The sequence below is a fragment of the Hemiscyllium ocellatum genome, chromosome 8 (genome assembly GCF_020745735.1).
Source record: "Hemiscyllium ocellatum isolate sHemOce1 chromosome 8, sHemOce1.pat.X.cur, whole genome shotgun sequence".
Lineage (NCBI taxonomy): Eukaryota > Metazoa > Chordata > Chondrichthyes > Orectolobiformes > Hemiscylliidae > Hemiscyllium > Hemiscyllium ocellatum.
In genome coordinates this window covers 52,991,390-53,460,714 of record NC_083408.1, presented here as the reverse complement: position 1 = coordinate 53,460,714, position 469,325 = coordinate 52,991,390, and the positions used below count along the sequence as shown (strand labels likewise).

At 40.1% G+C, this 469,325-nt stretch overlaps 4 protein-coding genes across 7 annotated transcripts; all 4 read right to left on the bottom strand.

Annotated features, from left to right (window-relative positions):
- Nucleotides 1-22,247: 22,247 nt before the first annotated feature.
- Nucleotides 22,248-84,399, bottom strand: coch (coagulation factor C homolog, cochlin (Limulus polyphemus)). The gene is made up of 12 exons (XM_060828382.1): nucleotides 84,320-84,399; nucleotides 83,734-83,801; nucleotides 83,030-83,074; nucleotides 82,515-82,671; nucleotides 52,260-52,393; nucleotides 51,467-51,529; nucleotides 45,695-45,754; nucleotides 37,083-37,230; nucleotides 36,854-36,957; nucleotides 30,703-30,929; nucleotides 23,787-24,300; nucleotides 22,248-22,863 (listed from the first exon to the last, which is right to left on the bottom strand). Exons 2-12 carry the CDS (start codon nucleotides 83,765-83,767, stop codon nucleotides 22,688-22,690), a joined length of 1,662 nt encoding a protein of 553 aa, XP_060684365.1. The 5' UTR covers nucleotides 83,768-83,801; nucleotides 84,320-84,399; the 3' UTR covers nucleotides 22,248-22,687.
- Nucleotides 84,400-86,560: 2,161 nt separating this feature from the next.
- Nucleotides 86,561-125,312, bottom strand: opn6b (opsin 6, group member b). The gene is made up of 7 exons (XM_060828957.1): nucleotides 125,256-125,312; nucleotides 118,099-118,297; nucleotides 102,269-102,474; nucleotides 100,855-100,954; nucleotides 100,051-100,155; nucleotides 89,197-89,420; nucleotides 86,561-86,995 (listed from the first exon to the last, which is right to left on the bottom strand). The coding sequence occupies exons 1-7, from the start codon at nucleotides 125,310-125,312 to the stop codon at nucleotides 86,561-86,563; spliced, it is 1,326 nt and encodes a 441-aa protein (XP_060684940.1).
- Nucleotides 125,313-136,504: 11,192 nt separating this feature from the next.
- Nucleotides 136,505-301,265, bottom strand: scfd1 (sec1 family domain containing 1). 2 transcript variants are annotated; one of them, XM_060828380.1, is made up of 25 exons: nucleotides 301,216-301,265; nucleotides 288,052-288,122; nucleotides 286,672-286,760; nucleotides 285,355-285,445; nucleotides 285,074-285,196; nucleotides 273,307-273,394; nucleotides 270,760-270,849; nucleotides 270,138-270,193; nucleotides 266,605-266,690; nucleotides 265,142-265,241; nucleotides 241,636-241,775; nucleotides 240,864-240,954; nucleotides 234,171-234,244; nucleotides 227,932-228,013; nucleotides 219,367-219,463; nucleotides 218,581-218,651; nucleotides 213,756-213,835; nucleotides 212,887-212,949; nucleotides 202,489-202,564; nucleotides 183,386-183,439; nucleotides 177,467-177,519; nucleotides 176,772-176,805; nucleotides 151,257-151,322; nucleotides 139,597-139,665; nucleotides 136,505-136,767 (listed from the first exon to the last, which is right to left on the bottom strand). In XM_060828380.1, exons 1-25 carry the CDS (start codon nucleotides 301,244-301,246, stop codon nucleotides 136,741-136,743), a joined length of 1,902 nt encoding a protein of 633 aa, XP_060684363.1. In that variant the 5' UTR covers nucleotides 301,247-301,265; the 3' UTR covers nucleotides 136,505-136,740. The 2 variants fall into 2 exon arrangements, with proteins under 2 accessions (XP_060684363.1, XP_060684364.1); XM_060828381.1 differs by lacking the exons at nucleotides 286,672-286,760; nucleotides 301,216-301,265.
- A 16,034-nt stretch (nucleotides 301,266-317,299) lies between these two features.
- g2e3 (G2/M-phase specific E3 ubiquitin protein ligase) lies at nucleotides 317,300-396,589 on the bottom strand. Of its 3 annotated transcripts, none has more exons than XM_060829025.1 (16): nucleotides 396,282-396,589; nucleotides 387,975-388,051; nucleotides 386,983-387,074; nucleotides 380,094-380,195; nucleotides 376,603-376,727; nucleotides 372,197-372,362; nucleotides 368,742-368,848; nucleotides 368,089-368,205; nucleotides 362,240-362,364; nucleotides 347,316-347,405; nucleotides 346,032-346,164; nucleotides 332,378-332,694; nucleotides 330,863-331,044; nucleotides 324,100-324,272; nucleotides 320,725-320,939; nucleotides 317,300-318,291 (listed from the first exon to the last, which is right to left on the bottom strand). In XM_060829025.1, exons 1-16 carry the CDS (start codon nucleotides 396,302-396,304, stop codon nucleotides 318,047-318,049), a joined length of 2,289 nt encoding a protein of 762 aa, XP_060685008.1. In that variant the 5' UTR covers nucleotides 396,305-396,589; the 3' UTR covers nucleotides 317,300-318,046. The 3 variants fall into 3 exon arrangements, with proteins under 3 accessions (XP_060685008.1, XP_060685010.1, XP_060685009.1); XM_060829027.1 differs by having other exon boundaries at nucleotides 387,030-387,074; nucleotides 396,282-396,360; XM_060829026.1 differs by lacking the exon at nucleotides 347,316-347,405.
- Between the last annotated feature and the right edge of the window lie 72,736 nt (nucleotides 396,590-469,325).

Sequence of the window (469,325 nt, the reverse complement as noted above, 5' to 3'; positions counted from 1 at the left end):
GTATGACTGTGAAAGTATATTTCATCTTTTCAAGATATATAGTAAACAGTTTATCATCATCAAAATTATTGATAGTTTGAATCCAGTTTTACTTCTCTTCCACTAGCACCCCTAGCTCCACCCCTGAAAGATCCCTTATTTTCCAAAATCTTGGAGATTCACTCACCTTTACAGGGACTAACCCAGAAGGTTTGACACAGCCTGCTGAAATCTGTTTCTCCTTAATACTCCAGCTATTAGTTTGGTTACAAGCTCTGTGAGGGCTTTTCCTTTTTTGGTTATGGTATCTTTCAAACTTTTACAGGCTACTTGTATACCTCAACTCTTTCATCAGTTTGCAGTCAGAAATCCAACTGCTTCCCCATAGCTCTGCAGCTAATTCTGTTGACTTCTTTCTATCATATAGCTCTGAAAACCATTATGGATTTTCTCCACAAGCTGCAAATTCAGGCAAATCTTTTGGCTGCTTTTCTCTCAAAATCCGAACAGAGTCCCACCTGTCTTCATGCAGTGAACAGTTTAGTATTTTCTGTTTCCTGTAAAGACTCCATTTCGTTCTCCCAGTTCTTCCGACTCGTCACATATGTTCTGATGAGGCCAAGTTCGACAAGGGAGCCTCCGAAGTTTTCACCTTTTCCTCGATCGAGCCTTCCTGAAGAAGGGCTCATGCCTGAAACGTCAATTCTCCTGCTCCTTGGATGCTGCCTGACGTGCTGCGCTTTTCCAGCAACACATTTTCAGCTTGATCGAGGATTCACCAGCACTGTTCTTGACAAGGCTGTCCACCAAGACGAGCCCATCTCCCACACAGCCACCCTCACCCTTTCTGTTCCCTCCCACAAGAGTGATAAGAGTTCCCCTTGTCCTTAGGCAAAAGTGTGGACTGCAGATGCTGGAAAGCAGAGGTTAGATCAGAGTGGTCCTGGAAAAGCACAGCAGGTCAGACAGCATCCGAGGAGCAGGAAAATCGATGCTTCAGGGAAAAGTCCTTCATCCGGAATAGAGGCAGGGGGCCTCCAGAGTGGAGAGATAAATTGGGGGGGTGCTGGGGAGAAAGTAGCAAAGAGTACAATAGGTGAATGGGGGTGGGGATGGAGGTGGTAGGTCAGAGGGGAGGGTGGAGCGGATAGGTGGGAAGGGAGATTGGTAGGTAGGACAGGTAATGAGGACAATGCTGTGCTGGTAGATTAGAACTAGGGTCAGGTGGGAGGAAAGGAAATGAGGAAACTGGTGAAATCCACATTAATGCCCTGGGGTTGAAGTGTTCCGAGGTGGAAAATGAGGTGTTCTTCCTCCAGGCGTCGGCTGGTGAGGGAGTGGCAGTGGAGGAGGCCCAGAACTGCATGTCCTCAGAATGGGAGGGGGAGTTGAAAAGTTTGGCCATGGGCGGTGGAGTTGATTGGTGCAGGTGTCCCAGAGATTATCCCTGAAGCGCTCTGCGAGGAGGTGTCCAGTCTCCCCAATGTAAAGGAAACCGCATTGGGAGCAACAGATTCCCCTTGTTCTTACCTACCATCACACCAGCATCCACATCTAGAAGATCATCAGCTGCCATTTTGGCCATCTCCAGTGAGATGTCACCACCAGACACATTCCCCTCCCCTCCTTTGCCCACCTTGCCCAGGGAACATTTCTTCCAGAACAACCTGATCCATTCTTCCTTCACTCCCAACCCACCCCACTACCCCCTCCCCCACAGCCCCGTGGCACCTGCAACTGCTGAAGGTGTAACATCTGCGCATTTACCTCCTTAGTATCCAAGGGCCCAAACATACCTTCCAGGTGAAGCAGCATATTACCTGCACTTCACGCAATCTAGTCTACTGCATTTGTTGCTCACAATGTAGTCTCTTCATTCGGAAAACAAAGATTTGGTGACTTCTTTGTAGGACATCTACATTCTGCCTGCAGCTTCCAGCTGCCTGTCACTTTAACACACTACCCTGTTCCCTCACCAGCATATCTGTCTCAGGCTTGCTATGGCGTTCCAGTGAAGCTCAGTGCAAGATGGAAGAACAACTCTTCATTTTCCACTTAGCGACTCTGCAGACTCAATAACAAGTTCAGTAATTTTAGGGTATGAACTCTCCCTTGTCCGAGCTCCCAACCCCACACACCAGGCATTGTTATCACATAGTCTGCTGTTATACATTACCTATTGTTTGCCACTAACAGTCTCCATTAACAGCTATTCACTCTCCTAGCCTGTTTCCCATCCACTTTTTTTTGTCCAATTGGCCTTCTGTTTCTTTGGGGTCCATTCCCATCTATTGTTTACTACTTACCCCCTCCCTCGATCCTATCATCCTATCAGTATTTTCTGAGGCACCAGATCTGCTGAGCTTTTTTAGCAACTATTGTTCTTATTTCTGATTTACAGCATCCACAGTTCTTGCAGTTTTTATTTATTAAGTTCTGTGCTTTTAATGCTGCTGTTATTGACTATTGCCACCTATTGACTCAATTCAGAGAGAGTCTTCACCAAAGCAAAGCTGCAACTTTACCTGTCCATTCCCAATCTAAACTGACTGCTTATATAAATGAACACATGCTGATGAATGAAATCTAACCAAGACATCACTCTGAATCACTGTCCGTGGCAGCATGAATGTTTTGGAATGAATTAGTCAAAAATGCAAACCAATTACTTTGCCTTCAGTATAACTCATTGATTTCACTATCCATGTCAGCAATTTATATGGCGAAAGTGAGGGCTCGAGATGAAGGGCTTATCCTCCTTGAATGCAGCCTGACTTGTGCTTTTCCAGCACCACTTTGTGAATCAATTAATATCTCTCAAAATGTTTCAGTGGTTTACTACCTTCTTTCCCAGAGTTGCTGGATATTGGCTTCATAAAACAAGCTAAAAATAAGTACCCAATCTGTACTAAGCAGTCCAGACCATATGTTGTCAGTGTTTATGCTTTTAATGCTGACCTTGGAGATAACTGTATATTAGCTTTTAACTGTAATTAACTTGAGGTTGATAAATTATATTTACATCAGGGTTTCTTTTCTGTTTCTCCAGCAGATACTCTCATTAATCTGCAGTTAATTCTTTAATCCCTAAAATTGGTAATTATGTTCTTAAAACATATGAATCATGAACTAGATATTTTCAATGCTAGTTTATAAGTTATCTAATTTTTATTTAAAATATATTTTTATTAAAAAAAGGAATTTTTTCATTTGAATATTACAGTAAATACAAAACCAAACAATTCAAACTAATGTTAAAAAAACCAACTCATTAATTACATAAATAAATAAGCTTTAAAAAAAAGGAAAATCTTAACAATAATAATAATAACAACCATAACCCAGCTCAGTAAAACAAAGCAATAGCTCTCTATCATTGAGTGCATAAACTTATACCTATTCATATGTTCATAATTTCTCCTGGCTGAATACGAGATTCATTAAACAGAATTGCCATGGCTATATAAAGGCTCTTATTAGTATAGGGACAAATCTGTACCCAGATAGTTCAAAAAGGGCTGCCATGTCTTATAGAAATTCTCAGTTTTATAGTACACCATTATCTTAAAGTCCAAGGGGATGTGCTGCTTGACCAGCTTACTCCAGCTTGCCAGCCCTGGGGCATTTTCCAACACCCACTCCAGTAGAATAGAGTCATAGAAATGTACAGCATGGAAACAAACTCTTCGGTCCAACCTGTCCATGCCGACCAGATATCCCAACTCAATCTAGTCCCACCTGTCAGCATCTGGCCCATATCCCTCCAAACCCTTTCTGTTCAGTTACCCATCCAAATACCTCTTAAATGTTGCAATTGTACCAGCCTCCACCACATCCGCTGGCAGCTCATTCCATACACGTACCACCCTCTGTGTGAAAAGGTTGCCCCTTAGGTCTCTTTTATATCTTTCCCATCTCCCCCTAAACCTATGCCCTCTAGTTCTGGACTCCACGACCCCAGGGAAAAGACTTTGTCTATTTATCCTATCCATGCCCCTCATAATTTTGTAAACCGCTATAAGGTCACCCCTCAGTCTCCAACGCTCCAGGGAAAATAGCCCCAGCCTGTTCAGCCTCTCCCTGTAGCTCAGATCCTCCAATCCTGGCAACATCTTTGTAAGTCTTTTCTGAACCCGTTCAAGTTTCACAACATCTTTCCGATAGGAGGGAGACCAGAATTGTACACAATATTCCAACAGTGTCCTAATCAATGTCCTGTACAGCCGCAACATGACCTCCCAACTCCTGTACTCAATACTCTGACCAATAAAGGAAAGCATACCAAATGCTGCCTTCACTATCCTATCCACCTGCAACTCCACTTTCAAGGAGCTATGAACCTGCACTCCAAGGTCTCTTTGTTCAGCAACACTCCCGAGGACCTTGCCATTAAGTGTATAAGTCTTACTAAGATTTGCTTTCCCAAAATGCAGCGCCTCATATTTATCTAAATGAAACTCCATCTGCCACCTCTCAGTCCATTGGCCCATCTGGTCCAGATCCTGTTGTACTCTGAGTTAACCCTCTTCGCTGTCTACACCTCCAATTTTGGTGTCATCTGCAAACTTACTAACTGTACCTCTTATGCTCGCATCCAAATCATTTATGCAAATGACAAAAAGTAGAGGCCCAGCACTGATCCTTGTGGCACTCCACTGGTCACAGGCCTCCAGTCTGAAAAACAACCTTCCACCACTGCCCTCTATCTTCTACCTTTGAGCCAGTTCTGTATTCAAATGGCTAGTTCTCCCTGTATTCCATGAGATCTAACCTTGCTAATCAGTCTCCCATGGGGAACCTTGTCAAACGCCTTACTGAAGTCCATATAGATCACATCTACTGCTCTGCCCTCATCAATCATCTTCGTTACTTCTTCAAAAAACTCAATCAAGTTTGTGAGACATGATTTCCCTTGCACAAAGCCATGTTGACTATCCCGAATCAGTCCTTGCCTTTCCAAATACATGTACGTCCTGTCCCTCAGGATTCCCTCCAACAACTTGTCCACCACCGAGGTCAGGCTCACCGGTCTATAGTTTCCTGGCCTGTCTTTATCATCCTTCTTAAACAGTGGCACCAGGTTTGCCATCCTCCAGGCTTCCGGCACCTCACCTGTGACTATCGATGATGCAAATATCTCAGCAAGAGGCCCAGCAATCATTTCTCTAGCTTCCCACAGTTCTCGGGTACACCTGATCAGGTCCTGGGGATTTATCCACCTTTAACCGTTTCAAGACATCCACACTTTCTCCTCTGTAATCTGGACATTTTGCAAGATGTCACCATCTATTTCCCTACAGTCTATATCTTTCATATCCTTTTCCACAGTAACTGCTGATCTTTGAGGGGCCCTATTCTCTCCCTAGTTACCCTTTTGTCCTTAATATATTTGTAAAATCCCTTTGGATTCTCCTTAATTCTATTTGCTAAAGCTATCTCATGACCCCTTTTTGCCCTCCTGATTTCCTTCTTAAGTATACTCCTATTTTCTTTATACTCTTCTAAGGATTCACTCGATCTATCCTGTCTATACCTGACATATGCTTCCTTTTTCTTAACCAAACCCTCAATTTCTTTAGCCATCCAGCATTCCCTATACCTACCAACCTTCCCTTTCACTCTGACAGGAATATACTTTCTCTGGATTCTTGTTACCTCATTTCTGAAGGCTTCCCATTTTCCAGCCGTCCCTTTACCCTGCGAACATCTGCCTCCAATCAGCTTTCGAAAGTTCTTGCCTAATACGGTCAAAATTGGCCTTTCTCCAATTTAGAACTTCAACTTATAAATCTGGTCTATCCTTTTCCATCACTATTTTAAAACGAATAGAATTATGGTCACTGGCCCCAAAGTGCTCCCCCACTGACACCTCAGTCACCTGTCCTGCCTTAGTTCCCAAGAGTAGGTCAAGTTTTGCACCTTTTCTAGTAGATACATCCACATACTGAATCAGAAAATTGTCTTGTACACACAAGAAATTCCTCTCCATCTAAACCTTTAACACTATGGCAGTTCCAGTCGATGTTTGGAAAGTTAAAATCCCCAACCATAACTATCCTATTATTCTTACAGATTGCTGAGATCTCCTTACAAGTTTGTTTCTCAATTTCCCTCTGACTATTGGGGGGGGTCTATAATACAAACCCAATAAGGTGATCATCCCTTTCTTATTTCTCAGTTCCACCTAAGTAACTTCCCTGGATGTATTTCTGGGAATATCCTCTTTCAGCACAGCTGTAATACTATCCCTTATCAAAAATGCTACACCCCCTCCTCTCTTGCCTCCCTTTCTATCTTTGCTGTAGCATTTGTATCCTGGAACATTAAGCTGCCGGTCTTGCCCATACCTGAGCCATGTTTCCATAATTGCTGTGATATCCCAGTCCCATGTTCCTAACCATGCCCTGAGTTCATCTGCCTTTCCTGTTAGGTTCCTTGTTCTTTCTTGCACAAAAAAATGATATTGAAAAGCCTTTGTTTTGTATGCATCTAATGAAAGTGAATTAACAAAGTCAAGAAGAAGAGATACAGGGTCAATTTTCACCTCCATCCCCAAGGCCTTTTCTAATTCACCTACCACAGCGCTCCAGTACAGTCTGTGGCAGGACCAAAGACAATGAGTAAGCGTGACCCTGCTCACTATACATTTAGGACACTTCGGAGATGCTCCCGCTTTAAATTTAGTGAGCTGGTGTGGGGCCAAATGGACCCTGTGTAAAATCTTCAATTGCATGATATAGGTCCTGTTGCAAATCGAGATCCTTCTTGCATCTTCCCAGAGTTCTTCCCATATTTCAGAAGAGATCTCAATGTCCAGCTCCCTCTTTCATACCTTACAGAGCCATTTGGTCTTGTCCAAAGGACCCTCTTCCAATAGATGATAAGCGTTGTTAACTGATAATGTACACTCAGCACCCTCTTCTCCATATCGGACCTATACGAATCAATTAGAAGTTTGGTTTCTTTTTGTATGAAATTACTGATTTGAAAGAAATGAAAGAGGTCCCTACTGGGTAATTCATAATTCTGAGCCAACTGGTCAAAGGACATCAATATGTCCCCTTCAAATTAATCACCCAGGCAAGACGCACCCCTTGCTGCACATAGTTTAAACCCCAAGTCAATCATCCCTTGCTGAAAGCCCGGGCATACCAACTATGGGTGTCAAAAATGATCTTTTGGCAATATTGCCCTCACCTGCTGCATTGACCTCATGCCTTGACAGTATTGATAACTATTGCGCTATGGTAAGATTCCTTAACTGTTCTAATTTTGTCTAAGAATAGTAGGCTCATCAGGGGGCATCTTGCCTGAGATGCTTCGATATCCAACCAAAGTAAATGAGGGTCCCCACCCTCTGGCCCAATCATTCACATAAGTTAGAAATGAGCTTAGAGTCATAGAGATGTATAGCATGGAAACAGACCCTTCGGTCCATCTCGTCCATGCCAACCAGATATCCCACCTGCCAGCACCCGGCCCATATCCTTCCAAACTCTTCCTATTCATATGTCCATTCAGGTGCCTTTGAAATGCTGTAATTATACCAGCCTCCATCACATCCTCTGGCAGTTCATTCCATACGTGCGCCACCCTCTGTGAGAACGATGCTCCTTAGGTCTCTTTTATATCTTTCCCTTTTATCCCTAAACCTGTGCCCTCTAGTTCTGGACTCCCTGACCCCAGGGTAAAGACTTTGTCTATTTATCCTATCTACGCCCTTCATGATTTTGTAAGGTGCTGCCTCAGTCTCTGACGCTCCAGGGAAAACAGCCCCAGCCTATTCAACTTCTCCCTATAGCTCACATCCTACAGTCCTGGCAACAGTCCTGTAAATCTTTTCTGAACCCTTTCAAGTTTCACAACATTCTTCCAATAGGAAGGAGACCAGAATTGCAATCCAAGATGGAGGATAGAAAACATTTCTGGCTGTAATAGGCTGCTCCTTTTGAGGTATTTTAGATTTTGGAGGTGATTACCTCGAATTACTGTTTATATACTGTTATATTGTTTTGGAACATTGGAGAAAGAAAAAGTCAAAACAACAGCACTTAAAATAAGGGAGAAGGACAGACAATAGGTAACACAAGTTAGAGCAAGAGAGAGAAAGAAACCCACACTGCTAACTGACACAGCAGTGAACCTGTGCAGTTACTACCTCTGTTGTTTGAATTCATGTATCTGAGTTCAATTGATAGTTTTTGATATCTGGGAGGCCCACTCAGTAAGATAACTGCAATTTGGTCAATTTAATTAGGGGTCGCTTGTGATACCAGATAAAAGAACTGAACCAGCTGTTCAGTCTTCTAAACACTTGCATCATAAAAAGTGGAGGAAGCATTCGCAGAGGATGCAACAGGCAGGATAAAATGTTCATTTTAATGAGGGCTATCCGACCCAACCAAGAGATCGGAAGCACCTCCCATCTACGAATGTCCTGCTTGATTCTGTCAAATAAATGGGCAAATTGTCTTGAAAATAGCCAATCGAAAACAGGAGTACTAAATATACCTAAGTAGAGAAAACCCTCCTGTGACCATCTAAAGGGGAACCGAGGTCTGCCCTCAGGGTCAGGCATTCTCAAGAAATCCATCTCGCATGGCCTCTGATTTCTCAAAATTGATCTTATAACCTGAGAAGCCAATAAATGAGTTGATGCATTGTATCAGGTGTGGCACTGAGACTGCTGGGTTTGATAAGAAGACAAAAACGCCATCCGCATGCAGTGCGATCTTATGTGACTACATCCCCACTTCTGGAGTGGTTATATTGGAATCGCTACGTATTGCCTCTGCCAGCGATACGATCACGAATGTGAAAAGCACTGGTGACAAGGGACAGCCCTGTTGACTGCCCCTACAAGTATTAAAATTGTTTGACCGTACACCATTGGTGAGGACTATGGCAAGAGGATCACTATTCAAAACCTGCACCCACCTGGTGAAGTCTTGCCCAAGCCAAACTGTTTTAAAGTATAAAAAATGATATGGCCACTTGACCCTGTCAAATTTCTTTTCCGCATCAAAGGAGATCACCAATTCATGTACTGATCACTATCGACATACATGCAACATGTTAAGTAATCTTCTGACATTATCCATTGATCTGTCACTTCTTACTGGCAGAATAGGAAATAACCAACTCCCTAGCATCGGATTTAGCTGTTTCCCAAAGAATGGATGAGCTACTGGCCGAGCCGGAATTAATATCTAAAACAGCCCTGAACGCAGTAGAAAAGAATTCAAAAAATTTGCTATCCTTGAGAATGAAGGGGTCCGGTCACCAGTGGCTCAAGTCTACTGCAGTATCCTTACTCTTAACCATTAAATACACTGGAGCATGATTGGAAATATTGATATTGCCAATTGTACATGATGTCACTGAGCCCAGATGTGCTGAGGGAGTCAGTCTTGGTATGGCATTTATGTCGGTTTGCAAAGTATGCGAAGTCCCTGCCAGTAAGGTGAACATACCTTCAACATCTACCTGATTGAGGTAATGGCTTGGAGGGCACTCCTTTTACTAGCAAGGTGTGCTAACTACTTGCTTGGCTTATCCCCATGCTCAAACAGCCTTTGGGCAATCTGTCCACCATAGGGTCTATGAGATAAGTGAAATCCCCTTCTACATAATATGTTGAGATGCAAGGTTAACCAGTCAAAAAGTGCATCTGTCAAGAATTTAAGGGGGTGGGCTGAGGGACTGTAAACATTTAAGATCCCATATTCTCCCCCCATGTACCAAAGCTTTAAGGATTGCAAATCTCCTGTGTGTGTCTTTAGTGCACTGTAATAACTTAAATGGGCGATTCTTTCTAACTAAAATGGCCACCCCTCTACTCCTTGTATTGGAAGATGAAAAATAAGCCTGGTCATACCCATTCTGTTGCAGCTTCAAATGCTCTGCACCATCCAAATATGTTTCTTTGAGGATCTGAAATCTGAATACAGTCTGAAGTAACTTGTTGTAGTCAGAAACAACATTTCATACATGCTCTTACGAACATCGACAACAATAAAGTGGCTTCTTAACGCAAATAACATAACAAAATGGCTTCTAGACTACAAATTGACAATTCTGCTTAAAGCTGCTAAAAGCTGCATTCCTGAACTAACCATAATGAGCCTCAATAAAGATTAGCAAACAAGGGCCTGTTTCCACACTGTAAGTAATCTAATCTAATCTAATCTAAATGCCTCCCTTATAGCATAGAAATAACTAGACTAGATAAGACATTACTAGCCATTCTAACTGACCTTGCAAGTGCAGGTGCAAAGAATAGTTTTGCGAGATAGGGGTGCTTGAATGTGGAAAGTAAAGTTGGATCCCAGGAAATATCATGGGGCTAAGTTGCTGTCAATGAAGTCATTAACATTGATTTGCAATTGTCTTGAATGTGCTCTGGAATGATGACCTGTACTTCTCTCCTAAAAATGTGTTTGTCTTAAGCCATGTGCGCAGTTTCTCCTAGTGTTTTAACCTCTGCGTTGCTGGATAACCTGTGCCCCGCCTTAATAAAAGTGTGAAATCTGACAGAACCAGACCGAATTGCTCGTGTTTATTGACCATTCGCGGAACAGAGCTTTGCTGCTTTGTCTTTTGTTCTGTGTGTTTTGGTGTTTTTTCTTTGTTTATGAAATATTGAGGGTGGTTGCTGCATTTGTCATGTTAAAAAAAGAAAGCTGGCCAGTGATACAATTCCAGCACACTTGGTTAAGCAGCTATGTGCCGCAGCCAAGATTTATGAGGGTAAAACTCCCTAACTTTGACTTCTGGAATGTGTGTGTGCGAGAGAGAGAGAGAATCAGTGCGGATTCCCTGCAGGTTGCAGTAAGTTTAACCCTTTCAGATTCAGTTTGGATGCACATTTGCTTGTTGGTGATTGAATGTTTGTGTTTTGATCCCTGGAACTCGAGATCCAGGGCTGTTTTGAATTTGATTTGCATTTTGGGAATTTAACATGATTTCTTTTAAGGTTAAGGGTCCATCAGTGATTATGAAATGAAATATTAACCCCTGTTCTTCTTGCAGGCCATGACTGCCCTACTGTAAATTTCTAACTAATCACTTTTATGCTTACATAAAAGCTAATCTTATTTAATTTCAAATCAGTTTAGTATGGAGGAAGACAACATTATAATCTTCTGAAAAAAAAAGTCTTCTCATTCAATTCTGCACCATTTGACATTAGTATAAACTTGCTCTCAAATTCCCCATAATTTCACACTACAGCCAAAGATCATTTTCATCCCTCTCACCCCTCTGTGTTGTACTAATGAAAGAATTGACTAAAGGAAGTAAAGCAGTGGCACTAAACCTGGTCTTCAGGTGCAGAATCATTCTTTCTCAGATGACAGCAGGTCTCTGCTCAAATTTAGTTATGATCTAAACTCAATACTGAGGAAAATCACTTCAGACTTTAACGTTTGCTCATTGAGTGGAGAAATTGCATGAACCTTATTTAATTTAGTTAAATTTTGTAAAACTGGAAGTATAAAGATAGATCCAAAACATCCCAAACCAACAGCGTTGTTTTCAAAAAATGATACGAGCAGATTTAATTTTTGTTTCAGACTTGTTTGTTTCCACTTAATTTTAAGACTGCTGTGTTTCATTGGTGATTATGGTGTGCCAGGCATATTTTTACTTTATATCAATTCCCTTCCTTCAATGACAATTGAAGTTTCAGTTCAACATTAAATTGTGATAAATCATAACAAAATTAACATCCTATGGTTAATACAATGTAGAAGGGGAAAATGGAATCCCTACATCAGTTGACTTTGTAGGTGCTGATCCTGTGCACATTTTGGGTTCCTTTAATAGTGGCAACACAGTCATTTATGATATTGAAACTTCTCAGCCTTTAGTGATGTTGGCATCGCAGGTAGACACCGGTGAGTTGCATGAAAATATGTTATTTCAAAACTTCTGTGTTGAATCTATTAATTATAAAACAAAATAGTGAAGTTATCAATGTTTCAGCTTGCTACTTGGTCATCAATGAAGAGAACCTTCTTGAATTCCATCTTTTTTTATCCCACCCATCCATTACCTGCCTAAAATGTTCTTAGTGACAAATTGATATGAAACTGTACACTCATACATGAGAAAAAGGGGAAATGTTATGTTTCACTAACTACCTGTTTCTTCAGAGTCATAATAAAACATTTGGCCGGGATGAAGTGGTCTGTTTCGCCGTTACGTCAGTATAAGACTCTTTGACCCCTTTCTCCCTCCCGTATCCCAACGAAGGAATGCTTCTAAGGCATTTACTGGACACAATGTTTCTTTTGACTATTACTTATCCCCACCTGCTCGTTGCTTATGGATTTCCTCTAATAAGTCTGGGCTTGCCTATCCAAATTGTTCCAATGGTAAGGGATGGGGGTGCAATGATGTGAGTGTGACCAAGACCATTCCATCAGATGTACCAACCGCTACTTCTCCACTATGGGGCTTCGTATCTCATGCAACTGCCTGTTGGAGGAGTATTTCTCTGTTATTGCTGGTATTCAGGCCCTTTGTGGAATGGACAACGGCACCCACCTCCACTGTGAGACACCTAAGGTGACCTCCATTTTCCCAATCGAGAGATGGAAGGAACCATTCTGGAACAATAACCGCATCACCTACAGAAAGACCCACTTCTTTTTATTGAGCAGCTTTCACCCTAAGCGCTCAAGATAACCATACTTTGTGGTCATGGACTACCCATATGTTCAGGGAAGTCACAAAGACAGACCTGCTTATTATTGAGAAGCCACATATACTAAACCTGGTTACTATATTTTCAACTAAGGCAAAGCAACTAACGCCCTCATTCTTGATGAAATAAGTACTCCCCGTGCTGTAGCTGTAGGGACACTTCTCCCGACTGCTGTTCCCTGTCCAATTACCTGGGAATGAGATTGGGGTGTCCCTACCAAACGTTCAGTTTCACATGAATTCTGCAAGCATTGGAAGGATGCTAAGGCTTTGGGCACCACTAAAGGTCAGCCTGAGGGGTACGCATTTCTTAGTACCTTTTCCTTAGGAGGATCTGCAGGAACTATTAGCCATCTAAATCAAAATTATCTCATTTGCGGTCTCACCATCTTGGACAATGAGATGGTCTCGGCCTCAGCAGGAATTAAGGACATGCTTTCAGAATTATACTTATTTTCCCAACAAAACCTTGACTATCTACTTGCAAAAGAGGGTGGGATCTGCGCCATAGATAAAGATAAATGCATTGAGAATATTACCAGGTATGGAGACAACATTATCATCTTCATCAGTCAAATCACAGAAGGTGCAGGATGGGGAGATTGAGGCTTTGACTCATGGTACAACTGGTTGATAAATTTAGCTTTGTATATTGGTATTGTTTTAGTTTGTCTCTTTGTCGGTATTGCTATTGTTAAATGTGTTATTGCTAAGCTAATGGCTTCTGTTGACAGCATCGGTTCTCCCCAGAAAATGCTTCTTCTCCATTCAGATTGTTGGGACAGGACTTCTGTCCCCGTGTTCGTTTGGAGGAGAGAGACACCGGGTCTGATTAAAAGTATAAACAGGTTTAATGAGAGAGAATCGTACACAGTACAGTGAGGTGTCTAGCTCACTGGAGAAGGCGCGTTCTGACTATATTTTTAATTTGTCTATCCTTTTGTTCTCTCACATTCCAGAGTTACATCCTTATTTGGTAAAATGCAGAATTTTGGTATGTCATTGGTTCTCACCTGATAACATTCTATTACCTCAGTTTGAGCGACGTGCATTTAGACACGGCTCCAATGTCCTGTTATCTCTCATCCTCCCTGGGGCCTCTTCAGGCTATGCCATCAGCTTTTCAGTCTGTTCTTAGTGTAACATAATGGCTTACTGTTGTCTAGTGAAGCTAACAAGTTCCAGACTTGCTAATACTACCTTACGTGAGCACTACCTAACAATAAAGTTTCTTACACTACCTAACCTTAATAATGGATCCCAACAAGATGAAGATGAGGAGATGCGATTGCCTACCCCTGCTTCCTCCCCAAAGGAAGAGGAAGTATGGCAGTCTCTGGTGTCCATTTGATTGGACTGATTTAATCTATGCCCTCACATCCTATGGTGTGGTCATGGAATGACCAAAGGGGAAGATGAGGACCTGAAATCTGAATACAGTCTGAAATAACTAGTTGTAGTCAGAAACAACCATTTAATACATGCTCTTACTAACATCGGCAGCAATAAAATGGCTTCTTAATGCAAATAACATAACAAAATGGCTTCTAGGCTACAAATTGACAATTCTGCTTAAAGCTGCTATAAAAGCTGCATTCCTGAACTAACCACAATGTGCCTCAACAAAGATTAGTAGACAATGCTTTTCTTATAGCATAGAAATAACTAGGCTAGATAAGACATTACTAGCCATCCTAACTGACCTTGCAAGTGCAGATGCAAAGAAAAGTTCTGTGAGATAGGGGTGCTTGAATGTGGAAAGTAAGGTTGGTTCCCAGGAAATATCATGGGGCTAAGTTGCTGTCAATGAAATCATTTTATTAAAATTGATTGGTAATTGTCTGAATGTGCTCTGGAATGATGCCCTGTACTTCTCAAAAAATGTCTTTGTTTAAAAATGTCTTTGTCTTAAGCCATGTGTGCAGTTCCTTCTAGGGACACAGCAGTGTTTAACCTTTGTGTTGCTGGACAACCTGTGCTCAGCTGTAATTAAAGTGTGAAATCTTACAAAGCCAGATTGAATTGCTAGTGTTTATTGACCGACTGTGGAACAGAGACACCCCCCTACCCCCACGGGGTCCAGATCTTCATTTATAATAATGCAACATGCACCCTCCCCCTTTTAAGGTTGGGAAGTACCTGCCTCTTGACAAATGAATGACTCCCCTTAATATTTCAGGTGCACCACTTAAACACAACTTTAGCTATATCCTTCTATAGCACCATTTAGACTCCAGAGAGGAAGAACCCAAACTACAGATCACTGAGCTTTAATACAAAAGAATCCACAAAACCCAAAAACTACACAGACTAAAATAACTACAGCCAACAAAGCTGCAAAATTTACAAAAAACTGTATATAGTAGAAATAGAAAAACAAAAAATCACCAAAGGCACTGATTGGAGGGATTTACCCCCCCCCCCCAATTCAAAGGGGATACCTACACGTCCTACAACCTGACTAACCATCCCTACTGCCCTCTCAACTCCTACCAGCTAGGGTCACGCCACATACATTGACCATCCCATAGAGAAAAAACAAACACCAAGAACAAGGTTAGTACTATAGACAAGTAAACTAAAAATAAATATGTCACCCATCCCTTAACATAACCTAGAGATTGAAGATAAATTCTCTAACCATCCCGGACATCATTTCATGCAACTTATTACCAGAAAGTCCCGTGAAGTCCCTGTTAAACAAGAACAAACCAAAACAGCTCTGTCCTCTACACCTATTCAGCTGTTCGACTTCAGTCAATGTGTCCACAAAATTCTTCACTTTCCCTGGCGTGTCAAACAAATGTATGGATCCATTATGATTGATCAGAAGCACTGCTGGATATCTTCGTAAATACTAGATCCTAAGCTCTTCAGTCTAGTCTTGACACAATTGTAGGACCTCTTTTTCCAGACCACTGCCACCGAGAAGTCTTGAGAAAAATTACCCTGGAGCCGCCACACACCAATGCCCTCAGGTCCCTCCCCTGGGCTGTAGAGGCTTCCATGATCCTCTGTTTGTCTTTATAATGATGGAACCTTACCAGGACAGGGTGTGGGCGCTGATCCACACCTGGCTTTCATGCCACAATCCGGTGGACTCTCACAATTGTTATTCTTCCTTTCTCAGCTTCCAAACCAAGGAATTCCAGGAGCCACTTCTCAAAGAAGTCCATCGGTCGCTCACCTTCCATCCTTCTGGTATGCCAGGTTCTTTCTTCTGCTCCTGTTTTTAAGATTGTCTACAAGATCCAACAGACCACGGACCTGTGTTTCCAGGTCTTCATTCTGATTTTTGGAAGAGTCAGTCTGTGCATCTACCCCTGCAGCCTGGACTTGAGTTCACCGGTCCTTTTTTCCAGGTCTTGCAGCATAGCAGATACAGGAGCCAGCTTCTCTTCTATTGTTTTCCCCGATCTGCTTCCCCAGGACCTTGTGAGATTCCGTCAACTCCTCAACCAGGGCCTGGTGAGTAAGTGAGCCTTCAGCTTCAGTGGGCTGGGCGGTGGCCTCAGCCATGGGCGAGCTTCCTCCTTTTTTTTGGCATTCTCCAGCTACAAGGACAAAGGTAAGTTGATTTTTTTCAGGTTTCTAGTTCCTTTACCATGTTTTTACTCACAGTAAAGTGTATAGGACTGATTCTAGCTTTGTTGGGTCAGTATTGTAGCACAGAGCCCAGCAAATGCGAACCCAATAGGATGCCGCCATCTTGAATTCCCCCTACTCTCTTATTTTTACCACAATGCACAAATCCCTTGTTAGAAGCAACTAACTGCACATGAAATAAATGTTGTGAAAAATAATTAATTGGTTAAATTCTGGAAATCTAAAAGAACTTACATGCGGTATGTATTTCAATAACAGAGAGATTGCTCAGCTCTGACTCTTCATTAGAAACACTGAATTACGTTCAGGCCTATTGCATTGAAATATCTTTCTTGCATGTTGATTATTGTATGCCTATGCAGAATTTACTTAAAGAACAATCAAAGGGTAGAAGCAATCTATTTTTGTTTTTTTTTATATGGTCTGGTTATTCTAGTTTTTGAACAATGAATTTGGGTTCACATCTGCACGTCAACCATTTGGAGGTCACGGCCCAGAGGGTTGTAATCTCCAACGTCCCGCCCTTCATTGCCAGTGAGCTCCTTCTTCCCCACCTCACCACCTTGGGGGAGATCCGGTCAGGTGTCCAACCACTCCTGCTCGGTCTTAGGGACCCCGTCCTCCAGCACATATACTCCTTCAGACGTCAGGTATTCATTTGCCTGGCCCGGGAGGAGGTGACGGAGAGCTCTTTCACCCTCCTCCACGAGGGCACGGCCTACCGCGTCTTCTGGACGGCGGACAGTGCCACCTGTGCCACGAGGTGGGGCACATTAGAAAAAACTGCCCCACCAAGAAGGCTGCCCAGCCCACACCAACGGCTGAAGGTGGCGCCGCTGCACCCACTCCCCCTCCCCGTAGGGGAAGCGGGGGAGGGGAAGGGGAGGGAAGGGGGGAATGGGAGGGTGGGGAGGGGGAAAGGGGAGGGGGAGGGGAAAGGGGAGGGGGGAGAGGGGGAACGGAGGGGAGGAAGTGGGGAGGGAGGAGGGGAGGTGGAGATATCCTAGCAGTGCGCCGGCGGCGCTGCCCCTCTCCTGGGGACGAGCCAATAGTGACTCCTACATGTCCTGCACTGCGGCCTGACCTGCCCAAACCCCCAGGGGCTACAGGCGGGCCTTCTACTGCCATAACTCCTCTGACCCCTGGGGAGGACCTTAATAACTATACAGGCCGTGGTGCAGGCGACAATGGTGAATTCTCTGCTGGGTCGTCGAGCGGTGGAGGAGAGGAAGGTGTTATCCTCCCTCCACCCTCCCAGACTGTTTTTCCGGGGGCCTTGGCCCTGGGGGAGGACCTTTTCCCCAAGGAGCCGGGCGTCCCGGTGTCGGGAGAGGAGCGAGGCCCCGAGCCTTTGCCGTCCAGCGGCCCGAACTCGGGGTGTTCCAGGAAGGGGTCCGCCGAGGAAGGTACCGCCGGTGACCCTGGGGGTGGGGTCGCCGGGGGTTCGAGGCCAGTTGGCGGTGCCGGACCAGCCCCCATTCTCTCGATGGGGGAGGGGTCGGTGACTGAGGGCGACCTCCCGGAGGATGGTTCGGGATCGGTAGCTGAGACAGGGGACGACGGAGTCTTTCTCCAGCGACATGTTCAAGTCCCAGGTGCCCCCCACCGATCTCCCCCTCATCCCCCTCGAGGAACTCCGGGAGTTTGCCGAGGAAACTCTGAGTCACCGGGATAGAGCCCAACTGTCGCTTGACCACTGGAGCTCCTTCGAGTGAGTTTACTGGTCACGCCAGGCACCTGGGCTTGACGTTTTTTTAACTGTACTGGTGGTGGTTGCACAATGCTTCCGACATTGAGACAACTATAGCCAGCCTCAACATCAACGGCAGCAGGGAGTCACAGCGCAGATTCCAGACCCTCTCGATCCTTCGGGACGAGAGGTATGTGAATCTCCATCCTGACTCCATTGCCTTCACCTTCGTGAGGCCTGGGGTCGGAGCGTCCAGAATCGACCGCCTGTACGTTTCGCGGGCGTACGCCTCCTGCTTTCCGACAGCCTCCACGCGTCAAGTGTCATGCACAGACCATCACCTGGTGGGGGCGGAACTCCTTCTGCTCGGTGCCAGGCTCGGCTCCGCGTACTGGCACTTTAACAACATGCTGCTGGAGGGCGAGCGGTTCTGGGACTCGTTTTGTTGTTTCTGGGCCGGCTGGAGAAGGAAGCGGGGAAGCTTCCCCCTCCCTGAGGCTATGGTGGGATGTGGGCAAGGCTCACGTCCGCGTCTTCTGTCAGTAGTATGCGAGGGGGTCGACAAAGAGGCGGAAATCCAGGATCGGGGAGTTGGAGAGGGAGATGCTCGACCTGGAGTCACGCCTCGGTCAGCCTGACGCGGACCCGGCCCTGCGCGGGGTGTACGAAGAGAAGAAGGTCGCGCTTCGGGACCTGCAGCTCGTCGGGGCTTGGGGCGCGTATGTGAGGTCGCGGCTCCAGCTCCTCCAGGACCTGGACCGCAGCTCCCCCTTCTTCTACTCACTGGAAAAAAGGCGTGGCACCCGTCAGCAGCTCCTTGTGCTGCTGGCCGACGACGGGTCCCGCGTCTCGGATCCGAAGGGTATCAGGACCCACGTCTGAACCTATTACACAGCTCTGTTCTCTCCAGATCCTTCCAGCGAGGATGCTCGCAGAGTTCTGTGGGAGGACCTGCCACAGCTCAGCCCGAAGGACGCCGGAAGGCTTGACGCTCCCATCACTTTAGAGGAGCTGACTGGCGCCCTCGACCAGCTCTCGAGGGGCAAATCCCCGGGGCTGGATGGGCTGACTGTGGAGTTCTTCAGGGCGTCCTGGAGAGCGACTACACAGGTCCTGGGGAAGTGTCTAAATGCCGGAGAGCTGCCCCTTTCTTGGCGCAGGGCGGTCATCATCCTGTTGCCAAAGAAGGGGGACCTTCGTTCTTTGAAGAACTGGCGTCCGGTCTCCCTCCTCAGCACGGACTACAAAATCTTCACCAGGGTGTTGTCTTCTCGCCTGGCTTCCGTGCTGGCCCACATGATTCACCCAGACCAGTCCTACACGGTCCCGGGCCGGAGGATACACGACAACATCCACTTGGCCCGGGACCTGATCCATTTGTCGACGAGCTGGTCTGCCGAGCGCCTTCCTGTCTCTCGACCAGGAGAAGGCATTCGACAGGGTCGATCATGAGTACCTGCTCGTGACGCTGCGGGCATTCGGGTTCGAGACTCAGTTTGTCGCCCGGATCCAACTTTTGTAAACCGCCGCAGAGTGTCTGGTTAAAGTTAACGGGTCCCTGATGGCGCCCCTTCGCTTCGGGAGAGCAGTGCGTCAAGGCTGCCCCCTGTCCGGCCAGCCTTTCCTGCGTCTCTTGCAGAGGAGGTTGTCGGGGCTGGTTCTGCGCAGCGCGGGCACATGGGTGGTCCTCTCAGCCTACGTCGACGATGTGCTCCTCACTTTCACCGACCCAGCTGACCTGGGGAGGATGCGCGAGTGCCAGGCCGTGTACTCGGCAGCATCTTCCGCCAGGATCAACTGGGCCAAATGTTTCGGACTACTAGTCGGTCCATGGTGAGTGGACTCCCTGCCGGAGGAGTTTCAGGGGTTCAGCTGCAGTACCACCCATCTCCTCTACCTGGGGGGTCTATCTCAGCCCGGCTGAGGAATCCTGGCCAGCCAACTGGTAGGAGCTGGAGGCCGAAGTCTCGGCTAGCCTAGGCCGCTGGACAGGACTGCTCAGAGTGCTATCTTACAGGAGCCGAGTGCTGGTCATAAACCAGCTGGTGGCCGCCATGCTGTGGTACCGGCTGGTCACTTTGGTCCCTCCTCCTGGCTTTGTCGCTGACATCCAGAAACGTTGGTCGACTTCTTCTGGGACAAAAAGATGCACTGGGTCACTGCGCAGGTTCTGAGTCTCCCTATTGAGGAGGGCGGTCAGTCGCTGGTGTCCGTCCGCACCCAGGTCGCGATGTTCCGCCTTCAGACCTTGCGGCGATACCTTTACGTCGAGCCTCCTCCTAGGTGGTACGCTCTGGCGACGTATTTTTTTCCGTTAGGTGCATAACCTCAACTACGACATGCAGCTTTGTTCATCGACCATGACAGTTTGAAGGTCGTCCTCAAGGCGTTGCCTGTCTTTTACCAGGACCTGATCACTGTCTGGAACATGATCGAATTGCGCCGCGCCTACCCTCCGGCAGGAGTAGCGGCTGTCGTCAGGGAGCTGTTGCTCAGGAATCCGCATCTCCATGCTTGCGGGTTCGAGTGGCTGTCGGAGGGGAGGGCCATGGCGGCGAGGGTGACCAGGGTCGGGAACGTGCTGGGTGCCGGGGCCTGGGCTGGACGCTGCCGCAAGACATAGCGAGCAGGGCAGCAGTAGACATCCGGTACTTGGCCACCGCCATCCGATGCCTTAAAACGGCGGTGCTCGGACCCGACGTAGTGCATCAGTTTGAGGACACTCAGGTGTGCGGTGGGATCCCGTCCGCGCTCACCCCAGCCCAGACAGAATTTCACATTGGCCCGAAGGTCCTGTACTTCCCGTGGGAGCCTGTGCCCCACAACCTGAGCCGCCTCCGGAATTTTAATTTTGTCCCTTTTTTTTAAGGACGCAAAATGGCGGGCCCTGTATCAACTGCTGCTGCACACCATCCACCTCTTCTCCCTCATCCACCGCCCGGACATGCCTGGCGTGCCCATTTGCCACCGGGTGGTGGGGATCCCCAGTGGAGGGCTCTCTACGTGGGAGTCCTCCCCCTTTCTCTTGGGGATCTGGGGTGGAAGGTGCTGCACGCAGCGGTCCCCTGCAACCGCACATTGCGGTGGTTCACGGACTCCCAGTCCAACTGCTTGTTCTGTGGTGCTGTGGAGTCCGTGGACCACATGTATATTGGGTGTGGGCATTTGCACTCCCTTCTTGATTTTTCTCAAAAACCTCCTCCTCTGCTTTTGGTTGCACTTTAGTCCCACGCTCCTGATCTTCAGGCACCCGGTACTGAGGAGGGAGGGCAGATCTGAAGACCTCCTGGTGGATCTGCTCCTTGGCAAACTGGCCATAAACAGGTCCAGGCATCGGGCCGTGGAGGGGGTTGTGAGGGCCGACTGCCTGCCCCTCTTCCGCGGTTACGTTAGGGCCCAGGTGTCCTTGGAGAAGGAGCACGCGGTGTCCACCAACACCCTGAAGTTGTTCAGGGAGAGGTGGGTGCCGCAGGGAGTGGAGTGCATTATTTCCCCATCCAACTCTATTTTGATTTAATCCCTCCCCTCCTTCTGAGATAATTAATGATTTTAATTCTGAAGAAGTGTCACTGGACCTGAAATGTTAACTCTGATTTCTCTCCACTGATGCTGCCAGACCTGCTGCATCTTTTCAAGCAATTTCTGTTTTTGTTTCTGTTTCTGATTTACAGCATCCAGAGTTCTTTTTTCTTTTGTTTAGTGATTTTATTTCTCTGACAAGATCCAATAATGACCTGTTTAATCAAAACTAAAGAAACTGAATAGAAAAATAAATCCATATTGCCTTAAAATGCAATTTTCCTGTTTCTGGTAATTTGGCAGCCATGTTATGAACAGGCCAAATGTTGAAGTTAATGTTTTATCTACAAGAAAGAAAACATGAGAAATTAAATATTTAATCTACAAATATTATTTTGTGATAATTTGAGCAATCAATTCCAAGAGAGATTGTGAGCAATTTGTTGCTTGTGCATTTGTAATTAAAAAGTACTTCCAAAAATTGCACTGAAACTTTATCGTACCTAAGAAATATAATAAACTACACTACCTTAAATTCATTTTTGAAGACACTCTACACAGTAAGAATGTAGTATGTTCTAAAAAGGTAACAAGTTTCAAGGTGATTTCCAATGCTGGGAATTGGTTCCTATTTCAAGCTGATGATTTTCTTCAGGATTTGAATTTTTGGAAACTAAGTTCTCTAGAAATTGAGCGTTTGTAAAACAAATACCCACTTGGTTGCTCATTCAAATTTAATGGACTGATATTTATTTCAAACTGTAAATTGGCTTAGACAACATTCAGACAAAAAGGACACATTAAATACATTTTAAACCAGTCATTTTATGTTCAGAACCTTTAACTGAAGTTACTTGTAACTGAAATCAAATGACAACACACTTTTGAACACTTTCTCACTGAAACAGTACCATCATTTGTCTCAAACATGCAGTACATTGTCTATCACAACACAAGCTCTGATTATAAAGGCATTTCTTCTTGCATGTTCTCATGTAATTAAACCTTAATATTCCTGATTTTATTTTGAATAATTTGTGAAGTAGGAGAAATAGCACATGCAGTACCAGATATTAATATCCAGGCCTATATTTCTACAAAATATTGCACTAGCATGTTTGTTAGTATTGTTGACAAGAATCAGTTCATTGCCTTTGAATATCAAGGCACATGGTAGCTGTTGGATCAGTTTGCTACTGCGGAATAATCTTTGCAGATGCCTTTCAGGATATCAGGCACAAGCTTGTTGACCATTGGGAAATCTCTCACAAAGAAAGTATGTGCATCTTTGGGTTCAGAAGCCATTGCTTTGAGTTCCTGTTCCATTGCCCACGAAATTCCAACTGAAAATATGACTGTACCTGGAACAAAATATAGAAAATCTTGAACTCCGATGACAAAAGTTTCAGTGTTGATAAACAACGCGATACTATATGAGGTCATTGTGCATAAACTTTCTAGGCTATGGTTCTGATATCCAAGTCAGTGCCAGTTTAATTCCTCAATTTTAGGATTCTAATTTGAAAAGATAAAGGAAATATCTTTTACTGCAGACAGTGCTGCTGACTCAGTAGATCCTTTCAAGCAAATTTTAAAGACCATTGACAATTATTCCACTCTAGAGCTGTTAAAGATAATTTTCTTCCATCGTGTTTTTTTCAATGCAAATACCTCATCACTAGAAAAGCTTGTATCTTTTCATTCAACACTATACAATCTAAATGTCATTTGGACTTTATAGTCCATTTTTATCAACTGTAGCTAAGTTTACATTTTGGCTGAATGCATCCTTATTGAAAATCTCTTTTTTTTTAGAATATGCTGTAGCTTTTTTAAAGAAAATAAACCTGGAGATGTTCACAACTTCATGACTTTATCAGTCATTGTTCGGCCTAAATATTTTACAACATGGTGATTGTAAAATAACTTTGTATGTATGGCTGTAGTTACTCTTACTTATGTAAATTTCAAATATTTATCCTTGCTATTACAGACACAAACAGAAGTCATTCATGTAATAAGGAGGGAAATTTGCTGATAATTAAATCTAAACTCCTCTTTTCTGACTAGTTACACCAGCCTATGTAGATTTCTGGGAATGTATTGGCTGCTTTGTTCCTCAACTGAGGAATGATGTGGTATCAGAAGCCCCAAAAGTGTGAAGTGTAAACTGTATCGTAATTTTATATATTAAATACTTTCAATATAAAGTTATTGTGAAAAGAATTCCCAAATTTGCACTAACTTAGCAGATAAATGTTTTAATCATGCAAACAATCATTACCTGATTGATGTGCCACTGTTGCTGGAACCTCAACATCATCATAAGATTGGCCATCAGTGATGACGATCAGCACATTCAGGTTGCTATTCTTCAATTTCCCAAACAAATTCTTTGAGGTGTAAGTAATTGCTTCCCCAGTGGCTGTGCCACCACTCCAGTAAGGGATATTCTTGATAGCATTTTGCACTGAATCCTTTGTTAAATGTTGACCAAAATCAAATTCAGTTCTTTGATTATACGTGAACTGTACAGCACCAACTCTTGCACCAATCTGATGAATGTCAAAGGATTTCACAATTTCTGAGATGAAGTTCAGAACAATGCGAAAGTTGTTGTCCCCAACACTGCTGGATCCATCGATAAGAAAGCCAAGGTTTATTGAATTGTAACAAGTTCTACTGCATGTCATCTGGCTGTAGGAACACAGTCTTTGTGCTAAAGGTTTTATAAACTTATACATGCCAAACCAGTTTTGAATAGAATAGGAAAACAGTCCATTGTTTTTGCAAACAATCTGCGAAAGAAAAGAAAAAGATGCAAAGTAAATCTTAAGCAATACAATTGGTGATGGCAAGTAATTGCTGCTGCATTTATTCTTGGTTTGGAGACATTTTTGAGTAATATGAAGTTAAAGTGCACCTTTGATACCAGTAAGTGGAATTAGCAAATGTGTAAATGCAGATGAAATTTGTAATAGTAGTAAAGAAACCAATATTTATTGCTAATGTTACTTTTTGCTGTTTGTAAAATACTTAAAAATAAAATGTTGCATGAAATAATATTAGATGATTGAACCTTTTAAAGGTTGCTTGTTATTGGTGTAATTGTTATTGTCAATGAAGCACTGTGATATTGTTCTTCCAGAATTCAACCCAACAATTTCACTCCCCAATTGTGCTGCACATTTATCCACAACGTGAAGCTTCACCAATGAAAAGTGATTGAATTGGTGGTAAACAAATTTCTACAAGTTATATACTGTATCCAGACTTTCTGCTTCTGGTTCTCCTGAAGTGTGTATCCAGCAGATATGTATATCAGTGAATCTGTTGCTTTCTGAAATATGTAAAATGTAGCAAATTTGTGAATTTTATAATATGTGCTCAGAAACCTCTAAGAAATGCATAAATTGAACAATATTTGTTACAACTATTAAAAGGACTAAAATAAAATTATGAGAAAATGAGGGCAAAAAGCAAAGCTTTTCAGGCAACGCATGAACATGACAAAGTGCTGAGGGGAGCTATTGAAATGTCAGTTGATGTGGAATGCAGATGTTTTATTTTATTGCTATAAATGTAGAATTGGTTGCATTATTTAATTTGTTGCATTGAAAGGCTGTAGGTTGTAGTCTGCTAGCAATTACAGAGAGATGATTGCAATGTGGCCAGTGCTCAGACCTGAATATTTAAAGATATTTAATGTTTTGGAAGGGCAAAGGAACTAAGCTATCTCTGATAATAAATGATAAGGTCAGTTCAATTGTAAAAAAAAATGGCTAGGGAGATCAAGGTATCAAATCAATTTGGTTGGAGATAAGAAATAGCAAAAGGAATAAATCACAGATGGGAATAGTCTGCAGGCTCAAGAAAGGTAATTATGCAGTAGGATGACTTTAATCTTCATATTGATTGGACAAATCAAAGTTGCTTAGAGAATTAGTTTGTAGTGTGCATTCAAGACTGTTTTTAACAACGAATCCTGGAAGCTGTTGGGGTGCAAGTTATTTTGGGTCTGGTAATGTACTTTAGGCATGAGTGATCATAATATAGAATTTCACATTCAGTTTGAACATGAAAAATATGTGCTTGCAACTACTATCTTCAAATACAAGGGGATTAAAGTAGACTTGCCTAAAGTGAACTGGAACAATAGGTTAAAAGTAAGATGGTGGAGATACAGTGACAGACATTTGGGAAATATTTCAAAACTTTTAGAGAGTATTTCATTCAAGAAAGAAGACGACCAGAAGGAATTTAAATGTGTTAATTGAATTGAAAGAAAAGGCCTACAATGCTACAAAGATTGGTCAGATCATTAATGATGTCTTTAAAACCAGCAAAGTACAACAGCAAAAATAAGTTGAGAAATTGCAATCAAAGAAAAACTCAGTAAGAAGTGTAAAAACAGACACTGAAAGCTTCGAAAAATATAATAAAAGTAAGTATAGCTAAAGTAGGCATTGGTCCCTTCGGTAAGATTGGAATATTAATAATAGGATCAAACAAATGTCAAAGGTTCTGAAAAAGTATTTTGTACCCACCTTCACTGTAGAGGATGCAAATGAAGTACAGTTGAAAATGATGAGGCAAAGAGGGGAGGAATTTAGAACAATGAGTTTTACTTGAGAAAAACTTAATGGGATTACTGATGAGATTTGAGGATGATAAGTCACCTCAACCTGATTGTCTGCATCCTAATGTCTTAAAAGAAATGGCTGCAGATATATTGGATGCATCAGTTGTAATTTTCCAAAATGTTTTGAATTCTGGAAAAGATCTCGTAGTTTGTGAAGTTGCAAATATGACACTTTTACTCAAGAAAGAGAGACAGAAAGCAGGAAACTAATGGCTAGATAGATTAATGCTGATATCCATTAATAAAGAATTAGTAGCTGGACATGTAGAAAATCACAATAGTATCAGTGTTGTGGTTTTATGAAAGAACTTCGTTGGAAGGGATGTGCAAGAAGAAATAAGGGAGGCTTGTGAGAAAGGTATGACGATAATCATGGTAATTATAATTTGCATATATATTGGGTGAATCAGATTGGCAAAGATAGTCTGGAAGATGAATGCAGCATGTTCAAGTGCCAGAGAGCAGGCTGTTCTAGATCTGATAATGTGCAATAAGATAGGGTTAATGACCGCAGGGTAAATATGCCTCAAGGTAGCAGTCATGATTGAGTTTTGCATACAGTTAAGAGAGAGAGAAATGGGTATAAGATTAGTATATTTAAACATAAAGACAATTACGATCATATAAAGACAGGCCTGGCTGATGTGTACTGGAAAATTAGGTTACAGAATAGGTCAACATAATGCAGAGACAGTCTTGTCTGAAGGTATTACGTTCAGCAAAGATATATTCTGTGAGAAAACCCATTGAGAAAGGGACTTTCCAGGCTAAAAAATGAAAGTTAAAAACACTATCAAATTGTACAAAAAAGCATAATGGCATGGGCCAGCACAATATTTTAGTGGTTAGCGCTGCTGCCTCACGGCACAGGGAACCATATCTGATTCCAGCCTCGGCAACTATCTGAGTGGAGATTGCACATATTCCCCGGGTTTCCTCCACGTGCTCTAATTTCCTTTGGTGGATTGGCTATGCTAAATTGGTGGGTTTGTTAGGTGGATTGACTGTGCTAAATTGCCCTGTAGTGTCCAAGATTGTGGAGGCTGGGTAGATTAGCCATGGGAAATGCAGGGTTACAGAGATAGGGCAGGGAGGGGGGTTTCTGGGTGGGATACTCTTTGGAGGGTCAGTGTGGACTTGATCAGCCAAATGTTTGCTTCCACATTATAGGGATTCTATGATGCTAGGTCAGAAAATTGCTCAATATAAAAAGCAGCAAAAAACAAAGGGACATTAAAGAGGGAGAACTTACATTCCAAGAGAAAGCTACCTTCAAAATGGTAAAATCTTCTGTGGGGATTTAAAAAGGAAAAGAGTAAGTAAAATGTGTTTGATCTTCTAGAAAAGTCTGCTGAATTATTAATAAGAATGGAGAATGAATTGGATGCAGTTTTGGATTTGGTTTTATTATAGGGGATACAAATAACATCTCAGACATAATTGAGTTATGAGCTGAAGAAGATTAAAATGATTAGAATCACCAAGGAAAGTGTACTGAGAAAAGTATTAGAGTTAAATGCTTTGTCCCAGGATTTAAGAAGGAGTGGCTGCTAAGATAATAGATGCACTAGCTTTAATTTTCCAATATTCTCTAGATTTTCAAAGGATCCCATCAGATTGGAAAGTTCTTAGTCTATCTCTGTATTCAAGGAAGAAGGGGGACAGCAGGACACTTTGCGGCAGTTGGCTCCACATATGAAAAGTGCTGAAAATGACTATGAAGTTACTAAAGAGGGCATTTAGATAATCTGAAAGCAATCATCCAGTATTAGTGTGGTTTTGTGAAAGGGATATCACATAATCATCTAATTTTTAGAACTGTTTGAGGAAATAACAAGTAACATGGATATAAGAGAACTTAAGGAAATTGTGTAATTAGTTTTCCAGGATTTATCCACTATGATGCCATATTAAAGATGGTTTACAAAATAAGAATTCATCGTGCAGGTAGTAATATATCAGCATGCCAGGGGATTGGTTAACTAACAAGAAACAGCAAGTAGACATAATGTGCTGTTGCCATGTTTCCAAAATGTAACGAGTGGAATGCCGCAGGGATCAGTGCAGGGGCCTCAACAATTTACTAAAGACTTTGATGAGAGGATTGTATGGTTGCTAATTTTGCTGATGACACAAGAAGGTAAGAAGTAAATTGCAAAGAATTTTCAAATGAATATAGATAGATTAAGTTAACTGTGAGAAAATGAACTTGTCCGCTTTGGCAAACAACACACAAAAGTGGTATATTATTTAAACAGATTATGGAATTCTGAGGTACAGAGCATTCTTAACAGATGAATCATATAAAGTTTGTGTGCAGAATGATTTGTAAAATAATTGCAATGTTGTTTATTGTAAGAGGAATATAGTATAGAAGTAGAAAATTTATTCTCCAGTTGCACAATATGTGTTGTGAGTACAATGTACAGTTTTGGTCACTTTATTTGAGAAAGAACATAGCTGCTATAGAAGCAATTCAGAGAAGGTTCACTCAGTTGATTCCCATGATGATGGAATTATTTTGGGTCTATATCCACCTTGGTTTAAAAAAATGGAAAGCAATCTTATTGAAACCCATAAGATCCAGAGTAGACTTGACAGGATGGATACCAAAAGGACATTCCCCCCTTGCAGAAGAAACGAGAACTCTGCAACAGAGTCAAATTGAAAGGTGGTTTCTTATTTAAGATGGTAATAAGGAAGATTTATTTTCCATATAGAGTGAGTCTGTGGAACTCTTTATCCAAAGAATGGTAAAGATAGTCATTGAATATTTTTAAGGTATGAAGATTCTTGACTAATAAGGGAGTCAAAGGGTATGGAGGGCCATACCACATTCAGCCATGACCTTTTCCAATGGCTCAGCAGGTCCAAAGGGTTGAATGGTCGAGACCTGTTTCTAATTTATATGTTTGTGTTTGACAAATTTGTTGGAGATCTTTGAAGATGTATATTTGCATTCACCAAAGCTCTCTAGCACTTTCCAAACTCATGAACCTTTCCATCTTGAAGGACAAGGACAGCAAATGCCACCAACTGCATTTCCCCTCCAAGACACTCACCATCCTGACTTGGAAATATATCACTGTTCCTTCAATGTCACAGATTCAAAATCCTGGAATTCACTCCCTAGCAACATCATGGGTCGGCCTACAGCACATTGTCTGCAGCAGGCCAAGAAAGCAGCTCACCACCATCTTCTGAAGGGCAGCTAGTTCCAAATAATAAATGCTGATCCAGTTAGCAAAAAAAAATTCCAAAAGGCACAATGAAACAGATTACTATACAAGCTTTGAGCATTTAATGTTGGGGTTATATGTTAGGATGGATACAGGACTGGCTAACTACCAGAAACAGAGGATAAATGGATCATTTTGGGGTGGCAAATCTTAACCAGTTCCCTCAGGAATCAGTGATGTGGCCTCAACTATTTATGATTAATATTAATGAAACGGATGAAGGGTCGAACTACGATGAAGCCAAATTTGTTGATGTACGAAGCTAGATAGGAAACCAAATTGCAAGGTAAATACAAAGAGTCTGCAAAGTGATAGAGGTAAGTGAATCAATAAACCTTTGGCAGACAAAGGTTAAGGAAGTGGAATTTGTGAGAACATGTGAGTTTGTTCAATTTGGCAGGTAGAATGGAAAAAGTCTGAATTTTTGAATAGGAAGGACCACAGAATGTTGTCGTGGGAAAGAATTTGGATATCCTTGTATACGCAGCACAAAACCTTAGTGTTCAGGTACAGCATATTGTTAAAAAGGCAAATGAAATGTTGGTTTTTATTACAAGAGAGATGAAGCATAAAAGTAAGTTTTGGTACAATTGTACAGGGAGATCACATCTACAGCAGTGTGTGCAGTTTGTGGTACCTTACTCAACGACATATTTGAAATCGAAGCAAATCATAGATGATATACTAAGCTGATTACTGGCTTGGAGAGGTTGTCTAAAGAGGAAAGGAGAGATTGGACAGATACAGCAAACCTTTTATTAACCAAATTAAGGGACCAGGAGTGTGCTGGTTGATCAAATATTCAGGATAATCCAAGAGGTGCACATAGTCAATGTAAAAATCTAGTATTTCAGGTAAATAGTTTTTGCTGGTTTATCAAGAATACTGGCTTATAAGATGCAGGTGAAAACGAAATTTGTTGTACTTATTGGAGTTTAGAAGAATAGGAAATGATCTTATTGCAACATTTAAGATTCCGAGGGGCTTAACAAGGTGGATGCTAAGGGAGAATCTAGAACCAGGAGATACAGTTTAAAAATAAGGAGCCTCCCGCTTAATTTGAAAATAAGGTATGTCCTCTTTGAGAGAATCATCAATATTTGGAAATGATTGAATGTATTCAAACCTGTGTTTGGCAGAACTTTGATTGACAAGGTGGTCTAGGGTAATGGAGGTTAAGGAAGTGGAATTAAGGCCACTTCCAATCAGCCATGATCTTATTGACTAACGGAATAGACTTTATAGACTGAAAACTAACTCCAGGCTTCATTTTCTATGTTTTTATGTTCTATTGATAATAGCTGGTGCAATGACCTTACCTTTTCCATGTAGTTGGGGTCTGAAACCATCTTTTGCTCTTCTGGGAGTGCTTTTGCAACTGAGACAATGAAAACATTCATGCCAGATTCTCTGGCCAGATTTGCTGCTCTTTCAATTTCATCTGAGGGCCATCCATCCACCACAACAACTATGACCTTTGGGTACCCAGATCGCGTACCCTTTTCAGGAGTGAAAAAGCTTTCCGTTGTGTGAATTAGAGCTTTACCTAGTGTATAAAATCAACATTATGAATAAACCTGAGAGAATATATGCAGGAACATGGAAGAATTTAATTTTCACATGCCCTTCTGTGACAAAAAATTAATTGTTGCATGGGAGTTTTAGTCAGTGCAGGAACTCTTTTGAGATTTATCTCTGTTTCTTCTGAGTCTTCCAGGGCATGTACATATTAGAACATCAATGAGCATAAAAGCAATGCTAACCATGTCTTCTGTCTTCTTTGGACATCTGCTAGGAGCTTTGACTTACCATCCAGGCCCTGACTACCCCAACAGTGCCTCAGACAGCATCAGACATTAATTTGAGAACCGAATGCTTTTTTGAAATAATACTTATAGCTAAACCATTTTATACTGGTGGGCATGAGAAAGTGAGGATTGTATATGCTGGAGATTAGAGTTGAGAGTGTGGTGCTGGAAAAGCACAGCCGGTCAGGCAGCATCCAGGGAGCAGGAGAATCGATGCTTCGGGCGTTAGCCCTTCATCAGGAATTGAAGGGCTTGTGCCCAAAGCGTCAATTCTCCTGCTCCTCGGATGCTGCCTGACCTGTTGTGCTTTTCCAGCACCACACTCTCGATGGTGTGCATGAGAGTCTTCATTAGATGAACCAGTACATCCCTCTCAATTATTATTATTACTTGGAAAGTAGAATTAATATAACCTACAGGAAATGATATCTGAACATTAAATGAGAAACAAAATTAATTAGAATAAAGGACAACATTCATGATTTAAGGAGTATCACTGAGACAGATGAATTCATCAACAGGTCTTAAAATATCAGGAACTTTTTGAAAAAAGGAAGAAAACCAGTTAGGAGTTGGAAATGGGGAAAGAAATTGATGAACTATTGTTTTTCCATCATTAGGCCCATAATTAAAATCCCACTTCTCCCAATTCCACTTGCCACTTGGGATGGGTGTCAGCCAACATTACACGAAAAATGTACCATTTATTAACCCAACTTTGAAATTTTAGCTTTGAAATGTTCATACGTTAAGAATAAATTGCAAGTTGATGCTGGCAAAAGCAGTTCATTTTCTTTAGGCTAAATGTTTCTATTTCAGCTTTAGGTGATAATAAATTTTCTGCATCAGTACATTGCAAGGGTTTGTCAATACATCTGTTGTCACAATATCAAGACTTGATGTTCTTTTTCAAAAGAAACTACTCGGCATTCATCAGCTTCCTTCAGAACAGATAAATTGTGCTCTGAAGGATAATCAAGGTCATTCAAATGTTCGAAGACAATTTCTTAATCAAGGTAGGCTAATGGTTATACTGCCAGATCAACAACTTAGAGGTGGAGAGTTCACAATCTCATAATTGCGAGATGTGAAATTAAATTCAGTCAGTGAGATTATGTGGCTACCACCAGAAAATAGCGTCGAAAGAGGCTAAATATTTGTAGAAATCAAATGGCCTCCTCGTATTCTTCATAAAAGGATGGCCTACTATCGCTACACTAACCTGAGAAATAGAAATATATAATAAATGGGTGCTTGCTCGTATGACACACATGTTTGGCTGCACTTCTATTTGTCCATCTATTCACATTCTGGCTGTAATATCTTTTTAATCTTGAACAGAATCTCCATACTGCCTCCATTGTAAGTGCCATTACATCTCTCAAAAGGTTCTTGGAACTTTGTTTTTTATTTAAGTGTTTTTATCTGAGAGGTTTTAAAAGCTTGATTTCTTTTAATCAACACATTTCTTGATTTATATCATTTCCTCAATGTTCACGATCATATTTCTCTATAATTGTTACTAAACCAGAACCTGCATTATCATATAAATACATTTAAAATTATACATAACTATAGTTAAAATACACTTTTCATAAAGCTTCAAAATTGGAAAAAATGGTGAGTTCAAAAAAAGTTTGCATAGAAGCTTAACAGCACAGAACGAAACCTTTCTACACAACTGAACAGTTCCTAAATTGGAGTAATCTGAAACTCATCCTACTAGCCAGGTGTCTTCCAATGGTTTTCTCTCTTCTGCTCAGTGTTATTTAAAAAAAAATACTCCTTTGCCTCAAAATCTTCCTGTGTTTGGTGCCTAACCAGGCTCCTTTAGATTGGGAAGTAACTAATGTAACTTCTTTATTCAAAAAGGGAGAGAGCGAGACAGAAAGTAGGAACCAACAGGCCAGTTAACTTAACATCTTTCATGGAGTAAAAGATCGAGTTATTATTAAAATTGAGATAATTCAAAATATAACAAGACACTTGGATAAGTTAACGGTAATCAGGTAGAACCATCATGGTTTTATGAAAGGGAAATCATGTTTAACTAATTTATTGGAGCTCTTTGAAGAAGTGCAGAATTTAATTTAGATAAGTGTGAGGTGCCGCATTTTAATAAGGCAAATCAGGGCCGGACTCATTACACTTAATAGTAAGGTCATGCCGAACAAATTGACCTTGGGATGTAGGTTCATAGTTCTTTGAAAGTAGAGTTGCAGGTAGACATGGTGGTGAAGGAGGAGTTTGGTATGCTTGCCTTTATTGGTCAGTGTATTGAGTATAGCAGATGGTAGTTCATTTTGCAGCTGTACAGTGCATTCAGTTTTGTGCATTCAATTCTTGTCTCGCTACTAGAGGAAAGATGTTTTGAAATTTGAAAATGTCCAGAAAAGATTTACAGAGATGTTGCCAAGGTTGGAGGATTTGAACTCTGGGAGAGGCTGAATAGGCTGGGGCTGTTTTCCCTGGAGCGTCAGAGACTGAGGGGTGACCTTATAGAGGTTTATAAAATCATGGATAGGGGCATGGATAGGGTGAATAGCCAAGGTCTTTTCAGATTAGGGGGGTCCAAAACATGGTAACATTTGACATGGATGAAATATCGATTTGCTATAGGAAACTGAGATTAAGAATAAATGGATGTTTTCAAGCTGACAGGATGTCATAAGTTGTGTGCCATAGAAATTCAATACCCTCCACTCTTTACGATTTATAGAAATAATTTGGATGGAGGAGTTGAACGTATGCTTGCTAAATTTACAGATGACACAAAGGTAGGTAACAAATAAATTGTAAAGAAACGCTCTGGAGCTTACAAAGCAATATAGATGGGCTAAGTGAGTAGGCAAAGACCTGGCAAATGGAGTAGGCTAGGCAAACGTGAAATTGTCAATTTCGGCAGAAAGAATAATAAAAAAACAAGTTTATTATCTCAATGATGAGAAATTGGAAAGTGCAAATTTTAAAAAATTTAACAGAAAATGAAAATATGCTGGATATTTTGCAATCATGTTGAAAGTTAGTTCGGAACAAACCATACGGAAGATTTAAAGTTACATTTCAACATGAAATTATAAAGAAGTCTCTTGGAAAGTTTAGCTCTGTGACTGTTATATTTTACTATGTTTTCAAATTCTTTGTTTGTAACGGATGAATTTCAGACCGATCATATATAGCACCAAACTGTTTCCCATTGGGATGAATCTGAAAGCTAAGCTTTCTACCTTGCAATGAGAGAATTTTGGAGATTCTCCAATTGCTCTTCACTGTGCTTTGCTGTAACACCAACAATGCTGATAATCTAGAAATTGAAGCTATGATTACGTCTGTCACTGAATATGTTATAATTTCCAACAGTGAGGACATCCTTGCCCTGCAAGAAGTCATTAAGAGTTGTTAGTAATTTACCATTCAGCCTGCAATTACCACTAATAATTGCAGATTATTGAACCAGTTAGTATTACTAAAGAAAAAGTAGGTGGCCACTGGAGAATTTTCCAGATTGTTGTTAAAAAATGCTTTGTTTAAAAGCATTTTTTAAATGCAGTATTAGAGTTGTATAGTATGGAAGGACTACATATATATTATTTGAATTATAAACTGGAAATAGGAGTTTTGAATTGCTTTTTGTGAGCAATTAACCAGTTGTTTTTTTTTTAATTATAACTTGAAGGAAAAGTGGAACTGCATGATCACTTATTGGTTACACAAGGTCCTGTAATTTTTATTTAAGAATTGATACTTTTGTTAGACAACTAGCTTCTGAGTTCAAGAAGATATAATCACCCAGCAGCAGCTTGTGGGTTAGTTGTAAAGACCAGTTTATCACAGAGAGGAGAAGATTCAGTTGGACCAAGATCTCCATAAGCCTGGAAGCATGTAAGATTGATTTCTCTCTCTCTCACCCACTCTCTTCCACAGAGAGAGGGAGAGAGAGAAAGAGAGAGAGAGAGAGAGAGAGAGGAAGAAGTAACACTCAAAAACAATGTAAAGAAAGAAACTTTCATTCAAGCCTAGGTCCAATTGACCAGCTCCTGAACTGAGAATTGCCATAGTTGTCAACAACATGATATTATCATCAAGACCTCATGAACTGTAAGAAAGTGACCTCATTTTCCCTGTTTGTATTCTTCATCCATAGACTTTGTTCCTTTTTGCTGATATTCCCACAATATCTCTGAAAATCTGTTTGTCTTGTCTGTCCTAATTGTGAATAAATGAATGTGTGTTTGGATTTATAGAGTGTGTACTTTATGTTTGCATATTAATAATCTATTTTGCACCTGCTACAGGTATTTGTTATAATAAATACGTTTTTATTTTCTTATTTGTAGACTGAATTTCATTTATCTGAGATAGTGGTCACAACCAGTCATTAGACATCCTGCTGATTAAACATGTCCTATTTCACATTATTGATGGCTTTCGGAATAGTGGAACTTGATTTTCAGTGCCCTCAGGGCTGTGGCAAGTGATAGAACAAATCAGAATTTCATTCCACTGTAACATATAGACAATGCATATAAACATATCTAGCCGTTTATATTGCACGCCAAGATCCAATTCTCAGTTCAGAAAGTTAAGACAGCAAGTTCAGAATAATTCAGATTAGAACTATTCCTTATGATCAGATCATGGTTGATCACCTATCTCAATGCCACCTTCTTGTGCTATGTCTACATCCATGGTGTCATTAGTTTCTGAAGATGGATTAATTTTTGTCCTGAAAGATGGAGATCCCACAGCCCTCTGGCTAGAAAATTTAGAAGATTGGCCACACTCTGAAGGATGGAAACCCTTATTTCAGACTTAAATAGCCTAACCTTTATTCTTCAACTGAGTCCTCTGGTTCTACACTCACCAACCAGTGGAAACATTCTATCTACACCTACCATATCACACCCAATGAGAACCTTGTAAGTTTCAGTTGGATCACCTCTTATTCTTTCATGCTGTAGAAATTGCAGGCCTGGTTTCCTCAATCTCTCCTCATAAAGTAATCCTGTCATTCGAGGGATTAGTCTGCTGAACCTCGATTGCACACAGTAGTTGGCAAATATATCCTTCCGTAGAAAAGCAGATCAAAACTATTCACAATACGGTTGTTACAATCTCACCATCGAATTGCAGTAAGGCAGTTTTACTTTTGCACATAAGTCCTTTTGCAATGAAGCCAATATACCCTTATCCTAAATTTACTGATTGTTGCACCTGTCTGCTAGCTATTAGTGACTCAAGAACAATGATATCCAAATTTATTTGGACACCAACACTTCCTAGCTTCCATCATTTTTTTAAAAATCTTCCATTTTATTCTACCAATGTGGATAACCTTACTTTGATTTCCATTATATCCCATCTGTCACATTCATGCCTGTTCACTCAGCCTGTCTGAGTCCAGTTGAAGCTTTCTTGCATCCTCCTCATAACTTTGCTTTCTGTCTGTGAACCAAATCTCAATCCATGTTACTATTGCAACTCCAAAAACAAAAGGGGTAGGATGAAGAAATATTCTGTAGTTACGAGGTCACTTCCCTATTTTTCGAGAATAATTTGCAGTTCCAAGTTAACATCTTGATCAAGTGTTGGAAAGCAGAGTGAAAATGTGGAATTGAAAATAATGTTAATCAGGATATTGTAATGAGACCATGTCACTCACCAACATTGGTGCTACCTCCTCTGTAAGTCACATTTTTGATTGCAGAGGCCACATCCTTTGAATTAGTGAAATTTTTCAAGTTGAACTCAGTTTTAGGATTCTCACTGCATAATTAATACATAAAATACAACTGAAATACCATTATGAATGGATGCAAATGGTACTCAAGTCTGAATTACACAAATATTTAGAAAGAAATTTTACATGATCATTTCTCACTTCTGTTTACCTTACTTGTACAATGCCAACAAGTGGTCCTTGTGGTCCAATACCAAGCATGTTGGTGACTCTAATGACAAAATTCTTCTGAAGGTCAAATCTGCGTTTACCGAGATTCCAGCTCCCATCAAGCAGGAAGGCAATGTCAGCTTTGCACTCTGTGGATTGAAGAATTACTTTTCAAATGCAACTCAGACAAGCAATTAGATGTTGTATTGATCTAAGTAAATGGCAATATTGGACAAATCAGATTCCAGTGTGAATCCTAGCTTGACAGACTATAAAGTTTATTATTGCAAGTCAGTTACTGTGCTGGGTAGTCATAGAGTCATAGACTTGTACAGCATGGAAACAGACCCTTTGGTCCAACCACTGCATCCCAAACAGATATCCCAACCTAACCTAGTCCCACCTGCCAGCACCTTGCCCATATCCCTCCAAACCCTTCCTATTCATATTCCCATCCAGATGCCTTTTAAATGTTGCAATTGTACTAGCCTTCACCACTTCCTTTTTCAACTCATTCCATACATGTACCACCTTCTGAATGAAAACGGCCCCTTTTAGATCTTTCTCCTCTCACCCTAAACCTATGGTCTCTAGTTCTGGATTCCCCCACCCCAGGGAAAAGACTTTGTCTATTTGTCCTATCCATGCCCCTCATGATTTTATAAACCTCTATAAGGTTACCCCTCAGTCTCTGATGCTCCAGGGAAATCAGTCCAACCCTATTCAAATTCTCACTATAGCTCAAATCCTCCAAGCCTGGTAACATCCTTGTAAACCTTTTCTGAACCCTTTCAAGTTTCACAACATCTTTCCAATAGGAAGGAGACCAGAATTGTAAGTAATATTCCAACAGTGGCCTTACCAATATTCTGTCAGCCACAACATGACCTCCCAACTCCTGTACTCAATACTCTGACTAATAAAGGAACGTATACCAAACGCCTTCTTCACTATCCTATCTACCTGCAACTCCACTTTCAAGGAGCTATGAACCTGCACTCCAAGGTCCCTTTGCTCAGCAACACTCCCGATGACGTTACCATTAACTGTATAAGTCCGGTTAAGATTTGCTTTCCCAAAATGCAGCACCTCACATATATCTAAATTAAACTCTATCTGCCACTTCTCAGCCCATTGGTCCATCTGATCAAGATCCCGTTATAATCTGAGGTAACCTTCTTCATTGTCCACTACACCTCCAATTTTGGTGTCATCAGCAAACTTACTAATTGTACCTCTTACGCTCACATCTAAATCATTTATATACATGATGAAAAGTAGTGGACCCAGCACCAATCCTTGTGGCACTCCACTGGTCACAGGCCTCCAGTCTGAGAAACAACCCTCCACCACCACCCTCTGTCTTCTACCTTTGAGCCAGTTTTGTATCCAAATGGCTAGTTCTCCCTGTATTCCATGAGATCTAACCTTGCTAACTCATCTTCCATGGGGAACCTTGTCAAACGCCTTGCTGAAGTCCATATAGATCTCATCTACCACTCTGCCTTCATCAATCCTCTTTATGTTTTCTTCAAAAAACATAATCACGTTTGTGAGACATGATTTTCCACGCACAAAGCCATGTTGACTATCCCTAATTAGTCCTTGTCTTTCCAAATACATGTACATCCTGTCCCTCAGGATTTCCTCCAAAACCTTGCCCACCACTGATGTCAAGCTAACAGGTCTGTAGTTCCCTGGTTCATCCAAACCACCATTCTTAAACAATGGGACCACGTTAGCCAACCTCCAGTCTTCTGGTACCTCACCTGTGACTATCAATCATACAAATATCAGAATAAAAAAAACTGATCAAATCCACTTCTGCCAATATATTGCAGAATTTCATATTTTGGTTTAGGGAAGGGATAAACTCAAATACTTACCTCTTGATTTTCTTCTTTGGGTGATATTCAGCCTTGTCCCACAGTGTGGTCCAAATAAGTCACTTTTGCTTTGGCAAATCTACTTTTAACTAGATTTATGACCAAACTGGCTCATTGTAACTGTTAAAACAAGCTGTTGATGTCTTTAGAGAAAGAGATGGGTACTGCAGAGGATCTTCCCTTCCAAGTCCAATTTGATTTAGCTCCTTCCCCCTCTCCCTGTATCACTGACACCTTTGGTGGTCTATATTGCACTAATGGGCTTTGTCTATAAATTGATCAATTTGGGAACATGAGTTACTTACTGGTGGTGGTTCATAAGTAAAATAGTACTTAATGATTTAGTGATGGGAAAAAGTGTTCAGTTTTGTATAAGAGCACTGCTGGATATTAAAAAGAAACAGTTTGTTCAAGTGTTATAAAGGTTCCTTCAAAATTTAGCTGAATGGAACCACGTTGTCCATATACAAAACACAGTGGCATAATCCTTTGATGACCTTGTTGGTTAATCATTTAGATCATTGAAAAATTGCTGATGTATTTTTATTCCAAACAACACAACTTAACTTCGCTAAAATCCATCTGATACAAAAACTAATATTTCTTTGGGCTGTCACAGTCAATGGAGCTTACCAATATCCTTTAAACAAATATTTTTGTAACCAACTGAGCTTGCCCAATCCTCTCAATACAATCCTTTAATTGTGGAATTGGATATGAATTGCTTTTGGCAGTGTGTTAACTTTGCAATAATCGATACACATTCATTGTGATCCATTTGGATTTGGCTCCAACAGCTGAGCCTCAGCTACAATTACCCAATTAAGTAACACCATCAATTACAAATGTAATCTCTTTTCTCACTCAAACTAACTTGTGTGGGTTGAGTCTGTGAGGTTGTTGTTTTAGGGGAATCGCATTCCCTACATTAACATTAAGTACAGCCAAAGTCATTTTCTCCTGGCCTATTTACAAAATTGATTTATGAATCTATTATAGTTTTTGTTTTCTGGGAAATGGCATAGTATTCCATTTAATATTTTAAGCACCTCTTGTAATATTCAATTTGATTACCAAAAGTTTGGCTTTTGAATTTTCAATTTCTGATTCATTTTCCAATTGTTATAATATTTTTATTTCATTCCCTGTTCCTTTTACCACCTTAAGTACAATTCTTCCCAGTCCATCTCTCCATCAATCTTACTTAATGTATTAACATGTCACACTGATTTTTTTCTCCTGTCCAGAGTACTCATGAATTATTTAACTCATATCATTGAGATTATTTTGATTCACTAAGATCCAGTGAACCTTGTTTTTAATGGTTCCCCAGTGACAGATGTCAGTACTAACACCTGTACTCCAGCGACAAGGTACTGATCTATGACATCTCTATTTGATTTAGTTTTCATTGCTTGTTGAACATTTAAAAAATATTGTTTGGCCAACTCATACGCTTTGATCAGTTTCTCTCAGAAATGCGGCACAAAGGTCAAAACTGCAGTCTCTGAGCTTTGGTTTATAAACTTTTTTTTTTGATTAATTAATTAAGGAGGTCTCTCACCATATTTCCATACATGAGTTCAAAAGAATTTGATCTTGCGGATGCATTCAAGATATCTCTAAAGTCAAACAGTAACAAGGCAATTCCTTTATCCCAATCATTATAAAATTGATTACTTGTTTTTGTGGCATAAAATTTGGAGCTTTGTCTGATTTTATTTCTTTGTGTAATCCATACTTTGTAAACAAAAACTGGACTAAACTCTTTGCTTACCACTTTTGCCGAAATTTTGCCCAAAGGCACTGTCTCAGGAAATTTTGTTGAAACATCTATAACCGTTAAAAGAGCACTGATTCCCATTTCTGGTTTTTGATGCAAGACCTTGTTAAATAGTTTTGTTTTAAAGCCCTGGTATCGGAATTGAAAGTGCAGGTTTAATTGATAGTTGTGGTTTCCTCATAGAGTCATAGATTTGTACAGCTTGGAAACAGGTCCAACTAGTCAATGCCAATCTTGTTCCAAAACTAAACTAGTCCCACCTGCCTGCACTTGGCCCCTATCCCTCCAAACGTTTCCTATACATGAACTTATCCAAATATCTTTTAAATGTTGTAACTGTACCTTCGTCCACCACTTTGTGTGCTCATGATCTAATATGTGTGGCATTTTTGGCAAAATTTAATTCCATCATTATGTAATCCTGGCCAATAAAAATACTTAGTCTGTGTTTTCTAATATCCAAGTGACATGTCACTGGAATTTTGGGAGCCACTCCTAAAAATTCATTAGGAAACTCAAACGAGTCTACTATCCATTCCTTATTATCTGGTTCTTGAGGTGGTCTCCCTTTCCTCATTTAACACCTTTTCATTTAAATAATAACACCTAGATATTGATTTGATTCAGTTTCAGGGTAGGCTGTTAGATAAAGGTCTCTCATTTCCAGCTGTAACTACTGCATTTAAATTAACGCAGATATTCTAAACATGCCAGCCTCTTTCTTGTCATCTTTTTTTACTTAAGTATTCAAAAATAGTGATTTTTGAATTTCCTGAATTTCCAAATCATCTCCCTTATACTTAGTCTCCTTCTCTTCCTGTTCAATTATTTGAACGTGAGATCTAGACAAAACACAGTGTGGGATCAATCCAGAATGTTCCTCCTTTAGCATCTCACTTTCTGTCACTTCTAATCATTGTTACCTTCTCACAATTAAGTCAACATTTTTGACCCAGCCAAGCCTTTCCTTACGATAAAATCTATTCCTTCTGTAGAGATTTCTTCCATGACTTCAACCACAACTTAGACTCACAGATGTTTACAGCACAGAAAGAGGCTGTGCTGCCCATCATATCTGTACCGGTCAACAAAAATCTGAATACATATCCCATTTCCAGCTTTTCACCCATGGAAACTATTGCAACACCAGTGAATATCTAAATACTGCTTAAATATTAAATATTAAGAGTTTTCTGACTCAGAAACCATTTCAGGCAGTGATTCCCACCGTGAGTGGAAAAAAAACTTGTTTTTAACTCTCCTCTTGGCCTTATACTTCTTACCTTAAATCTATCTTCCCGGTTTACTGGCCCTTCTATTATAAGTGCCTCCCTAACCCGCTGCCGCAACCACCACCACCACCCCCCCTATATCAAGGCTTCTCATAGTTTTACACACCTCCATGAAGTTCTTGATCTAACTTTGTTACTCCAAAGAAAACAACGCCAGCCTATCCAATCTTTCCTCAAAGTCCGGACCTTCCAGTCCATGTAGCATCCTGGTAAATCTCCTCTGCACTCTCTGGTGCGATCAGATCCTTCCTATATTGTGATGATCAGAACTGTACGCAATACTGTGGTCATGGAATAACCAATATTTTATACAGTTCCAACATAAACTCCATATTCTTATTTTTCCATGCCTTGGCCACTATTCCACATGAATTCTTAACCACTTTACTGATCTGCCCTGTTACCTTCAAGGATCTGTAGATCTTCTGATCTTCAACATATTTGCAGTGTGATTCCTTACCTCGTTAACCCTCATCAAGTGCATTATCTCACACTATTGCAGGGTCATTTCAATTTGCCAACACACGGCCCGACTGACCAATCTGTTGATATTCTCCGGCAGTTTCTATCTCCTTAAAATTTACCATGCTACAATTTTTCATATCATCTGCAAACTTCTTGATTATACCCCCTATATTTAAGTTTAAATCGCATTAATGTACACAACAAACTGCAAGGACACCAACACAGAGCCTGGCAGAACTCCACTGGAAACAGATTTCCAGTTTCAGAAACTGGGTGCCTGGTGCTTCCTCCCTTGCTCTCTCGATTCCAGGGATACATCTCACCTGGGCCTACAGATTCATCAACTTTTAAGACTGACAAGTCTGCTAGTGCACCACCCTCCCTCCCCACTCTTTCTCTATGTTATTTTTTTCCTGTATTTTACAGTCCTCCACTCTGATGCCTATATCTGCATTGTTCTTTACCATTGTGAAGATTGATGCAAAGTATGCATTATGGACTATGCCTACATTTCCAGGTGTGCATTCAGATGACCTCAGTGATTCCTAATGGGCCCAACTCTTTACTGAGTTGATTTCATGCTCTTTGTATATTTAAAGGAACCCTTTAGGTATTTTTTTTATATCTGCCCGGGTTTTCCCTTTCTTTTATTTTACCCTTACTCCAACCTAATTACGGACTAGAAAAATCTTATTTTTACTTATATCTTCAATTTGACTCAAGTCCACTCCTGGTCAGTGTGCTTATCTGAGAGTGTTCTCACCCTGTCCTCTCAGTGATGTAGACTGTCTGTCACAGGGTGCTCTCCTCACTCACTCTTTTCAATCTATTTAATTCTCATTTATCAAGTCACTCTATGTAATGGGATATGATGCAGCCAATTAATGTTATTTTCCTTCATTAGACTGACTTGCCCCAGTGTCTCCCAATAACTTTATGGATTTATCTTTTTATTTAGAAAAATGAAATATCTCTCACTCAGAAATTGCTCGACTACCTGGATTTAGATTTTTGTTTAGATTACTTACAGTGTGGAAACAACAAGTCCACACCGACCCGTCGAAGAGCAACCCACCCTACATTTACCCCTGCCCCTAACACTACAGGCAATTTAGCATGGTCAATTCACCTAACCTGCACATCTTTCTGTGGGAGGAAACCAGAGCACCCAGAGGAAACCCACGCAGACACAGGGAGAATGTGCAAACTCCACACAGTCAGTCGCCTGAAGCGGGAATTGAACCCGGGTCTCTGGCGCTATGAGGCAGTAGTGCTAACCACTGTGCCGCCCATAACTCTCCATTTCCAGTAGGTTCTGAGGAAACTTGTTCTAATGATATCACTACTACAGTTTTACAATATTGCACTTTTCTCTAAGGATTTCTTAGGTATTTCTATTCAAGGAATTGGATCGCCCATTTAATTTCAAATAAGTAGTTTTAGTATGTCTAGCCTTATTACATGAAAGCATACTAATTTCATTGTATCACTTTGTATGGTTCTAGTTTTCCACCTTTATTTTTTCGGCATCTCATCATTTGTTTCCTAAAATGATTAGCGTTGCCATTCTTCCAATTTCTGTTTCTCAAATTTCTTTACCGCTTCCCAGTTGACCATCTACCCACCTGTAACTGAGCGAAGTATGTCAGGATCTGGCAGAACTGCTGCTTCTTGGCTTTTTGACATGCAATGCTCAAATTCCTTGGATGTTGCTGGCATATTATTATAGAATTTTTCCATACTTATGATTTCTCTCATACTCTCAAAACTTTTCTCCACCTTCACTGATCCCATACATTTATATTTCCCTTGCAAATTCTGAAAATGTTTCATCAGGTTATTTTGATGTAGTCCTAAATTTTAATTGCTAAACTTTAAAGACAAACTAGTCAGCAGTGAGTATTGTTCTTTTAACAGCTTCATAGTCTGCAGGCTGTTTCTGACCATCTGCTATCCTTATTCATGGCTGGACCTACTGAGACACTCTATGTGTGTTTTATCTTCCTAGGTATCATTTCAGCTTTCCATCCTTTTAATTCTAAGTACTTGGCAATCATTTTAAGCAACTCGATATTGACACATCCTGCTTTTATTTCTACCTCCAATTTATCCACTAATGCACTCAATAAAGCATTAGTCAAAGGTTTCAAATAGTCCATTGTTAAGACTTGTACTTCCAGAAAAGTATTCATAATTTCTACTGTCAAAATTTCAATCTGTAATATAATATATCACAACCCTTGTTTCTTTCCTAATGTCCAGTATCTCCACCTACTTTACTTTAGAGAATCACAGATCTCTCTTACAGTCAATAGATGTCTATCCTGAAAAGCTCCCAGTTTTATTGTGATCCCAGCTGGTGATATTGGACAAGTCAGATTTCATCATGAAACCTAGTTTGATAGACTTTAAGATTTATTTCTGAAATTTGGCTATTGTGGTGGCCATGTCTTTTAACATATTCACACAAGACTATCAGTGCACTTTTAACAAAAGAACATTAACTTATTACACAAGAGAAAAAAATGCTATGTATATACAAGATGATTTGGAAAATTCTTATGAACAGCATCAAGGAAGATGTAACCCTTTTTCCAGCTATACCTTTTACACTCGACTCCATTCAAGTATCTCTTCTAACTTCACTTTAAAGCTTCATATTTAATTGACGTGGCTGTAAATATTTCCGTTGAGTGCTTTTCTGCATGTTCCCTCATGTAACTCACCAACGTGTGATTCTCTCTGTCTATCCTGAGACATGCAGAATGATCTCTGACTAGGACTATTTCGAGGCTGCTAAAAGCAGCTTAAAACTTCCTTCCAACTGTATTGGTCTGAAGACTTCAACAAACTAAATTGCCCTTCTGTTGTTACAGACATTTTCTTTGAAACTTAATCTACTTTGGTCCCTGGCCTCCCCTTTTGTGGTAAAAAAAAAGAAGCCAACAAAAAGCAGCAATTATCTCACCAGTAGTTTGTTGAGTCATTTCAATTATATCACATGAATTCTTGAAAGGGCGATAATTAGATCACTGTTCCAAATGACTTTCTGACCCCTTCTTAAATAAAAAAAGATCAGACCTTCACAGCACTGGAAACCAAAAACTCATTTAACCATACCATAGAGCCCACAATTCCAAATAATAATATTTGATAAATTTTCATCATAACATGGAAGAACCCTTACCCTTGTTCACTTTTGAATTCTTTTTTCCTGATTTTGCAGCTTTTTTCTTGGTTGGTTTTGCTGCAGTATTTAAATAATGAAAAATATTAGTTCACATTTGTTTTTTATGCATTTTATTTTGATCTGTGCACAAACAGTCTATGACATTACATTATTAAAACTAAGAAGGGGAGAAGGTTGTTTGTAAGAAAATGGAGCATTTTTCAGAAAGCTTGTTAAAAATATCAGAACTATACAATAAGGAAGATAATTGAGAACTGAATCATTTGCATTTTCAATTATATGAACATTGTTCAGAAGCACACCTCAAACTGATCCTCTCTGAACCCCCCTCTAATCTACTTTGTCTTTCTCTGTATCAGTAATTAGACTTTGACAGACAATTGCGTTATCATATGGTCTGAAATTAAAAGAAATGGATGCAGATGATCATGCAATCTCAAATTAAGTAATTAATTCTGAGACTAAGTGGTTTTACCATGAGTGAAATTCCTTTTGAAAAGCAGTGCCCCTTGAAGTGTATATACTTCGAAACCAAGTGCAAACTGAAACAATTGTAATAAAGTCTGATGTCTTGTGCAGTTCACCTATATTTTCTGGGTACAGAAAGCATTATATTGGAAGAACATATTCGATGACATAATGCCTGTAATTAGAAATTTGATGCTGAAATCTTTGGAAGGAATTTTGTGTTCCACATATATAAGGGATGAAATGTCAAACAGGGACATTAGCCTGATCTTCTTGTTAGTTGGACAGTGAATGTACCCTGAAAGATGTGTTCAAGATCTTGCAGATGTCCTGATCCACTAACTATGCAGTAATTACCTGGGGAGTTAGGACTTCCATTGGGCTATTGCCTAGTGCCTGGACCCTCCAAAAGAAAAAAAACAGTTCTGAGACTTTGATTGGATGGTTCTACCACACTTAGCCAGGTAAAGTCAGAGGCATTAAATCTGTTCTAGACCCTAGGTAACTATAAAACCACCACACCTCCCCCCACCCCCACCCCACCCCCATTACTCTGATGGACCTACTCCACATCTCCACTCCATCCCACATACCTGCCTGGCCTTTCTGGCCAGCTGTTTCTCTTTTCCCCATCCCACAACATGGGCACTCAGTCCAACTGCCCACCCTCATCAAACACCCAAGTGGACCCAAACTATTCTCTCACTCACTTACCTGTCACTGAAAACCCCCTCCCACCCACTTAGTGACTGAACCCTTCACCCATTTGCCACCCTACCTCCTCACTTACCTTGCACACTTACCTTTTTTCATTAGCCGTTAAGGTGGCTTTATAACTTTTCAACATGTAATACTACAGAAAAGTGAGGATTTGGGTTGGGGATGGGGATATGGTTTCTGGGACTACTATCTGCATGGTTTGCTGGAGTGCTTCTGTTGTGAAGACTCTTGCCTCAAACATCCAGGCGGAGAATTCGTGGAAAGATAAGTGGGCAGCTTCTGGTCTGACCTGAGATAGAAGCAGCATTTTCTTACCTAGCCGAGAGGATTTTGTGTGGAAAAGTATAGAAGTCATATGTGTGAAGTTTCACTGCTGGAGTAAAATTTTGGAAATAGGCAGGATGTTGAGGTACAGTTGCAAAAGCAATTGTGGTCCTGGGTTGATTGAACTAAAGCGTTTGCTCTATTCACAAGTTTTGCAGGGGAATGGCGTAGCTCCAATTTGTGAAAGATAAATCTAATTATGAAGTATTCCTTTCTTATGTAATTCATAAATCTGCACAGCTTTGAAGCATTGCTTGTTCTTGGAGTGGAAATTTTATCTGAAATGTCAAAAACTAAGCAAAAATCTTAAGACACTGAGATCTTTACAAATGGTCATCAGTTGGGTTGGACCTTCTTGAGTTTTCCCTCATCCATGTTTGGTTTCTTTCCCCAATCTGACTGTTCAGGTAATTCATGGATACCTGAGTGAATGTTTCTTAAATCTGAAGGCTCTCTAAGGTAAAATGCCAAGATGTCTATTATTCTAACTCAAGTATACCAATTTCAATTGTAAATTACTCCAATTCACTGGTGGGTGAAGCAGATTGATCATAAAAAAAAATGATTCTGAAGGCACTGTGATGGCTATGTTTAAAGCCAAAATACAGAGTTGTAGAATTTGACTGTTTCAGGACCACATCACTACAAACACAATAGAGTGCTGCTGACTGAACAGATAATTTCTGGGAGCAAGGGGTCCAGGTCTCAGAATGTCTAACAGTTTCAGAGTTGAAATAATTAACTCCTTGGAAACCGGAGTAAAAGCCAAAAGGAAGACAAATTCCATGCTGGAACTGTTCCATTTGTTGAATCTTTTTACCTATAACTGTGTAGATGTTAATACTGTGTAAGAGAACGTGTGGGAAAGGGGCAGGAATCTAATGCAACCTGGTTTTGGTCTGTGACATCTCGAAATCTTTCTTGTTAGTGCTGTGTGAGTCAAGGCCATAGCAGAGTGGGTGCCAACTTCCTGATCTAGATACACATCAATAATGCAATGTCACGGACCCCCTTCCTGTACTAGTGTGGTAGCAGGAGAGATACACTCCGGTGGAACAGCTGATTAAGATATTACAGTAGTTAGTGTCCAAGGCAGGACAATATTCATTCAAAATCAAAGCAATAGAAAAGTGTTCTTAAAGTTCAAATTGCTATTAGTTAAAATATTTGTACGGAAATAATGGTAAATGTGATTACGTCTTTCACATATTTTATTTTGATAGTTGGTCGTGAAAATGGTACAGATATTGCCAATCTTTTCAGATCAATATAATTAGAATTTTTCCACTTTTATTGGATTATTGAAACTAAATTCATAAATTTAGAAATCTACAGATAAGCCATTTGTTTCCAGCAACCACTATGTTTTTGTACTCTGGCAATAATTCTGAATTGATTGTTTCTGCTCAAGCAAGGTTTCTGCACCTCTAGACAAATACAATTACACAAGAACACTGCATTGTGTGCAGTAATTATTTCTGAGCTGTGATTAACTGAAGTGCTTCACAGGCAACAATAGAAATCTTCTCAGTCACCTTTAATTGTATGGGCTATTTCCCTTATTTAAAAAAAAGCCTGAATGTAAAATAACTCCTCAATTAAAAGGAGAAGGAAGTGTTCCTCATAATACCGATTGCCAATTCCACAAGCTGATTCAGCTGATTTCAGAACATACCCAGAAGGCCTGCAGACTCTAGTTTCTCTTTAAATCTGCATGAACCTGCCTTGTTTTTAAAAATCACTTCAACATAACTGAATCCCAAACACCTTTCTGTGAAGGGACATGCAACAACAATCCCAAGAAATGAAACTCGTACTTATCATAAAGGTTTACCAAGAGAGGTTTTGAAAAGAACAAATGTGTTACTTGAAGCATCAACCTTGAATTTTACCTTTTTGCTTCATATTCCTACCTGTAAACAATTCCAGGTAATAGTTTTGCCCGACATTCTGGTCTGGCAATGTAGTATTTTCCATCACTTCAGATGACAGGAGAATGTTATAGACATTCTACATATTTTTTCATCACTACATGTGTTTGGAGTTTATCCAATTTTGATTTTAAATTAACTGTTAAATCTAGAGTAGGCTAACTCAACTGTGACAGATAATAAAGATGCAAGATTCAGGTCATAGGTAGGACTATCTGCTTCTGAAGATATTGACTAGATGTTTACATTTGTAAAATGATCAGGAAAAAGACTGTAACAATCACCATGGAGTAAAGGCTAACTATACTTTTAATCTAAGAATAACTGCAGAACATGTGCATTAGAAGTTTAATTGGGTTAAACAAAACTGCCTCAAAGAGATTGCTGATTTAAATACCCAGCAGTCTCACAATGCAATCATGCCTTGGAGAATGAAAAAAATTACAGAAGCTTTTCAAAACTCCTTGTCAGAGACAGATAGTATTCTCATACAACTGAAAAAAAATAAAGGGATACATTGACGTAGGGAAGGTCCTCTTTTGCAGCAATATTCAAAGTTCCAAAATCACTATGGAAACCATTGAGGAAATCTTGCTTCTCCAATTTATGAGTGAAAATCTTTTGTTTCAAAAAGAACAGAAATCTTTGCTTAAGTTTACAGAAGACTAGCATGGTAAATTAAGACCATAAGACCATAAGACATAGGAGTGGAAGTAAGACCACTCGGCCCATCGAGAATACTCCACCATTCAATCATGACTGATGGGCATTTCAACTCCACTTACCAGCATTCTCCCCGTAGCCCTTAATTCCTCGAGACAACAAGAATCTATCAATCTCTGCCTTGAAGACATTTAGCGTCCCGGCCTCCACTGCACTCCGTGGCAATGAATTCCACAGGCCCACCACCCTCTGGCTGAAGAAATGTCTCTGCATTTCTGTTCTGAATTGACTCCCTCTAATTCTAAGGCTGTGTCCACGGGTCCTAGTCTCCTCGCCTAATGGAAACAATTTCCTAGTGTCCACCCTTTCCAAGCCATGTATTATCTTGTACGTCTCTATTAAGTCTCCCCAAAATCTTCAAAACTCCAAAGAATACAATCCCAGGATCCTCAGCTGTTCCTCATATGTTAGACCTACCATTCCAGGGATCATCCGTGTGAATCTCCGCTGGACACGTTCCAGTGCCAGTATGTCCTTCCTGAGGTGTGGGGACTAAAACTGGACACAATACTCCAAATGGGGCCTAACCAGAGCTTTATAAAGTCTCAGTAGCACAACGGTGCTTTTATATTCCAACCCTCTTGAGATAAGTGACAACATTGCATTTGCTTTCTTAATCACGGACTCAACCTGCATGTTTACCTTTAGAGAATCCTCGACTAGCACTCCCAAATCCCTTTGTACTTTGGCTTTACTAATTATACTAATTGCATATGAGACAATTTATTTTACTGCATTTGTCTTTGTCAAGAGTGTGTTTATGGAATGTCATTATATTGGAACAGTTACTGTTTAGTAGTTAATCTAGTATTCTGTTATGTTTTCCAGTTGAGTTGTTATTCCAATTTCTTTTGTTGCATTTTAACTGTAGTGTAGGAATTAAGTGTGTTTTTCTTCAAAACTGTTAGTTTAACCAATCGAACACCACACTTGGCACTTGTCTTTAAAATAAGAAAATGTTAGGGTCTAGGCTACCTTCTTCATATATTTTGAGGGGGTTTGATTTGGCCCATAACATTATATGTTGCGGAGGTGCAGTGGGTGGGGTATGTAGAATGAAGAGTAACTGGCTGTTGAGCATAACAAGCTGTGTCATGAAGTCAGGTCAAATGGAACTGGATCCTGAATCTGTAAGGTTCCAGAGAATGCCTTCTCTGACAATCCTTTGTATATCATTACCTTGAAGAAAACCTGATAATGTTCAATAAGTCTCATTTTACTATAACCACCATTTAGGAAAAGTTAAAATTCAAACTACAAAGACTCAGATTAATCATTTTGCAGAAAACACCTCGTCTTCTTTCTCTAAATATTACCATTCATTTAATTGCCAGTCTGCAACTGGTGATGTAATACTACTTATGATGATTAAGGTGAAGTAATCAAATATTAAAAGAAACACGCTATTAGGCAAGTTGATATTAGGTTTGGGGTTTTTTACCCACTCAAAATAGGAATTAAAAACCAAATATACTAGGAAAATTAAACAAAATTGATTTATATCTTGTAAAGTGAAATTGGCATTGTCAGATTTAATGCATTGAATTTCAATCTATTTCGGCAACATACAGTATGTTGGGATTTCCCACTAAACAATACAAACCAGCCATTGGGATAATTGTTGCTTTTGGTGGTCCAGATACTTCGAGCGCTTTCCTTCCAATTTCTGCAGAAGACATTAATGTTAAGATTTCAAGCAAATTAAGAGTAATAGAATGAATAACAGTAGATTAATTGACCTATGGATCTCATTCTTACTTTCGTCAGAGCAATCTAGACAGTCCCACTCTCCGAATCGACAGCCTTTCCTGTGCAGGTTAATCTTCCTCAATGTCCATCTAACCTTCTTTTGAAAGCATTCTCATGGGAGCAAATTCCAGGTTATTGCCACTTACTGCATAGAAATGTTTTTTGTAACATTTCCCTGCATCTCTTTCCAGACCTTAAATTTGCATTCCCAGGTCCTTGCATTATAAAACTATGGGAAATATTTTTAACTGCAGCCTTTATGACTGCTGACACAATGCTAACATATTCCACAATGCTTTAATCAAACCCACAGATAGCTATTGCTGAGCAGTCAGTTAATTTACTCTGGTGATAGCAGCACTGTTCAACTTTTCAAAATGTACCTCTGGAGTTTACATTTTGCCAGAGTATATAAGCCATTTCTAATTAATTCATCTTTTCCCCACATTTAATGAATGTTAATAAAATTGTGCTTGCAGAAAATTTGCAATAAAAATGTATAGTTTAATTAGCAGGCAGTTAATTACAGAGAAAGGAAACATTTACTCTGTTCACATTTCCACAACTTGTGTTTTTGTAATTAAATTTTCACTCTCATTTGTTTATTTACAATTTGAAAGTTTTGAGGATAATAAAGGGCTGCTCACTGGAGACTGAAAAGGAGCTCATCCATCGAGTAAGTGGCAACGAATTTATCCCATTCGCAGTAGAGGATTGATAATTTTTCTGTCCTCGTAGTTTCTGAAGACGAACACCTCCTCCCAGAGTGTTAATCACACCACTGGAAGAAACCACAAGAAAAAACAATGCAGCTGGATAAAATTAAATCTTTAGCACTTCATTTGGGAAAAAGTCCCCATAAGTGTAGGTTAGCTGTCATTTACAAAAGTGACTAAGTAATTCGTAAGCTGTTAGGCACCTTGAGACTATATAGATACACAATTTTATTAATTTAGTTACAATATCATGAATTGAAATAGCATCCAAACATTAGTTTGGAACATGTCATTGACAGTATCTAATAATTAGTATTTAGCTTTCAGAAAAAAAACATTTGAATGTGTTGTATTACTAAAGCATTACTCCTTACATGGTTACAATGTGGAAATCCCAAGCTTAGCAAACAGTTTTACAGAAACCCCATTGCTCATGATAAAAATGAGATGGCTATTATTTTTAGGGGTCCCAATTAAATAAAAAAGGGTAACCCCACAATGAGGAGAAATATTTGAAATTACTGACTGATTTAGATTTTGAAACTTTCTGTCATGTTTTTCATTTTCCAAAATCCATACAGTGTTCAATTCACAGAAGTAAATGGAGATATGATGTTAATAGCGAAATATGTCATGCACAGGAACAAATAAAAGTTACAATACTGCAATTGTTCATTCTTCCAATTAGGTCATGTCAGGAGAAATCTTGCATACGAGATAAATGTTTTAATCACATATACCCACTCTGTTCCATTTTCCACCCTAATCTTGAATATTGGCATGATTACTGCTTTAGTGGTGAATCCACTAAATGAATTCTGTGGCGAGGCCTAGGGAATTCTCTTGCTGTATTTTACTAAATGCCTCATTAACTACCTACCCCACTCCAAGGCACCCATTTTATCTGATTCTGGCCCTGTCTTAACACACCATTGCTGGAACAACTCACCACTTAACATATATCCGCTGAGGGACCGACACATCCTTTGTGCTTGTGCCATCTTTAAAAGGATGTTGCAAGCTGAAACTGTCCTGCTCACTCAGATTGTTTGTTAAGATATCGAAGAAGGGGATGCTGGTGTTGTGATTCTCCAGCAGGGACCTGGAAGGTCCGGGGTGCGGGGGTGGGACAAAGGAGGGTTGTGCTCTTCCTAGGGGATTGCCAGAGATGGACGTGCCACTGGACCCTGCCAGCCTGGTCCAAGCTCACCACCCAGGTCAGTGCCATCGTGAGAATTTGGAGGAATGCCCAGCAGTGCAGTAAGAAGGTCAAATGACTGTCTTTGCTCCACTAGAGTGAATGCTGCACTGTTTCTTCTGCTACCTCACACTCACTGCTTCTATACCAACCTTCCACAAAGGCACATGCTTTCCATTCTCACATGTGTCTGCTACACCTTCCCACACCTCCTCTCACCCTCCGCAATCTCCCACACCACTAGCCTGTGTAGTTTCTGTGCTGCTTTCTCACACCGTCACTCAGCCTGCCCACCTCTGCCAAAGCATGACAGCTCTCCTGCCCATGCTGATCTCACTCAATCCCTCCTTTCTCTCATTGGCTAGTTACCCATAACAGGGCACAGCGAGGCCACACACAAAAAAAGCAAAGAACTGCAGATGCTGAAAATCAGAAACAAAAAACAGAAATTGCTGGAAAATCTCAGCAGGTCTGCCAGCATCTGTGAAGAGAAGTAGAGTTAGTGTTTCGGGTCCAGTGGCCCTTCCTCAGATCCTTCTTGTTCAGTGAGACAACACATTGAGGGGTGCCCAACATTAGGTTCCTCCCTTCCTACGAGAATCTGAACCCTTACAGGGAAGGACAATGACTGCTCCTCCCGAGGTGTTGAGATATCCATGTCCTGCCAACTGAGTTAGTACCATTCCTCAATCCACTGCAACTTTCAAAGTAACTCCACTGTCAGCATCATTCATTTCACACAATTTCTAACCATTGGCCATGACACTTTCACTCTCATATTCTGCAGGTACTTCCAATATCATGATGGCCTCTGCAGAGAAATGTCTGGCTGCCCCAGAAGCCACCTCAATCTCTGAGGGTGGTTGTACCAAGGCCTCAGAGGATGCATCTTTGCAACTCCCACCAGCTCAGGGTCAGCGCGGCCCCCACCAGCTCAGGGTCAGCGTGGCCCCTCCATCTCAGCTGTTGAACCAGGGAGTATATGTAATGGGAGGGATAGGAGGGTGAAACCTATTGAGGGCACTTTGATAGCAAGAGCAACATCGGATTTTAGTTGACATTTGCACTTTTGTATATCATTGATTTAACCTTATGCCTGGTTATTAGTCTCTCTGAGTAAATCCAAATGTCTTGGTCACAGCATCAGACATCACTTCATGGTTGGTCACAGACAGGGTTTCATGGATGGAGATCTGTGCTGACAGCCATAAGATCATAAGACATAGGAGTGGAAGCAAGGCCATTTGGCCCATCAAGTCCATTCTGCCATTTAATCATGGCTGATAGACATTTCAACTCCACCTAGCTGCACTCTACCCGTAGCTCTTAATTCCTTGCGAGATCAAGAATTTATCAATATTTGCCTTGAACACATTTAATGTCCCGGCCTCCACTGCCCACCATTCTTTGGCTGAAGAAATATCTCCTCATTTTCATTCTAAATTGACCCCCTCTAATTCTAAGGATGTGCCCACAGGTCTAGTCTCCCCGCCTAACAGATACAACTTCCCAACGTCCACCATTTGTAAGCCATGCATTGTCTTATAGGTTTCTATTAGATCTCCCCTCAACCTTCTAAACTATAATGAATACAATCCCAGGATCCTCAGCCTTTCATCGTATGTTAGGCCTACCATTCCAGGGATCATCCATGAGAATCTCTGCTGGACACGCTCCAGTGCCAGTATGTCCTTCCTGAGATGTGGGGCCCAAAATTGAACGCAATATTCTAAATGGGGCCTAACTAGAGTTTTATAAAGTCTCAGAAGCACACCGCTGCTTTTATATTCCAACCCTCTTGAGATAAATGACAACATTACATTTGCTTTCTTAATCACCGACTCAACCTGCAAGTTAACCTTATTAGAATCCTGAGCTAGCACTCCCAGATCCCTTTGTATTTTGGCTTTATGAATTTCCTAACAGTTTAGAAAATAATCCATGCCTGTATTCTTTTTTGCAAAGTGCAAGACCTCACATTTGCTCACGTTGAATTTCATCAACCATTTCCTGGACCACTCTCCTAAACAGTCTAAATCTTTCTGCAATCTCCCCACCTCCTTGGTACTACCTGCCTGTCCACCTAACTTGTATCATCAATGAACTTCGCTAGAATGCCCTCAGTCTCTTCATACAGATCATTAATATATAAAGTGAACAGCTGAACCATATGGGACACCACTTTTCACCGGCTGCCATTCCAAAAAAGAACATTTTATCCTAAATCTCTGCCTTCTGTCAGACAGCCAATTCTCAATCCATGCCAGTAGCTCACCTCAAACACCAGGGACCCTCCCCTTACTCAGTAGCATCCCATGAGGCACTATATCAAAGACCTTTTGGAAGTTTAGGTAGATGACATGCACTGGGTTACCTCTTCAAAGAATTCTGACAGGTTTGTCAGGCAAGACCTCCCCTTCCTAAATTCATGATGACTTGTTCTAATCTGACCCTGCACTTCCAAGAATTTAGAAATCTCATCCTTAACGATGGATTCTAGATTTTTACCAACAACTGAGGTTAGGCTAATCAACCTATAATTTTTCATCTTTTGTCTTGATTCTTTCTTGAACAAAGGGCTTAAAACAATGATTTCCCAGTCATCTAGGCCTTTCCATGACTCTAGTGACTTTTGAAATAAGACAACCAATGCCTCTGCTATTTCCTCAGCCACCTCCCTCAGAAGTCTAGAAAGTAGCCCAATGGGGCCAGGACATGTATCAATTTTTAGACTTTTTAGCTTTCCCAGCACTTCCTCTTTTGTCATCTGGAAGCAAGAGGAACAAGGCAATGGGTGCTGTTGATGCCTATTGTCCTTGTACACTCAAATCCCTGTTCTGTTTCATCCTCTGTATCCAAAATATTTGTTGTGAATGAGTTGGTCAGTGAAATCTGGAGCAGGGAGCTACAAACCAGGGGCCAATGGACTAAGATGACCAGGAATTAGGGATCATGCAGAGCTGTATCCTAACAGTTTATGGGTCTGTTGTAATGTTCTTTTCTTTTAAAAGCCCCATCCTTAGTGGGTTCAGCAGCCTCTTCCCTCGCAGGTTGAGTCACTGACCTTGCCCACTCCGAGTGTACTCACAGCCATTTTCTTCTCTGTTGCACATTTTCAAGTTGCAGCATGATGGAAGGTGACAGTGAGTGCTCCTCACTGGAGGGTTGCAGCCTCCACATTCATGTGTTGCTGAATATCCACATCACCTTCCTGGTAGCCAGGACTGGTCATATGCTACCCCATCCCAGCTTGAAGACCTTCCTTCCTGCATGACCCCATTCCCATCAAAGCTTTATCATGCGCCCCCCACCATTTGCAGATGCTGTTGCCCTTTTACAGCTGCTCCAACCACCTCCCCCAGCCTGCAGTTCTCAGTTTCAACCACTAGGCAGTACAATAGCTCAGTGGTTAGCACTACTGCCTCGCAGCTCCAGGGACCCAGGTTCAATTTCCCCCTTCGGGTGATTATCTGTGTGGAGTTTGCACATTCTCCCCGTGACTGCATGGATTTCTGCCTGGTGCTCCAGTTTCCTCCCACTGTCCAAAGGAATGCAGATGAGGTGGATTGGCCATGCTAAATTGTCCATAGTGTCCAGGGATGTACAGGCTAGGTGGATTGGCCATGGGAAATGCAGGGTTACATGGTCTTTGAAGGGTTAGTGCAGAGCCGATGGGCTGAATTGCCTGTTTCCACACTGTCGGGATGGTGAGGACTGCAGATGCTGAAGGTCAGAGTCGAGAGCATGGTGCTAGAGAAGCACAGCAGGTCAGGCATCGGATTTGATGACTAACTTGTCGAGTCTCATTATCCAACAACGACCGCCCTTCCTCACTCCCCCTTTCCCCTTCATTTCTACGGGTGGAGCTGATGAATGATTGTGGCTCACTCCTATGAGCAATCTCCCTGGTTGAGACCCTTGACTGGAGGCTGTATATATCTCGACCACATTCGTCATAAACCCCTGAACTGGTAAATATGGAACTACAGGACTGACCATGATCCACTCCCAGAGCACAAACCCTCTGCCTGAGAGCACTCCGTCCAGATGCCTCAATGTGGCCTGTTCCTGGACTGTTCTGAGAGGCTGCCCTTGACCTATTCTGTCAGGTCTCAATGACAGATGGGTGCCTTCATGGACTTCAGTGAGGATCATTCCCCAAAGCCTTGGATTCATTGGCGCCTGTTTGCTGCCCTTGCCACGTGTTTGTTGTGGAAGTAGCTGGCACATAATGCAACTGTGAGATTGCTGTAGCACACCGCTGTGCCACAAAATCCTCATTCCCTTTACTGAGGATTGCTATGCAGCAAGGTAAGGCCTGGTTATGTGACTGCTTTAATTGGCATGACATGGCAAGGCAGGGATTGTACCAGCAAACAGTTAGGAACTAAGTGTGGAAAGACTAAGAGAGCAAGCAAACAACCCTGAGATACAACCTGTTCCAATGTGTGAACTGGGTGCATGCCTTTGTGTGCAAAGTATCCCTGAGCAGCCTGTCAATGTGAGTTGCTGGTACACCCTCCAATGCAGGTATTGCTTCCTAAACAGCCTGAAGTAGAACAGAGTGGTGCCATTATGGCTGTGAGGGGTTGGCAGATGCTGGATGTCAATGGTTATATACAGACTGATGCCTGTGAATCATGCCCTGAGATTCTGTTTGGTTCCACACAGCATGGAGTAGGCGGTGAGCTGAATTATCCAGTTAGCTGCTCTGATTTCCCATGTAAAATGCTCTCGCTGTCTGATGCCTTTGGTTAGATATGAAGTTGAATATTAATGAGATGAGTTGTGCTATTGACAAGGCTTTTAACAAGCAATAATCCCTTCCGTTGGCAACTCATTATTGTCTAGCGAGAAACTCGCCACATCGCTTGTAAAAAGCACAAAGATGAAGCAAGGTGACCTCGATGTGAAGATGTGCATGTTTCTCATCTGCTTCTAGCACACATCTCACCAGAGAGCACATCGCTCAGGCCCTGGTATGATCCCAGCCTTTCCCTGAGTCGATTTTATACCACTCGCATTTAATCTGAAATGTATTGCTCCTTTTTCTCGAACCTCAGCTACAACAGCAACAGCAACTTGTATTTTAATAAAAGAAAAGCACTTGCATTTTGACAGCACCTTTCACAATTACCAGACAGCTCCAAGTCCTCTACAGCTAATGCAGTAGTCTCAAAGTGTAGTCATGTGTGCAATGTGGGAAACACGGTCACTATTTCAATCACAGCAAGATCCTGCAAACAATAATGTGAGAGCAGCCAGGTAATCTGTGTGATGATTTTAATGTGGGGCTCTACACCAGCCAGTGATAACTCCCTTGATCTTTTCACGATAATGCCTTTTATATCCACCAAATGTGATATTGGTTTAACATCTCTATTGACAGTGGAGCGGCCTCAGCTCTGCACTGAAGTGTCAACTGAGATTCTTATGCTCATTGTTTGGGACTTGGGTCTGTGTCAGAGGCTGTGGGTTTAAGTCCCATTTCAGAAAGATCATTACCACCACAGCTGTGGCAGACATCAAATTTACCCTTAACATAATAAAAAGCCCCAAGGTGTTAGAAATCAAAATTGGACACAGAGACATGTAACATTCAGCAGCTTTGTCATTTCTGTGGAAGATGGGTTTTCTGATGCTCCCTGCCTGATAAATGGAAGAGAACCTTCAAGGAGTCAGTGCTGAATCATGGGGCTGTTCGCCTTTGATGATCTGACATGACAGATCCTGGTGGGAAGTTTCGGTTGCAGAGTCCTGACAGTGAAACACAGCCTCCGTGCTGAACAGAAAGCTTCGTAAGAGCCTGCCCATAACTGCAGCATTGTTAGCTGACAGTGGGTGGCACCAAGGAGCTGCGGAGTTGCACAAATTGCCAGCAGCACTTTAAAATGTAATTGTATACCTGTGTCAAACAGGAAAGGGATCAAGGGTTCTGGGGAGAAAGCAGGAGAATAGAGTTGAGAAACTCATCAGAATGGTGAAGCAGACTCGATGAGCTGAATGGCCTAACTTCTGCTCCTATGTCTTATGGTCTTATGAAAGACAGTACATATTATTTCAGTTTTAATGTCAAGAAGAGCATGGCACTGATAAAATCCTGCCCATTGCACTCAGCCCTTCTGCCTCCCCCACTTCCAGTCTAATTTGCAATGGCCTTCAAAGCAGGGTCAGCAGCCACAGGTTAGGGTTAGGGTTAGGATGAGGAGACCCCTGTGAAATCGGCCAAGTTGAGCAGGAACAGGAGAAAATTTGAAGTCGTTACTGAAGCTGTGGTGTCAGCTGCACAATGCCGTGTTTCTGTTTGCTGTGCTGAGTTATCCTGCTGTGAGGGCCTGCATCAAGTCAATGGCACAAATATCCCGGGCCCACATAACACCCACTACTCAAAGTGCTTCAAAGGTTAAAGGCTGCTTTGTGCTCACCGAGTGCTCCTCTGCTGTCTGGCAGTGAGTCCTGGTCTGTCCCGTCTAAATTTCCCCTCCACAGCTGCCATCGCTGTTTCAGTGACACCAGTGGAGGTGGCAATGTTTAGTTTAGGCACCACTGTTCTTCACGGACAGAAATGGGGTAGGAGAGATTTAGGGAGGGAATTTCAGATCTGACATTCAGAAAAGTGAAGGCACAAGTCATCAACAGTGGAACAGTTAAAACCAGAGATGCTGAAGAGGTCAGAATTTGTGCCCGTATCTCAAAGGGACGTGGGGCTGGAGGAGATTACAGAGACGGGGGAAGATAGTGTGTAAAGACCAAGATTTTGAAAATAAGAATGTCAAGTTTTGAATTGAGGCATTGTTTCATTGAGATCCAGTATAGGTCAGTGAACAAAGGGAGAGGGACTTATTGTGAGTAAAGACACGGATACCAGAGAAAGCCTCAAGTTTACGAAGGGTCAAATGTGAGATGCTGGCCTGGAGCGCATTGTATTATTCATGTCTAGATCAATGAAAGCACACACAAGCGTTTCAATATCAAACAAACAGGCAAGGTGGAGTCAGGCGATGATGTACGGGTAGCTGAAAATGTGTTGCTGGACAGGCGCAGCAGGTAAGGCAGCATCCAAGAAGCAGGAAAATCGACGTTTTGGGCATGAGCTTCCAGCAAAAGAAGGTTTTATGCTCATTCCATCCAGCACTACCAAGTGCTCCCCAACCACTCTTTTTTTCCTATGTCTTTTTGAAAAGTCACATACCCCCAAATATTTAATTCCCAGTTTTGATCTTCTGTAACCATGTCTCCTTCCCTGAAGGATATTAGTGAATCAGATGGTTTTCCCAACAATTGACAGTGGCTTCATAGTCATCATTCTAAATTCCAGATGTATTTTATTGAATTTAAACTTCACTGCCTGCCTTGGCAGGATTTGAACCCAGGTCCCCAGAACATTAGTTGAGTTTCTGGATTAATAGTCTAGCAATAATACCAATAAGTCATCACCTCCCCCTTTGTTACATGCCCTCATTACCTCCTGATCTCTTTGTCCCACCATATAGCTATTGTTAGAGGGCCTATAGACTACTTCTCTGAGTATCTTCTTCCTTTTTCACACCCCCCACAGATCCCACTATCACCATCCCCGCCCCCCCCAGAACTCTGAGGGGAAACACTACCCCACTCATGACTCCACCCCTATTCCCCCCACCACCACACCCACTCCAGTTACGGCCCCGCCCCCACTCCCAGCTCCACACCCACACCACATCCCAACTCCCAGCCTAGCCGAGTTTTCAACATCCCTCCAGACCTCCCCCTCACTGAGGACGAATGATCAGTCCTCAGCAAAGGACTCACCTTCATCCCCCTCCGCCCACGCATCAATAAATTTAATACACGCCGTCACGTCGAACACTTCTTCCACCGCCTCCTCCTCCAAGCTTACTTTCACAATCAGGACTCCCATCCACCTTCCAAGGACCCCTTCGCCCACCTCCAACACACTGCATCCACCTGGACACCCCGTGCTGGCCTATTACTCGCCCTCAACTTCTTCATCTCCAACTGCCGCCGGGACATTAACCGCCTCAACCTGTCTACCCCCCCTCCCCCACTCCAACCTCTCACCCTCACAACGCGCAGCCCTCCAATCCCTCTGCTCCAATCCCGATCTCACCATCAAGCCAGCAGATAAAGGGGGCGCAGTGGTAGTCTGGCGCACTGACCTCTACATCACTGAAGCCAAACGCCAACTCGAGGACACCTCTTCCTACTGCCCCCTCGACCATGACTCTACCCCCCATCACCAAATCATCAGCTCCCAGACCATACAGAACCTCATCACCTCAGGAGATCACCCTCCCACAGCTTCCAAACTCATAGTCCGGGAACCCCGCACTGCCCGGTTCTACCTCCTTCCCAAGATCCACAAGCCTGACCACCCTGGCCGACCCATTGTCTCAGCATGCTCCTGCCCCACTGAATTCATCTCTACCTACCTCGACACTGTCCTTTTCCCCCCTAGCCCAGGAACTCCGCACATAAAACTTTGAGACACCACCCATGCCCTCCACCTCCTCGAAGACTTCCGTTTTCCCGGCCTCCAACGCCTCATCTTCACCATGGATATCCAATCCCTCTACACCTCCATCCGCCATGACCAGGGCCTCCAAGCCCTCCATTTGTTCCTTTCCCGACTTCCCCAACAGTACCCTTCCACCAACACTCTCATTCATTTGGCTGAACTGGTCCTCACCCATAACAATTTCTCCTTCGAATCCTCCCACTTCCTCCAGACCAAAGGGGTAGCCATGGGCAACCATATCGGCCCCAGCTATGCCTGTCTCTTTGTTGGCTACATAGAACAGCCGATCTTCCGTAATTACACTGGCACCACTCCCCACCACTTCCTCCGCTACATTGATGACTGCATTGGTGCCACCTTGTGCTCCCGCGAGGAGGTTGAGCAATTCATCAACTTCACCAACACATTCCACCCTGACCTTAAATTTACCTGGACCATCCCTGACACCTCCCTCCCCTTCCTGGATCTCTCCATCTCCATTAACGATAACCGACTTGACACCGACATTTTTTACAAACCCACCAACTCCCACAGCTATCTGGATTACACCTCTTCCCATGCTAACTTCTGGAAAAATGCCATCCCGTATTCCCAATTCCTCCGCCTCCACCATATCTGCTCCCAGGAGGACCAGTTCTACCATAGAACACATCAGATGGCCTCCTTCTTTAGAGACCACAATTTCCCTTCCCACGTGGTTAAAGATGCCCTCCAACGCATCTCGTCCACATCCCACACCTCCGCCCTTAGACCCCCCCTCCAACCATAACAAGGATAGAATGCCCTTGGTGTTCACCTTCCACCCTACCAACCTTCGCATAAACCAAATCATCTGCCGACATTTCCGCCACCTCCAAAAAGACCCCACCACCAGGGATATATTTCCCTCCCCACCCCTTTCCGCCTTCCACAAAGACTGTTTCCTCCGTGACTACCTGGTCAGGTCCATGCCCCACTACAGCCCACCCTCCCATCCTGGCGCCTTCTCCTGCCACCGCAGGAATTGCAAATCCTGTGCCCACACATCCTCCCTCACCTCCATCCAAGGCCCTAAAGGAACCTTCCACATCCATCAAAGTTTTATCTGCATAACCACCAATATCATTTATTGGATCCGTTGCTCCCGATACGGTCTCCTCTACATTGGGGAGACTGGGCGCCTCCTAGCAGAGCGCTTTAGGGAACATCTCAGGGATACCCGCACCAATAAACCACACTGCCCTGTGGCCCAACATTTCAACTCCCCCTCCCACTTTGCTGAGGGCTTGGAGGTCCTGGGCCTCCTTCACCGCCACTCCCTCACCACCAGACGCCTGGAGGAAGAACACCTCAGCTTCCGCCTCAGGACACTTCAACTCCAGGGCATCAATGTGAACTTCAACAGTTTCCTCATTTCCCCTTCCCCCCACCTCACCCCAGTTCCAAACTTCCAGCTCAGCACTGTCCCCATGACTTGTCCTACCTGCCTATCTCCTTTTCCATCTATCCACTTCACCCTAACCCCTCCAAACTATCACCTTCATCCCCTCCCCCACTCACCTATTGTACTCTATGCTACTTTCTCCCCATCCTCCTCTCAATTATCTCTCCACACTTCAGGCTCTCTGCCTTTATTTCTGATGAAGGACTTTTGCCCGAAACGTCGATTTTACTGCTCCTCTGATGCTGTCTGAACTGCTGTGCTCTTCCAGCATTACTAATCCAAATTCCTTTTTCATGTCTTATCTCCACCTATATGGATTCTCAATCTACTGATCCAACATGATTCCTTGCTATCATACTAATTCCATCCAGCACTAACAATGCTATCCCATCACTCTTTCATCTCTGCATGCCCTTTTGAAAAGTCACATATCCCTGAATATTTAGTTTCCAGCTTTGATCTCCTTATGACCATGTCTTTGTAACAGCAATAAGGTCATACCTATTAACCTGTAATCGTATAGTTAATGGTGGGTGAGTCCAAAAGTAGAGGGCATGGGTTTAAAGTGAGAGGGGTAAGATTTAAAAGGGGGGCAACATTTTAATGCTGAGGGTGGTACGTGAATGGTTAATTGGTATACTTTGTTTCAAATACTATAGCATTCAAGAGTCATTAATTTTGCCTTTTTACCATTTTCCTCTGCTACATCCTATTTATCGCTTTATGTTGGAAACTCTGTTATCCAAATAGTTGCCTGTAATGCTGCCATATTTTCATGTTTTGTAAATCTATATTTCCCTCTCCTATATCCTCCCCCCTCTAATTATTTCAAAGCCCACTCTACAGCTCTGGTTATTCCATTCATTAGGCCATTGGTCCCAGCACAGTTCAAGCGAAGCCTACACCTCCAGAGTGGTTCCCTTCTCTCCCAGTACCACTGCCAGTGCTCAACAAACTAAACACCATTCTCAGAGGCTTATTGTGTTGGATTGACAATTAGTTCCTAAAATGGTTAACTGACAACCCAAGATCAGCTCCTCCCATCAGAATATGAGACTATTTGTGCAAGGACTTAACCAGTGCATTGTACTACCTGCTCTAGTGCTAAGTCAATGTTGCTAACAGTAATGTGAACTAATTTTTCAGATGCACCTAAACTCTCACAAGAGAAATTATGTATTAATCATAGTGGATTTTTGGGAAAATTCAGCTGGTTTCTCTTTAGGAAAGGAAATTGCCATCCTCACCTGGTCTGACCTACGTATGACTCCAGACCCACAACATTGTGGGCAGTTAAGAATAGGCAATAAACATTGCCTGGACCGTTGGAGGCTGAGGGGTGAACTTATAGAGGTTGATAAAATCATGAGGGGCATGGATAGGATAAATCGACAAACTCTTTTCTCCGGGGTGGGGAGTCTAAAATTAGCGGGCATAAGTTTAAAGTGAGAGGGCAAAGATTTAAAAGGGGAGCAACATTTTCATGCATTTGTGTGTGGAATGAGCTCCGAGAGGAGGTGGTAGAGGCTGGTACAATTACAGCATTTAAAAGGCATCTGGCTGGGTATATGATTAGGAAGGGTTGAGAGGGATGTGGGCTAAATGCTGGCAAATGGGACTAGATTAATTGAGGATATCTGGTCAGCATGGAGGGGTTTGAGTGAAGGATCTGTTTCTGTACTTTACATCTCTGTGACTCTGTAACAAGGCCAAACCTCTCTTTTGTTGAAAACTAATAACAACAAGAAGAACTGGTGGCAGTGACTCTGCACAATGTTTCTCAATCACACCAGTATAAAATGCAGCGTATACCCAATAATATATTGTACTGAATATGCCTAATAGTATGATAATACCGTTGTTGCTTCACAACTTTAATCAAATGGTTTCTGTCCTTGCCCACTCTAGGACATCTGCCCTATTTGACACCACAAAGTGCTCCCTAATCAGTACTGCCACCCAGGATTTGAGAACAGCAATCACTGGCCCCAGTGCTGATCCTGGCCCCAGTAGTCCTGCCTCCTGATCTAAGCACTGCAGCCCTACCCTCTGACCTAACCATAGTAACCGTGCATACCCCACCCACCCCACCCGTTTCAAACACAACAGAGGCTCTGTTCCTAACCCAAGCACTGCAGCACTGTACCCAACCCATGCACACAGGAGCTTCCTTTGAGCCCTGGAACCAGGTTATTGTAGCCTGATGTGTCTCTCTGTCCCTCGTCATACTGCCACCCCATTTCCCTTTTCTCTTTCTCTAACTTTTCTAAATACTTTAGGTCCTTGTACATTACAGTCAGTTCTTAACATTTTTTTTGCAGGGACTGGTGTGGCAAGTCCTGACGGCTTTAGTTTTCAATTAAGGCAATTAAGGGCTCTACTCACGCTGCATGTCCAGGTGGGTACTGCAGTTTCCAACCCTCTCGTCTGCAGCGTGCCGAGAAGGATAAGTGGAAGAGCATGAGCTGCTTGAGGAGCAAGGAGGTGGGAATGGATTCTCAGTAGGTTCCATCATGTGAAGGCCATTGAGAAGGTGTTCAGCAATGTGCCATAATTGTTCCAGGAATGAGGGCATTTAGATGCAAGGCTAATTTGGAGAAGCTGGGGTTCTTTAGCTTGATGCAAACAAAGTTAAGGAAAGGTCTGAGAGAGGTGTACAAGATTGTGACGGGGTTAGATAGGCTAGACAAAAATAAAACTGTTCCCATTAGTTGCTGGTACAAGGATTAGAGGACATAGATCTAAGATTTTGGGAAAAGCTAGAGGGAAATGTGTGGACAATCTTTTCATGCACTGAGTGGGAATAGCCTGGAAATAATGCCTGTTCAGGAAGCAGAGATGATTAATGAGCTCAGAAGGATGTTCAATAGACACTTGATGAAAATAGACTATGCCATAGAAAAGGAGAAGAGGACTGACTGGATTGTTCTACAGAGAGGCATTATGGACACAATGGTTTCCTTCAGAACTGTACTGACTCTTCAGCTACATTTCAGTTTTGTTCGTGAGGAGCTCATTGAAATTACAGACAGACCTACAGCCCCAGAGCAGACTGATGATGTAAAGGTGACATTGGCCATGAACTCCTTTGTAACAGGACCCTTCCAGACTGGCAAGTTGGAATTGGAAAGAGAAAGGGATAGGACAATTCAATACTGCAGTGTAATGATGTGAGTAATAGTCATGCATGCATGATGGAGTGGATAGAGCGCACCAACATAAAAAGAACACCAGGAAACAAGGTTTGGTGGGGAAGAATGGTAAAAATGCTGGCTGAAAGGCTCTTTATGCAAATGTGCACAGCATTCACAAGATGAATGCATTGATAGCACAAATAGAAACAACTGAATTTGTTGATAAAAATAAAAAGAATGAGAGGACTTAGACTGAAAGTGATGTGCAAACAAAAGAAGGGTGATGAGAAAAGCTCTTCACACAGCAAGTTGTGACTGGAAAATGGTGGAAGAACGTTCAATTGACACCATTTGGGAGGGTATTAGATGATGATTTAGATAAAGGTAGTGTGCGGGGATATGAGGAAAAGGCAAGAGATTGATATTTGGTAATAGAACCAATGCAGGCACAGAGGGACAAATGACCTCCCTCTGCGCTGTAATAACCCTGTAATTCTAAATATATGATAACCTTTTCAGGCACATTTCCAAATAGACCAGTTCTAATACCTGCATGTCTGAGGGTGTTTGTCATTTCAGTAAGACATGAAAAGAAAGAAAAGGGGTAGCTTATTTTATCAAAAATATGATCAATAAAGTACTGAGAAATGATTTTGGTCTGGAGGATTATGAAATAGAATTAGTTTGAACAGAGACAAGAAATCTCAAAGAAGTCACTAGTGGATGGATTTGATAGGCCATTCTCCAAGTTGCATTGAGAAAGGAAGACTCTATGAGAAGAATGCATCTTTCATGGGTACCTTGAGAAAGTTAAGGATGATATTAAATTGAAAGAAAAGATGCACGTTGTTGCAAGGACTAGTAATAGCCCAGAAGATTGGGAAACCAGCAACGAAAAAGAGAGATACTGGAACATGAGAAAAACTGGCAAAAAACAGACAAGATAGTGTATAAAGACTTGTATATTTCCTCTTCTAGAAGAAAAGGAGTAACAGCAATTAGTGCTGATTCTTTGCCAGAGTAGACGACATAAGAAAAGCATCCCAAGAATATCAGAAAAAGACGGGTTAGGGGAGAAATGAATTTTAAATCTGAAAACAGTCGCAATCACTAAAAACAAACTACCAGAATCGCACAATCTAATAAAAAGATGACAAGTGCTCTGGCCTCATGGTCTGCATCTTAGGGTTTGAATGGAAGTGACCACAGAGATACAGATGCTTGGGTATAATTTTCCAAATTTCCCTTGATTGTGAAAAGGTCCCAGCAGATTGGAAAGTTGCAAATGCAACATCACTATTTATTGAAAAACAGAGACAGAAAGTAAGAAACTCAAGGCCAGTTAGTCTAATATCCATTACAGGAAAAATTCTAGAATCCATTATTAAGGAGGTAGGAGCAAAACATTTATGAAATCATAATTGCAATCAGGCAAAATCATCATGACTTTGTGAAAGGGATGTCCTATTTAACGAACTCACCAAAGATCTGTCAGCAGATAAAAAGCGGCTTTTGCCTGAAACGTAAATTTTCCTGCTCCTTGGATGCTGCCTGACCTGCTGTGCTTTTCCAGCACCATACTCTTGACTCTAATCTCCAGCATCTGTAGTCCTCACTTTCGCCCATATAAAAAGCATTATAGATTAAAGAAACCTAGTAGATAATTCAACAAAGTGTCACATAAAGATCATAAGATAAGATATAAGGGTGATAAATAGCTTGGATAGAAGACTGGCTAATGGGATACAGAGAATCTGAATCAATTGTAAAATTGATTATTTGTAACTGGTGGAATGCTGTGGGAATTAGTGTTGCAATCTCAACTGTTTACCATTTGTATTAATGATTTGATTGAAGAGACCAACTAAAATGTGCTGAAGAAAAAAGGGAAAAATAAATTGTGAGGAAATGCAAAGAGGTTAATTGAGTGAGCAAAAGTTTGATAGATGGAGTATAATGTGGGAAAATGTGAGGTTCTGCACTTTGGTAGGAAGATATGGAAAGCAGAATTTTATTTATATGTAGAGAAATGGCAAAATTCGGTGGTTTAGTGGGATCTGGGTGTCATTATATTTGAATCACAATATGTTGGTACATCAAGTGATTTGGAAGAGAGATGGAATGTCGGTCTTTATTGAAAGGAGTGAGTATAAAAGTAGGGAAATTCTGTTCAACATAACGTTCCAATAACCCTTCATCTGAAGCATCTCGACTACTGGACCCGAAACATTAACTCTCATTTCTCTCCATAGATGATACAAGACTTGCTCCAACAATTTCTGTTTTGTTTCAGATTTCCAGCATCTGCAGAATAAGACATATAGGGCTTGAGAGAGTACATAGGATAAGGATGTTTCCTTTCAGAAAGGAATCTCGAACTGTGGGAACAGTTTAAAGATAAGAAGGCTCCCATGTAGGATGAGATGAGATGTAATTTCTTCTCTCAAGGAGTTGTTAGTTTGGCATTCTCACTTACTGACAGCATTGGAGACTGGATAATTGAATATGTTCAAAGTTAATTAAGACAGATTTTTGATTTACAAGTGAATGAAGACTGATGGGGCAGACAAAATTGAATGGCAGAATAGAATCCATGATAGAAATGGTCTATTCCTGCTCCCATATCTTATAATATGCTCTGCTCTATAATGTCATAATATGTCCAACTTCTCACACAGCACCACACACTGTTGTGCAGGAAAGCTGCATGTGAAGAGAAGGAATACATTTCTCCCTTTTGATCCAAAGTGTAACATGTATATAGATTCACTTGGACAGCAAGTTTCCCCATAGTATAGGGTGCAGAGCTGTAAGCATGCTGATTTACAGGTGTAAGGCATACAGTCAGCATTTAAAACTGCACCCTTCCAATCTCCAGCTGTTTAGACACTGCTGCCTTCATTTATGTATCACATTATCCTCTGCACCATGCAGTTGTCAATATGTTTGAAGCTGAGACATGTGGGTGTGAGGCTTGCAATTGTGTTAGATATGTGATGCTGATATCCAGCTATAGAGGTTAAATCTGAACCATTGCTGATAGAACTTGTTGGTGGTGAATGTTAGGAGTGTGGTGTATTGAGCAGTATGTGAAGTTAGTACTTCATTCATTTGGATCTGGCATTTGAAGATGCATTTACTTACCCTGGGCACTAGTAAGAGACCATTGGACTTTTTGTGTCACTGCATCTTGGTCCTCAAGGCAATGTTAGCATTGACTGCAAAGGCTAACTGCTCCCATTACTTTCATATATCTGTCTGGAAGATCTTTTGATTCCCTTTGAATATGTGACCCTTCCTGCCCATATTTTATACCAAGGATTCTAGTGCTATGTTCAAGAACCTTGATGTACAAATAAACATCAATGTCCTTTTACTCCATTTTTTCAACAATTTGCCTATGTGGACACTCATTCCAAACCACTTCAGGAATCAGCTCAGTTAAAATTCACCTCTCCTTTAAATAGTACTGTCTGGTGTTAAATAACACAGGCTAACTTTATATGATTTTATACTCTCACAACATTGCACTGCATGTTCAAATACATCCTATAGTACATTTAGCACCGGTTGATTAGATTAGATTACTTACAGTGTGGAAACAGGCCCTTCGGCCCAACAAGTCCACACCGACCTGTCAAAGCATAACCACTCATTCCCATACATTTACCCCTTACCTAACACTCGGGCAATTTAGCATGGCCAATTCACCTGACCTGCACATCTTTGGACTGTGGAAGGAAACTGGAGCACCCAGAGGAAACCCACACAGACACGGGGAGAATGTGCAAACTCCACACAGACAGATGCCTGAGTTGGGAATTGAACCCGGGTCTCTGGCGCTGTGAGGCAGCAGTGCTAACCACTGTGCCACCGTGCCGCCCAACATGTTAATAAGCAGATAGCATGAAATTTATATGCAATCTCCATCGGAAAGAATAAAAGTGAGCTAATTGTTTGAATCGGCACATCATGGACTATAGTGGTTCCAAGAGGTGACTCACCACCATCTTCCCAAGGCTAGTAAGGAATGGGTAACAAATGTTGGCCAAGGCAGCAATACTTAAGCCATATGAAGGAGTAAAAGCAGTCTTCACCAATGGTTAGTCTGACTCAGTCATGAGTGAACAATGCATTGTGAAAGGTGCCATCTCTTGGATGAGACTTTAAACTTGAAATCCATGTGCTTGCTTGAGTGAATATATAAGGTCCCATAGCACCATTTTGAAGAATAGCAAGTGTAATATCCCTCATGGCTTGGCTAATATTTATCCAATAACCAAAATCACAAAAAGTGGATTATCTAGTAATGATCACACTGATGTTTCTGAGAGCTCGCTAAGCACAAATTGTCCACATCATTTTGTACATTAACAAAATGATTAACTGCAAGGCTCTTTGAGACATCTGAATCATAGAGTCGTAGAGTCCTACAGCACAGACACAGGCCCTTTGGCCCAAACTGGTCCATGCCAGCCACACCAATCTCGTTTCCCTGCACTTGGCCCATATCCTCCTAATCACTTCCTATCCGTGTATTGTCCAAATGCCTTTTAGATGCTGTTAATGTACTCATCTCAACCACTTCCATGGCAGTTCATTAAACAAGCATATCACACACTGTGTAAAAAAAATTGCCCCTCAGCTTCCCTTTTATTCTTTCCCTTCCAACCTTAAACTGATGCCCTCTAGACCTCGATTCCCTAACCCTGGGAAAAAGACTGAGTGCATTCCCCTCTCCATGCCTCTCATAATCTTATAGACTTCTACAAGATTCCCTTTCAATCTCATATGCACGAAAGAAAAAAGTCTAGCTTGTCCAACCTCTCCCTATAACTCAGACCCTTGAGTCCTGGTAACAGCCTTGTAAATTTCCTCTGCACTCTCTCTTGTTTAATAACATCCTTCCTATAGCCAGGTGACCAAAATTGAACACAATACTCCAATTGCGGCCTCACCAAGTCCTGTATACTTGCAACACAACTTCTCAACTTCTATATTCAATGCCCTGACTGATGGAGGCAAGTGTGGCAAAAGCCTTCTTCGCTGCCTAATCTACCTGTGACTCCACTTTCAGAGAACCATGAACCTGAACTCCAAGGTCCCTTTATTCCATTACATTCCTTAAGGCCCTACCATTCACCATGAAACTCCTACCTTGATTTGACTTCCCAAAATACAAGACCTCACACTTATTTGAGGGTCATAATACATTAATGCAAATCTTTCTTAATTTCTGTTTCTGGACCTTATCAATCACTGCTGCAGAAAGGTTTGCACTGACATGATGCTTTTCATGATGCCCAAGACAGTGACAGAATGCATTAATAAAACCAATTTGAGTTGCAGATTGTAGGGGAAGAGAGGCCAGCAGACAACAGATCCATTCTCCATTGGGATGCAACAAAATGATTGGAAGTGTTTTTCACCAATCTCTGTGGGAAAATCAGGGACAATTCCCTTTCTTCACCCTTATAGTCAAAGATTGTTTATGGTACATGAACTAGCAAGGTCTTTCAGACTAATTTAATTCCTTCCACCTTGGAAATTCCACAGTTATCCCATTTTGGTACAAAAGTCTCTAAAACAACGACAAATGTTTTACTCTTTACATAATTAACTTTCTAACATCAGTTCCTAAATGTATCTATTGCCAGTTTGAATCCATCAGGCACCATTACAATTAACTATCAACATTCTGGGGGTTACTGTTGATGAGCTGCATTAGTTTTATAAATACTGTCAATATAAGATCCAATCAGAGTACGAATCCAATCATGAGTAATCCACCTCCTGGTTCACCAAAGCCTACTATCTACAAGACACAAGTGAGGAGTATGATGGAATATTCTTCACTTGCCTGGATGAGTGTAGCTTTAATAACATTCAATAAGCTTGGCATCATCCAGGTTAATGTAGCCTATTTAATTGGCCCGTCATCCACAGACATTCACTCCCTTTAATACCAATGCAGTGTGTACTAGATGTACTGCAAAAATTCACGAAAGCTCCTTAAATAACACCTTTCAAACCCATGACTACTTCCATCCTGAAGGACAAGGGCAATTGATATATGGGAACACCATTACCCCCAAGTTCCTCTCCAAGGCACTCACTGTCCTGAAGAGGAAATATATTGCTGTTCCTTCAGCATAGCCGAGTCAAAATCCTGGATTTCTCTCCCTGTCAGTATTGTAGGTGTACTGACAGCAAAGCTGAACCGAGTCACCTCAGCAGTTCATGGATCTGAAGAGGTCTGTGATAACTTTGTTGAAAGCCACAATTTTTACACAAGGAATTCTGGAAGTAGTCATCTTAAATTATGGGATACAATTTACCACTGTCTGTTCCTAATCTTTTGTGGCTTCCTTTGGATTTGACCATGTTACAAGCTCACCAAGCAGCAGAGAGAAATGTATAGCCTGTAAAATTCCTCCTGAGAAAGAATGATGATGCAAGGTTTGTGAAGGTTTGTCGCTCAGGTTGAGGTTTAGGGTGTAGGTTTGCTCGCTGAGCTGTAGGTTTGATATCCAGACGTTTCATTACCTGGTTAAAAGACCCAGTACATCCCTTGGACAAAACCAACGTCGTCTACAAAATTCCATGCAAGGACTGCCACAAACACTATGTAGGACAAACAGGAAGAAAGTTAGCCACCAAGTACACGAACACCAGCTAGCCACTAAAAGACACAACCCTCTCTCCCTCGTAGCCCTACACACGGAGGGAAAAAAAACCCACCATTTCGACTGAGACAACACATCTATCCTGGAACAGGCTAAGCAAAGACATGCCAGAGAATTCCTAGACGCCTGGCACTCCAACCACAACGCCATAAACAAACACATAGATCTAGATACCATCTATCAACCCCTCAGAAAACGAACAGGAAATGGCATCACCACAAACCCCAGGAACCCAGTCCAGGACAAACATATAAATAGAAAGCAGGAGACAACAGCTTCGCTTCACTTGGAGGTCGCTACTGATGATGTTACCTAGCCAGGGAATGAAACGTCTGAATATCAAACCTACAGCTCAGCGAGCAAACCTACACCCTAAAGAATGATGATTTTCAAACAGCCCTACTCAAATATTGCTCTACACTCCTCTAGGGTGGCTTCACTCCATGTCAACTGCTGATTTTGTAAAGGCTATGAACTCAACTTCACTCCCTTTTCCAGGCACTAACATCTAATGTGATACAGCAAGACAATAAGCAGGTATGACAGAAGGAGAAACATTGCAGGGCAGATCAAGGTTAAACCCTCAACAAATAACACTGGGCCTACAATTTGCTTATACTGTCAGAAGGATCCCATGTAGGGCGAGAGGATCAGCAACACTTTGGACTGAGATCAGACCTTGTCCACATATTAAATGATATCTTTCAAAGGCACAGGAATGTTTTGATTTTGTTAAATGACAAACCAATAGTTGGGTAGTTTCTATACTTTATATCTCAGGAGATGCTGTGGTAATTCAGCTGATAATGAGTGCAAGAAGTGCTGAAAACCCTCAAGGCTGCAATTTGACATACAAAGATCCTCTACAACCTCTGCTATCAAAGTTTATTTTAATTCACTCAGAGGATGTGGGCATCACTGAATGGCTGTCCATCTCTAGTTCCCCTTGAGAAGGTAGAAGTAAGCTGCCTTTTTGAACTGCTGCAGTTCATTTGGTGTCAGTACACCTACAATGCTGTTAGGAAATTGCTAATCATCTTTATGCAGACAGGTGAGGAGTATTCTATCACACTTGTGTCTTGAATCAGCTGAACATTGTGTAATCATTAGTGAACATCCCCACTTCAGATCCTAGTATCGAATGAAGCAGCTGAAGATGGTTGGACTGACATTACCCTGAGGAACTCCTGCAGAGATGTCCCGATGAATGAATGTATGAGTTGTAGAGAGATAGAATGCAGGAATAGTAGGAAATAAGGAAGGCAAATGGAAGCTTGGCATTTATTGCTAATGGAATAGAGTGTATAAGTAGGAAAGTGTTGCTACAACTGGATAACGTAGTAGTGTGATTGCACATGGAGTATTGCATATAGTTTTGGTGCCTTTACTTGAGGAAGGATGAACTTGCATTGGAGGCAATTCAGAGGAGGCTCATTAGATTGATTCCAGAGATGATGAATTTGTCTTACAAAGACAGATTGAGCAGCTCAGGCTATTTTCTTTGCAGTTGAAAGAGTGAGAGGAGATCTAATCAAGATATATAATATATTAAAGTGATTGACAAAATAGATATAGACAGAATGTTTCTCATGGGACAATCTAGTACAAGAGGACTTGGATTTAGGATAAGGGGCAGTAGATTTAAAACAGAGATAAGAAGTAATTGCTTCTCTCATCAATGGAATCTATGGAATTCAGTAGCCCAGAGTGTGGTGGATGTTGGGACACTGAATAAATTTAAAGAGGAGATTGACGTTTAATAATTAAAAGGTTAAAAGGTTATAGAGAGCAGCAGGAAAGTAGAGTTAAGGCCAAGGTGAGATTAACCATGACCATACTGAATGGTGGAGCAGACCTGAGGGGCTGAATTGACTACTCCTGCTCCTAGCTCTTACATTTTTCTGTCTGGGAGTTGAGATAACCTCCAACAACCATGGCTATCCATCTTTGTACCTGCAGAGAGTTTCTCCCTGATTTCTAATTACTCCAGTTTTGCTAGGGCTCTTTGATGTTGTACTTGGTCAATGTGACTTTGATGTCAAGGGCAGTTACTTTCACTTCCCCTCTGGAGTTCAGCTGTTTTGTCCATTTTTGAACCAAGGCTGTAATGAGTCAGGAGCTGAGTGACCTTGGCAAACCCGAACTGAGAATCAATGAGCAGGGCATTGCTATACAAATGATAGTTGAGACCACTCTTGCAACACCTTCCATGTTGATTTAAAGTAGACTAATGGGACAGTATTTTTCTGAGTTTGATTTGTAATGCTTTGCTTTTATACAGGATGAACCTGAGCAATTTTGGTTATTTCTGGGTAGATGCCATTGATGCAATGGAGCTGCCAGGATAGGGGTACAGCATATTCTGGAGTGCAAGTCTACCTTGCTATTGTGGGAATATTGTCAAGGTTCACAATATCCAGTGTTTCCAGCTATTTCCTGAGATTGTGTGGTGTGAACAAGCTGATTGAAGAATGGCATCCGTGATGTCGAGGACTTCCAAAGAAAGCCGTGTTTGATCATCCACTCAGCAGTCTGCCTGAAGATAGTTGTAAATGCTGTTGCACTGATATGCTGAGCTTTCACATTATTGTGGATGGGGTATTTGTGGAGACTCTGCCACCAGTAATTTTCCATTCATGACTGGATGTGACAGGACTGCAGAACTTAGATCTGATCCATTGGTTGTGGAATCATTTAACTCCATCACTTGATGCTTCTGCTGTTTGACAATTAAGCAGTCATGCATTGTAGTTTCAATAGGTTGACACATCATATCAGGTATTCCTGTTGCTGCTCCTGGCATACCCTCCTGCATTCTTCATTGAACCAGAGTTTGCCCCTTGGATTGATGGTAATGGTAGAATGGGGAATATTCTGGACCATGAAATTGAAGATTGTGTTGAGAGTATAATTCTGCTACTCAAGATGGCTCACAGTGCCTTATGGGAGCCCAGTCTTGAGTCGATAAATCTGTTTGAAATGTATCCCATTTAGTATGCTGGTGGTGCCACACATGATGGATGATATGCGAAATGTGAGGATGGGACTTTGTCTTTATTAAGGATGAGTAGTAGTCATTCCAACTGATATTGTCAAGGACAGACTTATCTGCAGCAAATGTTTGCTGAGGATGAGGTCCAATCTCTTTTGGTTCTTTCACTTCCTACCTCAGATACAATTGGTCGCTATATCAATCAACTTGGTCAGTATCAGTGCTGCTGAGCAACTGTTGGTGGTAGACATTGAAGTTGCCAACCCTGAGTATACTCTGTGTCTTTACCAGTGCATGGAAGAGTATTAATTCATAAGCTGAGTTGGGAGGAGAGTGCAGTATATGATAATCAACAGGAGATCCTTGCCCATGTTTGACCTAGTGGCATGAGACTGGATGTTGTACAAAGTCAATGTTCAGGACTCCCAGGGCAACTTCCAACTGTACCCCTGCAGGGACATGTCTTATCCCAGGATGGTGATATATGGAAAGTACTGATTTTGAGTATGACTATGTCAAGCTGTTGGGCATTAAAGAGTCAGCACATTGCTGTAGGTCTGGAGTCATATGTAATTATGCAGAATAAAACAGAATTCCTTTACTAAAGGAACCAGATGGGTTTTTATGACAACGAACAATGCTGTTATAGTCATCATTAGACTTTCATTCCAATCTTTTTTAAAAAAAATCACATTTCACTGTCTGATGGTGGTATTTGCAACCAAGTCCTGAGAGTATCTTTGGAATACAACCCATACAACATTATTATTTCACCAACACTTCTCATAACATGCAGAATGCCACACAGATATTTCCAATTAACTTCAAAATGGAGAAATGTATCTGATGAAATGGTGTCAATTAAGTTGGATCATAATGACTCTTCTAGGAGAAAGTGAGGACTGCAGATGCTGGAGATCAGAGCTGAAAATGTGTTGCTGGAAAAGCGCAGCAGGTCAGGCAGCATCCAAGGAGCAGGAGAGTCGACGTTTCGGGCATGAGCCCTTCTTCATTCCAGCAACACATTTTCAGCTCATAATGAGTCTTGCAATTTAGAAAATCCACTTCAGTACATTAAAATAATACGCTATATCCTCCTTTAACTCTTTAATACTAATCTTAATAAAAAGTGCACGGTACATGAAAAAATGTTGATTATTTTTTCATGGACACAATCACAGTAACCATTTCCTGACAAAAAAATAATTCCAGCACATTTACAATGGTAATGTGATTTACACCATAAGTTGCTTTGATAAGTTCGATATTCCGGTGGCACAGTGGTTAGCACTGCGGCCTCACAGCGCCAGAGACCCGGGTTCAATTCCCGACTCAGGCGACTGACTGTGTGGAGTTTGCACTTTCTCCCCGTGTCTGCGTGGGTTTCCTCCGGCTGCTCCGGTTTCCTCCCACAGTCCAAAGATGTGCGGGTCAGGTGAATTGGCCACGCTAAATTGCCCGTAGTGTTAGGTAAGGGGTAAATGTAGGGGTATGGGTGGGTTGCGCTTCGGCGGGTTGGTGTGGACTTGTTGGGCCGAAGGGCCTGTTTCCACACTGTAGGTAATCTAATCTAATTTGTATGAAAGCAGAGAGCTAGAAACACTTTTTAGTGTTGGTTTGTACAGGGTGGGATTGAACTGGACAATGTTCCTGAACTGCAAATTTTGGTTCATATTAAACAGCTAAATTAATTGCGTTCTGATTGCTATCAATGTTCCATAAGCTTACTGAATGATCTGATCAGCCAAATTCTTTAAAGCTACATCTGAATATGTGAACGCTTTCCTCAAACTATACTGCACTCATATTAGTTAAAAAGCATCTATAGATCCTGGTAAAAACTATTTGAAAGGAGGAATATGCTCTATTCATTTATTTGCTGTGAAAAACAAGGTAACATTCCAGTTTCATTTCTCAGCTCAGTCTCATTTCTCAGCTCAGTCTCAAACAGACAAACATATTGTCAGAGCCTTTCCATCAGCCTCATTCTGTGCTGTATGGTTCCATCACTGGAATTTTACATTTGCTCTACGAGGGAGCGGGGAGATTGGGAATGTTCAAAAATGGTTGGATGGCTTAGAATGTTGAGCCCATCACCTGATCCTTCATGTAATGTACGAGCTGTAGGGTAGGTGCCAGGCAGCCAACTGAGGCCCTGAAGTGGTCAAATAATAGCCAAATAAGGAGCTTTCCTGCCTGTCACTGGAGGAGAATGACCAGTAAAACCTACTGGTTTAGATGGAGTCAATGGCAGTAACAACTGTGTGGCTCAATATGGCAGTTGGCAATTCAATCTTTTGCTGAATTCGTGAAGCATTTAGGTAGAGTCAGAGATCTTTGCAAGAAGATTTATTTCAAAAATTGCTGCAAAGCTCTAGTTTTCTTCAGAAATGGAAAATGCCAAACAGGAAGTTTCTTACCATCATTGATGGGTTATGGTAGTTCAAGTAAATTCAGGACCCTCTTATTTAACAATCAATACCATTTGCATCTGATTTTAATTCCATGTAATTTATGCCTGATTTCACTCTTTGGATTAGGGTAGCCTGCAGTCAACTGATAAAATGCAAACATCTGCAAGACAACACGAGCCTTATGCTTCATTATCCTACCTGAAGTGGAGCACTCTGCTTCCTTACAGTACTCTATTCAGTGGTGTGGCTGAGAACTGGCAAGTCTCCCTCGATGCAAGTGTTTAGTGTGAATGCTATTCAAGGACAGGCGCAAACATACTGCAAGATTTATTTAACTCTGAAATCAGGCAGGAATGAACTTGATCAAGTTAAAACAGTTAGTTATCTTATTATATTGCTCAATTTGATAATGCCTTCTAATAAGATTCTGCCGTACATGTCCAGTGTTTTCATTTTTGTTGCATTCCTTTACAATATATTGCCAGAAATAATCATACAATATTGAACTTTTTTTTCTCTTTCCCCCATGTTTTTAGTTTTGTAAAGTGGTTCTGGAATTATTAAGATGTGGAGTATCAAGTAACCAATCTGTGTCACTATAATGTAAGAAAAGATTCTGTGCTGCAACTAAACTAATTTCTATTTAAAATGAAACATCTCAGTTTCTTTTGAATTCAGAAAACCTGGAATATGCCTATTTGCACAAAACTGCTTCAATGCCAAAAACAACCTATGCTTGTATCAACACTTCAGTGAATTAACTAGTTTAATGCAAGCAGTTTGTGGTTACCAGCAAAAAGTAATCAGCTGCAGACAGATATTACACAGAGAGACACATATTAGTGAGTCTTGCATTTTTCCTTTATCTTCTTTGTCTTTTAAACATATCAATTGAAATTACTGGAACAGAATAAATTATGAGGGAATCACATTATAGTTCACAATGAATAGCAGATTTAGTTTACAGAAAGACAATAGAGAGGTATAACTCTTCAAAACACAACTGTATAAATCTGTTGCAATGAAACTAATTCAAGATTCAACACAATTTGATACACAAAACAATCCACTGCCTCCTGTCTAGATGTCTAACCCCTGGAGCACATTCGCAGGACAAATTCTTCTAATGTTATTGACTGGATTTAATAGCAATAAATAGCATTCATGACACAGTTAAATGGGCTGATAATTAACCCGGGAATCATTCCATTGCTTCCACACGATCCTCCAAAGAAAAACTGTGTGTTTGAAGATATGCTTGAAAAGAAGCACTGATGAATTATCCTTTAGGGAATGTGGGATGATTTCGCTCAAGCTTTGGAATGTTGGCTTATTTTCTCCTAACCAGTTCAATTGACAGCCCTCATGATGCAAACATATAATCCGTACAGTGTGAAAACAGGCCCTTCGGCCCAGCAAGTCCATACCAATCTTCCAAAGAGTATCCCACCCAGACCCATTTTCCTATTATTCGACATTTAATGCACCTCACCCACACATACATGAACACTATGGGCAATTTGACATGGCCAATTCAGCTAACCTACACATCTTTGGATTGTGGGAGGAAACCCGAGCACCCAGAAGGGATCCACGCAGACACTGGGAGAATGTGCAAACTCCATGCAGACAGTCACCTGAGGCTGGAATTGAACCCAGCACCCAGTACCATGAGGCAGTATTGCTAACCACTAAGCCCCTATGATACCCTAACTAGGCTATATTATGGTGTTTTGTTTCCTGATTACCTAAGATACTGTCTGGAGTTAGTGAAACACAAGTGGGACACTCCCAAACAGGATGACGCAAGGAAATGATAATAAGCTTTCAAGTTGTTAGTACTACAATTGTTACAAAATAATAGTTAAATTGGAATTTTTTTCTTACACTGCTCTATGGTTTGGGGAAATAATGATCTCATCCTATACAAAAGGTTTTGTCAGTTTTCAGCTCATGCATTGCCATACTGAAATAAAGAGACACTCTTTCACAAAGTTATTCAAAATACCGCAACATATTTGATGAATTTCAAATATTAACTCTATTTTGGCCTGTGATTGCCAAATGAATAATGTGATGGACAGGGTGGGAGGAGGTGGATGCGGAATATGAGTGGCGACAAGTTATCTGGCAACCAATCCTATCCTGCAATAAATTGCATAAACAACTCCGGACCACATAACTATTCAGATTGAATTGCACAGTCTGCTTTGAAATATTCATGTCCATATTTTCAGAACTTCCTGGCTCATGTTCGAAAGCAGTATGTCAGCAAGAATGTGAACGATGGATGTAAGATCAGTAGATACAGGAGCACAAGTAGGCCATTCAACCCACTGAATCTGCTCAGCCATTCAATCAGATTATGGCAGATGGGATAATTCTCAACTCCACTTTCCTGTCTTTTCCCCATAATCCTTGACTCCCTTACTGATTAAAATGTTGTCAATCTCAGGCTTAGTCACTCAGCCTCAATAGCCCTCTGTGATAAAGAATTCTACAGGTTTGCAACCCTCTGTGTGAAAATTGGAAATAAAGTAATAAATTTGCTTTTAACTTTGGGATTACAGGAAGAGGGAAAGTGATATTATGAGTTTACCATTCTGGAATCATGTATCCCTGCTGGTTGTTCCGAAGGTTCAGCTGACAGTGGTCATTCCTTACAAGGGCAACAAACACCGTTGTGCTTTGGAATAATATTGCTGTTCAGGGGACCAAAAGCCTGGAATTCCCTTCCCAACAGCATTGTAAGTACATCCAAATCACAAGGACTGGAGCCATGCATAAAGTTAGCTCATCACCACCTTCTCATGAGTAACTTAAGAAAGGGCAATAAATGCTGGCCCTGTCTGTAATAACCAGAGCATATGAACAAATAACAAATTACTGTCACACTTGCCCAACTTGAATTTGTTGCATCAGCTGTAAGTGCACTGAAATAAAACAAAACCCACAGGATTTCAGGGTAATTACAAATAATTAAGGTCATTCAGCCCACTATACCTATTCGTCCAAAACAACCATCCAGCCCCTCTGTTCTTGCTGTGTTTGTCTCTTTGGTGAGACTCATGCTTTTAATACTGCCATCTGCCTGAAAATCTATTCTCATCGTCGATTGCTCTCTTCATGTAGAACTTTCGGATATCAATCATGAAGTTTCCTTTCTGTAGTTTGAATCTTTTTTTCCTTGTCCAACTCCCATCTTTGATTTTAAAAACTTTCCTATATTTACTATTCATATCTCTACAAGATCATTTCTGAGATATCTCTCTTCCTAATAATTAGATACATAACATCAGAACTAAACTATTTAGCCCCTTCTTCACTTAGTTTCCTTATCTCTTGATAGCCAGCTGTGGATGCAGTATTCAATATATTAAACAATGTACAGTACCCTTTCCACTACCATTCGACTGTTCTGATTGCACAGATCAACATTTATTTGCTTTGCATTAATTGGGTATGTTTTACCTAAATCTCTTTCACTTTCATTCTTAAGCTGAGGGCTGCTTTAGAAACCCATTTAACTTTGTGCATTGATTTTGAAGATAAAGTTTGTACAGATAAGCAACAGCAAATATGATTATATGGAAAAAGACAATCAGGTTCATTGTTCCTCAATACAATATACAGTCTGTCCTGTCCTGTGTCTCCTCAAAATTTCATATATGTAAGTCAGCCTACTGAGGGACTAAAACTTGGTTATCCACATGACACACTGCGTGTTAAAATGCATTGCTCATTTGGGTTTCATTCATGGGTATTAGTTTTGATGTCTCATTCATGTTTCTTTAAGAATTAGTTTCATTTAAGGATCTCACCTGTGAACTGCAGCTGCGCAGATACTGGAGACTGAGGCATACACTCCAGATCCCCAGACCGAGAGCTGGGTGTAATCGCAACGTGGTGGGCACAGCACATCCACCTGATTCTCCTTATAGTAAGCACCTCTGGTGGTACAGTTGATTGACATGGGCACTTGAAGAATAAAACATAGAAACATAATTTGCAATAAATATCACAGGACCATGAGTGATAGGTATCTCTTCAGCAATTAAAAACTCAAATCTCAACATATTGACACAAAACAATAACTGTTTTACAAGGTGGCATCAATTGTCCCTGTCGCATTGATTAAGGATACTTAATAAATGTGCATTTACATTACATAAGATAACGGAGGAAAGTGTACATCTGGGATGGGAAGTCTCCGTAAGAACACAATATTGTGCCCAACAAAAAAAATCTAGTAAATTGCTTCAGAAATCTTTCACATGGAATATGTCGATAACGATAAAGATAATGCAGATGAGTCATTGCATTTTAGAAAGCGTACCTGATCCTTGGGCCCCGTTTGCTGGCGAAGTGAATATTAAGATCCCTGCACACATCAAAATGAATAATATCTTGTAATTCCAGAGTATTACTTTCAAAGAGAAATACAAGAATCAGTCACAGCTGTCAGAGGAATGAGAACGATAACATGTGTAAGGCATTTAATCAAATATATAGTCATTTTCCAGTAAAATAATGGGTGATAAACAGGTTTTTTTGTGTGAGAGCAAACTGGGGTTTAGTGCTAACAACAGGAGGTGTAGTAACTTGAGTTAAATAACTCTAGATTTAACCTGCACCAAACTTCAGAAACTGTATTTTGTGAGAGTCCTGTCAATTCTTTGTTTTAGGTATATTGCTGTCCTGAAGATATTTGCAGCTGCAGGTTTTCCTAGCTCCGAGACGCTCCTATTCTCTTCATCTGTCGCTCCATCCCTTTGACAGACAGTCCATACACAGCAGATAAGGGGGGCCTGGATAGTTCGGCGACTCTCCATCCCGGGTAATCGGGTACTCGGGTAATCTCTGAATTCCGGACCTCAAATACCTAGCATACCCTAACCTGTCGCATGTCTCCCGGTGTCTGCAGGCAGGATTAAGGAGAGTTTAGAGGCTCCCCTTAAATGGACGGGGTTGAACCGCCAGTTCCTAGACTGACCGAATTGCAACTGTTTGCCCAGTGATTGACTGAGAGAAGGTACTTACCGAGAGAAAGGATCGCCGTGCTGAAGACAGACATTGTAACAGCGTCCCACTGTCTCTCAGTCCCAGAGCTACAGTCAAATACAAAGCATCCATCACCGACAGCCAAACATGCCCGAAACAAGGCAACACATCTACAGGATAATGCCTGAGCAAAAAAAAACTTCAACAAGATATTTTACTATCGCAATAGGAGTTCACACGCCTGCAAGGTAACGGATGAAATTTCTTACACTGTCCCAGCAGAATGGGACCTAATATTTATTTTTACGCTTATTTTATCAGATAACAAAATAAAAACTCAGGTAACCCTCTAGGAATTTTAGACAATTCATAAATGAAAGCAGCGAGAAAGGTCCGCATTTCACAGCAGCGATTTTAATCCCTGTCCCAGTGTTGCTTGTTTACTATCTAATGATCATTCACAGCAACTGTTGCAGATATGTTACAACCAGCAGCGTTTAACTGTTGGATCTATGTCCCCCCATCCTGCCCTTTATTCAGAGTCCACGCGGAATACCAAGATACAACGCTCCACAATCAGGTCTTTTTGTTAGCATTAAGTCAGAATTCGCTCTCCAGTAAATACCTCTGTATAGAAAGTTTCCACGCTCAGTCTGCAGTTGCCCCACACTGCCCTTCTCCCTGAGCTCTCGGATTCAGTGTCCGGCTCAAAACTCAGACTTAACCGAAACTTCCCCAATTCACCTAAATACTCCCGGTTGCGTCACGCCGACGCGTTCCAGATGGGCACTTTTTACAAATGTCTGAGATTTTCATCCCTCCTCTCACCGATGACAATTAGGTTTTCACAAATATGAAGGGGACAAACCGAGTGGCAACACTATGTCAGGTAGTGTGTGAGGGTGGTGGGAAATCTGCACTAACAGATAACCAGCGATTCCCAGGAAAGCAGCCAGAATCCGAGAAAATCATACATGCGGGATGTGGGAAAATGACTGAGCAGTAATCACCACCCGAACTGAAAATCACCTGAACAGACAAATTATCTGAAGTCATAAGAATTGGAAATCACTCCTGGATTGAAATCACCAGAACTGAAACATCCCCTAATCTGAAAAATCGCCTGAAGTGAAAAATCACCCAAACTGAAATCACAAGGACCGAAAAATTACCCAATATGAAAATCACCCAAATTAAAATCACAGACAGAACATGTCAGAACAGGGTAACTTCCTCAGTTCGCTGGATGTCGATCCTGACCCTGCATTGTGAAGGCACTGTCAGATCTCTCACATTCCAGCCTCTTGATGAAAAATGGTAATGGGTTTAGTTTAGAAATTTAACAAATTAACAAATTAAGTTGCCATTGCAAGCAAATCACTCCCATTACATTAATATTTCCATTCAGTCCAATAATATGCAGTTAGTGCATTGGCCAGTCAGGATTAAACCTGTCAACCTGTATTTATGCAACATGTTTAAAAATCAGAACAATTGCCTTAAGGCATTTCATAGAAATAAAGTTAGACAAAATAAACCAATGTTCGGACTGAACGAAAGGGATTATTTCAATTACTGACAATACTTTATTGTGACACTAAACCTGGTGAAGGAGCAGCACTCCAAAAGCTAGTGCTTCCAAATCAACCTGTTGGACAATAACCTGCTGTTGTATGATTTTTAACTTTATTGTGAAAATATAATCATATCAAATCACAGCTATGAGTAGGGGAGAACTCTAAGTTAACATCAATTTTGAGCATCATGGTACATTAAAAGCTACATATAAATAGGCAAGTATTTGATTTAGCTGGTGGGAGTGGTTGCTCCGAACAATATGTCATATTGATCCTGTTTGCTCGAGGGAATCCCTTTTATAGTACATCCCTGCCAACACCCCAAACGAAATGTTTGTGAGCAAAAATGGATTGAAAGATGAAGGTTGCCATTTTAAAATATTTTATATTTTAAATATTTGAAATTTTTTTTATATATAGAACAGTTCCTGTTTGAACAAAAACCTTCCCCCTGAAGTTTTCAGGTGATGCTTTCTGAAGAAGAAATATTGAGATTGTTTTGATAGAATTTGTGGCCTTCTTAAATTTTATTGAAAAATTATTTTTTCCCATAATATGTTTAATTTTCTTCAACTGAATAATTGATTATTTCTTAAATACAAGATATTGTTTATACTTAGAATTCCTATCCCTACCTCCAGTCCTCCACAGTAAAGTATAAACACAATTGGGATGTATGCTTTCATAAAGACCTTACACATGAAAATACTGATAAATATTGTATTTCACATTGTTTTATTTTCATGATATAGTCTGAGTACATAGTTTGAATGCGTGCGGTAATCCAATTGAAAGCCATATCAACACTACATTTGTAAAAAGGTTTTTCTAAATAAAATTAAAGCATAATAAGCTGGACAAATACAACATCAAGTAAGCTACTGAGAAGAAATTTGCTTTTCAAAAGCCATACTAAAACTAACAAAAATAAACACTACTCTATGCATTTTTCACAATACACCATTTTCTGAAAAGCAGTGATTAAGTGACAAACAAAATTCTAAAGTTAACAGTCTTTGTGCTTTCTCTTAAATATGAAATAGCCATAGAAGTAAAGGGTTTTTGACTTTTGCTGTGTTAAAGTTTTTGATGATCAAAAGAACTGATTTCAACTATTACCAATAATTTGTCACATTTTCCAAAATGAAGCTTATTACACGGACACAGAATTGAAAACCAATATTCATATTAAACAAGAATGCTTTAATAAACCATAAATCACCATACAAATAAATAATTGTACACTGGTTATAAAATCAAGCTGGGACTGAAACTGCAATTACCCAGAATTAAAGGTGTTCTGATTCACCTTTCTGTCCTGGTGCCTGTTTCTTTTCTAAGTTAGAGGATACAGTTATGATGGGTGCAGTATTGTCCAAGTCTGCATTCCATTCTGGGATGTTAGCTATAGGAAGGGATTTCTGGTACTTGTCAGCCTGATTTCTAATTACCAGTTTGCTCCTCACATTAGACTGGTTCTCAGGTTTCGCAAAGCTTTCATTATTCTTTGCTTGCCGGCAATGGAAGAGAGCTTGCACCTCCTTGCGGAACTTGGGGCTCATGCCAAAATAAATGATGGGGTTGTAGAAGCTGGCAGATTTGGCGATGAGACAAGCGAGGACACTGGTGATAGCTGGTGCACTGTAACCACAGGCTGACCACATGGAAATGACTGCATAGGGGGACCAAGCCAGAATAAAGGCTGTACAGATAACAAAAGACACCTGTAAAATAAAGCATACCAGCTGCTATAATAGCAGGCAAAAACAAAGGTTTGTATTGTATTGCTGTTTCAATTTGTAAATCTTGATGCTTGTAGCATGGATCACTTAATTCATTTAGATTAACAGTATCAAATTTGAGCTGTAATTTACTATGTAAGTCGCAGTTGGTTTGTTGTATATAACATTTGAATGATAAATAAAATTGATGATATTAGTGGCATAAATTCAAACATCATGTTATGCTTTCTAGTTAACTGGGGTCTAATTGAATTAATTGGTAGAGGCTGTTCTAATGTGAAAGATATTTAATGTAAAACCTTCCCCTTGCATGAAGTTGCATGTTCTCTCCCACATTTGCTCAAAATGGAAGAGAAACAGCCTGTGAATGGAAAAACATGTGTGAGACATAATGTGTAATTGGAAGACCAGTTCCTTATGGAGTTTGTCTATCTCACCTTGCACTGATTGGGTGCCTAGGGTGACCTTTCCTGGGTACTTTAGGGCTTTTGGGAATAAAATTGCCAATCACTCCTGTGCACTTTGAGTGCAATTTCTATCCTTTAAGATGTGGTCCCCAGAATTTGACATAATAGTCCAGGTGAGGATAAGCCTAGTGTTTTATAAAGTTTCACCATACTTTCTGGATTCCGTCTCTCTTTATAAAACACAACAGCCTATATACCTCAATGACTTCCTTAAACACACACGCACACCTCCAAAATCCACCCCCTTCCCTACCCACATGGAACAGTCTGTTCTTCCTTCCAAAGCATATTGCTTCATACTTCTCTACATTAAATTTAATTCCCATGTGTCTGTTGAAGTCTATGTCTTTTTCAGGTCTATATCAGTTCACAGATCACAATATTTTCAAGTTTCATGTCATTACCAAATTTCGAAATTGCTACCAGATCCCCAAGTCTAGGTCCTTAACACAGATCAAGAAAATCAGTAACCCGAACACCGATAATATGACGGTATGATTGTAATTGGTGCTGAGTTACAGGAAGGAGGGAGCATTACTGAATCAAAAACCCGAAGGCCTGCAGCAGAAACCACAAGACAATCCTGGCTGTTGATCTTAAAACTGATAAGCCATCAAATCAGAAACCATTCTGATCAATACCATTCAGCTACTCATCATACCAATTCACTGAGAGGTGCTGTGTGGCACAGTAATAGTGTCTCTACCTTTAACTTAGAAGACCTGGGTACAAGTTTCACCTCCTCTAGCGGTGTAGCATGACATGCATCAGCAGTTGGTTTGAAAAAAAAATCTGCATGTTCACTGTGTAATTGGGTGATACAGATATGAACCAGCAGTAATGCTGATTTCAGTATGGCAATCAAGGTATTTTTAATCCCTTTGGGTAGGGCAAATAAATAAAATCAGCTAAGATTTCAAATAATCTCTTAGTAATTATTTTCCTAAACATTCTTGTTTGAGGATTTATTTTGTTTCCATTACTTTTAATATCACTAGAAATTAACTTTTTTTTGGAATTCCAAATATTATTTGTTATATAAATGACTGTGTTCCACTCTCACCTCACAGTTGTATTGCACTGGCAGCAGTCGGAGAAAGTTAATTAGGTTAATTCCGGAGGGATTTAACAGTGCAAACACTGAGTGGATGTTTTTCCTTCATGAGAGAATCTAGAAGTAGGAGTCACAATTTCAAATAAGGCTTCATTTTAGATGGAGCCGAGGGGGAATTTCATCTCTCACAAGTTTGGAATTCTCTACCACATTGAATATATTAAATATTGCATTAGACAACCTTTTGAACTGCAAAGAAGTCAAAAGTTATGAGGAGCAGATAGGAAAGTAAGTTTAAGACCACAATCAGATCAGTCATGATATTATCCGAAAGATGGAGCAGGCTTGAGGGGCTCAATAGCTAATTGTTGCTCCTGTACCTATGTTCTTGCATGAAGGTTCTGATCTTCTTGCATTCTTTTCTTATCCAAGTCATTTTAATGTTAACCCGTCATTATCAACTTCTTTGCTGCTTACCTTGTTTAACTCTTACCCTAGATGTGGAGTTGCCGGTGCTGGACTGGGATGGACAAAGCGCTCCGAAAGCTATTACTTCCAAATACACTGTTGGATTTTAACCTGATGTTGTGTGACTTTTAAATTTATCTCTTATCCTATTTACACATTCTTCTCTATTAATTTGTCTTCATGACAGTTCTTACCCGTGTCACTTCTCGTTCAATATGACGCTGGTGTTCACTGATCTCTCCTCTTCTGACACATTTGTGACTGGATCTAATCATTTTTATTATGGACACATATGAGAAAATCATGACTGAAACAGGGAAGAAGAAACAGCAGAGAAATATACCAATAACATAGGATTTGTAGACAATAGAGACTGCTGCCTGTATCCAATCGATCTCACATGTGCCATACAAGCGATCTGTAATAGATCAAATGAACATTCATAATACGTATTGCAAGTTATTAATCAGGAATATTAGTGATTTTTTTTTCTCATTCAAATAATTTTTTATCAAAACTCAGAAAGTGTAATCGCTCAGTTTTGCATTTCCAGTGCTTTAATCTCTATTGCTGAAAAACTTCTTTCCTCCTGCAGCTCCTGGGACACTGTGTTAGGAAGCTGGAGCTAGAGCTGAATGCCCTCAGGATCATCCAAAATGCTGAGTGTTTCACAGATAAGAGTTTTAGTGAGTTGGTCACACCTAAGGTGCAGGCAGAGAGCAGATGGGTGACCACCAGGAAAGGTAAAGGGAGTAGGCAGAGAGTATAGGAATTCCCTCTGGCTACTCCCTTTGAAAACAAGTATTCTGTTTTGATATTCTGTTGGGAGGGTGACTGCTCGGGGAAAGCAGCAGTAGCCAGGTTGTGGTACTACGACTGGCTCTGGGGCACAGCGGGAAAGAGTAAAGGTAAACAGGACCTTAGTGAGGAGACTCAGTAGTTAGCGGGACAGATAGGAGATTCTGTGGCATCAAACAGCAATCCAGATGGTGTGTTGCTTTCCAGTAGCCAGGGTCCAGGATGTGTCAGAACGGCTGCAGAACATTCCCAATGAGGAGAGTGAGCAGCCAGAAGACATTATGCACATTGGCACAAATGACATCAGTCGAAATAGGGATGAGGTCCCTCAAATGGACTATAGAGATCTGGGAAAAATGGTGAAAACCAGGACCTCGATGGTGGTAACTGCCAGATTAATTCCAGTGCCACATGCCAGGAATGCAATGAGTTCAGTGACAAGAAACAAATGATAATGGCTGACAGATGCTTTTGCAAATTGAAAGCGGTATCCAGTAGTGTTCTTGTTGGTGTTGGGTTTCTTGCTGTTTATGGTATATATTAATAATTTAGTCTTAGATGTGGGGGCATGATTGGGAAATTTGTAGATGCCATAAAAATTGGATAAACTAGGGTTGCTAGAGAGCAGAGAAGGTGGAGGAGTGACTTAATTGAGTTGTACAAATAACAGGGGGCTTGAATTGAGTGGAAAGGATGGACCCATTTCCTTTACTGGAGAGGTAAATTAGTAGGGCCATAGATATAAGTTAATTTTTGGAAAGCCAGGGTCCAGGATGTGTCAGAACGGCTGCAGAACATTCCCAATGAGGAGGGTGAGCAGCCAGAAGACATTGTGCACATTGGCACAAATGACATCAGTCGAAATAGGGATGAGCTCCCTCAGATGGACTATAGAGAGCTGGGAAAAATGTTGAAAACCAGGACCTTGATGGTGGTAACTGCCAGATTAATTCCAGTGCCACGTGCTAATTAGGGTAAGAACAGGAGGAAATGGGAGATGAAAGTGTGGCTAAAGAATCGGTGTGGGCAGCGGGATTCAGATTTTTAGATAATTGGGATGTTTTCTGGGGCAGAGGTCACCTGTTTAAGAGGGATGGGTTGCCTGAACTGGAAGGGGACCAATATCCTGGCAGGCTGGTGTTACAAGAGGGGTTAAGCTAGATTGGCAGGGAGGGGCAGCATCCTCAGCAGCAGGGAGGCAAGTGCAAGGCTCGAAGGAGATACAGACGTCAGAAATCACAAGTTGAAGAGACAGGTCATTCTGGAATACAGCAGGGAACAAGGAAAGCCTGCTGTATTAAATTGCATTTATTTCAATGCAAGACGGCTAACAGGTAAGGCTGTTGAACTCAGGGTGTGGATAAGGACTTGGAACTGGGATATTTTAGCCATTACAGAAAAATGGCTGAGGGAGGGACAGGACTGGCAGCTTAATGTACCAAGGTACAGGTGCTTTAGGTGGGATAGAGGTGGTGGAGAGAGAGGAGGGGGAGTTGCATTTTTGATTAAGGCGAGTATCATAGCAGTAATCAAAGATGAAATAATTGAAGACTTTGTGGGTGGACCTAAGAAATAAGAAGGGGGGCGTTGATGTATTATCAGCCCCCAAATAGTCAATGTGAATTAGAGGAACAAAAGTGCAGGGAGACTGGGGAGACTTGCAGGAGCAATAGTGTTGTTGTAGGGAATTTTAATTATCCTAACATTGACTGGGACTGCCATAGCATTATGGGCTTAGATGGGGTGAAATTTATTAAGTGTATTCAGGAAAGTTTCCTCAAGCAGTATGTAGAGGGGCCTACTTGGGAAGGGGCAAATCTCGATCTACTCTTGGGAGACTGAGCAAGGCCATTGTCTGAGGTGACAGTGGAGGATATTTAAAATAGATATGGAGAGGGACAAAACTAATCCACAGGTTCAAGTTCTAAACTGGAGCAAGGCGAATCAGATTGGAGCTTGCAGGGGTTGATTGGAGTAGTTTGTTTGCAGGTAAAGGGACATCTGGCAAATGAGAGGCCTTTAAAAGTGAGATAGCTAATGTTCAAGGTCTATTTGTTGCTGTGAGGATGAAGGGCAAGGTTGGTAGCAGTAGGGAACCCTGGATGACAAGAGATATTGAGGATTTGATCAGAAAAAAAGAAGGAAGCATGGCTCAGGTACAGGGAGCTGGGATCAAGGGAACCCCTGGAAGCATTGAAGGAACACAGGAGTTTACTGAAGAAGGAAATCAGGAGGGTGAAAAGGGGGCACAAGGTACCTTTGGCTGAGAAGATTATGGTGAATCCAAAGAAACTCTTGAAGTATATTAAAGGACAAAGATTAACTAGAGACTGAGAATAGGGGCCCTCAAGGACCAAAGTTGACAAGTACTTGTGGAACCACAGGGGATGAGTGAGGTCCTCAATGAGTATTTCTCTTCTATGTTTTCCGTGGAGGAAGAAATAAAGATTTGGGAACTTGGGGAAGTGAGTGGTGATATCCTAGGGACAGTCCATATCATAGTAGAGAGACCTTGGATGGATTAGAATCTATGAAAGTGGATAATCTCCTGGTCCTGATCAGATATAACCAAGAACCCTGCAAGAATAAATTGCAGGAGCCCTGGTGGATATACTTGCATCATTGTTAGCCAAGGGTGAGGTCCTAGAAGACTGGAGGTAGCAAATGTTGTGCCCTTATTCAAGGAGGACTGCGAAGAAAAAGGATATCTGTGGTAGGTAATTTACTTGAGAAGATTCTAAGGGATAAGATATACATGCATTTGGAAAGACAGGATTTGATTAGGAATATTCAGCATGGCTTTGGGAGTGGGAGATCATGCCTCACAAATTTGTTAGAGTTCTTTGATGAAGTGACCAGGAAGGTTGAGGAGGGCAGGACAGTAGATGTGATGTATATGGATTTCATTAAGGCCTTTGATAAGGCTTCTCATGGTAGGGTACTCTGGAAGGTCAGGTTGCATTGAATCCATGGAGAGCTGGCAAATTGGATACACAATTGGCTTGATGGCAGGACGCAGAGGATAATAATGGAAGGATGCTTGTCTGACTGGAGGCCTGTGACTAGTGGTGTACCTCAGGGGTCAGTGCTGGGACCATTGCTGTTTTTTATCCATATCAATGATTTGGATGTGAATGTACAAGGCATGGTTAGTAAGTTTGCAGGTGGCACGTAAATAGGTGGTATTGTGGTCAGTGTGGAAGGTTATCAGAAATTGCAGCAGGACCTTGATCAGCTAGGGACGTGGGCTAAGGATTGGCAAATGGAGTTTAACATAGATAAGTGTGAGGTCTTGCACTTTGGGAAGTAAAATCAAGGTAAGAGTTTCATGGTGAATGGTAGGGCTTGAAAGGGTGTAGTGGAACAGAGTGATCTTGGATTTCAGGTGCATGGTTCTCTGAAAGTGGAGTCACAGGTAGATAGGGCAGTGAAGAAGGCTTTGGCACAGTGGCCTTCATCAGTCAGGGCATTGGATAAAGAATTTGGGAAGTTATATTGCAGTTGTACAGGACATTGGTGAGGCTGCACTTGGAGTACAGTCAGTTTCGATATAACACGATAATCACATTCTTGTGCAATCTTGCATTATAAGAGAATCGTGCAATAGCTGCGCCATCTAAAGTAATGGAGCCAAAATTAAGTTATAGCCAATACAGGTAAGGATGGTTTGCATTCTGCAAATAACAGTCTAAAAACATGTTATTGCAGAACTGAATATATTGTGTTCAGTTTTGTTCACCTTGCTATTGGAAGAATATTATTAAACTGGAAAGAGTGCAGAAGATATTTATAAGGATGTTGATAGGAATCAAGGGACTGAGTTATAGGAAGAGGTTGGACAAGCTAGGACTTTTTCCTTTAGAGCATAGCAGATTGAAGGGGGATCTTAGAAAAATGTATAAGATTATGACAGGCATGTTTAGGGTGAAATCACTTAGTCTTTTTCCCAGGGTTGGGGAATTCAGGAGAAGAGGGCATCATTTTAAGATTAGAGGGGAAAGAATAAATGGGAATCTGAGAGGCAACTTTCTTACACAGAGGGTGGTACGTACATGGAATGAGCTGCCAACTGAAGGGGTGAGGGGGGTACATTAATAACATTTAAAAGACATTTGGACAATACAATTTAGATAGGAAAGGTTTAGAAGGATTTGAGCCAAGTGCAGGGAAATTGAGTTTGCGTGGATGGACATTTTGGTTGAAGAGCCTGCCTCCATGCTGTAGGAGTCTATGACTCTATCTCATGAATTTGTCAAATTCTGTCTCTATCATAACCAGTTAATTAACACACCAAATTCATAGATATACTTGTAATATTCTTACTGGTTTCCAACGTGGACTATGAAAGTTGTCGACATGCTCTCACTAGAACAGGCCAATAGAGGGATTAAGGACAGCTAATGTTATATCGTTATTTAAAAAGGAAGCAAAGTGTAGACCAAAAAAATGATGGGCTGGTCAAATGGACCTCAGTGATGGGCAAATTACTATGATCAATACTAAGAAGCACTGCCTAATCTTATCGTTATTTGGATAGGCAAGGGTTAACCTGGGATTATAGGCATAATTTTGTTAAGAAATGTCATGTCTCACTAAGTGAACTTAATTTCTGAGGAAGTAATAAGGAGGACTGATGAGGGCAGTGTAGTGGATGTTGTCTATATGGGTTTTAGTAAGGCATGGGACAAGCTGCTACAAGGCAGACTGGACAGAAAAATTAAAGCCCATGAGATACAGAGGAATGTAATGAGTTCAGTGACAAGAAACAAATGATAATGGTTGACAGATGCTTTTGCAAATTGAAAGCAGTATCCAGTAGTGTTCTTGATGGTGTTAGGTTTCTTGCTGTGTATGGTATATATTAATAATTTAGTCTTAGATGTGGGGGCATGATTGGGAAATTTGTAGATGCCATAAAAATTGGATAAACTAGGGTCGATAGAGAGCAGAGAAGGTGGAGGAGTGACTTAATTGAGTTGTACAAATAACAGGGGGCTTGAATTGAGTGGATAGGATGGAGAGGTAAATTACTAGGGCCATAGATATAAGTTAATTTTCGGAAAGATTAGAAGTGGTATGAGAAAAAACCTTTTCACCAGAGAACTGTGGTTATCTGAATGTGCTGCCCATGTTGGTGATTTAGGCAGAAACCTTCAATTCCTTTGGAAAGAATGTGGATCTGTGCTTGACGTGTTGCAACCGGTAAAGTTATAGACTGGGTGTGGGAAAATGGGATTAGAATAAATGGCTAGTGTATTCGGCTGGAGCAATGGGCTAAATGGCCTCCTTTTGTACTGTTATTTTTTAATGATTCAATGGTTCCAAAATGCCATCATCAATATTATTAATAAGGTTTAACCTAGAACTGACAGCAGAGAGTTTAGGGTTAACATATTTCAGGAAATGTTAGGTATGCAAGCTCTCAAATTTCTCACTTTTTGTATAGAACATCTCAAGCTGCATGCTTACAATTTCCAATCATGTGTTTTCTGATGAAGTATAAAACCATCAAACTGGCTCTTACAACTTTACTGAAGAAAAAACAGCATTCTTTTTTAATGATGGAAGCATTATAAAAGTTGCAAACAAATTACAAACATTGATCTTTTCCACATTAAAAGAGTGACAACACTTTAAAATTGCTTTGGGAGGTTGTAGTAGGTAACTCCAAGTCTTTCTTTTGTGTTTTTACTACGTTAATCTGGCTCTTAATCATTGCAGATTTATGATCAGTGTGCCAAAGTAAAATAGAAGTTGGCCTCAGTCGATGGACAAGTGGGAAATTTTGTTTTGGATGCTACAATAAATTGAAAGCATAAATGAGAAATGAAATGCTTGTCTCAAGTTGAAGGTACTTTACGGCTGACAACAATACAGTTAGGTCCGACCCCAGCGGCTTTAGATTATCAGTTACACAGCAGTAATTGCATCACCAACACTTCATCCTGTGAGTATGCACTTATTTTTCGTTTTCATTTTCTTTAAGTGCCAACTGTTCCTACCTGTCCAGCTGAATAAACCAGGCAGCAACACAACAGTGTTATTCAGGTAACATCATCATCCAATTGTCCCAAACCGTCAGCCCACCACAGGTTTGCAGTTGTCATTAACGCAGAATCAGATAAAAGTTTGGAGTTAACAACAAGTTTGGTGCACAATGCCAATTTGTAGCAGAGGATAATCTCAGAAGTCAAAAATCAAACTCAAGAGAAAAGAATGTATGTGGAGTTTGCACCTTCTCCCCGTGTCTGCATGGGTTTCCTTTAGGTGCTCTGGTTTCCTCCTACAATCCAAAGATGTACAGGTTAGGTGAATTGGCCATGCTAAATTGCCCATAGTATTCAGGGATGTCTAGGTTAGGTGCATTAGTTAGGGGTAAATGTAGAGTAGTAGGGGAATTGGGTCTGGGTAGGTTACTGTTCAGAGGGTCAGTGTGGACTTGTTGGCCAAATAGCCTGTTTCCATACTATAGGGATTCTACGATTCAATGAGTAGTAATTGAATTTGAGTTTATGATGATTATTCTGTACTGGCACTCCAAATAAGATGCTATACTGAAAAGGTTGTGAAGGTCTAAGGAACAACAGTGTAAATGTAATTCTCCAAGTGGCTCTATGGCAGTGTAGCTTCCTCTGGAAACCAGTGGTTATGGAATTTTGTTCATGGAGAAAAAAAGACAAAATGTAAAGAAACAAAGTGGAAAAAAGAAAAATAGCAAAATAGAACAAAATAAAAGAAAATGGTTTAAAAACATAGCATTTCTTCATATGCATTCTAAATACATTGATTTTCTTTCATCAATCTTTGATGGTTTAAGGGTGTAGTTGGCAAAACTAAATATTGCTGTCCCTCCCCAACTGTCCTTGAAACATATTGCCTTGTTGGGTTATTTCAGAGAACAGTTAAGAGTCAATCAGATTTCTGTGCATCTGGAGTCTCACGTAGATCAGCCCAGGTAGGGATAGTAGTTTCCTTTCCTATAGGATATGAATTTTTAACAATTGAAACTAGTTTCATTGTCACCATTACCCAAGGTTGCCTTTCAATTCCTGATTTATTTTATTATTTGAACTTAAATCTCACCAGTTACCATGGTGGGGCTGTAACTCATGTTGCCAGGGCATTAATCTGAGTTTCAAGATCCCTGGTCTAATGACGTGCCACCACACCAATACAAATGACACAGTACTAAGGCCACTTTGAGTCTGTCGTCATAGTCAATTGTAATATTTATTTTTCTTTTTAATAATTTAATTTTACATTAAAAATTGAAGCACTGAATTCCCTTTCTGTCGTAATTATGCAACACAAAATCTGTTTCTTTCTACATTTGAAGTTAACATCAAAAAATAACTTCAGTTTACAACAAGTCACTTAATGATTCACATCCAAAATCTGGCAGCCCCAGGACTGAGCCCATACTGGATTTTGGATTTTCCTGGATTTTGGATGATCTTGCCAGTGGAACAGACAACATTGTGCCTGGAGAGTAGACGAAGATAGATCTTAAACAGTACAATGCACTCAAACCAGAGCTTGTAAATTAGAATACCATACCGCCTATCAGAAAAAAGGATACTGGACCTCCCTTCTAACAATATAACTAGCTATTTATTTGAACTTATTACATCAAAGTTGTAAAACTTTAGGGCCCATGTGAAAACCCATATTTTTGCTCCAATTATGAAAAATTCTAATGGTCGCAGGAGCTTGTTGAAACTGTTGGTTTTCTGAATAGATGTATGTATGGGGTGATTATAAATGTGTGAATGGACAGATAAACAAATGGTTGAATCATATTTCTGGTACTCTGAGCTCTTAAGAGTAAAATATCTGTTTTTCAGATCATTTTGATTTTTGGACAGTCAAAGTTTAGGTAATGGAAGTCCTATGGGCCATGTGAAAGTTGTAAGGATAGGGAATATATTCAAGACAGAGATTGATAGCTTTGTCAAAATCTGGCGTCAAATTACTCCTAAGCCAATTCCAGATCATGTAATTGTTTAAATATATCAGAAATTATAATACAGTAAAATTCCTATTGACTATAGATCAGAAATTATAATACAGTAACATTCCTATTTGAGTGTCATGTTTTGTGGCACAGTGTAGAACTGCGAAGACACATAGATGCCACAAATACTTATCTTCTAGAGCACATTATTTGCGTGGCCATATCCTACACAATAATGAATTTGCAGAACATAGGGGTCATTGTAACAATAACAACCTGCATTTGATATCGTGCTGTTAATATGGAAAGCACTTCACAGAAGAGTAAGATAAACAAGGGAAAAAGAGACTAATCCTTCTCATAATTGATTGAAAATACTTTTGAAAAATAAGGTGATCAATTAAAATTTGTGCTATTAATTGTATTTAATATACTTCTTTACAGAATTCTCTTGGGGGTCAGTTTGCTCCTCTGACAGGAAAGAACTTCCCTAAATATATGTGTCTTTTGTCAGTATTAGCTGCAAAATGAGTTAAATACTGAAATAGAACAGAATTCAGTGAGGTGTGTCACAGATATCAGCAAACCACTCCATACTGTGACATTATATAATATTTACGGCACAGAAATAATCAATTTGGAAGAAAAGATTCAGCCCACTGTTCAAGATCCACATTAATATTTTTCATTAGCACAACATCTCTTTCTATACTCTTCATCCTTATGTGTTATCAAGTTTCAACTTAAATGTATCCATGCTATTCATTTCAATTATAGCCTGGGAGTGTGAGAATTACATTCCAAAGACTCTCCGGGTAAAGAGTACCACTAGTCAAGTTATCATGCAATGCTGGAAAATGGGCTTCCTTAGGGCTTCTTCAGAGCAAATCTTAGTTAATATTGAATTGTTGGAAAGTTGGTACAGTTGACATATCAAATGGGAACCATAATCAGGCTGACTTCATGGAATTCAATCTTTATAGCAGAGAAAATAAGAGCTCAGCATTTTACCCTTATTGGTTTAGATTCAAATGTAAGTGTAGGAAATAAAAGAAGACTTTAATTTTGTCATTCATATTATTTCCTGAAATGCTTCTATCCATCTCAGCAGTTGAAAGGTATGTCTTTATAAAATAAAATTCTGGAGCTTCAGTTTTATCTTTTTCCTAACTTGTGTTTGCAATTAATTTCTAAAACTCATTTGGTTAGAAGTTGAATTGGGTAAAAGAACAGGAACTATGTATCCCTTCAGCTGACTGTTTTACCATCAACTGGATATTTGGTACCATTGAAGTGCATGGAGCTGAATATGGGTGGGAAGTATAACAGGCAACTGAAGCAATTCAGTGATTAGGCCGCTTTTGGAATATTGTGTGCAATTTTGGTCTCCTTGCAGTAGGAAGGATGTTGTGAAACTTGAAACGGTTCAGAAAAGATTTACAAGGATGTTACCAGGGTTGGAGGAGCTGAATAGACTGGGGCCATTTCCCCTGGAGTGTTGTAGGCTGAGGGGTGACTTTATAGAAGTTTATAAAATTCTGAGTGGCATGAATAGGGTAAATAGACATGTTCTTATCCCTGGGGTGGGGGAGTCCAGAACAAGAGCGCATAGGTTTAGGGTGTGAGGGGAAAGATATAAAAGGGACCTAAGGGACAACTTTTTCACACAGAGGGTGAGGTATGTATAGAATGAGCTGCTAAAGGAAGTGGTGGAGGCTATTACAATTACAGCATTTAAAAGGCATCTGGATGGGTATATGACTAGGAACAGTTTAGAGGGATATGGGCCAAATGCTGGCAATTGGGACTAGATTAGGTTAGGATATCTGGTCAGCATGGATGAGTTGGACCAAAGGATCTGTTTCTATGCTGGATGTCTCTATGACTCTACCTAGATTTCTGATCAACAAAGCTGTTAAGGGTTAGAGGGGCAAATGGAAAAGTGGAATTGAGATCACAGTCAGATCAGTCATGATGATGCTGAATGGCAGAACATGCTCATAATGCCAATTCTTGCTCTGAAGTCCTTTATTCCTAACATGATATACTGTACAAAAAGATTCACATGGTTTTAGGTAAAGAATTTCAGGATGTTGATACATCAACAACATAATTGCCTTTTCACAATAAGAAAGAAAAACACGAACAAAACTATGTACATAAAAATTGCCTGTGCACGTGAGCACTATCTTTTCAAGAATAACTTCCAATGGGGTACAAATGCAAATAGTTGTACTGTGAACAAGCATCACGTTATCTTAACATAGCATAACATTGCACCCCCCACTGTTCTCACCTGCGTAACTGCCCCATCCTAGAAGAGGTGTTGCAGACCAGAAAAGAGCTGCCAGCCACACAATAGACAAGGCCAGTATAGCATTAGATTTGTTAACCCTGTAAACTGTAGAGAGACCGGAAAACAATTTCCTGTCAGATTAGATTACTTACAGTGTGGAAACAGGCCCTTCAGCCCAACAAGTCCACACCGACCCTCCGAAGAGCAATCCACCCAGAACCATTCCCCTACATTTACTCCTTCACCTAACACTACGGGCAATTTAGCATGGCCAATTAACCTAGCCTGCACATTTTTGGACTGTGGGAGGAAACCGGAGCACTCAAAGAAAACACATGCAGACATGGGGAGAATGTGCAAACTCCACACAGACAGATGCCTGAGGTGGGAATTGAACCCGGGTCTCTGGCGCTGTGAGGCAGCAGTGCTAACCACTGTGCCACCGTGTCACCCTGCCGCTCAGATGTCTGCATCTGCTGTAGCAATACTTTGGCAAGCAGTTCAATAAGATTATGTTGTTAGATAATATTGCTACCTTGAATTTGCTGAATTTAAAAAGTCACCAAATGTTCTTGTTCATCTTAGAAAATTTCATTGAAATTCTGTTTCAATTTGATATGCTATTTAAAATAATTTAATGTACTACCAACTAGAATTCACATTACCTCTGCGAGGTAAAGATTATCAGAAGTGGCTCTCATATAAATCACACTAATCTGATGATTCTAGGTGCTATTATGGACATTTAACTGTTAATATTAATTTAACAGTAATGCTGTTTAGTGGAGGCACTGAAGGATTTACCTTGATGCGGTTTGCAGCCTTTGATGTATCTGATGATGCTGATGGCTGTCAAAGTGTTAATACTGCTCAGACCAAACAGCAGAGTCAAAATCCCATCCACCTAAAGGACACAGAAACTTGTCAGTCCACAACACACAAGCTAAACACTTCCAGGAAACTTTGCAACCACTAAATCCCAGAGTAGCAGTTTGACAAATGCCAAAACACTAACTCAGTTTCACAAATAAATACTTTATTCAAGATTGCTTTCCATGATGGAAGATCTATGCCAGCACAAACGGTTTAAAATTGCTTTGCAAAGTTACATCGATACTTTTTCAATATGACTACAGGCTATATTTAACAAATCAGACAATTCCTGTAGAATTGTACTGATGCAAAAACAAGTTTGCTGTAAAAGAAATGTACTCCCTTATTGCATTTCAAAGTGGGGCTGTAAAACACCTAGGTTTATCAACACTGTTAATGTTCCATTTTCCAAACCAATTGTATGTATATGTTATTTATGGAGTTGTTACGTAGGTCTATAATGTTTCTAAACAAACTGGCATGAACACTATCGGCAAAAAGATTGCAATCTCGATCACAAAATCTAAACGTTGCTCAGGTTTTAGCTTTTGTCAAAGCAACGTCTTCCTGATATAGCAAGAATCTTTGTAATCAACCTTTATTGTATCATTAGTACTAGCTGCCAATTAGAACAGACTTTAAATTCTCAATTCATGCATCATGCACACCATTTTCATATGTGGAAGCATATGTGTTGATTATCAACACTTTTTCCCTACAAAAATGGACAAGGTCTTTGTTTCAACTTTTTATACATTTTTTTCACCACAATGACCAATGGAAATGTTGAATTTTGTTCAATCAGATGCAACTGGAGCTTAACTGTGTACTAATTCATAATTATCAACAAATCACTTCTCGGGTTCTGAAAAACTCATTTTATGTATGTGAAGGCTTAGTTGCTCAGAGGAACATGCATATTCGTTAAAACTAGTAAGTTTTTACTAATCTCATACGCATGTTCCAGACTTTAGTTTGCTTTCTGTCAAGTAATTATATTTCAGTTCTAATCTGAGCCTTGTATTTCTTGGTTTACTCTCTGGGAATTCCTTAACCTGAATGCCTCTTCAGATTGCTTGATGACTTCATATCTTCAGAACGCCACAGAACTCCAATAGAAAGTGCCAGACTCAAAGCCATGCCAAAATAAAGGAGATTGACATTCAAGAGCTTGCTAAGTCTTTACAGGATGCTTTTTCAAGATCAACAACACTGACCTCAAAACCTGGGTCAACTTCTCTGTTTTTTGTAATTGTGTGAATACTATACATAATTGCAATGATGATATAAAGAAATACAGTTCACAGCACATTTATAATTTTAAGAATTTAAATTATTAACTCACTTCACAAGTCCAAATAGATGTGATGATAAACTTATCATCTTGGAAAATATTGAATATTTCAATTATGCCCCGTGAGTATCCAAAAATGGAAATGCTGGCATCTGATATTGCAAGATTGAATGTCAGATAATCTTGAGGTTCAAGTGCCAGTCTTCGATTGTACATGATGGAGATGACAATTCCATTCCCAATCCAGGACAACCAGCCTGTGAGGAAACCAAGGAGTAGTTAAACATTTCTATTTAAATCGATGATCTAATGCATTATTTTTCCAAACGAGAAAGAAGCTGAAATTTCAAAATACATTTTGTATGTCAGATATAATTACTTTCTGAACTAAGTTGTCATTTTTCATTTATAAAGGGAATTTGGAATTTTATGGTAGTCAGTTCACTCCATAAACAGTGCCAAAACTATTAGAATGACAGCTGCAGCTGGATACAGAATATTGGAGTGCATCAATATGTCCAAAATAAATTGTTCTAGCATCTTATTAAATTATGCATTATTGCCAAATTTATATTTTTTAAGAATTTGTTTAATTTAATATTTGCAGAAGATGATTCATTCAAGAGAAAAGAAAAATGGTGTCTTAAGTACAAACTGTTTACATGAATGGTCCCAGATTTCTCTAAATCTTTTACAGATTGAGATTTTCTTCTCAACATTTTCTGCAAGAGTGATGGGAAAATTACAGAATTATTTTGGAGCCAACACTTCAAAAATAAACAGCAATAATCTACAAACTAATTCATGAAGTTTAAAATGTAAACACAAACATTTATAAATAACACCATTGACCCTCAGTCAATGTATTTGTTCAGTTTTAATCATGTCGTATTTTACAACCTCTTCGACTTAAATATATTTGTACAGCATGCCCTAGTTAAACCTGAAAACTTGTTTGCAACTAATTTTCCACCAAAAGGAAGTTGGTGGAAGGACGCTGGGCTTGATAATACAGTAAAGGAGAGAAAGTTGACGTAACACTCAGATTATTTCACTTTTCACATTTTAAAATATAATCTATATTAGTATCCTTCCTTAAAATAATGGGATGGATCACCTTTGCTGTTGACCACACATGACAAAAAGCTAAGAGTTTGGTATCCGGCCACTATATGTGAAAGAACCTTTGCATTGTAGCTTCGGCTATAGTTGGACAATCACATATACCAAAGGGCAATCATGAATACCTTATGTACTAAAAGTATATACTAAATATATATCAGATATATATCATATATACCAAAGCAATATCACTTCCATGTGTAGTTGCTCTTACTGGCCTCAGTGTTTTTGTTTTATCATACTTAATTTTGCCCTACTTTGCTTAATTCAGTAATTCAAATGTACAATTGTTTCAAGTATCTACCATTTTCATTAAGGGGGTTTCAAGTGACTTAGAGGCAGCTTGACAATTATATTTTAAAAACAATTAACTGTGCACTGAAGACCAGTCAACTTGAACTGCACTGTTATTTCAACATATTTTTGCTTCTGCGGGATTTCTTTACGCTAGCGTCTAACTGCTGAAATTAAAGTTATGAGTTTGAATTTAATAATAATGAAATAAACCGAGATTCACAAAACAAAATAAGGATAGCAGTTTATATTACAAATTTTTATAAAATAACAAATTGAAAACAACCACTTTTCCTTTAGTAGAGATACTACCATAAAGCACAATGTGATGGTATTCTAAATGATCTCAGTTTGATTTCACAAAGAAAATAAATTTGGTTTGTTATTTTGACTGTACCACCACAATATTTCTAAAGTTGTGAACCATGGCCTTACTTCAGAAGGCGACATATTCTGAGCTCCACATTTCAACAATTCTAGAAATATGTGCATTTGCTGGAAGAAGATGACCCTTTTTAATGCAGTTTGTGGGACCTTTACTTTTCTGTAACAAATTGATCTTAGCGATGAAATCGTGCCAAATGAGCAAGATGGAGTTCAAATAACATCTGACATTGGATATTAAACATAAGGCCAGTTACCCAATTATCAAGCTGTCAAATACGTTTCCTATGACTAAAATAAAATGTCATAATTCACAGATACACTGAAAACATAATATTATGTAGTAGCCTACGATAAATTACATGTTAATATCATGGATAAAATCATTTTCACTTATTTTGTCGCAGTTTAATCACACTGTTCTCAACTCTTAAATAGCTAATCATCCAGAGGCTCTTTGCTATTATTCTTCACAACAGCAGCAAGGCTGCCCTTTGAAAAAATACTGACTACATTTAATGCACAAATAATGAATGCTTCTGATCAGGATTAAGAAGTTAAAGGCTACAGTTTAGTACTGGTTTAAGCTAAAAATGTGTGAAATCTTCATAAATCATATTAGGGCGCAGTTGAAGTAGATGCTTTCCAGTCTGGGCATCTCACTTTCAGGAAGGATGTGAAAGCCTCAGGGGTAGTGAGAGATTTATTAGAATGGGATTCAGGACTTCGGAGAACTGGGGCAGCTGGAGAAACAGGTTGTTTTCCATATAGCACTGAAGATATATGTCAGTTTTGGCTGAGATGTTAAAAATCATGAAGGATGTTGATGGGAGAAATTGTTTCCAGTAGCATAAATATTGGCAACAGGGGTTTAAGATAATTGCCAAAAGAACCAGAAGTAACATAGAGGGGGAAAAAAGTGATGCAGTATATACTGCCTGAAAGGACAGTGAAAGCTGATTAAATGACTTTCAAAATGATATTGGATAACCAGTTGAAGGGGGAGAGTTTACAGGGCTATGAAGAGAGCACGGGATGGAGTTTATTTTAATAACACTTTCAATTAGCTGTCACAGGTATGATGGGTCAAATGGTGTGGTGCTGTGCATTATTATTCAATGGTAAGATGACTGGTCATGTTCTATTTCCACACTTTATATCAATTGAAAACTCTTTATGAATTACAAGATCAGTAATCTCTTCCCAGTATCTCTCACTACAAATATATAATTTTCATGATGGAAATCAAGGCTCATAGAAATATTACAGCACAGCAGAAGACCATTCAGCCCATCATGTCTGCACTGGCTCTCTGAATGAGAAATTTACCCAGTTCTATCCTCACTTTCTCTGCATAATCCTGCAAATTCCTCCTTTTCAGATAATAATCCAATTTTATTCTTGAATGTCTCAACATCATTTGTTTCCATCATGCTCCCAGTCAGTTCATTCCAGATCTTATCCACATTCAGGGTGAAAAAGTTTCACTTCATGTCTCCATTGTTTATTTTTGCCAACAGTCTGAAATCTGAGTCTCTCATCCTTAATTTTAGCAGTTTATTATAAATGTCCTGACCCCTTAGGATATTGAATATTTTTATCAAATCTCCTCTCAATAATTTTTTCTCTAAAAAGAATAAACTCAATATCTTCAATCTATCTACATAACTGAAGCTACTTATTGCTGAATATAATCCTGTGAATCGTTTCTACCTCATCTCTGATGGCTTTACATCTTTTCTAAGGTGCGCAGGACAGAACGCAACATTCCAGTTGAGACTAAGTCAGTATTTCATACAAGCTTAATATAACTTTATTGCTCTTGCTTTCTCTTCTCACACCTACTGGCTTATGAGACTGACAAGGTTATGCTTATATTTATTTACATTGTCAGCTTTTCATGGGGTAATCACAATTGGCTGATCAAGTGGCTCTCCAACTCTTAATTTCTGCCATAGGCATTTCAAACAGATGTACAGTTTGATCACATTATGAAAAGTTCTGGAGTTAAACTGAAACCCAGAGTTTCTGACTCAAAGACAGGAATGCCACTACCACACAATTAGACCTCCTCGCTGGTATGTTATGCCCCATGTTAATAAAGCTTAGGACACTGTGTGCTGTCAGCCATCAACTGAGCTGTGTATGTCCTATGTCTCCAATGAAATAATTAAACATGATTTGCCAAATTCATGTTAACTTTATTGAATTAACACACATTTACCTTAGTGATCCTTGATTTTGTTCCACTTATTGCTTCTGGAAGTCACCACACCAACAATGTTAAACAGACTGACTTATTAACTCAAAATAAATATACAATTAGAATGAAGAGCTGTGTTAAAGTAATCAATAGGTGACAAACAAAAGGTAAGCTATTCTTTCATGGGATGTGTGCATTGCTGGCCATGACAGCATTTGCTGGTCATCACTAATGTACCTTGAGAAGGCAATGTTGAACTACCTTTTTGAGCCTTTCTAGTCCATGTGATTTATGCATGCCCACTGCACTGTGTGGGAGGGCATTCCAAATGTCGTTCTAGAATAGTGTGGCTTGGAAGCAAACTTACAGTTGGTAGTGTTTCCAAGCATCTGTTGTCCCTATCCTTCTAGGTGTTTAGAAGTTTTTGTCTTTATAAGAACCTAGCAAAGGATTCTTAGTGAGTTGCTGCAGTTCATCTTGTAGATGGCACACACTGCTGGTACTATCTGTCCATAATGGAGGGAATAGATTTTGAAGGTGATGAATGGGGTGCTGATCAAGTGGATTGCTTTGTCCTGGATGGTATTGAACTTTGTTGATTTGATTTATTTCATTAGATGTGATTTATTATTATCACATAGACTGAGATATAGTGAAAAGTATTGTGTTGTGTACTAACTAGACAAATCATATCTGTCATAAGTACATCATGGTAATAGAACATAATCTTAAATATAGTGTTAAAGCACAGAGAAGGTGCAGAGAAAGATTAACTCTAACATATGACATCCATAAAAGTGATATGTGGATTGCGAAACATGGTGGTATTGTGCAGAACTAAAGTGTTATCCTAAGAGTAGGGTTGTTCATCAGAGGCAGAGCAATACACCAAACATCAATTCAGAGAATGGAAACGCTACCACTTCTAGGCTAGTTAGAGAGGCAGCAAATCCTGTGACAGGTGTAACTGCAGATGACAGGACTTTGCCAAGTAACAAAACCTCAGGGCTGCATGAAAAGACCAATGTATCAGATTAGTATTCTGCTTTGCCCACTCAATGCCATTGTGCATGATGTGTTGACCTGACAAGGATGGATGAGATTTCATCTTCTTACATCACGTCCTGAAAGCCTTTGATATGTATACTTGTGTAAAAAAAATGTAATCATTGAATGGGATAGCTTTTACATTTGGAGCCAGAGAGTAAAGGAGGTCATTAATCTCTCCTGATTAACAGGCAATTGTGTAGATGACAATTTGAGGGGGATGTTAGCATATAGTTGTTAGTGTGATGGATGATGCATTGCTGGATTCTTTCCAGTCAGATGAGGACTTAATGCTCACAAGGCAGTACACTTTATGAGACAGCCTGAGAATACCAGCCCAGAATGTTTGTTGATGAAGCTGAGCAACAAGGTTTGGAGTTGAGAGCAGAGGTAGCAGTCAACTTTCAGGGAGAACAAAAACATAGCGTATCAAAGAATATAGCATTGTCAGGAAAGATGGCAGCCATACATCCCTAGTAACCCTAAATTGAGACAATACTTCGAACAACAAAAACATTTCATGCTCATTGACGATTTATGAATGAATGAAAATTTGGTGATACCTAAACACTCCAAAGTTTTACTCCAAATATTGCATTATAAGGTAAAGGTAAAGTCGCCATAGTCCCAGAGGGAATTGCTTGGACTGCTCTCTTAGAGAGCAATGGCTTGCAAGACAGTGATGTCAACAATGCAGGCTTGATTGACATACTCGCTGAGGTTACAACAAAGGTCTTACATTCTCAATCTCAGTGCTCGCCTGAGGTATGGTGACCCTCCGGTTAAACTACTACGAGTTATCTCTCTCTCTAATGAGAAAGCCATCCTATAGCCCTCCGAGACAATATTTACCTAAATATTGCATTCAGATCATATAACAATGTCAAAATGCTGAACAAGACCAAACAGCTAGTTTATGGTCAGGAATTACTTAATCCATTGAAAACATTGTAACAAACTGCAGAACTTTATTGATGTTGACATTTCCATCAAGACTATCAAGAGAAAAGGACTTGCTTGGTTTAAGGAGAAAGGCCATATCCTCATAACCAATAGTACTGAACTTTGGATTGTGACAAATTGTCTCAGTATAATAACAGACATAGTAATAAAAATCATTAAAACAAACCTGTATTCCTGACAAGTAGTACAAAATCAAAATATTGCAAATGTGGGAAGTGGTGGAGAAACTCAGCAAGTTTATTAGCATCTGTGGAGAGAGAAACAGATTTAATATTTCAAGTGTAGTGCGACTATTCTTCAGCTGTGTGAATACTTGCACAAATGCACAATTTATTGAATTTGCCAGCTATGGATTGATTCATGCAACAAGTCCACTTTACTGTCCACAAGTGAAGCAGTGAAAGGTTCTGGATGTCCAAAGTTAAAAATCACACAACATCAAGTTATAGTGCAACAGGTTTAATTGGAAGCACTAGCTTTCGGAGTACTGCTCGTTCATCAGGTGGTTGTGGGCTATAAGATTGTAAGACACAGAATTTATAGCAAAAGTTTACAGTGTGATGCAACTGAAATTATATATTGAAAAAGACCTGGATTGCTTGTTAAGTCTCTCATTTGTTGGAATGTTAGCCGGAAAGTGAAAGGTGTCAGAACCAAATAAGAACTCCTGGTGAAGAACAATGATACTGATTTAGCTCAAGTGAGTCACAGTTCATTGCCACTGTGAAATGGGTTACCTCTAGTGGAATTATTAATGGGGACAAGACCGCAAACACAACTTCCATAACTGTTAAAAATATTTACAGCGCATATTACCATGGAAGGCTATGACAGAATGACACAATGTAAAGAAATCTAAAGAGAGAAACAAACAAAGAGATTTGTCATTGTCACTGAGCAAGAAAATTGTCAGTTCTTCAGCGAGGACAGGTATATGGATCTGCGACCAACAGCTGGAGGAATATTTGCTGAGAAAACACAAAAATTAAGACCATACCTGGTGGACACTTCACAAGGTACAATCAGTAAAAAATGAAGAGCCCTAGTATCTTTAAGGACCATAACAATATGACTGTACTACATTAATTTTGATGAAGACACAGGAACCATGAACAATCATTAAATACTTAAGGAATTTGGAAGCTATGAAATATACAAGCAGTAGAAGGCTGATGTACAAAACTATCAATCTCAGAAACAAATTTGAAGAGGTTCAAGGAGAGTTGTCTACCCAACACGTTTCAGGCATAAGCCCTCCTGATGAAGGGCTGATACCTGAAACCTGGACTCTCCTGCTCCTCAGATGCTGCCTGACCAGCTGTGCTTTTCCAGCACCACACTCTTCTACATTACTGCTGGAACTGTGATAAAGGGAAGGACTTCACAAAGAACAGCAGCCAGAGTTAAATAATGAAAAATGAGAATGTGGAATTTTGATCATTTGTGATTTGCGACTGAGATACATTTGTACAGAATTAAAAGAGATGAAATGGTGTGGAATGAAGTTTGTGATGGTATTTAAATGGCCTTTAAGGAAAGAATGGACAGCTTAAGTAGACCTTCTTGACCATAATTTTTTCATATACTTATTTTTAGAGATTCCATTCTTCAGTCTAATTTAATTCACAGCTTTGGAAATGCACTATAGCATTTTCTATTATTATAGAGATTGTTAAGTCTGTCAAAGTGCCTTGGGTCCTGATTGCATGCTTCAATTCTCTGAAACTGAAGCGTGTGAGTAAGAGTGAACTTTCTGCCGACAATAAGCGTATTCTTTTGTGTGAAAAAGACACACAAGCTCAAATTAGAAAAAATACAAACAGGAGATGTATGCCGAAAGAAGGCTGCTTCTGTACTTGTACTTGTTTTAAGTAGACTTATTATTTGTTTGAATATCTGTTGGCTTGAATTGCTGGAGTACAAGAAGTTCTTTCTCATATACAACCATAGCCTACCAAGTATGGACGAATTCCAGGAGTGTGATAAAATTGAAGTTGAAACTTCCTTGCAGGTGCCAAAAGTTCAGCCCAACTCTGGGTGGAGATTATTCTTAGGTAAACATAAGTACCACAAAAATACTTTTCAAAAATGTGTTTTGTGTCTGCTTTTCAGGGAAAACAGCAGTGTTGATTACTAACCCTTTCTGGAATCAGCTGCACAGAATTTTCTACTCATAGTAAAGTGATCTTTCAATGTACATAAACATTCTCTATGTAAACTGTTTAGGAACTAAAATCTTCCAAGTGTTGGAAGGAAGTATCAGTTATATCATTTTAAAATCATACGTATGTGCTGGCACTCCGAAATATTTTGTGCATTTTCTGTCCCCTTCTTTTGATCTTCCCCTCTTGAAGACATTTTTGGCTCATGCTGCAATAAATTTCCATGTGTTCTAGAATTCTTCCAATCTGATTACTTTTCATGTTATTTTTATTCATTCCAGGGATATGAGCATTGATTGCATTGCCAAAGGGTATTACCCATCCCCAACTGCCCTTGAGACATAACAGAAAGTGTTGGCAGACTATTTGGCACTGGAAGACCAATCTTATCAGCAGCTTGATGTACTTTCAAACATCCCTGGAAAATAGCTTGGATCATGGATCCTAGCTGAGAGCCATGACATCAATTGCAGCTCCATTTAAACCCCTGCTTTTTTTTTTGTTTCTGAAATGTGAAATTCATGAGCATAACCTTCGTTGTCCATTCCTAATTGCTTTTGAGAAGCCATGTGTGAGTGAGCTTCTTTCTTGAAATGTGGAATTCATGTGTCAGCACATCTACAATATCATGTGGAAAAGAGCTCTAGGTTTTTGTCCCAGCAGCAGTGGAATGAGTTTGAGGAAAACTTGCAACAGTGCTGTCTCTCTTCATTTGTTGCCCTTGTCCCTCCAAGTTGTAGAGGACATGGGTTTGGAAGGTACTTTTGAATGTCTAGAAAGACTAAACACTAAATTAAGTAATCCTTTTCTGTAACTTGAATACCTTAACAATGCATTTTCAGTGAAAATAAGAATCTTGAATGATTTTAGGCAGTTTTGCAATAAGTAATGAGTCTTTTGGCTATAATTTACTCTGGTAGGGCATCTAATGATATCAGAACTTATTGGTTAAAGAATGTTGTGTTGCAAGTTGGTGAAAATATAAGCTGATCTCACAGCAAGAGAAACAGGGCATGTCAAATCAAAATGAACAAATCAAGCACTGGTCCATCTCCTTAGCTAATCAGATCTGAACTGAAGAAATAACTGTGCCAAGACTAAGAAAAAGCGTAAATTTGAAATTCAATGTATATTAAGATACAGAAAAAAAAACAGAAGGAAAAAATATTTGATTAAGAGAAATATAAAAGGATAGAAAGGAACATTATAAACAATGCTTTATTTAAAAAGTTAACCTTTTAAAAATCAAAACAGCAATTAAAATCTGAAGATATGCCACTCTACATTTGTAATAATTAATTTAGTGCCAGTCTCATCTCATTGGAAATGGTACTTACACTCAAATAGATGAGATTTAACTTCCTATATGAGTTTAGTTCATATCTGCCAGATAAAAAAACTTGATGCCTTCAATGTGTTTTGTTAGTGAGGCAGACAGAAAGATGTCATTCTCATAACACTAATGTTGAGTGGCACAACTAAAATCTTCCAGGTGTTAGAAAGAAGCATCACAATGTATAATAAGTAGAAATGTAAAAGCCTTAGTATCCTTAAGGACCATTACAAGTATAGCTGTACTACTTCAGCTTTGAAGAAGACACAGGAACCATGAATGTTCTTTATATACATAAGGAATCTGAAAGAAATATACAAGCAACAGAAGGGAGATGTAAAAAACCCACCAACCTCAGTAAGAAATCTGAAGGATTTCAAAGACAGTCATCCACCCAACTCAGACTTTCCCTGAAATCCTCAAGACTTTGAGGATAGATGAGTTGATAACATAAAGAATGGAAACAAAGATTTGGGTGGAAATGTTGAGTAATCTGCAATTAAACTTTGAGCAATTAACAGCAGGAACCTGAAGGATCATGATGTAATGATAGCATGACGTCAGATGGCATGACATCAGATGGCTGAGAGAGAGAGCTGAAGAGAGATAGCAATACTCTGAAACTTGTGTTTAATCATATAGCTAGCCTTTATCTTATATTGATGTGCTTTTTGTGGATAAATAACAGTGGGGGCTATTTACCTCCTCATTATTTAAACAGCAAGTTCTGCCTCAGTGATTTCTTTTCAGAAATAATATGGACTCGAACCAAATAGCCTGCTTCCACATTGTAGGAATTCTATGAAAAATGAATCTATGAAGATTTGTTAATTATTAACAGCCAAAACATGCAATGCCACTGAAAACCTAAATTTTTCATTTCCATTATCAGAAAAAAGTCAAACTCTTATGAATATGTCAGAAACTGATAAACACAGATAAGTCACAGGAGACAGACAGAAGGAGATGGAGGCAATTAGGCATGTAATTGAGGAATAGAAAACACTGACCTCATTGTCCTGTATGGGGACATGCTTTGGGGCTCATCCTCAGATTGAAGGATTGTGAAGATTTGTGAGGATTTAAAGGAAACTGGATGGTTCGTCCAAATTTGTCAGTGCAACCCACACAGTGAAAGTCAGTTTTGCGATTAGAAGTTACCTAACTGGACCAGGGGAAAGGAAACAAATCACTAGAGCTGAAAATAGCTTTGGCCTGTTTCCTGCAGAATGAAGTGTCCATTTGAGGGACAGTGTAATGCATTACCATGAGACTGGATAGTTGGTCATGTTGAAAACTTAATTGGGGGATTGTTGCCTATGGTTTAGAGTGGAATTTGCTCATTAAGTGGTGTATAGACAATGTTTCTTTTAAACCATTTGTTATAGTAAGGTCTTAAAACTTAAAATCTTGTTGTGTAACCTTTCAGTCAATCACTGGAAACTCAAATATATTTTTAAAAGTTATTGGTCTTCACGGGAATCATTCCAAAATGCTTCAAGTTTGGTTTTAAGGAGGCAAAGCTATTTCTGCTTCATCACAATGTTTCTTATAGCATCTTTGGATTACACCTGTTGGCTTTTGCTTTCACATACTTTCATACATGAGTCCTCGATGCATAATTCACAGTAGATGTAAGTTGTGAGCATATTGGCAAAAGGCTAGTGAAATATATCTCAATTTTATTTTAGAAAAGCCATATTATGGCTGGAATAAATACAATAAAAGATCAAAATAAGCTATGCAAATTTGTTGGTGTTTGATTTATTACCTTTGAGCTAATCATTTCAAAATGCTTAGTGAGTGTATGTGTGTATGTATGTGTGTATATATATATATATATATATATATACATACACATCTCATTTATATGTAAATCTCCCCATTTCTCACGCATCATGTCCTCTCAGAAAGGGCTCACTACTTGTCTGAAAGTTTAGCATTCTGAATTCGCTTTCAGAGTGGTGGAAGAGAAAACCAGATGGTATAAAAAACAACGAGATACACGAACAGGGAGTGAAGTGGTGTTCTAGGCAGCTAGATGAAGAAGTCCTGTATAATTCCCCCAGTGTCTTGTGGGTGCTGAGGCCTGCTGAATTCAGGATGCACTTTTATCTTTCCTGGTTTTTCTCTTTGAAGATTCTTTCTTTCAAATGAGACATTGAACAGATGCCTCACCTGCCACTGAAGTGCAATAATCCCACTGCATGATTCTACACATGATTTCTCCCCAGTGACTTGATAAATGTTTACCTCTCAACAAACAGCACTAAGCTGTTATAAGGAACCTAAAGAAAAGCTTTCTAAACATCCAAATACACCTCTTCATTTATCTATTCTGCTAGTTAAATCCTCAAAAAACTCCAGCAGATTTCTTAAGCATGAATTCATAAGTCCATACTGGTTTTGTCAATCCTGTTACTGCTTTCCAAGTGTTCCGTTATCTTGTCTTTTATAATAGACTTTAGCACTTTCCCCACTTCTGAAGTAGGGTTCTGGTCTGTAATTCTCTGTCCTTTCTCTCCCTCCCTTTTTAAATAATGGGGTTACATTTCCCACTCTCCAATCTGTAGGAGCTATAGAATTGTGGAAGATGACAGTCAAAGCATGCAATATTTCCAGAGCCACTTCCAGTACTCTGGCATGTCAGGCCCTGGGGATTTGTCAGCCTTTAACATCACTAATTTCCCAAGGACTGTTTTCTTACCAATACTGATTTGCTTCATTTCTGCCCTCTCAGTAGACCTTTGGTTCCCTAACATTTCTGGGTAGTTACTTGTGCCAGCTCTTTTGAAGAGAGAAATAATGTTTGTACAAAAGCAGACATTGCTGGAAAAGTTCAGCAGGTCTGGCAGCATCTGTGGGGAAAAATCAGTTAATGTTCCGAGTCTGGTGACCCTTCCTCAGAACTGATGGTAGCTCGGAAAAATGTCAATTTATATGCAGACGATAGGGTGGGGGAGGGGTAAGGAGCAAATGACAGATAGGGATAGAGGCCAAAGGGTGAGGAGAATAGTTGGACAGACAAAGTAGTAGATTGCAATCTGGCTGGAAGAGTAGATAGCTAATAATGTTGACTGTTGGTGGCTAATAAAGAGTTGTGTGTAATAGTTGACTATGTATTAACAAGGCCTGAAGCGTGGGGTTGGGATAAAGTTATGGGAAAGCTCAAGCCCTAAAGTTATTGAACTCAATACTGAGTCCAGAAGGCTGCAGGGTTCCCAAGTGGAAAATAAGATGTTATTTTTTCAGCTTGCACTGACCTTCACTGGAGGACTGCATCAAGCCTGAGACAGAGATGTTGGTGTGTTGAAATGGCTGCAGACACTTCAACAATTTCTGGTTTTGTTTCTGAAGCAAGGTTTTTCAATTACCCTGCAATTTCTTTGCATCCCATTATAATTTCTTTGGCTTCTGACTGTAAGGGAACAGTATTTATCTTGTTTTTTTTCTCTCTACACATATTTATAGAAACTTTTATGGTCAGTTTCTATATTCCTTGGAATTTCACTCTTATATTCTATTTTTCCACTCTTGATCAATCCTTTCTGCTGAATTCTAAAATGGTTCCAATCCTCAGGCTTGAAACATCTTCTAGGAATTTTGCAAGTCTCCTTTTTGGATCAAATATTGTCTCTAATTTCTTTTGTAAGCCATGGATGAACCACTTTTGTTCTTTCACTTTTGCACCAGACAGGAATGAATAATTGTTGTAATTCATGGCATGGTTTCTTTAAATATGAACCATGGTCTATCCAATCCCTTTAATAGGATCCCCCAATTCTTCTTTACCAATTTATGCGTCATACCTGTATATTTCCTTCTATTTTGATTCAGTGCCCTTCTTTTAGGTTCGACTACTTCACTGTCCATCTTATGAAGAATTCTATCATATTATTGCCACTGTTTCCCAAGGGTCCCAGCACAACAAGATTGTTAATTAATCATTTCTTAATGCACCGTACTCAATCTAGAATAGTTTGCTCTCCAGTTAGCTCCTCAATATCGGTCCTAATAACCATCATGTCCATCCTCCAGGAAATCCCCTCCTCAATAGCATTGTCAATTTGGTTTGTCCAATTTATATGGAAATTAAATCCCCCGTGATTACAGTTGTACACTTATTACATGTATCTTTGATTTCTTGCTTAATGCATTTCCCTACATCTCCACTAATGTTTGGAGGGCCCATAGATAACACCCAACATTTTCTGAACTTTGGGCGTTTCTTATCTCACCCATACTTATTCCTTATCATGATCTTATGAACCAATATTGTTCCTCATGATTGCCTTTATTTTCTTCCTTTACTAACAATACTACTCCACCTCTTTTCCCTTTGTTTGTCTTTCCTGAATAATGAATTCCCTGCATAGTTAGTTCCTGTGCTTGGTCATTCTGCAGTCATGTCTCTGCAATTACAACTATATTATGAACATCTATATCTGTGTGCTTATAATTCATCTATCTTACTGTACAGGATCTATGCAATAAAACAAACTTTACACTTGTCTTTTAACCTTATTAGTAATCTTGGTTTTGTTTTGCACTATGGCCCCATTTGTTTCTTTGTGCTTTTTACTGCCTTCCAATTTAGCTCCTTACCTTTTTGTCTTTTGTTTCTATCTTTGTTTCATCCTTCTCTGTCTCTCTGCTGAGATTCCCATCCTCTTCTATTCTAGTTTAAACCCTCCCCCACAGCACCATGGAGGCAACATACCAACCTGGAGTCTCTTTTGTTGCCAACAAACATCTGCTTGTCCCCCATATTGTTGAATCCCCTATCATTATAGTCCTGCCTCTCTTCTTCTTTCACTCTTTTATAGCAGAGCCACCTGTGGTGCCATTGGTTTTGCTTCCACTGCTGTCCCCTGAGACGTAATTTCCCCAACAGTATCTAAAATGGTATATCTGTTGGAGGGGGGAACAACCATTGAGGTGTCCTGTGCTACTGCCTTCCACTCTTCTGTCTGGAGGTCCCTATCCCTCTTCTTCCTGTTCAGATTTTACATGCATTGTGACCTCCTCTCTGAACTTAATGACCAAAATAAACTCAGCACCATGGAGGTTATTACTTTTCCAAAGGACTTCTGTGCTGCAGGTAAGCCCATCATTTATTTCCCATCCCAATGGTTCATTCGAAGGTTGTGGCAAATCACTGCCATCTATTTGGTATAAGCACTGCTGGGGAGGGAACACTAGGATTTTGATCCAGTGACAGCGAAGGAACAGCAATATAGTTCCAAGTTAGGAATGTGGAGGGGAACTTACAGGTGGTGGTTCAGTGCTTCCTATACTCTTACTCTTCAAGGTGGTAGTGTTCATGAGTTTAATGCTGTTGAAGGAAGGGTGACCTCACCAGCACTCCCAAGAGCAGTGCCTGAAGAAAAGGAGTGATCTGCCATGCTACACAAGTATAAATGGCTCTATCTTTTCTCTGCAGCTCATTGTTACAGGCGACATTTCTCAAAGGTGATTGACTGCAAGACTCAGCATGATGTACATTGAAAGGCTCACAGCTTCTTGACGCAGCTACTGTGGATGGATGGACTGAATGTTTTTAAGATGGTGAATACAGTGCCTAATAAGTGGATTACTTTGTTCTGAATAGTTTCCATTTTCAGTATTGTTGGAGCTGTACTCATTAAGGCAAGTAGAGACCATTTCACCACATTCCTGTCTTGGGGCTTGTAAATGGAGGCTTTAGGGAGACAGGAGGTGAGTCACTTCTCACAGCCTTTGACCTACTGTCGTAGCCACAGTATTCATATGGCTGATCTTTCTAGTCAACAGTATCCCCACCATTAACTTCTTGAACAGTGCAACAATATTGATAGCCAGATGGTTTATTTTGGCTCCTCTTCCATATTATCTTATGATGTCATACTGCTGGACTAAACAAATGGTAATGCTATTGAACATCAAGGGAACATGATTTGCTAACGTTCACTGGAGAGGTTAACACCTTGCATTTGTGTGCCATTGACTTTACTTGCCACTTATCAACTCAAATGTGGTCGTTGTTCAAGTCTTGCTGCATGCTGATATATCCTCAGTACCTGAGGAATTGTGATTGGTATTGAAATGGAATAAACATTAGCAAACATTCCCCCATTTCTAACCTAAGAAATTAATGAAGCAACTGAACATGTTTGGGCCTAGGATATCACCCTTAGGATCTGCTTCAGTGACGTCATGGGCTGAAACAACTGAGCTTAACAATCATCATATTTTATGCTAGGGATGACTTGAAACAGTGAAGAATTTACCCCGTGATTTCCATTGATTCAATTTTGTTAAAGAGGACTTCTTGATGCCAAACTTGATCAAATGTTGCCATGATATTAAAGATATACACTCTCATCTCACTCACCTCTGGAATTCAGCTCTTCTGTCCATGTTTTGATAACAACGGTAATGTAGTCATTAGCCAAGTGACCCTTGCAGATCTCAAACTTAGCACCAGCGAACAGGTTGTTGCTGTGTACTGTCACGTGATAGCATTGTAGATGGCTCCTGCCACCACTTTGCTGATGATTGAGAACTGATGATGCATAGTTGGCTTGTTTATCCTGGACCAGATCACCAGGTTTCAGTAAGAGATCTGATTTGGGACCAGCCCAATTGTTCTAAAAAATTGGCTAAGTTTAATCTGACTAAGAGATGAAAATCACAAGATTCCAAGAGTTTGGATAAATATCAATAGACTTTAACACACAGAGTTCTGACAATAGTACAATCTACAGTACATAAAAATATTTAAAACCTAACATTCAGAATTAACCTGAGGTAAATACAGCTAACACAGAAACTGTGGTTAAACACCCCACAGAATATATTAAAGAACAAACATGATCCAGACACTTCACATGGATTTCTTAGCATCCCCTCAGACTGTAGTGACACTGTGGGTCCTCACATTTCATTAAAAATTTGCAAGCCATTGCAAATTTCAAAGACCAAGCTTTGAAACTCCCTCAGAAACCAGTATGTCGTTAACTGTTTCAATGACTATTCATTTTCTGGTATTTCACTTCCTTTGCTGCATCTACACTCCCCTTGCTTATGGAAAATGGACTCCAGCACCTACTTACAGGCACAACTCCAGCTTTTCAGAGGTAGTCAGCTTCACCAAACTAGTCCTTCCCTAGACTTCTTTCTGAGTTTTAAGCTCGTTCAGCTCCACTAATTGGCTCAGAGGGCTTCTTTGAGTCCTAACTGCACAGTGCTATTCAACAACTTTTGAGACTCAATTACACAATTCCAATGTCTGTCTCAGCATTACAACTTAAGGTAATATGCTTAACACTGAGTTCGCTTTTGTCTCCCTTCTGTACTACTAAAGCAACTATTTAAAGAACTTGGTCAGGGGGTGAGGCTAGTTTTGTAGCAGACGTCCTGAGTAGCAGTCCTAAATTAGGATACACAATGTCAAAGGCAATGACAGTGAAGGCAGTTGGGGATCAAGGTATTTACTGCATATCTGGAGTTTTGGTTTTGACTAAACATTACCTTTTATTCAAAAACAGCAAACACTAAATGTCTGCTGCACAAGACTTCATCTCTCCCAGGATGTTGCTAGAGAGAATAGGACCTTGGGTTCAAGTCACATTACAGGTGATCACCATTGCACTACACACACACACTCTCACATACACACAGACACAGGTATACACAGATGTGCACACAGTCACTCACACACACCCTTATAGACACACACACTCCCACACGCACCCCCTCACAGACTTAAGACACTCTGCACTCACTACACACACACACACACACACACACACACACATTCTCACACTCATAGCCCCCACCCCAGACAGACACACACAAACACAGACAAAGACCCACATCCACACATGTATTTTGTGGGGTGAATTTGTACTTGCAGAGTTACATTGCACTTTGCTCAAAAACTGCATACATTCATGTAGAACTCTGAGCTCAAAAACTGCATGAATTTATGTAAAACTCTGTTATCTCACTTTTTAGATTAGAATCAATCTAAACATCATGGCATAGACAGAGAACACAGGGGGCTAACACCTTCAATGTATTGTCTAGCTATCACCATTGTTAACAGCTAACCCGAGAATGCAACTTTTTTAAAAAAATGTTCTGTGATTTACACATGAAAGAAGTGAAACTATCACTGTATTCTAACAGATGAAAGGTTTAACAGACAATCAATTTTTCAATGTATAATTTCAGTTACATCACACTGCAAATTTTTGCTATAAATTCTGTGTTACGATCGGGCCCTCCAATATCACCTGATGAAGGAGCGTTGCTCTGAAAGCTAGTGTGCTTCCAATTAAACCTGTTGGACTATAACCTGGTGTTGTGTGATTTTTAGTTAGAGAGAATGATCTCTTAAATGATTACTTGTGTGCAATCAAGGGAAAGGCTGTTAATCTTTTATGATTGGAACTTGAAAGAAACACTAAATCAAACCTATAGATATGGTAGAAAAAGGTCTCTCCGTCACTTGAGTACTAAAATAATGGTATGAGGATAGATGGAATATTTTTCTGTCATATGTTTCAACATCTTTTAAATTGTACTATATTCAAATAACTTGGTTTGTTCAATTTTATTTTCATTTCTCTTATATAATAAACTTTTGTTTTACTGTTAAAAACAAACCTGCAGTTTTGTGTGTTTATGTTTGAATGATAGGCCAATACACTAGATAATTGTTTTTTTAAAAAAAATATGATTTAACAAGCCAGATTTCATCCTGGTTAAATAATAATATCAACTTGGGTCATAACACTCGTTCTCTCACTAGTTGCTACAGGTCCAGCTTGGCAGGTATGTCTTTCAGGACCCTGGTGATTAGAAATAATTAACATTCATATGGAAGCAGATTTAAATATTTAATTTGGGAATGACCAACTACATTAATACCTTGTATGGTTATAAATAACGAGCAACACCAATTTTATTTTTAAAAGACATTGAATAGTCCAGTAAAATTCTGTATTCTTTCTATAGAAACAAAAAGAGCAATACTTTAAAAGCATACTTTTAAAAATCAAACTCTAGATAACTTCATTACAAATTGCCTTGGTGAATTTGATTACAGCTTCTAAGAAGCAACAAGTCACTCTGAATCCTTCAGCTTCAATTATGTAAATTAGTTAAGCTTTCTTATTGTGTCTGACACAGTAATTCCTCCGAGCTTGTCCACCTGATGACTTCAATTAAAAAAAAATTACATCAGAATTAAATACATGATCACTAATGACAGCATTTTAAAATATTTTCCAGCTTGTTTCCAAACCTTCATGCAAATGATCATTCTTTACATTATATGTGACTTTCACATTGAAGACTGTCGGAGTTTTGAAAATTAGTTTATAGAATTGGAGCATCTCTGACAAGGCTAGTATTTATTGCCTGTCCCTAATTACTCTTGGCAATCCCCTTTCTTATAGATGCAGGCCATGTAATATAGTGCTCCCATTAGAGCTGCACAGCATTTTGACTCAGTGATATCGTTGATACCATTCTAAGTCAGATGATGAGTAACTTGGAGGGATGCTTGCAGAAGTTGGTGTTCTTATTTACTTTCTACCTTTGGTCTTTTAATCTGCATGGTTCCCAGCTCAGTCTGAATTGATCTGACAATCACACATAAGATTTTTTTTGCGTGTATATGAACCTGGTTGATTTTTAGTCTCTCAACCACACAAAGATACTGTTTTAAAGATTGCCAAACTGAAGTGACACAATACATTTCACTGGAATCAGGCAGCTGAGATTCAAAATCAGAATTTCTCCATCGATTCTGGCTTCAAACAAACACAATCCATAGAAGACTCAACTTCTCCCAGGTATAAATCCGGTCTACTGCCAGTTTTCTTGCAAAAATCCCACAAAACACAATAAATAAATCCTAAGTACATTATTGGAAATATTACTGCTAACAGGTCTTAGTCATCTAAAAAAGAAATTCTCAAAGAATCAATCAATCAAAATGCAAATATGAAATGTTTCAGGGGACTGATGTCTGGCTGTAAATTAATGCAACTCCGTCTTTGCAAAATTCACGACAGAATAAAAGCTACATTTGATAATGGATATTTAACTTCAGGTACTAGTCCCTGTCCATTTCCATTAAAACTTTAAATGTGACTAATACCTTAATAATTTCATCCTCACAGGGACATCTCGCTCCTAAGTTAAATTCAACTGCTGTGTCCTTCTGTCTCTGATGCTTCGCTTTGTCAGTGAAATGATCTTTAATTTGAATTTTACAGCAGTTGCTCTATTTTACTGCCATATGTCCTAGCAGAATATCAACGAACACATTGTGCTAACTTTAGACAAAGTTCACCCACCTAGAGCCAGGAGATAGATCCCAATGATTGTTTTTCCAGTTTCGGATACCACTCTGTCCCTTTGCAGAGAAGTGTTTGACCACAGGAAATTACTGTTCAGCATGACACTCCCTGCCATTTCCTCGATCCTCCACTGCAGGGAAGCAGGAATACACGGCTACTAATGCCTGAGGTCATTCTTATACCTGTCGCTGACAGCCCCTCTACTGTCCTAGATTTACCTGTCACTCAGAAGTGGAGGCAATTTCTTATTCCAGTGAAATGGTGTGAGCTTGTTTGTGTGGACTATAAATGCAGGATTCTGGATCAGTAGTGCTGGAAGAGCACAGCAGTTCAGGCAGCATCCAAAGTTTTACTTCTATGAATACAGGATAAATACACAGGCTACACTGCCCAGAGAATGCCACATTCACAAAGTGTCACTGAGGCAATGAGGGGACAGGATACTAAATTTGACTCTGCATCAACTGTGGGTAGTCTAATAAGTCCCTGTTGCTGGTACAGAAATTTCAAAAGTTGAGAAAATATGAAAGTCCGAATGGGCTGTCTGTATTCCTCTAATTTGTATACACAGGCTAACTTTGGCCCTTCCTTCACTTTAAAAGGACAAGACATAGCTTCTGCAGTGATCCGTAAATGGTCTAAAACAAGCTCACAGGACAAAGCAGATTGGGACTGGTCAAATCTTAATCCTAAATAAATGGAACGTGAGTTGAAAACTAAAAATATGGGAAATGCTGAGCAAAAAGGTGATTGATAAATATCTGGGACTGAGATTATTGATCTCTAACAACACAGTTTACCCTGAGAAAGTCCTAACACTGAGATAATTGTCCTCCAACAACAACCATCTTCCTTTGTGCTAAGTATCACGAGTGAATTCTGCAAACACTCAGCAAGTGTGGAAGGAACTAAGGAGAGAATTAGTTATTTGTTAGGTCTGTAGCCCTTCATCAGAATTGAAGAATCATCAACCAGAAATGATAAGACCCTGGATTTTATATCATCAATTCTGGCCGCTGCATGCTTCCCACTCAACCAACACAACAGCAGCGATACTAAAAGATGCTTCTCCAAAAATCCACATTTTCGTTAGAAAAAAAACTCCTGGTAGCAGTTGTACTGGCACATTATCTACATACATTATCAGTAAAGGAGGCCATCACATGTGGACAGAAAGCTGTTCACTCTAGTGCTTTTGCTTTTGTCTATTCCTTTACACACATTGCACATAGTCTTCAAAACACTGATTTTTATAATGGTTCATGTGCAGGTTGTTGCTAGTTGTTCTGGGTCTGTTGGTTGAATGTCATAGTCATGGTGAATTCCCTCCCTACGGCCATTGTCGGTGTACATAAGCACATAGTCTGCAGCGGTTCAAGAAGGCAGCTCACCACCACCTTCTCAATGGCAACTAGTGATGGTCAATAAATACTGGGACAGCCAACAACACCGATTTCATGAGTGAATAAAAAAAAGTGTTGCTGCTGATCCATTGCATTTGTTGGGATGCAGTTGATCTCTTCTCATCACATACAACAAAATAACTATTACTTTACAAGGACTCAATTCAGAAAATGTCTAATTCAGTCCATATCTTCCATTTCTCCCACACACAGTCCTTGAATATAAATATGTATTCTGAACATTACCCGTTTAGGATTCTTCCCAGCTCAGTTAGTAATGGTGCTACCAAGCCACACCTCCCCAGAATTCATTCTGTGTCCTTGACACCCTCAATGTGTCCTCCAAGTGGTGTTCAAAATCCAGGATTTGTCAGCTGAGGGGGATGCAATAGGGTGGTAATCAGCAGGAAGTTTCCTCGACTATGTTTAACTTGATTCCATGAGACTTCTTCAGTTCTGGAGTCAATACTGAGGAATACTAGGGCAACTCTGTCTGACTGTATACAACTGTGCAGCCACCTCCACCACTGTCATTGGGACAGGGCATACCCAGCAATGATGATGATGGTATCTGGAACAATTTCTCGAAGGTATGATTCCATCAGAATAACTATATCATATGATGCTCAACCAGTTATGGGTCAGCTCTCTTACTTTTGGCACAGGCCCTCAAATGTTAGAAAGGAGGATTTTGCAGAGTTGGCAGGGCTGAGTTTGTCATTGTCATTTCTGGTCTCTTGCTCTTTGCCAGCTGGTATGTTTGGCTTCATTCCTTTTGGCAGACTTTGTTGTGGTGAGATACGATGCAGTTAAAGGTCAACTGCACAGTTTTGGGTTTAGAATCACATGTAGGCTAGATCAGATAAAAGTGGCATATTTTTCTTCCATAAAAGACACCAGAAAACCAGATGGGATTTTAGGACAATGATTTCATGGTCACCATTGGACCAGATTAATTAATTGAAATCAAATTTCACCATCTGCCATGATTGAATTCAAACCCATGTCCTCAGAATATTATCCTGGACTGTTGTGGTTCTGTTCACCGAGCTGGGAATTTGTGTTGCAGACGTTTTGTCCCCTGTCTAGATGACATCCTCAGTGCTTGGGACCCTCCTGTGAAGCGCTTCTGTGATGTTTCCTCCGGCATTTATCCTCTGTATCTTGTGACAATACCACCATACCACTGCCCCAATCCCCAGTGTCAATGCAGTATATCCCCACTATGTTTCCCCTTTTAGCGTACATTGAAGTTCCAATGCCCCTTTTGCAGTATTTCGATTAGAACTTCCTCTTTTCTCCATGAAGCAATCACATAGTTAACTGCTGCTATCTATCCATTTCAATTGTAGATTTCTCCGTTCTCTAGCAATGAAACTGCAATATTGATCCTCAGTCTTTATTCACATATTTTGACAAATGTTTGCATTCCATAGTGATTTATATCAATGTAGCATTCAATAGGTATTGCTGTGAATGTGTTTCTTAGTCATTTTTCCAAATATTTTTGTTAAGAAAAATTCCATACCTACCATCTCTACAAGAATTTCTACCAGTAAGAAAATTTTTATTATGCTTCTAATCTTTTTAGCTGCCCAACGTAGGGGGTAACAATTACTTCCCTCTCTGAAAGAAACGTATATATCCTCATGCACTCGAGAACTTGAAATCCCTCTCCAAGTAATAGGAGTTCCTTCAACTGCTTGTAATCTTTTTCTAGAATCATGTTCACTCCCACAGCAACCTTCTGAGCTTACACTCTATTTTCTTACATTTTTGAACTTCATGTTCTCAATCCAGTTAACAAGCTTTAATTTCATTGCTCTCATCCCGTATGTTCAATAATTTCTATATTTTCCAGTGGCTTCCACTTCTCCACTTACAATAGTCACATTCTTGATTGACCAGTCCCTCCAGGTACAATTTAACTTCAGTACCAACTTTTTCAGGAGCTATCCTTTGGGACTGATGGCCTCATTTTGATCACGAGAACTGATCTGTTCTTCATCAGATAAACTGTCTGTTGTGGAAAAAGTGAGGGCTGCAGATGCTGGAGATCAGAGCTGAAAATGTGTTGCTGGAAAAGCGCAGCAGGTCCCTGTACACCTCCATCCCCCATCACGAAGGACTCAAATCCCTCCGCTTCTTCCAATCCTGCCATACTAACCAGTACTCTTCCACTGACACCCTCCTTTGATTGACTCAACTGGTCCTCACTCTGAACAACTTCTCTTTCCAATCCTCCCACTTCCTCCAAACTAAAGGAGTAGCCATGGGCATCCGCATGGGCCCCAGCTATGCCTGCCTCTTCGTACGATATGTGGAACAGTCCATCTTCCGCAGCTACACTGCCACCACCCCCCACCTTTTCCTCTGCTACATCGATGACTGTATCGGTGCTGCCTCGTGTTCCCACGAGGAGGTTGAACAGTTCATCCACTTTACCAACACCTTCCAACCCGACCTCAAATTTACCTGGACCGTCTCAGACTCCTCCTTCCCCTTCCTAGACCTCTCCATTTCTATCTCGTGCGACCGAATCAACACGGACATTTACTATAAACCGACCGACTCCCACAGCTACCTAGACTACACCTCCTCCCACTCTGCCCCCTGTAAAAACGCCATCCCATATTCCCAATCCCTTCGTCTCCGCCGCATCTGCTCCCAGGAGGACCAGTTCTCATACCGTACAGATGGCCTCCTTCTTCAAAGACTGCAATCTCCCCCCAGACATGATCGACACTGCTCTCCACTGCATCTCCTCCACTTCCCGCTCCTCTGCCCTTGAGCCCCGCCCCTCCAATCGCCACTAGGACAGAACCCCACTGATCCTCACCTACCACCCCACCATTCTCCATATACATCGTGTCATCCGTCATCACTTCCACCACCTCCAAACGGACCCCACCACCAGGGATATATTTCCCTCCCCTCCCCTATCAGCGTTCTGAAAAGACCACTCCCTCCGTGACTCCCTTACCAGGCCCACACCCCCCACCAACCCAACCTCCACTCCCGGCACCTTCCCCTGCAACCGCAAGAAATGGAAAACTTACACCCACACCTCCCCCCTTACTTCCCTCTAAGGCTCCAAGGGATCCTTCCATATCTGCTACAAATTCACCTGCACCTCCATACACATCATTTACTGCATCCGCTGCACCCGATGTGGCCTCCTCTATATTGGGGAGACAGGCCGCCTACTTGCGGAAAGTTTCAGAGAACACCTCTGGGACACCCGGACCAACCAACCCGTGGCTCAACACTTCAACTCCCCCTCCCACTCCACCAAGGACATGCAGGTCCTTGGACTCCTCCATCGCCGGACCATAGAAACACAACAGTTGGAGGAAGAGCGCCTCATCTTCCGCCTAGGAACCCTCCAACCACAAGGGATGAACTCAGATTTATCCAGTTTCCTCATTTTCCCTCCCCCAACCTGGTCTCAGTCCCAACCCTCGAACTCAGCACCACCTTCCTAACTTGCAATCTTCTACCTGACCTCTCCGCCCCCACCCCACTCCGGCCTATCACCCTCACCTTAACCTCCTTTCACCTATCCCATTTCCAAAGCCACTCCCCCAAGTCCCTCCTCCCTACCTTTTATCTTAGCTTGCTTGGCACACTTTCCTCATTCCTGAAGAAGGGCTCATGCCCGAAACATTGATTCTCCTGCTCCTTGGATGCAAACTGTCTGTTGTGACAGGGATAGACAGGGTAGACACAAGGAAGGTATTTCTTTTGGTTGGCAAGTCTAGAACCATGGGGTCCAATATAAAAATTGGCAGGATGTCACTGAAATGCAACCCAGAGAGATTTTTTTTAAAATTTGGGTTTATAAACCAATATTTCATCTAACTTTTATTTCAGTGCATGGACTTTTGACGTCTATGTGTGGTACTGATGTCTGAAACCAGAATGCATCAGGATGCCGATCTGCACATCTAGAACTTCAGTACAGCTACATGGCCATGAACTTTTCAAATTCTCTGCACAGTTCGCTGTGCAAGGTCAGTCTTTGAGTATGTTTATAGTAGAGATTGATAGGTTTATGATTATTAATGGGATACAGGATAATGGGGTTTACGTGGGTAAACGGCATTGAAGTGTTTGATCAGCAATGATTATATTAGATTTTTTTTAGATTAGATTCCCTACAGTGTGGGAACAGGCCCTTCAGCCCAACCAGTCCACATTGACCCTCCGAAGAGTAACCCACCCAGACCCATTTCCCTCTGACTAATGCACCTAACACTATGGGCAATTTAGCATGGCCAATTCTCCTGATCTGCACATCTTTGGACCGACGGAGGAAACCGGAGCACCCGGAGGAAACCCGCGCAGACACGGGGAGAATGTGCAAACTCCACACAGACAGTTGCCTGAGGCTGGAATCGAACCTGGGACCCTGGTGTTGTGAGGCAGCAGTGCTAATCACTGACCACCACGGCAGAGTAGGCTGAATGGTCTATTTCTGTTCCCATGTTCCTTTGTGACATTGTGATCCTCATTACTATGCAGAGAATTATTAGAAAAACCTGATTTCACATTACAAATTCTAAAGCTGTCTTAGTAAGTAACCTATACAATGCAACGTTGAAGAGTGCACTTGAGCAATCTGATTCCCTTACTCCAAAGTTGTTATTACTAATAGTGACCTTTACAAATACTAATAACCTTTTAGGCCTCTCCTTATTTACAATACCATATAATGGTGTCCTTCAGTATTTCTAATAAATCTCACATCTATTACATCACTTATATAAGCTTATTATATTCTTGATCTTTTATTCCTGCACCCTTTACTAATTTTATCTGGATGATAGATAGGCAAATTCCCTAAGTAGTTTTAACAAAATTAACTTTGCCCCCAATGTTAATAACACTTTGTCAATTTCCTTAATGGAGAGGTTATGTTTCAATAAAGTAATACAGTAATGGCCCAATTTTGTGAATTGCAAATTTCCAGATTTTTCAAATACAGTAACTTCATTGTTTTACATATCCAATGTCATCTGCACTTTTTTTCAATTGATGGCCAATTAAATAGCAACATTATTTCATATTACATCCATGGTAATAAAATAATTGATTCTATTTTAGAAAGAATGGCTGCTTGTTTTCAAGATTTAAGTCTGTTACCACCCCCATGTTAAGTTGATGGAATATCATAAAATTTCTTACCTTTTGTTCAGATCCCAATTGCTCAGGGTATCTAAGTAGCATTTTAGCTGGTCTGCTCCTTGTTTAGAACACTGTCTCACAATTAAAAGATTCTGCCATTGGCCCATTTATTACTGGGCTAAAACTTCCTGTGACCAACACAGTATTTTCTCTTTGATTCCTATTTCCATCTTCCTGTTCTGAAGCTTCTATTTCAAAATTAACTTGAAAACATTATACCAGCTGTGGCAGTTGGTTACACAATTGTATTTTGAATTATACCATAACTGTTGATTGACTACCCTGGCCATCTCTGGGATTTATTCCTTTATAGTATTTCTGTCTTCATTTCTCTTGGTTAAAAAGTTTCTTTCATACTGTTGTCTGTGACAGTTTTGCCAGCTGTGTCCTCTATTTTCTGTCACTTGACCAATGGTCCCATTTGTGCCATGAATACTGCTGGAAAGGAAATCTTTCTAAGGAATTTTGTTACTGCTTCAGACAAATCTTCCCTCAGTGCGTGCTTATCTGTAAATTAAGTCTTGTCAAAGTTGTTATGATCCCAGCTGATGAACTACTGAACAAGTCAGATGAAATCTGGTCTGTTCAGCTGATGTGGAAGTCAGTTACTGAAATAAAGTCACATGACAATAAAAAGAAGTTAATTACACAAAAGGACAAAAAGATTAAAAAGACAAACTAAATACAGAACAGTTTGAAAGATCTTAAAACACTGCAAAACAAAGTCTCATCCAGTTTCCTGACACTACCCATTACAGACTCTTAACTCCAGAGATAGTAACCCTGTAAATGTCAAATTCTTGAGTTCGACTTAACTGATTCTTCCTAGTTCTTTCCCATGCACTGTGAAAGCTATTTATATGAAGACCCTCTAACTGAAAGCTTAGGCTTTCTCAGCTTTTAATAACCTGTAGATTTATAATCAAACACTCCTGTTCTGGTTGTTTCACAAATTATCTTTCACACTGAGGTAACTGTGCTTTTCCTGAGCTGTTTCATAATTTTTTGTGGGAGAGAAACTATACTTGCTTTAGACATCACACAGGTCTTAAAAGCTAAGAGATTTTAGTCTCTGGGTTTTCTAAGCTAAAAATAATTCCTTGATTATTACTGAACCAGAAACAAGCTTCCATTAAGACTCCAGCGTGTCCCTGCACTCTGACATATACTAGATTAGGTTAATGTTCCTGATGAAGAGTTTATGCTTGAAAAATCAATTCTCCCGCTCCTCAGATGCTGCCTGACTGGTTGTGCATTTCCAATACCACTCTGATCTCTAGCATCTGCAGTGTTCACTTGCTCCCTAGTCTTGAAGACTGTCTGATCAGTTATTATGATGATTTTTAGAATTATTCACAGAAGGAATTCGCACACTTATGATATTTTTATTATCCACGGTTTAAATACATTAATATATCATAGACCCACCATCCAATAAACTCAATTCCAGCATAGGCTGGGCAATTTCCAAATATACTTTCTGCAGTCTTGCATACAATCCACTGAATTTCATTATAAACTCTGTTATAAAAATACTTTCACTTTCTGAATTCATCAAAATATGGCCATGTCTCACAAGCAGTTAGCAAACAATTTTTTGATACATTTTTATTGATACTTTGTCCAAACCTTCATCCATGTCCATATCATCAATCTCCAGCTCTGAAAAATACTTACTAATCGTGCTTTTTGTATGGCAGCGAATATGCTTAGACCGTACATTGCTTCCTCTGTGGTAAAGAACAAACACATATCTGGTTGTTTCATTCTTCCACTGGTCATAAGGTTCACAATTAACAGGAGTGAGCAACCATAACATAATAGTCCAGATTTAGTTTAACCCAAGTCTCTGAGGTTTTCTTAAAGTCACTATGTGGTTAGAATAATACTTAGCTTTCAAGCTTTGACTTACAAACAGCTAACCATTTTCTTCTACTACTGAAAAACACCAGGTTTGAAGATTGATCAGAATCCAGTTGTATCCTCTTCTCGTCAAATTTTTATTTCAACTTACACATCACAAATCTCTAACACATTGATCTCTTATTTCCTATACAGGTATACTTATACTCAGCTGTCACCCAATTACTCCTTAATAAACATATAACCTTCATCGGCTCCCTAGTTTCATTTAGTCTCAGGCATTCATCACTGTTACTTTCAATTTGCTTGGAAATTAGCAACTCTTTTTAAAACTTCGTATCATCAGATTTTCTGGGCTTGAGGACCAGAGTTACCTAATACAGCAGGTGCCCATTTGCAAGGAATTTTCAGGTAGCTCAGGTCTTCAAAGAAGCAGCAGTTTAGATATGATTCATTTGTTAATTAAACAATGAGGTTCAAAGTTTGTGAGAAGATTTGTAGCTCGGGCGCTCGTTGTTGTGGTTCTGTTCGCCGAGCTGGGAGTTTTCGTTGCAAACGTTTCACAGGAGGCTCCCAAGCACTGAAGATGTCGCCTAGAAAGGGGACGAAACATTTGCAACAAAAACTCCCAGCTCGGCGAACAGAACCACAACAAACAATGAGGATTGTTCACTGATATTTGACTGTTATAGATTGTTCGCGTTTGGGGTAAGAATATTGCACTCTAGCAGCAGTTACAAGAGATCTCATGCTACACAGAGAATACAAGAAGAATTCAGTTTCAAAGGAATCCCAATTTCTAGCAGCATTCGATTTAAGAACTATCCGCAGTTGTGTTTAAAACTGTCACTGTGGTGAAGTCTTTGGGAACTCCTAAGATGGATAATTTAGGTGGGCTCAAATCTCAGCAAGAGTGAAAATTAAAGCAGGGAAAGCTTTAAAATTGAAACATGATGTGGAAATTACAATCAGTTAATAATTACAGAATGCATATTCATGTTTCAGGCTAGAACAATGAATCATTTTATTTTCCAACTATAATTCAATCAAAAGCACTTATTTGATATGATTCAGTTAAAACAGTACAGTTTCCAATTACAAATTACATTAGTGAAGCACTGATTCATTGGGACTCTAGGTGAACTTTTCTGAAAAATGAACTATCAAGCTATACCACTGCTAGTTATTCTGGGATAGATGCAATAGTAAGAGTGTTAATGCTTGCAAGTTAGTTTGTTGGATTTCAGGTGTTATGAACCAGACCAAACACCCTTAAATTAATTTAAGAAGGTGGCCTAGACCCCAACCTTTCCTTATTTTAAAAGGTAAATGTCAGGTGCTGTGTTCCAAATGCAATTTGACTGGTCAAACTACTCAATATTAAGCACATGATTTATTCAAACACTATTATTAAATTACAACAAAAGAAAGAACTTTGAATACAACTCAAATGGAAAACTTAACAGAATAATAGATAATATTATTATTGCTGCTAATTAACTGATCCAACATAGCAGCATCCCATAAACATACCCTTGGCAAAGGCAAATTCAGAAAACAGATCTGTCGCGCATTCAATCCAACAGCCCAGGAAGAGGACCTCTAACTTTTGGCTGTGATCAAGAGAGACCAAAAGTGCTTCCACTTTATCAAGAGCCCAAAAGTAACTGCTGAAAGCTAAACCTAAACCTAGTTCTGAGCGTGAGAGCTTGACCACACTCACTCAGGCTGCTTCTATTTTTTCAACTTTAGAAAACAAAACAAGGCTTTACAAGTTGTTTATCTTCTCATGGACTGCTCAATCTCTCTCTAAAAGACACCAGGACAAACACAACCTCTTAAAGCCACAACATCAGCACACTGTGTTTTTCACAATCTTTCTACTAAACAAAAACTATGTAAGAATGATGTTTGACATTACATATTCTGTTTAATTGTGTGATCTGCAAATTGTATAGAATGTTATTGGGGAACAAACAACTACTTGAGTCAAGAGAACTTGATTTGTTCAAAGATTTTGTTGTTCAAGAGTTAGCTATTCAAATTTTGTTTTTTTTTCAGCTCTATAATTCCTCAAGTAACTTTATCCTTGTGTTCATTCTAGCTTCAGTTAAAATTGGAAAAGGTCACTGCAGAAATTTTCCTGAGCCTTCTATTTCTAAATACTTTATGTTCTCTGGGTCAATCAGTGATCAGTGTAATTTATGACGTTGCAACTTATGATATACTTTCGTCATATCCACTACTGGGGTGTTTAAAACCAATTCTTGTACAAGTATTGTCACCACTTTAAATTGAATAGGAAAGAATGCATTCATTATAATAAATATTATCGATAATGTTTTATCTATTATTTAAAACAATATACAGAACTACTCATCATCCATACACTATTGCTCTAAAATATCACATTCACATAGATTTAACATTCTGTGATGATTTTGTTAGATTATACATGAGATTACTTGTCCAGCTGGTATCATGGATACTTTTAATGGATTTTTTTAGTTTGTCATAGAGTCATAGAGATGTACAGCATGGAAACAGACTCTTCGGTCCAACCTGACCACGTCGACCAGACATCCCAACCCAATCTAGTCCCACCTGCCAGCATCTGGCCCACATCCCTCCAAACCCTTCCTATTCATATACCCATCCAAATGCCTCTTAAACGTTGCAATTGTACCAGCCTCCACCACATCCACTGGCAGCTCATTCCACCCTCTGAGTGAAAAAGTTGCCCCTTAGGTCTCTTTTATATCTTTCCCCTTTCAGCCTAAACCTATGCCCTCTCGTTTTGGACTCCTCGATTCCAGGAAAAAGTCTTTGTCCATTTATCCTATCCATGACCCTCATAATTTTGTAAACCTCTATAAGGTCACTCCTCAGCCTGTGACGCTCCAGGGAAAACAGCCCCAGCCTGTTCAGCCTCTCCCTGTAGATCAGATCCTCCAAACCTGGCAACATCCTTGTAAATCTTTTCTGAACCCTTTCAAGTTTCACAACGTCTTTCCGATAGGAAGGAGACCAGAATTGCACACAATATTCCAACAGTGGCCTAGCCAATGTCCTGTGCAGCCGCAACATGACCTCCCAACTCCTGTACTCAAGTAACATTAAATACCTATTCCTAAGCCTCTGTTAATACTTTTGTGGCATCAACATCTTAATAAACATCAAATCCAACTTTTAAGGAAAAAACATTATTTGTCCATGGCATTTGTCCATTTAAGAAGTTGGAAGGCAGGTTTCCGATTGAAACCACATTAATTTTGTTTGGCAAAATAAAAGTCTGTAATTATCTAGTGTCTTGTTCTTGTATTACTGGGATGCAGCCTCCAAAACATAACAGTGATGAGTCTCTTGGACTGTTATTAAGAAGTTGGAAAGGTGACAGAGTGAAATGTGTGATGATAAAGAATTTAGTCAATTAGTGAGCTATGAAATATACATTAATTCCAACCCCCTTTAAAAGTTTGAAAGGAGAATTAATGTCCAATATTTTTATTTCACCTCACTGTCTTTCAATTAGGATTGCTAGTAAAAAGGCTGTTTTCCAGAATAAATATATATCAGTACAATGTGGCCATGTGCCCAGATGTAACAGTGGTTTGTTTAATACTAAATTCAGGTTCCCATGGAGAAACCATAGATCTTATAGAAAATTCAAATAGAGCAAACCTTTCATTAGTCTTGACATTATACAACAAGCTACTGAATTTTCTTCCATTGCAGACAGGAAATACTTCTTGGTGCCAGATACGCATTTGCTATTCTGGTTTATAGTACTAAATAAAAGATTTTCCTAAAGTTGATGCATGGGCATATATTAAGCAGTAAATAACTCTCATCACATGTTAAATATCATTTTGACTTTTAATATGGACATTACCAAACACTTATTGCAGAATTTTGAACGTGAGAGTTCTTTCTCAATTTAAAGGCCCTAACAAGAAAGTGACTTGAACTGGTGTGGCAACTTACAGAATATCAAAATTACCACTGTATATTGTTTAGACAGATTAAGATTCATATTCATTGAATTTTCATGCATTACGAGTAGTTAGATTGATAGGAACATATCCTCCACCTTTTTTTGTGGAGACAGGAAGAACTATCCAATAGTAGTATAGAATCTTCCAGCACTGTGATTCCTGATATTGGGTTGGAAGTGCATGGTAAATCATGCAGCAGGGAAGTGCAAAGAAGAGTTGCCACCATTGCCCTTAGTTCATAGGCACCATACTTAAACAACATCTGAACTGGTATTCCTTGCCACCATTAGAATCAGTGTTAGTGCTTTGAGTTGGTAGTTATCACACTATGTTTGGTTAGTGTGCAGCCACAAATCACTCTTTCTCTAAGTTGAGTCTGGGGACTGTTTAATTAACAGCCATAAAGGATGAGTACTGATAATTCTAAACAGAAGTCACATAATAAGTTAGTTTATTAAGTTATACCAATAGGAATAGTTTATATTAGTAGTTAGGCAAAATAGGAGCTGTACAGAGAAGATTTGCTCCCTTCAGGTACTCCTGCAGAATGTAACAACCCCCACTCAAAAAATGAGAAAGATCATTAGATTGGGTAGAGCTTAATGCAACACCAACATGAACTCTTTCAGAATCATTTCCTTACACAACAGCAATTTCAAATGTACACCCTCCTTTTGACCTATCACCTCCTACTGGATTTGTAGAATTACTGTTGCACTTCTTCCCTGAGCCTCTGGAATTGCTGAGACCCTATCGTTTCTGTATCCTTTTGATAAGCTCCTGCTATTTCTTCTTTGATAGTCTATCTGACTATATGGTTACTCTTTTGGGCCTGTACACAAGTTCCATATCTGACCTGTTGACGCTATCATTCTTTATCACTACCCAGGTTGCTTCAATATCCTGGTTTACATAATCTTTGTCTCTATAGTGTCAATATCATCTTAATTAACAGTCACTCCTTCATCCTTTCCCAGATTCTTGACCTTCCTAAATGTCACATATCCAAGATTTAGATCCCAATCTAGGTCATCCTGCAGTCATGTCTCAGTGATAACCACGAGATCATACCTATTTAAAGGTATATACTTTTTCTCTTAGTGTCATGGATTCAGCTTAAATTAACAGCAACCTTACTTGAATGATTATTGGGACCATATCCACTGTACATTTACAAATACATCCTTGATACAATTTGTTAGAGAAATATTGCCTTGTCCTTTGTTCTCTTAGGTGGATGAAAAATGTCAACATTGTAGTGGTTTTAGTTTTTAATGATTAGTTTTGGTTTTGTGAAGTTTCTGCTCTTTTGTGAATCAGAGGTCTGATGAATGCAATTTTCACAAACTTTCTGTAATTTTTAAAACTAGTTTAGGTTAAAAAAAAATGATATTTAGATTTTGTTATGACCTTAACATAGAATCATTTCTTGTCAGTAGGAGTATGGTGGGAGGTGGGTCTGAGTGGGATGCTCTTTGGAGGATTGGTGTAGACTGGATGGGTCAAATGACTTTTTCCATATTGTAGGGATTCTCTGACTTGTGAGATAAGTTGAAGCAGTACCATATTCCTCCACTAGGAAGAGCTAAATACACAGCTCAGAAAGAACTTTAAAAACCACAAATCCACATGACTGTGCTCTATGTTAAATGGATTCTGGGAAAATGTCTGATGGATAACTTCAAAGCCAAATACTGAAGACAATATATACAATTCTTCCTTAAATAAATGGATTTTGTTCCCTATGCATTACATACTCTTGCACTATCGAGTAGCTGGAAGTATCACATAGTATGGTCCAGACTCTCATAAATCAAGACAGTTGAAAGCTCATTGCTGACCCCTGATGATTAGCTGAGGGTGGACAGCAGGAATACAACAACGTCTGGCTGGCAGCTGCAGGAAGTTGAAAAATTATCAGTCATGATTGCTGTTAAATGATTTGAATAATTGACACTGAATAATTTTAAACACAATTATTTGTTTTTAGATTTATTTCAACTCTTTGTACAGTTACATGATGTATAGGTTGATGTTAAAAATGTCAGAAATTATATCCAATCGCATCAAAGAATTATTAAGTAAATGGAATTATAAGTATTATAATATTTCAAGAAAGAAATATGTAAATAAAGTGTGACACTGGAGTAGCAAAACATGTTGTCTGTATTCTTCCATCTTGAAAATTACTCAAGAGTAATAACTGTGTGTCTTAGCTCTGAGATCCAAGTTGTGACAGCTGGAAGACAGAAAAAGCACTAGTTACATATTTCAATTGAAGGCTTAACCCATCTTAATTTGGAATGAGAAAGTGACCTAATAAAGCTCCACACATGGCTGTTTGATTACTGAACATCAAAAGGGACAAGTTACAAACAGAGTTAAGTGGCTCTACAATCACGTATGTGACAAAAATTCTAGAGCCTATAACATCCAGTGGAGAATAGTGATGGACAACTGGGTTACTCATGTGAAGATGTCCATTGACAGTTGCACTTTTCAGCATAACAGGTTCTAGACAAGTGCAAGAGAGAAGGCTGATGTGTTTGCAACTGTCTTAATTCAAAAGTCAAATGAATAGTTTGCCCTCAGTCTAATCCCAGGTACCACCATGTTGCATGCTAGAGTCCAGTCAATTTAGTTCTGTTCATGCAGCATTGAGAATAATACAGGGGGTCATGAACAGTGCCATCAGATAACAAACAAGGAGTTGGCCTTGACATCAAGACAGCATTCAACTGAGTACAGCATCAACATGGCTCAGATCATGTGACTGTAAGAAACAGGAACTGGGGTAGGCCATTTGGCCCCTCAAGTTTGACAGCTTTTAATAAGACCCGATTTTAGCCTCAGTTTCGTTATCCCGCCTAGCTCTCATGATCATCTACTTCCCTGTGTATCAAAAGTTGTCCTTATAAAATTTGGTCTTAAAAACAATAAGTCAGCTTCCACTACTATCCGAGGGAAGAGAATTCCAAACCTAGTGACTTCAAAGGAATAGGCCATTTAACCACTCAAGCCAGCTCTCCTTCTCAGTAAAATCATGGTTGAGTTGATTATAAACTCAAATCCACATTCCCACCTACCCAAGAATTGATTGCTCATTTCTTCCAAAAATGGGAACAACCCATTTTGAAACTGGGACACCTAGTTCTAGATTTCATAGTAAGGGGAACATCCCCTGAGCACCTATCAACTCTCTCAGAATCTTACATCTTTCAATAACCTCACCTCTCATTCTCCTAACTCCAATGAATATAAGTCCAACCTGCTCAATTATTTATATAAAACAACCACTTCATCCTTCAAATGAACCTAGTGAATCTTCTCTGAAGTACCCCCATCATAATTAAGGGATCACGCCTGTACGTAGTATTCCAGATACAGTCTCACCAATGACTTGTACATTTGAGGCACAATTTCCCTACTTTTATAATCCATTTCCTTCAACACAATATTCCACTTGTCTTCTTAATTATTTGCTGAACTTGTTTATTAACTTTTTGTCATTCATGAGGAGGACACCTAGATCCCACTGTACCACAGCATATTGAAGTCTCTTTCAGAGAGATCAGTGAGAAAATCCTCCGGGGACGGGATTCCCTTCAGTCGCTGGAAGAAAGCTGCACTTGTTGCCCAGAAGAGAAAACCAGTAAAACATGCCAATGAGGCATACAAGTCTGACTCATCCTGTATACTTCAAAATGGAGGCCCAGTACAAGTACATTCATTTCTAAGTATTCCTGACTTTCCCTTCTGGGTGAAAGACCAATAATTTTAGCTCTTCCCTGCCCAGATTCCTTAGGTCAGTGACCATAACCACCTCTAACAAGCTTAAATGCATCAGAAGATTAAAAGTAGGACAGTAAGCTGATGATGCTGCATTAAGTATACCAAGTGCTCCTTTAATAATGGAACAGGCCCATGTCAGCCACCACAAATGGAATAAAAAACAAAAAAAAACTTCACTACACTTACGTATATATATTTAGTGCCCTTATAAAAAAGCACATTAGACAGCCAAAAGATGGCTGCGGTAATCAATAATAGAATTAGGCAGTAACTTTTCAGAAGCTTCTCAGAAGACAAAAATCAGCCAATTAACAGTCCCTGAGGGGAGAATTGAACAATAGAATTGCAAGGTTTTCCTATCCTGTAAGGTGTGTTAATGACTTTTCACTTAACCTCAAGACAGTTGTTTATCTGCAACACAAACCTTTGTCTTGATGGTAACAGCTTCTCCTCTGCACCCTCCTCCTCCCTCTGTCCACCCAAAGAGGTTTGGATATTCCCAGATAGAACACAACTGCCCTTTCACCATAGAATTATGAGATAGCCTTTAAAGGGGTCAACAGTATCTGAATGAACATCTTTTGACAATATCAAAGGGAAGAATTGGTCTTTTGCCCCTGAACGAGTAATACAACCACAAAAGCATTTTGGGCTTTTGAATTCTATTTTGAAAACAATGATATTGATAAATTGGTCTCCCTTAACTCTATTGTACTTCAGTCATTACTAAATAAATAAGCTCTTTACATTTTTTAATTTGAACTCTCTCGCATGTTTGCGAGCATGCCTTTTTTTGCAAAAATATTCCCCAAACTTATCTAACAGTGTGTGAAATAAAAATATACTTCTAGTTTCATTTTACACAGTGCTGTTGCAATCTCTACAAGGTCAGAATTAACAAACAGAGGGAATGGGCACTGGTTCAAAAGGGGAAAAAAACTAAACAATAATCTGCTTAGGGACATAGATTTATTTTAGAACACACAATCTGCATTGCACCCATGTTTGGCTTTAGGCAACATGCATTGAATGTTCCAAGCAATGACCATCTCCAACATGAGCACTTCACTACTTCCATCTAATTTTCAACAGCATTCCATCTGAACAGAAGCTTCACTGGGCTCATTAATTTTTTAAAAACACACACAAAATACTGAGAGCAAAATTCATTGACAGCTTTTGAGGTGGATCTTAGAACCAATTATGTTGACATAAATCTTGTCATTATATAAGCTATTGACTAATTGTCCACAACGTAATAAATAAAATACAGTACCTGCTTTAGGAATTGGCTAGCATTGAATAGCTCGCTGCAACCATATAACACATGTTTACCAGGTTTATTCTGAATAAAAATAGAAGAAATAAATTTATTCCCACATATAATGGATAGAAATAAACTTGATCTGAGACATATATCCAGTTTTGTTCAAAAAGCATCATAGCTAATACCGCTGCATGTGCACAAGATAAAATTAAAATGTCACTTTGCCTTTTTTTTTAGGAAATCATTTTCAGAAGAGCTTTATATGTGAATGTTTCACACATCGTCATTAACGTTTTAAATAACCCCCTGCAAATTAATTCATACTCAGTTACTGATATTTTATGTACTAAACAACACAACTTAATATAATGCATTTCATAAAGAGAGTCACACCATCCTGCCGACAGTGGTATATGTATGGAATCTGGATTGTGGTAATTCTGAGTATTAAAGACTGGGTATTAAATATCACATATATTGTGATAATGGTGAAAAAGGGGCTAGAGGAGAATGACACCAGTTTTCTATCCAAACGGACACCCATGGTTAACTGTGCAATAGACAGATTTCTCTACAATGTGCCACTCAACAATGTATGCAGATTCAAGGATCCTCCATTCAGTGTTGCACTGTGACTACACAGAGTACCACCTAACTGCAAAGTTATAATGATGCAGGCTTAAGGCATGTTTCTGCAAAACCAATCAGGCCAAAATATATGTGGAATAAAAGTAACATTATTGTCACAGGAATTAAAATCACTCCAATATCAGGTATAATTTTCCCATAGTAATAAAGTAAAAGATCAGCAGAAATAGGAGAAGTGGGTCCTTCTGCAGTTCTAGTCTATTCTGCCATTTACCAGAATCAATTTCATCTTCCTGCAATATCCTGATATATTTACAAAATATATTTACAAAATCACACCCAAACTTTAATATACTCAATGATTGAACATGCATGGTTCTCTAAAGTGGAGAATTGCAAAAATAAACAATTCTCCCAGCAGAAGAATTGGGAGAAGAAATTTCTTCTTACCTCAGCTGTAAATTGTTGACCCCTTATTCTGAGAATATGACCCCTAATTCTATCCTTCTCAGTCAAGAGAAACATTCTCCCAGCATCGACCTAGTCAAACCCCTTAGTTCAGGTATTACAATATAATCAATTTATATTCTAAAATCTAGGGAATACAGGCCGAAGTCTATCCAACCTCTTGTCAAAATGTTTAGAGACCACTGACTTCTTAAAAAATAGAAGAAAATCAAAATCCCAGTTATTTAACAAAAGAATGAATAGACAATAGACTATAGGTGCAGGAGTAGGCCATTCTGCCCTTCAAGCCTGGCTGATCATCCTCAATCAGTATCCTGTTCCTGCTTTATCTCCATAACCCTCGATTCCACTATCCTTGAGAGCTCTATTCAACTCTTTCTTAAAGGAATCCAGAGACTGGCCTCCACTGCCCTCTGGGACAGAGCATTCCACACACCCACCACTCTCTGGGTGAAGAAGTTTCTCCTCATCTCTGTCCTAAATGGCCTACCCCTTATTTTTAAGTTGTGTCCTCTGGTTCCATAGTTTAAACTTCTTCTTGTAATAGTCAAATTAAATATTACCTTAACTAACCACCCATACTCTTAACTAATATTAAAGATGAATCGACAAGAAAATTGTGTTTGATTACAAATTGTAATGCACGCATGAAATAACAGATGCAAATAAGAGCGATTTTGCAAAATAGGGAAGCAGTCCACTAGCATATAGGTGATGTCATTCAATATCATCAATCTCTCTCAGTTCTAAAGTTCTTCTAAACTCTTCCTTCCTCACAAACAGTTTCAGCTCCTCTCCTCCCAAGATGTAGTATAGTCCTAAGCCAACAGCAGTACATAAGAGTAGCCTACATTCCACAGGGAAAATCTTCAACAAAAATAGCAGTCATGAAGACATCCTAAGTTTAGCATGGGTAACATATAGTCACTAATATTATCTTCAAGTAACAGAAAGAGCTGTAGAAACTGTATTTGTTTGTGATCAGCTTCTGGATATAACCTCAGTCTTCGTCACCTTTCTGTACTGCACCATTGGACTCATAATTCTACGACACCACTTGGATAGCTCTGCACCTCTTTGTATAGTCTCAACCAATTTCAGTATGCTAAGGCGTTTTGGCTCAGTTTTGGTTTCCTTAGAGTTCATGAGGATCAGTTTGCTTTGTTTACTTCCTTTTTCTGTTTCCATTTTCAATTTGGGGCTGTCTGGGAAAAGGATTGATTATTGTAGATTGGATATGTGAGTGAGATGAGTGTTGCTTGGGAAGGTTCCAAGAAGGGGGTGGGGATTCAGTAGGAGTGATTGTGTCTTTTTCATAGTTAGTCAGGAGCTATAGCACATTTTAATCCCTCTGACATTTTACAGCTAACTATAAATGTAACTGAATTGGAATAGCTCCAATGTCTCGAATTCTAACTTAAAATTAGGGGAATTTTCCAGAGGGTTTCAGATACCAGGCGATTGCCCATTGATACTTTAAACTTCCTGATTACTGCATAGTCACTGCATTGGGATCTCAGAGATGTTTCAAAGTACTTCTTTCATGGTATGTCTCTGACAAAGTATAGACTAGAAAATCTGGGCCAATGTTCCTGTGTGGTCACAGCAAAGTCCTATAAAATTGCAATATGACTTCTTTATTCTTGAACTATAATCTAACATATCCTTTGCTTTCCCAATTGTTGTATATTCCATGCCACATTTCTGTGGTTCATGTGAAAGTTTCCTCTGAATTCCAGCATTTCCCAGTCTCCCATCATTTAATTAAAAGCTGCCTTTCTTTTCTTCCCATTGAAGTATGTAACTTCATGTTTCTCCACGTTATACCTCAGCTGCCATGTTCTTGCCCACTTACTAAATCTGTCCCGATCACTTTGCTGCTTCTTTGCAACATTCTATCAGCTTACTTTCCACCGAACTTTGTACCATCAACAAACCTACAAACTTTACATTTGATTCCCTCATCCAAATCATTGACATATGTTTTAAATAGCCAAGGTCCTTGTAGCAATCCTTAACATCATTACCTCCAATGCCAAGAACCCTAATTTTGTGCAATAATCTCGTGAGTGGCCATTTGTCCAATGTCTTTTGAAAATCCAAAATCTCACTTGCTGTGAACAGCTGAAGGAAATGCTGTTCTGGCTGTTTATGACAAGCAGGATATTGACTATACTGAATCAGTACGCCCCCAGTGTAGCAATCATTGGTGTCTGTCACTGCTTATATCTGTACTGGTATTGTATGAAGTGAAATCCTTAACCAGATATTTAAAAAGTTTGTTTTTAAATGGTAATATTTTAATGTTACATTAACTGATGTATCATGACAAAAGGAAGCAGAATATTAAAATAGTTAACTTGAACCCAGTTAATTTGGTGATACTTGAGCAAAGCTAATTCAAAATATGATCTCTATGACCTCATGTTTTCTGCTTCATATTTTAAACAGAAGGACTTTCTTGTCTTTCTTGAAAAAGTAGTTTTCTTTAAATGTAGTTCAATTCACTTCGTAATTTTACTAGCAGGGAATTCAACCTGAACAAACTTCCCAATGGTGACAACTAAATGTAAACTATCCAGCCTAATCTCACTTTCTAGCTCCTGGTCCATAGCCATGCAGGTTTGCATTGCAAAAAGGACATGGTTATGCCAATGAGCAGTTCTGCCTCTGCCACTGTTTCAGGTAAAACTTCAGACTGTCAATCTCTGAGTCTCAACTACCCTCAAAGTACTCTGCCTGATTACTGGCCACTCTAAAGGCGGCACGGTGGCTCAGTGGTTAGCACCACTGCCTCACAGCGCCAGGGACCTGGGTTCAATTTCAGCCTCAGGTGGCTGTCTGGAGTTTGCACACATTCTCTCCATGTCTGTGTGGGTTTCCTCCAGGTGCTCCTGTTTCCTCCCACAATCCAAAGATGTGCAGATTAGGTGAATTGCCCATGCTGAATTGCCCACGGTGTTTTGGGATGTGTAGGTTAGCTGCATTAATCAGAGGTAAATGTGGATTGGAAGGGGAATGGGTCTGGGTGGGATACTCTTCAGAGGGTCGATGTGGACTTGTTGGGCCAAATGACCTGTTTCCAGACAGAAGGATTTCTATGCAAATACCTATGTAAATATCCCAAGGTGTCAATAGTAATACCCTCGTCAGTGTGAGAAAAATGAAGAAGGGGCAGCACAGTGGCTCAGTGGTTAGCACTGTTGCCTCACGGTGCCAGGGACCTGGGTTCAAATCCAGCTCTGGGCAATTGTCTGTGTGGAGTTTGCACATTCTCCCTGTGTCTGCGTGGATTTCCTCCAGGTGCTCCGGTTTCCTCCCACAGTCCAATGATATATAGGTTAGGGTGAATTGGCCATGCTGAATTGCCCAAACATTTCAGGGATGTGTAGATTAGGCACATTAGTCAGGGGTAAATATAGGGGAGTGGGTCTGGGTGGATTACTCTTTGGAGGATCGGTGTGAACTAGTTGGGCCAAAGGGCCTGTTTCCACATTGTAGGGATTCTAATTCTAATTACCAAGGGAAAGGGGTCATTGTTTTCCATTCAATCTTCGCCTCTGGAGATTTTGTAAACCTCAATTAAATCTCCTCCAGCCTCTTCTGTTCCAAAGATAACAAGCCAGTCTATCCAATCTTGCAACATAGCGAAACTTTTCCAGTTAATCTCCTCTGATCTGTCTTTAGTGCAACGATCACATTCTTCCAATAACAAGGTGGCCTGAATACTATGTAGTGCTTTAACTGTGGCCAACTTGCACTTTATAGTTCTAGAATAAATTCACTGCTCCTATCATAATTAATTAAGTGAGGCAAAGAAATGTTCCCTATGTGCCTTCTCGGCATCTTAACTTTTTGCTCTACTATTTTCAGAAATCTGTGGACATTCATTTTAAGGTCCTTCTGTTATAAATTTCTGAGATTACCATCATTTATTCAGAGAATTCCCTTGCCTTTTTCACTCTTCTTAAAGAAATACCTCATATTTTTCCTGAGTTAATTTATTTTGCCACTTTCTTGCTTACCCTTTTCTTAATACTTTCTTTCATTGGATATCAATGTTACCAGTTAGACCAGCATGTGTTACCTATCCCTAATAGTCCTTAAACTGAAAGGTTTGCTAGGGCTATTTCAGAGGGTGATTAAAAGTCCTCTGTATTGCTGTGGGTCTAGACTGACTGTAGAAGAGATCAGGGAGGGATGGCACATTCCCTTCTTTGAAGGGCAGTAGTAAACCAGTTGCTTTCTAATGACAACTAGTAATGTCTTCATAGATGTTTTCAGACTAGCTTTAAATTTCAAGTTTATTCAGTGATTTCCAACAAACGCTGTTGTAAGATTTAAACCAGAGCATTATTTGGGCCGCTGTATTAGTAGTCCAGTGACATTATGATCACACCTTCTTAATTCCCTCTATATTGGATTTATTTTAGCTTGGAAAAATCTCATCGGGGATCGAAGGAAATGCAAAACTCTAATTACCCAATACATTCATTACAAATTACACAGTTCCAGAAATTTTTGCATTACGAACATGTTGGGTGTGATGGGGTGGATGAGTACTTCGTTTTTACTCTACACGCTCCTATTCTGCTGAAACAGTGGCTCATTTCTGTACTGTAACCTTTAAGCACTATAACTTCCTGTATCCTATCTGAAAGCATTCACAAAGGAGGATGGCGAGCAACTTCACCCTCAAAAGCCTACAATATGTTGGAAAATCCAATTGCAGAGACAACCAGATAAAAATCACTGTGTATTTGAAATACCCTCACTCAAGAGACAGAATGTGAGATTGGAGAAGTAACAAGGTTAATAGAGAAGGAAGCTGGGATGAGGTTGAAGGTGCAAGTGTCTGGCTCAATGCTGGTAGTCAACAAGTGAGTTGGGCAGAGCGTGGAGTTTGGTGAATTAATTGGGGCTGAGGGAGTTGCTCGGTGAGTTAATTGGGGATGAGGATGATGCTCAGAGAGTGAATTGGGACTGATGGTGATGCTCGGTGAGTGAATTGGGACTGATGGTGATGCTCGGTGAGTGAATTGGGGCTGAGGGTGATGCTCAGTGATTGAACTGGGACTGAGGGTGATGCTCGGTGATTGAACTGGGGCTGTAGGTGATGCTCGGTGAGTGAATTGGGGCTGATGGTGATGCTCGGTGAGTGAATTGGGGCTGTCGGTGATGCTCGGTGAGTGAATTGGGGCTGTCGGTGATGCTCGATGAGTGATTTTGGGGCTGAGGGTATTGCTCACTGAGTGAACTGGGGCTGAGGGTGATGCTCGGTGAGTGAACTGGCACTTAGGGTGATGCTCGGTGAGTGAACTGGGGCTGAGGGTGAGGCTCGGTGAGTGAACTGGGGCTGAGGGTGATGCTCGGTGAGTGAACTGGGGCTGAGGGTGATGCTGGATGACTGAACTGGGTCTGAGGATGATGCTTGGTGAGTGAATTGGGGCTGAGGGTGATGCTCGCTGAGTGAATGGGAAAAGAATCTGGTGTCACGCTTTTGTCTATTTGCAAATATTGTTAAGTTTCTTCTATAAACTGCTTAAGGCACTGGATATTGCAAAAGCTATGAACCCTGACAACATTTCAGCAATAGTATTACAGTCATGCTTCAGAACTCGCTGCACTCTAGGTAAGTTGTTCCAGTAGTTACAACATTGGCATCTATCTAAATGTAGACATCAGCCCAGATTTGTCCTGTCCACAAACAGGCAGGTCTACTCTTAACTCTGCCAATTTCAACCAGTTTATTTTCACTCATCAGAAATGTAAGGGAAGTTGTTAACAGTTCATCAAACAGAAAATACTCACTAATAACCAGCTCACTGAGGTTCAGTTTGGGTTCTGCCAGGTCCACCATTGGCTAAAAGAGCTGAGCCAAGTATTGAAGTGAAGGTGGCTGCCTTTGACACCAGGCATCATTTGACTGAGTTTGGCAAAAGCAACCTAATGAAAATTGGCATTAATGGGAATTGGGGAAAACTCCCCATTGGCTGGAGTCATATTTGCATGAAGGAAGCTGGTTGCGACTGTTTGAGGTCTATTAACTTAGCCAAAGGGCCTCATGAAAGGAGTTCATCAGAGTCGTGTCTTAATCTTAAGCATCTTCAGTTGCTTCAAGAATGGCCACCTCTCCATCACCAGGTTAGAGTTGGGAATGTTCAGTACTATTTATTACTCCTCAGATAATGAGGCAAAGTACTTCAAAAGCAGCAAGACCTGGATGACATGCAAGCTTGGGCTGCTAAATCAAAAGTTACTTTCACACTATATAAATGCCAGGCAATGATCATCTCAAAACAAGAGAGGATGAAACAGAATCACACCAGCCAGCCAAATATTGTGGTTGCAAGAAAAAAGTTAAGGCTAGGAGTTCTGTGCAGAGAAATTCATTTTTTGTCTCCTCACAGCTGGAACAGCATCTACAAGTCAGGAGCGTGATGGAACATTCTCCATTTGCTTGGATGAGTGCAAGCAATCATGATGCTCGGTGAGTAAACTGGGGCTGAGGGTGATGCTGGGTGAGTGTATTGGGTCTGAGGATGATACTTGGTTAGTGACACATTTAACATTTAAGAAGTTGAATATTCTCCTACAAGGTGCACTCAAATAACTCCTCAAGTTTCCTTAGGTATGACCTTCTAATCCCATGATCTCATTATATAGAAGAACACGAGCAGCAGATGCATTGGATTATCAGACCTGCAAGTTCACCTCTGAGACACCAGAACTTATAAGTCCCCTACAGATTTACAATGATGTGTCAAAGAAGCAAATGTGATGAGAGGAAAGTTTTTCATACAGTGAAAAGTTAGGGGCTAGAATGCACTGCCTAGAAGTGTGGTGGAGGTAAGTTCAACTGAGGCATTCTTGAAGATATTGAATGTTTATTTGGATAGAAATAATGTGCAATGAAAAAGGCAGGACTTCACTTGCGGATTAGGAGCAGACAAATGGGCTGAATGTCCTTCTGCACCATAACACTATGATCCTTGAAGTTCCCTTTTGAGGTACCAGCTCCAGCAATTTTCCCTACCAACGACACAACACCCTAACTTGAAACTATATATTGCCATTCCTTCAATGTTGCTCAGTCAATATCATGAACCGCCTTCCTAGCAGCTCTGTGGGTGTACCTACATTACATAGTCTGAAGCTGTTCACCATCACCTTCTCAATGTCAATTAGGGATGGGAAATAAATGTCATGCCAACCAGGCAAGTCCACACCCCATGAATGAAGGAAAAAAATCTTAGCTGCTTTCTTCAACATCAATGTCTCCATCGAGTATCATGTGAAAATTTGCCCACTGTGCTCTAAATTTAGGTGAGTTATATAGATCAGGAGCAGAAGGAACACATTCGCTGATTGTGGTGACACTTTTTTCAAAATACTGCCACAACTTGTAGTTCTCCCTAACTCCTACACTGTTATTCAAATCTTTTGAACAATTTCTTCAAAGATTTCAAGGTTTTATGAGGAATTCTAATAATTTGAGCTTGTGTGCAACATTTCTTAGGAGTTTATGTACTTTACACAGAATTACATAGAATGTACAGAATGGAAACAGACCACTCGGTTCATGTGCTGCTCATGTCTCATGTGCAGTGACAGTCATAGAGTCATAGAGATGTACAGCGTGGACCTCCCCGACCATGCCGACTAGATATCCCAACCCAATCTAGTCCCACCTGCCAGCACCCGGCCCATATCCCTCCAAACCCTTCCTATTCATATACCCGTCCAAATGCCTCTTAAATGTTACAATTGTACCAGCCTCCACCACTTCCTCTGGCAGCTCATTCCATACACGTACCACCCTCTATATGAAAACGTTGCCCCTTAGGTCTCTTTTATATCTTTCCCCTCTCACTCTAAACCTATGCCCTCTAGTTCTGGACTCCCCGAACCCAGGGAAAAGACTTTGCCTATTTATCCTATCCATGCCCCTCATAATTTTGTAAACCTCTATAAGGTCACCCCTCAGCCTCTGACACTCCAGGGAAAACAGCCCCAGCCTGTTCAGTCTCTCCCTGTAGCTCAGATCTTCCAACCTTGGCAACATCCTTGTAAATCTTTTCTGAACCCTTTCATGTTTCACAACATCTTTCCGATAGGAAGGAGACCAGAATGGCACGCAATATTCCAACAGTGGCCTAACCAATGTCCTGTACAGCTGCAACATGACTTCTCAACTCCTGTACTCAATACTCTGACCAATAAAAGAAAGCATACCAAATGCCTTCTTCACTATCCTATCTACCTGTGACTCCACTTTCAAGGAGCTATGAACCTGCACTCCAAGGTCTCTTTGTTCAGCAAGGCTCCCTAGGACCTTACCATTAAGCGTATAAGTCCTGCTAAGATTTGCTTTCCCAAAATGCAGCACCTTGCATTTATCTGAATTAAACTCCATCTGCTACTTCTCAGCCCATTGGCCCATCTGGTCAAGATCCTGTTGTAATCTGAGGTAACCCCCTTCGCTGTCCACTACACCTCCAATTTTGGTGTCATCTGCAAACTTACTAACTGTAACTCTTACGTTCGCATCCAAATCATTTTTGTAAATGACAAAAAGTAGAGGGCCCAGCACCAATCCTTGTGGCACTCCACTGGTCACAGGCCTCCAGTCTGAAAAACAACCCTCCACCACCACCCTCTGTCTGCTACCTTTGAGCCAATTCTGTATCCAAATGGCTAGTTCTCTCTGTATTCCATGAGATCTAACCTTGCTAATCAGTCTCCCATGGGGAACCTTGTCAAACGCCTTATCGAAATCCACATATATCACATCTACTACTCTGCCCTCATCAATCTTCTTTGTTACTTCTTCAAAAAACTCAATCAAGTTTGTGAGACATGATTTCCCACGCACAAAGCCATGTTGACTATCCCGAATCAGTCCTTGCCCTTCCAAATACATGTACATCCTGTCCCTGAGGATTCCCTCCAACAACTTGTCCACCACTGAGGTCAGGTTCACCGGTCTATAGTTCCCTGGCTTGTCTTTACCGCCCTTCTTAAACAGTGGCACCACGTTTGCCAACCTCCAGTCTTCCAGCACCTCACCTGTGATTATCGATGATACAAATATCTTAGCAAGAGGCCCAGCACCACTTTTCTAGCTTCCCACAGAGTTCTCGGGTACAGCTGATCAGGTCCTGGGGATTTATCCACCTTTAACCATTTCAAGACATCCAGCACTCCCTCCTCTGTAACCTGGACATTTTGCAAGATGTCACCATCTATCTCCCTACAATCTATATTTTCCACATCCTTTTCCACAGTAAATACTGATGCAAAATATTCATTTAGTATCTCCCCCATTTTCTGTGGCTCCACACAAAGACCATCTTACTGATCTTTGTGGGGCCCTATTCTCTCCCTAGTTACTCTTTTGTCCTCAATATATTTGTAAAAACCCTTTGGATTCTCTTGAATTCTATTTGCCAAAGCTATCTCGTGTCCCTGTTTTGCCCTCCTGATTTCCCTCTTAAGTATACTCCTACTTTCTTTATACTCTTCTAAGGATTCACTCGATCTATCCTGTCTGAACCTGACATATGCTTCCTTCTTTTTCTTAACCAAACCCTCAATTTTTTTAGTCATCCAGCATTCCCTACCCCTACCAGCCTTCCCTTCCACCCTGACTGGAATATACTTTCTCTGGATTCTTGTTATCTCATTTCTGAAGGCTTCCCATTTTCCAGCCCGTCCCTTTATCTGCGAACATCTGCCTCCAATCAGCTTTTGAAAGTTCTTGCTTAATACCGTGAAAATTGGCCTTTCTCCAATTTAGAACTTCAACTTTTAGATCTGGTCTATCCTTTTCCCTCACTATTTTAAAACGAATAGAATTATGGTCACTGGCCCCAAAGTGTTCCCTCACTGATACCTCAGTCACCTGCCCTGCCTTATTTCCCAAGAGTAGGTCAAGTTTTGCACCTTCTCTAGTAGGTACATCCACATACTGAATCAGAAAATTGGTTTTCTAATGGTTTCTCAGTTCCCCAAAATAGTCAAGAAGGTTGGTGAAGCAGGCTTCTGAAATAACAGGAGCCACCATTGACTTGGCTACTTTAATTTAGGTACTCAACTTTGTGTCGAACGATTATTTTGCAGGTGGCCAATGCAAGTCAAAAAAATGTAAGCACTCAGATTTTTTTTTAGATTAGATTACTTACAGTGTGGAAACAGGCCCTTCGGCCCAACAAGTCCACACCATCCGCCAAAGTGCAACCCACCCATACCCCTACATTTACCCCTTACCTAACACTACGGACAATTTAGCATGGCCAATTCACCTGACCCGCACATCTTTGGACTGTGGGAGGAAACCGGAGCACCCGGAGGAAACCCACGCAGACACGGGGAGAACGTGCAAACTCCACACAGTCAGTCGCCTGACCTGGAAATGAACCCGGGTCTCAGGCACTGTGAGGCAGCAGTGCTAACCACTGTGCCACCGTACCGCCCACGGTGTTTCATTATCTTTCTTGAAAATACCCGTTTGCTGCTTTCCAGTTTAGTGCAACATGCTGTAAAGTGAATCTCTCCTGATGACTTGCCTTATGAATACATTGAACATGTTTCAATATTAAATGTCTCCTTACCTTTGTGTAGTCAACAAGGTTCTGATATTCAATATAGTTCCCACCTCCAACAACAAAGACAATAGCCTAGAAAATGAACAAACAAACTTTGTGAACATTCTTTTCTGCTCCAGCACTACTTTTAAAACTCCATACTGTTTTGAATTTTCAAACAGGTTGTGTGGACAACAAGGTGAATATCAAAACAAACAAGTTGCTATAATATTAGCCCACACTTGCAAAGTGGCGCCCTCAAGCTACAAATTGTCTTCCATTCTAATGGAGATAGAGAGACGGAGAGAAGGAGAGAGAGGGGGGGAAAGAGAGATGGGGAGAGAAAGCGAGATGGAGAGAGAAAGCGAGATGGAGAGAGAAAGAGAGATGGAGAGAGAAAGAGAGAGAGAGAGAGAGAGAGAGAGAGCAGATATCCCAAACCTATCTAATCCCACCTGCCAGCAACCGGCCTATATCCCTCCAAACCCTTCCTATTCATATACCCATCCAAATGCCTTTTAAATGTTGCAATTGTACCAGCCTCCACCACATCCTCTGGCAGCTCATTCCATACACATACCACCCTCTGTGTGAAAAGGTTGTCCCTTAGGTCTCTTTTATATCTTTCCCCTCTCACCCTAAACCTATGCCCTCTAGCTCTTGACTCCCCCACCCCAGGGAAAAGACTTTGTCTATTTATCCTATCCATGCCCCTCATTATTTTGTAAACCTCAATAAGGTCACCCCTCAACCTCTGATGCTCCAGGGAAAACAGCCCCAGCCTGTTCAGCCTCTCCCCATAACTCAAATCCTCCAACCCTGGCAACATCCTTGTAAATCTTTTCTGAACCCTTTCAAGTTTCACAACATCTTTCCGATAGGAAGGAGACCAGAATGGCACACAATATTCCAACAGTGGTCTAACCAATGTCTATACAGCCACAACATGACCTCCCAACTCCTGTACTCAATACTCTGACCAATAAAAGAAAGCATACCAAACGCCTTCTTCACTATCCTATCTTTCAAGGAGCTATGAACCTGCACTCCAAGGTCTCTTTATTCAGCAACACTCCCTGGTACCTTACCGTTCAGTGTATAAATCCTGCTAAAATTTGTTTTCTCAAAATGCAGAACCTCGCATTTATTTGAATTAAACTCCATCTGCCACTTCTCAGCCCACTGGCCCATCTGGCCAAGATCTTATTGTAATCCGAGGTAAGCTTCTTCATTGTCCACTATCCCGCCAATTTTGGTGTCATCTGCAAACTTACTAACTGTACCTCTTATGCTCACATCCAAATCATTTATGTAAATGACAAAAAGTCATTTGTGGCACTCTACTGGTCACAGGCCTCCAGTCTGAAAAACAATCCTCCACCACCACCCTCTGCCTTCTACCTTTGAGCTGGCCCTGCATCCAAATGGCTAGTTCTCCCTGTATTCCACGAGATCTAACCTTGCTAACCAGTCTCCCATGGGAAACCTTGTTGAAAGCCTGACTGAAATCCATATAGATCACATCTACTGCTCTGCCCTCATCAACCTTCTTTGTTACTTCTTCAAAAAACTCAATCAAGTTTGTGAGACATGATTTCTCACGCACAAAGCCATGTTGATTATCCCTAAACAGTTCTTGCCTTTTCAAATGCATGTATATCCTGTACCTCAGGATTCCCTCCAACAACTTGTCCACCACTGACGTTAGGCTCAAGATCTATGGTTCCCTGGCTTGTCCTTACCACCCTTCTTAAACAGTGGCACCACGTTTGCCAACCTCCAGTCTTCTGGTATCTCACCTTTGACTATCGATGATACAAATATCTCCGCAAGAGGCCCTGCAATCACTTCTCTAGCTTCCCACAGAGTTCTAGGGTACACCTGATCAGGTCCTGGGGATTTATCCACTTGTATGCATTTCAAGACATCCAATACTTCCTCCTCTGTAATATGGGCATTTTGCACGGTGTCGCCATCTATTTCCATATCTTCCATATCCTTTTCCACAGTAAATACTAATGCAAAATACTCATTTAGTATCTCCCCCATTTTCTGTGGCTCCACACAAAGGCCACCTTGCTGATCTCTGAGAGGTCCTATTCTCTCCCTAGTTACTCCTTTGTCCTTCATTTATTCATAAAAAGTCTTTGGATTCTTCTGAATTCTATTTGCCAAAGCTTCTCATGTCCCCTTTTTGTCTTCCTGATTTCCCTCTTAAGTATACTCCTACTGCCTTTGTACCCTTCTAAGGATTCACTCGGTCTATCCTGTCTATACCTTACATAGGCTTCCTTCTTTTTCTTAACTAGACCCTCAATTTCTTTGGCCATCCAGCATTCCGTTCACCTGCCTTTCTTTTCACCCTAACAGGAATACACTTTCTCTGGATTCTCGTTATCTCATTCCTGAAGGCTTCCCACTTTCCAGCCGTCCCTTTACCTGCGAACATCTGCCCCCAATCAGCTTTTGAAAGTTCTTGCCTAATACTGTCAAAATTAGCCTTTCTCCAATTTAGAAATTCAACTTTTAGATCTGGTCTATCCTTTTCCATCACTATTTTAAATCTAATGGAATTATGGTCACTGGCCCCAAAGTGCTCCCCCACTGACACCTCAGTCACCTGCCCTGCCTTATTTCCAAGAGTAGGTCAAGTTTTGCAGTCTCAGTCTGTTTGGAATGTAAAAATCCCCTACCATAACCACCCTATTATTCTTACAGATAGCTGAGATCTCCTTACAAGTTTGTTTCTCAATTTTCCCCAGACGATTAGGAGGACTATAATACAATCCCAATAAGGTGATCAGCCATTTCTTATTTCTCAGTTCCACCCAAACACTTCCCTGCATGTATTTCCAGGAATATCCTCCCTCAGCACAACTATAATGCTATCCCTTATCAAAAACGCCACTCCCCCTCCTCTCTTGCCTCCCTTTATAGAAAAATACAGCGCAGTACAGGCCCTTTGGCCCTTGATGTTGTACCGATCCAAGCCCACCTAACCTACACTAGCCCACTATCCTCCATATGTCTATCCAATGCCCGCTTAAATGCCCATAAAGAGGGAGAATCCACCACTGCTACAGGCAGAGCATTCCATGAACTCACGACTCACTGAGTAAAGAATCTACCCCTAACATCAGTCCTATACCTACCACCCCTTAATTTAAAGCTATGCCCAATAGTAATAGCTGACTCCATACGTGGAAAAAGGTTCTCTTGGTCAACCCTATCTAAACCCCTAATCATCTTGTACACCTCTATCAAGTCACCCCTAAACCTTCTTTTCTCCAATGAAAACAGCCCCAAGTGCCTCAGCCTTTCCTCTTACGATCTTCCTATCATACCAGGCAACATCCTGGTAAACCTCCTCTGCACCCGTTCCAATGCCTCCACATCCTTCCTATAGTATGGCAACCAAAACTGCACACAATATTCCAGATGAGGCCGCACCAGAGTCTTATACAACTGCAACATGACCTCAGGACTCTGGAACTCAATTCCTCTACCAATAAAAGCCAGTACGCCATATGCCTTCTTCACAGCACTATTTACCTGGGTGGCAACTTTCAGAGATCTGTGTACATGGACACCAAGATCCCTCTGCTCATCCACACTACCAAGTATCCGACCATTAGCCCAGTATCCCATCTTCCTGCTACTCTTACCAAAGTGAATCACTTCACACTTAGCTACATTGAACTCCATTTGCCACCTTTCTGCCCAGCTCTGCAGCTTATCTATATCCCGCTGTAACTTGCCACATCCTTCCTCACTGTCAACAACTCCACCGACTTTCGTATCATCCGCAAACTTGCTCACCCAACCTTCTAGCCCCTCCTCCAGGTCGTTTATAAAAATGACAAACAGCAATTGTCCCAAAACAGATCCTTGTGGAACACCGCTGGTAACTGCACTCCAAGATGAACCTTTACCATCAACTACTACCCTCTGTCTTTTTCCAGCCAGCCAATTCCTAATCCAAACTTCCAACTCACCCTCAATGCCATACCTCCGTATTTTTTGCAGTAGCCTACCATGGGGAACCTTATCAAACGCCTTACTAAAATCCATATACACCACATCCACCGCTTTACCCTCATCCACCTCCTTAGTCACCTCAAAGAACTCAATAAGGTTTGTGAGGCACGACCTGCCCTTCACAAAACCATGCTGACTATCCTTGATAACATTATTCCTATCCAGATGTTCATAAATCCTATCCCTTACAATTCTCTCTAAGAATTTGCCCACAACAGAGGTAAGACTCACCGGCCTATAGTTACTAGGGTTATCCCTACTCCCCTTCTTGAACAAGGGAACCACATTTGCTATCCTCCAGTCTTCTGGCACTCCTCCTGTAGACAATGAGGACATCAAAATCAAAGCCAATGGCTCTGCAATGTCCTCCCTTGCTTCCCAGAGAATCCTAGAATAAATGCCATCAGGCCCAGGGGACTTATCTATTTTCACCCTTTCCAGAATTTCCAACACCTCTTCCCTACATACCTCAAAGCCATCCATTCTAATTAATTGTGACTCAATATTCACATCGGCAACAATGTCCTGTTCCCGAGTGAATACTGACGAAAAGTATTCATTCAGTGTCTCCCCAATTTCTTCAGCCTCCACACGCAACTTCCCACTACTATCCTTGACTGGACCTATTCCTACCCTAGTTATTCTTTTATTCCTGACATACCTATAGAAAGCCTTTGGGTTTTCCCTAATCCTACCAACCAAGGACTTTTCATGTCCCCTCCTTGCTGCTCTTAGCTCTCTCTTTAGATCCTTCCTGGCTACCTTATAACTCTCAATCACCCCAATTGAACCTTCACACCTCATCTTTACATAGGCCATCCTCCTCCCTTTAACAAAGGATTCCAATTCCTTATTAAACCACGGCTCCCTCACACGACCCTTTCCTCCATGCCTGACGGGTACATACTTATCAAGGACACTCAATAGTTGCTCCTTGAACAAGCTCCACATATTGATTGCACCCTTCCCTTGAAGCCTACTTTTCCAAGCCATGCATCCTAAGTCATGCCTCACCGCATCATAATTTCCCTGCCCCCAGCTATAACTCTTGCCCTGCAGTGCACACTTATCCCTCTCCATCACTAGAGTAAAAGTCACCGAATTGTGGTCACTGTCCCCAAAGTGCTCACCTACCTCCAATTCTAACACCTGGCCTGGTTCGTTACCCAGAACCAAATCCAGTATGGCCTTTCTATCCTTCCTGTAGGATTTGTATCCTGGAACATTAAGCTGCCAGTCCTGCCCATCTCTGAGCTATGTTTCCGTAATTGCTTTGATATCCCAGTCCCATGTTCCTAACCATGCCCTGAGTTCATCTGCCTTCCCTGTTAGGCCCCTTGCATGGAAATAAATGCAGTTTAACTTATTAGTTCTACTTTGTCCCTGCCTGCCCTGGCTGTTTGACTTGCTTCTGTTCTCAACTGTACCAGTCTCAGATTGATCTCCTTCCTCACTATCTCCCTGGGTCCCCCTCCAACCCATCCCCCCCTTACTAGTTTAAATCCTCCAAGCAGCACTAGCAAATCTCCCTGCCAGTATATTAGTCTCCTTCCAATTTAGATGCAACCTGCCCTTCTTGTACAGGTCACTTCTACCCCAAAAGAGATTCCAATGATTCACACATGTGAATCCTTCTCCCAAACACCAGTTCCTTAGCCATGCATTAATCTACTCTATCCTCCCATTCTTGCCCTCACTAGCTCGTAGCAGTGGGAGTAATCCAGAAATTTCTACTCTTGAGGACCTCCTTTTTAAATATCTGCATAACTCTCTGCAATCTCCCTTCAGAATCTCAACCTTTTCCCTTCCAATATTGTTGGCTCCAATGTGAACAATGACCTCTTGCTGGCCCTTCTCCCCCTTGAAAACATTCTGCACCCTCTCCGAGACATCCTTGATCCTGGCACCAGAGAAGCAACAAACCATTCTGATTTTTCTCTGCTGGCCACAGAAATATCTATCTGTACCGCGGACGAGAGAATACCCTAACACAATTGATCTCTTGGAACCATACGTACCCCTTGTTGCATTAGAGCCAGTCTCAATAACAGAAACTTGGCTGTTTGTGCTACGTCCCCCTAAGAATCCATCACCCCCTACATTTTCCAAAACAGCATACTTGTTTGAAATGGGGATAGCCACAGACGACTCCTGTAGTAGGTGCCTACCTCTCTTATCTTTCCTGGAGTTAACCCATCTATGTGACTGTGTCTGAGGCTTTCCCCCCTTCCTATAACTGCCATCCATCACATACTGTTGCAATTTCCTCATTGCTTCTAACTGTCTCTCCAACCGATCCATTCAATCTTGTAAGATTTGCAACCAACAGGATTTATTGCAGAGAAATCCGCAGTAACCCTTCAACTCTCTTTTAGCTCCAACATCTGACAAGAAGCACATATCACTCTACTAAAAGCCATTTTTGGTCCTTCACAATCTGCAGACCCAGGAAATAACACTGACTTATTCCTCCACAAAACACTGCCCCAGGTTAGATTAATAGTTACGGGCTTATATTTTAAGTTTAATCAACAGATAGATCTCAAAAAATATATAGTCAAGAAAGAACCCACTCTATCACTACTGCAGACTTTCTGCAGGCCACTTAAAACAATTTTTCTGATTCTGTGCTGTGAACTTCGCCCAAACAGTTCCTCCAAGATCAGTTGTGAATTTCACTGTTTGTTAATTTTCCCAGACGCACTCCATGTCCAGCGATACATGAATTCAACAGCAAAGGCAGTACTGTGCAGGTACACTCTGGTCAGTTTTTTTCTCTCTCTCTCCCTTCTGCACTGACTTTACTATGTGCTTCATTTGCCTGGTCTTCTCCCTTTTAAAATAGTTGTTGTTTTGACTTTTTTCCCCCAAAGTTTCAAAACAATGTAACAGCATGTAAAACAGTAATTGCTGCTCCTGGAATTCAAGGAAATCACCTCCAACACCTAAAATACCTCAAAAAAGGAGCAGCTGTTACAGCCAGAAATTTTTCCTGCCCTCCATCTTGGATTACCCACAATCCTGAGAGAGAGGTTTACTTCTTTGTTACATTGCTACAGTGTAAATTTTGAATTTGGATTTGAAAGGATTCACAGATTTGCATTTATATTGCACCTTTTAGGTAATAAAATATTTGAAGCCATCTTAGAAGTTTTACTGAATAAAATTTGATCTCAAACCCCATGAGATGAAATTAGTGTGCATGAACAAAAGTTTGGTCAAAGAGGCAGGTTTTAGGTGCATTTTAAAGAGAGGTAAAACATTGGAGAGATTTACAAAGGAAATTCCAAAATTTAGGAATGAAGTCACAGTGACCAATTTTAGATAATTAAAAATGGAGATGCTTAAGATGCCAGAATTGGTGAAATGCTGAGATTTTGTGAAAGTATAAGCCTGGTGGAGATCACAGGGATCTTTATGCTTTCCTTGGATGTAGATGTCACTGCCTATTATGTGTTGTCCGTCCTCACTGCCCTTGAGTTAAGTGGCAGTAGTTAAAGTTAAACACATCACTGTGGGTCTGGAGTTACAAGTAGGCCAGACAAGGTAAGGACAGCAGCTTTATTTTTCTAAAGGATAGTAATGAACCAAATGAGTTTTTACACCAATCAACAACAGTTTTAAAGTCACCATCACTTCTCACAGATCTAGCAATTCAAGACTGGGCATCCATGAGGTGTTGTAGGTCATCAGTAGCAGAAAACTTGTACTCCAACATAATCTTTAACCTCATGGCCTGGCATATCCAATACTCTGGCAGATACCAAGCCAGGGGATCAACTCTGGTTCAAAGAGTGCAGGTGACACGGAAGTACTGAAGACTTGGGTTCCAGAAATACCACACCCCAAGGCAAACTGTTCCAGCACAGCGATACAATGGCAGCCAAACATCTAACCAGCAATGTACAAAATTGCCCGGGTATGCACTGTTTACTAAAAGCAGGACAAATCCAACCCAGCCAATTATTGCTCTATTAATGCACTTTTAATCAGCATTAATGTGATGAAAGATGTCATCACCAGTGCTAACAAGCAGCGCTACCTGGTCACTGACACACAGGGCCACTCAACTCTGGACCTTACTACAGCTTTAGTTCAAACATGGACAAACCAGTTCATTTCAGAGATTAAGTGGAAGTGACTGCCTTTGACAAGGGTGCACTTGACCAAGTGTTGCCTCAAGGAGCCTTAGTAAAACTGGAGTCAATGGGGATCAGGGGAAAACCTCTTCTGGATGGAATCTTACGTGGCACAAAGGAAAATGGTTATGACAATTAGAAGTTAGTCATCTCAGCTCCAGATATATCACTGCTGCACTGGCTACTCACAATGTGATTTCCTCTATATTGGGAGACGAAACACAGATTAGATGACTGCCTTGCAGAACATCTATGTTGTGTCCATAAAAATGCCCCCAAGCTTCCAAGTGCCTGCCATTTTGACACACCATCATGTTCTCACACCAATATTTCTGTCTCAAGCTTGCTACAGTGAGCCTCACTGAAGCTTGATAAATAATATCTCATCTTTTGCTTGGGGACCCTGCAGTCTATAGGACTCAACATTGAGTTCAATAGCTTTAAAGCCTGACCATGCTTTTTGTTTTCACCTATGCCTACACCCTGGTTCTGTCATGACATGGATTGCTTTCAGAACAACCTACTTATTCTCTCTTATTATTAGCCCTCATTATCACTTATACAGTTTTTCTTCTGTTCTCGTTTACTATCAATAATCCTCTTGCTTACCCTTCGTATATCTCCAGCTATCTACACAGCTTGATAATGCTGCCACCCCACCTACTCCCAAACCCCATGTTCAGCACAGATACCACCTTTTCCCAGCTGCTATCAATTCTGAAAAAGGGTCAACAGACTTGAAATGTTAATTCTACTTTCCCCCTAATGGGTGCTGCCAGACGTGTTGAGTTTCTCCAGCAATTTTGTTTTTGTTTCAACACTGCTAGAGTTCTGAAGAGAATGTCTTAGACTGAACCACCTTCAGCTGCTCCATCAGTGACCGTCCCCCCATCATAGGGTCGGAAGTGGGGATATTTACTGACTATTGCATAATACTTAGCATCATTCCTGGCTTCTCAGGTACTGAAGTATTCCATGTCCAAATGCAGCAAGACCTGGACAGCATCCAGGCTTGGGCCAACAAGTAGCAAGTCAAATTTGTGTCTTGCAAGTGCCTGGCAATGACTACCTGCGCAAAGAGAGAATCTAACCATTGTTCCTTGACAATAAATAGCATTAGTATCACTGAATTTCCCACTACCAACATCCTGGAGGTTAACTGATCATAAATTTAACTGGACTTATAAGTAGTGTGACGATAGAAGCAGATCACAGGCTAGTAATCTGCATTGAGTAGCTCAAATCCTTACTCTCCAAAGTCTATCCACCATCTAGAAGGCACAAGTCAGGCTTTTGATAGAACGATTTCAGCTCCAACAACACTCAATAAGCTGGACACCATCCAGGACAAAGCAGACCACTTGAGTGGCACCACATCATGTGTTGAGGGTTGAAAATCCTGGAACTTCCACCCTATTGGTGTTGTGGGTACAGCAACACTAAATTGACTCAGTGGCTCAAACAGGCAGCTCACTACCAACTTCTTAAAGGTAATTAGGAATGGGCAATAAATTCTTTGGTATTAGAAAACTTGATGATGGTGTTTAATCTTGAGTCTTCAAGCAAGTCAGCAAATCATCGTTCTATAGATATCAGTTCTGATAAAGATGCCTCAAGAGATCTAATTTTCTCAAATCTTCTCAAGTTTATTCTATTCTACATGAAATCCTACTCTCCTCTGCAGCTCCTGAGATGTCATTCTTGGCAGCGGAGTTGTCTCAACTGAAGAGACTAGGAAGTAGTTGAGCGATAGGACAAAGATGTCTTATCCTAAGGAATAGTAGGAAAATTATCAGAATATTTTCCATTTCCTTTTACGCCAGCCAATTCTGTCAGTAGTTATGATGGGAGCTAACAGTGTTTCATTTTCTTTTCAAACCACAGCTTTAACTTTTCCTCAGACCATAAAGGACAAGAGTAGAACACTCTCAGCTCCCAAGAAGAACTTCACTGCTGCCAAGATGATGAAAGAACAATTCAACTTACCACCTCCATTTATGAAATTTTGATGGATTAGATCCTGAAATAATTATTTTTTGACTCAGATCTCCTTTGATCAGTTTTCATTGTTTTGCTGCTGTCATTATCAATGCCACAGTCCACACACCAGCTGTTGTGAGAAGCTGGCATCCCAGTTTATCTAAGTCTTTGCCTTGCAAGGAAAAGATAGCTGAGCATTCACTCAGAAATCTTGCTGAGTTGCGCCTCTGTATTTATTGTGAATAGTTAATAGTTCATCAGTTTGTTCGAATCTAATGTTCAGTCTTCATTAATCTAAAGAGCCTAGAACTGTCATTACATTTATACGGTTAGCAGAAGGAATCAAAGTTTGATGTTTGAGAAGAGGGTGACATCAGCAGTCTTGAAGCACAGAGAACTGGTTACAAATATGAAATTTGGAAGTGTGCAATGCTTTTCTTCCATGGTGAAGGGTGGGGTGAAGGGGTCAAGTAATTTGCTCTGCATCAAGCTCTGGTGGCTTGGTTGCACAATGCATACATGGGTGTAGAATTTTGGTTACTTTGAAAATTAAAAATAAATTTATTTTCTGTAATTTCAAGTCTAAGTTGCACACAAAATCGTGTTCAGTCATGCTGTTTTAATTAGTTTTTGGAAAAATATTAAAACTTGAATTCTGTGTCACTTCTCTGTTAGTCACTGGAAATTCAAAGTTTCATAAAAGTAATTTTTTCCTAATGGATATTGGAGGGATGCAGGTTAATTTCTTAATTTTCCTGCAGTTTGATTAATCACAGTAAGATTTCAAAACAGTTTTTTTTTGCAATTGTAATGAAAAGTTAAGCATTTACTTGCATAACTCCCAGAAATTAATCATAGCATCCACTCCTTAGTCTCATAAACAAACACACATAAGACAGGATAATTTCTAAAACAAAAAGTCATATGAATTTAGACTTCTTTTAGACCCAAGATCAATATTATTTCTTGTTCTTCAACAAGGTTGTTTGGCGTGTGGCAAGCCTGTAAATTTCATTTTTGGTTCAGTGAAGAGTCAAAGAGATGTACAGCATGAAATCAGACGCTTCGGTCCAACTCGTCCATGCCGACCAGATATCGTAACCTAATCTACTCCCATTTGCCAGCACTTGGCCCATATCCCTCTAAACCATTCCTATTCATATACCCATCCAGATGACTTTTAAATGCTGTAATTGTATCAGCCTCCACCACTTCCTCGGATAGCTCATTCCATAGACGTACCACATTCGTCGTGAAAAAGTTGCCCCTTAAATTCATTTTTAGATCTTTCCCCTCTCCCTAAACCGATGTCCTCTAGTTCTGGACTCCCCTAATCCAGGGAAAAGACTTTATCTATTTACCCTATCCCCCCTCATGATTTTATAAATTGTTGAAAAGGACATGGAAGATATAGAATGTAGAGAAATAGATGGTGACATCTTGAAAAAATGTCCATATTACAGGGGAGGAAGTGCTGGGTGTCTTGAAATGCATAAAAGTGGATAAATCTCCAGGACCAGATCAGGGGTACCCGAGAATTCTGTGGGAAGCTTTGGAAATGATTGCTGGGCCTCTTGCTGAGACATTTGTATTATCGATAGTCGCAGGTGAGGTGCTGGAAGACTGGAGGTTGGATAACGTGATGCCACTGTTTAAGAAAGGTGGTAAGGACAAGCCAGGGAACTATAGACCAGTGAGCCTGACGTCTGTGGTGGGCAAATTGTTGCAAGTATTCCTGAGGGACAGGATGTACAGGTATTTGGAAAGGCAAGGACTGATTAGGGATAGTCAACATGGCTTTGTGCGTGGGAAATCATGTCTCACAAACTTGATTGAGTTTTATTGAAGAAATAACAAAGAAGATTGATGACGGCAGAGTGGTAGATGTGATCTATATAGGCTTCAGTAAGGCATTCAACAAGGTTCCCCATGGGAGACTAGTTAGCAAGGTTAGATCTAGTGGAATACAGGGAGAACTAGCCATTTGGAAACAGAACTGGCTCAAAGGTTGAAGACAGAAGGTGGTGGTGGAGGCCTGTGATGAGTGGAGTGCCACAAGGATCAGTGCTGGGTCCTCTACTTTTCATCATTTATATAAATAATTTGGATGTGACCATAAGAGATATAGTTAGTAAGTTTGCTGAAGACACCAAAATTGGAGGTGTAGTGGGTAACGAATAAGGCTACCTCAGTTTACAACAAGATCTTGATCAGAGGGCCAATGGGCTAATTGGTGGATGGAGTTTAATTTAGATAAATGCGAGGTGCTGTATTTTGGCAAAGCAAATTTTAGCAGGACTTATACACTTAATGGTAAGGTCCTCCGGAGTGTCGCTGAACAAAGAGACCTTGGAGCGCAGGTTCATAGCTCCTTGAAAGTGGAGTCGCAGGTAGATAGGATAGTGAAGAAGGCATTTGGTATGCTTTCTTTTATTGGTTAGAGTATTGAGTACAGGCATTGGGAGGTCATGTTGCGGCTGTATAGGACATTGGTTAGGCCACTGTTGGAATATTGCATGCAATTCTGGCTTCCTTCCTATCGGAAAGATGATGAGCAACTTGAAAGGGTCAGAAAGGATTTACAAGGATATTGCCCCTGGGTTGAAGGATTTGAACTACAGGGAGAGGCTGAACAGGCTGGGGCTGTTTTCCCCAGAGTATCAGATGCTAAACCTTATAGAGGTTTATAGAATCATGCGGGGCATGGATAGGATAAATAGACAAGGTATTTTTCCTGGGGTGGGGGAGTCCAGAACTAGAGAGCATAGGTTTAGGGTGTGAAGGGAAAGAAATAAGAGACCTAAGGGGCAACATTTTCCCGCAGAGGGTGGTGCGCGTGTGTTATGCGTTGCCACAGAATGTGGTGGAGGTTGGTACAATTGCAACATTTAAAAGGCATCTGGATGGGTATATGAATACGAAGGGTTTGGAGGGATATGGGCCAGGTGCTGGCAGGTGGGACTAGATTGTGTTGGGATATCAGGTCGGCATGGACGGGTTGAACTGAAGGTTCTGTTTCCATGCAGTACATCTCTATGACTCTATAACAACAAATATTGGATTTTGGGTGATCAGCAGTTTGGTAGTAATAGAGTCAAGAGAACACTGAATTTCTTCGATTTAGACACGTTTAAAGAGGGCCTATGGCAAGGTAGGACAGAAACTTGAAGAGGTTTGAATTATGGCACTGGGCACTCTAAGGAAATATAGCCCACTGGATTAGGGGCTATAAAAAAAGGAAGCAATAGGGATAGCTAAATGGACTGTCTCCATGTATGTAATTAAAGAAAAACTGGATTTGTCATATTTATTGTTGTAGATGAAACTAGTGAAAAAAATGCAAGGTGACTTAGGAGGATGGTTTATGGTGGATAAAAAAAAAAGATATTACCTTTGCCTTCCTGGATAATCTTAGAATTGTAAGCAGGTTTAATAAAAGAACTGGACATGGATGGTCAAATTACACAGCTGCTATAGAATTTCACATCTGCATCTCTTAGGCTTAAGTAGGTGAGGATGCAAGACGATCACCAGCCACATTTTATGTCCAAAGATATTTGGCTAAACATGAAACTCTACAGGATTGATTTAAACATTAAGGTATGAACTTAAAAATAGACTGTGAAATATTAAATTCTATTATTTAGAATGCTTGTATCCTCTCAGTATATTTCCCTGCCTTAGCTGTTGCTAGTCACTAGACATTTTGGTCAAATAGTTATTCTATGGATATGATTATGGACAGGAAATGCCAACAAGTTGTTTGTCTAAGCCTGCTTTCACTCAACGTTTATACATATGCATTTTCCAACGGGATAACTGGACAAAAGCAGCAACCAGAAAGATATGCCCCCTCTCTAATCAGAGGTGTTAAGGCCAATGACAAATTTTTAAAAATTTTCCTGGCAGAGATCAATTAATTAATTAGCTAATCAATTGAAAGGGAGTACATATTGAGATGCCGCAGTCAGGGGCTCTATAATGAGCACTGTGAATACTGTGTGAGGTGTTCCAGTTCTGAGGAAGAGTCGCTGGACTTGAAATGTTGCTTTCTCCCAACAATACTGATAGACCTGCTGAGTTTTGCCAGCAATTGTTTTTTTTGCTGTAGATCTCCAGCATCTGGTGGGTTTTTTTGTTTTATGTTATTGTGGTATGTTGCCTCTTTGTGCCAGGATAAAGTATGTCATAAAGAAGATGCAGAATATTCTGCAAGGGGAAGAGAATGAGCCAAAAGGTGTTACTTCACTGAGGTACCAACAACAGAGAGAGATATTGAAGCCCTCATGTGAGATTTCAGGACTAAGTGAAGAAGTGGGAATTTGAAGATAGTAACCTCTGGATTTCCCCAAATGCCACATTATAGCCATAGTAGAAAGGGGAATATAGGGAGAAACAATGTGCAGCTTGAATCACGGTGTAGAAGGAAAGCTTCAGATTTTTAGCCATTGAAACTAGTTCTGAGAAGTTGGCACTTATTCAAATGGGATGAGTTGTAGAGATGACAGAGATGAAGGTCCTTGGGAGATGCTCAGTAGTCTAATTGGTAGGGATTAAACTAAATTGGCAGGAAGATGGGCATAAGCATATAAAAGTGGAAAAGGGGAATAAGGTGTATAAAGTGAGAGCGTTGGACATTATCAGCAAGGAAAGTTGGTCTATACAAAGTAGCAGAAGACTTAAAAGGACTTTGGGGAAAAGACAGGATTACAATGCACCTAAACATGTATGGTGATTAAGGATGGTGAGCTACAACTACAAATTATGGGAATATAATGTGGTGGCAAAGACAGAAATGTGGCTTAAAATAAATAGCCAATACTGGTCACTTAATATTTAAGGATACAATCTGTTTATAAAAGGTAGAGAAGGTGAAAAGATAGGTGGGGTGGAAGTACAAATTAGGGAAGACACTCTGTTGGAAAGAGGGAATGTCCTAAAGGAGGCAAGGACAAAGTCCAACTAGTTAGTTCCCCCCCCCCCTCACCCCGCCCTCCCCCTGGGAATTCTATAAGATTCCAAATAGTGAGAAGGAGATTGAGGAGTAAATCCATGGAGAAACATAACAGTGAACATACTGGGGGACCCTTAATTACCCAAAATTTGATTGGGATAATGTTAACACGAAGAGTATAGAAGGAGAGGAATTTCTAAAAGGTGGTCAAGAGATCATTCTTGGTGAATATGTATTTGGCCTAATTGGAAAGGAGGCATAGCTGGATCGAGCATTGGTAAGCCGAGGTGAGCCAAGTGGACCTAGTGTCTGTTAGGGGACCCTTAGGTAGAAGTGATCACATCATAAAGATCAAATTACTATTGGAAAAAATAAGGAACTATGTAACGTTTAAATTGGAAAAAGGCTAAGTTTGACATAAAGAGATGGGATCTATTCAGAGTAAAATGGAACAAAAGATTGATAGAAAGAACTGTAACAGAACAACAGACAATCTTTAAGGAAGAGATGCTTCAAATGCAAACTACTTATCTTTCAAGAAAGTAAGGCAACTAAAAGCTGGGCTCCTTGGATGATAACAAATGGGAAGATTATAATGAAACAAAAGGGGGCATATGATGCATATCTGGTGAATTCTTCAATTGAGAATCAGATCAAATACAATAGACTCACAGTGGACAAGAAGAGGAAAACAGGACTCAAGGACAGAACGTAAGAGTAGATTGACCATCAATATGGGAGCCCAAAAGCCATCTAGCAATGCATTAAAGATAAATTAATCGTAAGAGGCAGATTGGATTACATTAAGGATAAAAATGGTGGTGTATGATTAGAGGTGCAGGACATGGCTCGAATACTTTAAGAGTACTTTGTGAAATTGTTTTCTAAGGAGTAGGTGTCTGAAGAAATATTGGTCAAAGTTGAAATAGTTGAATGAATGGAGAGGCTGAAAATTGAGATCAAGATCAGACAGTAAAAGGCTGGCTATACTTATGTTAGATAAATTTCCTGGTCCTGATGGTTTGCTTCCCAAGTTGCTGGAGGAAGTCAGGGTAAAATAGTGAAAGGGCTCATCATAATCTTCCCCAAATCAAGAAAAGATGAAGCTTTAGAAATAATAATCAGGACACAAAAAAAATCACCAGGGAATTGGAGAGGTTTCAGTTAACTAATAAAAGACAATATGGATTTGTAAGAAGCAGACAGTGAAATCAAATTGAATATTTCAATGAAGTAACAGAGAAAATTGATGGAAACACAGTGATTGTTGTCTGGTTATGTTTCAGGATGCTTTGGACACAGTATCATATTAAATGTAAAAGCTGGTTCATAAAACTGAGGCCCAGTTAGGATGGTCAGTGTCCAATTGAAAGAAGGCAGAAGGCAGAAAACAGAGCATTGTGGCAAAAAGCTATTTTTCAGGCTGGAGGTTGGCAAACAGTCAATGGTCAGTGCTTAGACCACCTTTTATTTGATATACATAAATAGTCCCAGGTCACTGGGAAAGTTTTGACATTAACTTGAATTGCTGAAACTTTTCTGGAAAAAGACAAAATGTTTGTGTAGAGGGATTATCTTTTATCTTGTTAATCTCAGTATTCTTTTTTATACTTTGACCATGTCTTGTTTCAGTGCTGTACTTTTGTTACAAATCAGAGAAAAAAACTTTCAAACTATTTTGCACTCACATTAAATCAAGTTACCTGCACTGGACATAAACTCAAAACACATTTAATCTCAGTTTAAAACAGTAATCCCAGATCAGGGACAGTGCAAGTTAAAGATTACTTAGTAAGCAACTTTATCTGCCAGACCATTTAATACTACTTAAAGGATTTTTGCTCAAACTCATTACAATTTCTTCTTTTCAGTTCATTTGAAATGAGCTCCAAAGCAGACTTCAAGAAAAAAAAGAAATACATCATGAAAATATTATACTTCTTAAGGTCTGATTAAAGAAAAAATCTAGAACAAAACTTTTCCCATGCTGATAAGTTGAAGTTGTAGCATTGTATTTTTACAGCAATTATTTGAACTTCTGGATCTCAATTTCATAAATATTAATGTTATTCAAAGTTTGTGAGAAGATTTGTAGCTCGGGTGCTCGTTGTTGTGGTTCTGTTTGCCGAGCTGGGAGTTTTTCTTGCAAACGTTTCGTCCCCTTTCTAGGTGACATCTTCAGTGCTTGGGAGCCTCCTGTGAAGCGCTTCTGTGCTGATTCCTCTGGCATTTATACTGGTTTGAATCTGCCGCTTCCGGTTGTCAGTAGCTGTCCGCTGCTGTGGCCACGAAACGACACGATCAGCTATCCCTAGTAGCCATACACTCAGATGACAAACAACATGAATTCGATTGGGACAACACCACAATTATAGGACAGGCCAAACAGAGAACAGCCAGGGAATTCCTAGAAGCATGGCACTCATCCACAAATTCGATCAACAGACACATCGACCTAGACCCTATATACTGGCCACTGCAGCGGACAGCTACTGACAACCGGAAGCGGCAGATTCAAACCAGTATAAATGCCGGAGGAATCAGCACAGAAGCGCTTCACAGGAGGCTCCCAAGCACTGAAGATGTCACCTAGAAAGGGGACGAAACGTTTGCAAGAAAAACTCCCAGCTTGGCGAACAGAACCACAACATATTAATGTTATATTACAGTTGGAAAACATTAGTTAAGCTTGGGTTACAAGGCATATATATTATATATGAAACATACACATTTTTTAATTAAGAGATTGAAAAGAACAAGAAATCAATTTCATAAGCTTGTAATCATGTATTCTAAGCTTATCAAATAGACATATATGATCTGAATTTATTTATGTAATTCCAAATGATTAGATTTTCGCTTATTCTACAACTAGTAAAAGATGACCTTGGATGAGGTGGTCACAGAGCAGATCTGAGGGAAAGTGCAAAAGACATAGCTGAGGTAAAGCAACAAAAGAGGGAATTGGGCAATATTCCCTCTAACTTCTTCCATCGTTGCGTGGAATTAATTTTATTATGTGCTCCAATATCAAGGTAACACGTGGATGTGCGACACCAGTAGAAGAATTGCCTATATATTTTAATGAGACACTACAGGTATGTAAAAACAACAATGAACATGACTCCTAGCCATTGACACTGACACATATTGTCCACAGAGGACCAGATTTCATGAATTCAATTTTAAATTTACCATAATGGCATTTGAACTCATGATGTCTAGGTTTTAAAATGAGTGCCATGACCACTACAGCACCATAATGTACATGAAAGAGGCATATATTAGTTTACATATTATAGCTTGTACTTTAATCTTTTGACAGAAGTTGAATTGGTAATGATAGGATCTTTGTTTCAATTCAATAAGATCAAAACAGAAAGAGCAAAGCCTTGCCTATAAATTAATAAAAATGTGCACCGATGGTTATGTTTTGGCTCCACTTGAGTCAGAATGGGAACAGTATCCTTGCAGAAGAGATAAATACAGAGGTTGAAAAGGCTTAAAATAGGGAAAAGGGAAGGAATCCAGAATAATGCATAAGTTTAAATGTAAACAAAACACAGAAGGGTCACTGGACCCAAAACACTAACTTTCTTTCTTGTCACAGATGCTGCCAGACGTGTTGAGTCTTCCCAGCAATTTGTGTTTTTGTTTATTGTTGATAAGGAATGACTGATGAAACTATGGCAATAAGTAGAGTTATAGAACAGGAGAGTAAAATTAGCTTACAAAAATGAGAAAAACTGCCATTAAATCTGAGCTGAACAGTCTGCACGGCAATGCATATATTATCCGGAAAAACCAGGAGTTATACGTTAAATGCGAAATATGTTCTGAGAATTCGGACATTGTCAGAATTACTGAACCAAGATTACAGGAAAATCAAAACTGGAAATTTGCCAGATGGAACATATTTAGAATTCACCAGTTTCCTCCTATCTCCTCGGAATCGTCTTCATGACCTTGTCAATCTTCCTTCCCACCTATCTGCTCCACCCTCCTCTCCAACCTATCACCTTTCCCTTCACCTCCATTCACCTACTGCACTCTCAGCTACCCAGGCCCACTTCCCTCCCACTTATCTCTCCGCCCCCGAGGATCCCAGCCTCATTCCTCATGAAGGGCTTTTATCAGAAACGTTAATTTTTCCTGCTCCTCAGATGCTGCCTACCTGCTGTGCTTTTCCACACCACTCTAATTTTGAGTCTAATCTCCATCATCTGCAGTACCCACTTCTGCCTAGGACTCTGTTCTAACCCAGTATTTGTAAAAGGCCAAACAGTAAAGGATCCAAAAAAGGAAAATGAATCAGAGCATTAGAAGTAGTGAACATCTCTGCAATTGTGACCATAATGAGGTAGAGACTGAGAAGGGCGCACTCATGGCAAAGGCCAGTGAATACGTTTTGAGAAAACTATTTTTTGAAGGACTGCGAGAGTAGACAATAGTAATGGCAAATGATGATGTAGAACAGCAATGGTAAACTTTGTAAATGATGTTCAACAAAGCCCAAAAATTTTCCCTAAAAAAAAGCATAAACTAGCCATTAAAGTGACACCATGGATGAACAGTGAAAGGGTAACATGTGAGGATAAGGAAAACAATGGACAGTACATGACTGCCAGAGAAAGACAATACGACCAGAAGATACAGGAACAGAATTAGGCCATTTGGCGCACCGAGTTTGCTCTGCTATTTGATCATGGCTGATATGTTTCTCAACGCCACTCTCCTGTCTTTTCCTTGTAACCTTGATCCTCTTACCAATGAAGAACTATCTATCTCTGTCTTAAATATACTCAATGACCTTTCCTCCAAAGCCTTTACGGCAATGATTTCCACAGATTAACCACCCTCTTGGCTTAAGAGTTCCTCCTTATCTCAGTTCTAAAGGGTGCACCTTCACACAGAGGTTGTGCCCTCTGGCTGTAGCCTTTCCTACAAGTGGAAACAAATTTTCCGTGCCTCTCAGTATTCTGCACGTTTCAATTAAATTCCCTCCCAAAGCCCCTCCATCCTTCTGAACTTCATATAGTTCAGACCCAGAGTACTCAACCTGTCCTCATTTGACAAGGCCTTCATCCTTGGGACAATTTTTGTAAGCCTTCTTTGGACCCCTCCAACACTGGCACATCTTTCCCTAGATATGGGGCCCAAAACTATTCACAACTTTCCAAACACTTTTCTGACCAGGGCCTTATACAACCTCAGCAGTCCATGCCTGCTCTTGTATTCGAGCCTTCTTGAAGTGAATGCTAACACTGCATTTGCCTTCTTAACTGCCAACTGAACCTGCATGTTAACCCTAACAGAATCCTGAACTAGGACTCCACGTCCGTTTGTGCTTAAAATGTCCGAAACCTTTCCCCACTTAGAAGATAGTCTATGCCTCCATTCTTCCTAACAAAGTGCATAACCTCTCACTTTCCCACATATATTCCACCTGCCACTTCTATGCTCACATTCCTAGCCTGTCCAATTCCTTCTTCAGCCGATCCTGTCCTCAACACTATCTGCTCCTCCACCTATCTTGGTGTCATTTGCAAACCTAGCAATAATGCTCTCAGTTCCTGCATTCAGATTGTTAATGTATAATGCATTAGACCCACTCCTGCAGAGCTCCGCTGGTCACTAGCTGCCATCCTGAAAAAGATCCCTGTATCCCTACACCCTGCCTTCTGCCAGTCAGCCAATCCTCTATCTATGACCCTAGTACTACGAGCTCTTATTTTGCTTCGCAACCTCTGGAAACCCAAATAGATCATGTCCACTGGCTCCCCTTTATCTTACTTGCTCATTACCTCCTCAAAGAATTCCAACAGATTTGTCAGGCATGAACTCCCCTTGAAGAAGCCGTGTGGAGTCAGAATTTTTTTATCATGCACTTCCAAGTTTCCTGCAATCTCATCCTTAATAATGGACTCTAAAATCTTACCAATGGCAGAGATCAGGCTAACCAACCTATAGTTTCCTGTCTTCTGCCTCCCTCCTTTCTTTAACAGGGGTGTTACATAAGTCATTTTCTTATGACCTGGCACCCTGCCTGAATCTAGTAATTCCTGAAAGATCACCACGAATGTCTCTACAATCTCTTCAGCTATCTCCTTCAGAATTCTGGTATGTAATCTATTTGATTTGGGTTATCTATCCACCTTCAGATCTTTTAACTTCCTAGGTACCTTCTCCTTAATGATGGCCACTATGCTCATCTCTGCCCCGACTCTCTTGAAGTTCTGGTGTGCTGCTAGTGTCTTCTGCTGTGAAAAGTGATGCAAAATACCTACTCAGCTCCTCCACCATTACTTTGTTCCCCAATACTACTTCTCCAGCTTCATTTTCCAGTGGTCCAATGTCCATTTTTGCCTCTCTTACCTTTCCTATAACTAAAAAAGCTCTTGCAATCCTCTTTTATATTAGTAATTAGCTAACTCTCATATTTTATCTTGTTCCACCTTATTGCTTATTTAGTTATCCTCTGCTGGTCTTTAAAGACTTCCCAATCCTTTGGCTTGCCATTAGTCTTCACCACATTATATGCTATTTCTTTTGGTTTTATGCTATTCCTGACTTCCCTGTCAGTCATGGCTGCCTTGTCCTCCCCTTAGTATGTTTCTTCATCTTTTGGATGAATTGCTGCTGTGCCTCTTGAATTAGCCCCAGAAACACCTGCATTGCTGCTCCACTGTCTTTCCTGCTAGGCTCCCCTTCCAATCAACCCTGGCCAGCTTGTCCCTCATCTATTTTTAGTTCCTTTACTCAATTGTAATACTGTTACATCTGATTTCAGTTTCTCCCTCTCAAACTGAAGGCTGAATTCAATCATATTACGATCACTGCCTCTCAGGGGTTCCTTCACTTTATGCCCCTAATCAAGTCTGCTTCATTACACATCACCAAATTCAGAAGTGCCTGTTCACTCGGGCAGGGGAGGGTGCCTCGCCCACAAATGCTTAAAATAAAAAATCTCACAGATTCCTTTTCTCGAGGTCAGCCACCAACCTGCTTTTCCCAGTCCACCTACATATTGAATTTCCCTGTGATTATTATAATAGTGCCTTTCTTACATGCCTTTTCTACCTCCTGATCTTTTTTCATGTCAGACATCTTGAGCCAGGAGGCCTTTTCACACCTTCCTTCGGTGTCTATTTTCTTTTCTGGTTCCTCAACTGTACCCACACACAGATTCTACACCTTCCAACTCTATATCACTGCTTTTGCTATTAATTTAATTTCTTTCTAACAAGACAAATGCTCTCCTCTCTGCCTATCCTTTCAATAGGATGTATAAATATCCTTGAATGTTTAGTTCCAGCTCTCATCTCCTTGAAGCCATATCTCTGTGATACCCACAACACTGTACCTACCAATTTCAACCTGCACTCTAAGCTCATTTACCTTGCATCTACCCCTTTAATCTTTAAAAGTATGATGCGGGAACATATGAAGAAATTAGAATAGAAGTAAAAACAAACAATGGATAATAAACTAAAATTATAAATTATTTCATAGATGCATAAACATTAAAAGCATGCTATAATAGGGTGAGGACAATTAAAAGGACTGCCTGTATAAAATCATTGGACGTTCTACTTCAATACACCAAAGGGCCAGGGATACAAGTGTGAACTGGAGCTCTAACCTCCTAGGAACTCCCTAGCCGGAGTAGGCCATTCACATTGAGCCTGCTGCACCATTTAATTAGATCATGGCTGATCATCTACATCAAAACCAATTTTCCACACAAGTTCCAAATCTCTCAATGTCATTAGTCTCAAGAATCTATTAATTTTGGTCCTGAACCTGCTCAGTGAATGAGCTGTCACAGTCCTCCAGACTGAAAATTACTTGTGAGATTGTATGTTAATTGGTCCCTGTGATTGCCCAAAGGAAATTTAACGTGTTATGCTATTGATATTGCTCAATGCTTGTTTGATGTTGTCTAAGATATACATTTTAATGCCATCAAAATTTATTTTAAAAGCTTCACTTAGTCAGAGGGGCTAATTCAGCCTGTCTGGTCCACAAAAGTTCTTATTTTCCTTCAATTACAAGACATGCTTTAACACTGTTAACCACTCCTGAGGATCAGTCTCTTCAGCCTTTTTTCCTGGATTGTTTTATCTCTAAGATCTCTAAGCAGTTGACCATGCCATCCTTCTCAATTTTGCCCTCTCCTTCGGACTGTCCAAATAGCCTAAATTAGAGTGGTGCTGGAAAAGCACAGCCGGTCAGGCAGCATCTGAGGAGCAGGAAAATCGACGTTTTGGGCAAAAGCCCTTCATCAGGACTGAAGGCAGGGAGGAGCCTATCCAGCCACACGGTTCTGGTATCCTCAGATCGATTCTTAGCCCGTTTCTCTTCAAATCCGAAAGAAAATCATTCCTTGTTACATTTATGGAAACCATATGCACGGATGCAATCCCTGTGTCAAAGTGCTTTATCACTTCCATGCAATTAGCCTAGCCAGCTGACATTAAACTCAGTTCGGTCAAAACCTCTATTCCTGGTGATCAGTTTAAAAGATATTCTTCTTAACCCCTGTGAGATTCTCTTCGTCTTGGAACCTTCCATATTGTTGTAATGACTGAGGATGTGCAGAAACATGGCCCAACAGAGTGTGGAACCATACAATCTGATTACACTTGGTAATGTGGAGTGCAACAGCTTCGGTCTCACTGATCATAAAAATATAGCATACCTGCAATCAATACTTGTAGGTCTCACTTACTGGCCTTCCAACTGTCTTTAACTTAAACTCTGAAAGTTTGCACCCCTCCCCAACCACACCAACCCACCAATACTCTCCATTTTTAGAAGTACCTTTGAAAATTTCTTCATTTATCTGTAATAATTTGGTTTTGGCTGATTCAAATAAAGAAAGAATTTTAAATTTAGTGTTGGATGTTGGAAATTAAGCTCTTAATAGTTCACATGGTTCATGGATTTCCCATCAACCTAATATTATAGTGCGTATAAAATCTTGCTAAATGATAAGTTTTCTTGAAAAAAAATCATTAGTTTTGATGACACATGAAATAAAAGTAACTGTGCCTGTGGCAATAACTATTGTGTAATTACTGTCTTGAAACTACATTTTAAGCTGTGATCTATATTACAAATGATAAAACCTAATTTCCTCTCACAGGTAATTAACTGAGTGGAAAGGTGTATTAGCAGAGTTGCTAGAATTATTTTCTCTAAGCAGCTTATTAGCATCCTTCTTATAGTGCAATCTGCAAAGAGCTGGAAACTTGCTCCAGACAAATACAGGAAGAAAACGGATTAACATTAGAAAAAGTGAGAGGATTAATTTTAAATATTCCACTAAATCTCTGTATGCAGGCTTTTAATTTCTTGGAAATATTGCTCACTTGTGTAGCAATAACTTGTGCTAATTCCTCCATGCAACCTCGTTGCTACTTAGGCAAATTATATCTATCTCTACACTGAAACATTGCTGCATTTGAATCACTAGCATCTCTTCACAGTTACACATGCTAAAATTCATTGCTATTTGTTTTTGCAGAGCTCCAATCAGCATGCATAAGACCAATCATGCTAGTTTTCTGGTTATGCAGAATATACATATGTAAACTTAAATTTAGTAGATTTTAAAAACTACACTTAACCAAAGTGGTGACAATCTCAGAACATCCAAAACATTTCTGACATTTCTCAACTCTACGCAATCAGAAGGTATCAAAAGCTAACGTGCCCTTCACAACGTGTGTGTCAATGATAATGGTAGGCTGAATCAGAGGCTGAAGGTAATCACCTCCACAGGAAATTTAGAAATTTCTGTGTAGATTTTGTTTGTTACAGACTACCAGTACAGAAACTGATATAAATTTCAGTGCATGAATAGGTTCTTGATTGGTAAGGGGATCAAGGGTTATGGGGAGAAGGCAGGAGAATAGGCTGAGAAACAGTCATGATTGAATGGTGGAGCAGACTCGATGGACTGAATGACCTAATTCTGATCAACTCTGATCCTGGAAATTTGCAGCCACAGACCAACAAGAGGAGATTTTAAAACAGAATTAAGGATAACTGTTTTAAGTTTTCACATTCCTATAATTTTGTATACATCTGTAGATTAAAGGCATTGTTCGCTAATGCAATTACCACCAACTATAACTTTGAGAAAACAGTAATAAACTTTGTAACATAATGAAATGCTGACAAATAGTCATAGCAGGAGAAATTGGCATCAAATTCCAACTATATTTCCTTGCAGCAACATTCCTCATTTGAGATCACTTCTTATTTGCAGCTTTGAAATTTAATATTTTCACTGTGCCTGCAGTCACTCATCAACTGCAGTTATCTTGAAAGTTCTCCAAATTTCCCAAAGCCTACGTCAGAACTCATTAAGGTAATTCTTAAAGTTAGTCCAGTGCATTCAAACTACACATGTAGCCTACTTACCTCTTGGAATGGATTCTTGTTTCTTGGAACAGAGCTGCAAAAGCAGACAAACATAATTATTGCCAGAATGGTGAAGAGGGGATAAACTCATCATTACGGAATGCTGGGAGTGCAAATAAATTCTACAGGAAAGAAATACTGTTACACTAAAATTTCCTCTTTATGTCCTGTGCAAGCAATACACATGTTGGTTTTCTTCTGAATTTGTATTCTTGCAAATTCTCCTGGTGAATGCAAAACAAAGGCTTTGACAAAATATATCCTTTTCATCAGTATTCAGTTTAACATTCATTGTACTTGTAAGTTTAGTTTGATAAATGATGGCAGAATTCAACACTTTCTAAATCAATTCATTTACTACTCTCTGAGTGAAGAAACTACGTCTGACATCTGTCCAAGGAAAATATCAAACAATATTAAAGTTTAAAATTCTTGGAACAGAATTTTAAAATTAATACTTATGACTGAAGTGTTCTTTGAAAATAAATTCTGGTATGTGGGAAAAGTAAACATTGAAAAGTCACATTTTATTGCAAATTGCGTAGAACAATGTTTTCACAATTAGTTTTACAACTATTTAAAGAAATCTTCCATTGCACTAATGCCATTGATTTATAACATCCAACCCATTGTATATAATTTTGAATATATGTTGCTTAAATCTAGCATGAATTTGCTGATCTTTATGAACTTACCTCTCACTACCACGAAGCATTTTTGGATCAAAATATCTGTAGTCGTCAGTTTCCTATGAAAATAAATTGAAGGTTTTAGCTCAGAGTTAGAAATAACTTAATAAAAGTAATGCTTGGGAAGGGTGGCGGGGGCACAGAACAGAGGAGAAAACTTTGCAAAATTATTGCATTATATGGAAGTGTAATTAATACACTTTATTAACATTCATCTGACTAGTAAAGCATGCAAGACATTACACCCCTTCAATATCAGAAAAACAGAGAGTAAGTGTTGAGCAACTGCTGACATGTTTTGATTGGTATTGTTATGAAGTCACGGAAATGCTGGTGCAGTTAACTGTGCAGATTTAAATTTCTGAGCATCAATTTCAACTTTTCACAAGCTTAAATTTTTCCGATCTTCACAGGCAGGTCTTTTTTTTAAAGTTATAAGTTGATTCATGACATCCACGACAAAAGAGATTGATCATTTCACTAGCTGTGGAACCACGTACTGTGCAGTGTTGATGTTTGGATGCTTAATCCATTCCACAGATGGTAGGATTAGCAAACCATCACTAAAATATTCATTACATCTTAGAAGAAACTTCTTTCTTTCTATTAGATGCCAAGAATGTAAGCATTAATCTAAAGCTTGTTGCAATAGTTGGCTAATCTAAAAGTTCTTCACCCAACTAACTGCTAGAGATGTAGTAATTAAAATGCAAAATACAAAATGACCATCATAATCAGTGATATTATCTGAAACAAAAGTTAAGTTTGCTTCCCATTTGAACTTCCCAGGACAGAGCACGATTACAGATTGCCCTGAATTCAGTTACTGCAGGTGCAAAGTACTAGACTTTCCAATTGTTCCCACCCTCTGGTAAGGGATGTACAGCCAAGATTTGCAACTCCACATGTGGCTGACTCCAGAAAGAATGCATTCAAACTTTCTCAGACATTGCATTGACAGACTAGAGTATGACAGCATCTGTTCATAGCAATAAGTTTAACAATCTAAGTAAGCTATAGCACTGGCAGCTTAATGTTCCAGGATACAAATGCTACAGGAAGGATAGAAAGGGAGGCAAGAGAGGAGGGGTGGGGCATTTTTGATAAGGGATAGTATTACAGCTGTACTGAGTGAGGATATTCCTGCAAATACATCCAGAGAATTTATTTGGGTAGAACTGAGAACTAAAAAAAAATCTTATTGGGATTGTTATATAGACCCCCTAATAGTCACTGGGAAATTGAGAAACAAATTTGTAAGGAGATCATTATCTCTAAGAATAATAGGGTGGTTATGGTAGAGGATTTTAACTTTTCAAACATGGTCTGGGACTGCCATGGCGTAAATGGTTTAGAGGGAGAGGAATTTGGTAAGTGTGAACACAAAAATTTTCTGAGTCAGTATGTGGATGTATCTACTAGAAAAAGTGCAAAACTTGACCAACTCTTGGGAAATAAGGCAGGGCAGGTGACTGAGGTGTCAGTGGGGCGGGGGGTGGTGGTGGTGGTGGGGGGGGGTGGCAGCAACCATAATTCTATTCGTTTTGAAATATTGATGGAAAAGGACAGACCAGATCTAAAAATTGAAGATCTAAATTGGAGAAAGGCCAATTTTGACAGCATTAGGCAAGAACTTTCAAAAGCTGATTGGGGGCAGATGTTTGCAGGTAAAGGGAGGTGGGACTAAATTGGGTTCGGATATCTGGTCAACATGCACTAGTTGGACAGAAGGGTCTGTTTCCGTGCTGTGACTCTATGCTGTGATTTATTAGCAACTCTTTTTATTCATGTCTAATACATACTATTTTCAACGTCAGTAGTGAAGAAGTAAAAATCATTATTGCAACTATGAAGATTGTAAGATTATATTTAAAGATTGTTTCTTTAAGTTATGATAAAATGCCCCTGGGGCGAGTTGAACTTATGTAACCACTTCTGAATGTTACCTAAGAACAAGATTGGGTGGTTTGCTTGCGAAAGTGGGAGTCCAACTTGTCTTACTACAAAGGTGATGCAAGATTTCACACCTGCAAACAGTGACCAGGATAGCTATGTTTAAGTCACAAGGAAGTGTAAGGCATGTCAGATTTTATGAACAGTTATCCTTAGAACTGTCCTTTAGTTGCAAGATAAACCGAATGACAGGTACAGAGAATAACTCATTTTCATTTCAAACAGGAATGCAATGCCCAGGCAAGTCACATTGACATGGAGAAAGGCTTTGACAGGAGAGAAGCAAGCCGCTGAAGTGTTGTGTGACAAGTTGCTTTTAAGATCCCCTTGAACTTCACAGGAAAGTGTAATGCATGTCAGGTTTCATGAACGATCATACTTAGACCGGTCTTTTAATTGCAAGATAAAATCAAATTGAGGGTACAGAGGACAGCTAATTTTCATTTCAAACATAAAGGCAACTCTCTGGCGATCTGATCTATATAGATCTGAGAGACAGAATAGAGAAATAGAGATCACCAATCTTTAATGTTCAGAATCTAGAATGTGGGTGAGAGTTTATGCTTGGATTAAGAAGTCTAAGTTTTTGAGCATTTAAAAAAGGCTGGAAGATTTGCCCAGCTTTAGTTAGAGAACAGAATCTCCAGGGTAACACTCAGTATATGAGTTAGATTGGAGAATTAACAGTTAACTAACTGGAAACAGGAAAAGAAAGCAAGTCATTGGCAGTGGAGAATAGCTTTGGGTGTGTTATACAGAATTAAGTGTTTACTTAAAACACTGAGCAAAGTATAACTGTGAAGGGGAAATTTCTGTTGTTGAAAGGTTAAATGGGTGGGGGTGGTCTGGAACAGCATCTTTAAATTTAGGATAAATGAAGAGGGTGATATGATCTGTTGTGAACTTTCCCTGACAGAAAACTTGAGTGGGTTGATTGTTAGGAATCAAAGGAAGACTTTGAATGTTTTGCCAGGAAGAGGTTACAAGCTATTTATACTTGGAGACAATGGCAGCATGGTCTGAGTTCACAATGGGTAGGCCTCAAGTTTATGAAAGTCCCAAAAAGGAGTTTCAGGAATCTTGCTGTAAACCGTTGTACTGTAGGCTGTCCACTTAATTCTAACATGAAAGAGAGTTGGGGTCAAAACATTGAGTACCATTGCTCCCTGCATATAACGTTAATGAGTTTAATGCTGCCATAGGGAAAAGGGTAACCAAAGCCATTTTGACATCTAGTTACAGAAGTCACGACAAAATGAATATCACAGACAGACAGTAGTTCTATCTGGGCAGGATTGAAGAGACGGTTTTGTTTAATATCAGAGCCAGAGATATGAGAAATAACCTCCAGTCAGAGAGATGCAACCTGCAGGCATCAACTGCTGGATATTCTTCCTGTGTGACCAGGGACAGGAATCATTGGAATTGATAATAGATTTAAGAATCTCTCCTAAAACTGAAGAAAACGCCTGGAGACAGTCAAAGTAATTGCTAACAGAACTAGGAAACTTTGCTTGAAGGCCATAATTCTGTAGAGTGTGAGGGGAGTTAAGTATAACAATGGAAATGTTCCTCTTCGTAGTTTTAAGTAGAAGCAACCTACAAAAAATAATGTTAAGTCAATAGCTGTTTTATTCATTAATACAGAAAAAGATTTTAAAACATGAAACCTTGTCATAACATCCTTTTATCTATTAACTGAAATTTTGAATTTTTAAAAAACGTCTTAGTCTCTATGGAGATCATAACACACATTAATAAACGGCCAACCCAAAGATAGGTTTTTTGGTTCAATATTTTCTGATGCGTCATCCTAAGTCTCTTCCTTGGTCGTTTTTGTCACCGATTATCTGTATTACCTTTGGATCTCAGAGGTGGTGGGAGAAGCCAGGTTCCAACTTTACCTTGGTAGAATGGGAATTGAACCCATACTGCTGGCATTATCTTGAACCGCACACTATCTAGCCAACTGACCAAATTGGTTATCACCATCGCCCTGCTTTTACTCAATAAATGAATGCAACTAACTGGACACATGATTCCACCCTACTGATCACAAGCTTCCATCTTGTGCATTTATATCAATTATTTTGTTTGGCTTTTTATGACAGCTAGTATTCGCCTTTTTCTTGGCATACATTTCTGTACAAGTTAAAACATAAATTGGACAAAATGGTGTTATTGATATAATGGTGTCAAGCTTGGCCCATTGGTTCCACTTTACCTCTGATTTGATGCTGAAATGGAGTGCAGTATTCAGGACAATCATGATAAGAGGTGGTGGCTAACTGGAGTGATGGATGAAAGAAAATAGAAAGCGTTTATGCTGGAGTAAGAGGGAAGCTAAGAAGGGATGGATGGGTTCTTGACTACTACAGAGGTCAAAGGTTACAGGGAGAAAGCAGGAGATCGAGGTGGAGAAACATATCAGCCATGATCAAATGGTGTGGCAGACTCAATGATGTGAACAGTCCAATTCTGTTCCTATATCTTATGATCTACTGATGTGGACCTGTTGTTGCTAAAGTCTAAATAGTTTCATCTAATGCTCTTCAGACTTTTTTAAACGCTTTGGCACCAAGTCATTAATGATTTTGGAATTAAATTTTCTCCTCCGCTAACAGAAACAAAGAGAACCATTGTTCTGTGTTGCAGAACTGGCTGCTGTCCATGAACTAACTCTCTTTAATCCATAAAAACCACACATGTATGGACAGTTTATAAAGACTGGACAGTACTTCATAGCAAAAACTAAATTTCACAAATCATAAACACCTTTTCATTCTTTCTCAGTAGAAAACAATGTCTTATTGCAAACAGCTGTTTATTTGGAAGTAATGATACATTGACACTTTTCAATTAAAGATTCTATATTCTACTATCCTACATTTGTAGGTATGCATTCAGCACATTTGTATTAGAATTAACCTGATTATTTTTCATCTATTTCCTTTTCAATCTTCATGAACATGCATTCAAATGAAAATGTACATGTAGAATGGAGTCATGCAATCCTCCTAGGCCGTTCCATAATATTTGACATGGTTATATATAGTGTTCTGTTTTCTCACCTTTCTACTACTGTACAACTTCACGGGATTTCCCTTTGCAGTTCCACTCCTATTTTTCTGATCGATGGCCCAACATGTCAGCACCAGCTTTCCGATAAGCATTATGCCTTAGTGTGTTTTGCCACTGATTACTCTTCTTTACACGGTAAAAAGATATGTATCACCATCTACAGAACTGTCTTTGGTTTCCTTTCTCCTACCTTTTACATCCAAGTGCTACCCTCAATACATTTATCCACAGATACCAGATCAGGCCCCATACTAATTGCATTCAATGCCACTTCTCCATTATTTTTTTCAATTTTACAGTTACCTGTGTTGTCAGTCTATCTACCTCACATAAAATCCTGGATGAAATACAACTTCTTTAAAATGAATGCTGCAAAAGATTAAGCTATTGTTCTGGTTTCTTTTCACAGATCTGTTCCTATAACACTAACTTCATACTTCAGCCACTTTGCCAGGTTGAACCTTATGTATATGGCAGCTATTACTTCTTGCTGGAATGTCTCAACACAAGGAACATTTGCACAATAAGCCATTACCAATTCTATCTGTATGCCCACACTTCAATGTAACACAATGGTCTTTCACAAAAAAAGGGTAGTGAAAATTTGCAAACTCTGGCCACAAACAACAGAAATGCTAGGTTAATCAAACTTTCCAAAACTAAGATCAAGAAGCATTTTTGTTTCATTGAGGGTATCAAGGATATGGAGCACAGGTTAGTGAATGAAACTGAAGTATAAATTACAAGTGCTTCTAGTGGAATTGAGAAACAGACCTGAGCAGATGAATGGCCTACATGTTCCTGGATGTCTAAATTCTTGAATGTTGGGTAACTTTAATTTTCAACATGCCTTTCTTATCTTACAAGTTAAATGCTAGGAAGTTTACTCACAGGATGTGATTTCATCTCTATGAGGTTGTCCAAAATCCGAGTCACTGGTAGATTCTGTAAAGGAGATAATCAGAAATTGATCAGCTATTGGCAATTATGAATATTTCATTACTATCCTTCAAGATTCTAGTAGCTCGAATAATCTTTGATTACAGGCATCTATTAACACTAGACTGTATATTGTATAACCCATTTTATATGAAAAAGGTTAAATAACAAGGATCACATCATTCTATTTGTTTAATGTAACGGTCATCCCCACATCAATGTTACAAAGTGAATAGGGTGTCTTGCTGCCATGTACAAATTCCACAGCCAACGTCTCTCCCAGGAAAATCAAAATAAAAACTGCTTACCCTCAATTTAACTACATGACATGCGCAATGACTTGTAGCTATTCAGCACCATTAATGTTGCAAAGTATTGCAAGGGAATTCATAAAGGTAAATAAAATAAGGCACTGATCACATATTCAGCTAGATCATTAAGGAACACCTAAAAGACAGAAAGAGACATCATGGGGTGAGAGGCAATTCCACAGCTTAGGGCATTGGCAGCTGATGCGAAGAAGCTAAAATATAGGTGCAAGGTAGTTCTGAGATTTGTAGCTTTAGTTGAGATTACAAAGGTAAGGAAGACTAAATCCATGAAAGAACTTGAAAACGAGATAAAAAGTTTAAAATTGAGCATTACGTGACCATGAGCCAACAGACATCAATAAAGATGGGGTCAAAGGTTGAACAGTATTAATGGAAATTAGCATGTAGCAGAGTTCTGGATGACCTTAAGTTTAAGGAGGACAAAATGTTGAGATCAGCCAGGACCATTTCCTCTTGATATTCAACATTGCTGAATACTCCACTATGAACATCCTGGGGCCAACCACTGACCAGACTTTGGTCTGGACCAACCCACACAGATAATGGTTACAAAAGCAAGTCACTAACTAAGAATGCTGAGGTATATAGCTCACCACCTCACTTCCCAAAGTTTGTCCATATTCTACAAGGCACAAGTCATGAGTGGGATACTCTTCACTTCCTGGAGGAGTACTGTTCCAGCAACACTCAAGAAACATTCCTGCACAAAGCAGCCGACTTGATTTTAACTAGAGTCATAGAGATGTACAGCATAGAAACAAACCCTTCGGTCCAACTCGTCCATGCCGACCAGATGTCCCAACCCAATCTAGTCCCACCTACCAGCACCCGGCCCATATCCCTCCAAACCCTTCCTATTCATATACCCATCCAAATGCCTTTTAAATGTTGCAAATGTACCCGCCTCCACCACCTCCTCTGGCAGCTCATTCCATACACATACCACCCTCTGCGTGAAAAGGTTGCCCCTTAGGTCTCTTTTACATCTTTCCCCTCTCACCCTAAACCTATGCCCTCTAGTTCTGGACTCCCCCACCCCAGGGAAAAGACTTTGCCTATTTACCCTATCCATGCCCGTCATAATTTTGTAAACCTCTATAAGTTCACTCCTCAGCCTCCAACGCTCCAGGGAAAATAGACCCAGCCTTTTCAGCCTCTCCTCATAGCTCAAATCCTCCAACCCTGGCAACATCCTTGTATATCTTTTCTGAACCCTTTCAAGTTTCACAACATCTTTCCGATAGGAAGGAGACCAGAACTGCACGCAATATTCCAACAGTGGCCTAACCAATGTCCTGTACAGCCGCAATACTCAATACTCAGACTAATAAAGGAAAGCATATCAAACGACTTCTTCACTATCCTATCTACCTGCATCCTTACTTTCAAGGAGCTATGAATCTGCACTCCAAGGTCTCTTCGTTCAGCAACACTCCCTAGGACCTTACCATTAAGTGTATAAGTCCTACTAAGATTTGTTTTCCCAAAATGCAGCACCTCACATTTATCTGAACTAAACCCCATCTGCCACTTCTCAGCTCATTGGCCCATCTGGTCAAGATCCTGTTGTAATCTGAGGTAACCCTCTTCGTTGTCCACTACACCTCCAATTTTGGTGTCACCTGCAAACGTACTAACTGTACCTCTTATGCTTGCATCCAAATCATTGATGTAAATGACATAAAGTAGAGGACCCAGCACCAATCCTTGTGACACTCTACTGGTCACAGGCTTCCAGTCTGAAAAACAATCCTCCACCACCACCCTCTGTCTTCTACCTTTGAACCAGTTCTGTATCCAAATGGCTAGTTCTCCCTGTATTCCATGAGATCTAACCTTGCTAATCAGTCTCCCATGGGGAACCTTGTCGAAAGCCTTACTGAAGTCCACAAAATCACATCTACCGCTCTCCCTCATCAATTCTCTTTGTTACTTCTTCAAAAACCTCAATCAAGTTTGTGAGATATGATTTCCCACACACAAAGCCATGTTGACTATCCCTAATCAGTCCTTGCCTTTCCAAATACATTTACATCCTGTCCCTTAGAATTCCTTCCAACAACTTGACCACCACCGAGGTCAGGCTCACTGGTCTATAGTTCCCTGGCTTGTCCTTACCACCCTTCTTAAACAGTGGTACCACGTTTGCCAATCTTCAGTCTTCTGGCACCTCAACCTGTGACTATCGATGATACAAATATCTCAGCAAGATGCCCAGCAATCACTTCTTGAGCTTCCCACAGAGTTCTATGGTACACCTGATCAGGTGCTGGGGATTTATCCAGTTTTAACCATTTCAAGACATCCAGCACTTCCTCCTCTGTAATCTGGACGTTTTGCAAGGTGTCACCATCTATTTCCTTACAGCCTATATCTTCCATATCCTTTTCCACAGTAAATGCTGATGCAAAATACTCGTTTAGTATCTCCCCAATTTTCTGCGGCTCCACACAAAGATCAGCAAAGCTGCCTTTGTGGGGACCTATTCTCTCCCTAGTTACCCTTTTGTCATTCATTTATTCGTAAAAACTCTTTGGATTCTCCTTAATTCGATTTGCCAAAGCTATCTCATGTCCTCTTTTTGCCCTCCTGACTTCCCTCTTAAGTATACTCCTACTTCCTTTATACTCTTCTAAGGATTCATTCGATCTATCCTGTCTATACCATACATATGCTTCCTTCTTTTTCATAATTAAACCCTCAATTTCTTTAGTCATCCAGCATTCCCTGTAAGTACCAGCCTTTGCTTTCACCCTAACAGGAATATACTTTCTCTGGATTCTCGTTATTTCATTTCTGAAGGCTTCCCATTTTCCAGCTGTCACTTTACCTGTGAACATTTGTCCCCAATCAGCTTTTGAAAGTTCCTGCCTAATACTGTCAAAATTGACCTTTCTCCAATTTAGAAATTCAATTTCTAGATATGGTCTATCCTTTTCCATCATTATTTTAAATCTAATAGAATAATGGTCGTTGGCCCCAAAGTGCTCCCCCACTGATACCTCAGTCACCTGCCCTGCCTTACTTCCTAACAGTAGGTCAAGTTTTGCACCTTTTCTAGTAGGTACATCTACATAATGAATCAGAAAATTGTCTTGTACACACTTAACAAATTCCCCTCCATCTAAACCCTTTACACTATGGCAGTGCCAGTCTATGTTTGGAAAGTTAAAATCCCCTACCATAACCACCCTATTATTCTTACAGATAGCTGAGATCTCCTTCCAAGTTTGTTTCTCAATTTCCCTCTATTATGGGGTCTACAACACAATCCCAATAAGGTGATCATCTCTTTCTTATTTCTCAGTTCCACCCAAATAACTTCCCTGGATATATTTCCGGGAATATCCTCCCTCAGCACAGCTGTAATGCTATCCCTTATCAAAAATGCCATTCACCTTCCTCTCTTGCCTCCCTTTCTATCCTTCCTGCAGCAGTTGTATCCTGGAACATTAAGCTGCCATTCCCGCTCATCCCTGAGCCATGTTTCTGTAATTGCTATGATATCCAAATCCCATGTTCCTAACCATGCCCGGAGTTCATCTGCCTTCCCCATCGGGCCCCTTGCATTGAAATAAATGCAGTCTAATTTATTAGTCCTACCTTGTTCCTGCCTGCCCTCACTGTTTGAGTCGTTTCTCTTCTCAACTGTACCAGTCTCAGATTAATCTCTTTCCTCACTTCCTTCTTGCGCCCCACCCCCCCACCCCTCACTAGTTTAAAACCTCCCGAGCAGCTCTAGCAAATTTCCCTGCCAGTGTATTAGTCCCCTTCCAATTTAGGTGCAATCCGTTCTTCTTATACAGGTCACATAGATAAACCCTCAATAGGAAGATTTCGACATTATTATCAGGCGAGAGGATCAACCCTGGTTCAATGAAGAATGCATGCAACTACTGTCAGGAATAGCACCAGGCAATCCTAAAAATGATGTTGAACTAGCAACGGTACAAACAGGACTGAAGAGGTTTCAGCGGCAGGGAAGGAATACAATACATTCTACATTCAGCCCCTCTACCACCGACAGACAGTGGCAGCAGTGTGCATCACCTACAACATGCACAACAGCAACTCATCGAGGGTCCTTGAATAACATCTTCCAGATTTATGACTTGTCCTACCTGGGAGGATAAGGGTAGCAGACGTGCAATCTGCAAACTCCCTTCCAAACCATACATTCTTCATATATGGAACCGTATTGCTATTTCTTTTCTGCCGCTGAAACCTCCTCGGTCCTGTTTGTACCGCTGCTAGTTTTTAGGATTGCCTGGTGCTATTCCTGACAATAGTTGAATGCATTCTTCATTGAACCAGGGTTGATCCTCTCGCTTAATGCCAAAACCTCCTTCCTATTGTGTGATTATCTATATGACAGACTACAGTCGTCCAAGAAAGTAATTCATCCCAACATCTCAAAGGCAATAAACGTTGGCTTGGCCAGCCATGCTCATATCTTTGAAATAGTTTTAAAATTTGATTAGCTGGTTCAGGAAGCCAACATCCCCTAAATTTGTTCCAAATCTGCCTCACTCACAATCATTCTCTCCGATCACTCACCCCAGATCAAATTTGAAGTAGTTAACTCAAGGTGTATGACTACTCCCTGGATTAACGTGTTCTGGCAACTTTCACCCCTCCTGATGCATCAGTGTCTGAACATTACACTCTAGCTATCAACTCAGAACCAAAGTTCCTCAAAATGTTGACACTTCTTGCACATGGAGTTGCTGTGAACCACAATGGTTTATATTTTGTAATCAACCTGTTTACAGATATTATTACCTCTAGGGCAGGTGGGACTTGAACCCAGGGCTTTTTCGCTCAGAATCAGTGGTGTTTACAAGCATTCACAATCCACAGCTGCAACATATTTCCTGCTGTACCATCCCTTATGCATTTTAGAGGGGCTGTTGTGGATAAGTAGTCTCTACCCCTGAGCTAGAAGAACTAGTTCAAGACCCACCCAGTCCACGGGTGTGTCATAGCATCCCTTAACTGGTTGATTAGAAAATATCTCTCTTTTGTATTTTGTTTAATTAGGGTTTCAAGTTTCAAGAAATTTGTCAGAATGCAAATTCAAGTACTGTCCCAGTTTAGGGGGTAGAAAAGCCATAAATTTCATCAATCAAATTATTTGCTCATCTTGTTGATGTTGTAGGACTTCAGCTCTCAAGACTTGGTGTGTTCAACAGTGTTTCTCAAACCCTCCTTGCTCTGTAAACCAGAACATCACTTCTCCCCTGATCACTCAGAACTTCCTCATTCAATAAATTCACGAGGTCAGCATTCTGTAAAAGCCGTGTTCCAACTTGCTGGAAACCATGCTACTTAATTCACAGCATAAGCAAAAACCTAAGGAGGTTTTTGCTTATGCTGTGAATTAAGTAGCATGATTCCTTCATGCATATTAATTGGAATTCCAAAGAGATGTGTCAGACCTGTTGGCTTGGGAACTAGCTCTATCCAGCCTTCTAATTAAGTAATTGCTACTAGCAAATAGCTTGTTTACCAGACTAAAAGAAATTGCAAGTTAATAAGAGAGTTAAATGCAATGCTTGACAAAATTTTAGAAAGAGTTCAAACCTTAAAATGCAGACTTCCGTTAATTTCTAAAGTTCTGACCCAGCTTTTGGTCATCTGATCTAATTAAAGAAAGGCCAATTTTGACGGTATTAGGCAAGAACTTTCGAAAGCTGATTGGGGGAAGATGTTCACAGGTAAAGTGACGGCTGGAAAATGGGTAGCCTTCAGAAATGAGATAACAAGAATCCAGAGAAAGTATATTCCTGTTAGGGTGAAAGGAAAAACTGGTTGGAATAGGGAATGCTGGATGACTAAAGAAATTGAGGGTTTGGTTAAGAAAAAGAAGGAAGTATATGTAAGGTATAGACAGGATAGATCAAGTGAATCCTTAGAAGAGTATAAAGAAAGTAGGAGTATACTTAAGATCAGCAAGGCGGCCTTTGTGGCGCCCTACTCTCTCCCTAGTTACCCTTTTGTCCTTCATTTATTCATAAAAACTCTTTGGATTCTCCTTAATTCGATTTTCCCCTCTTAAGACGGAAGTCAGGAGGGCAAAAAGGGGACATGAGATAGCTTTGGCAAATAGAATTAAGGAGAATCCAAAGGGTTTTTACAAATACATTAAGGACAAAAGGGTAACTAGGGGAGAGAATAGGACCCCTCAAAGATCAGTAAGGCTGCAGAAAATGGGAGAGATACTAAGAGAGTATTTTGCATCAGTATTTACTGGAAAAGGATATGGAGGAAATAGACTGTAGGGAAATAGATGTGACATCTTACAAAATGTCCAGATTACAGAGGAGGAAGTGCTGGATGTCTTCAAACATGTAAAGGTGGATAAATCCCCAGCACCTGATCAAGTGTACTCTAGAACTCTATGGGAAGCTAGAGAAGTGATTGCTGGGCCTCTTGCTGAGGTATTTGTATCATCGATAGTCACAGGTTGAGGTGCCGGAAGACTGGAGGTTGGCAAACATGGTGCCACTGTTTAAGAAGGGTGGTAAGGACGAGCCAGGGAACTATAGACCAGTGAGCCTGACCTCGGTGGTGGACAAGTTGTTGGAGGGAATCTTGAGGGACAGGATGTAAATGTATTTGGAAAGGCAAGGACTGATTAGGGATAGTCAACATGGCTTTGTGCATGGGGAAATCATGTCTCACAAACTTGATCTGAGTTTTTTGAAGAAGTAACAAAGAGAATTGATGAGGGCAGAGAGGTAGATGTGATTTTGTGGACTTCAGTAAGGCTTTCGACAAGGTTCCCCATGGGAGACTGATTAGCAAGGTTAGATCTCATGGAAAACAGGGAGAACTAGCCATTTGGATACAGAACTGGTTCAAAGGTAGAAGACAGAGGGTGGTGGTGGAGGATTGTTTTTCAGACTGGAGGCCTGTGACCAATGGAGTGCCACAAGGATTGGTGCTGGTTCCACTACTTTTTGTCATTTACATTAATGATTTGGATGCGAGCATATGAGGTACAGTTATTACGTTTGCAGATGACACCAAAATTGGAGGTATAGTAGACAGTGAAGAAGGTTACCTCAGACTGCAACAGGATCTTGACCAGATGGGTCAATGGGCTGAGAAGTGGCAGATGGAGTTTAATTCAGATAAATGCGAGGTGCTGCACTTTGGGAAAACAAATCTTAGCAGAACTTATACATTTAATGGTAAAGTCCGAGGGAGCGTTGCTGAACAAGGAGACCTTGGAGTGAAGGTTCATAGATCCTTGAAAGTGGAGTCGCAGGTAGATAGGACAGTGAAGATGGTGTTTGGTATGCTTTCCTTTATTAGTCAGAGTATTGAATACAGGAGATGGGAGATCATGTTGCGGCTGTACAGGACATTGGTTAGGCCACTGTTGGAATATTGCATGCAATTCTGGTCTCCTTCCTATCGGAAAGATGTTGTGAAACTTGAAAGGGTTCAGAAAAGATTTACAAGGATGTTGCCGGGGTTCAAGGATTTGAGCTACAGGGAAAGGCTGAACAGGCTGGGGCTGTTTTCCCTGGAGCATCGAAGGCTGAGGGGTGCACTTATAGAGGTTTACAAAATTATGAGGGGCATGGATTGGGTAAATAGGCAAAGTCTTTTCCCTGGGGTCGGGGAGTCCAGAACTAGAGGGCATAGGTTTAGGATGAGAGGGGAAAAGATATAAAAGAGACCTAACGGGCAAATTTTTCTTACAGAGTGTGGTACGGGTATGGAATAAGCTGCCAGAGGAAGTGGTGAATGCTGGTACAATTGCAACATTTAAGAGGCATTTGGATGGGTATATGAATAGGAAGGGTTTGGAGGGATGTAGGCCGGGTGCTGGCAGGTGGGACTAGATTGATTTGGGATATCTGGTGGCATGGACAGGTTGGACCGAAGGGTCTGTTTCCATGCTGTACATCTCTATGACTCAAAATGCTGTTCAATTTAACACCGCTTTAATTCAAACAGATCTAGAAGTATTAAAAGGCTGCTTTGATTGTCACCAAAATGATTTGATCTGCAAGCCAATATGCTGAAGTTTAACAGCACTAAAAGGAGACAGCCTTATACCTTTCAAGCAATAGATGCGTGTGAGTCCCGAAGTAAAAGTTCAAATGGGAGCTTTAACTTAAATGCACTTTCTTACTATTGGTCACCAGTTGTAGTTTTTGAATGATAATCACATGTCTTTTCACATTTAAAACATGCAAAAATGGGCTGCTTCAATTGTTGTAAATCATCTGCATGTTTAAGTGAACTTCAGTAATTAGCTTGTGACTATGGTATGGAATTTTTTTTACATACTGCACTATCAGATAGTGGAATCTGCAGTAAGTTTATGCATTAAAAAAACTGGTATATACATTACTGATGTGGATTCCCTTATATTCCCTTTATCATGAGGAGATATGCAGAAAATTGCAATAATATCAGAATGCCTCTTTAATTCTATACTAACAGTGGTAACGAGAAAATAAGGATTGTAGATGCTGGAGATTAGAGTCGAAAAGTGTGGCACTGGAAAAGCACAGTAGGTCAGGCAGCAGCCGGGCAACAGGAGAGTCAATGTTTCGGGCATAAGCGCTTCATCAGGAAGGGTGGTAATTTAATTACAGCTTTTTTGCAGACTAAATAGCTCTGGCAGGAGAGGACGTACATTGGGAATAGTGAGACCATGTCTGTACTTAAAATGTGAGAAGTTAACAGGGAAGTTACATTATTTGCTGAAACAGGTGCTTTTAATTGAACTTGTATGAGTCTATTTTTTGAGTAATTCAGTAAATATCTGAGCCCTCCTACAGTAGTCACTGCTAAAATCACTTTCTATCTCGATCAATGTAATTTCATGTCAAAGTGAAGCATGAAGTTTGCTTTTCCATATTTCCTGCCAAATGAATTTTAGCTTCAAACGAAAACATCTGTTCAACAACCAGAGTTCTTAAATCCACTTAAACATATTATGAAGGACTACAGCAATTTATTCTAATTTTATGTGCAGCATGTATAGGTAGCCAAATAACCACCAATTACACTTTCTGCAAGAGACCATGCTCAGTGTAATAGCAAAGACTTTTCTATGTTTCCTCATTCTGAATATCACTCTAGTTTAAAGGACCGTAAGAAAAACCTCCACAAACAAAATGAATAGCAATTACCCAAAGTTGTCCTCTCAAATGATGTTTTATTTTGTTTCCTTCAAAATATCTGATACAGATGACTATTCAAAATTGTATCTGCTGATCCATTGTGTCCAAACTATCAAATTACGGATCTGCTCCTATCTGCCTTTCATGAATGCCAATCTTGCTCAGAAGGTACTAGATGTAAATTATTTAGTTCTTTCCAATCTATTAATGGACTAGTCCTTTCACTGGATTTATATGATGTGAGAGTTTAGTTCAGTGTGTGCAATAAACTAAAAAGCTAGCAACACTGCTTGGAAACCTCTTCCAGAGATGGCATCAATAGGATTTGCACAGCATCTTTAATGGTGTTTGATCTTGAGATAAACTTAAATTATTCACAATCATCACCAATGCAAGGAGTGTAAGCCAAACCATGAAAACTTGACAAGTTTAAAGGAAATTTGTATAACTATGACTTCTAACTAATTTATTCCTTTTCAATAGGATTGGTTCCAGCTCCACCACCAAGCCATATCAAACAATAGTAATGAAGGAGCACAAATGAGAGCCAGTAATATAAATATAACAGTGGGGAGTCACTGCAGCTTCAATTTTCAGTATGCAGTTTCATGTCTTCAGTCGGAGTTTTAAATTTTGAGAATATTCATTTATAGGATTCTACTTTCTACATTTTGGCTTTATTTTACCAAAATGCTTTTCCATGTTAAATTCCAAAACTTTATCAAGTATTTCTTCTGAGAAATACAACCAGTCTACCTTCAGCTAGTAAAGATTTGAATTTTTTTTCCAATCTAACTCACTAGTGTTTACATTATAGTCCATCCTAAAGCTTTACTACAAATCACCATTTTCACACAAGGTTATGACTTTCCCAGCTTGAAGGGAGATGGGGGCGGCTTTAGTAATAGTTGGCCCAGTAGACCTGATCACTTTACAAGGGTAGCTTTCCCTGCTCCCACTGACCCCATAGATCCTCTCAGTTGAAGAGTCTGGGTCTGTACTGCGGTGTTTAGGATTAGGAAGGGGGTCTGATTGAAACTTACAGAATACCAAAAGGCATGGAGAAGGCAGTTTCACTTGCAGGAGAGAGAGCACAGCCTCAGGGTGAAGGGACAACTTGTTAGAACTGGGATGAGGATGAATATTTTCAGCCAGAGAATGGGGAATTTGTGGAATTAATTACCATAGAAGGCTGTAGAGGCCAAAACATTGCATGTATTTAAGCCAGAGGTCGACAGTTGTTTGATGATTAAGGAGATGAAAAGTTATGGGAAGAAGGCAAGAAAATGGGGTTGAGAAACATATCAGCCACGATTGATTGGTGGAGCAGACTTGATGGACTGAATGGCCTAATTCTGCTCCTGTATCTTATGCTGTTATAGACTTAGCACTAAGGATTGCTCCCACCTTTATTTTAAAATCAAAATTAATTTGCAAGCTAGAATTAAAAAATGTGAGTCTGTGTTAGTTTAGCAATTAAAATTGGAAATGCACCTGTGGCCAAAATTAGAGCCGCACAGATATCTTAAGAGAGTATAGAGATGGAGATTAGAGATAGGGAGGAGCAAAATTGTGAGGGAATTTGAAAGATGAGAATTTTAAATTTTTTGGTGTATAAATAGTGAAAGGAGGAGTAGTGTGAAAAAGGGGAGTGGTGATACCACACAGTGTTTTGGTCTCCCTATCTAAGGGAGAATATACTTGTCATAGAGGCAGTGCAGTGAAGGCTCACAATGCTGACACTAGGAATGACAGGACTGTCCTCTCAGTAGAGATTGGTTCAATTGGGCCTGCATTCACTAGAGTTTAGTCAGATGACGAGGGATGGATGACTAAATGCAAAGAGGATGTTTTTCCTGGCTGCGGACCCTAGAAGCACAGGTCACAGACTCATGCTATGGGGTAGGTCACTTAAGACTGAAAGGAGGAAACATTTCTTCTCTCAAAGGTCATGATCCTGTGTAATTCTCTACCAAAGATGGAAGCCAAGTCACTGAAAATATTAAAGGAGATAGATAATTTCATTTAGGTTTAAAGGCATCAATAGATTTGTGGAGAAAGTGGGAATAAGGCATTAAGATGGAGTATCAGCCATGATCATACTGAATGGCAAAGGGGAAAAATGGCCTACTCCCACTGCTAGTATCTATGTTTCTATGCTTACACATGTGGATACATCAGTGAAAATGACAGGTCAGATTGACCGCATGTTTAATAAATCATACAGAATACTGGACATTAAGATTAAGGACATGGAATTCAAGAGCAAAGGGTTTATGTTAAACTTGCTTCAATTACTAGCTTGGCCTTAGCTACAGTACTGTATCCAGTTCTGGATACAACACTTTATACAACATGTGAAGACGTCAGTGAGAGTGCAGAAGAGATTTACAAGAATGATCCCAGGGATGAGGAACTTAGGTAATGTAAACAAATTAATAGAAGGTTCTCTTTATAGAAGGTAAAGTTGAAAGGAGGCTTGGTTGTTGAAAATCATGAGGAGTTTTGTGGGGTAGATAGGGAAACCCTCCCAATGGTGCAAGAGTCAAGAGCATGAGGGCATTGATGTAAGGTAATTGGGAAAAGAAACAATGGAGACACAGGGAAAAACATTTTCAGGCATTGTGTGGATAAGATCTGCCTCAGAGTGTGGTGGAGGTGGGTCCAAATGAGGCATTCGGAAGGAAATTGAATTATTTCTTGAAAAGGATGAAATTACAGAGTGATGGGGGAAAAATGGTGAAGTGGAATAGATGCTTTGCTCATTTGGAAAGCAGGCACAAATATGACAGTCTAATTAACCATTTGCTATACTGCATACAGATGAAAATAATCAAACTGTTGTACATGTAAATTGTTCAATATGTACTGTAACTAACAAATGCATCTACAAGTAAATGAAAGGCCTTTGTCAGGAAATTTAACTACTAATGTTGTGAAAATGAAATGAGAAAATGATATTCTTGAAAAGGACAATGTACTTTAATAATATTCACATGCAATAGAATTTCAGAATTCAAAGCTGGAAAATCAAAATTAATTCTAAGTCTTTAAGTTCAGCCAAATGAAGACTAAGTATTTTAGTCTATTTTTTATGTCTTTCCATGCTTTTTTAAAGGCTATTTATTAACTAAATTTTGATTCCATCATTTTTTAAAGTCTGCTTGGACTTCTGGTTAATTTGACATAGCAAACTCTTGAAATTATATTCTGAAAACAACAACATTCTCTTAATATTAATAAGTCTTTACTCTTCAGGTCCTATAGCAAGGTTCTGTCTAACAAGGAACTGGCCAAAGAATTTGCTAACAAAATGTTCCTCTGAGTAATGGCACATGGAATATTTGCATGCATTAGCCACTAAAATCAGAATAAGTCAACCGCCAATCTTGATAAAACAGTAATAGAGCTACTCTGAATGTTCAGCCAACTTTATGGAACTTTTAATGTTAATGTTTATTGAGATACTTTTTAATCCTGATACAGTCCATAATTAAAATTAGCATTTCAAAAACCACAAAACCGCTAGATTCCTCCACTAAAATAAAGGAAGCTCTTGTGTAACATCTACTCTATTTCTGTGGACAGTTTTAAAGCTTTCTGCATCCTAATTCTGGCCACGTAGAGCAAGTAGTCTGAACAAGGTTAGTGTTTTCACATAAGCATTAAAATGCCCTGTCATATAATGCAGATATTCAGTAAAAGTTGGCTCAACAAAAGTAAAGTTCCAAAATGTTGGCCATGTTTGCAAAGGTTAAGCAAAGATAACAAAATGCATAAAATCATAGTTTTTCTGAAACAGAACATACACTTAATTGGCATAATGAACACAAAAACTCTTTAAATTGCGAGATTTCTTTTTAAATCAAATGTTTTATGCCTGTTAAAGTCATTTGCTTTTGTTCTTCAATGCTGCATTACAAAACATCAGAGGAAAGGAAAGACTGTCTACTCCAAATACATCACAGGCTGGCACTGCTGCCTCACAGCGCTCGAGATCCTGGTTCAATTCTGGCCTTGGATGATAATCTGTGTGGTGTTTGCACATTCTCCTGGTGTCTGTGTGGGTTTCTGCTGGGTGCTCCGATTTCCTCCCATTGTCACAATGATGTACAGGTAAAATGGATTAGCATGGTAAATGCGGGGATAGAGCTAGGTTTGGGGGAGATGCTCTTCGAAGGCTCAGTGTAAGTGATAGTACAGGTATTACTGGAACAGGTCAGAGGCTGGATATACTATGGTGGGTGCTTTACCTCATGATGACTGTACACCCCAAGATAGCTCACTATTACATCTAGGAGTATCATGGAATTCTCCACACTTGCATGGAAGAGTGTAGCTGCTCAACTTGGGCAAATTAGTTTGATCACAGCTCATCCACCTCATATCACATTCTGCACTTTGGAGCACAATGACAAATGTGTACCATCTCTAGGATGCCCATCAGCAAAGTGCTAAGTCTCCTTAAGCAGTGTCATCTAAACATTATATGACTTGGAATGATGTTTGAGTCAAGTGTATGGGTATATCAAACACCTGCAAGTGTCCCTTCATAGCATCTTGACATGACTATACATTGCTGAGTTGAAATCCTGGCACTCTCTTCTAAAAATCACTGTGGGAACAACTACACCACACTGTAAAGGTGATGTACCACCACTTTCTCAATGGCAACAGATATCACAATATTCAGTAAAAGAAAATCAGTAAAGTTAATATGTACTTTAATTACATTTAATAATTATACTCTTGCAATTGGTACTGACTTCTCATACTTAAATTACTTCTGCTTTGAAAGTATCAGCAATCCACTTTAAACAAACACCAATAGAAAATTAAACAGCTGCAACAATTTCTTATTTATTTTTGCCAAATCCAAACTTGACTCTACTGTTAGTTAGAGTGCAAAAGCTACATTTTAACGGAGAGGGAATCTTTTCTGAAAGTTTCTCCGATTTGATTTATTTCAAAAAGTGTTTATTTTGGAAATCCAGAAGTTATACTTTCCGACAAATATATCATCAGGGCCTCAGCTTTCAGCAAAGTATTCCTGAGGGACAAACTCTTTGTAAAATTACATGTCAAAATGGATTAGTAATGGCTGCAACTACTTTTGTTCAAGGAAACAATTTTTCATCAGAAACTAAGGGAGCCATATGCACATTCATAGTAGAATGTTTATTTTTGAAATACTTAAATTTTCTTCAGTTACACTGAGGTGAACAACAGTAAACTACAGTCCAAGGTTGTTGAAATTATAGATTCAGTACAACAGTAGATTTTATGCAAACAAGAATAGAACATAAAACTATTAAATACGTTGAAGCCTACAAGACGCAACAAATTTCGAAAGACTATTAGATGAGGTTCTTTCAAATTCTTATCTTCACAAATTAATTCCATTCTCTCCTGAACCTATTCATATTCTTCCAATTGCTCACATTGGTAATTTATCCTACAAGTTTGTTTTCCCATTTACAAAAAAACAGGTTTCCACTCTGATTTTTAGTCATAATGTCAAAGTCTCTTTTTTCTTTCCAAAAACCAATTGCAATTTTCTTACTTCCATCTCATAACTTCATTTTTATTTATATCCAAGAATGACTTCCACCATCCACTAAGAAATAGCATCATCATCATCATTGTCGTCGGTTGTCCCTTGCACACGAGGATGACTCTCTTCCACTCTTGAAGTGAACCTGTAGGCTACTGCAGGTTGTGTTACACTTGGGGCAGGTAGTGCTCCCGGGAATGGTGGATGGGACATTGGTGTGGCAGCATGCTCCTCTCGCTGTTTTCGCCTGACCTCCGTTTTTTCCTGACAGCAAATCTCGAGGTGTTCAACATCTTCCCGGATGCTCCTCTTTCACTTTGGACAGTCTTGGACCAGACATTTCCAGGTGTCTTGGGAATGTTGCACTTTGCCAGTGAGGCCTTGAGGGTATCACAGAAGAGCTTCCTCTGTCCAACTGGGGCTATTTTGAAGCTGAGAGTACAGCAACTGTTTGTGGAGTGTTGTGTTGGTCATGCACTCGATGTGCCCAGACCATCGCAGCTGATCAAGGGTGGTCAGTGCCTCAATGCTGGGGTGTTGGCCTGGTTGAGGATGTTGGTATTAGTGTGTCTTTCTTTCCAGTGAATTTGCAGCTTCTTGAGCAGGCAGCATTGGTTGCCCTCGAACATCCTTTTCCTCAGGCAGTTGAAGGCTGTGCTAGCACACTGGAAGCCACGCTGGATCGCTTCATCAATAACTGCTTTGGCCACAGGACACTTCCAAACTATTGGAATGTTCTCTAAGGCCTCCCTGTGGACCTTGCTGATTGGAGGTTTGTTCCACAATGCCAGGCCAGGTTGATGAGTCACCCCAACCAGTGTCATCGAGCTGCAGTATGGATACTTGTGTATGCATAATCTCCAAGGATGCTCTCCAGATCACTGTCAGGATCTTTATGGAGGCATATGAGAGCATGGGTCTCACCGTGAACGTCTACAAGATGAAGGTCCTTCATCAACCTAAGAAATAGCACCCTTCCAATGACTATGCCATCAGTACTATAACAGCATTTCAGAAGATGTCCGATCATTGTCCCTTACAGTATCAAACTGGCCAAGATGTGTATTCCTGCCATTCTACTAAATGCAATCTATTGACATTTCATTACAGAGTTAACATTATGGAAATTAATCAATGTATTGCGAATGCTAGAGATCTGAAATAGTAATCGGAGTGCTAAATAAATACAGCAGGTCTGGCATCGTCTGTGAAGAGAGAAACTGAGTTAACATTTTGGGTCCGACATGACTAATGTTCCAAAGTAGTTCTTTCTGCAGTTTCTCTCACTGCAGGCACTGCCAAATCTGCTGAGTTTCTATGTCATTTTTTTGTTATGGTGAGAAAGACCATACTGTTGTTTGCTAACATCAGAAGACTCAGTAAAGAGAAAATTTCAAAATGAAATGTCTATTTAACAAAAAAAGGTTTGAGAATCCAAAGGGAACTACAACAGTTTCATTCATTTTTAAACTCTTTCTCCAACTTAAATCAAATTGCAGACTGGGCAGGAATAGCTGCAAACTACAAAAGGTAAGTTCAAAACTGATATACTTTTCACATAGAGAATGATGATAGCATTGGGCAGGGTGCTCAAAGCAAAGCCTTGTGTCATTCATTTGGCACTTGGATTTTGTAAAAAGGATTGCAGGTTCTTGTGAGAGGATAAGTTAGGTGGGCTGAATCTCTATTTATCATCAAATATTTTGTTGATCATAGGAAGGAATTAAGCTAAATAAACTAAACTAATGCTGCTCTACAACTTTTGATAATGATTTCAGTAGCTGCTCAGCAAAAGAAATGCATTCGACACATATGTTAAACAGAGCACAATTTCTAGTAGAAACTGGGAAGAGCAGACAGGAAAGTACATTTGTATGCCCCTCTCTTTTTTCCCACTGACTATATAACCCCTACTAAGACGTGAAATAGTAAATCCAGTTATTCAGAGTGGGAGATAATGAGCATAAAATATGCCTCTAAGAAAGTCAACCAAGCTGTGTCTTTGTTCAATATCTTTCAAAGCATCAAAGAATTTGAACTACTTTAAAACAAAGGGCTAAATGCATGTCTTCATGGACATATAAGAACCATTCTATATATCAGGAATTTAGATACTCCTATGTATGCTGCCACGTTTTGGTATTTCTAACAATGCTGTTGTGGATTAGAAGATGTTAAAAATGCAACTTCTCACGTAAAGTCAAGTCACTCAAGTCTGTCAGCTGGGCTGGAAGATGTGGATTTAGATGATGTGTCTCGAAGTGTAGTACACTCATGGGCTTCTCCATTTTTACACAACTGTAAATGGTACTGATTAAAATAGACCAAAAGTAACTGTTGTGCTATGAAATAAAGCAGCTTAATGAATTGGATTGAGAATCATTTCACTAATTGGTTGGTTGATCCCTTTCAGACAGCTGAAAAAAAGTACCTGGGCACAAATACTTGGTTCAGGTCACAAGGATACTTTTGGTACACTGTTGGGTCTCTCAATCAAGAAACTAGATACAGGGTAGTTGAAATCAACTCGCAAACACTAACACAGACAGATTACGTAACAAAATTACTGTACTTGGGAAGGTGCTTATGACAGACCTGAATTCATTATAGTTTGTGGCAGAAAAATCTATCATGTTCCTTTCTCCCTTAATCAATTTACTCACTACTAACTAGATGAGACAATCTGTCCAAAATATTTTTGCATAGTGTAAGTACAATAGAGGTAAGTCTGTACTCCTGCTTATTTGATTTACTTCAAATCTGTATGTCTAAGTACCTGAGTGAAAATTCCATGACATGGGCAGTTGCACCTCCAAGTTCCATTGGGGAGCTTAATAGCTTAATGTGCTGTATTCTTAGTAATGATAAAAGTCATAATGTTATGAGATAGATTATCAAGATTTTGTCACAGAGATGGTGAAGATATATCAGCGTATGTTCAAGTTAGAATGAGGAACAACATCACTGATTGGTATTGCCAGAATGTTGTTTCTTTTGTCCTTCGTGATGGTTTGTTTTTCCCAGGGGGGCGGGGGGGGGGGCGATGTTGGAATATGCAATGCAAGTTACCATGGTGAGATGCTGCCATGCAACCTTTCACACAGTGTACTGGAGTTGAACAGGATGTTGCAGTGCTAAGCAAGTAAACAGTTTTGGTTTTGATGATGCCAAGCTTCTTGAGGAAATCTGGCCAATATTTAAGTCAATCCTAGAAGTTGCTAAAGAAAATTGGAAACAAGCAACCTTCAAAAAAGATTAAAAACATACAGGAATACGGCCTTGCATCATACTTTACATGTATTAAGGCATATTTGTTGTATGCCAATTGTTGATTTGGGTTGACGTGCCCTCAGTTAATGTATACCTACCTCTGGACCTTACTGCAGATGAATCTAAAAAGCTGTGATAAGGTCACTCGAATCAACACCTTTATAGAATTACATTGTTGATCTTACCAACTGTTTGGATCAATTCTTTATTGATCCTCCTACAGGAGTTGAATTTGTGACGAATCAGTAGACAACATGATGCAGTCACATTTGTTTTCTGAAGTTGTGAATATGGGGACTGAAATAAATTATAAATCTAATCAAGTCTGCATTCACTATTTGTGCTATAAACTTTTAAAAAATGTATTTGCTCATTGGATCACAAGCTAGATCAGCAGTTTTTGGTAATCTCTGATTGTTCAGAGGGCAGTTAAAAATCAACCACATTGCTAGCAGTCTGGATTCACATGTAGGCCAGACCAGTTAAGGATGGCAGATTTAATACTCTATAGGATATTAGTGAACAATATAGTTTATAACTTAGTCAACAGTGGGTTAATTGTTGTCAGTAAATTACACTAAATTCAAATGTCACCATTTGCCATGGTGGGATTCAAACCCACGAGGTTAGAACATTAGCCTGGCATTCTGGATGACTAATCCAGTGACAATGCTGCCACCCTCCCATCTATTTACTTTGATTCTAATGTGTAATTGTGTGTATTCGCAATTAATAACCTAAGGTACTTACCTGTTGTTTTAATACTAAATTCTTCACGCCTTCCATCACAAACTGTGATCCAGTATTCATTACACGTGAAAGCAGGCTGAAAAAAAGAAACACTGCTTAATGATGGGATCAATCTAAACTTGGACTATTAATTATATCAGTTATGTGCAGAACAATAGAGTAATTTAAGATTTTTCACATTTGCAAATGTTATCAATTTAATTTTTTGTTAGCTTAGGAATATTCTAAAACATCCTTTTGTTTTGCTTCTGGATGATCAACACAAAACCAAAGATCTGTTTTGTCCAAGAGCTGCTTTCAATTACACAGACAGAGGTTGCTCTGTAGACCTCTCAGCAGTACAAACATTCCAACCACCCACACCTTAATGACCCAAGACTTCTGCTGTGCTGTTTTGAAAATAAGTACTATATATTTCGCACATAAAAACTACTTAGTATGCACTTTTACAAGGTTGTGAAAAGCATTGTGAAAATGCAACACTTGGTCTAATTTTATGTTTTATCAGTAGACAAAAAGTAGCTGGAATTTCTTGCTGCTGCAAAATTGTGTGATGCATAAGATGAAGGAGAAGTAGGCCATTCAGCCCATCAAGTCTGTTCCATTATTCAATGAGATCATGACTAATCTAATCATTCTCAATTTTACTTTCCTGCCTTATCTCCATAACTTGATCCCCTTACAGATAAATCTGTTCATCTCAGTTTTGAATATACTTAACGACTCAGTCTTTACAGCCTTCTTCACCTCTTCATACTCTCTGAATATCTTCTCTGATAGTGATGCAAGTACCTCACTACCTCCAGTGACCAACTTTGTTTGGATTAACAAAACCAACACGGTCACTGGCCACCTCATTTGTTTAGCCACTCTCTAATGAAATGAAAAAGGCTTCTATATCCTTCTTGTCTAATCAAGGCAATGTTTGGACTTATTTAAATAGACCCCCCAACAGGCCTTTGGTTACAATGGATTTGCTCATCATCACTATCCTCCTGACTAAGCCTACCTTCTGCCTTCACCTCCAACCTTTTAAGTCAACTTTCCTCTCTAATGCCAACTTCTGAAGTTCAAACTCTCTCTCTTTCTGCTTTTCTTCTCTCTCTTTCTGCTTTTCTTCTCTCTCTTTCTCCTGCTAGGGCCTTCCTTCCCTCGTTACCCTCTGCTCTTAATCATAAATCAAACTGTTTCATTTATTTTCATGTTCAAGCTACTTCATCTGCAATTGAATTCTAGCCATTTCTAAAGATATGGCATTTCCAGTAATTTTAAATGTCAAGCTATTGAAGTAATTACCTCGTCTTTTCTCGCAGACCCAGGCAACCCCAACTCCAGCTTATCTGCCAATTCCAACATCTTTGCCTTGCTCACTTTTTGGGAAACTCCTGAAGTCACTTCTACCAGCCCCAGAAAACACTGAAAGAGCCATTACTACACAAGGCACACCCTGTTTAAACTAACCAAATTCATCACTTGAAACAAAAGCCACTGACATCTACCACACGCCCAATTTGAGTCCAATATTCCCAAGCCCAACTTGGAATTATGGATTTCAATACTGGAGGAGCCCCTGGACCAGATCAGATCCCTTTAGAATATTTTAAGAAGGTCACCTGCACCTTAACGTTCTCTTATTTTAAAGGTAGATGTGAAGTGCCAAGTTCCAGATGCCATGGGACAGGTCAAACTATTCGATGTTAAGCAAAACACACTTTATTTAAATATTATAGTTAAAATACAAACGAAAGAAAGGAATTTAGAACAACTTGTTTATTGAAAACATAACTGCATAATAGATACAGTACCTATTATTAATTAACTGTTCCATAGAACGTAGAAAAATACAGCGCAGTACAGGCCCTTCGGCACTCGATGTTGCGCCGACCGAAGCCTACCTAACCTACACTAGCCCAATAACCTCCATATGCTTATCCAATGCCCGCTTGAATGACCATAAAGAGGGAGAGTCCACCACTGATACTGGCAGGGCATTCCATGAACTCACAACTCGTTGAGTAAAGAATCTACCCCTAACATCTGTCCTATACTAACCTCCCCTTAATTTAAAGCTGTGTCCCCTAGTAACAGCTGACTCCATACGCGGAAAAAGGTTCTCACTGTCAACCCTATCTAAACCCCTAATCACTGTCAACCCTATCTAAACACCTCTATCAAATCTCCCCTAAACCTTCTTTTCTCCAATGAGAACAGCCCCAATTACCTCAGCCTTTCCTCATACGATCTTCCTACCATGCCAGGCAACATCCTGGTAAACCTCCTCTGCACCCGTTCCAGTGCCTCCACATCCTTCCTATAGTATGCCGACCAAAACTGCACACAATATTCCAGATGAGGCCGCACCAGAGTCTTATACAACTGCAACATGACCTCAGGACTCCGGAACTCAATTCCTCTACCAATAAAGCCCAGTACGCCATATGCCTTCGTCACAGCACTATTTACCTGGGTGGCAACTTTCAGAGATCTGTGTACATGGACACCAAGATCCCTCTGCTCATCCACACTACCAAGTAGCCTACCATTAGCCCAGTAATCCATCTTCTTGTTACTCCTACCAAAGTGAATGACTTCACACTTAGCTACATTGAACTCCATTTGCCACCTTTCTGCCCAGCTCTGCAACGTATCTATATCCCGCTGTAACCTGCCACATCCTTCTTCACTGTCCACAACTCCACCGACTTTCGTATCATCCGCAAACTTGCTCACCCAGCCTTCAAGCCCCTCCTCCAGGTCATCTATAAAAATGACAAACAGCAATTGTCCCAAAACAGATCCTTGTGGAACACCACTAGTAACTGCACTCCAAGATGAACCTTTACCATCAACTACTACCCTCTGTCTCCTTCCAGCCAGCCAATTCCTAATCCAAACCTCTAATGCACCCTCAATGCCATACCTCCGTAATTTTTGCAGTAATCTACCATGGGGTACCTTATCGAACGCCTTGCTAAAATCCATATACACCACAGCTGCTGCTTTACCCTCGTCCACTTCCTTGGTCACCTTCTCAAAGAACTCAATAAGGTTTGTGAGGCACGACCTGCCCTTCACAAAACCATGCTGACTATCCTTGATCACATTATTCCTATCCAGATGTTCATAAATCCTATCCCTTACAATTCTCTCTAAGACTCTGCCCACAACAGAAGTGAGACTCACTGGCCTATAGTTACTAGGGCTGTCCCTACTCCCCTTCTTGACCAAGGGGACCACATTCGCTATCCTCCAGTCTTCTGGCACTATTCCTGTAGACAACGACGACATAAAAATCAAGGCCAATGGCTCCGCTATCTCCTCCCTAGCTTCCCAGAGGATCCTAGGATGAATGCCATCAGGACCAGGGACTTATCTATTTTCACCCTTTCCAGTATTCCCTGAACCTCTCCCCTACATACCTCAAAGCCATCCATTCTATTCACTTGTGACTCAATATTCACATCAGCAACAATGTCCTGTTCCTGAGTGAATACTGACGAAAAGTATTGATTTAGTGTCTCTCCAATCTCCTCCGCCTCCATGCACAACTTCCCACTACTATCCTTGACTGGACCGATACCTACCCTAGTCATCCTTTTATTCCTGCCATACCTATAGAAAGCCTTTGGGCTTTCCCTAATCCTACCAACCAAGGACTTTACATGTCCCCTTCTCGCTGCTCTTAGCTCTCTCTTTAGAGCTCTCTTCCAATATAGTAATATCCCATAAACACCTTGGCAAAAAGGCAAATTCAGACACAGATTCTTACATGCAGTTCTCCAATCCAGGATGAATAACATCAAGAGAGAGTTCAGAGTGAATAGCAGCTGGGAATCATTCAATGAAGTTTCCAAGATTTCAAGTTTTAACACCTCAAAAGCATCTGATGCTAAAGCTAAAATAAAACCAGAAAACCTGGTCTGTGAGAGCTGGCCACACCCAGGTTGCTATTATTGATCTAACTTTAAACAAAGAAACACTCCAAAACCTCACAAGTTGTTAACTTAAGTTGTCTTCAGTAGCCAGTTTGGTGCCTCTGCCTTATAACCTTTTTTCAAAAAAAGCCAGGACAAAATAACCTTTAAAGTGACAGCACCGCCATAATACTGTAAATTGGAGGTGTATGATACCAAAATTGGCAGTATAGTGGACAGCAAAGAAGGTTACCTCAGATTACAACAGGATCCAGACCAGATGGGCCAATGGGCTGAGAAGTGGCAGATGGAGTTTTATTCAGATAAATGCGAGGTGCTGCATTTTGAAAGCAAATCTTAGCAGGACATATACACTTAATGGTAAGGTCCGAGGGAGTGTTGCTGAACAAAGAGACCCTGGAGTGAAGGTTCATAGCTCCTTGAAAGTGGAGTCGCAGGTAGATAGGATAGTGAAGAAGGCATTTGGTATGCTTTCCTTTATTGGTCAGAGTATTGAGTACAGGAGTTGGGAGGTCATGTTGCGGCTGTACAGGACATTGATTAGGCCACTGTTGGAATATTACGTGCAATTCTGATCTTCCTATCGGAAAGATGTTGTGAAACTTGAAAGGGTTCAGAAAAGATTTACAAGGATGTTACCAGGGCTGGAGGATCGGAGTTACAGGGAGAGGCTGAACAGGCTGGGCTGTTTTCCCTGGAGCGTCGGAGTCTGAGGGGTGACCTTATAGAGGTTTACAAAATTATGAGGTGCATGGATAGGATAAGTAGACAAAGTCTTTTCCCTGGGGTCGGGGAGTCCAGAACTAGAGGGCATAGGTTTAGGGTGAGAGGGGAAAGATATATAAGAGACCTAAGGGGCAACTTTTTCATGCAGAGGGTGGTACGTATATGGAATGAGCTGCTAGAGGATGTGGTGGAGGCTGGTACAATTGCAACATTTAAGAGGCATTTGGATGGGTATATGAATAGGAAGGGTATGGAGGGATATGGGCCTGGTGCTGGCAGGTGGGACTAGATTTGATTGGGTTATCTGGTTGGCATGGATGGGTTGGACCGAAGGGTCTGTTTCCATGCTGTACATCTCTATGACTCTAATTATGTCCTCAGCACTGATACCTGTAGTACTCCACACTAGTTACAGAATACAATCCTGAAAATGCATCCATTACCCAAACACTTTGCCTTCTATTGGTTAGCCAATCTTCTATCCATGCTAATATATTGCCAACACCATAAGTGTTTGTCTTATCGGGTAGCCTTATTTGCAGAGCCTTATCTATGTCTTTTGGAAATCTAAATATATACTGTCCACCTTTATGTAACCTGCTACTTACCTCCTCAAAAAATTGTAATAAATTATCAGGCATGATTTCTTTTCATGAGGTCATGTTGACTTTGCTTGATTAAATAATATACTTCGAAGTGCTCAAAGTATATCCTTTTATAACAGACGTGAAAATCTTCCTAATGACAGATGTTGTGCTAACTGGTGCACAGGCCAGCTCACAATGTTCCATGGCACATACGAATGATAACTAGTTGGAAAATTGTTAATGGTCAACGTCAGAGTTGAGTGTGTTGCTGGAAAAGCACAGCAGGTCAGGCAGCATCCGAGGAGCAGGAAAATGGACTTTTCAGGCTCGAGCCCTTCATCAGGACCAATATCGGCCTCATCAGACTTAGGAAATTTTATTTGATCCCGCACTTCGTGACTCTTAAATCACTTGAAACATGCCAGCAACATGTAGATGCCATATAGCTGGTCCTCAAAGATTGGAATAATTTGTTAATTGTCGGTTGAAACAGTTCTTGAAAAAATAGCTCTGTGTAGCACTGTTTGCATTATCATTGATGCACCTATTTTCTTCTTATTTAGTATGCCTTTGTATAACTTGTACTTCCAACTCTGTTTCTTATAATCATTTGCACCCGGTTGCTTTTCCACAAAATTGTCAGTGTCAATTCCTTTATGGATTGTAATTTCATTCCTAAATTTTAAGGTAGAAGTTTTGAAGGATCAACAAAACACGAACTGAGCGTCTGTATGCATCCATTATTATCCTACAATCACATTTAGTGGGTCAGAAATGTGTATTTTAACATGAGGCAGGAAGCAAGTAGTCGGATTCAGCCAACTATTTTATCACTTCTGCAACTTAAATAGACATGAAATTTGGGTGATGGGTAAAATGGTTCGCTGATCTATTACTGTCTGGTGGCAAAAAGAAAAGTAACTCCTCACGGTTCTTCCAATAAATGTAAGGCAATATCAAAGCCACACAAATGCTGTTGCTTGAACAGCGGGTCAGAAGCTGCAAATTTTATGGTGAGTAACTCAACTCTGGACTGCCCAATGACTGTGCACAATTTACAAGATACAAGTCAGAGATGTGAGGGAATATTTTTTACATATCTGGATAAGTGCAAGTGCTGTAATATTCAAGGGGGCTTGACACAATCCATGACAAAGTTGCCCATCTGATTGTACACCATCCACCATGCTCAACATTCATTCCCTCTACCACCAACATAAAATGGCACCCATGAGTACCATCGACATGTTGCATTACAGTATCTCACTAAGGCTTCTTCAACAACATCTTCCAAACCCTCAACCTCTGTCACAAAGAAGGTACGGGCAGCAGATATATAGGGACACCTGCAAGTTCTCTTTCAAGTCACACACCAACCCTTCCTTCATAGTTGCTTGGTCAATATCCTGGAAATCTCTTCCAAATAGCAGTGTATGCATGTTTGCACCCAAAGAATAAAGTGGTGCAAAAGGTTCCTTTGGAATGGACAATAAATGCTGGCTTGCCCAGCGTTCCTTACATCCTGCTTTGCAGAAGATGGTGGCATAGTGGTAATTTCACTCTGGACTAGGAATCCACAGGCACAAGGGACACAGGTTCGAATCCATGTGGAAATCAATCATAACTGAATTTGCAATTGAAAGCCAGCCATCAGCAATGATGATGATCAAACTATAAACCACCATCATTCAGAAAACCAACCTGGTTCACTTACTTCCTTGAAGGAAGAAAATCTGCCATCTTCACTTGATTTGGGCTTTACACCCACAATAATATAGATGACTCCTAACTGCCTTATTAAAGCAATCAATTAAAGGGAAATTAGGAATAAGTAACCAATCAAGCCTTGTAAGTAATGCCCATATTTCATCAAAGGAATATAATTCACTCTACTACTATCAAGCGAGGAGATCAACCAGGTTCAATGAACTCTGTAGGGTAGCACATCAGAAGCAGCACCAGGCACGCGTTAAACTAAGGGTTAATCTGGTAAACAAAGACTACATACATGCCCAATAATAGAAACAGCATGTAATGGACATAGGGAAGTCATCATACAATCAGTGGATTAGATAAATGCTCTGCACTCTTGTCATATCCAGAATGGTGTTGCACACTTAAATCACCATCCAGAAAGAGAAGCTCCACAAATATCCATATCTCCATGACGGAAGAGCCCAGAACATTCGTATAAAAGATAAGGATGAAGCATTTGCAGCAAACTTGACTGAAGCAGGGAGCTTGCCAAGCTTCAGCCAATTCAATTCACTAGACAATCAAAGATTATGGGCCCTGACAACTTCCTAAAAGGATACTGAAGACATATGTTCCAGGATTACTCATTATAATGGTAAAACTATTCAAATTTCAACACTGGTGCCTACCTGACAAAATGGAAAATTCTCTAGGTATGTTGTGTTCTCAAAAATGAGTATAAATCTAAACTAGTCAATTAACCTCTAAATCCCAAACTATCCATATTCAAGCATCAGCAAGATACAACAAATGTCATTGACCAATGCTATCGTCACTTGCCCAATATTATCCTACTGGCTGATGTTACAGTTTAGACTTTGCCATTTTGATTGGAGTCATACTCTTGTATGTGCAAAGATGAGGTTGAAGTCTATCACCTCAGCCTGACGATATCACTGCAGGAGTTCTTCAAGACTGTAATGACTCAAACAAGATGGTGGTGGAGTAGGGCTCCTAAACCAGAGCTTGTCTGCTCCATCAGTCTTTTTCCTCTTCTTGTGTTTTCTTTTCCTCTCTATCCATCTTCATTCCTTGGATGGACCTGATGGACTCCCAGCCTCATGGAGGCCCAGCACAGACCCCTGGAAGCCCAGAACGGATTCTCATCCTCCAGGAAAAGTCCACGTGGACTCCCCGCTTTAGAAAGACTGGCATGTTATTTTTCTTTAACCTTTATTTCTTTATTTTTCTAATTTATACCTAAGATTCTGTACCTGGGTATCTTTGCACTTGGCTTTATAAAGGCTGTAATGCTGAGCTTTTAACTTTATTTCTTTATTTTTCTAATTTATACCTAAGATTCTGTACCTGGGTATCTTTGCACTTGGCTTTATAAAGGCTGTAATGCTGAGCTTTTAACTTTATTTCTTCATTTTCTAATTTATAACTAAGATTTTGTATCAAGGTATCTTTGTACCTAAGATAGCGCTGGAAATGGTGACTTTGTATATTTTTCATTGTACTCACATGTCCTTGTACTTGAGAACATGTGACAATAAACCTAATTTTAATTCTAAGAACCATTTTCAGATGATTCACTCATGACTATTCCTCCACCCAAGGTCAGAAGTGAGACATTCACTGATCAATGCGATGCTTAGGACTATTTATAACTTGTCAGATGCTGAAACATATAATACCCATAAGCAGCAAGGCCTGGACTACATGTAGTTTTAGGGTGATAAGTTGTAAAGTAATATATGCACCATACAAGTGGCAGTCTATGGTCATTGCCAACAAGACAGAATCACACCATTGCACTGTGACTTTCAATTGCATTACGATCACTGAAAAATCCTCTCTCAACATTCTGGGGATGAAGGAATGGTGACTATTGTATTAGATATCTCTATTAAAGGTTAAAATATGTGATTTTAGTTTTAAATTAAGTTAATTAAAGGTTGAATAATTTTACTTTGTTTCATTATGCTTGTGTGCTCACCAACAGTGCATGAGCTTTTGATCTAGATAAAAGACTTCTAGAAGCAAGAAAGCCCTAAGATTGCTGTGGAGATAATTACTGAGAGTTGAACTATATTCAAACATTTTAAAAACAAAACATAACCAAGCAGAGAGAGGCTGAACCTGGAGGCTACCTAAAACAAGGTCTGCTATATTTAGTCAAAACCTCAGTTCTGCATGTTTTCAGAGTGAAAGAGTAAATTCTAGAGAAGTATATGAGGCCAAGTAGATCTTTAAAGACAGAAATCCAACTATATAATGTCTGCATGTGTCTGCTGGATTGTGACATGTGATGCATACCCTTGGATACTGTATCTATAGGAACTTACCATATAAACATACCATTGTAAAGCCAGACCCAGAATAAAAAGGAACTGCCTTCTAGGAGTATGATTATATTCAAAACCTATGGGAGTAGAAGTAGAGAACTTCCCATTTATCAACATTATACTTCATCTGTCACACTTTTGCCCACTTCCTCAATTTGTTTAAATTCCAAGTCAAATTCTGATATCAAGTCAGAGGCTAAAAAGTATCCAATTTATCTGATATTCCTGTAACTGAGACCATTACGTTATTAACCAAATATTTAACTGCAACAGCCATAAGTACTTTGGCTATCAGAGCAGATCAGAAACTAGGAGTCCTACAGTGGATAACTCACCTCCTGGTCCCCCAAATTCAGTTTACCACTTAGAAGATATGCAAGGAGTATGAGAATACTGTCAACTTGTCTGGATGAATGAACCTTTAACAACACTCAAGGAGCTTGTCATCATTCAGGACAGCTTGCTTTATCATACCCTTATTACCACCTTAAACATTAATTTCCACAACCATCAAGATACACTGACAGCAAAATACATTGCAGCAATTTACCAACACCCCTTCAAAAATACCTTATGACTACCTTTGCCTAGAAGACAAAGGCAGCACATATACTGGAACACTACCACCTGCAAGCTCCATTTTAATTCATGCAACAATTTGATTTGGAACTATGTTCTCAAAGTAATACTATTTATTATATATTCATTCTAAAATCTTTACAGAACGTGCTTTCAATTAAGAAAGCTCTGTTGTGTACTGTTGCCAAACCAGAGACTGTAAATGTGTCTTCAAAAGAGAATTAGAGAGCTTCTTGTAAAGACTTTAAAATGATATGAGAGATGATGAGAAATGTGGGTTTGACTAGGTAGCACATCGACAAAAACACTAACAGAACAATAAATGAGCCAAATTGCCCACTTCTATTCTGAAACTTAGTACAAGCTGAGCACCTGCACACTGAACCTGATATTTATTTCACACAGTCAAATGTGATTAAATCCCAGGTCAGCTTGTTATTTCAAATAGATTTTTGATTTTAAAAAAAACATGGTTTTCAATCCAGTAATTTTGCATTAGAATTCCTCTGTTGTAAAACTTCATACCTTATTGATTTCGGTCCACTGCCTCCAAAGTTAGTAGGAGCTGACGCCATTTTGGTAAATGCTCTGTCAGTAAACACAAACTAAATTACTGAAGTGAATTTGGGAATTAGAAAACATTCATACCTATAGAATTCTGGAACTGATTAACACTTGTTGAACAAATGCTTTAATCCTGGGTTAGGGAAAGTGTCCCATGAAATGAAAACGTCAATCTAATTTATTCTCACTTGCCACTTGTACTCTGATATAAGACTGAATAAATAACACATCTTTACAAACTTTAAAAGCAGAAGATCCTTGCTGAACATTTCCACCCAAAATGAAACTACATCATTGCAGATTATTTGGAGTAGATATGGTATACTTTATTCTGCATCTAATAAATTGTTAGACAATTAATACATAAACTCAGCTAATGTTCTGGGGACCTGGTTTAAAATCCTGCCATATCACATGTTGCAAGTTTCATTCAATAAAAATCTTGCTTTCATAATCAGATAATTAATTTTTAGGTAGTTCTTTGATAATCTTGCTCTTTGCTCCAGATTTTAACATGAGTTTCTGATTTGAAACTTTTAAACACAAGGGGAATTTAACCAGTAAGGGTGTTTTTCTCTTGGAATTTAAGCTCAAGATTCAGTCACTTGGGGCATTTTCATACATAGCATTAAAATCTGTCTTAATTCTTGTATCTTCAATTGGCTACTTTCTCAAATAAAAAGCTGATCCAGGTATACGTTCAAAACTGTAACACACATAATTTTAGCAGATGGTTCATGTTTGAAGTTTATTTTGTGGTTTACACAAATGTGTTGCTCGTGATTTGCTGTTCCTTTGGTACTTAAATTATTCTCAGTGTTCTTACTTACTTCCATCGTTTGATGTAATTCAAAGGAGCCAGATTGCACCCAGTATCAGACAGCGCTTTTTTGTATTGTTCTAGGTCAACCTGGTGGTATAAATAATTTAATTTAGGAGAAAAGAGATATATGATGAATTCTGAAATTCCAAAGGTCTTGCTAATTTGCTTTATAAAATAAGCAAAAGATTACAGAATGTTGCAGGAAATAAACACTTTTTTTCACCCATGTTGTAACACTGGCTGACAAAATGTTACTAAATGATATTTTAGAACCTATTTTGCAGTGGAGAATGTGAAGGAGGTAAAACAAAAATTCAGAATAATTTCTCCCAGAATTTAATTGTTTTAGAGTTTCCATTGCTACCAAAGTGCACTTGCTTGCTCACACTAACCCCACCACCAGTCATGTGCCTAGTTAGCCAACACTAACTGCCTGGGTTTGTGCATAACAAATATTTATGGGTTGGAGTCCTGGAGGGATTTTAATGTATACTCAAATATACCTTTCAGTCTCTTCAAAGTCAATTTACAAATGTCGCCAAGCAGGGAGATATGGCTTGATTTACTTTAACAGCTACTTTGCTTTATGAAATCGCATCACAGTGCCACACAGTGACATGTCCATCCCTTTTGACAGTTCAATACTCCCATCCATGACAAAGCTTCACAACTTAATCTCTGAACTAAAACATATTGTAAGCCACAGAGGTTAGCATCCTAAAATTGGGTGGTCTGCAAATGAGCACTGATCAGCCTGTGCATGTAATATAATGTAAGCCACAGAGGCTGGTAGCCTGTAAGTAATCTCCAAATGAATGAGTGCAAAGAAATGAAGCTTAGAGCTGTAGATTCACTGTGTACAGATACATAAGATGTGTATGTGTTCCTGGGCTGGTAAAGCTTGATGTTGGAAAAGGGTCAGCAAGTCAGGCAGTGTCTGAGGAGCAAGAGAGTCATCATTTCAGGCATCCATTCAGTCAAAGCACCTCATTATTGCATACATCTCAATCAACTCTCCCATCGATCTCTCCTGTTCCAAGGAGAACAACTCCATTATATCCAATCTTTCCCCATAGCCATATTATCCCAAGTTCTGACATCCTCCTCACAAATGCGCTCTGTACCCTACTTTAATTACACTCTTTCAATCAGGTGACCAGAACTGCACACAGCACACAGGTTGTGGCCTAAGTAATAATTTCTACTGTTCCAGTACTACTATCTTGTTTTTATATCCTATATCTCAGCCAATAAAGGATTCCACATGCCTTCTCAACCACCTTATCAATCTACCCTGATACCTTTGGGGATTTGTGGATATTCAATTCAAGGTGTCTCTCTTCCTCCACATCTTTCAGTAGTCTCCCATTAATTGTGTATCCCTTTGCTTTGACTCCAATTGCAATTAGAGATTACATCAACAAAATTATCTTCATTAATCCTCTTTGTTACTCCCTTTAAAAATTCAAAGCAATCAGATATGATCTTTCCCTATAAAATCCATCACTGATTAAGCTATTTTTCTAAGTGCCCTGTTATCTGGATAAAAATCATTGGACTAGTTATCTACCCACTTTCAAGGTTGCTTATCTTTTAAGTATTCCTCTCTCCCTATCAAATTCAACACATCACATTCTTCCTTCTTAACCATACTGTATCTGCATTGTCCTTTTTTGTAAGACAGATCCAAGCATTCATTAGTAACCATCCCAACACCTTCCACCTCCACACAAAGGCTACCTTTTTGAACTTTTATGGGCCTTACTCTTTTCTAACAGATAACTTTTGTTAATATATTGCTAAAACATCTTTGGGTTCACCTTCGTTTTGCTTGCCAACATTTTTTCATGTCCTTTCTTTGTTTTCCTAACTTCAATACTCATTTTCTATAATCCTCGCAGCTTTATGTAGTATTAAACTTTTTTTTCAGATTCATCTTACACCGTGACAGCAGGCCTGAGATGTGACTGTTGCTCCTAACCCCTTTTGGCCTATTTAATAAGTATGTTAAAAGTACCAATTATGATTATTACCACCAAGATACTCTCCCACTGTTAGACTAAGGCCTAAGGTAAATAAATGGGAACTACCCAAAGTCTCTGACTAAATCAGTACTAGTCAGGTTAAGAGTATCCTGGGGAGCAGGGGAATTGTCCATAGGAAACTCAATTTCCTGCATATTTGCCATGGAGGCCAATGCACTGGGACTTCTGCAGCCCCCAAAGAGCAAACTGAGTCACACATCTGTGCCTTATGATCTGGAGGCCAGAAGATATGGGCCATTGTTATCTCTGGGCAAAGGGAAGAGATCATTGAGAGTTATGTAATAATTCTCAACATGCAACCATAAAACATGTTCTAAAATATCCCAGCAATTACAATCCAAAAACAGCATTTTGGAAGTGTAGCCCACAATACAAATATTTTTCTTTCCCTCTACAAATTCATGCAATTTTTCACCATCAGTTCATCAAATTTGAACTTCAGCTTTCAATTTACCTTTCAATGTTACTTTTCTAAGCTCTTATTACTTAGGTAATTAAACATTTGTCTTGTACATTTAGCTTCATTTTGCAAATTTCCTCAAAATTAACCAATTTCATCCACTTTTCAGTTACAGCCTTTTCCTCTGAACGCATTTTGCAACCTGCAACTTAATCTTAAGACTTTATCTTGCATCTTGCTTTCTTTCTGCTCATTCACCAGGAAGGGGTACAACAGCAGAGAGGCTTTAACTTTTTTGGAAACAAATGTAATATGGAGAATGTAATAAGCCATGCTGAATGAGGGCAGAAATTTATGTACTTTCTTTAGGCAAGCTATCTTAGTGCCCCTAAATTTTAATTATGTATTCGCCGAGCTGGAAGTTTTGGTTGCAAACGTTTCGTCCCCTGGCTAGGAGACATCATCAGTGCTCTGGAGCCTCCTGCGAAGCGCTTCTTTGATGTTTCTTCCGGCATTTATAGTGGTAACCACTATAAATGCCAGAAGAAACATCAAAGAAGCGCTTCGCAGGAGGCTCCAGAGCACTGATGATGTCTCTTAGCCAGGGGACGAAACGTTTGCAACCAAAACTTCCAGCTCGGCGAACAGAACCACTACAACAAGCACCCGAGCTACAAATCTTCGCACAAACTTTTAATTATGTATTAAAGTAAATGTGAACATATCACTTAATTTAGCTAAAGGGATATATAAATCAATTATTCAAAATAATTTGGTTCCTCTGCAATGTGATTAATTTTGTTCAGTTTATAGTGATATGCCTTTATTTGGTATTGCTGTATCAGACTCAGAAACTTACATGATGTGACTTCATTCATCCAAAAAATAAAGTATACAATTAGATTTAAAACAAACAAGGTTAGTAATGTTAAATATACATCTCACATTTTCTATAGATGAAGATTACTGGTGCTATATAAAACATATGCAATCTGTTTTGAAAATTTTACTGCTGATGGATGGAAAACTGCTACCTTTGCTGATTCTTTAATGAAGTACAACTTAACAAAGTCAACTGCAATTACTTATGGGTGCATGGAAGGTTGCTTTATTTTATCGTGGTTGACATAAACTAAGTCATCCAATAATTTTGTCTCACCAAATTTCTCCATTTCACTTTAAAAGAATACTGCATGCTAAGCAATGATGGTCCACTGGTACTTCCTACAGGCATTGTTCATGCCTAAAAACAAAGACTTATAATGCCTATGAACTAACTAATCTTTGGTGGCATTATAAAGAAGCATATAATGTCCAATTCCACAGCGCTCTTTAGTAAAAAAAAACAGATAGAAAATCAGGGGAGAAATCACTTGTTAAGGATGATGAAAATCCTCAAGACAGCTATCACAGTGAAACATGGCTCCTTACAAACTGCAGAACTATGGTTGAATCTCGGTATGCCAAATATCAAAAGACATTGCATGTCCACAGACAGGTTGAATGTAGGGATTTTATTTTAATCTGGTGAAGCATTTTCTGCCTGTTCTTAATGCAGATAACATTCTCATTTCAGATTCAATAAATTGTGAATTCATGTCCTCCTTTAGTACATGGCCATCTGATATTTCAGCATAGTACTGAGGGGCGTGGCATTTCCTGAGATGCTGTCTTTCTAATGAGAAGTTAAATTAAGTTCTCATCTCCCTGTTTGGATGGATAGGAGTACCTCACAGGAATAATGCAAAGAATTACAAGGTCAAAACTTAACCCTCAACCAGCACCATCAAACACAAATTAACTAGTTGCTCAACTAATTTACCGCTTCTGTTAAAAACAGAAAATGTTGGAATTACTTACCAGATTTTGTATTGTTTAGTAGTCCATGTGGAACCCTGCTTGCACAAATTGGCTACCATATAATACCATTTAACAACAATATTGGATTTCAAAAGTCATTTATTGTTTGTGAAGCATGTTAGGGAGACTGATTTGTGAAAATGTGCTAATTAAATGAGAGATTTTCCTTCTTTCTTGAAATTGCTATTTATCTCTGAAAAGTAATGCCTTGAAAGTGTTGAAGCTTAAGTCAACCAGTGGGAACCAAATATATTTTGAAAATTTCTTACAAACGATTTCAAGTGAACACAGTAAACATTATAATTTCTTCTAATTTTGAACATTTGGAACTTGTCCCACATGTGGGCAATAGTGTTTCACATTTTTAACAGCCTTTGAAAACTATCCAACAACAATTGGGTAGAAGTTATGGGAAATCTGACAGAGGTATTCAATGAAGGGTTTCTATTGTTTTAACAGCACTTTGCCTTCTTATGTTGCAATGGGTTGAAACTTTTGCAGTGTCTGAACAATCAAATAGAACTGACCTCTGAAGGTGGCTGTGGTGAACTTATGTAGTAAATAATAAACAACCTCATTTTATCTTCAGGTGTACCTCCTACAAAAATAAGGGCAAAACATTTTTCAGCATTGAAGAATATCCAAAATTATTTCATATTGCACATAAAAGGATTTGACTTTGCATTAGAAATAACTGCTTAAAAAGTAACTTTATTCTTCAGCATTTTACATTACATTTTAATATGTAATGATAGCTCCTCCCAGACTAATAAAACTTGAAGGTTACAATAAGTAAAAAAAGGATGCATTTCAGAATTCTTCATTAAACTCCCAGAAATATATTAGCAATTGCTGTATTTAAAGGTACAGCTTGAAAGACATGCCGATGTCGCCTGGGCAATACAGTGGTGGTGCACTCTGTCAAACCAACATTGGCTTTTCTGAATAAACAGTTAGAGTTCTTTTCTCACTTATTGGCTTCCTTATATCAATAATATTGCTGCAGGGAGACAAAGGTAAGAGCTCTAATGCGCTTTATAAAATGCACCCTATAAAAAGGGTCCTTCTCCATCCTCTGACACATGCATATCCAGGAAGGATTGGGAAGACAATTACCTGTAAGGTAATAAATGCTGAGAGCTTGCTTACTTAGAGTAAAATATAAATTTTCAGAATTTTGTAGTTAAAATATTTTTGAGACATTTACAGTTAATAATTTACACATATTTTAATCCTTTAATTATATAAACTAAAGTGTTGAGAATAATTATTTACGACTGATTTAAAGATTAATTTTTAATTTTAACAATTACCATCAGGATCAGAGATTATATCCAATAAAGACTTGTCTAGTGTGGACTTGCTCATCAATTTTTCTTCATATTCAAAATAAACATCCAACTTCCGAGCCTATCAGGAAAATTATGAACATTATTATCTTTAGAATTTACAGAAGATGATTTACTTGCAAAATGAACTAACTTTTTACCAAATAATGTTTACAAAAAATTAACTGCAAAATAGATAATGATAACATTAGGAAAGGAAGCTTTATGATTAAGCAGAATCACGTAAATGTTTTATCAAAAAGTGCAATGCAGAATATGCATTAATTAAATGTGTTGAATCCAGGAAAAGGAAATATTAGAAAAAAAAATCAGATAAGAATACTGAAAGATAGAGTGAAATTTTCATTAAGGGTTTCAAAGCATAAACAAAGTTAGCACTGATATATGATATGTTTTATTCCTACTCAAAAAACAATTTATAGAAAATTAATTAAATTTCTGTCTGTAGTAAAACCTTTTACTTAGAATCTGTCAGCTATAAGTCAAGGATATACAATGTAAACTGCACTAGAATCCAACCTGTGTAATTCAATCTGAATTCTTCCACCATTACATTTCGTTTCCTAGACCCGCAATGTCTCTGATCAAATCCATCAGCCTTTATGCAGTCTTGAACTGCCGAGTCTAGCTGAAATTGAACTTATCGTTGCTATTCAAACTTTTCATGGAAGAGACTTACAGCTAATGAAAGAAAGCAAGCTTTGATTCTATCAGACTAATCTAGATTTTAAAAACACTGACATTAGAAATGAAAGGAAACAGTTTCTCAAATGAATCACACCAGCAAGTTCTGTAATTGAGCATGTAAATATTTCAAGTAGACAGATTACCGAAAACATAAATCTATATAGAGGAACTCAACTTCAAGCTGTAAAATTCAAAAATAATAAAAAAGGGACTTCCACTATTCTGAAACAGAGTAGCATCAGAAAGTGACAGAAAAGATGGAAAATAATTGAGGTTTAGGAATGATAGTGTCTTGCCAAAAGGCCAAGAATAGATCAGCTTACATAAGTAAACAAGTACTCATCAGGGAACCTAAGGAAATCATTGTGTTTAGCCTGGACTGTACACAATACTTTAAACAGTATCAGATGCTGTTGGCTTATGATGTGATAGATTTTCTGACAAACAATATTTTGTTGGATTTACTTGTAACCAAAGTCAGTCCATGATTAAGAAGAGTTGAAGAAACAGTCAAAAGTAATTCCAATAATATGGATGCAGATAATGCACTTAACAAGATAAAATGTCTCAATGCATTTTGCAGGAGCATTAGAAGTCCACCTTTATTGTCAATGCCGCTGCTAGGTGGTGTAGTAACCATGCATTCCTGTAAATACAACTTTGCAGTCAAACTCTAGGGAATCAGTTCAGTCAAATCAACAGATCGTACAGAATGACAGAATTGACTGTCAGTGTGTGATTTTATTAAGCTTTCAGCACTGTACTGCCAAAACATCTATTCAAAAGATGCTTCTGAAATAAATTAGACAACTGGCACACTCAAAGACCCAAAACGGCAAACTGTGCACCAAGAGGTATGGTTAGAAATGAAGGGGAGTGGGCCACAGCCAATGGTCAGTAAGACTATGTCACGAGAGAGTCAGCTTGAAGGCTCTTTTGCAGCAGTGTACCATTCTTGCTGCAGTCCCTGTAGGCACTGGCATCTGGTGGCCATCACTGCTGGCCATCTGGCATGGGCAACACACACTCCAGCACTGTGAATCTAAATTACAAAGGAATATTAGGAAAATTACTAAAACCTTAATCAAAAGGCCATCCTAAAAGAGAAAAGAGGAGTGAATAAGGAGATGGTTTAGGAAAGGAATTCCACAGCTTTCAGCCTAAGAAATTGAAGGCATAGGCACCAGTCATACAGCAATTAAAATCACAAGAAGCTGGATTTAGAAGAGTACCTCACATCTTATTTTGACCAGAGAGGATGTGTCTAATGGGGCTGGATAGGGAGAGAAGTAGTCTTGAAAGGATTTTAAAACAAGGCTACCGCTTTCAAAATTAAGATGTTGCTGAACATAGACAAGCAACTATGTAAAAGGTAAAGTCACCATAGTCTTACCAGACCATAGAGCTGCTCTCTCATTAGGGATAAGATTGGTGGTGATTTAACCTGGCAAGAGGAGAGACTGCGAAGGAGAGTCCTTCATGGTAACCTTAGCCATGGGACCCGAGCAAGCACACAGAAGATTGGTGAATGAGGCTTTCTGCCAGTTAGGATAGGAGCAGCAGAGTTTTGGATGACCTTAAGTTTAGACAGGATAGAATATTTAAAAAATTGACCAGAAATGCATTGGAAACATATATATCTTTTTATTTTTCTGTACTTTTAATTGTGGACTGAAATTGGAAAGGAACTGTTTTAAAAACCAAGGATTGTTGAAGGACTGCTGTACTTCTTGGAAAGCAAGTAACTTGACACTCTCTGTCTACAATATTCTGGTCTATATCACAGTTGAAGTGTATGATGAAAATGAGCTGGACTCAAATTTTGTGTAAAAATTGGGATTCAGCTGGCAATAAGTAGCTGATCGTTCTGTGGAATAGTGACCCTTTATTGATGACAAGGCTTTTCCCTGCCAAGCTTGGGGTTGTGAACAAGATAGTAAGAAGCCATCAGATTGCCACAAGCTCAGGAGTTAGCTTTGTTCTCTGCAGTAAAAAAAACATTAAAGCCAGTAGAAAACCAATTTTATTTTTCTTTCAGCAGTTTTACATTTTTATTAATTTTTATGTGATGTGGGCGTTGCTAGCTTGCCGGCATTTATTGCCTCATTGCCCTTGAGAGAAGGTGGTGGTGAGCGGCTGTCTTCAACCACTGCAACTCTCCTCCTGTGGGATGACCCACAATGCCACTAGTGAGGAAATTCCAGAATTTTGACCCAGTGACAGTGAAGGCATGGCAATATATTTCCAAGTTAGGGTGGTGTCTGGCTTGGAGGAAAACTTGAAGATGATGGTGTTCCCATATATTTGCTGTCCTTGTCCTTGTGGGTTTGGAAGGTGCTGTCTTGGTGAATTTCTGCATTGCATCTTGTAGATAGTACACACTGCTGCTACTGAGTGTTGGTGGTAGAGAGAATGAATGCTTGTTGATATGGTGCCAATAAAGTGGCTGCTTTGTCCTGGGTGGTGTCAAGCTTCTTGAGTGTTGTTAGGGCTGCACTCATCCAGGAAAGTGGGGAGTATTGGATCACACTCCTGACTCGTGCCTTGGAGATGGTGGACAGGCTTTGAGGAGTCAGGAGATGAGTTAGTCACCACAGTATTCCTAGCCTTTCTGTAGTGTCTGCAGTTACGTGGTGAGTCCAGTTGAGTTTTTGATCAATGATAACTCCCAGGATGTTGTTAGTGGGGGATTCAGTGATGGTAACACCATTGAATGTCAAGGAGCAGAGGTTAGATTATCTCTTATTGGTGATGGTCATAGCCCGGCATTTCTGTGGCTTGAATGTTACTTGCCACTTGTCAGCCCAAGCCTGGATATTGTCCAAAGGGACTTGCTGAATTTGGACATGGACTGCTTCTGTGTCTGAGGAGTCACAAATGGTGCTGAGCATTGTGCAATCATCAGTGAACATCCCTACGTCTGAGTTTATCATGGAAGGAAGGTCAGTGATGAAGCAGCTGAAGATGGTTGGGTCCAGTACACTACCCTGAGGAACTCTGCAGAGATGTTATGGAGCCTGAGTTGACTGACTTTCAACAACCACGACCATTCTTCTATGTGCCGGGCATGACTCTAACCATTGGAAAGCTTGCACCCTGATAGCTATTCATTTTTGCTAGCGCTCCTTGATGCCACACATGATCGAATGCAGCTTTGATGTCATGAGCTGTTACTCTCATTTCATCTCTGGAATTCAGGTCTTTCGTCCATGTTTGAACCAAGGCTGTAATGAGGTCACGAACTGAATGGCCCTGGCAGAACCCACTGAGCAACACTGGGCAGGTTATTGCTGAGCAGGTGCTGCTTGATAGCACTTTTGATAATACCTTCCATTACTTTACTGTTGATTGATAGTTACACTGGTGGAGGCAGTAATTGGCTGGGTTGGATTTGTCCTGCTTTTTGTGTACAGGACATACCTGGGTATTTTCCCACATTGTCAGGTAGATATCAGCTTGGCGAAGGGAGCTGCAAGTTCTGGAGTACAAGTCTTCAGTACTATTGCCAGAATACTAACAGGGTCCTTAGTCTTTGCAGTATTCAGCGCCTTCAACTGTTTCTTGACGTTACGTGCAGTGAATTGAATTTGCTGAAGACTGGTATCTGAAAGGCTGGGGACCACTGGAGGAGGTTGGGACGGATCATCTATTCAGCACTGCTAGCTGAAGATTGCTGCAAAAGCTTCAGCCTTATCTTTTGCATTGATGTGCTGGGCTCTTCCATCTTAGGGGATGAAGATATTTGTGGAGCCTCTTCCTCAAGTGAGGTGTTTAATAATTCACCACCATTCACAACAGAATGTGGTAGAATGGCTGAGCTTAGATCTGATCTATTGGTTGTGGGATCACTTACTGCTTTGCTGTTTGGCGTGCAGATAGTCCTGTTTGGTGGCTTCACCAGGTTGACATCGCATCTTCAGGTTTGCCTGGTGCTGCTCCTGGCATTCCCTCCTGCACAGTCGATTGTACCAGGGTTAATCTCCTGTCTTGATGGTAATGGTTGAGTGGGGGCTATGCCGGGCCATGAGGTTCCAGACTGTGATGGGGTATTATTCTGCTGCAGTTGATGGCCCACAGCGCCTCATGGATACCCATTCTGGAGTTGCTAGAGCCATTCGAAGTCTGTCCCATTTAGCATGGTGATAGTATCACACAACACTTTGGAGGTTATTCTCAATGTAAAGGTGGGACTTCATCTCTACGAGGATTGTGCCGTGGCGACTCTTACCAATACTGTCACAGACAAATGCAGCTGCAGCTGGCAGATGGCTAAGGATGAGGTCAAATGTGTTTTTCCCCCTTGCTGGTTCCCTCATCACTTGCTGTAGACCCAATCTAACAGCTTTATCCTTTAGGAACTGACCAGCTCGATCAGTAGTACTGCTGCTGAGTTACTCTTCGTGATGGGCATTGAAATCCCCAACCCAGAGTATATTTTGTGCCCTTGCCACCCTCACTGCTTCCTCCAAATATTGTTCAATGTGAAGGAGTCTCGCTCCATCAGCCAAGGGAGAATGGTGTGTGGTAACCAGCAGGAGGTTTCCTTGTTCATGTTTAACCTGAAGCCATGAGACTTCATGGGATCCAAAGTCAATGTTGAGGACACCCAGGGCAACTCCCTCCTGTCTGTATATTACTGTGCTGCCACCTCTGCTGGGTGTGTCCTGCCGGTGAACAGGTCATATCCAGGAATAGTGATGGTGGTGTCTGGGGTGTTGTCTGTAAGGTATGATTCTGTAAGTATGACTATGTCAGGCTATTACTTGACAAGTTTGTTTAACAGCTCTCCGATGTTGGTGCTAGCCTCCCAGATGTTAGTGAGGAGGACTCTGCAGGGTAAACAGGGCTGTTCCTGCCATTGTCTTTTCTGGTGCCTAGGTTGATGCCAGATGATCTGTCCAATTTCATTTCCTTGACACTTTGTGGAGATTGGTACAATTGAATGGCTTGCTAGGCTATTTCAGAGGACAACTGAGAGTCAATCACATTGCTGTGGGTCTGGAATCACCTGTAGGCCAGATCAAGTAAGGAATTCATTTTTTAAAATGAATTCAATGTCCATCATCTGCCATGGCAGTATTCAAACCTGGGTCTGCAGAATATTATCTGGGTGTCTGGATTAAAAGTCTAACAATAATATTACTAGGCCATCGCCGTTCCCAGTTGTTGTAAGTTGTGACTGTAAATTAGTAAATCAGAGACCTATGTAAGTGTGAACCAGTTACCCTGCACCTCCTGCAAACAACTGAAAGCATCCACAGAAGCAGTGTTCTGATCAATAGAAAAGTCATGTTAGAAACTCTGTGAGCAGGGACAACTGACCTGCTTTCCCAGTCTTCCCCTCCACATTTTTGGGGGGTTGTGGGGGGGTGTTGTGTGTGTGTCTGTATAGAGGGGGAGCATATTAAGGGGATAGAGTTTTAACTAACAGAGTTAAAGGTTCACAATTGTTTACCTGCAACTAAAGTATGTTTATTTCTAATAGATAATAAGTTCACATTCAATACAGGGACCTGGGTCATGCTTTCTGTCAACTTGGATGCAAAAGTAGGCATCTGAGGAATGATGTGATACATTTTTAAAAAATCTATGACTTTTGTGATTATCCCAAAAATAGTTAAATCTAGAGGTAATGTGGATGAGATTTGCAGCATCAGAGGTTGAGGCAGGGGTAGAGATGGGCAACGATACAAAGGTGGAAAGGGGCATTCTTAGTCATATACAGATATGTGTTTGGCAAGTTTATCTCATTGCCTTGGCTGAGATCAGTTAAACATGTACAAATTAAGGATGTGATTGTACAATCTAGTCTACATGATTTAATATCACACCAATAAGCTATGGGGAAGTCTCTAGAAAAATTCAGAAGTTTGGTTTTATCCCTAATTTGATTATAGAATTCAGTTATTTGTTGTAATTTTCTCCTCCTGCCTAAAGTCCATTTACCCCAGACAAACACAATTAACATCTTTCTTTATCCTTACCTTATTTTTACTCTATTAGGAAGGGACTATTGACCAGAATATAGTCAATATTCTGAATATATTAAAAAAAATCCTAGTGTGCCGATTTCTTTCCTTGCATATACAAGGAGAAAACACGTCAACAGAGTACGAAATCACTCACTGACCAATTTCTATTTCTTTGCACAAATCATTAATAGCTGCAAAACAGGGTTTACTAAGGAAAAAATAATGGCACCATCATTAAGAATGCCTAGTTTTGTTTCTGTAACATCACCCAACTGTTCCCTGCCTCAGCTCTTCTACTGAAGTTCTCATTCATGTCATTGTTACCAGTAGACTATTCACTTTTGGCTAGCTCCCATGTTCCATTTTTCATAAATTTGAGGTCATCCACATTTGTACTACCTGTACTAAATTTTCATTTGGCTTTATTTCACCAATCACCCCTAAGCAACTGACATACAATGGCTCCCAATTAAGCAACAAATACAAACTTTTCAGTCTTGGTTGCAATCCCCTTCAAGGTGTTGCTTGGCTCCTACCTCTGCAATTTCCTCCAGCCCTACAATAGTCAGAGTTATTGGTATACCTCCAGTTTGGCTTCTTAAACATCTCTGATTTTAAGCACTCCCCCACTGACAGCCATTCCTTAAGCTGACAAAGCAATAAACTCTGGGTTTATTTAAACTTAATCGTTCTTAAACTTCCGTCTCCGTACACTTTCTTTCCTTGTTTAAAATATTCTTCAAGCCCTGTTTATAACCTAACTTTTAGCAATCTGCTTCAATATTACCTTATCGTGTTTAGAATCAAAATTTGTTTGATAACACTCCTGGGAAATGCCTTGGAAAATGTTACTGCTTGAGTGGCACTATATAGGTACTAGTTGTTGTTCTCAATATCTTCAGAAAAATGGGCCAGTTTCATTTGCCATACAACTTGAAGACATTCCCAGATTTCCAAAAATATTTCCAAATCCTTTATGTCAAATTAACTGTCAAGATCCCAAGAACATGATTTATTTCTTTTTCCTTTTGATACAATGATTAATAAATGATCCAAGACAATGCCTGGGGACTGTCTGCACTCCAAAGACTACAGTTGCATTAATCACTTCACAGGAATTATCCTCTATTTTCATCTGAAAATGACAGTGTTTGGTCATATCAGTTGGTGAGATTTGTTGATGTTAGGCATAGCTTTTAGAATGACATATGGATTGACAAATCTCATGAAATCAGAGGACAGGGAAGAAAATGTAGATTACAGATAATCATGGCAGCAGCAACAAAAACTTCACTGGCTTAGATTGAAGACTGTGTAGGTTGCTCAGGAGACAAGGGAGGATAATAAGGAAACAGCATACGGTATTATGTTATATTAATCATTCAGGAATTCTATATCGCCATGAAGTACAAACAAAACTGTCATCTATTAAAGTAAGCTTTAGTAGATTGAACTTTAATGGAGGAAGATTCCCATTTTAAAAATCTGAACTGCTGACAAAACCAGGACATTGGTAATATGATAGTGTTTTAATTCATTCTGGTTCATTCTCCAGAAAAATGTACACACAGTTCTCTTTAACATGGAACATAGTCTACGTCTTTTTGAGATTGAGAATTTCATACACAACAGATCACTGCATATCTATTAAAAGGATTTAAATATTCAATCAAGTTTTATAGCAAAACAGTTACAGGAAATTTCCTGTTCACCTCAGTGGGAGGTCCCGAGATGGTGACCATTCTGATTTTACAAACTGTTGACTGACCTAACACTTCAAGCTGGGGCAGAAAAAAAAAATGCAGTTACTTCATACAAATAGATTAGATGTCAAAATTAGCAGAAAATGTAAATGCAATAAATATTTTACCTTAATGTGCTCCAAAACAGCTGTTGCCACATTTGTATGAAGATCAATGAGTCTTTTCTTCTGTAGCAGTTCAGGGAGAGAGCTTCAAGAGAGACAGATATTACACTGACAGAGCATATTACACTTTCTGAATAAAAGCAAATCTTCTAAAAAAGATTAAACAAGCTCCACAGAAATTCATATATACGGAGGTACGTTGATTATCTGAAGGACACGGGCGGGAAGTATTTCGTTTGGTTAATCGAATGCCAGATAATCAAATGCTGGATAACGTAGTTTAGCCAAGCATTGGGACCTTGCTATCTTGCCGGATAATCTGAAATTCGGATAATCAAATGCTAGGTATTAGAGGTTCCTCTGTATATTGCATTTGTGGGTGCACTAATTTGAAGATCTTCTTGATGGAATTTTAATTTATTTAATTTCTGAAAGGAGGCATGATACAATTTACATCATTTAAACAAGATGCATTTGTTTTTAATTAAAATAATACAAACAAGACAACAAGAGACTGGATTGCTGTACACAACATGTTTGGTTTTGTAGAAATTCAACCAATTTGGTTATCATGCCTCTATCAGTTGTCCATCAGAATATTTATTTATTTTACAAAAGCATGTAGGGCGTTGACATAGGATGTTGAAGAAAATGGAGTGAGAGAGAGAGAAAAAGAAATGAATTTTCAAAAGCCTTTTAGTCATATAATGCCTTTTCTTGTCTCAGAACTGTCTCCAAGTCCAGCGATTTAGCTTTTGCAGTGCAGTGACTTATAATGTTTTCTGACTGGCAAGAGGACAACAAATGAAATGACGAAAAAATATATAACTATCATTATAATTAACGAAGATGAAATATTTACAACGTAAATAGTAGCTAATAAAAAATCTCTTTTTCAAAGAGTGGAGGGATTTATCCATCAAATTGTATGCTTGAATAGATGAATCCGAGGAACCAACTAAAGTTCTCCAATCAACTGAGGTAATTCAGAGATACCAACGTAAGTAATTCTTCCACGGTTTTGTGTCTTCTAAGAAATAATAATAATGAAAAGATCACCTCTGTAACAGGTAGATATATAGCAACTAACATAATACAACATTTATGGTGCTTCACAGGAGAGTTATAAATCAAAATGCCACACCAAACCCATGGAGTTCAGGTAAAATATTAGCACAACTACAGCACTGGTTAACAAAAGGAAGCAAAAAGAGTAAAATGGGTATTTTTAAGATGGCAGATGACTAGTATAGTGCTACAAAAATCATTGCTAGGACCAACTAGCCACAAACTTATTTATGATTTTGAGAAAGACACAGCATCAAATCTAAGTTGCCTGACAATATAAAGTTAGGTGTGAATGTACATTGTGAAGACAATGTTACTTGAATAAATCTCCTTATAGCCAATTTAAGTGACTCAATAACATGTTTTAGATGGAGTATAATGTGGGGATGTGTGAAGTAATCCACTTTGGTTGTAAAGACACATTAATGAAAAGGGTGAAACTGGTGGAAGTTGATGTCAATGACGTGGATGCACGCAGACAAGAAAAAAGTTAGCATGCTAGTACAGGAAACAATTAGGAAACAAGATGCCATGTTAGCCTTTATTGTAAGATATTTTGAGCACAGAATAAGGAAGCCTTGCTATAATTGTATAAAGCAGAGAGGCATCACAGCTGGAATACAATGCAGTTTTGATCTCCATATTTAAGAAAGAAGAACAGTTCAGTAAAGTTTCATTAAACTGGTATGTGGGATGAAAGGACTGTCCTAAAACAAGAGGCTGATTCAAATAGGAAAATATTGCCTGGTATTTAGAAGAATGAAAAGTGATCTGGTTGAATTATGGAAGTTTACAGCCAGTTCCATGTGTGGCTCAGTGGGTTCCAACACTAGCTGCTTGGTTTAGATTCAAGTCCTTCACGAGAAACATGAGATTTATATTATGGAGTGCTGACAATTAAAGTTCCTGTTGACTTTGATAGAGAGATACTTAGACCTGTGACACTAATTTGCAAGAAAAGCAATCAAAAGTTTTCTCCACTGTCTAATTTTTAGGTTGATACTTGCCTAATATTTAGGGCCTTCATAGTGAAGGTATAGAAATCCATTGTGCAGCCCCAGTGAAGGGTTGATTCCTACTGATCTTGCTCATTCTCATTGCAGATTTAGCACAGACTTGATGGGCCTGGAGGCTTCCTCCTGTGCTATAGCAATCAGTGATTATGGAGCATTTTGATAAGGCAGACAATGTTGTTTCACCTAGTTGTCTAGCCTTAGAACAAAGAGTTGATCATTTAAGTTAAAAATCACACGACACCAGGTTATAGTCCAACAGGTTTAATTGGAAGCACACTAGCTTTCGGAGCGTTGTTCCTTCATCAGATGATAGTGACGCTATCACCTGATGAACGAGCAACGCTCCAAAAGCTAGTGTGCTTCCAATTAAACCTGTTGGACTATAACCTGGTGTTGTGTGATTTTTAACTTTGTACACCACAGTCCAACACCGGCATCTCCAAATCTTGATCATTTAAAACTCCTTCATTCAAAGAACTGAATATCTGGAATTTCCTACATAGAATATTATGCATAGTGCACCATCTAAGGCACAAACAGATCTTTGTTTTGTCTCTGAGGGGATCAAAGGATATGGTGAGCAACTAGGAAAATAGAATTGAAACCAATGATCAGCCATGATCGTACTGAAAGACAGAAAATACCTGAGGTGCTGTATGGTCTACCCTTGCCCTTATTAATGTTTCAATGAGGGAATTTTGTTTTTGTTTATGGTATTTGGCGTCACTAGTTGGGTCAGCATGATTGCCCATTCCTAATTGCCCTAGAGAAGCAGGTAGTGAGCTGCCTCTGGAACAGTGGCACTCTTGATGTGTAGTGAAATCCCAAATACTGTTAGGAAGGAAGTTCCAGGATTTTGACTCAGCGATAGTGCAGCAATGGTAACACAGTTCCAAGTCAGGATGATGTGTGGCCTACAGTGGTGCTATTATCTTTGTCTATGCAGTTGGTAGAGGCCACAAGTTTTGAAGATGCTTTCAAAGGAACCTTGATAAGCTACTGTAGTTAGGTGAAGCATTGAGGAGGTTAGTGTGATGCTTCAATATTTGGACTTCTGCCACTCTATTGAAATGTTGCAATTCTTTTCAGCTTCTAATTCTCTGTCAAAATTCTTTTGCATCTATCACTGTGAATCAGCTATGAAAGGAGTCAAAGTTGAAGGTTATCAACATGTTGCCAATCAAGCAGACTGCTTTGCCTGCGATAGTGTCAAGCATTTTGAGTACTGTTGGAGCTGTACCCATCTAGGCAAGTAGAGAGTACTGCATTGCATTCCTCATCTAGAGAGACAGGAGGTGAGTTACTCTCTACAGAATTCCCAGCCTCTGATCTGCTCTCATTGCCACAATGATTAAACGGCTGGTCTAGTTCAGTGTCTGGTCCACAAGCACCCCCCCCCCCCCGCCTTTATTGCTGGTGGAGGATTCAGGAAGGGTAACAATATTATTTAATGTTAATGGGCAATGTTTATATTTTCGCTCTTTAAAGGTAGTCATTGTCTGGCACTTATGTAGTACAGATGTTTTTTGGCATTATCAGCACAAACTGCCTTTATCAAGGTCTTGCTGAAATTGGAAACAATCTGAGGAGTTGTGAATGTTGACGAACATTCCCATTTCTGACCTTATGATGGAACGAAGATCATTGACGAAGCAGCCAAAGACAGTTATGCCTAGGACTCAACCCAGAGGAACTCAGGCAATGATGCCCTACGATCCCAATAGCACAATCATCTTCCTTTCTGCTGGGTATGACTCCAACCAGCTGAGAGTTGTGTGTGGTCAAAATCACCTTAATGTCAAGGTTAATCATACTCGTCGCACAACAGTTTAGCTCTTTTGTTCACATTTGGATTGTAATGATGTCAGGAGCTAAGTGGCCCTGATGGAAGCCAACTTAGCATCAGTGAGCAGGTCATTGTTTTTCAAAGTTAAAAATCATGCAATACCAGGTTACAGTCCAACAGGTTTAATTGGAAGCACTAGCTTTCGGAGCACTGCTCCTTCATCAGGCGGTTGTGGAGTACACGATTGTAAGGCACAGAATTTATAGCAAAAGCTTACAGTGTGATGTATCTGAAATTATACATTGAAAAAATACCTTGACTGTTTGTTAAGTCTCTCATCTGTTCGAATGACCATGTTAGTTTCACATCTTTCATATGTAAATCACAAGAATTTAAAAAGTTTTATGATTTACATATTAAAGACGTGAAACTAACATCGTCATTCTAACAGATGAGAGACTTAACAAACAATCAAGGTATTTTCAGTGTATAATTTCAGTTACATCACACTGTAAACTTTTGCTATAAATTCTGTGTCTTACAGTAGGTAGACTGAGTTTTGCAAAGCCCTAGAGAAGTGTTGAAGGTACTGGGTTATAAACAGCTATGCTATAAACTACCGATTTACTTACAAGATGAAAGGGAGTTAGGATCAAGGATGGCTAACTAGCATTTCTTCCTAGATACATCAAAATGTGTTTCACATTGCTTTGGGCAAGAAGACAGAAGCAGCCATTTTTGAGATCAGGTTGCAGAGTTCGTGCCAAATAAATGAATAACAAAGACATTGCTCTGGCCATGGGCAAGAAGAAACTGCTCGGCATGGTCAGATGTGAGAGGAAGACCAGTCACTAGTCAGAGATATATCCTGAGGATTCTGGAAAATTCATCCTAATGTGGCCAGAGGAGGGACAGCCATCAAACGGTTACACTGCTGTTTGCAGATTTAAGAAACCTTTAAAAATTGCTTAAATTATCTAGATTCTGGATCAGTGGTGCTGGAAGAGCACAGCAGTTCAGGCAGCATCCAACGAGCAGCGAAATCGACGTTTCGGGCAAAAGCCCTTCATCAGGAATAAAGGCAGTGAGCTGGAAGCATGGAGAGATAAGCTAGAGGAGGGTGGGGTGGGGAGAGAGTAGCATAGAGTACATTGGGTGAGTGGGGGAGGAGATGAAGGTGATAGGTCAGGGAGGAGAGGGTGGAGTGGATAGGTGGAAAAGAACATAGGCAGGTAGGACAAGTCCGGACAAGTCATGGGGACAGTGCTGAGCTGGAAGTTTGGAACTAGGATGAGGTGGGGGAAGGGGAAATGAGGAAGCTGTTGAAGTCCACATTGATGCCCTGGGGTTGAAGTGTTCCGAGGCGGAAGATGAGGCGTTCTTCCTCCAGGCGTCTGGTGGTGAGGGAGCGGCAGTGAAGGAGGCCCAGGACCTCCATGTCCTCGGCAGAGTGGGAGGAGGAGTTGAAATGTTGGACCACGGGGCGGTGTGGTTGATTGGTGCGGGTATCTTGGAGATGTTCCCTAAAGCGCTCTGCTAGGAGGCGCCTAGTCTCCCCAATGTAGAGGAGACCGCATCGGGAGCAACGGATACAATAAATGATATTAGTGGATGTGCAGGTAAAACTTTGATGGATGTGTAAGGCTCCTTTAGGGCCTTGGATAGAGGTGAGGGAGGAGGTATGGGCACAGGTTTTACAGTTCCTGCGGTGGCAGGGGAAAGTGCCAGGATGGGAGGGTGATCCAGAATCTGGCTTCCAGCATCTGCAGTCATTGTTTTTACCTAAATTATCTAGAGACAGTCGTTAAAGTTACTACTTGGTGAAACAAAAAGAATAGAATACTCAACAAAAGCTGGGGGCATGTGTGGAATGTATATGTAAAGATGGCAATTTGTTACTAGCATCAAAGCAAAATGTTCCTTTCTGCAGTTTAGAAGTTGCCTAAAATAATTAGTTAAGAGTAATATACTTGTTACAGGAAACATCTCCAAAATGTGAAATGTCATTCTTTCAGCTTGACACTAGAAGTTCAAGTATCATTTTAAGGGGAATCAGTTGGTACAGAGATTGTAATACATGGCAAACAATAGGGCTGAACTTCAGCTAGTCATGCAATAAATCTAAAGCATCAGGTCAATGTGCCACAATCTGGTTCAAAGTCATGACTCCCTGTTGGATTTTAATGCAACAACACTGAGACAAATTTTTTTTCCCTGCCAATCCATACTTCTGGCAAATATTTATCCTTCTTCCTCTTTGAATACTTTTCATCTATCTGGGCACTAAAACCTACAATAGCATGTTTAATTAAAGAAACATGCTTCAAAAGGCAAAGTATGGATGCACACTTACATTTCACATTGATGCTTACCTGACTGCTGATGTAAGTTTGGCAGTATTATCAGAAAGCATGCTAATAGCACCATCATCCTCTCCCTCTAGCCCCTGTGAACCAAGAAACACAGACATAGTCAGAATCAGGATTTTGGTAGCAATTTCGATCCACTAAAATAGACTCAAGCTCAGGAAATTTCTTAAACAGTCATCAACGATGAACCTTGTGTTAAGTTGTGCGGTTAAATGTTATTGGGCCGAAGGGCCTGTTTCCACACTGTAAGTAATTTAAGTAAATAGATAATTGCTTTTTTGAACTTGTTGGCATGTGTTGAGTTGTGATGATAGGTCAAAGAAAACAAGCAATTCTACTTCATATCTGACATAAACAATAATTAAAATAAAAATAAGGTATAAAATATAAAAAGATTGCACAATTGGGGACACATCAGTATAAAATAATTTAAACACGTTGCCAACTAGAGGTTTCCTTTATTTACAGAATAAAAATAAAAGTTCTAATTCATGCAGACTGCATTCTATATTTAACTTCATAGGTCATATAATAGCTGGTCCAGTATCTTAACTTCTTAGATTTAGATAGAATTTTATAAAATTAGGGATTGGGCTTTCTCAGTTTCTTCATTCTAGTTTTTGGTGGAATTGTGTAACTTTTCTTTGATTCTATAACGTTTTTACTTTTTGCATGGTTGTGGCAATAGTTAGGGGTAACAAGAGGTAGGCCCAGGAAAAGCTTTTCCCACCTTTCAGTACCGGAGCACATACTCAATTTCATAAGGTTACTACGTTTTGGTTCTGTAAAATTTAGAATAATTGAAGGGGATTACATGGACTTTTCTCAAGTCAGCCTTACAGTAACTCTGGATGATGTGATTATTGAAGTTCAAAGGAAAACTTCAGGAAGAAAAACAAGGTATTTACACTTGGAGACAATGCAGTTTTCTTTGGGTTTGCAATGAATAGACTCCCAAAGTGCCAGAAAGGTGTTAAATATTGGGTTGTAAGTATTTGTGCTATAATCTGTCCAATTATTTCTAAGCTAAAAAGGAATGGGATCGTGCAGAGCTAATGAGCATTTCTACACAGAAATTGAGGCTACTGAGTTTTCACAATGATAAGGGGACTAGAGGCCTCTCACAGTGCAATAGTACAGTCCTTATCCCTGGACCAGGAGACCTGGGCTAAAGTCCTATCTGTTCCAGAGGTGTCTAATAATATCTCTGAATAGGTTGATTAGGAAAATAGGTTAAATTTTTTAAAAAGCAATGGCATGGGGAAGATATTTTTGGGATCTGGTTACATATTTCACTACCAAACAGTAAATATTGCAAGTTAACAGCAGTTCCACTAAGTCATGAGGAAAAAACGCTGTTTGGCTCAAGGTTACCACAGTCAATTGCTGGAGGCAGACAGCCTCTAGATGAAGGGACAATTCTGCAATTTTCAAAGGATGTGTGTCATAGTATGGCTGGAGGAAGAAGAATCATTGGAACAGGTTTTCCTGCTGATATTGGATTTCAGAAACCACCAGCAAAGTGACTGAAGTACCTGGAGATGGTTGCTTGAAGTTACCACTCAACAAATAAGTTAATGGTAACCTGTTGGATGCTGGGAATAACTGTGGTCTAATTGTTAAAATGACAGCGATTCTTGTAGAATGTCATGTGAGATAGGTATATAATGGGAATCTAGACTAGAGTGGTGCTGGAAAAGCAGAGCAAGTCAAACAGCATACGAGGTGCAGGAAAATCGACATTTCGGGCAAAAGCCGGTCATCAGGAATGGAATATAATGGGAATGTCAGTTTTCATAGTTTAAAGTAAAAGTCACCAAATCAAGAAAATAATGTTTGGTCAACGGTGGTTTTTAATTCATTTGTTACAGAAAACTGTCTTTAAATGTGAAATCTTTTGCTATTCTTTCAGCCATCACCTTTTGAGTTTTCAACATCAATTTTTTTTAAACTTGTAAGTTTTAGTTATAGACAGTTTTGATCATATTTTAAGAAAAAGGTAATGCAAGGGACACAATGGCATATTTGTGAATTAGACACTTAATGCTTAAATACAATTTTTAGAAGCAAAGTAAAATTCAAATTTGCTTTTCCCCAACTTCATCTTAGACGGATAAAGTACAAAAGCCCTTCTCCATATTTCTTGAAGCAGCATAAATCTTGCTGTCATTAACTTTGTGCTTACTAAATGTAAATGTCAGTCAAAATTTGATGAACAAATACTTTGTGTCTACCTTTAAAGCAGAAGATTCATTTTTTGTGTCAGAAATACAGGATAACCAAAAGCCGAATAAAAATGAGGAAACTGAAGTAATTAATATCAACAAAGAATATATGTTGGAGAAATTCCTCAAAGATGATTCCCCCCCCCATCATACGGGATATTCATTGTGAACCTAGTTTGCACTGCTGAGGGCTACAGCAGTGATTGCTGATGAACTGGAGCTGAAGGATTGTGTAAAAATGGAGCTTTGACAGGCAACAAGTAGCAGATTGTTGCTACTTGCTGCCTGTCAAAGCTCCATTTATGGTCTAGTGATCTAGTGATATCGGTCTTCTACATGCCAACATTAATATTATTGGTTCCTAGGAAACCAAACAACCTGAGGTGTAGATCTAGATACAGAGAAAAAAAAGAGTAAGCAGGAGTGTATAAGGGCATTAGAGATTAATTAGAGTTACATACATGCAGTTCATAATTGATTACCAGTATCTGGAGTCAAACTATTTATAATAAATAGTAATTTTCATTAAGTACAGAAACTTGGTCTGTGCCTTCTTCAAGCTGGGTCCAAAAGATACGAAAGTGGGGCATTTTATGTATTATTAAAATCTTTAACTTTTGCAAGGACTCTGGGAATAGCAGGCTTGATTTCCAGTGTGCTAGACCAGTGAGTTGTTACACTTGAGTCAAAGAACACTACCAACAACAGTTAATGAAGTACACTAACTTACACAGGATTTTACTTGTTTGATATCCTGCAGTCCATTCTGGAACGTACTCAATTACAGCTGATGATAAATCCACCTCTCAATGACTTTCCCACTAGTGGGCTGGAACTAGGACCAACCACAATCTAGCATAGTATTTAGCTCCGTTACCTCACAATGCCAAGGAGCTGGGTTCGATTCCAGCCTTGGGTGACTGTCTAGGTGGAATTTCCACACTCTGTCTGAGTGGGATTTGTCCAGGGATCCAGTTTCCTCTCTCAATTCAAAGAAGTGGAGGTTAGATTTTTTAGCCATGTTACAAATTGCCCTGTAATGTCCAGGGATAAGCATGTTAGGTGGGTTAGCCATAGTAAAAATCCCACAGGGAGTTATGGGGTTGGGGTGAGTGTGGGTGAGCTTCTCTTTGGAGGGTCAGTGCAGACTGAATGGGACGAATGGCCTCTTTCTGCACTGTAGGGACTCTATGATTCTAATGATCAAAGCAGTGAAATTCCAAGTTTCAACTATCCATGGAAAATGTGGGCAACACGTGGAGCACAAGGGATAGCTCAAAATGTGACTGCAGCTACCTAAGCCAGATCACCATTCATATACTGAACTTCTGCTCCAAGAGATCCATTCCTGGTGCCATCACAATGAAACTAATATTAGAGGGCTCTTCTTCAGATTTTTCTAATGGATTCTTTTTTGCTGTTTGGGGGCTACTTTTTATTTTACAGGGGCGCCCTCGTCCTACGTGCCCAAAAATTATTTGAACATTTATTAACTGACTGAGGAAAGACCACTATTAAATTATCCAGTTAGCACAGTGTTTTTCAGTACAGTTGCTTCAGAATTAAGCAGACAGGAAAGTTGATTTTGAGGATTGTTACCGAAAATGTGTTGCTGCTTAAAGCGCAGCAGGTCAGGCAACATCCAAGGAACAGGAAATTCGACGTTTCGGGCAAAAGCCCTATTTGAGGATTGTTAGAGCAGCCATGATCTCATTGAATGGTGGAGCAGACTCGATGGGCTGAACAGCTTACTTCTGCTCCCATGATCTTCTAGTGTGTTCTCTCATTATCACAGCCTTTCTCACCATCTCTCTTTAGCAGCATCTCCCTCCACCTCTCTCTGTAGACTTCCTTTCTTCTGTACTCTGGTAGCCTATCTTCCCATGGCTGCTACACGCTGAGGCTGATGCACTACCTCTCACCTATTTTTTACTCAGTTGCTCCTCCAATCACTGACTATTTAGCTTTCATGTTTAGGGCAAGATAAATAGTCTTTGACTGGAGAGAAGTTCCTGAGAGAACCCTGTCGTGTTCAAGTACAGGGTGATTTTAATTTCATTAGTTACTTGTGACTGAATTGTCCCGGTTTCTATGTGGATCTTTGAAGTAGAATTAAACAGAACCTTTAACACTGCAGTAATTGAAGCTATTGAATGGATTATTAAAACCCTGACATCAAAGTATAACACCAGCAGATTTAAAGGAAAATCTTGGATTTCTGAAAATCATTCAATAAAGTGCCACATGAAAGATCAATGTATAAAATAAGGACTCACAACATGGAAGTGCAGATGGAAGACTGGTAATGGACAGAAGCAAACAGTGGAAGTAACCTGGGCATTTTCAAGCTGGAAGGCTATAACTAGTGACTTGCTGAAAGGATCAGTGTTAGGACTACTGCACTTTAAATCCACAGCTGCACTGGATTCAGCACATCAAAGATTCAATTAGATTGATTCCTAGGAGGAGAAGACTGCCTTCTGGGAGGCTGAGAAGACATTTTGAAGGAAAATAAGGTAGAGTCAAAGAAACATCCAAGGTTATGAAGGGGTTCATAACAGGGCAGGCACCGAAAATTGCTTCTTAATGAATAAGATTAGTATCCTTCAGATTATTTATTCCAGACTATAGTGGATAGCCCATATTGAGCATATTTAAGGCCCAGATAAAGAGGATTCTGGTCTTTTGGAGAATATGGGAAGGATATGTGGAATTAGTAGAAAACTGGACATGAGGGAGAACAACCATGATCATATGAATGGAGGAGCAAATTTAAGGAAGTGGTCTAGTCCCATTTCTCCTGCGCTTAATTCCATTTCTATTGTGTAGTTCCTATTGTTGTTATTTCCCAGTGCATATCTTTCTCCTGGCTTTCCCTCATTTTATTCTTAATCTTTGCACCTGTTTATTTACAGGTATTGTTGAAATCTCCCATGATGATAAGAATTTTATATCATTACATATGGCACGGTGGCTTAGTGTGGTTAGTACTGCTGCCTCACAGAGCCAGGGATCCGAGTTCGCTTCCTGCCTCGGGCAATTGTCTGTGTGGAGCTCGCACATGCTCCCCATGTCTGCGTGGGTTTCCTCCCACAATCCAAAGATGTGCAGGTCAGGTGAATTGACAATGCTAAATTGTCCATAGTGCTAGGTGTATTAGTCAAGAGTCAAGAAAGGATAGGGATCTGGGTGAGTTACTCTTTCGAGGGCCTGTTTCCATGCTGTAGGGAATCTAATCTTACTCATTTTATATATTTGCTTTCATAATTTGATCTCCAATTCACTTGAATTATTCATTGGCTTTTAGAATACTCCTGTAATATAATTGATGTGCTTTATCCTTTGTCTCCATCACCATCAAATGGATTGTTCCTTCTCAATGTTTATTTCTCCTTAATCTGTAAGGACCTGATTTACACAGCTATTTTACACACATCTTTTTTCTACTTAATTATGCTATAATCTACAATATTTAACTGTCAGTCTTGTTCTATATGTAGCTGTGTTTGTTAGTCCTACTACATCTGGTTCCTCACTATGAATTATAGCTTCCAGTTCTCTTCATTTAGTTTGGATGCTGTTCACATTGATATACAGACAGTGCAAATTGTTTTTATTTATTGTCCTTTTCACTTTTTTTAAAATACAAAGACCTAAGGGGCAACTTTTTCACGCAGAGGGTGGTACGTGTATGGAATGAGCTACCAGAGGAAGTGGTGGAGGCTGGTACAATTGCAACATTTAAGAGGCATTTGGATGTGTATATGAATAGGAAGGATTTGGAGGGATATGGGCTGGGTGCTGGCAGGTGGGACTAGATTGGGTTGGAATACTGGTCGGCATGGACGGGTTGGACCAAAGGGTCTGTTTCCATGCTGTACATCTCTATGACTTGCCGTCATTAGCCAACTGCTTGTATTATCCTTCTTCCTTATTTGGGGCAAGAAGGCATGTTCTATTTGGGAAAACATCTAGATTAGATAGGTTTGGCAGTAAATTTGGAGATTAAAAAAGTGTAGGAGATAGACTACTGAGGATGAAGACTTGCTTGGTTCACAGTTTGTGAAAGAAAGAAAGGAGGGTTTCTTTGGAAGAAACTCAGAGTGTGGTTTGGGAGGTTGGTGGATTTGATTTTAAAAGAGTAGTATAATGGGTGACACAGGATGAAACACTCAAAGCAGAAGCTGCCAGACAAGTAAAGGCCTTGTTGATAAGGGGCACATCATTCTTTCATGTGAAGTAGATGGCTATTGATTTTAATCCCTGATTAGCATTCAAATTGGACAACAATTGAAATGAATTTCAGCTTCTTCTTCTGGTGATAATACGGATTTTCCGTACATGAGAAATTTTCATGCTTGACTGCTTCATATCAGGGATGTTGTGGTTGTGTGTCTGCATCCAAGTCTACATTTTCACTTATACACACACACATTTGCTTTCTGGTTGTATGAAAGGACTTCCTGCTTACCATGATGCTCTTCAAATGCTTGACTTCATCTTCTTGCGTCCTGTAGGAATCCAGTTCTTGTTGCACAGATTCAGCTACTTCTGGGAAAGGACTACACAACAAGAGGTCAGGGTTTCATAACGTAAGCTCTAAATTTCAGGCTTGCCATTAAACTGTCAAAATGTGTCTTCACAGTAAGGACAAGCCCCAGGAACATCCTCAATACTACAAATTCCCAGGACAATTCCCAATGAGAAAGCACAAGATTTCACCCAAATACTACTGGACACCATTCCTCTGGCCAAATGGCAACAGATGAAAACTAAATACTAATATCGAAGCCACTTTCAGAATAATGATCAGAGATTTGACAATCAATCCCCAAAGTAAATGGTTAAGTCACCATAGTTCCAGAGGACCATCGGGGTTCTCTCGCATTAGAGAGACAAACTGGTGGTGGCTTAACCTGAGGGTCATCATGCCTCAGGCAAGGAGAAGAAGAATCCCTTAGTGTAACCTCAGCTGGTGTGGGAATTGAATTGACAGACAATAGACAATAGGTGCAGGAGTAGGCCATTCTGCCTTTTGAGCCAGCACCACTATTCATTATGATCATGGCTGATCATCCTCAATCAGTATCCTGCTCCTGCCTTATCCCCATAACCGTTGATTCCACTATCCTTAAGAGCTCTTTCCAACTCTTTCTTGAAAGTAAAGTTAGGTTTACTTAGCATCACAAGCCAGCCATTCAACCAAGTAAGCATTAAAACAATGAAATCCCAAAGTGCATTACCTGCCTTTGTGCCTTTGCCAAAAATTGTCAGCAGCTGTCAAATCATAGGTTTTTTTATTTCTTTTCTTTGGTCTAGCCCCGGCAGGGGAGTTTTCTTGTCCAGGGGTTTCTTCCAGGTTTACTCTATTCAAATGGAAATCCTGCAGAAAAATATACTCGTTAGACAAGTGTGTGATACCTATCAATCATTCTCAGTATAAAGACCTGGAAAGCTGATGACTGGATGACTTGATGATTTAACATGGTAGTAGTAAAGCTTAATGGCATAGATTCAATTCTCATATTAGCTGACAAACTAACCTCAAGAAAAGATCTTGTGGTGCAATAGTAGTGTTCTTTCCATCTGCCCTGAATGTGTGTCTGAGCATGCCCATAAAAATATCTCCAAAGAACTAGTAACAATTACATTCCATCTAAACAAGTATCAGTCAAAATTAACTAATAACCCTATTTATTCAGCAATCAGGATAGTGCAGTAAACTTCAGCTGCAAGTACGTTTAAGCAATGAAGTATTTTATTGATATGTAGCTCATTAACAGAACAGGATGCTCCATTAACAGTTTAGTAAGTAAATACATTGTTTTCTATAGAGCCATATATATCAAATCTGATTTTATTGTTAGCTTATCATGGCCAAATCACTGTATGGAGAACTTGTTTTCTCTGTCTCAAGTCAAGGAGAGTTCATTGATGATTTTTATTCTCCTGCTCAATATTCAGCAATTCTACTTCTAAAATGTAGATTTACTGAATGCTCATTCTTAGTATAACTATGAAATGCCCCAAGTCAATTAATTCACTGACACCATCTTAAATCCACAAGTATATATCAGCATACATAGAATTACACACCAACACTTGCCTTTTTCTTCAGGGAAGAAGGGGAGCTAAAGAAAATCCGTAGTTCAAGACATGATGCAGAATAGGAAAATCATTGCTTTTAAAACAGTAAAGGAAAGGAGTGAATTGTATTGCAAATACTGCTTCATTAATGTTACCATCAAGAAAACACCAAATTTTGTGCTCCATGGAATTCACCATTTTGGGTTGCCTTCTCTCTTAATTGCACTGGTGAAGTTTGTTACAGGAATGCAGCTCTCAAGTCCCGGAATAATTCTGCTCATCAGAGATGGGCAGCAGCACTTTTTAAATCAGCCTGGAAAGAGCTAGTCGGTGCTGTCAAACCTGAAATAAAACACTCTTGACCGAGTGTTGCTCATACCTATGTGTGATAAACCAACAAAGTGCCAGTGATATGCCAAGGGTTCTTGTAGAATATACAGTTTGTAACTCAATACTGAGTAAAACTCTCTATCGTTTGAATATCTCAGACCAATGGTATTGCCACAAATGCATACTTACACTATATATTTTTAAAAAAGGTAATCTGACCTTTTAAAACAACATAACATTTGATAGGACAGATCTCAGAAGTCACACAACTGTTCGTGTACATTCACTTCAGCCACAAAGACAGGATGATGTATTAACTCAGCATCAATCGCAAAAGAGACATTTGAGTTTCTTTAACCTTTAGACAACAGGTCCTTTTAAATGTGTGAGAATTTGAAACTTCCAAGAGACGATAAACAGGAAACTGAAAGAATCTCTTTAAGGAATTCTAGAATAACTGATTTTCTGAACGATGATTATCAAAAGTTACCACAGCAGTCTGTATAAGACAAACCAAGACACCATATTACACAGAGCACCAAGAGAAACTCAGAGACAGAATCAGAGAGAAATCGCTCATCATAGAAATGGAAAAAAGGCAAAACAGCCAGGACTCTAATATGGAATAAGTTTATCAAGGACCACAACCTAAACTGCTATAAAAGCAAAACAAAGGAACCTTCAGTCCTTCACAGAACCTTTCTTGCTCAATCCACCTGTGGGGAACCTCCAATTACTCAATTTACACAAGTGATTCCAGCTGTTCAATTCTGACTTCCAGTTTTCAATTTTTCACATTAGAAAGCGAATCTTTGAGCTGGCAACAGGCTTGCAACAATAATATACTAACCTTAATTGCATCCTTATAAATATCTGCTATACATATCTAGTTTTAGCTTTTGTATCTGTATTTTAATCAATAACTGTTTGACATTTTCACTGAGTAATTTTCTGCAATAATTTTGCAATAAACTGCTGTTTGATACTGTTTAAGACTAAAGATTTGTTGCCGATAATTTCTGAATTGGAATACTTGATAAACTAAAACGGGGGCTAAATGAACTATATAAGTTCACAGTTTATTCTTCAGACATCCTCAGTGTGTTTGCTGTAGGCATCTGGAGTAATGCAGTAGAATAAAGATTCTCATGTGAAAACAGCTTAGATAAGCTTAATGACATTTCCATTCAGTAAAGAATCATTGCTTGAATTGGCGAAATATGATTTTGTATTTCATGCTACCAAAACAATCAGTTAAATTTTCTATATCATGTAACAGCTGTGTCAAAACCAGGAAACAAATCATCCTATTTCCTTTCAACAACAATCACCTAATGTTCCAAGAATAAATGAATTGTAACAAAAAAAATTACCGAATAGTTGCAGGATAATACCAAGTTAAATGTGTGCATTAGCCACACATTCAAGATAGTATTCTGTGGAGCACCAATGCAAATCTGATATTTCCCAGGCCATTTTTCATTGGTTCTTAGTGAGGTTGTTAGCTAGGTTCACTGTGGGGAGCTTTTGTGTTGTGCTCCCACAACCAGAACTAATAAAATTAAGATTTTCCCATCCATTTACTCAAAAGAAGCAAATTCCATCCCATTTAGCTGAATGCATTTGAACTTCAGCTACAGAGCTACTTTTCTATGAACACAGATTTTGTGCTGTCAATGATGGCGAGACAGTCACTGCAATTACTCCACTGAAACTGAAAACAACATCAGGAGTCTGCAATTGAATACATTAACATAGGAGTCCATAAGTTGTTGTGAGTGACGCTATTATTTTCCAGAAGATACAATGGCAAGTTTTCCTCTAGCAGTGAGAAGAGACTCTAAGGTAATGAAAACATTGCAATAGCCCTTGAAATATTACATTTTCTTGAATGAGATGGAACTAGGTTTTAAACTGTACACTCATTTTATAATTTCTGCCAGTCACCTTCACCGTCTCTGATAAATTTTATAATTGTGGAACCAAACAGCTACATAAGTAATGTTTTTTAAAACGTTTATGGTACTTTAGCTTTTATCTTAATCCAAAGTGGTGACCATTGACACTTTCCATTTGGAACCACACTCAAAATCCTAACTGTTAAGTCTTTTGGCCCTCAATCATCTCCGCCAGATGGTCTCTCGCTCTGATTAGGTTCAATCATTCAGTGCAAGTTCTGGCTAGACCACATAAAACAATCATAGAATCATACAATCTCTACAATGCAGAAAGAGGCCATTCGGCCCACCTAGTCTGCACCGACTCTCGAAACAGCATCCCACCCAGCCCCAGTCCTCCACCCTATCACTGTAACCCCTGCATTTAGCATGGCTAATCCATCTAGCCTGTACATCGCTGGATACTATGGGCAATTTATCATGGCCAGTCTGCACATCTTTGGTCTGTGGGAAGAAACCAGAGCACCCATCTGACAAAAGGAGAAAATGCAAACTTCACACAGAGCTTGGGCCAATGCTGGAATCAAACCCTGGTCCCTGGTGCTGTGAGGCAGCAATGCTAACCACTGTGCCACAACATTGAGTCCTATTTTCATCTATAAAAATGATCATGATTCCACAGTTGTCCTGAAGTGCAAAGATAACCCTTCAGCTTTGTTTCTCGACTACAATACATATTTTTAACCACTTTCCCAGTCTTTAACACCTTCACCTTGAACAAAGGCAAAGAGCTTACGGACATCTTTGTCATTGAGATGGGGAACTGAGCAGGCGTCTCTGCTTCTTTTTGCCCTTTCACTAAAATTGCTTTTCAGGCTCTCTCGCCCCTCAGCTTCCACCTCACCAGCCCTGAACTTGTATTTTTCTCTACTAATGTCTCTCAAGCACGCTCATAATTCATGTTACCCACGACATCCCCAACCTGCATTCTAGGTCCTATTCCAAGTAAGCTACTGATTGCCAACATTCCTTTTTGGCTCCAAAGTTAGCTGACTTGTTAACAGTTTGCTCTATTGGACTGATTGCTTATGACACTGGCTGGCTGGCAACACTCAGAGTGATGAGACAGTGTCTTTTCCTTTACACTGCCTGCAAAGGAGGAGTATTCAATGGCTGCTCTCAAACTGTGACCTTCAGAGCCCATAAGGATATTAGCACTAATTCACATAGTCCAGGCTTGAAACTGGTATATCCCTGAAAGGGTAAAACGTATAAACATCTCAGGAGATGGAGTTCTACTAAGAGGGATTGGGTGGTCAGCCTCTCATTATCTTTCTTTTTTGGTCTTTCTGTTTGAAGTTACCCTGATTTTGTACAGGTATGATATTCCAGAATTCCTCTCTGAAAGCTACCAAATTTACATCCTCAGTTACCTTGGCTATATCAGACTTCTTTTTATAAAAAGTGGGTACTCCAAGTTTGATATGCCCATAGAATGCAGGGATACGATTCATAGTCACGACGATTGAAAATTTAGAGGGGCTAGGTGTGAGTTCTTCTAGGAGAAATTGAGAATTGCAGATGCTGGAGATCAGAGTCAAAAGTATGTTGCTGGGAAAGCACAGCAGGCTGGGCAACATCGAAGGAGCAGGAGAATCTTTGTTTTGGGCATAAGCCCTACATCAGGAAAGCTGATTCGTGATGAAGGGCTTATGCCCAAAACGTCGATTCTCCTGCTCCTCGGATGCTGCCCAACCTGCTGTGCTTTCCCAGCAACACACTCTCGGCTATGTGTGAATTCATACAAAGTCTTAGCTCATGGACCTCTCTGAAAAAATGCCAGCATACAGTTTTGGCACACTTATATTTTTCCTTTCATAATTGCAGCAAGATTTATTTATATTCTCACCCTTTTGAAATAAAGGATGACACACCATTTGCCTTTCTAATTGCTTGCTGGCCGTCAGTTTAACTTTTTGATTCACATGCGAGGATAACCAAATCCTTCTGAATACCAACATTTAGTAAAGTCTCACTTTTTAAACAGGCTGTTTGCTGACATCCTAATGAATGTGCATTTGCATTGTGTTTCCAAACTTGCACATGTACTAACAGTGAAGCGTCTCATCAGTAAATAAAAACGGTGTAGCTGAAATAAAATATTCAGTGTCACCTCTAAACGTAAATTATGCAAAACCTCTAGCCAACACTGAAATACAACCAAATGAAATTTCTGTAAACAATTTCCATTAGCAAGCATACAGAAGGATAAGGGACCAAATGTTGCACTCTTAAACCAAACAAAATATATACCATAACTACTGTTGGAATATAATGATGACATAATAGCCTGGAATTGATTACAGAAACCTGCATTAGAATGATAATTCGAGTACAGATTTTATTTGAAGACCCCAACCTCAACTTACACTAATAACACAGATTAGCAATGCACTTGAATAAGACACCACTTTCTTGGAATATTTGAATATTGATTTGCTTTCAAACAGACACAAAGTTGGAACACTAGCATGCGAAGTCAACTCATTTTGATTCTTTTGGCCTACAGAAGAGCAACATAGTGGTTCTGTCATACAGGTCGCGCTGTATTTTGGAGGCAGAGTCTCTATCTGGAAAAAGTGATTCTGTTTTGAAGTTCTGTTTAATCTGAGACAAATCAAGATGACATCTTGAATATGAAAAATTCCACTTGGTACTTTTTATAATAGTCTTATTTAATTACTGTCAAACAGTTACATAAGAGCTGGGAAGTTCCAGAATTTACAGAAACACAACATGGTTGTAGCACAGGAGGCGGCCATTTGGACTCGTGTTTAAACCAGCTTTAAAAAGGAGCAAATCATCCAGCATTAACGCCCTACCCTACCATTGACCTACTCATACTTTCTTTTCAGAAAACAATCTAAAATTCCTCTTGGATAATTCAACTGAATGGCAGGCAGTGCATTCCAGATACTAACTATTTGTTACCCAAAACTTTCTTGCCAAGAACTTAAGTCTATGCCTTTCATCTTACATCAATGTGAAGTCTTTTACTATCTATTCTGCACAGGTCCCCTCATGATGTTGAACACCTCTATCAAATCTCCTCTCAATTCTCCCTTCTCTAAAGACAACAGTTCCAACTTCTTCAAACCACCTTAGACTGAAATTCCTCATCCCTGCAACCATTCTCATGAATCATTTTTACACACGTTTTGCTCTCTCAGCCTCCCTAAAGTGCATGGTCCAGAACCTGATGCAATAATCCAATTGAGACCAAGCTATTTTGTATAGTGTAACATAGAATACAAAAGCAACAAGGCTATGTCCTTATTTATAAAGTCTAGGATATTGTATCGTAATTTAATAATCATTCTTTCAAACTGTGCAGGTACCTACATTGACTTATGCACATATATACCTCAGTCTCTTTGTTATTGTACCTTTTAGTTTATAATGTCTAGCTGTATTCTTCCTACTAAAATGAATCACTTCACATTTCTCTGCTTTAAATTCCACCATTTGTTCACCTGTTCCACCAACCAACGTCCTATAGAACTTCTAAACTATACTCATATTTCACAAGAATTCCAAGTTTTGTACTGTCCACAAGTCCTGAAATTGTAAAACATTTATCAATATAATGTCTATGTTTAAACATTTTTGGTTAACTATCCAACATACAAGCTGTTTTTACAAAATGGAATGGGAAGCATTCCAAATTTGTGTGGACACTGGCTGGGAGACAGGAAACAGGCCAACATAACAATGGCTGTGGGCAATAGCCCATAGAAATATTTGCTTTATAACTTGTTGTTATGGAAACACATGACTTATTAAAACCCAAGAGTAAAATTACCAATTGTGACCTATTGCAATATGAAATTTGTCCTACTATATTAATTTACTGAGCATCAAATTTACTTTCATGTCAACTTCAGACATTTCTGATCACTCAACTTAAAAACACCATCAATTCGGTTTTGATATTTTATGCTACATTTTATCCTCCCAAAAAACTCATATCCAATTTCTAAAACAAATGTGAGGAAAAGTAAACAGTTTGATTTTTGACCAGTCAGAAGGTTCTAAGAATAGTTCGAGGTTTCACTTGTGATGACTAATTAACTTCTTTTAAAATAAATTAATAGTTTATGCACTGAGATTAGGTATTTCCAACATGCGAAACTGCAAAATATTATTGGTCTTAAATGCTGTCATTCAAAACAATTATTACTCGTCAATTCTTTTAATGTAACAGATTAACGTTATTTTCTAATAGATTTATTGTTTTTTTCCTAACACTTCTGTTAATTTGACTGATTTTTAAAAAAGTGAATCTAGTAAGTTATTCACTAGGGGAGAAAGGGCAAAGTAGTACAATATATTGACACATGTCTTGGCTAGATTAAAGTCCTTCTACTTGCTGGAATAATAGAAAATCTACAATTTAAAATTCAGCTCAAAACATGCTCTCAATTTTCAATTAGGTGCATTGGCACAAATTATATTTTTACAATAAACGTATAAAGGTGTCCATAATTTATCAGTGAACTGTCATATTATAATGAAATCTACAGTATAATTGCTTCTAGTAAACTTACTACCTAGCATTTAAACACTGATGAGCTGTGGTTTCTACTTTTTTAAAGATGTAACGTGCAGTCTAATATCAAATTTGCTAGATTCAATCACATTGGACTCCTGTCCATACACCGAAGCAGTATAGTCAAAAGTGCACTTCTTATTATTAATCTTCTCATTTGGTAGCCTCTCAGAGTTAAGGAGGGCCTGTCATTCTGGCTGAATAGTCTGCAAACTCTGCTTCAGTGGTAGATGGTGTGGGGAGGGAGGGAGTGGATGTGGGGGAGTGGGGCAGGGGGTATTTGATGAACGTGGTGGATAGGATGCTCAGGGTTCTGCACACACATTCCACTGATTGTGCTTGGCCTCCGTGTGTTGCTGGTTAAAGCACAGCAGGGCTGAAAATGTGCTCCATGTGCTCCACTCAGTGATACTTGAAGTAGTTGGCACTTTTACAGAAGCTTCATCTCCAGTCTGTGCATTCTAGGGCAAGTGATTCCTGCCACGGAAGTGTTGCATTTGTTTAGGAAGGTTTTCAGACTGGATTCATAACACCTCGAGAGTAAAATATTTGATGATCCTCAAAATTGCTCAATTTTTCTTAATCAGACTTTACAAATAACCAACCTTGGACATAAGTTTATAACTTAAACAAAAAATAACAATTCATTATTAATAATGTAACTTTAGATGAATACAGATTAACTCAAAGCAATCTAATTAATATCTACAATCTAAACCTGATTTTCTTTGGTCACCAAGTACACACTCACATCAAGAGACATAGTTGAGGGATAAGTTAAAATTAAAGAATTGTTGGTTAACAAACTGGCAACTGTTCTAATGATGAATAACAAGCCTTCATGAAATCTGATGGGTTGCATCCTGTTTGAATTCCAAAGTGACCTGTCAATGCAAACAGCTTCAACAGACCTCTGCAGACTTTTCATTATTTCTTATAAACTGGGATTCTTTTCTCAGGATTTTCAACAAGCTGTCAACTGGAGAGTAACTAGAGAAGGCAAAACCCAAAAACTCATCCTGCAGCTTTATACCAACACTACCTCCTGCCCAAGAACTCCAGTCAAAAGCAGTTCACCCTTTGCTTTCTCTTTGTTTCATTTTCCGATTGTCTGGCCAGCATTGACCATTGGCCTTGGTAAACCAATTCAACATGCAACCAGCTGCCAGCCCTTAAGCATAACAGCATCTTGGTGCCGGTTCACTTAGAGTGTTGTTGGAGCATTCATTAACTTGGTTTGTCCTTCCAGGCTAGTTCCTAACAACAAACATCATTCTTTTGTTTTCTTTTTAAAACGAGCTGCTGTTCAAAGTTCAGTCTCAACTGTAACTCACAGTTCCAAACCAAAAATGAAAAGAAAACAAGAAAAATTATGATAGTCTCAACAATTATGACAAAACTCAGGATACCTAAATGGCACCACACCAACTTGCACCATCAGATCTGTCCTCTATGTCAGATCACTAATTTTCTACACAAATAAGAATGGGGGTCTTCATTCTAAATTGCCAACAAATTAATATCCACATTCAATAATGTGCTGCCATTTAAAATGAATGGAGGGAACTAGGAAAAAACAACTAAGCCTAAACAGCATTACTGCTAGCATTTCAGTACTATAAGGTGCAAGTTCAAAGTCTGGTATTTTAATTGGATCACATAGAAAAACAAAAATACTCTCAAAAGTGTACAATTCCATAGCAAAAATAGTAATAAGAAATGTCTCAAACTATTTATTTTCTTTCCTTTTTTTAAAAAAAAGTTTATTCCAATGCCACATTCAATTTTCTTATCTGTGCTGATCCAATGCAAAGATACAGCTAGAATACAGTTAGTTATAAAACCTAAGAATTGTAAAGTTCCAAATATTTTAATAGAAATGGTTTTCTCAACCTGACCAGAAGACCATAAAATGTAGGAGCAAAATTAGGCCATTCAGCCAAAGTGTGTGTGTCCTGCCATTCGATCATGGCTGACATGTTTCTCAATCACATTCTCCTGCCTTTTCCCTGTAACTCGTGATCCCCTTTCAAGATAAGAACGTATCTATCTCTGTCTTAAATATACTCAATAACTTGGTTTCCATAGATTAACCACTTTCTGGGTGATGACCTTCCTCCTCATCCTAGTTCTAAAGGATCATCCCTTCACTCTGAGGTTATGCCCTTGGGTCCTAGTCTCTCCTGCTAGTGGAAAAAACCTTCGCCACATCCACTCTATCCAGGCCTCTCATTATTCTCTACATTTCAATGAGATCTTCCCTTAACCTTCTAAACTCCATTTAGTATAGACTCGGAGTCCTCAACCACTCCTTCAATGATAAGCCCTTCATCCCTGGGATCATTCTTGTAAATTCATCTGGACCCCCTCCAACACTGACACATCATTCCTTAGGAAGTGCTCATAATATTCTAAATGTGGTCTGACCAGAGCATTATATTTATATAGCCTCAGCAGCACATCACTGGTCTTCTATTCTAGCCCTCTTGAAATGAACGCAAACATTACATTTGCCTTCCTAATTGCCAACTGAACCTCCATGTTAACCTGAAGAGAATTGTTAACTAGGATTGCCAAGCCCCTTTGTGCTTCATATTTCCAAAGCCTTTCCCTGTTTCGAAAATGGACTACGTATCTATTCCTCTTACCAAGTGCATAACCTCACACTTTCCCATGTTGTATTCCATCTGTTATTTCTTTGCCCACTTTTCTAACCTATCGAAGTCCTTCTGCAGCTACCCCAACTTCTTCAATGCTACCTGCCTCTCTACCTATCTATGTGCCATCTGCGAACTTAACAACAATGCACTCAGTTCCTTTGTCCAAATCATTTCTGTATAACGGGAATAGATGTAATCATAATATGAACCCCTGTAGAACTCCATTAGTTACCAGTTGCCACTCTGAAAAAGACCACTTTGTCTCCATTCTCTGCCTTCTGCCAGTCAGCCAATCTCTATCTAAGCCAGTAACTTGCCCAAAACAACCACGGATTCTTAGGTTATTTAGCAGCCTCCTGTGTGGCAACTTGTAAAAGGCTTTCTGAAAATCTAAAAAGAGATCACGTCCACTGGCTCTCCTTAGCCTAACTTACTCATAACCTCCTCAAAGAATTCTTGTAGATTTGAGAGACATGACATCGCCTTGATGGAGCTGTGTTGGCTCACCCCTATTTTACCATGCACTTCCAAGTACTCTGCAGTCTCTTCTTTTATAATGGACTAACGACAGCGTCAGGCTAACCCAGTCTATAGTTTCCTGTCTTCTGTCTCCCTCCCTTCTTAAACAGGGGCATTACATTAGCCATTTTCCATTCCCTTGGCACTATCCCTGATTCCAGTGATTCCTTAAAGATCACCAGCAATGCCTCTGCAATCTCATTTATTTCTTACATTATCCTCATTTATCTACTACCTTTCTGATAATTCTGGGATGGTCCATCTGATCCAAATAATTTACCCACCTTCAGGCCTTTCAACTTCCCTGGCACCTTCTCCTTAGTAAAGGCCACTACACTCACCCCTGCCCTTTGACTCTCTTGAAGTTTTGACACACGGTAAAAACTGCTGGAAAATGGAATATTCATGTAATTTCTTATTATATTGCTGCAGATAGTAGTAAAGGTCTATTGATCTACATCTTATTACTCCAACAAAAACAAATTTGGTTCAGTAAGTGGTTTCTTTTAAATTCATGTTCTGATACTTTTTGCTCACCCATCTTCAATGCAAAAATATACTTTGAAGGTAAGCTATGCAAAATCAGTACATAATTACCCAAATATGGTAGTCAAAGGAATTATTCAGAACTGACCTTGAAAAAGACTGCCTACAAAGATTTGATAATGTCCGGAGCACTGGTTTCTCTTTTTGATATTACACTGACATCTGTTGGAGAACCTGCCTGGTTCAGTAGTAGTGAAGCAATCAGACAAGCTCATTAGCCATTAGATTATAATGGCTAAACAGCAAATCAGGAATAAAAAACACTGATTATATTTCACATCTTAATCAATTATAGAGAGCAAAAGGAAACTGAAATTTTATAAGCAAACTTAAAAAGTATGATTGTTGAAAATGCTCAATATTTAAATATTTGAGACAGTAAGAGTCATACTTCCAAACTTAGTTTATCAGGACCTGCAAGTTGTTCACAGTAACTGTAAACACAGAAAACCTCACTGAACAAAGTTTAATCTTTTTAATGGCTTTAACAACATGAACAGTGCATGAATTGTTTAGGTTTACATCAATTCACTAGTACTATGTTGGTTGCAACTGTGAAGACTGCAGCAGGATACTTCGTGAAGCAGGAAACAATCATTACTATCAGCATCTGGATTTAGTCCACAAGATATAGAAGCAGAAATAGGTTTTTCAGACCATTAAACCCATTCTGCCATTCAATGAGATCACGAGAGATCTGATCATCCTCAATTCCACCTGCAATTACCTTAAATAACTCTTAATTCCCTAACCGATTAAAAATCTGTCTCAAACTTGAATATGCTTAACAACCCAACACCAATGGCCATCTGCGGTAAAGAATTTCACAGATTCACTACCCTCAGACGAACAAAATTCTTCCTCATCGGACTTAAATGGGTGACTCCCTACTTTGAGATTATGCCTTCTGCCCCTAAGCATTCCCACCAGAATAAACAATCTCTCTGTATCTACCATATCAAGCCCTCGAGGATCTTGCTATGACACAGAGCTGAACCCCTGTTACTTAAACTCAAAAAAAACCAAGAAAAATGAGTAACAGAGAACTCACAAATTCTACTATTTAGAGAAAATACCATCAATTTATTTTTTAACTCCAAAAGTAAACATTAAAAAACTATTCACAATTCTAAGTCTCCATTTCTCTTAACTGTTTATTATCTGCCTATAACTTGATAATAATATGCTGTTCCAACAAGACATTTACTAAAGTTACATCAACTTAATTTCAAAACCACACAGCCACTGTCGTCTTTTGTGTCTGTCTTCTTCTATCTGAAGTTGTCCCTGGGTCATCTTCTTTCTTTTTACTGCGAGTATGTTTCATCTGAAAAGGTACAGTGTAGATGCAGTTGCTCTCTCTCCAATTTTCAAAACGCCTGCATTTTTATACTCCCAACATCAGATCATCTCATTGATTCGAGTTTGGCAAAACAATAAATTCAAACTAGAATGAGTTTGAGTATCCTAGGGCATAATTTAAACTGATTGTTTAAATATGAGTTGTTGTCAAAACAGCAACCAAAACGTAGGTATCCCTTTCACAGCCAAATGTTACATATTTTCAATTGTCCAAGTACATTCTAGGACTGCCGTCTCGTCATATACACAGGTTCTGTAAGCTCTCAGTTCAGAACAGCATTCACCTCTCTTAAAGGTACAATTCAAGCCTTCAACTTCATAACAAATCTTTTATGTCCTCTTTCATTCATCTAAACTCCAATGAATATAAGCCCTGTGTACTCAACTTGCCCTCATAAGACAATCTAGCCATACCCAGGATCAACCTAGTGAACTTTCTCTGGACTGCCTCCAATGACATTATGCTTTTCTTCTGTCAAGGGGACAAAAATTGTGCACAGTACTCCAAGTGTAGTCTGACTAATGCCTGGTATAGTGTAAGACTGCCCTATTTTTATACTCTACTCTCTTCAAAATAAAGAATAACAGTCCATTTGTCTTTCCTATTACCTACTGAATTTGAATTTTAACTTTTTGTGATTCAAACTAGAGGGCTCCCAAATCTCTTTGTGCTGCAGCTTTCTGCAGTCTTTCCCCACTTAAATAATAGCCAGCTTCTTTTATCTTCCTGTCAAAATACATGAACCCAATTTTTCCACATTATATTCCATCTTCTATGTATGTGCCGACTTACTTAACATGTCTATGTCCCTCTGAAGGCTTCTTGCTTCATCATACAACTTGCCTTTCCACATGAGGATGACAGTGGCTCAGTGGTTAACCCTGCTGCCTCTCAGAACCAGGGGCCTGGATTCGATTCCTGCCTCAGGCAACTGTCTGTGTGGAGTTTGCACATTCTCCCCGTGTCTGCGTCGGTTTCCTTCGGGTGCTCCAGTTTCCTCCCACAGTCCAAAGATGTGCAGGTCAGGTGAATTGGCCTTGCTAAATTGCCCATAGTGTTAGGCGCATTAATCAGGGGTATATATAGGGCAGGGGAATGGTTCTGGGTGGGTTACTCTTCAGAGGGTCGGTGTGGACTTGTTGGGCCGAAAGGCCGGTTTCCACACTGTAGGGAATCTAATCTGATCATATTTTGGTGTCATTTGCAATTTTGCCACATTGAGTTGCATCATCAAAGTCATTAATACATATCTTAAATAATTGTGGCTCTGGCACTCCACTAACCGTAGGTTTCCATCCTGAAAATGCTTACTTTAAACATCATGATCTCTTATCTTATTAAGTAGGCTTATGTGCCTTGTCGAATGCCTTTTGGAACTATACCACAGAATAACTTTACTACTTGAACAACTGGCAGGATGCCATTATGCAAAAGATAGAGGTTTTTACATTATTGTAAACTGAAATTGGCAATGCGAGTTAGGCATAAGTAGTGGTACACATACAAGATATGATTCTTTTCTATGCAACACAAGCATGATGCTGCAACAATTCAGAACTGAAATTTCATTGAAAATTCACTACAAGTCAGATCTTTCTTCTCCTTCATTGCCCAACTCCCTGGGTTGGAAGTCAGTGATATAATTTTAAAAAAGGTAGTTAAAAGTTATAATTGAAAAACTTTGTGCAAATGTGGCTGGAGATAAAGAAGAGAAAGAGTAACACATCAATATTTCCAATGTAAACAAAGGTACACCAGCAAAGCATTTCCGATGTTGGAAACCTGAAATTAAAGCTGAAAATGCTGGAAAACACTTGGTAGGTTTGGCAGCATCCATGGAAAGAGAACCAGAATTAATATTGAAACATTAACTCTGTTTCTCTCTCCATAGGTGCTGCCACTTTTGTTGGGCATTTCCAGAATTATCTGTTTTTATTGCAAAATACTCATTTTCCTTTGGGGAAAATTTCATCATAATTGATTAGCAGCCAACGGCAGAAATGTTTCAGAGGAGGCAAATTCTTAAACATTTTGGAAGTGCTATGTGAATAAAGCATGCATATTGTAGTTACATAATTCATTGCCAGAAGAAAAGTAACCTAGAGCTACTTGGTTCCCAATCTTCATTCCAGTACGTGGAAATTACATGTATACTTCCAGAGAAAAGTATATCTATGAGACTCATTAATTACGGCTGCAGCAAAACAGACATGTTTTGAATGACTGTAAGTACCAAGTTCTAGCAATGACATGTGCATGGTAAGTTGGGTAATATAAACCAGTCCTTTCCAAAAGGAAATGAGTAGAAAGAAAATCACTTAATAAATTCCATAAGCTATCAAACTTGAAGTGACATCTGAGTGCACAGATGCAATGTTCAAAGATAGTAGAGTTTCTAAGATCCTTATTTTTAAAAGCATTCCTGCATGTCATTAAGGATTATAAAAATGATAAGAATCTGCCTTTGTACAAAGCATCCATTGAAGTATCAGTTTTTTAAAATATGCGCATATTCAAAGAACAGGAATTTTAAAACAAGAGATCATTGAAAATTTCTTAGTTACCAAAGCAACAAAATGCTTAAAGGATGTCCAGATGTTTTCCCCCAGATCTAGTGTTTGATCGAAGGAAGCTAATTATTCTTTTTTTTAACCCTTTATCCAATGGACTCTTTTATGGGCAGTTTACACAGACACTTACTGACCACTGGATTTTGTCAAGCTCCCAATCTACAAGTGCAAGCATGAACACTTTTTTGCAGATAGTAGGGGGTGGGATCTGGCACCAGGGAGAAGAAACACCCACCAGCTGAGACCAATATTCACTGCATATTGAGAAAATGCAGAAAGATAATCTAATATCTATTTGCTAAGCTCAATAGTGTAGAAATCAAATGCAGTACTCCAGTGCAGTTAATGATTGATGTCAGCGAACATGATAAGTACAGAACAGTAATACAATCTTGGACATCCTGGTCAGAATGGCTCAGATCAACATTGTAATTACCCAACTTAATTGTGAGAAGTTACAGTTCAATCTGATGAACAATTACTGAGACTATATCTATGGGATTTCTGTGGACATTCAAGATTAGTTTTGTGTGGCATTAGATTTGATTAGATTGGATTACTTACAGTGTGGAAACAGGCCCTTCGGCCCAACAAGTCCACACCGACCCGCCGAAGCGCAACCCACCCATACCCCTACATTTACCCCTTACCTAACACTACGGGCACTATAGCATGGCCAATTCACCTGACCCGCACATCTTTGGACTGTGGGAGGAAACCGGAGCACCCGGTGGAAACCCACGCAGACACGAGGAGAACGTGCAAACTCTACACAGTCAGTCGCCTGAATCGGGAATTGAACCTGGGTCTCAGGCGCTGTGAGACAGCAGTGCTAACCACTGTGCCACCGTGCTCTATCAAGTTTTGTCAATATAAGTTGATGAAGTCTCCCTCATCTGTCCTTAGATTAGAAATAGCAGAATTTATAATATTTGCAAAAATATATTATTTTAGTGGAGTGCATGGCTGTCTGCTAACAGGATTACCTTTCAAGACTACTTGATTATATTATCAGCCGATCAGGCCTAGAGTTCAATTTTATGGGTTAAGGGAATGATGGAGATGAAAATCTCCATGTCTTTCGTGATTATCTTTTCACTGATCACATATTAAACAATTTGTCAGAGGTCCAATCATTTGATTTCTACAACTGGAAGTAGCTTCATTAGGTAATTTTAGAAAATGTGGCATTTGTTTCTGTTAAATTAAAACTAACCAAGTTAGCCAAAATTTGAGCTGAATTCACAGCCCCAAGGTGCCATCTCAAGATAACGTTTTCACACCTGCTACTTAGAATTGCCAGGGGACATGTGACATGTCTTTCACTTGCATGGAAGGAGATTTAAACAATTAATTATCGCATGTCTTTATTGTTCAACTCCTTTTTGGGGTATTTGGACATTTCAAACAGCTCCTTGTCACAAGGTAATGTATCCGCAAACATTTACATCCTCCTAGATACTTGCTGGGTTTAAACATCTTGCTGTATCTTGAAGACATTCTCATTCCTCATAAAAGAGTTCCTCAATGTCATTACGCTCCATAAAACGCACAAATTCCTCTCATTTCCCCTGCTCCTAAATACCTCCTCTCGCAGCTGCAAATATTCATTTATAAGGTATGGCATAACTGACAAGCTCAGCATTTACTGTTATTCTTAACTGCCCTTGAAGATGAGCTGTTTTCTTGAAAGACCGCAGGACATTTGGAGTAGGCACAGCATTAACGTCAAGGGCAGTCAGTCTCACTTCACGTCCAAAATTCAGTTTTTCTTTCAATGTTTCAACCAAGGCTGTGATATTGTTTGGAATCAAGCAGTTTGGAGGAACAAGAACTAAGCCCCAATAAGGAGAGTACTGTTGAGTCAATGCCACTTTATATAATCTTGTTGATGACTGAGAGTTGACTGATGAGAGTGGGAATTGGCTGGATTGTTTCTGCCTTGCTTTTCATAGAGAAGCTATACCTGGCTAATTTTTCACATTGACAGGAAGGTGGCAATGCCGTTGGTGTATTGGACTGGCTTGGTTTAGAGGAATGGCCAGTCCTGGAACACAAGAGTTGAGCACTATTATCAGCGACCACGGCGTTTTCTATAACCAGTCTACCCAACTGTTTCTCGGTATCATACAGAGCTGAAGTCTTGTATCTATTATGCTGCAACTTCATAAGTTGGTCAAGGTGGATCATTTGCAAGTGGACAGCCTAGTATACAATGTGGATCTGGTAAAATGATCAAAAGATCACAAATGTGAAAGGAGTCTATATAGAGGTGATAATGTAAGTGATGTTTTGAGTTAAGACCACCAGTGAGGAACCATCAACAAGCTGTGAACCATTGCAAGGAACCAACAGAGAATCAGAATAAGAATTGGTCCAGACTGCTAAAGAGCCAGTGAATATCCCTTAAGTGTTCATCATGTTCAAAGGTTATGGCCAACATCTCAAAACTCTTAAGATCAGTTGTGCATGCCCAGCATTCAGGCTGCAAGTTAACTTTTGTAAAATTCATGATTAAAAACATGCTTTCAAGTAGCTCCCAATTAAAGAAAGTTCATAAACAGAAACATTTGATCTGCTGAATGAAATGTGTAATTCGGAAATTGATACCATGATGGCTGCTTGAAAGAACAGTAATACTGGGAACAGTGGATGTACGTCAGGAGAGAGTACTGATCAAAGTTCTTACTTGTAATTTTCAGCATGTTGTGAAATACCCATCTGTAGGGTCATGGAGGGGGAGGACAAGATAACGTGGAACGGTCATCTTCCTCCTCTAGCTATAAAGCTCAACAATACCAATAAGGACAGGTAGATTGTGGGTGCCAAATACTGTAACACATATAAAGGCTTCAATCTGCTGCTTGGCTCTTATTAATCACTGAAACATACCTGGTAGTAGAGGAGAAATAATTTGTTGACTTAACCAAGTGTGACAATACAGAACTTTACAAATCCATTATTACACAAATTTCAGAGACAGTTAATCCATCAATTAAATATAAGGTAGTCTTCCTACCAAACAAGAAAGCAATTAAGTGTTCTACTATGCAACTTATCTCCCTGCTGAGTGTTGCTACGAAAGTATACTTTCAAAACTATATGGCTTCTGTTAACAGGGCTGGGAAAAGAACATTTACTGATAGGAGAAAAGCGTATCTTGTTAGTGTTGGCTATAATTATGGCGTAGCCCGAACATGAACATATGATTTAGGAGTGGAAGTCACCCAACTTAGCTCCTCGAGTCTGCTCACCCCTACAGTTCAATCATACTGATCTTATCATTCACCTTTCCTGCCTACCTCAATATCCTTTCACCCACTTATCTTAAAAATGTTCAAAAAAATCTGCTTTTTGAATATTGGAGTTGGGATGTTATGTTGCGGTGGTACAAGACATGGATGTAGGTTTGCTCGCTGAACTGGAAGGTTCGTTTCCAGACATTTCATCACCCTACAAGGTAACATCTTCAGTGGGCCTCCGGGCGAAGCACTGCTGATCATTCCTGCTTTCTATTTATATATTTGGGTTGGTGATGTCATTTCCTGTGCTTTTCTTTTCAGGGGGTGGTATCGAAGCTGCATCAGAACATTATTTCGATAAGCCAACACATACTGCAGCACAGAGGAACTATGCAAAGCAGAGAAAAATCACCTATACTGTGTAGGATGTAGGTTTGCTCGCTGAGCTGTAGGTTTGATATCCAGATGTTTCATTACCTGGCTAGGTAACATCATCAGTGGTGACCTCCAAGTGAAGCGAAGCTGTTGTCTCCTGCTTTCTATTTATATCTTTCTCCTGGATGGGTTTCTTGGGGTTTGTGGTGATGTCATTTCCTGTTCATTTCCACACTGTAAGTAATCTAATCTAATCTAATCAAACTAATCTAATCTAATGACACCTTTGTCATCACAAAACGAAACAAGATAGAATAGACATTTAACATCATCAACAACACCCTCACAGACATAAAGTTCACCAAGGAGGAAGAAACTGACAACAAACTCACATTCCTGGACGTCACAGTCGATAGAAAGGACAACGGAGAACTACAGACCTGCGTATACTGAAAACCGACAAACACTGACCAAATACTTAACTATACCAGCAACCATCCCAACACACACAAACAAAGCTGTATCAGAACACTATTCCGACGAGCCACCACACACTGTAGCACAGATGAACTTCAGAAAACAGAGGAGAATCACCTATACGACATATTCAAAAAGAACGGATACTTCACAAAGAAATACAGTGTGCAGATTCCTCAAAAACAAACCACGACAAGCAGACAAAACACAGCCAGAAACCCTAATCACCTTACCATATATCAAAGAAGTTTCAGAAATGACAGCCAGACCACTAAGACCCCTTGGAATCCCAGTAGCACACAAACCCACCTACACTCTCAAATAGAAACTAACAAACTTAAAAGACCCAGTACAACCCATGGACAAAACCAAAGTCATCTACAAAATTCCATGCAAGGACTGCCACAAACACGACGTAGGACAAACAGGAAGAAGGTTAGCCACCAGGATACACAAATACCAGCTAGCCACAAAAAGACACGACCCTCTCTCCCTCGTAGCCTTACACAATTTCGACTAGGACAACACATCTATCTTGGGACAGGCTAAGCAAAGACATGCCAGAGAATTTCTAGAGGCGTGGCACTCCAACCACAACGACATGAACAAACGCATAGATCTAGATGTCATCTATCAACCCCTCAGAAAACACTTTTTGTGGAAATGACATCACCACAAACCCCAAGAACCCCATCCAGGAGAAAGATATTCATAGAAAGCAGGAGACAACAGCTTTGCTTCACTTGGAGGTTGCCACTGATGTTACCTAGCCAGGTAATGAAACGTCTGGATATCAAACCTACAGCTCAATGAGCAAACCTACACCCTAAACCTCAACCTGAGCTACAAACCTTGCAAAAACCCATACTGTGTCTTAAAAAAAAAATGGGTACCCAATGAACACAGTCCACCGATTTCTCAGCAACAAACGCGAACAAGCAGACAAAACACATCCAGAAACCCTAGCCACTCTCCCCTATATCAAAAACATCTCGGAAATGATTGCCAGACTTCTCAGACCCCTTGGCATTATGGTAGCCCACAAACTCACTGACACGCTAAAACAGCAGCTAGTCAACTTGAAAGACCCTATGCAGACAACAAGCAAAACTAATGTCATTTATAAAATACTGTGCAAGAACTGTAACAAACACTACATTGGACAACTAGCCATCAGGAAAAATGAACATCAACTAACCACAAAACAACATGACCCTCTCTCACTAGTATCTTACATAGAGACAAGGAAAGACACCACTTTAACTGGGACAACACATTCATCCGAAGACAAGCCAAATAGAGACATGCACGAGATTTCCTAGAAGCATGGCATTTCAACCGAAACTCTACCAACAAACACATCAAGTTAGACCCCATATACCACCACTGAAAAAAGAACAGGAAATGACATCACCACAGCAAATGACATCATCAACTCAAACATATAAACAGAACGCAGGAATTATCAGCAGTGCTTCGCCTGGAAGTCCACTGAAGATGTTCTCTAGTAAGGTGACGATTGTCTCGAAATGAACCTTCCAACTCAGCGAGCAAACCTACATTCAGAACCTCAAACTGAGCTACGAATCTTCTCAAAACTCGCTGTACAAGACATTGATGAGGCCACTGTTCGAATACTGCATATGATTCTGGTCACCCTGCTATAGAAGGATATTGTTGAATTAGAAAGGGTGTGGAAAAAAAATTACAAGGATTTTCCTGGGCTGGATGGTTTGAGGTAGAAGGAGAGAGTGGATAGGTTGGGGGTTTTTTTCCTCTGGATTATGAAGGCTGAGGGGAGACTTTATAGTGGTTTATAAAATCATGAAGGGCATAGATAAGGTGAATAGCCAAGGTCTTTTTCCAAGGGGAATACAAAACTAGAGGGCACAGGTTTAAGGCTAGAGTGGCGAGATTTCAAATGGATCAGAGGGGCAACCTTTTCATACAGAGGCTGGTGTATGTATGGAATGAGCTGCCAGAGGAAAGGTAGAGGCGGATACAATATAGCATTTAAAAGGCATCTGTAAGCATGAATCTGTTTTATTTCTGTATTTGCTTTTTAGAAAAAGCTGCTAATCTTCGTGACTAACTCTGAACAAATGCTTTTGCATCTTAACTACAACCATTAACACTTCCTATGCCTTCTGATCCATGATTCCTTTGTCATTTAATTGCTTCTGATTTCTAGTTTATCCTAGAGTTCCATTTATTCTTCCCCTACTTCTGATGGTACATAATTCATCGCATTTCTACACTAATTCAGTTCTGATTAAGCCATATTTGACTTTTTAACTTTTAAACTTTTTATTTCTAAATAGATATTGCCTGACCTGCTGAGTATTTACAGTAATTTCTACTTCCATCTCAATTGGAGACATTATCTTGTTTAAGTTGTTGCTGAAATCAAGTGGGACCTCGAATACACTGGATTCCTAATTTGGGACATCACAAGCAGAATGCACAAAACGTAGGAAAAGACAAGAATGGCAATCAAAATTTGTGTCATTTCTTAAGTCTAAAGTTACAAAATATTAATTGGTTCATGAGCTTATTTTTCTTGTGCTTGCAGTCACATTTACAGTTAGCCATACTTCACATTTTCGAAGTTAAAAATCACACAACACTAGGTTATCGTCCAACAGGTTTAATTGGAAGCACACTAGCTTTCGGAGTGACGCTCCTTCATCAGGTGATAGTGGAGGGCTCATTCGTAACACAGAATTTGTAGCAAACATTTGCAGTGTTTTTTGAGGCATCTGCAGGTGGCGATAATATGTGCCTACAATTTAAGCCCAGATTTGACAGATATCAGTTTTAAACCTGATGCTAACCATCTCAACTATCCACTTTAAAGACAATGTTTATTAAAGCATTTCTCAAGTAGAGATCAAGATAATTATTATCATTCAAAAATATACTGCATACAACACTAAGTGGCACTGCTACCAAGAGTTACCTTACAGCCAAATAAAATTGCCACACTCATACAGAAAAAAATAAAATATTTATAGCATTGTTGCTCCATCTGCTGGTAAGTACAGTTTATACTGAATATGCACACATTTGAGAAAGTAAAGGCCCAGGTAATCCAGTTAGTTAGGCTGTTTGTATGAATAACATTTTTAAAAACTTATTAATGCAAATTGTTTAGCAAAGTCAACAGGACATATGGGACTGCGGCGAACAATGGGATTTTTTAAAAAACTGTTAGAAGATTAAAAATCTACAAGGATTATAGGTAAACATTAGTGCATTTAATATCGAAATCAGGAACAGAAGGAGAGAAAAAGAAAGTTTGCATCAAAAGAAAGATGAAAAGGAACAGAAAGGAAAAGAAATGTCAATGATCTTGGAAACTTAAATCTGTTTCCCTCGCCCCAGATGCTACAGGATCTCCACCTTCACAAGTGCATACTTTCTGATGAAGAGGAAGTGACTGTCAGGCACGAATAGTTATACAATTGTTAAAATGGTACACTTATAGTTGCTAGACACCTTTCTAATTATTTTTAATCAACCTCTGTGGTAGATGGGTTTTGGAACCAGAGCTTCTGGGCAAAAAGTTGGGTAACTATCTCAGCACCCAAAACTTTTTATAAGTTTGATGGGCAACTCGTTGACAAATCCTCAGTCTCATGAAAATCAACAGAAGGTTAAGAGCAAGATCCTGTTTCTATGAAGCTAATGACGGCATTATAAAGTAGTCAGCAACTTGCAGTTATTCTCAAAGGGATGTTGGCGAACTCAGTTGGCTGGATGGCTGGTTTGCAATGCAGAGTGGCTAACTGTGGGTTCAATTCCAGGAGTGACGGAGGTTACCGTGATGATCCCACCTTAAGCTCACCCCTCGTCTGGGCATGGTGACCCTCAAGTTAAACAACAACCAACCATTTCTCTCGAATGAGAATGTATCCCTATAGCAGCTTTACTTTTATTCTCAATTCATGGGTTATCTTTTCCTCATTAGAAGCTATGTTCAATAATAACAGCATGGAGTATTCAGAACCTGCATTGTTACATTTATCATTTCAGGTAATACCTTGCACTTAGTAGAACAGTTATTTTCTTACCAGAACATCATGAACCAAAGCTTGGTATGTCCACGTATGATGTAATGGAGTTGCCAAATCTATATTTCTGTCTACAAGTATTAATAAAGGTCTTTGGAAACTGCCAAAAAAAAACAGACCAATGAATATGAAACTGTGAACATACAGATTATATTTAGATATCCTGGACGAAAATAAAATGCTATTCATTTGCCAACATGCTTGAACAAAACGTTTGAGTATATTATTGCATTTCTTTTGGAATCAACATTTCCTCTACAATGCTTTTCCAAAAATAAAACTTAAATCGTAAGAGTTTTAAGATCACATATTACAAAAAGTTAAAGAAGCTTTCTGCAAATATAGTATTTGTTCTTTCATTGTACAGGTGGAATCATCATTCACATTGTCAAATCGCTCAACATTCTAACTTTAAAAATAAAATCAGATTAGTTGTCTGAAGAGCCAGCTGACAAACTTTACGATATTGAGTTAAAATTTACAAAACAGACTTACCTAGAATCTCATAAGGAATCACACATATTAATGAACCAGTGAGTTTTTGTTCTTCTTTATTTCAAGAATATCTAACTATGACAGCATTTTCAGTCTTCTTTATGCTAACCTTTAAAAACAGCAGTTAAATTTATGAATGACTCCTACAATTTCATGGAGGGGGCAGGAGGAATATGTTTACTCCTCCTAGCTGACCAGAAGTGCCAAAATAGTCACTCATGCTGAAGAAAGTTGTTCCAACTTGCATTTCACTATTGAGTTGCCTAACCCAAGAAAATCAGAATAGCAGCATTTAAGTCCAAATTAGGCACAAATTAACTATGATTATAAGCATCCTGCCTCTCAACTGGGTAAACTCAGATTCCACATCCTTCGAAGGCAGGGTGTGTGAGATGTGAGGGGTGTGAGATACTAATACACACATTGTTAAGTTTCATCCATGAAAAAACATAGAGGGAAATAAAAACAAAGAACTGTGGATGCTGGAAATGTGAAATTAAAACAGGAATTGCAAGAGAAACTCAGCAGGTCTGGCAGTATCTATGGAGAGAAAGCAAAGTCAACGATATGGATCTTGTTTTCTCTTCACAGATGCTGCCAGACCTGAATTTCTCACAGTAATCTCTGCTTTTGATTTAGAACACAGATGTGAGTTAGCTCTTCATAAGGCTTGTATTCAATAGGTAAGCAAATCATGTAAGTAAGCCTTTCAAAAAAACTCTTGAATTAAAGATCTTCCAGTTTGTATTAGAATACAAATAACTTGCAGAAATTATAACAGAATTATTCTGTAGACTTAATTCTTGTAAAAGTTTCTTCCCTCATTCAGTGATGTAACTACATATGCAGGAAATTGTACCAAAAGTAAACACATGCCTATAAGTAGCTTGCTTAAATTTGCTCAACTGTAAAGAAGCATCTTTTTCGAGCCAAGTCTGATTTCTGAACATAGAGTAAGAGTATGGTACCTGAATTGGCCTCCACCAAGGCCATCTCCTGTGAAGAGACTATTTCTGGCATCTCGCAGATTTTCTCGTAGCTTCTTGTCCAGTTTCTAAATCAAAATAAATTGTTGTATTTTCAAATGTAAAAAAAGTCTATATCTCACACACACACACACACACACACACACACACACACACATAGCAGAAAATAAGGAAATCATAACAAAAATATTACACTTAAATATTAAACCTCTCATATACAGCAGTGACTCATTTGAAGTATTGCATATTGAAATAAAGACATAAGCTTCACATTATAGAATGGATTATGCAAAGTACATGGGAATGAAGAAGTCTGAAGAGCCCTGGATATTGGGCTTGAGACTAACATTACAATGAGAATGATGCTCTGGTACCGTCAAGCTCAGTAGCACATAGGTGAATGACTAGACTCAAGCTCAGTGATCAGGTGAATGATCAATTTAGACAGTGGTCCAGTGGAGTGACTCGTTGGAATTCAGAACAAGGACTGAGGCAGAATGGGAATTTCAGTAGAATAATTATGGCTTCACAGCAATGTTTGAAGCAGCAGTTTCAAAGTATTTATTGTAATAACTTACTACTTTACAACAGAGGCTGACCATTTCAAAAGATATTTTATTGTCTGTAAAGCACATTCAGATGTCTTGAAATCAGGAGAGGCAGAACATAAATGAAAGACAGTCACTGTTCTTAGTATGTACCTTTATGTACCATAAACACTTTTCAGAAGTGTAGTCACTGTTGAGTGTAGAAAAGTGATTTTTCCTTTCCCCGACTTTTATACTGATATGATTATCAAGGTTTGTTAATCCTGAAAGGGTCAAACCAATGACACAGGTGGGACCTGAAGCAGGTGTGAGACCATTTATTTGAATATGCAAAATGGCAACACCAGCTTCGGTAATGAGGAAAGTACTGTTGCTTGCTCATACCTAATGTTGTGGATGGAACACCACTTGTTGAAAATATGTGCAATGTCCCTGTTCACATTTTAAGGCCTTACTACGGAGTGTGGCAACTGAGAATATGTGCATTGTGAATGCGATTCCATACGGGAGTGTAATTTTAAAGACCTGATAATACAAACATTTCCTATATTTAAGAGTAGCTGCTGTCCACTGTCCTGAGGTGGGTTCTGACTTGCATATAAAATGACTTGTAAACATACTCCAGAATGGAACCGAATCGCATTTTGGGGGCTACCTGGTTTAAAATTTTTAAAAGTAAGTTTTTACAATGCTTTGTTCCTTTAATTTTTTAATGCATTCTTTTATGGGATGTGTACATTGTTGGCAAGGTTTGAAGTTTTGCTCATTCCTAACTGGCCCTTGAACTAGTTAGACCACTAGGCCACGTCAGAAGACACCTAGAAGTCAACGCATGACTGGAAGTTTGGACTGAAACAGGTATGGATGATGGCCAACATCAATGGTGGATTGATGGTTATCATTATCGATGTTAGTTTCAAATACAAAATTGTTAATTGAATTTATTTTCCACCAACTGGCGTATTGGTATCTGAACCAGTGTCCCCAGTACATTATCCTGGGCCTCTGAATTATTAATTTAGTGACATTATCACAAGATCACTGCTACAAAGTACTACAAATGAATTGTTGGATCTGTGAACTATTTCAAAACTGTGTACTTTTTAAAGCAAGCTTAAGCTTTGACTGAAAAATTATGCCAGATTTAATGAATTACAGAAAACCAATACTCTGAAGTATCCATCTTTGACACCTCTTCCTCTCTATCACTCTGCTCCTTCAAAAGTACTCCTTAAAATTTACCTCCGTAAGCAAACCTTTAATTTTCACCAATATGTGTTTCTGGGTGCCAGTATCAATGTTTGTCAGATTCCATGCTGTGCCTTTGGACAATTTACTCTGTTAAAGTTGCTGGGTAAATAGAGTCATAGAGACGTACAGCGTGGAAACAGACCCTTCAGTCCAACCCGTCCATGCCGACCAGATATTCCAAACCAATCCAGACCCACCTGCCAGCACCTGGCCCATATCCTTCCAAACCCTTCCTATACATATACCCATTCAAATATCACTTAAATATAATTCCACCACTTTCTCTGGCAGCTCCTTCCATACCCGTACCACCCTCTGTGTGAAAACATTGGTCCTTAGGTCTCTTTTATATCTTTCCCCTCTCACGCTAAACCGATGCCCTTTAGTTCTGCACACCCTGACCCCAGGGAAAAGACTTTGCCTATTTACCCTATCCATGCCTCTCGTAATTTTGTAAACCTCTATAAGGTCGCCCCTCAGCCTCCAGGGAAAACAGCCCCAGCTTGTTCAGCCTCTCCCTATAGCTCACATCCTCCAACCCTGGCAACATCCTTGTAAATCTTTTCTGAACCCTTTCAAGTTTCACAATATCTTTCCGATAGAAAGGAGACCAGAATTGCATGCAATATTCCAACAGTGGCCTAACTAATGTCCTGTACAGCCGCAACATGACCTCCCAAACTCCTGTACTCAATACTCTGACCAATAACGGAAAGCATAACAAAAGCCATCTTCACTATTCTATCTACCTGCGACTCCATTTTCAAGGAGCTATGAACCTGCATTCCAAGATCTCTTTGTTCAGCAACATTCCCTAGAACCTTACCATTAAGTGTATAAGTCCTGCTAAAATTTGCTGTCCCAAAATGCATAACCTCGCATTTATCTGAATTAAACTCCATCTGCTACTTCTCAGCCCATTGGCCCATCTGGTCAAGATCCTGTTGTAATCTGAAGTAGCCCTCTTCGCTGTCCACTACACCTCCAATTTTGGTGTCATCTGCAAACTTACTAACTGTACCACTTATGCTCGCATCCAAATGATTTATTCAAGTATTGTTACTGAAAACTTGTCCATCATGCTTACCTTCAAAATAGAATAAGCTTGTAATCAGACGCAACTCCATATGTGCTTGTTATTGCAATATTCACAAAAAATGGGGCATTTTTCCTTTAAATTTGCATTTGTCAGATTGAGAGATTTTAGAGGCGGACTTAAGTACACATACAAGCATCATCTTTGGACACTCCCAAATCACAAAACACCTTGCTTTTCCTTGACTATCACTTCTAAGAAATGTTAAATCTTTATGAACAGGCAAATAGCACCTCAGTTTAATAGCTGCAATACTCTAAAACTTTTCAAAGCACAGGTGAGATTACTAACAACTGAAAAAAGCAAACACTAAATGACTTGGATATAAGTTTGCTCCCTGAGCTGGAAGGTTCATTTTCAGATGTTTTGTCACCATAATAGGTAACATCATCAGTGAGCCCCTCGTAAAGCACTGGTGTTATGGCCCAAACTCACTAACTAACTGACTTGCTTTACTGACCATTTGGAAACAAACCTTCTAATACTAGATAATGTAAATTTTGAATATCACATAGCTACATATATACAAGCTTTTCAATGGCTCATTATGTATAGCTTTTTAAAAGAGCCATGAATTGTCTAACATGTATATTGAAGGAAATTAAAGCATATATTCTTACCACCGCTACCATATCAGCTGCATTTCCACGAGGACATCGTATAATTGGAACAGCACCTGTGAAAAGAAGAAAATAAACCTACAAGATTTAAATGTTGCAAAATTGATTCACATTGGAACAAGAGGCTGACATATCTTCTAGTTATTTTTCTTCCTATTCCTCACACATTTCTTACTCTATACAGTATAACAAAGGTACAGTCTGGCAATTTCCTTTGATAAGCAGCTCATATCTGCTTGACTCTCCCTATTATAACTTCCACGAGATCTGAAACTCAACGAATGGGAATGGCAGAAGTACAATCATATATCACATTCAATTGCTGTATGAAAGCTGAAGTCATAACTGAGCAATCCAAATTAGTTTCATTGTTTCTTTATTGTAGCATTTACTTCATTTTGTTAAAACCTGACACTCTTTCACCTCAACTAACCCAATGTAAGATTTATTACACTTTTAGCTTTCAAATACTAGATTCCTACATATAATGTCCAATAATATTGATTGCAGAATTATTGGTAGATTTTCTTACTTTCTTCTAAAACATGCATTTTCTTTGATGTTATTCTAGTTTAAAGGAACTCACAGTGACATAAGCAGGAATTTATTGCACTGTACATACCTATTGTGACAAAGAAGCAGAAGAGGCTATCCACCAGGGTGTCCATAATGTTTTCCATTTCATTATCAGTGATATCAGGTCTATTGATTGCTGAAAACAGATGTGCAATTAAAATTCTTTAGAAGTCACAAAGTATGTGCAAATAAAGGGAGTAAGGTGAGAGGGCTAGGGAAAAGGGAAGATGAAAGCTGATTAGGGCATGTGATAGATTAGTTATAGAAGTTAAAGGGAAGAAGGAACTGAGAAAAATCATGATCACTATAGAAAAAGACTAGGAAAACTCAGGGAATTGAGGCTGACAGGTTCCCTGAATTTGATGGCCTGCAACTTAAGGTCTTAAGTGAAGCTACAGCAGAGAAAATGGATGCATTGGCTATAATCTTCCAAAATGCCTAACATTTTGTTAAGATCCCAATAAATTTGAAAAAGCAATTACAGCTTCTCAATTCAAGACTTATTTTCTCTTTCTCACAGGTGCTGTTCCAAAAATGATATCCTCGTGGGAATGTGGCTGACATGGTACACAGATTACAGGAAGTTATAGCCTACATCTGTCATTGGGAAAATACTAAAATCCACTCTAATGAAGTAGTAGCAGGATTTTTAGAAAATCAAAGTACAACCATGATTTGGAGATGCTGGTGTTGGACTGAGGTGTACAAAGTTAAAAATCACACAACACCAGGTTATAATCCAACAGGTTTAACTGGAAGCACACTAGCTTTCGGAGCGATGCTCCTTCACGAACACCTGATGAAGGAGCTTTGCTCTGAAAGCTAGCGTGCTTCCAAATAAACCTGTTGGACTATAACCTGGTATTGTGTGATTTTTAACAAAGTATTACCAGATAGTCAGCTTGGATTTAGGCGATGGAAATTGTGCTTTTAGAGTTCTTTTAGGATGTAACAAGCAGTGTGGATAAAGGGAAATCAGCAGATACTTGAATTTCCAAAAGCATTTCAGTTATTGCCACAGCAAAGGTTATGAAAGATAAGAGCTTATGGTGTTTAGAGGCAATATGTTCAAGCAAGGATAGAAGCTTGACTAATTATCAACAAACAGAAAATCTGAATAAATTTATCTCCAGTTGACAAGTAGTATACTGCCTCAGGGATAAGCACCAGGGCCCGCAACTATTCGCAATCAATATTAATTACTTAGATATACGGAGGGATCTAGTGTAATGCTGCCAAATCTGAATATAGGCTGGAAAGCAAGTTGTGAACAGGATACACAAAACCTTCCAGGAGATAGGGTAGAGTGGTCAAGAATTTGGGTTATGGAGTGTAATGTGAAAAAAATAAATATTCAATTACATTAAACTAGAATGAAGGTGCCTGCTTTCAAGGAAGAATATAAAATTATTTAAGTGGAGATAGACTACAGAATGCTGTTGTACAGAGAGATGTGGATGTCCTTGTACAAAAAGTTTGCATTGCAGGTATTTAGAAGCGCAAACAGAATGCTGTCTTTGTTTCAAAGGGGTAAGACCATTGTACCTAGACTGTCGGCAACAAGTCTTTAAAGCTGCTTGGCTGTGTGCTCCGATGTTCTACACGTGACAATCAGCAGCAGCATGTTCATTGCGGCACTGACTTTGTTCTGGAAAATGCTATTGTGCATGCGCCTCAGAGGCTTGTGCAGCTGGTAAAAAAAAGTAGAGGGAATGCTGGCGCTTGGCACAGTTCTGGTGTCCTTTTGCAAGCTAAGATAACCTTTCATCAGAAGCAATTCAGAGAAGATTCATTAGGCTGCTTCCTGGTATGAAAGGGTTATCTCATGAGGAAAGGTTGAACTTATACTCATCAGAATTTAGAAGAATGAGAGGATCTTATTGAAACATGGAAGTTTCTAAGGCAGGATATGAAAACAATTCCTCTTAGGGAATGTAGGACTAGGAGGCACAGTTTTCAATAAGGGGTGTTTTATTTCAGAGTGAGGTGAAGAAGAGGGCTGTTAATCTTTGGAATCCTCTTTCCCAGAGAATAGTACAGGCTGGATTACTAACTACAATGAAGGCTGAATACCTGAAGCAGGTTATGAAGTTAATGCTGCATCACAGATCATCTAATATTGTAAAGATGCATTACAATTATACCTAAAGGTAATATTGCAGGAAAACATTAGTACTTTCAGCAAGTATATTTATCTTGAACATTAGAATATTTTCAATGCAGTTGCACTGGAATGTTCAGACTATTTGTTGTAAACAAGAACAATGTGCAATCTTAAAACAAAAATATGCCCTGTTTTAAAGTAGATCATTTATTTGACTTCCTTGTGGTGTATTTTACAATGTATACTATTTCAAAGACAGATATATTTTAAAGGTGCTGGCAACCTTAGTGTGCTGCTGGCTACCCTGCAGACAAGTTCAAATCTAGATTAACCCACACACAATTGAAGGAAACACACAATTCTTTTACAACCATGTCTTACTCTCAAGAATAATTTATGTACACTGTGCATTTGTCATTTTGAACACAGTTGAGCCATTTTTCATGCACACATTGGTTATAGAACTGAGCAAGAGTGTACAACCATTACCATGATATGAGATAAGCTCCTTGTTCTGGTTGCACAACACAAACATGTCATCCTCCAAAGTGATAAAGTTCAGATACTGATCAAATACCTGGAAAAATAAATAGGAGAAAATTGGAAGCAATGTGAAAATATTGTTTCAAAGCTGCACATTGACATAAATTTGTTAATGATTAACTGACATAGATGATTCACCATGTTGGATCAAACTTTAGGTTGCTACTTTCACTTCCGATATGAATGTTTTTGTCATATGCTAATTATAGTAATGAATTCATTTCCTGGGTTTTGCTTTCAAACTACTTTTGAGTTGTAAAGCAAAACTGCCTTTCCAGTGTAAAACAGCAAGTTGTAAAACTGCACATCTGCATTTTTAAACATCATACAACATGTGACAATGACTTAAATTCACACAAATTAAACATTTTTATTATAAAGCCATCACTTTATTTATTTTTAGCTTGAAAACATTTGAGCCCTCAAGCATAGTTGTTCTTAACATACATTAAATTACAGAATCTTAATTAATGTTATCATGATTTTAAAATGCATTGGAACGAAGCCCAAAGAAACACAATACAATAGTATCTATTTGTTTAGTCATCTTATCCAGTTAACATCTAATTCACTGAGATCATATAGTTGATACAAAATATATTATAAGCATTTGTGATGTACCTTATTCCACAATGATAGCTATATTTCACTACTAGATTTATTATTTATGTTAATTGTCACCCCCATATAAATGATATCCTATTGGGTTTTAGAGGTGGAATGCTGTTCAGTCTTGCTTCCTTAAGCTGTGCCAAGTCTTCATCTGAGAGTTGTTTTATACTGATGATCTTGCATTAACATTCCCTACTGAAGAATATCTGAAGAGGTATGATGGCTCAGTGGTTAGCACTACTGCCTCACAGCTCCAGGGACCTGAGTTTGATTCCAGCCTTGGGTGACTGTGGAGTTTGCATGTTCTCTGCGTCAGGTGCTGCAGTTTTCTCCCACAGTCCAATGATGTGCAGGTTAAGTGGACTTACTATGCTAAATTGCCCCAAAATTTTCAGCAATGTGCAGGTTAGGTAGGTTAACTGTGGTAAATATGGGGTTACGGGGACAGGATGCAATGCTCTTTGGAGGAGTGATGCAGACTTGATGGTCTGGATGGCCTCTATCTGCACTGCAGTGATTCTATGAGGCAGCAGAAGAACAGATTCTCACACACGTGCAGACCTCGAAAAGACAAACATCACAGTCCAGGATCTTCCCATTCTGCCATCCTTCAAACTGACAATGTGACAATTGAGACTGTCAATAGCTTCCCATGTCTAGGATAGCAATCACTAACAACTTTGTTATTTGATGCTGACGTCAACACATGCATCGCTAAAACTGCAGCTGTTCTCTCCTAGCGGAGCAAGAGCATGTGAAACAACAGCAGCATACCTGTGAAAAACAAACTGCAAATTCACCAAGCCTCCATAGTCAGAACTCCCCTCTGCAGTTACACAATCAGCACAATATATACCAAGCTGAAGAAAATGTAGAACTGTTTCTAGCTTTAATGTCTTAGATGTATCCTTGGTATCTCTTAGCAAGATAAGCTCATCAATTTAGAGGGTCCAGAGTGTGTTCTTTCAATCCTCACACTCAACACCAAATCAACAACAACAGCAACATTCATCTGATAGCTGTGTACCAAAAATCCTTCTGTATAATGAATAGGCCATGAATGCCTCTTTCATAAGGACTCCTGTAAGTGAGCTATGAAGATAGGTCATATTGATATGGCCAACTGGAAGACTCATTGATGGCCATAACGTTTGGAAGGGCACTGGAATAGCTGCGCAGAAGCAAATGCCACAGCTGGTTGAGAAAATGGTCCAAATGAGAAAAGTGCCAGTGAAATTTGCATCTTGTCAGCTCACTTGGCAGCAAATGCAGCAGTCTCTGGCATGGCAGACTGGGCTTGCTGAGTCACTCCTGGAGATGCATAATATAGAGTTGACCATAAGGCCATAAGATATAGAGCAGAATTAGGCCATTTGGCCCACTGAGCTTGCTTCGCCATTCAATCATAGTTTAACTATTTCTCAAACCCATACTACAGTCTTCTCCCCAGAACCTTTGATCACCTTACCAATCAAGAACCTATATATCTCAGTCTTAAACACACTCAATGACTTGCCTCCACAGCCTTCTGTGGCAATCAGTTCCACAGATTAACCATCCTCTAGTGTAAGAAATTCCACCTCAACTCAGAAGGGTTGTCCCTTCACTCTGAGGCTGTGCCCTTGTATCCTAGTCTCTCCTGCTAGTGGAAGCATCTTTTCCACTCTATCCAGACTTCTCAATATCCTGTAAATTTCAATCAGATCCCTCTCATCCTTCTAAACTCCACTGAGTAAAGACTCAAGAGTTCTCAACCTCTCCTCATATGACAAGCCCTTCTGTCATCCCTAGGATCATTCTTGCAAATCTCCTCTGGACCCACTCCAATGTTAGCACATCTTTCCTTTGATATGGGGCCCCAAGTTGCTCACAATATTTCAAAGTAGACAAGCAGGAGGCTGGAAAAACACATCAAGCCAGGCAGCATCAAGAGGTGCAGAGTCGATGTTTCGGGTGTAACCCTTCTTCAGGACTGGGGGTGAGTATGGGGGGAGCTGCAGATAAAGGGGGAAGCGGGGACAGGGTGGTGAACTGGGGATAGATGAAGACAGGTAGAGGGTATGACTCTAACTGGTCAATGGGAGGAATGAATCCAGATGGTAGCAGGGAGTCAGGGCATGGGGAGGGAGGCTATTGAAATTAGAGAACTCAATGTTGAGTCCTCTGGGCTATTTCAAAGGCAGTTTTTAGCCCTGTATATAAGGAAAGAAAGTTGTCATATTGCCAACAATTTTAGTTATGTGTGTTTTCAAAATATAAGCTTTCATGGAAAATTTAATGGTCCTTAATTCATCAAATCACTATTTACATGTTATGAGCCTGATCATTCAGTACCTAATCAGTCCTATACATTTTGATTAGATGAGGAAGTCTAGACTCTTGAAATTAGAGCAACACAGCTCAAGAGTGATATCAGAAAGAAGTTCACACAACACGTAGTAGATCCTGGAACACTTTCCTTTAAAATCTGTCGTTGCTAGATCAATTGATCATTTCAAAACTGACATAGAGTTTTGTTAGCTAAAAGGATTACAGAACAATCCACCTGCCAGACTCTTGAAATTGTACAATTTTAGTCTTCTATATTTCTTGAGACATTTCCAGATATCTTATGAATAAGACAAATAAAATATACTACAATACTACTTCTCCTTGCTAAACATCCCACTGCATGTCATTGTTTAATGAATAAATTGTAGTACCAATGAACAATGGTGTAGATACTTTAGGATATATAACCGGATTCTCTTGAGATGCCTGAATCCCAGGAGCCAGAGACAGTTATAGATTACAGCCATTGGGAGGTAGTTACCCCTAGAAATGTACTTGAGAAGTAGAATAAAAAAGGAAATGAGTAGCAAGCTACAAAATGCAAAAGAATAATTAAAAACCAGAAGTAAACAGAGTGGGTATTCTACAATTAGAATACCTTTATAAACATAGACAAAGCTGTAAAGTATTAAAGTACAAACTAGAAGACCATGATATTTCTACAGTGGCACAATCTGTAAATCACAGTTAATCTGCAGAGCAGTAGACGTGATCTATATGAACTTCACTAAGATGTTCGACAAGGTTTCCCATGGGAAACTGGTTAGCAAGGTTAGATCTCATAGAATACAGGGAGAATTAGCCGTTTGGATACACAACTGGTTCAAAGGTAGAAGACAGAGGGTGGTGGTGGAGGATTATTTTTCAGACTGGAGGCCTGTGACCAGTGGAGTGCCACAAGGATTGGTGCTGGGTCCACTACATTTCGTCGTTTATATACATGATTTGAATGTGAGCTTAAGAGGTATAGTTAGCAAGTTTGCTGATTACATGAAAATTGGAGGTGTAGAGGACAGCAAAGGAGGTTACCTCAGATTACAACAGGATGAAGTAATGGGCTGAGAAGTGGCAGATGGAGTTTAATTTAGATAAATGCGAGGTGCTGCATTTTGGGAAAGCAAATCTTAGCAGGACTTATACACTTAATGGTCAGGTCCTGGGGGCGTGGTGCTGAACAGATAGACCTTGGAGTGCAGGTTCATAACTCCTTGAAAGTGGAATCACAGGCAGATGGGATAGTGAAGAAGGCATTTGGTTTGCTTTCCCTTATTGGTCAGAGTATTGAGTACAGGAGTTGGGAGGTCATGTTGCAGCTGTACAGGACATTGGTTAGGCCACTGTTGGAATATTGCGAGCAATTCTGGTCTCCTTCCTATCGGAAGGATGTTGTAAAACTTGAAAAAGTTCAGAAAATATTTACAAGGATGCCACCAGGGTTGGAGGATGTGAGCCGTAGGGAGAGGTTGAATTGACCGTTTTCACTGGAGCGTCAGAGGCTCAGTGGTGACCTTATAGAGGTTTATAAAATCATGAGGGGCATGGATATGATAAATATACAAGGTCTTTCTCCTGGGGTGGGGGAGTCCAGAACTAGATGGCATAGGTTTAGGGCGAGAGGGTGATGCACGTGTGGAATAGGCTGCCAAAGGAGGTGGTGGAGGCTAATACAAATGCAACATTTAAAAGGCATCAGGATGGCTATATGAATAAGAAGGGTTTGGAGAGTAATGGGCCGGGTGCTGGCAGGTAGGACTAGACTGGGTTGGGATATCTGGTCGGCATGGACGAGTTGGACTGAAGGGTCTGTTTCAGTGCTGTACTGTTTTCTAGGACTCTATTACCTAGAAAACCTGGGGAGGCGATTGCCATATTCCAAGACTATTATCTAAAGAAACCCAGGTACGCTCTGGGGACCCAGTTAGAATCCTGCCACAGCAGATGAAGAAATTTAAATTTAATTGTAAAAAAATCTGCAACTAGGAGTCGAGTGACGACCATGAAGAATCCATTTGGTTCCCTAATGTACTTCAGTGAAGGAGATTACTGTCTTTACTCGGTCTGGCCAGCAACTGACTCCAGATCTACAGCAATGTAGCCTTGACTTTTAATTACCTCCTGTGTAATTTGGGTTGTGCAACAAATGCTGATCTAGCGAGTGATGCCTGAATCCCAGGAGCCAGACACAGTTACAGATTACAGCCATAGGGAGGTAGTTACCCCTAGAAATGAAGATATTTGGGTGATTTTTAAAAGGGGTAAGAAGCAGTAAATGCAGGAACCCACTGTGGTCGTTCTCCTTGATAACATGTATACTGATTTGGATCCTGTTGATGGGGAGACTTACAAGTGGTAAGCCCTGGGGTGTAGGTCTCTGCCACAGAGTCTGTCCCTGTTGCTCAGAAAGGAAGGTGGGGGGGGGGGGGAAGAGAGAGAGAGAAGTAAATCAGTAGTCATTGGGGATTTCATAGTTAGGGGACAGTAGGAGATTCAGTGGGAATGAGAGACTCACGGTCAGTGTGTTGCCTCCCAGGTGCCAGGGTCTGTGATATTTCAGGATCCTTAAGGTGAAGGGGGAGCAGCCCCTAGTCGTGATCCACATAGGCACCAATGACACAGGCAAGAAAGGGATGAGGATGAGAGGCAGAAATTCAGGGAGCTGGGGTAGAAGCGTAGAGCTAGAACAAAGAGTTATGATCTCTGGTTTTTCACCTGTGCCGACATGCTAGCAAGGCGAGGAATGGGGAGAGAGCAGTTGAACACATGGCTAAAAGGGAATGGTGCAGGAGGGAAGGATTCAGATACTTGGATAATTAGGACTCTTTCTGGGGTAGGTGGAACCTCGACAAACAGGATGGTCTATACCTAAACCGGAGGGGGGGGGGGGGGGAATTGATTTGTGAACGCTTTTTGGGAGGGTTTAAACTAATTCAGCAGGGGGATGGAAACCTGAATTGTGGCTCATGTACAGAATGCTGAGAGTAGTGAGGTCAGAAGTAAGGTTTCAAGGTTGCAGAAGTATACCGACAAGCAGGAAGGTTGTTTGAAGTGTGTCTACAACGCCAGGAGCATCCGGAATAAGGTGGGTGAACTGGCAACATGGGTTGGTACCCGGCACTTCAATGTTGTGGCTATTTCGGAGACATGGATAGAGTAGGGACAGGTTGTTGCAGGTTCTGGGGTTTAGATGTTTCAGTAGGATCAGGGAGTGTGGTAAAAGAAGAGGAGATGTGGCAGTGCTAGTCAAAGACAGTATTACGGTGGCAGAAAGGACGTTAGATTAGGACTCATCTACTGAGATAGTATGGGATCAGGTTAGAAACAGGAAAGGACAGGTCACCCTGTTGGGAGTTTTCTATCGGCCTCTGAAAAGTTCCAGAGGTGTAGAGGAAAGGATTACAAAGATGGTTTTGGATATGAATGAAAGTAACAGAGTAGTTGTTATGGGGAACTTTAACCTTCCAAATATTGACTGGAAATGCTATAGTTTGAGTACTTTAGATGGATCAGTTTTTGTCCAATGTGTGCATGAGGGTTTCCTAGTGCAGCATGTAGATAGGCCAACAAAAGATGAGCTGAAAATGTGTTGCTGGAAAAGCGCAGCAGGTCAGGCAGCATCCAAGGAGCAGGAGAGTCGACGTTTCAGGCATGATCCCTTCTTCAGGAATCTGGCGCTTCAGGCGCTTTTCCAGCAACACATTTTCAGCTCTGATCTCCAGCATCTGCAGTCCTCACTTTCTCCAACAAAAGGTGAGGCCACATTGAATTTGGTACAGGACTGGTGTTAGATTTGGAGGTAGGTGAGCACTTTGGTGATAGTGACCACAATTCGATTACGTTTACTTTAGCAATGGAAAGAGATGGATAGATATATATCACAGGCAAGACTTATAGCGGGGGAAAAGGCAATTATGATGCAATTAGGGGAGATTTAGGATGCATAGGCTGGGGAAGGAAACTGCAGGGGATGGGCACAACTGAAATGTGGAGCTTGTTCAAGCAACAGCTACTGCATGTCCTTGATCAGTGCGTACCTGTCAGGCAGGGAGGAAGTGGTTGAGTAAGGGAACCGTGGTTTACTAAAGAAGCTGAATCCCTTGTCAAGAGGAAGAAGGAGGCTTAAATAACGATGAGACATGAAGGCTCAGTTAGGGCGCTTGAGAATTACAAGTTAACCAGTACGGATCTAAAGAGAGAGCTAAGAGGAGCCAAGAGGGGACATGGCAGGTAGGATCAAGGAAAACCCTAAAGCTCTCTATAGGTGTGTCAGGAATAAAAGAATGATTAGGTATGATTGGGGCCAGTCAAGGACAGTAGTGGGAAGCTGTGCATGGAATCTGAAGAGATAGGTGAGACGTTAAATGAATATTTTTCGTCAGTATTCACACAGGAAAAAAGACAATGTTGTCGAGGGGAATACTGAAATACAGGCTATTAGGTGAGATGGGTTGAGGTACATAAGAAGGAAGTGTTAGCATTTCTGGCAAGTGTGAAAATAGATAAATCCCCTGGGCTGGATGGGATTTATCCCAGGATTCTCTGGGAAGTTAGGGAGGAGACTGCAGAATCTTTGGCTTTGGCCAGAAGACTGAAGGACAGTAAATGTTGTACCCTTGTTCAAGAAGGGGAGTAGAGACAACCGGGTAATTATAGATCAGTGAGCCTTAATTCTGTTGTGGGCAAAGTTTTGGAAAGGATTGTGAGAGACAGGTTTTATAATAATCTAGAAAGAAATAATTTGATTAGGGATAGCCAACACAGTTTTGTGAAGGGTAGGTCATGCCTCACAAACCTTAGTGAGTTCTTTGTGAAGGTGACCAAACAGGTAGATGGGGGTAAAGCAGTTGATGTGGTGTATGCGGATTTCAGTGAGATGTTTAATAAGGTTCCCCACAGTAGGCTATTACAGAAAATACGGAGGCATGGGAATAGAGGGTGATCTAGCGGTTTGGATCAGAAATTGGCTAGCTGTGAGAAGACAGAGGGTGGTGGTTGTTGGGAAGTGTTCATTCTGGAGTTCAGTTACTAGTGGATCTGTTTTGGGGCCACTGCTGTTTGTCATTTTTATAAATGACCTGGATGAGGGTGTAGATTAGATTAGATTACTTACAGTGTGGAAACAGGCCCTTCGGCCCAACAAGTCCACACTGACCCGCCGAAGCGCAACCCACCCATTCCCCCACATTTACCCCTTTTACCTAACACTACGGGCAATTTAGCATGGCCAATTCACCTGGCCCGCACATCTTTGGACTGTGGGAGGAAACCGGAGCACCCGGAGGAAACCCACGCAGACACGGGGAGAATGTGCAAACTCCACACAGTCAGTCACCTGAGTCGGGAATTGAACCCAGGTCTCAGGCGCTGTGAGGCAGCAGTGCTAACCACTGTGCCACCGTACCGCCCATAGAAGGATGGGCTAGTAAATTTGAGGATGACACTGAAGTCGGTGCAGTTGTGTTCATTGTGGAAGGATGTTGCAGATTATAGAGGGATATAGATAAGTTGCAGAGCTGGGCTGAGAAGTGGCAAATGGAATTTAATGCAGAAAAGTGTGAGGCGATTCACTTTGGAAGGAGTAACAGGAACACAGTGTACTGGGCTAATGGTAAGATTCTTGGTAGTGAGGATGAGCACAGAAATCTTGGTGTCCATGTGCATAGATCCCTGAAAGTTGTTATCCAGGTTGATAGGGTTGTTAAGAAGGCATATGGTGTGTTAGCTTTTATCGGTAGAGGGATTGAGTTTCAGAGCCATGAGGTCATGTTGCAGCTGTACAAAACTCTGGTGTGGCCACACTTGGAGTATTGCTTACAGTTCTGGTTGCCACATTATAGGAAGGATGTGGGAGCATTGAAAAGAGTGCAGAGGAGATTGATTGGATGTCGCCTGGTATGGAGGAAAGATCTTATGAGGACAAGCTGAGGGACTTGAGGCTGTTTTCATTAGAGAGAAGAGGTGACTTAATAGAAGCATACAAGATGATCAGAAGGTTAGATAGAGTGGACAGTAAAAGCCTTTTTCCACTGATAGTAATGGCTAGCACGAGGGGACACAGCTTTAAATTGAAGGGTGTTCAATATAGAACAGATGTCTGACATAGGTTCTTTACTCAGACAGTAGTAAGGAATGCTTTGCCTGCAACAGTAGTGGACTCGCCAATGTTAAGAACATTTAAATGGTCATTTGATAAACATATGGATGAAAATGGAATAGTGTAGATTAGATGGGCTTTACATTGGTCTCATAGGTAGGCGCAACATCGAGAGCCGAAGGGTCTGTATTGCACTGCAATGTTCTATGTTCTAAATTAATAAAAACAAAATTTTAAAAATTAATCTGCGCTGATTGTGATTCTGCATCATTTATTTTTCTCTGTCCCCAATATTATTCAAATATCTACCCTCCTCAGCTTTCAGGGTTTTAAATAAAGGGATTTAGTTATTCATGTATTCACTTCAAAAGTTTAAGGCTACATTACGGACTGAGCACTCACACAGTCACTTGAGGAAAAGAAAAGGTAAAGAGAATAATGCGCCTTTTCCAAGTCACAAGCAAAAGATTGGTTCATAATTCAAGCTTTTGGCATATTCTGGATGAAAAGCACACATTCCATGCCTGATGAAAAGGTGTTTGCACCCTTGAAGGGTAGTCTTGCAGAATTCAACTGTCAGAGTTACATATTACGACGACTGTAGAATACCCCTGAAGAAATGGGATTCTCAACAGATTAAAATTCTAGTTAATTATTGTTTCATTATTAGAGCATTTGTTTTCTGTACTGGTGGGCTTGAACTGGAACAGGTTAGAAACAGAGATATTACAGTTTCCAGCTTTTCAAAGACATATATGTCACTACCCTGTCTGCTGCTGTACACAGATTGACTTGGTTTCTTCCCGATTCTTGGAATAAAAGAAACCTCATAGAGTCATAGAGATGTACAGCATGGAAACAGACCCTTCGGTCCAACCTGTCCATGCTGACCAGCTATCCCAACCCAATCTGTCATCTGAAGACATTTTTTAAACAGGTGCCTGCCAGCTCCAACACCTGATCAATACTTGTGGGATAAAAGCAGAAACTAAACTTATATTCTGACGAAGAGTCACCAGACTCAAAACATTAACTCTGCTTTCTTCCCACAGATGCTGGCAGACCTGCTGAGTTTCACCAGCAAATTTTGTTTCTGTTTCAGATCTCCAACATCCACAGTTCATTGTTTTATTTATCTAATCAACACTTCTCTTGTTCATTTGGAATGGCTTGGAAGTGCAATTTCATTGCTACACAATGGGGAATAGGGTGGCTTATTCACACCTACTTGTGATGAATCATTCCAACTCTTTATTCATTTTCAAACTTGGAAATACAAAGTCTGCACATGAGTTTTGGCTAAGTCTACAGATGTCGCAGATATGAATTCTGCAAATAGCTTCTGTCTTGGTAGGCATATTCAAGGGAAGTAATTTGACTATAATCACTCCATGAGGAGGCTGAGATATCTTTGAGTCTATGCAGACATTCTGAGTCAATTACTCTAACAGTATCTTAACAATGTCTATTTTAAAAAAAAATTACTTGCAGAAGAAGCAAATATAGATCATATTTTAAGTTAAAGACAGGATATTGGGCTAACACATTAATGACAATTTGTCAACCTGAAAGTGACCCATTTGTCCTGACTCTCTGTCCTAACAGTCAACCCATTCTCTATCTATACTAATATACACGGTGACCTTTATTTCTGTGTACCTGTCTTTTGTACTCCTCATCGATCAAGTGTCTTTGGAAATGCAAATACATTCCATCATTGGTTCCTCTTTATCTACTGTACTTGTTACACCACCAAGAACGCTAATGAATTGATGAAGCATAATTTCCTCACATAAAACCATGTTGACTCTACTTATTATAGATTTTCTAAATGTCCTGCTATATCTTCTTAAATAACATACTCCAGCATTGTCCCAATGAAAGGTGTATTGTTAACTGGCCCATAGTTCATGGCTATTCTCCCCTCCTTTTCTGAGCACAGTTGTTATCTCTGCAGTTTTCCAAACTACGGGAGTTTTCCAGAATCTCTGGATGACAATACCTAAAATAGGAAATCAAGAGTGGAAAATGTTCTATGCATCAGAAATTTGCATTCTGATATATAAATCAATTTGCAACTATTATATTTCAGCCCAAATTAATAATTTGATAACTTCCATAATTAAGTAGATACAGCTGTATGTGATTTTATCAATGTGACTAAGTTGCACAAATGTTATATCAAAACTAAAATATTAACCTTGCTGTACAGTGAAGATTACTCAACCATAACCAGCACATAATTTGATTCAATTACATCGTCTAATTTTAATCACACAGCCTTAAAAAATGTAAATGGCAATCGTGTGGAGCTAGGTGATCAGAAACTGATTGCACCAAACAAATTGCCATGGAGACACATCTACATATGTCATTTAACAGCATAAAAGAAATCGTCCTATTATTTTGATTAGCAACTCATACTTGACCCACTGAAACAAATGTTAACAGATTTGGCCCACAAAAGATGAACAACACTGCAAGCAATACACTCAAGACTTAGGATTCACAGCTGAACAGCTTCCAAATGGAAATTTTACAATGCAACTACCAACATACATGAAAAGAGATGTCTTGGATTTAAACCATTATGTCTCCATACTACTTGAAGCCCAGGAAATAAACAAGTAAGAAGGTCACAACAAAGCATCAAGTTTTGAGCTGATAAAACAAACTTACCTTGGCAATTTGAGACACTGCATTAGTACTCAAAGCTGCACTAGCAATGTCTTCAAGTTTACTCCTTGAAATTGCTGAGATGAAGTTTAAGTAATAAGACTCATAAAGCTGGTTCCGAAGATCCTACAAAAATAAATTAGATTCTATACAAATTGTTACCGTAACCAAACTGAAATAGACATATAAATTTAATAGCAAGGTAAAAGTTTCAACATCAGTTAAAGTTTTACATCACAGAAACCATAAAAGCCACATTAATTACCTAATCATCTGTCAATTACCTGGCAAACTCGGTCAACATTTTCTTCTGTTGGCATAACAAAATATATTGCTGGAACATCCGGAATAGGATCTCGATCAGAGTGTAACAACCTGAAAAATTTATGGAAATTTAAGATCAAACTACGTACTGTACTAAACATACTAAATATATCAAGAGAAAAGCATAGTTTTTTTAAAAATACAAATACTGGAAAATCAACACTTGCTTCTGTACAAAATATGTTTTATAAATATGCTCTCAAATCAAAATTCATGACTTGTTTTCAATAATATACATGTGTTCATGCATGAAACATAATAAAATGTCAAGAGTGACATCAATAATAACATTTTTGACATCAAACCAAAAGAGGGCAAATGCTGATAGATTGATCAAAAACGTAGGCTTTAGGGAGCATTTTAAGAGAGAGAGTTGGAGAGGGTATGTGAGGGAATTTCAGAGCTTCTAACCAGGGCAAGTGAAAGCACAGCTACCAGTAGTGCAGTGTTTAAAATGAAACATACGCAAAATGCAAAAGTTGGAGGAGCTCAGATATTTCAAAAGATCATAAGCCTGGAAGGGTCTGTACAGGCTTGCATAGATTTTAAAAAAAAAGACTTAAACAATTTTAACATTGAGGTATTGTCAGATAACAAGCCACTGAATGTCAAAAAGCAGAGGGGTGATGGATAAATGAGATCTGCACTGATTTAAGACAAAGCCAGCAGAGGTTTGGATGGCCAAAAGTAAAGTAGGGTAGAAGGTGAGAATCCTCTCAGGGCATCAATAAGACAGTCAAGAAATAACAATGGCATGGATGAGACTTTTAACAGAACAGCTAAGGCAGGACTAGAGTCAAACAATGCCATGAAGGCAGCCAAAGACAGTCCTGGGATAGCAAAATATGATCAGATATTTTGCCTATATATCAAATACAATATGGGTCAAACAAAATATAGAGCTGGTCATTCTAGAGTAGTTGTTAGGGATGGAAATGTTGGACACGGAGGAGGATTGTGGTGGGAAACAAAGGCGTCATTTGTATTGCAGCTAGTCAACAAAATTCAAAACAACTTTCTGATTGATGTGCATCAATTTCAAATTAGAACCAGTTCCAGAACCAATCTTGTAGAATTCTACACATATATTTAGAAGTTTATTTCTAAATTGCTATTAATTCTGCTAGCTAAAAAAATAAAATATCAAGGACATTTGTTCCAATGGAAGTCAACTTAAAGCATTACCAAACAGGAAGGAATTTATTCTACATTTTACATTATTATTATCCATCATGATCTAGTTACATTTTAGAAGTTCAAGGTTAAATTCATCTTACAAGTGCAAAGTGATGCCCATGTCTCTCAATTCTTTCACAGACAACAATGGTGAAATGATGTCCTGACCAAATCGGTCATAAATCAGAATCTGCACAAGGAACAGCTATATTAGAAAAAGTAGATTTGCTGCTTTTATATAAATTATAGAATTCTCACAAAGAACTTCATTAATGTTAACAACTATCTTCCAGAAATGCATATGCTTGAAAGACAGGCAATTGAGAGTTCTTGGTTCAAAGGTCAATACATCAACTTAAATACAGCAAAGAGAAACAAACCTTTTAGAAACAAAGTGCTGGACAGACCCATCAGATCTGACACCATCAGGTGGAGAGAGAAAAAATAGAGTTAATGTTTCGAGTCCTTTGTTACTTCTTCAGAACAATTCTAAAGGAGTCTTATCAGATGAACTGATTTCAAAGTTTGGGAGAAGATTTGTAGCTCGGGTGCTCGTTGTTGTGGTTCTGTTCGCCGAGCTGGGAATTTGTGTTGCAGACGTTTCGTCCCCTGTCTAGGTGACATCCTCAGTGCTTGGGAGATTCCTGTGAAGCGCTTCTGTGATGTTTCCTCTGGCATTTATAGTGATTTGTATCTGCCGCTTCCGGTTGTCAGTTCCAGCTGTCCACTACAGTGGTCGGTATATTGGGTCCAGGTCGATGTGCTTATTGATTTGAATCTGTGGATGAGTGCCATGCCTCTAGGAATTCCCTGGCTGTTCTCTGTTTGGCTTGTCCTATAATAGTACAAGCCGGGAATTCTTAGAGGCACAGATTTGAATCCACAGATTCAAATCAATAAGCACATCGACCTGGACCCAATATACCGGCCACTGCAGCGGACAGCTGGAACTGACAACTGGAAGTGGCAGATACAAATCACTATAAATGCCGGAGGAAACATCACAGAAGCGCTTCACAGGAATCTCCCAAGCACTGAGGATGTCACCTAGACAGGGGACGAAACGTCTGCAACACAAATTCCCAGCTTGGCGAACAGAACCACAACAGATGAACTGTTTCTGTCTCCAGATGCCAGACTTGTAGTTTCTCCAGCATTTTCTGTTTTTATTTTAGATTTCCAGCAATTGCTGTATTTTGCTTTGACTTGACTCAACCTTTGTACTGGTAAAGTAAGAATACTGTTTTTCCAACTCAAATGGAATGTAACATTAATATTAATCTGTACTTTTGCACCATTTATTGTTTTGCAACCATTTTGAGGCTTTGCATAATGAAAACTTTGTGGACAGATCTACAGTGATTCATTAATATTAGATTGGATTATCAGGGAGCAAATTTAAAAAGCTTAGTTTGGAGCATTAGCAGGATAAGTTATTTTTGATTACAACACATTTACTAGAAATCTAGATATTTCCTCACCTTCCATACAGGCTCTGTGGTGCTGTTTTTCACTGGAATGACATTGAAATTTAACATTCGCTTTAAAGCAGCTGTAAAATAAAACAAAATTCCAATCAATGGCCTCCACCTATGTATATTTAAAACTTAACTGTAACAATTGCCATTCAATTAAAGAAGGGAACCTGTTAACAGTTAACATACACAAATGATATCCAAAACCAAATTTAAAAATGATTTTCTACAAACAGTACAAAACATTACAAGAGGCTCTGCTTCCACTATCACCAATAACTTCTTAGTACAAGCAATTATTTTTGTGAAAGTTAGATAATTGAAGGATTGCATCCCCTCATTTGATCTTGGAGATTTCCTTTCCTTACAATGTTTGTTTCAAGCTATTAAGGAAAAGTTTTATTCTTCTCCATCCACACATTTTGTAAAGAACATAGTGTCACAAATAATAGTTATGCACCATTCAACAGGCAAACTACAGAACAATCCTTATAAAGTATTTCCACTTAGTCACTGTTTCCAAGACTGTTGGTGTTTCCTCAGTTAAAGTAATATTGACATTTTAAAACAAAAACTTTAGTACTTTTGAGTAAAGGACTTTTGCCAATTTCAACGACTAACCATTTTATGAAGTCAGCTGCACACAAATACCTGTCGGAAAGCTTTACAGATGCAACATCACTAAAAATGACTAATTTCTTGTTTATCGAATCACCCAGTAATGAAAACTAATGTACGCGTTACTGCATATTCAACTTATTTTAATGTAGGCTTTGATTTTACATTGCTTCATCACAATACATAATTTCAATACAACAAAACTAGTGTTGAAGTCATAAAATGGAAATGGCAAAGGTTGATCATTCTAACCTTTTGCCACTCCCTTGCCTTTTCTCCACAGTCCTGCTGTAAAGTCAACACAGTTCAAGAGGATCACATAGCTGCTCTCTCATAAGGGAGAGATTACTGGTAGTGGTTTAAACTGGTGCAAGAAGTTGAGAAGGATAGACCTTCATGGTAATCTCAGCCAAAGTGAGAATTGACCCACATTGTTAGCATCACTCTGCATCACAAACCAGCCATCAAGCCCCTGAGTTAAACAACCTTCCCCATCTGCTATAGGACAGCAGGATTTATTGTGTTTGTATTAATAGCGAAGCAGAATGCTAGAGACAGTTTGGTTACTGTTCAAAATAAAAGGAACAGAACTATAGAGCTCTTGAAGATTTAAGGAAAATCAAAAAGCTACACCTTGCTGCTGGTAACTGTATCAGGAAAAAGGCTGAATGGAATGATTATTGAAGAAAACTGAGTTTCATTTCCTTGCCTTTATAGGGAAAAGTGCATTTTCGTTTGCACAAAAATGCTTTGTAAGATTTTTTTTCTTTAATTTGGTGTTTAGTTGCCTGTTAAATACTGAATTATGTTGATTTTAAGTTTTTTTTGTCACAGTAAAAATCTTAAAAGGTGAAATTCTGTTCTTTATTTCTGGTCATTTGAGAAATTCATGTTTTAAAAGCTATTGGTCTTTATGGGGATCATAACAATTTGGCAATGTTTGTATGATTGAACCCAAAGGAATGCAATTTTCAAAAGTTTATACAAACTAGATTTCACATTTACTTTTTCTGTTTTCAATGAAAAATCTATAATACTATTTCTGTTGCTCATGTGTATTTGTTTTTGAAAAATAAGACCTGTCTGATAACACCTTGGAACAGTTTGCAAAGATTGGTATGAAGGCTGTGGCAGAGAGAAAATATCTATTGATTGGAAGTAGAGCTTAAAAGGGCAAAGATAGTTGAAACATTGCTCAACACTTGAATCTTGAGGAGAAAATGTCATCCTGATAGTTAACAGTTAATCCAGATTTCAACTGCAAATTTTGCAACTTGAACTGGAAAGAGAAAGAGAAACTTGAATTAAAATTCCAGAGGACAAGAGGGTATTTCAAAGAGAAAAGGAAATCAGCAATTTTTAATTTGCAAAGAAAACATTTCGATTATGTGAATGGGGTTGCTGGTAAAACTTCAGGAGATTCAGATTTAATTCCTTCTTTTAATTTGGCAATGAACATTTGCTTTGTGTTTAAATTCAGTGAGAAGGAAGTTGAAATGTACTTCCTGTCATTTCAGAATATTGCCACAAAACTGCAGTGCCGTTCAGAAATTGGACAATTTTATTAGTGTTTGAGGTAAAGCTTTGGACGTTCACTGATCTCTTTCAGATGGACAGTCTGACAACCATGGTACCCTTAAAACTGCTACTCTCAATGCATTAGTGTCAGAGGCTTAAAGACAGAAATGTAACTAAGAAAGAGAGCTTCTCAGAGAAAAGGAAATTGGGTTTTGTAGATGGTATTGGTTAATGAAGGTTGCCCCAAATTTTGAGAATCTTAAAGAAAATAATTCTGAAGGAAGGATTCAAATATAAATTAAACATAAATTGAGAGTGAGGTCTACCTGGATGGCTATAATTTTTTGAAAAAAGAGAGGCTGTAGTAATGGCAGGTGACAAGTTATTACACAAATATGTTAGTAACAGACTTTTGTTTGCAAACCCACAGAAAAACTGAAGGTATAAAAAGCCTGATTATAATGAAGAAAATGGTGGAGGAATGTCAGACCCATATAAAAGACAGTTTAACAGATAAGTTTAATTCAGAAATGTAGTCATGTTGTCATTTCATAAAAAGAAGCATGAGAATGCTGAATGTTGGAAATTATAAAGCAAGGCTGTAGAAGTTGTAAGGTTATGCAGTTTGTTTCGAGAAGGTACCGACCAGGTGAGTAAAGCCTATTCACTAAAGTGGATAAGGATACTAGAAATTACGGAAGTTTTCTATTTAAAGATGAAGTGTCTCCATTCTTGACTGTTGAGACAGAGAAGCCAATCGTTTTATTTAGTGATACAGGATCAGCACTGCCCTGACGTTAACAGGAACTGGTGTCCAGAATAAAAACATATGGGCAATTAATAGAAATTATTTACCTTTTATTTTGTGTAAAATGAATTTCAAATGTGACGTCATTACCAGTCCTGTAATTGCAGGTGTTATTCTTAATTTACCAATGATGGTGTGGATTTTTATTAGCAAATAACTTAGGGGAAAGGCACTGGTGTCTCCAATAATCTTGGGAAAGTCCATTTGAACCTCTGAAACTGAAGTCATCCAGGAAAAAAATGTAGTCAACCACATTCTACAACCTGATTTCAAGAAATAAAATTTACAAAGGATGTGTTAAGACACATTTCAATATGTTAATTTTTAAAAATGTGATTATCGCACCTAAAAGAAAAGATTAATGGTAGTTTCAGAAGAGTTAAAATTGTCCAAATTAAAAAGTAGGAAAGACCTACATGTGATAAAGCAATTAGCAACAGTACTCAAAGCTAATGATGAAACAGAACAAAATAAATCCTTTGAAGGAGAGTAGAAAACCTGGAAACAATGACGCTGAATGCTACTTACGTCGTCTTTTCCTCCGTTCCCATTATTTTGCTAATAATCCTTTCCTCAACCTACAGACCGTTTCACCTGTCTCCAACACTCTCCCTCCATCTGGACTTCTCCTTCTGGCCTTTTACCTGCACTTGACTTGTTCATTAAGAACTGTCAACGTGACATCAGTTATCTTAATTTCTCTGGCCCCTCACCCATTCGAATCCACCTCCCTCTGAACTGACTGTACCCTGGGCTCTCAGATCCAACCCTAACTTTGTAATCACTTCCTCTGATCTTCCACTGGACCACGATGCCACTGTTGAACATTAGGCTATAGTGTCCACAACAGTCACTAATCTCATTTTATGATTAGATTAGATTACTTACAGTGTGGAAACAGGCCCTTCAGCCCAACAAGTCCACACCGACCCGCCGAAGCACAACCCACCCATTCCCCTACATTTACCCCTTCACCTAACACTACGGGCAATTTAGCATGGCCAACTCACCTAACCTGCACATTTTTGGATTGTGGGAGGAAACCGGAGCACCCGGAGGAAACCCACGCAGACACGGGAGAATGTGCAAACTCCACACGTCTGGGGATCTCTTTCCAACAGCCTCCAAGCTTACACTTGCCCAACCCAATGTAGTCCACAGTCTATCTTCTCCCTGAAATCCACAAATAGGACTGCCTAGACAGACTCATTGTTTCTGCTTGGTCCCATTCCATGGACCTTATTCCTTCCTACCTCAGCTCCATTTTTTCGCCTCTTGTCCAGTCCCTTCCCACTCACATCCACAATCCGTCTGACACTTTACAATAGTTTCAGAGTTTCCTCCTCTTCACTGGATGTGCAATCCCTTTACACATTCATCTTCTATCAGGATGGACTCTACACTTCTTCCTGGAAAAATGGTCTGAACTGCCTCCATCTACTACCATCCTCCACCACCTGGCCAAGCTTGTCCTCACTGTGAATAACTTCTTCTTTAACGCCTCTTAATCTCTTCACGTAAAGGTGTGGCTATGGCTATCCACATAGCCCCCAGATATGCCTGTCTCCATATGGGGTACGCGGAACATACACTATTCTAATCCTACTTGGCTCCCTCCCCACAGTTCTTTCTCCAGTACATTGATGATATCATCAGTGATGCTTCACTCTCTTGTCTGGAATTGGAAAATGTTTTCAGTTTCGCTTCCAATTTCCATCCTGCCCTCACCTTCACTCGGTCCATTTCTGATTCCTCCATTCCCTTTGTTGACATTTCTGTTTCCATTTTTAATACAGGCTGGCCAGCAATATCCATTACAAAGCCACCAACTCCCAGTTACTTGGACTATACATCCTCACATTGCTTCTTGTCAAGATTCCATTCCATTCTCCCAGTTTCTCTATCTCCATCACATCTGTTCTGATGATGCCAACTTCCATAGCGTGGCCTCAGAGATGTCAACTTTATTTCCACAACTCACGATTCCACACCCATTTCCTATATTTCTGCCATTGCTCCCTCTTTTCACTCATTCTTCCCAGATTGGGTAGCCCAAGTCCTCACTTTCTATCACATCAGCATCCACATCCAAAGGATTATTAGCTGCCATCACCATCACCTACAGCAAGATACCACCACCAGACACACATTCCCCTCCCCTCCCTTGTCAGCCTTCTGCAGGGACTGTTCCCATTGGGAAACTCTGTCCACTCCTTTTCCACTCCCAACATCTCCAACACACTCCAAGACATCTTCCCCTGCAACCGCAGATTATAACACTTGCCCGCTTATTTCCTTCCCTTCTCACTATCGAAGACAGCTTTCAGTGAAGCAGCGCACTTCACTTAGTCTGGTTTATTGTACTCACTGCTCACAATGTGGTGTCCTCTACAATGTGAGACAAAACACAGAGTGGGTGACTGCTTTTTAGAACACATACATTCTGTCTGCAAAATTGACAACAAACTTCTGGCTGCTTGCCAGTTCAACACACCACCATACTCCCTGGACAACATCTTTATCAAGGGCTTCTGCAGTGCTCCAGCAAGGCTTAGTGCAAGATGGAAGAACCACATCTCATTTTCTGTTTGGAAACCATGCAGCCTTCAAGACTCGATATCTAGTTCGATAGTTTTGGAGCCTGAGTACCTTTTCCCATGTCCTTTACTTACCCCATACCCCAGGTTGTAGCATCACATGGGATGCTTTCATCACAAACAACCCATTTCCACCCAATAATGGTCTCCTTCTGTAGTTTCTCTTTCTTCCCAGCTCACCATTATCTATCCCATTATATGGCCAACTGCTGTCCTCTCTCTGGGCTCCATCTCCACTTATCATTTACTCGTTCCCTTCCTTTCCAGCTCTCACTCATCCTCAGCCTTTTCCAACTACAATCAGTTCTGAAAAAGGGTCACTGAAAACATTGACTCTGCTTTCCCACCACATATGATGCCAGATCTGCTGAGTTTCTCAATAAAACTCCAGTTTGGATATGAAAAAGCTGCTTAGACAATACTAAAATAAAAATATTTCTTGTGGAAACTGGCTAAGAGCGAATTAAGCAGAAAATTGTTTTCCAAAAAGTTATGATTGTAATAACTTATGTAGTCTTGACTTTAAATACTAACAAAGATCCCAACAATCCCAACATAGAAATACTACAGGTCACCTGGCATTGACTTTGGGCACTGGAAGAGACAATGGCAGAAACAAGCCTGTCAACCCTGCAAAGTCTTCTTTACCGAGATCTGGGGGCTGGTACCAAAACTGGGAGAGCTGTCTCACAGACTAGCCCAGCAACGGCCTGATACAGTCATATTAGTCGGTTCATAATTTACAGACAATACCTCAGACACCATCATTACCATCCCTGGATATGTCCTGTCCCAACCGCAGGACAGAACCAGCAGAGGTGGTGGGACACTGGTATACAGTTGGGAGGGAGTTGCCTTTGGAGTCCTCAACATTGACTCCAAGTTAAACATGGGCAATAAAAATTGATGCTGATTACTACATATCATCCTCTCTCAACTGATGAATGAGTACGCCATGTTGAAAAAAAAAACACTTGGAGGAAAGAGTGAGGGTGTTAAAGCCACAAAATGTACTCTGGGTGGGGGAAATTTCAATGTCCACCGTTAAGAATGGCTCTGCAGCAGCACTATTTTGAGTTGATCTGTAAGCTCATGGTTCTGCATATCCCCCACTCAACCACTACCATCAAACCAGAGGGCATACCAGGGCTGGGGTCAAAAAATGTGGTGCTTGAAAAGCACAGCCAAGTCAGGCAGCCTCTGAGGAGCAGACAAGTCAACGTTTCTGATTGAAGAGCTTATGCTTGAAACATTGACTCTCCTGCTCATTGGATGCTGCCTGACTGGCTGTGCTTTTCCAGCACCACACTTTTGTCCTCTGATCTCCAGCATCTGCAGTCCTCACTTTCTCCATACCAGGAGCAACACCAGACATACTTAAATTTGATCTGTCAGTGATATTGAAGAGTTAACTTGCTTTGCTGACCTGCAGGAAATTGGATTTCCCGAGGCTAGGGTGGGATGCCTCTGACTTACAGATAAATTTTAAGAAACTACCTTATCATGTCCTATTATCCAGAGCCATTCACATGGCCATTTCCTTGCCATTCAGAGCTATTTACATTTTCATCCCCTATTCAGAAATCAATAAGAATATTATAGTTGGAATTCTGACTACTCCCTGTAGTTATAAAAATACAACTCTCACTAGATCTGGCCATTTAGGGATGATTTGCAGTACATTGCTCTGGAGGTGAGGTGGTCACTGCACTGTGTCTTGAGTGGCATGTGACTTTGAGGGGGATGGCTGGGGGTTGTCTTGTGGATATTACTAACTGTGATATACAGGTTTTGTATAAAGGAAGGACTGTTTCCTTTGTCAAAGGAGAGATTTTGCCATGATCCTGTAAAGCCTGTGAGGTGTGTGCTAAAGGTTCCTCCAGAAGGTTTGTACTGTACGTGCTTAATAAAATTTGGTTGTTGTTCACAGAAGTTGGTGTGTTGCAGTTGCATCAAGTGTGTAAGAAGGTCAGGAAAAAGAACTTAACAGTCAACCTGGTGAAGGTATCAAACAAGATTACTTGCATATCAAACACAAAAGCAGCAAGTGATAGACAAAGCTATGCGATCACACAATCAACAAATCAGATCTATGCTCTCAACCTGACAAATCCAGTTATAAATGGACAATTAAACAACTCACAGGAAGAAGAGGCTCTGCAAATATCCTCATCCTCCAAGATGGAAGAGCCCAATACATTGTGCAAAAGGTAAGGCTGAAACATTTGCAGCAATCTTTGGCTGAAGTGCCGCATGGTGGGGGTGGGATGATCCATTTCGGCCTCCTCCAGTGGTTCCCAGCATTACAGATACCAATCTTCAGCCAATTCAATTGACCCCACGTGATATTAAAGGCTTAAGGCACTGATAACTCTGGCAATAGTACTGAAGAACTTACTGCTTTCCTAGCCAATCTCTTCCTATACAGTTATAGCACTGGCATCTACCCAACAATGCAGAAAATTGCCTAAGTATGTCCTGTATATTAAAAAGGACATGGTGAACCCAACCAATTACCACTTCAGCAGTCTAGTTCCAATCATCAAGATGTCATCAACAGTGCTATCAAGCAGCATCTGCTCAATATATTTGCTCAGTAATAACTTGCTCAGTGATGCCCAGTTTGGATTCTGCCAGGGTCATTCAGCTCCTGACCTTATTACAGCCTTGGTCTAAACATGGACAAAAGACCTGAATTCCAGAGGTGAAGTGAGTGTGACAGCCTTTGTCATTAAGGCTGCATTTGATCAAATGCAGTATCGTGGAGCCAAGCAAAACTGGAATCAATGGGTATTGGGGGCAAAATCTCCACTGGTTGGAGTCATATCTGGCATATAGGACAATGGTTGTGGTTTTTGAAAGTCAGCTATTTCAGCTCCAGAAATCTCTGCAGGAGTTCCTAGGACCAACTCCCTTCAGCTACTTCATCAATAACATTTCCACTATCTTAAGGTCAGAAGTGGGGATGTTCACTGATGATCGCACAACATTCAGCACCATTTGTGACTCCTCAGATATTGAAGCAGTCTAGGCACAAATGCAACAAGTTCTCGGCAACATCCAGGCTTTCGGTGAGAAGTGGCAAGAAACATTTGCATCACAGAAATGCCTGGCTCTGACAATCTCCAATAAAAGACAATCTAACCACCAACCAATGATAATCAATTGTGTTATCATCATTGAATCCCCCACCATCAACATCCAGGGGAGTTATGATTGATGAGAAACTCAACTGCACTCACCACATAAACTTGATAATGTCATTAATACTGAACAGAGTAACAGACTTCAAAAATGACTGAGAATGTTGAAATAGACAAGGCACAATTTAGTGTAGTCAAATGCGGAAATGTCTTCATACTGATAACCACTTTGGCAAGGAAGGATTGAGATAGGAAATGCAAAGATACTTTCAGCAGCTAACATCGTCTCTAGAGTTTCTCCAATGATGGGTAAAGCATCCCTTTGGATCACAGCTCACCCCTCCAGATCCAACGGATTCAATCAGCTCCCCAGTGATTAGCACGAATAGTGAAAAAGCTAACAACAATGGAGGTCGGTACACTTTTTGTCAGTGTCCTTCTTACGGACATTAAATCACGGGAGCTTCGCCTTCTCTTTTGATCATTTAAGGGATATGAAGGTACACTGATCAAGCTAATATCACAACAGCCAGTTGGCTTTGTTACATTTAACAGCAGAGCAGGAGCAGAAGCAGCAAAGAATGCTGCATTCACCGGCCTGCTGCTGCAGTTGCAGCTGCTGCACTGCACTGCACTGCATGCTCAGATGTGCTGGTATCCTCCATCTGAAGCATCTCTGGAAGGTTGGAAGTGTCGTCAGCTTTAAGTATTTTACTGCCCTTATCCAAGAAATCAGATTTCTCCGAGGAGTGATGCAAGGACAGACTGAATTTTGTTTCCGGTTGGACTTTACTAAAGGAGATTTTGGAGAACTGGCTCGTTTCCACTCAACTTGGAGAGGATGGAGTGGTCACTAAGGACTGGGATTTAAGAACTTTACTGGTGATTTTTTTCCACATGGGAGGATTATTCAAACACTAATTACTGTAACAGACTAGTAATTTTTGTTGTTTTAATCAGTGTATGTTGTGTGCCAATAGCTTGCTTAAGTACTGGCTGTCATTGTCTTATGAAAGCTGGTAATGCCATCGGTTATTATGAAATAATAAAAGGAGGGAATGAGAATGTGCATAGGGTATAAGCAGGCAGGGAAAAGTTAAGTTCTGAGTTTTATGAAACAAGAGGTCCAGCTGAACATGACTCAGATTAGATAAGAACTTACAGTTAACAGTGGGGTGCTGGAGCCAAGAATAATGGGTTAACAAGGTAGAAAAGCACTCATTATGTAGAGCCATTTAACAAGATAAGGTAGCATTTAGAACGTAACGTCAGTTAACAAGGGGAAAAGTATTCATTATGTGAAGCCAGTTAACAAGGTTAAGAACATCCATTGTGTAACAGTAGATGGCTTAATCTTTACTATTGACACTTGCTGATTGTAACAGTCACCCAATTAATATGTATGTTGCCTTATCTGGAAGCTCCTCCCTGTAAAATGACTATATAATTCATTAAGAAACTGCTATTCCAGAGAACACAGTGAACTCAAGTCCCTGTGCACATGGGCGATTGTTCTCTACCCCTCCAGAGCCCAGGATAAAGATGGAGGAAAAACTATATCGTGTCTCTGTGCATTTTGCTTTGACTGAGGAGGGGAAACGGGACAACAATAATATCAGACTCTCAAGGTTAACTCGGTTTCTCCACATTTGTTGCCAGACCTACTGAGTTTTTCCAGAACTTTGTTTTTTTTCAGAAGTGAGCCCTTGTTTGGGAGAAGGAAGTAACTGTAGGACTGCTCTTTTAATTTTACAAATTGACCAGAAGTATGACATTCCATAAAGGTGTTTCAGACATATTTCAGTTGTGTTAGTTAATCAATGGTGTATCAACTTCTTAAGTCATTGGTTTCTAAGGGAATTCTGACAATTTTAAATTTATTTTGAAGTCATTTAAACAAAAAAAACTAAAAGGTATCCTAAAAAAAAGTAATATAAGCATTTCATAACAAATATTAAACTCAATTTAATCTTGAACTGGAAATAGAAAATGAATTAGTATAATGAAGTGGACAGCTTTTGGCTGTAGACAGAACACTGATTTCCTAAATAGCTTTAACAGAATTGTTTCCCACAAATCATAAATTACATGAGAAAAATTCTGCATGGAAGATGTATCTTAATAAAGTTAGCCAGTACCTACCAGGAGCCTCAAATATTCACAGCAAGTTTCAATTTCAAAAATAATTTTTCAACTTTTTTTATTCAATGTACACCAATTAACTTATTTTAATCCAGCTTTTAGCACAGAACAATAAATAACTCGTATGGAACCAGGTTTTGCTCAGACATATTGAATTGCAAACAACAAGGGTATGTTAAAAGTGTGTCCCCATCCATGATAACTTACTATGACGTGCTTTGCTCAGACATGCTCAAATACAGAAACTGGAAGATCTAATCCATGATACCACTAACTAGTTGTCAGAGTCTAAGGGTTCAGGTTAAATCAGTTAGGACTGAGATGAATAGAAATTTCTTCAGCCAGGTGTTGCGAGCTTGTGGAATTCACTAACTCAGAAAGCTGTCAAGTCCAAAAGTTTTGTATGATTTCAATAAGTAGTTGGAGAGCACTTGGATTTAAAGGGATCAGAGGGTATTGGTGAAAAGCAGGAACATGATTCTGACTTGGATGATCATATGAATGACACAGCAGGCTCAAAGGGAAGATTGGCCTACTTTTAAACCTATTTCTTAAGTTTTTATATTTAATTTCAATCGCCAACTGAATCCCATGAACTGTTGTCCATAAATCAAAAACACTGCATTCTGCACCAGGTTATCTTCTATAAGCAATTGTCCTTATTTTAAAATAAGGCATTTTTGGAAACTGCATAGTTACTGGTGATTCCTAATCTTGTTACTTGAAAACACTTTGGGGGAGAAAGAAACACCTAACTAATTCTTTATACAACTGGGAGGTCGCTAGTTCTTTTTGGAGATTGTTTGTTTTGATTTTCAGTTGGGGAGGAAAGCTGAAGAAAAATAGCCTTCCAATTCAGCTGTCTTGTTTCTGGAAAAGAGCCCTTCTTGTCAGTCCAGTATGGTACCATGGGAACAAGATTAGGCCACTCAGCAAGTTCAGCCTCCTCTACCATTTTCGCAAGGTTTGTAGCTCAGGTTGAGGTTTAGAGTGTAGGTTTGCTCGCTGAGTTGTAGGTTTGATATCCAGACGTTTCATTACTTGGCTAGGTAACATCATCAGTGGCGACCTCCAAGTGAAGCGAAGCTATTGTCTCCTGCTTTCTATTTATATCTTTCTCCTGGATGGGGTTCCTGGGGTTTGTGGTAATGTGATTTCCTGTTCGTTTTCTGAGGGGTTGATAGATGGCATCTAGATCTATGTGCTTGTTTATGGCGTTGTGGTTGGAGTGCCAGGCCTCTAGGAATTCTCTGGCATGTCTTTGCTTAGCCTGCCCCAGGATAGATGTGTTGTCCCAGTCAAAATGGTGTTTTTTTCATCTGTGTGTAGGGCTATGAGGGAGAGGGGGTCGTGTCTTTTTGTGGCTAGCTGGTGTTCATGTATCCTGGTGGCTAACTTTCTTCCTGTTTGTCCTACGTAGTGTTTGTGGCAGTCCTTGCATGGATTTTTATAGGTGACGTTGGTTTTGTCCATGGGTTGTACTGTTTATTAGTTTTTGTTTGAGAGTGTTGGTGGGTTTGTGTGCTACTAGGATTCCGAGGGGTCTCAGTAGTCTGGCTGTCATTTCTGAAACTTCTTTGATATATAGACAGCCTGAGACGACTGAGACCCTTCGGAATCCTAGTAGCACACAAACCAACCATTGCTAAATTTCCTGTAGTGTGAGGTGAAGGGGTAAATATAGGGGAATGGGTCTGGGTGGGTTGTGCTTCGGCGAGTTGGGTCGAAGGACCTGTTTCCACTCTGTAAATAATCTAATTCAGTAAGTAATCTAAATTCAGTAGTTCTTTTGTATTCTAAGTCCGATTTAGAGAAAGCATACGATTGGTCATAACGGGAACCGTGAAACAAGAGAGACGTTGCCCCCATCAAGATCATAACAATATGGGTATGAAAAAGAAAAGTGGCCCAATTTTAGTCAGAAAAGTATGATGTTATCAAACATATTTAATATTCGTGAACAAATAACCAATCACTACCGGGTACCGCTGAGACACACTGCACTGAATTTTTTTTAAAAAATATTCAAATTGTGTGGGCCAGAGCAAATTTGGTTTTGCTGCTGACACACAGACGGCATCGTCTCGGGGCAAGGCCATGCCTCTACATAAATAATCAATGTCTTTAGAAAAGACCGTAAAGAGTAAGAAACGTCTGATGCTGATAACATCAGAAGATCCCCATCTCCGACTGGCTTCACATCGCGGATCAGCAATCCCAATTTGTCACAACCGCAGTTTCTTGGGCCTTTTACTTTCCCACACGGACGAGTGACCTGCGAGGACAGGCCGGAGGTTCCAGTGTCCACTCGCAGGGACACAGCTGTTGCCAAGCGGCTACTCACCGATCTGCTTCTCGCGCACGGACGCCGCCATCTTGGTTTCGTCTGACGTTGCTCCGGATGACGTGGCAGGTCGGACACGGAGTCTGCGCGCTACCGTAATGTTCCGCATTGCCGGGCCCCTGCCCCTGCGTGCGCGGAGTCTGCACTGTACCGTAATAGGGTTAAAAGTCACACCCCCCGCCGGGTGAGAGTCCAACAGGTTTATTCGGAGCGCCGCTCCCTCATGGGGGGCTGTGTACCGTAAATCATACCAGTCGCTGGGCATGTGCGAAGCGTTGCAGGGCAGACTTTTCCCACCTACCTGTGTGACCCAGCGTTGCATTCAGTAACAGGGTCGATAAGAAGTGGAGCTCGGAGAGGCACAGCGGGTCAGGCAGCACCGGAGGGGCAGGAATGTCAATGTTTCAGCTCGGCACTGTGGGAGCTCCGCTGGTGCTGCCTGGCCCGCTGCCCCTCTCCAGCTCCACTTTATTTTTTTTATTTTTTAAAAAAAAGCTCAACTCTGACTTCCAGCATCCACCAGTGATGGTGGAAGAATGACTTCATTATTTTGTGAACCGTGGACAGTCCAGAGTTTCACATCACCTGGTGAGGTCCTGCTCTCTCAAAAGAACATTCACTGACCTTTCTTACAAAAAAAAACTTGCTCAAAATTGTTGAGAATAGTATTTGGACAGCAATGGTCATTTAAATTGTCCACAACAATAACAGAGCTGGGAGTGTATATTACTGAAGGTGGACCATTCGGATGTTGCCAGCTAAATACAGTTACACCAAGGACAGCTGTGATATTGTGTTGTGGAAGATGACTTAACCATTCGTCCTGAAGGAAATCCTGTCCAAAATGTCGATTCTCTTACTCCTTGGGTGCTGCTGACCTCCTGTGCTTTTTGTTCCCAGCGCCATGCTTCATCGACTTCAGCATCTGCAGTCTTTATTATCCCCAACACCAGACGAGATGTTATGCATCTTGGATGTTTGCCAGAACTATCTGGAAAACACTATTCATAATCTGTTTTTCTCAGCAAGATAGTTCATGAATCGCTGAAGTCATGGAGAATCCCAGGGGACTGACAAATGGCTCATGTAATACCTGTTTAAGATGAGAGATTACAGGTTGATTAACCTGACCTCAGTCATTGGTAAGATTTTAGAGTCCATTATTAAGGATGATATTGCAGAGTACTTGGAAGTGCACGGCAAGGTAAGGTCATGCTTGACAATTCTGTTTGAATTCTCTGAGGAGGTTGCAAGTCAGACAAAGGAGAGCCAGTGCTTGTAATCTATTTGGATTTCCAGAAAGCATTTGACAATGTGCCGTTTAAGAGAGTGCTGAATAAGATAGGAGCCCATAGTACGAGCAGCAAGGTACTGGCAATGGATGGAGGATTGGCTGACTGACAGAAAGCAGACAGTGGCTAAAAAGAGCTGCAAATGTGTTGCTGGTCAAAGCACAGCAGGTCAGGCAGCATCTCAGGAATAGAGAATTCGACGTTTCGAGCATAAGCCCTTCATCAGGAATAAGAGAGAGAGCCAAGCAGGCTAAGATAAAAGGTCTATTTCAATATTAACCAGTGATAGGGGTCATGTACCTCAACTGTTCATGATGTAGGAAGAAGAGATGTTTAGACTATTTTATAACTTTGGAAATCAGAAGCACAAGGTACTTAGGAGTCCTAGTTTCGAATTGCCTTAAGCTTGACGTGCAGGTTCAGTTGGCAGTTAGGAAGGCAAATTCAATATTCACATTCATTTTGACAGGGCAAGAGTACAAAAGCAGGAATGTACTGCTGAGCCTGTCTAAGGTTCTGGTAGACTTTATTTGAAAAGGCTGCCAACATCATCAGAGACCCCTCCCACTCCAGTAATACACTTTTCAATACTCGTCCATCAGGCAGAAGATACAGAAGCTTGAACCTGTACCAACAGGTTCAAGAACAGCTTCTTCCCTGCTGAATGGACCACTCTAATTTCAAATCCATTGTTGATCTTGCTTTGTGCACTTCCTGTGCAGCTGTAATCTTGTATGCCTCACTCTATCCAAACACTCAAAGGTTTGTATGTTTTGATCTCAAAATAAACATTTTCACTGTACTTAGGTACATGTGACAACAACAAATCAAATCAAATAAAGTTTTGGGTCTGATTCTAAGGAAGGCTGTCATTGGAGGAGGTCTAGAGGAAATTCACAAAAATGACCCTGGCTGTAATAATTCAGAAAGCCCAACTGAAAAGGAATTTCATTTAATGTTGAACACAAAATAAAGCCAGTATTTGTGGCATACAAACACTAGTCCCAACCCTGGACAGACAATTCTGCAGACCCATCTGTAGGTCTGCTTTTTGTTTGTTACATATCTATCTATTTTCTAAACAACTTGCTCAGCAATGTTATGACAAACTCGTTGAGCAGTTAGAACTTGAACCCAGGTCTCCTGGTTCAGAGGGTGGGACACTACCACCGTGCCACAAGAATCCTCTGGGTCTGCAGTTTTCTTCCCGGGTCTTCTTTTTCCATGGAGCAGTGCCCTTACACACAACTGAACGGCTTCTGGATCTGCATTTTGTTTATATCCAGAAGTGATATCACACACAAACGAATGGTTTCTTCCCCACCACCAAATAACCCTTACTTTTTATTTTAGCAATTAACTGCCACTAGTAAATCACCTGTGCAGCCAATTGGATATTTATATGCAAACCCTGTTACAGGCAAGGCAAACTGTCAAAAGTGAGGGACATGTAGAGAGAACGAGAAGGGGATAAATCAAAATGGAGTTGAATGGGGACATAAAACACTATCTTCCACGGTGCCCATCTCTTTCTAAAGGCATAATGAGCATTGGTGGCTATTATGTGCTCCCTCTCCAATGATAACCAGCTCCAAACATAACCACAGAGGGGAGATTGTTGGCATAGATGACATCCCTCCATTGCCCACTGCCTGGGCATGTTTATACCCAGCCTGGCCAGACCCAGGAGTAGACCCACAGGAGGTCCTCCAACCTACCCACACCCTTCTGCACTGAATGCCCAAAGATCAGGAGCGGATGGCTGAAGTGCAACCAAAAACACAATAAAAATTTTTTCAAGTAACTAAAAAGAATGTGCACAACCAATATATACATGGGCCACAGCGCCACAGAATAAACAGATGGTCTGGGAATCTGTGAATTGCCGCAATCTGCAGTTATAAGGGACTGCTGCGTAGAACATCCTTTACCTCAAGTCCCTGATGGAACAAGGGAGGACTCCTGCTCAGAGAGTCCTCCACGAGCTGCAAAACAGCATACCAAGGCATGTCCAAGTGACAAACAGAGGAGTCCAGGTGAATGGTGTTCAGCAGCATCCTGTACAAAAATGCCTCTTTGCAAGGTGAAAAGTCACACACATACTTAAGAGGTGACTCAGGTTGTGGGGCACAGGCTCCTGAGAGAGGTTCAGAACATTAGGGACCAGTGTGAAATTCCATCCAAGCTGGAGTACATGCAGATAGTGGGTCTATTTATTTTTTAAAAAAATTATTCTTTACATGTTCTAATTTTATTGAACCAAACAATTTGAAACTAGTACATAAAAACTTTTACATGATCATTATATACCACTTGCATGTATGTTGCTTTCCTGCTAAAAATTGCATTCAGATGCTATGTATGTCAAAGTACACTCTGTCCCAGACTGTACAGATTGGTTAATGTTGCAAATCAAAGTAGGGAAACAGTTATCTACTGAAATTAGAGTGTTACCATACTGTAACTTTAAACATACAAATTTTTCAAGAATATTTTTTGAGGCCTCATACATACAGATGATTTTTTTTCTTCTCTTTTAGAGCAGCCAATGTTATTGTTATCTTTCTATAAAAACATTAGGCTTTGAAAAGCAAACATATACCCAGAAAATGTCTGGAAGGTTCAAGTTGTTTTATGTTGATAGCTGATTTTCAACCTTTGACAGATAACCTTTCCAAAGTCAGATTTCGCCAAAGTACTGAGCTAGCTAGTGAAATCCTTCTCTAAAACCTTGTCTCTGTAGGACATTGCACATAAAGACTTTCAGTGGTCATGCATTAAGCTCCTTCATGAAAGTATTCAGCTTCTATGTTTTACTACATAACTTAAACAGCTCTTGAAACATCTCTTCACTGATTGCCTCAGGTCAGACAATTTTGTTACCAAGAAGAAGAATAGGCACATTTCCAATGGTTTGGTCCCTCATTAGTGCATCAAATTGTGCCAGATGCTCACAGTGTGCACAGTCAACCAGGAAGACAATATCATTGATAAGGTCTTTTTTTTAACCCATAAGTGCTATCTTGCACAATTGTGTGTCTTTTCTTCTACCAAAAGCCACTTAGTTATATCAATTGGTACAAAGTCTCAACAAAGAAAGAAAACTGGATGAACCACTTGGCATAGATTAGGTACCAGAAAACAATGGCAGAAACAGCCTTGTCAACACTGCAAATTCCTGGGGTACAGTGCTAAAATCTGGTGAGCTGTCTCACAGATTAGTCAAGCAACAGCATGAGATAGTCATAGTCACGTTATTATACCTTGCAGACAATGTCTCAGACAAGACCATCACCATCCCAGGATATGTTCCGTCCCACTGACAGGACAGACCAAGCAAAGGTAATGATACAGTGGCATACAGTAGGGAGAGAGTTGTCCCGGGAGTGTTTGACATCGACTTTGGACCCCATGAAGTCTCACTGCTTCCGCTTAAACACAGGCAAGGAAACCATCTGCTGATTACGATGTACTGTCCTCCTTCAGCTAGTGAATCAATACTCCAAATGAAGAGCTTATACTCGATTCTCCTGCTCCTTGGACGCTGCCTGACCTGCTATGCTTTTCCAGCACTACACTTTTCAACTCTCATCTCCAGATCTGCAGTCCTCACTTCTCCCACTACTCCTCTATGTTGAGCAACATTTGGAGGAAGCACTGAAGTTTGCAAGGGTGCAAAATGCACTCTAGTGGGGAATTTTAATGACCACCACTAAGAGTGGCTTGGCGGCAGCACTACTGTTTGAGCTGGTCCGGTTGTAAAGGACATTGCTGCTGAATTGGATCTGTGGCATGTGGCGAGGGAATTAACAAGAGGGAAACATATCCTTGACCTCATCCTTACCCAAGGATGCATCTGTCAGTGACTATTGGTAACAGTGACCACTGCACAGTCCTTGAGGAGACAAAGTTCTGCCTTCACATTGAGAATACCCTCCATTGTGTTGTGTGGCACTATTGTAGTGCTAAATGAGACAGACTTTGAACAGATCTAGCAATTGAAGACTGGGCATCCATGAGGTGCTGTGGGCCATCCATAGTAGCAGAATGTACCTCAGCACAACCTACAACCTCATAGCCTAATATAATCGCCCACTCAACCATTACCATCAAACCAGGGGATCAATTGTAGTTCAATAGAGAGTGCAGGAAAGCATGCCAGGAGCAGCAGCAGGCATACCTAAAAAGGAGGTGCAGCTACCAAGCAGGACTACTTGCATGCCAAATGCAGAAACAGTAAATAATATAGAGCTAAGCAATCCCACAGGGAGAAAGTGAGCACTATTGGTGCTGGAGATTAAGAGTTGAAGAGTGTGGTGCTGGAAAAGCACAACCGGGCAGGCAGCATCCAAGGAGCAGGAGAATCGACATTTTGGGCTTAAGCCCTTCCAACAGATCAGACCTAGCCTTTGTAGTCCTACCACAAACAGCTTTATGGACACCAGTCTTCAGTCAATTTGATTCACTCCATGTAGACTGAAGACTTGTGCTCCAGAATTTGCCATTCCCCTTGCCAAGCTCTTCCAGTATAGTTAGAACACTGGCACCTATTTGACAATATGGAAAATTGCCTAGGTAGGTTCTGTACATAAAAGCAGGGCAAATCCAATCCAGCCAATTAATGCTCCATCAATCTACACTCAATCATCAGTAAAATGATGGAAGGTATCATCAAGAATGCTATAAAGCAGCAACTGCACAGCAATGCCCAGTTTGGATTCTGCCAAGGTCACTCAGCTCCAAACTGGGGTTCAAACACAGATAAACAAGCTGAATTCCAGAGGTGAGACAAGAGTGAAAGCCCTTGACATCAACGCTGCATTCGACCAACGTGGCATCTGGCTAGGAATCAGTGGATATCAGGGGGCATATTCTCTGCTGGTTGGAGTTGTACCTGGCATAGAGGAAGATCGTTGTGGTTGTTGCAGGTCAGTCATCTCAGTTCCACAACATTTCTGCAGGAGTTCCTCAGGATAGTGTCTTAGGCCCAACTTCCTTCAGCTGCTTCAATGATCTATACTCCATCATAAGGTCAGAAGTGGGGATGTTCGTCGATGAATCCGCAACGTTCAGCATCATTCACTCCTCAGATACTGAAGCAGTCCATGTTTAAATGTAACAAGGTTTGGACAATATCCAGGTTTGGGATGACAAGTGGCAAGTAATATTTACGCCACACAAATGCCAGGCAATGACCATTTCCAATAAGAGATGACCTAATCACTGCACCCTGACATTCGATGGTGTTATCATCACTGAATCCCCCACTATCGACATCCTGGGGGTTATCATTGACCAGAAACTCAACTGGACTCACCACATAAACACAGTGGCTATCAGAGCAGTTCAGACACTAGGAATACTGCGTGAGTAACTCATCTCCTGACAGCCCAAAGCATGCCCACCGTCGACATGACACAAGACAGCACTGTGATGGAATACTCCCCACTTGCCTGGATGAATGCAGCTTCTACAACACTCAAAAAGCTTGACACCGTCCAGAACAAATCAGCCCGCCTGATTGGCACCACATCCACAAGCATCCACTCCTTCCCTCGCAGCCGCTCAATAACAGGAGTGTACTACCTACAAGATGTATTATAGAAATTCACCAAAGACTATTGGACAGCAGCTTCTACTATGAGCAGAGCAAATGAATGTTTAAGTGATCCAGTACAGAAAGAAAGGTTCCATGACCTGATGCATTTTGGCAAGGTGAGTTGTTTGGCACAAGCACACAGAGGGTGAACTAATGGTACACATCAGAATGCTGCAGCATATGAGGTAGACTTCTGGTAGAGCATGGAGGTATGTATGACTAAGCTAGTTCTGTCAGTGCATACATGACAGATGGCTGCTTATAAGGTCAACATTACTCCATGTTTGCAGTTTAAGAGAGGCCAGAATACCAGACAGGTGACCCACATCGGGGCTGGAGCTGTGAGAGTACAAGCAATTCGGGATGTTTAGTAAATAGTCATCAAAAATAAAGGAAAAGTGAAAAAGATGGTGGTAAAGGCACTTTGTTGTGATGCTAACAGTGGAGGTGATCCTGCTAAAATATAAGGCTAATGGTTATGACATTGATGGTTTTAGCCCTAGTAATATTAGTAACTTATATTCTTTGATATTGTTTTTCCTCCCATATTGAGGAGAGCCATTCTACAGTTACCATGTTAAAATATTTATTCTCCTGCAAAGAAATAGCTATGGCTTGTCCTTCATATGCTTTGTCTTCTTCCTCCCCCTCCGTTATCAGATCTCTGTGTGAGAAAAAAAGCTTCCTCCTCTTCCGATGTTGCAGCTCTCAAGCCTAGCATCTTTCCTTTTTAGGTGTAGGCCCTCAGTTGCACAATATTGTAAAGCATAAAGCACAGCATGAGAATTCTCTGCTGAGGCCACCCTTGCTTGTAGGGCTGTGCCTGAGTGGTCACATACCTGCTCTATTGCACTCCAGCTTAGCACAGGGCTAATATTAAAGTTCCATTTGGAAGACTGCCTTAAGAAGATCAATAACCACCTTCTTCAGGGCTACCCATCATTCCCAGAAAACAAGCCACACAACAGTGTTTGTGTTCGATAAATCTGAGGCAGTTGTGAACTCAAGATAAATGAGTTAGGGTGGTTATCAATGAATATATGCAGGTGAAGAAAGTTTGCTGCAGTCTTGCGCTTTATGTAATTCAGAGAGTTGGACGACTTTCAAGTTCACGTTGAAGAACTGAGATTTTCGGAGGATGTGGCTGTAGTCAACAACCCCCTCTGCTGGCATGAAGTGGGCTAATTGTCCAGATATCAAACCCTGTGGAAAGTTAAAGAGGCTATCGGTGACAGTCTAGGTGCGGTTGCGAGGTGCTGCATTTTGGGAAAGCAAATCTTAGCAGGACTTATCCACTTAATGGTAAGGTCTTAGGGAGTATTGCTGAACAAAGAGACCTTGGAGTGTAGGTTCATAGCTCTTTGAAAGTGGAGTCGCAGGTAGGTAGGATAGTGAAGAGGGTGTTTGGTATGCTTTCCTTTATTGGTCAGAGTATTGAGTACAGGAGTTGGGAGGTCATGTTGCGACTGTACAGGGCATTGTTTAGGCTACTGTTGGAATATTGCATGCAATTCTGGTCTCCTTCCTATTGGAAAGATGTTGTGAAACTTGAAAGGGTTCAGAAAAGATTTACAAGGATGTTACGAGGGTTGGAGGATCTGAGCTACAAGGAGAGGCTGAATAGACTGGGGCTGTTTTCCCTGGAGCGTCGGAGGCTGAGGGGGTGACCTTGTAGAGGTTTACAAAATTATAAGGGGCATGGATAGGATAAATAGACAAAGTCTTTTCCCTGGGGTCAGGGAGTCCAGAACTAGAGGGCATAGGTTTAGGGTGAGAGGGGAAAGATATAAAAGAGACCTAAGGGACAACTTTTTCACGTAGAGGGTGGTACATGTATGGAATGAGCTACCAGAGGATGTGGTGGAGGCTGGTACAATTACAACATTTAAGAGGCATTTGGATGGGTATATGAATAGGAAGGGTTTGGAGGGATATGGGCCGGGTGCTGGCAGGTGGGACTAGATTGGGTTGGGATATCTGGTCAGCATGGACGGGTTGGACTGAACAGTCTGTTTCCATCCTGCACAACTCTATGACTCTATTCCGCAAAGGTATTCTGCTGAGTCTTTGAATTCAGTCAGTTTAACCTTGAAAGCCACTGGCTGAATACAGGGATTAGCAAACTGTGGTTCAAGGCATGGGTATACCATGTCATTTCAATGGCCATTTCTTGACCTAGCCTGATACACTTTCTGTATTTGCTTTGAGATATGACTTCTGCAGTCAGTAGACAGTTACCTCAGTAAAATCTGGCTGCCCTCTTCTTCCTCCCTGGTGTGCTCTGCAATACTATCTGTTGGCCTGGCACTCTAGCTTTATGTTGGTCAGTGTTCACCTTTCTCTGTGGCATGAATATAAAAATATATTAGATTCCATTTTCATTGATAATGTGCTCTGCTCCCTTCTCTGGCATATATTTGCCACTTGCCCAAGGTCACCTTGGGTTATAGCAGTGCACTTGAGATAGGTTCTTTTGATAAAAATCTCTAATACTTCAACTATCTAGTAATGTTCAAACGAAATCCTTGGACCTGTTAAAAAGGTACCTACTTCTCCAAAGAACTCCAAAAACCTTTAGACCACATATCCAAAATGCAATTCCTGCCCTTTCCACAAAAATGATGGGTGTTGAGTTTAGGAACAGAATGTCTGGAATCAAGTCCCCAGTGCCATTTTGACCAAACCAGAGAGAAAGTCTCCAATATTATGATAATTCAGACTTTCATCTTTAATCCCTTCTCATTTTTTGAACATTTACACAAACTTAATTTAACATGCCAGCACGTACAACATACTATCAGCCACTAACAGTCTCCATTAGCAGCTATCATTCACCCAGGCTGACCTTCACCCATTCCTTTGACTGGTCACATGTTTCTCTCTGGGCTTCATCTCCATCTATCATTTACTCCTTTGCCCTTCCCTCTCCATTTTCAACATGTATACCAACCCTTTCTGAAGGGATACTGAACCCAAAACATTAATTCTGCTCTTTTCTCCACAGATGCTGCCAGACCTGTTGAGTTTTTCAAGCAATTTCTGATTTTGTTTGCAAACCATCACCTAAACTACCTCCTTTTAAATATCAAAACATTATCTATTTCCATTTCTCCAGCACTCTGAGTATCATTGATATCACAACTGTCTCATCACAGGTACAGCAAGTACAACCCAAAGGTACAGCTTACCACAGTTTTATTGCTAGCACTCCCCAAACTACTGAGGGCAAACATAGCTGGAACATAGTAACACCAACACCTCAAAAGGTCCCATTCAAGTCATACATCATTCAAATGTGGACATGAAAAGCTCATCTCAATTTTGTGGGATGGACAATAAATGAGAGATTCCTCGGGATTTCAATATCTAGAGAATGTTTTTCAAAACTGCATCTTTTACAAAGCAAAGTATCTCAAGTTGTTTTGTCCATAAATCTGGCTAGATCAAAAGACAGGTCTTTTATTGCTTCTGGTTATTTTCATCTCAGGTGGAGTTAATTTTTATTTACACCACAAAAGGATGCCAATTGACTCAGCAAGTCCCTGAAGAACATCCAGTCAGTTACTCTTCCCCATTCAGTTACCACTGCCATGCATATTTAGTTCCTTCAAGCAACTTCTCAAAATCGTTACTTCCACTTCCACCCCCCTCAAATTTCTTTCTCTTGTTCTCCTGCACTTCTTACTTCAGATAATAATTTCTTTTTAAAACAGAATTTAAACAAGTCTGAAATTTGACTTTGATAGTTGTTAACTCACTGTAATCATTAGATGGTGAAGGAACCGGTCTACTAATATTTAAACCGATGTGTGGTTTGTCAACTTTATACCTATCGCTTAGTTAAGCTATCACAGTTTAACGAATAGTAATAAAAATTGGAGAGGTGAACACAATCCAGAAACTTTAAATATGCACATTGGGCTGTGATAAAATGGGGGAGGAGGGTAGCTCCGTTGGCAAAATAGGTAGCTAATCATTCTGAATAATGGAGCTAGCACGACTTTAACTCTCATTCCAGCTGAAGTAGATTGGGGAGCTGCCTTCTTGCCTTGATTCAGGGATTGGAAATCAATGGCACAAAAGTGGACAAAAACAGCCATGAGAAACAGCTCTGGATGAAACATCAGCAGACAATGAATCAAGGACCTGCTTTCAGGAAGAGCACTCATTAAATGGAATTTTATTATTAGATGGCCAGCAACTGTAACTTTTCTTTAATATGTCAGCACACGATTGGTCACTAAACTTATTGTCTTTATTCCTTCAGGCATTTGACTAACGGTCTCAAAAATTTAAATGATCTGGCATACACAAACAATTTTCTACTTGCTTTGCAATCAAAAAAAAAAATGTTTGAGCTGTACTTTTTAATACCAGACTATAATTTACATTCTTGCTAGTATGGGTAAAGTAAGCCAAAGTTTGATATCAGTTATATTTATAGAGTCATAGTCAGAAATGTACAGCATGGAAACAGACCATGGTCCATGCTGACCAGATATCCTAACCTAATCTAATTCCATTTCCCAGCACTTGGCCGATTGCCCTCTCAACCCTTCCTATTCTTATACCCATTCAGATGCCTTTTAAATTTAGAATTGTACCAGCCTCCACCATTGCCTCTGGCAGCTCATTCCATACAAGCACCACCCTCTGCGTGAAAAAGTTGCCCCTCTCACCATAAACTTATGTTCTCTAGTTCTGGACACTCCCACCCCAGGGAAAAGACCTGGTCTATTTACCCTATCCATGTCCTTCATGATTTTATAAACCTTTATAAGGTCACCCTTCCGATGCTTCAAGGAAAACAGCCCCAGCCTATTCAGCCTCTCCCTACAGCTCAAATCCTCCAAACCTGGCAATATCCTTGTAAATCTTCTCAGAACCCTCTCAAGTTTCACAACATTCTTTCGATAGAAGGGAGACCAGAATTGCACACAATATTCCAAAAGTGGCCTAACCAATGTCCTGTATAGCTGCAACATGACCTCCCAACTCCTATACTCAATCCTCTGACCAATAAAGGAAAATATACTAAATGCCTGATCAGGTGCTGGGGATTTATCCACTTTTATGCATTTCAAGACACCCAGCACCTCCTGTTCTGCAATATGGACATTTTTCAAGTTTTCACCATCTATTTCCCCACATTCTGTATCATCCATATCCTTTTCCACAATAAACACTGATGCAAAATACTCATTTAGTATCTCTGCCATCTCCTGCAGTTCCACACATAGGCTACCTTGCTGATCTTTGAAGGGCTGTATTGTTTCTCTAGTTACCCTTTTGTCCTTAATGTATTTATAGAATCCCTTTGGATTCTCCTTAATCCTAATTGCCAAAGCTATCTCATGTCCCCTTTTTGCACTCTTGATTTCCCTCTTAAATATACTCCTACTGCCTTTATACTCGAATGATTCATTCAATCCCTGCTGTCTATACCTTACATATGCTTCCTTTTTCTGAACCAAAACCTAAATTCCTCTAGTCATCTAGCATTTCCGACACGTACCAGCCTTTCCTTTCACCCTAACAGGAATATACTGTCTCTGGACTCCCGTTATCTCATCTTTGAAGGCTTCCCATTTTCCAGCCATCTCTTTACCTGCGAACATCTGCCCCCAATCAGCTTTTGAAAGTTCTTGCCTAATACCGTCAAAATTGGCCTTCCTACAATTTAGAACTTCAACTTTTAGATGTGGTCTATCCTTTACCTTCACTATTTTAAAACTAATAAAAATATGGTTGCTAGCCCCAAAGTACTCCCTGACTGACACCTCAGTCACATGCACTGCCTTATTTCCCAAAAGTAGCTCAAGTTTTGCACCTTCTCTAGTAGGTACATCTACAAACTGAATCAGAAAATGTTCTTGTAGACACTTAACACTATGGCAGTCCCCCCAGTCTATGTTTTGGACATTTAAAATCCCTTACTATAACCATCCTATTACTCTTACAGAAAACTGAGATATTCTTACAAATTTGTTTCTCAATTTCCCACTTAATATTGAGGTGTCTACAATACAATCCCAATAAGGTGATCATCCCTTTTTTATTTCTCAGTTCCACCCAAGTAACTTTCCTAGATGCACTCCGACATATAGCCATTCTGCTGTCCCTTATCAAAGATGCCACTCACTCTCCTCTCTTGTCCTCCTTTCTATCCTTCCTATAGCATTTGTATCTTGGTACATTAAGCTGGCAGATCTGTCCACCCTGAGCCATGTCTCTGTAATTATTGATATCCCAGTCCCATGTTCCTAACCATGCCTATCTGCCTCCCCTGTTAGCCCACTTGCATTGAAATAAATGCAGTGTAATTTATCAGTCCTGCCTTGACCTCTGTTTTGTTCCTGCCTGATTTGACTGTTTGATTTGCTCCCTTTCCCAACTGTACCAGTCTCAGACTGATCTCTTTCCTAATTCTCTGGGATCCCCCGCTCCACCTGGGGAGTTTAAATTCTCCCCAGCAGCTCTAGCAAATTTCTCTGCCAGTATATTATTCCCTTCCAATTCAGGTGCAATCTATCCTTCTTGTACAAATCACTTCTACTCCAGAAGAGATCACAATTATCCAAAAATGTGAACCCTTCTCCCCTGCACCAGCTCCTCAGCCATGCATTCATTTGCTCTATCCTCCTACTCCTACCCTCACTAATTCATAGCATCAGGAGTAATCCAGATATTACTACCCTCGCGGATCTCTTTTATAAATAAGTTTGCTCACTGAGCTGGAAGGCTCATTTTCAGATGTTTCATCACCATACTAGGTAACATCATCAGTGAACCTCCGGTGAAGCTCTGGTATTACGACTTTCTATTTATGTGTTTCGTCACCTAGTCTGAAAATGAATGCTCCAGCTCAGCGAGCAAACTTACATCCAGAACTTCAACCTGAGCCACAAATCTTCTCCTAACTCACTCCTTAATAAATTTCTCCTAACTTTCTATATTCTTTAAGAGTATCATCCTTTTCCCTACCTATGTCATAAATTCCAATGTGTACAACAACCTCCTGCTGGTCCCTCTCCCCTTTGAGTTCATACATAATACACAAAATGTAAAAGTTTGATCTACTATTCATAACAGAATAAAATGTCAGACTGTGGATAAATTAAACAAAGATTTGGAGATTTATTTTTCTGGTCACTTCAGTTAAGTGCACTAAAGCATTGTGATCTCTTGTATATGCTGGTTTCTGCTGGAACAATCTCGGATGCCTAAGGTAGATGCACAGCCAACCATCCCCCTTGATGGTATCAGTCAAAGCTATTTATACTAAGTGGGGAAGCACTTCCATACAAATTCTTCGACAGAATTTAGGTTCAATCTTAATCAGCAACAAATTTAATTACTTTGTCAACACCAAGTTGGTAATCTCACAAGACGTAATGCAACCATCAAGCTCAACCCAAGATTAAGCACATGTTACTACTTGAATTACATGCAGTTTATCATAATTGAAGCACTAGACATCTTCTGGTACATGCATGCGAAATTTGGAGTCAGTTCTCCAGGAGAATGGGAGACACAGGATTCTGATTAGCGCCTCCTAGGAACAATTCTTGACATTTTGTTTGTGCAGTATTTCTTTGCGAAACCAATCACTTTTTTCAGGTTCAGTCATAGATAGAAAAGCTGACTGAGCTGTTTTGGAACTACTAATATACTGCTGAATTGATCCTAACAAGAGTTGACCACAAACTCCTGCAGCAAATTTGCAGTATTATAAACCCACCTTTCAAAATTGTGGCTCTCGTTGGGTGCATAAAACAAAGACCTGAAAGAAATCTGAAGTTTGAAAAAAAATTTTAAAACATTTATTTACATAAACAAGTGAAAACATGATCATATTAACAGACACCATCCAACTACATTTTTAAAAGACAAATTACAGAAAAATTCATAATATGAATGTTAAAAAGGGAAATTATCAAGTTAAAGTATCAGCTACGAATCCTTTGAACATCGAAAATTTTAAAATGAGGTTTGAAAATTCAATGTTAGACATTATATTTTATTTTGAAGTTCACATTTTACTGCAAGATATTTTAGCAATTGTTTCATGTTCTGTTTAATTGTCACAAAATAACCAGTGATGTTAGAGATATGAGCAATTAAATTTAATATTTCTGCATCATTCAAATATGTTATGCATTAATAATAGCTCTGCAGTAAAAGCAAACTAAGATGATAATTATTTAGGATGAGTAGCTAGTGCAAATGCAATACTTTATTTTATTCACAAACAGCATTTGTTTATACAATACTTAATTTGTACATGGTTTTTATATCCTCCTCGATATGAATTACTTCATGAGCATTAGTCTTCTTTGTACTGAAAGGCATGCTTTTCTAACAAAATGTTTCCTTTCCTTTGGAGTCTGCTATATTTTACTGATATGTTATCTAAACATTGTCTGTTTGTTACATTTTATTGCCTGGAAATCTTGCTCAAACACATAATGAATTATATTTGTTGTATATAAATTTAGTTACAAAATATTTTTCCATTGTAAAATGTTATGGGGTGCAAACAAAATTGGCAGAAGTGCAAATATTGATTTGACTAATATCATTCTATATGAATTTTATTCCAAATCTAAACAGATTTATAAAAAAATTAATTGATTCACTGCTTTCACTAAAGCCAGAAATCAGTGTTCAAAGCACAACTAGTAATAAATTGGATAGGATATAACAGGCCAATGCAGTGCAAGGAAGAATGTGCAACACATGAAGCAGTGACTTTCACAGAATGACAAGAAAAAAACATTTTTACAATATTGGCTCCTAATGAGCCCTTACATTGCCAACACCAAGCTATTTTTATTCTCTTAATACTGTTAAAGCATTTATTCATTTTTGTTCAACTGAATAATTTTATTTATGTTTGTAGTAATTTCTAAACAACTTTTAGAACAGTCCTTTTTTTGGGGAAGACAAATTAAATGCATTACCAATGCAAAGTAATTTTAAGTATTTAAGTATAATCTATTGTGACAGTTATAAGGTTAGGAATATTAAAATACAGAGTACATACTTTTCCAGGCAACAAATAGGAAAAACTAATGAATACAATTAAAAAAAAATTGTACAAGCAAGACTGAAACAAAAAGATTCTAATTTAGAAAGTAAACTCGAGACAAACCTGAAGTGCTTCAAGCAATTCAAACTATTACTTTGGCAAATTCTATTCTAAAGTTTAAAAAATTCAGAAATTATTCAATTGAATGTATCCAAAAATTGTGTATTCTTGAGCCATGTGCTGATAATACATACTGTTATCATGACAAATTTACTCCTTGTACATGTGGAATTCTTACGCAAACAGACTATTAAAAAACATTTAATCAACAAATTCAGCAATTTCATAACTTCATTAACATTAACTAATCAAAACAAAAATTCAAAATCCCTTTTTATGGATAAGACCACCTGGGGAAACAAAGAAAATTTTAAAAAAATATTGTTATGTTCCTCTCATTGCTATCCATATTTACAAAGAAAAACAACAGGGACTGCAACTAGGCCTCAACACTTTGTAACAAGCCAGGCAAAGACGTCTCCAAGCTGAGATAGAACTTCCTTTCCAAACAGTCCTATTCACTGTTGAAACGAAGATGAAAAAATAATGGAACATGCCAAAGCATATCTGTGTCTCTCCTAACGCAATGAATTGCATCAATGTGCCAAGAGAGAAGCATATTTACATGGCAGTTCTCATTTGTTCCTGCTTTCCTCATACATATGGTGCAGTAAAATTATGAATCTCCAGCCATAAAGAACTTTCTGAAGAGCAGTCATTATCTCTTCCCACTTTATAAGATGTGGTCGCAGCAAGGTTTTGCTAAATAAATGTACATTATGAACCAAGACATAAAGAAAATTGTTACATACTAACGTTCAAGACTGCAAAATCTTCACTGCGTTAAATTCATTTTAAGCCAGGTGTATTGCAGATAGCAAAATCCATACATCCTTTAAATTCTTCATATGTTTTTGACATGGGTAGTTTTAAACAATTTAGACATGTTTGTGCTGTTGGAAAGCGGTACTGTATTATTCCATCACTATGCAAGAATTTAATCGAGGGGTCAGGAAGAAAACAGATTGCTGGAATGATGTTTGTGCCAGTTACAAATGTCAAGATGTCTTCAAAAGCAGCTTCAGTTGTTCCATCTGAAAAAAAGAAAGTAAGTTAATTTGCAGAACCTGGAGGACAGTAGAACCACTTATATGATTGATGTGGCCAGTCACCCAGACAATTATGAAAACCAGCTGAATACTGTTGATTTGTTTGCACATCACTAAAGAGTCAGTAGATCACAGCAGGGCAGAATCTCTTCAACTTAAAAATGCAAAATTGTCTTGGGATAATTGTCTTGAACAAGTATGTTTTCAGCCTAGATTTCCCTTCCTGTATGTAACTAATCAATGAAAAGTTAATTCAGGTAGATATGCATTTTGAAATATTACTTTTGAAATCAAAGTAATAGGTTGCCCTCCAAGCACATGGTCAGTCACTATATACATTGCTTAAATGCAATAATACAGAATGGTGTGTATACTTATAACCCCTTCATGATGTCCCCTTCTGAGTTGTAACAAGCAGGATAGATAAAGGGAAGCAATAGATGTAATGCTTTTGGATTTTGGAGGATTGGCTAACTAATTCTGTCTCGGACATTAGTGAATCTCTGGAATTCTTTACCACAGAGGGCTGTTGAGGCTGGGTCATTAAGTATATTTAAGTATAGACAGATTTGCAATCAATAAGAAAATCAAGAGTAATGGGGTAAAGGCAAGAAATTGGAGTTGACAATTATCAGATCAACCATGATTTCACTGAATTGCAGAGCATATTTGGTGGGCTGAATGGCCTACTTCTCCTGCATCTTATGATCTAACCAAATTGTTTAATGTATAAAGTTATGTGTAAAAATAAAGTCCCTGAATTTTCAGAAGAACCTACATTAACAAGTATTTGGATTAGATTCCCTACAATGTGAAAACAGGCCATTTGGCCCAACATGACCACACCAACCGTCTGAAGAGTAACCCACACACATGCATTTCCCTCTGACTAATGCAATTAACACAATGGGCAATTTAGCATGGCCAACTCACCTGGCCTGCAAATCTTTAGATTGTGGGAGGAAACTGGAGTACCCGGAGGAAACCCACGCTGACACAGGAAGGATGTGCAAACTTCACACAGACAGTCGCCTGAGGTGGGAATCGAACCTAAGTGCCCAGTGCTGTGACGCAGCAGTGCTAACCAAAGAGTCACCATGCTGCCCTTTCTTTTTCAAAACCAAGTCTTGATGTCGCTAATTCCAAGTAAATAGCTACAAGGTTAACATTTATTCCTTCAAGTAGTTTAGCTACAATAGCCTGAAAGTGCCTTTGGGCCTACACTGGCCAGTACATTTGCAGCCCACCCTCCGCAAGTACTGTTTCGTAGTATTGTATGAAATTCAATGGAATAAGTTTAATTCTCTGTCAGTTAAAGTGATTTTGTGTTGTTTCAGATGTGGACTGAAATCTCACTAGTAGTGCAAGAAAGATGATGCAACATATTATTTCTTCCAAGATCAGTCAAAAAAACTTCCAACTATAAAGTTCATGTATTTTTGATCTATTTAAGCACATTTACAAATGGTCAGAGATGCTTTTCCAAAGAAAAGCAAAAGGATGATATTTAGAATATATTTAGCACAAAACATTTTAACATAATAATTGGATTATTTGTAAATTTTTGTTGCAATGCATCACAGAATGGTTTCAGAGTAGGAGGCAGCCATTTTGCCCATCTTTTAGATTACTTACAGTATGGAAACAGGCCCTTTGGCCCAACAGGTCCACACCGACTCTCCGAAGAGCAACCCACCCAGACCCATTCCCCTACATTTACCCCTTCACCTAACACTATGGGCATGGCCAATTCACCTAACCTGCACATCTTTGGACTGTGGGAGGAAACCCACACAGACACGGGAGAATGTGCAAACTCCACACAAACAGTTGCCAGAGGCGGGAATCGAAGCTGGGTCTCTGGCACTGTGAGGCAACAGTGCTAACCACTGTGCCACCCAAACTTCTCAGCTGGCTCTCCAAAAGAGCAATTCACGTAATCCCATTTACTGCCTTTTTGCACACCCTTAATGTTTTTCTCCCCAGAAAATTATTAAATTCCCCTTTAGAGGCTCTGATCAAATCTATCTTCACCATAATCCTAGGCAGTGCATTCCATGATGTTTACAGGTGGTCTTCCATGTGTCACTGTTGCATCTTTCACCAATTACTTCAAAGATCAGTGTCTTTTGATCCTTGGTCCCTGTCAATGGGAACAGCTCTATTCCTCATCTACTCAATTCTTTCCCTTCAAATTTGGGACATCTCAAACTAATCTCTTAATCCCCTGTCCTTTAAAATGAGTATCCTCTCGTAACATGAACCCAAAACTGAAAGCAAATCACTCACTTCAAATACCTTTCATTCCTTGGTCCCTTTTACTAGGAAGATGTTAGAAGAATAGTACAGGATAAATATTGGTTAATGGACAGAGGGCAGTGTGAATTAAATTTATTTTGTAAAATCTTGAAATCATACCTTCCATATCTGCCAAATAATCTCTCCAGAAATCAAACACTCTAGATTCTGCAATCCGTCTATTACTTCCATTTGGTGAAAAGTTGATGGAGAAAAGTTTTTCAAATGTCTCTGCTGTTAACTTGACGGGTTTGTAACATAACAGCTCAGCAAACACTTCTGGATATTTTTGAATGTTTTCCAACACACCAAGAACCTTTAATCCTTCACGGAATCTGAGATAAGGAATCAAAATATTAAGAAGTGGCTCTTATGGTATCATATCTGTTGAAATTTAGACTCTGAAGCTTCATTAGCCAATTTTAAATATTAATACTAGAGGGGGGAGAGAAAAGATGTCAGAATTAAATTAGATCAGCAACATAAGGTTGACAATATTTGAGTGAAAGGTTCTTCCATACACTTTGGAGATAGTTCAAGTTGCTCAGAATGAAAATATGATATTGAAAATACACTGTAAAGTTTAGTGATAAATATTTTTGTGAAATTGTGATTCAGTTAGTTTAAAAACATTAGAGCAAATGAATTTACAGCTTAATTAAAGAACACACAACTTGCTAATTTCACCCAATTTGAAGTTCCTCACCCAATCTGAAGTAGATTAATTATAGTATAGAAGGCAACCCCTCCTAGCACTGAACCTGAATATTTTCTTCCTTAAAGGTAATCAATTAGTTTTTCCAGCCAATTTTATGTTCCAAATTATCTGGGCAGATCAGTTTTTGCTCCACTGGAATTTGCACTTCATCAATTAATCAAGTTTTGTTCCATGGGTCATCAAGTTTCAAATGTTCAACTTATGAATGGATTTCCATACAGGGGTACAATTTTAAATATCTGACATAAGAACATTACCTGTACTTACAAATAGATGTTTTATATAGCACATTCTGTTACAGACTTGTGTGCAAATTGACTTGTGAATAGACTCAGGAATGGAACCAGTTCACAGCTCAGAGACTCTAAGCTGAATTGCTAGTTGTCCTTTATCATATCGAACAGAAGCCTTATGATACAATCACTGTCTTCTAAAATTTCCTTCAAGGATTCATTTAATTTCCAAAAACTAGGTTCAGAATGCCTTTTTTCTTGTTCAACATAAAACACATTAAAGTAGAATATTCTCCTGAACACTCTACGAATCTGTGCCTCTCTCTGCTGTTCATACCTCAATTACCCTAATTGGAACTGGATTGGAATAGCATGTAATTTCCTTGTAAATTTGTTTCTCTGCATCCTTCCCGCTACTTAATAATGTGTAGAATACTTTGAGCAATGTTAGGGCAACTGTAATTTTCCTTAGCTGTAGTCATTGGGTATCTAGGACATTCTCTCTATTGCAATATTCTCCTTAATCCAGTTTGCTAACTATCTTCCTTTCATTTTTTTCCCTACTTTTCCTGAACTTCTTGATTCCAGGCATTTTAAGTATCCAGTCCAGTCTTTGAGTTTAACTGTCCATTATCTCCACTGTCAGAAGAAAATATGCTATCTGCTCTACAGCTCAGCAACATAACTAACTTTACACTTCAGAACAGCAAGATAAAATATTGACGCTGACAAGAAACAGGAAATGCAGTGAGTGGATTAAACATTAAGCCCAAGAGGGAGTAGGGATTTTTGGTGAGAGGGACCAGAAAGGGGATTAAACAGCGAACCTGAGGAATCAGGGAGGGAAGGTCAATATTTTCAACAAAAACAAAACATGACAGCAGAGGTAAGAAGGCAAGTGATTGCTCAGTATGTATTTTTATCATTTCTCACTAAATTAGCATTGATTCAAATTAACATTTGTAAAATCAGTTAATATAGGAGTAATTGCATTAATTAATAGCAGGTGGAGAGGCATCCATGAATGGTTAAACAGTGTACTAATTCGGAACTAAGTTTCTTTAACAGTATGGATGGGCATCTTATAGGAACTTCAACATACTTCATATGCTTTTCTGAAGGACAATTAGTGATGGGTAATAAATGCTGGTCTAGCCAGCAATTTCCACAAATGTAAAAATGTGAGCAAAAAAAGGATTTTGTTCTCATAAAACTGTGTTAACTTGTTCTAATCATATTATTATTTTTGAAGTGTATTATGACTTTTTCCAATCATAAATACCACCAAACTCCCAATGATTGATATCAGGGTGTTTGGGTTGTAACTCCTCATTTTTGTTTTCCGTTCTTTCTTAAACATCGGTATTACTTTACTTCCAATCTGATGTGACCATTCCAGAGTCTAAGGAAATTTTAAAATTATAGCCAGAGCATCTACTGTATCTGCATTATGGTTTAGAATCCTAGGATGTAGTTCTTCCAGTTCTGAAAATTTAATCTCAAAACCAATTCTAAAGATAAGAGAGGTGGGCTGGCTAAGGTTAATACAGGAAATAGATTCAAAGGTTCAAAATGTCTTTCACTAAAAAAAAAACAAAATCCAAAAAAAAGTTAGGAATACTATTCTCTTTAAAGCATCTTATAAGGCTGTAAATAGAAGGAACCCTGAAGGCTGGCTATGTTTTAGGATCCAGATAGGGCCATGAAGTTGATAAGGGGAAAAACAGTAACAGATTAAGCTAGCCAGGAATACAAAACAGACAAGAGCTTTTAGAGATGAAAAAAGAAATTGTGAAGTACATCCTTGATCACAAGCACTTTGTTGAGGCTGGCTAGCAGATAGTTAATAAAAAAAATGTACAAAAGAGAACGATGATAAAGAGACTCGTATTTAGTTTCCATAGAATAAAAAGTTACAGGAAATAATACTAATGCTTCCCATTGTCAATTCAAAAATAATAATGTATTCTAAAATCTACCCTCTAGGAACCATTTACAGTTGGGAAATGAATATCTTTTGCTTTGTTATCCATAAGAATATGTTAAAGAAAGATTTGTGATTTAGAAAGTAATTCCCCATTACAAATTTTAAAACCTAAAATGGAGATGACAACCTCAACTTTCTAAGGCTTCTTCTACAGTATCTGTGACCTCTACCATCTAAGACTACACCTGCTTGGAACAGGTTTACATACCCCCACAAAATTACACTCTATCCTAAATTGGAATTTTATCATCAAACCTTAATCGTCACTCAAAATCCTGGAAATTTTCACTCAGTTGCACTGTGGACATTTCTTCAGTATGGACTGCAGTGATTCAAAAAAGGTGACTCACCACTACCTCCTAAAAAACTGATTAGGAATGGGCAAGAACTGCTGGTTTTATTGGTGATATTCACATCCAAAGAAGGAATAAAAATAAAAATGTTCAGATTTTCGGCAATTTCCAAGAACCTAATCACATAATCTAAAGGTACAACATTGGTACAGGCTGTTGCAGTGATTAAAGCTCTTGATGCAAATACAGTACATAAAGGCAAACCTTTCAAAAGGTGAGCGAACTCGACTGATCACATGGAAGGTCAACATATCCTTCAGCAACATTTCCTTATCATCCAATGACCATACTGATCTCAAACATCCAGCTACTGAAAGGTAGTCAGTATTTTCCTTGACAGCTAATTTCAATTCTTCCAAGGTTGAAGATTCTTGTATCTGGAAAAGACAAATTGTAATATTTAATAATGTATTTTAATTAAAATAGATAGCACCACCACCTCCCCCCACCCCCACCCCACCACCACTCCGAAACAGAGTCAGACATTCTTTCCTAAACTTTGAACTTTGCTGCTATTTCCCACATTTCTTAATTATTTCAATGTATCAATCTCTGTCATGAATATAGTCAACCAGTAATTGCTCATAACTATCTACAGTAAAGAATTTCTGAGACTCACAAACTTCAGAATAAGAAGTTTTCCTGCATCTCAGTTCTAAATGACCATAACCTTATACAGCGAATATGACTTGAGTTCTATACTTTAGCCAGGAGAAAACAGCCTCCTCTCAAGTATTTAACGTCTCAAGTCATACAGTCATACAGCACAAGAGAAGCCTTTTGGCCCATCAAGTATGTGCCAACCTATCTGTAATAATTCAATTTTGTTCGTAGCACAGAATATGACATTCAAATTGTTCCTCCTCATACTTTTTAAAAGGCGTGAGGTTTCCCACTTCTACTACCTTCCAAGGTAGTGCATTCCAGATTCCCATGACACTCAGTGAATGTTTTCTCCTTAAATCCCCTCTAAACCTCTTCCTTTTCATATTAAAGTTATGCCTCCTTGGTACTGATCCCTCATCTAAAGGGAGCAGCTGCTTTCCATCATGTGTTGTCCATGCCCCTCAACCTTATACATCTCAATCAGATTCTACACCCTTCTCTACTTAAAAAAACTCCTGAGCTATCCAGCCTCTCTTCATAGCTCAAGTGCTCCAACTAAGGCAGCACCCTGGTGAACCTGCTCTGTATCCCCTCCAGTGTAGCCTCATCCTTCCTATAATGTGGCAACTATAACTGCACAATACTCCAGTTGTGACCTAAACAAAGTTTTCTACAGTACCAGTGTTACCTCCCTGGTTTTATAATCTCAGCTACAACTGAAAAAAGCAAGCATCCCATATGTCTTCCTAACCACTGTATAAACCCTATCCTGCCATCCTCAGGTATGTGTGGATAAGCACCCCAAGATCCTTCTATTCTTAAGAGTTTCCTAGTGTCCTGCAATTCATTGAATACTCCCTTGTCTGGTTACATCTTGGTTAAATTCCACCTACCACTGATCTGCACAGCTTAACAACTCATATATATCTTCCTGTTACCCAAGACCTTCTTCGTCAATATAAACCACTCGGCCAATCTTCTTGTTATTCTCAAACCTACATATCATCTCTTCTCCTCACCCACATTCTCATCTACATTATTCACACATATCATGAATAATAAAGGACCCAAGCATTGATCTTGTGTTTCTACAACCATACTCTGTCTCCTTCCACTAAGGCAAGTAAGTCTTTTAAGAGTCATAGAGATGTACAGTACGGAAACAGACGCTTCGATCCAACTTGTCCATGCCGACCAGATATCCCAACCCAATCTAGTCCCACCTGCCAGCACCTGGCCCATATCCCTCCAAACCCTTCCTATTCATATACCCATCCAAATGCCTTTTAAATGTTACAATTGTACTAGCCTCTACCACTTCCTGTGGCAGCTCATTCCATACATGTACCACCCTCTGTGTGAAAACGTTGCCCCTTAGGTCTCTTTTATATCCTTCCCCTCTCACCCTAAACCTATGCCCTCCAGTTCTGACTCCTCCACCCCAGGAAAAAGACTTTGTCTATTTATCCTATCCATGCCCCTCATGATTTTATAAACCTCCATAAGGTCACCCTTCAGCCTCCGATGCTCCAGGGAAAATAGCCCTAACCTATTCAACCTCTCCCTACAGCTTAAATCCTTCAACCCTGGCAATATCCTTGAAAATCTTTTCTGAGCCCTTTCAAGTTTCACAACATCTTTCCAAAAGGAAGGAAATATGTTGTGGGACTTGTTAGAATTCTATGTGTTTTAATTACATCCTCTTTCAATATTCTAAACTCTAATGAGTATAGATACTTGTAAGTGATTGAGTTTCCATGTATTTGCTATTCTTGATCTTCTAAGTGATAGCGGCTGTGGCTTGGAAGACACCTGCTGAAGGAGGCTTCGTGAATTGTTGCAGTTCATTGCATACGTGGTATGCACTGCTACCATGATGTGTCAGTGCTGAAGGGAATCAGTGTTGAAGGCGTTACACAGGCTGCTTCATCCTGGATGGTGTTGAGCTTCCAGTGCTATTAGAGTTGTACTCATCTCACCAAATGGAGAGTATTCCATCACATTCCTGATTTGAGCCTTGTCGATGATGGACAGGCCTTGAGGAGTCAAGGCAAAAGTAACTCCCTGGCCACCGACCTCGTCGTGAAGCCATTGTAGATTTGTCACTTGTAAATTAATAAGGCGTGTGCTGCATAGATATCATTATTATCCCAAAAAGATTTGGTCCTTTATGAGTTATATCCAGGAAGTCACATAATGTTGGATTGCCAATCTCTTATACAAAATGTAAGCACTCACATAAATTGTCAATGTTTGGAGGAGAAAACACCTCCCTTTTTCACTCTTCTTCCTCCTCCACTCCCAATGTCCACACAATAATCTAACTGATGTCACCATCTGAGCATACCTTTTGAGCACTGGTGTTTGTTTGGTTCAATTGTTTCATTTCAAAGATTTAATTCATTAATTAATTTGATAACAACACTCATTTTATGCTATCAGATTAGCTTCACTGTATTGACTGGATATTTTCAATTGACTTCCAAATATAAACGTTTAAATATATATATTTATATACAATTTAATTGTAGGTTAACATTTTCTTACTTCAGTCCAAGCAAGAATGCACCTCAGGCAAAAAAATGTGACAGCAGCTCTCAAGAACAGCTACTTCTTGGTCCATGAAGTGGTTGAGGCAGATAGGACACCAGTCAACTTGATCAGTTGTTGCTGCAGTCAAAACCCCACAGCACATTCTTGTTCACCTTCTCCACCACCAAAGTCTTGATCCTTTTCTGGAGCTGCTGCAGTTTCAGGTAATTTCCTCTGTCCCATCTACATTTCAATTCATTCATCTTTCATTCTCTGGAACCCATATGCCCACACTACTAGACTTCTCCACTTATTCAAGTAACCATTTTTGTGAACCTGTGTTGTAGTCTTTCAAAGGCAAGTGCATCATTAGGTAATGAGACCAAAATCACCTCAGTGAGGTGTGAACAAAGTCCCACATAATTTATTAGAAACCAACCCACATGCAATAAGTATTAATAAAAATTCGCGTTCTTGATTGTTAATAATGCCTAGGAGAAAGTGAGGACTGCAGATGCTGGAGATCAGAGCTTAAAAATGTGTTGCTGGAAAAGCGCAGCAGGTCAGGCAGCATCAAAGGAGCAGAAGAATCGACGTTTCGGGTATAAGCCCTTCTTCAGGAAATGCCTGCATGTTACCTTTGAGATTTGTGGCTGATTCAATTACAAATCAACAATTACCAATCTCTCATGCTTTTATTCTTCTAAGAAAGTGATTTTATTCTTCTAAGAAAGTGGATAACTTCACAAGTTCCCCACTTTACAATCTGTCACTTTTTTAACCAGTCATTTACCTTTCCCATGTCCATTTGCAGCCTCTTGGTATCCTTCTCACAACTTACTTCCCCATTCAGCTTTGCTTTTTAGAAGTTTGAACATATCACACTCTGTCCCTTCATGTTAGCCATTGATCTAAATCACAAATAGCCAAGCAACTAAAGCAATGAATTCTTCTTAAAAACCAATAACCTGATAATGTCTCATTTACTTCTCAAATCTGTTTCTCTTATTGACCAGTTCCAAATCACCTTCAACCTCATTAGTCCTAAACTTCTTTGACAACATTATACGTTTTTCACTTCCTTTAAAAACCCTTTGAAAATCCAGGTGCACTACATCCATTGAAGGATTCTTGTGGCAGTGGTAGTGCCCCGATTCTTGGCCAGAAGGTGGGGGTTTCAAGTCCCATCTGTATAGGAGATGCGTCACAACATGTCAGTTAAAATACTACATCCACTTGTTCTCTTTTGTCTAAATTACAGTATTTCCTTTCACAAACCCATGGGACCTCATCCCATTTTGATTTTCTTATTTAACATTCCTTAGCTGCTGATGCATAGGAACACCAAGTCACAAATATGGAACAATATCACTGTTTCAAAATGCTAGAATTCCTACACTTAAAGCAATGAGAGTTTGTAAGTTGTCCATGGACTATGGTGCTTTGAAATAGTGGCTCACCACCACTTTGACAATGGCAATTACTTATGAGTAATAAATACTGGCCTTTCCAGTGACACAAATTCCATAAAATCAAAAACAAAAGGTTTGAACACTTCCATACTACTGATGTCAGGTAAACTGACTAGAACATAAAATGTTACAGTGCATTACAGACTCTTCGGCTCTCGATGTTGTGCCGACTTGTGAAAATAATCAGTAAGATAATAAGGCACGACTTAACCTTCACAAAACTGTGTTAACCATCCTTAATTGAATTATTTCTTTTTGGATGATTATAAATCCTATCTCTTATAACCTTTTCTAACACCTTACCCACGACCGAAATAAGGCTTACTGGCCTATAATTACCAGGGTCATCCCAACTCCCCTGCTTAAATAAGGGAACAACATTTGCTATCCTCTAGACTTCTGGCACTACTCATATCAACAATGATGACATAAAGATTGAAACCAAAGGCTCTGCAATCTCCTCCCTGACTTCCCAGAGAATCCTAGAATGAAACCCATCTCGCCTTGGGATCTTATCTATTTTCAAATTTTCAAAAATTGCAAAAATCTCCTCTTTGTCCAGCTCAATCCCATCTAATCTGGTAGCCTGTATCTCCGTACTCTCACTAACATTGCCCTTTGTCAATGTGAATACTGATGAAAAATATTCATTAAGTGCTTCCCCATGTCCTCAGATTCCACACACAACTTTCCACAACTATCGTTGATCGGCCCTAATCTTACTCTTAGTCATTCTTTTATTCCTGATATACTTATAGAAGACCTTAGGGTTTTCCTTGATCCTATCCACCAACAACCTCTCATGTCCCCTCCTGGCTCTTCTTAGCCCTCTCTTTAGATCTTTTCTGGCTAACTTACAACTCTCAAGCCCCCTGAGCTTCCACACGTCGTCTTCATATAAGCGTTCTTCCTCTTGACAACAGCTTCAAATTCTTTAGCAAACCATGGATCCCTCTCTCAACAACTACCTCTCTGCCTGAGAGGTATATACTTATCAATGACCCGCAGTAGCTGTTTCTTGAAATAAGCTCCACATTTCAAGTATGCCCATCGCTTGCAGTTTCTTTCTCCATCCTATGCATCTTAAATCTTGCCACATCGCATCATAATTGGCTTTTTCTCCAGTCTTTCTCTTTTCCTACAGTATATATCTATCCCTGCCCATTGCTTTTGCAAACATAACTGAATTATGGTCACTATCACCAAAGTGCTCACCTACCTCCATTCCCCAGTATCAAATCCAATAATGGCATCTTCCCTTGTTGGCCTGTCTACATACTGTCTCAGAAAACCTGCCTGCACACATTGAACAAAAACTGACCCATCTAAACTACTTGAACTATAGTATTCCCAGTCAATATCGGGGAAGACCCCATAAACACGACCTTGTTCCTCTTGTTCCTATCGAGAATCATCTTTGCTATCCTTTCCTCTACATCCCTGCAACAATTCAGAGGCTTATAGAAAACTCCCATTAGGGTGAACTTCTCCTTTCCTGTTTCTAACCTCAGTTCAAATTACCTCAGTGAATGAGTCCTCAAACGTTCTCTCAGCTGCTGTAATATACACCTTGATTAAAAATGCACCCCCCCCCTCCCCCCAAACCCTTTACCATCATCTCTGTTCCTGCTGAAACATCTAAATCCCAGAATCTGCAACAACCATTCCTGTCCCTCCTCTAGCCATGTCTCTGGAATGGCCACAACATTGAAATCCCAGATTCCAACCCATGTTGCAAGTTCACCCACCTTATTCCGGATTCTCCTGGCATCGAAATACAGACATTTCAAACCAACATCCTGATTGCCGGTGCCCTCTCGCAACCTTGTAAAGCTATCCCTGACCTCACCATCTTCAGCCTCCTGTATACTGGAACTACAATTCAGGTTCCTATCCCTCTGCTGCATTAGTTTAAACACCCATGAACAGCATTAGCAAATGTCCCTCCCAGGAAATTGGTACCCTCTGGTTCCCGTTCTGATCAAGATAAAGGACATCAGTTGCGTGACTAGTATGCTTTCTACATTTGGGACTACATCTTGCACCATATAGACTCAGGTAAGCAAAATCTCAAGCAACCCATTTTCTTAACACAGTAAAACTTCCAACCTCAGACATCTCTGTCTCTTAATACACAGGAATTCTTGACTCAATTTCCCACAGAATGTATCCTTATAGCTTCTCTGCAATGAGCTACCAGTTTAGGTCAAATAATTCAAAATTGTAGTTCACTCCTCATCCTAAAGCAATTTCCTTTGGATTTGACCCCATCACCTCCTGGCAAAACAAAAGGTGCATTAGACTAGTACTACTGAAAATAACAATTAACAATAGTACAAGTGTCTTTAAGAATTTACCTTTTTAATCTTTCGTGTCACATCAACGTGTGAGACATCTCCCATATTTGGTTCAGTTACCTCTGGACCATAGGCCAGACAACTGAACAGAGTTCTGGAGAAGAAGTTTGGTGACGGACCACCGTGAACTAATGAGATTGCAATCATCCGTCCTGCTTCATAATACCAATCACACCTAAGAGCTACGGAGGGAATAAATATAAATAAATGTTTACATATTTGAGTTGCAATGTGGGCAAGATGGGAAATGTGAATTCTATATCTACTGCCTTCACATTAAAATAATGACTGCACCAAACAGATAAATAATTGATTGAGAAATACTTTTGAACATCCTAGTTTAATGGCGAGGAAGGAGATCTGATGCCCTTTGGGACTGTAAAAAGTCAGCATAGATGTGTAAACAGTATAAAAATTATATAACAGCATATAAATTAATTGGAGCTGCCTAAGACTTATCAAAAATCAAATACAGAAACAGTAGTGTTACCCTATCTTTGAAAAAAATATTCTTCAATGTTAAAAACATGATGCTTACTATTTCACTCTGTTGGTATCCAGCCATCTATCATTACAATGGTGCTTTCCCAAAAGTTTGATTTATAGCTACAAGTGGTTTTGAACATTAATGTGGGATTATAAATTCCAATGAACTTAAATAAAATATTTCCATTAAATATTGTTGCACTTAAATAAAATATTTCTTGTTAGAAGGCTGAGGTTTCTCGTTTTATCTAATGAATTAAGATCATTTTTGTCAAAATAATGAAAACCATGACATACTGGTTCTGTTCATGTCACCTAGAACTTTATATTATCTCTGTACGGCTCCAGAGATTTGCGAACAGTGGATACTAGGTGACTGCCACAGTAGATGAAAGTACAGAATGTGGTGGGCCAAGGGAATGGGTTGGTATAAAGCCATAAAGGTAATGGGGATGGGTACAGGGGCATAGCTTGGTATGGGGGCAATAATACCATTCCTCTTAGCCTGAATGGCATATGTTAGCAAGGGGATCAAGGATAAGGGAGTGGATATAAGGCATGAGGTGACATGATGGGTGTGGGGTAGTGGAAAAGAGGGTATTTGGCAAGGAGGGCGAGAGTGTGGAATAATTCACCTTTTATTCTTTACTTTACAATGTTGGACAGTACCAGTATGTCATGGCAGGCCTTCTAACCTTCATACCTGATTCTTTTGGGATGACTCATCCCTATCTTGTGTGCATCCCTCTTTTCTTGGGGTTTGATTCTATTCCCTTCCCTAGGAATTCTAAAGGCATTACATAGGTTCTAAATAGCATTCCTAATACCATCTGTTTATGAACAAATCTCCCTCATATTATATACACAAGATACAAAAAAAAATGCATTGGTGTAACTCAAGAAAATTATCAATTTAACATTGTATTATTTAGCATCAATATTTACATATACAACATCAATATTAAATGCAATTACAAACTGAAAATAGCTATAATTCTGAACTTTTAATATATAATAAAAATATCTAACCTCGAGAATTTAGAGTCATGTTCTTTGAGGTAGCAGAACCTTCAAACAGAAGTGAATTTGCAAGATGATGCATCAGCAAACAAAAAAATTCATAACAGGGATTTCCAAGATCAATAGCAACTTGAGATTTTCTAGCATCATTTGAAAATTGAATGCAAATTGTGCTGGAGGGGCTGAATGTTTTGCGCCTCATCTCTCTCAGAGCTCCTTCCCAGACATTTGTTCTGTCAACAGAAATTCTTGAGATGACATTCAATTTGATTTGTGACCTTAAGTCTTTCAAAATGTCTGTATGGGATTTTGACGTGAATATTTGGCTGTGGAAGAAATAGTTAAAAAAAAAACAATATTTTCTAAATGAGGTTCATGACTGAAAAAAATTGAGCAACTTCAATGTTTTGTTAAAAAAAACATGCAACTTTCTAATAATTGTTGTGAACTGCTTTATATTTTTAAACAGTAGAATCACTTTCACTTTTCTAACAGTCATTAGGACGTTGTAGTTGTGGATCTTTGACAACCAGCAATGAGAGCAAAAGGAAAAGGAATAGACCATAGGAGATGAGAGGTCAAAACAAGAACACTGAGAAGAAAAGGAGATTGGGGGATGAGTTTTTTGCTCCTCCTAAGCTAAAGGACATTTCCAAAGAATCATTGATGTCATGGAGCTCTCAACTGGCAGCTTCCTCCCTTTTACTGCCAGATTACTAAGTTCTGGGAAACCTGAAAGGTATCTCTTCAATTTAAATCAGGCTGTGGGAGCCCAATTTAAAGATGTTAGTGAAGAGTATAATTGGACAAAACAGCTGCAGGTACGAATGTGGTAGGTTGGATGCACATTCTCATTTAATTTTTAAAGTTCTTCTCATCACAGGGCATAATTAGTAGAAGATATGACCTGACAAGTCAGAGCTATAAAGGAAGGTGGCTAAAAATGAACAACTTACAACATTTAAAATGCTGTGCAAATGCATTCATGGATAGATTTTTTCATCTGTCAGGAAATGGAGCGATAAGGGAACTGGCAGGAAAGCAGAGTTGAGCAAGGTGATTGACATGAACATCGTGAATGGTGGATCAGGCTTGAAGGGTCACATTATATATTCCTCCTATTTCTTCTGTTATGTCCTAAAGCAATTCAAAGGAGCATTATCAAATAAAATCTGCCATCAAGCCATATAAGGAGATATTAGAACTAAATCTGAGTGGTATTATGCACAGACCAAAAATTTAGATCAATGCACATAAAATGCAGCCAAAGCAAACAAAATATTGGGTTTTAATTCAAGTCACATCAAAGAACACCATTTGGTCGTTTGTACGTCTTTACTTGGAATGAATCTGTCATGGTGCCCAGTTCAAGGCCATACTCAAATTGGGTGATAGAGCAACCCTGGAAGATGCTCAGAAGAGAACTCAAGCTTCAAGTTATTTATGTAGAAGTCAACAAGTTTGGTCTGTTTTCTTTGAAACGCCTTGGCTTTGAAGGTCATGCAATAGATGTACTTAGAATAAAAGGGCTCAACCTGTGGGACAGATTGAACCATACCCGGTTTCATGTCTTTAAATTACTTAAGAGCAGTACAAGTCTAGACGTTATGTAGGTTTTCCTTTTCTAGAATGGAGAGTTTCTAGAATATATTGTCAGCCTGTTTGCTATATCTGGATTCTCTGCATTGCCACATAAGGAAGCTAAACCAGCATGTTGCTAAAACAGAGAAAAAAAAACATAATTCAGACAAAATAGAGGATTAGTTAGTTGGATTCAGTTTGAAATGAAGCAAATTGAACTTGAAAAAAAATAAATTAAAGAAGCTTGAACTGGAAAGAAAGTGGGAGATATGAAAACTTGATTTGGAGTCTAAAGAAACCTTTAATGAGTAAAGGTAAGGGAACACCTTGAAGTACAAAAAAAAGGGAAGGACAGAAAATTTAAATAGTACATAGAAAGACATTAATATGTGAACAGGGCATAGCAGTCAGATTTGATGAGTCAAAATTTAATTGCTGGTTCAGATTTGGCAAGGAAAATTCATATAGTTCCTAAACATTGTAAGATGGAACTGAAACATATCTTATTTGAGAAAATTGCTAGGAGGTTACAGAGCATGTGAACACAGTTTATTGGAAATCAAAGTCTTAACTGACATTGTTGGTAAGAATGTACAGTGTGTTTCAAGAAAACATTGTAGTAGTAAATAGAGTTGGTGGCAAGGCAATAGCATTGGTACAGTTGCACAATGCTTCTTCAAAATTACCAGCTTAACATGTGTAGCTCAGAAAAAGCAGGTGATTTTGCCCCCAGTTCTGATAAAATTTCCATAATTCTGTGATCCACTATGTATATGGGAGAGCTGTTCCCCTGTTCACTCAGTAAAGTAGGCAAAAAGTTAATATTCTTAGAGAAATATTCATCGATGGTGGCTGATGCTATATCTTACCCTGCAAATAGTCTGTTCGCTGAACAATGATCTGTGTGGGATGTTAATGGAACTCATTTAGATGTCCCCCTAATAAAGTTAATTCACAAAGTCACTTAGTAAATGCACTCATACCATTTTGCCTATTAGAATGGATCTGTATTTCATTAGGAAATTAACTGGCAAAAGATTAGATATTGGCACCAAACATTTTCAGGGAAGTTAGCGGAAGCGATGCAACTCAAGGTGCTCCAGAAGCAACATCCTGGACATTTCCCAGATTGTGTTGCAACTAGGTCCTAGGCCCTTGGCCTATACAAGGTAAAGAACTCAGTTTAGGGGAAAGGAGACCAAGTGTTTTTTGTGTTGGAATAGGTGTGCAGACCCTAAAGAAATGTATGACTAAATTGTGCAGCGAATCATATTTGATTTGAGGCCCAGAGGCGGATTCTGGCTTGCTGTCCTCTCTTCTACACTGACATGGCATCTGTGAATATCTCAGTATAGTTATCTTTTGATTAGGAAGTGCATAGCTTCTCAAAGACCAAATGAGGAGTGACCAGTAAAGCATTAGATGGTTTTCCCTACAGAGTACTTCCAGAAAACTGGATGGATTGCCCATGAAATTCTGATGATCATTTGGACATTCACATGCTAATGATATGATGTGCTTTTATTCACTAGAGTTTTAGGGAAAGGTGGTTAAAATTTTATAGAGCGTGCCATACATGGTTGGAAGACACAAAAGTGATCAGGCCAGGTTTATGGACAGCAGTTCCAACTTTTGATAAACCATTAGGTTCCAGAGCTGGATCCAGGTCAAAGTCAAATCAAGGCATGAAACCTGCATCCCCATTCTAAGTGATTAAAGACTTAACAGCCATCTAGGTTTGTCTAAGACAACGCATCAGTTATATGACACTTGCAATTTTTTACTTATAAATTCTGTGTCTTTTGTATCCTGTCCAATTAGCTACTTGATGAAGGAGCGGTGCTCCAAAAGCTTGTACTTTCAAATAAACTAGTTGGAATATAACTTGGTGTCATGTCATTTTTAATTTTGTCCACCTCCACACCATGGACTTGACTAATTAGGAGTTCAGAAACAATATTGTTAAGAAAGCTTTTAGCAAGTGTTGAAATTACAATCCATTTTTAACAGCCTAGTATGAGTTGCCAAGAGATATTCAGTCCAACCAGGTGTCAAATTTCATGTCACATGTTAAAAATTATTAACTTTCAATCGAGCATTTTGATCACTGGCCAGCATTTCTTGTCTATCCAAAGAGGGAAGGTATTATCGTTGACTATTAATTCAGAGACTCAGATAATGCTCTGGGAATCTAGAAACGAGAGATAAATTATGTAATCAGTATAACAGAAAGTAGAAAAATAAATCAACAGTTGTGTATTTTGAAGAATATCAGCTAGTGATTACTTTTCAAGTGATAAATGAGGCAGATACTAATAGGAACAAACAAATGATCAGTTGAAGATGCGGCTCTCAAATAGAAATGGCTGTAATAAAAGTAGCAAAACGGGTGTTGAAGCGATTAATGAAGATATAACACCAGTTTCCTGCGAAAGGGACATACCTGAACAGTTAAAAGAGACGTTGAGTCTACATGTGGATAACCAAGTCATACTTTTCTGGCTATTTATAAAATTTAATGTAAACGTGTCATACCCAGTGAAAAGAACTCTCAAACTCAATCTCGTAATTGTCCCTGGTTAGGTAAAAGATTCACTTTGCATTGGATAATGATATCATTAAACAGAGCTGGAGTCTTCACCTGAACTGGTAGCAAAATCCCATGAGTCAGAGATTGTGTGTTGATTATTGCAAAATTAATGCAATAACAAAGAATGATTTGCTGTCCAATTCCTTACTTGAGAATTGTATTGATACAGTTGGGAATTCAGTCTATGTTAGCAAAATTAATTTGCTTAAAAAATTATTGGCAATTTCCGCAGACAGATCATGTCCATGAGATCAGCATTTTTATGACCCTAATGTAGAACTTGTTTAGGTATAACGTCACACCATTTAATTTGAAGAAATGCCTACAGGTTATTCATCCATGTGATTACTAGGTTAGTAATACAAGACGCAATCTATCGGAACAATCATAGCTGGGAAAATCATTCTAAGCATTTAGAATTCCAACAGAGCATTAAAACAAGTGGATTAGTAATATACAGAGGAACCTCCATTATCCGAAAGACACAGGTGGGGAGTATTTTGTTCGGTGAATCAAATATCAGGTAATAGAGGTTCCTCTGTACTTGGTAAAAAGTGAGTTTGCTAAGGCCAACGCCAGTTATTTAAGGCTATTATAGGACAGAGTCAAGCAGTGCCTCCAGAAGTCAAAGTTCAGGCAATAACAACCTGGCCTGTATCCAAGATGAAAATGGAATCTAGTATATAAGTCATGTAAAAGTTGATCTCATGTAAATGTCGACCCCTTATTTTTTGGCCAAAAGCTCTTGTATTTTCCATATAATTTCACGTAAAAGTCGACCCTACTATATCACATTATAAACGTCTTACACAGGAAACTGTACATTCCCATTAACCCACTTAAACGAAAGCGCATTCATTCACTCATACCAGTAACTTTACTCATCATTCTTAATTTACTATATTGCATCTTCATTCATAACTCTACTTAGCCCACTTGGTTTACTACAGCACATTTTGATTCATTGATTCATTCATTCATACCTGTACTAAGTCTATCAGTACTTGAATTCACTACACATCCAAAAGTTACTATTGGTAACAAGTTAATCATTTTAATTCTGCCATTATATCTGAATAAAAGTGAGTTATATTAGCTACATATATGACAAATGAGGCTCATTACATATGAGAGTAAAGGAGGGAAACTGAAGAATTTGGCGGGAAAGTTCAAGACGCTTATACATTCAGAATTTAATAAACAGTTCATTTGTTTTTAATATATTTTTATTGAAAAATATATTTATTACAAATCAATACAATTCAAAACAATACAAAGAAAACACCAAAAACAAGTAAAAAAACCCAAATCGCCCTCGTACAAATGTTTAAACATGTACAGAAAACAATTACATAAAAACTCCAACTACTTAACTAAATAAATAATAATCAACAATAAACTAATAAATAATAATAATTCAGCTCAGCTAAACAAAACACTCGCTCTCAAATATAGAGAGCATTAGTTTTCATACATTTGCAGTTCCCCCTCTCTGGACATTGGACTCGTAAAGCACAATCGTAATGGCTACATAAAAGCCTTTATTAGTGTGGCAGACAAAACTGTGTTCAGGTATCCAAAAAGGGCCACCATGTCTTACAGAAATTTTCAGCCTTGTGGTGAACCATACTTGTGAGAAGATCCAAGGGAATATGCTCCATAATAACATGCTGCCAACCCGACAGGCCTAGGGGATTTTCGGACACCCAACCTAACAGGGTATTCTTTCTTGCACAGAAAGTGAGGATGTTGAAAAGTTTTTTCTTACGTGCATCTACAGGGAACACACCGGACAGGCCAAGAGGAGAGATCAGGTCCTTCTCAACCCTTACACTCAAAATCCCCTCCACTGCACCCCCACAGCGCTCCAGTATGTTTGAAGCCTACTATAGGACCAGAGACAAATGGGTAAGAGTGCCTGTATCAACACTGCACTTGGGACACGTTGAAGATATCCCTAGTTTAAATTTTGACAAATGATCTGGAGCCAAGTGGACCCTGTGGAGAATCTTCAGCTGTAAAGCATGGGTCTTGTTGCAAATTGATATCTTTCTTGTGTTATCCCAAATATCTTCCCATGACTCTGAGGATATCTCAACGCCTAGCTCTCTCCCACACCCTGCAGAGTCGATCAAACTCCATGCTAACTGATCAAAGAACTTCACTGAAACTCCCTCAAATAAATCACCCACGCAAGACACATCCCTAGCTGCCCAATGTTTGAATCCTGAATCTATCATCCCCAGTTGAAAACACTGCACAGCAACTATAGGTGTACGAGAAGATGTTTTGCCAATATTGCCTTCCCTCTGCTGAATTGCCCTCCATGCTTTAACAGTATTGATAACTACTGGGTTATGACAATATTCCCTAACTGTCCTCATTTTGTCCAAAAACAGCAAGCTAGTAAAAAGGGGCACCCTGCCCGAGAGGTTTCGATATTTAACTATATTGAAAAGGGCTCCCCACAAGCAAACTCACTCACTTAAGATAAAGCAAGCTTAGTTGGTCATTTTTAAATGTCTGGGAGATCCACTCCCCTCCAATCTGTGAGGCAATTGCAGTTTAGCTAATTTAACGAGGGACTGCTTACGATGCCAAACAAAAGAGCTGAACCAACCATTCAGTCTTTTGGACGTTTGTTTATCGAAAATCAATATTGGGGAGCATCCATATAGGATACAACAATATGTGGAGACTATTCATCTTAATAAGCGCTGTACAATTTAACCATGAGACTGGAAGCACCTCCCACCTTTAAAGGTCTGGTTTGATTTTGTCGAATAATTGAACAAAATTAGCTTTGAACAACTGATCAAGAACTGGAGTGATGAATGTAGCCAAACACACAAAACCCGCCTGTGACCACTTAAATGAGAAATCGATATTTGCCCTCAAGACCCTAGCACCTTTGTAAGACCACCTATAGGCATAGCCTCTGATTTTGCAAAATTAATCTTGTACCCCGCAAGCGTGCCAAACGTGCTGATGCATTGTAGCAGGTGAGGCCCGAAAACTGCTGGATTTGACCAAAAAAAAAGACATTGTCTCCTCACAACAAAACATGTAATTTTGACCCCACCTCTGGAGCCGATATGTTAAGGATCCCTAGGAATAGCCTCTGCCAATGGTTCAATCACCAACGTAAAAAGCAATGGTGAAAGGGGACAGCTCTGCCAGCTGCCTCTAAATCTGTTAAAATTGCTTGATCGCACCCCATTGGTGATGACCACTGTGAGGGGGCCACTGTAGAGAACCTTTACCTATCTTATGAAGGCTTTGCCCAAGCCAAACTGCTTCAGAGAATAAAAAAGATACAGCTACTCAACTCGGTCAAATGCCTTCTCTGCAAATAGAGAAATCACCAATCCCTGTATTGACATGCCCAAATTACATTAAGCAGCCTCCTAACATTGCTGGAGGATCTGTGGCCCTTTGTGAAGCCTGTTTAGTCCTCTTTAACAATAGAAGGAAACAGTCTCCAGCCATAACACATGAGTCTTAGAGAGGATTTTGAAGTCCACATTTAAGAGTAAAATGAGCCTGTACAAAGTACAGTCCTCCGGTACCTTTCCTTTCTTAAGGATAGGTGAAATATTGGTCTCTCCTAGAGATGGCGAGAGACGATCATGATTATATGAGTCAATAAACATGTTAACTATCGGCCTGACAATACGTTTAAAAATTCCTTATAGAATTCACTGGGAAGTCCATCAGGACCGAGTTTCTTTCCACTGTGATGCTTATTCACAGCCTCATGCACCTCTTGCTCTGATAAGGGACATTGAGAAAAGTCTCTTATTTGGAGGGTCACATCCAGGAGCTCCAGATCCTTGAAAAAGGACTGACTTGGCCCACCACTCCTCACAACCCTCAGATTGGTATGACTTTTGAGTAAAATCTTTGGAATGCTGCATTAACCTTTTTGAAATCATATGTTAGGTTCTGCAACCCTTCCCTAATCAGCGTAATGGCTCGATGGGTGCTCCTGTTCACTGAGATATGCTAGGTACTTGCCTGGCTTGTCAACATGCTCATATAACCTTTGCTTTGTGAAAGTAAGCTCCTTCTTTGTTGTCTGCGTGAGCACGGAATTCAATGCAGATCACAGCGGCGTAATCCTCTGTAGCTTGACCTTCTCGGCTGCCTTCAACCGTCCTTTGAGGAGACGTTGCTGTTCGCCATTCTGCTGCTTCCTATTGGCAGAGCAGGAAATAACTAACCCCCTGTTTCCTAAAGGACAGACAGGCTATTAACCGAGCCTGAGTCAATGTCTCAAAATGCCAGAAATTCCCTAGAGAAGTACTCCACAAACATATTATGCTTAAGGATAAAGGAATCCATTTGCCTGTCCCTCGGGCCCACTGTAACAACCTTAATATTAACCAACGGGTACATTGGAGCGTGATGGGAGATGGTAAAATTACCAATCGTACAAGATGCCACCAAGTCCAGGGTTGCCATGGGGGTCAGAAAAAAAAGTCAATCCTGGTGTGGCATCTACATGGATTGGAAAAAAATGTAAAATCCCTGCCAGTAGGATGGAGACACTTACAGACATTCACCAACCCTAACTCCACATGCAGATCCACTAACTGTTTCATTTGTACAGAGGACATCAGGGTGCCTCTGGACAACCTGTCTACAGTGGGATTATTGAGTCAATTAAAATATCCCTCTATAATGATACGCCAGGACTCGAGACTGATCAACTTAGAGAATGCAGCTACCAGAAATTTGAGGGGATAGGCTGGAAGGCAATAAACATTTAAAACACCGTCTTCATTCCTGCTTATTAGAGCTTTGAGAATTATAACCCTCCCATGTGTGTCTTTAGCACACTCTAGTAACTTAAATGGGAGATTCCTCTGAACCAATATAGCCACTCCCCTACTTCTGTTATTAAATGATGAAAAGTAAACCCGATCAAAGCCATTCTGCTCTAATTTCAAATTCTCCCTATCATCCAAGTGTGTGTCCTGTAACAAAGCAATATCCACATTTTCCTTTCTAAGACTCAAAAGTACCTTCTTCCTCTTAGTTGGTAAGTGACTCCCCTGGATATTCCAGGTACACCATTTAATCACGTCCTTAGCCGGAACCTTCTGAAGTAACATTTAAATTCCAGAGAGGAGGAACCCAAACCACAAATCGCTGAGCCTTAGTGTCGCAAGATCCATCGAACATTAAAAACTGCATAGCTAAAACCACTACATCTGACAAACCTACAAAGCTATCAAAGATTATATACAACAAAAACCAAAAAACAAACCAACATATAAAAGCGCCAACAGCGCTGAAAAGGGGAACTCGCCCCCTGCCCAAAGGGGGCAACTACACATCCTAAAACTCAACTTCCCATCCCGCTATCAATACTGAAAAAACAAAGACTACCCAAACAACACTACTATTTGTACATACTAAATTGTTCAGAATAAGTTAATTTATCCAAAACATCTCTTGCCTTCTCCCACGTGTTAAAGAGATGTACAAATCCATCTAAGGTAATTTACAGCACCACCGGATACCTCGGATTACTGGATCCCAAGCTCCTTCAGTCTTCTCTTGATGCTGTCATAGGATTTTCTTTTCTGGAACACCACCGCTCAGACGTCCTGGAAGAACATGATCCCAGAGCCCTAGTAAACTAGGGCCTGCAGATTCTTCCCCTGGATTCTGGAAGTTTCCATGATTCTCTCCTTATCTCCATAATGATGAAACCGCACCAAGACAGGATGAGGATGTTGATCCAGACCTCACCACCATGACGTGACCCAGGGAGCCTTTTCTATCTTCAAGCCACTTATCCAGCCTCCAAGTTAAGGAATTTTGGCAACCAGTCGTCAATAAATTCTGCCGGCCATTCACCTTCCTTACCCAGTGGCAGACCGACGATTTGAATATTTTATCTCCTGTCCCTGTTCGAGGTCATCAACTTGGTCAAGCAAATTACGGACCTGCATGTCCAGGGCTTGGATTCTATCCTTGGAGAAACCAGTATCAGCTTCCACTACTGTGACACTGTGTTCTACCTCATCCGTCCTTTTCTCCAGGACTTCCAGCTGCTGTTCATGCTTCTGCAGCATGATAGAGATCAGGGCCAGCTTCTCGTCTATCTGCTTACCCAACATCGCGTGAGATTTCACAAGCGCACTTCACCAGGGCCTAGAAAGAAATCGAGTCAGAGGATCCTGCAGGCTGGGCCGCAGGCCAGGCCTCAGACGCTCCTACTCCTTTCGTCAGCATCCCCGAACGGCAAAACCCAAGTTGATTTTTAACTGTTTCCTGGGATTCCATGAGCTTTCCAGAGTCTTGGGATATCACAGTGGCCAATGTAGGACGGCTTAAAAGTTTGTCCCGCTTTCGCTGCGGTACAGAGCTCTGCAATGCGATCTTCCTAGATCGCCATCTTGGATCCCCCCAAATGTTTCATTTAAGTGTGCCATTATACCAGACCATAACGATGTCGAACTGTGTGATATTGCAGAATTTCAATGAATCTTTGACATGGTAAATTTTCGTACCAGTATGTATAAATAAACTTTATTACCAGTAATTCATTCTTGTTTCTCTTGCTTTTATTCGGTAATTACCTTTACTGTAATTCATTGTGTTTTTCTTTTTTACCTGGGATTAGTTGAGCAATCAAATAGACTTCTGCTAATAATAGGATATTTCGAACTGCAGCATGAATTTCAGCCCCTCAAATAATGCTTGTGTAATAGTCGACCCTATAAATTGAACCTTTAAAAAAAGTCTAGAAAATTCGACTTTTACACGAGAATATACCATACTACTGTTTCTATCAGGAGTTTGTCTCTAACTTTAGTTTAGTGATCACACTATTAATGAATCTATTGAGGAAAATATGAAAATCAAATCAGACAGAATCTTGTCAGTCTTTGAGAGGGCAAAGAATATATTAGTAACTGACCACACTTTGACCATCTCAAACTGTAATAGGCCATTCTACGCTGCTATTGCTTTTAGTGACATGAGAGAATAAACAGGATGGCTTCAAGATGATGGTGGTATGGAATGATAGATTTGTTATTTTGCCAATCCGAACCAGTTTCAAACTAAGTTCAAAGCAGTTAAAAAAGCAGCTTTGTGTCTTGTTTTGCTCTGTGACAATCTGAAGTATTCATAACTAATAACCAAGGTGAAATATTAATGGCTTCTGACCATGCCCACTCATGTTTTTGAGAAATTTGGAATTAAGGATTCAGGATTGGAAGTTTAATGCTATAATAATTTATGCTAAAAATTGTACATGTTACAGGCAATTACCAGCCTTGACAAAATGTCCCAGATTGAATATATTGGAAGAAAGAAGCCACAATCAAAACAGCAAATTACAACGTATGAGACTGTAAGAATACTAAAAATGAAAAGAACCTGGAACTGTATCACTAAAATGCTTGGAACAGTTAAAATTTCAAGTTAAAATATTACAATTCTGCCAAGAAAAAAGTTTATTGGACAACATGATAACAATGAAAGAGAATGTTACATGTAAGGTAAATTAGGCATTAAATATGTAGAATGTTATAAATTGTTAAATTTGGATATCATTTATGACAACATCACAATGGTGCAGAGTTTTCATTTTCTTTGGAGGTGGTGTTAGAATGACGTGGTTCAAAAGATTTTTGTTTCTTGGAACTGCATTTTTAGCTCACAGTAAACAACGATGGGATTTTTTGAAACAAGGTCTGTAGTTCTGTGGAGAGTGTGGTGTGTGCCAAGTATAAAAAGGGAACGTACTTTTTTGTAGCTTAAAGTATGATACCTACTAAATAAAATAAGTTTTAGTCAAGTGCTGTTCTAGAGATCTGTTATACGATGTTATAAAATGTGAAATCATTTGTACCATTTTGTCACCTATTAATTGGAAGTAAACATTTTTCTTTAACAGTTAACAGTTTCCACAAAGAAGATGACACAAGTGATTCAATATGATTCAAAGAACTGCAATAGCGTGTTGTTTCCAGTGAGGTTTCTTTCTTGGTGACATTTCTTCGCTATGTTACTCACTCAAGAATAATTTGGCAATATATGTTTCTTTCTTTTAATGAAGCTCTCCTGCAAAACAAGGTAACTGACTGCTTATATAAGTGAACACTTTCTTTGTGTTTCTGGTCAGCCTGATTGGGAACAAATTGATCCAGAGACAAATAACAAATTTGGGAGACTGTGTGAGAGAGAGAGAGAGGAGATTGTGTGTGTGAGAGAGAGAGAGAGGAGATTGTGTGTGTGAGAGAGAGAGAGAGAGGAGATTGTGTGTGTGAGAGAGAGAGAGAGAGAGGAGATTGTGTGTGTGAGAGAGAGAGAGAGAGAGAGAGGAGATTGTGTGTGTGAGAGAGAGAGAGAGGAGATTGTGAGTGTGAGAGAGAGAGAGAGGAGATTGTGAGTGTGAGAGAGAGAGAGGAGATTGTGAGTGTGAGAGAGAGAGAGAGGAGATTGTGAGTGTGAGTGTGAGTGTGTGTGAGTGAGTGTGAGAGAGAGAGAGAGAGAAAATATGGATGCTAAAATGTCAAGACAACATACATAATTGGAGTTGAAGGAAATATCCTAACCTTTAAAAAGTTCAACAAACTATGCTCACAGAATAGTTACAAACCGAGATTGAAATTAAAATAATTGGCTGTTCAAGCCAAGAAGCAGTGTGGGTATATATTTGACAAACTTACAATGTGATACAAAGTAACTTGCCTTAACGCTGATTCACTCTCTCAAATGAAATGAAGCAAAAACATGAAGCAATAAAACGTTCTGATAAATCATTAGATTGTCACCAAAAAAATGCATGTTTAAAGTTGAAAAAACAGAGAACCTTTTAGTGAATTAATACATTTTTGTTAACCAGGGATCTGAAGGAGTACAAGGCAAGATATATGAAGCTGCATGGACAATCAGACATGACGCCATGCGGCAGAATATTTCCGCATTCTTTTAAGTCCATTATAGTTTTGTTTTGTAGAGGAGGGTGAAAAGGAGACAGAAAGGGTTTAAGGAGAAAGCTCATTTCAGGGAAGGAAAAAGGAAGACATCAGCATTGTTCTTCAATATGGTGTGAGATCAGCAAGTGGCTTTGTCTGAAGAAAGGCACCTAAAGTTTTAGATGCTATCCAGATCTGGAAATGGGTGGATAAGCCAGATTTGTGGCAAATACGATTAAGGTTTTGACATAAGTGTTTGGACATAAGGCTGTAAGAAAGTAATGGGGATGGCCAAGATTAAAGACACTGAGGTTTTGCTGAAAACCTGGGCATCCATGACAGATAAACAGAGTTGCAAGTGCAAAAATATAGATAGAGACAGACAGAGCAAATGGAGTTGGAAGGGATAGACAGTCATAGAATTGATCATAAATATTTAAGTTTTAGAATTTAGAAACCGGCAGCAGTGACAATGTTTTTAAATCAAAATGCTAATTACTGGGGTCTTATTCCCGTAACTTGTTAATCAATACATTTTTGCCACACTAACCAGTTTTTGCACTCTTTCCTAGCTTCACTCGATAATTTACAGCATTTAGAAGGAGAATGCCGTGACCCTTGATTATCTGCAAGTTTCCTTTTCGGTGATTTTCTCTTTTTGTTGAGCCTTTTTCTTAACTTATCTATGAGAAAAATGAAAACAATTTCATAAAGTGAAATCTGGAAAATTTAATACAACACATCATTAATTAATAAATATCTACAACTTCAGCATTTTCCTTTGCTTTAAACCCACTCTTCAGGCAGTGATAATGATTGCATCATTACAGACAGGAGGCATTTTGTTCATGTATTTCAAGTCACTCAGTTGGCAATGAGTTTTGGATTGAAAATAAAAGTTAAACACTTTCAATTCAAGAGTGTAGTGGAATGCAGCTTACTTATTGGAAGGATAGAGCAGATGAAAGTAATGAATCTTAATATCATTCACCAAAAATGGCAGCTGCTCAACTGGCTTATTTGCTGCATGACTGTTTAAGCTTTGGGTAGAATGGACATTTGGAAAAACACTTATTTTCACATTTCTAATCAAGAGGAGGGGGGAGGGGGAAAGGAGCACGCACGCGCGGGGGGCAAAGAGTGCATGGGGGGAAGAGAGTGCGTGAGGGGGGGTTGAGAAGGGGGGAGGGGAGAGAGATGGGGAGGCGAGGGAGAGCGTGAGAGCATGCGAGCAAGAGAGGAGAGCGAGACAGGTGGGATGGGGCGGGGGGGGGGGGGGAAGGAGTGGGGGGGTGGTGATGGGGGATGGGATAGAGTGCAAGAGCAAGCAAGCCGGAGTGGAGAGAGTGAGCGAGATGAGGCAGGAGAGAGATGGAGAGGAGAGAGAGAAAGAAAGAAAGAGAGATGAGGTGAGATAGAAAAAGAGAAGGGGTGGAGAGAGGAAGACTGACGGAAGGAGAAGCAGTGGGGAGAGGGCAACAGAGAGCATGCATGAGTGTGGGAGAGATACCGAACAGGGGAGTGAGAGTGTGCACAAGCATGCATGAGAGTGAGAACAACTGAGCGGGGGGGTTGGAAGGGAGGGAGGGAGGGAGGGAGGGAGGGAGGGAGAGAGAGAGAGAGAGAGAGAGAGATGGGAACTGCAGTTTGGATAAATGCAACGTATTACATTTTAGTAAAACAAACAAGGACAGGATTTATACAATAAAGTAGTGCTTTCGGTAATGTTGCAGAACATATAGACCAAGGGGTTCAGGTTCATAATTCTTTGTGGTTTGCATCACATGTAGGTGGTTAAGAAGACATTTAGCACACTTGTCATCATTGTTCTGACCTTTGAGTACAGGAGTTGGAACGTCATGTTGAGGTTTTTCAGGATGCTGGGGAGTCCTCTTCTGGAGTACGGTGTACAGTTCTGGTCGCCCTGTTAGAAGGAGGATTTAATCAAGCTGGAGAGCATTCAGAAAAAAGGTTTTACCAGGATGCTGCTGGGAGTTATAGGGAGAAGCTGGATAGCTGGTACATTTTTTCCCTGGAACAAAAGGACGTTGAAGAGTGACCTTATGAACCTTTATAAAATCATGATGAGAATAGAGAAGGTGAATGGAAGATGGTGGGGGATTTCAAGATTGGGGGCATATTTATAAGGTGAGAGGAGAAAAATTTACGAAGAACATGAGAGGCTACTTTTTATTGTTACACTGACTCATGTGTAGAATGCACTTCCTGAGGGAGTGGTGGATGTGGATACAGTTACGACGTTTTAAAAAAAGGAAGGTTTGGAGGTATGTGAACCAAATGTAAGTAGGTGGACCAGTTTAGTTTGGGATTATAGTGGACATGGACTGGCTGGCTAAAAGATCTGTTTCCATGCTGTATGACTCTATGCAGCTAAAAGAATAAATACAAGAGCAACTGAACATGGAAACTTACTCCAATAAACCATCCTTCCACAACTGTGACATGGACACAATAGTGGTCTTTCATGGTCCTGGAATTCATGCCCAAAATGGGAACACCACCACAAGGGATGCAATGGTTTACAAGATGGCAGTTCATCATCCTCAAGACAACCACAGATAGGCAATAGAAACAATTTTGCCAGCATCACCATATGGTTTTGAATTTTTAAAATCTTCCTAACACAATACTTTCAAACTTATTTCAAATGATAATAAGCACAACAGCAAACTCAGTGAACATCAATCAGGCTGAATACTATTCTAGAATTAAATGGGATTTCCAAGATATTAGGAGGTTCTCAGCAAACTAATGGACCACTCCCAGACTTTATATTTTGGCTGCCATCCAAAAAAATTGAAATAGAGAAAACTGCTGTCAATAAACCAATATAAATTATAAATTTATTTGTTGCTTCCTTGGATGCAAGCCACTGACTCAGCTTGTGCTTGTCACCCATCTTTTACTACCCCTGTGAATGTGGTAAGCCACCTTTGAGAGGTCTGCAGTCTGTGTGGTTTGGGACACCCACGGTTGTTAGGAAGGAGTTCAAGGATTCTGATCCAGCAATAGTGAAAGCAGGTCTTGATGGGTAACGTTCAGATGACGGCATTCCTATGCATCTGCTACCCTTGTGTTTCCAGATGATAGAAAACACATTTCTGCATTTGCTGTTAAGAGGACCCCTGGTGAGTGTCTGCAGTGCTTAGTTGGTACATATTACAGGCAGTGGGAGTCGATAATGGAGGGAACACAAAGTTTGAAAATGGTAAAAAAAAAAAGAGCTGCCAATCAAATTAATGGTTTTGTCCCAGATCATGTCAAATTTCTCGAGTGTTTTTGGAAGTGCACTTATCCAGATAGGTAGAAAGTATCCCATCACATCCTGACTTGCAAATTGGGAATAAGCTTTGGGAGTTAGGAAACAGAATTCCTAACTTCTGACCTGCCTTTGTAGTATTTATGTAGAAGGTGCAATTCAGTTTCTGATTAATGGTACACTCCAGAATGTTTATAGCGAGAATTCAGCCTCGGTGATAGTTAGATTCGGTTGTTGGAGTCAGTCGTCATCAAGTGCTTGTTTACCATGACTGCAACTTGACACTGATCCACCCAAATCAATGAGTGTAATGCTGGAAAAGCACAGATGGTTAGGCAGTTATCGAGGAGCAGGAGAATCAACGTTTCGGGCACAAGTCCTTCATCGGGAATGAGGCTTCTGGCCGAAAGGGGGGCTGGGGAGAACGTAGTGAGAAGGCAATAGGTAGATGAAGTTGGGGGTGAAGCTGACCAAATGTACTTTTCCAGGACCACACTCTTCGTCTCTGATCTCCAGCATATACAGTCTTCACTTTCACCTGATACACCCAAGCTTGAATGTTGTTCAGATCCTGTTGTTCATGTCCAGTGCTTCACTATGAGGGGTTGGGAATGATGCTGAACACTGAAATCATTCACAAATATTTATACTTTGTTCTTCAAACGGGAAGAACATCAATGATAAAGCATTTGAAGATGTTTAGGGCAGGGACTCTATCCCAAAGAACTCCAGTAGTGATGTCCTGGTGCTGAGATGATTGGAATCATACTTGATGTAAAAGGTAAATAGTTGCAGGTGTAGAGGCTAAACAAGAGAGTTGCCCTGATTTCCATCAACTCCAGACTTTCTTGGGCTCTTAAATATCACACTCAACTAAATGCAACTTTGATGACAAGAGCAGTCACTTTCATTCCAGTCTCTACGGAATTCAACTCCTTTAGTCTACATTAAACCAAAGCCAGGAGGAGGTCAGGAGCAGAGTGGCCCTGGCAAAAACCAAACTGGGCAGCAGTGAGAAATAACCCTTGAAACTACAGCAGTTCAAGAAAGCAGCTCACCAACATCTTCATCTCACCAATAAGGGAAAGCAATAAATACTGGCCCAGTCAGTGACACCCATTTTCTGTCAGTGAAAAAAATTTTTAAGAAGCACAGTCAACAACTTCAATCATTTTGAGAGTTGATTGATAGAGCAGTTACTGGCAATAGTTCTGAAAACTTGTGCTGAAGAATTAGTCACATTCGAGATAGTCTAGTATATGTACAATACTGGCCACTACTTGGCAATGTGGAAAATTTTCCAAGTACATTCTGTCCACAAAAGCAGAACAAATGTCAGAATGTTATTAGAGTTTACAGTCTTTGCAGTATCTAGTTTTTTTAGCCAAGTGAATTGAGTTGGCTAAAGTCTAGCATCTTTGAAATTGGAGACCTCTGGAGAAAGCCAAGAGAGAATATCTAGCAGTTTTGGCTGGCCTTCCCTCATTAAGGAGGGCATAGAATTTGTGCAGCTTCCTTCTCCAGGTGGCTGTTCAATTGTCCTCTAATATCCATAACTGGATCTGACAGTGCTCCAGAGCTTAGATCTAATCTGATGGTTGTGGGACAGCTAAACGCCATCACGTGGAGCTCTTGCTGTTTGTCATACCTACAGCCCTGTTGCAGCTTTACTCTGTTGACAAATCATTCTTATGATATGCTTGGTGCTACTTTTGGCATGTCCTCCTGCATTCTTCATTGAACCAGGATTGATCGTGTTTTGATAGCATTGGTGAGGAAGGATTTGCTGGGTCATAAGATCAGTTTGTGACTGAATAGAATTTTGTTGCTGATGGTCCATAATACTTCATGGATATCCAGTTGAGTTGCTAGATGTGATAAATTCATAGTAAAGCAACAAGAGGAGAAATAGTTTACATTATGACTATACTGTGATCACTTGGATCAGTTATGGGCCATAGACAAATGCATCTGACAGAGAAATCAGCAAGGATGAGGTGAAATTGATTTTTACTTTTTGCTGGTTCCCTGGCCACCAGCGATAGAACAATGTCCTTTAGTGAATGAATGTATTCGACCAGCTGTTGTGATGAGATTGGAGCCCATGTCTCACAGCATTAGCCGGAAGCTTTCGTAAAAATTCATTCACAGGATGTGGGCAACACTGGCTGGGCCAGCGTTAATCGCTAATTCTCAGCTACCTTCCAGAAGATGGTGGTGCAGTGTCTTCTTGAAACACTGTAATCCATTTGGTGTAAGTTTACCCACAAAGCTGTTGAGGGAGTTCCAGGATTATGACCCAGTGACACTGAAGGAACAGCAATATATTTCTAAGTCAGAATAGTGAGTGGGTTGGAGGGGAACTGGAAGAGTGGTATTCCCTTGTCCTTCTAGATGGTCATGGAAGGTATTGTTGGGGATGCCTTGGAGAATTTCTACAGTGTAACTTATAAATGGTAGGCACTGCTGATATTGACCGTTGGAATGACCTTGGGACTAAATGTTTATGGGTGTGCTACCAAATAAGCAGGCTGCTTTGTCCTGGATGGTTTCAAGCTTCTTGAGGTTTTGGACTGCACTCATCCAGACAAGTGGGGAGTATTCCATCAAACTGCTGGCTTGTGCCTTTGTCATTATGATACCACTTCTCCCAGCTTTAAACTAAATGCATATATTTCAAGTTATCTTTGAATGCCATATCAGTCATGAAGATGGCTAATCACAGGATGGTTGTGCCACGATTATGTCATTTAACTAATAATTGAGAGTCTTGGCCAAAACTCCATGAATAAGAACTTTATTGTTACCCCATAGGAATTTAAGAATTTAAAAGATGGCATCAGTAAGTGGTCACATTTGTATAAAACAACACTGAATTAATAATTTTATTTAAAAGAAGGAAACTTACCCACTTGACCCAGTCTGGTTATGATCATTCAATCCTACACTAATGGAATTGGATGTTAACTAGTCTCCGAAGTGGCCCATTAACCACTCTAAAGAATGCCAGCAGTTGAAAATTTAAAAAAAAAGTTGCACTGCTAGTTTCTCAGGACAACAATGGACAATAAATACTGTGTCAGTCACATCCACACTCCAGGAATGAATAAAGAACTAACACCAAGTCAAATCTCTGAATTGTCCTTAGTGAGGACTTTGATACAGCTTGATTTCATTAAGGTGGCAAAATATTTGATGGTCAACAGTCAGTACAGCAATTAGCAATAGAAGGTTATTTCAAAGTTAATATTATTGGAAATATAAACAATTGCACAGTCAATGGATGTGATTACCATTTTGACATTATAAATAAGAAAGAGTGAATCAAAAATAAATCTGCTCAAGAAATTGTATTGCAGGGAACAAATGAGAGATTCTCAAATCAATGCAGCAACATTTAGACAACCATGGCCTAGTTGCTTTAAACAATATTAGCCTCTAATTCATATCATGCAAGTAACTTGGGAAATTATGTCCAATCAAACTGCACAACTAAATGCCTAGAGATGACCTCCAATCTTTAAGCAGATTACTGAAGCACTGCGGCTGCATTTGTTATCCTCTAGTCTTTGCATACAATTATTAAATCAACAAAAAGCAAGCACAGGAAGAGACTATAAATTCTGAATTTTAATCCAATTTCTGTATTAGAGGAAAATAATTAACAGCTTACATAAAATCTGCACTTGCAGAATGAACAGAGACCAGAAATAATTGTTGTCAAGCAACATTTTCATTTTCTGAATTAAAAACAGTGTCTGAGAAACTCAACAGGCTTGGCAGCATGTGTGGACAGAAAAAAAAACAGAGCTAACAGAGTTCAATATGAAACTTGTTGAGAACTGAAGAGAAAAGTGGAAAAGTGAGGGGCATTATACAAGGATGTTGCCAGGTATGGAGGGTTTGAGTTATAAACCAAGGCTGGATAGGCGGAGACATTTTTTCTACTGGAGCAAAGGAGGTTGAGGCGTGACATCAAAGAAGTTTATAAAATCATAAGAACTATAGATAGGGTTAATGGTAGGTGTCTTTTCCTGAGGGGGGCACATTTTTAAGATGAGAGAAGAGAGATGTTTAAAAAAAAAGACATGGGGGCAAATTGTCTCCCCCCCAAGAGGGTGGTTCACATGTGGAATTAACTTCTTGAGGAAGCAGTGGATGTGGGGACAATTACGTGAATAGGAAATGTTGGAAGGGATATGGGCCAGAAGCAGGTAGGTAGGACCAGTTTAGTTTGAGATTATGTTCAGCATGGACAGTTTGAACCAAAGGGTCTGTTTCTATGTTGTATGACTCTGACTGTATAGAAAAAAAAAGTGAGGAGGAAGAAATCAAATGGAAATGTAGGTCAGAAAAACATTAAAAAGAACAGCAAGATTAGAGACCACGGGTTGAGAGGAGGCATGACAAAGAAAATGGAGATGGAGTTCATGGACAGAATCTGTTGAACTCAATGTTGAGTCCTGAACACCTAAACACAAAATGAATGCTGCTCCTCCAGCTGGCTTTGGGCTTCACTGGAACACCACAGCAGGCCTTGGACAGAAATGCAAGCGAGAGAGAGAGAGTAAGATGGCATTTCAATAATTCCAGATTTCTAGCCCTAAATGCCTCTTCTTCACTCAGGACGCCCAACCTCTCTGCATCTCCATCTCTCACTAGGTGAAGTTGAAGGCTCTCTGGTTCTGCCTAAATGGATGAACAGTCACATTTATGACTCCCCTCCTTTCCCTGCATGAGTTTGTTCTCTCATTGAACTGTTTCTCTTTTAAGTTCTCTCATGTCATCCAAATAAAAAAGGTACGGCCACAGTTTTACAATCTTTTGTGTTCCATCCTATCAGGACCTCTCCACAACACTTTTTCTGATTTATCAATGACTGTTCAGTGTCACTTCCTTTTCTCATCCAGAACTGGGGGGGGGGGAAAGAGGGGAAAGAAGAAGAGGAGAAGAAGAAAAAAGAATCAAATTTTCTTCCAATGTCCACAATTTTTTCACCATCCACTGACCAACATTTGACCCTTGCCTTCCTTGACTCAAGTCTGTGTTTCTGCGGATATGCTGTCCAGCAATATTCATTAAAAACACACCAACTCACAGCTAGTGGAACTACAATTAATAACACCCAGCTTCCTGTTCAAAGGTTCCATTTCACTCTCTAAGTTTCTTTGTTACACCTCCTCCAGTACCACTACCTTGCACAACAGTGCTTCCAAAATTATTTGTTACCAAACTGAGGATTCTCCTCCATTGTGCTGGAAAGCAGCCTCAACTGTATCAGACCAATTTCTTCAACTTTTGCCCTCACTCTTCCCCATACTGTGATGGAGTTCCCCTTCCCTTTCAAGTCTCTGTAGGTACAAGATCACACCCTGCCATTTTTGCCAACTCCAGTGTGATGTCAGCATCAAACACATTCACTGCTTGTCCCACCAGCATTAAGTGACCATTCGCTTTCTGTCATCTTAGTCCGCTCTTCTATACACCATATCCTGTCAACCACACAGGATAGGTATTTGGATCTCCCATGGAAAACAAGACAGACACATAGTGGTATAACATAAATCTCCTATTTACCAGAAAGGACAAGTTTTGTCAGACCTGTCAATAGTGAAACAGAGAAAAATTAAAAAGGAATAAAAAAAGGGAATCCAAGATGGTGATGATCTAAGATGATCACACTGCAGAGTTCTGCATCGCAGCACAAGTGGGACGAACCTTTAACCTGCCCAACCTAGACCATCGCGATATCTTGGGACGCCGGAAAGATCTTGCTGTCCCAAGAACCTTCTAAAAATCAGCTGCGTTTCCAGCTGTCCAGAGATGCCGAAAAACGGAGGAGGAGTATTCGAGGCCAGGTCTGTAGTTCAGGCTGCAGGATCCCAACAGTTGATTACTTTCCAGGCACTGGTGAATGAGCTCACAAAATCTCACAAGATGCTGGGGAAACAGACTGAAGAGAAGCTGGCTCCAATCTCTTGCTCATGGTGTAGAAACATGAGCAGCAGCTGGGAGACCTGGAGAAGAGGATGGATGAGGTGCAACACAGGGTCAGTGGTGGAAGCTGACACCAGTTCATCCAAGGATAGGATCCAAGCCCAGCAGACACAGATCCGTAATGTGCACGACCAAGTTGATGGGGCAGGAGAAAAAAACATTTGGATCATCAATCTGCCCGAGGGTAAGGAAGATGAGCGGCCTGCAGAATTTGTTGAGGAATGGCTGCTGAAATTCCTTGACTTGGAAGGCTGGCATGAGAGGATTGAAGATAGAGAGGGTTCACCAGGTCGCAGTGCAGAGATTGAGTCTGAGTCAACGTCCTAGTCTGCTCTTGGTGCGGTTCCATCATTACCAGAATAGAGAGTGTGTCATGGAGGCTTCCAGAGTCGGGGGAAGGATCCAAAGACCCTAATTTATGAGTGCTTTAAGATCATGTTCTTTCAGGACTTCTCAGTGATAATGATCCAGAAATGAAAATCTTATGACGGTGTCAAAAGACTGAGGAGCTTGAGATCCAGTACTCAGAGTATCCGGCGGTGCTTCTGTTCACTTTAGATGGATCCATACATCTCTTTGCCACGTTGGAGAAGCAAGAGACTTTGTGGACAAACTAACATAATTTGAACAATTTTAGTATGTATATATAGCGTTGTTTGGTTTGTTTTTATTGTTTTGTAAAAGAAACTGAGGAAGTCTGGTTGGAGCATGTTGTTTTTATCCCCCTCTATTGATAATAATTCGGTTTAAACTATGTTTGGCAGCAGTTGAGATGTAAATTTTCAATTTCTAAGTTAGGATATACCAAAGGATGGGTGGGGTATTTATTCCCCGTTTATTTTTAAAAAGATTTTCTTTATTCATATTGGTATTCTATGGGGTGTTTACTCTCTTCTGCTTGTGTTTGCGGTGCGGCTCTAGCTGGGAGAAGTGAAGGTGGCTGGGATAGTTAGATGCCTACTTAAGGGCAGTTTGGGATGGGTAGTGGGCCCCTCTGGGCAAGGGTGAGTTTCCCCAACTCAGCGCTATTGGTGCTTGATATGTTGGTTTGTTTTCTGGTTTTTGTTTTTAATTTTCAATAGTTTTGTAGGTTTGTTAACTGTCGTGGTTTTAGTTTACGTTGTTTTTATGTTTGATGGATCACGTTACATGAAGGCTCAGCGATCCGTGGTTCAAGTTCCTGCTCTCTGGAATTTAAATGTTATTACAGGAGGTTATGGCTAATGACTTGATTAAATGGTGCACCTGGAATATCAAGGGACGTCACTCACTAATTAAGAGGAAGAAAGTACTTTTGAGTTTTAGAAAGGAAATTGCTTTGTTACAGGAGACACACTTGGATTACAAGGAGCATCTAAAATTACAGCAAAATAGCTTTGACAGAATTTATTTTTCATTATTTAATACCAGAAGTAGGGAGGGGTGGCTATACTGGTTAGGAAGACTCTCCCACTATGTGTGTGTTAAAGACACATGGGAGATTCGTAATTCTAAAAGCCTTGATAAATGGGGAAGAACACAGTTTTAAATGCTTATTGCCCTCCAGCTCATCCCCTCAAATTTTTGGTAGGTGCCTTTTCTAAACTGATAAGTCTCGAGTCCCAGCACATCATTATAGGGGATAATTTCAACTGTCTCATGGATCCTACAGTAGACAAGTTGCCCAAAGGTCCATCGATACCCTCTGTACAAATTAAACAGTTAGTAGGTCTGCATGGAGAGTTAGGATTGGTGGACATCTGGAGGCGTCACCACCCTACAGGTAGGGATTTTATGATTTTCTTCAATCGGCACAGATGTCACACTAGGCTTGATTTTTTCTGACCCCTGCGGTAACTCTGGATTTGGTGGTATCTTGTACGATTAGTAATATCACTATCTCTGATCATGCTCCAGTGTACCTTATGGTTAAGACTAAGGACTTTTCAATAGGTTCAAGGTACTGGTGAATGGATCCCTTTATCCTCAAGGTGGAGTATATCTCTCGGGAATTTCAGGCATTCCTAGACATCAACATAGGTTCGATTGGTAGTTCATCTGTTCTTTGGGAAACTGCCAAAGCCTATGCTGGGGGTTAGTTATTTCATTTTCCGCCAGTAGGAAGTGACAGAAGGGTGAGCAGCAATGCTTCCTTGAAGCACGGTTGGAGGCAGCCAAGGAGGCCTACTTTGACAAAACCTCATTGGTCAAACTACAGAGGATTACTGCGCTGTGGTCTGCACCGAATTTCATGCTCACGCAGATGGCAAAGAAAGAGCTGGCTTTTACACGAGCATGGTGACAAGCCAGGCAAATACTTAGCATATCTTGCCAAAAAAAAAAAGAGTACCCCACGAGCCATTACAGCGATTAGGAAAGGATCTGGGAACCTAATATGCGATTCTAAAAGGATTAATGTGTCGTTCCAGAGATTTTACTCTGTTATACAATCCAAGGATTGTGAGGAGGGGTAGGCCAAAATGGTATTTTTTTTTAAGGATCTGAAGCTCCAGGGTGTGACTTTCAAACAAAAATCCTTTCTCAATGCTCAGTTATCAGAGCAAGTAGTGCAGGAAGCTGTGAGACAGTTTCAAAGTGGAAAGGCGCCCGGACCTGATGGACTTCCCAGTGAATTCTAGAAGGAATTTATAAATATAGTTGGCTGCACGGTGGCACAGTGGTTAGCACTGCTACGTCACAGCGCCAGAGACCCGGGTTCAATTCCCGCCTCAGGCAACTCTGTGTGGAGTTTGCATATTCTCCCCGTGTCTGTGTGGGTTTCCCGCGGGTGCTCCGGTTTCCTCCCACAGTCCAAAAATGTGCAGGTTAGGTGAATTGGCCATGCTAAATTGCCCGTAGTGTTAGACGAAGAGGTAAATGTAGGGGAATGGGTCTGGGTGGGTTATGCTTTGGCGGGTTGGTGTGGACTTGTTGGGCTGAAGGGCACGTTTCCACACTAAGTAATCTAATCTAAAATAGTGTCAGGTTGATGCTCAATATGTTTAATGATTCATACTATCATGACTGTCTCCACCATTTCTGAGAGAGGCCAATATTTCACTTATCCTTTAAAACAAAAAAGAGAAGGACCCAAAGACTGTGCTTCATACAGGCCCATTTCACTCAAATTAGATTACTTACAGTGCGGAAACAGGCCCTTCGGCCCAAGTCCACACCGACCCACCGAAGCACACCCACCCAGACCCATTCCCCTACATTTACCCCTGCACCTAACACTACGGGCAATTTAGCATGGCCAATTCACCTGCACATTTTTGAACTGTGGGAGGAAACCGGAGCAACCGGAGGAAACCCACGCAGACACGGGGAATGTGCAAACTCCACACAGTCAGTTGCCTGAGGCAAGAATTGAACCCAGGTCTCTTGCACTGTGAGGCAGCAGTGCTAACCACTGTGCCACCGTGTGGACTTTAAAATCCTCTCAGACTCTGGCGTTAAAGTTCAAGACTGTGTAACCTTCTAATATTAAAGATGTTCAGACAGGCTTCATAAAGGGTTGCAGATCCTCCAATAATGTTAGGAGGTTGCACAATGTATTTCAAGCATGTCAACAACAGTCAAAAACAGGGATTGGTAAGTTCTCCAGATGCAGAGAAGACATTTGACAGAGTTGAGTGTAAGTATCTTTTTTTATACTCTGGCGCGGTTTGGTTTGGATGAAGTCTTTATAAAATGGGTAAAGGTTCTCTATGCTGGCCCTCTCACGGTGGTCATCAACAGGGTCCAATCAAGCAATTCTAAAATTTATTTAGGGGCAGCTGGCAGGGCTGTCCCCTTTCGCCACTGCTTTTTACGTTGGTGATTGAACCATTGGTGGAGGTCATTCGTGGGGATCCCAATGTACCAGCTTCAGAAGTGGGGTCAAAATTACATAAGATTTTATTGTTTGCAGACGATATCCTAATTTTTTTTGACAAACCCAGCAGTTTCAGTGCCTTGCCTGATACAATGCATTCTTGCGTTTGGCACTCTTTCAGAGTACAAGATTAACGCTGCAAAATCAGAGGCTATGCCTATGGACAGTCTTACGAAGTTGTCTTGAAGGCAACTATGGATTCCCACTTAGGTGGTGATAAGGGGTTGCGTATTTGGGCACATTCATTACTCAGTTCTGAATCGGCTATTCAAAGCCAATTTTATCCAAATTATTTGAAAAAAAACATTAAACAAGATCTTCAAACATGGGAGGCACTTCCAGTCTCATGGTTGGGTCAGATAGTGCTTATTAAGATGAATATTCTCTATACAGATGCACCCCCCCTCCCAACTTTCAATAAGCAAACTCTCAGGAAGCTGAATGGCTGGTTCAGCTCTTCTAGTTGGCATCGAAAGCAGCCCCTCATTAAATTAGCTAAACTGCAACCGCCTCACAGATTTCTTTTGGGGGGGGTGGGGGTGGAGGTGGAAACCTTCCAGACATTAAAAATTACCAATTAGGCTTGCTTTTGTCTTATGTGAGTTTGGGTTTGGGTTTGTGGAGATCCTCTGCCACTATGGCTAGATATCGAAGCCTCCCAGGCAAGGTGTTCCCTTACCAGTTTGCTATTTTTAGAAAAATTAGGACCATTAGGGAATATTACCATAACCCAATAGTTATCAATACTGTTAAAGCATACAGGGCAATTCAGCACAGGGAAGGCAATATTGGCAAAACATCTTTGTTTACACCTTTAGTTGGTATGCAGGGGATGATAGATTCAGGATATCAACATTGGGCAGCAAGGGGTGTGTCTTGCATGGGCAATGTATTTGAGGGGGAAGTAATGATGTATTTCCATGCTACCTGATCGAAGGACAAGTTATCTAATAGAGATCTCTTGTATTTTTCATGTCAGGGATTTTATTCAAAAAAAAAACTACAGTTTTGACAGATCCTACAAATCCAAAATAGAGAAGGGGATGCTAAGTGCTAAGAATACACTTTCTGTCAGTACTTTATATTATCAATTGAGGGTGCCCCCTCAGATGAATTTGATCGACTCTGCAGGATGTGGGAGAGAGAGGCTGGGTGTTGAAGTCTCCTTGGAGGCATGGGAAGATATTTGGGAGAATGCAAGGAAGATATCAATTTGCAATAGGTCCCATGCTTTACAGTGGAAGAATCTGCACGGGCTGGGGGGGGGGGGGCACTTGGCTCCGGACTGTTTTGTCAAAATTTAATCCAGGGTTTCTTCAGCATGCCCCAAGTGGAAGGTCTGTATGGGCACTCTTACCCATTGTCCCTGGTCTTGCAATAGGCTTCAAACATATTGGAGTGCTGCGGCGAGCACAATGGAGAGGATTTTGGGTGTTAGGGTCCTTCTCCACCCTATCTCTCTCCTTTTGGGCCTGCCCATTGTATTGCCTGCAGACGCACATAAGAAAAACTTTTTAATATTATCACGTTCTGTGGAAGAAAGAATATCTTGCTAGGTTGGATATTCAAAAACCCCACGGGCCTGTCAGGTTGGCGGAAGATTGTTATGGAGCATATTCCCCTGGAGTTTCTCGCAAGTATGGTTCACCACAAAACTGAGAATTTTTATAAGACATGGCAGTCCTTTTTGGATTACCTTGACACAGATTTATCTGCCACACTAACAAGGGCTTTTAACGATTGTGTTGTACAAGTCCAATATCCAGGGAGGTGGAACTGTTAACGTATACGTGTTTTGTTTGGCTGGGCTAAGTTATTACTATTTATTAGCTAATTGTTGGTTATTTATTTATTTAGTTAAATAGCCAATTTGTTTTTTTTAATTCTATATTTTTCTAGATATGTTTATACATTTGTACAGGAGGGTGGGCTAGGGACCTTTTTTAAAAATTTGGGTTTTATTGTATTGTTTTGAATTGTATTGTTTTGCACTTGTAATATAAAAAATGTTTTCAAAAAAACCATGTTTGTTAAAAAAAAACAAATCAGGCCTATGGGCTACCTCACCAACTATGGGTTGTGAATCAATATATGTGAGGAGTGAGATTATAATCCTGAACACCTCATCCTCCTTCTATGACATTTTCTCATGCATTCATAGGTGGCACATCATTTGCTCTTCTATCCCTTTACAAAGCATCTAAATACCCCTTCCAGACGGGAGAGGGACTTGGTTGCACATCTTTTCGTACAGTATTCAGCGCTCATAATGCATTCTCCTTTGTCTTGGGGAGGTAAAACCCAGATAGGGTAACTGCTTTATAGAACACTTCTGCTCAGTCTGCAAACATGACCTGACCTTCTGGTCGTTTGCTACTTTAATGCACAATTTTGCTCTCATACTCAATTTGTCTGTTTGCTAGGCCTTCCAGAGTGCACCCCAGTGAAGCCCAACATAATATGGGGAAACAGCACCTTAATTTTACTTTTAGACATCTTATACCTTTTTTGGATTCAGAGGTCAACAATTGCAGACCATGGCCACTGCCCTCCATTTTATTTCCTTCCTCTTTGAGCTACCCCACCATATAGTTTTCTTGATTTTGTTTTCTATTATTAACTACTCTGGATCTATCTCTTCTCAATGACCAATACCATTTGCCTTGCCTTTTTCTGTGACACCAGTGACCCCATTTCCCTCACTAACTAACCCACCCCAGTCCTTTGGTTCCACTTACTTCCTTTCATCGTTTTCTATGGTACAAAACCTATTACTTTTCTACATTGTCATTAGCTCTGTAGAAATGGCAGAGTGGACACGAAAGGTTAACTCTGTTTCTCTCCCCACAGGTGAATTTCTAACACTTTCTGCTTTTATTTCACATTTCCAACACTTGCAGAAATCTGCTTATATTTCCATTTATGAAGTAAAAACAAGGATTATAAATAAGATGGTCAGTGAATAAGGAATTTGAGGAATGTAATTCGGCATTGTGACCAAGCAGTATTTACAACAGCAGGGAGTACTTCAGGAGAACACTATTAATGCATTTATCAACAGAAGCCAGATATGAGAAAGAAAGGAATAAAAGGGATACAGCAATTAGGTGAAACAAAACAGGGTGCAAGGTGTACAACAGAAGGTTCATATTGGACTCAATGTTAATTCCGCTGATTTCTGCACATAATGCTGCCATACCTGCTCAGTTTTTCAAGCATTGTTTTTATTTAACATGAAGGCCGCCTTGTGTGGAGTATAAAATGCTCCTTTGACCTGCTCAGCTAAATTGTCCATGTCTGTGCCACATATTCCACGTAACATAGTTTTAGAGGTACATGTTACATTTATTCTGCTAAAATGCTTCAATAATAATGATGGCTGTCTACCAAGTGGAACTGATTTGGCTTTCAAGATATCTCAAACTAAGAGTTTTACATAAATTGTGTGGATCTCATCTTAGCATCAGTCCATCCAATCAATATTGTAAATAATGCAATTAACTTTAAGTAGTTACTCCACTAGAACTAATGTGAACAAGATCCTAATCACAAATATAAACCTGCTATTATACACTTCAAATAAAAAAAAGTTCAAAAATAGTAATATCACATTTCCAGAAGTTACCTGATTTGTATACAATATGTCTACAATCTGGGCACTCCCAATTTTCCATGCAGATTGCCAAAAATGAACAGGCCAAATGAGTCCCGCTGGAGCCACAGTACTTACAGAGTACAATGTCCCATTTACTGAAATAGAGAAATTGCACTGATAAAGTTCCTAATAAAGAAAAAAAAACAAACTGCAATTTTAAGTATCACTTAATTCCAAACAGACAAAAGAGACAACTTAAATTTTCTAATATTTTATGACATGGATATAATAATGGTGATATTTCGTGGATTAGGCAATGAGACAATTGCTTAGATCAGTGATATGCAGAACAACCCAGAAAGTCAGACTTCTCTTGTTAGGTTCTTTTTCTCGACACTCTTACACACTTGGCGCAACTGCAATATGCCAACTTCTGTGAACAGTCAAAATTTGCTAAGTCCAAGCTCTGAAGAATCACTTAACACTTATCAAGAGAAGCTCTCTAAACAAAGGAACTGTTCTTCCTTTTACATCACAATCAGTAATGCCCACAAGACAACCCCCAGCCACTTCCGCATAGTCACATGCTACTTAAGACAATATAGTTATTTGATTATTTCCAGAAACAATGTGATTTGGATCATAATAGCAAGATCTAGTGTAAATAGTTCTTTTTTTAAACAGTGGGGTGTGGCTAAAATTTTAACTACAATGTTCTTATCGCAGGAGATGGCAATGTAAATTTTTTATATTCTATCTGCAAGACAGAGAAACATTCCACCCTACCCCTGGGACATCCAATTTCTTACAGGTCAGCAGAGCAAATCAACCCCCTAACATGCTGCTCAATTTCCTAGATTTACTTATTTCAAGTAACAATCTAATTTCTTTTTGAAATCAATCTTCCCACTTCCTTCACCAGAGAGGCAGCAGGTTCCAGTCTGTTACCACTTGCTGCACAAATCTTTTTCATATTCCTCTTTTATCTCTGCCCAAAATCTTAAGTACATGTCCCCTACTCATTGCTCTATAAGGTAACAAACAGATTTCTCTCATCTATCTTATCAAACCAGTCATATAAATTTTCACACTTCTCTTCAGAGCAGGGGATTTGAAAGAAGATGTGGTGTGCAGAACTAAATGCAATACAAGGCGCAACTGAAGTTTTGTAAAAGTTTAGAATAGCTTTCTTCGTTTTCTCCTGAATACCTCTATTTAGGAAGCTTAACAACTTATGTGCTTTGTTAACCACTGTCAGTGTATCCTGTCACCTCAAAGATTAATGCATATGTATCCCAAGTTCCTCCGTTCCCGCAAACTCGAGAGTAGTACAATTACTTTGCCTTTCCTCATTCCTTCTATCAAAATCTTCTATACACTTCTCTACACTAACACTGATCAGTTCTTTCTGCTCACCTGTGTCAAGCTGCAGGCAATTTATATCACCCTCGCTCTCTGCCTGATAATTCTGGCAATTCTAAGATTATAAGGACTCTGCATGAGGAATCTACCGGTTGAGTCAGTGGGCAAAACTTGGGAGTTTGCTGTAGGCAAGTGTGAGGTCACACAGTTTGGTAGGAAGAATCATAGGAGATTTAAACAGATGAAGACTCCAAAACAAAAAAAAAGTGCTGCACAGGGGGAGTAAGGTATTCTTGCGCGTAAAACTCAAAGCTAGCATGCAGATGCAGCAAGTCATGAAGGAGTATTTTAGATGTACAGTGGTAACTCAGAATCCGAATTTAATTAGTTCCAGGAGATTGTTCTGATTGTGAAAAGTTCTGATTCCAAAACAATTTTCCCCATAAGAAATATGAAAGTGAATTAATCAGTTTCTGGACACCCCCCAAAAAAATTTCCAAGACACTTTACAAAAGCAAGAAATAAATGTACTAACATGAAAATAACTTCATTTTCCTTAGTGAGGAATGCTAACGGTGAATGCACTTATTTGCTTCACTGCTCTTCTTGGGTGCAATGGTGAATGCACAAGAAACCAGCACAAATCACGAGGTAATCTAGTGATGGGCACATGAGAGATGCTTTCGCAACGACTGCCGGCGTTGAACTGAACAAACAATGTGTGAGCTGAATGTTACGTGGTGTTCGGATTCAGATTTGTTCGAACAATAGGGCGTTCGGATTCCAGGGTCACCACTGTAATTGCTTTGGTGGCGGGGGGGGGGGGGGTTGTAGGTTTAAAAATAGGGAAGTCTTCTTACAACTCAACAAGGTGTTGGCGAGAGGACACCCAAAGGACAGAGTACAGTTTTGGTCCCAATTTTTCCAAAGAATGGATGTACTGCCATTGGAGACAGTTCGAAAGCGATTCACTCACGATAAGTAATATTCCAATAGCTCTCCTAATAATTTGTTGTACCACATACTAATCTTATGCAATTCAGGCATGAGAACATCAGCATCCCTCTACATTTCAGAGCTCTGCATTCTCTCACCGTTTACACGGTTTTTTCTTTTTCCGACCAAAAATGGACAACTTCACATTTTCCCACATTAAACTCTATTTGCCACATCATTGTCCACTCACTCAGCCTATTAACATCTTTTTGTAATCTTGTGTCCTCTTCACAACTTAACTTTCTTATTTATCTTGGTTTCCAAGTTTGCTGACTGGACAAAGACCTTCTATCACTTCAAGTGAGTGTTTTACACAAAGGATAAATAATTGAGGTAATAGCAAAGAACTTTGTGGCAAGCTGAATAAGACCCGCTTAAACCCACTCTGCTTCCTGTTAACCAACCAATCCATACCATATGCCATCCCCTGCATTAGGAGCCTTTATTTTCTATAATATCCTTTAACGTGGCACCTTTAAATGCTTTTGAAAAGCTAAGTACAGTACATCCTCTGGTTCCCCTTTACCCACAGCATATGGTATTTCCTTAAAACAACTTCAACAGACTGATCAAATATAAAATTTCCCTTTCAGAAAATAATGTTAAGTTTGCTTAAGTACCTTGAACCTTGAAAGTGCTCTATTACTTCTTTAATAGTAACTTTGAAGTTTCCACGTGACAGATGTTAAACCAACTGGCCTGAATGTTCCTGTTTTCTTTCTCCCTCGCCTTTTTTTTTAAATAAAAGGGAGTTACATTTGCTAACTTGCAATCTAATGGGTCCATCCTGAATCAAAGGTGTTTTGGAAAATAAAGCAATGTATTGACTTCCTCAGTAGCCACTTCATTAAAGACTCTAAATTGAGATTTATCTAGATCCAGGCACTCGTCAGCCTACTAAAAAATTTTCCCAAGTTCCTCCCTCCTTTCTATTTCCAGATTTACCACTGTTTCTGGAATTTTATTTGCATCCTCTATAGAGAAGTACAAAATTTCGGTTCAATTCATCTGCCATTTTCTTATTTTTAAATACTGATTTTCCAGTCTAACTTTCTGTAGGATAAACATTCACTTTGTTAACTCTTGAATGTTTATACAAATGCTAGTTTTTATTTCTGCCTACCTTTTCTTGTACTAATATTTCAATTTGCTTTTTTAAAAAAATATTCTGCCCAATCTTCTGATCTGCCACCTATCTTTGCACAATTACCTGCTTTTTCCTTAAGCGTGATAGAATTTAACATTTCTATGTGCATATACCCCTTGAATTTTTCTGACTTGCTGGCATGTATCTATTCTGTATGTTCTAAAATATTCTTGTTCCATGCTTCTAATTGCTTTTATTTAAGCAATAGGTTCAGACCTATTTCTCACTACACGGTGGCACAGTGGTTAGCACTGCTGCCTCACAGCACCAGAGACCTGGGTTCAATTCCCGCCTCAGGTGACTGACTGTGTGGAGTTTGCACGTTCTCCCCGTGTCTGCGTGGGTTTCCTCCGGGTGCTCCGGTTTCCTCCCACAGTCCAAAGATGTGCAAGTCAGGTGAATTGGCTATGCTAAATTGCCCATAGTGTTAGGTAAGGGATTAATGTATGGGTATGGGTGGGTTGTGCTTCGGCGGGTCAGTGTGGACTTGTTGGGCCGAAGGGCCTGTTTCCACATTGTATCGTATCTAATCTAATCTAATCTAATCTAAATCACTCCTTCAGGCTGAATATAAAATTCAATTGTATTTGAACATAGTGAAGGCACCCCTCAGTAGCTATGAGATCATTAGTTAATTCTGTCTCATTGCTCAGTACTTAATCAATAGTCTGCTTGGCTCGAGAATATATTTCTCATCTTTGCCCATTTGGCTTTTCCAGTTCAAACTTATGATTGTCACTGTGCATTTTTGACTAGCTCTCTTATTTCCTCCTTTATGCTGCAACTCTGACTGGTTATTGATGGGAAATCTGTACACTACTCACAGAAGTAACTCCTTGACTTTACCATTTTGCATTTCTACTCAAACAAACAGTCTCCACATTTTGGTTCCCTGAACTTGTGTCAGCCCTCTCTGTTGGGCTAATACCAATATTAGCCAACAGAGCTGGTCCTCCACATTTTCCTAAATGTCTTGTACTCTTCAAGATGCAGGTTCAATCCTACAACTATTGTAGGAGTTACTAAGTTCTACTTATTCATTTCTATTTTCATTCTCAGTATTTGTTTTGTTGTGGAAGCTATATGCATTCAGATACAGAGAATTTAGTTTTATTTTTATTCTTTGTAAATCCTAGTCTTATCTATTAGATTCATACATTCTACCCTTTTCTGCCATAGAAGTTTGTTAATTCCCATGTTGATATCTTTCGCATTGGGCTTGATTCTACTGTTTTACCACATCCTAAATTTGACCTCTTGTGTTCCACTATTAGATTTAAAATTCTCTAGTTTAAATTCCCTAGTTATCATGAATACTGGCTCTAGCATGGTTCATGTGGAGAACACTCGATCAATACAGATCCTAACTCTCCCCAATGCCTCACGAAATGGAACGCACTTCTTCCACGTCAGTCTTTCAGCTATGCATTAATCTCTGTAATCTGAACATTCAAGGCTTGGCTTCTAAATTTGGCACCTATCACCTCATACTGACATGATTCCCTCTCTCCTCTCCAACCCCTCATCCTTACCCCTCCCACTCCACCTTTGAGCCATATGCACAAGGCAAATCAGATTAGGGAGATAAATAGATGGCCGACGGACTGACGTGGAAGAAGTGGGTTCCATTTTGTGGGGCACTGGGGAGACGTTGGGAACTGTGTGGATGGAGCATTCTCCACATGAACTATGCTTGGGCCAGTGTTCTGAGAAGCTTCCCAAATACGAGAGTGTTCATAGATTATTGCGCTTATACAGTACAAGTGGGTACAAAACAAAAGGATTTCATCACCCCCTCAGAGGCACTTAAATTTACAGCCAGATAATGTTGGTGGTGTTTAATAGAAGATATTTTGTTACTGTTACAGTTATAGAGAGTAATTAGATTAGATTAGATTACTTACAGTGTGGAAACAGGCCCTTCGGCCCAACAAGTCCACACCGACCCGCCGAAGCGCAACCCACCCATACCCCTACATTTACCTCTTACCTAACACTACGGGCAATTTAGCATGGCCAATTCACCTGACCCGCACATTTTTGGACTGTGGGAGGAAACCGGAGCACCCAGAGGAAACCCACGCAGACACGGGGAGAACGTGCAAACTCCACACAGTCAGTCGCCCGAGTCAGGAAATGAACCTGGGTCTCAGGCGTTGTGAGGCAGCAGTGCTAACCACTGTGCCACCGTGCCGCCCAAGTTAGCTTTGAGAAAGCATCTAAAAGACCATTTATACACCAAATTTCAATAGAAATGGAATCATAATACACTGGATTTTGGGGAAAAAAATTATCTTTGAAGAATTAAATGTCACAGATTTTCTTAATTTAAGGTTGCTAACTCAGCAGTTTTCATGGGAAAATTAACTGTTACCTGTCAGGTTCTACATATTCTCTTCCATTTTTACAGAGACATCTTCTTGCATCACATCGCTGGTAACGTTGCAATAATTCTTGAAACGCATTCTCTTCAAGTTCCCAAGATGCATCCCTTTAATTTTTTTTTTAAAAAAAGAGAAGCAATTAAGAGCAGAAGAATATAAAGCTCAAGTGAAGGATTGTCATATACAAGGAGTCATCAATATCTGAGAAATGTTATGTTCTCCTTTGGTTTTGGTCATTATAATCTATTACAGCTTCATGCACATCCTGGGACATTAAACAACAACTTCAATGCCACCTATCTTCAAGACTACACCAGATTTTCTAAACCTGTGTGTGTTTTGTATTTTCAAAAGGCAAAATAATAGCCATCATCTATCCTGCCACTAGGAAAAATGGCTGAGAGAAAGCATTAGTGCGAAATGAGGGAATTTTGGCATAAATTCCTTAAAGTTATAGCAACTAATTGGAACAGGATCACCAGTCATGATAAATTAAATTACTTATAAATTGCATTCAATATCCCTCTCAGCAGTTCCCATAAGCAAAAGAACAAATAAAAAGGCTCCAACGTATTTATAAATAAATCACTACCTATTTAACTAATAAAATTGCATAAGCTCATATTGATAAATGCACACATACTTTTCTGGAACATGGATCCCCATTCGTAACATCTCTTTCTGGAATTCATCTTTATTATTGCATATAGTGCACTTGAAGAAGAACATCCCAGCACTCAGGGACTGATACTATGAAAAGAAAGGATAATTGGATGAACTAAAAATACTGAAATGCAATAAAGTATTTAGCATTTACTTTGCTAGACAATTCAATCTTAATCAAACCCATCTTAAATAGCTGGTAGGTCATTTGGACAAATAGTAGAAGAGCGGCAGGGGAAGAAGCAACAGTGTTCAGTTAATTCAAAGACTTAGATACCAACATGTCAAAGATAATGATAATGGACTGGAAAAAGAAAGAGTTCAGCAAAACAAAACAAAAGCCCAAATTAACAAAAGTTAAGATGATCCACAAATCAGCAATGTGCAATCTATTAATGCAAGATGTTTGGAGTATGAAACACTCCTGAAAAGGTAAAATGAAAACATGAAAAAAATTGTATTCCATGGCTAAGCAGATAAATCAAAGCTGAAATATAATAAACACTGATCACACTAAAACCAGAGTGCATATGTTGAATAGTCTGGTGGTGGTAGGGTTGGGGGAGGGGTGTTTTCAAAGCCTAATAACATGATGAAAGCAAGCTAGCAGATATTCTTAAGAATACAAAAAAGAAAAGTTAGGGAGAGAGAGGGCAAAGTCACTCTGGAAGAACAATAGAATAAAAGACAATTTATAAATATTTTGCACTGATCTGAAATGATTGAAGTGAGCACAAAGTGGTTCTTGAAATATTTAGTACAATTTATGTAAGCAGGGACCTGAACGATTCATGCTATGGTAAGAAATCTGGGAGATTCACATGAGAAATCAATCAAAACCTCAAAATTAAGAGTAACTTGTTGAATTTTTGAACAGTTCCAAGTGTTGAGATGAGGTTCTTGCAAGGAAGTGGAGAGATGTCCATTAATGGGAATTATTTGCGGCATTGTTTATTTGTAGCCTCTTTCACTGCAAATCTCTCCTCATTAATATGTCTCCAGTAAACTAGGTTGATAGTTTCCAGATTAGAGTGGGGGGGGGGCGGGGGGGGGGGGGGGGGAGGAATGGCAATTTCAAATCACTGCTTGCTCCTCTGGACCACATCTCAAAAACCCTGGAACAACTCAGGGCATGCACCAGGACACCTGCCACACTCATTCCCTCAATGCCTGTCAACCTCTCAAGATCACTGTGACATCTTTCAGATCCATTTACAGGATGCTTCAGCGCTTTGAGGTGCACTGGCAACTTGCATTGATATACTGTTTTGCGCACAGGCACAGGTTCCCAACTAATGAGGTTGCACCTCAGGGATATTTGCTTGCTCTCATAATACTTACCCACCTCAAGTTCTTCTGGATATTCACAATATCTACTTTGCCTTGATGTGCTTTACTACCCACTAGCCAGAGCTACCAGACTCCTAATACTTCAGTCTTGCTTTGCCTTGCCATTTTACACTGCCACAAACCAGGATACTTGTTGTAATTGTCAGCAGTCCTCAATGTAGGTCAAGGACAGCTTCTGATATCAGTCTAGGGTGTTGGGCATGGTCAATCATACAGTCAGATGTACAGCACAGAAATAGACCCTTCGGTCCAACTCGTCCATGCTGATCAGGTATCAGAAATAAATCTAGTCCTATTGCCAGCATTTGGCCCATATCCCTCTATTCATATTTCCTTCCAGATGTCTTTTAAATGTTGTAATTGTACCAACATTGAACAATTCCTCTGGCAGCTCAATCCATACACATACCACCTTCTGCATGAAAAAGATGCCCCTCAGGTTCCTTTAAAATCTTTCCCCTCTCACCTTAAACCTATAACCTCTAGTTTTGGACTCCTCACTCCAGGGAAAAAAAATCTTTTCTGTTTACCCTATCCATGCCCCTCATGATTTTGTAAACCTCTAAGGTCATCCTTAGCCTCCCCCACTCCAGGGAAAACAGCTTCGACCTATTCAGCCTTTCCATATAACTCAAAATCCTCCAGCCCTAACAACTTCCTTGTAAATCTTTACTGAACCCTTTCATGTTTTACTACATCCTTCCTATAGCAGGGAGACCAAAATTACACGTGGTATTCCAATACTCCTATACGCAATGCACTGACCAATAAAGGCAAGCATACCAATGCCTTATTCACTATCCTACCTGCCTGCGACTCCACTTTCAAGGAACTATGAATCAGCACTCCAAGATCTCTTTGCTCAGCAATACTCCCCAGGCCCTTACCATTAAGTGTACAAGTTCTGCCCGATTTGCTTTTCCAAAATGCAGCACCTCACATTTATCTAAATTAAACTCCATCGGCCCATTTGATCAAGATCTCATTGTACTCAGGTTAACTTCTTCCCTGTCCACAACACCTTCAATTTTGGAGTCATCTGCAAACTTACTAACAATCAGCCACTCAGGAGATTAAGGTCAGGTTTCTCTCCTCAGAGGAGATGCGGAGCTGAATGTCAAGCAGCTCACCAGCTCTTTCTACCCTATTTTGGATTGTTTTCTCTGGCATGACAAAGTGAGGGTTTAAGTCAGATCAACTTAGGTGACACAGCCGCTAGTGTTGCTGCTTTTATGGGAAAGGTGATGTATCCCAAGCAAGTGAGTAAGCAGCACAGAGGTCATGAAGGTCTAGGAGGAAAGAGCATTACAAGATGGGAGGAAGTGTAGGGAGATGTTCCATATAATATGAATATAGGAACCAAGGAACAGGAATAGGCCACTCAATCCTGAGAGTCATTCAGCAAGATCATGGCTGATTGAATTTTAACTTCAACTCTGTACTGTAGAATCTATCATAGAGAGAGAAGAGGAGCATAAACTCTAGTGGTAGGTACCACATTTACAGAGACTGGAGTGAGAGGCAGCAGTGTCAAAATGATAGTATTTACCTTTGTTACAAGAGAGGTCTATTGACCTTCTTCCTTCACTGCTCAGATTCCTCAAGATGGCCAAGAATGCAATGATCCAAGTGGTAACTTTGAAACAGGATGGCAGAGTCTGATGGTTTGGTGTCCTCTGCCAGTCCTGGAGTAAAAGGACATTCCTGTCCTGTATCATACCTGTCAAGTGATGTCAGTTTATCTTGACAATGGCGAGTTCAAGTATGGTGATACGACAGAATCCAGCTAGCATTGGATGAGGGCACTATTGGGGTATGGTAGGTAGTTAATACGGAGAGTTTTGGCAATATGCTAAGGAATCTCACTAGGCCTCAGGGAGAGAACCCCTTTGTGAAACTCAGTAAAATTGAAATTTACAAAATACTGCTAGTTGCTGGTCTCCAAGCATACCCATTTTACAATGGAGACCATCAACCAACAAAACTACTTTCAAAGCTGTAAAGTATATTGGAATTTTTTTGAAGCAAAGACCTAAACCAAAACAATTTCTAAAATTGAAACTCATTCAATACTTTACTACTTACCTGCACACATTGCCTGTGAAACCATGTGTTTTTACAGCAAGGGCTCTTCAAAACCTCATATGATGGATTTGGATCAATGGATTCTAAACAGATAGCACATGTATATGTACTACCTGACCATATAGCGGGTACTTTTTGCTGTGGTCTGTGGTCCCAACAGTAAGATCTAGAATGTTAAAAGGATAAAAACACCAATTAAAAAAATTTGTAAGGATGGTAAAAGGGATTCAGCAATTTCCTACAATTTAGCAGAGAATGACAAATGGCAACGTATAGTAACTCAAATGGGTGCAGCTAGAAAGTTAATAAATCATTGAGCTGACAGCAAGATGATTTTTTATATAAAACCCTAAATATTAATAGTGAGCCAATGTAAAACATTGGTAGGATCACAGATTATTGCATATATTTTGGACTTCATACATAAAAAGGCTGTTTGCACAATTGCAAGTAGTGCACAGGTCCTGGAGATCCTTCTTTACAAAAGAAAATACAAACATTTGGTAGAGCAACAGATAAAAAGGTAATTTGACAGAGGTGCTTGAAATATGAAAGGATAGGCTTGAATAAAATTGTAAAAATCACCAATGCTGGAGTGAAAAAGGATTGAAGGAAGCCAGACCACAAGACTATAGGCAAGATGATAAAATGAAGGAGAAAAAAACATTTTTATTCCAAAGAAGGTGATGGGAATGGCATGCATTATTAAAATCAGTAATTGGCATGGATTACTTCAATATTTAACAGCAAGTTCAATTGACACTTGAAGACAAAATAAATCGAAGAATATTAAAACAGGGAAAACACATGGGAATAAGACTACTGTTCGCTGGATGGCAAACACCAACTCAAACTGGCTAGATAAAAAGGGTTGCTTCAGTGCTCCAATTTATTTTCAAGTTGACAGAATGTGTAAAGAAAATATGTAGAGTCTGAAAATTGAATGTGTTTTCACCTTTGCATCACAAGTTAATTAACTGTAAGGTTCTTCATTTTAACTTACTAAATCACAAACAACAATTAAGCCATATTTTCAAGAATTAACTGAATACAGAGAAGTCCAATGCCACAAGACCAAACTGTTTACATATCAAATAGGTTAACAGCCACCAACTTTCAACGCAATAGTTTCATCAAGTACATTCTGAAGTAGTTCCATTTCATCAAGTGACATATATATTGCAATATCAACAAGAATAACTATTCCTTCCTCATTGATACAATAGCCTTATAATCAGACATTTTGGGCAAGCATTAAACAAAAATAAACAAAGGCATCATCAAATTTAAAAAAAAAGGAATTGAAGTAAATCAGCAGAAGGTTAGGTGATGCCGAGCTTGCAATTGAAGAGATAAATAAGTGGAGCAAAGGAATCTTGACACTTAAAAAAGAATGCATTAGAAGCAACAGAAAACTACAGGAATAAAATTATTCTGTGCATTAAGATATTGAATGAATGTCAATTGAAGGACAGATTGGGTGTGTTGTAGAACGTTTTGTTGAGGTGCAGTAATAATGATTCTACCACTGTGCAGAAGGCCTGGTCTCAAGGCCCAACTGTGCCAGGAGTGTATCATAACATTTTTGAATAGATTGATTGGCAAGTATCTACAATGTCCTGATGATCTTTTTATGCTACAACTAAACTATTTCAGTGCCTCTATGATGATCAATTTCAATACAAGCTAGGAATTTGGGAAATGGCTGAAGGTTTGTGAACTGCCAAAAAAAAAAAGATGACAGATTCATGTGCTTTAGCATAAGCTACCATTCTCAACCTGATTTGCTGAGAAGTTTTTTTTCTGCAGAGGGGAATTTAGGACCCATCTTATCCTGATTGCTGCTGCACACTTCTCATGCCCAGATACTCTAAGCCTACCTTGTCAGATGCACACTAGTTACATAAGAACCAGTGAACAAGGAGGAGTAAGGCAATTCAGTCCTTTGCGCCTGCTCCACCACTTAAGGCTGTTTGGTATGCTTGCCTTTACTGTTCAGTGTACTGAGTATAGGAGTTGGGAGGTCATGTTGCAGCTATACAGGACATTGGTTAAGCCATTTTTGAAATACTACATGCAATTCTGATTTCCCTGCTCGAGTAAGAATATTGCAAAACTTGAAAGGATTCAAAAAAGATTTATAGGGATGTTGCCAGCGTTGGTAGCTTTCAGCAATATGGAGAGGCTGAATAGACTGGGGCTATTTTCTCTGGAGCAGTGGCAGAGGGGTAATCTTAAAGAGGTTTATAAAATCATGAGGGACATAGATAGGGTGAATAGCCATGGTCTTGACACGCAGGGTCGGGAAGTCTAAAACTAGAGGGCACAGGTTTGAGGTGCAAGGGCAAAAATTTAAAAGGGACCCAAGGACAACTTTTTCACGCAGAGGGTGGTGCGTGGATCGAATGATCTGCCAGAGGTGGTGGTGGAGGCCAGTGTAATTACAACATTTCAAAGGTATCTGCGTGGGTATATGAAATTAAGGGTTGAGAGGGATATGGGCCAAATGCTGGCAAATGAAGCTAGATTAATTTAGGATACCTGGTCAGCATGGATGATTTGGATTGAAGGATCTGCTTCCACACTGCACAGCTCTATGATCGATACAAACACAGGGAATAATTCATTCAAGGAAAGTGACATTTTTAACAGTTTACAACTTTATACAGAGTCATACTAGTTAAGTATTCATTTGAGACATTTATTGGCAATTTCTTAAATTAAGCAAATCATACACAGGTCATTCACTACGGGATTCACCCAAGTGCTGGGAAGTTCATTCATCCACAATACATATGAAAGCAATATTCAAAGGGGGAAATGACAACTGTTCAATTGAGAAGAAAGCTTCCAAACTCTTAACTTAGACTAATGATATAATATAAAATCCAATGTTCCAAAAATAGAGTGATTGTTTGGGTGCCTAATTTGGGTAGCAATGTATGCAATATATTCAATGTAGCAGATATGCAAGAAATTTGATAGGAATGTTATCAAAATTAAGCGTTACTAAGCTACATCATAATTTCATGACGACTCTGGCCTTCATAGTATTTGGTTGGAAGACGTTTAGATGCATTTAAATCTGGATTTCGGATAAGCAACACAACGATAGTGATGAGCACAGAAATCTGGTTCGAACGACAAGGAAAAAACCTATCACTGAATCAGTATCCAAAAATTTCCTACCTAATACTCACATGGATGCCCACCAGAATATGGACTGCAACAGTTCAAGGTGGCCCTTTACTATTTTCAAAACAACCAGGGATGGGCAATAAATGAAGCTATTTCAGTGTTCCCCAAGGTCAAAGAACAAAGAAAGAAAAAAATCCCACTTTATTATTGGTTAGTGGTCCTGTACATACAGCAAGATGCAATTCGTGATTTCAATTTGTGAAAAACATAATTAGAAGATTTCCCACACAGAAGAGGGCTGCTTATCTGTTGGGTGTCTAATTTGGGAACAATGTGCATATGCAGCACATTTAACACACTGAAATGCAATACATTCGACAGCTGTGTTATCAAAAATGAAAGTGCTACCAAGCCTCTTAATTTCAAAGATGACTTTGGCCTTCATAGTATTTGGTTGGAAGAATTTTAACTCTGGATTTCGGAATATGCGGTTGGAAAAGATGATTGAGTGTTACATCTGGGTGTTGTCAACATGTGGAATTTGATGTTCCTCAATGATGACATATGAAAACACATTATGTGGAAGAGAAATAGTCGGTTACCAAGAAGAAGGAAGAGAAGCCGTTGCAGATAGTTTCCTGGCTACAGCTAGATGTAAAAAGGAAACGGAGCCAGGCAAGAGTAGTCTCATTCAGCTTGACAACACCAGGAAAGCATGGGAAGAGGATGGCTTGGCTGCAGACAGGGTTGATAAAGAGGGATAGTTTTCCATAGTCGGTCACATGAAATGCCATAATAACATCGTTAAAGGTCTTGTAATACAATGGAGGATTTAAAGCAGAATTGTGGGAAAGGTAGGCACAGATTTGCAAACTGGCAAAATATTCAATGACTTTTGAAGGGAAAAAAAAAGAGGTGAAGGTGCACGAGTGGTTTGCAAGGATTAAAGGGGTGACATTTTAAGGGAAGGGAGATAGTACCCAAGGTTAGAGATCCATTAGCAAAAAATGGTGACCAGGAATGGAAATTATGTCATCAGTGGTCTGGAGGGAAAACAGATTGAGGGAGCAAAAAGTGAGTGTCCTGGGTGAGAATAGTTTGGAGAAAGTATAACGGACAGCAGTAGAGACTTTAGAAAAGAGAATTCAGCATGATTAATAGGGAGAAACCTCCGTGGAGTTTGATCTAATGGGCGAGAGGAAAAAGAGAATGGCATTGAATAAACAAAAGACTTTTAACATTCTTTAGTAAATACGTTGAGAACTTACGCAAATTCTCCAGTAAACTGGAAAATACACTGTTTCTCCACACCACAAGGAAAATGATAGCTCCTTGGACATTTCGCAACTGCACAGCCTATTGATGCACCACATTTCCTGCACACTCGACACCTCTATAAAATTTGAACATTAAGTATTTACTGTACTGTTTGAAAAACCAAACATTTTGCAAGCTTTACAAAAACTATGAATTTCCCTTCAGGTTAGCAGTCCATTGAAATTATGAATATTTCTTCAAAATAGAATACCACAAACACTGTGGTTTAAACACATGCTCACAATTCACAAAGCAAAGCAAATATTTATTAAAGATATTTGTATTAATTTTTATTAAATTACAAGTAACAAAAACATATTTAAAATTGGATGTAAAGTGTGATATGGTTGTGGGTATGTTTGCCGAGATTGTTTGGTCTGGTTATTCATTGCAGTGACCAGTATATATGGTCTGTGTTTCTTAATGGAGTCCTTGGGTGAGTGCCATCTCTCTAGAAATTCTGACTCTCTTCTGTTTAGCTTGTCCTATGATTAATGTGTTGCCTCAGTTGAATCTGTATGTAAGGTTACTAGGGTCAGCTGGTCGTGATATTTAATCGGCTAGTAGTCTGTGGATGCAGATTGCTAGTTGTCTGCCTGTTTGTCATATATAGTGTTTCGTACAGTATTTACATGGATTCTTGCTAAAGATTCAAGCTAAGCAGAGGACAGCCAGAGGATTTCTAGGGGTATGGCACTCATCCACAGATCCCATCAACAACCACAGTGACTAAGACCCAATATAACAGCCACTACAACAAACAATCGGAACTGGCAACTGGAAGCAGCAGAAATGGAATCAAAAATTCCAGAAGAAATCTAAAAGAGCTAAACCAGCTTAATACCACATTACAGGTCGATCTGTACCTTAAAAGTATAGCACATCGAGCATGTAGCCAACTGTTGAATTTCTGCCTCTACCAGCTTCCATTTCAGGCAGCAAGTTCCAGGTCCCAACCCCACTCAGGGTGGAAACTCTATTTATCTCTAATACTTCTGCAAATTATTTCTGTCACCCGGTTAGCCATTTTCTTTGCCAAGGAAAAGCATTCCTGGCTTTCCAGTACATAGGAGCCTATGTAAATTAGTGCACCTCAATTAAATCTCCAAATCAGCCTATCCTAATCTGAAGTTGATACTCTGGAGGATCATATGTCAATGAAGGAAAATGAGGAATGCAAAAAAATAGGACATAGTGGAGGATGGGGTATACATAAAGCTTTTGAAGAGATGAAGTCTGTGGAGGATGAATGGGGCCAGCTGTGAGTCTTTTGAAACAGTCAAGCACGAAGGTGGTAAACTGTTGGACATTAGGTCTGGCTGCAGATGAGCTGGGCAGGACCAGACCTGTATAAATGTTATCAAAGTGACCGAGGGGACTTGCTGGTAGGAACTGGGGATGGAATCAGTGAATATATTGTAAAGATGAAGATAATGAACTTGCAAAAAACTGAACAGAAACAGAAACATAGTGCAATGTATGAATCGGGAAAAAACTATAACTGTAATCCTTATTTCATTCTGCTATTAGTAACATTTGGTGGTGACACCTTGCTACTTGCAAAGTCTACCAATGCTGCTATTGGTATCCCCTAACAGTGGTTGTTTGATCCTTTAACGTTACCATGATACAATCTAGTCTCTTCTCCTAGTTTTCTCCCTGTGTACTTTACAATGTTTCATTGCTCCTCTCCCCTTTAAAATCTTCATGTGGCATGCTCCTCTCATTCGTCAAAATACCACAGTCCATTCTTCTCTCGTCACCTGCACCAAAAGGACTTACCCAAGCTTCCCTTGTTCTCTTACTCTTAATTCACCGATTTGTTGAAATCTTGCATCCTTACATAACATCTAACAGCCAGAAATAACGTGCATTTATATTACACTTCCATCATGCCTCACCCACAAAAGAAAAGCTTTAGACATATCTACAGAGGAACCTTGATTATCTGAACAACATGGGCGGAGAATATTTTGTTCGGATAATCGAATGCCGGATAACACACCATTTAGCCAAGCACCTGGGTCTTTTCGGATAATCCAAAATTCAGATAATCGAATGCCAGATAATCAAGGTTCCTCTGTATATCTTTCACTCCAGCATCCCTTTGTTGGTCTACTTTGGCAGTGTAGTTATATAACCAGTTACCTTGTGTCCCTCACTATCCACATGTTCCTAACTTCTTCCATCTCATTCACTGCAGAAAAAAAACCTGTCCCTCCAGCTCTGTAATCACTTACGCTCATATTCCCTTCTATTACATTGATATCTTGCAGCTTTTTTTTTTAAAAGAACCCCATTGTCTTCAACATAAATGCAACTGCTCTGGACAAATCCTCGAATTTTCATCCCGAACATGCTCCCAAACATTGCTGTCCAAAATTTAAGCAACACTTGTTAGTATAAGTAGCCTATCAGCACAATAGCTCAACTATATCAAACTGTGTAAGGTTTTACGCTTATTGAGTCATAGAGATGTCTGTCTCCATGCTGTACCTATGGTCCAACTCATCCAAGCCAACCAGCCATCCTGAATAAATTTAGCCCCACTTGCCAGCATTTGGCCCATATCCCTCTAAACCCTTCCTATTCATATACCTATCCAGGTGTCTTTTAAATGTTCTAATTGTACCAACCTACATCACTTCTCTGGCAGCTCATTCCATACACGCACCACCCTCATGAAAATGTTGCCTCTTAGGTCCCTTTTAAATTATTTCCCTCTCAACCTAAACCTATCCCCTCTCGTTTGGATAATAAGTAGTAACTTAGCAAAATATATTACATTGAATGGTTCCCTTTATCTATCCTGCTTGCCACTTCCTCCAAAGAATTCTAGCAAACTATTCAGGCATGATTTCCAATCCGCACCCCACCCCCCCACCCCCCAACACCAAAGTCATGCTGAGTCTGCATTAATTATATGATGTAATTCTAAATTCCATTACTTTATATGAACTGTAAGTGATGGAATTGGGTTTAAGTTAATAAATGTGCGTACAAGTCTTGAAGCAAAAGAATAACATTCCAATTTTTGAAACTATGCAATGTGATCTGACAGAAAAAGAAATATATCTACCTCCATTTTCAGATTTTGGAAAAATTCTATGCTAGCTTAAGTTTGCACTCACTTGTTAAATGGTTAGTGAAGATTCGAATTAGAGAATATTGAAAACAAAGCATAGCATAAAACAAGTCAGCAAATGTTACTCAATGAGCAATTGGTCTGACAGATCAACTAAACTGACCTATCTGCAAATAAAAGTATAAATTAAAAAAACTACCAACATTGAGACTGAGGCACGGTTTATATTAGGATTCGATGGTGTCAAACATGGTACATCAACTATGAAACCTCTACCAAATCACAGAGCAAATATTTCACATAATGAAAACTGAGCAACAAGGAAGAAGCTCAAGTTCATAAGAATATTTGACATACGATTCTTGAAGCTCTCTTTATCTCCTTTTTGATATCAGCTGCTAGGAACCCATAAATTCCTTCATTTTCTTCCCCACGTTGATACAAGCCACTTGACATAATCTATACGAAAATGTCAAAATATATACCAAAATTACAAAACTGCATTACTTCTTTGTAAGAGAAAACAAAAAGCAAAATTAAAGATTAGTTAGGTTGTCTTGAAAGGTCAGCTTCTCATTACAACTTTCAGTTAGCTAATGTCTTTTCAAGCAAATAATTTTAATTCTTTGCAGTGATGTAGCAGTAAGTACTACAGTTCCTTACCAAAATGAAACAAAACTTCAGATGCTGGAAACCTGAAACAAAAACAAATTGCTGGAAAAGCTCAACAGGTCTGGCAGCTTCTGTGGCGAGAAAACAAAATAAACATTTGGGTCCAGTGACCCTTCTTCAGAAGGGCTTGACCTGAAACATTTACACTGCTTTTTCTCCACAGACATGGCCAGACCTGCTGAGTTTCTCCAACAATTTCTGTTTTTCATGACAGTTTCTTAGCTTAGCTGTAGTTAAATAAATTGCAATAATTATACTAGCTCCTTTGGAGTTGAATATTTCTACTGGATAGGATAGCAGGAACATTTACACATGTTGATTTAAGTTTTCCAAAATAGTGATATTATTTCCTTGGATTGGGACACCACCTGCAGGCTCAGGTTAACTTGCAGATTGTCTTCACACCCAAATTGGGAAGCCCTTTGCTGTGTTTTTCCATGCTCAGTTGACTGTAGAGCATTCATTTTGGAAAGGGGCAAAGTCACCTAGGAGAAATTAATCACGGAGTGAGCAATCAGTAAAAGTTTACACGTAGAATTGAAGTTTTGGAAGGCGTTAACCCAAAAATGGGCTCCTTCTCCCCATGTTTGCTGCTCATTTTGCAATAAGTACAGGAGGAAATATCCAGTGACTGGAGAAGCAGTTGGAACGTGAGTAGTGGTATTGAACAAGGTGGCCATGGTCAGGGAAACGCAAGTTTGCCAGGCAAGACCACAGGGAGAAGACAACTGGCCAGGTGACAGCAGAAGGGAAAAGGACAGGTAGAAGTTGATGAGGCTAGTAGAAGCAGATGGCTCAGGTGGGCAGCACTGAGCAGCTGCTGAGGGTGTGGAGGAGTCGGGGAACAACGTAAGGGGTTGCAGAGGAATTTGGGTGGGAGTGCTGCATAGACAAGAAGCAAAAAAAAAAGGGGCAGTAAAAGAGTGAAGGAGACTGCAAAGAGGAAGCGTTGGAGATGCCAGTGGCAACAAAAGGAGGCAGGAAGAGGGAGAGAGGCTGGCAAAGGGAATCTATCAATAACACAATATCTAGCTAACTGTTATTCAGGAAAACAAATTGCATATAATTAATTTCTTGCAAATATTATTTGTTTTAAAACCAAGGGTCAACTCTTGGAAAAAAATATTTGTTGCTAACTTATGGCAGTCATATTATACCAACTTAAATTGTGTGACACCTGGGAAACTTACCCTTTCCTTATGTTTTGGTTATATTGAGAGTCTAACTACCACATACATCAAAATAAGTACAAAAGGTAATGGCAAATAATGATTATATCTGACATAACAAAGCAGACAGAGAGAATGCAAAGTAAATCTGAAAATAAATAAAAACAAAAACCAAAAAAAGATGATCGAGAAATCGCAAAGAACTCGCAAGAAAAGAAAATTGACACTTGTTGTACAGTACCACCTTGGTAACCTATATGTGACATGCTAACCAAATGATTGCAGTAAGTGTGCTGGGTCAAAGTGTAACACACTGGTAAGAATCTCAGTGCTAGGTATTTTTGGACTATCACTTCATGTTGCAAAGTTAGCAAAGATAGAACATTTCTATTGCTTTATGGATGACATATTTGTCCAAGTCATGCACCCATTAAAAAAAAAAGTGATGCAAGTGATAGATGTAGACTTTTATTCTGGAGACAAATTCCATCCTTTTTCCAGAAGTTTGAGCAAGTCTACCAAATGCTAAGCTTGCATTTGTGAGGTAATGGCGACTTTGTCACCCAATCTAAAGGATACTCCCAAGTTGCCAAAAAAATGTCTGAACTGAATAGAGGGATATGTTGTTGATCGTGACTGTGGAGTATTGAATTTATACAAGATCCCTGACCTTTTCAGAGTTATTGCCAGGCAAAATTCCCCAACTTATCTTTTACATTAACATTGGAGAAGTGGCAAATAGTGAGGGTGAGAGTTGCTTACAATACTACCTGTAGTCTTGCAGAAAGAGCAAGTGGCACGTGGAATAATTTAGAGATATATATTTTTTGGCAGAAGGAGTACACAGAGTTACACTCTAAACAGTGCAGAGAGATTTGGGTATGTATGTATCCATTTTTTAAATTGGCAAGGTACATTGAGAAAGTATGGTGAACAATTATGTGACAGACTTTGGGTTTCATAAGTAGAGGCACTGAACATAAAACCAGAGGTCCTATGTAGGACAAACAGGAAGACAGCTAACAATCCGCATACGTGACCATCAACTAGCCACGAAACGACACGACCAGCTATCCCTAGTAGCCACACACTCAGACAACAAGCAACATGAATTTGACTGGGAAAACACTACTATCATAGGGCAAGCCAGACAGAGAACAGCCAGGGAATTCCTAGAGGCATGGCATTCATCCACAAACTCCATCAACAAACACATCGACCTGGACTCAATATACCAACCACTACAGCGGAAGCTGAAACTGACACCCGGAAGCGGCAAGGACAGACCACTATAAATACCGGAAGAAACATCAAAGAAGCGCTTCGCAGGAGGCTCCAGAGCACTGATGATGTCGCCTAGCCAGGGGACGAAACGTTTGCAACAAAAACTTCCAGCTCGGCGAACAGACCCACAACAATGAGCACCCGAGCTACAAATCTTCGATGATGGTTTTTAATCAGTTGGAATGGGGAGAGGCAATATCGGAAGAGGACTGGATGTCAAATCTAAAGAGTATGCAGAAAAAGACAGACCAGAGATTGCATTTACATCAATCTTTAAAGGTAACAGGACATATTGGGAAAGTAAAGCACAGAGAATCTTGGTCTTCATAAATAGAGGCATATAATACAAATGCAGGGATATTTTGTTGAAACATTGTAGACTTTTGGTCAGGTGCCAAGTGCATACAGTTCCAGCTACCACATTTCAGAAAGTTGCAGATCAGTGAAAGGATGCAGAGAAGATTTACCTGAATTGTTTATTTGGGGGATGAATGAGCTTTTGATACAAGATTAGGTTGGAAAGGCTATGGCTGCTTATCTTGGAGCAAAGGAGATTTGATAGAGGTATTCAAGATTATGATAAGCAAATACGATTGAAAAGGAAAATCGTCCCAGTGGCTGTTTGCACAAGGGCCAGTGGACATAGATTTAAAGATTCTGGGCAAGAGATACAGGAATGTGAGAAAGAACTGCTTCTTCTTTTAAGAAATGAGTGATGATAACTTGAAACTCGCCACCCACGAGGCCAAAGAAATGGGAGGAGACTGGCAGCAACCTACTGTTGATAAATCTAAATTTGGAAAATGGGAGTCTTTTGAAAGCAGCAGCAGTGACAGTTCAAAGCCAGTGTATTCCTGAAAGAGTGAAGGGCAAGGGCAGCAAGTCCAGGGAAACCTGGATGTGAAGGGATATCAAAAATTTGATAAAGGAAGGAAATATGTTGGGTATAGAGCATTAAAAACAGGACATGTCCTCCAGGAGTATCAGTGTTCAGAGAAGAAATTAGGAAGGCAAAGACGGACCACAAAATATCTTTGGCAGAGAGATTAATGAAAACCCTACAGCATTTATAGAAGTATATTAAGAACAAGAGGATTACCAGGGAAAGGATGGTGCCTATTAGATACCAAAGAGGAAATCTGTGTGTGGAGCCAGAGGACATGGTGTGCTCTCAAATGAATATTTCTTATCCAAATTCACAAAGGAGAGTTTCAGCTGGGATGGTGAGATTCGCAGACATGTTAAGGTTAATAATTAGTTGTTTGCACTTTTATCCTGCGATGGACTGATGAGATATATCCTGGACTGCTATGGGAGGCAAGGGAGGACACTGCCTATAGAGATACTCAATACTTCGCTGGCCACAGGTTAAGTGCCAAATGACTGATGAATAGCTAATGTGGCCCCTTCGTTCAAGAGGAGCAGCAGGGATAGGCCAGTTAACCACAGACCAGTTAGTCTGACATCCCGGTGGTCAGGAAATTATTGGAACAAATTCTGGGGGACAAATTAATCAACATTTGGAAAGGCAGGGATATTCAGCAAGGATTTGTTGAAGGGAGATCCTGCCTGGCTAGTTTATTTAAGATTTTTGAAAATGTGACTCAATACATTGATGATGGTAGCACAATTGGTGTAGTTTACATGGACTTCAGTAAAGCCTTTGACAAGGTCCCACATGGAAGGCTGGTCCAAAAGGTAAGAGCCCATGGGATCCAAGGCAAGTTGGCAAACTGGCTTATAAATAGGAAACAAAGGAGGGGAGATGGTGGAGAATTGAAATGTGCAAAAGGAAGCCTGTGGCTGGTGGTGTACTACAGGGAGTGTTAATGAGACCCTTGCAGTTTATGTACATTACCAACTTTTGAATATAGAACATATAATTGGTAAGTTTGTAGTTGACATGAAAATTGGCAGTGCCAGTGATAACAGGGAGAATGGTCTCAAACTACAGTCTGATATTGATCAGTTGTTAAATTATGCAGAGCAATGACAGATGGAAATAAGCCCTGATAAATGTGAGGTGATTGCATTTTGGGAGATCAAATAGAGGATTTACACAATGAATATTGGGTTCCCAGGAAATACTGAGCAACAAAGGATTTTGGTGTACAAATCTCTCGATCGTTGAAGATGTCAGCTCAGAGGGGATGTAGAGTATAAGAGCAGAGAAGTCTTGTCACAACTTTATAAAGCAATTGGTTAAGCTACAGATGGAACATTATTTACAGTTCTGATCACCACACTATTGGAAGTATGTGATTGTACTGGAGGGTGAAGAGGAAATTCACTGAGATTTCACAAAATTTTAAGGAGCATAGAGAAAAGATTTTCATGATCTACCCGATGTCAAAGTCCAGACAACGCAAGTTTAAGGTGAAGAGTAAGCGGTTTACAGTTAATCTGGGGAAAAGGATCACCCCCCCCCCCCCCCCCCCCTCACCCCGCCTCACTCAAGGGGTGGTAAAACATATGGAAGATGCTGAGTATAGTGGAGAGGGGAACTTGCAACTTCTAAGAGAAAAGCACCTGAATGAGCACCTAAAATGCCTGGATAAGGGAGGTTATGCACCAATTGTGGGTGAATAGGATTGGTATTGTTTGGCCTTTGTTGGTCAGCATAGACATGGTGGGCTGAAGGGCTATTTCTATGCTGTATGAAATAAACTTGCAGCACTACAGGAAACAAACAGGATATGGAGGTGCCAGTGTTGGACTGGGGTCACAACATCAGGTTACAGTCAGACAGGTTTATTTGGAAGTACAAATTTTCAGAGCCCTGAACCGTTGCCCAGTGTACAGGGAACCCGCAGCTCCTGTCGTGACAGGACAGGTGACAAAGGAATAGTGCCTGAATGCTTATACTTAGAAGCATATCTTCATCCATGATTGTTGTGAACAAAGTAAAAACATCCACACGTATCACTAACAAGCAGACTGAGGATATAAATCTTGTCATGTATCTTGTTACAAAATACAGTGAAAAGCATGGTGGCTCCAGCACAATCTTAAAACAAAAAAAAATTGAAGAAAAAAAGGGAGAAAAATGAAGAAATAAAGAAAGTGTGCAACTTTACAGCCCATCTTAAGTTTTCCATCATGGGCCCTTTACCATGCTGATCCACTAGAATGAAAGTTGCTACTCTTTAGTGCCATCTTGTCTCCATTGACACCCTCACCACTATGAGTCCTTGCTGGACCATAGCAATGCAGACACCGATGCTGCGGAGCACCAAACTAGCCTAAACTCAACTCTGCCACCACAAGTCTGGTTTGAGAACGAGAGAGCACGAGATCACGAGAGAACAAAAAAGGGCAAAAAGAAAAAAGGAAGGCAGATGGGACAGATGAGCACTGGGCTCAAAGTCCTACTCCATCACCATCTTACCAGAAGTAAGATAACTTCAGCATGAGCAAGTCTTTTCAGTTAAGGATTTCATAATAAGCAAGTTGAGAAGTCAATTGAATGATAAAAGTTTAATACTTTATGAAAATTATAGCACATTGTCCAGAGTTCAAACAGGTCCCCAAAGAAATCCATAATGCAAAGTTACTTATTTCATTCAAGGAAGGAGTTGATGTTAAAAGACTTTTCACTATTTTAATAATCTGCATCAACTAAAATAAGATCAGCAAGGCAGCCAATGTGTGCAGCCACAGGAGATGGGGGAAGATACTAAACGAGTATTTTACTTTGGAAGTGACCTTATAAGAGGTTTACAAAATCACGAGGGGCATGGATAGAGTAAATAGATAAGGTCTTTTCCCTGGATGGGTTAAGTCCAGAACTAGAAGGCTTAGGTTTAGGGTGAGAGGGCAAAGATATAAAAGGGACCTCAGGGGGAACATTTTCACACGGAGGGCTGTGTGTGTGTCTGTGTCTGTGGAACGTGCTGCTGAGGAAGTGATGGAGGGTGGTACAACTACAGCATCTGGATGGACATGTAGGAAGGGTTGAGAGGCATCTGGGCCAAATGTTGGCAAATGGGACTATATCAGGTTAGGATATCTGGTCAGCATGGATGAGTTGGAAGGGTTTGTTTCGTGCTGTATATCTCTATGACAAAAATATTCAAGCAAATAAAAAGCATGACAGTGAAGTAAAAATTATTTCAACTTACTAAACAATAGTAATGCAGAGTTATCCCATTATATGTTTTCTTCTCACCATATTTTTCAGGGCAGTCTTCATTCCGACGACAAAATGCACAAGCTATGGGAACAAAAACATCCACAATGATAGCCTTGAAATAAAATGACACTAATTTTGACATTTGAATAATTTTGTCAAAGACTTATGTGCCTGGACCTTGAAAAGATTCCACATCAGAATGGAAGTAGCAAATAGGTGCAATAATATCAGTATCCATTCGAAAGAACTTTTCCTGTCTCTAAGAGCAGTAATCTTTCTGCCAGGGTCATACTTAAATCACTATAATTTCGGGCAGGTTTCTACCTCAACCTGTGGCAGCAAACAAAAAGCATTATTGATGCATAAAAGGCTATGAGCTACTGGAGGACTTCTAGGTCACAAACCTAGAAGCAACAGAACAGAATGAATTGCCCAGACTTGGAAGGTCAAACACCTGATCTTTAGTTTTGGCCAAAACACAATTGCAACAGCAGGAAGGATGCTGCCTTGAATGGATTACCTTGGAATTTAAAAAGACAAGATCAGAATATGGTTTGTTCCTTTTTTTGCTTTAGAGTGGTACTACTGAAAATAATTATTCACGGACATCAGTTTTGATTCTGTCACAAAGCACTAAACTTCAAAGTAAACAGATGGAGGTAGAACACATTATCCATTTTTGAATGGCAGTATCAGCAATGTATTTTACATGAAACCAATAATTCACATATGGTTAATAACGTCGTCCTTCATAGTTCTTGAATGGACTTTTTACATATTTATTTGGGTTAATATAAAAAATTTGTAAGAAATGAAATAAATATGATAATGTAAAAAATTATAAACCTTAACGCAAATGATTCATTGTACAGATCAAGTTGATTAGCTCCTCATTACAGGGTTCCATTTCCTCCACTCTGTCATCTTTTAGATAGATAGATTAAAAATAAAGACAGTGGATAAAATATCAGCAGTACTCACAAGGATTTTCTCCCTGCTCCAGCTTCTGTTTTCCATTTGAGGCAAAATTAACTGTAGCACCGGATTTGGAAAATTTCCTAGATAAAGGCATATAAAACATTAATGTATAAGCAAAGGATAGATTGTCTAACTACCTGGCTATGAAATTTTCAAGGTTAAATACATCAATTCTCGTTTCAAGCACCACAGGTGACAAATCAAAACCCAAAATGTTTTGATCATGCCTTCTCAATATCACCACAGCAGTGAATACCATCTGTTTGATAATACTCCTGTGAAGCAGCTTGGGTCCTCTGCTTCAAATCAAACTGCTGACATTGTTGATGTGAAATGCCAAGTTCAATGTCACATATTAGGCCTGTTTATCTGTCGAGGTTGGATAGATAGGCATGCCTATGAATGGAACCCCTTTAGTGATGTTTTGCTTCAAAAAAACTCACTTTGTAATTTTGTAAAATTAGATCACACCTCTATTCTGGATTGAAGGTGATCAGCGGCAATTTAAAAAAATGTTATATTGAACCTGGAGATGTATCGAGAATAAAAGCCAAGTGTCATTATTGATGAATTATATTGAAACTTTAAAAAAAATTAAAAAGTGATCTTAAGTGCAAATAATTGTTGTAACTGAGCAAACTGTAGACTTGCACCAGAATTACATTACATCCTTGATCCTTGGTGTATAATAGCCATTATCCTATTTTCAGATATAGTTCCATAGTCACTTTTTTAAAAAAAAACATGAACATCAAGAGAATCCAGGAATGTTTTTGGAAAATTTCAATGAATAGATCCATAACCACTGAAGCCACCACTTTTGAGACTTGTGCAAGGCACTAGTTGGGCCATAGCTGAAGTACTGCACTCACTAAGTGCTACATTTTTGAAAGGATGTGAAAAGCAATGCAGAGGAGATTAACAAAAATAGTTCCAGAGATGAAGAACTTCAGTTACGAAGACTGTTTGGAGAAATTAGGACTGTTTTCCTGGGAGAAGGCTAAAGGGAGATCTGAGAGGCAGTTGGTTAGCTCACTGAGCTAATCAACTACCTCATCGATAACCTGAGCTACAGATCTTCGTGAAAACCATAAAGATCTGAGAGACGTTCCAAATCATGAGCGATCCAGAGTAAGTGGGGAGAAATGTTCATTTGTTTTGCATATTTCTCTAATTAAATAATTAGCAAATTCAAATCCATTATTATTCTGAAACTTGGGTGTGTCTCAAGTCAATTCCTAACCTTTCTCATGACCTTGTTTATAATCACTATCTGGTCCTTGCTCTGTACAATTATAGTAGAACCAAATTTTAAAAAAGTCATACTGAACATGAAGCGTTTGCTGTGCTTCTCTCTCCACAGATGCTGCCAGATCCTAGTTTCATCAGCACCTTCTGTTTTTAATTACTGATTTTCAGCATTTGCAATACTTTGCTTGAGTACAGCATGATCAAAATTGGCTATAATGTTCTCATGGGTAAGATGAAATCATTTCAGTCTTTTCTCTATACCTTTAGAGTCACATGCTCATGGAAGGCCTACAATAGAATGTAGTGATCTGACTTATTTAAAAAAAAAACGCAGACCTCTGACCCTTAAATATTCTGCAACCATGTCTGTAATCTTTAGCAGGACTTTAACTCACCTTTATTGACAAATATATTTTAAAAAGTGGGGAACTTTAAAATAATTTTTTGTTCTTATGTGATGCCACTGACTAAGGGATAGAATACTGTCCTGCTTACACATTCACTGACTTTCCAAAACACTTCTCATACAGTCCAGTTTCATTTATGCCTTTTGTCATGGAAGACCAGCATATCTCATTATTTTACTGGAGCCCCTAAAATTGTTTATCCAGCTTTTGTTTCTTTTTAAAACAACATGGAATCTCTTTTCATTTCAGTAACCTCAATTGTCTTCATCACCAAATCCAAAGCAGGTTAGAACCTTCATACTTATCGTTGCATCAGTTTTCACTGGGTACATCCGAGTAAGGTCAGCAAGTATTGAACTATTCCACACACTGGCAAAAATGAAAGCAACACATGCAGTTAACAAGTGCACAGCTAACACACTCATTGCCAGGCTAAAACTCCTTTCTAATTGATTATCATCATATTCAGCAAAAAGTTCTATGTTATTTCAAAAGATGCTGTTTTTTTCATTTTGAATAGATCATCTTACTAATACAATCATGCGAATCATCTATGCACTTGGCATTCCTCGGTTTATCTGATTATGGCATTTCTGATCCTTTCTTTTGCTACAATTTCGATTTCTAACAAAAAAAAGTGCTTTAACATTTATTCCACCAGACTATAAATCTGTTCTTATACAGTCACCTGTGACCAGAATTGAGATGATTTCAAAATGGAACAATCATGGAATCATGTATTTTTTCTGACACTATGAAATGCATCATTTGCTCCACCAAATGGAAATGACTACCAACCCTGAATCTGAGGCAGCACACGTTTGATCTAACATGCAGCCTCTCTCCAAGAACTAAGCCTTACTTAGGACTAAGAGTCTAGCCATACATGATAATCAACGGCAATCTAAATTTTGGCACAAAATGAGGAATTTTGAAATTGTATAAAAATAGATTGTTTGCTTCTAAATAATGTAAACAACCTATTAAAATCCGGAATATAATCCTCCATAGACTGTCGCTCTTATCTTTTGAAATCTATCAAAATCTCAAATATTCAATAAATCTTGTAAACTTCATCCTCAAAACCTTATTGAGCATCCAATTAATTTTGAGCTGATGCCTTTCAGTTGAAACTACTTTGCTTCTAATATTACCTTTGTTGAAAAGTGACAAAGCCATGATGTTGCTTTGTTTCCTCCTTAGTAAAATCAGAATCTATGTCCATGCTCTTCTACTGGTCATATGGCTCAGAATCTGAAAACATTTCAGGTAATCTGGCACTTTACATTCTGTCATTTCTAATAACCATAATTACTTACCTTCTTTTTGATTTCATTTTCTTAGTTTCCACCACCCATCTTTAGACAACCATTGCTGCTACCATGTTATATACAAAGTTAAAGACAAAAAAAAACTGCAGATGCTGAAATCCGAGGTGGGTAGCCAAGCAGGAGGCTTGCCATATAATGTCTGACAGCAAATTGGTAAAGGAAGGAATTAGAGGCAGTATATTTATTCAGTGAAAATTACCAGCGTATGCCTCTTAACTTCACATTATTCCTGTGCCAGTAAGTGTGGTCGTATAAAACATTAAGTTTAAAAAAAATGTTACATTACAGATATTATTACACACCTCTGGAGCATGTTGGGTTTGAAGTCAGGCCTCCTGATTTAGAGGTAGGGACACTACAACAGCATCAAAAGAGTCGTGTGTGTGTGTGTGTGTGCGCGCGCGCGCGCGCGCACGCATCTGAGAATGTGATAGGTAGATGAAGGAGAGAGAGAAGCTGACAGGTCGGACAGGAAGGTGGAGCAGATAGTTGGGAAAAGGTGATGGATAGGTCAAGAGGGCGGTACCGAGTTGGAGGTTTCAGACTGGGATAAGGTGGAGGGAGAGGAAATGAGGAAACTGGTGAAATCCACATTGATCCCACAAGCATCTCATATTCCGCCTTGGGACCCTGCAACCACAGGGTCCTTTCCCATTTATCTGCTTCACAGTCCTCTTCGACCTATCACCTTCTCCCTCACCTTCACCTCCTTATCACATTCTCAGTTGCCCTTCATCTGCAGGTTCTTTAATCTGAACTGCTACAATCAGAAATTGTAGATGATGGATTTTTACAATAGAATTTTGTCTGAAGTCATGTTTATGGAGAATTGAAAAAGAGAATATTGATAGCAGCACCTGGACAAATTTGGGGGCGACAAAGTTATAAATGGGAGCTTCAACAGTACGTGAACATGCTGAATGTGGAAGTACATTGTTGCAATGTCAGACTTTCTGCAGTCTATTCCAGAACAAGACAGTGAAAAAAAAATGAGGCAAGAATATGACGTTTGAAGGCCAAAAACCATTGCATTAGCCTCCCAGTTCATGGTAAGAACTTTAGTATCAGCCAAATATTGTAACAAAATAGATCCAGTAAGGTATCAGTGGTAGCCCTTCATTTAATCAGCATGTATGGACAAGCTGACCTGATTTGCGGATCATGTCACAAAAGCATAGTATGGAGACAAAGAAAAAGAAAAAGAGATGGTCACTGATGCTCTTGAACTCAGGAACTGACAACATGAAGCTGAGAGAAGACGACAATGTTGGAAGATGCTGGACATTCTGTACTTGTTAGTAGATAGCTAGAGGGAGTGAGAGTAATCCCACAAAACTGGACTATGAAAGAAAAATGTAGGAGGAATACAGTGTATACTCCTGATATCTGCCATAATTTGAGATATATAGCCATGTGGTCAGTGACTTTACCTTTTAGCACATTGACTTTTGTTTTTGAGTTGTTCTTTTAGCTGCTGTGCAACTTGAAACCGTGGATACTAGAACTTCTTTCCCGAATAATGAAGAATTAGGAGAGAGAAGCCCTGCAGGCTCCAAGTTAATGATAATCGCGGAACAGTGATAGTAGATCACTTCATGATAAAGTGTTTGGAGATAATAAACTTTTAACATTGTTGGCCTCTTAAAGATGCAAATTTTCAAGGGAAAGCTCCAAAAGTCCACAATATAGACAACAAGGTCAGTAGGACCAGTGATCACAGATTAGGTTAGAGATTTTCAGGCAATGTGCATTTCTATATGAAAAAAAACATGTGGCAGAGGGTGGTGGAGGGTTGCCTTTTAGACCGGAGGCCTGGGACCAACGGTGTGTCACAAGGATCAGTGCTGAGTCCACTGCATTTCATCATTTATATAAATGATTTGGATGTGAACATAGATGGTATAGTTAGTAAGTTTGCAGATGATCACAAAATTGGATGTGTAGTGGACAGCAAAGAAGGTTATCTCAGATTACAACGGGATCTTGATCAGATGGGCGAATGAGCTGAGGAGTGGCCAGATGGAGTTTAATTTAGATCAATATGAGGTGCTACGTCTTGGAAAGGCGAATCAGGACAGAACTTATGCACTTAAATGGTAAGGTCCTGGGGATGGAGTTGCAGGTAGTTAGGATAGTGAAGACGACGTTTGATATTCTTGCCTTTATTGGTCAGTCCATTATGTATAAGAGTTGGGAAGTCATGTTGTAATTGTACTGGATGTTGGTTAAGCCACTATTGGAATACTGCATGCAATTCTGCTAACCCTGCTATATGAAGGATGTTGTAAAATGTGAAAGGGTTCAGAAAAGATTACAAGGATGTTGCCAAGGTTGGAGGGTTTGAGCTATAGGGAGAGCCTGAACAGACTGGGACTATTTCCCTACAGCACAAGAGGCTGTGGGGTGACCTTAAAGACGTTTATAAAATCATGAGGGGCATGGATAGTCCAAAGCGATAAAAGGCTTTTTCCCTGTGGCAGGGGATTCCAGAACTAGAAGGCATGCGTTTAAAGTGAGATGGGAGAGATTTAAATGGAGCCTAAGGGGCACCCATTCATGGAGAGAGTGGTGCATATATGGAAAGAGCTGCCAGAGAAAGTGGTGGAGGCTGATACAATTATAACATTTGAAAAATATCTGGATGGGTAAACAAATAGGAAGGGTTTATGGGCCAAATGTTGGCAAATGGGACTAGATTTATTTAGGCTATCTGGTTGGCATTGACAAATTGGATCAAAGGTTCTTTTCTATGACTCTGACTGTAAAGTGAGGAAAGAGTGGACATTGTTCCCCATTACGATTTCTCCAGACCAAAGAAATGTCAGAGGAAATATGAGGTGCTGCATTTTGGAAAGGCAAATCTGAGCAGGACTTGTGCACATAAGAAGGGCTTATGCCCGAAATGTCAATTCTCCTGCTCCTTTGATGCTGCCTGACCTGCTGCGCTTTTCCAGCAACACATGTTTTCAGTTGTGCACATAACAGAAGGTCCTGAAGAGTGTTGCTGAACAAAGAGACCTTGGTGTGCAGATTCGCAGTACCGAGTAAGTAGAGTTACAGTGAGATAGGATAGTGAAGATGGCACATGGTATGCTTTCCTTCAGAGGTCAGAACATTGAATATAGGAGTTTGGAGGTCACGTTGCAGCCGTACAGATGTTGGTTAGGCCACTTTTGGAATATTGTGAACTTGAAGGGTTCAGAAAAGATTTACAAGGATGTTGCCAGGGTTGGAGGATTTAAGCCAAAGGGAGAGGCTGAATAGGCTGGGGCTGTTTTTCCTGGAGCGGAGGCGGAGGCGTTATCTTATAGAATTTTATAAAACATAAAGGACATGGATAGGGTAAAAAGACGAGGTCTTCCCCTGGGGCAGGGGGTCCAGAACTAGGTGGCATAGGCTTAGGTTAAGGGGAAATGTTTTTTAAAAAGAGGCCTCGGGGCAACCATTTCACTAGGTTCATGCGTGCATGGAATAAGCTGCCAGAGTAATTATTGAATGCTGGTACAATTACAACATTTAAAAGGCATCTGGATGGGTATATGAATAGGAAGGGTTTAGTCCAAGTGCTGGCAAACAGGACTAGGATGTCTGTTTGGCATGGACTAGTTGGACTGAAGGGTCTGCAACCATGCAGTACATCTCTATGACTATTAACCCGAGGTAAATAAATAGATTATAAAAAACATTTGAGATCTATAAACAAGGAAACAATTCGGAAAAAGATAAACTGAAACAAGTTGGCAAGACTTTGAGGCAAGTTGCATGTAGTACGCATTTCAAGTATAGTGGAAAGCTCCGGCAGGAGTCTAGACTCCAGTGGAATAGAGACAGCAAAAGAAACCAAGATCTCCCAGAAATAGAATATTCTGCATACCTATCTTAATAAATGCCACATACTGGACTGAGTGACAGATGGGAGAAAAATGGAGCACCACTGTCAGGAGATGGAGATAACCATACAGAAATACAAGTATCTTCAGATGCTTTGGACTACAGCCATGATGGTTCAGATCTAGAACATTATTTAACTTCTCCCATAATTACAAGAAACTTGGCATGTCACCTAAAACAGCATTTCACTTGTGACTTAACTGATCAGTTAGAGAAACAGAGGGACCAAATCTCTGCTAAAAAAAAAATCAAATCAAAATGCACCCAGCTGAATACTATACAGCAGAGCAAAACAGAAAGCACTTTACAGAGTTTGATTTTATTTGCAATATTCTGCAACTTGTACATATCTGTTACAGGATAGATGGGCTTCAACAAGGAATGCAAAAATTGGATCTGACATTATTGTTGATTGAAAAGTTAAGCAAGATTTTCAGATAAAAGATGAGCAATACTTTGGTAAAAGAATGAAATGAAGCTATTGCTGATGCTAAACTACAGAAGCTAAGAATAAAAAAAGGGGGAACATTGAAGTTAATGTCTTTGACAAGACAAAATATTCTCAAAGTTCAATAATACTATGTGATGTGAAGATGTCAGACTGGGGTGGGCAAACTTTAAAAACCACAACACCAGATTATAGCCCAACAGATTTGTGTGTGTACAAGCTTGCAGAGCTAGCTACCAGTTGAAGGAGCAGCACCGCAAAAGCTAGTGTTTCCAAATAAACCTGTTGAACTATAAACCTGGCATTGCGTGATTTTTAAACAATATTTTGAGCACAGCAGTCAAATTATAGAACATGCCCCAAAAGGCTTCACATAAAGAAGCAAAAGGAACAGAATGACGAGAGGAATAAATTGAAAAGTTTGGAGGTTCTAGAATGAAGCAGCAAGACAGTGAGAAACTAGCTTGGAAGTAGGTTTCCAATCAATAGAGACGATGGCTCAAAGAACAAACAGTGACAGAGATCCCGAAAAATACAGCTACTAGGTTACGGCAATTAATCACATACAAATTCAATAGAACAAGTTGAAATAACGACAAACTACAACAAAACTCAATGGTTTATTCAGGAGATAACTCTCGACATCTAATGCACTGACGACCCAATCCACTGTCGGAATGCCGTCTCTTTAAATTCACATGCTCAACGCGCTCACGTTACCAATTTGACAGGAATTGAGAGAGCAGACTCCCTGTCACATCTTCCCAACAGCGTCAGCCCCTCTTACAGATATCGAAAAGAAACGCGACCTCCATCACAACATTTATCCTTTAGCCAAGCAGGCTTCAGGCTCAGGGATGAAGCCGGGATCCAGGCCGCGGGCGTCCCTTCGACTTACCTACGGCCGGCTCAAACACTGGGCCCCGGAGTCTAACCCACCATCTCACCCGCCTGGTTTCATCTGAGCGCATAGCCCACTCACCGACAAGCCGTCTCCCCCATCATCTATCCCAGGCGCTTCCACCAGCTCCTCTCCTCCCTCTTTGTTATCCTTTAACGGCGCTTAGATTCAAATTCACAACTTCCGGTACTCATCCCGGAAGTGACCCGCTCCAGAGCACAAGAGCCGGGGACTTAGCGCCGTTCTGATTGGCCGGCGGACAGCACTTTCCGATTGGCTCACCGCAGGGGCGTCAGCCACAGACTGCCGTGTGATTGGCTCCTAAAGGAAGCGCTTGGTTTAAATAGTCGTCGGTGGGTGTCTACACGACCGGTAGAGAAACGATTCGAGTAAAGGGAGAAGATCGCTGATTCCTATCTGAACACGACTTTTTTTGGGGGGAGGTGGGAGGCATATTGTACAGGGGGATAATGGTTAAAAAAACTGAGACAGCGTGGGGAAGGAGAGGGACAAGCAGTGGCAGGAGAGGGAAGGGCAGGCAGTGGGAGAGGAAGAGTGTGAGAAAGGGGCAAGTCCATGAAACGTGGAACGTGCCTCCTTAGCATTTCTGGGATGCAGTCCCTCGTGACAACACCTCCACCAATCAGGGTCGCTTTGCTGGTTTGAATATAAACAATAAGTTTGACAGTTAATCGTCAGAGCGAATTACTGCAGCTGCTGGAATCTGTACTGAAAACAGCAAATGATGGACATCAGAGCAGCATCCGTGCAGAGAGGGAGCAAGCTAACATTTTCAAGTCTGGAAGTTGTGAAACTTTAAAGTGTTCAGAAAAGATTTACAGAGGAACCCTCAATTATCCAGCAATTGATTATCTGAGTGTTGGATTATCCAGCAAGATCACAAGGTCCCAATGGTCAACTAAACTATGTTATCAGGCATTCAATTATCAGGAATTCGATTAACCGAATGAAATGCTTCCCACCCGTGTCCTTTGGATAATCGAGGTTCCTCTGTATGAGGATGTTGCCAGGGTTGGAGGATTTGAGCTATAGGGAGAGGCTGAATAGCCTGGGGCTGTTCTCCCTGGAGTGTGAGAGGCTGAGGGGTGGCCTTTTAGAGGTTTATAAAATCATGAGGGGCACATGAATAGGGTAAAAAGACAAGAACTAGAGGGTACAGATTTAGGATGAGAAGGGAAAAATTTAAAAGGGACCAAAGGGGCAACTTTTTTTCATGCAAAGAGGGCATGTATGGAATGAGCTGCCAGAGGTAGTAGTGGAGGTTGGTACAATTACAACATTTAAGTGGCATCTGGATGTGTAAATTAATAGAAAGGGTTTAGAGGAATATGCACCAAATGCTGGCAAGTGGGTCTAGATTAGGTTCGGATATCTGGTCAGCATGGACAAATTGGACTAAAGGATCTGTTTCGGTGCTGTACATCTCTATGACTCTTTGTCAGAGCTGAAGTTAATTGTTTTCTGTTCCATGCTTCATGCTAGCCAATCAGACTCCACTTACCAACCAATCATGATGCTTGTGTGCATCATAAATTGTGTTCCCTTTGAGATTTGGTATTCTGGTGATTCCAAAAGAAGAAAGTAAAATGCAAAGCTTTGACAGCACATTTTTTTTGAATTGAATTGTCACGTTTACTGAGACACAGTGAAAAACTTTGCCTTGCGAGCAATACAGGCAGATCAATCAATATGGAGTTCAATCCAGACAAGTGTGAGGTGATGCATTTCGGCAAGTCTAATTCTAGAGCGAATTATACAGTGAACGGAAGAGCCTTGGGAAAAGCTGATGAGCAGGGAGATCTGGGAGTGCGGGTCTATTGTACCCTGAAGGTTGCTGCACAGGTGGATAGAGTGGTCAAGAAGGCATATGGTATGCTTGCCTTCACTGGACGAGATATTGAGTATAAGAGCTGACAGGTCATGTTAAAATTGTACAAAACATTGGTTCGGCCATATTTAGAACACTGTGTCCAGTTCTGGTCGCCACATTACCAAAAGGATGTGCTTTGGAGAGGGTGCAGAGAAGGTTTTTGGGGATGTTGCCTGGTATGAAGGGTGCTAGCTATGAAGAGCGATTGAGTAGGTTAGGTTTGTTTCCATTATGTGGGATATAGGTAAATTAATGTTACTTCTGCAATTCTGCAATTATAATTGATTATATAAAAATAAGTGAACTCACATCAGTGTGTAATTGTTTCAGCCAAGAGCTGAGTCAACAAGAATGGAAACTATGTGGAGGAAATGCATAAATTTTTTTGTATTAGCTAAAAAAGAATGCAAGAAAGAAACGGGACAATGATAGAAATACAGGCACTAGACAAAATGATGTGAAGAGAGGCAGTTAAATTAGATATGCCTGTATAAACAGTAGGTATAAACATTTGTTTCCCACTTTTACAGAAACACAGGAACAAATCCCAATTAAAAGGGCTTCATGATAAGATGCTGTGAGGGGCAGCACAGATGGAGGGAGTAGATAATGGTAAGCAAAGGATGGGAAGAGGTCAAATGGCCTTGTGAGACCAGGAATAAGCATTTTGTCACAGACAAGGCCGGATAAGACAAGAGATAACAGGAGTAATAGGTACCGGTCTTAGGGAAGTGTAGGATGTAAACGGGGGGGGGGGGTGAGAGCAATGAAATAAGAAAAAACATGTAGGAACCAAATTATATAAGTATCGAGTATTTATTGAATTCAGTGTGTTTTGTCCCTGCCTTGTAGATATCACACCCACTTGCACATGTGAAATAAATGACACTACTGATTCAGATCTTGTCTCGGACTGAAATTATTGAAGTGAGTGAGCTTTATTTCTCACAATTAGATAAAAGGAGATCAAGGGAGGACCTGATTGAAGTTTTCAAAATCGTGAAGGGATAGACAGGGTAGATAGCGCTAAGCTTTTTCCCAGTGTGAAGGAACTAATACGAGACGTCACGCTTTCAAGGTGAGAGGTAAAAAGTTTAAGGGGGATACACATGGCAAGTACTTTACACAGAGCGGGGGGGGTGTCTGGAACATGTTTCCAGCAGAGGTGGTAGAGGCAGGTACAGTAGATTCATTTAAGATGCATCTGGACAGATGCATGAGTAGGTGGGGAGCAGAGGGATACTGATGCTTAGGAATTGGGCGACAGGTTTAGACAGTAGATTTGGATCGGCTCAGGCTTGGAGGGCCGAAGGCCTGTTCCTGCGCTGTAAATTTTCTTAGTTCTTTATCACAGAGTTAAGTATCATAGATAAGTAAATAATAGATAAATAGCTGCACAAACAGAATCGCAGTATTCTAACAACAGTAGGGTGGAAACTGTTTTAAAACCAGCAGGTGCGTGTGTTCAGGCTTCTGTGCCTTCTCCCCAGTGGTAGAGTTTGGGATGGATCTTTGAGAATGCTAGCGGCCTTTCCTTGACAGCGGGCCCGGTAGAAGGATTCTATAGACGTGAGGTTGGCCTTTGTGGTCATCCGGGCCGGATTCACCACTCTCTAACCGTCTCTGATCTTGATTGGTACAGTTGCCATACCATGTAGTGATATATCCAGACAGAATGCTCTGGATGGCGCATCTATAAAAGTTGGCAAGGGTATTTGCTGTCATGCCAAATTTCCTCAGCTGCCTGAGGAAGAAGAGACGGTGTTGGGCCTTTGTAACCAGTGCGCCCACTTAAAGAGTCCAAGAAAGCTTGTTGTGGATGACCACTCCCAGGACCTTGACATTCTCCACTTGTTCCACCTCTGTGCTGTTAATGTGTAGGCGGGGGAGGGCATGAATACATCCTGCCGAAAGTCAATAATTTTTTTCTGCAATACTCAAATCCACTGATATCAACCAAGCTTCAGTTAGTAGTATCTCAGTAGATGCTGATGTTGGACTGCCTTTCTTGCTACCAGACATAGAAGCACAAGTAATCCATTCTTTCAATCAAACCTCAACCATTCAATGAGGTCATAGCTGATCTGATCATTCTCAACTCCACTTTCTTACCTTATCCCCATAACCTGAATTCACTTACTGATTAAAATCTACCTCGGTATTGACTATATTTTATGACCCAGTGTTCAGTAAAGAATTCCACAGATTCACTGATTTCTGAGAAGGAAGAAAAACCCTCTTCTACCTTAAATGGGTGACCCTTTAATTCTGAGATTATTCCCTCTGCTCTTAGACTTGCTCACAGGGGAAAACAACCTCTCTGCATCTACCCTGTCAATCTTCCTAAGAATCTTATATTTCAATATGGTCTCTTCTCAGATTTCTCAATTCCTGGTACTGGTGGAAATGCAAGGAGAACTAGAAACACTAAGTATTAAACGAATTGAATTGTATTAGGTTTATTATCACATGTACTCAAGTACTGAAGAACAGTGGAAAGTCACACCTCACGACTTCGTCTTAGATGCAAAGTACCTGGGTACAAATCTTAGATACAAAATAGAGAAATAAAGAAAAATGTTATATTACCTTTCAGTGATTCATAGTGTAAGTTAGAAAATAAATGAAGTTGAAAGGCCTGACCAAGCTCACAAGCTGCTGACCGCCCCTACTTCCCTCTGCCCTTCAGCAGCTCCGTTCCATGTCTCCAGTTTGCTTCTCTCCATGCATTTAATTAGATCTAAAGCACCTGATCATGAAAAAGAATTAAAGTTGCTTGGAATGAAAAATGAACTGGAACTTAATTTGTTTTATCTCAAGCTCAACCATTTTAAGAGAAACTAAAAAGCATGAGAAAGCAAATTTAAGAGCCTGGAGCTAAAGATTCAAATGGGAGAAGGAAAAAGAGAAGAGAGATTTGAAATGTTAGTTTAAAATGATGCAATTAAAAAAAGAGACAGCAGGTGGAAAAGGTGACTCTGATAAGGAAATTCCTGGTTATAATCTAAAGTCCAGCAGGGAAATATTTAAGTGTGGACAGGCCTTACCAAAATTTATAGGAAATGATGTGGAGATATTCTTTTTAAATTGAGGAAATAGTGAAACAAATGCAGCAGCTGATGAAAAGTTGGCCATTCCCCCTACAGAACAAGTTGACAGAATACAGGAAATTCAATGGTTTATATTGCTGTCATAATGGTTACTCTGGGTACTTATGAATTCGTTCTCAGGGATTCGGGCAAAAGTTATCAAGTTTGTGTAAGCACCAAATGTATATTAAACTTGAAAGGATAAAGGGGTTTTTACTGGTAGGTATGTGGCATTATGAATAAATAACACAAGTGAAGCTCTCAGATAAACTATCTTCAAAGAATTTAAAAACTTCTACCTTTTGTATTGGAGACCCATGTTGAAGACTAGAGGGTTCCAACTGCCACAGAGGCAATAGAAATTTTTCACAATTATGAGCTGATCCATAAAACTAAGCTTTATTCCATTACCTCATAAACTTGAGGATAGAGAATGGGAAAGTAAAAGGAGTGCAGGTAGTCAGGATAAAGATAGAGCAGCTGAGAATTCTCCAAGATCCTCTCCTCGCAACAGAAAGAAAGTGGCTCAGGGCGGAAGAGAAAATCCAAAGCCTAAGTGTTTCTGTTATATAAAGTAGAACACCTTTGTTAAATCTTCTGAACCTTGTAAGAACCCCATGGACCTACTAGAATTCATAAGAGTGAGTCCAAAAAAAAATTCAAAAGGAAAATACCACAGTTAAAATTATGGCTTTAACTACAACTAGGAAATGAGGTAAACTGTTGAGTGCAGAGAAGGTGAGTAAGTTAGATAGATGTAAAAGATCTTTGCCAAAAGATAACCGATAGCTTCAAGCAGCTAAATCTATAACAGTAGAAAGAGGCACAAGAGCTACTCAAACCCTTTTATTGGAGAAGGACACTGACTTTCATCGGTTTTTCTATGGAGAATGCAATCTGTTAATACACAGCACAACTGATGAGTATGTCCCGATTCCGTTGTACAAAGTATGACTTGTCATCAAGTATCGTTGTAATGGGAATTATTAAGGAATTATTTGGAAATGGAGTTGTTTTGCTTCAGGTCAATGGTTTAAGAATAGGAATGACAAATGTTTAATATGTCTTCATTAGTTGAGACTCACAAAACCGATCTGGAGATGAGCAAGTTAATAGAGGCAACTCCTATTGAAGCTTCAGCTAAAGAAGTTCTGGAGTGCTCTTATTTTCGAAATGGAGTTCTGATGAGGAAACAGAAACATCCTGATAGACTCATAGACAAGGAATAAACAGTTGTTCATTAGGTAGTGGTTGCCCAGATATTGTAAAGCAATACTGTAAGTACACGTGAAATTCCTATGGCAAGATACATAGGATTACAGAAATCTCAAGCTTCAATAAGCAGACAGTGGTCAAGATTTTGTAAGGATATAATGCAGTTCTCCAAAATATGATTTATATGTTAGGTTGTGAGAAAATGTCTTGAATACGCAAGATTGGGACAAAGGATTATGTTTGTTACTATTCGCTGTCAGAGATTCCCCAAATGAAAATCAGTTTGAATTGATCTATGGTGATAAGGTAAAAGATCCATTAAACTAGATCAATGAAAGATTTTTAAGGTAAAAAGGCAAATCCCCATGTTGGATTACATGTCAATGTTTTTAGAGACTCACAGGAACATTTAAATTGTTCACATGTAAAGATGAAAGATTAGGCAGACCAACATACCCAACTAGAAAAATTCTAAGAGGTGACAAAGTGCTACTGTTATTGCCTTTACACGATGAACCTCTGAAAGCAAGATTCAATGGTCCACACAAGCTAATAAGCAAGGTTAATAAAATAACTTAATTGATGGATACTCCCAACTGCAGGAATTAAAATTGATATGTCGTGTAAATATGTTAATGCAATATCATTGTATCAGGGCCAAGGAATCAAATGACCGACTGCAGAGTGCTCTATTGGGCAGGTGTACAACTGACAATCATAGTCCACAACTGCATCAACAACAAAAGAGGAAAGAGCAATACGGTCCTGCAGTCAGAGACCAAGAGGCTAGGAAGGAAAGTAGCAACCAATACTTAGAGTTCATAAACTCCATATCATTCCCAATGCCACATATCAGTGAGAAGAGAAACTGGAGGAGAGAGCAGAGGATTGAATAGTTGGAGAGGTGGTGCATAAAAGGTAGTTTCAAATTCCTGGGACATTGAGACCAGTTTGTGGAGAGATGGGATTTGCAAACATTGGGCAGTTTGCATCTGTACACATCTAGAACTGTTTTTAAGTATTTTCCAGTGCTATAGAAGGGATTAATTGACTTGGCAAGGTGTGCAAACCAGGAGGTAATATTAGAGAGGAACAATAAGGTGCACAATAATTTGGAGCGACAGGAAGAACTATTGTAAAAATTTGTAATAAATAAGGTGGGATCATAATAACAGGGAACTAAATTAACTCGAAAGTAGTGGTACTCCATACACAATATGGTGATTGATAATAATTGCAGTGTCATAGTCACGTGAAACAACGATGTTGTGCTAATATTGGAAATCTGACGCAATGAAGGGCAGGACTGGATAGGAAAAGTTCCTGGGTGCAAAGCTATAGAAGGAATAAAAGGAAGAGTAATCTATTGATTACATAGAATACTGCAATAGCGAGAGCATGTTCAGAGGAATGAAGCACAGAAGCTATTTGGCTACAGCTAAGAAACAATTAAAATGCCATTGCATAGATTAGTGTATTTTGTAGGTAACCAATTAGTAGAAAAGATGTAGAATGTCAGAACCAACAGGGTTAGTGAGTTGGAAATCAAGCCTGACCATTCCTCTCGTTGCAGATGTGTAAATTTGATAAAACCAGTGAACTGCCCAAATCTACCTAACGAGCTAATTCAGGTTAAATGAATACGTACATCATAGTTTCTCATTAAGAAGGAAATAACTGCACACACAGACAAAGTCCAAACGTGGAGACAGAACTGAAGTATTTATCATTCTCCCCTACTGTTTGAAATAAGGCAATGTTGTGGTACACAACTCACAACAAGTTGTTGTGGTTCTGTTCGCCTAGCTGGGGATTTGTTGCTGACGTTTCGTCCCCTGTCTAGGTGACATCCTCAGTGCTTGGGAGCCTCCTGTGAAGCGCTTCTGTGATCTTTCCTCCGGCATTTGTAGTGGTTTGAATCTGCTGCTTCCAGTTGTCAGTTCCAGCTGTCCGTCGCAGTGGTCGGTATATTGGGTCCAGGTCGATGTGCTTATTGATTGAATCTGTGGATGAGTGCCATGCCTCTAGGAATTCCCTGGCTGTTCTCTGTTTGGCTTGTCCTATAATAGTAGTGTTGTCCCATTCAAACTCATGTTGCTTATCATCTGAGTGAGTGGCTACTAAGAATAGCTGGTCGTGTCGTTTTGCAAAACCAATGTTGTGTACAAAATCCCATGCAAGGACTGCACAAAACACTACATAGGACGAACAGGAAGACAGCTAATGATTTGCATCCGTGAACACTAACTAGCCACAAAACGACACGACCAGCTATCCTTAGTAGCCACACACTCAGATGACAAGCAACATGAGTTCAAATGGGACAACACTACTATTATAGGACAAGCCAAACAGAGAACAGCCAGGGACTTTCTAGAGGCATGGCATTCATCCACAGATTCAATCAATAAGCACATCGACCTGGACCCAATATACTGGCCACTGCAGCGGACAGCTGGAACTGACAACCGGAAGGGGCAGATACAAATCACTACAAATGCCGGAGGAAACATCACAGAAGTGCTTTACAGGAGGCTCCCAAGCACTGAGGATGTCACCTAGACAGGGGATGAAACGTCAGCAACACAAATTCCCAGCTCGATGAACAGAACCACAACAATGAGCACCCGAGCTACAAATCTTCTCACAAACTTTGATCACAACAAGTTCCAGTGGCTAACTTTTAAACCATTTTTTTTGTCCACAGTCCACAAAGAATTGAACTTCACAAAAAGAACCTAATTTGCAAAGAAATGACAGAGAAATGCAGGAATGTTATAAATTATTTTTAACAGGCGTTGTTTATTAACTTGGCATAGACTATGCTGCAGAGAGGGGAGAGAATATATGGGTTAGGAGATGATAGCCTAGTGGTATTATCAGTGGACTATTAGTCCAGAGACCAAGGACCTGGGTTTGAAACCTGCAATGGTAGAATTTGAATTCAATTTTAAGATTCTAGAATCTATTGCCAATTGTTTGAAAAGCACATCTGGTTCACTAACATTACTTAGGGAAGGAAACTGCAATCTTTACCTGGTCTGGAATACACGTGACTCCAGATTCAGAGCAATGTTGTTGATTTTTAACTGCCTCAGGGCAATAAATGCTGATCCAGACAGTAACACCCTCATCCCATGAGTGAATAAAAAAAAACCAGGAGTGTTTCCGATATCAGCATGTTTTCAGGCAAATGAGAAAAGCTGGACCTGAATCTTGGAAATGAGATTAGGCAAATGGATCAAACATCAGTAGGGGAAAATTTAGCAGACAGTATTTGTTGCAATATAATTTTAAGTGAGAACTTGTTAATGAGCAAATAATCAGGATACAGTACACATTTCTAGCAGCTACTACACAGCCTACCTTGCAGCACTTCATGGAAGGGGGTAGCAGTACTGCCTTTCTGTGAATAAAAACTAAGTAAGTAAGATAGAGCTGAAGGGCCAGGTGATGTGCTGTACCTGTATGATGTTGGAGCTGGTGGACCGCATTGTGGTTTGTAGTGACCATATCTGTACTAGTGTGTTGGTTGCTCAAGGAACTCTAACTCAGAATTGATGAGCTAGAGTCTGGGCTTCGAACACTGTGACACATCAGGGAGGGGCTGAGTTACCTGGATGCTGTGTTTCAGAAGGCAGCCACACATCTGAGATTAATTACCTTGAATTCAGCCAGTGGTCAGGGAAATTGACACTGTTCTCTTTGTCCAGGATCAAGAGTCCTGAAGGCTGTGTTGTCTACTTAAAGCCCAGGTTAAGGATATCTCATCTGAGTTGTAGAGGAACTTGGAATGGGAAAGATCAAGTTGTCCTGGTCCATATAGGTACCAACAATATATATATATAAGAGGATGAAGTTTATTGAATCCTATAAATGCAGAAATAAGCTATTTTGCCACCAAGTCTGCATCGACCCTCTGAAGGTCATCCTGCCCAGATACGGTGAAAATGTGCAAAATCCACACAGACAGTCATACCAAGGTTGGAATCAAACCCAAGTCGGCGAACATGAGGACTGCAGATGCTGGAGATCAGAGCTGAAAAATGTGTTGCTGGAAAAGCGCAGCAGGTCAGGCAGCATCCAAGGAGCAGGAAGATCGATGTTTCGGGGAAAAGTCCCTGAAGAAGGGCTTATGCCTGAAATGTCGATTCTCCTGCTCTTTGGATGCTGCCTGACCTGCTGTGCTTTTCCAGCAACACATTTTTCAGACCAAACCCGAGTCCCAATACTATGATGCAGCACTGCTAACCACAGTGCCACCCTGTCGACTACAAGTGAATGCAAACAATTGGCTTGTCCAGGATTTTAAAACAGCTCCTCCCACATACCCGTTTAATGCAAATCCCAAAGCGAGAATCATACATCCATGACCAATGAGCCAGTGATGCGATCTCAGGTTCTGCTGAGGGTACGTGAGCAACTAGTATCTAAAATAAATAGGTAATAATCTCAGGATTACTACCTGAGCAACAAGCTAATTGGCACTGGGTCAACAAGATCAAAGAGATAAACGCATGGCTGATAGGTTGGTACAGGAGAAAGTGATTTGAATTCTTGGGATATTGGAACTAGTATGGGAGAAGGAGGGAGCTGTTCCAATGGGTTGGGATTCACTTGAATCATGCTGAGACCAGAGTCCTGGCAAATCACATAAATGGGGATGTAGATGAGGTTTTAAATGAAATAGGTGGCAGGGGGAGAGGGGAGTTCAGTTGAATGGAAAATTATAGTAAGATATAAAACGGAGGAGAGCTCAGGAAAGGCAAATAAAGTTTCCAAAACAAGTCATCGAACAAAGAGTATGGAAAAGGTCAGGAATCTAACTTCACGCACAGCAGGTAAGGAGATGACTGAGAAGGGGGCCAGTCAATGCAGGATTGAGGGTGTTGTAATTGAATGCATGTATACATGTATTGTTGTATACAAACAAGGTAAATGAGCTTATAGTGCAAAGTGAAATTGGTAGTCACGAGGTTGGAGCTATCACAGAAACATGACTGCAATGGGATCAGGGCTGGGAATTAAATATCAGGGATTCATGTCCTGTTGAAAGGACAGATGGGTAGAGGGGGCAGGCTTGCCATACTAGTAAGAAATGAAATTAAATCAATAGCAAGAAGTAATTTAGAGTCAGAAGGCATAGAATCTGTCTGGGTAGATTTGAAGAACTACTAAGGAAAATTATAGGAGTTATGTACAGGCCTTCTAGCAGCAGTCAGAATGTTCGGAAGAAAATAAATCAGGAGATAGGAAAAGCATCCAGGAAATGTACCATTACACTTATCATGGGGGACTTCAATATGCAGGTACACTGGGAAAATCAGGTTGGAAAAGGAATTTGTGGGATGTCTACGAGAACGTTTTTTGGAGCAGCTTGGGTAGACCCGATGAAGGGCTCTGGCCCAAAAGGTTGATTTTCCTGCTCCTCGGATGCTGCCTGACCTGCTGTGCTTTTCCAGCAACACATTCTCAACTTTTACTAGGAAACAGGCTATTTTGGATTTGGTGATGTGTATTGAAGCAGATTTGATTCGGAAGCTTAAGGTGAAGGAACCCCTCAGGGGCTCAACCTTATTGAGTTCTTTGAGCAGGTGAGTGAACAGGTGGATGAGGGTAAAGCGGTTGATGTGGTGTATATCGATTTTAGTAAGGCTTTTGATAAAGTTCTCCACGGTAGCTATTGCACAAAATGAGGAATCATGGGATTGAGGGTGATTTAGCGGTTTGTATCAGAAATTAGCTAGCTGAAAGAAGACAGAGGGTAATGGGAAATATTCATCCTGGGGTTCAGTTACTAGTGGAGAAAGTGAGGTCTGCAGATGCTGGAGATCAGAGCTGAAAATGTGTTGCTGGAAAAGCGCAGCAGGTCAGGCAGCATCCAAGGAGCAGGAGATTCGACGTTTCGGGCATAAGCCCTTCTTTAGGAATCCTGAAGAAGGGCTTATGCCCGAAAAGTCGAATCTCCTGCTCCTTGGATGCTGCCTGACCTGCTGCGCTTTTCCAGCAACACATTTTCAGTTCAGTTACTAGTGGTGTACTACAAGGATCTGTTTTGGGTCCACTGTTGTTTGCCATTTTTATAAATGACCTGGATGAGTGTGTAGAAGGATGGGTTAGTAAATTTATAGATGACACTAAGGTCGATAGAGTTGTGGATAGTGACAAAGGATTTTGCAGGTTACAGAGGGACATAGATAAGCAGACAAGCTGGGCCATGAGGTGGCAAACAGAGTTTAATGCGGAAAAGTGTGGGGTGATTCAGTTTGGAATGAGTAACCGGAGTGCAGAGTATTGGGCTAATGGTAAGATTCTTGATAATATAGATGAGCAAAGAGATCTCGGTGTCCATGTATATAGATCCCTGAAAGTTGCCACCAGGTTGATAGGCAAAAATGAGTACTGCAGATGTTGGAGATTAGAGTAATAGAATCATAGAGATGTACAGCATGGAAGCAGACCCTTCAGTTCATGCCGACCAGATTTCCCAACCCAATCAAGTCCCACCTGCCAGCACCTGGCCCGTACCCCTACAAACCCTTCCTATTCATATACCCATCCAAATGCCTCTTAAATGTTGCAATTGTACCAGCCTCCACCACATCCTCTGGCAGCTCTTTATATATATGTACCACCCTCTGCGTGAAAAAGTTGTCCCTTAGGTCTCCTTTATATCTTTCCCCTCTCACTCTAAACCTATGCCCTCTAGTTCTTGACTCCCCCACCCCAGGGGAGTGCCCCTCATAATTTTGTAAACCTCTATAAGGTCACCCCTCAGCCTCCGATGCTCCAGGGTAAACAGCCCCGGCCTGTTCAGCCTCTCCCTGTAGCTCAGATCCTCTAACCCTGGCAACATCCTTGTAAATATTTTCTGAACCCTTTCAAGTTTCACAACATCTTTCCAATAGGAAGGAGACCAGACTTGCATGCAATATTCCAACAGTGGCCTAACCAATGTCCTGTATAGCCGCAACATGACCCCCCAACTACCGTACTCAATACTCTGACCAATAAAGGTAAGGATACCAAACGCCTTCTTCACTATCCTATCTACCCGCGACTCCACTTTCAAGGAGCTATGAACCTGCACTGCAAAGTCTCTTTGTTCAGCAACACTCCCTCGGACCTTACCATTAAGTGTATAAGCCCTGCTAAAATTTGCATTCCCAAAATGCAGCATCTCGCATTTATCTGAATTAAACTCCATCTGCCACTTCTCAGCCCATTGGCCCATCTGGTCCAGATCCTATTGTAATCTGAGGTAACCCACTTCACTGTCCACTACACCTCCAATTTTGGTGTCATCTGCAAACTTACTAACTGTACCTCTTAAGCTCACATCCAAATCATTTATGTAAATGACAAACAGTCGAGGACCCAACACCGATCCCTGTGGCACTCCACTGGTCACAGGCCTCCAGTCAGAAAAACACCCCTCCACCACCACCCTCTGTCTTCTATCTTTGAGCCAGTTCTATATCCAAATGGCTAGTTCTCCCTGTATTCCATGAGATCTAACCTTGCTAATCAGTCTCCCATGGGGAATCTTGTCAAACGCCTTACTGAAGTCCATATAGATCACATCTACTGCTCTGCCCTCATCAATCTTCATTGTTACTTCTTCAAAAAATACAATCAAGTTTGTGAGACATGATTTTCCATGCACAAAGCCATGTTGACTATCCCGAATCAGTCCTAGCCTTTCGAAATACATGTACGTCCTGTCCCTGAGGATTTCCTCCAACAACGTGCCCACCACCGAGGTCAGGCTCACCGGTCTATAGTTCTCTGGCTTGTCTTTACCGCCCTTCTTAAACAGTGGCACCACGTTTGCCAACCTCTAGTCTTTCAGCACCTCACCTGTGATTATCGATGATACAAATATCTCAGCCAGAGGCCCAGCAATCACTTCTCCAGCTTCCCACAGAGTTCTAGGTTACACTTGATCAGGTCCTGGGGATTTATCCACTTTTAACTGTTTCAAGACATCCAGCACTCCCTCCTCTGTAATCTGGACGTTTTGCAAGATTTCACCATCTATTTCCCTGCAGTCTATATCTTCCATATCCTTTTCCACAGTAAATACTGATGCAAAATATTCATTTAGTATCTCCCCCATTTTCTGTGGCTCCACACAAAGACCACCTTGCTGATCTTTAAGGGCCCTATTTGCTCCCTAGTTACCCTTTTGTCCTTAATATATTTGTAAAAAACCCTTTGGATTCTCCTTAATTCTATTTGCCAAAGCTATCTCATGTCTCTGTTTTGCCCTCCTGATTTTCCTCTTAAGTATACTCCTACTTCCCTTATACTCTTCTGAGGATTCACTCGATCGATCCTGTCTATACCTGACATATGCTTACTTCTTTTTCTTAACCAAACCCTCAATTTCTTTAGTCATCCAACATTCCCTATACCTACCAGCCTTCCCTTTCACCCTGACAGGAATATACTTTCTCTGAATTCTTGTTATCTCATTTCTGAAGGCTTCCCATTTTCCAGCCCGTCCCTTTACCTCCAAACATCTGCCTCCAATCAGCTTTCAAAAGTTCTTGCCTAATACTGTCAAAATTGGCCTTTTTCCAATTTAGAACTTCAACTTTTAGATCTGGTCTATCCTTTTTCATCACTATTTTAAAACAAATAGAATTATGGTCGCTTGCCCCAAAGTGCTCCCCCACCAACACCTCAGTCACCTGCCCTGCCTTATTTCCCAAGAGTAGGTCAAGTTTTGCACCTTCTCTAGTGGGTACATCCACATACTGAATCAGAAAATTGTCTTGTACACACTTAAGAAATTCCTCTCCATCTAAACCTTTAACATTATGACAGTCCCAGTCGATGTTTGGAAAATTAAAATAACTACCATAACTACCCTATTTATTCTACAGATAGCTGAGATCTCCTTGCAAGTTTGTTTCTCAATTTCCCTCTGACTATTGGGGGGGTCTATAATACAATCCCAATGAGGTGATCATCCCTTTCTTATTTCTCAGTTCCACCCACATAACTTACCTGGATGTATTTCCAGAAATATCCTCCCTCAGCACAGCTGTAATGCTGTCCCTTATCAAAAATGCCACTCCCCCTCCTCTCTTGCCTCCCTTTCTATCCTTCCTGTAGTATTTGTATCCTGGAATATTAAGCGGCCAGTCCTGCCCATCCCTGAGCCATGTTTCTGTAATTGCTATGATATCTCAGTCCCATGTTCCTAACCATGCTCTGAATTCATCTGCCTTCCCTGTTAGGTAAAAGTGAGGACTGCAGATGCTGGAGATCAGAGCTGAATATGTGTTGCTGGAAAAGCGCAGCAGGTCAGGCAGCATCCAAGGAGCAGGAGAATCGACGTTTCGGGCATGAGCCCTTCTTCAGAAATGAGGAAAGTGTGCCAAGCAGGCTAAGATAAAAGGTAGGGAGGAGGGACTTGGGGGAGGGGTGATGGAAATGCGATAGGTGGAAGGAGGTTAAGGTGAGGGTGATAGGCCGGAGTGGGGGTGGGCGCGGAGAGGTCAGGAAGAAGATTGCAGGTTAGGAAGGTGGTGCTGAGTTCGAGGTTTGGGGCTGAGACAAAGTGGAAGGAGGAGAAATGAGAAAACTGGAGAAGTCTGAGTTCATCCCTTGTGGTTGGAGGGTTCCTAGGTGGAAGATGAGGCGCTCTTCCTCCGCCTAGGAACCCTCCAACCACAAGGGATGAACTCAGACTTCTCCAGTTTCCTCATTTCCCCTCCTCCCACCTTGTCTCAGCCCCAAACCTCGAACTCAGCACCTCCTTCCTAACCTGCAATCTTCTTCCTGACCTCTCTGCCCTCACCCCCACTCCAGCCTATCACCCTCACCTTATCACCTTCATTCCCTGTTAGGCCCCTTGCATTGAATTAAATGCAGTTTAATTTATTAGTCCTACCTTGTCCCTGCCTGTCCTGACTGTTTGACTCACTTCTGTTCTCAACTGTACCAGTCTCAGACTGACCTCTGTCCTCACTATCTCCCTGGGTCCCATCCCCCAACCTTACTAGTTTAAATCCTCCCAAGCAGTTCTAGCAAATTTCCCTGCCAGTATATTAGTCCCCTTCCAATTTAGGTGCAATCCATCCTTCTTGTACAGGTCACTTCTACCCCAAAACAGCTTCCAATGATCCAAAAATGTGAATCCTTCTCCCAAACACCAGCTCCTCAGCCATGCATTCATCTGCTCTATCCTCCTATTCCTGCCCTCACTAGCTCGTAGCACTGGGAGTAATCCAAATATTACTACCCTTGAGGACCTCGTTTTTAGATTTCTGTCTAACTCTCTGTAATCTCCCTTAAGAATCTCAACCTTTTCCCTTCCAATGTCATTGGTTCCAATGTGGACAATGATCTCCTGCTGGCCCCTCTCCCCCGTGAGAACATTCTGCACCTCTCTCTGAGACGTCCTTGATCCTGGCACCAGGGAAACAACACACCATTCTGCTTTTTCTCTGCTGGCCACAGAAATATATGTCTGTACCTCTGACTACAGAATTCCCGAATACAATTGATCTCTTGGAAGCCGACGTACCCCTCATCACATTGGAGCCGGTCTCAATACCAGAAACTTGGCTGATTCCCCTGACAATCCATCACTCCCTACATTTTCCAAAACAGCATACATGTTTGAAATGGGTATATCCACAAAAGACTCCTGCACTAGCTTCCTACCTCTCTCACCCTTCCTGGAGTTAACCCATACATGTGACTGTATCTGAGACTTTCCCCCTTTCCTATAACTGCCATCCATCACGTACTGTTGCTGTTGTAAATTCCTCATCGCTTCTATCTGCCTCTCCAACCGATCCACTCGATGTGATAAGATTCGCATCCAACAGCATTTATGGCAGATATAATCTGCAGTAACCCATAAACGCTCTTTAAATTCCCAAATTTGACAAGAAGTACATATCACTGCAAAGGCCATTTTTGCTCCTTCACAATGTACAGACCCAGAAAATAACACCGTCTTATTCCTCTACAAATACTGCCCCAAGTTAAATTAATAGCTATGGCTTATATTTTAAGTTTAATCAAGAGACTTATCTCCAAAAACATATAATCAAGAAAGAATCCATTATACTCACTACTGCAGCCTTACTCTTGGACACTTATTTGATTCTGTGGTGTAGTGTGGTGCCGGAATACTACAGCAGGTCAGGAGCATCTGAGGAGCAGGAAAATTGACGTTTTGGGCAAAAGCTTTTCATCAGAAATGTTGTTGAGAAGGCATACGGTGTGTTAGCTTTTATTGGTAGAGGGACTGAGTTTCAGAACCATGAGGTCATGTTGCAGCTGTACAAAACCCTGGTGCGGCTGCAATTGGAGTATTGCGTACAGTTCTGGTCAACGCATTATAGGAAGGATGTGGAAACTTTGGAAAGGGTTCAGAGGAGATTTACTCGGATGTTGCCTGGTATGGAGGGAAGGTCTAAATGAGGAAAGGCTGAGGCATTTGAGGCTGTTTTCGTTAGAGAGAAGAAGGTTAAGAGGTGACTTAATCGAGACATATAAGATAATCAGTGGGTTAGATAGGGTGGACAGTGAGAGCCTTTTTCCTTGGATGGTGATGGCTAGCATGAGGGGACATAGCTTTCAATTGAGGGGTGATAGATATAGGACAGATGTCAGAGGTAGTTTCTTTACTCAGAGAGTAGTAGGAGTATGGAACACCCTGCCTGCAACAGTAGTAGACTCGCCAACTTTAAGGGCATTTAAATGGTCATTGGATAGGCATATGGACGAGAATGGAATAGTGTAGGTTAGATTGGTTTCACAGGTCAGTGCAAAATCAAGGATCAAAGGGCCTGTACTGCACTGTAATGTTCTATGTTCAATGACAGTGACCATAAGATGATAGAACTCATCCTGCAGTCTGAGAGGGAGAAGCTGGAATCAGATATAACAGTATTAGAATTGAGAAACGGTGGCTGTAAAGACATCAGTGAGAAGCTGACCAGAGTTGATTGGAAGGGAAACCTAGTAGAGAAGCTGGTGGAACAGGAATGGCAGGAGTTTCTGGGGGCAATTTGAGAGGCAGAGCAGAAATTCATCCCAAGGAAGAGGCAAAATACTGAGGAGAGGACAAGGGCAACTATAACTGACAACGGAAGCCAGAGATGGCATAAAAACAGAGGAAAAGCATATAATGTAGTGAAGATTAGTGGGAAGCCAAAGAATTTTAAAGTCTTTAAAACACAGCAGAGAGCAACTGAAAAAGCAAAAAGGAGGGGGAGGGAAGATGAAATATGAGACTAAGGTCGCTTGTAATATAAAAGAAGATTGCAAGAATCAGAGTGGCTCAGTGGCTTAACAGTTAGTACTACTGCCTCACAGTGCCAGGGACCTGGGTTTGATTCCAGCCTCAGGCAACTGTCTGTGTGGAATTTGCCCATTCTCCCTGTGTCTGCATGGGTTTCTTCTCACAGTCCAAAAATGTGCAGGTTCGATGGATTGGTCACGTTAAATTGCCTGTAGAGTCCAGGAATGTGCAGGATAAGGTGATTAACCATGGAATATGTAATATTATGGGAGTGGGTCTGGGTGGGATGCTCTTCGAAGGGTTGGTATGGGTTGAATAGCCTAGTTCCATGCTGTAGAGATTCTATGATGTGTTTTTTTTAGATATATGTCAGCTCTGATCTCAGTGAATGGTGAGCAAGTGAAACAAGTTCAAGGAAAAATGGCTTGTTCCAATGCTCTTGCCCAATCACTGATACTGTCCTTATCCATTTGTAGCCTCTTTGTGTTCTCTTTATAGTATCATCAGCAAAATTGAATATGATCCCCAGGACCTGATTAGGTGTATCCTAGAACCCTATGGGAAGCTGGGATATCAATAGCCACAGGCAAGGTGGCAGAAGACTGGAGGTTGGCTAATAAGATGCTAGTATTTAAGAAAGGTGGTAAGGAAAGGCCAGGGATCTGTACACCGGTGAGCCTGACATTGGTTGAGGGTAAGTTGTTGGACGGAATCCTGGAGTACAGGATTTACATGTATTTGGAAGGCAAGGACTGATTAGGGATAATCAACATGGCTTTATTTGTGGGAAATCACATCTCACAAACTTAATTGAGTTTTTTGAAGAAGTATCAAAGAGGATTGATGAGGGCAGAGCTGTGGATTTGATCTACATGGATTTTAGTAGGGCTTTCCACAAGGTTCCTCAAGGTAGACTGATTAGCAAAGTTAGATCACATGGAATACAGGGAGAACTAGCCATATGGATACAGAACTGGCTCTAAGGTAGAAGACAGAGGGTGATATTGGAGGGTTGCTTTTCAGACTGGTGGCCTGTGACCAGTGGAGTGCCACAAGGTTCGGTGCTACTCTTCATCATTTATATAATTGACTTGGATGTGAACGTAGGAGGTATGGTTAGTAAGTTTGCAGATGACACTAAAATTGGAGGTATAGTGGACAGCAAAGAAGGTAATATCAGAGTACAATAGGATCTTGATCAGATGGGCCAATGGGCTGAGGAGTGGCAGGTGGAATTTAATTTAGATAATTGTGAAGCGCTATATTTTAGAAAGGCAAATCAGAGCAAGACTAATACGCTTAATGGTAAGATCCAGGAGAATGTTGCTGAACAAAGAAAACTTGGAGTGCAGGTTCATAATTCTTTGAAAGTGGAGGTGCAGGTAGTTGGATAGTGAAGAAGACATTTGATATACTTGCCTTTATTGGTCAGTGCATTATGTATAATAGTTGGGAATTCAAGCTGTAATTGTACTGGAAGTTGGTTAGGCCACTATTAGAATACCGCATGCAATTCTGCTAACCCTGCTATATGAAGGATGTCGTAAAACTTGAAAGGATTAGAAAAGATTTACAAGGATGTTGTCAGGGTTGGGGGGTTTGAGCTATAGGGAGACCCGAACAGACTGGGACTATTTCCCTGGAGCGTCAGAGGCTGTGGGGCGACCTTAAAGACATTTACAAAATCGTGAGGGATATGGATCGTCTAAAGAGATAAGGTCTTTTCCTTGGAGCGGGGGACTCCAGAACTAGAGGGCATATGTTTAAAGTGAGATGGGAGAGATTTAAATGGAGCCTAAGGGGCACCCATTCATGGAGAGAGTGGTGCATATATGGAAAGAGCTGCCAGAGAAAGTGGTGGAGGCTGATACAATAATAACATTTGAAAGATATCTGGATGGGTAAACAAATAGGAAGGGTTTATGGGCCCAATGTTGATAAATGGGACTAGATTTATTGAGGCTATCTGGTTGGCATTGACAAATTGGACCAAAGATTCTGTTTCTATGACTCTCTGACTATAAAAGGTAAGAATGAGAGGAAAGAGTGGACATTGGACTGCTGGAAATTAGACTGGAGAAATCGTAATGGGGAACAAAGAAATGGCAGAGGAACTGAATAGGCACTTTACATTAGTCTTCACGGCGAAAGATAAACTCTATGACTAGCAGCATACCAGATCTTTGAGAGAGTTGGAGGGCAAGGGTAAATCAAGTAGCTAAAACTAATGAAAAAGTGCTGTGGAAACTGAAAGGTCAGAAAATGGATATATCATCCAGACCAAATTGACTACACCCCAGAGTTCTGAAGGAGGTAGCTGAAGAGATTGTGAAGGCATTGGTGGTGATCTTTCAGGAATCACTGGCGTCAGGAAGGGTCCAGAAGTCTGGACAATGGCTAATATAACTTTCCTGTTTAAGAAGGGAGGGAGACAGAAGACAGGAAACTGATGACTAGTTAGTCTGACCTCAGGTGTTAGTGAGATTTTAGAAGCCATTATTAAGGATGAGATTGCGGAGTATTTGGAAATGCATAATAAAATAGGACTGAGACAGGATGGCTTCTTCAAGGGAGGTCATGCCTGACCAATCTGCTTGAATTCTTTTCGGATTCATTGTGCAAGTTAGACAAAGGAGAGCAAGTGGATGTGATCTATTTGTATTTCTAGAAGGCCTTTGACAAGGTGCCACACAGGAGGCTGCAAAATAAGATAAGACCATGGTGTTAGGGACAAGGTCCTGGCATGGGTAAAGAATTGGCTGACTGGAAGAGACAAAGAGTGAGGATAAAGTAGCCTTTTTCAGGATGGCAGCCGGTGAAGACTGCAGAGATCTGTGTTGGGACCACAACTATACATGTTATACATTTATGATCTGGATGAAGAAACTGAGGGCATTTTTGCTAAGTTTGCAGATGACGTAAGGATAGGTAGAGGGGCAGGTAGTGTTGAGGAAATGCAGAGGCTGGGAGAGTTTGCAACGAAGTGGCAGTTGAAATACAATGTGGGAAAGTGAGATGTTAGGCACTTTGGTCGGAAGAATACTTTCTAAGTGGGGAAAAGCTTGAGAAATTTGAAGCACAAAGTGTCTAGTTTAGGTTAACATGCAGTTTCAATTGATAGTTAGGAAGGCAAGTGCAATATTAGCATTAATTTCAAGAGGGCTAGAATACAAGAGCAGAGATGTACAGCTGAGACTTTATAAGGCTGTAGTCAGACAGCCTTTGGAATATTATGAGCAATTTTGTGCCCCATATCTAAGGAAGGATGTTCTGTCCTTTGAGGTGGCCCAGAGCACATTCATAAGAAAGATGGGGATGAAGGGCTTAGCGTATGAGCAGTGGTTGAGTATTCTGTGTCTGTACCAATGAAGTTTAGAAGGGTGTGGAAGAATCTAATTAAAACTTACAGTAGACTGAGAGGTCAGGATAGAGGAAACGTGTAGATGATGTTTTCACTATTAGGAGAGACTAGGACCTGAGAGCACAGCTTCAGATTGCAGTGGTGATCCTTTTGAACTGAGGTGAGGTGGAATTTCTTCAGCCAGAGGATGGTGAATCTGTGGAATCTGTGGAACTCATTGCCACAAAAATCTGTGCAGACCAAATCATTGCATATAATTAAGACAGAGATAGATAAGTTCTTGATTAGTAAGGGGATCAAGGGTAATTGGGAGTTGGCAGGAGAATGAGGTTGAGAAACACATCAGCCATGATCAAATGATGGAGTAGATTGATAGGCTACATGTCCTAATTCTGCTCCTGCATCTTATGGAATTATGGTCTTATCCTGATCATGGGGGAGCCCAGCACATGGGTGCAAAAGATGAGGCTGAAGCATTTGCAACAACCCTTAGCCAGAAGAGGTGGGTGGATGATTCATCTGTAAGGTCGGGCAAAAAACCCCATCATTTGCCCTGGATTAAAATGCTCTGAACTTGAGACATGAGTTTATGGAATTCACTTTTGAACTAAGATTCATTGAGCTCTCTGGCTGATATAGACTAAGTTTAAAAATCACATAATACCAGGTTATAGTCCAATAGGTTTATTTGAAAGTACTAGCTTTCGGAGTGCTGCTCCTCCATCAGGTAGCTATGGAGCAGTGATCCAAAAGCTAGTACTTCCAAATAAACCTGTTAGACTAGAACCTGGTGTGTGATTTTTAACTTTGTCCAACCCAGTCCAACACTGGCACCTCCAATCATGAGACAGACAAGGCAGTCAGCTGTCTGGAACAGGAATTTAGCTTGTAAGTCTAAAGGAAGTCCTCCACAAACGCCTCAGCTAAAAACAATGAACACCAGATTGTAGGGCAAATAACCGAGACAGATTCTGTATTAGTGGTGCTGGCAGAGCACAGCAGTTCAGGCAGCATCCAAGGAGCAGCGAAATCGACATTTCGGGCAAAAGCCCTTCATCAGGAATAAAGGCAGTGAGCTTGAAGCATGGAGAGATAAGCTAGAGGAGGGTGGGGGTGGGGAGAAAGTAGCATAGAGTACAATAGGTGAGTGGGGGATGGGATGAAGGTGATAGGTCAGGGAGGAGAGGGTGGAGTGTATAGGTGGAAAAGGAGATAGGCAGGTAGGACAAGTCCGGACAAGTCATGGGGACAGTGCTGAGCTGGAAGTTTGGAATTAGGGTGAGGTGGGGAAAGGGGAAATGAGGAAAGAAACTGTTGAAGTCCACATTGATGCCCTGGGGTTGATGTGTTCCCAGGCGGAAGATGAGGCGTTCTTCCTCCAGGCGTCAGGTGGTGAGGGAGCGGCGGTGAAGGAGGCCCAGGACCTCCATGGCCTCAGCAGAGTGGGAGGGGGAGTTGAAATGTTGGGCCACAGGGTGGTGTGGTTTATTGGTGCGGGTGTCCCGGAGATGTTCCCTAAAGCACTCTGCTAGGAGGTGACCAGTCTTCCCAATGTAGAGGAGACTGCATCGGGAGCAATGGATACAATAAATTATATTAGTGGATGTGCAGGTAAAACTTTGATGGATGTGGAAGGCTCCTTTAGGGCCTTGGATAGAGGTGAAGGAGGAGGTGTGGGCGCAGGTTTTACAGTTCCTGCGGTGGCAGGGGAAGGTGCCAGGATGGGAGGGTGGGTTGTAGGGGGGCGTGGACCTGACCAGGTAGTCACGGAGGGAACGGTCTTTGCGGAAGGCGGAAAGGGGTGGGGAGGGAAATATATCCCTGGTGGTGGGATCTTTTTGGAGGTGGCGGAAATGTCGGCTGATGATTTGGTTTATGCAAAGTTGGTAGGGTGGAAGGTGAGCACCAGGGGTGTTCTATCCTTGTTACGGTTGGAGGGATGGGGTCTGAGGGCGGAGGTACGGGACGTGGACGAGATGTGTTGGAGGGCATCTTTAACCACGTGGGAAGGGAAATTGCGGTCTCTAAAGAAGGAGGCCATCTGGTGTGTTCTGTGATGGAACTGGTCCTCCTGGGAGCAGATACGGCGGAGGCGGAGGAATTGGGAATACGAGATGGCATTTTTGTAAGAGGTAGGGTGGGAAGAGGTGTAATCCAGGTCGCTGTGGGAGTCGGTGGGTTTGTGAAAAATGTCAGTGTCAAGTCCGTTGTCATTAATGGAGATGGAGAGATCCAGGAAGGGGAGGGAGGTGTCAGAGATGGTCCAGGTGAATTTGAAGTCAGGGTGGAATGTGTTGGTGAAGTTCATGAATTGCTCAACCTCCTCACGGGAGCACAAGGTGGCTCCAATGCAGTCATCAATGTAGCGGAGGAAGAGGTGGGGAGTGGTGCCGGTGTAATTACGGAAGATCAACTGTTCTACATATCCAACAAAGAGACAGGCATAGCTGGAGCCCATACGTGTGCACACGGCTACCCCTTTGGTCTGGAGGAAGTGGGAGGATTCGAAGGAGAAATTGTTAAGGGTGAGGACCAGTTTGGCCAAACGAATGAGAGTGTCGGTGGAAGGGTACTGTTGAGGACGTCTGGAGAGGAAAAAACGGAGGGCTTTCGAGGCTCTGGTCATGGCGGATGGAGGTGTAGAGGGATTGGATATCCATGGTGAAGATGAGGCATTGGGGGACGGGGAAACGGAAGTCTTGGAGGAGGTGGAGGGCGTGGGTGGTGTCTCCAACGTATGTGAGGAGTTCCTGGACTAGGGAGGAATAGGACAGTGTCGAGGTAGGTAGAGATGAGTTCAGTGGGGCAGGAGCATGCTGAGACAATGGGTCGGCTAGGGTGGTCAGGCAATGTGGGGTTCCCGAACTATGAGGTTGGAAGCTGTGGGTGGGAGATCTCCTGACGTGATGAGGTTCTGTATGGTCTGGGAGATGATGGTTTGGTGATGGGGGGGTGGGGTCATGGTCGAGGGGGCAGTAGGAAGCGGTGTCCTCGAGTTGGCGTTTGGCTTCAGCGGTGTAGAGGTCAGTGCGCCAAACTACCACAGCACCCCCTTTATCCGCTGGCTTGATGGTAAGGTTGGGATTGGAGCAGAGGGATTGGAGGGCTGCGCGTTGTGAGGGTGAGAGGTTGGAGTGGGGGGAGGGAGGTAGACAGGTTGAGGTGGTTAATGTCCCGGCGGCAGTTGGAAATGAAGAGGTCGAGGGCAGGTAATAGGCCAGCACGGGGTGTCCAGGTGGATGCAATGTGTTTGAGGTGGGCGAAGGGGTTCTTGGAAGGTGGGTGGGAGTCCTGATTGTGAAAGTAAGCTCGGAGGCAGAGGCGACGGAAGAATTGTTTGACGTCACGGCGTGTATTAAATTCATTGAAGCGTGGACGGAGGGGGATGAAGGTGAGTCCATTGCTGAGGACTGATCGTTCGTCCTCAGTGAGGGGGAGGTCTGGAGGGATGGTGAAAACCTGGCAGGGCTGGGAACTGAGATCTGGTGTGGGTGTGGAGCTGGGATTGGGGCGGAACCTGTAACTGGAGTGGGTGTGATGGTGGGGGAATAGGGGTGGAGTCATGAGCAGGGGTAGTGTTCCCCTCAGGGTTCTGGGAGGGTGAGGATAGTGACAGTGGGGTCTGTGGGGGGCGTGTCAGCAGAATGCAGGTGAATGGCGTTGGTGGGGGCGGAAGTAGTGGCAGGTGCGGCAGTAGAGGTGGCGGAAGTTACTGAGCGTGTGGCATCAACGATGATGTGAGGGGTGGAAGTGATGTCACGTGTGATGCATGAGGAATTGTGAGGGGTGTAAATAGTTGTGGGAGTGGCCATGATGAGGGCGGAAGTGGCATCATCAATCAGCGTGGGGGTGGCAGCTGCATCAGCCGCATGGCTAATGGAGTCCATGTAGTTGCAGAGGCCGGGGGAATCTTCTGGAATGTTTGAGGAGCGCTGGTTATGGAGGTGGGTAGATCAAAGTTATTCTGGAGCCCACAAAATACAAAACCATTCAACTTTTAATCAGTTTGCTCAGACACAGAGATACTGAATACTCAACACCATTGTACTATATGCAAACCCATTTGCCTTGAATGTGAAAGTCTTTACACTACAAGTAGAACGTTAACCTACATCCATCCAAGAGAAATACTGGACATTCAAAACAATCGGAAACCTATTCACTTTAACTGGAGAACCATTCACACCTCATCCAGTCATCAGGAGGCTCATTCAACCCCAAGAGGAGGAACAACAGCTCAGTAATCAACATAGTCCGTATAACTGCTAGTCCTGATCTGGGAGAGACAGAGCCTTTTCCAACATCAAGTTCCCACAGAAACAGTATCCCCACAGGCTCTAGCCCCAGCAAGCAGCTTTGGAAACAAGAACGACAAAGGCTGAACTGAGAAGCAGAATCAAGGAGACAAACCAAGACCATCATTGCAACAAAGGACATCTGAAAGAGTAGGAAGCCTGTCAAGTGCTATCTGAACAAGAGCTTCCAGCCCCAGAGAACTGATAGCAAGAACTTCAGCAACTCGATGCACTTTAAAACTATGTTTTCCCCAGTGGTGAGCTGAAACTCCGGAGACCTCAAAGTTTCTGACCTAGCTAGCAGGGAGTGATTCTGGGGTTGATTAGAACCACCTAAAAATCAGTAAATTACTGATCGGAAACCAGAAACCCTGCACATCTCAGCCTCCTCCAGAGATCCCCAGCTTCACAGATGCCTGTCTTCAACTGATTTGATTTACTCCACATGATATCAAAAACTGGCAGGGTCAACTGTATATTGCAAAGGCTACAAGCTCCGCAAACACTCTAGCAATAGTACAGAAGGCGTGTGCTCCAGAACTTACCATGCTCTTAGCCAAACTGTTCCAGCGCAGCTACAAATCTGGAATCTACCCAACAACGTAGAAAATTAGGTCTGTCTTGTAAGCAAAAAGCATGACTATTCCAGCCAGGTCAATTGGCATGCCATTAGTCTACTCTCGATCATCAATAAAGTAATGTAAGGTGTCACCAACAGTGCTATCAAGCAGCACCTGCTCAGCAATAATCTGCTCAGGGACACTCAGTTTGTGTTCCACTAGGGCCACTCAGTTCATGAGTTCATCAAAGCTTTGGTCCAAACGTGGACATGAGAGGTGAATTCCAGAGGTGAGGTGAGAGTGATTGCCCTTAACATCAAGGCTACATGTAACCAGGTGCGGCATCAAGGAGCTTTGGCAAAACTTGAATCAATTGGGAATTGGGGAAAAATTCTCCTTTGGTTAGTCAAGCGTAACACAATGTAAGGCGATTGTGACTTTTGTAGTCAGTCATCTCAGCTCCAAGACATCTTTGCAGGAGTTCCTCAGGGTGGTGTTCTGTGCCCAACCATCTTCAGCTGTCATCAATGACCTTACCTCCATCATAAGGTCACAAATGTGGATATCCATCAATGGTTGCAATGTTCAGCATCATTCATGACTTCTGAGATACTTAGATAGTTTATGTCCATAATTTGCAAAACCAGGACAACATCCAGATTTGAGCTGATACGTGGGAAGTAATATTTGTGCCACACATGACAGACAATGGTAATCTTCAAAAAGAGACAATCTATTCATCACCCCTTGACATTCAATGGCACTTATCATCACTGAATCTCTGACAATCACCATCCCAGCGATATTACTGACCAAATATTGAACTGGACTAGGCATACAAAAACTATGGCTACAAAAGCAGCTCAGAAGCTAGAAATCTTGCAATGAATAACTCAGCTCCTGACTCCCCAAAGCCTGACTATCTACAAAGCTCAAGTCAGGAGTGTGAAAGAACCCTTCAGACTGGATGACTGCAGCTCCAACAACACTCAAGAAGCTTGACACCATCTAAGACAAAGCAACCTCCTTGATGAGCACTACATCCAGAAATAATCATTCCCTCCACCACTGACACTCAGTAACAGCAGTGTATATCATCTGCAAGATGCACTGCAGAAATTCACAAAGGTTCCTCAGACAGCCCTTTCCACACTCATGACTGCTGTCATCTAAATGTACAAGAGCAGCAGATGCTTGAGAATACCAACATCTCCAAATTCCCCTCCAAGCCAGTCACCTTCCCAATTTAGAAATATATTGCTGTTTTCTCCAGTGTTTCTAGGTAAAAAAAAATCTACGAACTGACTCTGAAAATCAGTGGTCCTCCATATTGAACAAAGTGGCAAGAGCACAAAATGTACTCTGGGTGGGAGATTGGAGTTGAAAGTGTGGCGCTGGAAAAGCACAGCAGGTTTGACAGCATCAGAGGAGCAGGAGAGTCGACATTTTGGGCATAAGCCCTTCTTCAGGAATATGCAAGATATCAATGTCTAACACCAAGAGTGGCTTGGCAACAGCACTACTGATTGAGGTGGTCAGGTCCAAAAGGGTATAACTGCTAGAATGGGTCTGTGGCAGGTGGTGAGGGAACTAACAAGAAGAAAAAACAGACTCCATCTCATCCTTACCAATCTACTGGTTGCAAATGCATCAGTCGATGACAGTAAAAGTGACCACTGCACAATCCACTAATCCGTCATCTACAAAGGATAAGTCAGGAGTGTGATGGAATACTCTCAACTTGTCTGGATGGGGGCACCTCCAATAACACTCAAGAAGCCTCATACCACCCAGGTCAAAGTACACCCACAAGCATCCACTCCCTCCACTCCAACACTCAGTAGCAACAGTGTGTATTATCCACAAGATGCATTGCAGAAATTCACCAAAGATCCTTTGACAGCACCTTCCAGCCAACAACCTCTTCCATTTGGAAGGACAAGGTCAGCAGATACATAGGAACACCACCATCTGCAAATTGCCCTCCAAGGCACTCACCATCCTGACTTGGAAATATATCACTGTTCCTCCACTGTCGCTGGGCCAAAATCCTGGAATTCCCTCTCTAAAAGCATTGAGAGTCAATCTACAATATGGAGAGTTCAAGAAGGCAGCTCGCCACCACTTTCTCAAGGGAACTACAGACAGACAAAAAATGCCAGCCAGTCAGCAGCGCCCAGGTCCCATGAGTGAATATAAAACAAATTGCATCAAATGGACTGCAGCAATCCAAGAAGGCAGCTCACCACCACCTTCACAAGGGTAGCAATGGACAGGCAATAAATGCTGACCCAGGCAGCAGTGCCTACAGCCCATGAATTATTAGCACGAACATCATATCAACAATTTTCCCCTCATCAATTCTTTCTGTTAATTCTTCAAAAAACTTCTGCAACTTAGTTGTACACAATATTCTCTTATCAAATCTATGTCGCCTCTCCCAAATTAATCCACATTTTCTTCAGTATTAGTGCAGTTAATACTTCAATTCTCTAATGTTTCACCCAGTAGATATTGGTTAAATCCCCCATAACCTTCCACCAAAAATGGAATTAATGTAAAAAAAAATTGAACATCATTAATTTTCAATCCCTTGGATAGGTTGGCCCGTATTACTCTAACCACATTGCAGATTAAACACCCAATCCACAGATACCATGAAGGTCCACTAGGTGACAGTGTTCTCAAAGCAGATGATTTATTCAAACTAGATAAACAAAGAATGCTTCTAAATTAAACCAGGGTATATATTTTTAAAACCTAACCCTCATAAACTCAACTTGGAGAGTAGAAAATGACAATTTTCACCAATAACATCCAAGGTGGTGTGGTAGTCAGATTCCATTTCCAAGAACATTTCCTCATATTTTTTATTCCCTTTGATGAAAGGAGAAGACTCCGAACAGAAGGAAATGTTCTCAACAAGCTGTACTGATTGAATTAAAAAGACCTTTTTAAACAGGGACAACAGCCTGAAGGCTGCAGGAAGCCACTAATTGTGGTTCTATGGTTAGTTTGTAGTTGTGGGAAGATATCGCATTTTAGCAGCTCTTTTTGACATATTCTATACCCATATGATGGAAGAAAATACAATAAATGTGTATATGTTTTCCTATTATAGATTAATTCAAATATAGGTGCAGTCATTTCCTTTAGCTAAAAATAATTTTGTAGTAATTTATAAAATTACATAGAATTCATCATTTCTGGTACTAGAAGCCAAAACTAAATACCTGAAGACATTACAAGGCAGGCTGATTAATTTATATTTTGTTTATTATAAAATTAGTGAACCCATCATAAGATAACCTGAAAATATGACTATACATTCTGAAAACTGGGAAAAACACAAAAGAAAAATTTTAAATGAACACTACAAAGTTAATCTCTAAAAACTGAATGAAAATTGAAAAGAGAGTTGACTTACTAATTACAGAAAACACTTACCAATGCAATAAGTCGAAGCAAGACAAACTTCAAAAGCAAATTTAATGTTAAAAAAAATCAGTGTGATAGAAAAGACATAATTTTCATCTGGTCACCTGGAAAGAGACAGCCAGCCCATGATAAAGATGTTCACAGATAAACGAGAAAATGGGAAGCCTTCAAAAACGAGATAATGAGCCCAGAGACAGGTTGTTCCTGTTAGGGGGAAGGACGAAGCTGGTAGGTGTAGGAATGCAGGATGTCTAGAGAAATTGATGTTTTGGTCAAGAAAATGCAGGAAACATATGTCAGGTACAGACAGCAGAAATCAAATGATTCCCTGGAAAATTATCAAGGCAGTAGGTGTATACTTAAGAGGGAAATTAGGGGGGGCAAAGAGGCGACATAAGATAGCTTTGGCAAATAGAGTTAAGGAGAATCCAAAGGGATTTTATAAATATATTAAGGACAAAAGCCTAACTAGGGAGACAATAAGGCCCCTTAAAGAACAGCAAGGTCACTTATGTGTGGAACTGTAGGAGATGGGGATTATTTTGAACGATTATTTTGCATCAGTGTTTACTATAGAGAAGGACGTGGAAGATATGGAATGTGAGGGAAAAAATAGCGGCATCTTGAAAAATGTCTATATTACACAGGAGGAGATGCTGGATGTCTTAAAAAGCATAAAGGTGGATAAATCTCTGGGACCTGATCAGATGTACCCGAGAACATTGTGGGAAGCTAGGAAAGCTGAGATATTTGGATCACTGAAAACCATAGGTGAGATGCCGGAAGACTGGGGGTAGGCTAACGATGCCATTATTTAAGAAAGGTGGCAAGGAAAAGCCAGGCAATTGTCGACCAGTGAGCCTGACATTATTGATGGGCAGGTTGTTGAAGGGAAATTAGTTCAACAAACTAATTTTTGCATTCTGCAAATTGCAGGTTAAAGCAAGAAGAACTAAACCCTTGCCATCACAAAAAATTATGAAATCCCAGCATTAAGCAAGGTCCCAAACAGCTTCTATGATCACAAGAGCATTTGTCAGTTTCCATGAACTCAGTGTTGTGATAGAAAGTCAGAAGTACCACCTCACACATGCGTTTAATTTCTTGGCCATTTTATTCATGTATTTTTTAAAAAGGTGTGAAACTTCTGCAGGCTGACTTTTACAGAGAACTTATAAAAGAACAGAGAAAGTTGACATGCAACTCACTTGTGCTCTGTTATCTCAGATAGACAGAAGCACCACCTCGCGCATGTGTTTACTTTCTAGTTATTTTTTCATGAGCGGCTCAGTAAAATAATGAAATACCCTGTAAAGCACTTACTTTTGCAAAGGACTGTGTTACTAACCCTTAGCTAAAAAATATCCAGTTGCTGATGCTTGGGGTACTTGTGTTTCTTTGTTTTTGCTAGTGTTTTCACATGATCTTCAGTACAGGTATAATGAATACACTTACCTCTTTGATGTAATGTTTTTGCAGCTTGAGATCTTCCAATTAAATCCTCCAAATTTGGAAAGTCAAGGTCTGATTAGGGATAATCAACATGGATTTGTGTGCGGAAATCATGTCTTACGAACTTGATTGAGTGTTTTGAAGAAGTAACAAAGGATTGGTCAGGGTACAGTGGTGGATATGATCTGTATGGACTTCAGTAAAACGTTCGACAAGGTTCCTCATGGTAGGCTAGTTAGCAAGGTTAGAGCAAGGCTGGAATACAGGGAGAAAAAGTTATTTGGATACAGAACTAGCTCAAAAGTAGAAGACAGAGGGTGATGGTGGATGGTTGCTTTTCAAATGGAGGCCTGTGACCAGTGGTGTGCCACAAGGTTCAGTGCTGGGTCCATTACTTTTCATCATTTATGTAAATGATTTGGATGTGACCATAGGAGGTATGGTCAGTAAGTTTGCTCATGACACCAAAATTGGAGGTATAATGGACAACGAAAAAGTTAGTCTCAGAGTACAATGGGATCTTGATCAGATGGGCCAATGGGTCAAGAACTGGCAGATGGAGTTTAATTTAGATAAATTTTAGTTTGGAACCACAAATCAGGGCAGGACTTATACTCTTAATGGTAAGCTCCTGGGAAGTGTTGCTGAATGAAGAGATCTTGGAGTGCAGGTTCATAGTTACTTGAAAGTTAGTCCCAGTTAGATAGGATAATGAAGAAGGCCTTTGGTATGCTTGCTTTTATTGGTTAATACATTGAGTCTAAGAGTTGGGAGGTCATGTAACTGTACTGGATGTTGGTTAGACCACTATTAGAATACTGCATGCGATTCTAGTCTCTCTGCTTTAGAAAAGATGTTGTTATATTTGAAAAGGTTCAGAAAAAGAGTTGAAGGATTTGAGTATAGGGAGAGGTGGAATAGATTGGGGCTATTTTCCCTGGAGCATTGGAGGCTGAGGGTTGACCTTATACAGGTACATAAAATCATGAGGGGCATGGATAGGGTAAAGAGACAAGGTCTTTTTCCCAGAGTGGGCGAGTCCAAGCCTAGAGAGCATATGTTAATGGTGAGAGGGGAAAGATGTAAATGGGGCTGAATGGGCAACTTTTTCACTCAGAGGGTGGTGTGCGTATGAAATGAGCTGCCAGAAGTGGTGGAGGCTGGTACAATTACAACATTTAAAAGGCACCTGTATCAGTAAATGAATAGGAAAGGTTTAGAGGTATATGGGCCAAACATTGGCAAATGGGACTAGATTAGGTTAGGATATCTGGTTGATATGGACGAGTTGGACCGAAGGGTCTGTTTCCATGCTGTATGTCTCTATGATTCTATGAATAAAGAACATCAAAAATGATAAATTTGATATTTACACAGAAATGCTAAATAATGTAACTCACAGATCATTCTAACAAAATTTGAACCCTTTTATGATATGTGGACCTGCCCAAATACCTTTCCAGATTCAGTGGCATTATCAGAGTCAACATTTCAGACATAAGCCCTTCATTAGGAACTCTTCAACATTCCTGATAAGGGCTTATGCCTGAAACGTTAACTCTACTGCTCCTTAGATGCTGCCTGACCTGTTGTGCTTTTCCAGCACCACACCTTTTGACTCTGATTTTCCAGCATCTGTAGTCTTCACTTTCTCCTTCAAGTTGATAAATAGCAAGTAGCATTTGTGCTACGCAAGTGTCAGTCAAAGACAATCTCTAACAAGAAAGAATTTAACCATCTCTCTTTGACTTTTATTGATCTGACCATGATTGTTTCCCTATCAAATTTCTGAGAGTTACCATTGAGCAGAAACTTAAGTGGGCCAGCCATACTGCTATTGTGGCTGTTAGAACAGGTCAGAGCTAGGAATTCTGCATCGATTAACTGTCTTCCTATTTCCTCAATGTCTGTTCACAAGTCACAAATCAGGATTGGGATGGAATACTCTTCACATGCCTAGATCAGTGCAGGTCCAACAACATTCAAGAGGCTCAGCACATCCAGGACAAAGATTGGCACTCCATCTACCACCTTAAAATTCGCTAACCCTGTACGATCAATGCAGTGGGGCAACAGAGTGTACTGTCTATAAAATGCACTGCAGCTATTCACTGGGTATCCTTTGACTGCTGCAAATGTGTTGCTGGTCAAAGCACAGCAGGTTAGGCAGCATCTCAGGAATAGAGAATTCGACGTTTCGAGCATAAGCCCTTCATCAGGATTATTCCTGATGAAGGGCTTATGCTCGAAACGTCGAATTCTCTATTCCTGAGATGCTGCCTAACCTGCTGTGCTTTGACCAGCAACACATTTGCAGCTGTGATCTCCAGCATCTGCAGACCTCATTTTTTATCCTTTGACTGCACCTTCCAAACCAACAAACTTTCTCACCTAGAAGGACAAGGGCATCACATACATGGAAAAAACACTACGTGTAATTTCCTCTCTTAGCTACACCATCCTGAGTTAGAAATGTATCACCAGTCCGTCACTATCTCTGAGTCAAAGTCCTAAGCTCTCTTCCTAACAGCACTGTGAGTATAACTACAACCAAATAGACTATAGCTGCTCACAGCCACCTTATGGAGGGCATATAGAGATGGGAAATGCCCACATCCAGTAAAAAATATATTGCTTCCTCAGGCTATCAGTGTGTCTCAGTTTACTGTGGGTTGATTTCTTCAGTCCTTATGCAATCTATATATTCACAGCAAAATGTCCAAGAGAAATAACAGTGCCATCCACTGGTGATCTGATTGAATAGTCATCGATATTGCGCTTATGTGACTTCAGTCTCTGCAAAGGATGATCAAGGTAGAGTTCAATAGCATAAAGCTTGCTTTGAATTATTAGCTATTTCAATCCATAAAAAGGTGAAATAAGCAAAGCTTTTAATTAAGTCAATGCTAATTTTATGTTTAAATAAAATGCAAACTTAAGAATATGAAATATTATCCCACCTTCAATGGGTCATTTTACTTAAAGGGACTAGTTTTCCTTGATGTGCCCAAGAGCAAGTTCAGTTTTACACTGCCTGTAGATTCCTGTCTTCTTTAACTCTTAGTTTGGAATCCATTGTTTGATTGATTGCAATTCTGTTTGAAAGAGCCAGACTGACTTTAAATCTGTAACAATCTGGTTTATTTCTGAACGTGACATATGGTGAGGAGGGTGGACCCAATGAAGTTTATGTTAAAAACAAAATACAGTGGATGCTGTAAATCTGGAACAAAATCAGAATGTCCTGAAGAAACTCAGCAGGTCTGGCAGCATCTGTAGAGAGAAGTTAGGAATAGTTAGGAACTGCCTGAAGAAGAAGAGTCTTATTGGGCTCAAAACATTAACTCCATTTCTCTTTCTACAGATGCTGCCAGACTGGCTGAGTTTCTCCAGCATTTTCTTTGCTTGTTTTTGAAGTTTTATATTATCAGGTCAAATTTGAACATAGAAACCTCTGTTGCTTACTATCAACCACCCCACTTCAGTTGATGGATGACTACTTCCCCAGAATCACATCAAGAATATACATTGATGTTGTAAGGGCATAGAATACACTTTGAGTGTGGGACTTCAATCTCATTTATGCTCTGTTTGGGTTGTGAAATTTGGTTAGTATTTATTATGGTCTCTTAAGGGCTATCAGGGTTCCTAACAGTCTGTTAGTCCTGTCTGGGTCTGCTAGTCAGTTAGTTTTTTAACTGACTGGAAACACTGAGATCTCTAGTAGTCCTGTTTCTCCTGAACCATTAATATCTATCAAGACAGTCCAACAACACAACACTGGCACCGGGTAAGTGTTAAACTACACAGTGGTAAACACATCTATAAAGTTTAGAGTCAGCCAGCAAAATGCAAATTCCAAAAGATGATTAAGATTTTCATATTATTCTCGAATAGATGGCATAAGACAATTAGAAACTTTTAAAATGATGTGTTCTGTGAGACATCCTAAAATCTAAAATTGACACTGGGGTCAAGGAGTCCAGAACTAGAGGGCGTAGGTTTAGGGTGAGAGGGGAAAGATATAAAAGAGACCTAAGGGGCAACTTTTTCACACAGAGGGTGGTATGTGTATGGAATGAGCTGCCAGAGGAAGTGGTGGAGGCTGGTACAATTGCAACATTTAAGAGGCATTTGGATGGGTATATGAATAGGAAGGGTTTGGAGGGATATGAGGAGAAAGTGAGGTCTGCAGATGCTGGAGATCAGAGCCGAAAATGTGTTGCTGGAAAAGCGCAGCAGGCCAGGCAGTATCCAAGGAACAGGAGATTCGACGTTTTGGGCGTAAGCCCTTCTTCAGGAGGGATATGGGCTGGATGCTGGCAGGTAGGACTAGTTTGGGTCGGTTTATCTGGTCAGCATGGACGGGGTGGACTGAAGGGTCTGTTTCCATGCTGTACATCTCTATGACACAGCAGTTAGTGCCAACAGTATTACCACAATACATTGTGAAAGACACTTACCTCAGTAAGAGGGGCTGTATGGTTTTGATTATAGCAAACTATTTCAAAGCATGTAATGAGACACTAATTCAATAGATTAGAAGAAGCACATTGCATTGTCATTACACAAGCTCATCGTTTTTTTCCTAAACCTTCTACCTGGCACATAGTAATTGTTCAGTAGAAACAGGACTACCAGTGTGCAGAGATCACAGTGTAACACAACTCATAAGATTTGTCCTGCACTCACTGTCATTGAACGGTCACAATAAAATTGGTCAACAATCTCAAATGTCTGTGAAAGAAAGACGGCATCATAAGAGTTTGCTGAAATCCAGGCACCTCAACATTTCACTTAATACTTGTCCACACAAAATACTGAAGCCGGAAGAATTAAGTCCCAAGTTTTGAACATCAGGAAGAGTTGGTCAACAACAACAGGGTAAACTTTATTGGATCCATTTACTTTGCCCATAGATCATAAACCATAGATCATAAATCTGGGTCCTAAGCAGACCCTCTGTAAAAATACACTAAACTACAACCTACCTGCTCCACAGGGTCTTCCACTTAACTGGAAGCAGTCACAATCCACTCCACCAGACCACTCAAATGTAAGAAACCTGTGAGGAAGCAGGGTAAGCGTGCTGACCTGCTATAAGACTGAGACTACGTGGTTTCAATGCCGCCCCCCCCCCCCCATCTTAGCTTACTCCTAGTAAATGTACAATGAACAAGATGGACAAACTCAGATCATGGCTCAGTTTCCAGTGTGAACTGCAGGACTGCTGTACACTCGGCTTCACAGAAACCTGGCTCAATCCATCCATTCCTGACTGTGCACTTGAGACTGATGGTTTTTCTATCCATTGTATGGACCGTACAGCGTCCTCGGATAAGACAAAGGGTGGAGGGGTTTGCTTTTTAATCAACAACTTGTGGTGCACGGACATTGCAACCCTGGGTAGCCATTGCTCCCCAAACCTTGAATTCCTCACCATCGAATGCCACCCCTTTGTTCTACCACAGGAATTTACCGCTGCTATACTTACTGCTGTGTACATACTGCCACAAGCAAAGGTTGAGGAAGTTCTGGATGTGCTGTCCTCCACCACTGACACCCTGGAGACGGAACAACCCAAGGCCCTGTTTATTGTAACTGGCGACTTTAATCAAGCCAATCTAAGGAAGGTGTTGCCCAAGTACCACCAGAACATTACCAGCCCCACCAGGGACCCGAATATTTTCGATCACTGCTACACCACTGCAAAAAATGCCTACCGCTCCATTCCCCGCCCTCATTTCTGGAACTCCAACCACAATGTTGCGTTTCTTCTCCCGGCTTACAGGCAAAAGCTCAAGCAGGAGACCCCCTCACGGATACAGATCCAGTGTTGTTTGGAGAAGGTAGAGGATCAGCTCCGGTGCTGTCTGGAATCGGCTGATTGGGCCATGTTTAAACAGTCTGCAGGTACCTTGGATGAGTACGCCACCAACGTCACAGACTTTATCAGCAAGTGTGTGGAGGACTCCATACTGAGGAAGTCAATCCAGGTATTCCCCAACAGGAAACCCTGGATGAATCAGGACATACAGAACCTGCTAAAAACCAAGCGTGAGGCTTTCAGATCAGGAGACCCACTCAAATATAAGGAATCCAAGTATGACCTTCGCAGAGCCATTAAGACAGCTAAGGGCCAATACTGAACCAAACTAAAGACCCAGACAGACACCCGGTGACTATGGCAAGGACAGAATGACATCACAAGTTCTAAAAAGAGACAGTTCAAGATAGCAGAAATGACACATCCCTCCCAATTTGTCTCAATGCCTTCTATGCTCACTTTGAGCAGAATTTTGGTGGAGAGGTAAAACCTATTGTGACCAGTGATCGCATCAGAAGTCAGATCAGTTTTCTTTCTTGTGAATCCAAGGAAAGCGATGGGACCAGATGGAGCACCAAGCCGTGCACTCAGAGCATGCGGAGATCAACTGGCAGAGGTCTTCTCGGACATCTTCAACCTCTCCCTGCAGCAGGCCACTGTCTCTGCCCGTTTCCAGAGGACCAACGTCATCCCTGTGTCTAAGAAGGCTCATGCAGCATGTCTCAATGACTACTGACCAGTGGCCCGAAATTCATTGGTCATGTGAATAACTGTGGTCCTAACACCGATCCCTGAGGCACACCACTAGTCACTGATTGCCAGCCAGAATACCACTCATTTATCCCCACCCTTTGCTTCCAGTCAGTCAACCAATCCTCTATCCACGCTAATACTCTACCCTTAATACCATGCATCCTTATCTTATGCAGCAGCCTCATGTGTGGCACCTTGTCAAAGGTCTTTTGGAAATCTTGGTACACCACATCCACTGGGTCTCCGTAGTCCACCTCGTTTGAAATGTCTTCAAAGAATTCCAAAAGATTTGTCATGAAGTGCTTTGAAAGGTTGGTCATGGCATCAATCAATTCCAGCCTTCCTACTACTCTTGATCCACTCCAATTTGCCTATCGTCATATCCACATCAGATGCCATATCACTTGCCCCTCACTCCTCCCTAGAACATCTTGACACCAAGAGCAGCTTTGTAAGAATCCTACTCATTGACTACAGTTCAACCTTCAACACTATTACCCCCTTGAGACTGATTACCAAACTTAGTGATCTTGGACTAAAGCCCCACATTTTGCAACTGGATCTTCAGTTTCCTGACTCAAAGGCCACAATCAGTGAAGATTCAGGGACAATATTTCATCCTCACTAACACTCAACACTGGAGCCCCCAGGAGTGCGTACTCAGCCCTCTACTATACTCACTGTATACTCATGACCGCATCTCCAAATACCAGACTAATGCCATTTACAAGTTCACTGATGACACCACTATAGCCAGTCGAATCACAGATGGCGACGAAACAGACTATAGACGGGAGATGGAAGACCAGGAAAAATGGTGCACTGAGAACAGCTTTTAATGCTGGCAAAACCAAGGAACTCTTGTTCCTCATGCCCCCCCCCCCTACACATTAACAGCACAGAGGTAGAATGAGTGGAGAATGTCAAGGTCCTGGGAGTGGTCATCCACAACAAGGTTTCTTGGACTCTTCATGTGGGCGCAGTGGTTACAAAGACCCAACAACATCTCTTCTTCTTCAGGCAGCTGAGGAAATTTGGCACGACGGCAAATACCCTTGCCAACATTTATAGGTGCGCCATCAAGAGCATTCTGTCTGGATGTATCACTACCTGGTATGGTAACTGTACCATTCAAGATCAGAGATGGTAACAGAGAGTGGTAAACTTGGCCCCGACAATCACAAAGGCCAACATCCCATCTATACAATTCATCTACCAGGCCTGCTGCCAGCATTCTCAAAGATCCATCCCACACTGGCAATGGTTTTCTGCAACTTCTATCATCAGGGAGAAGGTACAGAAGCCTGAACACATGCACCTGTTGGTTTCAAAACAGTTTCTACCTTACTCTTGTTAGAATACTGAATGGACTCACAAACTCTTAACATTCTCCTGTACCTGTGTTTTTGTTTTTGCCGCTGTTTACCTATTATTTGCTTATCTATGCTACTTAACTCTGTGATCTGCCTGTATTGCTCGCAAGACAAAGCTTTTCACTGTGCCTTGGTACACGCGACAATAAATTCAATTCACTTGAAACAATCTGCTGAAAACCACTAATAAGTACACTCCACATTCGTGACATTTACCTCTCAAATTGGAGAGATATAACTTTAAAATAAGATATAAGCTTGGTTCCATTATGTCTGACACATTGAGCAGATCATCCAACATACAAAAAGTTTAGATATTCCTCTTGATCTACCCGTAATTATTCTTAACGACAAAACTCAAGACATTCTCGGAGTTAGTTAGTTATATTTTGGCTAGAGCTAGTATGAATAGTTGCAACTGGCAAATACCAAAGATGGACAACTACAATTGATATAAAAGAATGTTTTGCATTATTAAAGGAATACCTGAGAACTTTTATTCATTTTGGCCAACAGACAAACCTACTTTATTATGACAAATCAGATTCAAAGGCAAGCAAATCCAAATACCAAAAAGCTCCAAAATATCATGTCCATTATACACTGGGGACACAGGGGTAGTGAATCCACAAGATAGCTAGTATGTGAATCTGTGTACAAGTAATGAATCAAGATATCCATGGGCTTGTGAATGCGCATAAGACATGGTTAAATATGTCAACTCCAGCTGTGAAGGGAGTCTTTATGACTCCGCAATGTCTCATTCACACCTTGGACAAAGCTAACAACTGAGTTATTTTTAATGCACAGGGAAGATTAAGTCATTGTGAAAGATTGCTTCTCCAAATTTATCTTTGTCGACTTAATGTTTGATTTAATGACAGAAGTATGACCATCATTGATACTACTAATATAGAGCTATTTTCACTTTATTTGGTATCCCAGAACAGATTGTGTCAGATACATCAATGACTTTGAGTAAGGAAGTGAATGTCTTGAAGTCAAATTTGAAGACAATGCAAAAATATGTGGAAAGGCAAGTTGTGAGAGGGATACAAACAAGATGTATTGATAGAGATATATTGATAGATTAAGTTAGTGAGAAAAATGGAGTTTAAAATGTGGAAAATGTGAAGTATATTTTGGAAGGAAGAACCAAAGAACAGAAACACTGCAGAAATCTAGAACACAAAGGGGCTTGGGTACAGGTACTTGAAAGAAAGAGAGCTATCGCACAGGTAAAGCAAGTCATCAGGAAGGCTATTGGAATATTGGTCTTTATTTCAAGGGGGTTGGTGTTTAAGAATTGAGAAGTCTTACTGCAACTGCATAAGGTAATGACAACTATATCTGGAGTACTGTGAGCAGTTTTTGTCTGCATATTTAAGAAATATATAATTTCATTGGAGGCATTTCAGAGAATTTTCAGTATGGAGAGATTATCATATGAGCAAATATTAAACTGTTTTTGACTCTACTGTCTGGAGTTTAGAGGAATGAGAAATAATCTCATTGAAAAATATAGAATTAAGGGGCAACAATTTGTATGAGAGGGAATTACTTCTCTCAGAGGATTTTGAGTCTTTGGAGCTTCTTACTACAGAGTGGGGCAGAGTCATAGAATCTCTATAGTATGGAAGCAGCCATTCAGCCCATCAAGTCCACACTAACCCCTGAAAAGTATCCCAAACCCTTCCAACACTATCCCTGTAACTCTGCATTTCCCATGGCCAATCCACTTAACCTGAACATCTTTGGATTGTGGGAGGAAACCAGAGCAACTGGCACAAACTGACATAGACAGAGAGAAAACGTGCAAACTCCACACAGACAGTTGCCCAAGGCTAGAATTGACCCCAGATCCTTGGCACTGTGAGGCAGCAGTGCTAGCCACTGTGCCACACAAATGTATATTTAAGGCTGAGATAACTAGATTCTTGATCAGTAGGGAAATCAAGGGGAAAAGGGAAAACTCAGGAAAATGGACATGAAGAGTGTCAGTTTGGTAAACCATGATCCTATTGAAAGCTGGAATAGACCCGAGGGGCCAAATGGCCTTCCCCTATTTCTTATGTTCTAATGGATAACACATGACAGTTCACTGGCAAAGCACTTCAAAGCATGTTGCTAAGTGACCATTTCATTACCCTACTGTCTGGTCTAGCAGAACATCAATCATCACAAAGTATCATACAACACCATAATATCTTTGCATTGATTGAATTGCTGCATTTTCATGCAATGCCATTAGTGAAGACATTACCATCCCCCGCACAATTTATGTCTGGAAGGTAGTGCGACTGAACTTGCCCAACAACCAATTTTCAATTCATTGTGAGCCTATGGGCAGATTAGTCTGAAAACATCCAATCTTATCTGACCTCAGAAGTTAAGCAGATGCAAGCCTGATTAGTATTTGGACGCATGCTTGCATGAGAGCACAGTAGGCTTCAGGATGGTGTATAGTTCTTGTGGCACAGTGGTAGTGTCCCTAGCACTGGATCAAAGGGCCTGGTTCAAGTACCTGTACCTGAGTGTAATAACATTTATGAACAGATTGATTAGAAATATTTCAAAATTCAGCAAATTCTTCTTCCAATGAAAATGAAAGCTACATGACAAGCAAATAGATCACACTGTCAAAAGTGTGCACTAGTTGGAGTAAGAGTTAGTAATACAGTCAGTCCTGGTATAACGTGATAGTCCTGTTGTTGTGCAATCTCGCATTGTAAGAAAATTGCACAATAGCCGTGCCATTTAAACTAATGGGGCTGAATCATGTTATAGCCAATACAGGTAAGGAAAGTTCACATTCTATAAATAACAGTTTAAAACCTTCAATCGCGTTAAAGCTGATTCATGTTGAAAGTACATGCATTATAGCAGAACTGATTATACAAATATCCCAACAATGGTTTCTGGAATATGCAACAAGCCCAGATCAAATGAAATAATTTCAGATCATGGTGGTAACTGAGAAGGGAAAGAAACCTGGTCAGATTGATCTATGACATATCAGTCAAGCAGGAAGATAGTGAGGGGGACCATCTGACCATAATATTGATGTGGTGATTTTGAGTAACCAGCAGCAAGATAACCATATTCACAAATAAGTACAGCAGAGAACAACATGGACCTCTCCAGACAGGTCCTTAAGGGGAAGCGTGCAGTATTCGAGGCCTTCTGTGGTAAATAGGCACCTCAAGAACTGAAGGACATTATTAGCCCCAAAATGACATTTTAAAATGAATTTTGATAACTTACATTGCAATATTTGATTGTTGTGTCCAAAGTCCAATTAAGGTGCTTGTGCTCTTTAATTTAGTTGAATCTAGTTTAATTTGATTTCAGTGACTTGTTTTGCAATTGCTTTAAGATAGTTGTTCATAACACCCCTGCATTATTTCCTGAAGTACTGAGTGAAAGTACATCATGATCTTTCGATGATTGCTGGAGAAAGGGACTTTCATTCAAACTCTCATCCACCCATTGGTGATGACAGACCATTGCTATAACTCTAAGGCATGACATTGCATCTACTATATCATCACACATAGGACCAAGAATGTTGGAGAGGTTTAGAGTGGTAGGATTTGGGCTGGCGTGCGGGCTGTGCAGTAGAGGAGGAAGACGAATAGGGTAGTGGCATTCCTGGCAAATTCTTCATGCCGCAGCTATGTTGACACTTGCTTTTTAGCAACACCGCAGTTGAAGCAAGAGTGATTATTGTGCATGAGAAGGTTTATTGTCAGATTTGAGGGGAATCTAACAGTCAGTCGGTGATGCTTCCATGCACCCGTGCCGATGGTCATGTGGAGTTGCTCCTCTTAAGAAACACAGCAGTCCTCACCAACAAAAAAGGATTTATTCCCATAACATCCAAATCATTTGTGGCCACAACAGCTGATAATCCAGCCCTGTGCTGGGAATCCAGGGGACTGCCATGACTCTTTTATTCTGGGCCACTCATTGTGGCAGCCCCTTTCAAAGGTTTTTGACACATACAAGAATGGTTACTGGATGCCAAAGCTGTGCCCCTCTTTGCCTGGCTGAAAACACCCTATGAAATCCTCAGACTGCTGCCAAGGAGATAATGACAGTAGCTATTACAAAACAAATTATAGATCTCTTTAAATGAGGAGCCACTACTTAGGAAGATCAGGTTATGTTATGTCAACCCAGACAGAGTTCAGTGCTATGTTTTCCACAGTTTCAGTCACCATAGAGGGAGATACATTAGAGCCCTACTCTGCTGCCATCTTGGTGACATAATTCCTCCTCCCTGTGGGAGCCTGATGGCACCAACCTGTCTCCTTGAGAAAAAGAGGTACCTGGCATGAGGTCGAGGTGCTTCGTTCCCCCTTTTGAATTGGTGTTGTTCAAGAACATCTGAGGCTAGAGCAATGGAGTACAGGTTTGAGCACAATTCTGGCCACCACTGAGCATTCTGCTGGGCCTGGGCCTCCAAAGCTGTCATCACTATATTGGTGGAGTGCTTGTGGCCTTGATTCAAACAGAACATAAAGGGTGATAACCACTACTTCATCAATAACAGCTGCAGCACAGCTGCTGGCGGGACAAGGAGCAGGTGGAGATCGACTAAGAAAGCAAAGGAGAATGTTGAGAATGTAGATCAACAGACCTCTCTGAAAGACAGTGTCGGCACAGATTAAAAATGTTACAGGGTCATATCACTGAACTTTGTCAATTGCTGCAGCAGGACTTCCTCTGAATGACTGGGTGGTCATCAAGGTCACAGCTGCTTTGTATTTTTATGCCACTGGCTCATTTTGAGGAACAACATGTGTGGAATCTCAAACCCTGAGGTAATGTGACTGAAGCCATTTTCTCCAGATCACACCAATTCATATCCTTCTTCCATGACCAGGAGATTCAACCAGCTCAGGCAGTGGGATTCTTCACCATTGCTGGTTCCTCCAAGAGTAAGACAATATCAACTGCACCCACATTGCTTTGAGAGCACTTTATTACCAATCTGCAGTGTTGCTCAACAGAAAAGGCTTCCATTCCATCCTGCTCAAATTATGTGTGACTTTTGAAGGTCTGAGCCACATATTCTTGGAACTGTAACAACTCATAAACAAGAGAGCTCACAGATTCCCATGTCCTCAGGTCATACAGGCATGAGGCAAATATGTCTCATGACATCTTTATGAAACTTTCAGATTGATTCAGAGTGGAGAAGCAGTACTTCCCATGCTTTCACCATGGCTTCAATGCCTGACCACTCGATTAGTGTCTTACAGTATAGCTGTTCTTGATAATTGGATCTGACAAAGAGGTTGGAATGATGTCCTAGATGCTGACAGAATAGGGAAATCAATGGCAGACTTCTGAAGCTGAAGATGAGGATAAGGATTATGACACTGACAAGAAGGGTTCTCCAAAGCAGCATGACACAGCAATGCATTAGTGAATGAGAGAAGTCAAAATAATCTAACTGAAATCCAGTTCCAGGATGAAAAAGCTGGGTTTGGACGTGGTTTAATTTTTTAAGATCCTGTTTGTCATTTGGCAGGGAACCCTTGTTTAGTGCACAGAACAATGTGACAATAATATTTTGCAGTCACTGAACTTATCTGTTGTTGAATTAATGTCTCATTGTCCAAGTGATTGGAAGATTATGTCTTCAGCTGATCCCACTCTCAAGACTTTACACATTACTGACCATGAGGGAAAAAAGCAGTAGTGAATAAGATGGAGGTGGACTAATATTGCATGACACTACATTCAGTAGGCTTCCCTTACGATATCATTTCAGGGTGCTGTGTAGTGAAGTCTCTCAGGAGAGCCAGCATATTGAGAAGATTCCTAGGAATCTCCTTTGGACACTTTCATCATCATTGACCTTTCAATGTTTCTGAGTGTATGTAGACCTCCTAAATCGCTGACAAATACTTGAGCAACATCTAGGACAGAGTTGAACCAATGAGAGGCAGTGCTTTGTGCAGCTTTGTTTGGCAGACTACAGTTCTGCAAAGGTGAGTGGAGATGGGAATTGCCCATTGTACATCTTCCAGGCAGTGCATTCCCTTAGAACTGAAAAACAAACAGAAAGAATAAAGTTTTTCTTCTAGAGATATGGGGAATCATTCATTCTGTACTCTCACTCAGAATTGTGGAATGATGAGTGTGGGCCAGATCCTAGCACAATGTTTGCACATTGCACATAGCCTGAGTGTTGTCCATATTAAAGTGCAACACCTTGGCTGTCGTTCTCATTATCACGATCCAAGGATCCTTGATATCCGAGGCTACCTGCAGTCAAGGGTTTGGTCGCTTGTGAGAAATGAACAATGCTTGGCCACTAGAAAGTCTTTCATCTGTGTGATGTCTGCAGAGGCTGCTTTATCTCTCACATGGGTGTGGTTTAGTTGGATTTGTACCAGACCAGACATTTTAAAAAATGCAGTGCTGTCATAATTTTAAAAAGTGGAAGATTATTTCAATAAGATTTCACCTGCATCACCTCTATGCCCTCAGTGGGATTTTCTGTCTTCCTCTCCCTCCTGTACATCTCTATGACTCTATGACTCTACCATGTCCAACTGCAGTCTGACCTCTGCAGCTGGGTGGATTAAGCCTGTTCTGTAGTTGGGCCAGCTGGCTTGGAAGACTTGGGTAATAATCCCTGGAGTTTAATGTCCAGAGGCAGGATCACCATCCTGGACTTGAAGATCTGCAGGCTTTGTGATCACAGGCAGTGGGGAGGTGATGCTGGGGGATATGAACATCTTCTCCTCTCTACGTGTGCCTTCTGGCACTACCCTGTTTTCCTGAGGGGAAGGAGCATGTGGAGTGGTCTCAAGGTCCTTTGTCCCTTCTCGCATTATTATTTATGCTAAACAACTTTGCCTAGAGGAGTGCAGTTCAGGTTTGTGCAGCAGACACTGAGTGTGCGGGACCTGACTCTCCGTGGTGGTCAGCAAACTGTCAGTAGGGGGTGCCAGATGCATGCATGCTGGAGCGAATATGGTCCCCATAATCTTAGTAGACTCTTCTATCCTTCGATCCAATATACTGACTGCCTCTGACAACATTTCTGTTGTCCCTGTGTCTGTTTGTGCATTTTCTGAGAGCGTGGGATCACCTTCTGCCTGAAGTGAAGCAGGTGCTTTGGTCTCCACAGTCTACTGAGTGCCAGGGACCTTCTTTCCTCAACCAGTTGCGGAGAAATGTCAGTGATGTGCTCACCAGATTGTCCTCCTGAGTCTCATCTAAACTGTGACCAACTGGAGGGAAACACTCTGAACTGGTACAGGGTGCAGGTAACAACCTTGCCAGTGTATCCTCTGAGAATGTGTGGCTTCCTTCTCAGAAATAAAGATGGAGCTGAGGACCTCCTGTGTTGTCCTCGTTTTGGAGGTTAATTCTGTGCTGCTCATTCCTCCATAACATTAAGAGAGAATTAGATGTTAAGCCTGGGGATAAAAGCTTGTGCACTATAAAAACTAGCCACCAGGATACATGAACATCTACTAGCCACAAAACGACATGACCCTCTCTCACTAGTATCCTTACATACAGATAAGGAAGGACACCACTTTGATTGGGACAACCCATCCATCCTAGGCCAAGCCAAACAGAGACACACATGAGAATTCCTAGAAGCATGGCATTCCATGGAACTCTATCAACAAACTCATCGAGTTAGACCCCATCTACCACCTCCTGAGAAAAAGAACAGGAAATGGCATCACCAACTCAAAGAAACCCAAACATATAAATAAAAGCAGGAATTATCAGCAGTGCTTCGCCTGGAGGCCCATTGATGATGTTACCTAGCAGGGTGATGAAATGTCTGGAAATGAACATTCCAACTCAGCGAGCAAACCTACATTCAGAACCTCAACCTGAGCTACAAATCTTCTCAAATCTTGCTAAAAGCTTGTGCAGTTTAAGAATGAGTTGGCACTGGTGTTGATGGGAGAGCAGTGCAGCAATGTTGATGTTGACATTCTCAACCACCCCCCAACCCCAGCACCTCAACTTCCTCTCCAGCAGTGTTTGTCTTCTCAGCTGGTGGAGGGCTGACCTTTCCTGCAGTGAGACAAAAGGAGGGATTGAGTAGAAGTAGCTGGAAGAGCAAATAGTGGTGATGCAGGAACAGGGGATGCAATGAGGTGTTCCCAGTAAGTGAATAGGAAGTGCAGAGGTCAGAAAGGCTTATTAGTTTAGGAGGATGTTTGTGAGTCAGAGGCATTGAGTGGATGTACTGAGAGTTGTAGTCTGTGAGAGGCATGCCCTCTAAGCTATGCAGCTCCTGTTGTCGGAGATTCTTCTTTGAATGATCCATTGGGCTCACTCTTTCTATCTGAGATTTCTTTTCAGTAAATAAGCTCCTTCTTCCTTTGACTGCAATATATAGTGTGAGTAAGTGGAGATGAGGCCATGAAAAGATCAGCCACGATCTTATTAGATAGCAGAGTAGGCTCAAAGGGCCACATGGCCTACTCCTGCTCCTTGGTCTTATGTTCGTATACACCTTTTTAGGAAATTAAGTTAATTTGCTATACTGAGAATCCATGCTGTCCTATCAAGTCTCCTTTAAAAGCACAATACCCACTCGTGTTTTGTGACCATTATAGTGTAAACTATTATTTTTTTTCTGCCCAGGAAGTTGTCCATTTTTCTTTTACTTTCTCTAGTAACTTTCTATTATGTGAAGCCCTTTATACTCAGTTTTCTACAATGAGATTTTTTTCCCTGGAATACTTTCTCTCAATTCAACAACAAGCCTTCATAACTCAAACTCTCTTGAGTTAGTCTCTAGTTGGCCTTTGTTTTCCATGATAGATTTGTTTTTTTCTCTCAGCTGTTCAAGGCTTGATTTAGAAAAGTAACTATACGAAAGTTGGTGTCATGGTCCAGGTCATTTCATTGTCAACAATGAAGGGCAGCATTGTTCATCACTGTCCTGGTGAGTCTAAAAGGGTACAAAAGATCTTTTCATCCAATCAGCGTGAAATATCCTCACTAAGCCATGCAGACTTTAAACAAGGAAATTAAAAAAAAATGAATTCTAAGTTATATTTAAATCATGCATACACTACAGGATGTAGTCATTATCTTTTCAAAAGACCATTAGCATCTCTCCATTGGAAAGAGATAAAATTAATTATGTATAGATTGAGTGTGACCCTTCCACAATGTGGAGGTGCCAGTGTTGGACTGGAATGGACAAGTTCAGAAGTCACACGACATCAAATCATAGTCCAACAGGCTTATTTGAAATCATAAACTTTCAAAGCACTACCTTTCATCAGGTGACATCAACAAATGGGACAGGCCTCCTTGACCTAGCATAACTGGTACAGATATTCAACCCAGCCTTTTGACTTTATTCTACACCACACTCTGAGCTCAATGACTTCCTACATGCAAGGTAAAGATTATGAAATTCAGATTGGCATAAGGAAGAGAGATGAAAGAGACAACAGGAAAAGCAAAGAAACCATTGATCTATTTTAAAAACCAACTACACTATTTGTTTTTCAGAGGGAATGAGACGCCATGCTTGTAAAATTAAGTTTTCACCCAAATTGTAGCAGAAATGGATAGGTGCCTGAAGTTTATGCTTTTGCAGCGATTTCAGTCCCAAGCCAAACAATATGAACTGCTACAGAGCACATTATGGAGGAGCAGGATATCTCTAACAGCAATACTTGGACTTAAATATTTAACTGCCCATGTGCTGGAATAAATACCCTGTAATAATGACAAGTACTGATAACCTCAGCATTATTACTGCAGCAAAGACTGGGGCATTATTATGTGCAGGTATATGAGTAAAATATGGTAAAGAAACAAAATAAAGAACATTCATTTCTCAAGTCAGAAAGCATTGAATTCAGTAAAATTAGCTTTCTAGTCATATTTGCTGCAGCAAAAATAACATAAAATGGATAATGATCAAAGTCGTTATGTGATCATACCTCTTGATTTCAACACATGATCATGACTACTTTCCTGAAATGAAATAAGAGAAAGATAATACTTTTGGTTTCTTAAAACTTGATGTGAAAGTGAATAGAAAACTAAAATTGAGTCTCTTGGAAATTCTATTTTGTATGGAAAATTGGCAGATAAATAAAAGGTGTATAAAATTACAAAATTGATCTTAAAAAAATGACAAAGAAGCAGAATACCCTCAATGTTATTTCAGGCTGTCTGAAATCTCTTGACTATTATTCTTTTCAAGAAATTCAACGATAATCCAAATGTTCATTTTCAACCTTATTCATGGTCAATGAAGTATATGATTTTTTATTCAATCTCCTGAATAGCAAGTTGGGAACTTATCTAAATGCCGCTAATTACATTTGGCCAAGCTTTGTCCAGGGTACAATTATCCTGCCGGCTCCACATTCATTTTCTGCTAATCAGTTATTACTTTAGGGCCATAGGCATACAAACCACATGCTCTAATTACAAGGTCTGTGGTCTTCTCGTTTGTAATGCATGTTTATATCCAGCTAAACAGATGGGTCTGTGAAACTTCTTTCCCTTGCTGGAAAAACATCAATAAACAAAATTGAGAAATATTGAAATGAATAATTCAGTATATGCACAGCTTTCTCATTTGAGGTTTTTATTCTAGCAATTAATATTGTACCTAATAAAAGTATCAAACAACTCATAAAATTAGTTTTGGCAATAATCAGTGTATCATTACATATTTTGCTACCAAACAAATTGGGGAACATGTAACAGAAAATGCTTTGAAATGGTAAATTTTGTTCATGATAAATTGTTATATAATTTTGAATAACATGTGAGATGTGATATTTTATACTTGTGTTATTTATTGATTAATGTTTGTAATGGGAAGGTTGGTGGGAGGATGTGGTGTGGTGGTGGGAGATGCATTTTTGCATTTTATGACACCTCTATTCTTGACTTTGGTTTGAAATTAATAGAGTTATCAGGGATTTATTGGCAAACCATATTTTAAGAAATATTAGCTTATTGAGAAAATCATAAGACATTACCCTTAAATGTTTAAAATTGATAAATAATGTAATATCCAAAATTGTAGAAGTTCAAAAATGAGAATTAGGACCTTATATCAGACTAGATTGTAGATATGGAGTTCACAGTATGTTCCCTCTTTTTCCTCCTAATCATGTTCAATTTCAATAGGAAGATCTCCGAGGCCTGCTATGCTTGGAAGCAATTTAGTTCAACACAAGCTTTCAACATTACTTCAGTTCTAGCTGGCCCACTTCCTGCAGATGTGGTAACTTTAGATTTTGGTAGGGAAGCACCAACAACACAGAGTTATGCGAATAGCCATTAAAAAAAGCAAACACGATCCCTTCAAATAACTTTGGTGGCTATCCCTCATGCCCACTGATTGAGTGTTAGTTGTGACAGGGTTAAGGGATAGCATGGGCTGGAATTTGGCTTTTAAAAGTGGTACCACTGGCATCAAAGTAGCCAGTACAAGCAGTACACTGATCAGATAGTTGCAACATTCCATTTCAAAATTGATTGAATGTTAGATTTACCTGCAGTGCCTGTTCTGTCAGTAAATGACACTGTTTTAGGGTCTTCAATGAAATGTTTTGAAGAGGAGTCATTTGTTAATTTTGACATGTGTTAATTCCATAGGGGCTGATGGAATGGTAGGCATTATCAATGCATACAACCTAGATTCTAGTATTGATGTCAATGAGAATACCATGCAGGCTTTGGTCCCATTGCAATCTGCCCAGGCAATTGAATCAAACTAGCATACTAACACTTGAAGCAGCACCAAGAAAACAAACTATTTCACAGTAACTCATATTTGTAACCTCAAACTGCAGCAACAGTCTAGCTATAAAACACACTGGCTGGAACTGTAGGCCGAGAAGCTCCGACCAGTTCATTAGTAATAGCAAAAGATATGATCTCTGCACCTGAAAGGTGAGGACTGAGTCATCTGGGAAGAGGACATTGGGCTAAATATCCATGGGATCAACAAACTGCACAGAGTCAGCAATGGAACCTAATTGAAATTCTGATCACTGCAGTGATTATTTGATGGGGTGGGATAGGGATACAAGATTGACAGTGACTTATGTTATTTGATTATAAGGATAGAGAAATGCACCTCAAATCTGCATTTAGTCAAATTTATTAAAACATTTTGTCTTGTTGGTTTAGCCTAGCAGTTGACCCTTAAAGGATCAGCTGTTAGACTGAATGTAAGCTCGGCTCTTCTGTGTGTAGCCAGTGCTGGAGTTATTCACCTCAGGATAAAACAATTTTGCAGTATAGGCCACAAACAGTTATTAAATTCCTTATTCACATCTGCCAAAGACCTAACCTCAATTTCAGGGTTTGGGGATATTGTGCCAAACCTTTGGCCTTTATCAACACACATCAAAGATCTCACACTACTCCCTTCCATTTCATAATGAGTGTGTACTTCATACCCACCGTAATGGGGCCATAGGAGTCTATTTAATATTTGAGAAATCTATGTGGTCATATTTCCTGGATGTAGATTTTGCATGTGTTTGAAGGTTCTGGCCACCAGGTGATGTCATGTTCATGCCTAAGGTTCACAGTGTTCACTAAATGGCACCCTGAGCTTTCTGTTGGATTGTTTACTTCTGAGCTCTTAAGTTGTTATCATGCAATATACTACATTTTGTTTAAAACAAGAGCTTCTTCTCTCTGGAATATCTGGTGTCCTTCCTGTTACATACTAGACCAGACAGGTCCTGTTTGCTACCAGGAAACAGGATGGTGGCAGAAAGTCTGCCAAATGGATCTTACACCAAGATGAGCATAAAGCTTACAACAGTGCCCAGCTGTAAAAAAGTATGCTTTGACTATAAGCCAATTGGTCACTTGCAGAAACTGCTCTGTACAGTCACAGAACGGTGAGAAGACAACGGTGAGCTACAATTTGTGTAGCTACTTACACAAACAAATTATTGGGATGGAACAGCCTTCTGCTCTTCTGCTGGGAGAAGTCATAAGTATTCCTAGCAGAAATGCATCATCCACCCCTAGTCAACTTGGCAAGAGTGAATTTATATCAATGGGCATTTGACAAATTTTAAGCCTCATATGGGGGTGAGTGTCACTCTATTGTTGAAGAAACACTCTTTATAACTTACAGTAATGCAACTACATGGTCATGGACTATTCCATTTAAGTTTAAACATTTGCTACAAGGATCTCTGCAACAGAAGGGAATCAGATAGTGGAGAAATTATACATACTTCACAATCAAGAATTTTCACTCCTGAGCATGAATGTATGCTTTAACCTGAATCATTTTCAAGATACAGAAGTAGTCAAAGTAGGTAAAGTCAGGATATCATGATTCAAAGAACAGTTAATTATGGAACAATTGGACAAGAAGGAGCCAGTCAGGGAACAACAGGTAAAAGAAATTTTGGTTAGTGAACTACCAGTCAAAGGATAACTGGTAGATTTCATGGAGCTTTCTCTACTCATGGAGAAACTCACGATGCAGATAGAATCCACTGAGATGAACTATGTTAATGTAAAATAAAAATGTTTCAAGTCTGGTTGAAGATTTGTAGCTCGGGTGTCCGTTGTTATGGTTCTGTTCGCCGAGCTGGAAGTTTTTGCTGCAAACGTTTCGTTCCCTGGCTAGGGAACATCATCAGTGCTACCTATGATGATAAGAAAACGACATACACATAACCTCAACACCAAGGAGAGGGAAGCACTGAAAGCACTGAAAAATGACAAGAACATAATCATACTACCGGCAGATAAAGGCAGAATGACGGTCATCTTAGATAAATCAGACTACATCAATAAAGCACAACAACTACTCGCAGACACCAACACCTACCAAATGAAGGATTCCGACCCCACACCACAACTCACCAATAGAATAATCAACACACTAAGGAATCTACAAAAAAAAGGACAGATAACCAAAGCGGACCAGCAAAGAATGAAACCTGAAAGCAACAACACCCCAGATTCTACGGACTACCCAAAGTACACAAACCAGACATCCCACTCCGACCCATAGTATCACTACCAGGGACACCAGCATACAAACTGGCCAAAGAACTACAACAGAAACTGAAACACCTAGTCAGCGGATCCAAACACTCCATACAATCAACACAGGAATTCTTGGACATCATCAGGAATACACACATAGACAAAGAAGAAACCATGGTATCATTCGACGTGACGGCATTGTTCACATCAATTGACAAAACCCTAGCCAAAGAAACAATAGCCAACCTACTGGACATACATAACAGAACACAGGAGGCCGAACCTATCAACAAGGACGGCATACTTAAACTACTAGACCTGTGCCTCACCACACACTTTACATTCAACAATCAGATATACGAACAAATCAACGGAACACCCATGGGATCACCAATCTCGGGACTCATAGCAGAGGCAGTTATGCAAAGGTTAGAACATACAGCCCTACCACAAATCCAACCCAAACTCTGGATCAGATACGTCGATGACACCTTTGTAATCATCAAAAACACAGAAATAGAAAAAACACACCGAATCATCAACGCCACACTCACAGGAATACGATTCACGAGAGAAGAGGAAAAGGATAGCCAACTCCCATTCCTAGACGTGTTAGTAGAGAGAACACCCAACGGAGAATTCACCACAAGGGTACACAGGAAACCAACACACACAGACCAAGTCCTAAACTATGAAAGTAACCACCCCAACACACACAAACGAAGCTGCATTAGGACACTATTCAAAAGAGCCACAACACACTGCAGTACACCAGAACTGCGAAAAGAGGAAGAGGAACACCTATACAAGGTATTCGCCAAAAACGGATACCCACGCAACTTTATCACTAGATGCCTAAGAGATAGACCACGGAACGAGGACATGCCACAACCAAAAGGACTAGCCACACTACCATACGTCAGGAGCGTCTCAGAACTGACAGCCAGACTACTGCGACCCTTAGGACTCATAACAGCACACAAGCCAACTTCCACACTCAGACAACAACTCACTAGAACAAAGGACCCAATATCCAGCACGAGCCAAACCAACGTAGTTTACAAAATACCATGCAAGGACTGCACAAAACACTATATAGGACAAACAGGAAGACAGCTAACAATCCGCATCCATGAACATCAGCTAGCCACAAAACGACATGACCAGCTATCCCTAGTAGCCATACACTCAGACAACCAGGAACATGAATTTGACTGGGAAAACACTACCATCATAGGACAAGCCAGACAGAGAACAGCCAGGGAATTCCTAGAGGCATGGCATTCATCCACAAACTCCATTAACAGACCCATAGACCTGGACCCCATATACAAACCACTACAGCTGAAACTGACACCCGGAAGCGGCAAGAACAAACCACTATAAATACCGGAAGAAACATCAAAGCAGCGCTTCACAGGAGGCTCCAATAGCACTGATGATGTTCCCTAGCCAGGGAACGAAACGTTTGCAGCAAAAACTTCCAGCTCGGCGAACAGAACCACAATAAAAATGTTTCATATGTCAGCAAGATGGAAACCAGTAGATATACAGGATTGATAGTAACCAACTCCTACCAACAATGAAGAGAGTTCAGACTATAAGAATCAACAATGTTTGTGGGGAAACATAAATGATGAAAGAGCAAATTAGCAGTATAATCCAGCTGAGCAAATTGATCAATCCTCAAATAATGTAATTCAGACTGCAAAACAAAGTTTGGTGAACAGGCAGTGATAACAGACTCAAGCCAGATGTCAGATGCTGAGAAGCCATCCGTTCAAGCAAAACATTTTATTCCTGTATCTTCCCAGGATGAATCATCAGTACCAGTGACAGTGAGCCTGTCAAGCAAGAAATAATTCTCAAGTAATGCAACTGAGGAAGTGAACATGTTGGTTTCTTCAAATAAGGGATCACTGAGGGTGAATGCATTCAACCTAATGAATAAGTTAAAGTAATGAATCTACTCACTTCAAAACAGATTTGTTAGCAGATTGAGAATAAAAATCTGCTGACACGGATTGAACATGTGGTGCATTCAATTCCATACAAACCATCGCATGCATGGAATGGCCAATATTCACAAATTCAGGAGATTATCAAGGTTAAAAAAAAGGTGGCCATCCTTTGCATAAGGAATACATGACATTAAAAGTCCCCCAGTTCTGATAATGGAGCATTTACTTATTTCAGCAAGAAAATCATCCACACTAAAGAAATCCAAGTGATAATAGGTCTTCCAGTTTAAATGGTCTAACAAACTTTACAGTGTTAAGAACAGATTCACAGTTAATAGCCTTCAACCCAAAGCCTAAAGGGAACCCATTCTGAAAGAATAGTGAATCCACTAAATTGCCTGAATTTGTGAAATCTGAGACTTTAGGTGAGATTGGATTTTGGTAAATGTAATTATAAACATAACTGTACAATATTAGTAATGGGAAAAATAATTGGGGTGAGATGCTGCATAAGAGTCTAGGAGTCTGAAAGGGTTATTGCTGTGGGCAGTTTTGGTTCTCAAAATGTGAAATGGAAATATGGATAAGGCTGACCGCTACCAAATACTACACAATGATTGCAATGTGTTTGATTAACAAGTGAGGACAATAAATGGGCAAGGTTTTCGCAATGATTGTGATTTTGAAAAACCATCGCACTGACAGCCCAGGCTCACAATAAAGAACTGCTCTTGGGGATCAGCTGCTCTCCATGGATTGCACTGCACCTTTTCACAGTGAATAGAATGAAAAGAATTACAGTGGGAATGCTACTTTCTCTTTGGTTCTCACTGATGGCACAGTTTTCAAAAATATCGAGAAGCCTTTTAATCTGATCTTTGCACAATGTTTGCTTGAGCAGCTATTTTCTACACATCTGAGTAGTCGAGTCTAAAGATGTAAAATTCAGTTAAATACACATTACTAAACTTACAATGACACTGATAGGGGTTGCTGATGGAAGAAAATTAATCTATATTGATACATTTATAGCTTTTAGATTTCAATGCACTTAAAACATAAAGGTGATAATTGCCCCTATTCCTTCCTCAGCAGAAAACCCATTTCGTCAATGTTTAAATCTGTGTATTATGGGCTTTGCTAACACACCTGGTTTATTTTGACTCAAAACAATTTATTTAGGCACAAGCTAAACCTAACTGTTTTTGATGCTCATGTGCAGTCAGTTTGTTTAATCTTCAATTAAATACCTTAGAGCTGTAGAAAATGTGAAAGTGTTATAAGTTTTATTTGTGTTCACACAGTTTGCACTGTTTGTTAACTTTCTACATTTAATCTAATAAAACTGTAAACATTCAAAAAAATTTTTTGAAATCTGCACTAATAGATAATTTGCACATTTTATAAGCTGGAAAGACAATTTTATCTTTTGTTTGGAAAGGGACTGTGGAAAAGATACTGGTTTAAACCAAAGAGATTGTTTAAAATGTTTGCATTTATTTTACAAAAAAGTTACTGAAACACATTATGAGCTGTACCTGCAATGGTACCTTACTTGAACAATGAGGGGAAATGCCACACAGAACAGCATGACATCAGGGGTATTTTGCCCAGTGACAGTTTGAATGGGTTTTTAATCAGCATAAGACCATAAGATGTAGGAGTAGAATTAGGCCATTTGGCCCATCACACTTACTCTGCCTTTCAAGAATGGCTGCAGCATTTCTCAACCTCATTCTCGTGCCTTCTACCTGTAACCTTTGATCATCTTATTAATCAAGGATGTATCCATCTCTGCCTTAAAGACACTCAATGACTTGGGATCTGCAGCCTTTTGTGGCAATGAGTTTCACAGATTCACCACCCTTGGTAGAAGAAATTTCTCTTCATCTTGGTTCTAAAGGATTGTCCCTTTATTCTGAGGCTATGCTCTCAGATCCTAGTATCTCCTATAGTGAAATCGTCTTCTCCACATCTTATCCTATTGATATTCTATTCTATATCGCTCCTTGCTATCGATTTAATTTCATTTCTTACTAACAAGGCAACCCTGCCCCCTCTGACCATCTGCCTGTCATTTCGATGGGATGCATGCATTTAGTTCCCAGCCTTGATTTCCCTATAGCCACAACTCTGTGATATCCAAACATTAAATCCATTAATTTTGGTTCGTCTTACAAGCACTAGTTGTTGTGGGCTCAAAAGGGCTTTAGCACAGTAACAACCACTCGATTTCCTGGGAAGACTGCTACAGCTGTGTGTGGACATTATAACAAAAGCATTCGGCCTGTGAACAGAAAACGTCCATTTCTCCCTTCTGTGAGGGGAAGTCAATGAAAATTTCTAGTAGCTCGCTATCCACGTTTTCTGTCAGCTGCCCTCACCACAAATCTTCTGTTGAAAGGAAAGAGAGAAAGTCACCTTCAGAGACACTGAAAAAGGGATATCCTCAACTAGTGAAAGAGAGAACAAGGATAAGTGTATTGATAACATCATGTCATCAATAAAAAGTTGGAAGGAATTTAAAGGAGCTGAAAGAAAATAACTTATTGATGTTTGTGATCAGAACTGGTGCCAGAACTGTGTTTCTCTAGCTGTTTTCTTCCTTCCCCACCCATAATATTTGTGTTTTGTCTTCACTCCCCCATATGTCTGCAAGGCAATTTTAAGAAAGAGTCAAAGTTTAAGTTATAGGGGTATTGACTGAAATTTATTGGTAATTCAACCAATCTACTTTTTGCTCATCGTTAAAAACAGTTTGATCACAACAAATATTTTCTTGAAAATTGGAGAAAAAAACTTGATGTGTATGTTGTTTTAAGCTGTGTTAGACCATCAGGTGGAGAGAGAAATTCAGTGCAAAATCAAATTTTCACATTTCTGACAACTCCAGAAATAGTGGGGTTTAATTTCCAACTCACCACCCATGAGATGTGAGATTGTGCAATTCAGCTCTTTACTCCTGCAAACAAAAATAAACATAAAACGGGATTGCTTTTTGCGAGTGAAGATCATTTTAAGGCCATCATTGTCTTTCAGTTAAAGATGTGCTTACGTTCAAAACTGGGTTGCACTTCTACAAAAATAACTTAGATTTGTGTAATAAACCAATACAAGGTGCTTCAAAGGAATATTATAAAGTGACATTAGACATCAAGACACAAAAGGCACTATTAGGGAAATTGCCAAAAACCTGGGTAAATGAAATGTCATAGTATCATAGAACACGGAAACAGACCCTTCGGTCCAACTCATCCATGCTGACATACTTTCCCAACCTAAACTTGTCCCACTTGCCTGCATTTGGCCCATAGCCCGCTAAACCTTCCTATTCATTTCCTGTACCAGCATCCATCACTTCCTTTGGCAGTTCATAAGTCAGAGAGTTTTAAGGAAGGAATTCCCGAGCTTAGAATCTAGGTAGCTGAAAGCTCGACTATTAATGAGTGTCCCTTTAGTCAATGAATATTTAGAAGCAGTAATAACCTGGCCAAAACCTATTGTGCTAACACTACTCACATTGCTATTTAATAATGGTCAGACTGGACAATCATTTACATTACTGTTGAAATAATTACCCCGATGCACTTATATAAGGTCTGATTTGTCTGGTTAGCATGCCAAACAATACTTTTTACACTTTAATTCGGTACATGTGCCAATAATAAATCAAACCAGATATAAAATTATCTTGAGCCCTTTAGTTTGTAGCTTGTTTCAATATGCATGAACATAATGGATCTTTTTTTTTCTCAATCATTTCATTCATCACTTCCATATTTGTTTCTTTTTATTTCAATTCTTGTCCTAGGAACTAGTAGGACCATTCAAATTCTTTGTTTACTTGCTCTTAAGATAGTTACCATTGAAAAATGATATACCAATGAAAGTAGCAAGATATTTTTATCAGTTATACCATGTCCGCATAGTTGAAAATTGGAAGTTTTTTGTTAGAACTGTTGGCAATAAAAGTTGCTGGTAAATTAATCAGGGAACATCTTATCAACAGTCATATTCATTCATTACTCAACTATTCAGATCAATCATGCATTGAAAAAATTAACCGACGTTGTTTTATTACACCTCACAGTGAGCTTGCCTTTATTGAATAATGGAGTGATGAGTTGAGAACTGTGCATTTGTCTGATTGAATGGCCTACTAGAAGCTTTAAATCAGTTTGCAATTCATCAAAGTATTAAACACTGAGATGAAGATAAAATTATCTGGAGGTTTTAGGATTTGATCTGTGATCCTTGTTTCTGCTTTCTAAGATATTGCCCAACAAGGTTTAGACTCTGTGGCTCAAGTTATTGTTCTTCATGAATGAACAATTATAGGAGTGAGAGTAGCTTATTTAAATGCGGAAGCATCATATACGAGTCTGTTAATGCCCTCACATGGACTCATGCAGCTATATTTCCAAAAGAGGTGGCAGGATTGGGACTAAAAATAGTAATTCTTAAAGAATGAAGAATGAATCCCTATCAGCATTTCTATATTAAAGAAGGCATAGGGATTGTCAAATGTCTTGTAGCAGTAACATTACTTTTTATTGCAAGGAAACTCTCTGTTCTTCAGTCTATAAATGCCCAGTACCTAGCTTTTGTCTTATTTGCCTGAGTTTATTTTGTGTCCATTCTGATAAGACTTACAAAAAAAAAGCCAAAATCTGATAGATTTGAGTTCTTACACAAAACACACAGGCCTCTAAGTGCATTCTGGTGCTGCCAAGATGCGAGGGAAATGCTAATTCTGAGAAGTAGCAATGAGCACTTGGACATATGACTACACAATGTATGAATTAGGATCAGTAGAGACAGTTTGGCCCTTAAGCCTGATCTGCTATTTGATAAAATCATTGCTAATGTGATTGTGGCATCTATTTTCTTGTCTACACCCATACCTTTGACTCCCTTGTCAGCTAAGAATCTATCTCAGTCTTAGACACGTTCCATTTGCCAGTCTCCATGGTTATCTGGGGAAGAGAAATCCAGACTATTAACCCCCATGAAGAGAAATAAATTCTCCTCATCACTGTCTAAAATGGGCATCCCTTTATTTTCAAATTGTGTACCCTATTCCCAAAAGAGGAGAACTTCCTTTTAGCACCCACCCTGTCAGAGGACCTTGGAATCTTCTATATTTTGGTAAGATAATCTCCAGTGGATTTAGGCCCAAACTATCCAATCTTTCTTCATAAGGCTGTACCTTCATCTCAGGAAACAATTGCGTAAAACTTCTCCGCACTGCTGCTGTTGTACTTCTATTCTTGCTAAAATAAAAACACAAGGGCTGAATTTTACGTGCCCATTTTACTGGTATGTGGTTTCAGCAGGTGGCCCCATAAAATAGGATGAGTGTTCAAGACACCACCTTCTCACCTACTCTCTAGCTGATCATGCAGTGGGTGGGTAATAAGCTGAAAGCCTGCCCCCCATAATGAAATGAATAATTAAAGGTCAATTGAGTTTGTTAAGAACTCCGATGGCCCCAAAATGACCCAGCCCATGGCATAATGCAGTTGATGCAGGCTGGTGGGCAAGAGAGGGTAACCTATTTTCGAAAAAGAGCAGCACAACCGCTGACTGACAAATGGCAAGCAACATTCACACAAGTGTTAGTTTATGAACATCTCCAAAAAGAAAGAATTGGAGCACCTGCTCAAAACTTTGGGTTGAGTGATGAAGAGACAGTAAACAAATAGCAAGTTTGAAAGTTTAAGTATAAGAAAGCTTTCATGATATGAACAGGAATTGCAAAGATAGACTGGGAGAAATTATTTCTACTGGCTGGGAAGTCAGTGTGGGTGAACTCAAAAAAGAATCTTTCAAAAGTGTAATCAAGGAGTGCTTCATCACAAAATGGTTAGACATTTGGAACTCTCTTCTGTGAATTGCAATTGATGTTACTGATCATATTGAATGGCGGTGCAGGATCGAAGGGCTGAATGGCCTACTCCTGCACCTATTGTCTATTGTCTATTAATTTAAAAACTGATGTTGAGAGATTTTTTGTTAAGCACAGGTATGAAGGGGTATGGGGCAAAAGCAGGTATATAGAGTTAGGCCACATTTAAGCCATGATTTGATCAATGATGAAATAGCATCAAGGAGCGAAGTAGCTTCTCACGTCACTTTGTCCATTTCTTCCTGTGGCATGTGGAATGAACATGGTCAAATGCTCTTCATCAACATCTTGTGGATTACCATTCATTAAATATGCTTTCCTTTATTGGTCAGAGTGTCGAGTACAGAGTTGGGAGATCATGTTGCAGTTGCACAGGGCATTGATTCAGTCACTTTTGGAATATTGCGTGCTATTCTGGTCTCCTTCACATTGGAAGGATGTTGTGAAACGTGAAAGGGTTCAGAAAAGATTTACAAGATGTTGCCAGGATTTTGAGCTATATGGAGAGGTTGAATAGGCTGGGCTGTATTCCTGGATTGTCAGAAGCTAAGGAGTGACCTTACAGAGGTTTATAAAAACATGCGGGGCATGGATAGGATAAATAGACAAAGTTTTTTCCTTGATGTGGGGGAATCTCAAGATCATAGGTCTAAGGTGAGAGGAGAAAGATATAAAACAGAACTAAAGGGAACCTTTGGAATGAGCTGCCAGAGGATGTGTTGGAGGCTGGTACAATTGCAACATTTAACAGGCATTTGGATGGGTATATCAATAGGATGGGTATATCAATGGGCCAGTTGCTGGCTGGTGGGACTAGATTGGGTTGGGATTTCTGGTTGGCATGGACAGGTTGGACCGAAGGGTCTGTTTCCATGCTGTACATCTCTATGACTATGACTCTATAACTCTTTTCATACAGAGAGTGGTACGTGTGGAATGAGCTGCTAGAGGAAGACGTTGAGGGTAGTACAGTTGCAACATTTAATAGACATCTGGATGGGTATATGAATAGGAAGGGTTTGGAGGGATATGGACAGGGTGCTGGCAGGTGGTACTAGATTGGGTTGGGATATCTGGCTAGCATGGTAGAGTTGGACCGTAGAGTCTGTTTTTGTGCTGTACCTTTCTATGCCTCTAAGTAAATCTGCCACATAAAATCTGTGTAGATGGCGTGTGGGCAGGACCACATAAAATCTGTGGTTGTATGGGTAGGTCAAAAGCTGGATATTCTTCAAGTGACCCATCTTCTCTTCACCAAAGCTATTCTGACACTGAAACAATGTACAAATCAAGAATACGATGAAATACTCCCATTTGTTCAAGAAGCTCAACTATCCAATACAATGTAGTTGACTTCATCAGTACCTCAACATTCTAAACCTTAGACATTCATTCTCTCCATCATCACTGGAATGGAGCAGCAATGTATGCCATTTGTGAAATATATCAGAATAACTAACGAAGGTTATATCAGCAGCATCATCCAAACCTGAGTTATTTATACCTCAGGAGGAAATGGGCAACAGGCTGATGGGAATTTTGCCATCTCCAAATTCCCTTCTAATTGTCTCACACCATTCTTACTTGGGCACATATTGCTATTCCATCAACCTTGAATCATATCTTGTTAAACAGCACCAGTGTGGAAATGCCAGACCACTAACCCGAATGAAGTACAGCCCATGGTGATAGTTGTTGCCACCGCCTGCCCTCTTCATGTGTAAGAAGCTACAACCTGCCTTGGTCTAGTGTAATACAGAAAATCCACCTTTCTGGTTCAACTTACTATGTCTTCTGTTGTAAACAAGCTATGGTTCATTGCATGTTAGCAACTGGTTCCAAGCGTTATTGCTATAATAGACTTTATAATAGAAACTTTGTAGAAGACCCAATGTTGAGTCTCATCCCTTTCATGATCCTAAGTTGTTCTGTCCACAAATCCATATGACATCATTTAAATACAGGGGTTAATACATAGGGCAATTATCCAAAATAATCACATTAAGATATCATGTTTCGCAAATGTCTCATGTAAGACTCGAATAATTGCATCCCTAGTTGTGCATTGTAACTTCTTAACCTCAATCTTCAGGAGAAATTATCAATGACCATGAGGTAAAACTTTCCATCAAAAACCAAAAGATTTGTATGCACACATGGCCATGGTCTAGTTGGGAATATTACTGGTGTCAATGGTTCTCAGTTCTTGCACACAGCTACTTGATTCTTAGTGTCCTTGGAAATTCCAGGCTACAATACCACTGACTGAGCTCTAGCTCTGCTTTTGATGATCCCTTGGTAATGTTTCTCAAAGACACCTTCTCAAAGTGAAGCTGGAATGACTGGTTGTTCATGATACTGTTAAGATGATCACTATTTTTCTCATTTTTGGTTTGGAACTGTGAGAATTGAACTTTGGATAGCAGTTTGTTTAAAAGAAAAGGGACCAAATACATATTATTTTGTTCTGAAGAAGCATCACTGGACACAAAATATTAACTCTGACTTCTCTCCACAGATACTGCCAGACCTTCTGAGATTTGCCAGCAATTTCTATTCTTGTTTCAGATTTCCAGATCTGCAGTTCTTCTTGTTTTCTGTTGGGAACTGGTCTGGAAAGTAATGCAAATTAATTACTGATCAAAGGACCATTGTAGATGAACTGGCACCAAGTGGTTGCTATGCTCGGGACTGGCAGCTGGTTGGAAGTTGAATTGGTCAATCAAGGGCGGACTTGTCTAACCAGCCAACCACAGACAATGTTGATGGAAAAGAGGGAATTAAAAGAGAACTGGCTGTGACTGGAGATCTGTGACCAGTGGTGTTCTGCAATGTTGGGACTCCTGTTGATTGTAACGTATGTAAATGATTTGGAGGAGAATATAGGTGGCCTGATTAATATGTTTGCTGATGGCTCAAAGATTGGGGGAGCTGAGGATATTGAGGACGATGGCTAGAGGATATAACAGGGTATAGATAGGCTGGAGATTTGGGTGGAGAAATGGCAGATAGAGTTTAATCTGGACAAATGTAAGGTGATGCATTTTGGAAGATCTAATGCAGGAGGTTAGTATACAGTAAATAGCAGAACCCTTAGTAGCATCAACACATAGAGGGGTCGGGGGGTGCGGGTCCACAGTTCCCTGAAAGTAGCAACACAAGTGGATATGGTGGTCAAGAAGGCATATGGCATTCTTGCCTTCATTAGTAAGGGCTTAGGGTACAAAAATTGGAAAATCATACTGCAGCTGTATAGAAATTTAGTTTGGCCACTTCTGTAATATTTTGTACAGTTCTGGTTGCCATACTGCAGAAGGTTTTGGAGATGTGGAGGTTTTGGAGATGGTAAAGAATTGGTTTACCAGGAAATTGCCTGAATTGGAGGGTATTAACAAGGAGGAGAGATTGAATAAACTTAGCTTGTTTTCATTTGAATGTTGAAGGAATCGGAAAGGGGCAATGTGATAGAAGTTTACAAAATTGTGAGAGGCATGAATAGAATGAATAGTTGGAGTCTTTTTCCAAGGATATAAATGTCAATTACTAGGGAACATAGGTTTAAGGCAAAGGGAGCAAGTTTAAAGGAGATTTGAGAGGCAAGTCTTTTACACAGAGGGTGGCAAATGCCTGAATGCACCGACTGTGGAGATGGTGGAACCAAATACAATACAGGTTAGTTACAGTTAAGAACAGCATTTGACAGATACAGGATGAGGTGAAAGTGAGTACTGCAGATGACAGAGATTAGAGTCAAGAGTGTGATGCTGGAAAAGCACAGCAGGTTAGACAGCATCCAAGGAACAGGAAAATCAACATTTTGACAAAAACCTTTCATCAGGAATGAGGCTGGGAGTCTTGAGTATAGTGAGATAAATGGAAGGGAGTTGGGGGTTGGGGGGAAGGTAGCTGAGAGTGCAATAGGTAAATGGAGGTGGGGATAAAGGTGATAAGTCAGAGGGGAAGGTGGCGCAGATAGGAAGATGGACAGATGGGACAGGTCATGAAGATATTGCTGAGCAGGGAGTAGAAGCATATGGATCACATAGTGTCAAAAGATTTTTCGTTGAGAAAGGTATTGTGTTGTCAAAGTCTTGGTGGGCTGAAGGCTCTTTTCTTGTGCTGTACTGTCTTTGTTCTTTGACTGAGTTTGGCTGGAGACACTATGATGGTGGTGACTATCTTTCTTTTGTTTTGGTCTGTCCAATTTGTCTCCAGTTATTGAATTGTTGAATGTTCTGAGAAAACCATCCCAATCTATAAGAAATAAGTAAATATTTCTGGAAGTGAGTTGAAGCTATTTGCATTAACCGGTGACTTTCATAATTCAAGAAAGATGTACTGTTTTCCTTGCTTATCAACAACCCAATGTCTGGATGTCTGCAGGTCTGGTATGCATCATTTGAAACAGTTTAATGGACTAGAAAGTTGCAATTATTTTATTTTCCTTTTAACGTATCCTCAGCTATATCTGTTTGTCTGTGAGTGGGGGTTTTGAACAAATGAGATTGGGCTTTGGATTGTTGATATTAATTAGATTGGATTGTTGTTTATCTGTTTTCTGCTTAAGTTACAGTATTAATAATAAATTGTTAATTTTATTTAAGTTATAAACTTGGTGACCAAAATTTGTTTTTTTTGTAAAGTCTGGTTAGGAATAATTGAGCAATTTTGAGAGTCATTGAATGTTTTAATTTCATTGTGTTGTGAATCCAGTGACAGTGAGACTGATTTTGGTTTGTATTTCTATTCCAAGGTCAATACAATATACTAGCAATTTATCCATAATTGCCAAATTCTGTCAATATTCAGAAATGTTTTCTTGGCCAAACCCCTGAATGACTGTTTGATCTGACCAACCTCTAACACAATACAGATGAATATTGAATTTGAGTGCATCAGCTCCAGTTGAATGCAGCTGTCAGCCATAGTTTGCTCACCATTGTGCTGCCACTAACTTTGTGAATAAACTCAATATCAGGCCTGGTGAGGCTATCTACCATCTCTCTGAAAAATATGTCTGCTGTCATCTTTGTGCATATACTATTTTATTGGTTAATTTTATGAGACAAAGTCAAAATCTTTGTTTTCTTGGATGCATTCTTGTTCGTTCCTTCTCATCCTTTAGAGAAATGAAGGTTTGTTTGACTATTTCTATGATCAAATTCAGACCAAGTATGTTCTCCAAAAATTTCTTACAAGGCCTTGCAACTGAGAGAAGATCCTGCCCAATCAGAGTGTATCATGTACCTGTGTCAGGTACAGCTGGTAATGCACTATCGGCTGGTTTCCACACCTATCTGGTTGCTCTGGATGAGTACTGCTCCTAAGGCTGTATCTGAAGCATCAACTGCTATCAATTACAATGCAATAAGAAATTCAAATGTCCTTGATTCCCTGAAAGGCATTCTCTTGATTTGGTTTCTAACACCACCTTTGCATCTTCTTGAGCAGTTGTCTCAAAGTTTCGTAATAATTTCCAAGTGAAGTAAAAATTTTGCCAACTTACTATCCCTAAGATCCTTTGGAGATCCTGGACTGACATCAGCATGGAGAACTTCAGAAAGGATTCAGTATTCTGAGGATTTGCCATGATAAATTCACCAATGAAGGTGGAAGAGCTGAATAGATTCCTGAGAGAATTTACACTTGATGCTAAGGGTGAGCCCCCCTGCTTGTAAACATTTTAAGACTGCATGCATACTCTAAAGATGCTCTTTAACTGTTTGGGCAGCATCTGAGTAGCAAGAGAGTCAACGTTTTGGGCATAAGCCTTCATCAGTAATGTGCCAGTTAGGGCTTATGCCCGAAACATTGAGTCTCTTGCTCTTTGGATGCTGCATGACCTGCTGTGCTTTTCCAGCACCACATTTTTTCATTCTGACTCTTTAGTGGCTGCAGTCCTCATTTTCTCCTCTTCAACTGTTTGCCCATATATAAATATACCAACCATTTGATTTAAGACTATATGAAGACCTTGTAACATATTGGATGTAGCTGGATTCTGGGTAATCCAAGATGGAGGATGGGAAAAGTTTCTGGCTGTAAGAGCTGCTCCTTTTTTTTGAAGTATTTTGGGTGTTCGATTTCCTCGAATTCCAAGAACAGCAATTACTGTTTTATATGCTGTTGCATTGTTTTGGAACTTTGGAAAAACAAAGTCAAAACAACAGCAGTTTTAAAAGGGAGAAGAGCAGACAAAGGAAGCACATGGTAAGGACAGTGCAGGAGAGAGAGAGAGAGAGAGAGAGAGAGAGAGAGAACCTGCACAGTTACTGCTTTTGCTGCTGGAATTCGTGTATCACTAGACATCGGAGTGCATCTGGGAAAATTAACAAACAGAGAAATTCACAACTAATCTTGGAGGAACTGTTGGGCGATGTTCACAACACAGAATCCGATAAGTTAATCGTTATTTTAAGTCGGTCCAAGAGAAAGGCTGCAGTAGTGAGTATAGTGGATTCTTTCTTGATTATATGTTTTTTGGAGATAAGTCTCTTGATTAAACTTAAAATATAAGCCATAGCTATTAATTTAACCTGGGGCAGTGTTTGTAGAGGAATAAGACGGTGTTATTTTCTGGGTCTGTAGATTGTGAAGAAGCAAAAATGGCCTTTGCAGTGATATGTACTTCTTGTCAGATGTGGGAGTTTAAGGAGAGTTTAAGGGTTACTGCGGATTATATCTGCCATAAATGCTGTTGGATGCGAATCTTATCAGATCGAATGGATCGGTTGGAGAGAAAGATAGAAGCGATGAGGAATTTGCAACAGCAACAGTATGTGATGGATGGCAGTTATAGGAAGGGGAGAAAGTGTCAGATACAGTCACATAGATGGGTTAACTCCAGGAAGGGTGAGAGAGATCGGCACCGAGGGCAGGAGTCTTTTGTGGATATACCCATTTCAAACAGGTATGCTGTTTTGGAAAATGTAGAGGGTGATGGATTCTCAGGGGAATGTAACATGAACAGCCAAGTTTCTGGTATTGAAACTGGCTGTAATGCAATGAGGGGGACGTCGGCTTCCAAGAGATCAATTGTATTCGGGAATTCTGTAGTTAGAGGTACAGACATATGTTTCTGTGGCCAGCAGAGAAAAAGCAGAATGGTGTGTTGTTTCCCTGGTGCCAGGATCAAGGATGTCTCAGAGAGGGTGCAGAATGTTCTCACGGGGGAGAAGGGCCAGCAAGAGATCATTGTTCACATTGGAACCAATGATATAGGAAGGGAAAAGGTTGAGATTCTGAAGGGAGATTACAGAAAGTTAGGTAGAAATTTAAAAAGGAGGCCCTCAAGGGTAGTAATATCTGGATTACTCCAAGTGCGACGAGCTAGTGAGGGCAGGAATAGGAGGATAGAGCAGATGAATGCATGGCTGAGGAGCCGGTGTATGGGAGAAGAATTTACATTTTTGGATCATTGGAAGCTGTTTAGGGGTAGAAGTGACCTGTACAAGAAGGACGGATTGCACCTAAATTGGAAGGGGACTAATATACTGGCAGGGAAATTTGCTAGAACTGCTTGGGTGGACTTAAACTAGTAAGGTTGGGTGAGGTGGGGGGGGACCCAGGGAGATAGTGAGGAAAGAGATCGATCTGAGATGAGTACAGTTGAGAACAGAAGTGAGTCAAACAGTCAGGGCAGACAGGGGCAAGGTAGGACTAATAATTAAATTATTTATTTCAATGCAAGGGGCCTAACAGGGAAGGCAGATGAGCTCAGGGCATGGTTAGGAACATGGGACTGGGATATCATAGCAATTACAGAAACGTGGCTCAGGGATGGGCAGGACTGGCAGCTTAGTGTTCCAGGATACAAATGCTACAGGAAGGATAGAAAGGGAGGCAAGAGAGGAGGGGGAGTGGCATTTTTGATAAGGGATAGCATTACAGCTGTGCTGAGGGAAGATATTCCCAGAAATACATGCAGGGAAGTTGTTTGGGTGGAACTGAGAAATAAGAAAGGGATGATCACCTTATTAGGATTGTATGATAGACCCCCACAATAGTCAAGAGAGAAATTGAGAAACAAACTTGCAAGGAGACCTCAGCTATCTTTAAGAATAATAGGGTAGTTATGGCAGGGGATTTCCAAACATAGACTGGGACTGCCATAGTGTTAAAGGTTTAGATGGAGAGGAATTTCTTAAGTGTGTACAAGACAATTTTCTAATTCAGTATGTGGATGTACCCACTAGAGAAGATGCAAAACTACACCTACTCTTGGGAAATAAGGCAGGGCAGGTGACTAAGGTGTCGGTGGGGGAGCACTTTGGGGCCAGCGACCATAATTCTATTCATTTTAAAATAGTGATGAAAAAGGATAGACCAGATCTAAAAGTTGAAGTTCTAAATTGGAGAAAGGCCAATTTTGACCGTATTAGGCAAGAACTTCCGAAAGCTGATGAGAGACAGATGTTTGCAGGTAAAGGGATGTTTGGAAAATGGGAAGCCTTCAGAAATGAGATAACAAGAATCCAGAGAAAGTATATTCCTGCCAGGGTGAAAGGGAAGCTGGTAGGTATAGGGAATGCTAGATGACTAAAGAAATTGAGGGTTTGGTTAAGAAAAAGAAGGAAGCGTATGTCAGATATAGACAGGATAGATCGAGTGAATCCTTAGAAGAGTATAAAGAAAGTAGGAGTATACTTAAGTGGGAAATCAGGAGGGCAAAAGGGGGACATGAGATAACTTTGGCAAATAGAATTATGGAGAATCCAAAGGGTTTTTACAAATATGTTAAGGACAAAAGGGTAACTAGGGAGAGAATAGGGCCCCTCAAAGATCAGCAAGGAGGCCTTTGTGTGGAGCCACAGAAAATGGGGGAGATACTAAATGAATATTTTGCATCAGTATTTACTGTGGAAAAGGATATGGAAGATATAGACTGGAGGGAAATAGATGGTGACATCTTGCAAAATGTCCAAATTACAGAGGAGGAAGCGCTGGATGTCTTGAAACGGTTAAAAGTGGATAAATCCCCAGGACCTGATCACGTGTGCCTTAGAACTCTGTGGGAAGCTAGAGAAGTGATTGCTGGGCCTCTTGCTGAGATATTTGTATCACCGATAGTGGTGAGGTGCCAGAAGACTGGAGGTTGACAAACGTGGTACCACTGTTTAAGAAGGGCGGTAAAGACAAGCCAGGGAGCTATAGACCTGTGAGCCTGACCTCGGCAGTGGGCAAGTTGTTGGCGGGAATCCTGAGGGACAGGATGTACATGTACTTGGAAAGGCTAGGACTGATTCGGGATAGTCAAGATGGCTTTATGTGTGGGAAATCATGTCTCACAAACTTGATTAGTTTTTTGAAGAAGTAACAAAGAAGATTGATGAGGGCAGAGCAGTAGATGTGATCTACATGAACTTCAGTAAGGCGTTTGATAAGGTTCCCCATGGGAGACGGATTAGCCAGGTTAGATCTCATGGAATACAGGAAGAACTAGCCATTTGGATACAGAACTGGCTCAAAGATAGAAGACAGAGGGTGGTGGTGGAGGGTTGTCTTTCAGACTGGAGGCCTGTGACCAGTGGAGTGCCACAAGGATCAGTGCTGGGCCCTCTACGTTTTGTCATTTACATAAATGATTTGGATGTGAGCATAAGACATACAGTTAGTAAGTTTGCAGATGACACCAAAATTGGAGGTGTAATGGACAGTGAAGAGGGTTACCTCAGATTACAACAGGATTTGGACCAGATGGGCCAATGGGCTGAGAAGTGGCAGATGGAGTTTAATTCAGATAAATGTGAGGTGCTGCATTTTGGGAAAGCAAATCTTAGCAGGACTTATACATTTAATGCTGAAAATGTGTTGCTGGAAAAGTGCAGCAGGTCAGGCAGCATCCAACGAACAGGAGAATCGACGTTTTGGGCATGAGCCCTTCTTCAGGAATGATTCCTGAAGAAGGGCTCATGCCCGAAACGTCGACTCTCCTGCTCCTTGGATGCTGCCTGACCTGCTGAGCTTTTTCAGCAACACATTTTCAGCTCTGATCTCCAGCATCTGCATTCCTCACTTTCTCCTCCTTAATGGTAAGGTCCTAGGGAGTGTTGCTGAACAAAGAGACCTTGGAGTACAGGTTCATAGCTCCTTGAAAGTGGAGTCGCAGATAGATAGGATAGTGAAGAAGGCATTTGATATGCTTTCCTTTATTGGTCAATGTATTGAGTACAGGAGTTGGGAGGTCATGTTGCTGCTGTACAGGACATTGGTTAGGCCACTGTTGGAATATTGTGTGCAATTCTGGTCTCCTTCCTATTGGAAAGATGTTGTGAAACTTGAAAGGGTTCAGAAAAGATTTACAAGGGTTGGAGGATCTGAGCTACATGGAGAGGCTGAACAGGTTGGGGCTGTTTTCCCTGGAGCGTCGGAGGCTGAGGGGTGACCTTATAGAGGTTTACAAAATTATGAGAGGCATGGATAGGATAAATAGACAAAGTCTTTTCCCTGGAGTGGGGGTGTCCAGAACTAGAGGGCATAGGTTTAGGGTGAGAGGGGAAAAATATAAAAGAGACCTAAGGGGCAACTTTTTCACGCAGAGGGTGGTATGTTAACGGAATGAGCTGCCAGAGGATGTGGTGGAGACTGGTACAATTGCAACATTTAAGAGGCATCTGGATGGGTATATGAATAGGAAGGATTTGGAGGGATATGGGCCGGGTGCTGGCAGGTGGGATTAGATTGGGTAGGGTTATCTGGTCGGCATGGACGGGTTGGACTGAAGGATCTGTTTCCATGCTGTACATCTCTATGACTCTATGACTCTATGACATTGAAAAGTGTCTAGGACCAATACAATTTCAAATGGTAGTCTGTTGAAACAAAATCTCCCAGATGGATTAAATACACTTGATTATTTGTCCAACAGCACCTTCCGAAATCCACTATTTACGCTGAGTTTTGTGAAGATTTTACTTTGGGATGGTTGGGCTAAACTATCGTCCAGTCTTTTTTATGGCAGTATGAATACCAATGTTCATAACTTTAACCAATAATTTCTACTTTCATCATTGTTTTATTACCAGAGTCCTATCTTAGTGGATTTAATGAGTTACCTCCATCTTTATCACAACTCTTGTAAAGGAAATGTTGCCTTTTCCATAGCCTGAATAAAGACTCCCAGACTTTTTGTTCCCTTTAGACTAACTCTATTTATATATTTAATTTGTCCAACATGTTCAATTCAATAAAAGCAAATGCTACAGATGTTGGAAAGTAGAAATCAAAGGAAAACATGGTGGAGAATCTCAGCTGATATTGCAGCATCCATGCTGACAGAACCAGAGTTAATGTTTAAGTCCAGCACTAATTTTCTTCCAAAAAACATTAACATTTTCTCCCTCCATTATTGGTTTAATTATAGCTTCATGACATCTCTAGGCCTCTGGTGCCATATCAATATTTCTTTCATGGCTCTTTACTTTCACTTCAATATCCATTTCTGATGTTGACTGCTCACTAAGGTGGGGGATACTTGATTTGAGCTGAAAGTGGCGTTTTAAACTTTTCAGCCTAAATTAATGCAGGTACTCCTAAAGTTTCCCTTGACCCACCAGGAATTTTAAGCTTTATTTATGGAGCCTCTGATGTTTGTTTACTCATCACCATGTTACTGTGGCTCCATTTTTAAATTTTGGGGAGTTGAGATTGAATTTGTTGGCCAGACTCAGGAAAGAAAAGAGCTTCTCAGTGAAACTCTCCTGTTTCTGAGAAACCTCTTCTTGT

Coding starts and splice junctions, on each gene's coding strand:
- coch (XM_060828382.1), bottom strand. CDS start 83,767: ATGTCTGTCTTCAGCACGGCGATCCTTTCTCTCG. Junction 45,755..51,466: donor AACAATTATCCCAATGGCTG/GTTTGTATTGTT, acceptor TAAATACTGCAG/CAAAACCAACCAAGAAAAAA. Junction 30,930..36,853: donor AGGAGGTAGCACCAATGTTG/GTGAGTGACATG, acceptor TTTATACACTAG/GTAAAGCTCTAATTCACACA.
- opn6b (XM_060828957.1), bottom strand. CDS start 125,312: ATGAGAGCAATGAAATTAAAGCTTGTTAACTGGATTGAGAACATGAAG. Junction 118,298..125,255: donor AGAACATGAAGTTCAAAAAT/GTAAGAAAATAG, acceptor GATCTGGTCCAG/GATAAACAAGCCAACTATGC. Junction 86,996..89,196: donor TTGAACGAGAAGTGACACGG/GTAAGAACTGTC, acceptor TTTATTTTACAG/GTGTCTTTTGTTATCTGTAC.
- scfd1 (XM_060828380.1), bottom strand. CDS start 301,246: ATGGCGGCGTCCGTGCGCGAGAAGCAGATCG. Junction 288,123..301,215: donor CGTGCGCGAGAAGCAGATCG/GTGAGTAGCCGC, acceptor TTTATTTTACAG/CTGCTTTAAAGCGAATGTTA. Junction 285,446..286,671: donor ATGGGCATCACTTTGCACTT/GTAAGATGAATT, acceptor TAAATTTTTCAG/GTTGTTACACTCTGATCGAG.
- g2e3 (XM_060829025.1), bottom strand. CDS start 396,304: ATGATGGGGGAGACGGCTTGTCG. Junction 368,206..368,741: donor GGGATCCATGTTCCAGAAAA/GTATGTGTGCAT, acceptor AAAAAATTAAAG/GGATGCATCTTGGGAACTTG. Junction 362,365..368,088: donor GAATATGTAGAACCTGACAG/GTAACAGTTAAT, acceptor TCTCTATTTCAG/TAAATGGGACATTGTACTCT.